The 438,252-nt window shown below is 39.6% G+C and overlaps 5 protein-coding genes, 1 long non-coding RNA gene and 3 pseudogenes across 8 annotated transcripts in view; 5 read left to right on the forward strand and 4 right to left on the reverse strand.

Moving 5' to 3' along the window:
* Window positions 1-2,240: 2,240 nt before the first annotated feature.
* Window positions 2,241-25,785, forward strand: PDZD9 (PDZ domain containing 9). Of its 2 annotated transcripts, XR_016226143.1 has the most exons (4): window positions 2,241-7,633; window positions 13,454-13,643; window positions 20,749-21,477; window positions 23,256-25,785. XR_016226143.1 is itself a non-coding variant. In XM_089321566.1 (3 exons), exons 1-3 carry the CDS (start codon window positions 7,534-7,536, stop codon window positions 21,140-21,142), a joined length of 684 nt encoding a protein of 227 aa, XP_089177692.1. In that variant the 5' UTR covers window positions 2,241-7,533; the 3' UTR covers window positions 21,143-25,785. The 2 variants fall into 2 exon arrangements, 1 of the variants encoding a protein (XP_089177692.1); XM_089321566.1 differs by having other exon boundaries at window positions 20,749-25,785.
* Window positions 22,004-53,908, reverse strand: UQCRC2 (ubiquinol-cytochrome c reductase core protein 2). Its single transcript, XM_002711816.6, has 14 exons — window positions 53,810-53,908; window positions 50,812-50,895; window positions 50,531-50,680; window positions 49,554-49,618; window positions 48,637-48,693; window positions 48,039-48,163; window positions 44,579-44,676; window positions 39,530-39,587; window positions 36,114-36,209; window positions 35,613-35,812; window positions 31,621-31,701; window positions 27,916-27,992; window positions 23,476-23,629; window positions 22,004-22,246 (listed from the first exon to the last, which is right to left on the reverse strand). The coding sequence occupies exons 1-14, from the start codon at window positions 53,840-53,842 to the stop codon at window positions 22,163-22,165; spliced, it is 1,362 nt and encodes a 453-aa protein (XP_002711862.2). The 5' UTR covers window positions 53,843-53,908; the 3' UTR covers window positions 22,004-22,162.
* LOC127491515 (U2 spliceosomal RNA) lies at window positions 26,915-27,036 on the forward strand (annotated as a pseudogene).
* LOC127491514 (U2 spliceosomal RNA) lies at window positions 27,267-27,447 on the forward strand (annotated as a pseudogene).
* Window positions 53,909-54,060: 152 nt separating the features above from the next.
* On the forward strand, window positions 54,061-59,570 carry LOC138847042 (uncharacterized). Of its 2 annotated transcripts, none has more exons than XR_016226144.1 (2): window positions 54,061-54,443; window positions 59,346-59,570. It is a non-coding gene; the product is annotated as an uncharacterized LOC138847042 (long non-coding RNA). The 2 variants fall into 2 exon arrangements; XR_011384658.2 differs by lacking the exon at window positions 59,346-59,570 and adding an exon at window positions 55,065-55,372.
* Window positions 59,571-62,571: 3,001 nt separating this feature from the next.
* Window positions 62,572-281,692, reverse strand: LOC100353262 (phospholipid-transporting ATPase ABCA3). The gene is made up of 31 exons (XM_089321567.1): window positions 281,288-281,692; window positions 252,144-252,228; window positions 251,582-251,834; window positions 246,753-246,880; window positions 229,349-229,490; window positions 223,056-223,315; window positions 220,953-221,069; window positions 218,038-218,155; window positions 204,505-204,678; window positions 194,804-194,985; window positions 189,593-189,727; window positions 170,361-170,478; window positions 163,792-163,946; window positions 152,949-153,104; window positions 152,402-152,612; window positions 144,806-144,956; window positions 141,579-141,677; window positions 116,862-117,033; window positions 115,034-115,331; window positions 110,850-111,096; window positions 110,525-110,729; window positions 105,383-105,602; window positions 104,754-104,918; window positions 97,928-98,112; window positions 94,265-94,390; window positions 93,840-94,034; window positions 76,623-76,810; window positions 75,617-75,787; window positions 75,043-75,233; window positions 64,543-64,616; window positions 62,572-64,154 (listed from the first exon to the last, which is right to left on the reverse strand). Exons 2-31 carry the CDS (start codon window positions 252,201-252,203, stop codon window positions 64,014-64,016), a joined length of 5,037 nt encoding a protein of 1,678 aa, XP_089177693.1. The 5' UTR covers window positions 252,204-252,228; window positions 281,288-281,692; the 3' UTR covers window positions 62,572-64,013.
* LOC149120597 (large ribosomal subunit protein mL53 pseudogene) lies at window positions 164,817-165,469 on the forward strand (annotated as a pseudogene).
* An 8,053-nt stretch (window positions 281,693-289,745) lies between the features above and the next one.
* LOC100353012 (phospholipid-transporting ATPase ABCA3) lies at window positions 289,746-413,336 on the reverse strand. Its single transcript, XM_017342510.4, has 31 exons — window positions 413,202-413,336; window positions 390,898-390,983; window positions 390,355-390,619; window positions 384,658-384,785; window positions 381,829-381,982; window positions 375,921-376,180; window positions 357,918-358,034; window positions 357,478-357,595; window positions 354,207-354,380; window positions 353,326-353,504; window positions 352,158-352,292; window positions 346,184-346,313; window positions 343,320-343,474; window positions 342,933-343,088; window positions 342,347-342,557; window positions 330,415-330,565; window positions 329,033-329,131; window positions 328,555-328,711; window positions 326,896-327,193; window positions 323,215-323,458; window positions 322,863-323,067; window positions 316,345-316,561; window positions 313,943-314,110; window positions 309,427-309,605; window positions 299,716-299,841; window positions 299,261-299,455; window positions 295,299-295,486; window positions 294,468-294,638; window positions 293,524-293,705; window positions 290,379-290,452; window positions 289,746-290,018 (listed from the first exon to the last, which is right to left on the reverse strand). The coding sequence occupies exons 2-31, from the start codon at window positions 390,955-390,957 to the stop codon at window positions 289,878-289,880; spliced, it is 5,037 nt and encodes a 1,678-aa protein (XP_017197999.3). The 5' UTR covers window positions 390,958-390,983; window positions 413,202-413,336; the 3' UTR covers window positions 289,746-289,877.
* A 6,398-nt stretch (window positions 413,337-419,734) lies between these two features.
* The window catches only part of LOC100352755 (phospholipid-transporting ATPase ABCA3), a 182,954-nt gene continuing 164,436 nt past the window's right edge, over window positions 419,735-438,252 (reverse strand). Inside the window, exons 24-31 of the mRNA XM_089320830.1 lie at window positions 437,172-437,347; window positions 427,970-428,095; window positions 427,561-427,755; window positions 424,959-425,146; window positions 424,325-424,495; window positions 423,746-423,936; window positions 420,230-420,303; window positions 419,735-419,860 (exon numbers count right to left, since the gene is read on the reverse strand). Coding sequence (XP_089176956.1) covers window positions 419,735-419,860; window positions 420,230-420,303; window positions 423,746-423,936; window positions 424,325-424,495; window positions 424,959-425,146; window positions 427,561-427,755; window positions 427,970-428,095; window positions 437,172-437,347 — 1,247 coding nt within the window. The remainder of the gene's footprint in view (window positions 419,861-420,229; window positions 420,304-423,745; window positions 423,937-424,324; window positions 424,496-424,958; window positions 425,147-427,560; window positions 427,756-427,969; window positions 428,096-437,171; window positions 437,348-438,252) is intronic.

The following is a 438,252-nucleotide window of genomic DNA, read 5'->3' on the forward strand; positions in this document are numbered from 1 at the left end:
GGCTTGATGATCATCAAAGAGAAGTTGAAAGCGGCACTTTCCTGAAATTTTCTCCTGAAATACCACCTAGGTCATCTCTAGAAAGACCTAGAAGAGTGACATCTGTCTCTATTTTTGGAATGCCTACATGTCCACAAAACTGAGCAGGTTTCAAATTCCACCAACTCCCAACAGCCTGGCAGCAATGTGCAGAAAATTATCAGTGTCACCAGGTAAATTGAGGAAGGAGGGATTCGATTGCTACCGTAAAGGCTTTTCTTTCCAAACACTGGTCTCTGGAGGGGAAGGTTTTTTTTTAATTATGCAATTTATTTTCCCTCCATCACAGAGATTGACACAAGATAACTCAGGTATCCTGAGGATCCAGATATATTGCCTATCACATTACTGCAAGTATTCATTTCTTTTAAGTACTGGCGAAATGATGGAGTCATATTCTTGGCTTTTGTTTGGTGTTTCTGTTGCCCACTAACAGAAGAAACTCTAACCATACAGGACAAAATCCCCAAATAATATCCACTGATGTTCAGCTAGCTGATGAAGTCCCGGGTTCAAATGTTATTCAAACTCTGCACGGATCCTGAGGACTTGATGCTAGTGCTTAAAAAGTAGAAGTATAAATCCTTCCTTCTAGCCACGCAGTACTCTCCAGGCTCTGCTACATCTGCCTCTCCACACAAGGCTCTGAATCTAAGTCTAAAGCACTAAACAAGTATTAAAGGAATTTCTATCAGATTAACGGCTGCACACCACTAAGGACAGCAGTCACCTATCCCATCCGTTCCTATTAACCAGGATCAGGGTAACATTGGCAGGAGCCAAATACACTGTCTATAAATTTCCCCCACATCTTAATGTTGCCTTCCAACACACCCGGTGTCTCAGAGACCCAAGTGTCTAGAAATCTAGAGAACTGATCTGTTTCCTTCTCTTCTCTATCTCAGTCTAGATTTCTGGAGAACTAAACCCCATGGGTTTCGGAGAGGTAGAGGTGATATGGAGCAGAAAGAATGCAGAACCACGTTCTAGTCCTAGCCCTGCTCCTCACTTGACCTCCCCTCTCTGGTCATCTGCACCCCTCCCCCAGCGTGGCATGTCTCACTGATGGGGGCATCGCACCCTCTCACCCACCTCAAAGCAAAGCAGCTGGGGTTTTTCTATTCCGGGATGATGCACAAGGCTCCTTATGGTAGAAATTCCTTGGGGACCTGGAAGAACACAGAAGGCCCCTGGAAGGGAGCTATGCTGGCAGCCCCAAGTCATCAGTAGCTGTTTTGTAGCTATTGCAGGGCCGTGAACATGGCGTGCTCTGCTGTGATGGATGGCAGACCCCAGCTCACCAGAGGCTGAATCCAGATGGAGCCTTCGGGAAAACTGCCTCTTTAAAAAGGAGCATCGTTGGCCTGACAGGATAAAGGACACACTGCCTGCCTGGGGCTCAAGGTTATCACATGGGCCATGAGAGTGATGGATGCAACCAGCGTGTGTACCTGGGGTTCCTGGGGTTAGAAAAGATAAAAGAGCTAAACTCAGGGGTTAGCGGCTTGTGCCTAGGGCTCAACCCATGGTTTAGCTCACAGATCGGTTATGTGGAGCTGACTGAGAGATGAGAGATTATTGATTAGCGTGCAGGAAGTCTGGTTGGGAGTTCTGTCAGGATCCGTCTCCTGTGGGGGAGGGGAAGGGAAGGAAGCAGGATGAGGCAGAGGGGGACGTCTGGCCGGGGTGAGGGCACAGGAGGCTCTGCAGCCTCCCTGGGGAGCCCTGAAGCTGGGATGGCCATTCTGAGTTGCTCCGAGTTGGGGTTAACGGGTCAAGACTTTATGATCCTTGCACTGACCACTGTTTGGATGCCTGACCTTGGGGAAGAGGCAGCTCTCTCCAGCCAAGGACAGTTCCTCAAGAAGGCTGACAGCTGAGATCACACTACCACCACCACCACCCCCGCCCCCGCCCCCCTGGGGAATTGTCCTGAAGTCCTGAAGAGGGATCTGGGCCGCTCAGAGCCTCCTGGGTGCCATGCAGAGCACAGCACTGTGCATTATGCTCGGTTTCAATAGCTTTTGTTCCGTTCTGTTTTGTTTTTAAATCTCCCACACTTTTAAATAAAATCAACCCTCTAGGAAAATGGATCATATTTATCCAATGACTTGAATTTCCTATCACATCACCTATTCTTGGGTGAAGGCTTCCCCATGTTTGGGAAGCACTACTGCTCTCAAAAGTCTAGCTACTTTTTTTTTTTTTGTAAGATTTTTATTTATTTGAGAGGCAGAGTTACAGTGAGAGGAGGGAGAGACAGAGAGAAAGTCTTCCATCCGCTGGTTCACTCCCCAAACAACCACATCCGAAGCTAGGAGCCAGGAGCCAGGAGCTTCTTCCAGGTCTCCCATGTGAGTGCAGGGGCCCAAGCAATTGGGCCATCTTCCACCACTATCCTGGGCCAAAGCAGAGAGCTGGATCAGAAGAGGAGCAGCCGGGACTAGAACCCATGTCCATATGGGATGCTGATGCCGCAGGCAGATCAGCCTTCTGCACCACAGCACCAGCCTCTTTTCTTTCTTTCTTTTTTTAAAAGATTTATTTGTTTATTCAAAAGTCAAGATTATAGAGAGAAAGAGAGGGAAAGATATCTCCCATTCACGAGTTCACTCCCCAAAGGACCGCAATGGCCAGGGCTGGACCAGGCTGAAGCCAGGAGCCAAGAGCTTCCTCTGGGTCTCCTATATGGGTTCAGGGACCCAAGCACTTGGGCCAATTTTGGCTGCTTTACAGGGCACATTAGCAGGGAGCTGGTTCGGAAGTGGAGCAGCTGGGACTCGAACTGGCATGCATATGGGATGCCGGTGCTGCAGATGGTGGCTTAACCCTCTGAGCCATGGTGCCAGCCCCCTCTTTATTGACTTATTTTTATTATTTGTTTTTGTTTTTGTTGTTTTTATCTGAAAGGCAAAGTAACAGAGAGGAGAGAGAAAGAGAGAGAGGTCTTCCATCCACTGGCTTACCTCCCAAATACCCACAACAGCCAGGGCTGGGTCAGGCTGAAGCTGGGAGTCAGGAACTCCACCTAGCACTTGGGCTACTACCTGCTGCCTCCCAGGTTCATTAGCAGGGAGCTATATCAGAAGCGGAGCAGATGGAACTGCTCCATTATAGGATGCCAGTATCTCTGGTGTCACAAGTGGTGGCTTAACGTGCTGTGTCACAACACCAGCCCCCTATCTACTGTCTTTAACAGCTCAATTCTCAACTTTGACTTGCTTCCTTAAAGTTCTAGGGGCAGCACCTTCAGGACCCTGGTGAGCATCCTTTCCCAGCAGAACCAATGAGAGGAGCTAGAGTTCCTGCCACTGTTGCAGCTCCTCTCAGGGCATCGCTGAAATCCTTATCACTTCCTTCTTCTCCCATCCACCCTTTCCCCGACTGCCAGCATCCATGATGGTCTAGGTGGCTAGTGTGGTGGGGTGGCCTGAAGAGTTTGAGCCCGGGTTGTCAAGCACATCTGACTGTAGCTGCTGGATTTGTCCATTAGTGCCAAGGGACACCCAAGTAGATCACCATCCCTTCATGCCCCTTTGTGTAGCAGCAGTCTGCTTCTTCCTGGTGATTATTCTTGCTTGCGGAGCCCTTGATGTAAGGAGCGTGTAACAGGTGACACCTGCTGGCACAATGATAGACCATTCCGTAAAAATTTTCCTATCAGAGCTTCCCTGTGCTGCAAGCTCCCTAAGCTATACTTCTATAGGAGTAAGGTCCTCATTAGTACCTGGGCAGGGGGTGATCCAGCTCCCAAAACCCATCTTAGCATCTACTCTTTCAGATCACTGGCACTCACTGTTGCAGGTTGGGAAACAGACTGAGTTGCAGGGGGTTTATTGGAGAAGCACTATTGGGAGCCACATCTGTGGGGGTGAGGAAAGGAACCTTTTGGCTCACTTCCTAGATAGCCACTATATCCAGGGCTGGGTCAGCGTGCAGCTAGGAGCCTGCCCCTTCTTCGGGGTCTCCTACATGGGTACAGGGGCTTGAGACCTTGGGGCATCCTCTGCCGCTTTCCCAGGCCATTAGCAGGGAGCTGCATCTGAAGTGGAGCAGCTGGGACTTCAACCAACACCCAGATGAGATGCCAGAGTTGCAGGTGTCAGCTCTACTTGCTACGCCACAATGTGAGCCCCTGGGTAAATTTTTAAAAATCACATTCAAATTCTCCATGAATTCTTTAAATTTTATTTATGTATTTGACAGAGAGGGCTCTTATCCACTAGTTCATTCCCCAAATACCTGCAACAGCTGGGACAGAGTGCCCAAATCCAACAACAGTCAGGAACTTGATCCAGGTCGAGTGGCAGAGTGGCAGGAACCCAATTACTTGAGCCGTCACTGCTGCCTCCCAGGGTGTGCATTAGCAGGAAATGGGTCAGGAGCAGAGCAGAGTCAGGTACAGAACCCACACACTCGCATATGGGAGTGTGTGCTTAACCACTAGGTCAAATGCTTGTTCCCGCCCTCCCCCCACATCCCCGCTCTGCCCAAACTTCCCTTCATGTAGGTCCTTCAGCCCTGAAGGAGGATCTGGACACACAGCACAGGGGCCACAATAGTCTGAATCCTGCAGTCTACGAATCAGTGTGACCCTGGCGCCCAGGGAAGCCGGAGGAACCCTCCCCCACGCTCCCCTCATGCAACCTCAAGGGCGGGCATGCTTTTGTCCCACAAACTCTCCCCATTTCCTTTCTGATGGGAAGACAGAGGAAAAGGGTGCCTTTTGTGAGAGAATTAATTTGGTATCGGGGTAGACCACTGCCCAACAGGTGATTGATCACAAAAGAAACTCCTGGCAGCACACTAATTCAGACTGGGAGTAGCCCTTTGTGCCAGCCTACGTGACAGGAGAAATCCGCCCTGCTCTACTTTCTGGGCGGGGCTGCAGAATTATCGAGGACTTTCTCAGGTGTGCCAGGGAAGTCTGTGCCCTCCTCTGACACCTGCTAGGTCTGTGATTCTGCTTGTGTAGGGAGGGATGTCCCAGGCAGGGTAGGGCCATCAGAGCGCGGACAGCAGGAGGTCCCACCTACCTCATCATAGTATTTTCCTTCTTCTACACTTGATCCTAGCCAAAAGGCTGAGAAGCGATTGTTTTCTAACATTTATTTTGATAACATATTTTCCTGAAAATAGTCTACTTCCTCTGTTTTTAAAATATTAGTTCCGAGAGGACATGGCCCTTGTTTGCCTCAACTACTGTTGTGTCCTCAGCATTGAGCACAGCGAACCATGGAGTAAATATTTGTGGTATGAGTGACTGTGTGTGGGATGGAGGGTTATTATTTTGGAGGAAAAAAAGAGGAAGCATTAATTCCTCTCCTAATAGTGACTCACTTAAAATTTTTTTTCAGGTCACCCTTTCTTAGCCTTTTCTCATTCAAAACATCCATGAAACGAGTGCAAATTCCAAAGCAGTTGGAGCTGCTGATGTAACTATGTGTGTGATCTAGGTGTTCTAAGATCTTCCCTTCACATCTTTGGGACGCCTCCTCGGTGCTCCCCGAAATCCATTTCAATGGTCCACTCGGAATGCAGGAAGAACCCGCCGTGGGTCGGCGCTGCGCTAGCCCCCGCCGATTGGTTCTTCTCCACTGAAGCTTTTCTGCACCGGCTCCGAGGGCCACAACACCCGCGCAGCGCTCCGCAGCGTCCACTGAGACCTGTGGTCACCGCACAGCCGCGATACCCGGCAGCGGTGGCGCAGCGCCCCCTGGCGGCCGCATGGAGGGCCGGCGCCCGAGGTCTCCTCGACTCCGGCTAGGCCCCGCTCCGCGCCCGCCTCTGGAGCGTTCGAAACTGTTGTTGAGTGGGACATACTCCAGCTTGGGCCCTCCGGCGCCGCCCACCTCCCCGGGGCATGAAGAAGTCCGTCCACAAAAAGAAAAAGGGTAACTGGGGAGCGGGGAGTGAGTGATGCCTGGAGACCAAGCCTTGCTCTCTTTCCTGTTTTTGTCAAATGGTCACGCTGTAACTGACATACAGTGAGATTCCCCTTTCTAATGTGACTTTTGACAATCAAGGTAGGGAACAGGAGCAGCTGGCCACTCAGCATTACTTCCCAGATGCTCGTTCCCCACATCCCTTCTCTGTCTTCTACGCTTCCAGCTAGAGGCTCATAAAATGGAATCACTTGGGTCTGGCTTCTTTCACTTAACCCTACTGGTCTTTGAAACGGGGCTACACAGTATCACACCATATACATATCTAGTTTGCCAGTTGAGGCTGGGCCTGGAGCCCCACGCCCGAGGCGGGACCGCCCTGCTGCTATGGCTCCCGAGACCCTCTCAGGAACCAGTGTCTTTTTTCTGCTATGTTATTTTGTTTTGCAGGCTGAGAGCAACTGTGGTTTGGGGCAAGGATGTTTGCCTTGAGCAAAGGGCATTGAACCTGGGCCAGCTCCCCTTGGCTGGGGAGCAGCTCCCTCAGCAGTGGCCCTGAGAACGCCACAGGCCGGCCGGTTGTGGGTCCTGGAGAATGGCCGTGTGTGGACACTGGGAAGGGTGAGCTGACAGTAGCTCTCCCTTCAGCTTCCTGTGTGCTGAAGAGGAGCCTGCCGGAAGCCGCTTCTGCGGAGAGAGCACTTCTTGGCCTAAACCCCTCCTCAAGTCCTTGAAGCTTTTCCTGAGATCTGGTTCTGTAGAAAACACGTTTCACCCTTCCTGCTACCCACTGTGCCCAAGGCCTTTGGATTTTGCCTTTGGCAGCATCCATCTGCTGTCACGTTTCCACCGTCACAGGCCAAGATGTGCCTGGGTGACCTTTCATTTCTCGGCTTCACTCTTAATCCCACCATCCACACGCCACACAGGAGGCAGAGGGGGCTTTTGAAAAACTGCAGATCTGATCCTGTCCTGCTGAAATCCCCACTGAAGTATTCTCATTAAGGCCCTGTCTGCCAGGCCGCTGCTCATCCTGCCTCCCGCCCTGGTCCCCTCAAAACTGTTGTGAGTGTGCCCAGGCCCCCTTGCTCCTGTCTCAGAACCTTGCTACCTTTTGCTGCCTCCCGATCTCCTTTTCCTTTCCTCCTTTAATCCAGATTCTGCCTCCTCTGGGCCTCCTGTGGCTTTCCCTCATCTCTTTCCTAGCACGTCTTACACAGTTTTGTTATCCAACTAACTGTTCTCTGCCACCGAGGTGTGCAAGACGCACCAGGGCAAGACGAAATCTGTTTTGCTCACTATGATATTTGCTAAGTGAATGGACGATCATAACTAATGGTAAGCACTTGTGATGTGCTGGGCACTCTGCAACAGCCCTGTCACCATCTCAGGTGACTCCCTAGGGTGGGCACTTCCTGGCTTCACTGTACCCTCGAGGAAACTGAGGAGGTTAAGGAACTGCCTTGGGGGTCTGGCTTCAGAAACCCTGCCCCTCCTGCCATGCCGCTGTCTGAAATGAGCTCTCCTCTTTTCACGAGAAAAACTCAATGTCAAGACCACTGGACACACCCTGAGCAAAACGCAGCAGACCAAGCTCACCGTGGGCAGCATGGGCCTGGGCTTGATCATCATCCAGCATGGGCCCTACCTGCAGATTACGCACCTCCTCAAGAAGAGCCCTGCAGCCAAGGACGGGAAACTCCGGCCAGGTGACTGTGGTTTCCCACCCTCCTCTCTGCCTTCAGAGGGTCATGTGTTTGCAGTATACCCATAAAGGTATGATGACACTGGGTGAGACCTTTCCACTGGCCAATTTCGGTCACTTCTAGAGTCTTCCATGTTGGGTGTATTGATGAATTTAATTCATAAAGTAGCCTGCAAGGTAGGAACTGTTAGTCATCCCCCGTTCAGGTGAGGAAATGGGCTCACACTGAGTTCCTTGTCTAGGCTGACCTGCATGTTGCCAATGGGATATAAAGACACAGTGTCACTTCAGAGCCAGGACTCCTGCCATAAAGATTTCTTCTTTTTGCAGGCAATATTAATCATTGCTAATATTGGGATTCATGATTTTACGTAAACATTCCAACAACCCCCGAGTTAGATCCAAGCACCTTAAGGATAAGGATCAGGGGGCTGGCGTTGTGGCCTGTGATGCCGGCATCCCAAATGGGTACCAGTTTATGTCCCGGCTGCCCCACTTTCTGATCCAGCTCCCTGCTAATGTGCCTGTGAAAGCAGTGGGAGATGGCTCAAGTATCTGAGTCTCTGCCACCCACCCGAGAGACCCAGTTGAAGCTCCTGCCTTCACTCTGGCCCAGCCCTGGCCATTCTGGCCATCTGGGGAGTGAACCAGCAGATGGAAAATCTTTCTGTAAGTCTTTCAAATGAATAAATAAAATTTAAAAATCAGCAACAAATAAGGAGCCAGGTATTTAGTAACTTGCCAACAGTTACACTGAGGAGCCAAGCTTTGAAGCTTTTCTCCCAGACACCGGAGCCCAGGGGTCTCACCACTAGTGCTGCCCAATCCTCATGTCTTTGGGTGAATGCATTTTCCATACAGCGCAGGATGTGTTTTCCTAGTGCCTGCTCAGGGCCTGAGCTGTGCCCAGGAGTGGGGGAGGCACAATGGGATGGCAAGTGGCAAGAAGGAAAAATCATTTCACGCATGATGGCCTGAATTCAGGCCCGTGTGCTGCCATATGCTTTTGCTTTCCCTTTTTCCTAGAATGTATTTATTTATCTATTTGAAAAGCAGAGCATGGCGGGGAGGGGACAGGAGAAGAGAGAGGAGAGGAGAGGAGAGGAGAGGAGAGGAGAGGAGAGGAGAGGAGAGGAGAGGAGAGGAGAGGGGAGGGGAGAATCTTCCATCTTCGAATTCACTTCCCAAATGGTCACAATAACTGGGGCTGGGCCAGGCAGAAGCCAGGTGCCTGAACTCCATTCTGGTCTCCCACATGGTTGGCAGGGGCCCAAGTCCTGGGCCATCTTCTGCTGCCTTCCTTGGTTCATCAGCAGGAACGCTGGATCAGAAGTGGAACAGCGGGGACTCGAAGTGGTGTTCCAATATGTGATGCGCTAGATGGTGGCTTAACCGGCTGTATCACAATACCAGCCCTGGTGCTGCCATTTTCTAGTTCTGTGACCTTGGGCAAAGTCATGTAACCCTCCAGGCCTGTTGCTTCACCTCTAAATTGCGATAATCCCATCTTAGTCAAAGGTTACTAGGACTTGATGACATAATTTTTATAAGTGCTTCTGCAAGCTAAAGTGCTTTTTATTGCCAATTATGTCTCTCAGGCCATTCTTACTTACACATTCTCTAGACTTGTCTTTTTAAGTTAAAAAAAAAAAAAAGTATAGTATGAGTTCCAGGGGAATAAGCCATTAGTTTGCAATCCTGGTTGCCTATTAGAAACACCTGAGCCCCGTGTCGGCACAGGTTCTGATTCAGTTGGTCTGGGGTGGGGCTAGGGCACTGCATGGTTTAAAGGCTGCTCAGATGATTCTGATTTGCAGCCAGGCTTCAAAGAAGAAAGCTGATGGTGATGCTATTATGAAGCCCTTTACCTTAAATCTAAGGCAGGGCATTGTGGCACAGTGGGTTAAGCTGCCGCTTATGGCACCAGCATCCCATCTTCCAAACCAGCTCCCTGCTCATATGCCTGAGAAAGCACCGGAAGATGGCTCAAGTGCTTGGGAGACCCAGATGGAGTTCCTGGCTCTTGGCTTCAGCTTGGTTCAGCCCTGACTGCTGCAGCCTTTTGGGGGAATGAACCAGCAGATGGAAGATATTTTTCTACCTCTGTCACTCTTTCAAATAAAATAAATCTTCAAAAGAGAATCTAAAGCTAATCACTGCTTGATGCTGGGGAACACAGTGCCAGGGGACAATTCCGGTCTTCCTAGACCAAAAGAGCGCTTCAGGTTCCCATGAGCTTTTCTGCTTCTCCTCAGCCTCTCTCCATGGTCAGGTGACAAGGGCAAGTTGATAGCCAGGGGGTACAGCCCAGGGTTCTCCAGAGTCAGGAGTATGTATGTGTTCATGCCGTGGACACAGAATGTCACAGTGTGGTACAGCCAGTGGGCTCTTGGAGGGCAGCAGCAGTCTTGAATTGATCTTTTAAATCCAGGATTTACAGTATGGCACATGGATCATGTCTCTGCTTAATACATTAATAATGTATTAATAATAATGTATTAATAATGTCGGCATTGTGCAAGGTGTTTTCACATCAGTTATTGAATTTTATGTGTGCCATGTTCTGGGAATATGGATAATGAGACATAGAGGCTTAGAGAGATGGAGTCATTTGTTCAAAACACACAGCTAAGTCTGTGGCTGGAGCTGGGATCTGAGCCTTTGTCTGCCTACATGCCCCTATTAGCTCACTAGCCAACTGCCTAATTACAGGAAATGAGATTTCAATTTAGAGAAAGTTCAGAGCCCCAGCTTCTGCAAGTCAGCTGCTTTAGCATCTAGGCTTCAAAGTTTCTATAATTCAACCGTTTTTCTTGGACATTGATTTTGATATGATGGGAGGTGATAATCATAGAAACCTGCAATTTCTTTGACTGCACAGCCTCCTACCCTGTTATTTATCATTGAAGTCCTTTACATTTCTCTTCTTTCATGTTTCATGACAGGTTTCATCTTGATTTCCTGATGTAGTTTAGTTTTCGTTTCTTCTGGTTAAACTGTAAATTCCTTTTGGCCAGGATGACTTTTAACAGACTTGTATCATCCATGGTCATAAGAGAAATGAATATGGCTTTGACAGGGTACTTCCAACAAGTTCATGGAAAGTTTATTCTAGGTGCAAAAACTTTATGAAATCAATGCTTATGAAGAATCTTCAAAAAGTCAATGAAAAATGCATATTATGAAAAAACTGTAGACTGCAAATTTTTTCTGCACCAAACTAAACATCTCCTTTCATTTTTACAGTTTTTGAAGCACCCTTGTACACATCATGTATTGGGCATAGCCTTTACCAGGCCATATTCCTTTATTAAGCACTGTCTGAAGGCTTGCTATATACTGGCTCTGTGGGTGGAGAGCCAGACAGACATGGTCCCTAATCACATGGAAATTGTAGCTTAGTTGGGAGCGGTGGAAAAAAAAAATCTTTTTCATTAGTGGCAGCAAAGTTGATTTACTATAGGCAGTGGTGACCAAGTTCATAGAGCACTGTTCCTACAGCCCATTAAGAGGAAAAACAAGGTGCACTGAGCTTGGCGTTCGTGAATACCAAGGTGGTGCTTCTCTATGAAGGGCAGTGCTTATCTGTTGGAAGGGTGATCACATTCATCCGCGGACATGTTTGGTTTACAGCCAGAACAGTCAGGAATTAAGTGGTTTATTTTCTGCCCTCTTGGTAAAAATCATTCTTTTACACTATAATTAAGCAGAATGTGGAGCCATGGCTTTCAGCTATCAACACTCCTTTTAACATGGGGTAGGTGAGCTCGTGTTTTTTGCATTGTAATTAACCTCCCCTCCGTAGAACGAGCAGCTGCTCCAGAACACACACCTTGCAGGGGCTGGGAGAAGTCTCATTCTGAAGTTTTGTTTTTTTTTTTTTAAAGATTTATTTATGTATTTGAAAGGCAAAGTTAGAGGCAGAGAGAGAGAAAGAGAGAGAGAGAGATAGGCCTTCTACCTGCTGGTTCACTCCCCACATGGCTACAATCCAAAGCCAAGAGCCAGGAACTTCTGGGTCTCCCCAGACCAGAAAGGCCAGAAAATTAAAACAAAATGCCTGATGTTGAGGTGAGTGATGTGGCAGTGGGTGAACTGCTGCTTGGAATGCCCTGACGTGGGGTCCTGCCCTGGAGGGCAGCACATGGTGGCCCAAGGACTCGGGTACCTGCCATTCCACATGGGAGCCCAGCAGGAATGCCTGGCTCCTGGCTTGCACTTGGCCAGCCCTGGCTGTTACAGGTAGCCAGGGAGTGAAACAGCAAATGGAGGCTCTCTCTCCCTTTCTGTCTGTTGCTCTGCCTTTCAAATAAGTAAATCTTTTTTTTTTTTTTTTAAAGGCGTGTGTGTGTGTGTGTGTGTGTGTGTGTGGGAGACCTGGTGTTTAATACAGTCTACTGCGGAGAGCAATGGAGTTGCCAGGCAGGTATAATAGAAAGTAGGTCATTTATTTACCACTTAGTTAAGTGTTATCTTCTTTACTAGTAGTAGCCATTCTTGTTGTTTGAATGTTCCCTTTTTATATTTTTTAAAGTTTATTTTTAATTTATTTGAAAGGCAGAGGTAGGGAGAGGGAGAAACACAGGGTGAAAGAGATCTTCCGTCTGCTGGTTCACCGCCCAGATGGCTGCAATGGCCGGGGTGGGGCCATTTCTGGCTGCTTTCCCAGGTGCATTAACAGAGAAGGATGGGAAGTGGAGCAGCCAGTCTTCGAACCGGCGCTCACATGGATTCTGGCACTGCAGGCAGCGGTTTAACCTGCGGCACCACAACGTTGTCTCCCATGCAGGAGTATCTTGACTGCATTCTTCATTATGCAGAGGACACTCATGTCACGAACATAAATGTTTCTGTTTAAATAAAGGCTGCAGTTTGGTTTTGGTTAAAAATGAACCAACAATATGATCCCATAAAATGGAATACCTGGGACTGGCTGTTCTACTTCTGAGCAAGCTCCCTGCTAATGTGCCTGGGAAACAGCGGAAGATGGCCTTAGTGTTTGGGCCCCTGCCATGCACGTGAGAGAGTTGATGGAGCTCCTGGCTCCACCCTGGCTGTTGTAGTCATTTGGGGAGTGAACCAGTAGATGGAAGAGCTGTCTGTTTCTCCCTCTATCAAATAAATGAACCTTTAAAAAATAAAGATATGCCTCACAATAAAACCAGACATTGATATGGATCCTTTCTGTCATTGTCTTAATTTTTTGTAAAAGATTTTTTTTTTTTTTTGACAGGCAGAGTGGACAGTGAGAGAGAGAGACAGAGAGAAAGATCTTCCTTTTGCTGTTGGTTCACCCTCCAATGGCCGCTGAGGCCGGTGCGCTGTGGTGCTTCTCCTGGTCTCCCATGCGGGTGCAGGGCCCAAGCACTTGGGCCATCCTCCACTGCACTCCTTGGCCACAGCAGAGAGCTGGCCTGGAAGAGGGGCAACCGGGACAGAATCCGGCGCCCCGACCGGGACTAGAACCCGGTGTGCCGGCGCCGCAGGTGGAGGATTAGCCTAGTGAGCCGCGGCGCCAGCCTGTAAAAGATTTATTTGAAAGGCAGAGTCACAGATAAGAGAGGGAAGGAGAGGTAGAGAGTTCTTCCATCCACTGGTTCACTCCCTAAATGGCAGCAATGGCTGGAGCTGGGCCGGTCTGAAGCCAGGAGCCAGGAGCCTCATCTATGTCTCCCATGGGGGTGCAGGGACCCCAGTACTGGAGCCTTTTCTGCTGCCTTCCTAGGTGCCTTAGCAGGGAGCTGGATGAAGTGGAGCCGCCGAGAATTAAACTGGCATCAGCCCCACTGTCTTAATTTTACTGATAATTTTTTTCCTTCTTCAGGTGATGTACTCATTAGCGTTGGCCATGCTAATGTGTTAGGATATACGCTTCGAGAGTTTTTACAGCTTTTGCAACAGACTACCATAGGAACGGTACTAGGAATCAAGGTCTATCGAAGTTTTATTGACATACCCAAAGAATGGCAAGAAATCCGAGATTTGATCCCAGAGACCAAATTCCCAGTAACAAGGTAACTACAGACTTTTAGAAACTCTGTTACACTACAGAATCCCACATCCTGGGATCTGGGTTTAATAAGAGAATTAACAACCGGACAGGGCTATGGAAGGAACGATGGGTGACTCTGCCAGGATTAGTTAGACAGGATTCAGGACCCTAACATGAGGCAGTGAGATTAAGGCAACTTGGAGTTAAAAAAAAAAACCACCAGCCAATCCCTGACAGGAACTCTGTTCCCAAGCCAACCTGTGCTGTGCGAAGTCAGCCCTTAGAACTTGTGCTGTGAATCCCATTTCCCCCTTCCTCTCGTGCATTTCCCACTTCTGTCTGGATCCTTCCCAGTAACAGTTTCAGCCTCTCCCACTGGCAGGCCCTCCTCCCTGCCCTCTCCAGCCACTGCATGGACCCTTGCCTCCCCGCTCCACTTGTCCCGAGCACCGAGTTAGCCACCTCCCCGTGCCCAGGAGATGCCTGTTTCCAGGTCCCCCCAACTCTTGTCGGCAGCCTTTGCTCTCATTCTCTGGCCATAAGCTCTGTTCCCCAGGCCTTCCCCAGCTGCCTCACTGCTGATGCCAGCGGCCTTCCCGCTCCTTATTCTGTGTGGTTTAGTGTTCTCTGTTGCTGTGGAGCCCCACAGACTGGGCATTGCAGAAAGGATGGCGGGGTACTGAGCTCGCGGTTCTGGAGGCTGGGAAGTCCCAGAGCGTGGCGCCAGCCTCTGCTCGGGGCCCTCTCGCTGCACTGTCACAGGGTAAGGCTGAGCAAACCACTTACAAAGCCACTGAGGCCACTCTGGGGATCCCACCCACAAGGCCTCATGCTAATTACCCTCTTCCCTTCCAAAGGCCCCACCTCCAAATACTGTTAACACGAATTTGAGGATTAGGTTTCTCGCACCCGAACTTTTGGAGGACACATTCAAACCGCAGCTTCTGAGTAGCAGCAGATACATTACAGCTTCCCCCTCCTCATCCCCTGCTCTTCTTACAACACCCTCTTCCCCAGGTCTCTGGGATTTCACACTCCCCTGATTCCCCTCACTTCGTGTTGGCCTCCTTTTACCCAACCTCAGAATTCCTCAAGGTTTAGTTCTTGATCCGTTTCTGAGTATCCTAGGCAACCTCATCAATGCTTATGGTTTTTATTACTATCCATTCACTAAGCACTTTCAAACTGCATCATCTCCAAACTTGCCTAATTAAACATCCACCTGGGGCCGGTGTTGTGGCGCAGCAGGTAAAGCCGCTGCCTGCAGTGCGGGCATCCCATGTTGGCGCCGTTTCGAGTCCAGGCTGCTCTGCTTCCAATGCAGCTCTCTGCTATGGCCTGGGAGGGTAGAGGATGGCCCGGTGCTTGGGACCCTGCACCCACATGGGAGACCCAGAGTAAATCCCTGGCTCCTGGCTCGAGATCAGCTCAGCTCTGGCTGTTGCGGCCATCTGAGGAGTGGGCCAGTGGATGGAAGGCCTCTCTCTCTCTCTGGCTTTACCTCTCTCTCTAACTCTTTCAAATAAATAAAAACTAAATCTTTAAAAAAACAAAACAACATCCACCTGATGTCTGCATTTGGATGGATCAGAAACCTCTCAGACTCATTCTGCTTAAGATCAAATGCCAGTGATTTTTCCAGCAGCCCTGTCTTACTGGGGGAACATTTGCCTTGTTGACCCTGCCAGGAATTTAGGGACTGTGAATTCGTCGTCTCCCCCATTGCTAAGACTTGCCATTTTACCTTCTATCTTCTCACACCTGTTCACTTCTCTTCCTGGCTGCTACCATCATCCCCAAGCCACCATCTGGTCCCTAGCTAGTCTTGCTCCCTATTCATTTTCTACAAGTGAAGCTTTGATAATGCAAATCTGACCATGGCATGCCCTACTTAAAATTTAAGGCCTTCCTTTTTCCTTAGAGTAAACGCCAAAGTCCTTACATTCACCTATGAGCTACCTGGCCTGTGTACCATTCCAGCATCATCTTGTACTGCTCCTCCACCCATCTGGCTGACTTTGGCCTTTAGCTTTCTGCCTTGTATTGCTGTCTTGTCTGCATGATGCATAGAATTCTGCTTTTCAGTACCTGGTGTTTTTTTTTTTTTTTAAAGGAGAAGGGGAGGGAGAGAGAGAGAGAGCAAGAGAGAGAGAGTGAACTTCCATCTGCTGCTTCATTCCCCAAATGACTGCAACAGCTAAGGCTGGGCCAGGCTGGGCCAGGCTGGGCCAGAGGCTGGATTGGAAGTGGAGTAGCTGGGACTTGCACTTAACCTGCTGGGTCACAATACCAGGCCCTCCTGTACTATTCTTGAAGGTTCACAGAGTAAACTTCCTCCAAGAGGCCTTCCTATAGGAATGTGGAAATGGGTCTGTCTGGATCAGGGGCTCTCCTAGCACTCTGCATCTGTCACAGTTTTAATTAAGTCACTGTGTCATCTGTTGTTCCTTGTGTTTTCCTGGAAAAATGTAGACTCCATAAGGGCAAGGACTGAGCCTGTGTTGTTCTGCTAAACCTACCATGGGATGGCTGATATTTCTGAGAGTGAGTGAAAATTGAAATCCAGCTTTGAATCTAGATAAATGACCTAAATCATGTCAGAGAGCTGGTTTCTTTATCTGTAACAGGAGTAACAGGGACTCTCTGGAGGGTCAGATACATGAGCAAGTGTTCTGTAGAACAGGATAACACATAGAATACGAGAGCTGGTTCTTTTAGTGACAGACTCGGCGCTCTGACATGCGAGTGAGCCCTAGTAAATCTGTTAACACTAGGTGCCTCTGCTTATTGGTATGGCTCAAGGAACTATGGCTAGGGACTTTACTGTGACTTGAAATGGCCTGTAATTCACAAGCTTTGCTTCAGAGACTGGAGCTTAAGGGGTAAGGGACTGACAGGGCCTACAGATGTACTTTGCTTGGCTTCTACAGATTTTAAGTGGTCACCTGCAGAGAGTAAGCAGGACACATGGTGGCCTTTACCCTCCAGACCTGGGTAGTGTGCTACCAAGGAATTTATGACTTTTCATTACAATTTTGTGTTTTCCTGTATATTTTTAAAAAATTAAAAATGCAAGATATTGAGTTAGTCACCCAACTTGCAAATCTAAGATTTGGAAAGAACCGGCATCTCTGGTTTCTGTGAGGCACCAGAAGATGGCCTGGGTTCTTTTTTTTATTTTTTTTTAATTTTTTGACAGGCAGAGTGGACAGTGAGAGAGAGAGACAGAGAGAAAGGTCTTCCTTTGCCGTTGGTTCACCCTCCAATGGCCACCGCGCTGTGGCCGGCGCACCACGCTGATCCGATGGCAGGAGCCAGGAGCCAGGTGCTTTTTCCTGGTCTCCCATGGGGTGCAGGGCCCAAGCACCTGGGCCATCCTCCACTGCACTCCCTGGCCACAGCAGAGAGCTGGCCTGGAAGAGGGGCAACCAGGACAGAATCCGGCGCCCCGACCGGGACTAGAACCCGGTGTGCCGGCGCCACTAGGCGGAGGATTAGCCTAGTGAGCCGCGGCGCCGGCCGATGGCCTGGGTTCTTACGTGGTAATGGTGGCCTAGAGCTGGGCAACAGCTGTCCCATTCAGGTCGGGCAGACAGGAAAGATTTCACATCAGCCAGACCAATCCCGATTTGACTAAAAATGCTTAGTAAGAGCAGGGAACACTTACTCCTGGCTCAGTGTGTGGTGGGCACCTGCAGCGAGTAGCAGCAGGATACCATGGGACCCTCATGCCAACTGTTACCCTCCTTTTGCAGAGAGGGCAGCTGAACGAAGCCCAGAGGTGTGTGTAAAGCTGCCAGGGATACAGGACTAAATGGCACAGGTCTGACTCTATAGCATTGATGCAAATATTCTGCACCTGTATTGTCTCATAAGCTAGCTGCTAGCCACACAGGTGGCTATCAAGCACTTGAAATGTGGAGACTCATTTAGGTTTATTCAAGTTCAATCAATTTAAACTTCACCGCCACATGCAGATGGTGGCCCCAAGTCTGACAGCTCAACTATCAATTCTGGGCTCTTCACCTTTTGCCTATGTAATGACTGTTTCAGACATTTTCATCCCAGGGAGGAGTTAGAGATTCACAGTAGGAAAACCTGGGATGGCGGACTGACCACTTAGAAGGAAAGAAGAGATAAACAAAGGGACTAGCACAGTTGAAGTATGAGGCTAAACCACATACTTAAGCAACAGTGCCAAGCATGTTCCAAATCCCTTTAATTAAGCAAAGTACTTACATCTGAGACATTTACATGTGGTGTGTGAGGGACAAAAAGGGAAACAAAATGCTTCTTTCCCAGAGTTGAAAAGACCTTTTCCAGGAGCAAATGGCTCTGTGTGCATGGGAGACAATGTTCCATACACTGCTGTGGGTAGGTAGGCCCAGTGGTCTAAACATTTTTATATGGCTGCCATTGAGCTGCAGAGGTTAACTGCCTGTGATGCTGGTTTGAGTCTCAGCTGCTCCACTTTTTTTTTTTTTTTTTTTTTTTTTTTTGACAGGCAGAGTGGACAGTGAGAGAGAGACAGAGAGAAAGGTCTTCCTTTTGCCGTTGGTTCACCCTCCAATGGCCGCCGCTGCAGCCGGCGCACCGCGCTGATCCGATGGCAGGAGCCAGGATCCAGGTGCTTTTTCCTGGTCTCCCATGGGGTGCAGGGCCCAAGCACCTGGGCCATCCTCCACTGCACTCCCTGGCCATAGCAGAGAGCTGGCCTGGAAGAGGGGCAACCGGGACAGAATCCGGCGCCCCGACCGGGACTAGAACCCGGTGTGCCGGCGCCGCAAGGTGGAGGATTAGCCTATTGAGCCACGGCGCCGGCTAGCTGCTCCACTTCTAATCCAGCTCCCTGCTAGTGGGAAAGTAGTGGAAGATAGCCAAAGTGTTTGGGCCCCTGCTATCCACATGGAAGACCCAGATGGAACTCTAGGCCAATAATCCATTGGATGGAAAATCTCTGTAACACTACCTTTCAGATAAATAAATAAATACATCTTAATTTTTTTTTTGTCTCCAGCTAACCCTGATTTTGCTGGCTATGACTTAATTATCTAAGTCATGCTGGTTACTGAAAACAGTTACCAACGATATCCCTTGTAGCCTGAAAAAAAGTAACTTGGGTTTTTTTTTGCCTTCTCATTATGTGCTGTACAGGAAGACCTGGGTGTGGCTGAAGGCAAACTGTTTTAGTTTAGTCCTTGCAGTGCTAAATGAAGCAAAACAAAAATCACACATTTAAAGTTAGTGCCTCAGTAAAAACGACTCAATACCAGTTGTGTATTACTAGAAGTGATAAAGTTTAGGAAAATCTGTTAAATTCTTGGAAGCAAATAAAATAGGCACTGTCAAGGTGCAAGTCTGACAGATTAAGGGAGATGAGGGAGAGGAACCTATTTCCTATTAGCAGGACAGAATGCACTTGAAGTCTATAATCATAAAGATCGAGTTTTGGATTTTTTGGGCAATGAGGGCCAGGGCGAGCAGTTGACAGGTAGCATTTATTCTAAGTAGCAGCAAGTACAGGTTCAGGAGGCATTAGAAAAGTTCCTATGCCAGTAGCTGCTAGCAGGCAAACATCACCCAAGATTCAACACTCAAGAAAGCCAATAGCTGGGGTAGGTTACAAAAATCTCTTCTAGGCACAGGCATTGTGGTACAATGGGTTAAGCTACCACTTGAGATAGCCACATCCCAAGTCAGAGTGCTTGGTTTGAGTCCTGGCCACTCTGCTTCCAACTCAGCTTCCTGCTAATGCAATCCTGGGAGGCAGCAAAAGATGGCTTAAGCAGTTGAGTCTCTGTCACCCATGCAGGAGAGCTGGATAGAATTCTGGACTCCTGGGCTTTTTGGCCTGACCCAGCCACGGGTGTTGTGTGGGCATTTGGGGAGTGAACCAGTATGGCAGGTCTGTCACTCTGCCTTTCAAATAATAATAATAATAAAAACAGAAAGAATCAAACTATACACTTAAAAACATCTAAAACCAAAAGAGGCCGTGGGGCAGGATCAGGAGAAAAACAGTGAAGTCAAATATTTATTAATAATTAGCAATGTTGAAATCCTTGAGACTAGTTCCTGACTCTCAGAGAAGGTGGTAATACTGTTATTGCCGCAGAGAGCTGGCATATTTTATTATTGCAACAGAACTCTCAAAAGGAAATGGCCAGGTTGAACTTGTCACTCTAGGTGTGAACCCACACTATTTAAGCCTCCAACTATTCCAGTCTGTAGTTTGGTCTCAGTCTGTGCAAAGCTTTTAAAAGTAATATGAAATAACTTACAATGGAATTTTATTTTATATTTAGGAATGTAAAAAAATTTAAAGGAATTTTTTCAAAAAGAGAAAAACTTTAATAATATAGAAAGGAGGTGCCTAAGTTAAACTATCTTTTCTGAGCTAAAGTAGGCTATAAAGCTACTTTGTATTTATATGAGAGGTAGAATTATAGACAGAAAGAGGGAGAGAAAAGAACAGAGGTCTTCCATTTGCTGTTCACTGCCCAGATGGCTGCAATGGCTGGAGCCGGGCTGATCTGAAGCCAGGAGCCAGGATCTTCTTCCAGGTCTCCCACATAGGTGCAGGGGCCCAAGCACTTGGGCCATCATCTACTGCTTTCCTAGGCCATAAATAGAGAGCTGGATCAGAAGAGGAGCAGCCGGGATCAGAACCAGTGCTCATATGGGATGCCGGTGCCGCAGGCAGAAGCTTAGCATACTAGGCCACGGCGCTAGCTTCAGTTTATGATATCTTGTCAGGGAACCTTAGTTCAGATATTAAGAATTCACTTCGGGGCGGCTCTGTCGTGCAGCAGGTTAAAGCCCTGGCCTGAAGCACTGACATCCTGTATGAGTGCCAGTTTGAATCCGGCTGCTCTATTTCTGATCCAGCCCCCTGCTAATGTGCCTAGGAAAGCAGCAGAGGATGGCCCAAGTCCTTGGGCCCCTGTATCCATGTGGGAGACCCAAAGAACCTCCTGGCTCCTGATCAGCTCAACTCTGGCCTTTGTGGCCATTTGGGGAGTGAACCAGCAGATAGAAGACCTCTCTCTGTAACTCTTTCAAATAAATCAAATAAAGCTTAACCAAAAAAAAAAAATTCATTTCTTTCCCTGTTCTTTTCATTTCAGCGCACCAAAAAAACCCCAGGAGGCAAAAGATGAATCTTTCACAAGCAGTGAGGACAACGAAGAAGTCGTTTTAGATAAAAGACTTAAATATTACAGGTATCCTCGGTCCATGGGGCATCACCCTGCAATGAAACCAGTATCTATTTCCAAAGAATGGCATGGCTATAAAAAGAAGAACCAGACTATCAGTGTGGGGAAAGACATTAGCTGTGATGTGATGATTCACAAGGATAAGGAAGTGAGAGCCCCTTCTCCATACTGGACAATGGCGAAACAAGACCGAGAAAGCTCTTCCTCCTCCTCCATCTCCTCTGCCTCGGATGCGTTTTGGCTGGAAGACTATGCCCACGCTGAAAAGGGCAAAGGTCATCCACCATCCAGTGTTAAGCACTAACCTGCCACTCCATGGCTGTAACAGCATTTATCTTGAAAACTCCCAATTTCTGTGCATCACCACATACAGATTTGCTCCACTTACAGGAATCCATGCAGACTTTTAGATGAAATCTCTTTCGTGACTGTGCTCCAAGCCTTCGGGGACTGGCTCCAGTGTGAGATCTGTCAACTCCCATGGGCTTTTGCAGGCCTCACAAATCTTATTCCCAGAACAGCAACATCATTCAGATGATCAGGACCTTCCTTTCTGAGAACTTCTCAACTTTTAGAAAACACAGTAGAGGAACTCAACATCAGAATATCTGAACACAGCAGAAAGCTTCCCTTTTAAAGGTAAATAATTTTTTTTTCCTTTCAAGCTTCAAGAGTTCTACTGAAAAGAGATAACAGATATCTTCTTTGGCTCATGGTTCACATTAGAATCCCTCCCCTTACTTTTCAGCCCTACTTTTACTTTGTGTTATTTGAAAGAGAGAGGATTGAAACAGATGAAGGAGAGCCAGAAGCAAAAAATAGAACTGCCACAGTAATAATAAATTAGATGTATAAAACAAAGTTATAGGAGTAATAGGGTATGATTGACAGGGAATTGTTTTCAGAATAATTTTCTTGCAAAAAAGGCAGAGAGAGAACCAGACCACTTAGCTGCTGTCACCCAAAGTATCAGATTTTTAACTTGCTTTTATCTTAAAAAGTCACCAATAATAATCTGCAAATTCTTACCCTGATAGCCACTTACCCTTAATTCGAATAACTTCTGATGTTTATATGCAATGATTATGTGTATTTCTATCTAGGAATCTAAAACAAGATCCCATCATATTATAAGTACTTGATTAATTAGGAAAAATGCAAGAAAAACATTTAAATAGGATGTTTTTATTGACTTTAAGTCAGCTGGGAATAATTACCAGCATTCATGCGAAAAAAAGATGTTTTGTTAGACTTTTAACTTTCGTGTGTTTTGTGTCATGGCTGAGAGAATGTTCAGTTTTGTCCTGTAATATGTGCTTCCATATTATAACTCATCAACAAAAGGTGTATGACCCAAATTTCCACTTGCTGCCATGGACTTCTGGCCAGAAACAAACTTCTTTGCAGCCTTTAAAGAAACAAACAAAAGAAGAAAGTTAGTGGAAATAAGAATTTGCATCAGCAATTCCACCAACAGCTTCCTGTGAGAGATGGCTGGTGCTTTATTTTGGTGATGTGGGAGGAAATGTTCAGCTGTTCCTTTGACTGCTCTATCACATGTGCTACTAAGGAAGAGTTGGGGTGCTCTAGATAAGAGGGTAGCTGTTAAAGGAGGGATAAGGAGAACCTTACTGACACAGCAGAGTGGCTTCAGGCAGGCCTGTATTTTTTTGTTCTTGTATTGCAAAGGCAAACTGTCTGGGTCAATCAAAATACACTGTTAACTTAAAAGTTAAACCTTATATCCTAGTATTCTTTATGCCACTGCTTGAAGTTCGAAGGCTCGTTGTTCAGGTTACGTGTATTGCCACAAGGTGGGTCCCTGTTATGTCAGGCCAGCTGTTTTTAATGGAGGGGAGAGGGTGGTGCATAAAGCTGGGTTGGGACTCATGTATTGATGGCACACAAGATGAAGACAGCCATCTATGTAACGATCAACTTATGGGCCAGGTGAGATCAAGTCTGGGTTACTACCTCAAAGTAGCTTTGTTTCTATCCCTGTTGTCCCTGTACAAGGTGGCCCTGTTGTTGAGAGGATGGAAGAGTCAGTAGAAGGGGAGTTGGCGATGTTAATGTAGAAATGTAGATGGAACTAGGGGAATCCACTGCCTGAACATTGTAGTTCATGTGCCTGCTGGTCAAGTAGGGAATACAAAACACAGTAAGACATAGTCCTCTGTCCTCAAAACAACTCAAGCTTGTAGGGATAAATGTATGTGGGAAAAAAGTAGCAAAGGCAGGGGAATGTGCTAGGCTGAGAAGAACAGAAAATATCCTGAAACGTGAGGTGGTGAAGGATTGGCAAGATTAGGGGAAGAGGAAGAACAGCAAACTGTACCACTTAGGCTGACTCATAGGAAATTGCCAGTATTTGAGTTCAACTCTTTGTGACCTCTAATAATTTTAAATGGTTTCAGTGGTCATTTCTTTGAATGAGGACGACACATATACCTGAGCTAACAAGGAAGCTGTTTGCAGATCTGATAGTAAAGGGCCGACTGCATCCACACTGCAGACGGGAATCAGACGGCATGAGAACAACTCAAGACAGCCCAAGAAAGCCTATGCATTCCTTTGGCAACTGGATCGTGAAGGTTAAGCTCTCTGACATTAAATTCTAAGTTTTCGTTTACTTACATTTACGATATCAGCATCAGCCACCGAGTCAATCTGCTGAAGGACTGTGGATGGTGGCACGTAAGAACCAGCAATCAGAGCCTGGGACCCAACCTCATCCAGGAAGCCCTCCGAAGACTCTACTGACATTAGATATCCAGCTTTCAGCTTGTTCCTGTCCAATAAAAAGCAGCAGTCAGTTCTGTAGAGCAAGGCAGTGTTAAAGTATGTCCCCAAAACTCTTCAACAAGTTTTTGGTAAATAGGCAAATTAACAGTTACAGTGCTAACGGTCTCCATTCTGTTTCCTCACCAAGTATTATTTATAATTTGGAAGGGTGTAATACAAACCTACACTGAAAACTTAACAGACTGCTTTTTGATTGTGGACTAGAATTTAGTAAAATTATTTTAAAGTGAGTTGTTTTTTTTTTTTTTTTTTTAATTTTTATTAGAGAGCAGCCATCCACTGGTTCACCTTACAAATGCTCATCATGCCTGGGGCTGAGCTGGGCCAAAACGAGGAACTCAATGACTTGAACCATTACCAGTGCCTCCCAGGGTCTGAATTGGCAGGAAGCTGGTGTCAGACTGTCTGTCAAAGGACACCTAAGTTGACACTTATGGCGTTGTCCACTTATGGCAGAAAGTGTGTGTTGATTAGTATCTTTTCCCCAGGCACTACTTTTATCCTGGGATTTATTTGACTCAGTGAGAGTGGGCACAATGGATAGGGCAGGCAGGGGAGGGCAGTAGACCCCAAGATGGAGGCTGGCATTGCCATGTAGCGGGTTAAGCTGCTGCCTGCGATGCCGACATCTCATATGGGTGCTGGTTTGAGTCCTATCCAGCTTCCTGCTAATTGCCTGGGAATGTAGCTGAAGATGGTTCAAGTACTTGGGCCCCTACCACCCACAGAGGAGACCAGGATGAAGCTCCTGGGCTCTGGCCTGGCCCAGCCTGGGCCACCATACCCATGTGGGAAGTGAACCAGCAGATGGAAGAGTCTTTCTAACTCTGCCTTTCAAATAAGTAAATAAGTCTTAAAAAAAAAATCAAAATGGACTAAAAAACATCAGTTTGCAATAAAACTGAACCCAATTAACAATTTTACCAGAAAGAAGCTGTTATTCCTTATAAAAACAGTATTCAGTAAGGCTTATTTACTTAACAAATAAATTAAGGAACTTTAACCACAAACTGTCATCCTCTGGCATTCTATACCAGACTTACATTTAAGCATAATTAAACTTAACACAGCACTTTTACCATATTACCAACTTAATTAATAGAGGGTTTCATCTATAAGACACTTTTCCAAGAGGTTATTAGTCCCTTCAGCAGTGACATCTCACTTTCTCCCTTTCATTATACAGACTAAGGACCTTAAAGAAAAAGTAAGAGCTCCATCAAAATTACAGAAAACTAACACCTTGACATTAATAACATAAATTCCATTTTCTACATATTGCCTTATCTTATGGTGATCTTAACTAAATTTAAAATTTAGATTTTTGGTAAGTAAATCCATTGTTTCAATTTATCCTCATCATGGTTGGTTTCTGGTGCAATCAGGCAGAACTGCGTCCTACTGATACTTAGTTCCATGCACACAGTATTTAATCAATTGTGCTGTACCCATTCAAGAAATGCCATCTTGCAGTGTGCTTGGTGTAATGAAACTAGGAACACTAAAAGGAGCACAAAGGTCTAAAAGGTTGTCTCCTGAGCTGTAGCTCACTTTGTCACTTTCCCAGTGAGTAATCCCAAATGATGGTAAAGAGCTTTTGAGTTGTAGAATATACATTTTGAGTTCTCTGAAGGTTATGGAGTCAAACTTAACCATCTTAAACAGCTGTATGAAAATGCAGGTTGACAGGACGGAACCGGCACCCCAACCGGGACTAGACCCCGGAGTGCCGGCGCTGCAGGCAGAGGATTAGCCTGGTGGCGCTGGCCTCTAACTGAATATCCTAATAGAAGTTTACTCTAGCAGTGTGATTAGTATAGAACAGTTGTGTGATAGATAGAATCAACTGTATGAATCTAAGTAATTTGGAAGGAAAAGTAGGGTCCTTTGTATGTGATTTTATATGTGAATTAACCATCATTCCAGCTTTTTATATATTTCATGTGTGAAGAAATTGATTTTCTTTTGGAGTCATTTTTGATCTGTAATTTTAAAATACAGTAGTCTGCACAGAATAGTAGATATCCTCAACAGCACTCTGGCTTCAGAATCAGCCCTTAAGGCATTCGGATCTGGCTAAAAAGCACATAAGAGTATTTCAGGCATGGAAAGCCAAAACACTCTGGCAAACAAACAAACAAACACCTAAATGAAAGATCTCTGTGAGTGAGATCCCAGTGGAAAGAACGGGCCATCAAAGAAGGAAGTACCTTTCTCTGAAGGGAGGAGAGAACTTCCACTTTGACTATGGTCTTGCCTAAATAAGATCGGAGTTGGCAAGCTCAAGAGGCTTCCATAGCCTTGGCAGCTCATGACAAGAGCCTCCAGTGATTACTGATGTCATAAATAATAAGAGTGTCAATTGTTAAATCAACAACAGGAGTCACTGTGCACTTACTCCCCATGTAGGACCTCTGTCCTTAATGTGTTGTACTATGCGAATTAATGGTAAAACTACTACTCAAACAGTACTCTATACTTTGTGTGTCTGTGTGGGTGCAGTCTGTTGAAATCTTTACTTAGTAAATATTGAGTAGATCTTCAGTATATAAAGATAATTGGAAATGAATCTTGATGAAGAATGGGATGGGAGAGGGAGTGGGAGATGGAATGGTTGCGGATGGGAGGGAGGTTATGGGGGGGAAAGCCACTATAATTCAAAAGTTGTACTTGGGAAATTTATTTAAAAAAGTTAAAAAAAATGCAGGTTGATAACTAACTTCATCTCAAGTCTGTCTTTTTAAGTTAGAGAAAATGCTAATGAATTAAGGGTTTTGTTAGAACTTCTGATCTAGACAGTGGGATTTTAGAAATCACCCAATATTCCTGGTTCATGTACCAAAAAGCAAAACAAAACAAACCCCAAACAGTAGAAAAGTGTTTTGGTTTTACTTAGAAAAAATACAAAAGAGTTTCTTCTTCAGTGTAAATCAGTAAAGAAGAAAAAAGGATCTGTCAGTGGTTATTATAGGATAATACTGGTGGTGTGATTGTAAACTTATACAGTTTAGTTTATGTTTTATTAGAATATAAATATTATACAAACACATTTTAACATGGAGACTTTTGTTACCATGTTTGCAACTCCTGACCTAATTGGGAATCTATACCAAGAAAGTAATATAAAATTCAAAGATATCCTTTGTAGTTTATAATTTTCCAGCTGTAGAAATTGTCCAACAAGTTTATTTTGACATCTCAATTAATATTGTTCATACAAATTTTTAGTAACATTAATAAATGGAAACATCACTAGAATGTTTAAAAAATGATTGCTTCTTGGCCTTTTGGCTAAGATAAAGTGTAGTATCTGTTCTTTTATTTAAAATATTTACTATTTACTTGAAAGTCAGAGTTACAGAGAGAAAGAAGAGAGAGAGAGACACATCCTCCATCCATTGGTTCACTTCCCAAATAGCTGTGATGGCAGGGACTGGGCCAGGCCAAAGCCAGGAACCAGAATCCTCCCCTCTGGGTCTTCCATGTGTGTGCAGGGGCCTAAGTACTTGGGCCATCTTCTGATGCTTTCCCAGGTACATTAACAGAAGATGGATCGGAAGTGGAGCAGCTGGGACTTGAACCAGTGCCCATATGGGATGCTGGCACCACAGACGGCAGCTTAATTTGTTGTGCCACAGTGCCGGCCCCAGTATCTGTTCTTATCAGTTTAATATTTGATACATCCTCTATGTGAGGACAATATATTAAATGGATTTTCAGAGCAGGGAGATGGAATATGAGCTTGCTCCATCCATTCTATGCATGGACCTGGTACTGCCGAATGTTTAAAAAAGGGAAATCACAGAGAGGGAATCAAAGATAATTTTTGTTTTTTATACCACTGCTTGCAAAACTGGCATTCCATATGAGTGCTGGTTTGAGTCCCAGCTACCCTGCTGCCAACCCAGCTCCCTGCTGATGTGCCTAGAAAGGTAGTAGAAGATGGCCCAAGTGCTTGGGCCCCTGCACCCATGTGGGAGACCCAGATGAAGCTCCAGGCTCCTGATTTCAGCTTGACACAGTCCCAGCCACTGTGGCCATTTGGAGAGTGGACTGGGGGATAAAGATCTCTCTCTCCTTCTCCCTCTCTCTATAAATTCCTGTTAAATTAATAAATCTTGAAAAAAAAAATGTGCTCAAGAAAATAGGCAAAATGTACCGATTATATTTCAGAGTAGTAGAACAGGGTGTGTGTGTTTCCTTCTCTCTTTATTCAGAAAAAATACAATTGTCAAGTGACTAAAACATAAAACACATAGTAATGAAACTTACTTGGCAGCTTGGACATCTGCACTGGAAAGGTTTCCTTGAGCAACTGTTTTTACTTGGTTGTAGGCAGCCTTGATAACCTAGGATGACAAGTAAAAGCTGATCATCTTTGTCTAGTGCCAGTCTCTTGTGACCATCAGGTGACCCTCTACTGAGGCAAAAACACAAGCTTGGTAAATGTTTGGGGAACAAAATAATAGGGCTGGCTCATGATTTTTGCCATTCCAATGCTGGCACCATTCTGGGTCTGCTACTCATCCCCCCCCCCTTTTTTTTTTTAATAAGTTGCAAACCTGGAATAGTGTGCTGATTTTGGTATTCTTTAATGATAGACTTCATATTTATTTATTATTATTTTTTTGACAGGCAGAGTTAGACAGTGAGAGAGACAGAGAGAAAGGTCTTCCTTTGCCGTTGGTTCACCCTCCAATGGCCGCCGCGGCTGGCGCGCTGCGGCCAGCGCACCGCGCTGATCCGATGGCAGGAGCCAGGTGCTTCCTCCTGTTCTCCCATGTGGGTACAGGGCCCAAGCACCTGGGCCATCCTCCACTGCCCTCCCGGGCCACAGCAGAGAACTGGACTGGAAGAGGAGCAACTGGGACAGAATCTCGTGCCCCAGCCGGGACTAGAACCTGGGGTGCCGGTGCCGCAGGTGGAGGGTTAGCCTAGTGAGCCGCAGTGCCGGCCCTCATTCCCTCTTATCACATAAATTGTAGGACATTTATTTCCCCTGCTTGTCATCACTACAAATGAAATCCTGAGAACCTAACTTTATAAAGAGAAAATGTTTATGTGGCTCCATTGGTTTGGCCTCTGAGGAGTGTGAAGTGCAGACAGAAGAAGCATGGCAAGCCAGGAAGCAGAGAGAATGGGTGGGCCTAACTCAGCATTGATAACTGTCTATGGGCCAGTGCTGTGGTGTAGAAGGTTAACACTCCGCCTGCAGTGTCAGTAGCCCAAATGAGCACCGGTTCAAGTCCCAGCTGCTCTTCTTGCAACCCAGCTCCCTGCTAATGTGCCTGGGAAAGTAGTGGAAGGTGGCCCAAGTACTTGAGCACCTGCCACCCATGTGGGAGACCTGGAAGAAGCTCCTGGTCTCGACCTGGTCCAGACCTGGCTGATTTTGTCATTTGGGTAGTGAACCAGCAGATGGAAGACCTCTCTGTCTCTTCCTCTCTCCCTCTGTAATTCTGCCTTTCAAATAAATAAAATAGATCTTTAAAAAACAAAATAAAGGGGCTGGCACCAAGGCATAGCAGGTGAAGCTGTCACCTGCAGTGCTGGCAAACCATGTGGGTGCCAGTTCGAGAGCCGGCTGTTCCACTTCCAATCCAGCTCTCTGCTATGGCCTGGGTCCTTACACCCTCATGGGAGACCTGGAGGAAGCTCCTGGTTTCCTGGCTTTGGATTGGCCCAGCTCTGGCCATTGTGGCCATTTAGGGGGTAAACCAGTGGTTGAAATACCTTTCCCTCTCTCTGCCTCTCTCTCTTTTTTTTTTTTAATTTTTAAAATTATTTTTATTTTTTGACAGGCAGAGTTAGACAGTGAGAGAGAGAGACAGAGAGACAGAGAGAAAGGTCTTCCTTTTTCCGTTGGTTCACCCCCAAAGCGCTATGCCGATCCGAAGCCAGGAGCCAGGTGCTTCCTCCTGGTCTCCATGCGGGTGCAGGGCCCAAGCACTTGGGCCATCCTCCACTGCACTCCCAGGCCACAGCAGAGAGCTGGCCTGGAAGAGGAGCAACGGAGACAGAATCCGGCGCCCTAACCGGGAGTAGAACCCAGGGTGCTGGCGCCACAGGCGGAGGATTAGCCTAGAAGAGCCGCGGCGCCAGCCTCTCTGCCTCTAACACTGCATTTCAAATAAATAAATAAATCTTAAATTTATATTTAAGATTATATATAATTTATATATTATATATATTTATAATTTATAATTATTATATATATATAAAACTAACTGTCTCCCAAGAACTCCCACAATCTTCCATCTGCTGGTTTACTCCGTAAATGTTTGCAATGGCCAGGGCTGGGACAGGCTGAAGCCAGGAGCCTGGTGCTCCCTCTGGGTTTCCCTTGGGGGTGGCAGGGCCCAAGCATTTGAGCCACCATCCACTGCTTTCCCAGCTTCATTATTAGGAAGCTGGATTAGAAGGGGGGCAGCCAGGACTCAAACCAGCACTCATAGGATGCTGGCACCGCAGGCAGTGGCTTAACTGGCTGCACCACAATACCAGACTGTCCTACTTCTGAGCTGCCCATTTTGCATGGTATCAGTTTGGGATTAGCTCTACTACCTGCCTCCTCCTTTTCTCCATTAGGCTAGTGAATGCAACTGAGGAAAAACGATACAGTTCTGATTGTACTATGAATTTGTGGCCACTCATTTCACAGAGACCTGTAGTGCTACTGCTTTCCATTCTGTATATATCCAGCTATCCAGCTGTCCCAATTCTCAGGACTTCCTTTAAACTTTTCTACCTGTTCTTGTTCTCAAAACATGACTTAGCTTCCTACCTTATCAAGGATGTATGTCCTCTTCTTCCTGGTATCTTGCTCCCAACACTGCTTAGTCTCCAAATGTCTAATTGTGTGTGGGGTGGGTGTTGTGGTATGGTGTGTTAAGCTACCACTTGGGATGACCATGTACCATATTGGAGTGCTTGGTTTGAGTTCGCGCTATTCTGTGCTTCTGATCAACCTTCCTGCTAATGTGCCTGGGAGGCAGCAGATGATGGCCACCCACATGGAAGACTTGCATGGAGTTCCTGCCTTCAGTCTGGCCTCGTCCTGGCTTTTGTGGGCATCTGTGGATGGAGGATCTCTCTCTTTCTCCTTCTGTCTCTGCCTTTCAGATAAAAATAAGTAACTTAAAAAAAAAAAAAAGGCTTCTTATACTCTAGATCCTACTTGTTCTTGCTTTTCAGATCTGAGCCATTTATAATTCTGCAACTTTTCTATGTGTTCCAGCCTTTCCTTTCTTTGAATGTTTCCAACTTAATCTCCCAGTGAATTCTCCAGAAGCTACCAGCTTCCTCCCTGGAAGTCTAAACTTCACTTACCTATATCAGTCTCTCAATTCTTCCTCATTCTTAACCACTATAAAGGTTAGCTCACTTCACTACTCTGGTAGTGGAACAGGCAAAATCACCAGTGATGCCCTACTTTGCTAAGTGGACCAGCTCCTTCTGCGGAAACTAATGTTAATCTGTCTATATTGGACCAATATGGCATTCATCATTCTCCTTTATGGGCCTCTGAAGTATACAGTCTCTCTTTTGTTGCTGCCTATCTTATTGGCCATCTTCCTTATTTACTTGCTCGTTAAATGGTGGTGTTTCCCAGAACTTGAGCTTCTGTGTTCTTCTCCTACAATCTTTTGTACATAAACCTGAGTTCAGTACAATTTCTCTAGTGGAGACTCACAGGCCTACACTTTGTCCTTGAACTTTCCTGGGTTCTCAGATGTGGCAGAGCCAACTCAATACCACTTACCCAAACAGAACCAAATACCAAGAAGGTGTTGCTCCCTTTTTCCTGGAAGTATTCGCGTACATTTAAAAGTGTTCTCCACAGCAATATATTTCAAGGATACCACACTATATAGAGTTCTGATAAAGCATGGCATTCAAATTTCCCTATTTTAACTGAAAAGATTTTTTTGGGGGGAGGGAACCCAACTTGTGAGAGTTGGTGAGTTTGTAACTTACATCTCCAGCAGCTGCCGCCTGGGAGATAGTGTAAATCCCGAAGAGTCCAGAATCCGTGTAACTGGCATTAAAAGCAGAAACCTGAAATATAATGAAACTTTACTGTAGGTTACTCTGTCAAGAAAAAACCTGCCTCTTCAGAGTATAAGCAAACCCATCAGTTAGTACTTCACCTAACTACTTCTGTCAAGAACTGCAGTGTTCTATTTATCTTGTTTTCAGAACTGTAATGGTTGCAACTGGCTTTTATTTTTTTCCACTTAAATCTTCCTCAAATGATGTTCCCTTTCCTTTTAGCCCAGTATTTTCTAACCTTCTTTTGATGATTAAACGTTAATGAAAACATTACTTGCCAAAACATTAGCCATTATCCAAATAGCCAAGGCAGCAAGTTTAGCCTCTCGATTTAGGGATATTGTCAACTGCAGATGAAGCTGTTTGCCTACTACAGAGCTTTGCAGGGTTTTTACTTTTTTCTGAAAATTTTTATTTTCATTTGAAAGGCAGGGAGGGGAAAGGGAAGAGAGCTCTTTCATTCCTTGGTTTACTCCCAAAATGTTGGTAATAACTGGAACTGGGGCAGGCTGAAGCCAGGAGCCTAGAACTCAATTCTGGTCTCCCATAGGAATGATGGAGACCAAACCACTTGAGCCGTCATCATCTGCTACCTTCCAGTATGCACAGGAAACTGGAATCAGATGTTGAACTGGGATTTGAACACCTTAGGCATTCTGCTATGGGATTCCAGCATCCCAAATAGTGTCTTAAGCACTGCACCTTTTGCAATATTTATGTGAATCATTAACATAAGAATCACCTAGGTTATTATTAAAAATACGGACTTTCATATGCCTGAAACATATTATTACTGTTTCAGATTCCTATGGATTCAGTCTGGGTGCCTAAATGTTTAAACAAGTGTTTCAGGTGATTCTTACACACATTAAAGTATGTAAAACCATTGGTTGGTTCAGTCATGGAAATTATAGGAAGAAATACATGACAACTATTTAAAGTTTAATTACAAACTTGAGACAGTCTTATTCATGTTTTAAATTTCTTTTTAAGATTTTTATTTGAGAGGTAGAATTACAGACAGTGAGAGGGAGAGACAGAGAGAAAGGTCTTCCTTCTGTTGGTTCACTCCCTAAATGGCCACAACGGCTGGAACTGCGCCGATCCGAAGCCAGGAGCCAGGCGCTTCTTCCTGGTCTCCCATGTGGGTGCAGGGGCCCAAGCACTTGGCCATCTTCCACTGCTTTCCCGGGCCACAGCAGAGAGCTAGATCAGTAGAGGAGCAGCTGGGATTTGAACTGGCACCCATAAGGGATGCCGGCGCCAAGAGTGGAGGATTAACCTACTGAGCCATGGCGCTGGCCCCTCACATGTTAAATTTCTAACTAGATTCTGATTTAGGAATTTTTATTAAATGAGACCACTGGATTGGGATTAAGCTCCAGTCACACAAAACCATCAGTAAAATTCAGTGGTGAAAAGTAAAGCATGAAGGACACAGCTGACTATGAGCGAAATGGAGGAGAATTTGGAGGAAACGAACAGAGCAGCAGCGGAAGTCACTGTAGGACTAACTTAAGGTAATGCTTTTGAACTGAGCTCTAGGGAAACTTTTTATTTTTAAACTTTAAAGATTTATTTATTTATCTGAAAGACAGAGTTACTGAGAGGCAGAGGCAGAGGCAGAGGCAGAGAGAGAGCTATCTTCCATCCACTGGTTCACTCCCTAAATGACTGCAATGGCAGGAGCTACACTGATCTGAAGCCAGGAGCCAGCAGCCAGGAGCTTCTTCCAGGTTTCCCATGTGGGTACAGGAGCCCAAGCACTTGGGCCATCTTCTAATGCTTTTCCAGGCCACAGCAGACAGTGGGATTGGAAGAGGAGCAGCCGGGTCTTGAACTGGCACCCATGTGGGATGCCGGCACTGCAGGTGGCGGCTCTACCTTCTACACTACAGTACCAGCCCCTCTAGGGAATCTTAAGGCTCTATTCAAAAGATCCAAAGGGTTTCAGTCTTATAAGCCTTCAAAACTTTATTTAGCAGTTAGAATGTTTGTGCTGTGCCTTGCAGCTGGGAAATCAAAAGGAAAAAATGTCGGAAAACTATCACTCATAGGGTGGACATTTAGCTAAGTAGTTAAGAGACTGGATCCTGAATTGGAGCACCCGGCTCTGGTTCCTGCTTCAGCTTCCTGCTAATGCAGACCCTGGGAGGCAGCAGTGATGGCTCAAGTAGTTGCGTCCCTGCCACCTATGTGGGAGAGCTAGCTGGACTGGGTTCTCAGCCACTGAATCTTGGCAGTTGCAGGCATTTGGCAAGTGGATCAATGGATGGGAGGCATCTTTCCCTCTCCCATTCCATCTGCCTCTCATAGATAGGGGCCGGCACTGTGGTGTAGTGGGTAAAGCCACCTCCTGCAGTGCTGGCATCCCATGTGGGCGCTGGTTCAATTCTCGGCTGCTTCACTTCCGATCCAGCTCTCTGCTGTGGCCTGGGAAAGCAGAAGATGGCCCAAGTCCTTGGGCCCCTGCACCCGCATGGGAAACCTGGATGGAAGACCTCTCTCTGTCTCTCTGCCTCTGCCTTTCTGTAATTCTGCCTTTCAAATAAATACATAAATCTTTTTTAAAAAAGTATTAAACAAAAGGATCAACAGAATTAGATTCATTTATTTTAATTTCCACTGTTAAGTGTCAAATGACCAAAGATTTACTGAAGTATAAATCTAAATGTGCCATGTACTTTTAGGTGAAATTATGAACAACGTTCAATTCCACAATTTAGTATATTTGTTGCCTTTTTATTTATTTGAGAGGGACAGAGAAAAATAGATACAACTCCCATCTGCTGGTTCATTTCCCAAATGCTTGGGCCATTCCAAGGTGAAGATAGGACCTGGGAACCTATATGAGGTGGATTCCCACGTAGGTGACAGGGATCCATGTACTTGCGCCACCACCTGCTGCCTCTAAGGGTGGAATTAGCAGGAAACTGGAATCCAGAATGGAACTGAGGTACTCTATTGATATAGGTCACAGGTGTCCCAAGCAGCATCTTAACCATTAGGACCAAATGCCTGCTCCCATGTGCTGCCTTTCAAAGGCAACAATCACAGGTCAAGTAGGTTATAACAATGGGCAAATAATGCTCACTCATTAAGAGATATTTTGTTGTTATTTTACATTCCTCAGATTCAAACATCCTTATTTTGAAGGCTTTTTCACTTTCTCCACTATCACAAAAGGTATTTTCTAAAGTAACACAAACTCTGTATTATGATTAAATGTCATCATTTCTTTTTTAAATCTAATCTTAAGCTTAAAGGCTGGGTCTGTATACTTGATCTTGTCCAGTTGGTTGGAAAACCCAAAGGAGTGAAATCCAGGAAGTAGTCATGAGAGCTTAATATCTAACACTGTACTTTAAAGGAAACTGAAAGTGTGAATTTCTGACTTTTTTTTAAAAGATTTATTTTTTATTGATTTGAAAGGCAGAATTAGAAAATGAGAGAGAGAGAGAGAGAGAGATTTTTCCATCTGCTTGTCCACTCCCCAAATGACCATAAAGGCCAGGTCTGGGCCAGATGGAAGCTGGAGCCAGGAACTTCATCTGGGTCTCCCATGTGGGTACAGGGGCGCAAGCACTTAGGTCTCCTTCTGCTGCTTTCCTAGGTGTATTAGCAAGGAGCTGGATTAGAAGTGGAACAGCTGGCCACTTTACCCGCAACACCACAACACTGGCCCCAAATTTCTAAGCATTTAATTCCTCTTTTTACATTAGAATAACTGAAAAGATCTAAGTTTTTAATAAAACCAATGAGGGATTAAAATCAAGCCTTGCTGTCTCTTCAACTGTAGAGTTCTGATGTGCTCATCTTAAAATTTAAGAGCACACTAACATCAGGAGAGATGATCAGGATTACTTCACACTGAGCCTTTAAAAACGAAAGGAGAGATACCGACTGCTCAGACTCACATCGAATGGCTGGTGAGTCCCCTTGGCGACAGCCTGGTATAGGAGGCTGGTGGCGTTGCTGCCCCTTTTGACGTGGGGCCCGGCACCAAGGACATGCTGAAGGACACTAAATGCATTCGCTTCTGTGCTTCCCATGGCAGCGCTTTCTGCTACAACCGCAGCATGGACAAGGCTGTCTCCAGTCTGTTCTCGGATTTCACCTGGGGCCATGGGAGGACAGAGAAGAAACTGGCTTAGTCACCACTGTTCTACTTTTCGGCGTTCCCATGCGGCAGTATAAACCCACTAAGACAAGGCTTATCTGTGGTCCTGTGCTTTCCAAGGCCATCCTACCCACCACCACACAAAACATGCATTTAATACTTGGTATGCGACGCCCCAACTGCCTGATTCTTCCCTTCCACTTGCGAATTGCTCGGTAATAAGTAATCAGGTCTATTCCACCTCGGCATTCTGTTCTAGCAGGGAACCTTCTTTCTGATAAAAGTTCACAATGCTCACCTCCACGGTATCTGGCCTTTACACCAGCCAAGCCAAGCCCACCCCTCATGTTGAGGAATTGCTCAGCAACTTGCTTGAGGACAGGATGACTCACACCTGTTTCAACAGAACAGCAGCAAAGCTAGAACCAGAATTTCTGCAACACAACTGTAAGCATCTGTCTTTTAACAATAAGTGACTGTAAAATTCAAACACCACAGAAGTAAACAGTAAAAACAAGAGCCTTCCAGACATAATGCTGCCCTCCCCAAACTACCTACTATATACCAGATACTAATTATGATTATTATTCATCGATAATATTATTCTCACTTCTTTATTTTAAAAACAGTATCATTCTAGGGGTTGGTTCTGTGGCATGGTGGGTAGATCCTCTGCCCGCAGTGCCGGCATCCCAGGCTGCCCCACGTCCAATCCAGCTCCTTGCTGGTGTGCCTGGGAAAGCAGTGGAAGGTGGTCAGGGTGCCCCTGTACCCATGTGGGAGACCCGCAAGAAGCTCCTGGCTCTTGGCTTCAAACCGGCCCAGCTCCAGCCGTTGTAGCCATTTGGGGAGTGGGCCAGCAGATGGAAGATTTATGTCTCTTCCTCTCTTTGTGATTCTACCTTTCAAATGAGAGTGGATCTTAAAAACGAAACAAAACAAACCAAAAAAAGAAAAACCCACCCAACCCAGTATCATTCTATTACTATTTCCAACTTGTCTTTCATAATTTGCATCTTTGTGACTCATCTGTATAAAATGTTAAATGGTTATAAAGAATTCCATTCAATGGATGTACTATTAATCCAATAAAAACAATCTGAGACACATAAGACAGAGAGTTTCCATCTGCTGGCCTACGTGCCAAATGCCTGCAATGGCCAGGACTAGGCTGGGCCAAAGCTGGAGAGCCAGAAACTCAATCTAAGTCAGGAATCTACCCACTTAATTCATCACCCTTTCCTCCCAGGCCTGCCCGAGCAGGAAGCTGGAGTCAGGGGCTGGCACTCACTCTGCGATGTGGCATCTCAGCTGGCGTCCTATTCTCTAGGACAGATGCCCATCCCAGTCAATCCACTCTTGGTGGACTTAGCAAGTTTCAAATAGCTGGCTCTAAGAACAGTATCACATTGTACATCAAAGGACACTATCAAGAGTGGATGAAAAACCCCCACAGAACAGAATCAATTATTTGAAAATCACATATCTGATAAGGATCTAGTACCCCCAAAATATAAAGAATCCTTAGAACTTAACAATTAAAAAGAACCAAAGAACCCAATTAATAAATGGGCAAAGGATTTCAGTAGAATTTCTCTTAATAAATTATATAAATGGCCAAAAAGCACGTAGGATGTCCCTTGTCATTTGTCAAATGACACAGGGAAACACAAATCAAAACTACAGTGACCTGGCCGGCGCCGCGGCTCACTAGGCTAATCCTCCGCCTTGTGGCGCCGGCACACCGGGTTCTAGTCCCGGTCGGGGCACCGGATTCTGTCCCGGTTGCCCCTCTTCCAGGCCAGCTCTCTGCTGTGGCCAGGGAGTGCAGTGGAGGATGGCCCAAGTACTTGGGCCCTGCACCCCAGGGGAGACCAGGATAAGTACCTGGCTCCTGCCATCGGATCAGCGTGGTGTGCCGGCCGCGGCGGCCATTGGAGGGTGAACCAACGGCAAAGGAAGACCTTTCTCTCTGTCTCTCTCACTGTCCAAAAAAAAAAAAAAAACACTACAGTGACCACCTGCACTAGGATGGCCATATGCAGAAAGATAATCTGTGTTTTGGTAAGGATTGGAGAAATTAGAAGCCTTGTGCACTGCAGGTGGGAATGTAAATTGGTTTAACTACTTTGGAGAGCAGTCTGGGAGTTCTTTACACGGTTAAACAGGGAGTTACCGTATGTCCTGGCAGTTCTACTTCCGGATAAATAACCCCAAAAATTGAGAAAACAGGTGTTGCAAGAAAACTTACATGTAAATGTTTATATTCACAATAGCCAAGAGGTAGAAATAACTCAAATGTCAGTATGTGGATATACAAAATGTGGTAATGGAATCTTTTTCAGTCGCAAAGGGGAATAAAACATTGATACACACTACAATATGGAAGTCCTATGAGAACACCGTGGTAAAGGAAAGACGCCAGTTACAGAAGACCACGCTGCATGATTCCATTTATATGAAATGCTTGAAGTAGTCAAATCTACAGGCAGAAAACAGATCAGTGGATGGCAGAGGCAGAAAGGTGGTGGGAATGGTGAGGGACTGCTCATGGGTATGTGGCTTCTCGGGAGATGGTGCAAATGTTCTGAAATTCGAGTGGTAATAGTTGTACAACCCTCTGAATACATTAAAACCCACAGAACTGTACATTATAAATGTGTGGATTTTATGGCATGTAAATTATACCTCATGTTGTTACTTACAAAACAAACAAGAAAACAATATTGCAAATACCATTCTTGTGTAAATATTTTGTAAAGCTGATCCTGTAAGACAAATCCTTTTTTTTTTTTGGACAGGCAGAGTGGAATGTGAGAGAGAGAGAGACGACAGAGAGAAAGGTCTTCCTTTACTGTTGGTTCACCCTCCAATGGCCGCTGCGGGCCGGCGCACTGCGGCCGGTGCACTGCACTGATCCGAAGCCGGGAGCCAGGTGCTTCCTCCTGGTCTCCCATGCAGGTGCAGGGCCCAAGCACTTGGGCCATCCTCCACTGCACTCCCAGGCCACAGCAGAGAGCTGGACTGGAAGAGGGGCAACCGGGACAGAATCTGGCGCCCCGACTGGGACAAGAACCCGGGGTGTCGGTGCCAAAGGCGGAGGATTAGCCTATTGAGCCGCGGTGCCGGCCTGTAGGACAAATCCTTACAACTGCAGAGTCTAAGAGTATAAACATTTAGAATGCAGAATATTCAAACAGACCTCCAAAACTGTTCTAATAATTTACACTTCCACTCACAAATTTTGAAACTGCCTATTTCTCCATAGCCTCTTTGTTGCCGATCTCACACATGAAAATTTTTTTAAGTATTAATGAGGCTGATCACTTAAAATAATTTTAAAGAAAGATAAGTGATATATAAGCACATACATACATTTATTCTTCCTATGAACTGTCTATGTTCTGTGGCTTGTTTTCTGTTAAGTTATACTTTTTAGAAAGCAGTTTGTATGAATTCTTTGCTTTGAGAAATTCACTCTTGTCACAGATTTTTTTCAACTGCCATGAAGAATTTAAAACAAGTAGTTTACAAAGTAAAATGTTGGATTCTGTTTTCCAAAACAACCAACAATTAAAATCCTATCATGTACTGTCTGTCTGACATAAACAGGAGATAGTTTTCAAATGTTGTTCAATTCTGTGTTTTCATCATCACCGTTTAAGGGACTATTCCTAAGAAAGCAAAGTGACAGGAAGACAATTCCCAACTTACCAAGTCCAATCAAAGCCATTCTTGCACTTGTGAAGTGGTTCTGAACATAGTAATGTAACTGAGGAAGTTAAAAACACTTATTAGATTATACCGGGATAAATATAAGGAGCTATAAAAACATAAAAGTGGGTTTGTTAGAACAGAAATATTCAGGCTGAAAAAAAATATTACACTGAGGTTATATCATAAAAAGTTTTGCAGAAGAGAAACAGAAGTTCATTATGGTCATCGTTACACAACTTTGTGAATATAATGAAAACCAATGAACTGTGTACTTTAAATGGGTGGATTATATGGTTTGTGAATTACATCTCAATATAGGTGTCCCATTCCTGGGAACCTATAGATTAACATGGAATCTTAGAATCTTTATTTGAGATCGCCAACTAATCATCCATCTAATCAAGCAAGTGATCTGAGAATCAGTGAGATTTGGAATCACTGATGTGTGCTATTACCTTAGGCTTCAAATTCAAAAGTGGGGCCAAGACCTGCCATTTTTAGTAACAGCTAATGTCACCTCCAGGAGGCTGAAAATTAATTCCTGGTGGAATCAGGTAGGAAAACCCCCAACTTATTCCTTTCATGGATAATGCACAAATACACAAATAATAAGTAAACAGATATATGTGAGTCCTCCTTAGGCGCAATTTGAAATTTCAAATTACCTGTGGTCAATTGTGGTCTGAAAATATTTTTTTGTCTTTTGTAAAAAAGTTTTTTTTTCTAATGTTTTGAAAGGCAGAGTGATAGGAGGGGTAGAGACGGAGACAGAAAGATGGGGGCACAGGGAAGAGATTTCTTCCACCCACTGCTACATTCCCAAATGGCCTCAACAGCTAGGGTGGTTCAGGTGGAAGCCTGGAGGAGCTTGGAACTTCATCTGGGTCTCCTACATGGATGCAGGGGCCCAAGCACTTGGCCCATCTTCTGCTGCTTTTCTAGGCACAATAGCAGGAAGCTGGATTGGAAGCTGGGGAAGCCAGGACTTGAATCAGCACCGATACAGGATGACGGCACTGCATGCTATGGTTTAACCTGCTGTTCCACAACATGGCCCCCAATATTTGATCAAGAGAGACCATCTTGGGGCCAGCGCTGTAACACAGGTGGGGCTGCCACCTGCAGTGTTGGCATCCAATGTGGGTGCCTGTTCAACTCCTGGCTGTTCCACTTCCAACCCAGCTCTCTGCTATGGCCTGGAAAAGCAGTGGAGGATGGCTCGAGTCCTTGGGCCCCTGCTCCCCATGGGAGACCTGGAGGAAGCTCCTGGCTCCTGGACTGGCCCAGCTGTAGTAGCTGCGGCCATTTGAGGGGTGAACCAGCAGATGGAAAACCTCTTTCTCTAACTCTGCCTTTCAAATAAATAAATAAATCTTAAAAAAGAGACCACCTTTACATAACCTTTAATTATAGCATGTTATTACAATTATTTGATTTTTAGTTGTTAATCTTTGTATCTAAGAAACAAAACTTTACTATAAGTACATATTTGTAGGAAAACACACAGCACCAAAAGGGTTTGGTGCCCTTCACAGCTTCAGGCATTCGTTCTGGGTCCTGGACCACCTCTGCTGTGGCTAAGAGGGATCCTTTACAGTGTTTCTGCAGTATTAAAAATTCACTGGAGGAGCTTAGAAAAAAAATGGATGGAGGGGCCGGGCGCTGTGGTGCAGTGAGTTAAAGCCCTGGCCTGAAGCGCCGGAATCCCATATGGGTACCGGTTCTAGTCCTGGCTGCTCTTTTTCTATGCTGCTCTCTGCTATGGCCTGGGAAAGTGGTAGAAGATGGTTCAAGTCCTTGGGTCCCTGCACCCATGTGGGAGACATGAAGGAAGCTCCTGGCTCCAGGCTTCGGATTGGTGCAGCTCTGGCCGTTGTGGTCATCTGGGGAGTGAACATCGGATGGAAGACCTCTCTCTCTCTACCTCTCTCTGTAACTCTGTCTTTCAAATAGATAAAATAAATCTTAGAAAAAAAAATGGATGAAAAGACTCCTTGTGGAAGGAAGGTGATGTGGAGAATCACTGGGTTAGGCAATGAGATTGAACACTTAATCCTTTTATCACAAATTGTGCCCTAAAATAGCTGGTGTCTACATCTATCAACTCACCTTGGACAGTTATTTTCTTTCTTTATTGATGCTGCCATTGCTCCAAGTATCTTACCAATAATTTCTTTGTTTTTATAAATTAATTTATTTGAAAGGCAGGATTACAAAGAGGGAGAGACGGAGACGGAGAGAAAGCTTCTGTCCCTTAGTTCACTCCTCAAATGGCTACAACAGCAGTCACGGCTGGGCCAGGCTGAAGCCAGGAGCCTGGAACTCTATCTAGGTCTCCCCCATGGCAGGCAGGGGCCCAAGTATTTGTGACATCTTCCGCTGCTCTCCCAGGTGCATTAGCAGGGTGCTGGATCAGAAGAGGAGCAGCCAGACTCAAAGTGGCACTCACACTGGCATTGCAAGCAGCAGCTTAATGTGCTACACCACAGCACCATCCCCAACACTACCAATTTTTTTAGAATTCCTTTAATCTAGAGAAAATTCAAAAACACTAACTTTGAGATAACTAAGTTCTTGTTAACATCTTGATATTTGTCTATGAAACACACATAATGGGAGCTTCTGATATACTGTAATTCATAAATTGACTTTTTCTTACTTCACAAGATGCTGTGGAATTTTTATGTGTCCATTAATATTTCTGAATGCTTGAGCAGTACTGCATTTTACAAGTAAGTTATTTAAGTCATCTCCTTATGCTGGATATTAAGTTGTTTCTAGTTTTTCACAATTAGAAAACATTCCTGAAGATAAATGTTTTGCTGTGTGCATTGTTTTGCCTACTTCAATGGTACATCTTTACAAGGGTGAATGTGATTTCTAAAAAATTTTGAAATTCAAGAGGTTAAAGCTTATGAAAAATGTAGCCTGTTTGTTAGATACGAATGGGTTATGAGTTTTAAATGAAAGTGCTACATGAATAGTAAGTATTAGATTATTCATTGTTGAGGGCCAGTGCTGTGGTGCAGCAGGCTAAGCTGCAGTTTGTGATGCTGGCAGCTCATGCCAGAGAGCCCGTTCAAGTCCTGAAGTTCTGCTTGTGCTCTGGCTTCCAGGTAATGCCCCTGGGCATGCGGCACGATGGCCCCAGTGCTTGGGTCCCTCTCACTCACGTGGGAGAGAGGATGGAGTCTGTGGCTCCTGGCTTTGGCCTGGGCTGTTGTGGCCATGTGGTGAGTGAACCAGCAAGTGGAAAATACCTCTCTCTCCCCTTCTCTGTCATTCTGCCTTTCAAATAAATGAAATCAAAAGAAAAGGTTTAAAAAAACTGATATCAAAAGAGAAAGGAATATATAGTTGCTTTTTAGCAGTGGCTAGCTAGAAATGGAATGGGAATAGAGACCAGAATTTCTGAGTCAGATATTTTTTGAAAATGTTGATAATTCCAAACTTTTTTTGCTTAATGTCTTTTGATAAAAATGCTTTTAAGATGGGTGTGGTAGGAATAGGAAATTAAGATTATATGCACACATTTATGCTGGAAAATTTAACACGCAGTGTTCCATGTTTTGGAGATAAAGTTGTATGGTAGACATGGATGTGACATGTGCCAAATCTATACTGCAATCAAAGTGAGGCTGGTATGCTGGAGAAGGAGAATGAGCTGGTGAGTGGGCTGATGATGGAATGGGAGGTATAGGAAGCAGGCTTCATTCTCACCTCCAGTAATTACAGGGACTCATCTTTTAGACAAAGATTTATTCTGATTTCTACAATAGTACTTCAAAAAGTTGGTGGAAAATGGGTTTATCTGGTACGAAAATTTTTGAAATCCATGTAGTTTTTTTCATAATATGCATTTCCCATGGAGTTTTGAAGACCAGTTGTAAACATTAAAATACTGTTTAAAGAAGATACAGGCCGGTGCTGCGGCTCACTTGGCTAATCCTCTGCCTGTGGCGCCGGCATCCCGGGTTCTAGTCCCGGTTGCTCCTCTTCTAGTCCAGCTCTGCTGTGGCCCAGGAAGGCAGTGGAAGATGGCCCAAGTGCTTGGGCTCTGCACCCGCATGGGAGACCAGGGGAAGCACCTGACTCCTGGCTTTGGATCGGCGCAGTGTGCCTGCTGTAGCAGCCATTTGGGGGGTGAACCAACGGGAAAAAAGGAAGACCTTTCTCTCTGTCTCTCTCTCTCACTAACTGTCAAAAAAAAAAAAAAAAAAAAAAAAATACAGAGGGAGGGGCAGGTGCCGTGGCTCACTTGGTTAGTTTTCTGCCTGTGGCGCTGGCATCCCGTATGGGCACCAGGTTCTATCCTGGCTGCTCCTTTTCCAGTCCAGCCCTCTGTTGTGGCCTGGGAGGGCAGTGGAGGATGGCCCAAGTGCTTGGGCCCCTGCACCCACATGGGAGACCAGGAGGAAACACCTGGCTCTTAGCCATGGCCAGGAATGCCTGCATCCCTTGGTAGAGTGCTGGGTTTGAATACTGGTTCTGCTCCCAACACCAGCTTCCAGCTAAGGTGAACCCTGGGTTGTGGCTGGTGATGGCTCAAGTGCTTGGGCCCCTGCTACTCATGTGGGAGACTTGGATGGAGTTCTGGGCTCCTGGCTTTGGCCTGGCCCAGCCCTCGCTGTGACCATTTGGAGAATATGCCAGCAGATGGAAGAGCTCTCTCTGCCTTTCAAATGAAAATGGAATGGGGGAAAGATACGCAGAAAATGGTCTCAAAGAAAACAGACCAGGTATGAACACTAAGTGCCTTTAGGTATGTGAGATGCCACTTTCTTTTCATTTCACTTGTCCTTAGTTTCCGATTTTTTTTTCTGTAATGATCATTTCTCTTTTGTCAAAAAATTTTAAAAGACACACAAAAATTTTTATCAAAGAACTTCAGTTAAAATGCAACAGATGAAAACAAAAAAGCAAGCTGAATTTCTTAAAATTAAAAGATGAAAAGAAAAATGAGCAAACAAACCTGAGATAGGAGACGAATGTTCAATTTCAAGTGAAAACAAGCACATTTTAAAATGCAATAGGTTGTATCCGTACCTCTTCTGGTGTCACTTTTCCAATCCTATAGTCAGGACAATACAAGGAATTAGCCAAGGCATTCCGGTAGGCTGCAGCATGCAAATTTTCAATGACATCTGTAAGATAAGTAATGAAGTAGTTACTGAAACAATAATATTGTTTTAAAATCTAGAAAGCTATAAGCATAATACAAATTTGGTCATCTTACAGCATTCAAGTAGTAAAAGGACTTCCAATTTATTATCACTTAACCCCTGGCAACTTTATCTTTTTTTTGACAGGCAGAGTTAGACAGTGAGAGAGAGAGAGAATGGTCCTCCTTCCGTTGGTTCACCCCCCAGATGGCTGCTATGGCCAGCGCGCTGCGCCAATCCGAAGCCAGGAGCCAGGTGCTTCTTCCTGGTCTCCCATGCAGGTGCAGGTCCCAAGGACTTGGGCCATCCTCCACTGCACTCCCGGGCCACAGCAGAGAGCTGGACTGGAAGAGGAGCAACCGGGACAAAATCCGGCACCCCAACCGGGACTAGAACCCGGTGTGCTGGCGTCGCAAGGCGGAGGATTAGCCTAGTGAGCCGCGGCGCCGGCAAACTCCTGGCAACTTTAAACATCCTGCCAGTTGAATATGCTGAGGAAAATGAGATTATATTGCTGCAGCTTTTACATGCTGGAGTCCATCAAACCACTCTCCACCTTTAACCTGCCTCCAATCATAATTTGGCTGGGCCTGGGTTTTGGGAAGTTTGGACCTAGTTATGGTCCTTCTACCAACTAATTTTTACTTATTGCTAGATTTCCTCTCTAGGTAATGGGGGACTTTTCAGGACATGTGGAGGAGCTATGATCGCATCAATCTTAGGTCGTATTACAAGCTTTTAGAGGTCAAATGCTGCAGTCAACCTGGACTTTCTCCTTTTTAATTTATTTATTTGAGAGAGTTACAGACAGAGAGAGACAGCGAGAAAGGTCTTCCTTCTGTTGGTTCACTCCCCAAATGGCTGCAATGGCCAGAGCTATGCCGATCCGAAGCCAGGAGCCAAGTGCTTCCTCCTGGTCTCCCATGCGGGTGCAGGGGCCCAAGCACTTGGGCCATTCTCCACTGCCCTCCAGGGCCACAGCAGAGAGCTAGACTGGAAGAGGAGCAACTGGGACTGGAACCGGTGCCCATATGGGATGCCGGCGCAGCAGGCAGAGGATTAACCTAGTGCGCCACAGCACCGGCCCTGGACTTTCTCTTCACTGGTGTCCTGGCATGGTCTCTGCCTTCCTGCTTCAGTGCCTTTGCTATATTAGGGCAACCTCTCAAGTACTGTGCTAGGTACCAGAAACAAAGGGATATGTGAGGTACAATGCCTGCCCTCAAAATGCTGAGAGGAGGGAGGGCATTTGGTGCAGTGGATAAAACACCCATGTCCTGCAGTGGAGCGCCTGGGTTTGAGTCCCGGTTCTGCTTCTAATTCCAGCTTCCTGCCAATGTGCACTCTGAGAGGCAGCCATGACAGCTTAAGTACTTGGGTCTCTGCTACCCACATGGGAAAGCTGAGCTGAGTTCCTGGCTCCTAGTTTTGGGGTGCTTAGGCCCAGCTGTTGTGGGCATTTGCGGGGTAAACCAGCAGATGGGAGACTGCTATTTGCCTGTCTCCCTAAAGAAGTTAGGAGGAAAAACTGAGAAATAAAGTATTATGGGTGCAAGGCCAGCAGCATGTCACAAGTGCAATAGGGGCACAAGGGAGGGCAGTGGGAATTAGAAAAGAGTACCAGAAATAACATTCGGAGGAAGTCACAGAACAAGTAGCATTTCAGCCCGAGAAAACAGACGAAGCAAAGGTGTACAGTATGACAACAGTCTGATTGAGAACTGCAGCTGAAACGGAAGAGGGAACAGCAAGATAAAAGAGCAGGGGAGTGGGGTCAGACCATGGAGGGTCAGATATGTTACGCTAAAGAGGTTGGGCTGACTGTAGAAGACAGTATGGAGATACCTCAGAAATCTGAATACAGAGCTACTCTACGACCCAGCCATCCCTCTCCTGGGAATTTACCCAAAGGAAGTGAAATCAGCATACGAAAGAGTGACCTCTTGTTTACTGCAGCTCAATTCACAATAGCTAAGATATGGAATCAATCCAGATGTCCATCAACTGAAGACTGGATAAAGAATTATGGTATACATACATTATGGAAAACTACACAGTGGTTTAAAAAAAAAAAAAAAAATCCTGGCCGGCGCCGCGGCTCACTAGGCTAATCCTCCGCCTTGTGGCGCTGGCACACCGGGTTCTAGTCCCGGTCGGGGCGCTGGATTCTGTCCCGGTTGCCCCTCTTCCAGGCCAGCTCTCTGCTGTGGCCAGGGAGTGCAGTGGAGGATGGCCCAGGTGCTTGGGCCCTGCACCCCATGGGAGACCAGGAAAAGCACCTGGCTCCTGGATCCTGCCATCGGATCAGCGCGGTGCGCCGGCCGCGGCGGCCATTGGAGGGTGAACCAACGGCAAAGGAAGACCTTTCTCTCTGTCTCTCTCTCTCACTGTCCACTCTGCCTGTCCTGTCAAAAAAAAAAAAAAAAAATCCTGTCATTTGTAACAAAATGGATGCAACTGGAAACCACTGGAAACCATTATACCTAGTGAAATAAGCCAGTCTCAAAGACAAATACCATATGTTCCCTCTGATCTGTGATAACTAATAAAGTACCTAAAAGGTACTTTGGGTCTCTCTGCCTTTGAAATGAGTCAGTAAGTTGGTTGTTTTGGAAAGATTCAGTAAAAGGGAGCTGGCTAAACAATACCCACACATAGCAATAAACAATGAGCAGCAGCAGCAACAATTTGCTGACTCTGTAGCTGGGTAACTACTAAACACTGGGAAGGAAACAGGAAAAGCATCGAGGATTCTATAACCAATTTGCTTATCAACAAACATGAAAAATGATTACATGTATAAATGTTCAGAGATGAACAAACTATATTTAAGCAACTGAGTACATTTCTGGAAAGGTTATTTTCAAACCCAAGCAGGACAAAAATTTTAACAGCCATTTTTTTTCTTCTACAAATTGATCTCAAAAACTCTGTACTGGGGCCAGCGCTGGGGCATAGTGGATAAAGCTGCCACCTGCAGTGCTGGCATTCCATATGGGAACCGGTTCAAGTCCTGGCTGCTCCACTTCCGATCCAGTTCTCTGCTATGACCTGGGAAAGCAGTAGAAGACGGCCCAAGTCCTAGGGGGCCCCTGCACCTGTGTGGGAAGACCGGAGGAAGCACCTGGCTCCTGGTTCCGGACCGGCATAGTTCCAGCCACTGTGGCCAACTGGGGAGTGAACCAGCAGATGAAGACCTTTCTTTCTCTCTCTGCCTCTCTCTCTCTCTCTGCCTCTCTCTCTCTCTCTGTAACTCTGACTTTTAAATAAATAAATAAATCTCTCTCTTTTTTTTTAAATAGCCAGTATCTTAGAAACTGAATGTAAAATGAAAATATACTTACGCGTCTGTGGATTCTGAAAAGCCACAGCTTTGTCAACCCTTAGCTGAGACTGAAGTGCAGCTACTTCCCAGCGACGAAATTCTGGTGATGTGGTGACGTTGAGTAGGAACTCCATTAGAATATCACTACAGGACACGGCAAGAGACACAAGTCAAAATTCCAACTTATAAAAAAATAGCATTTTTTTAAATTTGAGAGACAGAGATCTTCCACCCACTGGTTTACTACTCAAATTTCCCAAAACAGGAAGGGCTGGGCCAGGTGGAAGCTGGGAGCCCATAACTCAATTGGTGTCTCCCATGTGGGTGGCGGGGACCCAAGTATTGGAGTCTGCTGCCTCCCAGGGTGTGCATTAGCAGGAAGCTGGATGGGAAGCTAAGGAGGCAGGACCTGAGCCAGGCACTCAAGCAGTCGTCCTGAGCAGTGAATTAGGCGCTGCACTGAACACTGTCCCAAATCAAAAATCTGTATCACTGTCATGCTCTCAATATTAAACTCCCGGCTCTGTGGGCAGGACAGTACAGTGAAACATTGCAAAGACAAACTGAGCAGCATCCTCTCTTTAAAAGCAAGTGACCCAAGCACATGAGGCACTTACACATCGTCCCGCAGGCATTCCACCGTGTATGCCATCTTTTCCCTTGTTGCAGTCACACTGAATGGGAAACAAACTACAGTGAATTATCTGAACCAGAATAAGCTTTATTTTTTATCTGTCTTGTTAAATCAACCTATTCCTGTGGAAACATACTTTTAAAATACTACCAAAAAGCACAAAGGATAATTTAACAAAAATTCACCCACTCATCAGTTAAAATTTAAAATGAGTATAACGTGGCAAATCAATCAATCTTAAAAAGGAATGAAATTCTGACCCCTGCCACAACCTGGATGAACCTTGAGAGTCTTATGTTAAGTGAAGAAGTCAGTTACAGAAGGACAACTACTGTATGATTCCACTCTCAGGAGGTACCTAGAGTAGTCGAAAGAATGGGGACAGAAAACCGAATGGTGGCGACCAGGGGCGGGGGTGGGGGCTGGGAGTCACTGTTCAATGAGTATCCAGTTTCAGTTAGGGAAGATGAAAACAGTTCTGGAGATGGCTGGTGGTCACGGTTGCTAATGCCACTTAGCACCACAGAACTGCACACTTCAGGATGGTAAAGATTTCCTTGTGTGTGTTTTACCACAGTAAAGATGTGTTTCTGGCTTCCTCTTCTGAGAATAGCCTATCTTTTGTCTGCTCATTTCCTCTTTGGCCGTGCTTTCCTGATGGGTGATTCTTTTTCTAAACAGCAAACTTTTGCATGTTTTATGTATATTACATATGTTTACTCCCATTAATTAAGGCTTTACGACGTTTTGCACTTTGATGCAGAAAAGTCCAATAGTCTTTCCCTCTTGTGTTGTGTTTGGGTAATTTTCAACCACCTTGATGATAGAGGAGAGTTCTACTACAGTTGAGTATTTTCTGGTGTTTTCACTATTTATTATTTTACTACTTATTTAACAAACCTTAGTGTACCGCCAACTGCTTCAATTCCACGGGTTATCTTGAACGAGGAAGCTCCTTTAGTCGTCTTGAAAAAGAAAGAATGATTTTCTTAGCAGTTTTTGATTGTCAACTTTGCCAAACATCACACCATATCAAAATCAGTCTAACTGTCGTTAGTAGAGTCAGAAGGAACTTTACCAGAGCGGATCTATTTTGCTTAAGAATTATAAAAAAAAAAGTTTCAACAAAGAGCCCAAGTATAGATTTTTATATAAAGCACACTTATGTAAAAATCCCAAGATCAAACACAAGCTTACTGCATTCACCCAAGAGACTTGTTACATGGGGAAGATGAATAATTTTCTTTTATTTTGTGGCATTTTCTAACGTTCTAAAAGATTTATGTCATGATGCCAACCACCAACTAGATGGACTCTAATGCAATGCATCTCTGTGGCCAATGTCCCGTGGCTTCTCACTTTATATAATAAGGGGCTCTACTGGGTTGAGCAGTCTCCTTCTAAAATTCATGTTCCCTCCAGAACCAGTGAATGTCACTTTTTTTTTTATAACAGGATCTCTGCAGATGCAAGCATTTAAGATGAGGTCCGCTGAATGACTGGAGGGAAATTCGGACAGAGACAGAAGGAAGAGCACGTGACAAGAGTGGCAGAGACTGGAATGTTGCAGCTGCCTGCCACAGAGGGTGAAGGATTGCTGGCAACTACCCACACCCAGGGCGAGGAAGGCAAGGGAGGAGTCTTCCCTGGATCCTTTTGCGTGAGCCCAGCCCTAATGACATCTTAATTTGACTTAGCCACCTTTGGTCTCTAACCTCTAGAACTGTGAGGGGATAGGTTTTTAAGTTATCCGGTTTGTGGCAATTTGGTGCAGCAGCTTACGAAGATTAACACAGCGACACTGCTTTGAGTTTTTCTTTTTCAAAGGACCTAAACACCACAGCATTCCCAAACACCGAAGTGGTGAAGATCCTCACCAAACTGGATGCAAGACGCAGCAAATGAGAGGTCCCTAAGTTGTTGGAGTCCTCGTATCTACTGCCCGCTTTGATGAACAAGCCAATTCTGGATGCAGGAGCATAGTTTTCCAGAGAAGCAATCACTAAGCCATTTGGTAATTTGGTGAACTGTATTCAAAATAAAGCAGAGAGAACAAAACAAAAACAAACAAACAGAACCCAAGATGTGATTAACTGCTTTCTGTTTCAGGGACCGTGAGGCAGATCGGGGTGCCAGTGAGCCACGTGACGGGACTAACCTCGAGGTCCTGAGGGTGCAGAGGCGCTCCTGCGGGGGCAGCCGAGGCTTTCACTTTGGGAGCAACTTTGAGGGAATAAAATCTCTAAACACACAAACAAAGAAGACCGGTCACACACGTTTCTTGCGACAGCGGTACCTTGTGTAAAAGCATAGTATCTTAGCGGGGCTAAGGAGTGAAAAGAACAATAACCACTGGGCTGGGAGAATGCAGCTGTCTATCTTGGTGACCCAGTAGCTTCCCGACTCCAGAATGTGTTTGTGATTTACAGGGACTACTGAGTTCCCCAGGGTCGTTTTTCACCATGTGAAGAATCCTTGTATTCTCTCTCAACTATATCTGTAACATTTCAAGAGGTTCTTTGTAGTTCTAGTGCTTTAGAATTTTCTGAAAAAGCACCGAGTTGCCATACTGATGCCCTTTTTTAGATTTTAGCATCAGTGCTTCCCCTAATTACTCAACACGTCTCACTTTTTTAGTGTTATTTTCCAATCGAAATGAGTTCATTTCTGTAATCATTTTACCAACCTTTAAAAAACAACAAAGTATACCAACTTCTTGTGAGCCCCTCATATTTCCATTCTACCTTTATTCTGTTATGTACTATGCTGAGACTCACAACCAAGGGTCTTAACTTTCTTTGACTAAATGTTTATACCATTCTGAGATTAGCAATCAGTCACTCCACCACTGCAGAGTCTCGGTATAAACATGCATTTACTGGCAGGGAGAAAGGATCTTCTTAAATGTCAGACAATTGATCTAAAATGCATTCACTTCATTTAGTTTTTGTTGGCAAATGATAGGCAGTGGCATAAAGCTCACTCTGGTTACGACTTCTGTTCATGAGTTACTAGTGGAGATGCTGGGTAAATAAACATGGAGCTGCTGTCACCTGTGGCGCTCCCTGGACCTCCCCCCCCCCCCCACCCCAACATTAATTCCACAGTGAAAAGCAGACCTATATGAAAGAGGTGCATTTAGAAGACACCACCAGATTCTGGCTAAAAGAACAGAAAATGAAAAAACACCTTTTAGCTATCAAAATCCCAGGCAAGACCAGAGAAGGGGCTTCAAGAGCTCCTTCCCCGAGCTCTTTCAAAAGATAACACAACCCGTGAAGATTTCTGTGGGCCTTGGGGCTGGTGGTGCCCATTTTCCATTTCCAGCACCACTGGTTCAGGTTACAGGGAGAAAAACCAATCCAAAGCCTCAATGGATCCTTTACCCCTGGCACAAGAATTCCTCAGAAACCAACTTATTCCTGCAAATGGGGCCTTGACCACAGCACAGCGGTGTAAAACACCCTGAAAGCTGTAAGCTGCAGATAAAAAGCTTGTAACTGTCTGCGTAGAAATAGCTGAAACTGAACATACAAGACCGGGAAGAGATTTATAGCAGTCTATTGTTAAGGCCTGGCTTTTTGAAGCTCAAAACCTGGGAAATCTTCTTCTCATAATTATAGCAAAACACACACACAATTGGAGGAAAACCAATGTTAGAACAACAAAAAAGTCAAAATACAAAAAAGCTTGGTGCTCCCAAGATCCAACCATAAGGGTGCTGGAGTTTCTAACCGACCCCCAGCAGAGGCTGCAAGGCCTCCCTGTGCTGTTCACATTGGCCGTCAGTGCTGTATTAAGCTGGCTGCTGGTTTATTATTGGCTGTCAGTATTGCTGAATTCTACATTACAATTAGCTTTGCCTTGACATCATCCACTTTCTTGCTGGATATGGTAGAGTTAAGCCTAGTTGTGACTGGCCTGTGATTTTCCAAAAAGTAAATTTTATGATACATGGAGAGAGCAGTTCCATTGCCAACTTAGATCTGGTTATGAACCTATCTGTCCCCTTCAAATCTGCAACGAATTATCCTAGAAACTGGCATGCAATTGCTGTTTTAATAAAATATGTAAATATCATATATAAATATAAGTTTATATACATATAAACTTACTGATACAAAATTAACTGCTATAATTAGAAATAAAGAACGGCTTTCACATTCACTGTAGTTTGTTTACTTTGACTTCTCTAACTGTAATCTTTGAGGTTTTCTTTCTAGTGGAAAACGGAAGGAAGGAGGCGATTTTGCCCCCGACCCGCAATTTACCTGGCTGCCCTCAAAGCGTTATCAATCATTGGTTTGTCTAGGCACGCCAGGAAGGGTGATACAGTTACAGCCTAAATTGTACAATCCACAGTACATCCGCTTAACCCACAGGGGACCCATCGCCACGTTAGGTCTTTTATATCTTCTAACGGGCTTTTCAATCCAGGTGCTCCTGGCATTCTGGCTGCATGACCCTGTTGTAGGAGCTGTTTCTGTGCATCTCAGGAAGTGCAGCAGCACCCCCCTTGGCTTCTTAGATGCCAGAGGCAGCCTCTCCACAGGCTGTTAACACCAAAGTGTCTCCAGACATTTTTGTTACCAAGAGCGAAAATCGTCCCCCACTGAAATCTGAAGAATGCTCGATCGGTAAAGTCTATGCAAATATTCCCCCAATTCGAAAAACTCTGGTCCCAAGCATTTCGGATATGAGATATTCCACTTGCACCTGCAATGAGCTCATCTATTACACGTTTATGCGTAAGCCCACTGCACAGTTATAAGCCAAGGAGCAGAGGCCGCAGCAGATAAAGGGTGGGTGACAGGTCTCAAGGACCTCTCCGCCTCCCCCGGCCCCGGGTCTGGCAGTCTCCTCGGGCACCCAAGTGCAGGAGTGACCTTCAGACGTCTCGTCGCCGCGTCGCTGCATCTCCGCCCTCGACCCCTCCTCCCTCTCTTTTGGCTTTCTGGCGTAAGGTCTCTTCTGCTCACAGAACAACCTGGGCCTCCAACGCCCGAGCCGGCCTGAAGCTAGCGGGCTCGCAGGGTTCAGATGAAGGGCAGATTGGATCCCAAGGCAAGGCGCCCAAGGGCAGGCACCTCGGCTTCCGATCCACTTGTGGATACACCGCTCCCCAGCCCTTCTCCAAACCGGCAGGCTGAGCTCACCGAAAAGGACCCGGCTCTGGTTAATAGCTTCATGGCTCGAGATTGCTTTCACCCGCGGTCACTGCCGGCTTAAAGGAAAGCAAGATGGTGGTGGAGGACAGGAGTATCCCAGCCTTCCCCGCGAACACGTTCCCACGCCCCTTGCTGGGCGAGGGGGACTCTCTATACAGACTGCGCTCGACTGCTCCCTGAGAAAGTTGGGCCAGTACAGTTCCTCCGGGACGGAGGATAAAGAGATGCAAGTTGCGAAGGTAACTACACAAATGATTTACGTTAAGGTTTTTTGTTTGATTCATTTACCTACTCGAATATCTACTCTGTAATTGTTTGCTAAGAATGTTTACAATAGCCCATCATAACCACACCCCCGGCACTTTGGATTCGTCCGATGTGGATCGTCCAATGAAACAGCGGCTTGCCTGGAAGTCTACGCTCAGGGCACCCGGACTTCCGGTTTCCTGGAAATAGGTGTTTGAGGAGTTCCTCCGTAGCGCTTCTTTCTCTAGGGATCCTGGGCGTTACAGCTGGGCGTGATTGCTTCTCGCTTGGTGAAAGCCTCACGAGATCAGCAAATCCGTGAGAGCAGAGGCCTGGCCCGGCTGTACCCCCCAGAACGGGCCAGGGACACCCGTCGGTGAGTCCGCACCCCAAAGGGCTGTGCGGCCGTGGGATTTACATGGAAGGCTGGGGTTATATAGAAAATAAGAGCTATGTAGTGTTCGTGTGAAGGAAAGAAAAGTGTTTTCTTTGAATAGTAGGCGTGTGTGTCAGGCGCGAGCAGAAAGCCGCGTGCTGAGACAGGCATGCTGGGACGACCGAGGGGAGCTCGCCCTTCCGTGGGTGTGAGTTTAGCCAAGGAGGTTCCTGCTGCCAGGCCCTGTGCTCAAGGTCGAGGCCCGGTCCCTGCCCTTCGGGGACGTGCAGGGTCCTCCCATCCTCCGTCACCGGGCTGGGAACCCAAATTTGTCAGCATGGGTATCCTTGGGGAGTTCGTTAGAAATGCAGACACCAGGCCCCGTATTGGATCCGAATCTGTTTTTACAAGATTTCCCTGAGGTGACAGGGACGCGTTTAAGGTTTCACAAGTGCCAGTGAGGTAGAGGTTACAAGGCATAGATAAATTTATGTCTTTCTTACCTTCTGTCAGAAATGTCCGCGCTCGAAACTGCCTCTGGCTGGCCTGCAGTAGGCCAAGAGACGCTCGTGAAGAATCCGGTGCCAACCCAATTTCTTTCTTTTTCTTCCTTTGTTAAAGGTTTAGCTACTGGGCCGGCGCCATAGGGCAGTGGGTTAAAGCCACCACCTGCAGTGCTGGCATTCCCCTACGGGCTGCCCTACTTCCGATCCAGCTCTCTGCTATGGCCTGGGAAAGCAGCAGAAATGGTTCAAGTCTTTGGACACCTGCACCTGCGTGGGAGACCTGGAGGAAGCTCCTGGCTCCTGGCTTCGGATGGTTGCGGCCATTTGGGGAGTGAACCACCGGATGGAACACTTCTCTGTCTCTGCCTCTTCCCTCTCTGTAACTCTTTCAAGTAAATAAATAAATCTTTAAAAAATAATAAAGGTTTAGCTTATTCGAAAGGCAGAGTTACAGAGAAGTCTTCCCTCTGCTGGTTCACTCCCCAAATGGCCACAACAGCCTGAGCTGGGCCTATCTGAAGCCAGGAGCCAGGAGCTTCCTCCAGGTCTCCCACATGGGTGCAGGGGCCCAAGCACTTGAGTCATCTTCTACTGCCTTCCCAGGTGCATTATTAGCAGGGAGCTGGATCAGAAGTGGAGGGAGCTGGGAGACAGAGACTGGTGCCCGTATAGGTTGCTGATGCTGCAGGATCCACTACACCACAACACTGGCCCCTGCAGTCACATTTAAAAAAATCTAAGTCTAATTTGATACTCAGTAAACATAAAATAAACAAGCCTGCATACTCACAGTATTTGGATTACTGCTTTGCTTCAAGAAGCAATTTAGGAGCTAGTGGGAGGATAGCAAATAGCAGCAGGTGTTTTATTGGGAAAGCAGAGATACAGACTCCATAGACAGAGGTTGGAATGGCCCTTGCCAACCCAGTTCCTGTGCCTTCAGGGGTCAATCCCCAACCCAATCCGTACCGTATGATGTATTATTTATTAATCTGAAAGGCAGAGTGACAGGGGGTTGGGCGAGAGATCTTCCATCTGCTGGTCTGGTAGTTTTTAAATTGGTACATGAATGAACAGTTTGTTTATTTTTTATTTGACAGAGTTATAGACAGAGAGACAGAGAGAAAGGTCTTCCTTCTGTTGGTTCACTCCCCAAATGGCTACCATGGCCGACGCTTCGCCGATCCAAAGCCAAGAGCCAGGTGCTTCCTCCTGGTCTCCCATGCGGGTGCAGCAGCCCAAGCACTTGGGCCATCCTCCACTGCCCTCCCGGGCCACAGCAGAGAGCTGGCCTGGAAGAGGAGCAACCAAGACTAGAACCTGGTGCCCATATGGGATGCCGGCGCTGCAGGTAGAGGATTAACCAAGTGAGCCATGGCGCGGGCCCCAAACAGTTTTAATAGTTATATATGTGTTTTAATATGTAAGCAATGCTAGTTCCGTTTCCTCTTTAAATACATTCATGAAAGAGTTACTTGGTTTAAAAAATATTAAGCAGGGTGGGCTGCCTTCTGCAGCACTGGCATCCCATATCGAGTTCTGGCTGCTCCACTACCCATCCAGCTCCCTGTTAATGGCCTGGGAAAGCAGCAGCAGATGACCCAAGTGCTTGGGCCCTTGCACCGACCTGGGAAACCTGGAGGAAGCTTCAGGCTCCTGGCTTTATATTTGCCCAGCTCCAGCCATTGTGGCCATTTTGGGAGTGAACCAGCGGATGGAAGATCGCTCTCTGCCTCTCCCTCTCTGTAACTCTGCCTTTCAAATAAATAAGTCTACATTGAAAGCCCTGAGAGGCAACAAGTAGACAGGAAGACAGTAGACATGGAAGACCAGATGGGTGCATTGTTGGAAAGCTCGAATTGCTACTTTTTTTTAATGTGGAGTTCAATGTAACTCTACAGAGCCTAGCTCCCTACCCTGGGGAGGGGTGAGGTTTGGGGGAAGGAATGTGGGTATAATGAGGGGGCAGAGTAGACCAGAGGAAAGTGGTCTGATTTTCTACTGAGAAACAATACTGTGCTGCCATGTTAGGGCAGAGGCGTCAATCATGGCTCCTCCTCATTCATAATTTTGATGTTGGCATTTCCTCCTCTGTTCCTCTCAAATTCCTGACCCAGTCAACTACCATCTGATAAAATAATCCCTGGCCACCCTAGCCTCAAGTTCTTTTCTTTCTCTGCACTTACTGCCTTATGCTGACAGTTCGTTTATATTTAACTTTACCTCCCTTAACTAAATTAAAGACAGAGAAATATGATTGGCATTTTTAGATATAAACAGAAGTTGAAAGGCTAGTATAATGTACTCCATTTTATTTATTACCCAATTTCAATCATCAATTTTTTTTTTTTTTTTGCTGTCTTGGACATCAAACTCCTTAATGGTGAGAACTGTGACTTGTAAATATTTAAGATGGAATCAGTCATAATTGAGGGACCTGGTTATGCCTGAAGTCTCACTTAATTACTTAAGATCTGAAGCTAAAGCTAATGGAATAACACCATTAATGTTCATTCCCCCATTTTCTCTGGGACCTGTGCATTACACATCCCTTTCTGCTTTCACTTTTTTTCTTAGTTGTATGTATGGCCCAAGTGAGTATTCATGTCAAATGTGTCAGAAGGACAAGAAGTCAAGAAAGAAAGGACCTCAGGGTTAGCACCTGAATACTGCCTGATTCAGAATGAATATTTGGAGCAAGTCCAGAATATACAATCATGGGGACAAACAGGCTGCTTATCTGGCTAGTAGTCGTCTGTCATTTCCCTAGAGAGAACGTTCGCACTGTGTAGATAGTTGTTAGTTGTATGTGTGATTGTGCCTCATATAAACTGTAACTGAAAAATGAGGTCTGTAATTCTATTTGGCATTCTTTGAGCATACCATGGTTAAGATAGCAGGGAGAAATCCTAATGGCTGGAATCAATAGTTTGTACATGGGTATCTGTTTTGTGGTTATTAAAAAATATCTGATAGAGCGAAGTTTAGTTACAGAGAGGAGAAAGCATTACAATTGCTTTGTCAATTGACAAAGAGTGGCGGCTGAGGGTCTTGCGATTGTGTCTGCATCACTGAGGAGCAAAGCTTGGGGAATACTTGTGTCCCCACAGAAGCCTGACTGTGAGGACTGTGCCTGAGCTCTAGTGCCCATTGTTTGTCTGAGGGACACCTGAGATGGAGAGGTCTTGGAGTCTTCATTTAGCAGGATTTGCTCATCACTGCTGTCTTGCTGATGTTGGATCAGTTGCTGCCAACTAGTGTGGGAGGATGTGGTAGATCTTACTTGGAGTTCAGTTCTACTTCAAGATATAAACATTTGTTGAATATGGACTGCGTATACATCAGGTACTTCATAGTTTGAAGAGCATGTCTGTCTCAAACACACTCAAAAGTATTAAGATAATAACTCTAATAGTATATATATGTCAGCATGCTAGTACATGTAAGACAGATGCTTGATGTCATTTGTTAAGCAGGAAAATGCAAATTAAGACCAAAGTGAGGGCCGGCGCCGCGGCTCACTAGGCTAATCCTCCGCCTAGCGGCGCCGGCACACCAGGTTCTGGTCCCGGTCGGGGCGCCGGATTCTGTCCCGGTTGTCCCTCGTCCAAGCCAGCCCTCTGCTGTGGCCAGGGAGTGCAGTGGAGGATGGCCCAGGTGCTTGGGCCCTGCACCCCATGGGAGACCAGGAAAAGCACCTGGCTCCTGGCTCCTGCCATCGGATCAGCGCGGTGCGCCGGCCGCAGCGCGCCGGCCGCGGCGGCCATTGGAGGGTGAACCAACGGCAAAAGGAAGACCTTTCTCTCTGTCTCTCTCTCTCACTGAACACTCTGCCTGTCAAAAAAAAAAAAAAAAAAAAAAAAAAAAAAAAAAAAAGACCAAAGTGAGTTACATTTTAAACCCATTTAAAATATTTAGCAGCAGGAGTTGGACAGGATGTGAATCGTGATCTTTGCCGAGGTGTAAGGGCTACTGTGAATCACTACAGTATGTTTGGAAAATAACCTAGCATCACCTTGGTGAAGTTGAATACTTCCATACTTTGTGATTCATAAATTGTATTTCTGGTTCTGCACCCAAGAGCTACAGTAGCACTTGTGTAGATGCATGTTAAGGGACATTACATTGTGTAAGGAACAGGAAGTATCTTCAGTATTCACTGACAGGAGAATGGGTAAACAGTGATATATTTTAAAAATGGATTATAACATCTTTGAGAGGTATAAATTTTAGCTATATTCAACAACACAGACAAGTGTTAGAAACTGTACTAATTTTAAAAGCATGAAGTGTCTACAGGGGCCAGTGCTGTGGCATAGCAGGTAAACACCGCCTCCAGTGTTGGCATCCCATATGGGTGCTGGTTTGAGCCCTGGCTGCTCCACTTCTAATGCAGCTCTCTGCTATGGCCTGGGAAAGCAGCAGAAGATGGCCCAAGTCCTTGGGCCCCTGCATCCACGTGGGAGACCTGGAAGAAGCTCCTGGCTCCTGGTTTTGGATTGGTGCAGCTCCAGCTGTTGCGGCCAACTGGGGAGTGAACCAGCGGATGGAAGACCTCTCTCTGCTTCTCCTCTCTCTGTGTAACTCTTTCAAATAAATATATATTTTTTTAAAAAAGTGACTACGTACAGTATGATACCTATTTTCTAGGGTTGAAAACAAGAAACACTATATAATACAGTAAGTGGATGTGTACATGAATTAAAACTAAAGAATGGGAAAGTATCTCATAATTAGTAAAAAAAAAAAAAAAAAGGAACTAATTGGGTATGAACTAACAAAACATAAGTAGACTCTGTATAGTGAAAAACTGATCTACAGATTCAGTGCAAACCAATCAAAATCCCAAAAAGGCTTTTTACAGATGCGAACATGCTGACTCTAAAATTTACATGGGAAAGCAGTTTTAAAAAGGAATGGATATTTAACCTGGTGGTTCAGATGGCAGTCAGGGTGCCCATGTGCCATAGTTGAGTGTCTTGGTTCACTGCCCACGTCCAGCTCCTGACTGTAGAGCTTCCTGCTAATGCAGACCCTGAGAGACAGTGGTGATAGTTCAAGTGGTTGGATTGTTGCCACTCTAGAGGAAAATCTTGAATGAGTTTCCAGCTCCTGGCTTTGGGCATTGTGGGCATTTGGGGAAGTGGGTGGCAGCCCTGTCTGCATCTCAAATAAATAAAATGAAAAAAGGATTGTAATATAAAGTTGAAATCAACATATGAAAATGACAAAGGCAGGGTGTACAAAGCTGTAAAGTAGAAGAGTGGCTTTTTATGTTGTTAAATTGGTGTCAAAGTAGATTCTTACAGTGTTATGATGTGAGGTATAATACCCACAATAATCATAAGAAAACATCTACAGAATATACATACAAGGACTGAGAAGGGAATCAAAGTATGTCACACACACCAAAAAATCCAACTGACTACAGAGGAAGGGAGTAGTGGAGGGCATGAGAAGCCAAGAGCTGTAAGACATACAGAAAAATAAAATATCAAAAGCAAGTCTTCACTATCACTTCTCTAAATGTAAATGGATTAAATGCTTCAGTCAAAAGGCTTTTTAGATTTCCATGATATGGATTAAACTTGAAGGCATTATGCAAAATGAAATGAGCCAGACACCAACGGACAAATACTGTATAGCTCCACTTATATGAGGTATCTAGAAAAGTCAAATTCTTAGAATAGTGATTACTAGGGGCTAAGGAGAGGGGAGAATGAGAAGTTAACTATTTAATGGGTACAGAGTTTCAGGTAGGGTGACAAAAATTCTGGAGATGAGTAGTAGTGATGATTGCATGACGGTGGGACTGTACTTACTGCCATTAAATTGGATATTTAAAATGATAAAAAAGTAAATTTATTTTATGAATATTTCACCATAGTAAAAAGTGTCAGTGTGAGGAAGAGAGAAAGAGTGAATGCTATACTCCCATCTGCTTCTTCACTTTCCAAATGCTTGCAATGCCCAGGAGCCATTACTCAATCTAGGTCTCATATGGTGACAGGAACCCAACTACTTGAGTTACTTTGGTTTTCTCATCTGTGAAATGGGGATAAAAAAGCAGCTATTTAACTGAGTTGTTTCAAGGATTGAGTTTATACATATAAAATGCTTGGTACAGTTCTTATGTATTAAGGGAGTCCTCCCTTGTTCCAAGACTTCTCAGTGAATGCCTAAAACTGCAGATAGTACTAAATCCTACATAAAAGATACTATGTTTCTTCCTCAAAATACACACCTATGATAAAAGTGTACTTTATAAATTAAGTACAATAAAATTAGTAACAACAATAAAATAGAATATAACACTATGACTGTAGTTATGTGAGGGTGGTCTCAAAATATTTCACTACCCTCACCTTTCACAAGTAACAAACACAGAAAGAGGAATCATAGGGAAGGGGGACTGATCTATTCAATATCAAAGAGAATAATTACTAATGTTATTATCAGGTAACTTAAAATTCTGTGGCTTACACAACACACACAAATTAGGAAAAAGGCAACCTATACTACAGTCTGTAACTGTATGTAGTGACCGTTTATGAACTAGTTTCCCTTACCATAAAGATGTAAATGGAAGGTGACATTTTTTTTTCGTGGTCAAAATGATTGGCACATGTGCAAGACCAATCAGAATCCTTCTAGACATTTTCTAATTTGAGCTGGGGTAGTGTTCTCTGATTTGTTTGTGTTATGTAAGCCACAGGCTTGAGGTTCAGAGTCTGCTGGGTGACAGAACCAATAAAACAAGACCGACACCAATGCTCATCCTCACGAACTTCAGGGACAGAGGAAAACATCTTGAGGGAAGGGGAGAGCTGAGTGTTCACTTTTGGGTGGGACCCCTTTTCCAATCAAAGAACACTAATTAGCAACTCTGCGTATCAGGAAGGAGGCTGGGATAATGTCTTCATACCTTGACACTCTGTTCCTCTAGTGTGAAGGAGAAATATAGTTTCAGCCAGGTGATTTAATTCCCCTCTTGACTAGAAAATTACATGTGGTTTTACTCTAGCGAAAGGGTGGTGAAAATCAAGAATTAGGAAGATATTGTACAGTAGGAAAAATGGACCCTAGGAGTGTAGTAAAAACCAGGATAATGATGCCTATAAATTTAGAAAACTTGTTCCATGCATATTAATCTGATCACACTTTGTCATTTTCCTTAACCCTTCTGAGTAATCTGTTCTAAGTGTCAGGTGATGGCCTCACTTTCCATGCAAAACATTTACACTTATGTCTTCACCATCCTCTTATTCTTGTAGCCATTGTTGTAGGATCTGGCTTTTAGCACAGACATGACAGATTGGATGAATTGTCTTTAGGATTCCTTCCAAAATCAAGGGCCAAAACCAAGCCTATGAACTGGGAATCATAGTTTTCAAGATGGTCGGTAGGATGTGTTTTGGATATTCTCAACCCATGTTCTTATACTGATCTGAGTCCCACTCGGGCACTGCCCACAACTGTAAGTATTCTGTAGGGGCCCCCATGCATCCTCAGGATTTTACTACTGTTTTTTAAAAAATGATTTATTTGAAAGGCAGAGTGATTGTATGGGGAGGGGGGAGAGAGAGAGAGAGAGACAGAGAGACAGAGAGACAGAGAGACAGATATCTTCCACCTTCTGGTTCACTCCCCAAAAGACTGCAGGTAGAAGCCAGGAAGTCCATCTGGGTCTCCCACATGGGTGGCACTGACCCAAGTACTTCAGTCATCTTTGCTGCTTTCCCAGGTGCATTAGCAGGAAGCTGGGTTGGAAGCTGAGCAGCTGAGACTCGAATCAGCACTCTGATGCTTGTGTTGCAAATTGCAGCTTAACCCACTGTGCCACAACACTGGCCCTGGATTATATGATTATATGAAATCCAGGCATTAAGTTAAACAGTTAAACATGTGTTGACTTGTGCTTTCTGATATCTAAGGAAATGCAACGGAAGGCATTCAGGAAGGCATTCAAGTCAGAATCTCACTGCCAAGATGGCTTAGGGAGATAGAACCTTATCCTAGACTTCTCTGTAGGCCAGGATGGAGTCTATGAAATCACTCATATCCTGCTGAACCTGATCAATGCTGCAAACCAAGTGGAAAGGGCAGTATAAAAATGTAAGGAGAAAGCCATTTGACTTGTTTACAAGGTAGATCCAGATGGTTCCTAGAATTTGTTCAGTTGGGTGGATTTTACATCCTGGTCACACATTATAGGTTACCTTTATCCTGCTGCTTAGAATTCTGTTGACAGTAGCCTTAAAAATTGCATGAGAGAAATTAATTTGGTCTCAATCTCAGATAAATCATAATGGCTGATGGAAGGCATACTCATGGGAGAAATTTTCCAGAGGGCAAGAGGGTGTAGAAATGAGAGGTGGATATTGTCAGGTGACAATTCTTCATGAGTTTCTTGCATTTCTGTATTAACTGTAAGCAGAATCATTCACTGGCTTTTTATTCCAGACCATTTTTGCGAGCTTGACTACAGAGGAAATGGCCTTTAAAAGACAGTATCTCCCTCTGAGCCAGAGGGAAGATTTACTTAATGTTCAGTATCCCAGGTATAAGAATGTTTTCTTCCAGAGCAGAGGTCAGGCAGGTTTGTTTACTGACCATTTTTAAAGATTTGGGTTCTGTAAGCTCCGGATTTCTCTCGTACAGCAAGCATGATTTGGTTCTCTGTGCTGCCCTGTGAGAATTAGGGACTGTTGGGTACTGGCACAATTTATGTTCTTCTGTTACAACTGCGGTAATTAATAGAGTCCTCTGACTTTGACCCGGGATTGTCCATGTCTTTTGCCACCATCCAGCAAACTGTGGCAAGCTAATTTGTTAATTCAGAAGAAAGGTAAAATATCAAATCCTTTTGTAGTTCTTGATCACTTACTTTAATTACCCCAAATTACAAACTTTCTGCTTTGGAAGTTCAGTGTTTGTGTGTATACAGAGACAGCAGGAGAAAGCAAGAGCACAAGAGAGAGTGAGAGGGAAAATAGTGCCTCTCTGTATGCAGTTGCAAGCAGAGTCTAAGAAACACATAAGGGTCACTGGTTGGAAGTATATGTCATAGCAGATTTATTTGATCATCATTTTCCCTTCTATCAATATCAGCAAAAGTCAGGAAGATTTCTTCTAGTGTTATCTGACTGACGGAATAATCTTCTAAATTGAATAGCACTGTAGCTTCCTCCAAAATACTAAACACCTTTAACAGAAAAAGAAATCATGGAGTTACCATTGCAATATTCCCATAGGAAACTTCCCTCCACCCCTTCATTCTAGGTTTATGCTTAGGGATCAAAAAAAAAAAAAAATCCAGAGGGGAAATTAAGAAAGAAGGAAAAGATGTTGAAAATCAAAAGAGGAGACAGTTCTACATCTCCATTTTCTTGATAGGCATGGACTAATAATAGAATAATAGAATTTAGGTTCAGAAATCTCAATCAATTAAATTGCCTGGAGCAGCCTATGAATAGTAATTTCAAATGTCTGCTCCACTGCTAGTGGGGATCCCATTCTATATACTTGAATCCAGATGCTTCCTAGTAGTCCTCTAATAATACATCATGTGAGAATAATATTTCTACAATCACCTTTCCCCAGCGAATTTCCTTGCTGGGAATGTGGCAGATAATAGTCCCTTGATACTCCTGGTTTATGATGTTACCTAACAAAGGAAAGATTTTGACAGGTGAGTAATGAAGAGAGGACCAATATTTTGATAGTGTTAAAAAAATCCCCAACTAATCCCATTTCAATTATCCAAACCAATGGAAGACAAAATATAACCAGTAGGCAGTTAATACAAATGATGACAATCTCATAGCTTATAATCTTTAGGATACAAGGTCTTGTTAAATATTTCTCTAGATTTACTTCCTTGTACCTATCACTTGTAAAAATTGCAGAGGCTGGGTTAATCACTTTTAGGCATGGAAAAATTGAGAGCACACATGGTCACTTTGAAAAACCCAAGACTTATATGAATCCTAATGTTCTATAGGACTCTGCTTAAGCAGTTCTGAAACTAAGTTTATAAAATTTGCTTATGGTTTCTTCTTCCAGGTGTGTGTATAGGATAGGATGTTTCTACTATTCTCATGACTAGACATACTTCATCCTAAAGAAGAGAAAATTCATGTATGTAAAAAATATATATGAAGCACTGACTGGAGAAATTAGGTACCACAGCTTCAGAAAAATAAGGTAGTAACATTGTAGCCATTCCTAATTATGATTTACTATTATTATTATTATTTAATAGGGGTTAAATAATTTAAATAAATAAGCTGTTTGTCAATGTTAAGAATAATTCTTCTGTAGTAAGTCCATACATTGCCTCCCAGGAGTTATGGAAAACATTTTAGCATGTTATATATGCATATAGCTTAGTGAATCTCAATGAAGTTAACAAATGCAACTAACACCCAGCACTCTAGAAGTCATCTACCTGCCATTACCTAAAGCACTTTCTCTTCCTTAAACACAACTGCTCTCCTGATCTTTATGCTAACATTTCTCTGCTCTTCGTCATGGTATTAATGCCTAAGTATTGCAGCTCAAGTACTAGTTTGGTTTTTATTTCTCTGTAGTTTACATGAATGAAATCATACGACATACATTCTTTTTTATCTAGTTTTTCTCACTCAGCTGTGTTGTTACATATAGCTATACTTCATTTTTTCATTACATCATGTTTCCAGTGAATGACTACATTTCTACTATTTGTGGATATATATGGTATGGTATCCAGTCTCCCGGATGGCTCCAGTGACCCCTGCCTTCTAGTAGTCACAGCACTGTGGAGTAATCTTCCCCACAATGCAAAGGGCTGACTTAAGTAAACATTATGTTATTGTAGAAGTAAGAGAGTGTGAGTTTTGAGTCTATTACATAAATGACATCTTGCTCTTTTTAGGATCATTTAATGTAAGGGAAGCCAGCTACCATGTTGAGAGGATACACAAGCATCCCCATGGACAGGTCCATGTGGTAAAGTACTCTCAGCAGCTGTATTACTGAATTATTTTGTAAGCAGATTTTCCAGCCTCCAGTGAGCCTTCAAATGATTGAAATCTCATGACCTTAAGCAAGGACCATTCAGCTATATGCTACAGAAACTATGAGATAATAAGTATTTACTGTTGTTTTAGGTCATTTATTTATTTATTTTTTGGTTATTCCTTATGTGGCAATAGATGGCTAATACAGATTCCATTTTGGAGCTATTATACTAAATTTTGTTTCAATCATTTTCTACCTACTTCTTTGTACTTATGTTCAATTATTTTCCTAGGAGTAGAATTTTTAGGGCAGAGATTTAAGTCTTTTCCAATTAGATATTGCCCCCAAATTTCAAATATTTTATATTCCAAGCAGCTCTATATGAGTGTCCTATTTATCTACATCTATACTAATTCTTAGAAAAAAGTCAATATTCTAAATTTTAGCCATTCTGATGGATGTGCAGTTGTGTCCAAGATGACTAATGATATTGAGTTTTAATTTGCATTTCCTAGATGACTAATGATATTGAGCACTCTTTTTATATATTTTACTTGGTGTCTGATTAATTTTTAATAATGAAAATGGCTCCCTCCAAAATCCATCAATTTCTAGGCTGTTAGGAATATAAAAACTATGTTTTCTCTTCCCTTGGATATGTTCAGCACAACTTCTGATTATGCTTGATTCTTGTTGCTGTCAGTGTTTCAGGCTACTGCTTGTATTCTGATGTTCTTGGGGGAAACTGTCTCTTATTTTTATGATGATGTTGTCCATTGGTTTTCATTATTGCTGTTCTATTCTTTTTTAGTGAGATTAGAAAGATTCAAAAGAGTCAAAATGAGGCTTCCATAAACATTTGCCATACTCTAATCATTTGGTTTCAATTTCAAGGACTGTAATTTTTCATCTCTAAAGGCTTTATTTGTTTTCAAATATGCTTTGGTCATTTACCAAGAAAAGTGTTTAGTGAATTATCATCCACATATAGCAAAGTATAGAAATAATTTAAGTATGAAGCCCAGAGAATTTTCTCAAAGTAAACCAATATAACTTTATACAAATACAGTTGTGCAATTACTACTCTGTGGCATTTTTCTCTCTCAATACTATGTTTGAGCTGCTTGTTGTATAGCTGCAGGTGTATCTGGAACATGAACTGGCACCTATGTGGGGTGCCAGAATTGCAGGTGGTGGCTTTACCCACTATGCCACAACACTGGGCCCAAATTAATTTCTGACTTATGATTTTTTTGGCTTATTATGGGATTATCAGGTTACAACCCAATTTTAAGTCAAGGAGCATCAATTTCATTTTTGTGGGAGTTAATGTAAATAGTATTGTGTTTTTAAATTTAAATTCCATTTGTTCATTGCTGTACACAGGAGAGCAATAGACATTAGTGCATTAACTTGGTCTCCTCTACCCTTGCAATAAGCACTTATTAGTTCCAGGAGTTTTTGTCAATTCTTCCAAATAGTCTACATAGATAATCATGTCCTCTGTAAATAAAGATAGTTTAATTTCTTCTTTCCCAATTATGTATAGATTTAATTTTTTATCTTTAGCTTATTCTACAGCTGAGATTTGATGTAAGTAAGGGTGAGAGAGTACATTCTGGCCTTTTCCTTATCTTAACAAGAAAACAATTTCTCACTATTAAGTGTCATGTTAGTTTTTTTCTGATATGTTTTTTGTAAGTTGAGGAAGTTTCCCTCCATTCTTAGTTTACCCAGAGTTTTTATCATGAAGTCATGTTGGATTTTGTCAAATGCTTTTTTTATCTACTGATATAATTGTATGGTTTTTCTTTAACCTGTTCCTGTGATGCAGTCCATTAATTGAGTTTTAAATGCTGAACCAGACTTTCACACCCTGACTAAATCTCATTTGGTTGTTGTATAATTATTCTGTATACATTACTGGATTCAATTTGTTAATTTTTTATGGATTTTTGCACCTCTTCAGAGAGATATTAGTCTATGGTTTTTCATAAAAGCATATTACTAGCCTTATAGAATATTGGGCCATATTCCCTCTGTTTGTATGTTCTGGGAGACACTATAAAGAACTGGTACAATTTCTTCCTTAAATGTTTGGTAGAATTCACCAGTGATCCCAGTGGGGCCTGGTGCTTTCTGTCTGGGCAAATTGTAAGTTATTTATTTCAATTTCTTTAATAAATATAGATCTATTCAGAGTGTCTTTTATTTATGAGTTTTGGCAGATTTTACATTTTAAAAAAATTGGTCTAATTCATGTAGTTATCAAATTAGTGGGCACAGAGTTTTCATAGCATTCTTTGATTATGTTTTTAATCTTCAGTGGATCCATAGTGAGGTCCATTCTTTTTTTCTGATATTAGTAATTTGCAACTTCTTTTTGTTCTCAGCCTGTCTAGAGGCTTATCAATTTTATTTATATTTTTAAGAACCAACTTTGGTTTCATTAATGATCTCTATTGATTTCCTGTTTTTAATTTCATTGATTTCTGCTCTAGTTTTTATTAATTTCCTTCTCATTACTCTGGATTTAATTTGCTGTTTGTTTTCCAGTTTCTTAATATAGAAGCTTAAATGAATGATTTTAGATATTTCTTTCTTTCTTTCTTTTTTTTAATTTTTTTTGGCAGGCAGAGAGAAAGGTCTTCCTTCCGTTGGTTCACCCCCCAAATGGCTGCTATGGCCGGTGTGCTACACGGATCCGCAGCCAGGAGCCAGATGCTTCCTCCTGGTCTCCCATGCAGGTGCAGGAGCCCAAGCACTTGGGCCATCTTCCACTGCCTTCCCAGGCCACAGCAGAGAGCTGGACTGGAAGAGGAGCAACCGGGATAGAATCCCGCGCCCCAACCGGGACTAGAACCTGGAGTGCCGGCTCCGCAGTCAGAGGATTAGCCAAGTGAGCCTCGGCGCCGGCCATAGATATTTCTTCATTTCTAATGTATGCACTAAATGCTATAAATTCTCTTCTAAACTCTTTCATGCACCAAATTTAGATATTTTGTTTTCATTTTCACTTAGTTCAAAGTACTTAAAATTACTCTTGAGGTTTCTTTTGTGACTCATATTATTTATGTTGTTTAATATCCAAGTAATTTGAGATAATTCAGTTGTTATGACACTGATTTCTAGTTTAAATCCATCGTATTCTGATGGCAAACATTCTATTTATATTCTTTTAAATTTGTTTAAATGTGTTTTATGGCTTACAGTGTAGTCCATTTTGGGAAGTGTGCCATGTGAACTGGAGAGGAATGTCTAATTCTGCTCTTGTTGAAGAATATGTCCAATAGGTCCAATATTAATGTTTTGATTTTCTGTATGATGGATCTGTCCATTTCTGATAGAGGGATATTGAGTCTCCAACTATATCAATGGATTCATCAATTTCTCTGCAGTTCCATCAGGTTTTTTTTTTTTTTTTTAAGATTTATTTATTTATTTATTTATGTGAAAGGTAGTGAAAGAGAGAGAGGGAAAAAAAAGAGAGAAAGAGAGAGAGAGACAGAGAGAGAGAGAGGTCTTCTGTCTGCTGGCTCATTCCCCAAATGGCCCCACTAGCCAGAGCTGGGCTAATTGGAAGCCAGGAGCTGGAGCTTCTTCCAGGTCTCCCATAAGGGTGCAGGGGCCCAAGAACTTGGGCCATCCTCTACTGCTTTCCCAGGCCCTAGAAGAGAGTTCCATCAGTTTTTGCCTCATGTATATTGATGTCCTGTTGTTATACACATGCACTTTAAGGACTATTGTCTTCCTGCAGAATTGACCCTTTATCTTTATGTAGTAACCCTCTTCCCTCCCCCCATAACTTCCCTTGCTCTGAAATATTCTTTATATGAAATTAATATAGCCATTCTTATTTTCTTCTGATTACCATTAGTAATGTATACAATTCTCCATCCATTTACTTTTAACTTCTATGTGACTTTATATTAAAGTAGTTTTCTAATAGACAGAATTTAGTTGGGTGTTCTTTTTATATCCATTCTGACATTCTCTTTTAGTTGGTAGGACCAATGACATTCAACATGTTTATTGTTATAGCTAGATTAACGTTTAGCCTATTTTATTACTATTTGTTGCTCTTGTTCTTTATTATTTTTGTCTTCCACTCCTCTGCTTTTTGTAGTTTTAACCAAGAATTTTATATGACTCTATATTCTCTCATTTCTTATTATTATCAGGTATACTTTTTTTTAACTAAAAAAGTTTTGTTTTGTTTTTTTTTTTTTTTTTTTTACTTTAACACTTTTGGGTAGTTGCCCTAGAGTTTGCAATGAATCTAAGTCCACCTTTAAATGATATATTGCTTCACATTCAGTGTGAATACCCTGCTATAACAATATAACCCTAATTCCTCCCTCATATTCCTTGACTCTTTGATGCCTTTCATTTATTCATTTCACTTATGAAAGCAAGCATAAACACACATACATAATTAAGTATAGTGTTGGTATTATTTTGAAAACTCTTAGTTAAGAATGAGAAAAATGGTTTTCTTTTTCTCTGATCCTCTTTCTTTATGTAGATACAAATGTCTGATCTACAAAATTTTCTTTCTCTACAAATAATGTCTTGTAAAGCTGTCCTACTCAAAACAGATTTTCTCAATTTTTTTGTTTATCTAACAACATCTTTGGTTCTCTTTCACTTTTTTTTTTTTTTTTTTGACAGGCAGAGTGGACAGTGAGAGAGAGAGAGACAGAGAAAGGTCTTCCTTTTCTGTTGGTTCACCCCGCAATGGCCGCTGTGGCCGGCGCACTGCGCTGATCCGAAGCCAGGAGCCAGGTGCTTCTCCTGGTCTCCCATGCGGGTGCAGGGCCCAAGCACCTGGGCCATCCTCCACTGCACTCCCGGGCCATAGCAGAGAGCTGGCCTGGAAGAGGAGCAGCTGGGACTAGAACCCGGGGTGCCGGCACTGCAGGCAGAGGATTAGCCCCGGCGCCGGCCTCTCTTTCACTTTTGAAGAATAATTTCACAGGGTACTTAACTCTATAGATAGGCATTTTTTTCTCTAATGCTTCAAATACTTCCACACCAAACTCGTCAGGATTCAGATGTAATTCTTATCTTTGTTCCTCCATAGGCAAGATGTTTTCTCCTTTGGCATCTCTCAGAATTTAACCTTTAATTCCTTGTAGCATAATAATATGGTAACAGTATTAATGACATGTCTAGGTGTAGTTTTTTAAAAAATGGCATCTATCCTGACTGGGTCTGTAGTTTGGTGTCTGACATTAATTTGAGGGAAACTTATTATTGTCTCAAATATTTCTTCTAATCCTTTCTATCATTCTACTTCTGATATTCCTACTAAATGTACATTATACTGTGGTGTCCCACAGTTCTTGGTAGTCTGTTGTTGTTGTGGAATTCTGGTTTTGAAAGTTTCTGCTGAGATATCCTCAACCTCACATATTCTTTCCTTAGCTGTGTCTGGTCGATTAACACATTCATCAAAGGCATTCTTCATTTTTGTTACCTTTTTTTTACCTCTAGCATTTCTTTTTGGCTGTTAGAATTTCCTTTCTTTAAAAATGTGTTTTGTTTATTTTCATTTTATTTTAAACATAGAGACAGAGAGGGAGAGGCAGACAGAAAGATGACCTCCATCTGCTGGTTCATTCCACAGATGCCTGCAACAGTCAAGGTGAGGCCAGGCCAAAGCCAGAAATTTCATCCAGGTCTCCTTTGTGGGTGGCAGGGACCCAGCTGTTCTTTTCCAGGGTATGCAATAGCAGGAAGCCAGGCTTGAGAGTGGAGCCAGGATTTGAACCAGGCACTCTGATACAGGATGATGACATCCCATGTGGCATCTTAACTACTGTGCCAAATGCATAGTGGTTAGAATTTCTTAGGATTTCTGTCTGCTTATGTTGTCCATCTGTTCTGGCATACTGCCTACCTAATCCACTAGAGCCCTTAGCACAACAATATTTGTTTTAAAATCTTTGGTAATTCCAACATTCCTGCATTTCTGAGTTGGTTCTGATGCTTGTTCTGTGTCTTCAAACTGAGCTATCCTTTGGTATGTTTTGCAATTTTTCTCTTGATGACCAGACATAATGTACTGGGCAAAAGGGACTGCTGTTAACAGGCCTTTAGTAATGTGGTGGTAAGGTGTGGGGCGGGGGAATCATTCCATGGTTCACCGTGTCTCAGTTTTTTCGTGACCCTGTGCTTCTCAGATACCCCATAGAGGGGACAAATTGGGTAGAGCTGTCTGGAGTTGGGTATTTTCCCTCCCTGGGTCCTTGAGACTCTGATAAAACCTCAACAGTTCTGGAATTTCATAGTTTCACAGGTTCTCTTGAGGGCAGATTCTGACAAAAAGAACAGTATATTCTGGTGTAGTTAAGAAATGATCTCCCTGCTGCCACTTCAGAATCACACAGGTGTTTTTCTTCACTATTCACCATGAGAAACTGCTATCAGAAGCTCTGAGAGGTAGGGGTGTGCCTCCCCTAATGCCTCAGTGACTGGGCCTCCTGGAGTTTTTTTCTCTCAGACTTGTCATGCTGAGCCACCAGCAATTCGTCAATTACAGTGCAGGTTTCCTTACCTAGGCACTGTTGTCTGTGCAAGTTTTGGCTCTTGGGTCTTGAAACAGGTTGGGAGTCTCTATATTTTCCCATCCATCTCTGTAATCTTTGGGGTGCTCTTATGCCACTTCTACATATTTAAGAAGAGTTGATTTTTTGGGTTGTCAAGGTTTTCACATGCTGTTAGAGCAGAGTGGCAACTTTCAAACTTTTAACATGCCAGACCAGAAACTTCGCATTTGTTTATCTTTGAAGGTTCCTGTTTAATGTGAGACTCTCAAGTTAATTTATACATCTTACAGTGAGTTAAATCTCTTTATCTTAGTACTGATATTGTAATTTGCTTCACGGAAAACCCGCTGTCACATTTATTATTGTTATTTCAGCTTGATCATTTTTTTCTTGTTCTTTTTCTGGTTATTTGAATTTCATCTTTTTGTGTGTGTGTGTGTGTGACTGCAAGCATACTGTTAAAAAGTGATTTTATGTTTTCCAGTATGTATTTTTATTTTAATAATAGGACCTTTCTGGGAATATAATCTGCCATGAGGCAGAAAAAGGAATTCTTTAATTTTTGATTTTTATTTATATAAAGTGAACAAATATCATATATACAGATTTAAGAGCATAATGATACTTCCTATCTCGTACTCCCTCCCACCCATGCTCCCACTCTCCCTCCTCTTTATTTTTTAAACATTTTTATAATGACATACTTTCAGTTTATTTTATAATCACAAGTTTAACCCTGTACTAAATAAAGAATTCAACAAATTTTAAGTAGAAAATAACTGTTCCTCAAGAGTGTAGATAAGGACTGTGGACAAATAATCAAATAAAGGAACTTTTCCCTTTGTGTTATTTTAAAAATGATGCTTCTTCTCTTAAATTCTTTGTCATTAGGAGAAGCATTTACTTAAGGTTTTATTGCAGTTTCTAGAATTAACTTTAGGATTAATTGTATATTTAAGTCACCTGTCACATATTTCTTCCTTCTTTTATGGATAGTCTTTAAATGAAGTCATATTTGAAATAATTAATTTGCTCAATGGTGGAGGGAAAGACTGGTAAATTGGCAACTTTACATGTACACATATTATATCGGATAGTACTTTAATAACAACCAAGTTATTGTATTCACTTCTAAGATCAAATATCTTTTTTCTCTGTGTGTACTTGATGGTCCTCAGGTTAAGCAGGATGTTGGATTGGCAAACAATACATACAATTTACAGCAATTCAGGATCTTCAACACTGTGTGCAGTTAAATGCTCCATAATAAATGGATGGCCAAATGACTCTCTAATGGATATATTAGTCTGAATATCTCATAGGTACCTTATAACTAAAATAATTAACCCTGAATTATTTTTCCCTCAGAATGGTTTCTTCTCTTGAATTGTCTATGCATGTATGTATCCATCCATGCACACACACACGCACACATTCCTATCATTTTTTTCTTTCAGTTCTCATTGTAACTCCCTTAGTACAGGTCAATCCTATTTATTGTTTTACCATTGGTATAGCTTCCTTGATTTCCATCTTGATCCCTGACAGTCTGGCCACTATCCTGTTGACAGTGATCATTCAAAGCAGAGACTAAACTGCTATGGTTTGAATATTTGCCTCCTCTGAAACTCAAGTTGAGATTTAATTGCCATTGTAACAGAATGATGAGGCAGAGTCTTCAGGAGGTCATTTGGATTAGATAAGGTCACAAGAGTGCAGCCCCCACGGTTACATTTGTAATTTTATGAAAGGGAGAGATGAACTTGCTGTGTCCTATCATTTTATAAATGAAGAAGGTCCCCTCACAAGATGCTGAGCAGATGCTAGCACCATAATCTTAGACTTCCCAGCCTATAGAACTATGAACCAAAATAAACTTTCCTTTTTAAAAATTGCCCAGACTAAGGTATTTTGTTTATAGCAACAGAAAATGGACTAAGGTACTAATAAAATCAAAATTATTAAAAGACTTGTTATATCTCTGTTTAATGATTAGAATAAATTAGCAGGGATAGAAAAAACTAGATGTTATAAATGACTATTGACCATGTGCACAGAGGGGCACTAACTCAAGTTAGTACACAAAGCAGAGTGATTGTTTCATGTGCAACATTTCCAGGTCATTTCCTTGGAAGGAGAACAGGGAGTTTACTATATTTGTTTGTATTTCTTAAGTATAGCCTGGTTCAGGGATCAGGAAAAGGCAGAGGATGCATGCTTCATAAAAGGACTTGAATGAATGATCAAAGATAAATAATAGAGATTTTATCCTCAACAATTTAACTCTAGATACAGACAGAAGAACAGTTTTATCTTACTGATTGACTTCTACACATATTGGTGAGAACCTCTGTTATTCTGTGAAAGCTTCTTAGCATAATTGGGACAAGTTCATAGAAAAGTTATGTAAAGGAGCTTAATATAAATGTTCAATAGACATCAGTATTTGATTGGAAAGATAGTTATGGAGGACATGAAATAGAACAAGTACATATGACTTAACACAAAATTGCCACAAATCAGTCCTACTTATATTACCTGGGAAAGTTTTTTCAATGAAATTTTTGAACATCTGTAATTTCTCTTCATCCTTATCAATATTAATTTTTGCTGTCAGAGTGCATATATTACCATACTTGTTCCTGAGGTGTCGAGGACTGCCTAGGTATATGAACCTCCCCTTTACCATGATGGCCAGCCTAGTACAGAGGGCCTCACATTCTTCCATGCTAGGAGAACAAAGGAGATATGGCTGAAGAGACTCCCTTTCAGAGGACAAACACTGTACTTTAAAAAGAGCCAGGATTGGAAGACTTGGAATTGAAGGCTTAGTATTTCATGTTTAGGAAGAGATTTTAAAATTCAAAGTAACCTACTAAATCCATAATAGGAAAACTTTCCTAACTTATCTTTCAATTCTTGATTCTACAACTCAACTGAAGATTCTTCATTTACTCCTTTAGCACATTCAGCCTCTACCCTTAGGCCCTCCTCTGTAGCTCATATACTTAGATGATAAGTTCAGTGACCATATTCTTGATTCCAACTAATTTCATCTTACACCCACTGTAACCCCCTATAACTTCCAACCAAGCCTCCCAGTGGGTCATACCTGTGGGAAGTTATGATGATAGCTTTACCAGTTTTACAGATCCATGTAATAGTGTCCCAGAGGAGATGTCTGGCCACTGGATCCATGCCAGCTGATGGCTCATCCAGGAAGACAACTGAGGACTTTCCCATGAGGGCAATAACAGTATTAAGTCTACGTTTGTGTCCTCCACTTTGAAGTCAAAGGAGGAGACAGAAAGTGGAAGAGGAAGGAAAAGATAAGGGTACACCTGTCATTAAAGCATACGACAGAATTAGCTTATACATCTAGAATGCTGATTTGGTACGACTGAAAAAGCAGCAGGCTGACATCCAAGTGGTTGTATCAGCTCGTTTTCATGGATTATTATTTTTTTTTTTTTGGTAATTTGCTTCAGCATCATTCTTTATGACATATTTTTGGTTTTGGGAGAAAAAATAACTTCTGGGAAATAGGGATAAAAATGTTCTTTTTTTTTTTTTAAATGCAAAGCCTGTGTTAATGTTGGCAAAAGGGTGGCTGGCACTGTGGCATAGTAGGCTAAACGTCCACCTGCGGTGTTGGCATCCCATATGGGTGCCAATTTGAGTCCTGGCTGCTCTACTTCCAAACCAGCTCCCTGCTGATGGCCTGGGAAAGCAGCAGAAGATGGCCTAGGTTCTTGGGCCCCTGCGCCCATATGGGAGACCTAGAAAAAGCTCCTGGTTTCAGATTGGCCCAGCTGTGTCCGTTGTGGCCATTTGGGGGGTGAACCAGTGGATGGAAGACCTTTCTCTCCCTCCCTCTGTCTGTCACTCTGCCCTCAAGTAAATAAATAAAAATCTTTAAAAAATTTTTTGGCAAAAAGGTTAACATTAGATAAATGGGATCTGCCTTATTCCTGATATCTGAACCCTGACAGGACATCAGGTTATTTCATGTCACTGCTTCTGTGTGACATAGGGTTTAAGTTGAGTTTGCAAGCTTGATTCTAAACAGTAAATACACAGATAGGCAGCCTAATAATTGCTGAAGCATAATATCTCACCTGTATGTGTAAACAAACTTGTCAGCATAGGCTTCTAGGTGCACTGAATGCAAAAAGGCTTCAACATACTTGCAAATATTTGACTCAGGGACCCCCCACAGTCTGGCATACATGATCAGCAATTCCCGACCTGTCATGTGGTTCAGCATGGAGTCAAGTTGAGGACAATAGCCAATTCTTGACCTAACCTGAATCAAAAAGATAATTATAAGTGACAGACCCATGTCAACTAATATACTGAGCATGCAGTTCACATAGATGAAACTGAAGACCTGAAATTTTTGGCTCTTGCCACTAAGACGGATTGTACTCATAGAGCTTTCAAGAATTCCTTCTTTTCAGATCTACAGAATCTTTACAGCTGGAAATTACCAAGGTAAATGGAATATTAACATCCTTTTAAAATATTTATTATTTATTTATTTTAAAGTCAGAGTTACACAGAGAGAGAAGGAGAGGGAGAGAGGGGTCTTCCATCCACTAGTTCACTCCCCAGTTGGCCTTAATGGCGGGAGCCAAGCTGATCTGAAGCAAGGAGCCAAGAGCTTCTTTTGGGTCTCCCATGCGGATACAGGGGCCCTAGGACTTGGGCCATCTTCTACTGCTTTCCCAGGCCATAGCAGAGAGCCAGATTGGAAGTGGTGCAGCCGGGACTCACTGGCACCCATAGGGGATGCTGACACATAAGGCTGTGGCTTTACCTGCTATGCCACAGTGTCAGCCCCAAATATGAATATCCTTAACTAGAATTTTCAACACATTTCTGTTGTTATACTACTGTGTGCCCCAATTTTTTTTGTTAGATGAAGTTATACATTCAAATACTATTATGAAGTGTGGGAGGAGGATGTTGTGTTATAGAGGGTTGAAACACTACCTGGGATGCCCAAATCCCATATTAGAGTGTGTGAGTCCTGTTCCTCTGCTACTGATCCAGCTTTCTGTTAACGCACCTGGGATAGCAGAGGATGGTGGCCGAACTACTTGGGGCCTTGTCACCCATGTGGGAGCTAGGTAGAGTTCCTAGATGCTCATTTCAGCTTGGCCCAGCCTTGGCTGTTGCAGCCATTTGGGGAAGGAACCAGCAGATGGAAGATCTCTCTGTTACTCTGCCTTTCAAATATATAAATAAAAATATTTAAAAATTGTCATGAAAAAGTTCTATATACTAATATGTAGAATTCCAATTCTAGCAATGGTCATGTAATGTCTATTAGATCAAGCCCCTCAAAAATAATTAATTATAAGTCATATATTCATATACCTATATATTTATATGCAGATATAACCTAATTTATTTAAGTGAATGCTGTAAGAAATAAATTATCAGCTAATGACTAAGTTTATAGTGTGAGTTCAGGCATCTTAAATGCCTGTTGAAAACATTTAAAACTCTCTGAAGGAATATAAAAAAATGAAAATTTTCTATAATATTTTATTTTATAAAATAAAACTTTCTATTACAAATTAATCCAAAAGTGAAGAAACAGAAAAACATTAATTGTACTTCAGAGAAAAGAAAATATGCATGCTAGTTCCCAACTAACCAAGATATTGGAATGAACAGATAAGAAATTTAAAGGAACTCTTAAAATTATCCTCAAATAAGTAAGGGAAATGCAGAAGTAGTCTGTAATGAGAAAAAAACAAAACAGGAAAACACTGTAGAAATATAAAACATAATAGAGAATCAAATGGAAATCCCTAAACTAAAAACTGTGGCATCTAAAATGAAAAATTCACTGGATATGATTAATATCATTCTGGAGATGAGAAAAGGACTGAGAAAATGTGAAAGTAAAATGATATGAACTTTTCATCCTAAACAACAGGAAAAATATAGAGAAATTACCAGAGTCATAGTATTTTGCACAGGGTGGTGAAAGTTCAAAAGAATTATGGTAAGTAAAACAGACTCTCAGAAAGCAAAGAACAAACTGAGAAATGCAAGATTTTTTGTTGAATATTTCCCATATTTGATGAGAAATATAAATTTATAGAGTCAAAAAACCCAGTGAATTCCAAGAAAAATAACAATGAAGAAAACCCATGCTTAACATAATTGGGACTGGCATTGTGGTACAGCAGGTTAAGCTGCGGCTTGTGATGTTGCCATCTCATATCAGAGTGCCAGTTTAAGTCCCAGCTATCCTGCTTCCCTTCCAGGTCCTGGTAATTATGCCTGGGAAAGCAGTAGAACACGGTCCAAATACTTGAGCCCCTGTCACCCATGTTGGAGACCCAGAGAGAATTCTTGCCTCCAGGCATCGTGGCCTGGCCCAGCCTGGGCTGTTGTTGTCCTTGGGGAGTGAAGCACTCTCTCACTCTCTGTCTCTGTTTCTCCTTCTCTCTGTCACTCTTTCAAATAAATACATAAATCTTTAAAAAACATCCTAATTGAACTTCTGAGAACCAAAAAAAGGAGAATATTTTGAATGCATCCAGGGAGAAGGAAACATTATACATAGGAACACAAAAATTCAAATTTCTGCTAACTTCTATCTGTGGAACCAGAACACAGTGGATTATCCTTAAAGATGACTTTTATATCCAGAAAAAATATTCTTTCAAAGTGAATGCAGTTTTATTTGTAATATCCTCTGAATTGGAAACAGTACAAATGTCTGTTCTCAGGTAAATGGATAAACAACTGTGGAATATCTGTACAATGTAACACAATCCAGCCATAAAAAGAATTGAGTATTGACAATTATCTATTTCATATACTTAGTTTTAAGAGCCTAATGATATTTCCTACCCTATCATCCCACCCTCCCTCTTCCTTCCTTTCTTATTTTTCTTTTAATTTTTATAATGACATACTCTCAATTTACTTGATAATCACAAGCTTAACCCTAAATAAATAAATCAAAATGTAGTAAGTAGAAAAAATACTGTTCCTCAAGAGTATCAACAAGGGCTATAAACAATAATCAAATATCAAAATGTCAATTTCATTCATATACATTATTATTATTTTTTAAAAGATTTATTTGTTTTAGAAGCAGAGTCACAGAGAGAGGTCCTCTATTAGCTGGTTCACTCCCCAAATGGCTGCAGGCTGGAGCTGGGCTGATCCGTAGCCTGGAGCCAGGAATTTCTTCTGGGTCCCCCATATGAGCATAGGGACCTCCACTGCTTTCCTAGACCATCAGCAGGGAGCTGGATTGGAAGTGGAGCAGCTGGAACTTTAACCAGCACCCATATGGAATGCTGGTATGACAGGCTGAGGCTTAATCTACTATGCAACAGTGATAACCCCATACATTACATTTTTTCTTTTTCTTTTTTTTTTTTACTCTGTATATTAATTACCACAATCAGGGAAAATGGGACTAGCTTATTTCAATAAGCATAATGGTCTCCAATTCTATCCATTTTGTTGTGAGACAGGATTTCATTCTATCAGCTTTTTAAAGAGCAGGTAAGATCAATGGTATTTAAATGTTCTTATTGAGGAAAAATGAAGACAAACCTTCACAGAAAAATTAGGAAACCTGAAAAAGCAAACCAAATCAAAAGTAAACTGAGTATCACTTTTGAATATTGATAAAAGCTCCTTAAAAAACTACATTCAAATCCAGAAGCCTCCTGAAAACAAAGCTTATGATCAAGTGGAGTTTATTCCAGGATGCAATGGGGGGTTGGTACTAGAAAATTTACTTAATCATCTTATTAACAGCTATTCAGAAAGAATAACATGATCTTTTCCATGGACCCAAAAAGCTTTTACAAAATTTAACAACCATTACTCTTAAAAACATTAAGAAATTATAATAAATGGTGATTTCTTAACATGTTTCATCTATTAAGAAATCCATCTTGGACACATCTAGTGTCCTCGGCAGAACATAAATAATTTTCATAGATTGTAAACACTAATTAGAGAATGTAACTCCTTGACTATGGTGGAACAAGACAGAAATATAGCCATTCCATGACTACGCCGGAAATAAAAGATGGAAAAGAATATTCTCAGTCACAAAAATAGTAGCACAACTAATTCATGTGACTAACCTGAGTCACTGTTGCTTTTTTCCAGTGATATCTCTAGTCCTGCTTTAATCTTTTTGTCTCATGGTTAAAATGATCAGTTACTGGGGCTGGCATTTGGTGTAGTGATTCAGCCTCTGGTTGGATGCCTGCATCCTGTATTTGAGTGCCTGGGTTTGAGTTCTGGCTTTACTCCCTATTCTAGATGTGCAATCTGGGAGGCAGCAGTGATGGTTCAAGTATCTAGGTCACTGCCAACCACATAGGATACCTGGATTGAGTTCCTGCCTCCCTGTCCTTGCTGTTGCAGGCATTTGGGGGTGAACATAGGAGCTCTCCCCTTTCTCTCTGGCTTTTAATAATAAAAATTTTCTGATAATTGACAAATTTTCTCTACTTCCTGATAGCTTCAATCTCCATTTCTTCCCATCCTCAGAACAAGCCCAAATCCTGTAATAAGCTCATCCCTCTTAACCAGTCTCATCATGTTTCACTGGAGTACATTTTACTGTGCTGTAGCAGGCAAAGTAAACCCAAGTTTGGGTAAAGTTATGTTTCTAGTGACCTTTGGCTAATGAATTTCACCACAGCAGTGACTCAGAATCAAGTGTTGGACTGGAGCAAGATGGCAGAATAGGGAAGGGTGTACTGCTCTAGGCTATGGGAAAATAGTAAAAAAAAAAATGTGGAGGGAGTAGATTCTCAGGGGAGAGTTAGAGAGAAAATTACAGTGGAAAGTCTACTGAAGGAAGAGGAATGTCATGGATTGATGTGGAAGCTGCAGACACATAGCATGAGCATGGACACAGCACAGGATCCCAGCACCCAAGACAGAGAAAGCGCTAGCTTTAGAGAGTTAGATGACATCAGACTGGCAGCCCATGCCATTGGAGATAAAGCCATAGGGAGAGCTTGGCATGAGTCCAGCCTGGATCTCTGAGGGGGTAGGGTACCTGCTAACACAGTGAAACAAACAAACAAACAAACAAAAAAAAACAAAGGGGGCATGTTTCTCTCTCCCCATCCCACCCTGCAACGGCACCCAGCAATCAGCTGAGAAAGGGCAGGTGCCATTTTGGGCAGAAGCAGCAGCAGCAGAAGCATTTGTGCATGCGCCCAGCAACTAGCAGGGAAAAGGAACCATCCTGTCACCAGTAACAGCAGCAGTAGCAGCTCAGGAGCTTGCACCATGAAACTGGTGGGCAAACGGCAACATTTGGCCAGTGGCTCTTGAACACGTATGTGATTCAGAAATTCTACCACAGAGAAAAATCTGCACTCCCCGCTGACTTTGAGCCTGGCTGGGAGGGTTGGCAGCTTGGCACCCACATAGGACTGTGAAGTGCCCCCAGCCTCTCAACATATCACAGGCTCTGGGGCTCAAACCATCTAGGTGGAGCACCCACAGGCAGCTGACTCTGGGAATGTCTCAGCCTCTGTAGATGGACAAGCTAGCAGGGTAGAGAGGATCCTCTGCGCCCCGTAACTGTGGGAACTCTGTGACTGTAAGAGAGAGTGCAGGGTGTAGCAGGGTCTCTGGGCAAGTTGAGCTGCTCCACATGCTCAGAGCTCCCTGATTGCCTGGGGCGGGTCACTGCAATAGGATCCGTGCTCACATTGAGGACTGCATGGATCCTTTGTGTGGTTTTTGTGGCAGGGCAGATGAGTATTGCACCCACTGTGGGCTAATGCCCAGGCACTAATAACCTTGGAAGAGAGAAGGTGAGGGGTGTGATTATACAATCAGAGGTGATCAGACCCTCCCTTTGGCTAAAAAGAGGATATCTACTGCCCCCAACTTGGGTGTCACCATGGTACTTGCCCCACCCTGGAGCACTGACCATTGCTCCCTGGCTACATGCTGCACACACCTCTGGATATGCACTGAAAGAGCAGACATTCCACTAGGCCAGAGATGTATACTTCAAATATAAAAGCCATCAGAAGCAACAAAACAAAACAACAAAAAAGCCCACAAATCAACAAGTATCTCCACAAAGGCTTAAAGTAAGTGTAGAAATTCAAGAAACAAGAATAAGGAAGACAACATGACCCACCAAAGGAACACAACACTTCAAATATTAGAATGTGAAGATGAAGAGATTGATGAAATTTTAATTCCTGAAAAGGAATTAAAAAGATTAATCACAGGATTATTCAGAAGCTATCAGAAGCAAATCCATGAATTAAAGAAATCCATACATGATATGAATGAACATTTTTCCCATGAAATTCAGATCCTAAAGAGAAACCAAAATGAAATATTAAAAATGAAGAATTCAATAGATCAAATAAAAATGCAGTGGAAAGCCTTAGCCATAGACTTGTGAGACAGAAGAAAAGAATATCTGAGTTAGAAGACAAATCTCTGGAAATTTTACAGTCAGACCAAGAAAAAAAAAAAAGAGAAGAAATTAGAAAAATGGTGAGATATATTCTAGGTCTAGGCCGGCGCCGTAGCTCACTAGGCTAATCCTCTGTCTTGTGGCGCCGGCACACCAGGTTCTAGTCTCGGTCGGGGCGCCGGATTCTGTCCCGGTTGCCCCTCTTCCAGGCCAGCTCTCTGCTGTGGCCAGGGAGTGCAGTGGAGGATGGCCCAAGTACTTGGGCCCTGCACCCCATGGGAGACCAGGATAAGTACCTGGCTCCTGCCATCGGATCAGCGCGGTGTGCCGGCCGCAGCGCGCTGGCCGCGGCGGCCATTGGAGGGTGAACCAATGGCAAAGGAAGACCTTTCTCTCTGTCTCTCACTGTCCACTCTGCCTGTCTAAACAAACAAACAAACAAACAAACAAAAAAAACCACACACACACACACACACAAAAGAGATATATTCTAGGTCTTAAGAGAAAAAACTGTCAACCCACAATACTGTACCCTGCAAATCTCATTTATAAATGAAGGTGAAATAAAGACCTTCCATAACATAAATTAAAAGAATTTGTCACCACTCGTCCAGCCTTACAAAAGATGCTTAGGCGCAGCTTGCTCCTGGCCTGCTCTCTGCTTGGTATGGACCCAACTTCGCTTCTAGCTTTCCCTTTCTCCCCTAAATAAAGCTTTCGCTCTCCTGTACATTTCTCTCACTGAATAAAATCCTTAAAAACTTTAAAAAATGCTTAGGATGTGCTACACATAGAAACACAGAAACATAGTCATCACTATGAAAAAATGTGAAGGCAGAAAATCTCCCAGGAAAATACAAAGGAAATTCAAAGTAAACAATAGGAATATTTATGGAAAAATGGCAGGGCCAAGTCATTATTTATTAATAGTAACCTTAAATATAAATGGCCTCAACTCTCTAGTTAAAAGATACAGATTGGCTGAGTGTATTAAAAAAACAAGAACCATCTATTTGCTGCCTACAAGAAACAAATTTAATCAACAAAGATACCTGAAAACTGAAAGTGAAAGGATGGAAAAAGATATTCCATGGTAACAGAAACCAAAAGAGAGCAGGTGTAGCCATTCTAATATAAGACAAAATAGATTTCAACACAAAAAACTGTTAAAAGAGATAAAGACACTATGCAATGATTAAGGGATAAATTCAACATGAAGATATGACTAAAATAAATGTATATTCACCCAACTACAGGCTCCTGGCTATTTAAAATAAATATTAATGGATCTAAAGGGAGCCATAAACTTTAACATCTCACTTTCAGCAATGGACAGATCAACCAGACAGTAAATCAGCAGGCAACAACAGTTAATCGACACTATAGACCTATTGGACCTAACAGATATTGACATAACTTTTCATCCTACAGTTGCAGAATATACATTCTTCTTACCAGTACATGGAACTTTCTTTAGGATAGACAACATGCTAGGCCATAAAACAAGTCTCAGAAAATTAAAAAAAATCAAAATCATACCAGCATCTTTTCTGACCATAATGGAATGAAGCTGGAAATCAACAACTCAAGAAACTTTAGAGCATACACAAACACATGGAGACTGAACAACAGGCTCCTAAATGAACAGTGGGTCATCAAATAAATCAAAAGAGAAATCAAAAAAATTTCTGGAGACAAAGAAAGATGACAATACAACATATCAAAATGTGATACAGCAAATGTAGTGTTAAGAGGAAAGTTTATAGCAACCAGTGCCTATGTTGAGAAAATGGAACGGCACCAAATAAATGAGCTGTCAGTGCATCTCAAGGACCTAGAAAACAACAACAACAACAACAACAAAAAGACCAAAAATTAGTAGGAGGAAAGAAATAATTAAAATTAGAGAAGAAATAAACAAAATAGAAACTAAAAAAATACAAAAGATCAATGAAAGGAGCTGTGTTTTTTGAAAAAAATAAACAAAATTGATATACTCTTGGCTCAACTAACCAAAAAAAAAATTAGAGAAGACCCAAATCAATAAAATCAGAGATAAAAAAGGAAATGTAACAACAGATACCACAGAAATATAAAGAATCATCAAATTACTACAAAGAGCTATATGCCACAAATCATGAAACTCAAGAGAAATGGATAGATTCTTGGGCACATACAATCTACAAACACTAAGCCATGACGACACAGAAAACCTAAACAGACCATAACCAATATGGACATTGAATCAGTAATAAAGGCCCTCCTATAAAGAAAAGCTCAGCACCAGATGGCTTCATGCTGAAGTCTACCAGACACTTAAAGAGGAACTAATTCCAACTCTTCTCAAGCTATTGAAAACAATGAAAAGGAAGGGAATCCTTTCAAACTCCTTCTATGAAATCAGCATCACCTTAATTCCTAAACCAGGAAAAGATGCAAATCAGAAAGAGAACTATAGACCAATTTCCCTGATGAACACAGATGCAAAAATCCTCAACAAAATACTAACCAATTGAACCCCAAAACATTCACCTGGATGAAGTGCAATTTATCTCTAGTATGCAGGGATGGTTCAACATACACAAATCAATAAATGTGATATATCATGTTAACAAGCTGAAGAACAAAAACCATGATTACTCAATATAGAGAAAGCATTTGATAAAATACAACATCCTTTCACGATGAAAACATTAAGCAAATTGAGTATAGTAGGAATATTCCTCAACATAATCAAGGCAATCTATGACAAACCCACAGACAGCACCTTATTGAATGGGGGAAAAGTTGGAAGCATTTCCACTAAGACCCAGAACCAAACAAGGATGCCCACTCTCATCACTGTTATTCAATATAGTCCTGAAAGTTTAAGCCAGAGCTATTAGTAAAGAAAAAGATATCAAATGGAAACAAATTGGAAAGGAGAAGTAAAACTATCCCTATGTGCAGATGACATGAGTCTATATATGGGGGAATCCAAATGACTCCATTAAGACACTACTGGAGGGGCTGGCACTGTGGAATAGCAGGCAAAGCTGCTGCCTGCAGTGCTGGCATCCCATATGGGCTTCCAGTTCGAGTCCCAGATGCTCCACTTTCAATCTAGCTCTCTGCTATGGCCTGGGAAAGAAAAAGATGGCTCAAGTCCTTGGGCCCTTGCAACCAAGAGACCCAGAAAAAGCTGCTGGTTCCTGGCTTCAGATTAGCACAGCTCTGGCCATTGCAGCCATCTGGGGAGTGAACCAGTGAATGAGACTACTAGAACTCATAAAAGAGTTTGGTAAAGTGGCAGGATATAAAATTAACACAGAAAAATCAATAGGCTTTGTATTCTCAGACAATGCCATGACTGAGAAAGAATTTCTAAGATCAATCTCATTCATAATAGTTCCAAAGAAGAATTAAATACCTTGGAATAATTTTTTTGACAGGCAGAGCTAGACAGTGAGAGAGAGAGAGAGACAGAGAGAGACAGAAAGGTCTTCCTTTTCCATTGGTTCACCCCCCAAATGGCCGCTATGGCCAGTGTGCTGCACTGATCCGAAGCCAGGAGCCAGATGCTTCCTCCTGGTCTCCCATGCAGGTGCAGGAGCCCAAGCACTTGGGCCATCCTTCACTGCCTTCCCTGGGCCACAGCAGAGAGCTGGACTGGAAGAGGAGCAACCGGGATAGAATCTGGCGCCCTAACCGGGACTAGAATCCGGGGTGCCAGTGCAGCAGGCAGAGGATTAGCCAAGTGAGCCATGGCGCCAGCCAACTTGGAATAAATTTAACCAATGATGTCAAATATTTCTACCATGAAAACTGCAAAAACAATAAAGGAACAGAAAATACACACAAAAAAATGGAAAAATCTCCCATGTTTGTGAATTAGAAGAATATCATCCAAATGTCCACACTACCAAAAGCAATTTAGAGATTCAATGTGATCCCAATCAAAATACCAATGACATTCTTCACAGATCTTGAAATAAAGATGCTAAAATTCATATGGAATGGAAACACAAAAGGCAATAGCTAAAGTAATTTTTTTTGACAGGCGGAGTGGGCAGTGAGAGAGAGATATAGAAAGGTCTTCCTTTTTCTGTTGGTTCACCCCCAAATGGCCGCTGCAGTCAGTGCACTGCGGCTGGCGCACCGCGGTGATCCAAAGCCAGGAGCCAGGTGCTTCTCCTGGTCTCCCATGGGGTGCAGGGCCCAAGCACTTGGGCCATCCTCTACTGCACTCCCGGGCCATAGCAGAGAGCTGGACTGGAAGACGAGCAACCGGGACAGAATCCGGCACCCCGAACGAGACTAGAACCCGGTGTGCCAGCACTGTAGGCGGAGGATTAGCCGATTGAGCCAAGGCGCTGCCCCTAAAGTAATCTTTTTTTTTTCATAAACATTTTTATTTAAGTAATACAAACACAATGCTTTTAATAAATACAACTTTAGGAATATAGTGATTCTTCCCACTGTAACTGCCCTCCCACCCACACTCCCACCCCTCTTCCTCCTCCCTCTCCTATTCCTATTCTTATTTTTTACTAAGATCTATTTTCTTTTTTTAACTTTTATTTAATGAATATAGATTTCCAAAGTACAGCTTATTGATTACATTGGCTTTCCCCCACAATGACTTCCCTCCCCGCAACCCTCCCCTTTCCCACTCCCTCTCCCCTTCCATTCATATCAAGATTCATTTTCAATTTTCTATATATACAGAAGATCAGTTTAGTATACATTAAGTAAAGATTTCAACAGTTTGCACCCACATAGAAACACAAAGTGAAATATACTGTTTGAGTACTAGTTATAGCATTAAATCTCAATGTACAGCATGCTAAGGACAGAGATCCTACATGAGGAGTAAGTGCACAGTGACTCCTGTTGTTGACTTTACAAATTGACACTCCTATTTATGGCATCAGTAATCTCCCTATGCTCCAGTCATGAGTTGCCAAGGCTATGGAAGCCTTTTGAGTTCACCGACTCTTATCTTATTTAGACAAGGTCATAGTCAAAGTGGAAGTTCTCTCCTCCCTTTAGAGAAAGGTACCCCCTTCTTTGAAGACCTGTTGTTTCCACTGGGATCTCACTCACAGAGATCTTTCATTTAGGTCCTTTTTTTTTTTTTTGCCAGAGTGTCTTGGCTTTCCATGCCTGAAATACAAAAGTAATCTTATCCAACAAAAATAAAGCTGGAGGCATCACAATACCAGCTTTCAACTACCACAGGACAGTTATAATGAAAACAACTTGGTAGTAGCCAAAAAAATAGACATGCAGCGCCAATGCTGTGGCACAGAAGGTTAAAGCCCTGGTCTGAAGCGCTGGCATCTCATATGGGCACCAGTTCTAGTATTGGCTGCTCCTCTTCCGATCCAGCTCTCTGCTATGGCCTGGGAAAGCAGTAGAAGTTGGCCTAAGTCCTTGGGCCCCTGCACCTGCATGGGAGACCCAGAAGAAGCTCCTGGATCCTGGCTTCTGATCGGCTCAGCTCCATCCATTGCGGCCATCTTGGCAGTGAACAAGTGGATAGAAGATTTCTCTCTCTGTCTCTACCTCTCTCTGTAACTCTGTCTTTCAAATAAAATAAATATTTTAAAAAAATAGATACTCAGCAAAGTGAAGAGGCAACCAACAGAATGGGCGAAAATATTTGCAAACTACGCAGCTGATAAAGGATTAATATCCTGAATATATAGAGCTCAAGAAGCTCCACAACTACAAAACAAACAATCCAGTTAAGAAATGAGCAAAGGATCTGAACAGCCATTTTTCTACAGAGGAAATTCAAATGGCCAACAGACATGTGAAAAAAATGCTTAGGATCACTAGCCATCAGGGAAATGCAAATCAAAACCACAATGAAGTTTCACCTCACCCCAGTTAGAATGGCTCTCATACAGAAATCAACAACAGCAAATGCTGGCGAGGATGTGGGGAAAAAGGTACGCCAATCCACTATTGGTGGGATTGTAAACTGGTACTACCACTGTGGAAGAAATATGGAAATACCTCAGAAATCTTAATATAGACCTAATATATGACCCTACCATCCCAGTCCTGGGAATTTACCTAAGGGTAATAAAATAAGCATATGAAAGTGTTATCTATACCACCATGTTTACTGCAGCTTGATTCACAATAGCTAAGATATGGGATCAACCCAGGTGTCCATCAACTGAAGACTGGATAAAGAAATTATGGGAAATGTATACCATGGACTACTACACAGTAGTAAAAAAATGAAACTCTGTCATTTGCAACAAAATAGATGTAACTGGAAAACATTATGCTTAGTGATATAAGCCAGTTCTCAAAAGAGAAATACCATATGTACTCCTTGATCTATAGTAACTAATATAGTATCTAAAAGGTGATCTATAGAAGTGAACTTGACACTTTTAGATGCGATGATTTTGGACAGCCTTTGTCTTGACTATTGAGGAACAGTTTTTTTCCCCTTCGTATTATTTGTTGAACTTTTTACTTAGTATAGTGTTAATCTTATGTGTATAAAGTTAATTGAAAAGTGATCTTTATAAAACATAATGGGAATAGAAGAGAGAGGAGGAAGAAGGGTGGGAGTGTGAGTGGGAGGGAGGTTAGGGTGGGAAGAATCATTATGTTCCTAAAGTATATATGAAATGCATCAAGTTTGTATACATTAAATAAAAGGTTTCTAGGTAAAGAAAAACAGAGATACATTTACCTTACTACAAGTTTTGCAAGTCAAACACAATATAAGCAAAGCTAAAAGGCAATCAGAAAATAGTTTTACAACTTAATGCAGAAATCACTAGTCTATATAGAATTATAAGAAACTAATGCAGAAAAAATATAAACACTTAAAATAAAGCATTAAGATCGTTCACAGGCAAAAAAAAAAAATGACCTAAATGAAAGATCTCTGTGAGTGAGATCCCAGTGGAAAGAACAGGTCATCAAAGAAGGAGGTACCTTTCTCTGAAGGGAGGAGAGAACTTCCACTTTGACTACGACCTTGTCTAAATATGATCAGAGTCGGTGAACTCAAAAGGCTTCCATAGCCTTGGCAACTCATGACAAGAGCCTAGGGTGATTACTGATGCCATAAACAAGAGTGTCAATTTGTAAAGTCAACAACAGGAGTCACTGTGCACTTACTCCTCATGTAGGATCTCTGTCCTAAATATGCTGTACATTGTGATTTAATGCTATAACTAGTACTCAAAAAGTATTTTACACTTTGTGTTTCTGTGTGGGTGCAAACACTTAATATATGCTAAACTGATCTTCTGTATATAAAGAGAATTGAAAATGAATCTTGATGTGAATGGAAGGGGTGAGGGGAGGGTTGCGGGTGGGAGGGAAGTTATGGGGGGGGGGAAAAGCCATTGTAATACCTAAGCTATACTTTGGAAATTTATATTCATTAAATAAAAGTTTAAAAAAAAACAAAATCTGTATTAAAAAAAAGATTGCTCACAGGAAAAGAATTAAACAACTTTTAAATATGTTAAAAGTTATTTAACTCTGTTCATAAGATGTGAAGGCACACTGAAATGCCATTTAAAAAGCTTACCAGACTGACTAGATTAAAAATCAAAAGACAGCTCATTAGGTCTGTACGTATAGAGAGACAAGTCTTCTAAAACATTACTAGTGTAATGTGAATTTATACAACCAAACATGGAGAGCATTTTGTCACGGACCAGAATATTGTATACAATATACTATCTCTTGTGTAATAAAATGGAAAATAGAATTTTATATTTGATTATGAATACATAAAAGACTGTAGAATGATAAAGTATTTACTTTTTTGTGTGAGTTCAGGCAGGAATGAGACAAAGAGAGGCAGGAGAGAAAATGAAACATATTACCTGCATACCTTTTAAATACCTTCTCTTCTTCGAGAGTACCTGTTGCTATATATTTTAAATTTCTTTTGACTTTTTCCACTTATGTTCTTTTGCTGCTAAACCTTACAACTTTGTCCATGTCATCCACTTAAACTCTGGTTGTAATCCTTTTCCCATTCTTTGTTCCATAGCTGCTTTTCTTTAAAGTTTGGTTCACACTTAATATTCCTCATCTTCATTTGTTGCATCCTTGTGCATCCAGGTTTCAGAGATGTCCAGTGGGTACTTTTCCAGCCTATAGTGACTGAGAGCTCTATTTCATTTCCTTGTAATTTTCCCCTCACCTGGCTTGCATAATAAAGTTTTATACAGACTTTTCTCCCAACTCACCAATACTTCAACCAGTTGTTCCTCCTTTCTAAAGCTTAAAAGTGTTGCTAATCCTCAAGATTTGGTCCACCTATTTCTTCTCATATTTCTTTTTTTTAAAGATTTATTTATTTATTTTAAAGTTAGAGTTACACAGAGAGAGGAGAGGCAGAGAGAGAGAGAGGTCTTCCATCCGATGGTTCACTCCCCAATTGGCTGGAGCTGTGCCAGTCCAAAGCCAAGAGCCAGGAGCTTCCTCTGGGTCTCCCACATGGGTGCAGAGACCCAAGGGCTTGGGTCATCTTCTACTGCTTTCCCAGGCCTTAACAGAGAGCCAGATAGGAAATGGAGCATCGGGGTCTTGAAATGGCACCCATATGGGATGCCAGTGCTTCAGGCCAGGGTGTTAACCTGCTGCACCACAGTGTTGGCCCTTTCTTCTCATATTTCCACCTACTTCCACAGTTTAAATTTCATCTGTATATTGATGAATCTCAAATTCATGTGTGATAAATTGGCTGTCACAGATTCCAACCACCTATTTGGTATTCTCCCATCTGGATGTGTTACAGATTCTTTAAACTCAGTATATATATTGATCCACACACACTCATCTCTTGTGTTTACTTCCTATGTAAATGGAACTTAGAACCCTTACCAATATCAGGCTCCCTTCTTTTCCTTATAACCCACATCCTGTCAATTCTGCTTTCATAACTACTTTTTAAGATTGCTGTTTTAGGCCAGCGCCGCAGCTCAATAGGCTAATCCTCCGCCTGCAGCACCGGCACACCAGGTTCTAGTCCTGGTCAGGGCACTGGATTCTGTCCTGGTTGCCCCTCTTCCAGGCCAGCTCTCTGCTGTGGCCCGGGAGTACAGTGGAGGATGGCCCAAGTGCTTGGGCCCTGCATCCCATGGGAGACCAGGAGAAGCACCTGGCTCCTGCCTTCGGATCAGTGCAGTGCGCTGGCCACGGTGGCCATTGGAGGGTGAACCAACGGCAAAAGGAAGACCTTTTTCTCTGTCTCTCTCTCTCTCACTGTCCACTCTGCCTGTAGAAAAAAAAAAAAAAGAAAAAAGATTGCTGTTTTAGCACTCTGGCCTCAGAATCAGCCCTTAAGGCAAGTGGATCCGGCTGAAAAGCCCATGAGAGTATTTCAGCATGGAAAGCCAAGACACTCTGACAAAAAACAAACAAACAAACAAAAAACAACAAAACCAAACCCAAACCTAAATGAAAGATCTCTGTGAGTGAGATCCCAGTGGAAAGAACAGGTCATCAAAGAAGGAGGTACCTTTCTCTGAAGGGAGGAGAGAACTTCCACTTTGACTACGACCTTGTCTAAATATGATCAGAGTCGGTGAACTCAAAAGGCTTCCATAGCCTTGGCAACTCATGACAAGAGCCTAGGGTGATTACTGATGCCATAAACAAGAGTGTCAATTTGTAAAGTCAACAACAGGAGTCACTGTGCACTTACTCCTCATGTAGGATCTCTGTCCTAAATATGCTGTACATTGTGATTTAATGCTATAACTAGTACTCAAACAGTATTTTACACTTTGTGTTTCTATATGGGTGCAAACTGTTGAAATCTTTACTTAATATATGCTAAACTGATCTTCTGTATATAAAGAGAATTGAAAATGAATCTTGATATGAATAGAAGGGGAGAGGGAGTGGGAAAGGGGAGGGTTGCGGGTGGGAGGGAAGTTATGGGGGGGGAGTCATTGTAATCCATAAGCTGTACTTTGGAAATTTATATTCATTAAGTAAAAGTTAAAAAGAGATTGCTGTTTTAATATGAAAGAGTTATCTGTCCCCCATGTTCACTGCAGCTCAATTCATAATAGCTAAGACATGGAATCAACCCAGATGTCTACCAGCTGATTACTAGATAAAGAAATTATGGAATATATACACTATGGAATGCTACTCAGCAGTAAAAAAAAAAAAAGAAATCCTGTCTTTTGCCACAAAATGGATGCAGTTGGAAACCATTATACTTAGTGAAGTTATCCAGTACCAAAAACACAAATACCATGTGTTTTCCCTGATCTGTGATAATTAATAGAGTATCTAAAATGTAATGTATAGAAGTGAAATTGACACTCTGAGATTCAATGATTGTTTATAGCCCTTGCCTCTACCATTGAGGAACAGTGTTTTTTGTTCCTTCATACTATTTGTTGAACTCTCTACTTACTGTAGGGTTAATATTTTGAGTATAAAGGAAACTGAAAATAGATCTTTGTAAAAATAAAGAGTGAGAATAGGAGAGAGAGGAGGAATAAGGGTGGGAGTGTGGGCGGGAGCGAGGGTAGGGTGGGAAGAGTTACTATTTTCCTGAATTTGTATATATGAAATGTATGTTTATATACCTTAAATAAAATATAAAATTGCTATTTTATTTCAAATGCTATGTCAGAGCAGGTTAAATGCAATTACTTTTGTTATTTCCAGTCTGACCTGTTTGTAGATGCCTGTCAGCCAGAGGAATACTTACCTTTCCCCAAACTTAGTATGTTATCATGCCTATCAATGTCGCTAGAATTCTGTTACTTTCTAGAAAATAATATTTATATATTAATGCCCTCAGCTTCCCTTCCATATCCCACACCTTGCCTAGTTACCTTCTTCTTCAAGGCACCACGTCAGTGACTAGGTTGAAAAATACCTTTCTGATATTTTCATTGATGTTAATGCCATCAATTAATACAACTCCAGAGGTGGTAGTCTGTTCTCCAGTCAACATTTTGAATGTAGTAGTTTTCCCAGCTCCATTTAAGCCAAATATTCCAAAGCATTCTGACTTGTTGACTACAAGGGAGATATTTCTTACTGCGTGCACAGCGGGACACTTAAAATAAACCTGAGGAAAAAACACATGCACAATGTACAGAAGCACTGATTATGGGTGGTCAGCCACAAAGATAACCTAAGACCTGATAGATTGCTACCTGTGGACAATTTCACAATTCAGCCCTCTATTTTACCAGAACATATATAGAACCTGTAGAACTCCAATTGAACTACTAGTACCAACAATAAATTCTTGGCAAGGATAACAGGTAAAGCTCAGGGCAATGATGATCACTTCACCTTCTTAAGTTCTTGAAGAAGCAGAGGGCTTTCCTCCAACGTTTGAAGCATTTTCTGTGCTCTGTTTCTTTCATTTTTTACATCTTCATCCTCACAGTCTTCTATTACTTGGTTGGACACCGTAGCCTATATTTTCAAGACAAGGATTACTGATATGGGTACTCTTTAAATATATCACTTAAACTTAGTAGCTTTAGGAAAAGTGATATGAGAATGTAATCTCACAGGAGTCAGAAAATGTAATTTCTAAGATCCTTCTTACTAATTTCCTGAACTCAAGCATAAATATATTCTTGGCTTATTTACTTTTGGAAACGATAATCATGAAGAACTTTCTACAGCTATGAGTAGGCAGTATGTTCTTGCCAATAACATAGACATTTCATGGAAAATAGAAGCCATGCTGATAATATTATTGTTTAATGTGATTTTTTATAAATAAAATATATTCAAGATACCATAATATGCAAGAGAGGAGAGAATGAACCTCAACTTTTTTTTTTCCCCTCTGAGGGATGGCCTCTTTATAGGTAAAGTATGAGATGAAAAAATTTTACTTAGAGAAGGAAGGTAGGGTTATGTAAGAAAAACTGCATGTAAAAGCCACATAAAAAGAAAAGTCTGCAGTGGGGGCTTAGAGAAAAACACACAGGAGTAAAATAATATAGCATGTTCTATAAGCAGTAATTTCTACTGCCTGGGCAAAATCTTGCCCATGTCTGCATCAAGTACAATATTAGTTAAGGAGGACTGAAGCAGGAGAATACGTTCACTACAGTGAACCTGCTAACGAAGAGATCCACCTTATGGTATAGAGTTGCACAGGAGTGGTGAAAATGGACATTCTTACACTGTTTTCAATTTTAGCAGAAAAACATCTGATCTTTAACCACTATTTTAGCTGTTGGCATTATGTAGATGCCATTTATCAGATTGAGATAGTTCCTTTCTTTTCAATTATGCTATTCTTTTGGTAACTGGATGTTGAATGTTATTAAATGCCTTTCCTGAAATAATTGGTATGATCATACAGTTTTGTCCTTGATATTATGAATACTGTGGATTACATTGATTTCATTTTCAAAGATTAAACCAACCTTACCTTTGTGGAACTGAACCCCATTTGTTCAGAGTATATTATTCCTTTCATATTCATATATTACTAGATGGCATCTGTGACTATTTTGTTAAGAATATGTTTTCATGGAGGAGACTGATTTCTTGTATTTTCTTCCTTTAGTTTTGGTACCAGGGTAATTATGAACTCATAATGAAGTTACCAAATTCCCCTTACTCTTTCACTTTCCAGAAGAAATCGAGTGGAAATGATGCTATCTCCTTTGTAACTGTATAGTGGAATTCACCAGGGAAATTATTCAGAAATTATATTTTCTTTTTCAAAAGATTTCAAAACATGCATTAAATCTCTTTAACTGAAGCAGGATGATTGAGTTAATTTTTAAATATGTATTTTTCTTTTCATTTGAAAGGTAGAGACAGCGGGGCCAGGGGGTGGATAGAGAGATAGAGAAAATCTCTCATCTGGGGGCTCAGTCCTCAAATGCTTACAACAGGGGCTGGTGTTGTGGCATGGCAGGTTAAGCTGCCACTTGCAGTGCCAGCATGTCTTATCAGAGTGTCAGTTTAAGTGCCGGTAGCTCCATTTCCACTAATATGGAGGATTGCTCAAGTGCTTGGGCCCTTGACACTCATATGCGAGACCAGGATGAAGTTCCTGGCTCTTGATTTTGGCCTGGCCAATTGCAGAATGAACCAGCAAATGGAAGATCTCTCTCCTCTGTCTTTCCCTCTCTTTTCTGTTGCTCTGCTTTTCAAATCAATCATTTTTTTTCTTATTTTCAAAGCAGTATTTTTTTAAAAAGAATTATTAATTTATTTGAAAGGCAGAGTTACACATGGAAACATAGAGAGATCTTTTGTCCACTGGTTTATTCACTAGATGCCTGTGATGTCTGGGGCCGGTTCAGGCAGAAGCCAGGAGCATGCAACTTCATCTCAATATTCTACCCTCTGAAACATTAAGAGATATGTAACTTCTCAGAGGTTTATATCCAAGAGCCAAGTCATCCTGGACTATCATTCAGTGGGATGAACGAGAAGTTATAATGGGGCAGGTAATAATAGTTCTCTGCTTCAAGAGATGTTCAGACATAGATCCACAGAGGTCCAATTACAGAATGAATAGGTCACTAAAAGTTCAAGGCAGGGGCTGGTATTATGGCGCAGTGACACCAGCAACCCATATCAGACTCCTGGCTATTCAGCTTTGGATCCAGCTTCCTGTGAATCCATGTGAGAAGGCAGCAGATGATGGCTCAAGTGCTTGAGCTCCTGCCACCCATGTGTGAGACCAGAATGAAGTTCTTGGTTCCTGGCTATGGCCTGGCCCAGCCTGGCTTTTGTGGGCCTTTGGTGTGTAAATCAGAAGATGGATGATCTCTCCTTATTCTCCTTCTCCCTCCCTCTTCCTCTCCCTGTCTCTCATTCATTCAAAAAAATTTTTTTTAGATTTATTTATTTATTTGAAAGTCAGAGTTACAATGAGAGAAGGAGAGGCAGAGAGAGAGAGAGGTCTTCCATCCACTGGTTCAACTCCCCAAATAGCCACAATGGCCAGAGCTGAGCGATTCTGAAGCCGGGAGCCAGGAGCCTCTTCTGGGTCTCCCACGTGGGTGCAGGGACCCAAGACCTGGGCTGTCTTCCACTGCCCTCCCAGGCCACAGCAGAGAGCTGGATTGGATGTGGAGCAGCCGGGACTCGAACTGGTGCCCATATGGGATCACGGCACTGCAGGCTGCGGCTTTACCCGCTATGCTACAGCGCCAGCCCCTCAAAAAATATTAAAAAAAAAATAAAGTTAGAGGCAAACCCTTGATATTACGTGAAGTCATGAGAGCTATATAAAGAAATGACTACTAGGCCGGCGCCGCGGCTCACTAGGCTAATCCTCCGCCTAGCGGCGCTGGCACACCAGGTTCTAGTCCCGGTTGGGGCGCCGGATTCTGTCCCGGTTGCCCCTCTTCCAGGCCAGCTCTCTGCTGTGGCCAGGGAGTGCAGTGGAGGATGGCCCAGGTGCTTGGGCCCTGCACCCCATGGGAGACCAGGAAAAGCACCTGGCTCCTGGCTCCTGCCATCGGATCAGCGCGGTGTGCCGGCTGCAGCGCGCTGGCCGCAGCGGCCATTGGAGGGTGAACCAATGGCAAAGGAAGACCTTTCTCTCTCTCTCTCTCGCTGTCCACTCTGCCTGTCAAAAAAAAAAAAAAAAAAAAAAAAAAAAAAAGAAATGACTACTAATCTTTCTGTTAGAGGCCATGAAACTCAACTTTCTACATAGTTTTAAAGAAGCCAAATTCACAATACAATGAGATAGATATCAAGGGCAGTGCATGAATAAGACAAGGTGACTTCTTTCACAGTTAATCCATGACAAATGGATATTTCCTTGCAGAAAAAGATTCAAAGTTTAGCACCCTGACACTCAAACGAAGAAAAAAAACTTATAATTCAAAAAGTCCCAGCTAAGTTTTAGAATAATTTAGTAATTTTCTATTAAGTAATGGAGGTATGCACTTGTAAATCCATATCCTGTGGCCTAATATTGAGCTTTCTTTGAGTTATCTGAAATCCACATTAGTTACTCACCTTTCTTTTCATGATTTTCTTATAGACATTAGATACAATGTTATGAAATATAAAATTTTTCAGGCTCCATAATGCAGTCTCCAGAGATAAAAGCAAGAGGAGAAAAAGTAATCCCATGACAGCCAATGTAATCAAGAACTTTGCAATCCCATGTTCTCCAAAACTATAGACATTGTTCTGAACAACTGAGGATGATAAAAAGATAACCTTACTTTAATCACTGATCTCTAAGATGAAACCATATATTAAAATATACAGGATGACAAAATGAGTTTAAAGTTATATTTAGGGAAGTATAGAATATAAGAAACAAGTAAGGCTATTGATATGCTGTTTGATTTTCCCTGACAGTTTGATTATTAAAGTTCTTTAGTTACTCATCTTTCTTCTGGTTATTATCAGTTTCTGATAGGAGACAATCTTACCATGTATTCAATGAATTCCAAAGGCAGAGCCTGTGTGAACAGAGTATTAAATAATTGAATAAGGCATATAAAATAAAGGTATCTCTATAGGCCATGCAAAATATCCTTAAAAACTTTTGAAGATTATTTTATTCCATAAATATGAAAAAACTTTAACGTAGCATACTCATAAGGAAGAACACAGGTAATTTAAAATTTAAGAGGGCTATAGCTGAAGTTTTTGACCTTACTACGGAGAAAATTAGCTAATACAAACAGCTGAACTCTAGATGTGAAAACAGGAGGCATCTCTGAGATGCGAAGATAATAAAATCATTCACGGGCCGGCACCGCGGCTCACTAGGCTAATCCTCCACCTAGCAGCACCGGCACACTGGGTTCTAGTCCCGGTCGGGGCACCGGATTCTGTCCCAGTTGCCCCTCTTCCAGGCCAGCTCTCTGCTGTGGCCCGGGAAGGCAATGGAGGATGGCCCAAGTGCTTGGGCCCTGCACCCCATGGGAGACCAGGAGAAGCACCTGGCTCCTGCCTTCGGATAGGCGCGGTGTGCCGGCCGCGGTGGCCATTGGAGGGTGAACCAACAGCAAAAGGAAGACCTTTCTCTCTGTCTCTCACTGTCCACTCTGCCTGTAAAAAAAATAAATAAATAAAATCATTCACTTTTTATAAGAATTATATTTCCTGTCAAATTTATGCTTACATGCAGGAATGCAATATTTGTTTTATTGTAACAAATATTTGCATTTTAAAACATGGGATTTACTTTTTTAAAATGTACAGTTAAGTGACATTTACAATATTGTGTACTTATCACTACTATCTTGAACATTTTCATCACTCCAGAAGAAAATTCAATACCTATGGGCCAGAGTTGTGGTGCAGCAGGTTAAGCTGTTGCCTGTGATGTTGGCATCCCAAATGGATGCTGGTTTGTGTCCTGGCTGTTCTACTTCTGATGTAGTTCCCTGCTGATGTGCCTGGGAAGGCAGTGGAAGATGGCCCCAGTGCTTGGGACCCTGCCATTCATATGAGCCTCGATGGAGTTCCTGGATGCTAGTTTTGGTCTGGCCCAGTTCCATCCATTACTGCCATTTGGGGAGTGAACCAGTGGATGAAAGCTTGCCTCCCTCTCTCTCTATAATTCTTATAATTAAATAAATAACTCTTAAAAAAATCTAAAACCTAGTTAGCATATACCACTATCCTCTTCCTCTAGCCTACTGTCAATCATTAATCTGCTTTCTAACTCTGTGCATTTGCCTATTTGGTACATTCTATATAAATGAAATAACATGTGGTCTTTGGTATCTAGCCTGTTTCTCTTAGTATAATGTTTCCAAGGCTCATCCACATTGTAGCATGTATCAGTAATTCATTTCCTTTTATTTGTGAGTAATATTCTCCTATATGGCTATATCACTTTTTTATATATTTGTCAGTGGGTGGATATCTAGATTGCTTCTACTTTTTGGCTACTGTAATGTTGCTATGAACAGTTGTGTTCAAGTTTTTGTGTGAATTTTTGGGCATATAATTAGGACTTGAATTGTTGAGTGATACCACAATCCTCTTTTTAAAGAACTGCCAAACTGTTTCCCACAGCAGTTGCAACATTCACCATTCCTGCAGCAATGTATGAGGGTACTGATTTCTTCATTACTCACCAAGTGTCAATATTTCCCTTTTGTGATTATAGCCATTCAAGTGGGTGGGAAGTGATGTCTCATTTATGATTTTGATTTGCATTTTAAAAGATTTATTTATTTATTTGAGAGGCAGAGTTACAGACAGAGAGAGTGAGAGACACACAGAGAGAGGTCTTCCATTCACTGGTTCACTCCCCAAGTGACTGCAACTGCCAGAGCGGGGCCAATCCAAAGCCAGGAGCCAGGAGCTTCATCCAGGTTTCCCACATGGGTATAGGGGTCCAAGCTCTTGGGCTATCCTCCGCTGTTTTCCCAGGCCATTAGTAGAGAGCTGGATTGGAAGTGGAACAGCTAGGACTTGAACCAGTGCCCCTATGGGATGCTGGCACTACAAGAGGAGGCCTAACCTACTATGCTATAGTGCTGACCCCAAGGACTAATTATTCTGAGCATCTTTTCACATGCTTGTAGGTCACTTTATATTCTCTTTGGAATTGTATCAAGTTCTTTGTCCATTGTAAAACTAAGTTGTTAGTATTTTTGTTTTTATTTTATACATCCTGGACAATAGTCTCTTAGAGATGTAGTTTGCAAATATTTTCTCTCATTCTATGGGTTGTCCTTTCATTTTTTTGATAGTGTCTTTGAAGCACAAATGTTTTTAATTTTAATGATGTGTATTTATCTTTTTTTTTTCCTATTATGTGCTTCTGGTGTCACATCTGCTAAACCACTGACAAATCCTAAGTCACAAAGGCTTACCATTATATTTTATTGTACGAGTTTAATACTGCTAGATATTAATTTAAGTATTTGGTACATTTTGTAATGTGGTGTGAGGTAAAAGTCCAACTTCATTCTTTTCCATCTGGCTAGCAGTTTTTTTCAGCACTATTTGTTAAAAAGACAGACTTCTTTCCCTAAAGAATGGCCTTGGCACTTTTGTTGAAATTTAGTTGACCACACGTACATGATTTTATTTCTGGACTCTCAAATATGTTCCATTAATCTATATATTTATCCTTATGCCATTAACACATTGTTATGGTTACTGTGGCTTTGTAGTATTAAAATGAGGAAGAGAGATCATCTAACTTTCTTCTTTTTATTTTTTTTAAAAGATTTATTTATTTATTTGAAAGAGTTACACAGAGAGAGGAGAGGCGGGGTGGGGGGTGGTTTTTCCATCTGATAGTTCACTCCCCACTTGGCCGCAATGGCCAGAGCTGTGCTGATCCGAAGCTAGGAGCCAGGAGCTTCTTCCTCGTCTTCCACGCAGGTGCAGGGGTCCAAGGACTTGTGCCATTTTCTACTAATATCCCAGGCCATAGCAGAGAGCTGGATTGGAAATGGAGCAGCCGGGACTCAAACTGGCACCCATATGGGATGCCAGCGGTTCAGGCCAGGGCATTAACCTGGCTGTGCCAGCCCCCTAGCTTTCTTCTTTTTCAATACTGTTTTGGCTAATTGGGATCTGCTTGCAATTCACATATACCTTAAGGTATGTTTTCAATTTCTATAAAAGAAAAAGTCTATTGTAATTTTGATAGGAATTGCATTGTAGATTGCTTTGGGCAGTATTGTGACATTATTTTGTTTTTCTTTTTTAAAGATTTATTTATTTGAGTTACAGATAGAGGGAGAGAGAGAGATTGAGAGATTTTTCCATTCACTGGTTCATTCCCCAAATGGCCACATTGGCTGCAGCTGGGCCAGTCTTAAGCCAAGAGCCAGGAGTTTCCTCCAGGTATCCCATGTGGGTGCAGGAGCCCACACATTGGGCTGGCCATCTACCACTGCTTTCCCAGGCCTTTAGCAGGGTGCTGGATTGGAAGTAGCAGCCAAGGCTCGAACCAGCATCCACATGGAATGCTGGCACTGCAGGTGGAGGCTTAACCTACTATGCCACAGCACCGGCCCCAAAGTTTTCTGCTCTATGAGCATGGGATGTCTTTCCTTTATATCTTTTAACATTTCTTTCTTTTTAAATTTCTTTAGTATGTCTTAGTTTTCAGTGTATAAGTCCTTCACTTCTTTGGCTAAATTTATTCCAAAGTAAACACTTTTTTGATGTTATTCTAAATGAAATTATTTTTTGTATTACCTTTTTGGGTTGTTTATTGGCTAGTACAGGAATTCAACAATGTTTTGTGTCTGTGTTTTTTTTTTTTTAATTAGCTCAGTTTTTTGTGTGGACCATTTGGGACATTCTACATATCACAGTGTCTGTAAACGTAGTTTTCCTTCAAACTGAATATTATTTCTTCTTCTTGCCTACTTTGTAATATGAAATAGGTATTCTTATCCTATTCCTGAAATTAATGGGATAGCTTTCATGTAATGTAAAGTGGACTTTTATAAATTCATAACTGTGAATTTTTATAAGTATTCAATGTGTTGAATATCTGTCTTTTATTTTGAATTTGTTGATTTTTAAATGATATGATATTGACTTTATCAAACACATTTTTGTATCAATTGACACATTTGTGTGTTTTACCGTAACATAGTGTGTAACTGATTGACATGTTGAACTCCCTTTGCATTCATGGGTTAAATTTTGCCTTGTCATGGTGTATAATACTTCCATGTGTTACTGGATTTGGTTTAATCTGGTAATATTTTGTTGAGGGTTTCTACACCTATGCTAAGAGATATTGGTCCAGAGTTTCCCTTCCTTGTGACATCTTGTCTGCTGTTGGAATCAGGGTAATGTGAGCCTCCTAGAATGATTTAGAAACATTTGTAAAGGGCTGACATGGATTATTCTTTTAATATATGGTAGAATTTGCCAGTGAAGCCATCTGATCCTGGCTTTTTCTTTGTCAAGAGTTTTTTGATTACTGATTTAACAATAGTATTTACTTGTTTATTAAGAAACTCTTTCTGCTTCAGTTTTGGTAGAATTGTGTTTCTAAAACTTTGTACATTAACTGATAATAGCATTATTTTACAATTGTTTTTATTTCTGTAAGGTTGTTAGCATCTCCAATTTCATCTGTGATTTTAGCAATTTGAATCCTCTCTCTTTCTAATTTATTTTATCTTTTCAAAGAATAAAGTCTTGGGTTCATTCATTTTCTCTTTTGTTTTCCAATTGGCACATCTCTGCAGGTTGATCAGTTGCATCATTACATTCTCTACCTAAATTCTACAGGCTTATTTTTGGGTAGCAAATGATAAACTGATCTTGTAGAAAAATTCAAGGGATCCAGAATAGCTGAAACAAATTTGAGAAAGAACAAAGACAGAGAACTTTCATTTCTCAATCTCAAAATTTCCTACAATGTAAATATAATAAAATTAATGTTATATTAGCATAGGATAGAAATACTGGTCAAGGGAACAGAATTTGTACTCCAGCAATAAACTCCTACTCTTATGGTCAATTCATTTTGATCAAAGGTGCCAAGGAGCTTCAAATATTCTTTTCAACAAATTATGCTAGGACAAATTGTATCATGACCTAAATGTAGACGTAAAATTATTAAATATCAAGAAGATGACAATGGAGGAAATTTTCATGACCCTGAATTGGACATACTTTGAAGACCCAATACAAAAAACTCTATATAAGAAAAAATTGATAAACCAGAATTCTTCAACATTCAAAATTTTTATAAATCAGAGGACACTTAAAGAAACCATTAGCAACTTTTGTGTAAACAAATGTCTGTACACCTATGGATAAGTTAAATGTAATATATTCATACAATGTAATATAATTCAGTAACCAAAAAGTATTTAGTACTAACATACTATACTCTGGGTAAATCTCAAAAACATTATAAATGAAAGAAACCAGATACAAAATGATTTTATTTATAAGAAATACCCAGAAATATAAAATCTATATAGGTAGCAGAAATATTAGTAGATGTGTGGGCAGGGTATGATAATAGATTAACTATAAGCAGGCAGCAGTGATGTTTGTTAGAAAATGGAAATATTCTAACACTGGCCTGTGATAATGATTATACAACATTATAAATTTACTAAAAATAATACATAAATTATAACTGGTGACCATGATATATAAATAATAATTCAACACAGTTGTTTTAAAAAAGCAGAGAGGAAAACTTATGATCCAAAAATATGGACTACAAAAGGTGATAAAATCTGTTATTCAGAGATTCTAAGAAAATATAATTCATTTTATTAATAGTTATATCTCATCCTACACTAATTTAGTGAAATACATTACATTTCTCTCTCTGGGGCCCACAGAAGTAATGTGGCTCCAGGAAGACTTAAACACTCACATACACACAGTGAATATACTTATTTCTCAGTTTTTAGAATTAATCAGAAATATGAATTCCGCCAAAAACATAGAGAACATATTAGCACGTCTTTATTTTTCCAATTTTGATCTGGTTGTGATTTTAAGTATTTTAAAGGTTAGTGTCTGCGGGAATATACTTAATGTTCTGTTTAAGTAAGAAGTTGAGTTTCTTCGTTTGTTAAATAAGGATAGTAATAACAAACTTGTAGATGTGGTGTGAGGATTCAAAATACTGTGTACAAAACTATTTGCACATTGTAGGTGGATACCTAGTGCCAACTCATCCTAAATCTGGAGGTGACAATGAAATTTACCTTGGATTTTATTTTGAGTTTTCATTTTCCCCTCAGCATCTTGTCTCCGCTGGAGCGAGGACAGATTTCACTTATCCTTCACACTCTGAACTTGAGTTCAGCAGACTGGAAAGGAGTGCATTGTTTTGGAGGACCCGAGGAGCTGGGATACTCACATGGTTTACTGCAGTCTAGGTAGACGCTTTGAAATTGCTTGGCACACAGTTTTTTCACTTCATAGTCATCAAAGAATCTGCTGATACTCATTGCAAAGTTGTAAGTAGGAAGCACCATTAATACATTATTTACAAAGTTTCTGGTGGAGATGTGAAAGTCAGTCTCTGTAAATAAAAAGATAGATTATTTTCAATTAAATGAAAGTATGGGACCTCCCAAAACAATAAACTCCCTCCAAATGGTTAAACTGTTCAGAGAGTTGCCAGTCTAGTGAATGATCCTAAAGTTGTTCACCTTGATAACTTGTGGTATGGGTTTGTCAATTTACAGAGTTCAAAAGAGAAGCCTTTTCTAACAACATTCCACAGGATCTGTCTTCCTCCCTTGTTTTATCTCTCTTCTTCCTTCCCTCCCCCTTTCTATCCTTCCTCCCCTCTCTTTCCTTCCTCCCTCCCTTTTCCCATTTCCCTCTCTCTCCCACTTCTATTTCTCACATATCCCCTTAATAAAAAAATACTGATTTCCAAAAAGTATAGGTTTTCAGATTGCTTTATATTTTTAATCTTAGGCCCTTCATCCTAATTTATTTAAGTTATTTCCCGGAAAAGGGAGAACTGTGTGTTCTTACCATGGTGTTTTATTATACTGTGAATGACGATACTGAAAATGGTTGAAAAGTAGTTAAACAAAGTAAGCTTGATGTAGGCAGCTGTACTATTAGAAAACAGGAAGCTTCCAAGATACATGAAAGGAACAACACACCAGCCGTACAGCATAAGGATCAACAGTGTGTCTAGAAAGTGGTAATTCACAACAAATGCTTCCACTTCACAGAGTGTGAATACTCCCTGGGTTACAGAGCATAAAGGCAAAAGCAAAGTCAAAGACAGTGTGCAACATCAAGACAGAACACTCAGTCAGGAGAAATACTTCATTAGAACACAGGAAAATTCATAACTTACATCATTTTATTCATGTTTTTAAACCATCTTAGTTTATGAACATGAAGTGAGCTAACTCATTTCTTCCTTAACAGAGAATATTCCAGTCAGCAGAATGACTATATTTTCATTTTTTTCTCTTTGCTACAGTCTTTATTTTATTATTATTATTTTTATTATTATTTTTTCCTCCTAATCAAAGTCAAATAAATTATGTTTGCATTAAGTCAAACTTTCAATTTTCCTAGAAAAAATGACTTAGGAAGTAAATGATTCAAAGTTTTCTTTTTGGCTGCTTCATCACTTCTGTCACTTAAGACTGCATTCTGGTCTGTGATCTGAGCTTGTATCCATCTCAATAACTCAGGGCCTTGATTCTCTATTTTCTTTATTCCATTTGAGAATTAGGGGAGCACAAATTTAGAGTGGCTATATTAAGAAGAGGGAAACTCTAGAGTGATTAAAGAAAATGATTTTCCAAAAATCTTTATGATACTAGTTGATAATTACAGTTTCCCCAAAGATAGCAAGGTTGAACAACAAAGTATTTACTTAGCAGGTTCACTAATAAAAGGAAAGGGTTAAACTAAGAAAACCTTGTTGAGAAGTTTACAAGATCCTTGGAAATAGCCTTAAAGGAAGCATATGAAGATAATAGTGACCATAGGCGAAAAAAAAAAAAAAACTTTACAGCTACAATTGTAGTCTGATTCCCCTTACACCAACTAAGAGGAAATTACACACTTAGTCAGAAATAAATGATGGGCAACCTAGGAGCACCCTAGTTCCAAGCCTACTTCAAAGAAAATTTAGCTGGCACCACGGCTCAATAGGCTAATCCTCCGCCTTGCGGCGCCGGCACACCGGGTTCTAGTCCCGGTCGGGGTACCGGATTCTGTCCCGGTTGCCCCTCTTCCAGGCCAGCTCTCTGCTGTGGCCCGGGAGTGCAGTGGAGGATGGCCCAAGTGCTTGGGCCCTGCACCCCAGGGGAGACCAGGAGAAGGACCTGGCTCCTGCCTTCGGATCAGCATGGTGCGCCGGCCGCAGCGTGCCAGCCGTGGCGGCCATTGGAGGGTGAACCAATGGCAAAAGGAAGACCTTTCTCTCTGTCTCTCTCTCTCACTATCCACTCTGCCTGTCAAAAAAAAAATTTTAGATCTCTACTTGGGGAAATGAAGAGACATACACTGTTATTAGAAAGGGTCTGACTTAATATGGACAAAATGTAAATTTTCCATAAGTTAATATAAACAAAAATAGCAACAGGGTTTTTTGAGAAATAAGATAAGCTGATTCTAAAGTTTACTTGTAAACAAATATGTTAATATAAACAGGACATTATGTGGAAGAGAATGAGGGAATTGAGAAACCTTAACCATAAATATATAACTAAATTTATCATTAAACTACCATAATTAAAACAGATTGATAAGTAGCATATTATAGATATACTAATGGAACAGAATAAACAATATAAAATACACTGAACGCATACTGTTAGTTCAGATACAATAAAAGCAGTGTTTCAACTCCGTGGAAAATAATGTGTTTTTAAAAAGATGTTAGAAAACTAGGTTAGTTCTTTAGGAAAAAAATGTGAATCACTGCTTGGCTCCTTACCTGAAAATAAGTTCATGAATAAGGGGAAATGGAAAAACATGAAACTGGTAAAGTAAGCTGTGACTGATGCATTGTAACCTGAAGGAGAGGAGCTTCCTGATGACTTTCTAGAACTAAACTGTACAATGAGAACAGCTTGATTTTGAGGAATATTTCCAAATTAATATTGAATTAGCTGTCCAATCCTTTGGTTAGGACAGTAATTTTAACACTGACTAGAATTTAAGCTTATCAAAAGACAAGCCTTGTCTGTTTTCCACGTTATATTCATAATGCTAGCATGAGCTCAATGTTTATTGAATATATAACTGACTTTTCTATGTTCAGGAAAGCAGCCTTCCAGATAGAAGGTTCATGTGTCATGAAGAAAGGCTGAATGAGTGGGAAGGCTCACAACTCACTATCACTGAGAACTTTGCTTAAGAGAAACGTTATTTGTTCAGTTTTCCTAAGTCTCATGCATGGATTTATCTACTGAAGGCAGAGGACCTGACTAAACCCTACTATAAATCTCTTGAGGTGGCAGGTGAAGCAAGTGGTGGGGCAGGGAGTTCATTAGGGATTGGAGGCAGCAGCATACCTAGCTTAGCACTTGTCTCGCCTGCATTGTGAATTTGACAGGTAGAGAGAAGGTGCAACAGTGCCTCTGGTCACTAGCATAATGATGCATTTTTGCCTCTTGCTGGATATAAAAGTCCAGTGGGTGGCATTTCACAGAGCCAGAGCAGGGTAGGGGAGTGTCACATTTAAGACAGTAAGTGAATAGTAAAGTCAGAAAAGCAAGTAAAGCCAAGAAGCCATTTGGAGAACCCAAATCTGAGAATCATGAAGGGGAATCTTGGGTGGAAGACAGAGCTACCAGATCAAAGGACAGAGAAGTTCTTATCAAATTCAGTGTAAGAGTTTTAGAGGAAGTTGCAAATATGAGAGCAGCAATAAGTGGGGGACCCAGCACTGCGGCACAGTGGGTTAACACCCTGGCCTGAAGCGCTGGCATCCCATATGGGCACCAGTTTGAGACCTGGCTGCTCCGCTTCCTGTCCAGCTCTCTGCTATAGAAAGCAGTAGAAGATGGCCCAAGTCCTTGGGCCCCTGCACCCATGTAGGAGACCTGGAAGAAGTTCCTGGCTCCTGGCTTCGGATCAGCACAGCTCTGGCCATTGCGGCCATCTGGGGAGTGAACCATTGGATGGAAGACCTCTCTCTCTGCCTCTCCTCTCTCTGTGTAACTCTGACTTTCAAATAAATAAATAAATCTTTAAAAAAAGAAATAAGTGGGAATTATATCGTCTGAGGTTGACTTTGAGTGTATAAATGAAAGGGGCTTTGGAGAAACCCCCATCACGGTTGTGAGGGTGAACTCAGGTAAATAACTAACTTCTCTGTGCCTTAATCAGTTCCCTTGCTTATAATTTCAGATAATTGTGACATCTGAATGGTGTTCCATAAAAACACAAGATAACTAACTTTTTGCATGAGCCATAAATATTGGTATAAGCAATATTAGTATAAATATGATTAACTGATGCTTTTACCTCTTTTTTACTCTCCCTATGTAACTATTGAATGAGAAATGAGAGCTACATATGCCAGCCAAGTTTAAAAGAACCATAGAAACAATGAAACCTTGGAATGGAGAAGAAGACTCACTCAGGGACTGTCTGATTGACTTTAACACTGTACTTGCATGGAGGGGAGATAGTAAAGTAGGAACCATTCATGGGTCAGTCTTCCTAATGCCTATAATGAAATATGTGAAGAGCAGCCCTCTCAAAGAATGGTGGCCTTCCCTTGCCATACTGGTTGACTGGTGGGCTGGGAGCCAAAGGGGCTTGCATTGAGAATACTAGCCACAGCACTGACATGGCAAGACATAGGAACGGCTGCTGTGCACTCTCTAACCCACTCTTAACCTCTGGCTCCCACTGAGCAGCTGTTCTACCTACTGGGATCCTCACTCCATCTCAGAAAAATACTAGGGCAACTATGCAGTAATTACACATTTTACCACGGCTATAGAACCAAATTGATCCTTTTTCCTACCAAAACTAATTTCACAGTTCCACAGAATAGTTTGAATTAGGAATCATAGTTCATTTTTATAATAACAATAAGGCTGTTTTACAATGACCTATTTTTACTTCTGCGTCCATTAGCAAAACAGTGAGTTATTTGAGGCAAGAGAACATATATTATAGTATTTATGTTCTCAGTAAAGAACTTTATCTCCTTAACACATTTATACCTCCTTTAATCAGATAGCTTTTGTGTATCCCTAATTCCCAATATGTATATGAAATTTAGAAAGTTACCACGGCTTATTAATGAGCAAAAACATTGCATTAGAATATACTGTACGGGGGCCAGCGCCATGGCATAGTAGGTTAATCCTCTGCCTGCAGTGCTGGCATCCCATATGGGTGCCAGTTCAAGTCCCGGTTGCTCCTCTTCCAATCCAGCTCTCTGCTATGGCCTGGGAAAGCAGTAGAAGATGATCCAAGTCCTTGGGCCCCTGTACCCACATGGGAGACAGGGAAGAAGCACCTGGCTTCTGGCTTCAGATTGGCATGGTTCTGGCCACTGTGGCCATTTGGGGAGTGAACCAACAGATGGAAGACCTTTCTCTCTGTCTCTCCTTCTCACTGTCTGTAACTCTACCTCTCAAATAAATAAATAAAATCTTTAAGAAAAAGATATTGTACATCCTTTCAAGCTCATTGTCTCTACCCTTCTCCAATGTCTAAAATTCATTACTGAATTAAAAGTAATTCTGCTTTGCAAACCTGGCTAGCTATGAGGATATGAAAATGGGTAGGTGAATGTGAATAGCATCAGGAATCCTTATCTAGGTCTTAAACCTTAACTTTGTCACGTTTCAACTTTACCAGGGGGATCAGCATTGGGAATTAGTGGGTAGTGGTGAGGGACAGATAATAGTCCTTACACTTTCACAGAGTGTTTTCTGCCAATGCAAAATGGTGAGAAAACATAGGAAGCCAATTTAAGACAGATTTTGCAACGAAAAATATTCTTCATGAAAGAGAATGTTTGCATAATGAGGTTTCTACAATATATTCTCTAGTATAACAAGTCAACATAGTTTCAAGTTTTGATGTGTTAATTTTAGGATGCAATTAGTTGAATAGTTTTATTTTTGGCGGGACAACATAAGGAATATGACTCTCCATGAAATTTCAGGTAACACTCACCAGTAGTAAGCAGCAAGGAATGAAGAAACTGATGAGATCCCACAACAAAGCAGAAAGCCAGTAAGTAAGTACATAGACCCCACTCACGAACTGGATGTGCTTTGACTTATTGATTCTCTCAATCACTGTCTGAAGACAAAAGTTACCGACCACAACGGAAATGCCAAAAGCCAAACATAATACTATTTGTAATCCATTTATAGGCCTACAGAAGATGAAATAAAAGTGAAAATGCTGATATCAGTAGATATTTTCAAATGGATTTGTCCAGATAGCAAGGGAACATCTTAAGACTCAATTCCAGTAAAAAGAAAATTATACATACACCATGTTAGAACCATAGATGGGGAGAGGCTGAGGCTTGTTGGAGACTGTAATGGAGGCATTTAAGCCAGAAAGTGACATAAAAAGTATGTTGTCTAACACTGCCAGGGATGTTGCAGCTGAATGGTATGCTTCATTATTGAACAAAATAGTAAGTACTGTTTTATCTTCCTCAACCTTAATGGAGAATGCAATAATGCAGAAGTCATGACACTCTTTACTTTGCATTAAGTAATTATTTACATTACCTAAAATAAAGAAAGAAATCAGTCAATGAGTCAGCATGTAATATATCACCTACTACATATGTTGTAGAGGAAGGATCAAGAACATTTTTGTCACTGCTTTTAAAATTTCCTATATTGGCTATTTCAAATATTTTATCTTTCTACCCCATCACTGATCTCTATAACAATCTCACAGATATAGTCCATAAGCTGATAAAAATTAAAAATTATTGCTATTTTCTTATCTAAAACAGACATGTTTTGTTTTGTTTTTTAAATTATTTTGGTTGCTTAGGTCATTTTCATTTCCATATAAATATTTGGGTCAGTCTGTATGGCACTGAATCTACAAATGTTGGAGGAACTACTATCCTAACAATATTCAGTCTTCTAATCCATGACACAAAATGTCTCTCCATGTATAGAGATTTGTTCAATTTTCCTCAACAATATTTTGTGTACAAGTCTTTCATTTCTTTTCTTAAATTCATTCATGTATTCTTCCATTTGATGCTTTTGTGAATTTTTGTCACCTGTGTTTTCTTTCCCCAGGAACTTGTCCATTTCATTTAAGTAGGACTGTATAAAAATCATGACTGAAAACTTTTGGAGTGTTTCTTTCATTTACATTTAATGTAACTATTGATGTGGTAGGATTTATATCTTCCATTTTGCCATTTGGTTTCCATGTGTCTTATTTCCTTTTGGTGCCTGTTTGTTTATCCATGCCTTTTTGTTTTAAATATGTACTTTAGACTTTACTGTTTTAAGTTCTTTGTTGTTGCTGTTTGACTATTTAAAATTTTTATTTATTTGGAATGTGGGTAGAAAGACATCAAACTTCCATCTGTGGGTTCACTCCCTAAGTAAGTTCCGGCAATAGCTGGAGCTGGGCCAGCCATCAGCCAGGGGGGCCAGGAACTTTATCTGGGTTTCCCACACAGTGGGGAGGTCCCAAGTACTTGGACCATCATCAGCTGCCACCCTGTGCATCAGAAGAAAGTTGGTTCAGAAGCAGAGGAGCTGGAATTTAAACTGGCTCTCTCATATGGGAATTGGCATCACAAGTGGTGGCTTAACCCAATGGTTGCCATTTTTCCTTTAATTCTTTAAACATATTTCCTTTAGTATTTTGAAAATATTTCTAATAGCTGATAATTTGGTGACCAGCAAAACAATTTCCTTAAATACTTCGAGCCTGAAAATCTTCCATACTTTGCCAAGTAGATCTTTACATGAAGGCAAACCTTCAAATTTCATGCAGTTTACAAGTCAGCTTCAACTTTCACTTTCTGCTTGTACAGGCCTTTTTTTTATGAATTGTTTATTTTATTTGAAAGTCAGAGTTACATACAGAGAGAAGGAGAGGCAGAGAGAGAGAGAGAGAAAGGGAGAGGTCTTTTGTCCATTGGTTCACTCCCCAATTGGCTGCAACCACTGGGGTTGTGCCGATCCGAAGGCAGGAGCCATGAGCTTCTTCTGGGTCTCACATGCAGGTGCAGGGGCCCAAGCACTTGGGCCATCTGCTGCTGCTTTCCCAGACCACAGCAGAGAGCTGGATTGGAAGCGGAGCAGCCAGGACTCGAACTGGCATCCATATTGGATGCTGGCGCTGCAGATGGTGGTTTTACCTGCTATGCCACAGTGCTGGCCCCTTGTACAGGTCTTTAACTTCAACCAGAGGTGAATGACTCTGAGCTTTCTCCTTCCCCAGTATATTTTTAGCTATGTACACTGCAATTCTAAACCATCTAGACCCCTTACAACATAAGAACTTTTCATTTTTATTTTTTTAAAGAATTATTTTTTATTTATTTGAAAGGCAGAGTTAGAGACAGACAGAGGTCTTCCATCTGCTGGTTCATTCTCCAAATGGCTGTAATGACTGGGGCTGGGCCAGGTCAAATCCAGGAGTCCAGAGCTTCTTCCACGTTTCCCACTTGGGTGCTGGGCTCAAGGACTTGGGCCATCTTCTACTGCTTTCCCGGGTGCCTCAGCAGGGAGCTGGATTTGGAGTGGTGCAGCCAGGATTTGAACTGGAGCCCACGTGGGATGCTGGCACCTCAGGTGCAAGCCTAACCTACTATGCCAGAATGCTGGTTCCAACATAAGACCCTTCAGATGGAATCCTTTTTAACTTTTGGCCAGGCATATATATTTTGCCCAACTGAAATAATAGCTTTAGCCAGGTGTGATGTTACCAGCAGATTGCTTTTGTTTTTAGTAATATTATGGGCACAGAGATTTTTTTTTGACAGAGCTGTGTTGAAATCCAGTAATAACAATGCCTTAGGAATGGAGTCTGACAGTGGGCTGTTAGTTGACACTGTTTTAGAGATGGGGCTTCCAACAGATCTCCAGAGAGGTCAGTCCTTTCTGTAAACTGCAAGGCTGCTGGCTTTTCATGGATACCTTACCACTGAGTTTAGAAGAAAGGGTGACAGGAATAACTTTCAGTTAAAATGTTGCAGACCTTATTTTAATGAAATTGAATTTTTATTTTAATGAATTCACAGCCAGACCAAATTTATTCAAAGAAAATTAACTTGCAGAGGTCAACCAACTGCCAGTGTGCACACAGACCAATCATGTGGCAGAAGGCCCAGAACCCAGCAGGCTGGGCCTTTTTACATCTTAGGTGGGCTGTAAGAACTTTTGAAACACGTTAATTATACATGCCAGCTCACAGAAACTATCTCCATTCAAATTTTTATGTGCATGGTCATCTAGAATTTCACTGCTTCATGTGGAGGAAAATAGATCTAACAAACAGATTAAATATACAGGGTCAAAAACAAAGGACAGAGTCACCATTGGGGGATATAAGGTGCTGTCCAAAGGAGGAAGGAGTTTTCCCATGGAGAGGGAAACAGAAACTGACAGGAGGGGTTTGATAATATTCAGGTGGGCATTAAGGCCTGGCCAGGTATATTGAGGCCCAGTTCTAGCTATCTCTTCACATGTGATACTGGGAGAGACATCATAATGGAGGTGTGAACTTATTGACTTCCATTACCTAGCTGGCCTGGGAGGAGAGCTGGCCTGAATATGTTAGTTTTTAATAGGTAGCTCTGCCTGAAATGTTATTGACCTTAGAGGCTGTCCCCTCAACAGCAGCGGTTACTTTGAAGCTGCGCAGAGTGAAGGGATTTTTTCAGTTTAGGGAGGACCAACAGAGTCTGCAGCTCTGACCCAGGGGGTCCTTCAAGCCCCAGGGCAGTTCAGTTTCCAGTGGTCTTGCTCTTGGCACGGAAGACAAGGTTCTTCAGGAGCCGGATTCTGTCACGACAAAATGCTTGAATTTTAAAACTGTTGTGCAACTGTTTTGCTGCTTTCATGGGAGAATGGGTTAATTCCATGTTTTCAGAAGTTCACATCCTACATCTCTGGGTGCTGTGTAATTTGTTACACAGCAATAGATAAATAATAAGCTACTGAAAGGGTTTTTAGCATTAATAGATAATACAAAGAGAATGTATTTTGTATGGTTTTTACTAGCATTATGTATTGAAAATTATAAATTATTTACAGTTATTTATAATATCTTCAAAGATTTAGTTCTAATGAGTGAGCTTACTAAGTCTTCAGCCACTTGTTTTTAGAATGGCCAAAATAATAAAGGACAGCTTTCAGGTCTTGGAATCAACATTTTACCTGTGAGTTCAGAGAAATATCAGTATTCCGGTTAGAATAAAAGTTCTATGCTGTCACAACAATATAGTATTTTGGTTCTGAAAGGTAATGCAATTAGCCGAAAGACCTCCTACAGTCAAACCATGTCCATTAATTATTGACTTTTGTTGCCAATTATCTTAAATTGTATATTTTTCTTCTGATTTTAACTGCCTCTGTAATACTGGTAATTAGTAGGAAAATAAACAAATGAGTAACTAAAAACCAAAGTCCTTTCTTCCAAGATATACAAAATAGTCTTCTTATACCCCTCTATGGATCTTACCTGGTATTTCCCGTAGTTCTTGATTCTTAGACTTTAGAAAAATCTCAAGGTTCTTTATGAGTTTCATAGCCAAATCAGAATTTCCTGAAATTGAGTAAGGCACAGTGGTTTGACCATATTGACTCAAATCCATTTTCCTGGCAGGTACATCACCATGACCTAAATCCAGACTTATTAAGAGATACGTAGTGACAACTGAAATTACTATTATCTGTAGCAACATCAACTTCCAGTTCCGCAAACTGAATAGTGCCCTTTTTATAAACATGGAACAAAATTGCTGGAAGTAAAGTGGAAACTAAAAGAGAGGGAAACAACATTACATTACATTACATTAGTGACCCAAGTAGGATATTCATGCTGAAGCCTATTAATATAAATCCTTAAAAATAACATGGTGAAAATATACACATATAAAACAAATGTATGCTTTGAAATGAGCCCAAGAAAATAACAATTTTTTTTTGACAGGCAGAGTTAGACAGTGAGAGAGAGACAGACAGAAAGGTCTTCCCCAAATGGCTGCTACGGCCAGCGCTCTGTGCCGATCCGAAGCCAGGAGCCAGGTGCCTCCTCCTGGTCTCCTATGCGGGTGCAGGTCCCAAGCACTTGGGCCATTCTCCACTGCCCTCCAAGGCCACAGCAGAGAGCTGGACTGGAAGAGGAGCAACCTGGACAGAATCCGGGGCTCGAGCTGGGACTAGAACCTGGGGTGCTGGTGCCGCAGGTGGAGGATTAGCCTAGTGAGCTGTGGTGCCAGCCAACAATTTTTAAAGTATTTTATTTGAAAGGAGTAATTACAGTAATATATATATATTTTTCAAAAAAGATTTATTTATTTATTTGAAAGACGTAGTTACAGAGAGGCAGAGGCAGAGGCGCAGAGAGAGAGCGAGAGAGCGAGAGCGAGAGAGCGAGAGAGCGAGAGAGAGATCAATCTTCCATCTACTGGTTCACTCCCAACATGGCCATAATGGCTGGAGCTGAGCCAATCTGAAGCCAGGAGCCAGGATCTTCTTCTGGGTCTCCCATGTGTGTACAGGGATACAAGCACTTTGACCATCTTTTACTGCTTTCCCAGGTGCATTAGCAGGGAGCTGGATCATAAGTGGAGCAGTCAGGACTCAAACTGGTGCCCGTACTGGATGCTGGCACTGCAGGTGGCAGCTTAACCTCTTATGCCAAAACATCAGCCTCTTAACAAAATATTTTATTTGTTTAAGGTATTAAGTAAAAGGGTTAAGACCTGGCTCCTGATATAATTCTACTGAAAATCTTAAGAAAATGATTTTCTTCATGAAAATATTATAGTATTCCTGATTAGAAAACCAAAATTATATCTATTATTCAGTATTAAAACATAATCTTTCTATTTTCTCTGCTGTATGAGGAAAACATCTTATATAAATATGTTTTGCATGATTACTCTAGTTTATATAAAGTGAGCAAATGTCCTTACTTTGATCAACAAATGTCTTCTGAGTACAATACTCATAACTATTGGTCTTGTCAGAACTGAACATAAAGTAAATTTATAAGGAGAACCTTCAAAGTTATTCTGAGAAGTGACAATAACGAGAGTACACATTGAATTAAGACTTCAATTAACAATTAAATTAACTAAACTATATTTTAAAAAATGAGAGTAGCTACTGTGATCTTTATCTAGAATCTATTTCTCCTGTATCAGGTTAATAGAGTTATAGTACTAACCAGTCCATCTGGTTAGCTAAACTTCAAAGATTTTTTAAGACTTAGACATAAACATGTGAACATCTTATACCCCAATCAAACACATTAGGTTTATGATTCTAGCGAATATGCTTACCCCAGTATTAAATTTAATGTTAGCAATTTCATTCAAACTGGAAGAAAGTGGTCTCTCATAATCTATTGGCATATCCATACTCTGCTTCTTGTCTCGTTTTATGTTTTGGGTTTTCAAATAAGGGGAGTGGATAGCATGAATATTCCATTCGGATGCTGCCAGTTTATTGGCCCTGTACACACACACATGTACACAAAAAAGCAGAAAGCAGTTTGTTTTAACCATATCCTCAAACTATTTCTTGAAGATTGTTGAGATTTCATATTTGGAAGACTAATGCATCTTTCTCATTGGACAGAAAAGCACTGTATAGAAGCAGTCTGGTAACAGTAGTTCTCAAGAAACAAGTCTGAGAAGTACTGCCAATCAGTGGTAAGGTTTCTATCACTGCAATGCAGCATGAGAAAACAATGATAATATATGGTGTTTCATTAACCTGAACTTACTCAAGTTAAATGATTCTCATTTAATTAAAGATAAGTTTCTTTTTTGGGAGATAACATGTTTTTCTTATTTTATAAAATGATGAGAACAATGGAATAGTAAATTTAAAAAAAAAGGTCTTCACATCTTCCATTACTGCCTGCATTTGAGGCTGGATCTTTGAGTGTGGATATTTGAGAATGAATAGATATACATAATTCATTACAATCTAAGGAGAGAAATGCTGAGTACAATATTAGAAGAAAAAAGATGACAATATAGTGGGAGAGTGGAAAAATTAATTTTATCAGTAGAAGTGGAAAAACACTTGGTGGAAAATACAGTTATTTAAAAGGTATATTCTAAAACACAGAGATATCAAAATCATTTAAACACTTTCCTGATGGTAGTTATATGGAATACAACATTGTGGGGAGCAATCCGGACTAGACTAAGTTACTGGAATTAAGACTTATTCTATGCATCTGCTCTCCCACAATATGGCGCTGGGAGAGGAGAAAACAGCTTCTACGCAGCTGCCTCCAGTTCAGCCAATAAACTGTAGGACCTGCTCCTGATTGGAGGAGAGCAGCGTACTCGGCGTGTGGGCAGCCGAGTTGGGATTGGCGGAGGAGGACTATAAAGGAGGAAAGAGACGGCATGCACCAGGAACATCTAAGGGGAACATCTAAGGGGAACACCTGTGCAGCCCCCGAGAGAGCCGGCCGGCGGTGTGCTGCTCCCCTGCGGAAGTGGGGAAAGTGGCCAGGGGGAACCGCCCTTCCACGGAGGTGGAAGGGACAGTAGCCAACCCGGGAAGAACCAGCAGCAAACCCGGGGAGGGCCGAGCAGACGAAAGAACAGCGCAGGGTTCTGTGTCGTTCCTCCACGAAGAGGGGGAGCGACAAACATGAGTTATCTTTTGGCTATAATGGATAATATTGCTATGAATATGTGTGTACAAATATCTCTTTTGACAACCTGCTTTTACTTATTAAAAAATTTAACCAAGGACATCAAAGATCACGATGGTAAAAATTACAAGACATTAAAGAAAGAAGTAGAAGAAGACACACAAAAAAAATGGAAAAATCTTCTATGTTCATGGATTGCAAGAATCAATATTATCAAGATGTCCATACTACCAAAAGCAATTTACAGATTCAATGAGATCCCAATCAAAATATCAACAATATTCTTCTCAGATCTAGAAAAAATTATGCTGAAATATGGAAATACAGGAGACTCCAAATAGCTAAAGTAATCTTATTCAACAAAAACAAAGCTGGAGGCATCACAATGCCAGATTTCAAGACATACAACAGGGCAGTTATCATTAAAACAGCCTGGTACTGGCACAAAAACAGATGGGTAGACCAATGGAACAGAATATAAACTCCAGAAATCAGTCCACACATCTACAACCAACTTATCTTTGACAAAAGAGCCAAATCAACCCCTGAAGCAAGCACAGTCTCTTCAGCAAATGTTTCTGGGAAAACTGGATCTCTGCATGCAGAAGTATGAAGCAAGACCCCTACCTTACAGCTTTCACAAAAGTCCACTCCAAATGGATGAAAAACCTAAATCTAAGACCTGATACCATCAAATTATTAGAGAACATTGGGGAAACCTGATAAGACACTGGCATAGGCAGAGACTTCTTGGAATAGACCCCAGAAGCACAAGCAATCAAAGTCAAAATTGAGAAATGGGATTACACCAAATTGAGAAGCTTCTGTACTGCAAAAAGAAACACTCAGCAAAGTGAAGTGGCAACCAACAGAATGGGAGAAAATATTTACAAACTATGCAACTGATAAAGGATTAATATCCAGAATCTATAAAGGGTTTGAGAAACTCAACAACAAAACAAACAATCTAGTTAAAAAGTAGGCAAAGAACTTGAACAGGCATTTTTCTTTTTCAGCTTTTTTTAAAAAATTTATTTGGAAGGCAGAGCTACAGAAAGGCAGAGGTAGAGACAGACAGGGAGGTCTTCCATCCACTGGTTCACTCCCCAAATGGCTGCAGTGGCTGGAGTTGGGCCGATCTGAAACCAAGTCTAATTCCAGATCTCCCACATAGGTGCAATGGCCCACATCGGGCCATCTTTCACTGCTTTCCCAGGCATATTAGCAGGGAGCTGGCTAGAAGGTGGAGCAGCCAGGATATGAACTGGTGCCCATATGAGAGGCTGGCAATACAGGTGGTGGCTTTACCTTCTGTACCATAGCACCTGCCCAAAAAGGCATTTTTCTTTTTTCTTTTTTTTTATCTTTTATTTAATGACTATAAATTTCCAAAGTATGACTCATGGGTTACAATGGCTTCCCCCCCCCCATACCGTCCCTCCCACCCACAACCCTCCCCTTTCCCACTCCCTCTCCGCTTCCATTCACATCAAGATTCATTTTCGATTATCTTAATATACAGAAGATCAGCTTAGTATACCTTAAGTAAGGATTTCAACAGTTTGCTCCCACACAGAAACATAAAGTGAAAAATAATAGATGATTTTTTTTAAATGATGATGAAATCAGATCAGACCTATTGTCATGTTTAATCCCAGTGAGAGTCAAGTTGGGAATTGATAATTTCTTTTTTTTTTTTTTTTACAGAAGATCAGTTTAGTGTACATTAAGTAAAGATTTCAATCGTTTGCACCCCCATAGAAACACAAAGTGAAATATACTGTTTGAGTACTCGTTATAGCATTAAGCCTCAATGTACAGCACATTAAGGACAGAGCTCCTACATGAGGAGTAAGTGCACAGTGACTCCTGTTGTTGACTTTACAAATTGACACTCCTGTTTATGGCATCAGTAATCTCCCTATGCACCAGTCATGAGTTTCCAAGGCTATGGAAGCCCCTTGAGTTCTCCGACTCTTATCTTGTTTAGACACGGTCATAGTCAAAGTGGAGGTTCTCTCCTCCCTTCAGAGAAAGGCACCTCCCTCTTTGAAGACCTGTTCTTTCCACTGGGATCTCACTCACAGAGATCTTTTTGCCAGAGTGTCTTGGCTTTCCATGCCTGAAATACTCTCATGGGCTTTTCAGCCAGATCCGAGTGCCTCAAAAAGGCATTTTTCAAAAGAGGAAATCCAAATGGCCAACAGAAACTTGAGAAAAAGCACAGGATCACCAGTCATCAGGAAAATACAAATCAAAACCACAATGAGGTTTCACCTCACCCCAGTTAGAATGGCTTTCATACAGAAATCAACAAACAACAAATGCTGGCAAGGATGTTGGGAAAAGGCTTCCCTAATCTGTTGGTGGAAATGTAATGTGGTAGTCACTGTGGAAGATAGTATGGGGATACCTCAGAAATCTGAATATAGACCTGCCATATGACCCAGCCATCCCACTCCTGGGAATTTATCCAAGGGAAATGAAATTAGCATATTAAAGAGTTATCTGGGGCTGGTGCTGTGGCATGGCGGATAAAGCCGCCACCTGCAGTGCTGACATCCCATATGGGTGCCGGTTGGAGTCCCAGCAGCTCCACTTCTGATCTGGCTCTACTGCTATGGCCTGGGAAAATAGTGTAAGATAGCCCAAGTCCTTGGGCCCCTGCACCCTCGTGGGATACCCAGAAGAGGCTCCTGGCTCCTGGCTTTGGATCGGCACAGCTCCGGCCATTGTGGCCATCTGGGGAGTGAACCAGCGGATGGAAGACCTCTCTCTCTGCCTCTCCTTCTTTCTCTGTGTAACTCTTTCAAGTAAATAAATAAATATTTTTAAAAAAGAGTCATCTGTACCCCCATGTTTAATGCAGCTCAATTTACAATAGCTAAGATATGAAATAAACCTAGATGTCCATCAACTGAAGACTGGATAAAGAAATTATGGGACATGTACATCGTGGAATACTACACAACGGAAAAAGAAAAATGAAATCTGGTCATTTACAACAAAATGGATGCAACAGGAAAACATTATACTTAGTGAAATAAGTCAGTCCCCAAGAGACAAACACCATACGTTCTCCCTGATCTGCGGCAACTAATAGAGTACCTAAAAAGTAATCTATAGAAGTAAAATTGACACTTCAAGATGTGATAATTTTGAACAGCCTTTGTCGTGACTGTTGAGAACAGTTTCTTTTTTTATAACATTCATTGAAATCTTTGCTTATAGTGTTAATTTTTAATTTTATTTATTTTTAACTTTTATTTAATAAATATAAATTTCCAAAGTACAACTTTTTGATTATAGCAGCTACTTCCCTCCATAACCACCCTCCCACCCGCAACCATCCCATCTCCCACTCCTTCTCCCATCCCATTCTTCATCAAGATTCATTTTTAATTATCTTTATATATAGAAGATCAACTTAGTATATACTAAGTAAATATTTCAACAGTTTGCACCCACACAGAAACACAAAGTATAAAGTACTGTTTGAGTACTAGTTATACCGTTGATTAACATAGTACCACACATTAAGGACAGAGATCCTACATGGGGAGTAAGTGCACAGTGACTCCTGCTGTTGATTTAACAATTGACACTCTTATTTATGACATCAGTAATCATCCTAGGCTCTTTTCATGAGCTGCCAAGGCTATGAAAGCCTCTTGAGTTTGCCAACTCTGATCTTATTTAGACAAGGCCATAGTCAAAGTGGAAGCTCTCTTCTCCCTTCAGAGAAAGGTGCCTCCTTCTTTGATGGCCCATTCTTTCCACTGGGATCTCACTCACAGAGATCTTTCATTTAGATTTTTTTTTTTTTTGCCACAGTGTCTTGGCTTCCCATGCCTGAAATACTCTCATGGGCTTTTCAGCCAGATCCAAATGCCTTAAGGGCTGATTCTGAGGCCAGAGTGCTGTTTAGGACATCTGGCATTCTATGAGTCTGCTGTGTATCCCGCTTCCCATGTTGGATTGTTCTCTCCTTCTTAATTCTATCAGTTATTATTAGCAGACACTAGTCTTATTTATGTGATCCCTTTGACTCTTAATCCTATCATTATCATCAATTGTGAGCAGAAATTGATCACTTGGACTAGTGAGATGGCATTGGTACATGCCATCTTGATGGGATTGAATTGGAATCCCCTGGCACGTCTCTAACTCTACCATTAGAGGTAAGTCCGAGTGAGCATGTGCTGAACTGTGCATCTCCTCCATCTCTTATTCTCACTCTCTATATTTTTTTTGACAGGCAGAGTGACAGTGAGAGAGAGAGACAGAGAGAAAGGTCTTCCTTTGCTGTTGGTTCACCCTACAATGGCTGCCGTGGCTGGCGCGCTGCGGCCGGCACACCGTGCTGATCTGAAGCCAGGAGCCAGGTGCTTCTCCTGGTCTCCTATGCGGGTGCAGGGCCCAAGCACTTGGGCCATTCTCCACTGAACTCCCGGGCCACAGCAGAGAGCTGGCCTGGAAGAGGAGCAACTGGGACAGAATCCGGCACCCTGACTGGGACTAGAACCTGGGGTGCCAGCGCTGCAGGCGGAGGATTAGCCTATTGAGCCATGGTGCTGGCCCCCACTCTATATTTAATAGGGATCATTTTTCAGTTAAATTTAAACACCTAAGAATAATTGTGTGTTAATTACAGAGTTCAACCAATGGTATTAAGTAGAACAAAAAAATACTAAAAGGAATAAAGTAGTAAGTTGTTCCTCAACAGTCAGGACAAGGGCTGATCAAGTCATTGATTCTCATAGTGTCCATTTCACTTCAACAGGTTTCCTTTTTGGTGCTTGGTTAGTTGTCACCGATCAGGGAGAACATATGATATTTGTCCCTTTGGGACTGGCTAATTTCACTCAGCATGATGTTTTCCAAATTCCTCCATCTTGTTGCAAATGACCAGATTTCATTGTTTTTTACTGCCATATCGGATCCTATAGAGTACATGTCCCATAATTTCTTTTTCCAGTCTTCTGTTGATGGGCATTTAGGTTGAGTCCATGTCTTAACTATTTTTGAATTGAGTTGCAATAAACATTGAGGTGCAGACAACTCTTTTATTTGCCAATTTAATTTCCTTTGTGTAAATTCCAAGGAGTGGGATGCTGGGTTGTATGGTAGGGTTATATTCAGGTTTCTGAGGAATCTCCAAACTGACTTCCATAGTGGCTTTACCAGTTTGCATTCCCACCAACAGTGGGGCTTAGTATAGTGTTAATCTTATGTGTACAAAGTTCATTGAAAATAGATCTTAGTGAAAAATATGAAAAGAAAATAGGAGAGGGAAGAGGAAGAAGGGTAGAAGTGCAGGTGGGAGGGAAGGTTGAGGAGTATTTTATGTTCCTAAATTTTTGTATATGAAATGCATGAAATTTATATATCTTAAATAAAAGATTTCTAAGTGAATAAATCTGTAAAGGAATAAATATATGTTCAATTGCAAATTTTTTCTTTATATATTTATAAGGAAAAAATCCATGAACAAAATGTAATCTTCACAACTATCAAGAATTATTGTGGGAGAGCGGCAAGATGGCAGAATAGGAAGGGAGCACACTGATAGTCCGGGAAGAGACAGTTTAATGTAAATGGAGATACTGCAGGTTCAAGGAAGAGTAGGGGAAGAAACAGCAGAGGAAACTCTTCCAGAACTAGTGATTCACAGTGGACCTGTGTGGACAGTGTGGGAGCCCACAGTTCGGGACACCAATGGCAGACTCAACACACCAGTGCTGGAATGCGAGGTGAGCTGAACCTCAATAGCCTGAGACATCGGTGGGAAAGTGGAAAGAGGAGACTAGAGGGAACAAGGCTTGAAACCCCGTGGGGAAAAGTTCAATAGGCTAACTAGAAGAGAGAGGAAAAAAAAAAGTGACCGATATGGACACGAGTTTTTTTCTCTCCGCTCACCTCTCAAAGGCGAGCAAGACAAAGAGCAGGCGCCATTTTGGACATACATCATAAGCAGGGCAACCTCAGGTCTGCACTGGCCCTCAACCTAGCAGAAAAACCTGACTCGGCGGGGGTAGGCGGTGGGAGGGGGTGGTGGTGAAATAACAGGAGATTAGGACCTAGTGAATGTGTGGTGCTAATGAACTGAGACTGTTAAAAAAGAGACGGTCGGGGAGAGAACTCAGGGAATTCATGTAAGTACTCTCCAGAGACGCTACAATTTGGTAACCTTGGCAACCCCGTGGGAGACTGCAGGTGAATTTGAGCCCACACTGAGGGCAGAACAGATTCCCTGTGTGGTCCTTGGGAAAGAGCTTCCAATCTCTGGCTCCTGTGGGTATGTCATTCCTAACTACCTCCAATTCCATTCAGCTGTGGGGAATTACTTCCCTTTTGAATCAAAAAAAGAAAGAAAGAGAGATTTACCACGCCTAACCTGGGAGTGTCATTGTTGGGCACCAAAAAATATGTTGTGCCCAGATCATTAGATTCCCCACAGAGACCCCCAGAGAGTCGATCACACCAAACTGCAAAAGCAGTTTATTCAGGAGTACAAGCCGCGACAGGGACCCCATCCAACCAACCGGCACAGCGGAGGAAGGAGTGAGGTCCCAGTCTTTGTTAGGGAGAGGTTTTAAAGGAAAAAAGGGCTACATCAGCAGGAAAAAAAAAGAGTTACATATAGCATGGAAGCTTTGGGCACAGGGAGTTAAAGTGGAGGCTTACAGCACAGGAGCTTTGGGTACAGGGAGTTACTTTGTTTAGCAATGTCTACTGTGCTGTCCTTGGTCTACTGAGCTAGCTGTCCCTGGTAAGCTTTGATATCTCTGGAATGCCTGAATGCCTGCTTTTACAAGGACCCGGGTCTGCTATGGGAAACGGAGGCTGCTTTTTTTATTGTTTTAAAATGGAGTCACTTTGGTTCTTCATTCCCCCCTTGTTTTTGTACATGTTTGAAAAACCCAATCATGGGATTTGGACTGACATTTTATAGGTTTTACAAACATTTAAGGGTTTATATTGGGACTGTTGGACCATTAAATGAACGGTACCCAATCTCTGTTTCATAAACTGCACAAGTTTGTTAACAATGCAAGGGCCAAAGTTAAAATTAAAATCAGGAGATCAAGGGGCCCTATGAGTCCTGATAGTAGGGTGGGTTGCCATGGAGAATTGAACCAAGACTCAAACCACCCCTGAGAGGTCTCCTGTTTGTTTTTTTTTTTCATTTTGCCAGCCCCTCCCTGACCTTAGCCAGCCATGTTATTTTTTATTAGGCCCGAGTGATGGGCGTAAAAGCAGCATTCTTTCCCAGAGTGGTGCACAGCCCACCACGTCAGTCCCAGAAGTCCAAGAGGTGCAGAGGGATGACGATCCATCTTCAGAGTCAACCCTGCTGACGTGGAGCAATGAGGCACTCTTCGCTGCCATGGGGTGATGTCTTAAGCCAGTATTTCCTGGGTGGGGAGCCGAGCACATTCCTGTAGTAGCATTTGGTTGACTGCCTGGTTCGCTCCATCACCAGCTGTAAACACTTAACCAGACACTATAGTATAGAGACAGGGTGAGAATAAAGCAGATTCCAGCCAAAACTGGGAGGAAAGCCACTCATTATTGTGGGAGAGGATTACCAGAACAAACATGTTGGAAGTATAAACGGCAATCTACTACATAGAACAAAGAATTTACAGAAATCCTCAGTGTTTAATTTCTGCTCTACTTTTATACACAGAATAATGACTAGCTATTTGCAGCATGTATTTTACCTTTTTACCTTTGTTCATTTACTTTTCCTGAACAAGGCGGAACTGCTGCTGCTATGTGTAACTGAGACAGTAGTTGATATTTAATAGGAAACACTGCTTACAGAACTTTATTTTTTACTAGCCAAATTTACCTAATAATGAATTATCCTGATAATGGAGAGTAGATACCATATGCACTAATTATACAAATGTTAAAGTCACAGTTTTAAACAAGGTAATTTACATTTTGAAGTACACTATTTGCAGTAATACTGTTTAAAAGATACTACTGCTGCCCCCACAGGACATGTACAGAATGTCTGTATACCACTGACTTTAATAAGCAACAAAATTACAAAGGAATGAGGCCCAGGAGTGGGCCAGACAGGGTCCAGAACAAAGGACAGAGTTGCTATTAGAGGAGTCAAGAAAGGTGTTGTCCAAGTTACAAATAAGTTTTCTGATTGAGAGACAAAGAGAACCTGATAGAAGGGGCTTGATAATAACCTGGTGGGCTTTAGGCCTTGTAAGTTAAGGGACCTAGACCTATCTATCTTTTTACATAGGGTACATTTTAAGGGAGGAGTGAACCTCCTTGGGGAAGGCACTCTGTTGACTTTTATTACTTACCTGGCCTGGGAGGAGAGCTGGCCAGGTAAAGGCAGGTGGCATCTCCAACAGGAAATTTACAGCTCTGTCTGCAATGTTACTGACCCTACTTGGCCATTTTTTCAACAGTGGCAGTCACTTTGGAGGCTGGGCTAAGTGAAGGGCTTTTCAGCTTAGAGCCAATAAGATCTGTGGCTCTGACCTGAAGTCCTTCAACTCCAGGGCAGGTCCATTTCCAGTGATCCAACTCTTGGCTGGCAGAGCTCCCAGGGCTCTTCATAAGCTTACTTCTGCTGAAGCCCAGGCTTACCACACTGAAAGCCACTACAGTGGACTGGCCTGTTGGGTCTCTCTGAGGGCAGATCACTGTACAGAGCTGTCTGTAATAGGCCTGCCACCCATCTTTACATTGTTTCTGATGCCCAGCTCTCTTTTCCTCCTGGTTTTTGTTAAATCAGACCAGAGAATGAAAGTCAAGAGAGTGCTCAGTCCCACCTCTAATTTTCGTTGCCTAGACTAGAAGTTTGTAGTCATAGGCATGTTTCTGATGAATATTTAGCTGGGATGAGTTACTCTGATTTCTGAACATGGTTGACCTTTAACAGAACTGAATTATGTCCTTACCCAAATAGCTATGCAAGGATACTGCCAGATTGTCACTACAAAATCTTACCAGTTCCCAGCCATGCTTAAAAACCTTGCACCACCAGAGGCAAAACAGATACATTACTCTGTGTGGTGTTGCCTGGCAGCAGCTTTAATTTTTTACACTAGTCTTTAAGTAATTAAGTAATCTCACAGGAATAATCATATATGACAATAGGGTTAAAAACGTAGGGCAGCAGGCCGGCGCCGTGACTCAATAGGCTAATCCTCCGCCTAGCGTTGCCGGCACACCGGGTTCTAGTCCCGGTCAGGGCGCCAGATTCTGTCCCAGTTGCCCCTATTCCAGGCCAGCTTTCTGCTGTGGCCCGGGAGTGCAGTGGAGGATGGCCCAAGTGCTTGGGCCCTGCACCCCATGGGAGACCAGGAGAAGCACCTGGCTCCTGCCATCGGATCAGCATGGTGTGCCGGCCGCAGCGCGCCGGTCGTGGCGGCCATTGGAGGGTGAACCAATGGCAAAGGAAGACCTTTCTCTCTCTCTCTCTCTCTCTCTCACTATCCACTCTGCCTGTCAAAAAACAAAAAAAAACAAAAAACAAAAAAAAACAAAAAACAAAACAAAACAAAAAACAACAACGTAGGGCAGCTCTTCCATGCACAAACATTTTAAGAGTAATATCAAATGAAAACTTAGCAAGTAGATTTAATTATTAGACAACAACTTAGGAAAACACTTACCAGAAGGTCTAATGTCCTCACAAATTTTAAGAATACATGTACTCGGAAACATCTCTTAAATACCCAACATGGTGTAGCTTGTTTAGCCAGAAAATTTAAGCACAAGTATATAAAATATTTTCTGTTTTTTTTTTCTTTTAACAAGTTTACAGAGATATAGGTTACATGAAATTTTGATTAACTTTAGCTGTTTAAACTTACGGGAAACATTTTGTTACAGATTACAATATAATCAGGCTCTACAGCAATATGAACACTTGAGATAACTTTTCTTGTTATCCAGCAGAGACATTAGAAAAACATGCATAAATGATACAGAGGAATTGATTTAAAGGCTAACTACATTTAGATGCATTTAGTTTCACAGCAAACTACAGGGTCACATACATCAGAACAATAAAGCAGTTTCAGTGATAGTTGTTAGAATCTTTAACCTTTTTTATAAATCACCAATTGATTTGAATTACTTTCTGATCTTAGTAACCTCAGTTATCTATACTCTTTTTCCAGTTGGTACCTGTAATACATTATTGGCTTTATCAGTTTACAGAGTCACCCCAAAGTACTGAATACAATAGATGTAGCTGGAAAAAGTCCATTGCAACCTATAGATGGACAGTTAAACACAGAACCAACAAAACTTTAGTTTTATAAGCAGTAAATCTGATATACAAAACTTTGGATGACAGAAGACCTTAAGTTGTCATATTTAAAATTGCAAACTTGTTAACCAACAAGAGACACTTGTTTACTTTACATAGCATTTTTGAAAACACCTGTAGGATTTTACAAGGCACACTTAACTCTTTTAGGCCTCTGGGGCCCCTTCACCAAGATGACCATTATGTTTAGTAACACTAGATTACCAGACTTTATAATTTTCAGAAATCTGTATCAATACCATTTTATATCATGACATAATACAGACCAAATGTGATAATTTTACAGGGTGATTATTTAAAGGTTTGAAAATAAGCACATATTTAAATAACCCATAGCTCTTACTAAAAACTCAGTTGTTTTTAAACAATTTTAATTTAACAGAGACATCAAGAGAACGTAATAGATTACTTTAACTTATTGCTTTAACAGAGAGTCAGTAATAGCTTTTGTGTCCAAAAATTTTTTTTCTTATAACTTTTTGTGACTGTTACACACCCTCTTTAACTTACTTGAAACATTTTATTTTTATAGTTGTGATGTTTTTTATCTGTCAATTTTCTTCCTTTACATTTTGAAATAATCTATTAAAAATCTTTAAATCAAGACAGCATTTTTAAACAAGGTAACACATCAAATTTCAGCATTACTTACTTTTAAGTGATGTTGAACTATTTTTTATATATACAATCTATGAAAACACGTTAGCAAATTTAAGTAGTTTTTCTATAGAACATAAGGTGTTGAAAGTACCAAAGTTTACATTTAGACACTTATCTCATTTGTCTTTACCCAATTTAAATTAGCAGTTATACCTAAATGACTTAAGATGCTGATATTATATATTTGTATCTGAATTTAATTAAAATTAAAATTGTATTAATCTAAAACAAGTTTTAATTACCTATTACTGTTTTATTGAGTACTGACCACCCAGAAATTTGTTAAAACAAATTGCAAGTTACAAAGTAATATCTTCTGGCTTGCATGAGATAAAACAGAAGAGCCATCAGAAGGGTGGGATATCCGATTTGTTTCACTGATAAGACTGGGAGAGTACACTTTGGACCAGACCTGGTTCTAAGATAAAGTTCAAATTCTGAGATAAGGCAAGGGGGAGGAGAGTTACCCAGTCCACACCAGTCTCCAAGGCCAAATTTGAATTTTGCGCCAATCTTGCGTGCAGTGCCGCTGCTTTGAGACCCGCCAACAGAGCCTGGCAATAGACATGGAGTCTCTCCTTTATAGAAATTAACCCAATTATAACTGTCCTTTTTAACATTTACGTTGTTTTAACAAGCCAGAGGCTGTTCACCTTGGAGACCTGTTGCAGATATGGGTACGGCTTGGCGTGAGAGATTTATACCCTCTCCCCTGGATTTCTAAGGGCCAGCAAGAGCTCACCAGATGCTGCCACCAGCCCTCTGGGGTTCCCGCTGGCTTTCCACACTTCACTGAATTTTTTTTTTTTTTACTTTGACATTCAGAGCACTGGGCAGAAATCACATCGCATCAACACCCGCCACCGGCCCTCACGATGCTTTAACAGTTGGATTCCCCTTGTCCGCAGGAGTGGGCCCGGGGGGGGGGGGGGCTGCGCACCCGTGCAGCACCGCGGGGCTGCCAGAGGGGAAAAGGAGAGGGGTCTCTTCCTCACACCCCGACCCCAGGAGCGCCGCGCATGCAGCGCCTGCCAGGCTCCCCAAAGGCAGCCATAACTCCGGTTGCAGTTGGGGCGATCCATGGGAAGGGCCCAGCTCGAGTCCAGAGTCACCGCCGCTGCCAGCTCCCTGGGTGTGGGGAGGGCTCCTCATCCAGCCACGGCGCGCACCCAGCCCGACCGACCCAGCCCTTAACCTACATTATCATGAGTTACTTTTTTTTTTTTTTTTTTTTTTTTTTTTTACATTTTTTCACTGTTGAAGAGTTAGATTTAGTGGAGAGGATGGAGTTGCCCCCATATTCTGTCCAGTTAAGTCAGTTGTCAACAGAAATAACAAAAAACACCACTTAACAAAAAGACCGAACAAACATAGGGCCCCGTACAGAATTTCCGCGGACAGATTCAGGTGGTCATATTACAGAAGGTCTCGACTGCTCTGAGGGCAAACCTCTGGGAGTCTGAAGGAGACCAAAGACCTCACAGATGGGACGAGAACTCTGCAGAAGTCCCTCTTCTCTTCGTCCCCAGATACAGATTGGACCTACCCAGGTCCCAGGTACAGACTGGACCTTCCCAGGTCCCAGACGAGGAATCGGGACGTCCCCTGTTTCCTACGGGGTATGCCCTGAAGCGCATCTGCTCAGGTAGTACTCTCCACAGATTCAGAATGCAGATGCAACGGCCAATGCTACAGATTCAGATTTAGACACAGTTAAACAACGAACAAATAGACTAACGAACTCACCCAGTTGACTGGAGCAAACCTTCGGGGTCGAGGTCACTATGGGGGCTTTTTGGGGATCACAATACCGGACGAGCCCCCAAATATGTTGGGCACCAAAACATATGTTGTGCCCAGATCGTTAGATTCCCCGCAGAGACCCCCAGAGAGTCGATAACACCGAACTGCAAAAGCAAAGTTTATTCAGGAGTACAAGCTGCGACAGGGACCCCATCCAACCAACCGGCACAGCGGAGGAAGGAGTGAAGTCCTGGTCTTTGTTAGGGAGAGGTTTTAAAGGAGAAAAGGGATACATCAGCAGGAAAAAAGAGTTACATAGAGCATAGAAAAAATAAACTTTAACACAAAAACTGTTAAGAGAGACAAGGAGGGGCACTATATAATGATTAAGGGATCAATTCAACAGGAAGATATAACGATTATCAATGTATATGCACCTAATTACAGGGCACCGGTTTATTTAAAAGATTTGTTAAGGGACTTAAAGGGAGACTTAGACCCCAATACAATAGTACTGGGGGACTTCAATACTCCACTCTCAGAAATAGACAGATCAACAGGACAGAAGATCAACAAGGAGACAGTATATTTAAACGACACTATAGCTCAAATGGATCTAACAGATATCTACAGAACTTTTCATCCTACATATAAAGCATTTACATTCTTCTCAGCAGTACATGGAACCCTCTCTAGGATTGACCACATACTAGGCCATAAAGCAAGTCTCAGCAAATTCAAAAGAATTAGAATCATACAATGCAGCTTCTCAGACCATAAAGGAATGAAGTTGGAAATTAGCAACTCAGGAATCCCTAGAGCATATGCTCCTGAATGAACAATGGGTCATAGAAGAAATCAAAAGAGAAATCAAAAATTTTCTGGAAGTAAATGAGGATAATAGCACAACATACCAGAACTTATGGGATACAGCAAAAGCAGTGTTAAGAGAGAAGTTTTATATCAATAGGTGCCTACATCAAGAAATTGGAAAGGCACCAAATAAATGAGCTTTCAGCGCATCTCAAGGACCTAGAAAATCTGCAGCAAACCAGACCCAAATCTAGTAGGAGAAGAGAAATAATTAAAATCAGAGAAGAAATCAACAGGATTGAATCCAAAAAAATTACAAAAAATCAGCCAAACGAGGAGCTGGTTTTTTGAAAAAATAAACAAAATTGACACCCCATTGGCCCAACTAACTAAAAAAAGAAAAGACCCAAATCAATAAAATCAGAGATGAAAAAGGAAACGTAACAACAGATACCACAGAAATAAAAAGAATCATCAGAAATTACTACAAGGACTTGTATGCCAGCAAACAGGGAAATCTATCAGAAATGGATAGATTCCTGGACACATGCAACCTACCTAAATTGAACCAGGAAGACATCGAAAACCTAAACAGACCCATAACTGAGACAGAAATTGAAACCGTAATAAAGGCCCTCCCAACAAAGAAAAGCCCAGGACCAGATGGATTCACTGCTGAATTCTACCAGACATTTAAAGAAGAACTAACTCCAATTCTTCTCAAACTATTCAGAAAAATCAAAGAGGGAATCCTTGCAAATTCTTTCTATGAAGCCAGCATCACCTTAATTCCTAAGCCGGAAAAAGATGCAGCATTGAAAGAGAATTACAGATCAATATCCCTGATGAACATAGATGCAAAAATCTTCAATACAATTCTGGCCAATAGAATGCAACAACACATCAGAAAGATCATCCACCCAGACCAAGTGGGATTTATCCCTGGTATGCAGGGATGGTTCAATGTGCACAAATCAATCAAAGTGATACACCACATTAACAGACTGCAGAAGAAAAACCATATAATTATCTCAATAGACGACAAGAAGGCATTTGATAAAATACAACACCCTTTCATGATGAAAACTCTAAGCAAACTGGGCATGGAAGGAACATTCCTCAATACAATCAAAGCAATTTATGAAAAGCCCACAGCCAGCATCCTATTGAATGTAGAAAAGTTGGAAGCATTTCCACTGAGATCTGGTACCAGACAGGGATGCCCACTCTCACCACTGCTATTCAATATAGTTCTGGAAGTTTTAGCCAGAGCTATTAGGCACGAAAAAGAAATTAAAGGGATACAAATTGGGAAGGAAGAACTCAAACTATCCCTCTTTGCAGATGATATGATTCTTTATTTAGAGGACCCAAAGAACTCTACTAAGAAACTATTGGAACTCATAGAAGAGTTTGGCAATGTAGCAGGATATAAAATCAATGCACAAAAATCAACAGCCTTTGTATACACAAGCAATGCCACGGCTGAAGAAGAACTTCTAAAATCAATCCCATTCACAATAGATACAAAAACAATCAAATACCTTGGAATAAACTTAACCAAGGACGTTAGAGATCTCTACGATGCAAATTACAAAACCTTAAAAAGAAATAGATGAGGACACCAAAAAATGGAAAAATCTTCCATGCTCATGGATTGGAAGAATCAATATCATCAAAATGTCCATTCTCCCAAAAGCAATTTACAGATTCAATGCAATACCAATCAAGATACCGAAGACCTTCTTCTCAGATCTGGAAAAAATGGTGCTGAAATTTATATGGAGGCACAAGAGACCTCGAATAGCTAAAGCAATCTTGTACAACAAAAACAAAGCCGGAGGCATCACAATCCCAGATTTCAGGACATACTACAGGGGAGTGGTAATCAAAACAGCATGGTACTGGTACAGAAACAGATGGATAGACCAATGGAACAGAATAGAAACACCAGAAATCAATCCAAACATCTACAGCCAACTTATATTTGATCAAGGATCCAAAACCAATCCCTGGAGCAAGGACAGTCTATTCAATAAATGGCGCTGGGAAAATTGGATTTCCACGTGCAGAATCATGAAGCAAGACTACTACCTTTCACCTTACACAAAAATTCACTCAACATGGATTAAAGACTTAAATCTACGACCTGACACCATCAAATTATTAAAGAGCATTGGAGAAACCCTGCAAGATATAGGTACTGGCAAAGACTTCTTGGAAAAGACCCCAGAACACAGGCAGTCAAAGCCAAAATTAACATTTGGGATTGCATGAAATTGAGAAGTTTCTGTTCTTCAAAAGAAACAGTCAGGAAAGTGAAGAGGCAACCGACAGAATGGGAAAATATATTTGCAAACTATGCAACTGATAAAGGGTTAATAACCAGAATCTACAAAGAAATCAAGAAACTCCACAACGTCAAAACAAAGAACCCACTTAAGAGATGGGCCAAGGACCTCAATAGACATTTTTCAAAAGAGGAAATCCAAAGGGCCAACAGACACATGAAAAAATGTTCAAGATCACTAGCAATCAGGGAAATGCAAGTCAAAACCACAATGAGGTTTCACCTCATCCCGGTTAGAATGGCTCACATACAGAAATCTACCAACAATAGATGCTGGAGAGGATGTGGGGAAAAAGGGACACTAACCCACTGTTGGTGGGAATACAAACTGGTTAAGCCACTATGGAAGTCAGTCTGGAGATTCCTCAGAAACCTGAATGTAACCCTACCGTTCAACCCAGCCATCCCACTCCTTGGAATTTACCCAAAGGAAATTAAATTGGCAAACAAACAAGCTGTCTGCACCTTAATGTTTACTGCAGCTCAATTCACAATAGCTAAGACCTGGAACCAACCCAAATGCCCATCAACAGTAGACTGGATAAAGAAATTATGGGACATGTACTCTATAGAATACTATACAGCAGTCAAAAACAATGAATTCTGGTCATTTGCAACAAGATGGAGGAATCTGGAAAACATTATGCTGAGTAAATTAAGCCAGTCCAAAAGGGACAAATATCGTATGTTCTCCCTTATCGGTGACAACTAACTGAGCACCAAAGGGGAAACTTGTTGAAGTGAAATGGACACTATGAGAAATAGTGACTTGATCAGCTCTTGTGCTGACTGTTGATGTACAATGTAATACTCTATCCATTTTAGTATTTTTAATTTGTTTTGTTCTAGTACTATTGGTTGAACTCTGTAATTAACACAGAATTATTCTTAGGTGTTTAAATTTTAACTGAAAAGTGATCCCTGTTAAATATGAGTGGGAATAAGAGAGGGAGGAGATGTACAATTTGGGACATGCTCAATCGGACTTACCCTAAATGCTGGAGTTAGAATCGTGCCAGGGGGCCGGCGCCTCGGCTCACTAGGCTAATCCTCCACCTAGCGGCGCTGACACACCGGGTTCTAGTCCCGGTTGGGGTGCCGGATTCTGTCCCGGTTGCCCCTCTTCCAGGCTGTGGGGAGCAAACCGGACTAGACTGTTACTGGAATTAAGACTTATTCTATGCATCTGCTCTCCCACAATATGGTGCTGGGAGAGAAGTAAACAGCTTCCGCACAGCTGCCTCCAGTTCAACCAATTAACTGTAGGACTTGCTCCTGATTGGAGAGCAGCGTACTCGGCGTGTGGGCAGCCGAGTTGGGATTGGCGGAGGAGGACTATAAAGGAGGAGAGAGACGGCATGCACCAGGAACATCTATGGGGAACATCTAAGGGAACCCGTGCAGCCCCCGAGAAAGCCGGCCGGTGGTGTGCCGCTCCCCTGCGGAAGTGGGGAATGTGGCCAGGGGGAACTGCCCTTCCACGGAGGTGGAAGGGATAGTAGCCAACCCGGGAAGAACCAGCAGCAAACCCGGGGAGGGCCGAGCAGACAGAAAGAACAGCGCAGGGTCCTGTGTTGCCCCTCCACGAAGAGGGGGAGCGACACAGGCCAGCTCTCTGCTGTGGCCCGGGAGTGCAGTGGAGGATGGCCCAGGTGCTTGGGCCCTGCACCCCATGGGAGACCAGGAAAAGCACCTGGCTCCTGGCTCCTGCCATCGGATCAGTGCGGTGCGCCGGCCGCAGTGCGCCGGCCACGGCGGCCATTGGAGGGTGAACCAACGGCAAAGGAAGACCTTTCTCTCTGTCTCTCTCTCTCACTGTCCACTCTGCCTGTCAAAAAAAAAAAAAAAAGAATCGTGCCAGGGGATTCCAATACAATCCCATCAAGGTGGCATGTACCAATGCCATCTCACTAGTCCAAGTGATCAATTTCAGTTCACAACTGATCACACTGATAGGTCTAAGAGTCAAAGGGATCACACAAACAAGACTAGTGTCTGCTAATAATAACTGATAGAATCAAAAAGGGAGAGAACGATCCATCATGGGAAGCGGGATACACAGCAGACTCATAGAATGCCAGATGTCCTAAATAGCACTCTGGCCTCAGAATCAGCCCTTAAGGCATTCAGATATGGCTGAAGAGCCCATGAGAGTATTTTAGGCATGGAAAGCCAAGACACTCTGGAAAAAAAAAGACCTAAATGAAAGATCTCTGTGAGTGAGATCCCAGTGGAAAGAATGGGGCCATCAAAGGAGATACCTTTCTCTGAAGGGAGGAGAGAACTTCCACTTTGACTATGACCCTGTCGGAATAAGATCGAAGTCGGCGAACCCAAATGGCTTCCATAGCCTTGGAAACTCATGACTAGAGCCTAGGGTGATTACTGATGCCATAAACAAGAGTGTCAAATTGTTAAGTCAACAACAGGAGTCACTGTGTACTTACTTCTCATGTGGGATCTGTCCTTAATTTGTTGTTCAATGTGAAGTAATGGTATAACTAGTACTGAAACAGTCTTTTACACTTTGTGTTTCTGTGTGGGTGCAAACTGATGAAATCTTTAGTTAATATATACTAAATGAATCTTCTGTATATAAAGAGAATTGAAAATGAATCTTGATGTGAATGGAATGGGAGAGGGAATGGGACATGGGAGGGGTGCGAGTGGGTGGGAAATTATGGGGGAGGAACCCATTGTATTCCACAAAGTGTACTTTGGAAATTTATATTTACTAATAAAAAAAAGAATTATTGTTTTAAAAATAGAAATCCTAGCAAGAAGGACTATTAAAATTGAACTGAAAAATTCAATCGACTAGTTTAAATAGCAAACTTCATCTGTTCTCTTGATCCATTTAATAACAGAGGAAATAATTCAAGAAGATAAGGCATATGAAATTTCTAATCGAGGAGCAGAAGGAAAAATAATTTTGTTTACTTCTTCCATACTCTTTTTTTTTTTTTAAAGATTTATTTATTTATTTGAAAGGCAGAGTTACAGAGAGGCAGACAGAGAGAGAGAAAGGTCTTCCATCTACCCGTTCACTCCTTAGTGGCTGAAGCTTGGCCAATCTGAACAGGAGCCAGGAGCTTCTTCCAGGTCTCTCACATGGGTGCAGGGGCCCAAGCTCTTGGGCCATCCTCTGCTGCCCTCCCAGGCCATAGCAGAGAGTTGACTAGAAGTGTAGCACCTGGGACTCAAACTGGTTCCCACATGGGATGTCGGCATTGCAGGCAGTGGCTTTACCTGCTACACCACAGTGCCAGCCCAGGAAAAATAATTTTTAAAAGTGGAGAATGCCAATGGAAATTATGTGACATCATTGAAATAACCTTTACTTAATATTAGTCCTAAAGGAAATGAGAGAAACAAACACAGAAGGCATATTTAAGGAAACACTGGCTGATAACTTTCAGTTACAGGAAGCTCAGAGGTTGCCAACCAAATTCAACCCAAAGATAAATTTCTTAAAGTATATAATAATCTAATTATCAAAATCAAAAATAATGAAAAAATACTGAATGCAGCAGGAGATAAGAAATATGTCACTTTCTAAATAATCCCAGAATGGCTTTCAGTGGATTTCTCAGTAAAAGCATTGTAAGCTAGGAGAGAGTAGAATGATAGATTCAAAGTGCTGGGGGAGAAAAAAAACTGCCAACCAAGAATACCGTGTTCAGCAAAGCTGTTCATCTGAAATGAAGGGGGAAATAATGACATTCCCAAAGAAAAGTTTAGGAAGTTCATCACCACTAGAGTTGGTTTACTAGAAATGCTGAAGGGAGTTATTCAAACCAAAAAATAAGGATGTTAATGAGAAACACAGAAACATCTGACAGTATAAAACTCACCAGTAAAAGAAATTAGACAAATTCCCAATATTGTAAAAATGTACTCATGATGTATCAATTACATTATATGCTCAGTGTGAAAGGTAAGTGGCAAAACTTAAAAATAATAGTATAATTTGGTAAAAGTATAGGCAATATAAAATGCAAATCATGATATCAAACATTCAAATTGTGTAGGGGAAGAAGAGTTAAAGTACACAGGTTTTCTTTTCTTTTTTGCATTCAAAGGTACATTGATGTCAGACTAGAATAACCTGTTTTACCTGTAACATGTTTTCTGTAAGTCTCATGATAACCACAGTGCAAAAACTATAATAAGTACACTAGGCATAATAAAGCAAGGCATTAAAACTTACTACTAGAGAAAATAACCTCATCATAAGGAAGACAACAAGAGTCAAAGAAAGCAAGAACGGATCTACAAAACAACCATAGAACAATTGACAAAATGGCAGTACTAAGTCCTTACTTAACAATAATCACCTGAATGTAAAAGGATTAAAATTTTCAATTAAAAATCAGAGCATGGATTAATGGATTATGAAAAGAGTCAATGAAATATCACCTACCAAAGACTCAGTTCATATGTTAGGACACACAGACTGAAAGTGAATGGATAGCAAAGTATAGTCCATGCAATTGCAAATCAAAAGAGATCAGGAGTAGTTACACTTCCATCAGATAAAATATACTTTAATTCAAACACTGTAAAATTAGACAAATAAGATCATTATAAAAATAGGTCAGTTCATCAAGAGAAAATACTAATTATGGCTATATATGTACTCAATATCAGAGTATCTAAATATGTAAAGCAAATATTAGTAAGCCTCAAAGGAGAAAATGACTTCATTACACTAATAGGGAACTTTAACACTCCGCTTTCAATATCCAGGCAGAAAGTCAATAAAAACTAGACCTAAATTGCACTTTAGATCAAATGGACCTAACAGACATTTAAACACACAAACACACACACACATGCACACACGTACATATATAGTTCTCAAAATGTAAAAGGAAAAAAAAAAGCTTTGATTAGAAAGCGCTACTTGCTAGCTTTGTGGCCTTGGGAAATAAGTAAGTCCTCTGGCATTTTAGTGTTCTCACTTATAAAGTGGGGATAATAATATAATCTACTCCTTCAGGTCACTGTAAGGATTTATTGTCTTCAAATTCAATAATAAAGAATAGGACTTTGGGGCCAGTGCTGTGGTGTAGCAGGTAAGGCCACTACCTGTAGTGCCAGCAAACCATATGGGTGCCAGTTTGAGTCCTGGCTGCTCCGCTTCTGATCCAGCTCTCTGCTGTGGCCTGGAGAGCAGTAGAAGGTGGCCCAAATCTTTGGGCCCCTGTACCCGCATTGGAGACCCAGAAGAAGCTCCAGGCTCCTGGCTTTGGATCAGCCCAGCTCTGGCCATTGGGGCCATTTGGGGTGTGGACTAGCAGATGGAAGACCTCTCTCTCTCTGTGCCTCAGCTTCTCTGTAACTCTGCCTTTCAAATAAATAAATAAATAATTTTTTTAAAAAAGAATATGACTTTGAAAATATTAAGCACCTACATTAACTACTTAAACATTTCCATAGTCTTCATCATATATCAATCTTATCATTGCTAAAGGTACCATTCACTAACTACATATAAGGGGCTATACATTGTAACTGTACAATGCCCTTTGAACAAATCACTGCATATCCTTGCACTAGTTTCCTAGGGAGGTTAAAGTGAAGTTTGGAGAGGTCATGCACCTTATATCAGGCCATTTCGCTAAACTGCAGTGCAGTCAGCCTATGATCTCAGCTCTATTTGACACTGCTGCCTTTGCTACCTTGATTGAGTAGCACAGAGACATTCGCTTTATAGACAGAAAGTCATTTTGACTAAAATTTGATAGAATCTACAAACAAAACTAAAGAGAAGGTAGGTAAAGAGACTCTGAAGCAAACATTAGCAATAATTGCTGAGGGAGAAGGTGTCATGGTCCAAGGTTTTAACCTGCATTCACAATTGCAGGTGGAGCATCTACTGCAGCGATAGTAACTTTAAATGGTAGTCACTCATTCAGTCATCTTTTTATGAATATCCATTAGGTGGCAGGTATTCTGTGAAGGCCTAAATATAACCAGTGAATAGCACAGACGAGCTCCCCGGCCTTAGGGAGGTTTTTTTTTCTACTTGTGCTCCCACAGTTAATTATAATTTAGCTCCCTATACAGCTTTCTAGAAATAGATGAGAACACTCAATTGAATAAGCAAAAGACCCTTCTATTTTTTAAGAAAAAATTAAATTATATTTGAAAGGAGAAGTGCGAGAGGGAGAGGGGGAGAGAGAATGGGGAAGAGGGAGAGACAGACAGACATCTTCCATCTGCTGGTATACGCTTCAATGGCCAGACTAAGCTGGGCCATTCTGAGGCTGGGAGCCCAGAACTCAATCTGGTCTACCATGTGGGTGGCTGGGACCTATCGCTTGAGCAACTGCATTATCTGCTGCCTCTCAAGGTGCACATTACCAGGAAGCTGGGATTGAAGTGGAGTCTGGACTTGAATCCAGGCACTCTGGTATGAGATGCAAGTGTCCCAAGTGGTGTCATAATTGCTGTGCCAAATGCCTATCTCAGAGGTCCTTTTTTATAAATTGTCTTAGTTTGTTTTGTGCTGCTGTAACAGAATATCTGAGACTGTGTAGTTTATAATGAAGAGAAATTTCTCATGGTTCTGGAGGTTGGAAGTCCAGTGTACCTAGTAAGGGCCTTCTTGCTGTGTTATCTCATGGCAAAAGGTGGAAGGGCAAGGGGGTGGGAATTAGGGGGCCAAACTTGCTTTTATAACAAATTCACTCCCATGATAATGAACCCACTCCCCATATCCATGACAACATTAATCCATGCATGAGAGCAGTGCTCTCATGACCTACTCACCTCTTCATAGTACCACCTCTCAATACTGTTGCACTTGATTAGTTTCTATCAAATTGGGAGATACTTTCAAACTATTGCATGAATTATCCTTACCATGAATTAATGACATCACCTTTTAATTTACATACATTAGTGTTTTAAAAATTTAATTTAAGTGAATTACTCTAGAGCACTTCAAGATACTGACAGTATAGAATCTCTGAGTTACAGAGAATGAAGTCTAGACTCAGTTCTATCATCAACTTAACCAAAAGGACAGTTTGTGAATCTTTGTAACAGATAATCAGCTGATATTGCCTAGTGATAGCCTGAATTCCCTAACACTGAAGCTGGCATTTTTACACAATACAAGGAACAAATTACATATAAATTAAACAAATTACAAAAATATGGCTAGGTCAAAATTTTAAAATCATTCCTAGTATGAACTCAAAGTCAGAACAGAACTTTTCCTATGATAACATAAGTATTAATTCTTATTTTTTTCCCTTTGATGAATTCTAATTCCTCTAGGACAGAAAGACACATGTATGAAGGCTCAAGCTGAAAGTGTTTAGGTATTCTCAACTGAACATGCAGAAATACATTAGCATAAAGTTGTGACATATTTGAAAACTGTAACACTGTGATTACTCTAACTGCAAACAGGGTGGGGTTTGTTCTTAAATTGATGTTGGACTTTAGGGTGGAAGTCTTTTTTTAAGGTCATTATTACTCACTTAAGGTAAACATCTTCCATGGTAGTGATTGAAGCAACAAAGCTGACAATGCCAAGATCTTTCTGTTTCATTTCCAGCTCATTAAATAGATCTTTAAACCTAGGAGAGAAGAAGGAGGGAAGAATGGACTGGCATTAGTCTAGATAAGTTTTGTTTTTTAAAGTTAATTTTAATTGAATTAAAATGTATTTACTTCTTTCTCATTTAATATTACTTAATATTACCAGTCATTTTCTTTCCTTTTTAATTGTGGTAGATTATAGAATGCAAACATTTACCATTTAAATTAATTTTTAAGCACTGTAATAATTTATTATTCTAGTGACATTAATATAACTAGAAATGGTCTTGGTCATACCACACTTCTAGAACTTCCTGCCTTCTAGAAATTCTGTACTCATTGCTCTTCCCCCTTTTCTGGGAGAAAAACCACTATGGGCCATTTATTGTACTAAACCTCTTAATGTGATTATTTAAAAAAAAAATTAGCCTGGCTGGTGCTGCGGCTCAATAGGCTAATCCTCCGCCTGCGGCGCCGGCACACCAGGTTTTAGTCCCAGTTGCTCCTCTTCCAGTCCAGCTCTCTGCTATGGCCCGGGAGTGCAGTGGAGGATGACCCAAGTGCTTGGGCCCTGCACCCGCATGGGAGACCAGGAGAAGCATCTGGCTCCTGGCTTCGGATCAGTGTGGTGAGCCGGCCCCAGCGTGCCAGCCGCAGTGGCCATTAGGGGGTGAAACAATGGGCAAGGAAGACCTTCCTCTCTGTCTCTCTCTCACTGTCCACTGCCTGTCAAAAATTTAAAAAAATTTTTAAAAAAAATTGGCCATCCATTTCCCTCTGAAGAAATAAAAAAAAAAAATGTTGAATGTCCTACCCTTCCTCCCCTCCCACTGGCCAAATATATGCATATGGAGAGGAAATTTCTATTGGCTCCATTTAAAATTATTTGAAGTATACAATTTAAGTACTCTTAAGTACATTCACAATGTCATGCAATCAACATTATCTAATTCTAGAACTTTTGACTACCCAAACTGAAACTCTGTACCCATTAAAAAGTAACTTATTTTTCTCCCTTCCCTGCATTCTCAATTCTTTGTTTCTATGAATTTGCCCATTTTATTTAGATAAAATAAAATTTTTATCCTGTTGGTGTCTGGCTTATTTCATTTAGCACATTTATTCTGCATATTTATTTCTACATTTACTCATGTTGAAGCATGTATCAGATCTGATTCCTTTTTATACTATTTATTGTATAGATATACCATATGTTGTTTATCCAGTCAGCTGTCAATAGACATTTAGGTTGCTTACAAACTTTAGGTATTGTGAATAATGCTGTTGTGAACACTGGTGTACAAATACCTGTTTAAGTGCCTGTTTTCAGTTCCTTGGGTTATATACCTGGGATTGGCATTGCTGCATCACATGGTAATTCCTTATTTATTTTTTTGGTACTGCCATATTGTTTTCAAGCAGATGTACCATTTTATATTTCTACCAGCAATGTGTCAAGAGTTCCAATTTCTCTATATCCTCACATTTGCATTTGCATTTCCCCACTGGCTAGTGCTGTTGACATGTTTTTATGTATGTATTGGACATTCATATACTTTCTTTGCAGAAAATTTTATTTAAGTCCTTTGCCCATTTTTTAATTTGTTTTGTAACTAAATTTTTTTTAAAAAATATTTTATTTATTTGAAAGACAGAGTTACAGAGAAAGGGAGAGACAAAGAGAGAGGTCTTCCATCTGATGGTTCACTCCCCAGATGGCCACCACGGCTGGAGCTGCACCCATCTGAAGCCAGGAGCCAGGAGCTTCTTCTGGGTCTCCCATGCGGGTGCAGAGGACCAAGGACTTGGGCCATCTTCCACTGCTTTCCCAGGCCATAGCAGAGAACTGGATAGGAAGTGGAACAGCCGGGACTTGAACCAGCGCCCGAACTTGAACCGGCACCCATATGGGATACCGGTGCTTCAGGTCAGGGCTTTAACTATCTGTACCACAGCACCGGCCCCTGTAACTAAATTTTCAATATTTAGTTACATAAAAATCCCAATTGGCCATGGAAAAAATGTTTAGTAGATCATTCTTCACTGTACTGCTTATTAAGAAATAAATGGAAAGAATGGGAGAAATTTAACTTAGCAAATTCTCCACTGTAACTTGATTTTTGGTTAAATTCTTTTGCTTTAATAAGATCAACTTATTTTATATTTATTATTAATTAATTTTATTTGAAAGGAGAGGCATAGAGACCCAGAGACAGAGACATGGATCTTCCATCTGCTGGTTCACCCCACAAATGCTCACAACAGCTGTGCTGAGCCAGGCTAAAGGCAGAAACTCAATCAAGATCTCCCACATTGGTAGCAGGGACTCCACTACTTGGGTGATTACCTGCTGCTTCCCAGGGTGTGCATTAGCAGCAAGTTGGAATCAGGAGCACAGTTGAGACTCAAACAAGATGTGGATGTACCAAGCAGTGTCTTATTCACTAAGCCAAATGTATGCCTCTGTTTCTCTTTCAATCATTAGTTTACAATTATTTTCATGTATGGCAGTCACTTTGAACCTTTGGGATTTCCAAGTAGTAATAACTTCAGGCAAGAACACAAAACTGGCATGCTTCCTAAGGGCAATGATGAGTACTCTCCATTTCTCTTAACTGGATGGGTCTCTTAATCGGATGGGCATCCCAGTTAAAATTATCCTGTCTGTTCCCTCTGTAACCAATTTGGCAAACTGCTGAGGTTAATCTCTGTGTTCTTGTCATCTCTGTTCCCAAAATGGTCATCCAAACTACTTTTAACTTTCAACACTTAATACTTCCTTGGATCCTACTCACCATGCAGAGAATTGGTATACTATGAACATCTTAACATGAGTTACCCCTTATTAATACCAGGAAGCTATAACCACTAGGTTGCAATGTCTCCCTCACTCTCCCCTGCTCAGCACCACCTCCCACAAATCCAAACCAAACAAAAAGGAAAATTCAAATAAGCCTTGAAAAATAGTTAATACATAAGGCAGTCTTCTGTTTAGTGAGAGAAATCTTCAGTTATGAGCTTTCTAACTTGAGGTGTCAAATGACAGCCATAACTGGGGACTTGGTCAGTTAGAAAAATACTACTCACTAAGTTTGTTAAATATGTGAAAATGAAAATGATTTATGGTCACCCCAAAACCATCCATCTAGGCTCTCTGCACCCATACCTTGTTGTATACTTTTTGGGTAGCATAAATGACAATTCATCTCCAATATCATTCTCCAAAGTGGCATCTGGAACATAATACTGAATCAATGCAGAAATCTTCTCTACATCACAATGTGGTTCCTTCTCCATAACTATGTGATATCCAGCACCTGGGAGAAAACATTTAGAAGACCAAAAGAAGAAATTTTTAATGCCCTTGTTAGGATCACCTTTGGCTGCCTAGGTCCACAAGGAAAAAAGTGTGGTGTATCACAAGACATTTGGTTATGACTCTAGCAAGGCTCATATCTAAAGCTTTCAAATGATGCTCTAATACATGATACATTGAATAATCAACTTCCTCTATAATTATTATACATGTCTTAATGAACCATAAATGAAAACTTAATGAACTATTAAGTGTCTATATGAAGAAAGGTGCCTGTTATATGGTTATTTTGAAATGGAAATCCTGATAAATAACTGTATTCATTTAGCTATTATTATTGGTTGTCTACTGTATCAGGCTATAATTTAGGCTCTGGGGATAAAAGTAGTGGAGCAGATAAAAATCTGTGCCCTCCCAAACTTGTTAGCTTTATGTGTGTGCTTCCATAGCCTACTGTGCCTTCTCCTGTCATAGTGTTCATCATAGAGGCTACTTATCGTGATATTCTTGTAGGCAAGGACTATGTATTACACTATTCACATATATAATATGTGTTCTTAGATTAATAAATTACTTTGTAATTGAAAAACAAGCCTTGCTCACGGACATTAACCTCGCTCTCCACTAACCTTACAAAGCTGAGCAAGACAAAGAGCAGGCGCCATTTTACGTATGTAGAGAGGCGCCTGCCATTAGCCAAGCAGAAAAACCTGACTCTGGTGGGGAGAAATAACAGGAGGTTAAGACCTAGTTAGTGAAAGTGTGGAGCTAACGAACTGAGACTGTGAAAATCTGGTGGTGGGGGGGGGGAGGCAAGAGAACTCACTAAGTACACAAACTTGGTAACCTGGGCAAATTGGTGAGAGACTGTGGAGAAACTTGAGACCACACTGAGGGCTGCATAAACTCTTTGTGTGGCCCCAGGGGCAAGTAGACAAATACCACAGGGGCCAGATTATATACATCAACTACCCTCAATCCCACTCAGCTGTGCGGAATTACTTCCCAACTGAGTCAAAAAAAAAAAAAAAAAAAAAGAGAGAGTGAGTGAGCAAGCGATCTAGAGAACAATCTGGGTGAGTCACCTTTGGCACACCCTTAACCCTGAAGAACCAAACAGAGCTCTCTGGCCACACTCATCACAGCCTCTAAGGATCCATCAAAAGCAGACAGTCCACTTAATCTACAGTCACAGTATAACAAGAAAAACACCACAGCGAAGAAACCAAGGAATATCTCCAATATGACAAACAACAAACGCAAAATCCAAGGTAACAAGAACAAGGAAGACACTATGATGCCCCCAAATGAAATAGACACCCAATTCAAGATTATGAAGATGATGAGTTAGAAGAAATGCAAGAAGCAGATCTCAAAAAATTGGTAAGAACATTAAGAAGTTATCAAAAGCAAATTCTTGAATTACAGAAATCCTTAATGGACAAGATAGATAATCTCACTCGCGAAAATGAAATATTAATGAGGAATCAAAATGAAATGAAACAACTAGAAGAACATGAAAATGTGATAGTGAGGAGAAACCATAATGAAATGAAGAATTCAATTGATCAAATAACAAACACATTAGAGAACCTTAAAAACAGAATGAGTGGAGCAGAAGAGAAAATATTGGACTTAGAAGACAGAGAACAGGAAAATATACAGTCAAACTGAAGCAACGAAGAGGAAATTAGAAATCTAAAAAATATTGTCGGGAATCTTCAGGATACTATTAAAAAACCCAACATTCGGGTAATAGGAGTTCCTGAAGGCATGGAGAGGGAGAAAGGATTAGAAGGCCTTTTTAGTGAGATACTAGCAGAAAATTTCACAGGTTTGGAGAAGGACAGAGACATCCTAGTACAGGAAGCTCATAGAACCCCTAGTAAACACGACCAAAAGAGATCCTCACCACGACACGTTGTAATTAAATTCTCCACAGTGAAACATATAAAGAAAAGATCCTAAAATGTGCAAGAGAGAAACGTCAGATTACTCTCAGAGGATCTCCAATCAGACCCACAGCTGACTTCTCATCAGAAACCCTACAAGCTAGGAGGGAATGGCGAGATATAGCCCAGGTACTAAGAGAGAAAAACTGCCAGCCCAGAATATTATATCCTGCAAAGCTCTCATTTGTGAATGAAGGTGAAATAAAGACCTTTCATAGCAAACAGAAATTGAAAGAATTTGTCGCCACTCATCCAGCCCTGCAAAATATGCTTAAAGATGTGTTACACACAGAAACACAGAAACACGGTCGTCAATATGAAAGAAGGTAAAGGAAGGAAACCTCACAGCAAAAGATCACAGGGAATTCAAAGCATATATTAGAACTTATCTTTGGCAAATGGCAGGGCAAAGTTACCACTTATCAATAGTCACATTGAACATTAATGGCCTGAACTGTCCAGTTAAAAGACACCGATTGGCTGATGGAGTTAAGGAACAAAACCCATCTATTTGCTGCTTACAAGAAACACATCTTTCCAACAAAGATGCATACAGACTGAAAGTGAAAGGCTGGAAAAAGATATACCATGCCAACAGAAATGAAAAAAGAGCGGGCATAGCCATCTTAATATCGGACAACATAAACTTTACCACAAAAACTGTTGAGAGACAAAGAGGGGCACTATATAATGATTAAGGGATCAATTCAACAGGAATATTTAACGATTATCAATATATATGCACCTAATTACAGGGCACCGGTTTATTTAAAAGATTTGTTAAGGGACTTAAAGGGAGACTTAGACTCCAATACAATAGTACTGGGGGACTTCAATACTCCACTCTCAGAAATAGACAGATCAACAGGACAGAAGATCAACAAGGAGACAGTAGATTTAAATGACACTATAGCCCAAACAGGGAAACCTATCAGAAATGGATAGATTCCTGGACACATGCAACCTACCTAAATTGAACCAGGAAGACACAGAAAACCTAAACAGACCCATAACTGAGACAGAAATTGAAACAGTAAGAAAGGCCCTCCCAACAAAGAAAAGCCCAGGACCAGATGGATTCATTGCTGAATTCTACCAGACATTTAAAGAAGAACTAACTCCAATTCTTCTCAAACTATTCAGAACAATAGAAAAAGATGGAATCCTCGCAAATTCTTTCTATGAAGCCAGCATCACCTTAATTCCTAAGCCGGAAAAAGATGCAGCATTGAAAGAGAATTACAGATCAATATCCCTGATGAACATAGATGCAAAAATCTTCAATACAATTCTGGCCAATAGAATGCAACAACACATCAGAAAGATCATCCACCCAGACCAAGTGGGATTTATCCCTGGTATGCAGGGATGGTTCAATGTGCACAAATCAATCAAAGTGATACACCACATTAACAGACTGCAGTAGAAAAACCATATGATTATCTCAATAGACGTTTAGAAAACATCTGATAAAATACAACACCCTTTCATGATGAAAACTCTAAGCAAACTGGGTATGGAAGGAATATTCCTCAATACAATCAAAGCAATCTATGAAAAACCCACAGCCAACATCCTATTGAATGGGGAAAAGTTGGAAGCATTTCCACTGAGATCTGGTACCAGACAGGGATGTCCACTGTCACCACTGCTATTCAATATAGTTCTGGAAGTTTTAGCCAGAGCTATTAGGCACGAAAAAGAAATTAAAGGGATACAAATTGGGAAGGAAGAACTCAAACTATCCCTCTTTGCAGATGATATGATTCTTTATTTAGAGGACCCAAATAACTCTACTAAGAGACTATTGGAACTCATAGAAGAGTTTGTCAATGTAGCAGGATATAAAATCAATGCACAAAAATCAACAGCGTTTGTATACACAGGCAATGCCTGTGGGAATAAGAGAGGGAAGAGATGTGCAATTTGGGACATGCTCAAGCTGACTTGCCCCAAACAATAGAGTTAGAATCATACCAGGGGATTCCAATTCAATCCCATCAAGGTGGCATGTACCAATGCCATCTCACTAGTCCCAGTGATCAATTTCTGTTCACAATTGAGCATAATGATAGGACTAAGAGCCAAAGGGATCACATAAACAAAAATAGTGTCTGCAAATACTAGCTGATAGAATAAAAAAGGGAGAGACTGATCCAACATGGGAAGCGAGACACACAGCAGACTCATAGAATGGCAGATGTCCTAAACAGCACTCTGGCCTCAGAACCAGTCCTTAAGGCATGCGAATCCAGCTGAAAAGCCCATGAGAGTATTTTAGGCGCGGAAAGCCAAGAAAATGACCTAAATGAAAGATCTCCGTGAGTGAGATCCCAGTGGAAAGAACAGGTCATCAGAGAAGGAGGTACCTTTCTCTGAAGGGAGGAGAGAACTTCCACTCTGACTACGACCTTGCCTAAATATGATCAGAGTCGGTGAACTCAAAAGGCTTCCATAGCCTTGGCAACTCATGACAAGAGCCTAGGGTGATTACTGACATCATAAATAAGAGTGTCAATTTGTAAAGTCAACAACAGGAGTCACTGTGCACTTACTCCTCATGTAGGATCTTTGTCCTTAGTGTGCTGTACATTGTGATTTAGTGTTATAACTAGTACTCAAAAAGTATTTTTCACTTTGTGTTTCTATGTGGGTGCAAACTGTTGAAATCTTTACTTAATATATGCTAAACTGATCTTCTGTATATAAAGAGAATTGAAAATGAATCTTGATGTGAATGAAGGGGAGAGGGAGCGGGAAAGGGGAGGGTTGAGGATGGGAGGGAAGTTATGGGGGGGAAGCCATTGTAATCCATAAGCTGTTCTTTGGAAATTTATATTCATTAAATGAAAGTTAAAAAAAAAAAGAAAAAAACAAGCCTTGCTAAATACTATGTGCTGTTGTGGATTGGATACTGAAACGATAAAAGGGCATGAGTAGAAAATTGATGAATTCTAAATAGTCTGAGTTAATATCAATATGTCAATGTTATTTTCAAAATTCTGATACATGGAACATTATGTAAGATGTCAACATTAGGTAAAATCTACAGTACTTCTATAAATCTAAAATTATTACAAAATAAAATCTGTACCTTCATAAGAGTTTACTTACTAGCTAAAGACTGATAATTGAACAGAAACCACCATTACAACAGCATGTTAGAAAATATAAAGCAGGTAAGGGAGATATGAAATGTTCAGGAAGGGCTGTTAAACTGAGACGAAGGTGTAGGTGTTGTGACACCCTGGGTTAAGCCATCACATTCCACATTAGAGGGCCAGGGTTCCAGTGCTAGCTACTCTGTGCTTCTAACCAAGCTTCCTGCAAATGTACCTAGATGGCAACAATGTTGGCTCAAATACTTGGGTCCCTGCCTTACATGGCAGACTGGACTGAGTTTCAAGTTTCTGGATTTGGCTTGGTCAAGCCCCAACTATTGCAGGCATTTGGGGAATGAACCATCAGATGGAGGATCCCTCTTTGTCTGCCTATCTCTCTTTGCTTTTCAAATAAATAAAACAACAAATAAAAAGGATAAAATTTATCTTTCATTAGGAGAGACTTGCATGTCCCAAGAATTATATTGCTAGTTACATGTTAGTTACTATTTTTTTTATCAAAAATACATTAAAATTTATTATTAAAATATTATTAAAATTTAAAATTATAAAAGATTTTTCATTTTTAAAAAGATTTTATTTATTTATTTGAGAGGTAGAGTTACAGACAGCGAGATGGAGAGACAGAGAGAAAGGACTTCCATTCACTAGTTCACTCCCAAATGGCCACAACGGCCGGAACTACGCTGATCCGAAGCCAGGAGCCAGGAGCTTCCTCCCCATCTCCCGTGCAGGTGCAGGGGCCCAAGGACTTGGGCCATCTTCTACTGCTTTCCCAGGCCATGGCAGAGAGCTGGATTGGAATAGGAGCATCTGGGACTAGAACCGGCATCCATATGGGATGCTAGCTCCGCAGGTGGAGGATTAACCCACAGTGCCACGGTGCTGGCCCCAGTGATTTATTTTTTAAAATTATAAATTTTTTAAAATTATATTATGTGGCTCATAACCCAGGAACAGCCAATTCAGATGACATAAGCCTAATTTTGGATATAGAACCCCTAAAAGGCAACTGTGTAGAAGAATTTGTGAAATGGAAAAATGACATCTTCCCTACTAAAATCCAGCAAAATAAAACAGTTATTAACTAGAAGATCTATGCTTGATATGCTAGTATCCACTTTTTGATCATATAAGAAACATAAACAAATATCTATTAAGTGATTGAAGACTCTGAACAAGCAAATGGGCATCTAAGTATGATTGTAGGGAGGTTTTCTGATATATCTGGGTCCCAGTTATAAATTTTATATAATGAAGTTATTTTGAATTGTTTTCAATAAGATATAAAAGGTGAGTAGCACTGTAATCAGTAGAGATAGTTGGAGTTGAATAAACTTAAATACTGAATAAATGAATCACTGAAGCAAATAATCCTTAATTATATTTCTTTTTTTAAGTTTTATTTATTTATTTTTTGACAGGCAGAGTGGACAGTGAGAGAGACAGAAAGAAAGGTCTTCCTTTTGCCATTGGTTCACCCTCCAATGGCTGCTGTGGCCGGAGCGCTGCGGCCGGCGCACTGCGCTGATCCGTAGCCAGGAGCCAGGTGCTTCTCCTGGTCTCCCATGCGGGTGCAGGGCCCAAGCACTTGGGCCATCCTCCACGGCTTTCCCGGGCCACAGCAGAGAGCTGGCCTGGAAGAGGGGCAACCGGGACAGAATCTGGTGCCCCGACCGGGACTAGAACCTGATGTGCTGATGCTGCAAGGTGGAGGATTAGCCTATTGAGCCGCGGCGCCGGCCTAATTATATTTCCACTTACATTTATATTCTCGTTTTGGAGGCCTATTTCTATAATTTTGGCCCTGAATAATTCACTGTTTAATATATCTATTTTATCTCCCTTGAAAGCTGTATACTTACCAGAGACAAGGGCATTTTTATTCTACTTATGTTATCCTTTCATTGTGTTCTACATTCTTACTGTCAATTACCACATCTATGAGTTATCTCAACACTTCAGGGATTTTGTGTTGATTTGGCAAAGAACTAGAGTCAGAGATGTCTGATTTTTCTACTTTCTCTCCTCATCAATCAATCACTTAAAGAAATACATCTAGAGGCAAAACTATGTTATAGAGACAAAGAAAACTGTCATTAGGTACAAAATTGGACAAATATGCACGGTATTTGTAGGCTGATAAAAGGACTTCCTGTGTCCGATAGTATATGCTAAAGAATATGTGTTAAGTATATACTGGGAATACACATATTGCAAAGGACTTTAAATACCAACTGTAATGGTTGAGACTTAGTAGGCCACAGAGTGTTACTGAAGTTCTAAATATACAGTCAAAACATAATGAAAATCACATTAAGGTAATATTATTAATATAACAATATCTTAAGAATGATCAAAGGGAGAGAGACCATATTTTCGTTTCAGGAAGACTGAAGAACCACAACAGCGCAGGGTACCCTTGATCATGATGGCAATGCGGTCACCCAGGATATCAGCTTCATCCATGTACTGGGTGGTCAGTAAGATGGTACGATTGTGTTTATACTGCTGAAGGAGATGCCAGAAGACCCTCCTTGAGGTTGGGTCCATGCCAGATGATGGTTCATCAAATATCAGTACCTAAAGTCAGAAGAAAAATTCCATGGCCACTGATAATTAATGATATGCTACTTGTAGGTTTCCTAATTATTTGAGGAGAACACATTTAAGCTAAGATACAGAAGTTAGAGTAAATTAGAGGGTTTTTAACTCTAGGAAAAAAAAAAAAAGAATCCTAAAATATGTTGTAGCAGCTTGGCTACTGATTATCATTAGCAAGCCTCCTGTTAGCATCAGATCAACTCTTAGGCTACTGCCAGCTGAGTTTTCTAGATCAGCTGGCAGGATCCAATATTAATTGCCTCTCTGCTGTCACACTGTGTGCTCATGCATTCTGTCTCTTTCCCCAATGAATACCTTGGAGCTTCCCATTAGTGCTATAATGATGGACAGTTTGCGCTTCATTCCTCCACTCAGTTCTTGTGGAAATGCATCATGCTTTTCCAGCAGGTTAAAAATAGACAGCATGTGGTCAGTCTCCACAGTACACTTCCTTTGAGGTATTCCTTTTATCTAGAAAGAGGAACCAGAATTTACCTCGTGCATCTGACTTCATTTTCAGAGAGCTCTTAGACCACAACTTTTCTTACCCTTTCCACACAGATATATGAGGTTTCTTGCAACTAAATCTTTAGAAACATTTTATATAAACTTCATTACAACAGTAAAAAATAGTCTTTGGCTAATCCTTTTAATTACATGGTTGTAATTATAAAATTTCCACTACTCATTTTATATAAAACAGGTTAACAATACAAGATTTCCAAATGCAACAATATGTATCAAACTACATATATCTGCAAAGATTACAGCCATTGTGAAGCTTTATCTTAAAAATACTTTCAAGAAGATCGGGCCATCAAAGAAAGAGGTACCTTTCTTTGAAAGGAGGAGAGAACTTCCACTTTGATTATGGCCATGTCTAAATAAGGTCGGAGTCTGTGAACTCAAGAGGCTTCCATAGCCTTGGCAGCTCATGACAAGAGCCTAGGATGATTATTGACATCATAAATAAGAGTGTCAATTGTTAAATCAACAGCAGGAGTCACTGTGCACTTACTCCCCATGTAGGATCTCTGTCCTTAATGTGTTGTACTATGTGCATTAACGTTAAAACTAGTATTCAAACAGTACTTTATACTTTGTGTGTCTGTGTGGGTGCAATATGTTGAAATCTTTACTTAATATATACTAAGTTGACCTACTGTATATAAAGATAATTTAAAAAATGAATCTTAATGAAGAATGGGATGGGAGAAGGAGTAGGAGATGGGATGGTCTGTGGGTGGGAGGGAGGTTATGGGGGGAAAACTGCTATAATCCAAAAGTTGTACTTTCAAAATTTGTATTTATTAAATAAAAGTTAAAAAATACTCTCAGGAAAATAAACATCCTTCTCAGCCATTTTTCTCAGCTTTAAAAATAGGATTAGAAATATACATTTTAATAAAAAGCAAGATGATCAAATACTGATTACTCGGTTATATCATAAAACTTAATAATCTGTACACAAGTGCACATTAGATAAATCTGCAAATTATCCGTATAAAACCACAGTACTTTCTTCAGAGGACCGTGTCTGGTGACAGTGAACTCTACTGGGTAAGTAAGGAGGTAATTTCCTGCACAGTTTAGGCCAACTGTCCAGTCACAGGACATTCTGTAATGCTTCTGCAGAGAGGCAGATGGGGCATCGGGAGCAACAGGCGAGCAGCAGCCTCCCCAGGACAGCTCCAGCGGGACACAACAAGGAAGGCACAAAGCAGTATAAGGTTGTTCCTGATGTGTACTGCTTTTCAAAGCACAATCATAATTTCTTAGAAAAATATATGAGAGCAAGTGGTGGCGATATTTCTAGAATACACAGCAACTGAGTGCACTGCCCATTTGTTAAGATGGGCGGTTCAGGCAAAGGGAAGGTTCCAGGAGCCTCGGGGACGCTGGGGCCACACGTGACCCCATTCACCTTGAGAAACCCTGGGGACTCCACCCTTGCTTGAGGCCCAAAAGGTAGAACAGCCCCCCCCCCCTCAGGGAGGGGTGAGCAGGCAGGGGAAAGGAGCGGGGAGAGGGGGATGCTGAGGCCTTCTGGGGAGTGGACGAGCAGGGGCCGCCAGGGACCAGCCACACTGCACCAGGGGAGCTCCCCGCTGGCCCCTCCTCAGGAGAGCTTTTGCACAAGGGCCTGCAAGCGCTGGCGCTGCACGACAAAGACCTGGGAGCCCAGCTCTGCAGACACCCTTCCCTTGGACTGTCCCTGGCCTAGAAAACTTGAGTTCCCCAAAGCTTTAAGGGCACCGAAACAGACTCAGCTGATTTAATCCATTGCAAAGGGTCGCGGGCACTTGCGGGGCCAGCTAAGGCTCTTACAGCAATCCCTCCATTTAACAGGCACGACAAAGGCTGCACGTGAGAATCCCAGAAGCTTCAGGGTGTTCCAGGGTTTCCCCTGGGCGAGGGAGGGTCTGCTCTTCTATGCAGCAGGAAGACCATTCCAGTGCTCAGATCTGGAGCCTTCCTGGACTCCAACCACGGCCCAGTGAAAAGTGTGACTGCCACTGTGTGATCATCCATGCCTGCATTTCTGTGTAAAAGTTTCTAAATTTTTAAAAATATCTTATAAAGACAATTGGAGCTCACCAATACAGGAAGGAAAGCAAGCACATTTCTGGCTTCCAGATATAATGGAGTAAATACACGTACCTTTTCATCTACTATTGAATTCAATTACTAAACATAGAGAAAACTCTGAAAAGTTAAATATTAGCAGTTGGGGCAGGTTGAACACAAGAATTAAGGTATCATTGAAACAGTGGTGAATTTATTATTTTCCCCTGTACAGACTATAACCTGCAACCAAAGTAATCCAAAACCCAGAAGTGAGTACTGTAGTCCAAATAGCGAGATTAAGAAGAAACGCTCTCATTCTGGATTTAGAGAGAGTTGTGGGCAATCATTTTTTCCCCTCTGTTCTGTGCCTCAGTTCATGGAATTGTTGTGACAAGGATGGTGAGAAGAACAGATAAGAATGGGAGTCTTGCAAAACTAAAACTCCAAGGACATGAATCTTCTCAGTTCAGTGGAGATGTGGCTGTAGTAGGGAAGGACCAGATCTCATTGTTTTTTACCATTTGTGAATGGAGGCCTGAGAAAGTAATCTTGAGAAACCAGAAAGTACTGGGAAGATAACAGGAGATAAGCAGCAAAGTAATATTATAGACTTGCTTATGAATTCATGTGCTCACTCCAGTACTTGTATATATCCTAATTAGTAATTCCATACTTTAAAACAGTACAAATGACTACACACTTGCCTAGGTGCAAGACTGACTGATGAATATTATACACATGGGAAAGACTGAAACAGCACTGCAAAGACTTTGAAAAGATATAAATAAGAAGTAGAGTTTCATAATGTATTGTTCAAAATATTCAGATAGGGGCTGGTGCTGTGGCGTATCGGGTAAAGCTGCTGCCTGCAGTGCCAATATCCCATATGGGCACCAGTCCTGGCTGCTTCACTTTTGATCTGCTATGGCCTGGGAAAGCAGTAGACGATGGCCCAAGTCCTTGGGTCCCTGAACCTGCCTGGGAGACCAAGACCAAGCTCCTGACTTCGCACTGGTGCAGCTATGACTGTTGCAGCCATCTGGGGGAGTGAACCAGGGGATGGAAGACCCCCATCCCCTCTCTGCCTCAGCCTCTCTGTAACTCTATCTTTCAAATAAAATAAATAAATCTTTTATAAAAAACCCAAAATATTCAGAATAAAACCCAAAGTTGCTTAGCAGACAAAGAAATCATAAAAATTCAATACATATAGGAAAAGACAAAGAACAGACATCAATCGCAATGGTTACAGATTCTGGAATTAAATGCCAAAGACCTGAATACAGATTTATTATTAAAATGCTTGAACAAGGTTTGCCACTATTGTACAATAGGTTAAGCCATTGCCTGCGGTGCCAGCACCCCATATGCATGCAGATTCAAGACCCAGCTGCTCTACTTCCAACCCAACTCCCTGCTAATGTACCTGGGAAGGCAGTGTAAGATAGCCCAAGTGTTTGGGCCTCTGCCAACCATGTGGGAGATCCAAATGGAGTTCCAGGCTCCTGGCTTTGACCTTACTTCAGCTGTTTTGGCCATTTGTGGAATGAACCAGCAGATGGAAGATGTCTCTCTCTTTTTCCTGGCTCTCTCCCTAATTCTGCCTTTCAAATAAGTGTTTTAAAAAATGACTTAATGAGTATCTGAAGACAGATATTAGCAAATAAAGTACTATATAAATGAAATAAAAAAACAAATGGGAACTTTAGAACTAAAAAAACCAAAATAAAAGTACGTTTGTTTTTTCTTAAAATATTTTATTTTTATTTATTTGAGAGGTAATTACAGAGAAAGGGAGAGACAGAGAGAAAGGTCCATACTACGAAAATCATTTACAGGGGCCAGCGCTGTGGTGCAGCAGGTAAAGCTGCCACCTGCAGTGCTGGCATCCCATTTGGGCGCCATTTCAAATCCTGGACGTTCCACTTTGGATCCAGCTCCCTGCTGATGGCCTGGGAAAGTAGTGCAAAATGGCCCAAGGGTTTGGGCTCCTGCACCCACGTGGGAGACCTGGAAGAAGCTCCTGGCTTCAGATCAGCACAGCTTGGGCCATTGCAGCCATCTGGGGAGTGAACCAGAAGATGGAAGACCTCTCTGCCTCTCCCTCTCTGTAACTCTACCTTTCAAATAAATAAATAAATCTTAAAGAAAGCAATTTACAGATTCAATGTGATCCCCATCAAAATACCAATGACATTCTTCCCTTTCTAGAAAAAATGATGCTGAAATTCATATGGAAACACAGGAGATCTCAAATAGCTAAAGCAATTTTATACAACAAAAACGAAGCCAGAGGCATCACAATACCTGATTTTAAGACACACTACAGGGAATTATAATCAAAACAGCCTGGTACTGGCACAAAAACAGACTTGTAGACCAATGGAACAGAACAAAAACTCCAGAAATCAATCCATGCATATACAACCAACTCATCTTTGACAAAGGAGCTAAAATCAATCCCTGGAGCAAGGATAGTCTCTTCAACAAATGATTCTGGGAAAACTGGATCTCCACATGCATAAAAATGAAGCAAGACTCCTAACCTACGCTTCACATGAAAATTCACTCAATATGGATAAAAGATGTAAATTTATGACCTGATACCATCAAATTACTAGAGAACATTGGGGGAAACTCTGCAAGAGATTAGCATAGGCAAAGACTTCTTGGAAAAGATCCCTGAAGCACAGGTAATGAAAGCCAAAATTGAGAAATGAGATTACTTTAAGCTGAGAAGCTTCTGTACTGCAAAAGGAACATTTAGCAAAGTGAAGAGGTAACTTACAGAATGAGAGAAATTTTTTGTAAACTATGTAACTGATACAGAATTAATATCCAGAATCTATAAAGAGCTCAAGAAACTCAACAACTACAAAACAAACAATCCAGTTAAGAAATGGGCAACACCAGCCAATCAAATTAATTAACCACTCCCCTTTGGAAGTGGGTTAAAAGCCTGGGACACGTTGTGTCCAGCCTTCTCTTCTTTGCCCTGGCCTCAAGTGAGGAGTGGGATGGCTGTAGCCCTGTGCCCACAGGGCGTGAGGCCTTTGGGCCACATTCCCTAGGCTTCCTGGCCTAGATGCTCCTCCATGTGGCTGGTTCCTGGTGCTCGGTATGAACCCAGATTTACCTGTCTCTCTCTCTCCTTTTTTTTTTTTTGACAGGCAGAGTTAGACAGTGAGAGAGAAAGAGAGAGACAGAGAGAAAGGTCTTCCTTTTTCTGTTGGTTCACCCCCCAAATGGCTGCTACGGCTGGCGTGCTGCGCCGATCCGAAGCCAGGAGCCAGGTGCTTCCTCCTGGTCTCCCACGCAGGTGCAGGGCCCACGCACTTGGGCCATCCTCCACGGCCTTCCTGGGCCACATCAGAGAGCTGGACTGGAAGAGGAGCAACTGGGACAGAATCCGGCACCCCAACCGGGACTAGAACCCGGGGTGCCAGAGCTGCAGGCAGAGGATTAGCCAAGTGAGCCATGGCGCTGGCCTACCTCTCTCTCTTAAATAAAGCTCTTACTCTCCTATGCATCTTTCTCACTAAATAAAAGCATAAAATGTTAAAAAAAAAAAAGAAATGGGAAAAAGACTTGAACAGCTCCTCCCTCCCTCCCTCCCTCCCTCCCTCCCTCCCTCCCTCCCTCCTTCCTTCCTTCCTTCCTTCCTTCCTTCCTTCGACAGGCAGAATGGACAGTGAGAGAGAGACAGAGAGAAAGGTCTTCCTTTGCCATTGGTTCACCCTCCAATGGCCGCCGTGCCCGGCGTGCTGCGGCCGGCTCATCACGTTGATCTGAAACCAGGAGCCAGGTGCTTCTCCTGGTCTCCCATGTGGGTGCAGGGCCCAAGGACTTGGGCCATCCTCCACTGCACTCCTGGGCCATAGCAGAGAGCTGGCCTGGAAGAGGGGCAACCGGGACAGAATCCGGCGCCCCGACCGGGATTAGAACCTGGTGTGCCGGCACTGCAGGCGGAGGATTAGCCTATTGAGCCACGGCACCGTGAATAGCCATTTTTCTACAAAGGAAGTCCAAATGCCCAAAGACACATGAGAAATTGCTCAGGATTACTAGCCATCAGGAAAATGCAAATTAAAACCACAATGAGGTTTAACCTCACCCCAGTTAGAATGGCTCCCATACAGGAATCAACAAACAAAATAAATGCTGGCAAGGATGTGGGGAAAAAGGTACTCTAATCTACTGTTGGTGGAAATGTAAACTGGTGCAACCACTGTGGAAGACAGTATGGAGATACCTCAGAAATCTGAATATAGATCTTTTTTTTCTAAGATTTATTTATTTATTTGAAAGAGTGAGAAGAGGTAGAGAGAGACACACACACACACACACACACACAGAGTCTTCCATCTGATGGTTCACTCTCCAATTGGCTGCAATGGCAGGAGCTGCGCTGATCTAGAGCCAGTAGCCAGGAGCCAGGAGTTTCCTCTGGGTCTCCTACATGGGTGCAGGGGCCCAAGGACTTGGGCCATTTTCTACTGCTTTCCCAGGCCTCAGCAGAGAGATGGATCAAAAGTGGAGCAGCTGGGTCTTGAACCAGCGCCCATATGGGATGCAGGTGCTTCAGGCCAGGGTGTTAGCCCATCGTGCCACAGTGCCAGCCCCAAAACTGAATTTGGTTGAATATAGATCTACCATTTGCCCCATCCATCCCACTCCTGGGAATTTATCGAAATAAAATGAAATCAGCAGATAAAAGAGTTCTCTCTACCTCCATTGTTATTGCAGTTCAGTTCACAATAGCTAAGATATGGAATCAACCCAGATGTCCACCAGCTGAAGACTGGATGAAGAAATCATGGTATATATACACTATGGAATACTACACAGTAGTAAAAATGAAATCCTGTCTTTTGCAACAAAATAGATGCAACTGGAAAACATTATACTTAATGAAATGTCAGTGCCAAAAAGACAAATACTATATGTTCTTCCTGATCTGTGGTACTAATAGAGTACCTAAAAGGTAATCTGTAGGAATCAAATTGACATTTTGAGATTTGATGATTGTTTACAGTCTTTGTCTCAACTGTTGAGGAATAACATTTTTTTCCTTTATACTACTTTTTGAATTCTTTACTTAGTGTTGAGTTAATCTTATGTGTAGAAAGCTAACTGAAAATAGATGTTTATAAGAATTAAGAATGAGGGGGGGTGGCTGGTGCTGTGGTATAGCAGGTAAAGCCATCACCTGCAGTGCTGGTATCACGTATGGGTGCCAGTTTGAGTCCTGGCTTCTCTACTTCTGATCCAGCTCTCTGCTATGGCCTGGGAAAGTAGACGATGGCCAGCCCAAGTCCTTGGGCCCCTGCATCCACATGGGAGACTCAGAGGAAGCTCCAAGCTCCTGGCTTCAGATTGGCGCAGCTCTGGCCATTGCGGCTATCTGGGAAGTGAACAATGGATGCAAGAACCCCCCCTCCCCACTTCTCTCTCTCTCTGTCTGCCTCTCTGTAACTCTGCCTTTGAAATCAATCAATCAATCTTTTTTTAAAAAGTACATTGTTATAAAAAAAAATAAGAGTTGGAATAGGAGAGGGAGGAGGAAGAAGGGTGGGATCATGGGCAGGAAAGAGGGTAGGGTAGAAGTACTGCTATGTTCCTGAATCTGTATATAGGAAATACATAAAATTTGTATAGCTTAAATAAAAATTTTTAAAAAGTATATAGAAAAAGAAACATAATGATGTAGAAGGTGTACCTTGCAAGTCATAAAGTCTAAATTTTGAATTTAGACTCTGTAAACTCATTCAAATAAATTTACTTTTCTCCAAAAAAAAGAGCAATCAACAGCTGAAGGAAAATGTGATGTAATATTTACAGTTTCACTCATTTGATCAAGAAAATGATAAAACAAGCTACAGATTAGGAAAGGTATTTGCAAGACACATGTTCAACAAAGGATACATATCCAGAACACACGAAGAATTCTAAAAGACTAAAAAGTGAGAGAACAAATAACTCAAATGAAAGATGGACAAAGTGGGTCTGGCCCTGTGGCAAAGTGGGTAAAGCTGCTGCCCGCAATGCCAGCATCCCATATGGGCACCGGTTTGAGTCTGGCTGCTCCACTTCTGATCCATCTCTCTGCTAATGCACCTGGGAAAGCAGCAGAAGATGGCCCAAGTCCTTGGGCCCCTGCACCCGCAAGGGAGACCTGGAAGAAGCTCCTGGTTCCTGGCTTCAGATCAGCGCAGCTCTGGATGTTGTGGCCATCTAGGGAGTGAACCAGCAGATGGAGGACACCTCTGTCTGTCTGTCTTTCTGTCTCTCTGCCTCTGCCTCTGCTTCTCTGTAACTCTGCCTTTCAAGACTGAACACCAAAAAGGAAACCTCCTGAAGTGAAATGGACACTATGGGAAACGGTGACTTGATCAGCATAGCCCTGACTGTTAATGAACAACTTAATACATTATCCCTCTTAGTAGTTTTTTGTCTGTTCTACATAATATGACTGGTTTAATTCTGTAATTAATACACAGTTATTCTTAAGTGTTAAAAATTAACTGAAATGTGATCCCTGTTAAACATAAGAGTGGGAATAAGAGAGGGAAGAGATGTATAATTTGGGACATGCTCAAGCTGACTTGCCCCAAATGGTAGCGTTAAAAACATACCAGGGGATTCCAATTCAATCCCATCAAGGTGGCATGTACCAATGCCATCTCACTATTCCAAGTGATCAATTTCAGTTCACAATTGATCATAATGAAAGGACTAAGAGTCAAAGGGAGCACATAAACAAGTCTAGTACCTGCTAACACTAACCGATGGAATAAATAAAGGGGAGAGTGATCCAACATGGGAAGTGAGATACTCAGCAGACTCATAGAATGGCAGATGTCCTAAACAGCACTCTGGCCTCAGAATCAGCCCTAAAGGCATTCGGATCCAGCTGAAAAGCCCATGAGAGTATTTCAGGCATGGAAAGCCAAGACACTCTGGCAAAAGATCTCTGTGAGTGAGATCCCAGTGGCAAGAACAGGTCTTCAAAGAAGGAGGTACCTTTCTCTGAAGGGAGGAGAGAACCTCCACTTTGACTATGACCTTGTCTAAACAAGATAAGAATCGGAGAACTCAGAGGGCTTCCATAGCCTTGGAAACTCATGACTGGAGCATAGGGAGATTACTGATGCCATAGACAGGAGTGCCAATTGGTAAAGTCAACAACAGGAGTCACTGTGCACTTACTCCTCATGTAGGATCTCTGTCCTTAATGTGCTGTGTATTGAGATGTAATGCTATAACGAGTACCCAACCAATATATTTCACTTTGTGTTTCTATGGGGGTGCAAACTGTTGAAATCTTTACTTAATGTATACTAAACTGATCCTCTGTAAAAAAAAAAAAAGAAAAAGAAATTATCAACTCCCAACTTGACTCTCACTGGGATTAAACATGACAATAGGTCTGATCTGATATCATCATTTAAAAAAATCATCTATTATTTTTCACTTTATGTTTCTGTGTGGGAGCAAACTGTTGAAATCCTTACTTAATGTAAACTAAGCTGATCTTCTGTATATTAAGATAATCGAAAATGAATCTTGATGTGAATGGAAGGGGAGAGGGAGTGGGAAAGGGGAGGGTAGTGGGTGGGAGGGACGGTAAGTGGGGGAAGCCATTGTAATCCATAAGTCGTACTTTGGAAATTTATATTCATTAAATAAAAGTTAAAAAAAAAGAATTCAGTAAAAAAAAATAAAAAAAGAAAAAAAAGATGGACAAAAGACCTGATTAAATACTGCATGAAAGAGGCTACAGAGATAGCCAATCAGCAAACATAAGATGTTGAACATCATTACCCAATCATAAAATGCACATTAAAGTCACAATTAAAAACCAGTATACACTTATTAAAACCTGAAATGCAAATTAAAAGCACAACTAAATACCACTATATACTTATTAAAACACTTTTTTAAAAGTATTGACAATCCCAAACACTGGCTAGAATGTGTAGCAATTGGTATCCTCATACATTGCTGCTGGGAATTGCAAACCAATATGGCTACTCTGGAAAACAGTGTCAGTTTCTTAAAAACAAATGCATACATGATCAAGTAATCCTACTCTGAGAGCAAAAAAACTTGTTTCACATTTAAATAAAAACATGTGCACAAAATTCAGGGAAGCTTTATCCAAAATCTTCAAAAATTTAAAACAATCCAAATGTCCCTTACATTGGTGTATCTTGGTATATCCAAACATGAAATACTACTTACCAATTAAGAGGAACAAACTATCCATGCACACAGCAGCATGGATGAATTTCAAAGGCAGTTGTTCACTGAAAGAAGCCAATCTCAAGATGTTACAGACTCCATGATTCCATTCTATGATATTCTCAAAAACACAAAGCTATAGTGATGAAGAATAGACCAGTGGATATAAGAGGGAAGAGGGATAACAACAAAAAATAGTATGAGGGGGTGCTTGGAATAATGAAACTGTTCTGTTTCCTGATTGCAGTGTTGGTTAAATGTGTTAAAATTTACAGATCTGTATACATATTAAAAGGTAAAATGTCAAATTTACTGTATAATTTTATAAAATATATCTCAGACTCACCACAGAGTAGAAAAAAAGATGTTCGGATACTGTCAAGTCATCAAAAAACAAGTCATGCTGTGGACAGAAGCCCAAGTTTTTTCGAATCTCGATTATGTTACTTGAAATGTCATAGCCATCAATATAGGCCTTCCCTTTGGTAGGAGGAAAACGACCTACGATTAAGCAAAATACATGAAGCTAAACTTTGGTAAGGTAATACTTTAGTGTATGTGCTGCCAAAGTGAGCACTTGGTAAGGGAATATAACACATTGCAAAATTAGCACCTCAGATTCAGTCCACTTATGGATTACTCAAAAGAATGAGTACTATCTCAGGCAAATAATAGCTCAGAAAATATCAACCATTACATTACATTAGGGTTGAAGGACTGGCTATCTTTTAATTTTCTTTTTTCCTTTCCACTTTTATACTTTCTACAGTAAGTATGGAATATATTGGTAATAAAAATTTAAATAGTTTACTACATTCTAAATGTCAGAAGCAATTAGATAGTTACTTGTGAATTATATTAGGCTCTGTCACAAATGCTATGAAAAACATAAATATTAGGAATATATGATGTTTGTCTTCAATAAATATAAATATTAATAATATATTTATGTACTACTACTAGTGGTAACCAGTCTGTTTTTCATAAGACAATATCTGGTTATATGTAGATAAGAACTATAAAGCCTTTTAAACTCTTTGATTATTTAAAAGTACATATTCTTAAAATATATTTTTGAGGACTAAGAGTCAAAGGAAGCACATAAACAAGTCTAGTACCTGCTAATACTAACCAATAGAATAAAAAAAGGGGAGAGTGATCCAACATGGGAAGCGAGATACTCAGCAGACTCATAGAATGGCAGAGGTCCTAAACAGCACTCTGGCCTCAGAATCAGCCCTAAAGGCATTCCGATTTGGCTGAAAAGCCCATGAGAGTATTTCAGGCATGGAAAGCCAAGACGCTCTGGCAAAAAAAAAAAAAAAAAAAGAAAGAAAGAAAGAGAGAAAGAAAAAGAAAAAATAAAACAAAGGAGGTCACCATGGCGGCGGCCTTGGCTCGGCTCGGGCTCCGTGCGGTGAAGGAGGTCCGTGTTCAGTTCTGCCCCTTCGAACAGAACGTGGAGTCGACGAGGAGACGGGCATCGCCTGATCATGCGCGGCGCCCACCTCACCGCGCAGGAGATGCTCACTGCCTTCGCCTCCCACATCCAGGCCAGGGGTGCGGCGGGGGTCGGCGGGGACAAGCCAGGCACTGAGAGTGGGCGCTGACCGCGCAGGAGCGACCAAGCTGATTTTAGCCTGGCACTAGGACACTGCTCCAAGAAGAGCTTGACTTAACTATTCAAATCACTATCTGGAGCGTCAGGAAAAAAAAAAAAACAAAACAAAAAAAAACAGACCCCCATGACTGCGGTGTTTCTGGAGCAAGACCAAAGCGGGAAAGGGTCTGATGGAACTTCTGCGTATTTCATTTTCTTCATCCAGTGCTTAATCCTTTTGAATTTGGCTTCTCCCTTCACGCACTCAAGGGACCTCTTACTGTTAGTCAACAAACCCGGTGCTGTTTGTTCGTCCTTGTATTTCTAGGTCAGTTGCATCTGAGCTGTCTCTCCTCTTGAGACTTTTTTGTTTTATAACCATAAAGGTGTTTTAGCCTCAAAAAAAAAAAAAAAAAAAAAAAAAGAAAAAATAAAACAAAAAAAACCCCAAAAACCTAAATGAAAGATCTCTGTGAGTGAGATCCCAGTGGCAAGAACAGGTCTTCAAAGAAGGAGGTACCTTTCTCTGAAGGGAGGAGAGAACCTCCACTTTGACTATGACCTTGTCTAAACAAGGTAAGAGTCGGAGAACTCAAGGGGCTTCCATAGCCTTGGAAACTCATGACTGGAGCATGGGGAGATTACTGAGGCCATAAACAAGAATGTCAATTTGTAAAGTCAACAACAGGAGTCACTGTGCACTTACTCCTCATGTAGGATCTCTGTCCTTAGCATGCTGTACATTGAGACTTAATGCTATAACGAGTACTCAAACAGTATATTTCACTTTGTGTTTCTATGGGGGTGCAAACTGTTGAAATCTTTACTTAATGTATACTAAACTGATCTTCTGTAAGAAAAAAAAGAAGAAATTATCAATTCCCAACTTGACTCTCACTGGGATTAAACATGACAATAGGTCTGATCTGATTTCATCATCATTTAAAAAAAATCATCTATTATTTTTCACTTTATGTTTGTGTGGGAGCAAACTGTTGAAATCTTTACTTAATGTATGCTAAACTGATCTTCTGTATATAAAGAGAATCGAAAATGAATCTTGATGTGAATGGAAGGGGAGAGGGAGTGGGAAAGGGGAGGGTTGTGAGTGGGAGGGACGTTATGGGGGGGAAGCCATTGTAATCCATAAGCCATACTTTGGAAATTTATATTCATTAAATAAAAGTTAAAAAATATATATTTTTGAAAAGTACACTTAAGAAAAAAATCTAAATTAAACTTAACTAGCCATTACATAAATTGTATAAGTTAGTAAGTAGTAAAACCATTGTTCCTCAATAGTATAGGCAAGGGCTATAAATAATAATCAAATCTCAAAATGTCAATTTTGCTCATATATATTACATTTTTTTGCACTCTGTATATTAGTTACCATAAACCAGGGAAAACACACGATATATGATATTTATTATTATTTTTAACAGTTTATTTATTTGAAAGGTAGAGTTTTTTTTTTTTTTATCTTTTATTTAATGAATATAAATTTCCAAAGTACGACTCATGGGTTACAATGGCTTCCCCCCCCATACCGTCCCTCCCACCAACAACCCTCCCCTTTCCCACTCCCTCTCCCCTTCCATTCACATCAAGATTCATTTTCGATTATCTTAATATACAGAAGATCAGCTTAGTATATGAAAGGTAGAGTTTTTATATATATGTGTGTATACACACACACACACACACAGAAACACGGTGGGGGTGGAGAGAGAGAGAGAGAGACATACAGACATCTTCCATCTGCTGGTTCATGCCCCAAATGGTCACAACAGGTGGAACTGGACAATCCGAAGCCAGGAGCCAGGAGATTCTTCTGGGTCTCCCATGTAGGTGCAGGGGTCCAAGAACTTGGGTCATCTTCTGTTGCTTTCCCAGAAGCATTAGCATGAAGCTGGATCAGAAGTGGAGCGCCCATATGGGATGCTGGAGCCATAGGCAGTGGTTTTACCAGCTACGCCACAGGGCCATCTGTGATATTTACTTGAAACAAGGCAGAGTTTTTGTACTCTGCATATGAGTTACCACAAGTCAGGGAAAACATGTGATATTTATTTATTTGAAAGGAAGAGTTACAAAGAGAGAGACAAAGAGCTTCCATTTGCTGGTTTACTCCCCAAGTGGCTACAATAGCTAGGGCTAGGCCAGGCAGAATCCAGGAGCCTGGAACTCCATTCAGGTCTCCCATGTGGGTGCAGAGGTCCAAAGTTGTTTTATCCATTTTGATGGTGGAATACTAAAGTTTCTTAATATTAATGTTCTGCTGTTTTTCTTTTTAATCCTGTCAATATCTGTTTCAACATACAGGACCTCTGGTGTTTGGTGCATATATACATATACTTATTTTTCACTTCCCATTGAATTATCTGGACTATGGCCTTCTTATTTGTTGAACTCTTTATTTAGTGGAGCCATTAAGCATTTGACTATAATAAATTAAAGTACACTATTTCTAAAAAAATATTTTTGAAAAAGTTTCAGATTCTTTTTCAGGTAATTCACAACCATCTTTTTTTAAGTGTTCATTTTATATTTCCTTCATTTTTAGGCCTTTTTTTATTGAGCACTATATTTAAAACAGCAGAGTCCTCTCCCAGTGTCTATGGAGTGGCTTTATGCAGGAGAAATCTCTTGCCAGTCAGCCTCTCTACAGGTTCTGGAACCTCTCAAACATTTTCTGGGATGTATCTTCTCCAGGGTTATGTGCTGACCTTTATTCCAGTATAGAGGCTTATAATTATCTTAATTTCCCTAGCAGACTTGGAGCTTTTGGTTTCAGTTTCTACCATATTCCTCTGCCCATACTCTCTTGCTACCCTAGTGCCTGCCTGTGGAACTGAAGATTCTCTGATGCTCTAAAGTGTTATGGGGATCATCTTGTTTTCTGTGGACTCTAACCCAGCATCTGTACGACACCACAACGCAGGTAAATCATAAATCAGTTTTTGGACAGGCCCCAGACTTTAGATGCAAGTTCCAGTCTTTCTGTTCTTATGGATGAATCTAGAATTGGGAGGTTTCCTCCTGATTGTACCAGGCCTTGTGTGATGGGAACCATCAAGAGAAAAATACCATGAAATTGCTACCTAGTTTAGTACAGCCTCCTGGCTAAGCATTTATCTGAGTTCTGTAGCTTCTCAAATGGTTCCTAGAGTTCCCACAAAAGTATTCTCATCTGTAGATTGTTGTTAAAATCTCTGTAGGGGAAATGAGAGTCTGAAAGTTCACTTGTCCACCATCTTGCTGATATCACATTTGCCTTCTACCATTTAAAAAAATCATTCATTTTGATGGTATTTGAGCTGGAGAGAAGGAGGAAGGAAGGGAAGGTAGAGGGACTGGAAGAGTGAGGGAGATGGAGGAACGGAGAGAAGGGAAATCTCTTCCATCCAACGGTTTACTTCCCAAATGCTTACAACAACCAGGAGTGGGCCAGGCAAAAGCCAGGCACCTGGAACTTAATCTAGATGTCCCACATGGTGGCGAGAGACCCAAGTACTTGATCCACCATCTGCTACCTCCCAGGATGTGCATCAGCAGGAAATAAATTTTACACTCAAACACAGGCACTTCAATATGGGATGTAGGCATTCCAAGAGATTTCTTAACCACTGCATCAAAAATAGCCCCACCACCAGTTTATAAGTTGCTGTTTTCTTCATTCAGCATTGTGTGCTTGCTGTCTTTGTTTTGCTTGTTTATCATTTTTTCTGCAGATAGACCAAACCATGGAATTACTTGATCTGCCATTTTGCTATAGATGGTTGTTTTTGAGCTGAATCTTGGTGTATGAATAAGATTTCAATAGGTTGAAGAGTTGATTCAGGCATTCTCAAAACGAGAAAAGGCATGAACACATGCAACTGAGGAAGTATAAATAGTGTTCTGAGATAACATGTAAAACCATGGGAAATGTTCTAAAATGCCTTATGCTTTATATCAAACCACACATATTATATATATATTATATATATTATATATTATTTGCTGGTTAACTCCCCAAGTGGCTACAATAGCTAGGGCTAGGCCAGGCAGAATCCAGGAGCCTGGAACTCCATTCAGGTCTCCCATGTGGGTGCAGAGGTCCAAATTTGTTTTATCCATTTTGATGGTGGAATACTAAAGTTTCTTAATATTAATGTTCTGCTGTTTTTCTTTTTAATCCTGTCAATATCTGTTTCAACATACAGGACCTCCGGTGTTTGGTGCATATATACATATACTTATTTTTCATATAATATATTATATAATATATATATAATATGTGTGTGTATATATTACCATAAGGGTAGCAAAAATTCAAACCATAGCCCTCTGATGTTATTTATGTAGTAATACTTTTTTAATTTAAAATTTTAATTTATAAAAGGTTAATAAACTTCATATGTGTTTCATATATACAGATTTAGGAGCACAGTGATACTTCTTTCCTTTGTAGTAATACTTTTTTTTTTTGGATTTATTCTTTTTTTTAAAACTTTTATTTAATAAATATAAATTTCCAAAGTACGACTTGTAGTAATACTTTTAAGAAGAGTTTTGACTGAGATTAGTGGGGCTTAGTTCCAATATATAAAACAGAAAGGAACATGCAATTGTTTAGTTTTGGCATCATTCTTCTTCAGAGGAGAGGCCTCAGATTCCAGGCTCAACCTTGTCTTAGCCTCTTGGAGTTGTGTTAATCTCACAGCAAACACTGAAAGCATTATACTCTGTAGTTACGAGTTCCTAGTATTCCTGATTTATTCTTACTTTCTGATGAATGCAATGTTTCTAAAGGTTATACTGTATTGTCTTTGTGAATTCTTAAATAGTTTTTTGTCCTTTCCTTCATAGTCCATCGTCTCCTCTATATCCTCAAATTCAATGTCACTTCTCCATTTCTCATTTCTAAAGCAGGACTAGATATAATTTTATTGGGTAAAGAACATTCTACACATAACATCTCCCTTTGTATGCTGTACTGTAAATTCCAAATTTCTTATCTGGATCCCTACAAAATAGTATAAAATTTAGAGTATAGATCTAACAATCAATATCATATTATTGATTCCTATAAAAATATCTGGAATATAAGCACTTTGATTAACTAAATAAATTTATTACATAATCTGGTTATATTACATACATAGTCTGTATGTATTACAGTATCTTGGTTGTAAATACTTGGAACTGTACAAATAATTACAACTTTAGGTATCACTGAAATGACAACACATTTATCAGCAAAACTCATTGTTTTCCAGCCTAAGAAGGAAACTGGCCTTTGCTCTAGATTGAGCTGAATACATACATACCTGTCAGAATAGACAAAATTGTGGTCTTTCCTGCCCCATTATGCCCCAGAAGAATAGTGATCTGCTCCTCATACAGATTCAAAGACAAGTTGTTTACCACTACATTGTCTTCATATTCCTGTGACATAAAAGACAGACATTTTTAATCAAACTTGACATGTTATTATTAAAGGGAAACACTCACATGTGCTTCCTTCAAAGAAACAAAACATTAAATTTGACAATAAAGGATAATGCTGTAAACTAGGAAGAATATTTTTAGATGTATTAGGTTTTTTTTTAAGAATTTATTTATTTGAGAGGCAGAGTTATAGAGAGAGATAGGGAGAGACAGAGAGAAAGGTCATCCATCCACTGGTTCACTACCCAAAGGACCATAACAGTTAGAGCTGGGCCAATCTGAAGCCAGGAGCAAGGAACTTCTTCCAGGTCTCCCACATGGGTGCAGAGGTCCAAGCACTTGGGCCATCTTACACTGTTTTTCTAGGCTATAGCAGAGAGCTAGATTGGAAGAGGAGCAGTTGTGACATGAACCGGTACTCATATGGGATGCGGGGACCACAGGTGAATGCTTACCTTAGTATACCATATCACCAGCCCCTAGGTTTTTATATTAATCAAAATATAGGTGGAGGCACAGTTGTATATCCATTTATGTATCAAGAGTGTATGATTTGATCCATTATAACAAGATGCAATAGCTCAGAGAAGCACTAATAACTAAAAAAGTTGATGCTTTCAGTTAGAAGTTTGGTGAATTCCAAGAACATGCCTAGAAACTCTTAATACATTTTTTTTTTTTTTTGGACAGGCAGAGTTAGACAGCGAGAGAGAGAGACAGAGAGAAAGGTCTTCCTTCCGTTGGTTCACCCCCCCAAATGGCCGCTATGGCTGGTGCACTGCACCGATCCAAAGCCAGGAGCCAGGTGCTTCTTCCTGGTCTCCCATGAGGGTGCAGGAGGTACCTGGGGTGCCGGCGCTGCAGGTGGAGGATTAGCCTAGTGAGCTGTGGCACTGGCCGAAACTTAATATTCTAAGGAGTTAGACCATTAAGATCTAGCCCATGACATTTTTGTACATAAAATGAGCTAAAAATTGTTTCTATACTTTCAAAAGATTGTTTGAAAAAGAATATGTAATTGATATTGTTAAGTGGTCCAGGAAATCTGAAAACCTTATCTGATTCTTTAGAAAACAAGCTTGACGATCTCTCTAAAGGGTTTCTCGGAAACTCTCATGCAATGATGATAACAACATGGCTGAACAATAGGTAGATCCCTAGCTCTTGTATTCCCATAGAAACACTGATTTAGCCACTATCCACAAATGAGACTACCTTTGTGAGAATTTTGGATCCTAAGGGTGATACTATAGCACCCTGGTAGAGCACAAAATCTGAGGAAAACTGTACTGAAAAGATCAGATAAATGTTTTCCTTTTTTTTTATTTGACAGGCAGAGTTAGAGAGAGAGAGAGAGAGAGAGAGAGAGAGAGAGAGAGAGGTCTTCCTTCTGTTGGTTCACTCCCCAAATGGCTGCCACAGCTGGGGCTGCGCCGATCTGAAGCCAGGAGCCAGGTGCTTCTTCCTGGTCTCCCATGTGGGTGTAGGGGCCCAACAACTTGGGCCATCCTCCATTGCCCTCTCAGACCACAGCAGAGAGCTGGACAGGAAGAGGAACAGCCTGGACTAGAACCCAGTGCCCATATGGGATGCTGGCACTGCAGGCAGAGGATTAACCAAGTGAGCCACGGTGCAGGCCCAGATAAATGTTTTCACTTTCCCTCAGGCTGGCACAATGCCATACCATAGATGTTCTGCTAAGCCTGAACTATTGCCAGTGGGGTAAAGACAGGACATTTGGGAGCATTACCCCAAACTCTCATTCCAAATGCCCAACATGGAACACTGGGATAATAGGCCTGGGGACACCTGGGGGCACCTGAGAACACAGAAACAGTGGGGACCCTCAGGAGCTGACATCGTGGATTTTTGAGTACAGCTCCTGCCAGTGGCCCATCCATTGACTCCATCTGACTGCACAACTTAGACAGTGGCCCCATCGATGTCAAATCAGTTGCCCCATTGAACCTAATAGTTTCACTAACTGGTCCTGCCAGACAGACAAGCACAGAGTTTCAAATGTTGCAATAGTTTGGAAGTCAATTTAACTCTAGTATAAAAGCTAAAAGAAAAATGTGTAAAGAATAACTTACACTCAAAAACCGTTAACGGTTGCATAATACAAAAATATAAACTTTGAAATTAATTTTTATTAATATAAAGAGAACAGATTTCATGTATTCACAGGTACAGTTCTTTTTTTAAAAGATTTTAAAGATTTATTTATTTGAAAGAGTTACACATAAAGAGGAGGAGAGGCAGAGAGAGAGAGAGAGAGAGATTGAAAGGGAGGGAGGGAGGGAGAGGACTTTAATCATCCGCTGGTCCACTCCCCAATTGGCTGCAATGGTCGGAGCTGTGCTAATCCAAAGCCAGGAGCCAGGAGCTTCTTCTGGGTCTCCCATGTGGGTGTAGGGACCCAAGGACCTGTCCCATCTTTCATTGTTTTCCAAGGCCACAGCAGAGAGCTGGATATGAAGTGGAGCAGCCAGGACTTGAACTGGCACCCATATGACTTTACCTGCTATGCCACAGTGCCTGCCCCTCATAGGTACAGTTCTAAGAAGATAACCATATTTCTGTCCCTCCCTCTTTCCTTCCCTCAATTCCTCTCCTTCCTTCCTCTCTTTAAATCAAACACACAGTTTTCACGTGTGGCAGGAGTAAAAGTGCAAAACTATTAAATACAGTTGAAATTTTGAAAAATCAGCTTAAAACTGATTGTTATAAGATACTCAATGCTTCAGAAAAAGTTGCAGGTTTATAAAATAAACATACAAAACAGTAGCATTTAGTAGGCTAATGATAAACTCACTGAAAGAAAAACCAAGAAAGAAATCCCATTCAGAATAGTCACAAAAAAACAAATTTAAGAATAAATTTAACTAGAAGTGAAAAATCTCTACAATGAAAATTATAAAACAATAATGAAAGAAATCATCAAAGGCGCGCACACACAAATAGAAACACATTCTTACTCATGGATTGGAAGAATCAATATCATTAAAATATCTATACTACCTAAAGCAATCTATAGCTTAAATGCAGTTCATGTCAAAATATCTATGACATTCTTCACAGAATTAGAAAAAACTATCCTAAACTTCATATAGAATCACAAAAGACCCAGAATCGTCAAAGCAATCCTGAACAGAAAAAATCAAGCTGGAGACATCACAATACCTGACTTCAAAGTATTCAATCAATTGAATTTCTACACAACTACAACAAACTATTCCAACAGGAAAATAAGGAAACAATCTAATTTACAGTAGCTCCAAAAATAATAAATACTCAGTAATACATGTAAAAAAGGAGGTGAGGGGCTGGTGCCGCGGCTCACTTGGCTAAGCCTCTGCCTGCGGCGCTGGCACCCCGGGTTCTAGTCCCGGTTGGGGCGCCGGATTCTGTCCCGGTTGCTCCTCTTCCAGTCCAGCTCTCTGCTGTGGCCAGGGAAGGCAGTGGAGGATGGCCCAAGTGCTTGGGCCCTGCACCCACATTGGAGACCAAGAAGAAGCACCTGGCTTCTGGCTTCGGATTGGCGCAACGCGCCAGCCATGGCAACCATTTGGGTGGTGAACCAACGGAAGGAAGATCTTTCTCTCTGTCTCTCTCTCACTGTCTAACTCTGCCTGTCAAAAAAAAAAAAAAAAAAAAGAGGTGAGAATTTTCTACAGTGAAAAGTCATTCATGAAGACAATTAAAGCAGACACAAATAAATGGAAAGGCACCTATGTTCATGATTTGGAAGAATACATACTGTTAAAATATCCAAATTATCCAAAGTGATCTAAATATTTACTGTAATCCTTATTAAAATCCCAAAGATATTTTTCACAGAAAGAGAAAATTATCCTAAAAGAGAAAACACAAAAGATGCTGAGAAACCAAAGTAATTTTGAGAAAAACAAAGTTGAGTTTATCATACTTTCCAATTTCCAAATATATTACAGAGCTACAGTGATCAAAACAGTTCCAGCAAGAATGTTATCAGCAAAGGCTGAACCAATAGGGCACTCGATCTTGGAAGCAAACCTCCAAAATTGTGAGTTAAATAAACCTTTCTTCTTCATTTTTTTATCTGTACACCTATGTTTATTATGGCTTAATTCACAATAGTTAAGATATGGAATCAAACCAAATGTCCATCAACTGAAGACTTGATAAAGAAATTATGGTATATGTATATATAGTGTATATATATGTGTGTGTATATATATACACACACACACATTGTGGAATACTACATAGCAGTAAAAAATGAAATATTTTCATTGGCAACAAAAAGGATACAACAAGAATCCATTATACTTAGTGAAATAAACCAGTCCAAAAAGACAAATACCATATGCTCTTCTTGATCTATGGTAACAGAGTTCCTAAAAGGTTATCTATAGAAGTAAAATTGACACTTTAAGATGATGATTTTGAACAGACCTTGTCTCAACACTGAGAAATAGAGACCAGTGGTTTTTTTTCCTTCATACTATTTTTTGATCTCTTTATTAATTATAGGGTTAATCTTATGGCTATAAAGTAACGAAAAGAGTTCTTTGTAAAAATAAGAATGGAAATAGGAGCGGGAGGAAGAAAAAGGGTGAATGTGTGGGCGGGAGAGAAGTGGAGTAGAAAATATCACTATTGTACTGATTCTGTGTATAGGAAATACATGAACTTTGTATTCCTTAATTAAAATTTAGAGTAAAATAAGTACAAAAATTTAAAAAAGAATGGAATGAAAGTGAGGGATTGAGAGAAGAAGAATGGGAGAAAAATACAGATATCCTCTTAGAATTGTACCAATGAATTCATGAAATTTGTTCTTTTTATTGATAAAAATTAAAAACATATACTGGTGGCCGGCGCTGTGGCTCACTTGGCTAATCCTCTGCCGCAGCGCTGGCACCCTGGGTTCTAGTCCTGGTTGGGGCGCTGGATTCTGTCCTGGTTGCTCCTCTTCCAGTCCAGCTCTCTGCTGTGGTGCGGGAGTGCAGTGGAGGATGGCCCAAGTGCTTGGGTCCCTGCACCCGCATGGGAGACCTGGAGGAAGCACCCGGCTCCTGGCTTCAGATGGGCGCAGCACCAGCCGTAGCGGCCATTAAGGGAGTGAACCAACAGAAGGAAGACCTTTCTCTCTGTCTCTCTGTCACTGTCTATAACTCTCTCTCTCTTTCTCTCTGTCTCTCTCTCTCACTGTCTAACTCTGCCTGTCAAAAAACAAAACAAAACAAAAAAAACATATACTGGCATCATTTATTTAGGTCTTCTTGTTATTTTTAATTTCAGTTTCATATATGTTATAAACTTCCATTTTTGAAATATAATATTTGTCAATTTTATTTTAAATTAAGAAAAATAAAACCTTGTTTTATAAATATTTCATGTTTTTCACCTTAATAAATTAACATTTTAATTCAATTTTACAATCACTTTTTGAAGTAACTGCCAACATAATGTAGGAATGTCTCAGTCTAAGGAATATAAGGAAATTATAAATGGTATGGGTAGATGGATGGATGTGGGAAAAAAGACAAAAGACTCAAAAGGGAGCAGACATTGTGTTAAGCCACTGTTTGTGATGCAGGCATTCCTTTTTGCGTGACAGGTGAAGTTCCAGCTACTTTCCTTGTGATCTTGCTCACCAGTAATGTGCCAAGAAAGTGCCAAATTATAGCTCAAGTACCTGGGTTCTGCTACCTACTTGGGAGATCCTGGCTAGGATCTACTTATTGATAACATCTGAGGAGTAAACAAGCACATCGCTATCCTTTCAATCTAGTTCTATCTTAATGCAGCTAGAATGTAGTGGATGATGGGTCAAATATCTGAAATCTCACCACAATGGGGGAGTTTTAGATGGAATTCCTTACTCCTAGCTTTGGCAGGAATCTGGACAGGCTGTTGTACTGATTTGGGCGAGTGAACCACAGGGTGGAATCAAGCACTTTATCCTCTCTCTTTGTCTCTTCTCCTACATCTTTGTCTCACTGACTTTCAAATAATTAAATATTTTTTTAAATCGTGAAAGCACACTTGATTATTTGATAAAATCAGAAACACAAACATAATTAGAAATTGTAATCTAAAATAAGAAATGAAAGAGGGAATACAACCACTGAACTAATAGAGACATAAGAGAATCCTATGAATATTGAACTCCAATAACTTAAATAATGAATGTATAAGACAAATTCCTATAAACCTAACACAACTGAAACAGTTTGTAGAATAAATAAAAAATCTGCATAGATGTAGAGGTGTTGTAGTTGGTAATGAAGCTAGGGTCATTCCAGTGTGGGGCTACTTGTTTATCTATCTAGTTATGACATCCTTATCTTTGTGACTTCAAGGTAAATACTTCCCTAGGACACACTCTAAAGTAAGGAAACAATCAGGGTTGTAATGATGACAGTTGTGCAAATGGGTCAGGGAGTTACAGAACAGAAAAAGACAGGTAAAATTTATACTCATAAGGACTGTGCCCTCACGATTTCATCACTTTACAAAGGCCGAGCATTCTAACAGCATCAGAATGCTGTGGGGATAGCAACAGATGGATTTCAGGGACACATAATATTGAGTCTATAGGTCTGTTGTTTACCAGCATCTGGTAGCAGACTAACACATTTGTGAATCTTCAACTTCTAGAGCCATACACATCTTCTTAAGTATAAGGAACCCCAATATATTTAGCTTCTCAACACTGTACTGAATAAAGCTAGCAGATGCCCATGTCAGTCCTGGACACATCTAAGCAGTTTAACATGGAAGCAGATAGTCTGTCATTCTCAAGGGTAGCCTGGAGGTCCTCTGCTTGGCCTTGCTAGCAAATCACCTCTTGACAGCTTTGTGGTCCGTAGCCACACAATCCCACCTTTCCAGAGAGCATCATGAATATGTTTACTGGGTTAATATGCTGACTGTGGCACCTGCATCCCATATGGGTACTAGTTCATGTCCTGGTTGCTCCCCTACCAATCCAGCTCTCTGCTATGGCTGAGTACCAGGAGTCAGCCACGTGGAGGAGCATTCAAGCCAGGAAGCATGGGGCAGGTGGCCATAAGACCACGTGCCCTGGAGGTGCGGGCAACATGGCCCACAATGGCAAAAGGCCAATAAAAAGGGAAACTTTCCTCTTTATATAGTTAGTTGCCCCAGGTATTTTTTGTAACAATGAAAAGCTGAATAATATAACAATTGTATACATACACATACCCAAACTCACCAAGTTGTGTTCACTTTTTGTATACAGTTTTTTTTTTTATATCATTTATACCTCAATTAAGCTGGACTAAAAACTATTTCTTTAGTCTGAGATTAGAAAGCCCATGATTCTCAAGAATTCATGTAGCTGAGGGGCCAGCACTGTGGCTCGCTTGGTTAATCTTCCACCTGTGGTGCCAGCATCCCATATGGATGCCGGGTTCTAGTCCCGGTTGCTCCTCTTCTAGTCCAGCTCTCTGCTGTGGCCCGGGAAGGCAGTGGAGGATGGCCCAAATGCTAGGGCCTTTGCACCCGCATGGGAGACCAGGAGGAAGCACCTGGCTCCTGGCTTCGGATTGGTGCAGTGCGGGCTGTAGCAGCCATCTGGGGAGTGAACCAATGGAAGGAAGACCTTTCTCTCTGTCTCTCTCTCTCACTGTCTAACTCTGCCTGTCAAAAAAAAAAAAAATTCATGTAGCTGAATCTAAAACCTGCCATTTACAAGGTACTTCAAAGAGTTTGTAGAAAATGAAATTAAAAGTTAAGTTTATTTTTGTTTAAAAACCTTTGAAATCATGTGTATGAAGGATCTTCAAAAAACTCATGAAAATACGTATTATAAAATGATGCATATATTTCAATAATTTTATCAAAATAAGCTCATTTTAAAATTCTATTTTTAAAGAAGATTTATTTATTTACTTGAAAGCCAGAGTTAGAGAGAGAGAGAGAGAGAGAGAGAGAGAGAGAAAGAGGAGAGGAGAAAGGAGGAGAGAAGAGAGGAGAGGACAGGAAAGGAGGAGGAGAGGGGGAAGGGGAGGGAGAGAGAATGAATGAATATGAATTTTCCAGTGCTAGTTCACTACCCAAATGGCTGCAATGACTGGGGCTGTGCCAGGCTTAAGCCAGGTGCCAGGAGCTTCTTCTGTTTCTCCCATGTGGGTGCAAGGTTCCAAACACTTGGGCCATTCTCTGCTGCCCTCCCAGGCTCATTAGCAGCCAGGACTCGAACCAGTGCCCATTTGGGATGCTGATGCTGCAGGCTGTGGCTTAACCCATTGCATCCCAGCCCGCTAAATTTTTTTTTTTGCTTTCAAACTTTTATTTAATGAATATAAATTTCCAAAGTACAGCTTATGGATTACAATGGCTTCCCCCCCATAACGTCCCTCCCACCCACAACCCTCCCCTTTCCCACTCCCTCTCCCCTTCCATTCACATCAAGATTCATTTTCGTTTCTCTTTATCTACAGAAGATCAGTTTAGCATAATTAAGTAAAGATTTCAACAGTTTGCTCCCACACAAAGATAAAGTGAAAAATAATAGATGATTTTTTAAATGATGATGAAATCAGATCAGACCTATTGTCATGTTTAATCCCAGTGAGAGTCAAGTTGGGAATTGATAATTTCTTCTTTTTTTTCTTACAGAAGATCAGTTTAGTATACATTAAGTAAAGATTTCAACAGTTTGCACCCCCCATAGAAACACAAAGTGAAATATACTGTTTGAGTACTCGTTATAGCATTAAGTCTCAATGTACAGCATGCTAAGGACAGAGATCCTACATGAGGAGTAAGTGCACAGTGACTCCTGTTGTTGACTTTACAAATTGACACTCTTGTTTATGGCCTCAGTAATCTCCCCATGCTCCAGTCATGAGTTTCCAAGGCTATGGAAGCCCCTTGAGTTCTCCGTCTCTTATCTTGTTTAGACAAGGTCATAGTCAAAGTGGAGGTTCTCTCCTCCCTTCAGAGAAAGGTACCTCCTTCTTTGAAGACCTGTTCTTGCCACTGGGATCTCACTCACAGAGATCTTTCATTTAGGGTTTTTTTTTTTTTTTTTTTTTGCCAGAGTGTCTTGGCTTTCCATGCCTGAAATACTCTCATGGGCTTTTCAGCCAGATCAGAATGCCTTTAGGGCTGATTCTGAGGCCAGAGTGCTGTTTAGGACATCCGCCATTCTATGAGTCTGCTGAGTATCTCGCTTCCCATGTTGGATCACTCTCCCCTTTATTTATTCCATCGGTTAGTGTTAGCAGGTACTAGACTTGTTTATGTGCTCCCTTTGACTCTTAGTCCTTTCATTATGATCAATTGTGAACTGAAATTGATCACTTGGACTAGTGAGATGGCATTGGTACATGCCACCTTGATGGGATTGAATTGGAGTCCCCTGGTATGTTTCTAACTCTACCATTTGGGGCAAGTCAGCCTGAGCATGTCCCAAATTATACATCTCTTCCCTCTCTTATTCCCACTCTTATGTTTAACAGGGATCACATTTCAGTTAATTTTTAACACTTAAGAATAACTGTGTATTAATTACAGAATTCAACCAGTAGTATTAAGTAGAACAGACAAAAAAACTACTAAGAGGGATAATGTATTAAGTTGTTCATTAACAGTCAGGGCTATGCTGATCAAGTCACCGTTTCTCATAGTGTCCATTTCACTTCAACAGGTTTCCTTTTTGGTGTTCAGTCAGTTGTCACCAATCAGGGAGAACATATGGTATTTGTCCCTTTGGGACTGGCTTATTTCACTCAGCATGATGTGTTCCAGATTCCTCCATTTTGTTGCAAATGACTGGATTTCGTTGTTTCTTATTGCGGTATAGTATTCTAAAGAGTACATATCCCATAATTTCTTTATCAAGTCTACCGTTGATGGGCATTTAGGTTGGTTCCAGGTCTTGGCTATTGTGAATTGTGCTGCAATAAACATTAGGGTGCAGACCGCTTTTTTGTTTGCCAATTTAAATTCCTTTGGGTAAATCCCAAGGAGTGGGATGGCTGGGTCGAACAGTAGGGCTATATTCAGGTTTCTGAGGAATCTCCAGACTGACTTCCATAGTGGCTTGACCAGTTTGCATTCCCACCAACAGTGGGTTAGTGTCCCTTTTTCCCCCACATCCTCGCCAGCATCTATTGTTGGTAGATTTCTGAATGTGAGCCATTCTAACCGGGGTGAGTTGAAACCTCATTGTGGTTTTGATTTGCATTTCCCTGATTGCTAGTGACCTTGAACATTTTTTCATGTGCCTGTTGGCCCTTTGGATTTCCTCTTTTGAAAAATGTCTATTGAGGTCCTTGGCCCATCTCTTAAGTGGGTTGTTGGTTTTGTTTTTGTGGAGTTTCTTGATCTCTTTGTAGATTCTGGTTATTAACCCATTATCTGTTGCATAGTTTGCAAATATTTTTTCCCATTCTGTCGGTTGTCTCTTCACTCTCCTGACTGTTTCTTTTGCAGTACAGAAACTTCTCAATTTGATGCTATCCCAAATGTTAATTTTGGTTTTGACTGCCTGTGCTTCTGGGGTATTTTCCAAGAAGTCTTTGCTGGTACCTATATCTTGCAGGATTTTTCCAGTGCTCTCTAGTAATTTGATGGTATTGGGTCGTAGATTTAAGTCTTTAATCCATGTTGAGTGAATTTTTGTGTAGGGTGAAAGGTAGGGGTCTTGCTTCATGATTCTGCACATGAAAATCCAGTTTTCCCAGCACCATTTATTGAATAGACTGTCCTTACTCCAGGGATTGGTTTTGTATCCTTGATCAAATATGAGTTGGCTGTAGATGTTTGGATTGATTTCTGGTGTTTCAATTCTGTTCCATTGGTCTATCCATCTGTTTCTGTACTAGTACCACGCTGTTTTGACTACAACTGTCCTGTAGTATGTCCTGAAATCTGGTATTGTGATGCCTCTGGCTTTGTTTTTGTTGTACAAGATTGCTTTAGCTATTCGAGGTCTCTTGTGCCTACATATGAATTTCAGCATCATTTTTTCTAGATCTGAGAAGAATGTCTTTGGTATCTTGATTGGTATTGCATTGAATGTATAAATTGCTTTTGGGAGAATGGACATTTTGATGATGTTGATTCTTCCAATCCATGAGCATGGAAGATTTTTCCATTTTTGGTATCCTCTTCTATTTCTTTCTTTAAGGTTTTGTAATTCTCATCGTAGAGATCTTGAACGTCCTTAGTTAAGTCTATTCCAAGGTGCTTGATTGTTTTTGTAGCTATTGTGAATGGGATTGATCTTAGAAGTTCTCTCTCAGCATGGCATTGCTTGTGTATACAAAGGCTGTTGATTTTTGTGCATTGATTTTATATCCTGCAACTTTGCCAAACTCTTCTATGAGTTCCAATAGTCTCTTAGTAGAGTTCTTTGGAGCCCCTAAGTAAAGAATCATATCGTCTGCAAAGAGGGATAGTTTGAGTTCTTCCTTCCCAATTTGTATCACTTTAATTTCTTTTTCGTGCCTAATAGCTCTGGCTAAAACTTCCAGAACTATGTTAAATAGAAGTGGTGAGAGTGGGCATCCCTGTCTGGTGCCAGATCTCCGTAGAAATGCTTCCAACTTTTCCACATTCACTAGGATGCTGGCTGTGGGCTTTTCATAGATTGCTTTGATTGTATTGAGGAATATTCCTTCCATACCCAGTTTGCTTAGAGTTTTCATCATGAAAGGGTGTTGAATCTTATCGAATGCTTTCTCTGCATCTATTGAGATAATCATATGGTTTTTCTTCTGCAGTCTGTTAATGTGGTGAATCACATTGATTGATTTGCGAATGTTGAATCATCCCTGCATACCAGGGATAAATCCCACTTGGTCTGGGTGGATGATTTTCCTGATGTGTTGTTGTATTCTATTGGCGAGAATTTTATTGAGGATTTTTGCATCTATGTTCATCAGGGATATTGGTCTGTAATTTTCTTTCAGTGCTGCATCTTTCTCTGGCTTAGGGATTAAGGTGATGCTGGCTTCATAGAAAGAATTTGGGAGGATTCCCTCTTTTTCGATTGTTCTGAATAGTTTGAGAAGAAATGGAATCAGTTCTTCTTTAAATGTCTGGTATAATTCAGCAGTGAATCCATCTGGTCCTAGGCTTTTCTTTGTTGGGAGGGCCTTTATTACGGTTTCAATTTCTGTTTCAGTTATGGGTCTATTTAGGTTTTCTATGTCTTCATGGTTCAATTTAGGTAGATTGCATGTGTCCAGGAATCTATCCATTTCTGATAGATTTTCTTGTTTGCTGGCATACAAGTCCTTGTAGTAATTTCTGATGATTCTTTTTATTTCTGTGGTGTCTGTTGTTATGTTTCCTTTTTCATCTTTGATTTTATTGATTTGGGTCTTTTCTCTTGTTTTTTTAGTTAGTTGGGCTAATGGGGTGTCAATTTTGTTTATTTTTCAAAAAACCAGCTCTTCGCTTGGCTGATTTTTTGTAATTTTTTTTGGATTCAGTCCTGTTAATTTCTTCTCTGATTTTAATCATTTCTCTTCTCCTACTAGATTTGGGTCTGGTTTGCTGCAGATTTTCTAGATCCTTGAGATGCGCTGAAAGCTCATTTATTTGGTGCCTTTCCAATTTCTTGATATAGGCCCCTATTGCTATAAACTTGCCTCTCAATTCTGCTTTTGCCATATCCCATAAGTTTTGATATGTTGTGTTGTTATCCTCATTTACTTCCAGAAAGTTTCTGATTTCTCTTTTGATTTCTTGAATGACCCAGTGTTCATTCAGGAGCATGTTGTTCAGTCTCCATGTGTTTGCATACTTTCTGGGGTTTCCTGAGTTGCTAATTTCCAGCTTCATTCCGCTGTGGTCTGAGAAGCCGCATGGTATGATTCTAATTCTTTTAAATTTGCTGAGACTTGCTTTATGACCTAGTATGTGATCAATCCTAGAGAAGGTTCCATGTACTGCTGAGAAGAATGTAAAGTCTTTAGATGTAGGATTGAAAGTTCTGTAGATATCTGTTAGATCCATTTGGGCAATAGTGTCAATTAAATCTGCTGTTTCCTTGTTGATCTTCTGTCTGGATGATCTATCTATTTCTGAGAGTGGAGTATTGAAGTCCCCCAGTACTATTGTATTGGAATCTAAGTCTCCCTTTAAGTCCCTTAACATATCTTTTAAATAGACCGGTGCCCTGTAATTAGGTGCATATACATTTATAATAGTTTCATCTTCCTGTTGAATTGAACCCTTAATCATTATATAGTGCCCCTCTTTGTCTCTCTTAACAGTTTTTGTATTAAAGTTTATTTTGTCTGATATTAATATGGCTACACCTGCTTTTTTTTGGTTTCTGTTGGCATGGAATATCTTTTTCCAACCTTTCACTTTCAGTCTGCATGCATCTTTGTTAGAGAGATGTGTTTCTTGTAGGCAACAAATAGTTGGGTGTTGTTCCTTAAGCCAGTCAGCCAGTCTGTGTCTTTTAACTGGACAGTTCAGGCCATTCACGTTTAATGTGACTATTGATACATAGTGACTTTGCCCTGCCATTTTCCCAGAGATATTTTCTAGTATATGCTTTGAGCTTCCCATGCTCTTTTACTAGTAGGTGTTCTTCCTTTCCCTTCTTTCATATTGATGGCCGTGTTTCTGTTTTTCTGAGTGTAGCACATCTTTAAGTATCTTTTGCAGGGCCAGACGAGTGGCCACAAAGTCTTTCAATTTCTGTTTGCTGTGAAAGGTCTTTATTTCACCTTCATTCACAAATGAGAGCTTTGCAGGATATAATATTCTGGGCTGGCAATTTTTCTCTCTTAGCACCTGTGCTATGTCTCGCCATTCCCTCCTAGCTTGTAGGGTTTCTGATGAGAAGTCAGCTGTGAGTCTGATTGGAGATCCTCTGAGAGTAATCTGACGTTTCTCTCTTGCACATTTTAGGATCTTTTCTTTATGTTTCACTGTGGTGAGTTTGATTACAACGTGTCGTGGTGAGGATCTCTTTTGGTCATGTTTACCAGGGGTTCTATGAGCTTCCTGTACTAGGATGTCTCTGTCCTTCTCCAGACCCGGAAAGTTCTCTGCTAGTATCTCACTAAAAAGGCCTTCTAATCCTTTCTCTCTCTCCATGCCTTCAGGAACTCCTAGAACCCGAATGTTGGTTTTTTTAATAGTATCCTGAAGATTCCCAACAATATTTTTTAGATTTCTAATTTCCTCTTCTTTTCTTTGGTTTGACTGTATATTTTCCTGTTCTCTGTCTTCTAAGTCCGATATTCTCTCTTCTGCTTCACCCATTCTGTTTTTAAGGCTCTCTAATGTGTTTGTCATTTGATCTATTGAGCTCTTCATTTCATTTTGATTTCTCTTCACTATCACACTTTCCTGCTCTACTAGTTTCTGCGTTTTATTTTGATTCTTCTTTAAAATTTCATTTTCACGAGAGAGATTTTCAATCCTGTCCAATAAGGATTTCTGTAGTTCAAGGATTTGCTTTTGAAAACTTCTAAATGTTCTTATCATAAATTTTTTGAAATCTGTATCTTGCATTTCTTCTATCTCATCATCTTCATAATCTTGGCTTGGGGTGTTTTGTTTATTTGGAGGCATCATAATGTCATCGTTGATCTTGTTCCCTCGATTTCTGTGTTTATTGCTTGGCATGGTTAATTCTGTTTCCCTCACTGTGAGTTTTTTTTTTTTTTTATTATTATACTATGTCCGCGTTAAGTGGACTGCCTGCTGTTGGAGGAGCCTTGGAGGCTTGAGATGGGTGTGGCCTGAGAGCTCTGCTTGGTTCTTCAGGGTTACAGGTGTGCAAAGGTGACACCCTCAGGTTATGCATGGTAAATCTCTCTTCATTTATTTATTATTTTATTTTATTTTATTTTATTTTATTTTATTTTATTTTATTTTTTGTTCAGGAGGTAAGTAATACTGCAAGGCTGAGCAGAATGGATGGCATTTAGCTTCCGCTGGCTTCTACCCAAAGAGTCTGTGCAGGCTGGGTTTCTCCTGCGGACTCCCACTGGGTTGCCTAGGCTACTGAATTGTAGCCTTAACTCTCCCCTTTTATTATGTATATCCCAGCTCTTTGTCTCTTGCTAGCCTTTGCAAGGTTGGAGGAGAGTGGAACTTGTCTGTACCAGTATGCCCCCACCTATTTATTTATTTATTTATGTATTTTTCTTTCTCTCCTGTAGTCAGTCTGTTGGACTTTCCCGCTTCAAAACGCGCGTCCCTCTAAAATTGTGTCTGCCGTTTCCCTGCCAATGTCTCCGGTTACTGAGCTCACCTCCGCTTCCAGCGCTGATGTGTGGACTCGGAGCCCTGGGCGTCCCTCCTCTCCCCGCTGGTGTCTTTGTCACATAGCTTTTTCTACAAGTTTTTGAAGTCTCCTAAAATGTCTGCAAGTACCTCTCATTGGAAAGAGCTAACCAGAAGGCAAAAAGGAAAGGAATTCCAGGGAATGCAGTCCTTAGATTCTTTTTTGTTAAAGTTGCAAAAACCTTAGAAAGAGATAGTAATGTTGCCAAATTCACAAGAAACAATGTAGGAGTATGTCTACAAACTTTTCCTTGGCTTGTCTTCTTAAGAGTGACACTATAGGCATTTTGGACTAAACAGTTCTTTGTTGTGGAGGACTCTCCTGTGTATATCCGGTGTAGGATATTTTGTGACATCTCTGGTGTTTACCCATAAGACTTCAGGAGCACTCCTCTCTCCATCTTCCCTGTCCTCTAGTAGTGACAATGATAATGATTCCAGATATTGTCAAATAGACTCTGGAGGACCAGAATCACACCCAGTTGAAAATCAATGTCCTAGATGATCTAATTTCCTCCAATATAAACTCCATTATGTAACTTACAGCTACTGATAATATTACAATTTACTTCAGTCACCATCTCTCCCCAAGCTATAGCTTTGTACTTCTAATACCCACCAGAAGCTCATGTTTAGATATCTATAAAGAACTCAAGTTCAACATATCTAAAACTCTGAAATATAACTATATTCATCTATAATGTATTTAAACTTATCATTATCCTCTAAAAATATATTCCTCAACTATACTTCCTAACTCAGTGCATGGCTTGAAAATTTACCCAAATGTACAAATCAGAAATCTGAGTATAAACCTACAGTTCTTCACTGCTATTAACTACTAAGTGCATTAAGTCATCAAGTGCAATTCATTAACATGGATCAAGAATGATCAATCATTTGTTCAACAACTATGAGGGGCTGGTGCTATGGCGCAGCTGGTAAAGCCACATACAACCACCGAACTAATAGAGACATATAGTTCTTCACTACTATTAACTACTGAGTGCATTAAGTCACCAAGTTCAAATCATTAACGTGAATCAAGAATGATCATTCATCTGTTCAACAACTATGAGGGGCCGGCGCTGTGGTGTAGCACATAAAGCTGCAGTCTGCAGTGCTGGTGTCCCATACAGGCGCTAATTCGAGTCCCAGCTGCTCCTCTTCCAATCCAGCTCTCTGCTATAACCTGGGAAATCAGTGGAAGATGGCCTGAGTCCTTCAGCCTCTGCACCCACATGGGAGACCCGGAGGAAGCTTCTGGCTCCTGGCTTTGGATCAGCGCAGCTCTAGCCATTGCGGCCTACTGGGGAGTGAATCAGTGGATGGAAGACTTCTCTCTCTCTGCATCTCTTTCTCTCTGTGTAACTCTTTTAAATCAATCAATCAATCAATCTTTTAAAAAAAACCAGCTATGAGTATTTACTGAATACTCACTATGTGTCAGACATTTTACTGTTTTGTAGTATTATATCTAATAATAAGTCACACAAAGTCTGCTTTAATGATGCTTTTGTAAAGGAAGATAGCACAAAAGGTAAAGGTCCATAAGATAATTATGAACTATGATCAACAATAATAATAAAACAAAGGGCCTGAAAAATGGGACATATGATGATATTACATGTTTAACAGTTTATAGACACCAGGTAACAGAAGATAGTGATTCCAGACAGACGGAAGACAAATAAGGTAAGTCCCATAATTTCCCCAGCTTCGAACCATGGCCCAGAAAGGACTGACTCAAGTAGTCTATCAGGTTATGTGAGTTGAAAGGCAAAGCTGAGATTCCACTAAAGGCCAAGGGAACCAGAGTTTATGGGATGGAACAATGCAGAGGAGACAACTAGACACAGAAAGAACTTTGGAGATCTACAGTGGATCCCTTTGAATGTTAACACACAACTGATCAATAAATGCTAATTAGGAAACTATCTGAATTTGGAGAAAGAATCATTTAAAAATTAGGGGGTACAGTCTTTGGCATTCACCTGAAGTCAGAAAAGGTGTTTGTTCCCAATAGCCAGACTGGAAAATTTCAAGATTAACAGGGCATTGGGTAGATTATCAAACAAACAAACAAAAAAAAGGGTTTGCCTCAGTATGAGGAATAATTAACTGCAGATTAAGCAAAGTAGACATCAAAAACTCAAATTGTTCCCAGATAATTTAATCACTTTCAAAAACAAATATCAGGCATCAACATTGTAGCACAGTGGGTTAGGCTGCCACCTGCGACACTGGCATTCCATACAGCAGGAGCAGTTCAAGTTCTTGGCTGCTCCACTTTTGATTCAGCTCCCTGTTAACATGCCTGGGAAAGCAGTGGATGGTGGCCCAAGTGCCTGGGCTCCTGCCACCCACGTGGGAGACTGTGCTCCTGGATTTTGTGGCCATTTAGGGAATTAACCAGTGGATAGAAGATCTCTCTCTATTACTCTGCCTTTCAAATAGTATGTCTTAAAAACAAAACAAATACAATCAAAAATATTTAATGAAATACAGAAATATCCAATCGCTCCTCCCCAAATACATAGACTCAAGAAACTTAAATAGACCCAAAGGACAAGAAAAAACTAGCCTTAAGGAAAACCATAATAAAATTGCATAAAACCAGTGAAAAATGTCTTGAAAGCAACTGCCAGAAAAATGAATCCTACACATAGGAAAAACAGTTAAGAATGAAAGCAAATTTTTCATAGAAACCAATGCATGTACAAAGACAGTACAAAAGTATCTTTAGCATAAAATTCTATACCCAATAAAAATATATTGTAAAACGAAAATGAAATAACCATTTCAGGCATAGAGAAACTGAGAGATCAGTTGGCTTATCTTCTCAATTAAACCCAAAGGTTACTATTACACTATCAAGTTTATTTTCTTCATGTAAATTACACAAATATCATTTGTTGTTAAGTCCATCAGAGAATAGTCAAACTAATGCATAACAAAGAGAGCAAGTAAGACTGTATTTGTTAACATTTATCTATGAGTATGAGGGACCTTTAAAAAGTTCATGGAAAGTGACGTTAATAGATTATTTGGTGCAAAAATTTTTTAACAATGCATAGTTTTGTTGTAATATGCATTTTTACAAACTTTTTGAAGACGCCTTAGTATGAATATATTTTTTTTCTATTTTTTTTTAGTATGAATATATTTCAAAAGTTTTTTGAGGGCTGACACTGTAGCATAGTAGGCTAAGCCTCCACCCTGTGGTGCCAGCATCCCATGTGGGTGCTGGTTCGTGTCACAGTTGCTCCTCTTCTGATCCAGCTCTCTGCTTATGGCCTTAGAAAACAGCTGAAGATAGCCCAAGTGCCTGGGCCCCTGCACCCACATGGGAGACCCATAAGAAGCCCCTGGTTCCTGACTTTGGATTGCCCAGCTCCAGCCATTGCAGCCATTTGGGGAGTGAACCAGTGGATGGAAGACCTTTTTCTCTGTCTCTCTCTTTGTAACCCTGCCTTCAAATAAATAAATAAAAATTTTTAAAAACATTTTTGGCTTCAAAAATACATGTATTTTTTAACTTTTATTTAATGAATATAAATTTCCAAAGTACAGAATATTGATTACAATGGCTTCCCCAAAAATACATGTATCTTTTAATTAAATTTTCCTAAAACTTTTTGAAGTATCTTTGTATTTATATGTTCCATTAATCACAATGCCAATCAAATTATGCCTCTTAATAATAGAACTATATTATGAATCCTCATTAAGCATCTTATTTGTTTTCTTGGAATGGCCTGATATGAACATTTCCATCGCACATGGACAAACAAGTTTCTGTGAGGAAAAGACATATTTGAAATAATACCTTGTGCAAATGTTTGATCTGGATACCTGCTACCAAGTGAATAGGTTCATCCTCAAAATAGGTGCTTTGAATTCCCTCAGGGCCATTAATTTCTTTTTTCCTTCTAATTCTTGGTTTTCCAAACCAGTATGAATGCTAGAAAAACAGCAAATGCAATAACCAAAATGAGTATTAAAAAATGAAGCACTCTATTTGAACAGCTCTATAAAAATCAGAGACTAAATCAGTGATTGATAGCCTCCCTACAAAGAAAATTTCAGGACCAGATGGATCCACTGGTGATTATATCAAATATTGAAACAAGTATTAACAATAATTCTCACCAACTCTTCTAAAAACATAGAAGGAAATATTTCTTAACTATTCTAGGAGATGAGGATTATCCTGACACCAAAGCCAGAAGAAGATAATATGAGGAAACTACAGAAAAGGATTTATAAAATCCCTTATAAATATAGATGCAAAATCTTCAGGAAAACACTGCTGACCGTATGGGAGAACCAAACTGACTTCCCAGCTCCTCACTTGTGCCTGTTCCAGTCCTGGCTGGTGCATGCATCTGGGGAATAAATCAGGGAATGAAAGAGCTCTGACTCTGTCTTTCTTTCAAATAAAATGAAAAAGAATTTTGAAGACATTGTGTAGTTTAAAAAAATAAAGTCAAACCAGGAACAAGACAAAGATGCTTGCTTTCACCCCTGCCATTCACTTCTGTTCTGGAAATTTTTAGCAAGATAAATGAGACAAGATAAAGAAATAAAAGGCTTCCAAAGTGGAATGGAAAAGGTGAACCTATCTCTAAAGATGGCATGACCCTCATAAAGAATTTGAAGAATCCCCCCCTCCATATACCTATGCATAACTGGTTCCAACAAATTCAGCAAAGTTGCAACATGCAAGAGCAATACGTAAAAACCAGTTGTGTTTCTACATATCGGGAATATACAACCTGAAAGAAAATTAGTAATAGCATCCAAAAAGAATAAATATTTATGAACAAAGTTAACAAAGGAGGCTCCAATGTTGGGGTACAGGGGGTAAAAGCCACTGCTTGCATCCCATACTGGAATGCTACTTTGATTCCTGATCTGCTTCTGATCCAGCTCCCTGCTAATGCACCTAGGAAAGCAGCAGATGATGGTCCAAGTATTTGAACCCCTGACATCCATGTGGGAGACCTGGATATAGTTCTGGGCTCCTGGCTTCACCTTGGCCCAGCCCCAATTGTTGTGACCATTTGGGGGAGTGACTAGCAGATGGGACATCTGTCATTATGCTTTTCAAATAAATAAATAAGCAAGTAAGTAAATCTAAAAAAAGTTACAGAGATAAAAGACTCAAAAGCTGAAAACTATTAAAACTATGCTGAATGAATCTGAAGAAGATCCACATAAATAATAAGTTCATGAACTGAAAGACTTAATATTTTTAGGGTGGCAAAATGACTGAAATCAATCAACAGATTCAGTGCAGTTCCTATCAAAATTCTATGGGCCATGCTTTGCAGAAACAGAAAAGCTCATATGCATTTCTTTCATATGCAATGGCAACTTCGCAGCCAAAATGATCTTGGAAAAATAAAAACAATGTTGAATGACTAATACTTTCAGATTTTAAAACTTACTGCACAACTGTTGAAATCTTTACTTAATGTATACTAAACTGATCTTCTGTATATATAGAAAATTGAAAATGAATCTTGATATGAATGGAAGGGGAGAGAGAGCAGGAAAGGGGAGGGTTGCGGGTGGGAGGGAAGTCATTGGGGGGGAGGTGGGGGAAGCCAATGTAGTCCATAAGCTGTACTTTGGAAATCTATATTCATTAAATAAAAGTTTAAAAAAAACTTACTGCACAGCTACAATACATAAAACAGTGCCATACTGATGTAAGGATAGATATACAAGTTAATGGAATAAAATCAGGGTGAATAAACAAACCCATTTAATTATGGCCAGTGGATTTTCCTCAAGGGTGTCAAGAGCATTCAATGGAGGAATGAATATTCTCTTCAAAAAGTGATGCTGGGACAACAGGATATCCACATGCAAAAGAATGAACTTGTACTCCCATCTCATACCATGTAACTAAAAAGTTAACATAAAATGGATCAATGATATATTTCACAAGGATCTTTAAATATGACACCAGATTTATAAGTAAAAAAATAAAAATATATATAATTTCACCAAAATTAAAAACTTTTGAGCATGACAGGACACTATTAAGAGTAAAAGGACATTCCATGCCGGCGCCGTGCCTCACTAGGTTAATCCTCCGCCTGCAACACCGGTACCCCAGGTTCTAGTCCCGGTTGGGGTGTTGGATTCTGTCCCGGTTGCTCCTCTTCCTGTCCAGCTCTCTGCTGTGGCCCAGGAGTGCAGTGGAGGATGGCCCAGGTGCTTGGGCCCTGCACCCGCATAGGAGACCAGGAGGAAGAACCTGGCTTCTGGCTTCGGATTGGCTCAGTGTGCCAGCCGCAATTCACTGGCTGCAGTGGCCACTTGGGGAGTGAACCAACGGAAAAAGGAAGACCTTTCTCTTTGTCTCTCTCTCTCACTATCTAACGCTGCCTGTCAAAAAAAAAAAAAAAAAAAAGACATTCCAAAGAATGGAAGAGAATATTTGTAAGTCTGATAAGGGCCAAGTATGTAGGATATATAAAAAACAAATACTAATTAAAAATGAATATAGACTTGAATAGACATTTCTCTAATCAAGATATAAAAAGATTTCAACACGATTTCATCATAGACATGTAAAGAAAAATCATAATTAGACAACATTTTATTCTCATGAGGATGGCTATAAAACAAACAAAAAATGAAAACAAGAAGTATTAGTGACTATGTAAAGAAAATGGAACCTTGGTAATTGCTTATGAGAATGTAAAAAGGTGTAGCCAATGTGAAAAACAGTTTGTGCTTCAAAATACTAAATATGAAATTGTTACATGAACTAGCAGTTTCATTCCTGGTTGTCATATCCAAAATAATTTAAAGCAGATATTCAAAGACTTGTACATTATTGCAGCAGCACCACTCATAGTAAACAAAAGGTAGAAGCATGAATCCACCAATGAATCAAGGGTAAAGAATTGCTCTGTATCCATATAACGGAATGTCATTCAGTTACTACTGAGGCATAGTACAACATGGGTAAACCTCAAAATCATCATGCTATGTGAAATAAGCAGATATGGTTATATTTATATGAAATACCCACAATATTTAATTAGTAGTTCCCAGGGTTTTGGAATAGAAAAATGAGGAATGACTTCTTCAGGGACCAGGGTTTTTTCTTACAGGTAATGGTTTCATTTTAAAAAAAATATTGATTTATTTGAAAGGCAGAGTTACATAGAGACAGAGCTGTATCTGCTGACTCATTCCCTCAATGGCTGCAAGAACTGAGGCTGGGACTGGCTGAAACCAGGAGCCAGGAGCTTCATCCTGATCTCCCATGTGTTGGCAAGGGCTTAAGCACTTGGGCCACCTTCTGCTATTTTCCTAGGTCCATTAGCAGGGAGTTAGATCAGAAATGGAGCAGCTGGAACATAAACCAGTGCCTATATGGGGGTACTGGCACTGCAGGCGGTGGACCTAATCCACTATGCCACAATGCTGGCCCCAGGGGTTGGGGTTTTATTTTTGGGTGATGAAAATATTTTAGAACAAGATGGAGACATTGTTTCACATTGTGAATACACTAAATGCCACTGACTTTGTTTACTTTAAATGGCTAATTTTATGTTACGTGAATTTTCTCAAAATTTATTTAAAAATTTTATTTATTTATTTATTTAAGAGAGAGAGAGAGACAGAGAGAGACAGAGACAGAGAGAGATCTCCCATCCATTGTGTCACTCCCCAAAGGCCTGCAATAGCCAGGGCTGGGCCAGGCTGAAGTCAGAAGCCTGAATTCAATCTGCAACTCCAGGGGACCCAATACTTAGCCATAATCACTGCCTACTAGGGTGCACATTAGCAGGAAATTAGAATTAGAAGCAGAGCTGGGACTTGAATTCAGGCACTGATTATGGGAAGCAGGTATCCCAAGGGACATTTTAACTGCTGTGCCAAGTATCTGCCCTTTGAGTTAAAAAATTTTAAACATGAAAAAAAAGAAGTGAAGATCTCTAGGAACTTTGGAGTACCTCGGCATGTTTTATTTTGTGAGATGGAAAAAGTTAAATACAAAACAATATAAAGGGATTATATTTTATAGTAAAATTATTATTTGAATCTCCAATGTTTAGAAGGAAAGACTCTTAAAGTACAATGTTCAAGATGTAGGTACAAAATGACGTACTAAAAATTGAGATCATAGCCAATGCTTTTTATTACAATGGTCACAGCATCTTCTTTGTACTGTATATTAACAGTAATGGTAATGAAGCATAAAGGGCAAGATGCAGAATCTCTCCTACTCAATGTAAAGTGATTAATCATTGAAATTTGCTAATTGTTAAAATGTAGATATGAGAGTATCCTAGTCCTCTCCTCACTACAATCCAGGAAACTATCACATATTAATTTAGATGTGAACTCCTTTTGTTTCCTAAAGATTTATTTATTTATTCTAAGACACAGTGACCAAAAGAGAACTAGAGACAGAGATCATCCATTTACAGATTCACACTCCAAAAGGCCATAATGGCTGGGCCTGGGCCATAATAAAGCTAGAAGTCTGTTACTTTATCTGAGTCTTTCATGTGGGTGGGCTGGTGGCTGTGGCCCAGGTACATGGGCCATCTCCTACTGCTTTCCCTGGACATGTTAGCAGAGAGCTGGACTGGAAATGGAGCAGCTGGGACTCAAACTGGTACACCAATATTGAATACTGGTATCCTAAGTGGGAGTTTAATCTGCTGTGCTATGCCCCATGCCCCAGTGTGAATTCCTTTTACAGACTTTTAGGTTTCCTTATCTTCTACTATATACTATCACCTATATACCATCTGGCTGCCGAAGAGTTACAGCACTCACAATTTTTAGAGGAGGAAGGGTTTCAGTGTCTTATCCATGGATGTTATACATCTGTGTATGCAGAAGGTTTTAAGTTCTCTCAAGAAATGGCTAGCATTTCAGTATGTTTGGTATATAGATAGAGAACAATTCTCCCCTCGATCTTTTGATTTCATGATAAATATTATAAAACAGGCTCATAAGGGCTATGACCTTATGCAGTAATAACAGCATAAAAACTCACCTTAAGGAAAAAGTACCATGGTTGGGGCAAGCCATACCGCCCTGGAAAGACAGTTTCTACATACCAGGCAACAAGGCCATACAAGAAAGCATCAAGTAAAAGCATTCCAAATAGATAGCCAAAGACGAGGTTATCCTCAAGGCTGGCTGGTGTCCAAAAGTTATGCCATTTAGCACCAATCTCTGAAATAAAAGAGGTATTTAACAGAAATGAGCTCTGTGAGTTAAACAGCAAACCAAAAGTTTGATGATTTCAGTTTGCTACTGTACAGTATCTACTGCTATTACCCTCAGTATTGAGGACATTCTAGAAAATGGTAGAATCTATTATATCACTAGGTTTTCTCCACCTCTTGTAAAAACCTTTCAAAATAAATAGGAATGGTTAAGACAAAATGACTGAAACAAAATAAACAACAGGATAAAAAGCAGAGGCACTGGACCGCATCCCTCTTCCCTCTTACAGAAAAGCAGAGGCAGACAGAGAGAGGTCTTCCATCCGCTGATTCACTCCTCAGATGACCACAATGGCCAGAGCTGTGCCAATCCAAAGCCAGGAGCCAGAACCTTCTTCTATGTCTCCCATGTGGCTGCAGGGGCCTAAGGACTTGGACCATCTTCTACCGCAGAGGGCTGGATCTGAAGTGGAGCAGCCGGGACTCTAACCAGCGCCCATATGGGATACCAGGACTGCAGGTGGTGGCTTTACCTGCTATGCGACAGGGCCAACCCCCACAATTACATCTTTAAATATTTTTTCTGCTATGTTATATATTATCTCTTGTATAAAAAAATTACCACCAATTTGGTAGCTTAAAATACCCAATTTATTAGCTTCCAAGTTTCCATGTGTCAAAAGGATTGACACTGGTCATTTTGGATTGGTAAGGAGGAGCTCCAGTCTACAATGGGAACCAAATTAGAAACAACCAATGACAACAAAGCATGCTGCTCACAAGAGGTTAAAAAACTGCTAAGAGGTTTTAATTGGCCAGAGTGGTTGTCACCAGTCCTATTGTTAACACTTAGAGCTAAAACTACAATCACAGAGAAATATGGGTTTACAATGCATTACAAGAGGAAACTAATGAGAGAGGAAAAAGAAGAAAGGATCAGTTAATGTATTTTAGCAGGCAGCTGAGTCCTCAGTCAGCTTCTGGTGTGACTGAAGCAAGGCTGTCAGTCTCCACGGCTCCTCTACAACCACCGTCCCTGGGATCTCTTTAGGGAGGGTCCACTTGCTTCGGATGCTCATTGCACAGTGTTGCTGGATTGGAGCTGCACTCTCAGTTACAGGCCACTGGCTCCACTCTGCTGTGGTGGATCAAGGAACTATCTCATCAACCTTGACAGTAGTAAAGGTGGACAAAGCAACAGTCTCTTATTTGTAAGGTCTTGTTTAATTTGTTTTAAGGCCTTTTAAAAATAGAGGCCTTTTCATTATATTCCTGAAGTTGTATTTATGAAATGCATGAAGTCTGCATTCCTTAAATAAAAAGTTTCTTTGGAGGTAAAAATAAATAAATAAATAAATCCAATGAACAATAGAGGCCTTTCCCCTCCTTTTGTGGCTTTGTAAGTCTGGAAGAAACAGACCCAACGCTCAAATTAAATGAAGACCAAATCATTATTACAGTACCTAGGAATGGAAGAGACATCATAAGGAAGGTGTGAACCTCTTTACTGAAGACACATGTTGACTCTCATTACCCAGCCAGCCTGGAAGGAGAGGTGGCCTGAATAGGAGGTTAATATAGAATAGGCAGTATATTCAAAAGGAAGATCACAGTCTTGCCTGTAATCTAAAACAAACAAACAAACAAAAACAAAAACAAAAACAAAAACAAAAAAACAAAAAAAAAAAACTGACCCTAAGCCTTCCCTTCAATAGCTGTGTTACCTTGGATGCTGGCTGGAATAAAGGACTTTTTCAGCTTGGAACCAGCAGGATCTGTGGTTCTAGTTTGGGAGCTTTTCAGGGAAGTTCCACTTGCCTCGCTCTTGAAAGGATTTTGTGAGGACAGTTGTTTGCCCAATTTCCTGGCTTTCCCATGGAAACCTGTGATGCCATTTGGGGTGGACTGGCCTCGTTGGGTCACTTTGATGGCAGAACTTTGTGCAAAGCAGCTATTATTTGGCTTGCCACCTATCTTTACATTGCTCCTATTGCCTAGCTTGCTCTTTTTCTCCTTGTTAAAGTAGACCACAGTGGGCTGGTCCATGGCGCAGTAGGTTAATCCTCTGCCTGTGGTGCCAGCATCCCATATGGGCGCTGGCTCTAGTCCCAGCTGCTCTTCTTCCAATCCAGCTCTCTGCTGTGGCCTGGGAGAGCAGCAGAAGATGGCTCAAGTTCTTGGGCCCCTGCACTCATGTGGGAGACCTGGAAGAAGCTCCTGGCTCCTGGCTCCTGGCTTCGGATCGGCGCAGCTCTGGCCATTGCAGCCATTTGAGGAGTGAACCAACGGAAGGAAGACCTTTCTCTGTCTCTTTCTCTCATTGTCTGAAACTCTACCTCTCAAATAATTAAAATCTTAAAAAAAAGTAGACCAAAGAGGCAGATTCTAGGATGTCAGTCAATGGGGTGCTCAGTTTTATCCTTAATCTTTGGTAGCTTGAGTTAGAAGTCTGTAGTCATAAGCATGTTTTTCTGTGAGACAACCCAATGCCCATGAGGACAACTATGTCTTTTTAGATAAGATCAAAACATGATAATCAATTTAGAAGTCTACCCTCCCCAGCTTCCTCACCCTCACTGCATGCAGGAAAGATCATTATTACCTATTTGAATACAAGGCCGTGTAGCTGTGGGAAGACATGGATACAAATAGCATATTCTATAAGAAAATACTTCTTGAAAAGATTTCCATAACATTTTAAAAAATATTTATTTATTTACTTGAAAATCAGAGTTACACAGAGAGAGGAAAGGCAGAGAGAGAGAGAGAGAGAGAGAGAGGTCTTCCATCCCCTGTTCACTCCCCAATTGGCCCAACAGCCTGAGTTGTGCCTATCCAAAGCCAGGAGCTTCCTCCGGGTCTTCCCACATGGGTGCAGGGGCCCAAAGAATTGGGACATCTTCTACTGCTTTCCCAGGCCATAGCAGAGAGCTATGATTGGAGCTGGACTGGAAGTGGAGCAGCCGGGACTCGAACCGGCGCCCATAGGGGATGCCAGCACTGTAGGTGGCAGCTTTACCCACTATGCCACAGCGCTGGCCCCAAGATTTCCATAACCTTAAGCATTAAATGAATGCTTCACCTCTGCATGTCCTACACCCATATGGCCATATTTGAAAGAAAACTCAAGCACAAATACTGAATCCAAAGAGTGGTTCTAAGGGAGGTGCAAGAGTTGTTTATAAATTTACCCCAAGTGTTTAACTGTTCCTCTTTGAGCCTCTCTCCTTGGTTCAACACTCTGAATGTCAAGTCAAAAGGATTAGAAAGAATCAAATATTCAGAGCAAATTAATAATATGCCACAAACTATTTACCACAGGGTATCATTTAAATAATATTGAATAAATGTCCACTGCCTTAAGTATTCATTTTTTTAAAAGCCGATAAACTGAAAATTTCAAAGGAGAAAGTAATATAATAACCTTCCTTCCCTCTACCTCTTCAAATAATCATTAAATACACTGGGCAATATTATACCATCATTTTTATCATAATAATATAAACAATTTTCATCATGATCATCCTGAATATTTCTTTATAGAGATATATATTTTAAAAGGCTTTCAAGACAATTTTCAACCCAGCATTTGAGAATAAAGTATTAAGTTGTATATAGCAACACATCCATGTGATAAGTATATAAATTTATATAAAACAAAGTTGGCCAGAAGTTAAGGCTACCTACAAAGTTGTCCAAGTAATTATACTTGTCAAAAACAATAAATGTATTTTTAAATCATCTAAACTGCCAAAATAAGGTTCAGCATCCAATGTTTTCAAATTGCAAGGAAGTGCTACAGACATATACATTTTCTTACTATGAGAAAGTGTTCCCAGAACATTATATTTAAATTTTTCACCAGCCTCAAAAGTAATGTAACTAAAAATTCAAACTTTACAATTACTTACTATACTTTAAAGAGAATCGGTTGGAAATGGCAGGCAGCAAGCACCATTTACAAATGTTCTCTATCTTCTGCACCCAAGTACAGACTATAATACTGTTTGATCTGACACATGGGTGAAATTCTAAGCCTCAAAAGGAACTAAGAGTGAAATATCATTAATAATTACACATAAAAGCAACTACATGATAAAGGTTTCAGACTTTTCCTATGCAAATTGAAGTAAACAATTTAAACATGGAATAAAATAAAACCTCATTTCAAAATAACAAAAAGTCATTTCTAACATTTGTCTTAATATTTAAATCCAGTTTTAAAAGTATCAAAACAGAGTTTTTAATAATTTTTACATACACATGCAACCTGCACACACATAACACATGTATGACATACAAGACCAAACAATAAAGCAGTTTTAGTAAGTTTTTTTAAATCTTTAACTGTTTTCAAAATTACCATTAATTGATTAGAATTACCTTTTGTTTTTAATAATCTGAATTAACCATAACCTTTTAGTTGGAACCTGTAATTTATTGTTACACTTTAGTTTTATCTGTTTACAGAGTTATCCCAAAGTACTGAATACAATTGAAGTCATGGAAAAAAAAGTCCTTTGGGACCTAGAAGAAGAAACATTTAAACACAGAACCAACAATATTTTAACGTTTATGAACAGTTTTTTCTTTTGTTTTGGAGTCTTGAAACCTCCTATTTGTAGAATATAAAATTGTAGATGGCTAAATATTTCAAATAGCCATGGTTAAAATTATAAAATTAATTAATCAAAAAGAGGCACCTGTTTACTCCACAAAGTATTACAGAAGGCACATTTAGGATTTTATAATAATATAAGAACATTTATCTCTTCTAGGCCTTCACGCCTTTTTATTAAGACAACCATTATGACTGATAACGCAACAAGATCATTAGACTTTTTTAATCATTAGACATTTTTATCAGTACATTTTATATTAGCATAATTTAAAGTTTAGTACCATTTTACATCTTGACAGTACCTTTAATATAATCTAAAGAGCCTATTTAGTTGGTGTCTCTATAAGATGAGAGATATATCCTTTGATAGTTCCAGGGGCCCAACTGGAAATATCAAAGTCCAAAGAATTTGGAAGCCCTGAGTGTGTGGAGTCTCCCACAGTGACTGCCCAAAGTCCCAGTCACACTGTGAGTCCTAGCACACAGCCTCAGTTATTTTCACTGTCTTAGCACACAAGCCTTCCACAGTCATGAGCACCCACCTCCCTATTAGTTCTTCCCCCGCAGAGTCAGGAATTTCCACTCAGCTGGTTGCTGAGAAGGGACATGAGCTGGCTCAGCTGTTACATATGTCCAAAATGGTGCCCACTCTTTTGGCTTGTTACAGGATGCTGGTAGAAGGTGAATGGAGAAAGAAAAACGTGTCCCCCCCTCTTTATTTTCTCTTCTAGTTTGGTAGGTACACTATTTTCCATGGAGCTCCAAGCCAGGTTTCCTGCAGGCTCTTCCTGCAGCTTTATTGCCAGTGGCTTGGGCTGCTGCAGTCTGGTCTCACCTTACTCTAACACTGGTGCAGAAGCTCAGGACTGTCCATTTTTTAAAACTATCTTCTCTTAGACTACAGCAGTAAGCTCCCTCCCTACTCTGCCATCTTGGAAGAGCTCCTTCTTTTTTTTTTTAGGCAGTGAATTTTTTATATATAATGTCCAGTTACAGCTGAACCAAATTAGCATGAGAATCATTTCCCATAATTTTTATGTGTGAGATTATTATTTACCAAGAATGTCTCTTTAGATTTTAGATTGAATTTGAGCCTAGTTTTTCACCTAACAAGCACCTTAGGCTGACACTTAGTGAACAGATACCTGGGACCGTCTCTGAAACAAACATGTTCAGGCAGCTGCAAGACAGGTCCTAAGGTGACTGTGGGCCAGAGGCCACTGTGCCATGGTTGAGAAGCCCACTAAAGGTTGTTAACTTACATTTAGGAGACTTTTAAGTATCAGTGGCCCAGGCTGAGAAATCAGTGACCTTCCTCTTTCCCACTCTCAGCAAAGGGGTGGAGTTAACACACCACAAATGAAAGAGAGGAAAAAAAGTCTAAACTGCCTCTCTCTTTCTCTCTCTCCCCCTTTCCACATAAATTATAGAGGAAGGGAGTGGTGTTTATCCCTTTAGGTCATTATACAAGCAAAACAGAAGTTTGGTTTTATAACCTGATGATGGATTTTAGGTTATGCCATGTTTATCATTTGAGAGTTTTATGGATCCAACTGAAGTCCCAAGGTCAGAGACTCAGTTTGGAGTCAAGATAGTCCCTTTAACATTTTAGAGGAAATTTTATGTATTTACACTCAGTAAACTCTGCCCTGGAGGAGAGGAGAGAAAGGAGAAACAACAGGAAGAACTGGACTCCATTCTCTCATAAGCCTCACTCTAAATACAGATGGTGTGCTCAGCTCTCAGTTTTGGTTTTTTTTTTTTTTTTTTTTTTTTGGTATTATTTGAGCTGCCTGCCTGGTCTGCCAGGTATATGTTCTCTGTTAAACCATTTAACCTTGCTTACAACTTTTCTCTGTCTCACATTGGAGACAAGAACCTAGTCTACCATCTATGCTAACAATACCATATCTCCAATTCACCACCCAGTACCTTAGGGTTGCAGCTTCATCTCTGTACTCTATCATTTTATGAGATTACAAGGCAACTCTGGGAGTTGATCAGGCTCCTCTTTTGCCACTTGGCAGGTCCACCAAACCAAACGAATCTGGTTCCTATCAGTTCTGATGGGCAATGCTCATTAGACTCGTTCCTGTGCCCACCAGGTTCTGCTGTGCTCCCAGGGTTGGAGTCCCAGCATGCTGGGGGAGAACCACTTTCCATGGAGCAAATGGTCTGCTGGAGCCATGAGAGATCACTCAATCCCTGATGCTAAGAGCTTCACACCCCTGGAGACAAAAGAGGTGGAAAACCCACTCTCTGAGCCAGATACTAGTCCCCATGAAAACATATCAGGATTTGTGTACAGAGACAAGACACCAAGGCCCTTTAACAGGAAGTAGTCTTTTATTATTTATGCTGGCATAAGACCCAGTTTCTTATCCAAAAGCCTGAGCCCAAAATAAAGCAGGGCATTTCCTATATAAGGTTTTAGCCTCTTTGCCTCCCTTTTCAGACTACATGCATACATTTGATTGGATATTCTAATGTTACATGGGAGCCACAGGAATTGATACCCCACACACTGTCTGGCAACTGTTAATGCCATTGCTCTATACTAGCAAGCAGAACCTGACAAGGTCATATATAAGCAAACAGTAACCACAGTTGAAACATTCATAGGCAAGCAAATAACAAACACATTTCATTTCCAGGACAGATTTCTCCCTTATTCTTCTGACCATGGGAAGCCTATTATAACAACTTTAAATGTAATTAAAAGACAAAGGCCTTTACCACAAAACAAAGGTGGAATTAGAGACCAGTTGGGAACAAATGACTCAATAAATGATTGTTATAGGTCAACTTTCATATGAAAAAAATAAAACTATGTTCTTACTTCATATCAAACAGAAATTCTGTGCTTATTGAAAACCTAAATATAAAAATCATTTTGATCATAAAAATTTACATAAATTATAGGATTATTATCTTTAAGACACTGGGTATTGAAGTACTTCTTGACAAGATCCAAGTGTACAAGTGAAAAAGACAGACTGAAAAACTTGATTACATTAAATTAAAAAAAATACCATAATCTCAAACTAAATGAGCCACAGATTAAGGATTGTTATAGTATCTATAATACATCCAAGACTCAAATTCCTCCCCTCACCCAAACAGAAACACCTTGATGTGCCATTTTTTAAGAATTTGCAGGAAAGTAAAAAATAAATTATTTCATGGTATAAGGGATATACAAATTTGAAATACCCACCAATTTATGGTCCTGGATTAGTAAACTTTGTTTTTCTTTAAACTATATATGACATTATATTCTTTAGAAAATCAGCAGTGTAAAAGTGATTTTGGAAAGGAAATCCATTATAGAAAGAAAGACAAAGAGGAAAACCAGTACTCTCCGACTTCAAGGGAAAAAAAGAGTAAAAGTATGGTGGTATAATACTGTTAAGAAGTACATGGGTCCTGGGGCTGGTGCCATGGTGCAGCAGGTTAATCCTCTGCCTGTGGCAACAGCATCCTACATGGGCACCAGTTCTAGTCCCGGCTGTCCCACTTCCAATATATCTCTCTGCTATGGCCTGCGAAAGCAGTAGAAGATGGCACAAGTCATTGGGCCCCTACACCCACGTGGGAGACCTGGAAGAAGCACCTGGCTCCTGGCTTCAGATCGGCATGGCTCCAGCCGTTGTGGCCATTTGGGGAGTGAACCAATGGAAAGAAGACCTTTCTCTGTCTCTTCCTCTTGCTGTCTGTAACTCTCTCTCTCAAATAAATACATAAAATCTTAAAAAAAGAAGTACATGGGTCCTAGGTTTTCCTGTCTCAGGGATACTCGAGGGAACTGTTCAGCTTGGATCAATAGAAATAGCCAACACTGTGGTAGCAGGGTGAAACAACTAGATAAATGGACTTAAGATGTCAACTGAGTGTTTTTGAGGGACAAAGAAACTCATGGATGACAAAGAATAGGATGAGGACTTTAAGGTTGGGACAAGTGGCTAGAGTTAGGTCTATCAACAGATGGGGTATGCTGTGAAACTGTACCACGTATAACTAGTCATACTTCAGTTAGTAAGGGTCCACACAGCAGCTCAGGCTAGGTATTTTGCTACAGAGGTGAAAGATCTACAGGATGGCAGACATATCTGAAGTCTCCATTTCTAAGATCTCATAAATTCCCACCTCCACTCACATCATCTAGAATAAAGGAAGACAGAGAGACCTATGAAAAATTGACTCATTCAGAAAGCCTCAATAAATGTTTAGATCAGACTTACATTACCTTCAATGTTTTTCCCCTACAGTGAACAGTTTGGAGGAAAAATGGTTATAGGAAATACAGTAATCATATTTGCTTTTCAATGTGAGATTAGTATAATGCATTATTTTCAGGGATGTGGAAAAACTCATACTGTTGGCAGAATAATGGATTGGGATACTCTTTAATGAGTGAAATAAAAATTAAGCTATTAATACCTAATGAGATTTTCAGATTAATATGCAAATATTTGCTTGACTAAATATGTATGTCTTGATATGGGTAATAGGAAAACATTGATACCACATAAATATGTGCTGATAGAGAATGAGTTAATTAATTATAGTACCCATTTACAGTAGAAAATCAAACTAACTTGTTTAAAAATATAAGCGCATCATTACATGGGAAGAGGTCCAAGACACATTAAGACAATAAAGCATATTGTAGAATATTTAAAATTATTTGATTTGATAAGGTAATTGGGGTTTACTGTTGAGGGATGGGGAACTCGTAACTTTACACACAGATTGCTTCATGGTTCATACAATCACCATTATATGAATAAAGAAACTGGGGAAAAATAAACATTGTAACATTTTATCTTCTCAGTTACTGTCTCATCAGCACACATTTCCTCACCCTATTTTTCTAGGAATTGAATCAGAACAGCAAACACTCACGTCTTACTTCCAATTTGAGCAGAAGATTAATCCCTAGTGCCAATGCAACGTTTGAGCTGAGACAGGCAGCCACCTTGTAAGTGAGGGTGATTTCTCCATAGCGTTGAGCAATGAAGTTAAATGGAAAGAAACTGGCAAAAAATAGGATATTTCCTGCAGATGCAGCCAAATGGGCTGCAAGGAAGAAGGACATTATCAAGTCAGTTAAAGGCAATCTGTAAAATAATGAATTACAATTAACCTTTCATACAACACCAGTATGTGAGCTTTAGGAGGAAATTAGCCTTACCTTTTCACTGTAATATCACCAATGCCTGCCACACAGTATGCTCAATAAAAAATATGTGTTGTATTAATTAACATATAAATGGGAGGAAGAACTTTTTCTAGAAAGCTTGACCTTACATGTGTGGTGATAAACATTCACAGTAATTTAAGCAAGACTGACCTATACCTGTACTATGAAAAATCATCTTTTCCTTTCTAAATTTCATTTGTTCATGACCTTTGCTTGAAATATTATGAACGTATACCACTGCTATTAACGTAAGTTGAATCTATATAGGAAGTGTTTTCAGAGGGTTTGAAGTTATGGGTTGAAAAAGCTCTTGATTAACTTTTTAAAAAACTTATCCAGATTGTTTACTAAGCACAAAAGTTGGGCCATCCCATCTGTGTGACACTGCAACATGGACACACCACAGAATTGAGAGCCTTGCAACAAACAGTGCAGGGCTATGGATTACAAAATTAAAATACAAATGTTCTCCCAAATATGGAAGGAAAAAGTATACTATGAGAAGGCCTGGAATGATTTGCCTTTTCTTTTTTTTAACTTTAGAATAACATTAATTTTGAAAATTTTTATAAAATTTTATTTTAAGCCAAACAACTTATTTCCTATGTATAGATTTAGGAACATAGTGATACTTCCCGCCATACCCTCTATCCTACCCATGCACCCACTTTGCCTCCTCCTTCTTTTCTTATTCTCTCTTAATTTTTCCTTTCAATTTTTTTAAAAACGGTTTTATTTATTTGTAAGACAGAATTACAGAGAGACAGAGGAAGAGAGAGAGAGAGAGAGAGAGAGAGAGAGAGAGAGAGAATATGAATGAGAATCTTCCATCCACTGGTTCACTCCCCAGATAGCTGCAATGGCTGGAGCTGGACTGATAGGAACCCAGGAGCCAGGAGCTTCTTCTGGGTCTCCCATGTGGGTGCAGGGGCCCAAGGGCTTGGGACATCTACTGCTTTCCCAGGCTCTTAGCAGAGAGCTGGATCAGAAGTAGAGCAGCTGGGAATTGAACCGGTGCCCAAATGGGATGCTGTCACTGCAGACAGAGGCTTTACTCATAACGCCACAGCACTGGCACTTTTACTTTGAATTTATAATCAAAAGATTAAAAGTAAAAAAGTTCAACAAATGGTAAGAAGAAAAAAACCACCACTGTTCCTCAACTGTAGAGAAAAAGACTGTAAATAATCATCGGATTTCAGAAGGCCAACTCCTATACATAACATTTTTTGGTATTTTATTATTTATACATGTCAAGGAAAACATATAGTTTTTGTCTTTTGGGGACTGGCTTATTTCTTTTTTTTCCATTTTCAACTTTTATTTGATAAATATAAATTTCCAAAGTACAACTTTTGGATTATAGCAGCTTTTCCTCCCAGAACCTCCCGCCCACCCACAATCATCCAAATCTCCCACTCCCTCTCCCATCCCATTCTTCATCATGATTCATTTTCAATTATCTTTATACACAGAAGATCAACTTAGTATATACTAAGTAAAGATTTCAACAAACTGCACCCACAAAGACACACAAAGTAAAGAGAACTGTTTGAGTAGTAGTTTTACCATTAACTTGCATAGTACAACACATTAAGTACAGAGATCCTACATGGGGAGCAGGTGCACAGTGAGTCCCGTTCTTGATTTAACAATTGACACTTATTTATGACGTCAGTAATCACCCAAGGCTCTTGTCATGAGCTGCCAAGGCCATGGAAGTCTCTTGAGTTCGCCAACTGTGATCTTATTTAGACAGGCCATAGTCAAAGTAGAAGTTCTCTCCTCCCTTCAGAGAAAGGTACTTCCTTCCTTGATGGCCCATTCTTTCTGCTGGGATCTCACTCACAGAGATCTTTCATTTAGGTCATTTTCTTTTGCCAGAGTGTCTTGGCTTTCCATGCCTGAAATACTCTCATGGGCTTTTCAGCCGGATCCGAATGCCTTTAGGGCTGATTCTGAGGCCAGAGCGCTGTTTAGGACATCTGCCATTCTATGAGTCTGCTGTGTATCTCGCTTCCCATGTTGGATCGCTCTCCCCTTTATTTATTCTATCGGTTAGTATTAGCAGGTACTAGACTTGTTTATGTGCTCCCTTTGACTCTTAGTCCTTTCATTATGATCAATTGTGAACTGAAATTGATCACTTGGACTAGTGAGATGGCATTGTACATGCCACCTTGATGGGATTGAATTGGAATCCCCTGGTATGTTTCTAACTCTACCATTTGGGCAAGTCAGCTTGAGCATGTCCCAAATTGTACATCTCTTCCCTCTCTTATTCCCACTCTTATATTTAACAGGGATCACATTTCAGTTAAATTTTAACACTTAAGAATAACTGTGTATTAATTACAGAATTAAACCAGTCATATTAAGTAGAACAGACAAAAAAAATACTAAGAGGGATAATGTAATAAGTTGTTCATTAATAGTCAGGGCTATGCTGATCAAGTCACCGTTAAACTGATAACTTTAACAAGTAAGATGGCATTGGTACATGCCACCTTGATGGGATTGAATTGGAATCCCCTGGCACGTTTCTAGCACTACCATTAGGGGTAAGTCTGAGTGAGCATGTGCTGAACTGTACATCTCCTCCCTTTCTTATTTCCACTCTTATATTTAAAGGGATCACGTTTCAGTTAAGTTTAAATGACTAAGACTAATTGTGTGTTAATTAAAGAGTTCAACCAATTGTATTTAGTAGAACAACAACAACAACAAAAAACTAAAAGGAATAAAAAAGTAAGTTGTTCCTCAACAGCCAGGACAAGGGCTGTTGAACTCCTTCTCATGGTGTCCATTTTACTTCAACAGGTTTTTAGTGCTCAGTTGTCACCCATCAATCAAGGACAACATATGATATTTGTCCCTTTGGGAATGGTTTATTTCACTCAGTATGATGTTTTCCTGCTGCATAGTATTCTATGGAGTACATATTCTATAATTTCTTTATCCAGGGACTGGCTTATTTCATTAAGTGTAATGGCTTCCAGTAGCCATCCATCTTGTTGCAAAAGATAGGATTTCAATCATTGTTTACAGCTTAGTATTCCATGTCATAAATTTCTTTATCCAATTATGAGCTGATGATCATCTGGGTTGATTCTGTATCTTAGCTATTGTGAACTGAGCTGGAATAAACATGCAGATAACTTTTTAACCTGCTGATCCATTTTGTTTGTGTAAATTACCAGGAGTGAGATTGCTGGGTTTTATAGTATACCTATTTTTAGCTGTCTCATTACTGTCTACAACAATGGTTGTAGTAATTTACATTTTCTGTTCTGTTCCATTGGTCTACATGTCTATTTTTGTGCCATAACCTGGCTGTTTTGATTACAACTGCCCATAAGCTCTGTATTGAAATCTGGTATTCTGATTCTTCTGGCTTTGTTTTTGTGGTTTAATTACTTTAGCTATTCAGGGTCTCTTGTGTTTCAAGATGAATTTTAGCATTGTTTTTTCTACATCTGAGAAGAATGTTGCTGGTATTTTGATTGGGATCACATTGAACCTGTAATTGCTTTCAGTAGTATGGACATTTTGATATTTGCTATATGAATCCATGAACATGGAAGATTTTTTGATTTTCCATGCCATCTTTTTTTTAATGTTTTGTAATTTTCATTGTACAAATCTTTCACCTCTTTGGTTAAATTTATTCCAAATATTTGAATTTTTTTCTAACTGTTGTGAATGGGACTGGCTTTACAAGTTCTTTCTCAGTCATGACACTGTGTATACAAAGGCTATTTATGTTTGTGTGTTGATTTTATATCATCTTATATCCTGTCGCTTTACCAAGCTCTTTCATGAGTTCCAATAGTCTCTTATTGGCATCTTTTGGTTCCCCTATATATAGAATCATGTCATCTGTAAATCTTTTCCAATATGTATCCCATTTATTTTTCTTGCCTAATGGGTTTGGCTGAAACTTTCAGGACTATATTGAATAGCATTGGTGACAGTGGGCATCCTTACATGGTTCTGGATCTTAGGGGGAACGCTTCCAGTTTTTCTTCATTCAATAAGATGCTGACTGTGGGTTGGTCATAAATTGCCTGGATTGTGTTGAAGAATGTTCCTTCTATATCAAATTTGCTTAAGGTTTTTATCAAGAAAGGATGTTGTATTTTATCAAATGCTTTTTCTGCATCTATTGAAATAACCATATGGCTTTTATTCTTCAGTTTGTTAATATGATGTATCACATTTATTGATTTTCTTTTTTCTTTTTTTTTTTGACAGGCAGAGTGGACAGTGAGAGAGACAGAGAGAAAGGTCGTCCTTTTGTCATTGGTTCACCATCCAATGGCCGCCGCGGCCGGTGCACCGCGCTGATCCGATGGCAGGAGCCAGGTACTTATCCTGGTCTCCCATGGGGTGCAGGGCCCAAGCACTTGGGCCATTCTCCACTGCACTCCCTGGCCACAGCAGAGAGCTGGACTGGAAGAGGGGCAACTGGGATGGAATCCGGCGCCCTGACCAGGACTAGAACCCGGTGTGCCAGCGCCACAAGGCGGAGGATTAGCCTAGTGAGCCGCGGCGCCGGCTATTGATTTTCATATGTTGAAACATCACTGCATACCAGGGATAAACCCCACTTGGTCCACATGAATGACCTTTCTGATATGTTATTGGATTTGATTAGCTAACATTCTTTTGAGGCATTTTGCATCTATGTTCATCTGGGATATTGGTCTATAGTTCTCTTTGTCTGTTGTATCTTTTTCTGCTTTTGGAGTTAAGGTGATGCTGACCTCATAGAAGGAGTTTGGGAGCATTCTTTCCCTTCAATGGTTTTGAATATGTTGAGAAGAATTATAATTCATTCTTTTCTTAAAGTCATGTAGAATTCAACAGTGAAGCCATCCAGTCCTGGGCTTTTCTTTGATGGGGTGATTTTTATTACTGATTCAATCTGTCTTGGTTATTGGTCTGTTTTAGTTTTCTGTCTTCATGACTCAATTTTGGTAGATTCTATGTGTCCAGGAATCTATCAATTTCTTCTAGATTTGCTAATTTGTTGGCATACAGCTGTTTGTAGTAATTCCTGATGGTTCTTTTTATTTCTGTGGTATCTGTTGATCTCCCTTTTCAGCTCTGATTTTATTAATTTGGATCTCTTTCCTCTTTTTTTTTGTTAGCTGGGCCAATGGTGTATCAATTTTATTTATTTATTTTTTCAAAAAACAAGCTCTTCGTTTCTCTTTTATATTTCCTTTCAATTTTGGTCATTTCTTCTCTGATTTTAATTATTTCTTTCCTCCTACTAATTTTGTGTTTGGTTCCTTGCTCTTTTTCTAGGTCATTGAGATGCATGGAGAGCTAATTTACTTGAAGCCTTTCCAATTTCTTGATGTAGACACCAACTGCTATAAACGTTCCTATTACCATTGTTTTTGCTGTATCCCATAAATTTTGATAAGCTGTACCATCTTCATTTGTTTCTAAAATTTTTTATATCCCTTTTGATTTCTTCTATGACCCACTGTTCATTCAGGAGCATGCTATTCAGTTTCCACGTGTTTGCATATTTTATAAAAATTCTTGAGTTGTTAATTTGCAGCTTCATACCATGTGGTCACAAAAGATACATGGTATGATTTCAATTTTTTTGAATTTGCTGAGACTTTCCTTATGGCCTAGCATATGGTCTATCCTAGAGAATTTTACACACTGATGAAAAAAATGTGTATTCTGAAACTGGGATGAACAGTTCTGCAAATATCAGTTAGATCCACTTAGTCCATGGTGTAGATTAGCTCTGTTCTTAGTTGATTTTCTGTCTAGTTGATCAATCCATTGATTAAAGTGAGGTGATGAAGCCCCCCATTACTATTTTATTGCATTTTAGATCTCTCTTTAAACCCATCAACATTTATTTTAAATAGCCAGGCACCTTGGCATTGGGTGCATTCACATTTATTACAGTCACATCTTCCTGTTGAATTGATCCCTTAATCATCAGAGCTCTCTTTAGAAACCTAGGAGGCCAGATTCAAATATATTGATTTATTTAAATTGCTGAAAAGAAAATACTGTAAGTCAAGAATTCTACATGTGTTAACTGTCCTTCAAAATGGGGGAGAGGATTTGGAATTTGGCAGACTAGCTGAACTGTCATTTGGGATGCCTATTTCCATATCAGAGTACATGGGTTCAAGTCCTGGCTCTGCTTCTCATTCCAGTTTCCTAATAATACACACCTTTGGAAGAAGCAGGTAATGGCTCAATTAGTTGTGTTCCTGCCACCCTCATGGGAGTGTTGGATTGAATCCCTCATTGCCAGGTTGGCATGGCTCACCCCCAGCCATTGTGAGCATTTGGGGGAGGGGAGGTCTGTTTGAATGTCTCTCAAATAAAAAGAAAATTTAACGAGGGAGAAATGAACACATTTCCACATAATCAAATATACCTGCTCCACAAGGGTGCTGGCGTCATGGCTCATTTGGTTAATCCTCCACCTGTGGTGTGAGCATCCCATATGGGCGACGGGTTCTAGTCCTGGTTGCACCTCTTCCAGTCCAGCTCTCTGCTGTGGACCGGGAAGGCAGTGAGGATGGCCCAAGTGCTTGGGCCCCTGCATCTGCATGGGAGACCAGGAAAAGGCACCTGGCTCCTGGCTTTGGATCGGCATAGCTCTGGCCGTAGTGGCCATTTTGGGGGTGAACCAACGGAAAAAGGAAGATCTTTCTCTCTGTCTCTCTTTCTCACTGTCTAATTCTATCTGTCAAATTAAAAAATGCTAAAAATGAGTTGTGCATGTTGAAATTAAAGGACACTAGACAGTAACTAGAGACCATATGAAGAAATAAAAGATCTCTGGCAAAAATAATTTCATCAACAATTATTAAATCTAGTATTTAACGTTGGTTTACAATGCCACTTTTTCTTTTCTACATGATTTAAGAGAATAGTGTCGAGAACAATTATTACCATATATTTTTAGACACAAAATTCATACAGTTAATTTTGTGATATCATTCAATGGGATAAACACAGAAGTACAGAGAAACAGGATTCTTTTATGCTACTGAAGTTAAGCAGGTAACAATTTAAGAGTATTTTAACATCAGGATATCACATGTTAATTGCCATGGAAGCCACAAGAAATTATGTAATACACAAAAAAGGACAAACAATCAATTAAAACTTTCAGGCAAAAAAAAAAAAAAAAAACCACCCACAAAGGCGGTAGTAATGAAAGAAACTGGAGAAAAATGTTAGCAAAATGTAAGCAGTAAGTTCCTCCTTATTTCACTGAGGTTAGTTTTGGGGAGGACTGTCCTATACATGTAAATTAGAGCCTGTTTGTCTTGGTGATTTTTTTCACTAATAGTTCTATCAGTTGGGAGTGCAGTGCTAATGTACTCAGTTATGAATCTGTGAATTTCCGTTGTTAGCTGTTTCAGCTCTTGTTTCATGTATTTTGATTTTTGTTCAGTGTGTACACGTTTCATATTATTGCTCTGGCGAATTGATCATTTTATTATGGAATATCTGCCTTGTCTAACACTTCCTTTCTGTTCTGTGGATGTGTAGCCAAGCAGCAAGTGGGTACGTGCATTCAGGTGCAAATATGCTAATATGGCAATTCTTACTATATCTTTAAAAATCTGTAATGAAGTGCATTTTCATCCCTTTACTTTCATTATCCATATGTCATAGTATTTTTCTAAAATTTATTTATTTTATTGAACAGCAAAGTTAGAGAGAGAGGAGAGAAGGGGAGAGAAGGTGAGAGAGAGAAGGAGAGAAGGGGACATGCAGAGGGAGAGGGAAAGAGGGGGAAAAGAGAAGGGGGGAGGGAGGACCTTCCATCTTCTGGTTCATGATCTGAAGCCAGGAGCCTCTTCCAGGGCTCCCACATGGGTGTAGGGGCCCAAGCAGGTGCATTAGCATCCCATATGGGATGCCAGCATGGCAGGTGGCGGCTTTGCCTACTATGCCACAATGCTGGCCCTATGTCATAGTATTTGACGCAAGCTTCAGGTAAATGACATACTGTTGGGTCATGTTTTTGAATCACCTGTGCAGATCTCTGTCTTATACCTGCACAGATCTCTTATACCTGAGTATTCACACAAATCTAAATTTATAGTAATTACTGACATGTGAGAACTTAAGTTTGCCATTATATACAATATTTTATGATTCCTTTGGTTTTAGTTAATGTTTGTTTCCTACTTTTCTGTGAGTTATGTGAACATTTTTAGTAATTTTTTCGCAGTTTTCTGAGTGTTTTAGACATTACAATATGTATTATACAATTTGTGATTATATTATAATCTCCTGGCATGTGTGTTTCACCATACCAGAAGTATATTATTAGTATGTTGTATTTTAATTCCATTTAGGTCTTTACCTACTTTTTATCTGTCTTAAGTATTTTGTCACATACGTTCAGCATCACATTGCATGGTGTTAAAATTCTGCTTTATTCATCAAACTTAAGAGTCATGATAGAATAGACTATTATATCTATGCTTATTTTTTATTCATTTCTTTGTTCTTTTGTTGTGAAGTTCTAAGATTTATGTTATCATTTCTTTTCTATTTGGAAAACTTCTTTGATTCATTCTTCAAGGATAAGCCTGCAAGCCGTAAGTTCTCTTAGGTTTTCTTTTCCTAAGAATGTTTTTATTTCCTATTCAATCCTGAACAGTTTAGCCAGATATAGAACTCACAGCTGTCAATTCTTTTCTTCAGCACCTGAAAAACATGCTACTTCCTTCTGGTTTCAGATAAGAAACTTTTAGTCATTTGAAGTGGTGTTTCTCTACAAGTAATGCATGGTTTCTCTGCCTGTTTTGCAGGTTTTTCACTGTTTTTAGGTATTCCTAAGTTTAATTATGATGTGTCTTGGCATGAATTTGAGTTTTCCTAAATTTCCTAAGCTTCATGAGACCGCAGGTCTTTTACTAGATTTGATAAACTTTTTTTTAAAGATTATTTATTTATTTGAGAGGTAGAGTTATAGACAGTGAAAGGGAGAGAAAGAGAGAAAGGTCTTCCATCTACTGGTTCACTCCCCAAATGGCAGTAATGGCCAGAGCTGCACCGATCTGAAACCAGGAGCCAGGTGCTTCTTCCGGGTCTCCCACGTGGGTGTAGGGGCCCAATGACTTGTGCCATCTTCTACTGCTTTCCCAGGCCACAGAGAGCTGGATTGGATGAGCATTCGGGACTAGAACCAGCACCCATATGGGAAGTCAGTGCTGCAGGCAGAGGATTAACCTACTGTGCCATGGCTCTGGCCCTGATTTGATAAATTTCAACTATAATTTCATCTGCTGGTTCACTCTCCAACTGGCCACAATGGCCAGACTGTGCCGATCTGAAGCCAGGAGCCAGGAGCTTCTTCCAGGTCTCCCACGTGGGTGTAGGGGCCCAATGACTTGGGCCATCTTTTACTGCTTTCCCAGGCCATAGCAGAGAACGTGATCAGAAGTGGAGCAGCCGGGACTTGAACTGGTACCCATATGGGATCCCGGCACTGCAGGCAGTGGCTTTACTCAGCACACCATTGTTCCAGGCTCATATCACGTAAATTCTGAAGATATGTCTTCAACTTCACTTATTCTATACTCTTATTATTAAAAAATTTTTTTTATACTTTTGAGGTCTGTAGTTTGGTTCTTTATTAACTTTTTGCTAAGGTTTTGATGTTTTCATTTGTGTCAACATTTCTCATAACTGCTTGATAAAGCATCCTTAAGATGGCTGCTTGGGCTGGTGCTGCAGCTCAATAGGCTAATCCTCCACCTAGCAGCGCCGGCACATCGGGTTCTAGTCCCAGTCGGGTGCCAGATTCTTTCCCGGTTGCCCCTCTTCCAGGCCAGCTGTCTGCTGTGGCCAGGGAGTGCAGGGGAGGATGGCCCGAGTACTTGGGCCCTGCACCCCATGGGAGACCAGGAGAAGTACCTGGCTCCTGCCTTCGGATCAGCGCGGTGTGCCAGCTGCAGCGTGCCAGCCGTGGCGGCCATTGGAGGGTGAACCAATGGCAAAAGGAAGACCTTTCTCTCTGTCTCTCTCTCACTATCCACTCTGCCTGTCAAAAAAATAAAATAAAATAAAATAAAATAAAAAAGATGGCTGCTTGATACTTCGTCAGGTAATTCCAAAATCTGTTTCATCTCAGAGTTAAAGTCTGTTTTAATTTTCATTCTTCTTGTCATTTTTGTGGTTCTTGGTATATTAGTGATTTTCTATTATATCCTATACAGACTCCAGATCCTACTTAATCCTCCCCTCTACCTCCACACCCAAAGTAGGCAATTCCTCTGTGGAGGTGTAATACAAAGGCTAGGTAATTATATATGCAATATTCCCTGCTGAAGCCTCTCTGACAAGTTGGGGTATTGACTCAAACTCCTCCTTGCAGATGAATGTGATAAAGTTCAGGTCTCTTCTTGGTCCTGTGATATCTTTCTAGAGATAATTGGGACACTGGCTCATACCACATTATTTTCTCTCAATGTTGTAATAAGCTCAGCTCCCTAACGGGGCTCAATGATGGTGTACAGTGGCAAGGCGGTGTAGGGAGAATGCAGGGGGACCAGGCAGAGGACAAATGCTAATTAGGGTAGGTTTGGAAGTTCTGTTTCCTGCTTGGCTTCACTGATAGCAGCTGCTTACGAGAGAACTTACTTGTATCACTTTATTCAGTCTCATTGATTCTGTGGGGTGGGTGTGTGGGAGTTCAGCTCACTACTGGACCCTAATGTCAGTTCTCTAGCAGGTGACCTGGAGTGTTGCCTGGTTCTGCAGGGAAGGGGAAATGGGATGGAGGGTCAACCTCTATGGTTTCTGAGGGTGTGGTGTCTCCCTGAAGTATGGCAAGTATTGCCAAACCACTTTTCTGTTGTTAGGCAATCCTTTACCAGTCCTTTGGTTTGGGAGACCAAGCTTTTCTTGGATATCCGTGCCTGTTATTGATCTTAGCTATAGGCTTCAGCAGTGCTTTTTCAAGAAGATTTAACTATAAAAATCAAGGAAAGTGAAGGTCCTGCCACCTCTCAAAGTCCAAGTTCTTTAGGCATACCACCTTTTTCTTTACACATTTCAGAGACTTCCTATGCTTGTTAGTTGATTGGTGAGAGGCTCCCATCACTAGGTAAGCCCTCTTTAACATCATAGAAAGCTGTCTCTTTCCTTGGATTGGACTTTTGAGTCCAACACTTGTGAGGCAAGTATCTGCCCTTGTGGTAGTTCTTGTTGTCAGGAAAATGAATTCTTCTTGGGAAGAAGTGCGCTATAATGTTTCCTTTCCCACATAATATATTCATATTCAGGGTGCACTTAGATATCAGAAACTCATAGGCATGTATGCAACCACAGGGCTATTCCCTCACTACAAAGGGGAAGAATCTTTTGGATCATCACAAAATTGTCTTCCTTTACCAGGTTAATCACACATGCAGTTTCCTAGGGAATGTATACCCATAAATTTATGTCACATTAATATAAAATGATCCATGTGAGTGTTCATACTATAATACACAGGTCTTCCAAATACTTCATTCTGATCACTTTCTCAGAAAAACTTTTGAACACACACTCCTAACATACTTGTTTCCCACTTATACTGTTATATTTGCATTCAGTACAGTTATAAGAAATTATCTACATTATGAAATAAAAATACCTAATCAACATTTTAAAATATACATTTATTGTGGGATGCAGCATGATATTTCATTATAGATATTTAAAAAACAGATTTGTGATAAAATAAAAAAGAGATATTTTCAGTATTTAGTCTAGATACTATCAGAAATAAAAGTCTCTTTCTCTTAAGTTTCTATAAATACATTGACTACTGTTTATCTGGCAAACTTATCCTGCCCTTCAACATACCACTTTCTGTTTTTTCTCAACATATTACTTTTGTTTTAATCAACATTTTTGTTCTACCAATTATTTTATCCAAGTCTTTAGACCACCTCCACATTTGAAGACTTGTTAGGAAACTCACAGGACTCAGGACATGATGGTGCTCACAGTCATGATTCATTATAAGCACATGCTTCCAAGAGTTCTCCCCCAGTTGGAAACAAACAGGTTACACTTAATTCCTAAAGCAATGAATTTTAACAATGTGTGTGAAATGGCAATCAGATGCTCACTAGAGACTCAGCAACCAAGGTTTTTATAGTAGGGGCTGGTTATATAGGCATTTTCAGATTTATACAAATCAAGATTCAAGCCTCCCTCCCAAAGAGCATAAATCATATTATTTGCCTAAAAATTTCAGGTACAATGATCTATTCATCATGTAAGGAATGGTGGAAACCTTTCTAAAAGTTAAGTTTTCAGATGACAGTCCCAGATGAACATTTTAAATAAGGCTTTCTAATGATAGGATACTAAGGCCTGTTATATAAATACTTTTCTGCATAATCATGAATACCAATTATAAAATGTAAAAATTATCTGATAGTATTTGTGTTTGCATTAAAAACTAAACCACCTGTGATATTTAAAAGTTTTAACTGTAAAACTTTATTTGTGTTCCAAAGTGGTTTGCTAGGAATGATATTTTGATAGTTCAGTATAGAAATACTAAATCATTAACATTTAAGGTCTACAAAAAGTATACATTCCTCAGTCTTTGGAAAAGTAATTTAAAAATGGCTAGCAGAGAATTATTTCTACAAAATGCCTAGTTAGAGCAACCTGGGGTTATCTTGTCACACACACTTTTCTTTGTGTGAGGTATTATCAGGATAAAATTTAAATTTGCTTTATATGCAATGTATGTTTATACAAAATAACAAATAATATATATCATATGGAAATAATGTAGAGTCTTCCCACATGGTAAATGCATGGATAATCTACTGAATAATGGAATGAGTGAATTCTCCCTTCCTTTGACTTGTTTTCAGAAATTATTTAAATCCAACTTCTGCAGGAAGCAGTTTAGGTTGTCCTAAGTTTCAGCTTGCCACAATTTTGTTTTATATCCTTTTTTAATATACAGAAGGATGGAAAATGAGATTAACCTGTAAGTTATTTGAGTACAAATAATTGAAATCCATCCATATAAGTAACTGCATACTATTAATTTTTAATGTCCTATGTCCTTTCAAATAATTTTATGTGCAATGCATCATCTGTGTTAGATGTAAGCAAAGGCTATACATGAGGTAGCTAAAAGGAGCTTTCAATATACTCTGGCAAATTAAAACAGAAATTTTGTTACAGGAGATACTTTGACTCACCTTTACTGAATAATGTGCTAAGCATAAATCCAAAGAAGATTGAAGCAACAGCATAACACATCAGAAAGAGAAAGATGAAGCCAGAGTCACTGTAGCGGAAGATTGGCTTATTAAAAATCTGAAATAAAACAATTACTCCATCAACTAAAGCATGGATTAAGTAGTGTCACACAAACACAGGTGAAGAGCCAGAAAATTATGTCCTAATGTAACATATCAGTTATTAAAACTGAATGCCTCAGAATCAGCCCTAAAGGCATTCCGATCTGGCTGAAAAGCCCATGAGAGTATTTCAGGCATGGAAAGCCAAGACACTCTGGCAAAAAAAATCTAAATGAAAGATCTCTGTGAGTGAGATCCCAGTGGAAAGAACAGGTCTTCAAAGAAGGAGGTACCTTTCTCTGAAGGGAGGAGAGAACCTCCACTTTGACTATGACCTTGTCTAAACAAGATAAGAGTCGGAGAACTCAAGGGGCTTCCATAGCCTTGGAAACTCATGACTGGTGCATAGGGAGATTACTGATGCCGTAAAAAGGAGTGTCAATTTGTAAAGTCAACAACAGGAGTCACTGTGCACTTACTCCTCATGTAGGATCTCTGTCCTTAATGTGCTGTACATTGAGAATTAATGCTATAATGAGTACTCAAACAGTATATTTCGCTTTGTGTTTCTATGTGGGTGCAAACTGTTGAAAGCTTTACTTAATGTATACTAAACTGATCTTCTGTAAAAAAAAAAAAAGAAGAAGAAATTATCAATTCCCAACTTGACTCTCACTGGGATTAAACATGACAATAGGTCTGATCTGATTTCATCATCATTTAAAAAATCATCTATTATTTTTCTCTTTATGTTTCTGTGTGGGAGCAAACTGTTGAAATCTTTACTTAATGTATGCTAAACTGATCTTCTGTATATAAAGAGAATCGAAAATGAATCCTCATGTGAATGGAAGGGGAGAGGGAGTGGGAAACGGGAGGGTTGCAGGTGGGAGCGACTTTATAGGAGGGAAGCCATTGTAATCCATTAATCGTACTTTGGAAATTTATATTCATTAAATAAAAGTTAAAAAAAATAAAAAAAAACTCAGTGAGACAGGAAGTTAACTAAATAACTCTCCTATAGAGGATTTAAATATGGCTTAGAGGTTCAGTAGAATCAGAGTTTCCTTAGTAGAATCAATTGAAAAATATTTCATTTTCCTGGTACCTAAGACTAATCAGCCCACACCATATTTACTCTTTCCCTCTCAAGAGGGGCCGGTGCTGTGGCATCATGAGTAAAGCACGGCCTGCAGTACCGGCATCCCATATGGACACCGGTTCGAGACCCAGCTACTCCACTTCCGATACAGCTTTCTGCTATGGCCTGGGAAACCAGTAGAAGATGGCCCAGGTCCTTGGGCCCCTGCACCTGCATGGGAGACCCAGAAGAAGCTCCTGGCTCCTGGCTTCAGATCAGTGCACCTCCGGGCATTGCAGCCAACTGTGTAGTGAACCAGCGAATGGAAGACCTCTCACTCTCTCTGCCTCTCTTTCTCTCTGTGTGTAACTCTTACTTTCACATAAATAAATAGTCTTCAAAAAAAAAAAAAGAACTAAGTTGTATACTTGGTAGCCATTAACCACTTTTAGCACTTGAAATGTAGCTAGTTTGACGAACAGAAGTTTTAGTGTTATTTAATTATCCTGAATTTGAATAAAAGTACTACAGCAGTGTCAAACACAGATAAAGTATTTCTTAAAAAATCACTGTCCCATCAAGGTGGCATGCACCAATGGTATCTAACTAGTCAAAGTGATCAGTTTCAGTTCAGAATTGATCATAATGATAGGACTAAGAGTCAAAGGGATCACACAAAGAATACTAGTGTCTGAAACTACTAACCGATAGAATAAAAAAAAAAAAAAGGGAGAGAATAAGCCAACAGGGGAAGCGGGATACACAGCAGACTCATAGAATGGCAGATGTCCTAAACAGCACTCTGGCCTCAGAATCAGCCCTTAAGGCATTCGGATCTGGCTAAAAAACCCATGAGAGTATTTCAGGCATGGAAAGCCAAGACACTCTGGCAAAAAAAAAAAAAAAAAAAAAGCCTAAATGAAAGATCTCTGTGAGTGAGATCCCGGTGGAAAGAAGGGGCCATCAGAGAAGGAGGTACCTTTCTCTGAAGGGAGGAAAGAACATCTGTTTTGACTATGGCCTTGTCTAAATAAGATTACAGTTGGCGAACTCGAGGCTTCCATAGCCTTGGCAGCACATGACAAGAGCCTTGGGTGATTATTGACATCATAAATAAGAGTGTCAATTTGTTAAATCAACAACAGGAGTCACTGTGCACTTACTCCCCATGTAGGATCTCTGTCCTTAATGTGTTGTACTATGTGAATTAACGGTATAGCTAGTACTCAAACAGTACTTTACACTTTGTTTTTCTGTGTTGGTGCAAACTGTTGAAATCTTTACTTAGTATATACTAAATTGATCATCTGTATATAAAGATAATTGAATATGAATCTTGATGAAGAATGGGATGGGAGAGGGAGTGGGAGATGGGATGGTTGCAGGTAGGAGGGTGGTTATGGGGGGAAGTAGCCGCTATAATCCAGAAGTTGTACTTTGGAAATTTATACTTATTAAATAAAAGTTAAAAAAGTAAATTCAGAAGTGAAAAAAATTACCATCTAAATTCAGATACACTGTAAATAAAAAACATACTGGATTTTGAAGATTTGGCTCAAAGAAGAATATGAAACAACTCAATTTTTAAATTGCTTACATGTTGAAATATATATATGTAAGTTAAATGTTTATTAAAATAATTTTATATATTTCTTTTAACTTGAAACATTTCTGGTGCCTATATATATGAGCCATTATATTTTTACTGGACAGCATAAAACTAGATACTTGCCTTGGCAAAGAACAGCACACATATCAAAATGATAATAATGATATACCAAAGGAAGGATGTGAAGAAATAGGCAGCCCAGATCATCCAGTTTCTGAGTCCAGTTATGAGTTGGTATTCCTGTAGGTTAGCACAACACAAACCAGGTATCTCATGTATCTTGAATTAATAGGGCTTTCCTGTATGTTTTTCTTATTCCATCCCTACTGAAACTTATATAAATGGATTATATTATATCTGTTTTGTGAATGAGAAACATCAAGGTTCAGAAAGTCAAATGTGGTGATAAAAATCATACAGTTAATAAAGGCACGTATTACTGGCATAAAAACGTATTTCTCCTGAGTTCATAGACCTCTGTTTCGATATTATACCTGTTTGAATCAAAATGAAAAACATTTCAAATAAAACTTAAAAGCACCAAAATGAATATCTCATTTCTATGTATTCTACTTCCAAGATTATTACAGAACTATGTAATAATAGGTTCTTTTTTCTCCTATTGCTGCTTCACAATTTTCTTGATAGTTTGCATGTAATATGCCTAGAGAGGTGTGTGGATATGTGTGTGTGCGTGTGAGAGAGAGAGAGAGATATTTATTCTGCATTATTTTCTCTGTGCTTCTTGGATCTGGTTTCATGTATACCATTAATCTTGGAAAATTCTCTGCCAGTATTTCTTTAAGTATTTTATTTGTTATTTATCTCATCTCCTTTATGGTATTCCAATGATGCTATCTTATACCTTTTGGATGATATTTCTAGATTTTTACATTTTTCTCTTTGCATTGAAGTTTCTGTTATTTCTACTGTCTTACATTCAATATTCAGATTCTTTCCTCAGCTGGATCAGGTGCACTGATGAGCCTGTCAATAGCATTCTTCATTTCTGATTGTGTGGTTTTTATTTTCACCAATTCCATTTGACTCCTACTTATCATTTTGATTTCTGTATTACCTATCTGATCATGCATGTTACCCACTGTGTAAAAAAGAATTAAAGCACAATTCCTGAGATTGCTATTGTTAGAAAGACATGTTTGCCAAGACTGGTCCTTGGCTGGCAGAAGGGACCTTGGTGAGTTAATTGTTCCCTACACTTAGTTGACATTTTGCTGATAAAAGTGGCTGACTGTGTCTAAACTATTTGTACAAGCACTATGGTATATACTGTATATCTAATTTCTTGGTGTTTGGAATTTTGGTACATGCTGGACAAAGGGTATGCCTACATAACCAATTCCCACTTGAAACGTTAGGTGGTGAGTCTTTAATGGATTTTCATGGATAGGAACATTGTAAACATGTGACCACATTTTTACTGCAGAGGTAAAAATGCACTCTGTAAATTTTTATAATTTACCTGAGGAAGCCAATAGGTTGATTTCTCCGGGCTTTGCTTATGTCTTTTTCCCTCATGATCCAGCTTTGAATTCCTACATCACTACATTAAATCCTAGCTGTGAATATAACTGCATGCAGAGTCCCATGGTACTTCTAATGAATCTCAGAAAATAGGAGTGATCTTATGGATCTTGTACAAATCGATCTTTTCATTCACAGACTTTAAAATATTCCTTATAGTTATTTTAAATTCTCTGACATTTCCAACACCTGTGTCTTAACAGAGCTTGGTTCTGATGACTTATTTGGACTATGTTTTTCTTGCCGTTTGCTACAACTGGTAATTCTTTGTTCAAACTCTGACATGCTGTCTAGGGCAGCAGATACTAAGATAAACACTCTTAGTGTGGGGACTTATATTAATTTAGCCAGGAGCTGTGTTGTGTTTGAAACACACTGTTGCTTTGGATACCAGAGACTTTATGTTCCTCTAGTGACCACTTTTTGTCTCCCTCCCTGACTTCTAGTTTTGATTTGTACTGCTTTTCAGAGACAGTTTGTTTCTTAGGTTCTCTCAGCTTGGAAAACTGATTAGTGGCATCAGTACTCACTCCTCCTGTCCTATATTTGGATTTACTACTTCAGGGATGTAACAGCTATCTACTGGTGCTGAGTATATAGAAATAATCCACCTTTCCATACGAAATATTTCTAAAGGCCTAAAGGAACTTTATAGAGACTTCAAAAAGTAACCAAGATTACCTTCAATCTTTTCTCCTTTTCCCACACAATGTAACGAATATTGGAAAGTACAATTGGAGAGAACATGAGCATGAATATCAAAGGGAGAAAAGAACTAATGATCCAAAGTAATCCATCATGACAATAAGCTGGGTATGGAAACCTCTGTACAAAGATGCTAATACCATCAAATAACTTTTGTCCAGTAGTGTTCTCATGATACAGCATGATGGCCTTATCCAAGGCATATTGTACAACCAGGAATCCTTCTCTGATATACCCTGCATGATAGAGCAAACACTGTCAAGTAAAACAGACTAAGGAACAGCTCAGGCACACAAAGAAGTAAGAAGTCATAGGTTGTCACAGAATCAAAACTGAATCTTTTATCCAGATTAGTTGTACACAATTATTCCAACAACCTATCAAATTTCATACATGACATAAAATTAAGGATAATTCTTCATCTGAATCTGATTCACATGGTTCCCAAATTAAAATTCTAATGGAATTGGTACACTTGCCAAATATAACTTCTGTGTATAAAAATAATGCAGGCTTAAGTAAAGATTGGAGAAGTTAAAAAAGAAATTTTAGCAGACTCCTAAACGGCAAAAAATAATGAATCACATGAAATTAAAGACTTCTTCAATAGAAGATGGCATGGATAAACTCAGAGATTAGAAAAAGATACTTTTAACAGTGGGAACCAAGAATGTATCTAGAATACACACTGGAACTTTCGAATATAAACCTTTAAAGTATACATTACTATGTTTGAAACTCTGTGTTCTGTAAGTGGAATACTGTTTTAAAGTTTTAAAATATTAAAATGTTATCTTCTGGTGATATAATATGAAGATTAAGCACTGTTTACTAATCCTTCTTAGATTTATGCAACTGATATCTTAATTTTCCACTCATTTCCTAGCCTATGCTTAATCTTGGTACTCTTGTCTTCTTTTGATTAATTCTCCTAAATTTGAATGTTAGCAAGTATTCAGTTCTTCTTCTATAAAATTTCCTCTTCTAAATTAATGTAGTATTAAGGGATCTGCTGGTATTTTGCCTGTCCTCAAGTAACACATCACATTAAGTCCAAAAGTGAACTGATAGAGTAACACCCCAATCTCTGAGGAAAAATACTTCACTAAAGTATCCTGGTCAATTATATAATTACTAGTATATAAGTATAAAGTGTGAAACATGGGTAGTGTTCTTTGCTCAATGATAGCATACAACAAAAATATATTTTTTCAAACACAAAATCCAATTATGTGAACTATGAGTACTATCATGTATACAGGTCCATCCACTACCATGTATCTCATTCCTCCTACTCATGCTAATTATTTCTATGTCTAACTCATAAATTCCAGGAGAAATTTTATAACTTCATCCTTCACAATAGAGTTTTAATGACCTTCAGCACTCATCTCTAAAAGTCTTCCACATGTACCTTTTATTCTAGCTATAGGAAACATTTTCAGGCTGAATAGAGTTGCCTGTTAATCATCTCATTTTCCAGCCCTGCCAAAGGGACCACAAAAAAGAACAAGAAACCCTATGGCAATTGGAGTGACTGAGAAAGTATAGTGGGGAAGAACATGGAAGAGATGATTTTCCTGTGGAACACAAAAACATAAGACCACATATAGGAGTGAGGCATCCTTTTTGTTCCACACTGTCTTTTCCATAAGGATCAGCTCAGAACCAAGATAGGGAAAGGTAAGCCAAAGACCCTAACGGGTCCCTATGGCTACTGCATAAGACTGCACAGGAGACTTCCATAGCCCTCACAAGCATTTAACTCAGTTTGGAGAATTTTCCAGAGTTCATATGGCAGTATAGAGTCACAGAATAGAGCTTATGTCATATACTTCCCTAGGCCCATTATCTAAGCAGCTATAAATTGGTGCCACCTTGAAACTAAACCCACTTTTACAGTTAATACTGTCATGATGACTAGTAGACACTGTGTATCTCCGTTCTTGAGATTCTGCTGCCATTCTACAATATATTTACTGGGGTGGCCCCACAGCATGATGTCCACAAATATTCAGATCCTCAGCCTAGCAGAAGGGAAGAGACTTCAGTTTCTAAACTCATATGGCAACCCATCCCCCAGAGAAAGGCTGATACACAGCCAGAAGCCCATGCTCGACTGTTCCTTGTCTGACAGCCAGCTAGGTGGCAGGCCCATCCACCATAGAGCTGGCTGGCCTGTAGCACTCACATGCACTGTAGCCAACCTGACAACCAGCTGTGTGGCAGTCTACCCACTTTCTGTGAGTCCACTATGCAGGTACCAGCTGGAAGCACTTCTCTGCACCTGCTATCAGACCAACAGCCAGTCAAGAGGTGGTCCTCTTCTACTGGTATGCCTGGCAGTCTGCAGTGCCTGTGTGTATCTGAGCCAGGCACAACTGTCATCCAGACAGTGGCCCCACCCTTCCAGTTACCCTATTGCACAGCCAAAGGCCTGTAGTTCCTGTGCAACTGAGCCTGGCCTGATAGCCACCTAGACAGTAGCTCCTTTCCCCCAGAGACATTACCACACAACTTGGGAAATAGTAGCATCTCTGCATAACTAACACAGGTCCAAAAGCCAGCTAGATGGTGGCCCCACCCAAGAGATCACCTTACAGCTGCTGGCCCACAGCAACCTGCAGATACTCATATCCCATCCACAGGTGCTCACACCCCACAGTCAGTGAGGCAGTAGCCCTGTCCCTAGAAAAATGGCATTATGTCACTGTGGTCACAAATATCCACAGCTTAGAACAATGAAGCAGTTAGAGATGTTGCTGATAAAAATTTCTGCTAAAGAAACTGCATAGAGATTATAGTATGGAGTCTAGCCAGAATCAAAGGTAACACAGCACACCCAAATGACACCCTAGCTCCCATACATAGGAAAAATACTTCCCTTTGAAAAAAAAGGCCCCAATAATATTGGAAATGGTGACTGCCACACTAAATGTGCAGATACCAACATGGGAGCTCAAGCAGTATATAAAAGCAGGAAAACATGACATAAGGGCACACAATATGTCTCCAATAATAAGACCCTAAAGAAAAACAAACATGAAACATTTGAAAAGGAACTCAAAATAATGATCTTAAGGAAGCTCATGAGATACAAGTGTACAAAGGTAAATAATTCAATTAAACCAGGAAAACAATTCATGATCTGAATGAGAAATTCTGTAAAGAGATAAATATAAAGGTAAAAAATCTTTCAACTAAAAAGTGCAATGAATATGACAAAAATTAAGAGCCACAATAACAGACCCCATTAAGCAGAAAAAAGTATTTCTGAATCAGAGAAAGAAAAAGTAAAGAAAGCCTATGAAACCCAACTCCATTTAGCAAATAAATATCCATATTATAGGGTGCTCCAGAGGATGAAGAGAGAGAATAGGGCACAGAAAAATAGTTAATAATACCCAAAAAGCTTTCTAATATTTTGAGAGATGTATATCTGGATCTATGAATCTCAAAGAACCCCTGATTAGACAACCCCAAAATGCCTCTCTCAAAGCACATTATAACCAAACTATGAAAAGTCAATGATAGTGGGCTGGTGCTGTGGTCCAGAAGGCTAAGTCTCTGCCTGTGGCACTGGCATCCCACATGGATGCCAGGTTGTGTCCCATCTGCTTCTCTTCCAATCCAGCTCTCTGCTATGGCCTGAGAAAGCAGTGGAAGATGGCCCAAGTCCTTGGGGCCTGCACCTAGGTAGGAGACTCAGAAGAAGATCCTGGCTTCTGGCTTCAGATTAGCCCAGCTCTGGCTATTGCAGCCATTTGGGGAGTGAATGAGTGGATGGAAGACCTTTTTCTCTGTTTCTCCCTCTCTCTATAACTCTGCCTCTCAATTAAATAATAAATAAACCTTAAAAAAGGTCAATGACAGAGAATTCTAAAAGCAGCAAGAGAGAAATACAAAGTTAACATATATAAAGAAAATATCCATTAAACTAATGGCAGATTTCTCAGCAAAATCCTTGTAATCTAGGAGAGAATGAGATAAGAGAACTTAAAAATGTTTATTGAAAATGGAATTACAAAGAAGTTTATTTTGATGTAAGAAAATCTTGAAATCCATGCATAGTTTTTCATAAAACATTTTTAAAATGATTTTTAAGCAGTCTTGTATATTTAGAGTGACCAAAGAAACAAATAAAGAAAACTTCTCTCAGTCAAGATACTATACCCTGCAGAGCTATCCTGCAGAAATTAAGGAAAAATAAACTCTTTCTTACATAAATAAAAACTGAAGGCATCTTGGCCTTACAAGAAATGCTTAACAGAATCCTGTATCTGGGAGTGAAAGTAATAATCACTATCATGAAAACATGCAGAACTATAAAGCTCACTAGTAAGAGAGATACACAAATGAGAAACAGAAAAGAATCATATTTCTTCACTATGGAAATCTAACAAACCACAGTGATGAACAATAAGAAAGAAATGAATAAAGGATATATAAAACAACCAGAAAAAAAGAACAATATGGATTACATCAAACTAAAAAGTATCTGTACAGCAAAGGAAACAATGGAGTGAATAACTGACAGAATCAAGAAAAACATCTGAATACTATTCATGACAAGAAATTAATATCCAGATTATATAAGGAGCTCAAACCAATCAACAGCACAAAACAAAACAAATAACTGGATTAAAAATGGTTAAATGTAGATCTTGGAAGGCAGCAGTGATAAATGAAGTAACTGGATTCCTGCCACGCACATGGGACAGCTGAATTGGGTTTTTGGCTTCCAGCTTCAGCATGGCCAAGTTCCAGTCTTTGCTGGCATTTGGAGAATGGATTTATCAATGGGACTGCTCTCTTGCTCTCACTCTCTCTGTTTCTCCAATAAATAAAATTTAAAAACTATTTTAAAACTGACAGCATATTGTGGAAGATGTAGCTCAGAGCATCACACTACCCACATCAATTTTTGAGGAAAAAAATATTTTTTGTGCCCTAACTGAAGAGAACCAAACTATTAACAGCACAAATAATAGCTAACACAAAATACACCTGAACTGGTTTATATATCACAATTCTGACTAAAAAAATTCAAGTAGAGCAAATTTATATGCAGAAGCTGAAAGGTTGATCTCTTAAAAGTACGGAATGATGGTTATCAGAATCTGAGAAGGCTGTTGGAGGGGGAGATGCAGGCAGATAGTTGATGAGTACAGGAGTGAAGTTGAGTAGAAGGAATAATTTCTAATATTGTATAGCACAGTGGCATAACTAAAATTGACAGAAACTAATCATGTTTTTCAAAATATCTAGTAGAGAGGATTTTGATTTTTCCCAACTCAAAGGGATAATAAATATTTGAGATAATAATTATCTATAAACATTATATACATGTATTGAAGTGTTACACTGTGCCCTAAATTATTATGTGTCAATTGGAATACAAAAATATCTGAAAAGTAGCAAATAAACAGGTCATACACCCAGCCTTGGCTGTTGTGAGCATCTGGGGAGTGAACTTGTTGATGGAGGATCTCTTTCTCCCTCTGCCTTCAAACAAAATTAACAAAATGGAAAGAAATAAAAAAGTTTTAAAATGCCATGCAGTTCCATCCTGCATCCTGCCCTCTACATGTTTTTGATTTATTCCCCTTTCCTAGGACAAATTTCCCCCAACTTTGGATAGTTAATTCGTATCAGTTCCTATAGATTCAATTTAAACACCTGCTTTATCAACAGAATTCATAAAGGTTATTTTAAATGACTGTCTAATAGGTTCACCTATTTTCTTACAGTTATGTTGCTCTCAAATTTTTACTGTTATTGTGAGAATTTGCATAGCTCTTTTCTTCTATTGAATGTTTTCTAAAGATACAATTTCAGGAGAGCTGGTAAACCTGAATTCCACCGTAAGGACTTTTCATATAAAACAATATGAAAAACAAAAAGTTGTATTAAAAACTACCAAGAGAATTAAAAAAATTTTTCATCTAGTGAAGAGAATTATATATAGGCATGACAAAGCAAGGAATGTGAACAAATTAAGTAAACATATTTGGAAAGCAGGATACTCAACTACAATTATATAAAGATGCATTAATGTAAGAATCAGAAGTGGATAAAACATGATATATCTATAATCTATATATAAAAGCTTACCATAAGTATAGAGTTGAGCATTCATTTTGGTAGAGTAGAAATTTAATTTAAAACTTGTCACAAATAAGACTAAATGTTGTTTCTCAATAAATGTATGCAGTACACAAGTACATATCCTAGTATGCAACTGTGATAATTAAATCAGATTTGCTTACCAGGACTTCCTCCTTCAGGATAATTTGGGTTCCTGGGTCCTACAGAAGGACGATTAGGAAAGAGGAAGTCTGTTTTCCAGCCTGGTCTGTCTGGCCACCAAACAGTCCTCTGTACCCTAATAAAACGCAGATGATATTTTACCTAGAAGTAGCAATAGGAAACAAGCTATGTTTAAAACAAACAAACAAAAAATCTGTAAAGCAAATGTTGGAAATAAAGGAAAGTTAAATGAAAATGGGTAACCATGTGATGTGGAGGATTTCTCTGGTATCAAAGTAATTCTGAATGTCTAAAAATGACAGTAACCCTGAAGCACAACATATATTATTATGCTACAATTATGTATCATTTGAATTCTACTTCAAAGGCAGAAAATGCACAAAACAAGGTATTATACGGCCTATATATATAAGAAAAGAACCTTGATGTTAGACAATGCCATTAGAGGGAAATAAACATTAGACAATGGCCACAATGACCTGAGGAAGGCCAGGCCAAAGTCAGGAACCAGGAGCATCATCTGGGTCCCAAAGTGGGTGCAGGGGCTCAAAGACTTGGGCCATTTTCTGCTGCTTTCTCAGGCGCATTAACAGGGAGCTGGATTGGAAGTGGGGCAGCTAGGACTCAAGCTGACACCCATATGGGATGCCGGCAATCCAGGAGGTGGATTAAACTGTTATGCCTGTCCTGGGACTTGGTTTCTAAGGCTGAAGTAGAGGTCCTCTGACACTTGGACCCAGAACTCCAATAAGGAGCTCCAGTTTCCTAGGACTGGTATCCCTGACAGGATGTGATGAGAGTGATTTTGACAAGTATTGGCTAATCTTTAATATGGGGGTAAACTGCTACTTTCAGAATGAAGTAGTTCCTAAGGAACTATAAGCAGACAAAAAGACAGAAGGAAAGCTCAAGTCCCTTGTCCACTCCTATTAGAGAACCTCACATAGAACTGGCTGGAAAAGCAGAAGTGCAGTTATGCCATCTATAAGCAGACTTCAGTGTGGATTTAGGGTTCAGAAACAAATTCAGTGGCCAAAAAGTATGCTAACTTTGCATAAAAAAGGAAAGAAGGATATATGTAGATAAGCAAATTCAATCTACCAATCAATTTATCTAATTTTTAGATGCCCTGCAAAGGAAGTTACAGATATCAGCACAATTCCACCAAAATAATCATTAAGTAATCAATATTTGATTATAATTCTTATTTAGGTGAATGCATAATAAAATAGCCAAATGATAAATGCACATTTTACGAGTTTTCATAGTTGACAATGCATACACTTAATTATAACATAAACTACCATCAAGATACACACTGCCCTCACCTCAGAAAGCACTCTCGTGTCTTCTCCCAGTCAATCTCTATCACAACTCCTTACCATAGATTTATTTCACCATGGAGTAATTCTGCCTGGTTTAGGAGCTCACACAAATGGAATCATACACTATTGTACTCTTTTGTATAAACTTTCTTTTAGAGGACATGAACCAAGATGGTGGCTGCATAGGATGTTGTAAGGACAAATTTTTAGGATGAAGAGGCTTGTATCTAGATTCGGCTCTGGAAACAAGTAACTTGTCTGCCGGATGACCTTCTCCTGCTCCTTGGGAGCCTGGCCAGTTCCCAGGGAGGAGGATAAAGGGATGTTTCTGATAAACAGGTGGGCATGCTTCGTGTCTCGGCTCTCTGGCCAAGATCCGAGACGGGACGCACTGCTTGCCTAAAACCTTGGCAATGAGCCCACTTTGTCCTTGGGGGCTTTAAGAGGGAGCCAGAACAAAACTCTGCTGCTGCTGTTCCATCCCGGTGGAACACGCAGTCATGCTGGACGTTGAAAGTGCCCATGATGACTACTGATGATGCTTAGTTCTCAGTAGGGATCCTTTTCCGGTGCTGTTTGTTCCATGATGATTACTGATGATGTCTGGTTCTCAGTATGGATCCTTTTCTGGTGCTGTGTAAAGATTGCCTAGTGGTAAATTCCCAGGTTGAGTCCCTACTCTTAGGGACTCTCCCCGCTTCTTTCTCTCTCTCTCTCTGCCCTACTTCTTAAAATTTGCTACTTAAATAAACTACTTGTTTCTTTATACTACAAGGCTTGCAGAGTATTTCTTGCAGATCGAACTAAAAGTAACTAAGTCTGTGCACAGCAGACAGCTAAGAAATAATTTGCTGCCACAGATGTTTTAGTTATATCTCTACAGAGATACAAATTTGAACAGTTACTCATGCATCAAGTTGCCCTCATAAAAGCCAGGAGGGAATGCAACAATATATTTTAAGTACTGAAAGAAAATATATGCTAACCAAGGATATTTTACTCAGCAAAGTTGTCTTTCATAAATGAAGAAGTAAAGACTTTCTAGGACAAACAAAAGCTGAGGGAATTTATTAGCACCCAGACCAGCCTTACAAAAGACACTAAAGTCCTACATTCAGAAGCAAAACAAAGGGGTCTGCACTGTGGTGCAGCAGGTTAAAGCCCTGTCCTGCAGCACTAGTTCAAGTTCCAACTGTACCATTTTTGATCCAGCTCCCTGCTAATGCTCCTGGGAAAGCAGTGGAGATGGCCCAAGTGATTGGACCCCTGCACCCACATGGGAGACCTGGAAGAAGCTCCTGGCTCCTGGCTTCGGCTCAGCTGAGCTCTGGCTGTTGCAGCCATTTGGGGAGCGAACCAATGGGTAGAAAACCTTTCTCTCTGTCTATACCTCTCTCTGTAACTCTTTCAAATAAATAAGTCTTTCAAAAAAAAAAAAAAGGCAAAAGAAAGCAAACAACTGCCATGAAAATACATTTAAGTATAAGCCTGACTAGAAAAAGAACAAAGGATACTAAAAATTAACATGAAATTTTGAAAAAGTGACAGGACTAAGTCATTACTTATTAATAATAACCTTGAAAGTAAATGTACGGCCGGTGCTGCGGCTCACTAGGCTAATCCTCCGCCTGCGGTGCCGGTACTCCAGGTTCTAGTCCTGGTTGGGGCGCGGGTTCTGTCTCGGTTGCTCCTCTTCCAGTCCAGCTCTCTGCTGTGGCCTGCGAAGGCAGTGGAGGATGGCCCAAGTGCTTGGGCCCCTGCACTAGCATGGGAGACCAGGAGGAAGTGCCTGGCTCCTGGCTTTGGATTAGCACAGCGCGCCGGCTATAGCAGCCATTTGGGGGGTGAACCAACAAAAGGAAGAGCTTTCTCTGTTTCTATCACTAACTCTGCCTGTTAAAAAAAAAAAAAAAAAAAAAAAAAAAAGGAAAGGAAATGCACTAAATCCCCCAATTAAAAGAAATAGGCTGAGGGGGATCCAAGATGACAGAACAGAAAAAAAAGGTATGCTGATTTTGACCAAAGGAAGATAACAAAAGGCGGAAAGGCAGAGTGTCTACATTCTTGCGGAAGAGTTGGAGAAAAGTTTGCAGAAATTCTGAAGAAGAGATACACCATGGAGCAGGGTGGATGCTGCAAGCATGCAACAGTGAGCAGGGACACCACCGGTGACTTTCACAGCCAGGGGTACAGGAGACGTCATCTTTTTGGAGCAAGGTAAGAGGAGACTGTGGCAACCTGTGTCACTGGGGATAGTGCCTGATGGAGAACCTTGCGGACCACACTGACTTTGAGTCCAGCTTGGAGCGCTTGTGGGGTAGGGAGAGTCCACCTAGCTCATGAAGGGAGAGCACACTTGTTTCTCCCCATTCCCTAATAAAGGCAACTGGCAACTGGCACAGAAGAAGTGCCATCTTATTAACATGAGTAGAGGCTGTGGTGGCTCATGTGTGTGCACAATAGAGAATTTTACTAAAGGAATATATCTGCGGTCCCCCACTGACTTTGAGTCTGGCCTGCACAGTTGGCAGGGGGTGGGGCATCCACTTGAGACTGTGAGGTGCTTCCCCTCACCCTCTTGACTCTATCATAGGCACCCAGACTGAGACTGCCAAGGAAGAGTATTGACAGGCAGCTGGCTCTGGGAATACCTCTGCTCTCTCCATGGACAGGGCAAGCTTGTGGGGCTGAGACTGGATCCCCTACTCCCAGTGACTATGGGAACATTGCAACTTATGACTATGGGAATTCTCTGACTGTATGATAGGGTGTGGGGTGTAGCTGGGTCTCTGCTCAATCACTGTGTCTGGCTTCAAAGCTCAGTTTATTTGAGTGTCTGGGTGGTTCACTGCAGAGGGTTCTGTGCTCCCACTGATGACATTGTGGATCCTTTGTGTGGTTCATGTCTCTGTGTAGGAGGGCTGTGTAGCCACATGGGCTAACCCTGGGCATTGACCACCTGGAAGAGAAGTGAGGCTGTGATCATGCCAGCCGACACGATCATACCCTCCACCCTGCTAAGAATAGAGATCTACCATGCCCAACTTGGGTGTCACCCAAGATTCTTGCCACACCCTGGAGCAATGACCACAGCTTCCTGGCCCCACTCAGCACATGCTTCTGGATATCCACTGAAGGAGCAGATACTCCACTAAGCCACGAGGCATGTTTCAAAGATGAAAGCCATCAGAGGAGAAAATCAGTAAGATTTTCTGCAAATGCCTAAAAATAAACATAAAAATACAAGAAACAAGAATAAGGAAAACAATATGAGTCTCCAAAAGGAAAATAGCAGCACTTCAATACTAGAATGCAAAGATTAAAAAAAAACAATGTGAATATGGAGAGAATGATGGAATGCATTAAAAGGAATTCAAAAGAATGATCATAAGATCACTCAAAAACAGAGAAGGAAATATATGAGTTAAAGAAATCCATACACGACATGGATGAAAAATCTTGTCACAAGATAGATATATTGAAGATAAATTAAACTTAAGTATTTGAGTTGAAGAATTCAATATGTCAAATAGAAAATACAGTGGATGGGCCAATACCATGGCTCACTTGGTTAATCCTCCTTCTGTGGCACCAGCATCCCATATGGGTGCTGGGTTCTAGTCCCGGTTGCTCCTCTTCCAGTCCAGCTCTCTGCTATGGCCCGGGAAGGCAGTGGAGGATGGCTCAAGGTCTTGGGCACCTGCACCTGTATGAGAGACCAGGAAGAAGCACCTGGCTCCTGGCTTCGGATCGGCGCAACGCCGGCCGTAATGCCCATTTGGGAAGTGAGGCAATGGAAGGAAGACCTTTCTGTCTGTCTCTCTCTCTCACTGTCTAACTCTACCTGTCAAATAAAAAAAATAAAAATACTGTGGAAAGTCTTAACAACAGTCTTGGAAATATCTCAGTCAGAAAATAAAATAAGTAAAATTAGAAAAACTGAAAACAGTACTTGAGATTTATGAGATAATATCAAATGACCAAACAAACATGTCTTAAGAGTTCCTGAAGGTATGGAAAATGACAATGGAGAAGGCCTACTCAGTTATATAATAGAAAAAAACTTCCCTAATCTGGAAAAAGGGACATCCAAATATTGGAAGCACATAGAACTCCTAGTAGATACAATCAGAAAGGATCTTCACCATGATACATTATAGTCAACAACAAAACATAAAAAAATATTCTAAAATGTGCACAAAAGAAATGCAGATTACCTTCTGAGGCACCCCAATTAGACTAACAGAAACAGAACAATAGCCACAATCAGAAAGAATGTGAAGGCTGAAAATCTCCTAGTAAAAGAAATCCAAAGTGAATAATAGGAATATTTATGGAAAAATGGCAGGATCAAGTTGTTACTTATCAATAATAACCTTCAATGTAAAAGATACAGACTAGCTGAAAGGATTAAAAAACAAGACTCATCTATTTGCTGCCTACAAGAAACACACCTCACTGCAGATACATGCAGACTGAAAGTGAAAGAATAGAAAAGGATATTCCATGCCAATCAAAATCAAAACAGAGCAGGAGTAATCATACTAATATCAGACAAAATAGAATTTAACACAAAAATTGTTAAGGGACAGAAAAGGGCATTATGTAATGATTAAGGGATCAATTCAATAGGAAGTTGTAACTATAGTAAATGTTTATGCACCCAAGGCCAGGGTACCTAGCTCTTTAAAGCAAATGTTAATGGATCTAAAGGGAGACAGGCTCTAATACAATAATAATGGGGGGACTTCAACACCCTACTTTCATCAAAGGACAGATCAACTAGACAGAAAATCAACAAAGAAACAATAGAGCTAATCTATACTACAGGCTAAGTATACCTGATATCTACAGAACATTTAATCCCACAGAAACAGAACATCCATTGCTTTTATCAGTGCATGAATTTTCTCTAGGTTAGATCATATGCTAGGCCACAAAGCAAGTCAACAAATTCAAAAACACTGAAATTATACCATGTATCTTTTCTGACAACAATGGAATGAAACTGGAAATTAACAGCTTAAGAGACTAAAGATATGCAAACACATGGAGGCTGAACAACATGATTCTGAATGAACAGTGAGTCATAGAAGTCAAAACAAAAATTTTAAAAATCCCTAGAATGATCGATTATGACCACACAACATATCAAAACATTTGGAATACAGCAAAATCAGTGTTAAGGGAGATACTTACAGCAATTAGTACCTATATCAAGAAATTGGAAAGACATCAGAAAAATGACCTAACAAAGCATCTTAAGGATCTTGAAAAAACAAGAACAAATCAAAACCCAAATCAGTAGGAGGAAAGAAACTGTTATAGAGAAGAAATAAAACTGAAACAAACATACAAGAGATTAGTGAAATGAAGAGTTGGTTTTCTTGAAAAAATAAAATTAATACACTATTGACCCAACTAACCAAAAAAAGTGAGAAGACCCAAATTAATAAAAATCAGAGATGAAAAAGGAAATGTAACAACAGATAACAGAAATAAAAAGCATCATCAGGAATTAATATATGCCAACAAATTAGAAAATCTAGAAGAAATGGATAGGTTTTTGAACACATACAATCTACCAAAATTGAGCCATGGAGACTTAGGAAACCTAAATAGACAAATGAGAAAGATGGAGACTGAATCAGTAATAAAAAACTTCCAACAAAGAAAAGCCCAGGGTCAGATGGTTTCACTACTGAATTTGACCAAACTTTTAAAGAACTAATTATCAAACTATTCAAAACAATTGAAGGGAGGGAATCCTCCCAACTCTTTCTATGAGGCCAGCATCAGTTCAAAACCAGAAAAAAATAAAACAGAGAGAACTGTAGACCAATATCCCTTGTGAACATAGATGCAAAAGCCCTCATCAAAATACTAGCAATTTGAATCCAACAACACATCAGAAAGGTCATTCACCCAGACGAGGGGGGATTTATCCCTGATATGCAGGGATGTTTCAACATATGCAAATCAAAAAATGTGATAGATCACATTAACAAACTATGGATCCATAGATCCATAGTAGTATTTCATAATGTATATATATCACATTTTCTTTTATCCAGTTATCAGCTGATGAAATCCTGTCTTTTTCAACAATATGGATGCAACAGAAACCTATTATGCTTAGGGAAATAAGCCAGTTTCAAAAAGACAAATATACTATTCTCTGATATGTGGCATTTAATACTGAATACAAAATATGCATAGGAATGAAATGGACATCTTATGATATGGTTGTCAGTTTTAGTCCTTGTTTATACTCCTGTGAAACTGTGGTATTCCTACTTTTTACCTGTTGAATATTATGGGTAGTTGTGAATTAAGCCTGTGATTACAGAATGGATTAAAATTATGTCTTTGCAAAAATTAATGAAAAGAAAAGAAGGGAGGGAAGGCAAGGGATTGGGGGAGGGAGAAGGGAGGTATTGTTATCTTCTTAGAATTGTATCTATGTAGTATGTGAAATTTGTTCTCTTTGTATTTATACAAATTAAAAAATGCTAAAAGAAAAAAGACTGGATAGATTAAAAACACAAGACTCAAAAAATACGCTGTCTTCAGGAAGCCCATTTCACCAATAAAGACACACAGATTGAAAGTGAAAGAATAGAAAACAATATTCCAGGCAAACAAAGCAAAAGTGAGCAGGAGTGGCTATACTTATGTCAGACAAAACAGATTTTAAGATAAAAATTGCAAAAAGAGACAAAAGTAGTTACTATTAAATGACCAAGAGATCCACTCAATAACAATATATGACCTTTGCAAAATGTTTGTGCACCTAATGCTGGTGCACCCAATTTTATAAAATAGACATTCTTAGGTATAAAATGAGAGATAAGCTCCAACACAATAATAGTGGGGGAACTTCAAGCCCTACTTTCATCAGTGGATAGATGAAAGTCAAAAGAAACACAGACTTAAATACCACAACAGATGAAATGAAAGACTGTTCAACAGCTACAGAACACACATAGAACATTCTCTAGGATAGAACATATACTAGGCCATCAAACAAGTCTCAACAAGGTCAAAGAAACTGAAATCACATCATCTATTTTGTTTTTTGACCACAATGGAGTAAAGTAAAACTCATCCTTAACAAAGAAATGAAGAAATTATACAAATACATAGAGATTGAACAAACATGGTCCTGAATGAACATGGGTCACTGAAGAATTAAAAGGGCATTTAAAAATCACTTAAAACTAATGAAAATGGAAAAATAACATTCAAAAGTTTATGGGATATAGCAAAAATACCATGATGAAGGAAATTTATAGCAATAAAATATCTATATAAAATAGAAAGATATCAAATATCCAATCTAATGGCACATCTCAAAGATCTAGAAAAGCAAAGCAAACCATGCTCTACACAAGACCACTGGTTGAACTCTGCAATCAATGCACAACCATTCTTAAGCGTTTAAAAAATAACAGGAAATTGATCTCTGTGGAACATGGGAGTGGGAATAAGAGAGGGAGGAGATATATAGGACGGCACATACTCACTCAGACCTACCTCCAATGGTGGAACTGGAAACGTGCCAGGGGATTTCAACTCAATCTTACCAAGGAGGCAGGTACCAATGCCAGCACACTTGGTAAAGTGACAAATATAAATACACAACTGATCAAAAAGATAGGGTAAGTGTCGAAGAGATTACACAAATAAGACCAGTGTAAGCAAATAATGAAAGATAGAATCAAAAGGGAGAGAATGATCCTGCGGGGGAAGCAGGACACACAGCAGACTCATAGAATGGCAAATGCCCAAAACAGCACTCCTGCCTCAGAATCAACCCTTGGGACATTCGGATCTGACTAAAAGGTCCATGAGAGTCTCGCAGGCATGGAAAGCCATGACACGGTGGCAAAAAACAATCTAAATGAAGGATCCTGGTGAACAACACCCCAGCAGAAGGATCAGGCCATCAAGGAGAGAGGCGCCTTTCTCTGAAGGGAGGAAGGAATCTCCACTGTGATATGGCCTTGACTAAACAAATTCAGAGTTGGTGAACTCAAGGGGCTTCCATAGCCTAGACAGCTCATAGCAAGAGTCTCGGGTGATTGCTGACATCATAAATAAGAGTGCCAATTGTTAAATCAACAATGGGAGTCACTGGGTTCATGCTCCCCACGCAGGATCTCTGTCCTTAATATGTTTATCTATGAAACTCAAAAACAACACTACTAGTCAAACAATACCCTATACCTGGTTCGGTTGTGTAAGTGCAACCTGTTGAAATCCCTGCTTAATATTATACTAAGTTGATCTTCGGTATATGAAGGTAATTGAAAATGAAACGTGATGAAGGGCGGGATGGGAGAGGAAGTAGGTGAGGGGAGGGCCACGGGAGGGAGGGAGGTCGGGGGGAAGCCACAACAATACAAAAGATGCATTTTATATTCTACTTAAAACTATTGGTTGAACTCTGTAATTAATACACAATTACTCTTAGGTTTGTTTAATCAATGCTATAACTAGTACTCAAATAGTATTTTACACTTTGTGTTTCTGTGTGGGAGCAAAATGTGGAAATATTTACCTAACATACGCTAAATTGATCTTCTGTATATAAAGATAATTGAAAATTAATCGTGATGTGAAGGGGAAGGGGAGAGGGAGTGGGAGAGGGGAGCGTTGTGGATGGGAGGGAAGACACAGTGGGGGAGGAGGCTATTGTGGTCCATAAGCTGTACTTTGGAAATTTATGCTCATTAAATAAAAAAAAAAAGAAAAGAAAAGCAAACCAAACTCTAAGACAGAATGAAATAATAAATATCAAAGGAGATAAATGAATTAGACACGTAAACATACACAAAAGATCAATGAAATAAAGAACTGGCTTCTTGAGAAAATTCAAAAAAATCAATAAGCTTTTAGCTATACTTAGGAAAACAGAGAAGTCTCAGATAAAATCAGAGGAGAAAATCAGATTTCATAACATATCTAAGAAATACAAAGAACTTCAGGTACAATTATGAACAATAGTATGCCACCAAATTTGAAAACCTGGAAGAAATGGATAAATACATGGGTACACTGTACTTGGAATGCATGAGATCTATTCTCTTTAAATTGACAAAAATTTAAGAAATTACCAAAATTGAAACTTGACTAATTAGCATCTCCCAAAAGACTACTATTGAATAATGAGATTTAAACAGTAATCATAAGTCTCCTAATGAATTGTATCAAATGATTTTGCTGTTGAATTCTACCAAACCTTTAAAGAAGAACTAACACCAATTCTTCTCAAATTATTCCAATAACCTTAAAGAGAAAGGAATATTTCCAAATTCATTCTCCAAGACCAGTATCACTATGATATAAAAATCTCAAGAGGAGGGCTGGCACCATGGCACAGTTAATCTTCTGCCTGCAGTGCCAGGATCCTACACGGGCACTGGTTCTAGTCCCAGTTGCTCCTCTTCCAGTCCAGCTCTCTGCTGTGGCCTGAGAAGGCAGTGGAGGATGGCCCAAGTCCTTGGGCCCCTGCACCACATGGGTGCAGGAAGAAGCACCTGGCTCCTGGCTTCAGATCGGCACAGCACCGGCCGCAGTGGCCATTTGGGGAGTGAACCAGCAGATGGAAGACTTCTCTCTGTGTCTCTATTTCTCTCTGTAACTCTTTCAAATAAATAAAATAAATCTCCAAAAAAATCTCAAAAGTAAAATTAAAAAAATTAAAACTATGGGTTAATAGCCTTGATAAATTTAAATCTTTTAAGTCCAAAGTTTCTCAACAAAATTTGAGCAAATCAAATTCAATAGATTAAAAAAGATCATTCATCATGATCAAGTGTGATTTATCCTGAGATGCAAAGATTGTTAAAATATGCAGATAAGTAAATATAATACTCCAAATCAATAGGATGAAGGGTAATACTCATATAATCATTTAAATAGATGCATGGAAAGCTTTCCATACAGTTCAACACCCATTTATGATAAAAATCTTGAAGCAATAGGTATAAAAGAAACACGCTTTGATAGGATAAAGGTTATATATAACAAACCCACAGCCAACTTCATAGTGAGAAGTTGAGAACATTTCTTCTAAGATGTAGAAATCGACGAGGATGACAACTTTTATTACTTTTATTCAACACAGTATTGGAAGTTCTAGCCATCGCTAATAGACATGAGAATAAAATGAAAGCCATACCAACAGGAGAGGAAAAAGTTAGATTATCTCTATTTGAGGGTGACATGATTCTCTAAATAGCAAAACCTATACTCCACCAAGAGGCTATCAGAACCTACACATTTAGTAAAGTCAAATGACATATAAGTACAACACACACTTTCATACAGCAATAACCAACACATTGAGAAAGAAATTTTGAAGGTAATTCTGCTCATAAAAGCTATAATAAATAAACTTCAGAATAAATTTAACCAAAGAAGTGAAAAACTACTACAATGAAAATTACAAAACACTATGAAAGAAATTGAACAAGACACAAAAACATGGAATTACCTTTCATGTTCTCAGATTTGAAGATATAATATTGTTAAAATGTCCACATTACCCAAAGTCATTTATAGATACAGTAAAATTTCAATAAAAAAGTCAATGACATTATTCTCAGAATTAGACAAAAAAATTCTAAAACTTCATTTGCAAATAAAGAAGATCTCAAAGAGCCAAAGCAACTTTTAACAATAAGAAAAAAGCTGGAGGCATCATAATTCCAGATTTTAAAACATACCACAAGGCTATTGTACCAAAACAGCATGGCACTGGTAGAAAAGAAGAAACACACACCAGACCAATGGAGCAGTATACAGATACCAGACATTGATCAATAACATCTACAACCAACCAGTCTTTGACAATGGTGCTAAAAACATGCATTGAAAAACTGGATATCCATATGCAGAAGATTTAGACTTCGGATTCTACTTCTCACCCTATACAAAAAAACAATTCAAAATGAATCAGATTCAAATGTAAGACCTGAAACAACTAGACGAGAATGTAAACACTTCAAGACATCAGCATAGACAATAGTTTTTTTTAGATAAAACATCCAAAGCACAGGCAACAAATATAGAAATAGACACATGAAATTATATCAAACGAAGGAAATTCTGCACAGTAAAAAAAAAAAAATCAACAGAGTGAAGAGACAGCCATAAGAGTAGGAGAACATATTTGAAAGTATGCACTGAAAGAAATAATAGAGTATTTAAGAAACTAAAAATTGAATAAACAAAAATAATTTAAGAAAGGAGCAAAGGTTCTATAGACATTTTTCTGAAAATGAAATACAAATGGCCAGAAAATACATGTAAAAATACATGAAAAACATGCCCACCAGAGAAATGCAAATCAAATCATCTCACTTCAATTAGAACAGTTAGCACACAAAAGAAAAAAATAACAATTTCTGGTGAGGATGTGGAGAAAAGAGAATAGTAATAAACTGTCAGAACTCAAAATAGTACAGTCATTATGGAGAATAAGATGGAGCTTCCTTTAAAAAACTAAAAAACAGATCTACTAAATGATCCAACTATTCACTTCTGGATATATACATGAAAGACATGCAATCAGTATACAACAATGATACCTGCACTCCCATGATCACTGCAGGGCTATTCACAATAATCAAGAAATAGAATCAATGTAGACCTGCATCAATGAATGAATGAACAAAGAAAATATGGTGTATGTATTCAACAGAATATTACTCAGCTATAAAAATAATGAAATCATGACATGTTAAATGAAATAAGCCAGACACAAAAGACAAATATGTTTTCTCCCATATGTGGAAGTTAAAAAATAATCAATATGAATGCATAATAGTGATTATTAGAGGTTAGGAAGGGTGGGTGGAAGAGAGATAAAGGAAGGTTGAGTAATGGGTACCAAAACATTGTCAGAAGTAGTTAGTTCTAGTGTGCCATGGTACACCGAAATGAAATTAATTCATAGTAATGGATTATATGTACTCTATAAATAACTTCAAAAGAGAAGATAGTAGGCTCCAAACACAAAGAAAACATTAGGAAATAGAAAAGCTAGTTGTCTGGTCTATGATTGGTTTACATGGTATATGTAGCCCATAAAAATGTACAAGTATTTACATGTCAACACAAAATAAAAGTTTTTAAAAAACATCATTACTCGGGGCCGGCGCCATGGTGCACTAGGTTAATCCTCTGCCTGCGGCGCCAGCATCCCATACGAGCACCTGGCTCCTGGCTTCAGATCAGCACAGCTCTGGCCATAGCGGCCATTTGGGGAGTGAACCAGTGGAGCGAAGACCTTTCTCTCTGTCTTTCTCTCTCACTGTCTGTAACTCTACCTGCCAAATAAATAAATAAAATCTTTAAAAAAACAAAACAAAAAAACCCACCATGAATCAACACTCAACATGATGTTTTGAGATTCCCTTATTTAACTGCTTTTATAGTCTTTAATTCACATTACAGAGTAATCTTTAGTATGTTATGCTTAATATGATTACACTAAGGAATCATAAACAAATCAGGTATAAACAGATCCTGGGTAAGCATTGACCAGTTTCCTTGAATGGCAACATTTCATAAAACTAAAGCATAATATCACAAACAGGGATAATAATATTGATAAAAACACAATTGAGAGTTTAATTTAATTGAGAGTTCCTTAGTTTTATTTATATTCTATGTATGTGTGTGTGTGTGTTAAGCTTCAATTTTATCACATGTATACTTTTGTGTATCTACAATAGTCAAGATACTAGACAGTTCCACTTTTTTCTGATACTATCCTTTGACAACCAAAAATATATTCATTTATAAAAATTTTTGTCATTTAAAAATGCTATATTAAGTGGAACCATACACTTATTACATTAATACAAAGTAATTAATACAAAGTAATAATACTTACTACATTAATACAAAGTATTGATCTTTGGGTATTGTCACTTTTTACTTAGCATAATTCCCTAGATATTCACTTAAGTAGCTTTATGTACTGATTTTTCACTTCATTTTATTGATGAATAGTTTTCCAAGGTATAGAGATACTGCAATTGAAGGGCATATGCACTGTTTCCAGCTGTTAAGTATTATAAACAAGAACAAGAAATAAGTCTATAGCAGGAGTACAGGCACATGACATGTCTCAGGCAAAGGAGTTGAATGGGAGTTAATAGAAAAAAAATCATGTGACCAAAGGTCTAAAGCAAAAATAATAGGGTATGTGCAAAGAACCTCCAGACTTCTAACAGTTACATATTTCTTATTCTTTTTTTTTTTAAGATTTATGTATTTGTTTGAAAGGCAGAGTTACAGAGAGAAATGGAGAGATCTTCCATCTTCTGGTTCACTTCCCAAATGGCTGCAATGACCAGGGCTGGGCCACGCTGAATTCAGGATCCAGGAACTCCATCTGGATCGCCCACATGGGCAGCACAGGGCCAAGTACTTGGGCCATCTTTCACTATACTCCCAGGAGCAGTAGCAGGGAGCTGGGCTAGAAGTGGGGCAGCTGAGATTCCAACCAATGTCCACATTTGATGCCGGCATCCCAGAAAGTAGCTTAACTCACTGAACCACAAAGCTAGCTTCATCTAGAAGTATTATAGGAGCATAAACAATAGTGCGTAGGCGTTGGCATTGAGGTGTGAGGGTAAAGCTGCCATGTGCAACACCAGCATCCCATATGGGCACTGATTCGAGTCTCAGCTGTTCCACTTTAACTCCTTGCTAATGGACTAGGAAAAACAGCAAAAGATGGCCCAAGTGTTTGGGCCCCTGTCACCTACGTGGGAGACCAGGATGAAGCTCCTGGCTCCTTGCAGCCATCTGGGGAGTTGAACCAGAAGATCGATATCTCTCTCTCTTGCTCTGTGTGTGTGTGTGTGTGTGTGCACGTGTGTATGTCTTTCCCTCCCTTTCTATAACTCTTTCAAACATAAATATTAAAAAAAAAAGAATAGTGAAGGGTTACAAAAATGAGATTGGAGAGATATGCAGGTACCTTGTGAAAAGCAGTCTGGACATGAAAAGTCACTAGAGCCTTTTAATTAGGGTGATGACATGATCATATCTGAGGATTAGATGGACCATTGTGGTGCTCATATAGAAAAACAAAAGATCCTAACAAGAAAGTCAGCTCATACAGGAAAAAAACTGGTAGATATTTGGTCTATGTTATATATCAAATCATCAACAGGGATCATAAGGTTTGTTAAGAAACACCAAAACATACCAAACACTTTGGAAAATAACCTTGGGAGTTTTGGTGTCAGGAATCTAGTTCAAATATTTAGAAAGTAAGGGGGCTGGCACTGTGGCATAGTGGGTAAATCTGTCACCTGCAGTGCTGGCATTCCATATGGGTTGTCAGTTCAAATCCTGGCTGCTCCGCTTCCAATCCAGCTCTCTGCTGTGGCCTGGGAAAGCAGTGGAAGATGGCCCAAGTCCTTGGGCCCCTTCACCTATGTGGGAGACCTGGAAGAAGCTCCTGGCTCCTGGATTCAGACTGGCTCAGCTCTAGCCATTGTGGACAATTCGGGAGTGAACCAGTGGATGGAAGACCTCTCTCTCTTTCTCTGCGCCTCACCTTCTCTCTCTGTGTAACTCTTTCAAATAAATAAATAAACCTTAAAAAACAAAGAAGTACAGCCTAATAGTAGCACAAATGAAATCTGAAACCTTGCTGCACATGCTTGAACCAATGTACATTGTTGAATTCCTACACACACACACACACAATGTACATTGAAAAGTTCATCAAAAATGGAATTAAAATGTAGGCTTATTTTGTGCCAAAAGACTCCAAACTCAGGCATTAAGGGGTATTCAAAAACTTCATAAAAAATGTGTGTTATTTAAAAACTATGCATCAATTTTGAAAAATTTGACACCAAAATACATTTTAATTCAATTTTTCCATGACCTCTTTGAAGTACCCTGGTATATATACCTAAATCCATTATCAGCATACAGAATTTGATAATTTTGAGTTAGTTAATGGAAGTAAGTTAGAGGAATGGAGTCATGGAAGAACAGAACAAAGAATATGCAATATCTTACCAGTGGTTGTACTTAATTTTGCCTTTTATTGACAAGCGTATGTATCTTTTTTTTTTTTTTTACAGGCAGAGTGGACAGTGAGAGAGAGAGACAGAGAGAAAGGTCTTCCTTTGCCGTTTGGTTCACCCTCTAATGGCTGCCGCGGCTGGCGCGTTGCGGCTGGCGCACTGCGTTGATCCGATGGCAGCAGTCAGGTGCTTATCCTGGTCTCCCATGGGGTGCAGGGCTCAAGCACTTGGGCCATCCTCCACTACACTCCCGGGCCACAGCAGAGAGCTGGCCTGGAAGAGGGGCAACTGGGACAGAATCCGGCGCCCTGACCGGGACTAGAACCCAGTGTGCCAGCATCGCAAGGCAGAGGATTAGCCTAGTGAGCTGTGGCACCGGCCAAGCGTATGTATCTTAAACATAAGGTTTGGTTCTAAATCTAGATATAACAGACTGATTATTTATTTCTATCATTATGAGGAAAGGATTCTAGAAAGTCTGCCAAAGAGACACCTGGTTCAAAGCACTGTCCTATGTTTCCTTCTGATAGGCTCTAATCAGATTTGTTATCTATCCTAATATTGATCTAATGTGGTTGAGTCTTAGTTTTATTTAGAAATTTATGAAAGGAATTAAGTTCCATCTTTCATTCAAAGAAGGAGAATTTGTCCCTGATTCATTGTCTGTTACTGAGGAGTCACCTGCTTTAAAGTTTAGTTGTTGTGTCATCCTTTGTAGAAACAGAACCACTGCTTTAAGTAACCAAGGTTTCCCATAAATGTAAATCCTTATATGTGGAAGGTAGAGTTCTTCCCTTATTAATATAATGTAATGGTTATGAGTCAGGCATTAAAGTTATTCAATCTGGATTCACATTCTTGTTCTATTACATATTACTAGTATAATCTTGGGAAACTTAGTTTCTTAATTTATAAAACAGGATTAAAAATTCCAATTCATTAAAATCCTAGAAACCAGAAGCGTAATTAGGAGAAAACTATTTGAAAAACTCTAAACAAGATGTTCTTACCTGAAGTGGCAGAGAGTCATTGCTATTTTTGAAATCATGGTCAAAAACAATGGCAGCCATCACATTATAAGATGAATAATCATATAGAATATATTTCTCGAATTCAGTTTCTGAAGAAAAGCCCCGAACTACAGAGAAAAAAGTCTACTTATATAAAAATATTTAATACTCTCTCCTATTTTGAGGGCTTGGATACTACTTTACATGAACAAAATCCTATTCAATTATGAATTTTAAAGTTTTTCAAATATTGTCATCATGACTAGCTAAGGGACATTTGAGGTACAAAACAATGTATGGCATCTAATAAATTTTACGGTAATAAATATAAAATATAAAGGTAAGTCAGTATATATATCAGGGACATGCAAATCAAAATCACAATGAGAAAATATTTCACACACAATGAGACAGATATAACAAAAAAGAAAGATAACAAACAAATTGGAACCTCCAAATAATGCTGCTAGGAGTAAAATATGCATCAACTATCATAATCATCTAGCATTGCCTCAAAACGTGAAATACACAGTTACTATATGATCTAGTCATTCCATCCCTAGGTATAAATCCAAGAGAAATGCATATACATGTTTACACAAAATTTAAAAAGTTTTTACTGTAGTATGTATAATAGCCAATATGGAAACAACCTCAAATATGCATCACCTAATGATGGATATATCAACTGAATGTAGTATATCTACACAATGGGGTTTTATTAGGCACTAAAATGAATGAAATACCAATACATATCAACGTTGAAAATATTACATGAAATAACCAAGAAATAAAGGCTACATACTGTATGATTCAATTCATACAATAGGCCTACTATTATAAGCAAAATAAAGAGGCAAAAAGGATATAAGTATTTTCATTAAGCTGATGGAGATGGGAGATTAGGGTATCATAAAGAGTATAGTTTTTTTTTTGGAGTGATAAAAGTGCAGTAAAATTGACTGAGGTGACATTTGCACAACTCTGAATACACTAAAAGTCATAAGGTATGTAATTATATCTCAATAAATCTATTTCAAAGATAACAAGGAGGAATATACTGTATTTTATTTTTTTAATAGGCAGAGATAGACAGTGAGAGAGAGAGAGACAGATAGAAAGGTCTTCCTTCCGTTGGTTCACCCCACAAATGGCCGCTACAGCCAGCGCACTGCGCTGATCCAAAGCCAGGAGCCAGGCGCTTCCTCCTGGTCTCCCATGAGGGTGCAGGGGCCAAGCACCTGGGCCCTCCTCCACTGCCTTCCCGGGCCACAGCAGAGAGCTGGACTGGAAGAGGAGTAACAGAGATAGAACCAGCGCCCCTACTGGGACTAGTACCCGGCGTGCCGGCACCCAGAGTGCCGGTGCCGCAGGCAGAGGATTAGCCTAGTGAGCTGCGGTGCCGGCTGGAATATACTTTAAACTGTGCTTTTGCAGCCAGCACTGTGGTGTAGCGGGTGAAGACACCACCTGCAGTTCTGGGATCCCATATGGGTGCCAATTTGAGTCCCGGCTGCTCCACTTCTGATCCTGCTCTCTGCTATGGCCTGGGAAAGGATTGGTAGATGACCCAGGTCCTTGGGCCTCTGCATGTGGGAGACCCAGAGGTACTCCTGGCTCCTGGCTCCTGGCTTCAGATCCAGGCAGCACCGGCCATTGCAATCATCTGGGGAGTGAATGATTAGATGGAAGACCCCTCTGTCTGTCTGCCTGTGTGTCTCTCTCTGTAACTCTGCCTTTCAAATACATAAATACATCTTAAAAAAAAAAACTGTACTTGTAAAAAAAGCAAAATTCATTTGATGACTCAATAGCAGTATGGAGAAAATAGGGAATAGAATCAGAGAATCAGAAAATGTATCAGTAGAAATTACCCAGTCTAAACAGGAAAGACAAAAAAATTGGAAAAAAAGTTGAATTGAGCCTCAAAAATATGTGGAGCAATACAAAATGCCTAATGGTAGAGTTAGAAACATGCCAGAGGATTTCAATTCAAACCCATCAGGGTGGCATGCACCAATGCCATCTCACTATTCAAAGTGATAAGTTTCAGTTCAGGATTGATTATAATGATAGGATCAAGTGTCAAAGGGATCACATTAACAAGACTAGTGTCTGAAAATACTAACCGATAGAATAAAAAAAAGGGAGAGAATAAGCCAACAGGGGAAGCGGGATACACAGCAGACTCATAGAATGGCAGATGTCCTAAGCAGCACTCTGGCCTCAGAATCAGCCCTTAAGGCATTCGGATCTGGCTAAAAAGCCCTTGAGTATCTCAGGAATGGAAAGCCAAGACACTGTGGCAAAACAAAACAAAACAAAACAAAACAAACAAACAAACAAAAACAAGACAAGACCTAAATGAAAGATCTCTGTGAGTGAGATCCCGGTGGAAAGAAGGGGCCATCAAAGAAGGAGGTACCTTTCTCTGAAGGGAGGGGAGAACTTCCACTTTGACTATGGCCCTGTCTAAATAAGATCAGAGATGGTGAACTCAAGAGGCTTCCATAGCCTTGGCAACACATGACAAGAGCCTAGGGTGATTACTGACATCATAAATAAGAGTGTCAATTTGTTAAGTCAACAACAGGAGTCACTGTGCATGTAGGATCTCTGTCCTTAATGTGTTGTACTATGTGAATTAACGGTATAGCTAGTACTCAAACAGTACTTTATACTTTGTTTTTCTGTGTTGGTGCAAACTGTTGAAATCTTTACTTAGTATATACTAAATTGATCTTCTGTATATAAAGATAATTGAAAATGAATCTTGATGAAGAATGGGATGGGAGAGGGAGTGGGAGATGGGATGTTGTGCGTAGGAGGGTGGTTATGGGGGGAAGTAGCCGCTATAATCAAAAAGTTGTACTTTGGAAATTTATATTTATTAAATAAAAGTTAAAAAACTGCCTAGAATACCTGTTATCATAGGCCCATAAGTAGAGAGAAAAGAAAGCTGTATTGAAAGACAATTTCAAGAAATAACCTGAAGTTCCCCAAACTTGGTGAAAGATGGAAACTTGCAGATTCAAAAGGTTCAGTGAATTCCAAACAGAATAAATGAAAAAGAAATCTACACTTAGATACATCATAAACTCCTGGAGACAGAAAAATACCTTGAAGGAAGCCAAAGAGAAATGACACATTCACCGAAGGAAAACAAGGATTCTAACAACTTTATATTTCTTTTCAGAAACCAAGATGGACAGAAGAAAATGACAATTTTTAAATATTGAAAGAAAAGTTTATCAACTCAGAATCTATAACCATTAAAAATATCTTTAAGAATGAATTTTTTCATTTTAATAGAAAACTTTTATTTAATGAATATAAATTTTAAAAGTACAACTTTTGGATTATAGCAGTTCTTTCCCCCCATAACCACCCTCCCACCTGCAATCCATCCCATCTCCTACTCCCTCTCCCATCCCACTATTCATCAAGATTCATTTTTAATTATCTTTATATACAGAAGACCAACTCTATACTAAATAAAGACTTCAACAGTTTGCACCCACACAGACATACAAAGGATAAAGTACTGTTTGGAGACTAGTTTTACCATTAATTATCATAGTACAACACATAAAGGACAAAGGTCCTACATGGGAAGCAAGTGCACAGTGACTCCTGTCATGAGCTCCTGTCATGAGCTGCCAAAGTTATGGAAGCCTCTTGAGTTTTCACCAACTCTGATCTTATTTAGACAGGGCCATAGTCGAAGTGAAAGTTCTCTTCTCCCTTCAGGGAATGGTACCTCCTTCTTTGATGGCCCCTTCTTTCCACTGGGATCTCACTCACAGAGATCTTTCATTTAGGCTTTTTTTTTTTTTTTTTTTTTTTTTTTTGCCACAGTGTCTTGGCTTTCCATTCCTGAGACACTCTCATGGACTTTTTAGCCAGATCCGAATGCCTTTAGGACTGAAAGAATGAAATTGAAAACCATATTCACTGCCACTAGACCTGCTATGAGAAAGGAAGTTCTTAAGAAGGAAAATGAAAAAAAAATTCCCAAAGAAAGAAGGAAAATGATACAGAAAAAAATCTCTAAACTTCGGGAGGGGTTAATAGCTATGGTGTTTTCTTCTCCCTGCCTCTTTAAAATATACTTGAACAACAGCTATAGTAAATATTTTACTATTTTTAAGTTCTTTAAAATATATTTGTGAATTATTAAGCTTTCTGGTGAAGTTTTCAATTTTGTAGATATGAAATTTACAGCATAAAGAGAAAAATGAAAATCTGCATATTATGATAAGGGTTTAACATTATAATAAATTGGTAAAACACTAGATATGAAATAATTTAACCTCAACAACAACCAACCACTAATAATGTTACATACAAGTCCAAGTTATCTGGTTTCTCCTGTAGATCATGATTTTGGTGTCATGTCTAAGGATTCTTCTAATCCAAAGTCATAAAGATTTTATCCTATATTCTTTCCTAAATTTGTTATCTTTGTGCATTGAGATCTGTGAGACATTTTGAGTTATTTTTTGCCTAAGGTGCAAGCTTTCATTGCTTTAGTTGTTGGTGTCCAGTTGTCCCAGCACCACTTGTGGAAAAAGTTATCCTTTCAATGAATTATATTGTACTGCTGTACAAATTTATTTTGGCATATTATGGTAGGCTTATTTCTGGGTTAGCTATTCTGTTTCATTAACCTGTGTCTATCCCTCCACCAATATACTGCTATCTGAACTACTACAATTGTATGTGAGTCTTAAAATGGAGGAGGGGGATTTCTACAGCTTTATTATTTGTCAATATTCTTCTGATCCTCTAAAAGCAAAAATTTCTTACAGAAATCTTTAATCACTAACCTCTTATACTGATGTTTAGATTCTTCTTCACATTTTCAGTGATTTCTTTTACCACACTAATATTAGAAGGTATGTAAATCAATTCCCATTCATTTGCATTTTGGATGAAAGTAGGCAAAGTATTGATGGGTTGAGATGTGTAATTGTAGGGTCCATTAATCTTTGTTTCAGTAATTGCACGGAATAACAGAAGCATTATTGCAAATACCAATGCTGAGAAGACTTCCAATATCAAATTAATGACATGCCTTCTCTAGAAGAGGAACAAAAAGGTGATGATAATTAAGTGAACACACTCAATGCAAATGGATAGTTCTATTACATTAAACTTACGGTTGTTTCTTTCTGGGAGAGTCAGTGCTTCCTGGACTATGTCACTATCATCCCTTACTTCCCCTATACATTATTGATTCACCCAGTTTTACAGATTTGGAAGAGCTATCTATGGTTCTGGAATTATTTTTCAAAAGTACATATATGCATGTTCTATTGCATACACACATATACAGACTGAAATGGAAAAAATGGGCACCTATGTCCACTCATAGATGCCTTCACCTACCTTTAGGGTAAAATTTTTCCAGAGGAGCACTGCAAATTGATTGAGTGTCAATAATTCCATTCTTCCATAGAGTTTATGTTGAAGTCTTGAAATGGAGAATAAACATTTTTTTAAAATGTAAAGTTACCTAATCATGCAAACAAAAACCGAATAATAGGGTTATTTCTCTCTCCTACTTTTCTCAACTTAATCAACCTCAAAAATTGATAATAAAAAGCTTATGTAATTAAAATCAAGAAAATTGTATAGTTCATTTTTTCTTTTACTTAATATACAATCAAGTTCTAGTGTATATAGAACACCAGGAAACACAGAAACAAGTATCAATAAGATGTGATTCCATTTTTCCAGGTAAAGGTGGTACAAAGATAAAAATTGATTTTTCCTATTTCAGTTTCATTAAAATAGTTAAGATACCAAATATAGTAAATACATCATCACCACCACTATAACAAATTAATCTTTTTTCATGTGCTTAGAGTATAATACACTATTCAAAGTGCTGGGGGTGTTTATTAATTGTCAGCATTTATCATACATTTGCCATTTGTCATTCATTATGCATCATGTGTAAAAAGGCCTAACGTTCCTTGACCACAACAAAACAACTATTTAAGCATTGAAAATTCAAAACAGCCATTAAAAGCGTTGGGAACCTGACCTATTTAGAAAATGGAAAATATTTATTCAAGATAAGCTACTAAATCTTGATAATAATATCAACTGCCCCCCTCAGTGCCATATTATGAGCTCTACTTTGGGAAAATGAAAAAGATTATGGGACTCCTTTACTCCAAGGCTCCCAGTCTAGGGCTGTCGTTGCACTTCACAAGGTAAAGGTGTTGGTATCTCTCCCTCCCTTCAGCTTGATGATGAAGCAGCTTTATTCTAGTCACATGGAAATAAGCCTGGGGATTTGTTAACCCACTCAACTCTCTTTCATAGGGAAGAAGCTCTACTTCAGGTACTTCAGGCTGAGAATAATGGGGACCTGATCACCATTGCAGAAACCTGCTGATAGGGTAGATAATACATGTGAGGAGGGGCAAGCCCAAACCTCAGTACCTCAGACTATAATTGCATGGGGAAATAGGGTCTTTAAAGAGGTGGTTAAATTAAAACAAAGCTGTGAGGATGGGCCCTAATCCAATCTGAATGACATCCTCTTAAGAGGAATTTCAGGCATGAAAAGAGACACAGAAGCATGTGTGCACAGAAGAAATATATGTAAGGATACAGTGAGAAGGTGGTAGCCATATGCCAGCCAAGGGGAGAGGCCTCAGGAGAAACCAACACTAGCAACACCTTGATTTTGAATTTCTAGTCTCTAGAATGGTGAGAAAAGTGACTTCCGGTTTTGAAGTTACCCAATCTGTGCTATTTTCTTACAATGGCCCTTGAAAACTAACACACATAGACACTGGACTTGAAAAACACTTTAAATCAACCATACTGGGCTGGCAGTGTGGTGTAGTAAGTTAATCCTCCTCCTGTGGCACCAGCATCCCATATGGGTGCCAGTCCTAGTCCTGGCCACTCCTCTTCTGATCCAGCTCTCTGCTATGGCCTGGGAAAGCAATAGAAGATGATGGCTCGAATGCTTGAGCCCCTGCTTCTACATGGGAGACCCAAAGAAAGCTCCCAGCTCCTAGCTTCAGATCAGCCCAGCTGATTTGGGGGAGTGAACCAGATGCAGCCATTTGGGGGAGTGAACCAGATGATGGAAGACCTTTCTCTTTGTCTCTCCTTCCCACTGTCTGTAACTCTACCTCTCAAATAAAGAAATAAAATCTTTAAAATCTGTATTAAGTATGTTCAAAGAGCCAAAATAAACAGGATGATGATGTGTGAAAAAATAGAAAGTACCAACACAGAGACATAAAAAATAAACCAAAAATTCTGAAGCTTTGATTCTAAGATGGTAGAATAGGGAAGGGCCTACTGCTCTAGGCTAAGGGTTAATAGTGAATAGAAAGTAGAGGAAGTACATTCTCAGGAGGTAGAGGAAAACTGCAATGGAAATTCTATGGAAGGAAGAGGAATGCCATGGATTGGTGTGGAAGGTGAGGACGTGCAGCACGAGCATGGACATAACATAGGACCCCAGCAGCCAAGAGTTGGAGAAACTGCCAGCTTTGGAAAGTGTGGTAAGATTAGACTGCAGCAGCCCATTACACCTGTGATAGCTGGAGGGAGAGCTTGGTGTGAATCTGGCCTGGAGCCCTAAGCAGAATAAGGGATCTGCTGACCCACTGAAAAAAAGAGGGGCACACTTCTCTGGCAACTGGCTGAGAGAGGGCAGGCATCATTTTGGGAATAAGCAGCAGCTGTGGAAGCTCTTGTGCATGTGCTCAGCAACTGGCCATGACAAGATGCGATTTTGTCAGCACTAGAGGAGGCAGCAGCCCAGATGTGTGCATCCAGCAACCAGCAGGGAGGAGGTGACATTGTGAAATGAGTGAAGGCTGTGGCTGGAGGCTCTTGTGCATGAATGTGATCTGGAGATTCTAAATAAAATACAACATCCTTCCATGATGAAAACCTTAAGCAAACTGGGTATAGAAGGAACATTCCTTAAGACAATCAAGAAAACCAAATGTGAGATGAATGAAAATTTTTCCCATGAAATTGAAATTTTAAAGAGAAATCAAAGTGAAATATTAGAAATGAAAAATTCGATAGATCGAGTAAGATGCATTGGAAAGCCTTAACAGCAGATATTGTAAGGCAGAAGAAAGAATATCTGAGCTAGAAGACCAAAAAAATATTAGAAAATTTAAAAACAATGTTGGAGATTTATGGGATACTATCAAACAATCCAACATATGGATCTTAGGAGTTCCTGAAGGTATAGAAATACAGAAAGGACTAGAAGGCTTATTTAGTGAAATAATTACAGAAAACTTCCCTAATGTAGAGAAATAAAGGAACAATCAAGTACAGGAAGTACATAGGACTCCTAATAGACATGACTAGAAAAGATTTTCACCATGACACATTGTAGTCAAATTTTCCATAGTAAAACATAAATATTCTAAAATGTGCACAAAAGAAACCCCAACTTACTTTCAGAGGATCTCCAATTAGACTCACAGCTGACTTCTCATCAGAAACTCTACAGGCTAGGAGAGAATGGAGAGACACAGTCCAAGTCTTAAGAGAAAAAAAAACTGTCAACCCAGAATATTGTACCCTACAAAGCTCTCATTGATGAATGAAGGTGAAATAAAGACCTTCCATCACAAACAGAAATTGAATTTGTCACCACCCAGTCAGCCTTACAAAATATACTTAAGGATTTGCTACACACAGAAACACAGAAACATGGTCATTACTACGAAAGAAGATGAAGGCAAAAAATCTCCCAGTAAATGTACCAAGTCTAAAAGTGAAAGGATGGAAAAAGATATTCCACACTAACAGAAACCAAAAAAGAGCTGGTGTAGCCATCTTAATATCAGACAAAATAGACTTTAACACAAAAACTATTAAAAGAGTCAAAGAAGGGCACTATATAATGATTAAAGAATCAATTCAAAAAAAGATGTGACTATTATAAAAGTATATGTGTCTAATTACAGGACACCTGGCTATTTAAAAGAAATGTTAAGGGATCTATAAGGAAATATAGACTCCAGTACAGTAGTAATGGGGAACTTCAATATTCCACTTTCAGCAATGGACAGATCAACCAGACAGATAATCAGCAAGGAAACAACAGAGTTAATTGACACTATAGACCAAATGGACAAAACAAATATCTTCAGAACTTTCCATTCCAAAGTCAGAGAACACGTATTTTTCTCAACAGTGTGTGGTACTTTCTCTAGAATTGACCACATGCTAGGCAATAGAACAAGTCTCAGCAAATTCAAAAAAATCAAAATCATATCATGCATCTTCTCTGACCACAATAGAATGAAGCTGGACATCAACAGCTCAGGAATCTCTAGAACATATGCACAAACATGGAGACTGAACAACATGCTCCTGTGGGTCATTGAAGAAATCAAAAGAGAAATAAAAAATTTTCTGGAAACAAATGAAGTCAATAATACAACATATAGAAACTTATGGGATACAGCAAAAGCAGTATTAAGAGGAAATTTTATAACAATTAGTGCCTACATCAAGAAATTGGAAAAGCACCAAATAAATGAGCTATCAATGCATCCCAAGGATCTAGAAAAATAACGGCTAACCATTCCCAAAACTAGAAGAAAATAAATAATTAAAATTAAAGGAAATAAGCAAAATTTAAAGAAAAAAACACACAAGATCAGCAAAACAAAAGTTGGGTTTTTGAAAAAATAAAAAATTGACACACCACTGGGCCAACTAACCAAAAACTTAAGGGAGAAGACCCAAATCAATAAAATTATACATAAAAAAGGAAATGTGTTAACAGACATTACAGAAATAAAAAGAATCATCAGAAATTACTACAAAGAGCTGTATGTCAACAAACTGGAAAACCTAGAAGAAATGGATAGATTCCTGGACACATACAATCTACAAAAACCAAGCCATGAAGACAGAGAAAACCCAAACAGACCTATAACCAAGATGGAAATTGAATCAGTAATAAAGACCCTCCCAACAAAGAAAAGCCTGGGACCAAATGGTTTCACTGCTGAATTCTACAAGACACTTAAAGAAGCCCTAACTACAATTCTTCTCAAGCTATTCAAAACAATTGAAAGGGAGGGAATCCTCCTAAATTATTTTATGAAGCCAGCAACACCTTAATTCTGAAACCAGAAATAGATGCAACACAGAAAGGGAACTATAGACAAATATCCCTGATGAATATAGATGTAAAAATCCTAATATATTAGCTAATCAAATCCAACAACACATCAGAAAGATCAGCCACCTTTACCAAGTGGGATTTATCCTTGGTATGCAGGGATGGTTCAATATTTGCAAATCAATCAATGTGATACATCACATTAACAAACTGCTGAACAAAACCATATGATTATCTAAATAGATGCAGAAAAAGCATTTGATAAAATACAACACCCTTTCATGATGAAAATTGGGTATAGAAGGAATATTCCTCAACATAATCAAGGCAATTTATGATAACCCCATGGCCAGCATCCTATTGAATGGTGCAAAGTTGGAAGCATTCCCATCGAGATCCAGAACCAGATAAGGATGCCAATCTCACCATTATAGTCCTGGAAGTTTTAGCCAGAGCCATTAGGCAAGAAAAAGAAATCAAAGGGACAAATTGGAAAGGAGGAATTCAAACTATCCCTATTGCAGTAGACATGCTTCTATATGTAGGATATCCAAAAGACTCCACTAAGAGTTTACTGGAACTCATAGAAGAGTTCGGTAAATTAGCAGGATATAAAATTAACACATAAAAATCAATAGCTTTTATATACACAGACAATGCCTTGGCAGAGAAAGAACTTCTAAGATCAATCCCATTCACAATAGCTTAAAAAATCCAATACCTTGGAAAACATTTAATCAAGGATGTCAAAGATCTCTATGATGAGAATTATAAAACATTAAAGAAAGTAATAGAAATAGATACAAAAATAATGGAAAAATCTTCCATGTTCATGAATTGGAAGAATCAATATCACCAAAATGTCCATACTAGTGAAAGCCATTTACAGATTCCATGTGATACCAATCAAAATACTACGGATATTCTTCTCAGATATAGAAAAAGTGATGCTGAAATTCATATGGGAACACTGGAGACCCCAATAGCTAAAATGATTTTATATGACAAAAACAAAGCCTGAGGCATCACAACACCAAATTTCAAACATACTACAGGGCAGTTATAATCAAAACAACCTGGTACTGGTACAAAAACAGATCGATAGATCAATGGAACAGAACAGAAACACCAGAAATCAATCCAAGCATCTACAACCAACTTATCTTTGACATGGGAGCTAAAATCAATTCCTGGAGCAATGTCAGTCTTTTCAACAAATGGTGTTGGGAAAACTGGATTGCCCCATGCAGAAGCATAAAGACAGACTCCTACCTTAAACCTTACACAAAATACACTAAAAATGGATTAATGACCTAAATCTATGACCCGATACCTTCAAATTATTAGAGAATATTGGGGAAACCCTGCAAGAAATTGCCATCGTCAAAGACTTCTTGGAAAAGATCCCAGAGGCACAGGCAATCAAAGCCAAAATTGAGAAATGGGATTATATCAAACTGAGAAGTTTCTGTACTGCAAAAGAAACACTAGTAAAGAGGCAACCAACAGGATAGGAGAAATTATTTGCAAACTATACAGTTAACAAAGGATTAATAGCCAGTATATATAAAGAGATCAAGAAACTCCACAACAACAAAACAAAAAACCCATTTAAGAAATGAGCAAAGGATTTAAACAGGCAATTTTCAAAGGAGGAAATCCAATTGGCCAACAGTCACATGAAAAAATGCTCAGGATCAGTAGCTGTCAGGGAAATGCAAATCAAAACCACAATGAGGTTTCACCTTACTCCATTAGAATGGCTTTCATACAGAAATCAATAAACAACAAATGCTGGCAAGGATGTGGGGAAAAAGGTACCCTAATCCACTGTTAGTGAGAATGTATACTGGAAAAAGCCACTGTGGAAGACAATATGGAAATACCTCAGAAATCTGAATATAGACCTACCTATGAACCAGCTATCCCACACCTGGAAATTTACCCACAGGAAATGAAATCAGCATATGAAAGTTTTATCTGTACTCCCATGTTCATTGCAGTTCAATTTGCAACAGTAAAACATGGAATCAACCCAAATTCCTATCAACTGAAGACCAGATAAAGAAATTATGGGATATGTACTCTATGGAATACTACACAGCTGTAAAAAAAATACTGAAATCCAATCATTTGCAACAAAACGTTATGACACTGGAGAACATAATATTTAGTGAAATAAGCCAGACCCAAAGGGACAAATATTATATGTTCTCCCTGGCCCGTGGTAACTAATAGAGCACCTAAAAGGCAATCTGTGGAAGCAAAATTGACACTTAGAGTAGCAATGACTTTGATCAGCTCTGTCTCAACTGTTGAGGAGCAGTTTTTTTTTTCATATTATTTGTTGAACTCCTTACTTAACATAAGAGTTAATCATATGTGTATAAAGTTAATTGAAAATAGATCTTAGTAACAAAGAAGAGTGGGAATAAGAGAGGGAGCAGGAAGAGGGGTGAGAGTGTGGGAAGAAGGGTATCCAAGGTGGGAAGTATCACCATGTTCCTAAAGTTGTAATTAAGTAATGTAGGATGTTTGTATTCCTTAAATAAAAGGTTCATGGGAAAAAAGAAAACATTATTAACCACAGAAATGAAGGAAAGAACATTACTACTAAACTTACAACAGTAAAAAGTCTTAGAATAAAATCTATGAACAACTGTATGCTAACATATACATAACCTAGGTGAAATTGATAAATTCCAAGAGATAACCTATTAAACTGACTTGAAGTAACATTTAATGTGTATATAACTATTTTAACTAAAGAAATTGAGTTTGTAATCAAAAACCTTCTAACAAGAAAAATTTTGGACCAGATAGCTTCACTGTTAAATTGTAGCATTAAAAAAATTAGCACCAATTATTCTTTTTTAAGCAAGTTTTTATTTAATATATATAAATTTTATAGGTACACTGGATTAAAATTAAGAGTCTAGAAGTGAACTCTTAGATCTTTGTTCTGTCACCAAGTGTTCCAAGACTATTCAATGGGGTAAAGAATAATCTCTTCAAAAATCTTATTATGACAACTGAATACTCATGTGTGAAAGAATGACATTTGAGCTTTACTACATAGTGTGATAGGTGACTCAAACTGTTTACATGGCATAGCACACTCAGGTGGTTATAGACTATAGGTTATCTTGTTTGGTTGTTTTAAAAACAGGGCCTGTTCTTCATAAGAATAAATGTTAGTTTGTAACTGGTCCATTTCTGGCTTCTGTAACTCCACTTGCTTGATAATGGCCAAGGCCACCAGACTATGGTTTCTCCTGACTTCTCCTGGCTGAAGCCACAAGATAACACAGGTGGCACCAAAGTCAGTGACACCATGCTTGACCCCAACAGGGAACAACTGAATAATTGAATTGTTATATTTTTCAATAAGGTTACAAAGAAACTGGCTGATTGGCTAACTGCTTCTTGTTTCTATATGCCTGCTTTCTGTTGCACAGCCTTTAAAAAACCCCCACCACTGCAACTCGGGCAGTCTTTCCTGGACTTGCTCTGTGGGAGGGCAGTTGCCAGCTGGCTAATTAACAACTATTAATTTGACCTCAAAAGTCTGTCTGTGTTTTTAATCTGTGCTCCCCACAACAATAGTACATACAAAAATTAACTGATAATGGATAAAAGACCTAAATATAATAACTACAAATATAAAATGCTAAGCAAAATATAGGGTGAATCTTCATGGCCTTGAATTTGGCAATGGATTCCCATATACATGACATCATTTCCCAAGAAATAAAGAAAAATCAGATAAATAAAACTTCATGAACGCTTTTAACTTCTGTTTTTCAGAGACTACTACCAAGAAACCAAATAAACAATCTCTAAGATAGGAGAAAATGACTGAAAATTATATATCTGAATGCTACTTTTATTTTTTCCTCTACTTCAAAGGCAGAGGAAGCGAGGCAGCAAGCAAGAACATTAGCCAGTGAGTGTCAGAGAGCTATCTTAGATCTGCTGGTAATGATTTAGTAATGAAATGTATAAAGATTGTTTATGACCTAACAACAGAAAAACAATTTTTTTTAAAGTGTCAAGGAATTAAATAGACATTTCTCCAAATAAGAAACACAAACAACTCACAATCACATGAAAAGACACATAGCATCATTAGCCACTGGGAGAAGGAAATTAAAACCACAACAATATTCCACTTCACACCTACTGGGATGGTTATAATAAAATTAGAAAGGAACAAGTATTGAAAATGTTGAGAGTTTGGACCCTTCATACATTGCTGGTTGGGATGCAAAACAATGCTGCCACTATGGAAGTCTGACAATTCTTCAAATAGTTAATCAAAGAATTGCTATATAATCCAGAAATTTCATTCCTAGGTATATACCCAAAAATGTTGTCAGGGTCTAAGGCTATGCAAAGAGTTCTTAGACTAGATGATGAAATATGATCCATAAGAGAAAAAAAATCAGTAAATGTACCTTGTAACAATGAAAAATTTGTTTTTGAAAGTCCATGTTCGTGGGGGCAAATTGTTGAAATCTATGATTAGCATAAAGTTGGTCCTCTGCATATAAAGTTATACTAAAAATGATCCATAATGAAGAAGGAGATAGGAGAGGGAACAGGAGGTGGGATGGGAGTGGGGTGGGGAGTATGGGGGAAAGAACCACTATATTCCTAAAGTTGTATCTATGTAAAAATGCATTCATTAAATAAAAAAAAAAGAAAGCCAATGTGAAGAGAATGAAATTACGAGTCACAGGCAAAAAATATTTATAAGCCTCATATTCCACAAAGGATCACTAAGTACTAGAATATATAAATAACTCTAAAACTCAACAGTAAGAAAACAAACTAGAAAATGGGCAAAATACCTGAAGACCCATTGCATCAAAGATGATATACAGATGGCATGGTCTGTGAAGTAATGATCAACATTATTAGCCATCAAGATAGTACAAATTAAAAACACAATGCAATATCACCACACACTTACCTAAATAGCTAGAATCAAGAAACAGTTACAGTATAAAATGTTGGTTAATGTGGGTAAATTGTACTAATGTACTGCAGTTTGCACAAAAATCTGGCACACAAATATTCCTAGAAATTTTATTTGAAACAACATAAATTGGAATTAGTTAAATACCTTTCATCAGGTTAATGGTAAAACAAATTGTGGTACACACATACTATAGAAGACTATCCAACAATGAAAAGAATGAGCTATCAATCTGTTCAATAATAGCTTGAATGAATATGCAGGGAATTATGCCGAGTGTGTGGTTCACTAACTGTGACAAAGATATTAATTTAAGATACTAACACAGGAAATGGGGTGAGGTGTGTATGGAACTCTGTAGCACTACCTCACAATTTTAGCTTTGGAAATTTATTCTGAAATAAAAATGTTGAGAAGATTATATGTTCTGATTACATTTATATAACATTTTTGAAATGATGAAATTTAGAATGGAAGACAGACAAATACTTCCCAATGTTTAGAAATGGGTGGAGGTGCCCAAGGAGTGGCATTCTTGGCTGTGAAAAGTCACTCAGTGGATCTCTGTTCTGCTGCTACCAGAAACAACTGGAGTGAGAGGGCAACTTGCACAGCAGAGAACAGATCCACTGCAACCTGAAACTGTGGGAGTTTTGGGGCATTAGCCACAGAGCTGCACTAACTTATTCTCTGGGGGGAGGGGGTCCCCTTCAGATCTTGGGCTAGCACTAGCAGCAGTTCATAAAAAAATCTGCATCTACCTTGGGAGATCTGGGACTATAACAATCAGTTCTAAGGTCCTTAACCTGATTAGAATCTACCCGGTGGAACTAAGAAGACTCTACCTGCATTCCTCCTCTCTGGTCTCCTATTTGTCAGAGAAAAATCTCCTGTATACTTTATAGTCACCCTACAGGACTGGAGCAGTGCTCAGTTCACATCACCTAGTCCTGGGACTAGGGCTTTTGGTGTTATAAACTGTAGCACCAGTTGAATTCGCCTAGCATGATCTGAGGAAGGGCCCACCCATGTCACACAGTCCTGGAGCCACAGCAATTGGTGCCACAAGCCCCAGGATTATTTAGGCTTGCCAGTGGGACAGGAGGGCAGCTATCTTTGTCTCCCTCAGCACCAAGAACAAGGCCCTGGCTGTCACAATCCTAAGTGTGACTGGCATTGAACTCTTGGTAGACTGAAGATACACACCCTGGGAGATACATATTCATTTCAAAGCCAAACTTCTATCCCTACAAACTGCAGCAACCAGACCACTTATAGACACAAATGACATTGAATAAAGCAAAATAAATCACTCAGAAACTACACTTCTGATCTCACTTAGAACCAGTGTCAAAATAAGCCAAATGATATCCTGCATTCTAGCCAAACCACAAATTGTTTTCCAATAAAACCTACTCCATAAAGAAGGGACTATCACAACTGATTCAGAAACATCAACATAGGGACACAGGAGACATGAAGAAGGTAAAATAAAAGAGCACTCCAGAATTAGATCTTGAACTGAAGGAAATCTATGAAATGCCAGAAACATAATTTGAAATGACTATCAGGAAACTCAATGCAAAGCAAGAGAATACTAATAGATAGATTAAAGAAATGAGGAATTCAATGAGTAACGAAGGAGACAGAACTCATTAAGAATCAAATGGAAATTTTAGAGAGGAAATCTTAAACTAGTGAAGTAAAAAATATGATTGAGAGCTCTAACAGAAAAATAGATCAAGTGGAGGAATGAATTTCTGACCTCAGGGACAAAACTTCTGGAATAACCCATCCAGACAAAAATAAAGATAATTAAAAACAATGAATAAAGTCTATGTGAAATACAGGATACCATTAAATAACCAAATATTCATAGTATAGGTATTCCCATGGAAGAAGAGAAGGAAAAAGGTGTAGAGAACCTGCTGAATTAAATAATAGTTGAAAATTTTCCAGGTCTTGAAAGAGACATGAATGAACATCCAGACACAGGAGCTCAAAGGAACCCAAGCAGACTCATCCAAAAATATCTTCTTCAAGGCACACTGAAGTCAAATTGTCAAAAAATTAATGACAAGGAGAGAATTCTAAAGGCAGTAAAAGAAAAGCATCATTACACATAAAGGAAAACCAATTAGACCAACATCAGACTTCTCATTAGAAACCCTTCAGGCTACAAAAGAGTGAGATGATATATTCAAGGTATTAAAAGAAAATAAACTTCCAGCTAAGAATATTATGTCAAGTGAAGCTATCCTTTAGAAGTGAAGGAGAAATAAGATATTTTCCAGATAAGGAAAAATTGATAGAATTTACCACAACCAAAAGCAGTCTTACAAGAAATTCTGAGGGGAATACTGCATGAGAAGTAAACATCATGAAAAACATCACCAAATTAATTTTTAAAAAAGGTATAATTAGTATCCAATCAACAAAATGACAATCCTTAGCTCTTCTCTATCAATATTAACCTTGAATGTAAAATAGATTAAATTCTCTAGTCAAAAGACTTAGGTCAGCTAAATGGATTAAAAAACCCAAGACCCCACTATATGCTACCTAGAAGAAACTCACTTCACAAATAAAGATACACAAAGACCAAAATTAAGGGCTGGAAAAAAGATACCACAAAACAAAATAGAAACCAAAATAGAGCAGGAGTATTTATCCTTGTTTCAGATTAAACAGACTTTAAATAAAAAACTATAAAAAGATACAAAGAAAGACACTTTTAGATAAAAGGTTTGATAAAGCAAGAAGATATGACAATCGTAAATATATACATACCCAACTCAAGACCACCCAGATATATACAACAAATACTCTTAGACCTATGGGAAAGATAAGACTCCAATACAGTAATAGTGGGTGACTTCAATACCTCACTCTAATCAATGGGCAAGATCATCAAGAGGAAAATAATGATACATCAGAGTTGAGTCATACTGATGAGCAAATGGACCTAATAGATATTTACAGTTCATGTCATCCAATAGTTATAAAATACACATTTTTTTCTCATCAGCACATGGAAAATTTTCTAGGATAGATCATATATTAGGCCACATATCAGGTCACAGTAACCATAAAAAGACTGAACACATACCACATATCTTCTCAGACTACAAGGGAATAAAACCAAAAATCAAAGCAAAACATTCATGCATACATGGAAATTAAAGAAAATGTTACTGAATGATCAATGGTTACTGAAGAAATTTTTGAAGATTTTTTTTAAAGATTTATTTATTTATTTGAGAGGTAAAGTTGCATACAGAGAGAGAGGGAGAGACAGAGGTTTTTTCATCTGCTGGTTCACTCCCCAAATGGCCTCAATGGCCAGAGCTGGGCCATTCCTAAGCCTGGAGCCAGGAGATTCTTCTGGGTCTTGGACATGGGTGCAGGGCCCAAGCACTTGGGCCATCTTTTGCCTCTTTCCCAGGCTATTAGCAGAGAGCTGAATCAGAGGAGGAGCAGCCAGGACACGAGCTGGTGCTATATGGGATGCTGGTGACACAGGCATAGGCTTAACCTACTATGCTACAGGGCCAGCCCCCAATGAAGAAATTAAAAAGTAAATAAAAAACTCTCGAAGTAAATGAAAATGAAAACACAACATATCAAAACTCATGTGAGACAGCAAAATCAGTATTAAGAGAGAAGTTAATAGCATTAAATGCTTACATTAAAAAAAAACCAACAGAAATGTCTCAAATAGTACATCTCGAAGACTTATAAAAACAAGAACAAACCAAAACCAAAATCAGCAGAAGGCAAGAAATAATAAGGATCACAGTAGAAATAAATGAAATTAAAACAAAAAAACACCCAAAAGATCAACAAAACAAAAAAATGTTTTGAGAAGACAAAAATAGACAAACCTTTAAATAAAATTAATGCTGAAAAAGAGATATTACAATACCACTGAAATACAAAGAATCATAAGGAAGTACTATGAAAAAGTATATGCTAACAAACTAGAAAAATCTGAAGAAATGGATAAATTCTGGGATACATATAAGCTATCAAGACTAACTCAAGAAGATACAGAAAATCCAAACATATCCATAACAAGCAAAGAGATTAAAACAATAATCAAAGTCTTCCACCAAGGAAAAGTGGGCTTATTACTGAATTCCACAAAATATTCAAAGAGGAATAATACTTTTCAAACTATTCCAAAATATTGAACAGGATGGAACTCTGCCAAACTATTTTTATGAGTCCAGCATCACTTGGATACTAAAACTGAAAAAGGAGACAACATAAAAAGAAAATCACAGACCTATATCCTTGATGAATGTAGAATCTCAAAAAAATACTAGGAAACTGAATCCAAAACCATATCAAAAAGATCACACATTATGATCAAGTAGGATTTATCTTAGAGATGCAAGGGTAGTTCAACATTCTCAAATCAATAAGTATCAAAAATCACATTAACAGAATGAAGAACAAGACTAATATGATCATCTCAATAAATGTGGAGAAAGCATTTGATAAGATTCAACACCCCATTCAAGATAAAACCTGCCATAAATTAGGTATAGAAGGAACATACCTCCACTTTATAAAGGCTATATATGACAAACCAATAGGTCATCAAAGAAGGAGGTACCTTTCTCTGAAGGGAGGAGAGAACTTCCACTTTGACCATGGCCTTATCTAAAAATTATCAGAGTCAGTGAACCCAGGGGGCTTCCATAGCCTTGGCAGCTCATGACAAGAGCCTAGGGTGATTACTGATGCCATAAACAAGAGTGTCAATTTGTTAAGTCAACAACAGGAGTCACTGTGCACTTACTCCTCATGTAGGATCTTTGTCCTTAGTGTGCTGTACATTGAGATTTAATGCTATAACTAGTACTCAAACAGTATTTTTCACTTTATGTTTCTGTGTGGGAGCAAACTGTTGAAATCTTTACTTAATGTATGCTAAACTGATCTTCTGTATATAAAGAGAATCGAAAATGAATCTTGATGTGAATGGAAGGGGAGAGGGAGTGGGAAAGGGAAGGGTTGCGGGTGGGAGGGACGTTATGTGGGGGAAGCCATTGTAATCCATAAGCTGTACTTTGGAAATTTATATTCATTAAATAAAAGTTTAAAAAAAATGGAAAATCTGAAACCATTTCCCCTCAGATCTGGAACAAGACAAGGATGTCCACTTTCACCACTTTTATTCAATATAGTACTGGAAGAGCAATTGGAGATGAGAAAGGGATATAAAGGGTACTACAACGGGATAAAAGGAAATTTAAATATCCTTGTTTGCAGATGACACATTATTGTATAAGGAAAAACGTAAACACTCCACCATAAAGCTGTCAGAATGGAAAAACCAATTCAGTGAAGTTGTGGGTTACAAAACAAATATACAGAGAACAGCAGGTTTTTGATAGGGTAATGATGAACTCACTAAAAGAGAAATCAAAAAAGGAATCCCATCCACAATATCCACAAATCACCAAATATGTAGGAATAAATTTAATCAAAGTGAAAGATTTCTACAAAAAATCATAAACACTGATGAAAGAAATCAGCAAGGACATAAACAGCACTCTGGCCTCAGAATCAGCCCTTAAGGCATTCGGATCTGGCTGAAAAGCCCATGAGAGTATTTCAGGAATGGAAAGTCAAGACACTGTGCCAAAAAAAAAAAATGACCTAGATGAAAGATCTCCATGAGTGAGATCCCAGCGGAAAGAACAGGTCATCAAAGAAGGAGGTACCTTTCTCTGAAGGGAGGAAAGAACATCTGTTTTGACTATGGCCTTGTCTAAATAAGATTACAGTTGGCGAACTCGAGGCTTCCATAGCCTTGGCAGCTCATGACAAGAGCCTTGGGTGATTACTGACATCATAAATAAGAGTGTCAATTTGTTAAATCAACAACAGGAGTCACTGTGCACTTACTCCCCATGTAGGATCTCTGTCCTTAATGTGTTGTTCAATGTGAATTAATGCCATAACTAGTACTGAAACAGTATTTTAAACTTTGTGCTTCTGTGTGGGTGCAAACTGTTGAAAACTTTACTTAATATATGCTAAATTGATCTTCTGTATATAAAGAGAATCAAAAATGAATCAATGTGAATGGAAAGGGAGAGGGAGTGGGAGAGGGGAGGGTTGTGGGTGGGAGGGAAGTTATGGGGGGAAGTAACTGCTATAATCCAAAAGTTGTACTTTGGAAATTTATATTCATTAAATAAAAGTCCAAAAAAAAAAAAAAAGAAATCAGCAAGGACAAAAAAGTGGAAAGATATTCCTTGATCATGGATTGAAAAAATCAGTATTGGCTGGCGCCGCGGCTCACTAGGCTAATCCTCCGCCTAGCGGCGCCGGCACACCGGGTTCTAGTCACGGTTGGGGTGCCGGATTCTGTCCCGGTTGCCCCTCTTCCAGGCCAGCTCTCTGCTGTGGCCAGGGAGTGCAGTGGAGGATGGCCCAGGTGCTTGGGCCCTGCACCCCATGGGAGACCAGGAAAAAACACCTGGCTCCTGGCTCCTGCCATCGGATCAGTGTGGTGCGCCGGCCGCAGCGCGCTGGCCGCGGCAGCCATTGGAGGGTGAACCAACGGCAAAGGAAGACCTTTCTCTCTGTCTCTCTCTCTCTCTCTCACTGTCTACTCTGCCTGTCCAAAAAAAAAAAAAAAAGAAAAGAAAAAATCAGTATTAAAATGTCCATAATATCTAAAGCAATCTGCAGATTCACTGCAATTCCTATCATAATATCAATGACATCTTTTTCAGAATTAGCAAAAACTCTAAAGTTCATATGAAATCACAAAAGAACAAAGTGATCATGAGAAAGAAAAATCAAGTGGGAGGCATTACAATACCTGACTTCAAAGCACACTACAAAGCTATAGTAAATAAATCATGGTACTGGTATAAAAACTGACACAAGAATCAATGGAACAGAAATAGAGTGCCTAAGATTTTTGACAAAAGTGCCCAGACTATACACTGGAGTAAGGATGATCTCTTCAACAAACGGTGCTGGTAAAATGGCGCATAAGAATGAAATCAGATACATACCCCTCACCATATACAAAAATCAAATCAAGATGAATCGAAGAAGTAAATTTCAGACCTATGACTATGAAGTTGCTGGAAGAAAAGTAGGGGAAACAGTACAAGACTTAGCAGAGGTGACGACTTCTTGGAGAAGACCCCAAAGCACAGGCAACAAAAGCAAACTAAATAAATGAGACTGTATCAAAATCAGAAGCTTTTGCGCAGCAAAGGAAATAATCAACAGAGTGAAGAGACATTCAACAGAATGCGAAAAATGATTTTATTTTTTATTGCTATATTTTCTTCTTTAAATTTTTTAAAATTTTATTTAATATAAACTTCAAGAATTTGATATATACAATTTGGGAACATTGTGATTCTCCCCCCCACCTCCCTCCCACCCATAATCCAACCCTTTTCCTCCTCCCTCTCCCTTTCCCCTTATTTTTTACAAAGATCAATTTTCAGTTAATTTTATACTCATAAGATTAACTCTACTAAGTAGAGAGTTCATCAAATAGTATGAAGAAAAAAGAACAAAAAAAAAAAAAAAAAAAGAAAAACATTGCTCCTTGATAGTCAAGACAAGGGCTGTTCAAAATCAGTGCATCTTAAAGTGTCAATTTTGCTCCTATAGATTACCTTTAAGGTATTTATTAATTATCACAGATCCAAGAAATCATGTGGTATTTGTATTTTTGTGACTGGCTTATTTCACTAAGTATAATGATTTCTAGTTGCATCCATGTTGTTGCATGGCCTAGCATGTGGTGAATTCTAGAGAAAGTTCCACATGTTAGTGAGAAGAATGTGTATTCTGTGACTGTAGGATGGAAAGTTCTGTAGATATCTGTTAGGTCTGTTTGGTCTATAGTGTTGATTGGCTCTGTTGTTTCTTTGTTGAAATTCTGTGGGGTGTTCAAGTCCCCTGTTACTATTATATTGGCGCCTATGTCTCCCTTTAGATGCATTAACAGTTCTTTTAAATAGCCAGGCACCCTGTAATTGGGTGCACATGCATTAATTTTAGTCACGTCTCCTGTTGTATTGATCCCTTAATCATCACATAGTACCTTTCTCTGTCTCTTTTGTTTTTGGGTTAATGTATATTTTGTCTTATATTAGGATGGCTCCACTTGCTCTTTTTGCTTTCCATTAGTATGGAATATATTTTTTCTTCCTTTCTCTTTCAGTTTACATGTAGCTTTGTTGGTGAGGTGCGTTTCTTGTAGGCAGCAAATGGATGGGTTTGTTTTTAATCCATTTGGCCAGTCTATGTTTTTTTTTTTTTTTTTTTTGTGACAGGCAGAGTGGACAGTGAGAGAGAGAGAGACAGAGAGAAAGGTCTTCCTTTTGCCGTTAGTTCACCCTCCAATGGCCGCCGCGGCTGGCGCGCTGCGGCCGGCGCACCGCGCTGATCCGATGGCAGGAGCCAGGAGCCAGGTGCTTTTCCTGGTCTCCCATGGGGTGCAGGGCCCAAGCACCTGGGCCATCCTCCACTGCACTCCCTGGCCACAGCAGAGGGCTGGCCTGGAAGAGGGGCAACCGGGACAGAATCCGGCGCCCCGACCGGGACTAGAACCCGGTGTGCCGGCGCCGCTAGGCGGAGGATTAGCCTAGTGAGCCGCGGCGCCGGCCCAGTCTATGTTTTAACTGAAGAGCTGAGGCCATTTACATTCAGGGTAACTACTGATAATTAACTACTTGGCCACACCGTTTTTCTATGAATATCCCTATCGTTAACCTTGGGTTCCTTTTGTATTTTTACTGGGGGATTTTCTGTCTTCACATTCTTTCATGATGATGACTTTCTTTCGTGTTTCTGTATAGCACATCCTGTAGCATCTTTTGTAAGGCTGGATGAGTGGTGACACATTCTTCCAATTTGTTTGTTATGGAAGGTCTTTATTTCACCTTCATTCATAAATGATAGCTTTGCAGGGTATAGTACTCTGGCTTGACAGTTTCTCTTAAGACTTGGGTTATATCTTGCCTTTGTTTTCTATCCTGCAGGGCTTCTAATGAGAAGTCAGCTGTGAATCTAATTGGAGATCCTCTGAAAGTAATCTGGCATTTCTCTTGTGCACATTTTAGAATCTTTTGTTTATACTTTATGGTGGAAAGTTTGACTACAATGTGTTGCTGTGAAAATCTTATCTGGTCATGTCTGTTAGGAGTTCTATGTGCTTCCTGTATTTTGACTTTCCTTTCTTTTCCCAAATTAGGGAAGTTTTCTATCCTTATTTCACTAAGTAGGCCTTCCAGTCCATCTCTTTTTCCATACTTTCAGGAATTCCTATGACCTGTATGTTGGGTCATTTGAGTATCCCATAGATCTCCAACACTGTTTTTAAGTTTTCTAATTTCTTCTCTTTTTTTGATCTGACTGAATGATTTCCAGAGAGGTGTCTTCTTCTGCCTCACCAAGTCTGTTGTTAAGGCTTTCCACTGCATTTTTCTTTGATTTACTGAATTCTTCATTTCTAATATTTTACTTTTATTTTTCTTTAAAACCTCAATTTCATGGGAAAATATGCATTCATATCACGTTTGGTTTTTAGTTCATAGATTTGCTTCTGATTGCTTTTGAGCAATCCTATGATTAATTTTAATTCCATTTCTGGCATTTTCTCAATCTTTTCATATTCCCATTTTAATACTGAAACATTGTCATGTTTCTTTTGGGGGTGGTCATGGTGTCTTCCTAATTTTGTTTTTTTGAATTTTTATTTTTAGGCATTTGTAAAATTAATTGCTGTCTCCCGCCTCACCTCCCCGCCCCCAATGGCTTTTATCTTTGAGCTACGCCTCTGTGGCTTAGTGTAATTTCTACACTTTCAGTGAATACCAAGTGGTGTGTGGTGGGTGTGGCCAGGGAGCTCTGCTCAGTGCTTCAGTGCAAGTATCCAGGATAACACCCAAGTTGGGCATTGTATCTTCCCTTTGGTTAACAGAATGGAGAGGAATGGTCACCTCTGTTGGCGCGGCCATCCCCTCACCTTTTCTCCTCCATGCTGAGGAATGCCCAGGTGTTAGCCCCCAGTGTGTTCAACACTCATCTACATCACCGCATGAACTGCACATATGATCTGCACAGTCCTCCCTGTGTGCATGGTTCCCTCTGCTATGAGCTGCTCTATGCAACCAAGGAGCTCCAAGAGTGTACAGCAGCACTCTGTGAATGCCCAGAAATCCAGCTATTCAGTGTCAGCACTCAGGGCTCCCAATGGTCAAGGAGTGTAAGAGGGACCACCCTGTCCCACTAGCCTGTTGCATCTCAGGGAGACTGAGGTGTTCCCAGAGCCACTACCCATGTGTTTTCTGCTCCACTGGGTCAAGTCCAGTCCTCCAGCCAGACTGAAAGTCAGTGAGGAATGTGGGTTTTTCTCTCTGGTAAAAATCTCTGAATCACAGGCGTGCACAATACCTGCCAGCCACAGCCCTGCCCACTTCACAATTGTGCTGGGTGCATAGGAGAGTCCTTCAGGCAGCACTTCCCTTCTGTAGGGATGGCTCACTATCCCAACCCATTGCCAGCTGGGTGCAGCTGGCGAGGTGGAGACTGTCCCCGCCAGTTGCTCTTGAACTGCTATGGCTGTCCCTGCTGACTGCGTGGAGAGTGTACTCAATAGTTGCTGGGTGTGCACCCAAGAGCTGGAGTAACTGCTACCTTTTTATGTCCAGAAGCGGCATCAGCTCTCCCACAGCTGGCCACATGTCATTGTTGTAGAGGGGAGAAGAGGAGAGAGAGAGGTGGGCTGCTTCCCCCCGACCTCTGGATGAGCAGTCGCCCAGCTGCCCTGAGGGATCTGGGTCAAACTCAAACATGGTGCAGTCCACTAGGCTTTCCCTCCAGCTGTATCAACAGCAGTGCGGGACCCTGCAGTCTGACTTCACTCAGTTTGCCAGGACGGCACTTTCTTTGGTTCCAAGCTGCCGGGTTGTTTCTTTGCTCTTTGCTGCGTGTCTGCACCTTCCACACAGGTCTGGGTCAATTCTAGTGCTTTCGCAGGACCTCCCACTGCAGTTTCCCCTGCAGCTTTACCCTGAGGATGCACTTTCTCCCTTTCTTGCCTATTAATTTTGCTTAGCGTAGATCAGACTGCCCTGTTGCTATTCTGCCATCTTGGAATCTGGAAAAAATATGTTCAAACCACCTATCTGACAAAAGATTAATATCCCAAATATATCAGCAACTGAAAAAACTCAACAACAACAAAGCCAATCCAGTTGAGAAATGGGCAAAGAATTTAATAGACAGTTCTCCAAAGAAATAAAAATGGCCAACAAATATATTAAAAAATGTTCAACATCACTAGCCATCAGGGAAATGCAAATCAAAACCACAATGAATTATCATCTCACCCCTGTCAGAATGGCTAAAATCCCAGAGACAGAGAGCAACAAATGCTAGTGAGGCTGCGGAGAAAGAGGAACAACTTATACACTGTTGGTAGAAATGTAAATCAGTGTGTAGTCACTGGGGAAAACAGTGTGGAGATTTCTTAAAAAAAAAAAAAAACAAAACTAGAAATAGACTTGCCAGGTGATCCAGCAATCCCACTACTGGGTATGTACCCAAAAGACTTGAACACAGTGTATCAAAGAGATACCTGTACCACCATGTTCATAGCAACACTGATCACAACAGCAAAATTTTGGATCAACCAACATGTCTATCATCAGATGAATAGATAAAGAAAATGTGGTATATATATACACAATGGAATATTATTCAGTTATAAAAAAGAATGAAATTCTACCATTTGTAGCAAAATGGATGCAACTGGAGGACATCATGTTGAGTGAAATAAGCCGGACCCCGAAAGACAAATACCTCATGTTCTCCATTATATTTGGAAGCTAAAATTAAAAGAAAGAAGAAAAAAGAAATGTCTGTGTGTATCAGTATTGATACAAATACAGTTTTGTAAAACTCTGTTTTATACCTTTGTGAAACCAATGGTTAAAAATCTTATACTATTATAGTTTTAATGATATGTGATTACTTTAAAATTTACTATAGATGGGTGCAATGGCCATTTTTCCATTCAATTATTGTTTATAGCCATAGTCTATATTCCCATTAATCTATGATCTTTTTTTGCTTTTTTAACCTGTTAAACTTCTTATTCGGTGACGTATTAAGCCTTTTTTTTTTACTGTAATGTAAATTTAAAATGTTATCTCAAAAACTAAAAAAAAGAAAGGGAGAAGGGAGGATGGTGGGAGGAGGGAGGAAGGAAGGGAATAACAATATGTTCTTAGAACTGTATCTACAAAGCACATCGAATTTGTTAAAAACTAATTAAAAATTAAAGAAAATTTAAAAAGAACATTATACTACTAGTTTTAATGATCTGCAATAACTAAAATGTACTGTCTCTATTTGATTACTGTTTATATTCCCTGTTTATAATCCCAGTAAACTAAGATCTTTTTATTTTTTACCTGTTGAACTCTTTTTTTTGTTGAGCATTAAGTGCTTGATTGTAATGCAAATTAAAAATATTATCTCAAAAATAAAGAAAGAGAGAGAGAAAGATTGAGGGAAAGAAAAAGGAAGGGGATATCATTATGTCTATGAACTATATTGACTATGTTAGAAACTAAAACTAAGTTGAAAAATGAGAAGAAAAATAGAAATGGAGTGGAGGAGGGAGGTTAGTATGAGTTTAGGAGTACAACACATGACGAGGACAGAATCCAACTATGTTCCTAAATCTGTATATATGAAATATAGAAAACTTGTATAATTTAAATTTAAAATTTTTTTAAATTATGAAATTGAAAAAAAAGAGTACATAAGCTATCTTTCTGGTGCTAGAAGCATCCAGGATCTTGAATGTGTTTATGCATACACAAATTTAAACAGGTCGCAAAACTGTGAAAAATTTAATGTGTGCACGCACATGATCATAAGTATGAGTAAAAGTGGGAAAATCTGAATACTATTAGTAGATATATTAACATCAATAATATATCCATGATATCATACTATAGCTCTATAAAATGTTGCCATTGCGGGAACAAACAGGGTCCACAGGGGATCTCTATTATTTCTTAGAATTTATGCTAAATTGAGAATTATCTCCACAAAAATTAGAAGTAAAAGATGGAAGAACATACAAGAAAATGGCAGAAGGAACAGTAATATTTCAAAATGAAGTATGCAAGAGTCTTGGGGAAGTGAAAATGGTGAGTAAGGACAGTTCTATTTCTTGTAGCCATGCAAAGACTCAAACTATGGAGGATCTGCCATTATCAACAGGTGGCTTCCAATGCCCTGTCCTATCCTCTGGAAGGGAGAATAAGAAGTTATATGTTTGGGAGGTTTTTTAATGGGACAAGCCCATAGCAGCAAATCTTATTTTTGTTGATAAATGTATTTCACTATTTCAGAAAAAGAAAACACATCTATTGAAGAACAGCTTCTGGTACAAATATAAACACTGAAGACAATTTTATTGTCTAAAATCAGGTGGAGAGGAGAAGAGATACATATTATATTTATCACATGTTTAGTAGGAAGTATTTGATTGTCTACGGAAATTAAGAACAAATATTTCAGAACAGATGTTGTGGTGCAGTGGGTTAAGCCATCTCTTGGGAAACCCACAACCCACACTGGAGTGCCTGGGATCAAGTCTTGCCTCCACTTCCTATCCAGCTTCCTGCAAATGTGCATCCTGAGTGGCAGGATAAATCAAAATATGTGCTTCTTCAAAAAGCATTAGCAAAACAAGACAAAAAACAACTTGGAAACATGCAAAATTATTGACAGTAAATTTCCTTAATACATGAAGAGATCTTAACAATTTGTATGAATCACTTGTTTCTACAAAGAACCAAAGCAAGAAGTAGATAGATGCACTTCAAGGTAAGTGACTAAAGGAGAGAGCTGGAACTCAGCAAGGAAGGAAAGGAAAGCTTGTAAGACATGGATACTTGAGATGACACCATAGAGAGAAGAAAGTACACCTGCAATTATAATCCTGATTCCCTGGCCACAAAAACACACTACTGCAAGGAAAAGGGTGAACAGGAGAGTCCTAGCAGACCCTGTTGCTATGAATGTTGGCAGTTTCAGCCATGGAAACATTCTACAGTTGTCGCAGGTTTTGAAGCACAGTTAGGAGAGCTACTGGAAGTCTACATGGTAGCTTTGCTTCAAGAAAGGAACACGCTGTCTCCCCAACAATTCCCAAAACCCAGGCTGCTGAGTTTAGTAAGAGCAAAGCACTGTCAGAATTCATACTGCCTAGGGGACAGAAGCCTTTGAAGCCTCTATACAGTCCCATTCCTGGGACACTACAGACATTCCAGGATACTAGCACAGGAAGCAGCAGCTTCATCAACCCAACTAGATCTAGCAGTGTAACTGTGACATCTGCACCCAAGCCTTCATGAATGTCTGTGCTATAAGTGGTTCACCTTGATGGGAGGGGTGCCACTCTTAGGACCCAAGACACCAAGGCATTTGCCCTCTGGAATCTGGGCTTGTCCTCCTCCACCACTACACCTGACAGAGCAAATTATACTCTGTTGCTGCTGCTGAGGTCACCCTCCCCAGCAAGTACTTCCAGTGCTGTCATTGTCAGAAGCTCCTGCTGACAGTGGAGCTCATTCCAGTAGTATCTGAGGAAGCAAGAATCTACCATGTTCAATGTTCCCAGCACCAACACTACCAGTGCTGAGGCGGCCACACAGTGGGTGTTCCAGGCCCGCTGCTGTATGCACCACAATTGCCTGGCTGACTGCCTGCAAACCCATGTTAACCTCCAAGATAAATGGGTTCCCTGATGTAATTACCACAGGTGCTGTATCCAAAGATATCAATTATAACTAAAAAAATTATAGGAAGACAACACTACGACAGATCCTCAGAGACATATGAGACAATAAACAGGTATTTGAATTTTGGGAGTCCCAGGAATGAAGAGAAGTGAAAAGGAGTGGAAAAATCTATTCAATGATATAACAAATGAAAATGTTTACTAAAATGCTATGCTAGAGAGCAGATACCAACATTTTTCAAAGGACTGAAATGGTACAAATTATGTTGTCTATAGGTAACTAAGCTATGAACAAATAAGACAACTGAGAAAAAATAATTATGTTTAGATATTTACTAATTCACTTCAAAGAAGAAATCAAAATGGAAATTAGAAATTACTTTGAACTAAATAATGAAAAAAAAAATCCATAGCTCTAAGGGTATTTATAAATCTAAATGCAAATAAAATAAAAATATGAGAACTAGTAAGTATTCACTAAGGTTAAAAAGACTAAAGCTTCAGCCAGAGAATGTAAAAGGTAGCAAAAATAGCATAAAGTAAAAAAAAAAATCTGAAAAAAATGTAAACTCTAATTGATGGCATGAATGCTGAAGTGTTCAGTGGTGAAATGTACTAAAGTCTGCAACTTACTTTGAAAGGCTAGGAAAATAAACTAGATGGCTAGATGAATAAGCCAATTGACAGATATATGACAAAGCACATATAGTTTTATTTTTTTCTTTTCTTTTTTTTTTAACTTTTATTTAATGAATATAAATTTCCAAAGAACAGCTTATGGATTACAATGGCTTCCCCCAACCCATAACTTCCCTCCCACCCACAACCCTTCCCTTTCCCGCTCCCTCTCCCCTTCCATTCACATCAAGATTCATTTTCAATTCTCTTTATATACAGAAGATCAGTTTAGCATACATTAAGTAAAGATTTCAACAGTTTGCACCCACATAGAAACACAAAGTGAAAAATACTGTTTGAGTACTAGTTATAGCATTAAATCACAATGTACAGCACATTAAGGACAGAGATCCTACATGAGGAGTAAGTGCACAGTGACTCCTGTTGTTGACTTAACAAATTGACACTCTTGTTTATGGCATCAGTAATCACCCTAGGCTCTTGTCATGAGTTGCCAAGGCTATGGAAGCCTTTTGAGTTCACCGACTCCGATCATATTTAGACAAGGTAGTAGTCAGAGTGGAAGTTCTCTCCTCCCTTCAGAGAAAAGTACCTCCTTCTTTGATGACCTGTTCTTTCCACTGGAATCTCACTCGCAGAGATCTTTCATTTAGTTTTAGTTTTTTTGTTTGTTTGTTTTGTTTTTGTTTTTTGGCCAGAGTGTCTTGGCTTTCCATGCCTGAAATACTCTCATGGGCTTTTCAGCCGGATCCACATGCCTTAAGGGCTGATTCTGAGGCCAGAGTGCTGTTTAGGACATCTGCCATTCTATGAGTCTGCTAGCACATATAATTTTAGAATCTAGTTGGGGATATATAGTGATCACTGTATTCAACTCATATGCTTGAATTTTTTCCTAGAAAAATGTCATGATTTAAAAACAATATAGAAAACTAATAAAGCCAAAATCTGGTCTCTGGAAAGATGAAGGATCCTAGCCAAATTGATGAAATAAGACACAGATTACCAGCATAAGAAATGAAAAGGGCAGATATCACTAGAGATCCTACAAAAACAAAATGATAGTGGAAATGAAAAGATGCTCTCCTTCATCAGAGCAATAACAATTATACCACAGTATGATAATAGCCACTTACCAAAGTGGGTCAAATTAAAATGCCATTTAAAGACAATTCTAGGTGCTCATAAGGATGCAGAGGAATGAGAAACACTCTGAGTATAAGCTGACACAACCACTTGTTTTTCATTATTTACCAAGGCTGAAAATACGCATGCCTTATAATCTACTAACCTGTCTCAACTGCATTTTCTCATCCAAACAACAAAACACAAAGAATTATTTGAGTAATTATTTCTTTCAATTCTCCCAAGGCTGGTACACATCTACTGCTATCCCAAAAGGACAGGAGAAACATTAAATCATTATATACCATGGATTCCTGTGGGGTTTAGAATTTAATCCTAATTCTTTTACAGAATGATGATGAGACTGGTTCCACAGTGAAGTATTTAACCAAATGAAATGCATACACAATGCACCAACAAAAATACATTATAACATAATTATTTATGTTTTACTGTACCTCAAAACAACCTCAAAGTCAGCACGATGGAAACTGTAGTGTATTGATACAATACTGTAAACCAATCAGTGATGAGCTACAATTACACATAGTGGAAATGTTACCTCATCCAAACTCACCTTGCAGGAAAAAGCCACTAAGAAAGCAAGTTCACTCACTGTACCAGCAGACCAAGTAGAGGGCGGATTAGCACCCTAAACAAACTATCTTGCTCATGTCTGTGACAGATAATTTTTAAGTACAAGTGTCAGAAAAAGAGGAACAGAGCAAGGTCAAGAGGTGATGGATCATTGCACACTCCTAGGCATCAGCAAGGGTCCAAGAAGGGTTGTAGAACACTTTGTCCTTGGTTAGTTGAATTCATAGATGGTGGTTGGATCAAACTGTCTTATACCTCCTTAACAAAATAATCATTATTTCTTGGCATACACTTTTTTTGTCTCCCTCTGGGAAAGCAAACTCTAGGTAAGGGCCTATTTACAGGAACCTTAAGCTGCAAACAGAATTCCTCTAGTGACTAACTTGTCTATTTCCAAGGCTGCGCAGAAACACAGGTTCAAAGGTTAAGGTAGCAAAGGAGCTAATTCCAATATGAAGTCGTTTCATCTGGTTTCAGAAATCAATATTCAACAAATACTGAACAATTAAAAGCAAGTCCTAGAACACACTTATTAAGTTCCAATTTATTTGAAGTTCAAAGGCAATACTACAGCACATACTAAGTAAGAATTCCTCACAGGAAGCATACTGAAAATAAGAGGATTCAAGATAACAGAATACCTGTAGGATAAGATTGGGGCTCACAAGGAGCCCTAAATTCCTGGGAATGTTCTCTTTTTATCTGTGCTGATGACTAGACTTTTTTTTTGTTCTGTTATTGTTTTTTAATTTTAATTTTTAATTAGTTTTAACAGATTCAATATAGTTGGTAGATACAATTCTAAAATTATGAGGTTCCCTCTCTCCCTTCTCTCCCTCCCTCCCCTTCTTCCCTACTTTCCTCCTTCTCTCTCCCTTTCTTTAGTTTTTGAGATAACATATTTTAAATTTACATTGCAGTAAAAAGGCTTAATACTTCACTGAATAAGAAGTGTAAAAAGCAAAAAGACCCTAGTTTAGTGGCAATGTAGACAACAGCTATCAACAATAATTGAACGGAAATAGTCTTCATATACTGATTTCTCAATGAAGAAAATTTCAAAACACACAATTCCATCACCCCTGTCCCCTTACTGAAGTTTGTGAATCTGCTTCTTAAAGTAACATCTACCGGCTGGCACCATGGCGCAGCAGGTTAAAGCCACAGCCTGCAGTGCCACATCCCACATGGGCGCCGGACCTCTCGCTCCACTTCCAATCCGGCTCCCTGCTAATGCACCTGGGAAAGCAGGGAGGATGGCCCAAGTGCTTGGGCCCCTGCACCTGTGTGGGAGACCGGGAAGATGGGGCCATTTGGGGAGTGAACCAGGGGAGGGAAGACCTCTCTGTCTGCCCCTACCTCTCTGTAATTCTTTCAAAAATAATAAATCTTTTAATATCTAAAACACAAAACAGAAGGTGGGAAATGCTAGAGCCCACTTTACCACCACAGCATTGTGAGGACACATTGGCTTCCTATGTCTGACCAATCAAAGGAAGGACACCGGCACTGTGGACCAACCAGACCGGCACAGCCGCGGATCACGCACTGTTCAAGCCCGACTTGAATCTGCACGATCCGCTGCCCTTCATCCTCGGGGAGACCCGGAATGAAACCATAGCTGCTCCACCCCTTGCTCTGCACACTGCACAATTAGCTACCTTCTTCCACCACCTGGTGCCAGGGATGCCGGCTGTGTAGCGGGCAAGCGGACTCAGGTGTTTCGGGTTTTACAAGGTGAGATTTGTGTTCTCTACAATTTCATCCTAACCCCTTTACTGAAAATTGCCAGGTAACGGCGAACAGCGCAACTTTTCCTTTTCTACTAAAATAAGGGTTTCCTCGGTTATCTGGGTTGTGTGCTTTTCAAAAGTTGAAAACTATATTCCTGCTAATTAGAGGCTTCGGGCTCTAACAGTCCTAACCCTCCCACCCCCTTGCTCCACGGTCTGTGACCTGCACCGCCACGCACGGAGCCTTCTGCCGCTGTTAGCGTTTACCTCACTGGCCAACTGAGGCGGGCCCATTTCACAGATGAGACCCGGAGAGGGCCCAAGAGCCAGTGAAATGGCTGACGGACTGGAAGGAACCAAGGCCGCGGGTGGCTTGGTTTCTGAGGCGGAGAGTAGAGGGCGTGCAGGAGCGGGCGCCCTTTCGGCCTCCGGGACGGGCGTCCAGGCCAGGGCCCCCTGGGTAGGAGAAGGAAGGGCCCTGAGGAGGGCCGCGACACTCACCGCCCAGGCGTCGCAACCGCCGCCGCCTTCCAACGCTCCGCACAGTCGCCCCGCGTGCGCGCGACGCGCGGCTCGGCCCGGCCGTCGAGGGGACGCGGCTGCGGCGCGCGCTCGGGTGGTGCGGGGCCGTGCGTGCAGGGCAGGGGCCTGCGGTCACCGCCTCGATCCTTCCTTCCCCGCTTGCGGCTTACCAGCCCCCGGCCGTCATTTTGATTTTGAAACTATTTGTGGATATTCTTAATTTTATGGCCTTAGAGTTGTTTGCGTAAGCTTGACAAAAATCGATCCTCGTGGGATTGCCACTGCACAAGGAAGGTAAGGAAGAGACTATAGGAGATACCTTAGGGCATCTTTTTGTGTCACCATGCCTATGATTAAAGTCTGTGGAAAAATGCAAGAACCCCATCCAGCCAGGATCGCTCATTGCCCATCTGAAAAGGCATCATGCTTAGCTGAGGTGTTGGAGGCGAAGGGAATGCAGAATAGTTGGTGAAAAACAGTAGCTATAAATAAGACACTGACAAGGCCTACAATTGTTTCCTCATTTTTTTTTTATGAATACATTTGTGTACCTTTTCTTTCCTTATTCTTTGATGTAACATAAGATGTATTAACTTTATATCACAGTATTTAAGTATTGCTAATTTTACCTCATTGTACTAAAGTTACAAGATGTCAAGGTGAAGAATATTATTTAAGGATAGGATTAGTGCATTTTTGCTTCTCCTTTTTATGTTCTTTCTATGGCTTAAGAAGATGTGAATAGGGGCAAAGTTGACAAAGGTTGAAGTTAAAAGTATGTCACTTTGGGACACAAAATGCCCATCTCCATAAAACATTTCTGGGTGTGTCTGTGAGGGTGTTTCTGGGGAAATCACATTTTAAGTGGCGAGTTGAGTAAAGCAGATAACCCTTTGCAATGTAGGTGGGCATCATTAAATCCCATGAGGAACTGAATGGAACAAAAAGATGTTGGAAGGTTCAGTTCCCCTCTGGTAGACTGCTTGAGCTGGACTATCAGTCTTCTGCCTTCTACAAACCAGATTGCACTACCAGCTCACCTGGGATTCCAGCTTGCAGATGGCAGATCATGGGATTATTTTTTAGCTTCTATAGTTGCATGGGCCCATTCTTTATAATAAATTTAATTATATATAAAAATCTGTATTATATGATATGTAATTATATACTATGCTTCTTATGTACATAAATAATACATAACTCATTATGTATAATTGGTATAAGTATGTTCTATATATAAGTATGCTATATATATTTGTAATGGTATAAAAATAAGTCTCACATGAGTTTTTAATATAAATGAAATTTATATATAAAATTATATATAGAATGAGATTTATACATAGTTTAAATGGGATAATAAGGAACTATGGGTAAATACTCATATAATTGGTTCTGTTTCTTTGGAGATGTCTGACCACTGCATCTGCTTTATATTCTGAGTTTCCTGGGTCTGTGGTTTTGAGTATTACATTAATTTGAGGGAATTCCCAATTATTGCTGCAAATTATTTGTTTCTTTCTTCCTATAGTATTCTCAGTATCCATATGTTATAAATTTTGTAGTTTTCCACAATTCTTAGTTTTTTTTTTTTTTTTTTTTTTTTTACTTAGACTCTTTTTCTTTGTTTTTCTGTTTTTGGAGTTTCTATTGATATACCCTGAAGTTCAGAGATTCATTCCTTAGCCTCAGTCCAGGCTACTAAAGAAATAAGACCCATTTTTATTTGTTACATTATCTTTTATCTCTAACATTTCTTTTTAATTATTTTGTATTATTTCCACCTCTTGTTACGCTACCCATCTGTTCCTACGTGCCATTTGTCTTAACAGTTACAGCTCTCAGCATACTACTCATAGTTCTTTTAAATCCTTGGTCTGATAATTCCAGTATCCTTGCCATATCTGAGTCTGATTCTGATGCTTGTTCTGTCTATTCAAACTGTTATCTTTTAGTATGCCTTGTACTGTTTTTTGTTTCCCATACACTGTGTACTATATAAAAGGAACCACAGTGAATAGGCCTTTAGTAATGTAGTGGTAAGTTGTAGGAGGAAAAGTGTTCTATATTCTTAGGATTAGGTCTTAGTCTTTTAGAGATTATGGTGCTTGGCACTGTGAAATTCACAAGTGCTTCTCAACTTTTTCCTCCACTTAGGTGGGGCAGGATGAGAATTGTGACTAAAGCTGGTATTTCCTTCCCCCATGTGGAGCCTTTGCCCATTTTCAAATTGAGTTGCTTTTTGTTGAGTTATAGTTCCTTATATATTCTAGATATTAACTACGTATCAGGTAATGATTTGTACATACCTTCTTGAATTCTGTGGGTTGCCTTTTTGCTTTCTTGATAATGTCCTTTGATCACACAAGTTTTTAATATCAATTAGGTCTAAATTAGTCACTTATTTATTTGAAAGTTAGGGTTACAGAGAAAGAGAGGAGAGATCTTCCATTTGCTGATTCATTCCCCAAATGGATGCAGCAACTGGGGCTGGGCCAGGCTGAAACCAGGAGCCAGGAGCTTCTTCTGGGTTTTCCGTATGGGTACAGGGGCCCAAGCACTTGGGCCATCTTCACTGCTTTCCCAGGCTTTTAGCAGGGGGCTGGATCAGAATCAGAATAGTCAGGACTTGAAATGGCATCCGTATGGGAGGCTGGCACTGCAGACAGCAGCTTAACTTGCTGCGCCACAGTGCCAGCCTCCTGTGGGTACTTTTTTCCCCCAATGTTTTTGTTGTCCCAGCTAAGAAGTCATCACCAAATCAGGAAAGAAAAAGAAATAAAAGGCATTGAAACTGGAAAGGAGGAAATAAAAATATTCATGTTTTCAGATGACATGACTTAAACATGAAAAACCCTAAATACTCCACCAAAAAAGCTATTAGAACTGTCAGTTCAATAAATTTGCAGGATACAAAATCAACAACAAAAGACATTAGTATTTTTATATATCAATACTGATATTGCTGAAAGGGATATCAAGAAAGCAATCCCAATCACAATAGCTACAACTATAAAATAAAGTACTTAATTTTTAAGCTTTATTTATTTATTTAAGAGGTAGAGTTACACACAGAGAGAGAGAGAGAGAGAGAGAGAGAGAGAGAGAAAGGTCTTCTATCCTCTGGTTCACTCCACAAATGACTGCAATGGTTGGAACTGGGCCCATCTGAAGCCAGGAGCCAGGGGCTTCTTCCGGGCCTCCCATATGGGTTTAGGGGCCCAAGCACTTCAGCCATCTTCTACTGTTTTCCCAGGCCATAGCAGAGAGCTGGATCAAAGAACAGCTGGGATTTGAACCAGCGCCCATATGGGATGCTGGTGCTGCAGGCAGAGGCTTAGCTCACTATGGCATAGCACCAGCCCCTACAAAATAAAATATTTAGGGAAAAAAAAACTTAACCAAAGAAGTGAAAGATCTTAAAATGAAAATCATAAAACACTGATGAAAGTAATCATTGAGTACACAAAAAATTGGAAAGATATTCCTTGCTCATGGATTGGAAGAATTAACATTATTAAAATGTCCATACTACCTAAAGCAATTTGCAGATTAAATGGAATCTCTATCTTTTTTAAAAAACAAATTTAAGACATTGTATTTGAAAGGCAGAGTTACTGGGAGAAGAGAGAGTGAAAAAAAAATCTTTCATCTGCTGGTTCACTCTCCAAATGGCCATATCAGCTACGGTTGGGCCAGGCTGAAGCCTGGATTCCCATATGGGTGGCACAGTCCCAAGTACTTGGAACATCTTCTGCTGCTTGCCCAGGAGCAGCAGCTGAGACTTGAACTGGTGCTCAAATGAAATGCCAGTGTCACAGGTGGTGGCTTAAACTGCTGCACCATGCCACTGGTCCCTGTAGTCCCTATCAAAATACCAATGACAGTTTTTACAGAATAGAAAAATAAAGCTAAAATTCATCTGGAACCACAATAGACCCAGAATAGCCAAAGCAATCCTAAGCAGCAGGGGGAGGGAAGGGTAGAATTTAGCTGGAGGCATGGCAATACCTGATTTCAAAGCATACTGCAAGTTATAGTAATTAAAACAGCAAGGTACTGATATAAAAATGACACATATATTGATATAATAGAGAACCCCAAAATATACCCATGTTTGTACAGCCAACTGATTTTTAACAAAAATGTCCAAAACATACATTGATGAAAGGATAGTCTTTTCAATACATGGTGTTGGCAAAACTGGAGGTATATATAGAGAAGAATGAAATTAGATTCCCTGCTCACCATATACCTAAATAAACTAAAGATGGATCAAAGATCTAAGTTTAAGATATAAAAGTATGAAACTGCTAGAAGAAAACATAGGGCAGACACTTGAAAACATTGGTGTAGGCAATGCTTTTTGTATAAGACCTCAGAAGAACATGCAACAAAAGCAAAACAAGACAAATAGAATTATATTAAACTCAGAAGCTTCTGCACAGCAAAGGCAACGATAGAGTGATGAGACATCTGACAGAATGGGAGAAAATATTTGCAGGCTACTTACGTGACATACAATTAATATCCTGAATTTATTGGGAAGTCTAAAAACAACAAAAAGACAACCAATCTATTGAAGAAATGGAATTGAATAGACATTTCTGAAATGAAGAGTTACAAATGCTCACCTAATTTATAAAAAATGCCAAATATCACTAGCCACCAGGGAAATACAAGTCACAAACAGAATTAAGTATCAAAAATCACCTCATTTGCTATAATGAATATTATTATTAAAAAGATAGAAGGTAACAAATGCTGACTAGGATGTGTAGGGAAACTCATACACTATTAGTGGGAATGTAAATTAGTATAGCCACTATAGAAAACACAGTGGAGATAACTTTAAAAAAAATACCTGCTATATGATCCAGCAATCTCACTATTGGGCATATATCCAGAAGACATAAAGTTACTGTATCAAAGAGATACCTCCTCCACCATGTTTATCACAACACTATTCACAACAGCCAAAATATGGAATCAACCAAAGTGTCTATAAGCAAATGAATGGATAAAGAACAGAGTGTTATCCAACCATAAAAGAATGAAATCCTATCATTTGCAGCAAACCAAATGGAACTGGGGACATTGTATAAAGTGAAATAAGCCATGTGAAAGCTAAAAAACAAAAACAAAAACATACCTCAATCTGAATCCAGAATGGTGATTGCTAGAGACTGGGAGGGGTAGGGAGTTAAAAAATGGGTACCACTTTCTCTCTCTCTCTCTCTCTCTCACACACACACACTGTCTGTGGCTCTATCTGTCAAATAAATAAATTAAAAAAAAAAAAAGAAAGGGCACCAGGTTCTAGTCCTGGTTGCTCCTCTTCCAGTCCAGCTGTCTGCTGTGGCCCAGGAGTGCAGTGGAGGATGCCCAGGTGCTTGGGCCCTGCACCCGCATGGGAGACCAGGAGGAGGCACCTGGCTCCTGGCATAGCTCCGGCCATTGCAGCCATTTGGGGGGTGAACCATAGGAAGGAAGACCTTTCTCTCTGTCTCTCTCACTGTCTGTGGCTCTACCTGTCAAATAAATAAATTAAAAAAGAAAAAGAAAATGCGTACCAAATCAGAGACAGATCAAAGGAACAAGTTCCTAGTATTGTACAACAGAGTGGGGTGACTATGGTTTATAATAACCTAGTAAATATTTTATAAGTAAATAGTGGAAAGGAGCTGCCAGCCTCCAATCCTAAAGAAATGTCAAAGGGAACATGCTGATTACTCCCAATACACATTGTATATACATGTATTGAATTATCACACTGTAGCCCAAAAATACATTTAGTAAAAATTTTAAAAATAAACTGCCAATTTCTGTGTGAATAAAAAACAGTACATTTGTATTAAAAGTAATTACCAATAAAAAGCATTTGCTCATACTATTTTGCTATTTGTTTTCTGTTACAGCTTTTTCATCCCTTATCTCCTCTTTTGTGTTTAGTTGATTATTTTTAGTGACCTGTCCTTTCTTCTCATTTCATCTTGTGTGTATTCTATAAATATTTTCTTTGTGGTTTTATAAACCATGGGGTGACATATTATTGGGATTACTAAAATTATAACAAAATGTTTTGAACCACATGCAACACTTAACTCTTACACAGTTCCATCTTCCCCCTTGCATTACTAATGTCAGTGATTACCTATTTACATATTGTATCCCATTAACATAGATTCATAATGACTTTGTATACATTTATGTTTTAAATCTTGTAAAACAATAAAAGGTGGAGTTACAAGGTAAAATGATAATAATATTGGCTCATATATTTGCCTATGTATTTACCTTTACTGGAGATCTTTATATCTTTATAACTTCCTGTTCCTGTGTAGTATAATTTCATCCAGAAGTACTTCCTTTGGCACTTTTAAAAATTAATTAATTTGGGCCGGCGCCGTGGCTCAATAGGCTAATCCTCCACCTTGCGGCGCCGGCACACCGGGTTCTAGTCCCGGTTGGGGCGCCGGATTCTGTCCCGGTTGCCCCTCTTCCAGGCCAGCCCTCTGCTGTGGCCAGGGAGTGCAGTGGAGGATGGCCCAGGTGCTTGGGCCCTGCACCCCATGGGAGACCAGGAAAAGCACCTGGCTCCTGGCTCCTGCCAGGATCAGCGCGGTGCGCCGGCTGCAGCGGCGGCCATTGGAGGGTGAACCAGCGGCAAAGGAAGACCTTTCTCTCTCTGTCTCTCTCTCTCACTGTCCACTCTGCCTGTCAAAAAAAAAAAAATTAATTAATTTGAAGAGGATGGAGGGAGAGAAAGAGAGAGAGAGAGATATATAGCTAGATATCGATTGATCGATCTGCCATTTGCTGGTTCATTCCCCAAATGGACACAACACCTGGGGCTGGTCCTGGGAAGCTGACACATTACAAGCAGTGACTTAACTGGCTATGTCTCAACACCAACCTGTCTTTAGCAATTCATGCAGGGGTGCTGGTGCCGCAGGTGGAAGATTAGCCTAGTGAGCCGCGACGCTGGCCTTGTCTAGTTTTTATAGACTGCAGCTTGGTTCTGTGCTGGAGTTCTCCTTCACCATATAGCTGGGTCTGCTCTGTCTCTGAGGATCAGTCCAAGGTGAAAGCTTTAGTTCTTCTCAGTGTATCTCTTTTCCCTGGGCATGCACATGGCTTTCTACATTCTCCCATATACCTGGCTGCTTTTGAATGTCCTAATTTCTCCAAGAGTCTCACTTTAGCTTTTTATCTAATTTTTATCTATTAGGTCTAGTTGTTAGACCTAATGTAGTATCTTAAAATTATAATTATAATTTGTTTTAATGACCTTGGGGATGAAGAAGTTAGAAATAAAATCTCAGAGCTGATGAATTTGGATAAGTTTACCATGTGATACCTTTCTTAATCAGGAACTTCAAAGGCATGGCTGCTATGAATATATTTCCAGTGTTCAACCTAGATATCCATTCATACATCTTGTTCCAGAGTAAAACTAAATCAGAAGCAAAATCTTTTCTTACCCCACAAACAAACAAAAAAAAGCAGTGAGTTTTGTTTTAGAAATTAATCAAACCCTTCTGTTTATTTGCATTCAGGTGCATGCAGCCTAAGTGATTAAGAGAAAAATCATGGATTTAATTTGAGACTATATATAAAACAAACTCAAATCCCCTCCTCATTGAAAAAGAACAGAACAGTGAGTATCTTCTACATATCATTTCATAGTTGGTAATATCCAATTAGGAATTTGAAAATGTTGAACAAGCAATCCCTCAAATAGCTGCTTCATAAACTCTATCTCTAATTCTACAAGAAATATTTTAATTGCTTATCTGCCCATGATCCAGGAGAGGTGATTAAATTTCTCATGGTGTTTACTGGAACTCCATTTGACTAGATTAGAATCAGAAAATCTTTACCTCTCTCTGTAATTAATTTATTAATTTCTCTTTATTTATTTATTTATTTATTTTTTGGACAGGCAGAGTGGACAGTGAGAGAGAGAGACAGAGGTCTTCCTTTACCGTTGGTTCACCCTCCAATGGCTGCCGTGGCCAGCGCACCGCGCTGATCCGAAGGCAGGAGCCAGGTGCTTCTCCTGGTCTCCCATGGGGTGCAGGGCCCAAGCACTTGGGCCATCCTCCACTGCACTCCCAGGCCACAGCAGAGAGCTGGCCTGGAAGAGGGGCAACCAGGACAGAATCCGGCGCCCCGACCGGGACTGAAACCTGGTGTGCCGGCGCCGCAGGTGGAGGATTAGCCTATTGAGCCGTGGCGCCGGCCTCTCTTTATTCTTTATTAGAAGTGAGAGTAGCAAGGATAACGCTATTTTTAAAGAATTTTTTTGTTTCTGTTTACTTCCAAATGTTCTTGGTGCAAACATTCTCTTACAATTGAAGTATAAGAATTTTATTTTGGAAATATTAGCACAACTACAATCCACCCATCTAAGTATGAAAAGAAAGGGACAAACTTTTTCCTTTGGGGAAATATTTATTACATAAATCTATATACACCAAGATATACAAACACAGAAATGTTCCTCTAAATGTTCAGGTATAATGTAAGAAAGGTGGAAGTGTCACTGACTGCAACTGAATATCATTCATGGCACCTTTTGTAGAGAATCATCATCTGTATTTTCTGGATTAGCAAAAGTGAGGAAGACTTGTTCCAGGGTTATCTGACTGATGGAATAATCTTCTAAATCGAATTGCTCTTTAGCTTTCTCCAAAATGCCAAACATCTTTAAGAACAACAAAAAGAAAGTTACATTATGGTCTGATCTCCTCTCCAGCCCCTTATCCAGATGAGTTTTTCCTCCACTTTTCCCAACTTTTGTCAAGTTTATGTTGGAGGACAAGAGGCACAGACAGAAGAGATGACAAAGAAGAACTCGTTAACTAAGAAGCCAAGAGGAGGCAGTTTTCTGTGCTCATTGTCCTTTCCACATGGACTCATAGTGGGAATGTGTGTGAAAAGTAACCCAAATGCCTCACTCCACCCACAATGTTAGGATCCCATTTCAGATCCAAATCCTAAGTAGTTCTCATCATTAGTGCTCTCTTAACAGATCATGTTAGAAGGGCATAGTTTCTACCATCACCTTTCCCCAGCCGTTGTCCTTGCAGGGAATATAGTAGTTAAGGATCTTTTGATTCTGGTGCTTCAAGTCACTACCTAAGAGGAAAAACAGTGCACATGAATAATCTTATAGATTCCATGTATAATCGCTGAAATACTGCTGCACCCATTTAATTATATACAGTGGAGGAGTGAATGGATGGGCTTAATGAAAAGTTGGATATGACCTCCCAAAACTCCCCACTCTTTTTGCTATATATGACATAGTTAATGCTTTTGATTTATTCGTGAGGAACTAGATTATGTAGAGTTCATAGCAATTAATCAGAGCACACAAACTTGCCAGTTTACATTCTCAATGTAAAAAATCCCAAGTTTAAAAAATTCTACTGTTACTACAATACTTTTTTCTAAACATAATGCTGAGAATATGAACTGGGAGAGTTGTCCTTTTCATTGTATGACATGAATGTACAGCATTTGAAAGGGAAAAGAGCAGGACAAATTTGCTTTGTCATGTTAGAGATTATGCAATTTTTTAAAAGATTTACTTATTTATTTGAAGGTCAGAGTTACACGCAGAGAGAGAGAGAGAGAGAGAGAGAGGTTCTCCATTTGCTGGTTCACTCCCCAATTGGTCGCAATGGCCGGAGCTGCGCCAATCTGAAGCCAGGAGCCAAGAGCCTCCTCTGGGTCTCCCATATGGATGCAGGGACCCAAGCTCTTGGGCCATCTTCCACTGCTTTCCCAGGTCATAGCAGAGAGCTGGATAGGAAGTGGAGCAGCCAGGTCTTGAACCAGTGCCCATATGGGATGCTGGCACTGCAGGTGGCAGCATTACCCACTATGCCACAACGCTGGCTCCAAGATTATGCAATCTTGATGCTATATAAATCACTGAAGCCAGTCCATGTGTTCATGTCTCTTTTGCAAGTAAGAATCCACTGATGGTATTAGAGATAAGAGGGTGGGTATTCGTTCCTAATTTAGAATACACAGAAGTATTTACACTTACCAATGCATATTTGCAACTTATTGCAAATTGAAATAACTTGGATTAAACATGTTTTAAAGAAAAATATATGTTTGTAATGGTGTAAGAATTTTCTTAATGTTAATCATAAGGCATGTACTGTGTTTTTGTTCATGCAAGTCTCTTTTATTGTGAAATATGAGCATTTCAAACACAGCATAATGAAATATTACAAATAAGCACTAATGAAAACACCCCATCTAGCTCAAGTATTAGTAATCTAGTTACTCATACATGTAACTTCCAAGCCTCAGTATCCCAAAGAAATAAGCAATAACTTCATCAATATTATCAGCGTTTCTTATGACATAGTGGGTTTAGCCTCTGCCTATGGTGGTGGTGCTGGGTGCTAATTCAGGTTCCAGTTGCTCTACTTTCTCTCAACTAAATAAACTCTCAAAAAACTCTGCCTCTTAAATAAATCTTTAAAACATTTTTCCAATACTATCAGCTGTTTCCTCTATCCCTTTGTTGTCTGATCATCTAATTTCTAGCACTTAAAACTGTGATATAGAATTTGTTTTCATATCAACTATCTCATTTGTAAATTTTAATGCTCATACAAGTGTTGAAAGAATAATCTCCATCTGTTTTGTGAAATTATATATCTGCTGTGCTTTCATTATCTGTTAAGTTTTGTTCCTATTTGCTTTTAGTTACTATGTTTTCCTGTGGTGCATAACCACATTCTTTTCTATTGCACATATTTAAGTGAGATGACTTTTCTTATTTTTGGAGAGACATTTTCTGTGTGGGAGGTGGGATGGGACATTATTTAAAAGGCAGAGTCACAGAGAGGGAGAGGCAGAGACAGAGAGAAAAAAGTCTTCCATTCACTGGTTCACTTGCCAGATGGCTGCAGTGGTTAGAGCTGGGCCAGCCTGAAACCAGGAGCTTCTTTTGGGTCTCTCACGTGGGTGCAGGGGCCCAAGAACTTGGGCCGTCTTCTGCTGCTTTCCCAAACACATTAGCAGGGAGCTGGATAGGAAGTGGAGCAGCTGGGACTTAAACCGGTACCTGTATGGGATGCCAGTGCTGCAAGTGGAGGCTTAAGCCACTACACCACAGTGCAAGCCCCTAAAATATAGTTTTGCAGATGTGGGGTTCCTTCCCCTGAGTCTTCCGCATATTTTAAATAATTTGGCCTCTCAGTGTAGACTTTCTTCTGGTACTTTGTGATATATGCTTCCTGTGGTTATCCCCTTGCTCTAAGCTAAATTAAGGATGCTTTCCTCCAGATATGCGCTTGAGTCTGCTTACAGTCAAAAAATGCTACTGACCACCTACTTCTGTCCACTAGGAACGTCCTGCCCGTATGTGGCAGTCTCAGTGCAAGCTCCCATATAGGAAGAGAGCGCAGAGCTTCATCTCCAGACCCAGTGCTGACAAGGGCAGCTGTTTCGAGTATTTGTATTGTTCTGCTGCACCACAGTGCTGGTCTCTGTTTTCTATTCCTACTGTGTAATCAGTATTTTCCATTCCCAAGAAGATAACATTCCAACTGTAAAGCTTGACTCACAAGAACTTCTATGATATTTTCTTTAACTTAGAAAAATGGTAACTAAGATGAAAAGCCGTAATTGCTAAAATCTTTTCAATGTCTCTGTTTTATGTTTAGAAAAGAGAAGTAAGGGACAGAAAAGACAGCTTCTGTCTTTGGTACCATGCCACGTGGGCAGAGGTGCTTACTGAATTTACTGCCCAGAAGCAAATATACTCTTGAAGGCCCAGAAATACTTACTTGTTCTTGGTCATATTTTATTACCATATCCTGGATGACCAGAGTTATACTATCAGTGAGAAGACAAAAATCTTAAAGCTTTGCATGGACAGTATATGAAAATAACTGAGAATTATGATAAAAACATGACCTTAGAAATATAATTTATATGGACAGTACGAAGATAAAGCTGCCTTAATAAGTGATTCAAGAGTTTGATGACAACCTTTGTTTCTTTTGTGAAACTTATTAAAATAATCTGGCACAAGAGATTAGTAGTAACAAACAACCCTAAAGGGAACAGTATGAAAGATCAGTAAATACCATTAACTCACAGTAAACTGGTATTGGAGATATAAGCCATTTGGATGGTAAGAACGACAAATATAACAAAGTTAGCACAACTTCACTTACCTGGAAATGTCATTTTGATAAAATTTTTAAAAGGTTCCAACATATGCTCACTCTTGCCCTTAACCTTCAGGATGTAAATATTGCCAAACTTGTTCTTGAGATGCTGAGGGCTGCCCAAGCACATGAACTTCCCCTTCACCATGATGGCTAGCCTGGTACAGAGGGCATCACATTCTTCCATACTTGCAAAACAGGAGAACAAAGCAATGTAAGGCTACAAAATTTCTGTGTTGGAGGACATGGTGTAGTTTAATCAGAGCTAGAGCTTTGTGATTGTCCCTTCAATCAAAAGTTGTATTTGCCAGTCACAAAACTCACAGTTGGGAAGTGGATGTTCAATGGTGAATAATAGAGTATTCAATCCTCAAATGGAACACTTCTTGAACTTACTGTCTTTTCCCCACTCTTCATTTTTAAAAGCTCATTGAGGGCTGGCGCCGTGGCTCAATAGGCTAATCCTCTGCCTGCGGCACCAGCACACCGGGTTCTAGTCCCGGTCGGGGCGCCGGATTCTGTCCCGGTTGCCCCTCTTCCAGGCCAGCTCTCTGCTGTGGCCAGGGAGTGCAGTGGAGGATGGCCCAAGTGCTTGGGCCCTGCACCCCATGGGAGACCAGGAGACGCACCTGGCTCCTGCCTTCGGATCAGCGCGATGCGCTGGCCACAGCGCACCAGCCGTGGTGGCCATTGGAGGGTGAACCAATGGCAAAAGACCTTTCTCTCTGTATCTCTCTCACTGTCCACTCTGCCTGTCAAAAAAAAAAAAAAAACTCATTGAGGATTCTTGGCTGCTCTACTCATTATGGTTAGCAAGAATCATAATTCCTAATGAAGAGCTCACATATTCAGGAAAATTCACTGTCTAATATTCTTGGTCTCAAATAATTCCCTCTTACAGCCACTATAGCTCCTACCAACCCCAAACCATGCCTCTCAATGAGTCACACCTGTGGGAGGTGATAACAATAGCTTTTCCACTGTCACGGGTCTTGGTCACCACATTCCAGAGCAGGCGTCGGGCCACTGGGTCCATGCCTGTTGATGGCTCATCCAGGAAGACAACTGAGGACCTTCCCATTAGAGCAATAGCAGTACTCAGCCTACGTTTGTTTCCTCCACTTCATGGCCAAAGGAAAAGAGAAAGTGAGAGAAGATGAGGCTGTATATATGTATCAGTTATTTAAAACAAACAGCGCAAATAACTTAAATGCTGAGAATCCCAGCAAACAATCTGTACATCTGCAATGCTGTTTAGATATAATTTTAACAAGGTAGCAGAGCAAAGTACCTACTTGTATATATACCTGCATGCATGTGTGTGCATGTACACACACACAATTTATTTTGAGGTATAGAGGAGTGACTTTATGTGTCTGATTTTGACAGCATTATCAGAGGCTTACTTTTTTTGGTGTCATGGCTTCTCAGGTACATAAGCCCCACCATAATTTAAAGGGCCTACATTCCTCTTTATTTGGGAGAAAAAAGAACCATAGAATTACCAGATAGAAAGATGCTCCCTTTGATGTTCATAGGCTAAAATTCAAATGGAAATGGAATTTTGAGTTTCATCTCAACAAAGGGAAGATATACTGAACTACATTTATCTGTTTATTACTAGAATCTTAAAACTAGAAAACTCTTAGATAGTTTCATATTTAGGGAATTATGTGAGAGAAAAGCCTAGGTAGAGTTGTGGGTATTCATTTCAAACATTAAAAATGTAAGGAAATACCTCAACATTAACAAAAAAAATAGCAGCAAGCATAATGACTCACCTATAGGTGCTAATAATCTTGTTAGCATGAGGCTCCAGTTCCATTGAGTTCAAATATGAGTTCACATACAGCTGAATCTGAGACTCAGAGACTCCCCAAACTCTGGCATACATTATCAGTATTTCTCGAGCAGTCATGTATTCCAGCAAGGCATCAAATTGAGGACAATAGCCAATTCTCGACCTCACCTAATTCCAAGAATTGCCTTATGTAAAGACCCAAGTCATCCATCCCACTGACCATCTACAGTTGGATGGAGGAACCCGCAGCCAGCCTTTTAGGTCAGGGTTCCAAGAGTCCTACTGAGAAATTTTCTTTTCTGAATGGCTACAAAACTATGACTGTTGAACCTTACTACATTGGAATAAAAAGTTACCTAATTCTGTTTTAACAATCTTAGGAACGAAGAAGTGAGAAACAAAATCCCAGAACTCATTCAATTTGGCAGAGTATTAGGGAGCACAGCCATCATGGAGGTTTTTGCATTGTTTAACCTGCACAGTCATGTATATACCTTATTTCACAGAAAGACTGAACCAGAAGCAGAGCTTCCCCAAACTTCGTATCCTATCCTCAAAACAGGAGACCACAATGAGTGTTGTGTTAGTAATTAGCCAAACTTGTCTACTGATTTACATTCAGGCACACATAGCTTTGGTAGCTGCAGATAAAGCCATGAAATTAAACTAATATTAACACTGATTCCCAGATTACTCATGCTCATAGACTTGGAATGTTGCAAGCCTCTCTGCATGAGGCTGACATGACTTAAAGGATTCAGAGGGCTACCATTTTTCCCACACTTTCCTTTTTTTTTCCCTCTGTTAGGATCCAGACATTGGAGACTTGAACAATAAAAAACAACTACATATACAAAGAAAATTGGAAAGTGACTGTACTTTCTCAAGGAAAGGTGCACAATCAGAAAAGACCTGAGAAAACCTTAAGTTCACAGCTCAGGTTTATCTAAGTAAAAAACAGCCTACAACACCAACAACCCAAAATTCCAAACACTATAAATAAAAAACAGCAAATAAGGAGAATGGAAAGAATATGATTCCCAGTGTTACTATATTATCAATGAAAATTTATAAGAAACAGAAAAATATGGCCCACCCAAGAGAAAATAACACAGAAACTTTCCCTAAGACCTGACAGAAGATCTATTAGAGAAACACTTTAAAAACAACTGTTTAAAGAGGAAGATGTGAACAAAGCAAAGATAGTGATGTACAAACATAATGGGAAAATCATTAGAGATGGAAAACCTAAAAGGAAATAAAACAGTCTATAGCTTAGAAATACAATAACAAATAGATTCACCATAGAGACTTACAGGTAGCAAAGAGAATCAGTGAATTTGAATATAGGACAATGGAAATTGTTGAGTTTGAGGAACAGAAAGAAAAAAAGAGGTAGGAAAAGTGAACAAAACCTAAGGGGCCCTTGGGATATCATCTAGTGGACTGACATATCCATTGTGGTTATTCAAGAAGAAAGGGGGAGAGAGAATATTTGGGGAAATAATGGCAGAAAACTCACCCCGCCCCAAAAGTGAGTATAAACATCCAAGCTCAATAAACTTCAAGATGAACTCAGAGACCCAGAGCAAGGCATGTTATAATCAAACTGTCAAAAGACAAAGACCAGGAGAGACTATTAGAATTAGCAAGAGAGAAGCAACTCATCACATGAAAGGGAGCCTCAGGTGACAAAGCAGTTAAGGCACTTTGTGTTTTCTTGATCTGTACAAAGAAAGTTGATATATCCTACAAGCAATAAACACTTATGCTAACAAACAACAGGGGCAGGTGTTTGGTGCAGTGGTTAAGTTGCCATTTGAACACCTGCATCCCGTATCTGAATTCCTAGGTTCAAGGACTGGCTCCACTTCTGCTTCTAGCTTCCTGCAAATGTGTACCCTAGGAGACAGCAGTGATGGCTGCTGTCCCACACAAAGAGACCTGGGATTGAGCATCTCACTCCTGGTTTTGGCCTGGACAAGTCCAAACTATTGAGGGCATTTGGGGAGAGAACCAGCAGATGGACAATCTATCTCTGTCTCTGTCTCTGTCTCTTTTCCTTTCAAATATATAAATAAAAATTTTAAGAAAACAAAAGGCCGGCGCCGCGGCTCACTAGGCTAATCCTCTGCCTTGCGGTGCTGGCACACCAGGTTCTAGTCCCGGTTGGGGCGCCGGATTCCATCCCGGTTGCCCCTCTTCCAGGCCAGCTCTCTGCTGTGGCCCAGGAGTGCAGTGGAGGATGGCCCAAGTGCTTGGGCCCTGCACCACATGGGAGACCAGGAGAAGTACCTGGCTCCTGCCATCGGATCAGCGTGGCAGTGCACCGGCCGCGGCGGCCATTGGAGGTTGAACCAACAGCAAAGGAAGACCTTTCTCTCTGTCTCTCTCTCTCTCACTGTCCACTCTGCCTGTCAAAAAATAAAAAAAATGAGTATGGAAACCACTTGTACAACTTGTGAAATTTTGTCAAGGTTCCATTGATTCTGGAACCATGAAAAAGTGCTAAGTGAGCACAGATTTGAAATAGTTGGTCTACTGAAATGAGGTCATTTACTTAGTGGCCTCATATCCATGATCAAGAAACATTTTCTCCTATCTTCCTCAAATAAGATGGTGATGAAACCCAGACATATCTTGTGTTTTGACTATATTTTATTGCTATAGCAATAATCATTTTTTTCTTCAAGCATAGAAAAACAATGCAATAGCAATAGCAACAAAAAAGAAAGAATCCTAGCAAATCATAACTATGATCCAGTGTTACATCCCTGAAGATTCACTCAGTTAACCTGCTTGGAGCGTGACTTCTATTTGGAAAAGATAATTGATTATGACATAAAGTTAAACCTTATAGATAGATTCTGGAAAGATTGTGGTAGTTGGTGGCCCCTTCTCATGTAATCAAAGTCAGTCTATGGACTATTATTCCAGAGAAGAATCTCTAAATTCATCCTATTTTCCTCCTCTTGATTTCTCTTTTTCTAATTCTCCCTTGTTTTCTTCATCTAGTCCATTTATTTTATATAAAGTATAGGGAAAGTGTGTTTTATATATTCATCTATTTTTACTTTAAAAAGTCTGTTGAATATCTATATGCTGACAATGAATAACCTGAAAAGAAAATTAAGAAAACAGTTTAATTTACAATAGCACCAAAAAGAATAACATGCATAGGAATAAACTATCTAAGGAGTTAAAAGTTTTGTACACTGAAAACTTCAAAACATTGATAAAAGAAAGTAAAGAAGATATAACTAAATGGAAAGACATAATATTATTAAGATGTCAAGTCTACCAGAAAAGGTTTACAGATTCAGTGAAATCTCTCTTAAAATCTTAATATTTTTTGTAGTAATAAAAATATTTATCCTAAAATTCACTTGGAATCGTCAGGAACCCGAAATTACCAAAGTAATCTTGCAGGTGAAATATCAGAATCCACTGACTGCATCAACAGTATCAATAATAATACTTACAATGATTCCTATCTATTATCCTAGGCCATCAGTATTATCTGCATTCATGAGTCATTATGGTTCTCCAATTTTTCTAAAGATTTTATTTGGGAGATAGAGTTACAGAGAGAGAGAGAGAGAGGAAGAGAGAGAGAGAGAGAGAGAGAGAGAGAGAGAGAAAGAGAATCTTTCCATTCACTGGTTCACTCCCCAAATGGCTGCAACAGCCAGAGCTGAGCTGATCCAAAGCCAGGAGCCAGGAGCTGCTTCTGCATCTCCCATGTGGGTGCAGGTGCCCAAGAACTTGGACCATCTTCCACTGCTTTTCCAGGCCATGGCAGAGAGCTGGATTGGAACAGGAGCAGCTGAGACATGAACCATGCGACCATATGGGATGCTGGCACCGCAGGCAGAGGTTTAACCCACTATGCCACAGTGCCAGCCCCTGCTTCTCCAATTTTATACTCTAATAGTATCTCACCTGTAGGACATTTCTGTTGATGCTAAAGCCATCAATGAACACATCCCCTGAGGTAGCACTCTCTTCTCCAGTCAAAATTTGGAAGGTACTTGTTTTTCCAGCTCCATTGAATCCAAGCAATCCAAAGCACTCTTTCTTTTGTATTGCAAGGGAGATATTTTTCACAGCCAGAATAACTGGATACTTAAAATATATCTAAAAAAAATCCATAAAAGACAACTCATCGAAGAATGCTTCTAGGTCAAATACAATAGATAACCTCAGTCCCCTATGGACCACTGCCTTAGACAGTTTCACAAGAATAGTTCTATTCAATTGGGGGAATACAGATTGTAAAGAAAATATATATGCCTATTTATCTATATAGATAGATAAGGAGGTTGATCAACAAGCACCAAAGGCATGCTCTTAAGTAGGGATGAAGCCAGCATATGTTGGCTATTGAATGATAATACCTTTGTGAGTTCCTTAATAAGAACTACAGAATTCTGAAACTTCTCAGGATGCTGCAGTATGTTAATTCTCTCATTTTGTACATCTTCATCTTCGGATTTTCCAGAAAGTTTCTTGGACACCTGCTCCTGTATTTTCAAGACAAGAATCATGAGGTGGAGACCATTTAGGCACATACTCAAGACTGACTGTCTTTGTGAAAGCTAAATTGAGAGATAATGTTAAAGGTATAAAAACAAAAGGCTTGAGCAATTTCCAAGAGACTTTCTGCACATCAACTCCACTCTCCCATACAACTTAACTAAGTTTTAGTAATAAATAGTTCTTTGGGGAAATGTGGATGTGGGCCAGAAGATTGGCAAAAGATATTCACACAGTAGAGAAAGCATGAGTTAACATGCTACCATGTATAATTTAAATTTCTGAAGGACAGAATTTAAAGCCAGAGAAATTATTTTATAACCTGGATCCTCATCTCAAAGAAGTAGAGAAGCTTTAAAGAATATAGTAATGACAATGTAGTAATAACTTCTGCTCAAATTAAAAGGGAATGGGAGCTAAGATAATCAGCAAGGCTAAATCAACTTTTCCTAAGAAACTCACTGGGACCCATTACATATATTTTCAATATAATGGTACAGATATGAATACTGTTTTTTTTTGTCTTCACTATACAAAGAAGCTTCAGAATAAAGCTGTGTCCTGCACAATGTCCTGAATGCAGATACTATATACCATCAGGTTCTAGTCTCACATTGTCTCCCAGTCGCTTTCCCTTGAAGATTCTTTGTCCTGCTTTTCTGAATATGTATCCACTTCTTACTAAACTTAGCTCACTGAATGGAGGAAGTAGTGCAGCTGGCCCTAAAAAAAAAATCCCTAATTGCCATGACTGATGAGATCATTTATTTCCTCTATAGTTCACATCTTGAGGTTGTTCTTTTCTTTTTTTTTTTTTTTCGACAGGCAGAGTGCACAGTGAGAGAGAGAGACAGAGAGAAAGGTCTTCCTTTTGCCGTTGGTTCACTCTCCAATGGCCGCTGTGGCCGGCGCGCTGCAGCCGGCGCACCGCGCTGATCCAATGGCAGGAGCCAGGTGCTTATTCTGGTCTCCCATGGGGTGCAGGGCCCAAGGACTTGGGCCATCCTCCACTGCACTCCCGGGCCACAGCAGAGAGCTGGACAGGAAGAGGGGCAACTGGGACTAGAACCCAGTGTGCCAGCGCTGCAAGGCGAAGGATTAGCCTATTGAGCCGCAGCGCCGGCCTGTTCTTTTCTTGAAATGTTTCTTTTCCAGATGCTCCAGTGCCTGCGCCAAAAGTAATTACCACATGCATGTAGCCTCTAGACTGACTGGAGCTTTATCTTCACAAAAATTCCATATAGAATGCAGAATCACTGACCAATCATAGGAGGGCCATAAGCACTACAGACCAACCAGGAATGTACCCCTCAGTCCCAGCTTCAATCTGTAAGATTGTTTATCTCTGGCCCCTTGAGGAGCCCAGAAATTAAGTAATAACTGGGTTAAGACTCCTTGCTCTATGCTTTGCAATAAACATCTTTCTTCCACCACCCCAGTGTCAGCAATTGACTTTCTGCATATTGGGAGAGTGATACTGATCAGTTTTGAGGCAGTTCTATATCAAGAACATGGGTCTTAAGATGTTAGAACAGAAGTTTGGCATAATTTTGAAGATAATTTTGCCCAGTCCTTTTAGAACACATTGGTTTTTTTTTTTAACTTTTATTTAATGAATATAAATTTCCAAAGTACAATTTATGGATTACAATGGCTTCCCCCCCATACCGTCCCTCCCACCCACAACCCTCCCCTTTCCCACTCCCTCTCCCCTTCCATTCACATCAAGATTCATTTTCGATTATCTTAATATACAGAAGATCAGCTTAGTATACATTAAGTAAGGATTTCAGCAGTTTGCTCCCACACAGAAACATAAAGTGAAAAATAATAGATGATTTTTTTTTAAATGATGATGAAATCAGATCAGACCTATTGTCATGTTTAATCCCAGTGAGAGTCAAGTTGGGAGTTGATAATTTCTTTTTTTCTTTTTCTTTTCTTTTCTTTTTTTTTTTTTTTTACAGAGGATCAGTTTAGTATACATTAAGTAAAGATTTCAACAGTTTGCACCCCCATAGAAACACAAAGTGAAATATATTGTTTGAGTACTCGTTATAGCATTAAATCTCAATGCACAGCACATTAAGGACAGTGATCCTACATGAGGAGTAAGTGCACAGTGACTCCTGTTGTTGACTTTACCAATTGACACTCCTGTCTATGGCATCAGTAATCACCCTAGGCTCTTGTCATGAGTTTCCAAGGCTATGGAAGCCTTTTGAGTTCACCGATTCTGATCATATTTAAACAAGGTCATAGTCAAAGTGGAGGTTCTCTCCTCCCTTCAGAGAAAGGTACCTCCTTCTTTGAAGACCTGTTCTTTCCACTGGGATCTCACTCGCAGAGATCTTTTGCCAGCGTGTCTTGGCTTTCCATGCCTGAAATACTCTCATGGGCTTTTCAGCCAGATCGGAATGCCTTTAGGGCTGATTCTGAGGCCAGAGTGCTATTTAGGACATCTGCCATTCTATGAGTCTGCTGAGTATCTCACTTCCCATGTTGGATCACTCTCCCCCTTATTTATTCTATCGGTTAGTGTTAGCAGGTACTAGACTTGTTTATGTGCTCCCTTTGACTCTTAGTCCTTTCATGATGATCAATTGTGAACTGAAATTGATCACTTGGAATAGTGAGATGGCATTGGTACATGCCACCTTGATGGGATTGAATTGGAATCCCCTGGTATGTTTCTAACTCTACCATTTGGGGCAAGTCAGCTTGAGCATGTCCCAAATTATACATCTCTTCCCTCTCTTATTCCCACTCTTATGTTTAACAGGGATCACATTTCAGTTAATTTTCAACACTTAAGAATAACTGTGTATTAATTACAGAATTAAACCAGTCATATTAAGTAGAACAGACAAAAAAACTACTAAGAGGGATAATGTATTAAGTTGTCCATTAGCAGTCAGGGCTATGTTGATCAAGTCACCATTTCCCATAGTGTCCATTTAGAACACATTGGTTTTCACTTTCAACAGTTTAAGAAATTAGGATTAGGGGCCGGTGCCGTGGCTCACTTGGTTAATCCTCTGCCTGCAGTGCCAGCATCCCATATGGGCGCCGGGTTCTAGTCCCGGCTGCTCTTCTTCCAGTCCAGCTCTCTGCTGTGGCCCGGGAGAGCAGTGGAGGATGGCCCAAGTGCTTGGGCCCCTGTACCCGCATGGGAGACCAGGAGGAAGCACCTGGCTCCTGGCTTTGGATCAGCATAGGTCCGGCTGTAGCGGCCATTTGGGGAGTGAACCAGAGGAAGGAAGACCTTTCTCTCTGTCTCTCTCTCACACTGTCTAACTCTGCCTGTCTAATAAAAAAAAAGAAGAGAAATTAGGATTAGACTATTGTGTTTTTCCCCAAAATAAGACACCTCATGAAACACTGAAGTCACAACAGAGATCAAATGTGATTTGTTACAATCATGTTAAACATTCTGAGAGACTAAAGGATTAACTCTTTATGAGAGAGTGAGAATGTAAGTAAGACAACATGTAAAAAATTTTGAGACTTCCGGAATGCAATGTGAGGGATCTGCAAACCTGTGCCCCAGTACAATTGGTGAACATTATTTTAAAACATAACCCAGGCCATACAATGAATGAATAAACATTTATTCAAGAAAATCTATTAAACTTGAATAGTGAAATCCTGTGGCATACAAATCATGACCAGCAGCTCACTTTCTCCTGCCCCCCAACCACTGTGACAGAATTTCACTGCAGGCAGGTGCATTCAAGGACCCAGGGCTCCCTTTTCCTTCAGCCTTCCAATCAAGGGCTGAGCTATCTTTCTTGAAGGGGCGGAATGCCAGCTTTTCTCATCCCATTGCCCGGCTACCTGTTCCAAAGGCTATGTTTTAAGTGAGTGTAGCTGAGATTTTGGGTCTTCCTTCTTACATGAGGGGCCATTCATGTGGTCTAGTGTGCTGTGCTATACTATATTTCTTCCTAAGGTCATAGCCCTTTCCTAGGTGTCAGGTGCAGCCAATGACTAGTTGATGCCAGGATACAAAGTCTGGTGACCTTATTTTGATTTAAGACCACTATGAAAGGCCATCATTCTTCAGAGCTGTCAGTAACATGGATCAAGGCTTCAGCTGCAACCAAACTTCAGAACTTTGATTTCACTATTCACTACACTCTGACTCATTCATAGGGCATAGGTTTCATGCTGGCAAGGTACATCAAGAAGACCAGAGACTAATATCCTCCACTGAGTACCCAGATCTTGAAGCAGAGAGGCATACCACTGTTCCAGCTCTGAACCGAGTTCAGAGATTTTTGCCTTCGGGGAGAGTTGGGCTGTTAAGCAGTTGATCTCCTTTGCTCTCTCCAATGTTATTCACTTCATATGAAAGAGAGTATGAAGATTTTAAACATTAAAGTTGCTCTAAAATAGCAATGGAGATTTTGGTGGAAAGCAATTAAGAACGAACTAATTGCTTCACTAGAGATACGAATTAGCACATAGGCTAATTTACCAAAAAGACCTAGGGGAAAATATAGCTATGAAGAGGTCCCCTAGGTAACAATGAACCTTAAATCCAGATCTCAAACTATTTCTATGACTCTCAGAGGAACAGCATCAGAGGTTTCATACTGCAAAGAAAATAGACTTCACTGAAAGCAGCCCAGCCTGTCAGGAAACAATTAACTAGAAAAATACAAATCTTTGGTGGAAGGGCAGGACCAACAGTCACTAAAATTTATTGTACATAAAAATTATAGTTCATTATTTCAGACTAAGCTCTTGCACAGACTTAACAGACTGAAGAACAGAGGGGAAAACCAAATGAAGAAAATGATCAAAATCTCAAGGAAAGATGGGATACCCTCTAGTACATCAGTATTTGCATAATGAAAATGTCAAATAGAAAGGTGAGAGAGGAGTAAAAAAATATCCAGATAAATAATGGCTGCAAATTTCCTAAATATGAGGGAAAACATTAATCTACATACCCAGAGAGCTTAGTGAACAAGTATGATAAACATAAAAATATCCATAGCATCATATTAGTAAAAATGCTGAAACCAAACGACAAAGAGAAAATACTGATCAGGAAAACCCTTATTTTTTTTCCCCAAAGAAACCTTTTGTGTAAGGAATACAAACTTCATCTATTTCATAAGGAAAACTTTAGGAATATAGTGATTCTTCCCATCATACCTGTCCTACCCACACTCTTACCCCTCTGCCACTTCCCTCTCCTATTCCCAGTCCTATTCTCCACTAAGATCCATTTTCTATTAACTTTATACAAAGAAGACCAACTCTATACTAAGTAGAGTTCAACAATTTGCACACAAAAAAATGTTTCTCAACAGTGGAGACAAGGGCTTTTCAAAGTCATTGCATCTTGAAGTTAATTTCACTTTTTTTTTTAGAAACTTAACTAACTTTAAAGAAGCACCCAAGAATGATACATCTTTTGCCAGCACTTAGACATACTAATACAACTCCTTGAGGACAGAGGTCCTGCATGAGGAGTTAGTGCACAGTGACTCCTGTTGTTAATTTAACAATTAACACTCTTATGTATGGCGTCAGTGATCACCTGAGGCTTTTCACATGAGCTGCCTTGGCTGTGGAAGGCTTTTGAATCCACAAACTCCGTCAGTATTTAGACAAGTCATAAGCCAAGTGGAAGTTCTCTGCTCCCTTCAAAGAAAAGTACATCCTTCTTTGATGACCACTTCTTTCCACTGGGGTCTTACCCACCGAGGTCCTTAATGTAGGACATTTTTTGTCACAGTGTCTTGGCTTTTTATGTCTGAAATGCCAGACCAGTAAGCCTTAAGGGCTGATTCTGAGGTCAGAGGAAAACACTTATTATTTTTTTTTTTTTTGACAGGAAGGTGGACAGTGAGAGAGAGACACAGAGAGAACTTATTAACAGGAGAACCCCAATAGGGTTAACAATTGATTTCATTAAGGGAGGAGAGAACTTCCACTTTGACTATGACCTTGTTTAAATATGATCAGAATCGGTGAACTCAAAAGGCTTCCATAGCCTTGGAAACTCATGACAAGAGCCTAGGGTGATTACTGATGCCATAAACAAGAGTGTCAATCTGTTAAGTCAACAACAGGAGTCACTGTGCACTTACTCCTCATGTAGGATCTCTGTCCTTAATGTGCTGTACATTGTGATTTAATGCTATAACTAGTACTCAAACAGTATTTTTCACTTTGTGTTTCTATGTGGGTGCAAACTGTTGAAATCTTTACTTAATATATGCTAAACTGATCTTCTGTATATAAAGAGAATTGAAAATGAATCTTGATGTGAATGGAAGGGGAGAGAGAGCGGGAAAGGGGAGGGTTGCAGGTGGGAGGGAAGTTATGGGGGGAGGCATTGTAATCCATAAGCTGTACTTTGGAAATTTATATTCATTAAATAAAAGTTACAAAAAGAAAAAATAGAAATAAAAAATTGATTTCATTAAAAAAGATGTATTTATTTAAAGTGCAGAGTGACACACAGAGAGGGAGGTACAGAGAAAGAAATCTTCCATCTGATGGTTCACTCCTTAATTGGCTATGATGGTCAGAGATGGACCAGTCTAAAGCCAGGAAACAAGTACTACTTCCTGGTCTTGCACATAGATGGCAGGGACCCAGGTACTTAGACCATCATCTTCTGCCTTCCCACATGCATTGGCAGGGAACTTGATTGGAAGCAGAGCATCCAGGACTCACAAGTGCTCAGACATGGGATGCTGACTTTACAGGTGGTGGTCTAGCCCTCTGTTCCTCAGTGCTGGCCCCAATAATTGACTTCTTGTGAGAAAAAAATTACATTGAAAAAACACATTAGAAGCTCAAGTCAGCATGTGAAAGTTTAGTCTAATGGTTAAGATGCCCACATTATCACACAACAGAGTGCCTGGGTTCAATTCTTGGTTCTGGCTTCTGACTCCAGTTTCCCAACTGTGTAGCCCCTGGGAAGCAGTGGTTTTGACTGAAGGAGTCTGGTTCTTAACCACCCACATGAGAGACCTGGATTGAATTCTCACCTCTTGGCTTTGGCCCCTGCTCAGCCCTGGCTCTTGTGGGCATTCAGCTGTTATGGGCATTGGGGAGTGAACCAGCGGATGCGAGCTCCGTGTCTTTGCCTCTTTGGGTAAATGTCCAAAGAAAATGAAATCATCATATTGTAAAGGTATCTGCACTCCAATGTTTATTGTGGCATTATTCACAATAGCTAGGATATAGAATCAATCTAAGAGTTCAAAGATAAATGGATTAAGAAAATGTGGTACAGGGCTAATGTTATGGCATAGCTCCACTTTTGATCCAGCTCCCTGCTAATGGCCTGGAAAAATCAGTGGAAGATGGTCCAAGTGTTTGGGCCCCTGCTACCCATGTGGAAACCCCGGATAAAATTCTTGGCTCCTAACTTTGGCCTGGCCCAATGCTAACCATTGTGGCCATCTGTGGAGTGAACCAGTGGATAGAAGATCTCTCTCTCTTCCAAAATAAATAAATAAATTTTTAAAAAGAAGAAAATGTGGTATATGTACACAGTGTAATGCTATCAGGATTAATAAAGAGGGGCATACTCTAATTTGTGACGGCATGGATAAATATCACGGAGTACATTATGTTAAGTAAAGTAAGTCAAGCACAGAAAGACAAATACCACAAGATCTTGCTTATATGTGGAATTCTACAAGTTAAACTCATAGAAGTAGAAGATAGAATGGAAGTTATCAGAAGCTTGCACATAATGGTGACTATAACAACACATTGTATATTTAAAAAATAGCTAAAAGAGAAAAAAATAAAAATAGCTAAAAGATATTTTAAATATTTTCACCACAAAAATCCTAAGAATGTGAGGTAATAGATTTGTGAAACAACTTGATCTACTCATTCCAAATGTAAGCATATATCAAAACATCACATTGTATACCATGAATACATACAATAATTATTTGTCAGTTAAAAATACAACTTTTTAAAGCAAAGAATATTTTTTTTTGCCCAGGCAGAGTTAGACAATGTGTGAGAGAGAGACACAGAGAGAGAGAGTTATAGACAGTGAGAGAGACAGAGAGAAAGGTCTTCCTTTCCTTTGGTTCACTCCCCAAGTGGCTACCACAGCCGGCGCGCTGCGCCGATCTGAAACCAGGAGCAAGGTGCTTCCTCCTGGTCTCACATGAGGGTGCAGGGCCCAAGCACTTGGGCCATCCTCCACTGCCTTCCCGGGCCACAGCAGAGAGCTGGACTGGAAGAGGAGCAACCAGGACAGAATCCGGCACCCCGACCGGGACTAGAACCTGCATGCCTGTGCCTCAGGCGGAGGATTAGTCTAGTGAGCCGCAGTGCCAGCAGGAAAGAATATTCTTTTTTTTTTTTTTTTTTTTTTGACAGAGTGGACAGTGAGAGAGAGAGACAGAGAGAAAGGTCTTCCTTTGCCGTTGGTTCACCCTCTAATGGCCACCGCGGCTGACATGCTGCGGCCAGCGCACCACACTGATCTGAAGGCAGGGGCCAGGTGCTTATCCTGGTCTCCCATGGGGTGCAGGGCCCAAGCACTTGGGCCATCCTCCACTGCACTCCCTGGTCACAGCAGAGAGCTGGACTGGAAGAGGGGCAACCGGGACAGAATTCGGCGCCCCTACCAGGACTGGAACCTGGTGTGCCGGTGCCACAAGGCGAGAATATTCTTAATGTAGGAGATTTGCAATATTGTTCTACAATAAAAGATAAGTATGTGACCCAGTGGATATAGTAATAAGCTGGATTCAGTCATTCTAGTGGATGAATATATATATATATATATAGTGGAATGACTGAATCCATGTTTTCATATATATATTCATATATATTCATATATAATATATTCATATATAATAACATATATTATATTCATATATGAATATATTATATATGAATATATATGAATATATATAATATATTCATATATAATAACATATATTATATTCATATGTGAATATATAATATACATTATATTATGATCATATATATTATATATGAATTTACATGAATTATATGAATATATAATATATGAATAATTATATATATTCATATATTATATTCATATATATATGAAAACATCATGTTGAACACTACAAATATATACAATTTTGTCAAAAACAATAATAAAATCAAAAGTTTAGGTTATGGCTAGTGCAGTGTTCATAGAGAATGCTTAACTTTAAAAGTTTGTATTAGAAGAGACTTAAAAGCCATGGTTTAAAAATGCTTATTAAGGAACCAAGAAAGAAAGAAAGAAATTAAGAAAGAAATATAAATCAAAAGTAAGTAGAAGGAAATTATAAAGACAAAAAAACATTAATGAAAGTGAAAATAGCAGTAGAGAAAATTCAGTCTTTTGAGATGATCAACAAAATCAACATAGTTTATTATAGGTACCTCAACAAAATTTATTTACATTAATTTAATTAATTTAGATTTAAAAATTTTCTGTAGATATAGACTTTTATTCAATAACTGAGGTAGTCATATATAGATACATGTTTTTCAGGCCTAATCTGCAATTCTCTTGGCATTGTTTTTAAGCTGTTCCATACTTAAGTACTCACCTTCTTGAATTTCTTATAGATTCTAAAGAAAACTTGTTGATTGAGAAATGTTCTTACTCTCCAAAAAGTACTCTCCCAAAGTAAAATGAAGAGAAGGAAAAGAAAGCCTGCAATACCCATGATAATAAAATACTTTCCAAGCATACCCTTTTCCAAAGAGTAAATAGTCTTCTTAGTATCTGGAAAGACAGAGAAAGAGAAGGAAGGAGAGAAGACAAGAGAACTAATGTTACTGTCCAACACTGACACCGGAGATTTCCAGATACCCTTGCACTTAGTCTCCATTATTAGTAACCACATACATTAACATGCTAAACAACAGAATTAAGTGGCAATATTAACTAAAGTACCTCATTTGTTAATATTTCCTAATTTTTTTTGACAGGCAGAGTTAGGCAGTGAGAGAAAGAGACAGAGAGAAAGGTCTTCCTTTCCGTTGGTTCACCCCCCAAATGGCCTCTACGGCCGGCACACTGTGCCGATCCGAAGCCAGGAGCCAGGTGCTTCCTCCTGGTCTCCCATGAGGGTGCAGGGCCCAAGGACCTGGGCCATCCTCCACTGCCTTCCCGGGCCACAGCAGAGAGCTAGACTAGAAGAGGAGCAACTGGGACACAACCAGCGCCCCAACCGGGACTATAACCCAGAGTGCCAGCGCCTCAGGTGGAGGATTAGCCTAGTGAGCCATGGCGCCGGCCAATATTTCCTAATTTTTAAAATATAATATTGTGTCTGTTCCATGAGCTAATCATAGATACATTATACTTAGCAATTGTGTCATTTTTTAGTTCCTTTTGGACATGACAATTTGTCATATTTTTTCTTGTTTTAAAGCCATTGAAATTTTTGAGAACTAGTATTTTGTAGAATACAAATTAGGAGATCTTCAAATGGAATCTCTCTAAGTTTGTTTATATTATGTTTCATGATTCAACTGGGATTATGGGCTTTTTAGAGGAAGACCACACAGGCAAAGTGCTATTTTTATCATATAAAAGAAAAAAATTATTGAATTATCATTGTTGATACTGACCTTGATCCACTTGGTTAAAGTAGTGTTTGTTAGTTTAATCTGCTGTATATTTCTTCCTCCTTCTCCCCTCTTTATAATGTGAATTATAAATATCAAGATCAAGTAAATACATTTGAACACCATTTAAATATCAAAATAAATATCAGAATTCCTTTGACATTTGTATCAAAATACTCTCACAGATTCTTTTTCAACTTTGAGTTGTAATCCAATACTATTTATCTTTTGCTCAGATTGTGCCAGTTTTGGCCATAAATCTGTACCATTTTTATGAATCATATGTTGTATTTATAGTTCATATATAAAAATACAATTAAATTTTGTGTTCATATTTTATTCAGCAACCACATTAAATTATTATAAAATTTAAAAATTTATTAGGATATTCTTTGGATTTCTGGGTAGACCATCATACCTAGTATTTTTTTCATTTCTCATACTTTATAACTGCTATCATATCAAAGATTATGTCATACATACATATAAATTTTAACATAATATCATGATACCCATCCCCAAATTAAAAGTTTGCAAATAACTTGCAAATACTTATGTGTGCCTCCAGTTTTCCATCCTCCAGAGGTGTTTGATAAATTGTGTTCTGCATTCCTGTTTTATTTACATACAAGTGGGTCATTATATGTACATTTAAATTAATAATATTTGAAATTTATAAAAATATTTCATTCTCTATGTTGTCTTCTAGAACCTGTTTTCTCTTTATGCTTTTCTAAAATTCTCAAACATAAAATGGAATTGAAATAATAGTACAATAAACACCATTTCCTCTACTTAGGATCAACATTGTTACTGTCTTGTCATATTTGCCCCCTAGTTTTGTGTGAATGTTGGCTACTTGTTTCTGTTAGGAATTACTTTAAATTTTCATGGGCTATCAAAAACAGTAAGACTGTCCAATGAGGATAATGGGTTTAGAATTTTACTTGGTTGCTTAGTTTACGAAAGCTATTTCTGTTGGTAGAGTGAAATAAATTTTCTATATAAATGTCATTTTGCTGTGGAGTGAGAGACAGATGGTGATGGTAGTGTGGGCAAAGTTTGTATTTTATAATTTATTAATTTATGTTTATTATTTTCTTCATTATAAATTTTGGATGGTTAATTTTATGATATCATAAAATGGACTCATTTATCTTTTTTTAAATGGCTCTTAGTCATGAAAAGAGATGACTAAGATTATCTCAGTGTGGTTTGGAGGATCAGTATACTGATCAGATTCTCTGAACTTCTAACATCTTGATTTAATGTTTCAGTACTTTAAAAAACTCTTGTTTTTGAAAAAGCAATATTTCTAAGAAAATAACAACTTGGAAGACAGAATTGTGCCTGGGGTGCTTGATCTTGTATAGAAAGAAAGAAAAATATAGCATAAGTTTAGGGTCCTACTGAGGCTATCAGATAATCAGAAAACAGCTAAAACTATAAATAAAAAAACCATAAGGATAAATGTGACTTTGGATCAAGCAATGGTTTCTTTGATATGACGCCTGAAGCATACAAGCAATTAAAGAAAGAACAGATAAATTAGGCTTCATCAAAACTGAAAACAATTGTGAACATAAGGACACTATCAACAAAGAGGAAAAACAGCCCATAGAAAGGGAGAAAATATTTGCATATCATACCTACAAGAACAGTCTAATATCCAGATTGGATAAAGACAAATCACCCAATTTAAAATGAGTACAGAGGGGCAGTAGTTGTGGTTCAGCAGATTAAACCACTACTTATGATGCCAGTATTCCATATCAGAGTGATGGTTTGAGTTTTCTGGCTCAACACCCTGCTAATATGCCTGGTAAAGCAGTGGTAGTGGGCCCATAGTGGGCTCCTGGCTTCAGCCTTGCCCAGTCAAAGCAGTTGTGGCCATGTGGGGAGATGGAAGATCTCTCTGTGTCTGTGTCTCTGTCATTTTGCCTTTCAAATACACACAAAAATAAATCTCAAAGTGAGTAAATAATTTGAATAGACATTTCTACAAAGAAGATAGACAAATGGACAACAGGCACATGAAATGATGTTCAGTATCACCAGACTAAAGTACTGCAAATCAAAACCATAATGGGATGCAACATCTACCAGTAATACTATAATAAAAAGAAATAGAAAATAACATGTGTTGGGGAGAATATGGAGAAATTGAAACCTTCACACATTGCTGTATAAAAATAGTCCCATCTCCCATGGGACTCAATCATAAGTACTCACATCACTAGATTTTACTTTATTTTTTTTTATTTGACAGAGTTACAGACACTGAGAGAGACAGAGAGAGAGAGAGAGAGAGAGAGAGAGAGAGGTCTTCCTTCTGTTGGTTCACTCCCCAAATGGCCGCTACGGACAGCGCTGTGCCAATCTGAAGCCAGGAGCCAGGTGCTTCCTCCTGGTCTCCCATGCGGGTGTACTTGGGCCATCCTCCACTGCCTTCCTGGGCCACAGCAGAGAGCTGGACTGGAAGAGGAGCAACCGGGACTAGAACCCAGTGCCCATGTGGGATGCCGGCACCGCAAGCGGAGGATTAACCAAGTAAGCCACGGTGTCGGCCCCACTAGATTTTACTTTAAATGTTTCTCTTTCATTTTTTTCCTACCTCAGCCTATCCCCTAAAGTTTACTGTCTGCACAATTTACATTTTCGAATACTGAGCTTCCCCCTGAGGTCACCAACTATTGTTTAGGTAGGACCAGACTTACTAATCACTCCTTTCCTTCCCACACTTTACACTCTCAGCACAAACAAGATATTTTCAAAATTATCTAATAAATGATAGTTTCATCATACAGATTTTAAAGCTAAAAATGCATGTTTACCCTTTCGTTTTTCACAAATAGTGTTCCTTTTTTTCTGTTACTTTCATTTGTGTTTCTTTTCTCATTGTACTGCTCTTTATCACCGGAATCACTACTTCCTGCCTTGACCTACTACTTATTAATTAAGAAGCACAGTTGAGTCCTTCAGTGTGCCAGATCCTTCATTAGACACTGGGGATGGATTTTATTTTCCCAAATAAGCCATAGGCAGGTGAGAGTGTGACTAATGTGGTGGTGGTCGTGTAACACAAGTGTTAATGCAATGACAATACAAATCCTTCCCCTGGAGGTTCTTTCTCATAGAGAGGATCTCATAAAAGCTGTTTGACACAGGGCATGTGACATGGGGTGCCTACTCAGTTTCCTCGAAATGACTATAAAAACACAATGAGATTGTTATGAAGATTAAAGTCGTCCACATAAGCTAGAGGTCAATAATCAGTAGCTCTTGTTCTAGCTTTGATGACTGCTATAAATTTACCTTGGGCTTGCTTTTGAGGCTTTATCATATTTAAAGAGGTTTTCCCCAGGCTTACCAAATAACTAATGTACTGAACATGAGTCCTAACTCCTTCCTTGGAAGGAAGGGCAAGTTGCTTGTATGTTTTGTGGTCTGCACTGGAAGCTAATTTCCTAGAGGCTCAGATATACTTACTTTCTTTACTACAATTAAGGTAGGCAGAGGGAGTCTTTAGAGCGTTGCACAGTATCTTCAAACTGTAGATATTAGTATATTCACTGAGGCACTTTGCAAGGTTGTAATTGGGAAACAACAGTAACAAATTGCGTAGAAACTGTTTGGTGCCATTCGATAAACTTCGCACTTAAGAAAGGATGATAGAATCGGGTTACTTTAGAGGGAATGAACTATCAACAACATATCCCCAGTAACAATCAAGTCAAACTCTGGGAATTAAAAACCAAATGATTATTTTTGAAGAACACTAATTACTTCCAATATATTTGTTTCAGTTTGTAGCTGGTGATGCAGTTTGTGCTTTAACTGTAAAATTCTCAAGTCTTTTTGGTGAGATAAGACCATCTAGATCTTTTTTCTTTGTGAAAAGGATTTTAATTATTATTTACTTGAATGCTTTGTGGTGTAATTCAAATTTTTATTATTTCATATTTAGTAAATTGCCTTTTTTTCTAGAAATGTTACAGTTTATTCAAAGTTTCACATTTGCTGGTTGATACTTGTCATATCTTCCTATATTTTAATAGTATATTAACCGTATGTGTGTATATGTAAATATATTTATAACCATATATACATGTATATACATGTATATCCATACATCTATCTCCTTCTTATTCCTAATATTTTCTTCTTTTCTCGATGGACTTGCCATTTTGTCAATTTGGTGAGTTTTTTTTATCTAACTATTATGGCCCTGTTGAAAATCTCTAAATTATCTATTAATCTTTGCTTTAATTTGTTCATTCCTTCTACTTTCTTTGATTTGTTTTTTTTCTAACTTTTAAATTCAGATGGTTTCTTAAGTTTTAGCCATTTTAATGTTAGCAGTTAAGGGTATAAAATTTCCTCCAAATAATTCTTTAGCTGTTGAGTATTTGTTACACTTCAGTTATAAATATTTTCTATTTTCTGTTATGACTCCCTCTTTGGCCTATTAATTATGTACAAGCATTTTAAAATTCCTAATTGTGTGTTCTTTTCCCAGTTATCTTTTTGTTACTGATTTTTAATTTAATTGCATAATGGTCAATGAAAGAATCCTTTTAGTAGTCTTCATTGTCAGTTTCTGAAAGATTCCATGTGTTTTGAGGGTTCTATATGGACTTATTAACTCTATAGGTTGATGTATATCATTTACTCATTTACCTCCCACGTTAACCATCAATTACAAGAGAGGCGTGCTAAGATCTCCTGTGATGTATATTTTACCTCTTATTTCAAATAACTGGTAATTTTGACTTTTATACACTTACAGATTATATAGCTAGGCAAATACAATTTTGGAATTCTTACAACTTCATGCTCAATTAATCTGCTATTATGTTGTGAACATGTTTTCCTCTAATGTTTTATTTTCTTTTTACATTAAAAAAATATATATCCATTACTCCTGTCAGTACAATCACTCCAGTTTTATTTACATGATATATCCTTCATCATTCTTTACTTTTTCATCTTCATTTTTTAATGGTACCTCCTGTAAGCAGCATAAAATGAAAATTTGAGGTTGAGAAGTCTTCTAGAATGGCACCTGTCACTTATCTAAAAAGCATGTTTGTTGCCATTTAATTTTATTATGACACATTTGAGTTAATTACTCTCATCCTATTACCTTACTATTTATTCTCATTTTTCTGTTTTATTTATCCCTTCCTCCTTCCTATTTTGAGTATAATTTAGTTTCAAATTCTACTTCTTTTGTATTGATCATCTATTGTGTTTTGAAAGTTATACTTTAAAAATATTCTTTCAGTGGTTATATTGGACATTTAAACATACAGATTTCTGTTTTCTCTCTGGCTGCCTCAAATATCTTCTCTTTTACTTTGGTGTTCTAGTTTCATGATGATTTGTCTAAGCAAGGATTTAAAAAGAAAAATTCAATGAACTTTCTGAAACTGGGAATTTCTCTTTGAACAATCCTGGAAATGCTCAATCACTTTCTTTTAAACACTATTTCTTTCCTTTTTATTATTATTTCTTTGTGGACATATATTGGACCTTCTCATTCCAGCCTCCTAAATTTTCCAGCTTCCTAAAATTTCCAAACTCAGATGCAAAATAGAATCCTTGCTATATGATGGCATTATAAGAGGAGATGGAGATAGAGAAGTAAGTCCTCTAACACTCAGGCTCAGTCCTATCATTTTAATATGAGAATCCTAGATCTGGCATGATACCTATCACTGGCAGGCACTCAACATAAGTATATTGAGTTCCATCAAGTACAGAATTTCCCCCAAACATAGAATCTAATTGCCTTCTAAAGATTTTAGATATCTGTAGGTCTATTACCATTTATTTGTTACTGCTATCTTCTTGGGAAGGAAGAAATTTTGTTTAGCCCTTATACTTACTGATATCTACCGAGTTGTCTATGAGGATGCAAATAGTGCCTGAAAAGTAGTTGAATAGGATCAGTTTGACATAGGCAGAAGTACTTCCAGAAAACAGGAAGCTCAACAGATACGTGAGGGGAATGGCAGACCAGCCAAATAGTGTGAAGATTAGCATTGTTTCCAGAATGTGATACTCCATGATGTAAATATTAAGTTTGTAGTATCTGAATACAATCTGAAACACAGAGGGCAAAGAGATAAAGGCAAGGTGAAGGACAAGTATAAAAAGAAACCACGTCAGAATATTTAGAGAAAGAGAGTAAATCTGGTTTTTATTTAGTTGAGAAGTATTCATTAATTAAGGCAATCTGCCACTTAAACATGCCTATGACATGGAATAAGTTAGTCCCCTGTCTTCCTCACCAGAGGACATTCCAGCGAGCAGAACCACTGTATGTTTTTTGCTTTCTACTTGGAACAGTTGTTTAATGAAAGTAAATCACAGACAGGATAGGCATTTGGCCTAGTAGCTACACCACTAGTTAAGATACTCATATCCTTATTGGATTGCCTGGATTTGACTGCTGGCACCAATTCCCACCTCCAGCTTCCTGCCAAAACACAGACCCTTGGTGGTGACGGTTCAATAGTGAGATCCCTACCACCCATAAGGGAGATCTGGATTGAATTCTCACTTCCCAATTTTGGGTGTTTGGGGTAATTGAGGAGTAAATCAGCAGGTGAGAGCTCTATGTCTGTCCATTTCTGGTCTGCCTCTCAAATAGAGAAAAACAAAAAGTTCCTACACAAAGTCAGTATACTTCTCCCCAATAATAATAATAATGGGTGCAGGGGGCCCAAGCACTTGGGCTGTCTTCTGCTGCTTTCCCAGGTGAATTAGCAGGGAGTTAGAGTGGAAGTGGAGCAGCCAACACTGGAACTAGCGCCCATATGGGATGTCAGCATTGCAGGTAGCAGCTTTACAAGCTAAGCCACAATTTGGACCCACAGATAATCTGACCTTCCTCTTTCCTATTTTTATGCCTTTAATTTCATTCTCTCGCTTAATATTTGGCTAAAACTTCTAGTACTATTGTGAATAAGAGCATGAGAGTAAACACCCTTGTCTGGTTCTAGACTTTAGAGGAAATGCTTACAGCTTTCCTCCTATTCAATGTGATGCGGGTTGAGGGATTGTTCTATATATGATTTTGAGGTATGCTTCTTTGGTATCTAATTTCTTCAAGTTTTTTTTTTTGAAATCACGAATAGATGTTAAATCTTCTGAGTGTCTTTTCTATGTCTACTGAGATGATAAGATTTATATCTTTCACTCTGTTAGTATGATGTATTGTTTATTGATTTACATTTGTTGAACCATCCCTGCATCTCTGAGATACATCTCCCTTGATCATGATGAATGATTTTTTTGATGTGTTGTTGGATTCAATTTTTAGTATTATTACATCTAACTTCATCAGAAATATTGATCTAAAGTGTGTGTGTCCGTCCTTGTCTTCTTTTGAATCAGGGTAATGCTGGCTTTTAGAATGAGTTTGGAAGGGTTCTCATCCTTTTAATTTTTTTTTTTTGGCAACAGATTGAGAAGAATTGTTGTTAGTCATCCTTAAAAGTTGGTAGAATTCAACAATTAAGCCATCTGGTTCTGTGCTTTTCTATGCTGGAAAACTTCTGATTCCCAATTCAATTCTAGTAACCATTACTGGTCTACTTAAGTTTTCTATGACTTAATGGTTCAATCATATTAAGGTACATACATTCAGAAATTTATGAATTTTTGTCTAGGCTTTCTAATTTATTGATATATAGCTGTTCATAATAGTTCTTTCTTTTTAAATTTTTTTGACAGGCAGAGTGGACAGTGAGAGAGAGAGAGAGAAAGGTCTTCCTTTGCCGTTGGTTCACCCTCCAATGGCTGCCGCTGCCGGCGCGCTGCGGCCGGCGCATCGCACTGATCCAAAGCCAGGAGCCAGGTGCTTCTCCTGGTCTTCCATGGGGTGCAGGGCCCAAGCACTTGGGCCATCCTCCACTGCACTCCCTGGCCACAGCAGAGAGCTGGCCTGGAAGAGGGGCAACCAGGACAGAATCCGGCGCCCCAACTGGGACTAGAACCCAGTGTTCCAGCGCCGCAGGTGGAGGATTAGCCTATTGAGCCGTGGCGCTGGCCCATAATAGTTCTTAATGATTTCTTCTATTTTTATCACTTTATTATCTCTTTTTTCATCTATTTTAATATTTTTCTTAGTTTAGCTAAAGATTTATCAATTTTATTCTCAGAAAAACTTCATTTCATTGATGTTTTCTAGTTTTTAAAGTTTTATTTATCTCTGTTATGATCTTTATTATTTCTTTTTACTAACTTTTAGTTTGGTTTTTTTTTTAATGTGTCCTTGAGATGCACTGTTTGGTTTCTGGATATGTTTCTATTCTTTAATATAAATGCTTATTGCTATAAACTTCTACCCTAATACAGCTCTTCTATGTCCCATAAATTCTGGTGTGTTTTTGGCCTTTCATACTAGTTAAAAGGTTTTTCTTTTCATCTCTTCAATGACTCATTTTTTAGTCAGTAGGATATTGTTCAGTCCCCAGGTATTTGTATAATTTCTAGATTTTTTTTGCTGTTAATTTCTATTTTTAATTCTATTGTGTAATGAAAGATATGATTTGATTTTTAAAAACTTGTTAAATCTTGCTTTGTGGTACATGTAGTCTATCCTAGAGAATGTGCAGAAGAAAACAATGTGTATTCTGCAGCTGTTGGATAGGAGGTCTGTAAATGTTAGGTCCATTTGGTCTGTAGTATAGTTTAATGTTTCTTTGTTGATTTTTCATCTGAATCATCTGTCCATTGTTGGAAGTCCCTCAGCATTATTTATTGGAATTTGTTTTCCCTTTAGATCTAATAGTGTCTTTTTTATAAAATTAGATGCATTGCCATTTGATGAATATACATGTACAATTGTCATGTCTTCTTTCTGAATCTGATCCCTTGATCTTTGTCTCTTTTTATAGCTTTTGTCTAAACTCTATATTGTTTCATATAACTGCTCCTGCTTGCTTCTGGTTTCCATTTGCATAGGATATCTTTTTCTGTCCTTTTGTTTTCAGACTATTTGTGTCTTTAGTGGGGATGTGAGTTTCCTGTAGGTATTGTGTTGTTGGGTCTTGTTTCTTAATTGACTCATCCAATCTGTTTCCTTTGAGAATTCAATCCATTTCCATCAGAGTTATTATTGACAAGTAATGACATTGTAGTCATTAAAATTATCTTCCCTTTGTTTTGAATACCTTTTTTTTGAGTGTGTTTTGGACTTTCATATGTTTTTATGATGGTTGTTATCTTTGGCTTGTGTATGTAAGACTCACTTAAGCATCTTTTGTTAGGGTGGTCTTGTGCTGATGAATCCCTTCAGTTTTTGTTTGTCTTGTAAAGTATCCATCATTTAAGAAAGGTAAGTTCACTGAGTTAAGTATTCTTGGTTGGCAAATGTTTTCTTTCAAAACCTAGAAAATGTCATTTCATATCCACTTGGCCTGTAAGGTTTCTATTGAAAAATCTGTCAATCTAATGAAAGGTCCCTTAAAATATTTTAAAAGATTTTATTTATTTATTTGAGAAGTGAATTACAGACAGTGAGATGGAGAGACAGAGATAAAGGTCTTTCATCTGCTGGTTTACTCCCCAAATGGCCACACAGGCTGGAGCTGTGCTGATCTGAAGCCAGGAGCCAGGAGCTTCTTCCAGTCTCCCACGCAGGCACAGGCAACCAAAGACTTGGGCCATCTTCCACTGCTTTCCTAAGTCATAGCAGAGAGCTGGAATGGAAGAGGAGCAGCCGGGACTAGAACTGGTTCCACATGGGATGCTGGCGCTGCAGGTGGTAGCTTTACCCGCTATGCCACAGTGCTAGCCTCAAGGCCCCTTAAAATTAACCTGATACTTTTCTCTTACAGATTTTAGAATTCTCTTTGTCCTCTGTTTTTGAGAATTTGACAGTCATATATCACAGAAATGAACTTTTTTTTAAAAAAGATTTATTTATTTATTTGAAAATCAGAGTTACACAGAGAGGAGAGGCAGAGAGAGAGAGAGGTCTTCCATCTGATGGTTCACTCCCCAATTGGCCGCAACGGCTGGAACTCCACTGATCTGAAGCCAGGAGCCAGGAGCTTCTTCCTGGTCTCCCATGCAGGTACAGCGGCCCAAGGGCATGGGCCATCTTCTACTGCATTCCCAGGCCATAGCAGAGAGCTGGATGGGAAGTGGAGCAGCCGGGACTTGAACCAGTGCCCATATGGGATGCTGGCACTTCAGGCCAGGGCGTTAACCCGCTGCGCCACAGTGCTGGCCCACAGTGATAACTTTTGTGGTCATTCTATTTGACATCCTATGATCCTCTTGTATTTGGATGTCCATATCTTTCTCTGTATTGGGGACATTTCCAACTGTTATGCCATTTAATAGGCTTTCTAAGCTTCTTTTCTTTGTCCTCTGGAATCCTCATTGTTGAATCGTTATTTGTTTAATGGTGTTCCAAATGTCCCAGATATGTTTTTGGTCTGACTTGGGTATTTCAAATTACTGTGTTCAAGTTCAAATATTCTTTGTTCTGCTTGTTCTGGTCTGCTGTTAAAGCTTTTGATTTGACTTTTTTTTCACTTCCTGAGTCTTTCATGTCCAAGATTTTTTTTTTTTTTGGTTCAAATTCAAAATCTCTTCTTTTTTTACTGAATTCATCATTCTTGTCATGCATTGGGGATTTCTTTCAATTTTCTGTCTGTATTCTCTTGAACCTCTGAGTGTTACACTCATTCTTTTGAATTATTTAACAGATGTTACCTCAGTCTCTTTTTCTTTTGAATCTCTTACCAAAACATTATTATGTTCCTTTGTTGGTGTCATACTGTGTACTTCCTATGTGTGTACACTGATATTTGCACATCTAGTGGATTAGTTATTTCTGCCAGTTTTAATGAGTGGGTTTTATGGAAACAGGTTTTTGAAGACACTTCTTCAGGTATCACTTTAATAAGCTATTTTATCTTTATTTTCAGTTGGGTGCTAAGTAGTCTCCCTGTATCTTTTATAGCCATTGATTGTAGTAGCAGTGGGGCTATGGAGTGTTCCTCTCAGACTCAGCAAGAGTGTGTATATCTCAGTAACAGGCCATGGGGAAAGGTCCATGGTCAATGGGACAACTGTTTTCAGTCCACTTGTGTATCACACCAGGGTGCAGGTCTTTGCCTGGTGCAGAGCAGACAGAAAGGCTGCATCTGTGAGCAGATACAGAGCCATTTGAGCTTTACCTGGTGCTGAGTCTCACCACAGCGGGTTCTACTTTCTAGTGGCTTTAGTCTTGCTCTGCCTATGCTGGAGGTTGGGGAGAGGGGATCAGGCTGAAGCCATGAGCCTAGAACTCCATCTGGGTCTTCCACATGAGAAGCAAGGACTCAAGTACTTGAGCCTTCATCTACTGCTTACCAGGATAGGCGTTAGCAGGAAGCTGGATCGGAAGCAGAGGTGGTGGTACTCAAATCAGGAATTCTGGTATGGGATATGGGCATCCTAAACTGTGACTTAACCACTGTGCCAGACACCTGCCCCTGTTTTTGATAAAAGCCATCCCAACAGATATGATACCTCAAGGTTTTGGTTCACATTTCCATAATTAGAAAAATTGAGCATGTTTTGTATACTTTTAGGCCATCTGTATATTTTCTTTGGAGAAATGTCTATATAATTTCTTTAACATTGTTGGATTATGTTCTGGAATGCTCCTTTCACTAGGGAGTAGTGTGGTATACATTCAAATATGTTTTATTTTTGCTGTGATTCCTCATTACATGGGTATGAATGTCATGGGAATAAGAAAAATAAACCTCATTTAGCTCCCCAGTCTAAGATGTGTTCTCCAATGCACTTACTCCCATAATGTTCAGGATTGGAAATCACTGGGCACTAACTTAGCTTTCCAATAGTGATCAGGCACACAGTGCTCCAACAGGGCTGTGGGATAGAATTTAGATTTGTATTTTAACAAAACAACACTGAATCCTAAGAAGTGTCAAGATGATAGCAGGTATTCAATAACATTTTAAAAATAAATTGATGAAACTCAAAGGAAAACTATAGAAGCTGGCAGTGGTATAAGAAGAGTCAGAAGGACTACCAGGGAGTAAAACCTGACAAGACTGAGTATATGAGACACAGGAAATAGTTTTCAACCTATAGAGCAATTTTGATAGCACAAGTTGATAAGAAGATAAATTGGAAGCTGGTTCAGGAAAAATCAGTGTGCTGTTGCCAAAAAAAAAAAAAAAAAAAAAGGAATTTTCTCCTGATAAAGCATATAGGAGAGACAGTTTCTGCAGAGAAAATTTGGAATGTATTTTCTGAGGTAATGAGAAAACATGATTTACTGGCAGAGCTTGGTTTATGGAATCATTACAATAGAAATTTTCCATGTGGTAGAGAAAGAAAACAAGCTCAAGAAACTTTATCTAACACTCACCATTAGTAATAAGAAAGAAATGAAGAAGATGATGAAATCACACAGTAAAGCAGAAATCCAGTACACAAAGACAGAGGTTCCACTCAAAAACTGGATATGCTTTGCCTTAGAAGTTTTCTCAGTCACTGTCAGGAGACAAAATCCACTGATCAGAATAGCCACACCAAGCTGTATATTGGAGGCCACCATATTTCCATTTTCAGTTCTACAGAATAAGGAACAAAAGAAGATATATCACAAAATTAACAAGGCAGAAAATATACATTTCTATCAATAGCTGTCTTGGGAATGTAAATGTTATAATACAGGCTGGGAAGTGTAACACTCAATTCTATTGAAAAGAACAGCATACCTTTCCTTATCTTTACTGTTAGGGCGTGGCTGAGGTTTGTTGGACACTGTTAAGGAAGCATCCTTGCCAGAAACTGACATGGACAGAACGTTGTCTAACACTGCTAGGGCCACAGATGGTGAATGATAAGCTTCATTGTTGAACAGAACAGTAAATACTGTCTCATTTGTTTTCACCTCAATGGAAAGCGCGATAATATATAAACGATTATCACTATTTTCCATTAAGAAATTCAGTAGATCACCTAGGATAAGGAAACAAGATTGGTCAGTGTTTCCACAATTCAGGTAACCTACAAAAGATGCCTGTAAAGAGGAACAAATAGTTTTCTCATACCTTTCAATTTCCCACAATGATTGCTTAAAACAATTGCCATTCTCCTCAAGTACATTAATCCATCATTAAGTTTGAAAATCTCAGTTCATAGTAATAATGTAAACTACAATTGCAATGAGAAAACAGAATAGATCTCTCAACTTGCTTATCTGCCTTACATGGATTTTTAAGTAGTTCACTTACAGCACTGATTGCTTATCTTAGAGCTGACAAAATCTTCCTCCACAAAGCAAGGAAAACTAAAAAATGTTTAAAGAACCTACTTGAGTGCATTAGAGTTCTAGAAAAGCAATATACAGTTGAGGACTAAGACCTTGGGAAGAATAAAATGCACTGAAGTTAGTCCAACATTTTACAACTCTTTTTTTCTTTAAGGCTTTAATATGATTTATAAATGGTAGGAATGCCTGAATAAAATTTCAAGTTGTCAACAGGGACTTTGTTGGAGTGGTATACCCTAATAGTAGTGAGGAAGAAGTACAAGAGACATTCAAAGAGTTCATGAAAAAATGAGTATTGTGAAAAAATGCATTGATTTCAAAATTTTTATATCAAAATAAACTTATCTTTCAATTACACATATCCATGAGCTCACTGAAATACCCATATAGACTAATTCTTAAGTATTTTCAATACAACCTCAAACCACTTTGATTCCTGATTAGATTTAGATCTTCCCTCAATCTTAACTACCTTAAATAAAATCTCTGGAAAAGATAAACTCATGTAGAATTTTTATAACTTTCATTGATATATTTGCCATTGAATTAACAAATTATAGGTATACTAAGAAACAGAACCAAGAGAAAGCACAGATAACAGAAAGAAATTCACAGGTGCACAAGATAGTAGAGAGAATTTACCAAATGTTGATATCAGAATTAAAAATCAAATCAATACTTCAATATATAATACAAAGCAGATTAAAAACAAGTAAAGAGTAGATAAGGGAAATGGAAGAGAGTTGATTAAAAAATATCAAGGAGAGCTAGATGACATCTAGCCTAGTGACTTATTTGATTCTGGATTTACTCTTTCCCTCACATTCAGTTCAGTTTGATATTATATTTGATTTTATGCTTATTTTGTGTCAGGAGTTGAGTAAGGTGCTGGAGATAGAAAGGAAGTCCTTGCTTCTTATAATCTAGTTTGAGAGATAGATGAAAAATACACAATTGTAACAGTGTGATAAACTGCATAAAAGAGGGATGTACCTAAATTATGGAAGATGAGGAAACATTTAGTTCTGTTTGGAAAGGAAAACAATATTTTTATGTTATTATTGTGCTATATTACTTCCTAAAGCTCATATCAACTTATTTCATGGCTATGATTAAAGAGTTACTAGTGTTCCTCCCAGTTATAATTAAGAAAATTAGATATGAGACATTAGGTAGGCATGTATTTCCTCATTGGAAAACATTTTCCTATAGTTTGGGCAAAGAGAAAGAGCAGTTTCTAAAGAATTTTTGCCCTTTCTGTACACTAAAGATTAAGAAGTAAAAAAGGCATGAAATTTGTAATACAGGGAAACCATATAAAACTAGTAGTATGCAGTATAAAAGGCTCTTTGGCTAAGAAAATAAGAAAAGCTTAGAAATTACACGAAATTTTCTTAAAGCAAAATTAGTCTGTTGGAGCCTAAAGACCGTATCTCTATGCTCAGATTATTTTTAGCTAATGAACAGAAAGATAACATTCAATTGAAAATAGAGATTGATGGGGCTATTACATTGTTCCATTAAGTTTTTAGTCTCACTATTGGTATAACAGAACATATTCAGTTAATCATTTTTATATTTTTAAATGTGAATAGTGTACTGTATTACAAAAATAATCATTGTATGAATCAGAGAACCTCTTTACATGTATTGTTGGTTTAATAAGTGTTCCTCTCTTATTATTGTAAGACAGGAGGAATAGGGATAATTATTTGCTATCAGCTAATCAATTATTTGTGGATTGTTAAACAGAATTTCGTTTTTAAGGAGCAATCAACACTTCCAAATACATTTTCACCCCCTCACAACACATCCTGAAGAACACAGAATAATCAAAGCAGACTTGCTATTCCTGTAGAGCGTTTGCTAACCTAAAGGACCACTGTCCATCAGGTGGCAATTACAGGAAAGAACATGGTATCTGTGAGGAAACGATTATACTTGAAAGAAAATAGACTTTTTTCAGAGAGGTAATGTGGTACAGTGAGTTCTAAGTTTGAGGATTCAAGGCAGATCAGGCTAAATTCAAGTCTCTATATTTCAGATAAGAGTCGGAGAACTCAAAAGGCTTCCATAGCCTTGGAAACTCATGACTGGAGCATAGGGAGATTACTGATGCCATAAACAGGAGTGTCAATTTGTAAAGTCAACAACAGGAGTCACTGTGCACTCACTCCTCATGTAGGATCTCTGTCCTTAATGTGCTGTACATTGAGATTTAATGCTATAACGAGTACTCAAACAGTATTTTTCACTTTGTGTTTCTATGTGGGTGCAAACTGTTGAAATCTTTACTTAATGTTTACTAAACTGATCATCTGTATATATAGTATTTGAAAATGAATCGTGATATGAATGGAAGGGGAGAGAGAGCGGGAAAGGGGAGGGTTGCGGGTGGGAGGGAAGTCATTGGGGGGTGGGGGGAAGCCAATGTAGTTCATAAGCTGTACTTTGGAAATCTATATTCATTAAATAAAAGTTAAAAAAAAGTTCTGCAAATAAGCAATAAAAAAGTCTCTATATTTCCTAGATGATTGATGTGAGACAAATTATTTGACTCACTCAAATGTTAGTGCTTCATTTAAATGAGGGTAGTAAAAATATATACAAACATGATGACTTCAAATTAAATGATATACAGGTAAATATTTTACTAAAAAACACAACAAAATAATACTCAATAACAAATTAGACAATGCAAACTATGACTATTTCTATCTTAAAAATAAATGTTCTTAGTTACTAGTCCACTAAGTCTTCCAGAATTCTTCTTAATTCATGCTTAATTTCTCAGCAACTATTGGCACTATGGGTTCTTTCTCTCTCTCTCTCTCTCTACCTCCCTCCCTCATTCCCTCCCTCTCTCTTTTTACTTGAAAGGAATAACAAATGCCTTGTATTTAATCCACAACCAAAATGCATCCACTAAAAATTTACTGTTACAGCTAGTAGCCTTATAGAGGGCATTTCTTGATTCACTTAACTACTTCTAGAATATTGATGACTAGCAGAAAAAAATGTAGCAAATAGTCAAATATAGTTAAGATCCTTCTTTGGAAGTAGCACAATCAGATTATCTAACAGCAGTCCTTTTTAATTTTTATTTTTTCTTAATGGATCTTACCTTTCACTTCTTTAAGTTTTTGTTTCTCAGATATTAGCTTACTCTCAAGGAGTTTTAAAAAATTTGTAGTCAAATCAGAATTTCCAGAAATAGAATAAGGCACAATGGTCTGACCATATTCACCCAAATCCATTTTTCTAGCCTTCTCTTCAGCATTTGAAGGGTTAGCAACCTCAAACAGAAAGGCAAAGGAAGCTGCAAGTCCCAGTACCTGTACCAAAACCAGTTTCCAATTGCGCCAACTGAACATTATTCTCTTTAAGAACATGGCACGAAACTGTTGGCAGTAGAGGGAGCACTAAAGAAGGGAGAAATAAAACATGATGATAGTCATAGACCTAAACTTATCATTCATGGTGAAATTAATTAAGATGAATGCATTGAAATTTTCTGATACAAACACACATGGTATAATCATATAAACTTTATATACATACATACTTGGAATCTGAAGCACAGATGATAGAACACACTAGTATCTTTTGCCAGAATAAGGCAGGAGAGAAAAAGCTATGGATTATTTTTTGTAAACAGAGTTTCACTGGAACACAGCTATGTCCACTCACTGCTGGATTGTCATGGTAGCTTTCATAATACAATGACAAAGTTGAATAGCTGTGATGGAGACAATATGGCCCACAAAACCTTCAACATTTGTGGGATCTACCTAAAGTTTGCCAATTTCTGCTATTTGATTTTTTGGAAATTTTTATAAGATTTATTTATTTATTTATTTGAAAGGCTGAGTTACAGAGAGGCAGAGGCAGAGAGAGAGAGAGAGAGAGAGGTCTTCCATCTGCTGGTTCACTCCTCAGATGGCTGCAACAGCCCAATTTGTGCCAATCTGAAGCCAGGAGCCAGGAGCTTCTTCCAGGTCTCCCACATGGGTGCAGGGGCTCAAGGACTTGGGCCATCTCCCACTGCATTCCCAAGCCATAGCAGAGAGCTGGATCGGAAGTGGAGTAGCCAGGACTTGAACTGGTGCCCATATGCCCATATGGGATGCCAGCACTGCAGGCTGTGGCCTTACTCACTATGCCACAGCTCTGGCCCCTACTATATGATATTAAATAAAATGCTTATAAGTCTGGCTTTTGATTTAACACTTAAAATCTCAACAACATGAATTTCTTTAGATTCCTGATAACCAAGTTAACTAGGATGGTTTATAGAAGGAATAGATAATTTGGAAGGACAATGAAAGAAATGTGGTAACTCAAAGAGACTACCCAAGCTGAGGATCATTACTGCTTAGGGAATGATCTGTTAGGTAGTAACAATTTCTACTGCAGAATCTTAAAAACACAGGCTTGACTTTTTAAAAAAAATTAGGCTCACTAGTACCCTTACTCTAGCTTCAATAAACCAAACAATGTCTGGGCTATCAATTTGAAAAATAATATAAGAGAGAAAAAAGAACTGAGAATAATTGATGTGGTCTTTTCCTTCCAAGGTTTGTTTTTGCTCTATATTTTAGCATATTACCCAGAACCTATCCCTTTTGTATTCGTATGTAAGTTAGTGTGTGGCACAAAAGACTCCACCTCTGGTTGTGCTTGCAGTGGCTGAGAACTCCAAATGTCTTTCAGTTAAACATTAAAACAAAATACACTTTATCCAAAACAAATATACACCAGGTTTTTCAGTACAGGTGCTTACCCCAGTATTAAACCTAATAGAGCTTTCATTCAGTGTGGGAGAATGTACCCCCTGGACATCTGATGCATTCCTATTCTGGTTCATTGTGGGTTGGCTCATCTGCGAGGGAGGCTGCATGGCTAGGATATCTTCTGGTACATTTTCCATGTGACTGACCCTGCATCAAAACAAAACAAAAAAGCAACAAAACAATGAACTTTTCATTTCAAACTCATCCCAGGATGTTTGGAGACCGGGAATAGCAGTTCCCAACACAGAAGCTTCCTTGGTTTGCTCATGCCTGGCAGGATCATTGTTTGGAGGCAATATGGTAACTTTGGTAGAACAGTGATTCTCAAAGTCACCCCACCATCCGCCCCTCCTCCCCAGCCCTTACATTTCTAATATGTGAAATATTAAAGTTGCATGAGTGTACAGGGAACTGAGATGTAGACCTTTCCCCCCAAGGTTTGTCTTTTCTCTATATATTATCACTCACCTGAGGAAGACTTCTTCCATAGTAGTGATTGAAGCACCAAAGCTAGCAATACCCAGCTTTTCCTGTCTCTTTTCCAGGGCAGTAAACAGAGTTTCAAACCTAGAAGTAGAAGAGGGAGAGAAAAAGCTGGCACCAAACTAGATGGCTTTCATATTTTTATCTTTTAACCTAAACTGATTTTCCCTTACCAGTTAATAAAATGTAGATCATTCTTTACTTAATTGCTTTTTATAATTTCATGCTTCTTGTAAATCAGAAAGGTTAAACAAATGGAGAGAAAGAAACTAACAAATTGCTTCCCAGTCTACTTGATTCTTGGATAATTATGGTCATTTTTTCAAGTTGTTTTGTTACTTATTTGAAAGGCAGAGCAAAAATGAGTGAGTGAGTGAGTATGAGAGAGACAGAGAGAGATCTTCCATCTGCTGATTCATTCTCCAAATGCCCAAAACAATCCAGGTTAGGGCAAGTCATAACCAGGAGTCAGAGTTCTCCATCTGGGCCTCCCATGTGGCGTCAGGGACACAAGTACTTGACACAAGTACTTGACACAAGTACCTGCTGCCTCTCAGGGTGCACTTTAACATGAAGCTGTTTGAAGCAGAGGAGCCAGCAACTTAACGGCCAAAAGCCACTGATCTTTTTTAGGATGATTATCACAGGTAGAGTTATGTCTTCTTTTACTCCCTTTGATGGATAACTGGGCTAACTGGAGCATTTCTACTGCCTATTTCCTGAGTTCTTGTCATCTTAAATCCAAGAGTTACCATTTAAGTCCTCTTATTTTAATTAAATTTTTAAAAAGATTTATTTATTTGAAATGCAGAGATATGAGGTGGGGGGGGGGAGGCAGAAAAAGAGACAGAGAGATCGAGAGATCTTCTATCCTCAGGTTCATGCTCCAAATGGCCACAAGAGTTGAGGCTGGGCCAGGCTGAAGCCAGGAACCTATACTCTATCCTGGTCTCCCACGTGGGTGGCAAGGGCCTAAGCACTCAGGTCATCTTCTGTTGCCTTCCCAGGTGCATTAGCAGGGAGCTGGATTGGAAGTAGAACAGCCAGGACTCAAACTGGTGATCATATGGAATGCTGGTGGCACCAGAAGTGGCTTAAGTTGCTGTGCCACAATGCTGGTCCCTGATTACATTTTCTTAATACTTCCCTTCATCTACTCACTAGAAGTGCTTTTTAGTCTACCAACATACTACACCCATGGCTATAGTCATTAAGCAGCATCTCTTTCTTCAGTGCAAATGACAGCTATGAAAGAAGTTGTATCTTACTAAATAAATAAATCTTGCTAAGTCAGAAGAAACCAGGAAAAGCAACCATGATTTCCGGCTATTTAAAAATCAACCACTTAGTACTCTTTAGATTCATACCTGTGTGCATATTCTTTGGGTAGAGTAAATGACAATTCAGTTCCAACATTGCTCTCCATTGTGGCTGCTGGTGCATAGTAATGAATCAATTTTGTGACTTCTTCAACATTACAGTGAGGTTCCTTCACCATGACTATGTGGTATCCTACACCTGAGAAAATTCATTTAGAGGAATTCATAAAACAATTTTTGGATTTCCCATATTCCTGTGAGAGCATGCTTAGCTTCCTATTGCTTGAGTGAGCCAGAAGATACAGCATGAGACAAGTCATTTGCTTACAACTCTAATGAGCCTAGTAAATACATCTTTTATAATTTCATTAATTCTTAGGAACTGATAATTATCTGGATCATTTAACCAGATAGAGCAGAGAAAGGATCAAGTCACTATTATCTGACTTCTCATTTTATTGACACTTAAATCTGAGAGAACAATATTAATATTTGTTAAATGTATATTTATTGGGTACATGATATACGCCAGTAAACAGAACACATAAAATAGTTTTATTTATATATCTTTGATATATCTTTGCAAAATATTTTTTGTACTAATTTAGTGCACTTCACTGGCCTACCAGAAGGTGGGGGTGGATAGGATAGCAGAGAAAAATGCTCTCAGAGCAATCTAGAACTTGTGAAAAACATTGCAGTGGAATTTTGATAGCTCAGGCCAAGACAACAGAGCTGAGGAAAATACCTCTGAATTTCATCAGCCCCTTGCTTCAATAGCAAGGGCAGAAAGGTGGAGAGAACTTCTAAAATACAGAAAATGGACAGAAGGGAAGAACAGAAAAGAGGATTTGTCAGATCCAAAAATCAGGCAACAGGAATCTAAATTACTGAAATCTCCATAATCAAATTCCCGTGTGTGTGTGTGTTTGTGTGAAAGAGAGAGAGGAGAGGAGAGGAGAGGAGAGGAGAGGAGAGGAGAGAAGAGGAGAGAAGAGGAGAGAAGAGGAGAGAAGAGGAGAGAGGAGGAGAGAGGAGAGAGGAGAAACAGCAAGAAAAAGAATTCAAAGCGATATGCATTCTTGGGGCGGAGCCAAGATGGCGGAGTAGTGAGGGCGCGCACCGATAGTCCGGGAAAAGATAGTTTAATAAAAGTGGAGTTACTACCTCCACTTTGAATATGACCTTGTCTAAACAAGATAAGAGTCGGTGAACTCAAAAGGCTTCCATAGCCTTGGAAACTCATGACTGGTGCATAGGGAGATTACTGATGCCATAGACAGGAGTGTCAATTTGTAAAGTCAACAACAGGAGTCACTGTGCACTTACTCCTCATGTAGGATCTCTGTCCTTAATGTGCTGTACATTGAGACTTAATGCTATAATGAGTACTCAAACAGTATATTTCGCTTTGTGTTTCTATGGGGGTGCAAACTGTTGAAATCTTTACTTAATGTATACTAAACTGATCTTCTGTAAAAAAAAAAAAAAAAAGAAGAAATTATTAATTCCCAACTTGACTCTCACTGGGATTAAACATGACAATAGGTCTGATCTGATTTCATCATCATTTAAAAAATCATCTATTATTTTTCACTTTATGTTTGTGTGGGAGCAAACTGTTGAAATCTTTACTTAATGTATGCTAAACTGATCTTCTGTATATAAAGAGAATCGAAAATGAATCTTGATGTGAATGGAAGGGGAGAGGGTGTGGGAGAGGGGAGGATTGCGGGTGGGAGGGACGTTATGGGGGGGAAGCCATTGTAATCCATAAGCTGTACTTTGGAAATTTATATTCATTAAATAAAAGTTAAAAAAAAAGTGGAGTTACTGTAGCCTCAGGAAAAGGCTCAGGAAAAAACTGCAGAGGAAACTCTTCCGGATCTAGTGGATGTGACATGGAGAACCTACAGGGAGAGCAAGGTTGACTACCGCATGGAAGCCCAGCCGCAGAGTCTGCGCGCCAGCACTGGAAGGGGAGGTGAGACAAAAACCTTGGTAACCCGAGACATTGGCGGGGAAAGGCAGAAAGAGCCTAGAGGGAATGAGGCCTGAAGCCCCACTGGGGAAAGTTCACCAGGCTGACTGGAGGAGAGAAAAAAACGAATAAATAAGGGGAACTGGCACGGACACTAGCCTCTCTCTCCACTCACCTTACAAAGCCGAGCAAGACAAAGAGCAGGTGCCATTTTACATATGTAAAGTGGTACCCGCCATTAGCCAAGCAGAAAAACCTGACTCTGGTGGGGAGAAATAACAGGAGGTTAGGACCTAGTGAAAGTGTGGAGCTAATGAACTCAGACTGTTAAAAAATGAGGGGGGGCGAGAGAACTCACCAAGTACACAAACTCGGTAACCTTGGCAACCCGGTGCGAGACTGCAGAGAAATTTGAGACCACAATGAGGGCTGCATAAACTCTTTGTGTGGTCCCAGGGGTAGAGCAGATGAATACCCACAGGGGCCAGATTTCATACATCAACTACCCTCAATTCCATTCAGCTGTGTGGAATTACTTCCCAACTGAGTCAAAAAAAAAAAAAAAGAGAGAGAGAGAGAGCAAGCGAGCGAGAGAACAATCTGGGTGAGTTACTTTGGCACACCCTTAACCCTGAAGAACCAAACAGAGCTCTCTGGCCATACCCATCACAGCCTCTAAAGATCCATCAAAAGCAGACAGTCCACTTAATCTAGAGTCATAGTATAACAAGAAAAAGCACCACAGCGAAGAAACCAAAGAATATCTCCACAGTGTCAAACAAACACAGAAACCGAGGTAACAAGAACAAGGAAGACACTACGATGCCCCGAAATGATAAAGACACCCCGATTCAAGATTACAAAGATGACGAGATAGAAGAAATGCAAGAAGCAGATCTCAAAAAATTGATAAGAACATTAAAAAGTTCTCAAAAACAAATTCTTGAACTACAGAAATATTTAATGGACAAGATAGAAAATCTCTTCTACGAAAATGAAATATTAAGGAGGAATCAAAATGAAATGAAACAACTAGTAGAACATGAAACTGTGATAGTGACGAGAAATCAAAAAGAAATGAAGAATTCAATAGATAAAATGACAAAGACATTAGAGAGCCTTAAAAACAGAATGGGTGAAGCAGAAGAGAGAGTATCAGACTTAGAAGACAGAGAACAGGAAAGGATACAGTCAAACCAAAGAAAAGAAGAGGAAATTAGAAATCTAAAAAATATTGTCGGGAATCTACAGGATACTATTAAAAAACCCAACATTCAGGTTCTAGGAGTTCCTGAAGGCATGGAGAGGGAGAAAAGATTAGAAGGCCTTTATAGTGAGATACTAGCAGAAATTTTCCCAGGTTTGGAGAAGGACAGAGCCATCCTAGTACAGGAAGCTCATAGAACTCCTAGTAAACATGACCAAAAGAGATCCTCACCACGACACATTGTAATTAAACTCACCACAGTGAAACATAAAGAAAAGATCCTAAAATGTGCAAGAGAGAAACGTCAGATTACTCTAAGAGGATCTCCAATCAGACTCACAGCTGACTTCTCATCAGAAACCCTACAAGCTAGGAGGGAATGGCGAGATATAGCCCAGGTACTAAGAGAGAAAAACTGCCAGCCCAGAATATTATATCCTGCAAAGCTCTCATTTGTGAATGAAGGTGAAATAAAGACCTTTCACAGCAAACAGAAATTGAAAGAATTTGTCGCCACTTGTCCAGCCCTGCAAAAGATGCTTAAAGATGTGTTACACACAAAAACATAGAAACACTGTCATCAATATGAAAGAAGGTAAATGAAGGAAACCTCACAGCAAAAGATCACAGGGAATTCAAAGCATATATTAGAACTTATCTTTGGCAAATGGCAGGGCAAAGTTACCACTTATCAATAGTCAGATTGAACATTAATGGCCTGAAATCTCCAGTTAAAAGACATTGATTGGCTGATGGAGTTAAGGAACAAAACCCATCTATTTGATGCTTACAAGAAACACATCTTTCCAACAAAGATGCATACAGACTGAAAGTAAAAGGCTGGAAAAAGATATACCAGGCCAACAGAAATGAAAAAAGAGCGGGCGTAGCCATCTTAATATCAGACAACATAATCTTCACCACAAAAACTGTTAAGAGAGACAAGGAGGGGCACTATATAATGATTAAGGGATCAATTCAACAGGAAGATATAATGATTATCAATGTATATGCACCTAATTACAGGGCACCGGTTTATTTAAAAGATTTGTTAAGGGACTTAAAGGGAGACTTAGACTCCAATACAATAGTACTGGGAGACTTCAATACTCCACTCTCAGAAATAGACAGATCAACAGGACAGAAGATCAACAAGGAGACAGTAGATTTAAACGACACTACAGCTCAAATGGATCTAATAGATATCTACAGAACTTTTCATCCTACACATAAAGAATTTACATTCTTCTCAGCAGTACATGGAACCTTCTCTAGGATTGACCACATACTAGGCCATAAGCAAGTCTCAGCAAATTCAAAAGAATTAGAATCATACCATGCAGCTTCTCAGACCACAGTGGAATGAAGCTGGAAATTAGCAACTCAGGAATCCCTAGAACATACGCAAACACATGGAGATTGAACAACATGCTCCTGAATGAACAAAGGGTCATAGAAGAAATTAAAAGAGAAATAAAAAATTTTCTGGAGGTAAATGAGGATAACAGCACAACATACCAAAACTTATGGGATACAGCAAAAGCAGTGTTAAGAGGAAAGTTCATATCAATAGGTGCCTACATCAAGAAATTGGAAAGGCACCAAATAAATGAGCTTTCCATGTATCTCCAGGACCTAGAAAATCTGCAGCAAACCAGACCCAAATCTAGTAGGAGAAGAGAAATAATTAAAATCAGAGAAGAAATCAACAGGATTGAATAAAAAAAAATTACAAAAAATCAGCCAAACGAGGAGCTGGTTTTTTGAAAAATAAAATTGACACCCCATTAGCCCAACTAACTAAAAAAAGAAGAGAAAAGACCCAAATCAATAAAATCAGAGATGAAAAAGGGAATGTAACAACAGACACCACAGAAATAAAAAGAATCATCAGAAATTACTACAAGGACTTGTATGCCAGCAAACAGGGAAACCTATCAGAAATGGATAGATTCCTGGACACATGCAACCTACCTAAATTGAACCAGGAAGACATAGAAAACCTAAACAGACCCATAACTGAGACAGAAATTGAAACAGTAATAAAGGCCCTCCCAAAAAAGAAAAGCCCAGGACCAGATGGATTCACTGCTGAATTCTACCAGACATTTAAAGAATTAACTACAATTCTTCTCAAACTATTCAGAACAATCGAAAAAAAGGGAGTCCTCCCAAATTCTTTCTATGAAGCCAGCATCACCTTAATTCCTAAGCCGGAAAAAGATGCAGCATTGAAAGAGAATTACAGACCAATATCCCTGATGAACATAGATGCAAAAATCCTCAATACAATTCTGGCCAATAGAATGCAACAACACATCAGAAAGATCATCCACCCAGACCAAGTGGGATTTATCCCTGGTACGCAGGGATGGTTTAATGTGTGCAAAACAATCAATGTGATACACCACATTAACAGACTGCAGAAGAAAAACCATATGATTATCTCAATAGACGCCGAGAAAGCATTTGATAAAATACAACACCCTTTCATGATGAAAACTCTAAGTAAATTGGGTATGGAAGGAACATTCTTCAATACAATCAAAGCAATCTATGAAAAACCCACAGCCAACATCCTATTGAATGAGGAAAAGTTGGAAGCATTTCCACTGAGATCTGGTACCAGACAGGGATGTCCACTCTCACCACTGCTATTCAATAGAGTTCTGGAAGTTCTAGCCAGAGCCATTAGGCAAGAAAAAGAAATTAAAGGGATACAAATTGGGAAGGAAGAACTCAAACTATCCCTCTTTTCAGATGATATGATTCTTTATTTAGGGGACCCAAAGAACTCTACTAAGAGATTATTAGAACTCATAGAAGATTTTGGCAAAGTAGCAGGGTATAAAATCAATGCACAAAAATCAACAGCCTTTGTATACACAGGCAATGCCATGGCTGAGGAAGAACTTCTAAGATCAATCCCATTCACAATAGCTACAAAAACAATCAAATACCTTGGAATAAATTTAACGAAGGACGTTCAGGATCTCTACAATGAAAATTACAAAATCTTAAAGAAAGAAATGGAAGAAGATACCAAGAAATGGAAAAATCTTCCATGCTCATGGATTGGAAGAATCAATATCATCAAAATGTCCATTCTCCCAATAGTAATTTATAGATTCAATGCAATACCAATCAAGATACTTAATACCTTCTTCTCAGATCTGGAAACAATAATGCTGAAATTCATATGGAGACACAGGAGACCTCGAATAGCTAAAGCAATCTTGTACAACAAAAACAAAGCCGGAGGCATCACAATACCAGATTTCAGGACATACTACAGGGCAGTTGTAATCAAAACAGCATGGTACTGGTACAGAAACAGATGGATAGACCAATGGAACAGAATAGAAACACCAGAAATCAATCCAAACATCTACAGCCAACTTATATTTGATCAAGTATCCAAAACCAATCCCTGGAGTAAGGACAGTCTATTCGATAAATGGTGCTAGGAAAATTGGATTTCGATGTGCAGAATCATGAAGCAAGACCCCTACCGTTCACCTTACACAAAAATTCACTCAACATGGATTAAAGACTTAAATCTACGACCTGACACCATCAAATTATTAGATAGCATTGGAAAAACCCTGCAAGATATAGGTACCGGCAATGACTTCTTGGAAAAGATGCAGAATCACAGGCAGTCAAAGCCAAAATTAACTATTGGGATTGCATGAAATTGAGAAGTTTCTGTACTTCAAAAGAAACAGTCAGGAAAGTGAGGAGGCAGCCAACAGTTGGGAAAAAATATTTGCAAACTATGCAACAGATAAAGGGTTGATAACCAGAATCTACAAAGAAATCAAGAAACTCCACATCATCAAAACAAACAACCCACTTAAGAGATGGGCCAAGGACCTCAATAGACATTTTTCAAAAGAGGAAATCCAAAGGGCCAACAGACACATGAAAAAATGTTCAAGATGACTAGCAATCAGGGAAATGCAAATCAAAACCACAATGAGGTTTCACCTCACCCCAGTTAGAATGGCTCACATTCAGAAATCTACCAACAATAGATGCTGGAGAGGATGTAGGGAAAAAGGGACACTAACCACTGTTGGTGGGAGTGCAAATTGGTTAAGCCACTATGGAAGTCAGTCTGGAGATTCCTCAGAAACCTGAAGATAACCCTACCATTCAACCCAGCCATCCCACTCCTTGGAATTTACCCAAAGGAAATTAAATTGACAAACAAACAAGCTGTCTGCACCTTAATGTATATTGCAGCTCAATTCACAATAGCTAAGACCTGGAACCAACCCAAATGCCCATCAACAGTAGACTGGATAAAGAAATTATGGGACATGTACTCTATCGAATACTATACAGCAGTCAAAAACAACGAAACCCGGTCATTTGCAACAAGATGGAGGAATTTGGAAAACATCATGCTGAGTGAATTGAGCCAGTCCCAAAGGGACAAATATCATATGTTTTCCCTTATCGTTGACAACTAACTGAGCACCAAAGGGGAAACTTGTTGAAGTGAAGTGGACACTATGAGAAACAGTTACTTGATCAGCTCTTGTCCCGATGGTTGATGTACAATGTAATACTTTATCCATTTTAGTATTTTTTTTGTTCTAGTACCATTGGTTGAACTCTGTAATTAACACACAATTATTCTTAGGTGTTTAAATTTTAACTGAAAAATGATCCCTGTTAGGAATTTGGAAAACATTATGCTGAGTGAAATAAGCCAATCCCAAAGGGACAAATACCACTTGTTCTCCCTGATAAGTGACAACTAACTGAGCACCAAAAAGGAAACCTGTTAAAGTGAAATGAACACTATGAGAAATGGTGACTTGATCAGCCCTCACCCTGACTGTTGATGAGCAACTTAATATGTTATCCCTCTTAGTATTTTTTTTGTTTGTTCTACTTAATACTTTTGGTTGAATACTGTAATCAATACACAATTATTCTTAAGTGCTGACACTTAACTGAAAAGTGATCACTGTTAAATATAAGAGTGGGAATAACAGAGGAAGAGATGTGCAATTCGGCACATGCTCAAGCTGACTCACCTCAAACGGTAGAGTTAGAAACATAGCAGGGGATTCCGATTCAATCCCATCAAGGTGGCATGTACCAATGCCATCTCACTAGTCCCAGTGATCAATTTCTGTTCACAATTGATCATAATGATAGGACTAAGAACCAAAGGGATCACATAAATAAGACTAGTGTCTGCAAATACTAGCTGATAGAATAAAAAAGGGAGAGAATGATCCAACATGGGAAGTGAGATTACACAGCAGACCCATAGAATGGCAGATGTCCTAAACAGCACTCTGGCCTCAGAATCAGCCCTTAAGGCATGCGGATCTGGCAGAGAAGCCCATGAGACTATTTCAGGCATGGAAAGCCAAAACATTTTGGCAAAAAAAAAAAAAAATGACCTAAATGAAAGATCTCCGCGAGTGAGATCCCAGTGGAAAGAACGGGTCATCAAAGAAGGAGGTACCTTTCTCTGAAGGGAGGAGAGAACTTCCACTTTGACTATGACCTTGTCTAAATATGATCAGAGTCGGTGAACTCAGGGGGCTTCCATAGCCTTGGCAGCTCATGACAAGAGCCTAGGGTGATTACTGATGCCATAAACAAGAGTGTCAATTTGTTAAGTCAACAACAGGAGTCACTGTGCACTTACTCCTCATGTAGGATCTTTGTCCTTAGTGTGCTGTACATTGAGATTTAATGCTATAACTAGTACTCAAACAGTATTTTTCACTTTATGTTTCTGTGTGGGAGCAAACTGTTGAAATCTTTACTTAATGTATGCTAAACTGATCTTCTGTATATAAAGAGAATCGAAAATGAATCTTGATGTGAATGGAAGGGGAGAGGGAGTGGATAAGGGGAGGGTTGCGGGTTGGAGGGACCTTATGGGGGGGGGAAGCCATTGTAATCAATATTCTGTACTTTGGAAATTTATATTCATTAAATAAAAGTTAAAATAAATAAATAAATAAATAAATATTTTTAAAAAGATTAAAAAAAACAGTATTTAAAGAAAGACACCTCTGGTGCAGGTGTTGTGGTGTAGTGGATCAGGCCACCACTTGGCTTGCAATGCCTGCATCCTATATTGGAATGGTGGTTCACTGATCCAAAGCCAGGAGCCAGGTGCTTCTCCTGGTCTCCCATGCAGGTGCAGGGCCCAAGGACTTGGGCCATCATCCACTGCACTCCCGGGGCATAGCAGAGAGCTGGACTGGAAGAGGGGCAACTGGGACAGAATCTGGCTGGGGTGCCGGTGCCACAGGTGGAGGATTAGCCCATTGAGCCGCGGTGCCAGCCAGTTTCCTATTAATGTTTCCTGGAAGACACCAAATGAAGGCTCAAGTACGTGGGCTCCTATAACCCACATGGAAGACCCAGACAGAGTACCAGCCTCTTGGTTTCAGCTTGGTGCAGCCCTGGTTGTTGTGGGCAATTGGGGAATAAACCAGTGGCTGGAATCTCAATCTCTCTCTCCCTCTTCCACTTCCACCTTTCAAGTACATGAAAAATACATATATAAACATTAATAAAAGTGGAATACATTCCCCTAAAATCTACATATTCACCAACATAATCACTAACATTCACAATTTACAGCAATTAATTCAAAGTTGTTAGATAATTCTAAGTAGAAGGAAAATGTGTGACTCATAACTAGGAAAGAAGTTAACAGAAACAGACCCAGAAATTAAGACCTACAAAGTAAAAAAATTCTGAAAGTTCACAAATATTAGACATGTCCTTAAAGAAAAGTCCTAGGGAGTCTTTCACTGAAGCAAAGGGAAGCCAGACTCTAACTTGGCAGGGTTTTATTTTCTATTGAAATTAATATAAATTTTAATTCCTGGTAAAAAAAAGAAAGTTTCAACAAGATATACATGAAAAAGAAATGAGAAGAAAATCAAGACATTTTACTATATAAAACAACTAAGCAGAAAATAAGAAAGTGATAGAGGAAATAGGAACAAAAGATCAATAAGGAATATATAAACACCAAACTACTAAAGTAATTCAATCCTTGTTAGTAATTACTTTAATTGTAAATGTATTAAATTCTGCCATCAGAAGATAGAGATTGGCAAATTGTTAAAAAAAATCCAACTATATTATCTACAAAAGGCTCATTTTAGATCCAGAGACACAGATAGATTGAAAATGAAAGGACAAAACAGCTATTCTGTGAGTTGATGCAGCTATACTAATACCAGATAAAGTAATTTCAATAATAAAAAGTTACAGTAGGGAAATAAGGATATAATATATTAATAAAAGTTTCAATACAGTATGGAGATACAAAAATTATAAATATTAACACACCTCATATCATAACCCTCAAAATATATAGAGCAAAATTGGTAGAAATGAAGGGAGAAGTAAAAAACCCTATAGTAAGATAATTGAAGGGAGAAATAACAAGTTCTACAGTAACAGAGATTTCAGTACTCATTATAGTATATAAAACAAACAGAAAGAAAATAACTAGGGATATAAAAGACTAATATAATAAATTAATTAGATACAACAAACATACAAAAAAACTCCACTCAATAATAACAGCATACACATTCTTTTCAGGTACACACAGAAAGTTTCCCAGGACAGAAAATATGTTATTCCAGAAATCAAACCTCAGTAAATTTAATAAAAAACAGATACAAAATTATTTTCTCAGACCACAAGATGAAGTGAGAAATCAATAACAAAAAAATTGGAAAATTCACTAATATGTTAACATTAAACAATATACTCTTAAACAACTGAGGAGTCAAAGAAGAAATCATGGCGCGATTCCAGATGGCAGAACAGGCAAAGGGCAGATGGCTCTAGGCTAAGGGAAAATAGTTAAAAAAAAAAACTCATCAGGAATTATTACAAAGGCGTGTATGCCAACAAATTGGAAACCTAGAAGAACCTATTTGCAGATGACATGATTCAGGAACCAAAAGACTCCACTAAGAGACTACTGGAACTCATAAAACAGTTTGGAAAAGTGGCAGGTTATAAAATCAACACACAAAAACCACTATGCTCCTATCTTTATGAAATACATGAAAATTTTATCACCTTATATAAATAATGAAAATATTAAAAAATTAAACTGAATCTTAGATAAGAGTATTCTAGAGTAAGTGATGAAGAAATTATATTTTATAAGCTACTGCTTAGGGAGAAAACATGGAAAGAAATATGAAATACTGAGGATGAAATGATGAAATTTTATTTAGATAGTAAAAGAAGATGGAAGCATAGGTAATTTTGTGTTTCCAATGTTCATAAAAATTCTTCATGTTGGAAAAAATTATTCTTCTAATACAGAATCAGTTTGATAAGGATTTGACAAACAAGAAACTAGAAGCAGAGATATCTGGTCCTCCATATTCCATCTATAATCTCTCAATCTATAAATAAATCTATTTATTTATTTATCTATCTGTCTCCCAGCCATCTACTTCATAAAAGAGATAATTGCATTTTATTCAGTTACATTTTAAGTAGGAGCCATGTGGGAAAAATGAACATAAAAAATGAAAAACACAATAAATATAAAGTGGGAAATAATTTTGCATCTTCAAGAAAATATGAGCATTATTTCAAAGGACTTTAGTTGAAAGTTAGTAGGATGGGAGAAATGACAATAATAAAAATTATGCTCTGAGGGTATTATTAATAGCATTAATATTAATAATTATTAATAAATAATTAATGAAATTGTTGCATTATTAAGGCATCAATATCCTAGGAATGACCAAAGGGAGAGATACCATATAATTTTTTCAGGAAAATTGAAGAGCCACAGCACTGCAAGTATCCTTGGACCATGATGGCAATGCGGTCACCTAGAACATCAGCTTCATCCATGTAGTGGGTGGTCAGTAACATGGTACGATTCTGTTTATAGTTCTGAAGGAGGTCCCAGGTGGCCCTCCTTGAGGCTGGGTCCATGCCAGATGTGGGCTCATCAAGTATCACCACCTAAAGACCGGAAGGACAATTTGATGGCCATTGTACATATTATGTCCTTGTGCCACTAGTGTATTTTCCATCATGGAACTTATTTTGGCTTTGCATTTTCAGTCATTTTGCCCAGCTAAGACAGTAAGGTAAGCTAATGATATAATAAGCCAAGACAGTAAATTCAGACAAAACCGGATTAGGAATGTTGGAATAATTCTAAACTCTTGGCCATTTTATAACAACGAGGTTGATAATGTGAATTCCCTGATTTTCAGTTAGGAGGTTCCTTTTAGAATGTTAGATCCATATCAACTATTAAATTTGTGTCAGCTGATTTTTTAGACCATTTGCAGTATACAATGAGGATCAATTTTTAGTTTGATTTAGTTTTACCTTGGAGTCTCCTAAAAGTGCTATAATGATGGAGAGTTTGCGCTTCATTCCTCCACTCAGTGACTTTGAAAATGCATCACGTTTTTCTAGCAGGTTAAAAGCAGACAGCATGTGGTCAATTTCCTTAAGACACTTCTTTTGAGGTATTCCTTTTATCTAGATAAAGGAGTCAGAGTTTCCATGGGTGCTTCCCACTTTATTCTTAGAAATATTTTATACCAGCTCTGTCCTTATATTACCTATGTAGTGATTTATTCCCTTTGCCACTCTTTATAAAGGAAAATTCATCAAAAGTATTCTTGAACTTTATAAGAATATTTATAGTTGCTAAACTACCTGGAGTACATAAATGGGGGAGGGGTGTAAAGAAATGTATCTTTGGCTTACCGCACTATAGAATTGAAGGTGTTCTGATACTGTCAAGTAATTAAACAACAAATCCTGCTGGGGACACAACCCCAGTGATTTTCTGATCTGAACCATCTGGGTTGAGATATCATACCCATAAACATAGGCCTCTCCACTAGTAGGCGGATAGAGACCTAGAATCAAAAATCAAGAACAGATTGAGAAATAGCTTTTCTGAGGGAACTTGACAACCAACTACTTATTAGTACTTCAGCTTTGACATATATATATATATATATATATATGGATTACTCATTAGAATTAGCAATACATCTTGAAGAAAATTTCAGAAACTATTGGTTGCTATTTTGGGGGTAATGAGATTAGAAATAATTTGTTGTTCCAGATCCTTAACTATATGTTTTAATTTTCAATAAGTATGAATAAGTAAAAAAAAAAAACCACTTGAGTAGTAAAAAAGGAAAAGGTGTTAGATTATTCCAGCATTGCCATCAGCCATTTGATGAAATTTATGAATTATAACTGTGCACTACCTTAGATTTTGACAGATTCTTGAATTCTGAAAATGTAGCCCATAGAACTGTTATCCTTAAAAAATTTAAGTTCTAGATAGAGGAAATAACATAGCGTAACCTAGAATAATTTTAGAATGATTTAAAAACAATAGCATTTTATCTATAGCTGTCATAATTGGTTACATTTAATGGGGGAAATATCACTTTAAGTCTAGTAATTTGGAAATCCTGTTTTAAAAACACTACCATAAGGATAAATGTGTTCAGGTATGTCCATTATGAGACACCATATGTCCCAAATCACTCCTGTTGCCCTACAGTCCCATTTATTTCACATTTGTTCCAAAGTTTCTAAGAGGTTATTCTAATTCTAGTTGCTTTAAAATGAGAGTGGCTATTTGGCTCTTTGACTTCTAGCTTCTGTCATGGACACTTCATTTTTAGATTTAGTAGTTTAAATCTTTATTTCTCCTGGCCAATCTAGCTAAGCTTTGCTACTTTTATTATTTCAAAGAGAAAACTTTTGGTTTCATTAACTTTCTCTATTGTTTTTAATATTCTCTACTTTATTAACTTATACTATAATCCTTACTTACTTTTTCTACTTGCTTTGGGTTTGATTGCTTTTTAGAGTGTCGCAAAGTGGAAGGTTAAATTGTGTATTTGCGAACTTTCTTTTTCTTAAATGCAGACATCTGTAAGCAGAAATTTCCACTACTGTTTTAGTTTCATCCCATAAAATTATTTTCATCAAATTATGTTGTAATTTCCTTTGTGATTTCTGCTTTGATCATTAATAAATTGATTCCCACAAAATTGTGAATTTCCAAAACTTATTTGTCATTAATTTATAACTTTACTCATTGTGATGAGGAACTATACTTTGTGAGATTCAAATATTTTAAATTCACTGAGGTTTGTTTTATGGCTTACTATATCACCTATAATGGAGAATGTACCATGTATGACTGAGAAGTGTCAAACATGTTCAGGAATATTCTCCAGTTTCTTTTCTGAGTAATTTATCTGCTTCTATTCTTTAACTTTCTTTTTTTCTTAAAGATTTATTTATTTGAAAGTCAGAATTATAGAGAGAGAGTGAGAAAGAGACAAAGGTCTTCCATCCACTGGTTCACTTCTGCTGATGGCTGCAACAGCCAGGCCTGGGCCCAGTTGAAGCCAGGAGCCAGGAGCTTCATCTGGGTTTCATGTGGGTGTAGAGGCCCAGGGACCAGGGTCATCTTCTGCTGCTTTCCCAGGCCATTAGCACAGAGCTGGATCAGAAGTGGAGCAGCCAGGAATCAAACTAGCACCCATATAGGATGATGGCATTGGAGGCGGTGGCTTTATCCACTATACCACAATGCCAGCCCTTCCCACTTCTTTTGGAGCTATTATTATTACACACATTAAATCTATAAGCATATATGTAATCAACTATAACATACTTAGTTTTCTGTTTAGTAAGGAAGCTAAGAAACAAAAGTGAGAAAGTATATATTTAAATATTTATTTATTTTATTTGAAAGGCAGAGTTACAGAGAGAGAGAGAGAGAGAGACAGAGACAGAGAGATCGTCCATCCACTGGTTCACCCCCCCAAATAGCAGCAATAGCCAGAGCTGGGCCAGAACAAAGCCACGAGACAGGAGCCTCTTCCAGGTCTCACACATGGGTGGAGGCGCCCAAACACTTGGGCCATTTTCCACTGCTTTTCCAGGAGTGGATGGGAAGTGGAGCAGCCAGGATCAAACTGGCATCCATATAGGAAGCTGTCTGTGCAGGCGGTGGTTTAACCCACTACACCAGAGAGGAAGTATAAATTAATAGAGTTTGTTATATTTACCTTAGTATTTACCACTGTTGGTTCTCTTTAGTTGTTTCTGAGTGTGTGCTGCCCTCTAGCATAATTTCGTTATTCTACTATATTTTTTATTCTCACCTAATTTCTTTGTGCTGTTATTATCAAGTATTCACACAATATCTTTCTATATATTATAGGTCCAACAATAAAATTATATATGTACTTAATACAATTTCTTTTTAAACTACTTGAGGAGATAATATTTATACTATTTATTTTTGATTACCTATATTTATTAGTTGTATGTATACTCAAATGGAAGGTATGTTCTACATATATATTAAGGATTGTTATGTCTTGCTAGTGGATTGTCCTTTTTGTAATCATATAATATCTCTCTCCAAATAAATTCTAAATTTGAAACTTTAAAATGATTATTTGCAAACTTTAAAATGAAGTGTATTACTAAGTTACATGCCTCTGAAATGACCAAATTGTATAGGATACCTGAAGGCCTCATTGTTTCTGTATAAAAACACTGTTTGAACAGAGTTGAACACCTACCTGACAGAATGGACATGGTAGTGGATTTTCCTGCCCCATTGTGTCCGAGAAGAACAGTGATCTGTCCCTCATATAAATTCAGAGACAATTCCTTTATTGCTACTTTAGTAGTGCCCTTATCTTGGAAAACCTGTAGGGGGGAAATCCATGAATGCTAATTTTATATCTATAACAACTATTTTGGAAGAAAGAGCACCCATTTCAACTATCTATAGAAGAAACAATGCCACATCATTGATCTCATGAGGAAAAAAATAAAAGTATGAAATGATGAACCTGTGAAAAGGAAAAAAAAATGGATGACACAAAGTGAGTTTTAGAATTTCTTGGAATTACAAACATCTTCTGGAAATCTCATCCATTCCTGCTTTGTTTCAATTACCATCTGAACTGGTAATACCACACTCTTCTTCAGTCAGTCTTCATTCTAATTTGGAGGAATGACCAATTGAAAACCTATACATAGATGTTCATCTAAATTTCCTTACATGTAAACTAGAATTGCTTCCACTTAGGATACAATAGCTGGAAAGAACATCACTCCCATGCCAGTGACACGTGCAAGTTGAATAATTTACTTCTTTTGAACAAATCAGAGAAGTGGGGTTTCTAGGCAACCAACTAGCCTGAAATTTAAGGAAAGACAGACACCTTCAGTGAGAGATGGTACATGAATATCTGCTTACCTGGAGTAAAAATGGATGTTATTTAAGTCTGTAAAAGATTTTGACTAAATAAAGAGCTGGGGGTCTGTAACTAGCCTGCTTCCTGTGCCAACCAGGCCTGTTGCTAATGTCAGTGCTGCTTCCGCAGCTCCTGCTCCTTCCTCAGGAGATGGTTGATGGACTATGTACCAGAGCCACCTCCCTGAGTCTCAGGAGATCCTCAGACCCCCATCACTGCTATCATCAAGTACAACGAAAGATGGTACAAGGAGACTACACTACTGTGCCCAACTGGAATTAGCACCAAGTAGCTTACCAAATTGATACCCAAAGATACATCAAGACCTCCCTAATGAAAGATAAAGAGAACTAATCTGCCAGATGTGCAAATATCACAAAGGGACACAAGAGGCATGAAAAAGCAATGCAATATAAAACCCCAAATGTTTGAACACAACATATCAGCAACAACGTCCAGTGAAAATAAGATTAAGGAAATGCCTGAAAAACAATTCAAAAGGGGGCCAGCATGTGGTACAGCAGGTTAATGCCAGCATTCCATACCTAAATGCCAGTTGGAGTCCTGGCTGTTCTGCTTCCAATCCTGCTAATGTGCCTTGGAGGGCAGTGGAAGATGGACCAAGTGCTTGAGTCCTTGCCTTCCACATTAGAGACCTGGATGGAGTTCCTGTCTCTTAGCTTTGGTCTGGCCCAAACCTAGTTGGTGTAGCTATTTTGGGAGTGAACCAGTGGATAGAAGATCTCTGTCTCTCCTTCTCTCTCTGTCACTCTGCCTTTCAAATAAATACATATTTGAAAAAATTCAAAAGAGTGATTATAATGATTATTCAAAGAGATACAGAAGAATATGGGCAGTTGACTGAAGGCAGGAATACAATTCAGCAAAGAAAGAAATCTTGAAAAAGAATCCAACAGAACTCTTGAAAATGAAGACCTTTATAAGTCCAATAAAGCTGGACGCCTCAGCAAGAGGTAAATAAAGCAGAAGAGTGAGTATCTGAACTTAAAGACAGGTCATACAAAATATTGAACCAGACAAAAAAAGAAAGAAAAAGAATGAAGACAGCTTTTAGATTTACAACACACACAAATCAAATAAAAATTAGTAGAATGACAGAAATAACAAAAATCAGAGCAGAAATAAATGAAATAGAGACCAAGAAAATAACATAAAAGATCAGTACACTTGGTTTTTTGACAAGATAATGACAAAACTTTAGACAGACTGACCAAGAAAAAGAGAATGCTCAAATAAAATCAGATATGAAAAAAGATATAACAAATAAAAAGGGTTTTATGAATAGTAACATACCAACAAATTAGAAAGTCTAGAATAAATATATAAATTTTTAGATACATATAACATACCAATTTGAACCATGAAGACATATAAAATGTGAGCAGACCAATAATAAGTAACAAGTCTGATTAAGTAGTCAAAAGGCTGCCAACAAAGAGAAGTCCAGGACTGAATGGCTTTACTACTGAGTTCTACCATACTTTTAAGGAAGAACTAACAAAATTTTTTCTCAAACTATCCCAAAAACTGAATGAAAGGGACCCTTCAAATCATTCTGCAAGGCCAATTTTACTCTGATACATGAATCACACAACAACACAACAAAAAGGAAAACTAGAGATCAATTTCTCTGATAAATATAGATGCAAAAGTTCTCAACAGAATACTAGCAAATCAAATTTAACAACACACCCATCACAATCAAGTGAGACTTACCATGGGGATGCAAGGATGGTTCAACCTACATAAATAAATAAACATAATACTTCCCATCAATATAATGAAGGATAAAAATATGATCATCTCAATAGATGTAGAAAAAGAATTCCATAAAGGTCAGTGTCAATTCATGATAAAAGCCCTAAACTAATCAGTACAGATGGTCTGTACTTCAAAATAATAAAGGCTAAATTTTAAAATTTTAGTTAAGATGCAGAGAGAGGGATAGGGATAGGGATAGGGAGAGAGAGAGAGAGAAAGAGAAAGAGAAAGAAAGCGAGAGAGCACCGTGCATGTGAGAGCGTTCCCACGTTCACTCATCAGATGCCTGCCACACTGTCTCCTAAGGTCTACATTAGCATGAGGCGAGCTGGGTATCAAGCCCAGGTACTCCAATATAGGAAGCAAGCATCTTAATTGGTAGCCTGAATGTGTGTCTGTTATTAAATATTTTTATTGGAAGCTTTGCCAGTGCATTTAGAGAACTAAATAAAAGATATACCAGTAGGAAAGGAGGAAGTAAAATTATCCCTGATACAATATAAATAGAAAAACCTAAAGGCATTGAAAAAAAGACTATTAAAACCAATAAATGAATTCAGCAGAGTTTGAAGATACAAAATTGACAGTATGTTTACATACCAATAGCAAACTCACTGAAAAAGAAACTATAAAGTACTCTCATACACAATAGCTGAAATAAAATATCCAGAAATAAACTTAACCCAGGATGTTTGCTTGTTTGTCATACTTTCTGAACTATGGCTAATATATCAGCGCTGGCTCAGAGTCTGTCAACTGGGAAGCTCAAGAGATATGGCACTAAAAATGGTGGTGAGGGCTGGATCCTTGATTGACAGGAAGTTACCCTTTTAAAGTAGCTTACTCAATTGGCTGGGAATTTGGAGATGGTTGTGGGTTAGAGGGGGCAGTTCATTCTACACAGGCCTTTCTTCCTTCATTTAGTTGATGGCTTAATTATGTTCACAGCCCAGAAGCTAACTTCTCTCAGAATAAGAAATCCAAGAGACCAAAGCCAAAGCTTAAATGTATTTTATGACTTAGCCTCAGAAAACAGTCATGTTGCTTTTAAAGTTTTTGATTTGTCTTACTTGACAGGCCTGTTCAAGGGCATGAAAATCAGGAAGCGTGTATCACTGAAGATCATCTTGGAGGGTACCTACTACATTGTGTGACAGACACATATTATTTTCCCTATTGTCCAGAGTGAGTTTTTGTTGTTTTGTGGGGCAAAGGCCACTGCACATCTTCAAGAAAGCAGAAAGAAACACGAGTTCTTAATATGGAGGAGTGGGCCATTTCTGTAGCCTAAGTGTTGAGGAGAAAGTAGCATTTGAGATTTTTGAGTCCTATGTGTCCCATCCTATGTCTCATTACCATTCATTTACAATAAGGCCCTCAATCCACATAGCTGAGAATTGAACCTTACCTAGAGTTCTATTGTTATGATCAAGTCTGGGGCTTAGTTCTCAGCCTTTTCTGCTGTTTGGCTGCTGAGAATGACAATTTCTTTATATATTTCCTAGGAGACTCATTAAATTCCACTTATCCCCTGATGGTCAATCACATACAATATTTCTTTGTCTCCAGTGTATAATTTCTCCCCAGCAATAGCTACCAAATTACACAGTCATAAAAATAAGTAATTCCCCCATATTTTTCAAGAGCTTGATGCATGCTACTAACTAGTGCATTTCTTTCCCTTGGTATACCATCCCAGTGCACCATCTATGAACTCTATACTGGTACCTTGTACCAAAATCTATCTCTCATGTTATCATTCACTTTCTTAATCAATTCTGGGTACCAATAATTGCCAGTTGGCTTCCCCCTAAAGTCTACTCTAATGTGGAAGTTAGCACCCAGGAAGAAAGAAGTTAGTACACAGGAGTGCTTTTGAGACCAACACCTGTGAAAAGAAGAGAATACTACAGATTTAGGAGAAAGACTAGTTAGACTTCAATACAATAACAACAAGTCAGCCCCACAAGGAATTCTGTGGCTTGGATGACTATTCAGAGCAGACTTGAATGGGAAGAAAGTTCAGGGCCTTCACAAGCCCAGCTTGAGTACTTATTGGATCTAGGCTTTTTAAAAGAAATAGGTCTAATTTGGAATGAGGTGATTCTGTTCAGCTAAGGTTACTGTTAGAGAGGGTGAGCAGTATCCACATGGCCATGTTTGTAGTGGGGCTTCATTGTATAATCTACCTGAAGTTTTTCTCTTCTCCATCCTACTGCTTAACTGCTATATCATTACCTTATTTATTTTCATAATGGCATTTACTATATATTATAATTATCTTATTTGTTCATTTGCTTGATTGTTAACCGCTTTTATTCACAGTAGAATATAAGTTCCTTGTGGGCACAGACCTTATCTCACTTTTTCATTGCTATATCAGGGCCAACAATTAATGAATGGTCATAGCTCATGTGTTCATTGAACCAACTCCATCTAGCCTCAACCTATATACATGTTAGTAATATTCACAAAAATGTTTCAGATGAGCAGATCTTCTGAGGATACCAAGGAAAAGTTTGAGTTTAACCAAAATTTAGACACTATGTAGTTCCATGTAGTATACATAAAGGCAGAGCAGACTACAGAAGTATAAGTACTCCAAAAATAAGTCAATTTTCAAAGACAGCCTTAGCTTTCTCCAAGCTATAGAGTTAGGGGCTCAGATCAAGCTTATACAGACATTTGAGAAGCAAAGGAATGTCACAAAATATATGAGTTACCTGAATACTGCTTGCCTGCAATTGATCTAGATAAACTGAGAAAGCCAAGTGTCCTGATAAACACCCAAACAGGAGAGATTTCAAGTGGATGAACATAAACATTTGTGAGCAGAGATTAATGTTAATATACTAAATAATAATAAAGCTCCACTAGAATCTAACTTTTTTTTTTTTTTTTTTTTTTTTTTTTTTTTTTTGACAGGCAGAGTGGACAGTGAGAGAGAGAGACAGAGAGAAAGGTCTTCCTTTGCCGTTGGTTCACCCTCCAATGGCCGCCGCGGCCGGCGCACCGCGCTGATCCGATGGCAGGAGCCAGGAGCCAGGTGCTTTTCCTGGTCTCCCATGGGGTGCAGGGCCCAAGCACCTGGGCCATCCTCCACTGCACTCCCTGGCCACAGCAGAGGGCTGGCTTGGAAGAGGGACAACCGGGACAGAATCCGGCGCCCCGACCGGGACTAGAACCCGGTGTGCCGGCGCCGCTAGGCGGAGGATTAGCCTAGTGAGCCGCGGCGCCGGCCGTGAATCTAACTTTTAAAATGAGATCAACTGTATAAGATACCATTATAGTTCATAGAAAATTTAAATCCATTCTGGAGGAAAGAGAAAATTTTGACTTTTATAATATATACATTTCATTTTGATCTTCCTTATAGGGAGTAAACATGATGGCTATAACCTTTCATTAACATATGATATTTTTCTTGGTATTTCTCATAATAACACTTATAATACATTGGAAACTAAACTTCAGTCCCATGAAGAAAAAGAGATCTCTGAGACAATACCTTGTGCAAGTGTTTGATCGTGATACCTGTTACCAAATCAGTAGGTTCAGCTTCAAAATACTTGCTTTGAATTGTTTCTTGAAACTGGTGTGTTTCAGATTTTTTCACAGGTGGTTCTCCAAACCAGTAAGAGGGCTAAGAATGGAATAAAAACACAATCACTGCCATGGAAATGAAAAAATTAAGCATTAGGAAATACTTTAAATACTTATGGTCTGTTAGCTTTTATATTGAGATGTACTGCAAAAACTTCTTATGACTCAATTTTGAAGCTACTTGGCTGTAATTTGAACTCCTTGGGTATAGCAGCAGACTATTCTACAGAAATCATAATTATTCAAGAGACACAAAGGAAAATCACTCCTAAACTAGAGTATAGTGAAAGTATTATAATAGTCTTTGTAAGAACTTTTTTGATCAATATATGAACAAAATATGATTTGTGAAAATACTGAGAACAGAAGGCAAGATGTATAAACCTTCTATTTTTCTATGGTTCTGAAATCTGGACTGATCAAGGAAATAAAGTTAACAGTGAATGCCCACATACAATTAAATCTCTCCTTGTTGGCATCTAAAGACCTCCCATGCACTAAATTCTTTAAGACAGAGAGTTCAATTATTTATGAGACACTTGCCTAAAAGCCAGATTAATTATGACACTTTATAAAGCTTGAGGTTTCATGCCATGACATACAGATTATATTTATGAGAGCTGAGTATATTAGAAAAGGGCTAGTGAGGGGAGGGGCGTTGTGGCACAGTGGGTTAGGCCTCCAGTTTTGATGGTGTTTTACTTCTGATCCAGCTTGCTGCTAATGCACCTGGGAAGGTAGAAGATTCAAGTACTGGGTTGCTGCCACACAGGTGAAGTTCTAGGTTCCTGGCTTCAGCATGGCTTAGCCCTAATTTTTGAGGCATTTGAAGAGTGAAACAGTAGATAGAAGATACATCTTTCTCTCTCTCCATTTCAAATAATGTTTTATTTTTTTAAGAAAAATGCTAGTGAATTAGTAGAGCAAGAGTATACAAAATAAGGGTTATTTTACCTGACCTATTTATTCAGTTACAGATAATGTAAAATTAACTTATGATGCTTTTAAAGATATTAAAAAATAACTTCATCAGGACTGTGGTCTCTATCAATAACATAAGCATTAGAACTCACCTGCAAGAAAAAGTTCCATGGCTTGGGCACACCATACTTTCCTGGATATACAGCTTCTACATACCAAGTCACAATGAAATACAATAAAGCATCAAGTAGTAACATCCCCAGGATATAGGCAAATAAAAAGTTGTCTTGTTTGTTTGGTGAGAAGATGTTATTCCATTTAATTCCAGTTTCTAAGACATAGGAGGAGACAGTTAATTAGGTGTCTACTGGGACTAAAACAGAACTATCCATGTGTACTGTCATAAAACACTGAAGAATACAACATGTTGGTATTTTCTAGAGATTCATACTAGAGTCAGATACTTTCTTACACTCTTAGAACTTAGGTTGTCCCACAGGACATCTGAGTAAGTAATCCTGTAAAGTGCTCCCCCATTAAATGCCAAATAAGCAAATGATTAGAAATGATTGAAATAAAAATAAGGTAGACTAAAATTTCAGGAAAGTAGCTTTAAGAAAAATAAGCAGACCTACAGGTTAAGATGGTGGTTCCTCCATCTCCACCTCTCCTCTTGTTAAAAGTTCATGTTTACTAGCATACATAATTTTAAAAAACATAATCATGAAAAAATAGGGATGGATTCTATCTATAGGACAGAAGACTATTCATAAATACTACACTGAGGGAAAAAGAGAAGGAAATGTGTCATTTCATGCGCTACCACTAGACAGCAGGTGGTAACTCTAAAAGGACCAGAATGAGGCCTTATTAGATTTGCAGTATGTTTTTGGAGAGATGCATGCATGTGGTGGTATAAAGCAGAATTTTGAAGGACAGCTTAGCAGCATCAATCAATATTAACAGTGAATATCCAGTAAAATAACAAAGATATTTACTAAAACATGACAACATTTACAAGGTATATACTCACTCTTCACTTCTGCATCAAATATAAATTTAAATCCCAGTGCCATTGCATAATTAGAGCTGAGACAAGAAACTATCTTCTGGTTGAATGTCATCTGTCCATAGTTGACAGACAGGTTAGCAGCCGGAAGATAGGTGATAAAAAAACAGAAACCTCCCAGAGTAATAGCAAAATAGGCTGCAAATATAAAGGAAATTATAAGGTCAATTTGAGTAACTTAAAAAACTTAACCTAATATAAATTTAGTTGATTTATTATAATAAAATAAGCTCTATAAGAAATAGAAAATATCTGTTTCATTCAACATTGTTTCCCTCAGCACATAATATATTCGACACAGTAAATGTTCCAAAATATTTTTATTAAGGCTGAAATGTAACATTTTAGGAGCTAATTTATTCTGCAATATATCATTCTACGTGTAGTAGCTATAAGCATTACAATATCTAATGAAAATTTATATATTAATTTATTATTACTCAGCAAAAAAAATTACAAATGTAAACACTTCTACTGCTGGTACAACCTAGATTGTATTTCCAGACATCATGAAATTTAGTCTAGGGCTTTGGAGTAAGATGGCAAAATAGAGACGACCATACCACTCTAGTCTAGGGGTAAACAGTACAAAAAAACTGAGGGAGTACATTTTTAGGGGAGAGTTAAAGGGAAAACTGCAGTGGAAATTTTAAGGCAGGAGGAGGAATGCCATGGATTGGCATGGAAGGTGTGGACACATAGCACAAGCATGGATACAACACATGACACCAGCAGCCAAGAGTCGGAGAAAGCAAAGATCTGGAGCCCGAGTCAAGATCAGACTACAGGTGCCAACCAACTGGAGATACAGCCAGAGGGAGAGCGTAGCATGAGTGCCCCAAGTTGGAACACAGACCAGAGCCCCCTTGCCATACCAAGCACTCACCTCTGCATACTCAGTGAAAAAGCAGACACTCCACTAAGAAAGGGAGGCATATTTCAAAGATAAAAGACATCAGAGGAAAAAACACCAACAAATATTTCCACAAATGCCTAAAAATAAATGCAGAAATTTCAGAAACAACAATAAGGAAGACAACAAAACCTTCCCCCTACTCCCACCAAAGGAACACAATAGCACTTCAATATTAGAAGGTGAAGATGAACAGATTGATGCAATGCCTGATATGGAATTTAAAAGATTAATCATAGGATTACACAGAAGCAAATTCATGAATTAAAGAAATTCAGGGCCAGTGACATGGCTCACTTGGTTAATCCTCCACCTGTGGCACTGGCACCCCAGGTTCTAGTCCCGGTTGGGGCGCCGGGTACTAGTCCCAGTTGCTCCTCTTTCAGTCCATCTCTCTGCTGTGGCCCGAGAGGGCTGTGGAGGATGGCCCAAGTACTTGGGTCCCTGCACTCACATGGGAGACCAGGAGGAAGCACCCGGCTCCTGGCTTCGGATCAGCGCAGCGCTGGCCATAGCGGCCATTAGAGGAGTGAACCAACGGAAGGAAGACCTTTCTCTCTGTCTCTCTCTCACTGTCTATAACTCTACCTGCCAAATAAAAAAAAGAAATTCATACATGACATGAATGAAAAATTTTCCCATGAAACTGGTATTTTGATGAGAAATAAAAATGAAATATTAGAAATGAAGAATTTTCAATGTCAAAAAATACAATAGAAAGCCTCAACAATAGACTTGGTGAGGCAGAAGAAATAATATCTGAGCTAGAAGACAAATCTTTGGAAATTATTCAGTCAGACCCACCCACCCCCCGAAAAAAAAAGAAGAAAAAGAAGAAATTAGAAAAATTAAAAAAGTGTTGGACTTTTGGGATACTATCAAATGACCCAACGTATGCGTCTTAGGAGTTCTTGAAGATGTGAAAAGACAGAATGGATCAGAAGGCCTATTCAGGGAAATACTTACAGAAAACTTCCCTAATTTGGAAAAAGAGACATCCAAGTACACAAAGCACACAGGACTCCTTATAGTCATGACCAGAAAAGACCTTCAGCACAAAACATTGCAGTCCAACTTTAAACAGTAAAACGAAAGAAACACTGTAGTCAATCTTTTAACAGTAAATAATAAAGAAAGTTTCTAAAATGTGCATGAGAGAAAAACCAGGTTAATTTCAGAGGATCTCCAATTAGACTCGCAGCTGGATTCTCATCAGAAACCTTACAGGCTGGTAGAGAACAGAAAGATACAGTCCAAGTCTTAAGAGAAAAAAAACCTGTCAATCCAGAATACTGTACCCTGCAAAGCTCTCACTGATGAATGAAGGTGACGTCATCATTATGAAAGAATGTGAAGGCAGAAAATCTTCTAGGAAAAGTACAAAGGAGATCCAAAGCAAACAATAGGAATATTTACAGATAAATGGCAGGGCCAAGTCATTACTTATCATTAATAACCTTGAATGTAAATGGCCTAAATTCTCCACCTAAAAGATACAGGTTGGCTAAATGGATTAAAAAACAAGACCCACTATTTTGCTATCTACACACCTCACCATACACACAGCTGAATCTGTGGACTTGGTAAACTGCCCTTCCCAATGTAGCTAGAACTCAGACTGGATTTATGACATTGGCTTTCCTGGGTCCCCATATTTCTGACTGCAGATCATGGGACTTCCAAACCTCCTTAATCATGTGAAACTATTCCTCTTAATAAACATCTTTTTATCTATAATAATAAGACTATTGGCTTTGTTTCTCAGGAGAATCTTGACTAATATAACTTTCAAATATTTTTTTGTACATATAATATATATACCTCCAATGTCAACTTCAGCTCTATAGGGCAAGCAGTATATTTCAAATATATCCAGATACACATTAAGCATTTATTAATTGGGTGTAAAGACTATTTCTTTCATTATTTGTTTCTTCCTCTTCACATACACCAGGCTTATCATCATATACTAGTAGACATTATTAGCTCATCCAAAAGAATATACAGAAGTCATTTCCATCTCATTTCTTCTTGGTGAAAAGTTAGATACTGTATATGAGGCGGCAGCTGAAGTTGAAAGATCATTCAGATACAGTCTTATTATCATATGTATACTGTGTCATATCAACCTCTCAATCACATGTATTTTCTACCAGCTAGTCATTGCTCTCTTTGTTCCATTTCACATCATTCACATGAATATGGCATCTTCATTTTAGATAGAATGTAAACAGGCTATCAGTGAAGTGGCAACTAAGATTGAGAAGCTATTTCCAAATACCATTTTTGTTCAGGCACTGAAAGGAAAAATCTTAGACTCACCATTACTGAAGAATGTGCTAACCATAAAGCTGAAGCATATTGAGGGCATGGTATAAAATAGCAAAAAGATGAAGACAATAATTGGGTCACTGTATTCAAGGACTGAGACAGATTGAATCTAGAAAAGTAATCAGGAAGCCAGTTCAGTCACACTTTAAGTGATATCACAGCAAAAATGAATGAGGAAAAAGGAAATATCTTAAAAATCTTTAACATTTCTGGTGAAACTTATGAAACTACTCACTGAGCTGATTAACCATTCATTTATTATAGAAGGTCCACTGACCTAGCTTTAAAATTTAGTTCACTGAGAGACTAAGCAATCTCTTAATTTCCAGAACAGAATCAACAAAAGCCACCTTTTCATTCCCTAACAATCTGAGATCCATTGGGCCCATGACATATTCTAAGTCTAGCTAGAGCATACTGTAAACACTTGCCTTGATATATAAAATTATGCATATAATGATGATGATAATAAAATACAAGAGGATGAATGTGAAGAAATAGGCAGTCCAGAGCATCCAATTACTGAGTCCTATCATGAGCTGGTATTCCTGTGGGAAAATTAACACAAATCAAATATCAAATAAAACTATTTAATCATGTAGTACCTTAGAGTCTATAAATATCATCTACTTTAATATCTATAACCATAAAGGGTAAAGTAATGAATACTATTATCTCCATTTATAGAGCAGGAAATCAAGTTCAGAATATCAAATAACTTCTTTAAAATCCTTCAGTTGGTAAGTACTGTGATTTTTTTTATAAGCACACATATCATTCCTCTAGTAATTTATCTGACATCAAAAACATCAAAAACAAAGCAATAAAACACTAAAACTAATATTCCCTTTCTTTTGATTATGTCCTTCCCTCATGTTTATTGCTGCTCAATTCACAATAGCTAAGATACAGAATCAATGCAGATATCCATCAACTGATGACTAGATAAAGAAAATGTAGTATATATACTCTATGAAATACTAACTCAGCCATAAAAAATAATGAAATTCTGGGTTTTATTTATTTATTTTTGCAACAAAGTAGATGCAACCAGAAACTATGATGCTTAGTGAAATTAGTCAGTCCCAGAAAGACAGATATATGTTTTCTCTGATATGTGGGAGTTAACATAGAATACAAAAAATGTATAGGAATGAAATGGATATTTTATGATTTGATAGTTGTTTTCAGTCCTTGTTTATACACCTGTGGTACTATGGCCTTCCTACTGAAATGACACAAAGTATCTTTGTTTGAACACATGTAATAGAACGTAGAAAAAGGAAAACTCATAAATATATGAAAGCTAAACAATCAATAGATGATAAGAGATCATAAGGAAAATTATAAAATACCTTGAGACAATCAAAAGCAAAAATATAACACATGCAAACTTTGGGGAGATTTGGTGCAGTCAGTTCTCACAGAGAAATTTATAGCTATAAATGTCTACTTTAAAAAATAAAGATTTCAAATAAATAACCAAACTGTATATCACATGGCCTGGAAAAGAAAGGCAAACTAATCAGTAATCTAGCAGAGGGAAGAAACTAATAAAGCTTACAGTAGAGATAAATTACAGAAAAGGCAAGCAATAGAGAAATTCAATAAAAATAAAAGCCAATCATTTGAAGATATCAGCAAACTGACAAACATTTTGTCAGAAAAATTGAGAGAAAATTCAAATTACTCAAATCATAAATGAAAGTGGGTCATTACTTGGATATTATAGAAAAAGAAAGGGTCATAAGAGAGTACTATGAATAATTACATGTTCAAAAAGTAGATAGTGTACATGAAGTGGACAAATTCACAGGAACATAAATTTTATTAAGTCTGAATTGGGGGTAGCACTGTGATACAGCAGGTTAAAGCCCTGGCCTGAAGCGCCAGCATCCCATATGGGCACCGGTTCTAGTCCCAGCTGCTCCTCTTCTGATACAGCTCTCTGCTATGGCCTGGGATAGCAGTAGAAGATGGCCCAAGTCCTTGGGCCCCTGCACCCATGTGAGAGACCCAGAATAAGCTCCTGGCTCCAGGCTTTGGATCAGCTCAGCTCTGGCTGTTGCAGCCATCTGGGGAGTGAACCAGCAGATGGAAGACCTCTCTCTCTGTCTCTAACTCTCTGTGTAACTCTGTCTTTCAAATAAATAAAATAAATCTTAAAAAAAGACTGAATTACAAAGAAATAAAATATCTGAACAGACTTATAACTAGTAAGGTCATCAAATCAAGAATCACACACACACACACAAAAAAAAAAGAATAGAAAAACATCCAAGAAAGAACATTCCTGAACTAAATGGTATTACAAGTGAATTTTGCCAAACACTTAAAGAATAATAAATAAGAATTCTTCTCAAACTCTTAAAAAAAACTGAAATGGGGGCTGGTGCCATGGTTTACTTGGTCAATCCTCTGCCTGTGGTGCTGGCATCCCATATGGGCACCGGGTTCTAGTCCCAATTGCTCCTCTTTCAGTCCAGCTCTCTGCTGTGGCCTGGGAAGGCAGTAGAGGATGGCCCAAGTGCTTGGGCATCTGCACCCGCATTGGAGGCCAGGAGGAAGCACCTGGCTCCTGGCTTCCGATCAGTGTAGCTCTGGTCATAGCAGCCATTGCGGGGATTGGGGGTGAACCATCGGAAGGAAGACCTTTCTCTCTGTCTTTCTCTCTCCTTGTCTATAATTCTACCTGTCAAATAAAAACAAAAAATAAAAAAACTGAAATGTAGGCAGAACTTCTCAACACATTCTATGAGGCCAAAATTATCCTGATAGTAAAACCAGAAAAAGACATGACAAGAAAAAAAAATTATGAGGAAATAAACTCTTATGAATATTAATGAAAATTTCCTCAAAAGGATATTAGAAATCCATACTCAGTAGTATACTGAAAGGGCTCTACACCATGACCAAGTAGGATTTATTTCTGTATATGAGAAGGATTCAAGTACAAAAACAATGTAATTCAGTACATGAAGAGAAGAAGTGATAAAAAATTATCATCTTAATTAATGTAAGAATATATTCAAAACATTTTTAAATGACAAAAACTCAATATACTAGGAACAAAAGGAAAATTGCAGAGTATAATAAGAGTGACGTGAAAATCTGAATATCGTACTATTTTACCTAAGATCAAGAAAAAGAGACTCACTTCACCCTACTTCTTCCATAATTAGGCAAGAAAAATAAAAGGCCTCCAATTGGAAAGGAAGGAGTAAGATTGAAAAGAAGTAAAATAATCTCTAACGATGATATAACTTTAGTTGTTTATAAGCACACAAAAATTCATCAGAGTTACAGGATAAAACAAAATGAATACATGGGCACCACCATTGTGGCTCAGTGGGTAAAGTCAATGCTTGTGATGTAAGCATCCCATATCAGAGTGCTGGCTCAAGTCTTAGCTTGTCTGCTTCCAATGCAGCTCGTTGTTACTATGCCTGGGAAGGCAGCAAATGATTGTCCAAATGCTTAGGCCCCTGCCACTCATGTGGGAGATGAGCATGGAGTACCTGGCTCCTGGCTTTGGCCTAGCTCAACCTTGTCTATTGCGGCCATTTGAGGAATGAGCCAGAAGACAGATGATTTCTCTCTCACCCTCTCTGATGTGTGCTTTTCAAGTAAATAATAAATATACATATACCTTAAGAAACACACAAAAATTTTCTACATTTCGATACACTAGCAATATAGATACTCCAGTTAAAAGGAGGGGGAACCCTCATTTACAAAGGCATAGAAATTAATATAATCGGGGTTGGTGCTGTGGCACAGCAGGTAAAGCCACCACCTACAGTGCCGGCATCCCATATGGGTGCCAGTTCAAGTCCCGGCTGCTCCACTTCTGATCCAGCTCTCTGCTGTGGCCTAGGAAAGCAGTAGAAGATGGCCCAAGTCCTTGGGCCCCTGGGCCTGCGTGGGAGACTCAGAAGAAGCTCTTGGCTCCTGGCTTTGGATCAGCTCAGCTCCAGCCATTGCAGCCAATTGGGGAGTGAACCAGCGAATGGAAGACCTCTCTCTCTCTCTCTCTCTCTCTCTCTCTGTGTGTGTGTGTGTGTGTGTGTGTGTGTGTAATTCTGACTTTCAAATAAATAAATCTTTAAAAAAAAAAAAAAGAAATGAATACAATTCTCTGGAATCAACTTAACTGGCGGGGGCAAATTATTTGCACACTGTTAACTATAAAACAATGTCTTTTTTCTGTTTCGTTTTTGCATTTGAAAGGCAGAGTTAGAGAGAGAGAGAGAGAGAGATCTAACATCTGCTGTTTCACTTCCCAAAATGGCTGCAAAGGCCAGGGCTGGACCAGGCCAAAGCCAGGAGCCAGGAGCCAGGAGCCAGGAGCCAGGAGCCAGGAGCCAGGAGCCAGGAACCAGGAGTTTCTCTGGTCTCACCCATGGGTGCAGGAGCCCAAGGACTTGAGCCATGTTCCACTGCTTTCCCAATCACACTAGCAGTGAACTGGATTGGAAGTGGAGCAGCTGGACATGAACCTGTGCCCATATTGGATACCAGCACTGTGGGCAAAGCCTTAACCTGCTTTGCCACAGCACTGGTCCCCAAAACAGTGTTGAGAAAAACTAAATACAGTATAGATAAATCTGAAGATATCCCATTTGTGTTTTAAAATTTTAGTATTTTTGAAATATGGGGAATCCAACAGATCAGATGATTACCACTGGAAACATGGTTCCCAGAGAAGGGGCATGCTATACCATTTAGGCACAGGGAGGCACCAGAACCAGTCAAATGCTTGAAAGGAAAACATGGGCAAGAGCCTATATTATAGTTTCTGTGCAAGAGGCAAGGCAGGGTTATTGTACCAGGATTTGGTTCCTGTGCATAAATTCAGGAGGCTGCAGGGTAAGAGGCTGTCTCTAGTTGTTTGTTAACTGATCCTAGGGTGATTAGGACAGGAGGATAGTGGCTCAACCTGTGAAAGACAATGAAACATGGTAATGAGTAGGGGTTCTGCTTTGGTCAGTTTGCATCTCCAGAATGCGGTCTGGGTAAGTGCTTGCTGTCTCTAAAACTGGCTTGTAGATGCATTCCTTTCAGAAGTAAGAAGGATAAAATGTCAAAACATCAAAAATATGGAAAATAGAAAAATGGATGAGTAATATACCATGTTCAAGATGAAAATACTACCCGATCAAAATCCCAGGGATACTTTTTGCAGAAATAGAAAAGCCCAAACTAAAATTCATATGGCACCTCAGTTTCCTTGATTAGATAAAAGTCCTTTTAAATAGAACAAAAAGTTGGAAGATTCACACTTTTCTATTTCAGTTCCTAGCAAAAAATTTCAGTAACCAAGATAAGGTATTGACGTAAGAATAGATATGTAAATCCATGGAACAGAATTGAGAACCACTAAAACAAACAAACAAACAAAAAACATGGTCAATCAACACTAGATACATGGGTTAATATTGCTTGCTGAGTCTCAGCAAATTCAAAAGCATCGAAATCCTGCCATGCATCTTCTCAGACCACAGTGGAATGAAGCTGGAAACTAGCAACTCAGGAATCTCTAGAGCATATGCAAACACATGGAGACTAAACAACATACTCATGAATGAACAGTAGGTCATAGAAGAAATCAAAAGAGAAATCAAAAACTTTCTGGAAGCAAATGAAGATCACAAACATATCAAAACTTACAGGATACAGCAAAAGCAGTGTTAAGAGGAAAGTTTATAGCAATAGGTGCCTACATCAAGAAATTGGAAAGGCATCAAATAAATGAGCTATCAATGAATCTCAAGGATCTAGAAAAACTGCAGCAAACCAGACCCAAAACTAGTAGGAGAAGAGAAATAATTAAAATTAGAGAAGAAATCAACAGAATCGAATCCAAAAAAACATTACAAAAGATCAGCAAAACAAAGAGCTGGTTTTTTGAAAAAATAAACAAAATTGACACCCCATTGGCCCAACTAACTAAAAAAAGAAAAGACACAAATCAATAAAACCAGAGATGAAAAAGGGAATGTAACAACAGATACCACAGAAATAAAAAGTCATCAAAAATACTAGAGTTGTATGACAAAAAACAGGGATATCTATCAGAAATGGATAGATTCCTGGACATATGAAACCTACCTAAATTGAACCATGAAGACACAGAAAACCTAAACAGACCTATAACTGAGTCAGAAATTGAATCAGTAATAAAGGCCCTCCCAACTAAGAAAATTCCAGGCCCACATGGATTCAGTGCTGAATTCTACCAGACATTTAAAGAAGAATTAACTCCAATTCTTCTCAAACTATTCAGAACAATCGAAAAGGAGGGAATCCTCCCAAATTCTTTCTGTGAAGCCAGCATCACCTTAATTCCTAAGCTGGAAAAAGATGCAGCATTGAAAGAGAATTACAGACCAATATCCCTGGTGAACATAGATGCAAAAATCCTCAATAAAATTCTGGCCAATAGAATGCAACAACACATCAGAAAGAACATCCACCCAGACCAAGTGGGATTTATCCCACTTCTTCTTCCATGTTCATGGATTGGAAGAATCAATATCATCAAAATGTCCATTCTCCCAAAAGCAATTTATACATTCAATGCGATACCAAAGACATTCTTCTCAGATCTGGAAAAAATGATGCTGAAAATTCATATGGAGGTACAGGATACCTTGAATAGCTAAAGCAATCTTGTACAACAGAAACAAAGCCAGAGGCATCACAATACCAGATTTCAGGACATACTACAGGGCAGTTGTAATCAAAACAGCATGGTACTGGTACAGAAACAGATGGATAGGCCAATGGAACAGAATAGAAACACCAGAAATCAATCCAAACATCTACAACCAACTTATATTTGATCAAGGAACTAAAGCCAATTCCTGGAGCAAGGACAGTCTATTCAACAAATGGTGCTGGGAAAACTGTATTTCCACATGCAGAAGCATGAAGCAAGACCCTTACCTTACACCTTACACAAAAATCCACTCAACAAGGATTAAAGATCTAATTCTATTACCTGTCACCATGAAATTATTACAGAACATGGAGAAACCCTGCAAGATATAGGCACAGGCAAAGACTTCTTGGAAAAGCCCCTGGAGGCACAGGCAGTCAAAGCCAAAATTAACTATTGGGATTACATCAAATTGAGAAGTTTTTTTTTTTTTACTGCAAAAGAAACAGTCAGGAAAGTGAAGAGGCAACGGACAGAATGAGAAAAATATTTGCAAATTATGCAACTGATAAAGGATTAATAACCAGAATCTACAAAGTGATCAAGAAACTCCACAACAAAACAAACAACCCACTTAAAGGATGGGCCAAGAACCTAAATAGACATTTTTTTTTGACAGGCAGAGTGGACAGTGAGAGAGAGAGACAGAGAGAAAGGTCTTCCTTTGCCGTTGGTTCACCCTCCAATGGCCGCCGCGGCCGGTGCGCTGCAACCAGCGCACCGCGCTGATCCGAAGGCAGGAGCCAGGTGCCTCTCCTGGTCTCCCATGGGGTGCAGGGCCCAAGCATTTGGGCCATCCTCCACTGCACTCCCTGGCCACAGCAGAGAGCTGGCCTGGAAGAGGGGCAACCGGGACAGAATCCGGCACTCCGACCAGACTAGAACCCAGTGTGCTGGCGCCGCAAGGTGGAGGATTAGCCTAGTGAGCCGCGGCGCTGGCGACATTTTTCAAAAGAGGAAATCCATATGGCCAATAGACACATGAAAAAATGTTCAAGATCACTAGCAATCAGGGAAATGCAAATCAAAACCACAATGAGGTTTCACCTCATCCCGGTTAGAATGGCTCACAAACAGATATCTACCAAAAACAGATGCTGGCAAGGATGTGGAGAAAGAGGCACACTAACCCACTATTGGTGGGAATGCAAGCTGGTGAAGCCACTATGGATGACAGTTTGGAGATTCCTCAGAAACCTGAATATTTCCCTACCACATGATACAGCCATCTCACTCCTCAAAAATTACCTAAAGGAAATTAAATTGGCAAATAATAGAGCTATTTGCACCTCAATGTTTACTGCAGCTCAATTCACAATTGCTAAGACCTGGAATAAACCTAAATGCCCATCAACAGAAGACTTGATAAAGAAATTATGGGATATGTACTCTATAGAATACTATACAGTGGTAAAAAAAAATGAAATCTGGTCATTTGCAACAAGACGGAGGAATCTGGAAAACATCATGCTGAGTGAAATAAGCCAGTCCCAAAGGGACAAATATCATATGTTATCCCTGATCAATGACTTCTGAGCACCTAAAAGGAAACCTGTAATAGTGAAACTGACACTATGAGAAACAATGACTTCATTAGCCCTTGTCCTGACTGTCGAGGAACAGCTTACTATTTTATTCTTTTTAGTATTTTCTTGTTCTACTTAATACCATCGGTTGAACTCTTTAATTAACACACAATTATTCTTAGGTGTTTAAATTTAACTGAAAGTTGATCCCTGTTAAAAATAAAAGTGGGAATAAGAGAGGGAGGAGTTACCCCAAATGGTAGAATTAGAAATGTGCCATGGGAATTTAAAATCCCATTAAGTTGTCATGTACCAAGGCCATGTTACTAGTTAAAGTGGTCAGTTTAAGTTCATAATTGATCATAAAGATAGGATAAGTGTAAAAGGGATCACATAAACAAGACTAGTGTCTGCTAATAATAACTGATAGAATTAAAAAGGAGAGAATGATCCAACATGGGAAGTAGGATACATAGCAGACTCATAGAGTGGAAGATGCCCTAAACAGCACTCTGGCCTCAGAACCAGCCCTTAAGGCATTCAGATCCGTCTAAAAAGCCCATGAGAATTTCTCAGGCATGAAAGCCAAGGCACTGTGGCAAAAAAATGACCTAAATGCAAGATTTCTGTGAGTGAGATCCCAGTGGAAAGAACAGGCCATCAAAGGATGTACCTTTCTCTGAAGGGAGTAGAGAAGTTCCACTTTATCTAAATAAGATCAAAATCGGTGAACTCAAGAGGCTTCCATAGCCTTGGCAGCTCATGACGAGCCTCTGTTGATTACTAACGTCATAAATAAGAGTGGCAATTGTTAAATCAATAATGGGAGTCACTGTGCACTTACTCCCCATGTAGAATCTCTTTCCTTAATGTGTTGTAATATGCTAATTAATGGTAAAACTAAGTATTCAAACAGTACTTTATACTTAATGTGTGTGTTAGTGCAAATTGTTGGAATCTTTACTTAGTATATACTAAGTTGATCTTCTGTATATAAAGATAGTTAAAAATTAATCTTAATGAAGAATGGGGTGGTAGAGGGAGTAGGATATAGGAGGGTTATGGGGTGGAAGGGTGGTTATGCGGGGGGGACTGCTATAATACAAAAGTTGAACTTTCAAAATTTATATTTATTAAAAGTTTTAAAAATATTGCTTGATGGGGAACAACAAATAGTGTTGAGACAACTGGACAACCTTCATGAAAAAGAGTGAAACAGGATTCCAACCTAAAATCACATACAAGAATTAATCTTAGATGGATAAACAATCTAAATATCAGAGTTAAAAACATAAAAATTTTAGAGAACATCAGGGTAAATCTTCTTAATTTTGGATTTAGTAAATGGGTTCTTGATATTACATAAAATAAACAAATCACAGAAGAAAATATATCTCAACACGGATTGCATTTTCTTTGCATAGATAAGAGGGCTTCAAAGAGTTCATGGAAGAATTAAATTAGAAGATAATGTACATTTTCCAGTAACCGTCCAAAGTCCCTTTGGATAGGCACAAGTGGGACTGCTGGATCATAAGGTAGTTTCACTTTATATTTTTTGTGGAACCTCTATATTGTTTTCCATATTGCCCTACCAATTGACACTTCCACCAACAGTGTACAAAGGTATTCTTTTCCCTACACCTTCACTAAATTTGAGTAGTGTGTATGACTTTTGCACACAATCTTATAGTTAAAACCAATTTAAAAGTAATAGGAGAATGCACCATATTTATAGTTCAGAAGATTCAATATTACAGGATATCAATCATAATTTGCAATCTCAAAATGTCAGTAGCATTTTTGAAATTAAATGATTATAAAATGGAAGTGAAAAGATATGAGAATAGCTAAGAAGTACTTGAAGAATAATAATAATAAGGAGGCCTGTTCCAAATTTCAAGAATTAGTTAAAAGCTAGAGTACTGTCATGGTGATACTATCATAAGGATAGAAAGGAGAAACATGCCACCAGATGCCTATGTGGGTTCAATTTATTTACAAATATTATAAAGTGAAATGGAATTGCAGTGCAAGATTATCATTGTATTAATAAGTGGTAATGTATCAATAGGTTATCTCTATATTTTAAAAATCAAATTTAAATTCTACCCAAATCTTAAATAAAATCAATTTCTTTTGAATGAATACCTTAAAGTGGAAAATAATATAAAGTTTCTAGAATATTAGAGATAACATCATGATTTTGTAACTATCTTTCTTTTTTTAAATTTATTTATTTGAAAGTCAGAGTTACACAGAGAGACGAGAGGCAGAGAGAGAAAGGTCTTCCATCCGATGGTTCACTCCCCAATTGGCCATAACAGCTGGAGCTTCACTGATCCAAACCCAGGAGCCAGGAGCTTCCTCCAGGTCTCCCACGCAGGTACAGGGGCCAATGTACTTGGGCCATCTTCTACTGCTTTTTCAGGTGAAAGCAGAGAGCTGGATTGGAAGTGGAGCAGCCGGGACTCAAACCGGCACCCATATGGGATGCCGTCGCTTCAGGCCAGGGTGTTAACCCACTGTGCTACAGTGCCGGCCCCTCTAATATTTCTTAAATCAGATATAAGAAGCACCAAGGGAATGCTATTGGGAGGATTATGGAATACAAGGTCCAAGTTTCACCGTTTCCACAGAAGTTTAATTTGCAATTACCCACAGGCAAGAACACCTTTGTGAAATCCCCCAAACTTGAGGATAAGCCTGAGACACTTGTGTGGACCACAGAACCTAATAAAAATTGCATTTGAAGGGTAACTGCATTATTTGCATATTTATCCCTCCCTCTCCCAGACATCAGCACAGTACAAGAGAAGAGAAGGAAAAGAGAACTGAAGTTGAAATGTTCAGCTTCCTTAGCATTGCAAGATGCTTCCTAGGAAGCCTAGTTTAGACTTACCCCATGGGGAACACAGGGAATAATGGCATGGTTAGATTACCTGTAGCCAGATAGAAATAAAAGCAAGGAGGTAGAACTCACAGTGATCAGCTTGTGGACTTTGGTGGTAGCTCTGGACTCTCCAGCAGTGGTATCCAATCAGAGATACCAACTATTAGCACAGCCCACCCACCAAGTTGAGTTGTCTGCTTCTGGAAACATTGGGAAATTCTACCTGGCTTCTAGTCAGACACCATGATCAGCCTGAGACCTCACCCCAAGTCTATGCCTGGGGACCAGATATCTACTATGGTGCATTTTGATGAACAGCAGGGACTAGATCTGATCCATCAGGGACTTTATTTTTTAATTTTAAAAGACTTATTTGAAAGATAGAGTTTTCAGAAAGAGAGAGGGGAGGAGGGAAGGAGAGAGGGAAGGAGAGAGATTATTTGAAAGGCAGAGTTACAGAGAGGGAGAGAAGGAAAGACAGAGAAAGAAAGAGATCTTCCATCTGCTGGTTCACTCCACAAATGGCCATCATGGCCAGGACTGAAGCCAGGAGCCAGGAGCTTCAGACAGATCTCCCTTGTAGGCAGCAGGGGCCCAAGTAGTCGGGCCATTTTCAGCTGTCTTCCTAGGTACATTAGCGGGTAGCTGGGTCAGAAGTGGAGCAGCTAGGATACAAACTGGCACTCATATGGGATGCTGGCATCATAGACAGTGGCTTAACTCACTGCACCACAATGCCAGCTCCCCATTTAATCAACATTCTATTCAGTCTCAAAGTCCACTGAAGTCTTCACTCAGGAAGGAAGATCCTGCCACAGTGCACTTTGAAAAAGAACAGGAATTGACACTTGACTCATCTAGGAGTTTAAATAGCACCCAGATTAGTCTCACAGACAACCCTGAGCCCAGCAAGGCAGGGAAATGCCCACTAATGTATATTTTGGCAAAACACAAGGGCTAGACCTGTCACATCTGGGCATCCAAACAGTGTATTGTTCAACCACAGAGCCTCCCTTAAGGTCCCATCCAGTCAAGTAAGACAAATCTCAACTGTGCATTTCTACAGAGCACAGCAGCTGCTACTGTCAATCTTGGGAAGTAACTCCAGCTATCCCTGGGGCCCGGTCCCCAACCGCATCCAACTGAAGAACTAAAATAGTGGTAACACTATTTTATAAAATATAAAATACAAAATGTGGCCCATCTGGATCATGGGTGATTTCAGTACTCGGCCAACAGTTCCATCTGATTGCAGAGCCCGGCTAGTATCTTACCAGTGGAGCCAGGCCACCCAGACTCAGAGCAAAGGCAGTCACTCAGGCATCTTTTTGGTCAGAACCTGAAAGCAAACTCTCCCTTCCCAGAGACATTACCATCTGGGCCATCCAGATTCACAGGCTCAATAGTGAAAATCCATACCTGCCAAAGAAAAACCTTCGAAGCTGGAGGAGGTGACTGTCTTCTCAAATATGTGCCAAGAATTCCAAAGAATCAGGGAATCATGACACCTCCAAAAGAAGCTAGCAAACAAATAAAGCTACAACAATGGTTCCTAAAGAAATGGAGATCTATGAAATGACTAACAAAGAATCCACAAAGAATATCCTTCTGAAGGAAATACAGCAGATTACAATAATATATAGGTAGAAAATAAAATTTGAAAAAATACACAAATAAAAGTTTGATAAACAAAAATAATAATAATTGAACCCAAAAATGCAATAGAAAGCTTCAACGGCAGGTTCAATCAAGTAGAAGAGTTAGTGAACTCAAAAGCAGGACATTTGGAAGTACATAGAGGAATAAAAAAAATTTAAAAGAGATTGAGAAAGGCCTACAATTATTGTGGGACACCAAGAAGAAAACTGACATCCATAATGAAGTTTAACAAGGAAAAGAGAGATGCAAGGAGACAGAATATTTTTAAATAATGACAGGAAACTTTCCAAATTGGGAGAAAGAGGTCAACACACAAGTATAAGGAATATTGAGGGGGAAAAAAAAGGTGCATTGAGTCTTTCAATCAAATTCAACTGAAAGAGGAATTCAAAAGACACATTAACAATCAAACTATCAAAAATTTGGAGAAAAAATTCTGAAAGCATTAAGAGATAAGAAGTATATCACACATGGGGCCGGCACCATGGCTCACTTGGCTAATCCTCCACCTGCGCCGCCAGCATCCCATATGGGCGCCAGTTCTAGTTCCAGTTGCTCCTCTTCCAGTCCAGCTCTCTGCTGTGGCCCAGGAAGGCAATGGAGGATGGCCCAAGTTCTTGGGTGCCTGCAGCTGCATGGGAGACCGGGAGGGAACACCTGGCTCCTGGCTTCGGATCAGTGCAGCGCTGGCCTTAGTGGCTATTTGGGGGGGTGAACCAACAGAAGGAAGACCTTTCTCTCTGTTTCTCTGTCTAAATCCATCTTTCAAAAAAAGTATATCACACAAAAGGGATTCTCAACATGGCAGATTTCTTAGTAGAAACCCTGTAGGTCTACAGTGAGATGATAAAATCAAAAAGCTGAAGGGATCTTCCATCCTCTGGTTCCCTACCTAAGCAGCCACAATGACTAGTCCTAGGCCAAGCTGAACCCCAAACAGTTGGGCCTTCTGCTGCTTTCCCAGGTACATTAGCAGGGAGCTGGATTGGAAGTGGATCAGCTAAGACTCAAAATGGCACTCAGATAGTGATGCTGGTGTCATAGAGTGAACTAGCAAATGGAAGACTTTTCTCAATGTCTTTCCCTGTCTGTAACTCTGCCTCTCAAATAAATAAGCAAAAATCTTTTTAAAAAATTTTAAAAACAGAGAACTAAATAAAGGACATCTGACTTGCAAAAGAGGATGTCAACAGTCCCAAGTTTCAGCTTAGTGATTCTATATGAGGAAACTTTAAAAAATTTGTGGAGGATGGAATTAAAGAATAAAAATTTTAAAACATAAATGTTGTTTCTCCATTTCTGTCTTATAACCATAGGTATGATTAATTTGCAAGTGACAGTTTTTCTTTTCTTTTTTTTTTTTTAGCATGCTTGACTATTTTATTTCAGGTTAATGCTTAAGACATGGTTTATCAGGAAGTATATGGCCTTTTAGCCTTAAGATGAAAATCTGTTCTTTTTTTAAACTTTTATTTAGTAAATATAATTTACAGTTTGTGGATTACAATGGCTTTCCCCACCATAACTTCCCTCCCAGCTGCGACCCTCCCCTCTCCCACTCCCTTTCCCCTTCCATTCACATCAAGATTCATTTTCAATTATCTTTATATACAGAAGATCAATCTAGTATATATTAAGTAAAGATTTCATCAGTTTACACCCACACAGAACATAAAGTGTAAAAATACTGTTTCAATACTAGTTATAGCATTAATTCACATTGAACAACACATTAAGGACAGAGATCCTACATGAAGAGTAAGTGCACAGTGACTCCTGTTGTTGACTTAAGAATTTGACACTCTTGTTTATGGCGTCAGTAATCTCCTTAGGCTCTAGTCATGAGTTGCCAAGGCTATGGAAGCCTTTTGAGTTCACCGACTCTGATCTTATTTAGACAAGGAAGTGACAGTTTTTCATGTATCTCACTCAATATTATGACAGCCCTTTAAATCAGGTATTAATAATCTAAATTTTCACTTAACAAAATAAGCTATAAAAGTATGTAACATGTTACAGAGTAGATAATAGAGCCAGGATTAAAACCTATTTTCATGAGAATTCCCAAAACAAAGTAGGTACTTTACAAATAAATAAATACATAATCATTGAATAAATCATTGGTTAAACCAGTGGTGACTGGATTTTTACTAATAGAGCAGTGAGGCTTAACACAACATGCTCTGGACTAAGGTATACTACTGGAAGGAACTAAAGAGGTTTTAAAGAATCAGAGGTCCATAGAAAATGGGAATTGAGTTGTAGCTCATCTTGACATAATTTTAAAGTACAGTAGATTATTTCTTTATTCCAGACATGTTTTAGAATATTTTGTGTTTAAATTATATTTTTAATATTCTTGGAGGCTTATATAATTGTAACCAAAAAAAAAAAATCTCACCAAGAATTCCAATAAACACAAAAACTAGATGTAAGTGCTCAATACTTGGCTGCTGCTGAAACATAACCATCTACCAGTTTTGAGTGTATAAAAATAGTCCAACCCTCCAAATACTGACTGAAAATTTTCTACAGAAACTCTATCGGCGGCGGTTGGGGCCCAGTGCCTTGACCGCGCCTCAATGCCCCAGCCACAGCCCGCGCAGCTGCATGCCTGCCAACAGCTGCCAGCGAAACCCTGGCCGAGCCACACGAAGGCATGTCAACTGGAGCGAGTAAGAAGTGTGGAAAAGATATTGCCATCACTCAAGTTGCTCCACAACAGCCAATTAATGAATATGGGTTAAACGCTGATCACGGATTGGACAACGATAGGGAGTCTACCTCCAAAAGAGATCCTGAAGATAGGAAATCACAAAGGAATTCTAAGGAAAAGACATCAATGCCAGCAAGTGGAAGCAGTGTAAGGGATATGGCTGTCATGAATAATGCTCCACAGGAACATACAAATGGCAAATTAGTTCATGCCTATGTGATACACAAAGATACAGAATCTATTTTGAAATCAGAAGATGAATCTGTAGTCAACTTCAGATTCTCAGACTATTTCTACAAATTCTTGGAAGAAATACATTAATCAATCAATGGCAGCAGATGCAAAAGGAAAAGATATGAATGAACCACTGGAAGCATTTGCTAAGGAATATGCTGAAGTGATGCCTCGTCTGGAAGCAATGCATCCTTTTTGGAAAACACCAGTGGGAATGAATGAAGTACAAACGTACAGACAAGAAAAAATCAAGTTAAAACCAATATTGAAACATCTTGAGAGGCATTTCCTTCATCACTGCAATACTAATCAATATAAAAGCACAGAACTTGAATTAAAAAGTTCTTCTCCAACATGTAATAACATTAAAACAACACCCAAGGAAGAAAAAGAATGGTTTGATAGAAGTAAAAATAAGCAGTTTGAAGAAAAAGGGCAGCGTTGCCAAAGTAATGAAATGGAAGAGTTAAGAAACTTGTAGGCCGGCGCCGCGGCTCACTAGGCTAATCCTCCCCCTGCGATGCCAGCACCCCAGGTTCTAGTCCTGGTCGGGCGCGATTCTGTCCTGGTTGCTCCTCTTCCTGTCCAGCTCTCTGCTGTGGCCCGGGAGTGCAGTGGAGGATGGCCCAAGTGCTTGGGCCCTGCACCTGCATGGGAGACCAGGAGAAGCACCTGGCTCCTGGCTTCGGATCAGCACAGTGTGCCGGCTGCAGTGTGCCACTGGAGTGGCCGTTGTGGGGTGAAGCAACGGAAAAAGGAAGACCTTTCTCTCTGTCTCTCTCACTATCCAATCTGCCTGTCAAAAAAAGAAGAAGAAGGAGAAGGAGAAGGAGGGAGGAGGGAGGAGAAGGAGGGAGGAGGGAGGAGGAGGGAGGAGGAGGAGAAAAGAAGGAGGAGGAGGAGAAAAGAAGGAGGAGGAGGAGGAGGAGAAGAAGGAGAAGAAGGAGAAGGAGAAGGAGAAGGAGAAGGAGGAGAAGGAGAAGAAGGAGAAGAAGGAGGAGGAGGAGGAGGAGGAGGAGGAGGAGGAGGAGAAGGAGAAGGAGAAGAAGAAGAAGTGAAACAACTTGAAGTGACACATAGAACACTAGAAATGGATGCAAGGACTTCAAAAAACAATTTGACTCAGTTCCAATAAGCAAATCATCAACATCAGGAAATTGTTGACAACACTAAGAGGTCTCAAGATCCTCTAGAAAACTACATATCAAAGTTGGAATGTGAAAATGCCAAACTAAAAATCAAAATTCAAGAGCAAGTGATATTAATTGAACAACTACAGAAAAAGTCTGAATATAAAAAGCAACACATAAAGATGCTTGCTGAAATAAATGAAGCTCTGCAGGACGAACTGGACCAAAAGAGGAAGAAAAATTGTGATTTAGAAGACAAGATAACTCAACCAAAGAAACCCTTTTTTCAAATAAAAAACATATTTCATGCTTATGACAACACAGTGTGACTACCATTGGAGACTTTAAAGCCAGTCAATTAAAAATGGATATTAAGAGTCATATGTTACAGCAAAAGTTTCAAACATCGGAACATACCAAAAAGAAAGCTCCTCAGGAAGAATGTGATAAAGAACTGGAGAAACAAAGGGAATTCCATGTAGAAGAAGTACAAGTTCGAGAAACCTTAACATGTAAACTGAATAAGACGAATGAGGAATTAACAGTGGTCAGAACTGAATTTCTTCAGGAGACACAGAGGAATGAATCTTTACCCAGCACTAGTACTATGAGGCCTGCTGTACAGTCATCTAGTGTTGGAAACGTTAGTGATGGTTTAATATGCAAAGGAAACCATGTCCCACAAAGAAATTTAAGAATTCCTACCTCACAGCAACAGCTTTCATGTAAGCGCACACTGGACTCCTCGTACATGGCTAGATATGTTGTCTTTTTTTCCTTTGGGTTTTAGACTGATGATATAGTCATTTTTGATTTGGTGAAACACTGATTATGACTGACATATATGCTAATTGTCACAACTGTCTTCATCATATAGAAAGGAAATAAGTGTATGACTTTTTTACTTCATAGAATAAATGAGGCCGGCACTGTGGCTCAATAGGCTAATCCTCTGCCTGCAGTGCCGGCACACTGGGTTCTAGTCTTGGTCGAGGCGCTGGATTCTGTCCCGGTCGCCCCTCTTCCTGTCCAGCTCTCTGCTGTGGCCCGGGAGTGCAGTGGAGGATGGCCCAGGTTCTTGGGCCCTGCACCCACATGGGAGACCAGGAGAGGCACCTGGCTCCGGGCTTCGGATCGGCGCAGTGTGCTGGCCACAGTGCACCAGCCACAGAGGCTATTGGGGGAAGGGGGGTGAACCAATGGAAAAAGGAAGACCTTTCTCTCTGTCTCTCTCTCTCACTGTCCACTCTGCCTGTCAAAAATAAATAAATAAAAAAAGAATAAATGAAACCAAATGAACACATTTTAAATTTCTTAAAAGCTGCATTTATGTTAGCTTTTAGAAATTGAATATTTTTACCTATAACTAAAGGTATAGTTTGGAAGATGATGGCTTATTTTCCAACTGAATTTGCATTGACTGTGGTTCAAGGCATTTTTAATGTTTTGTTGTAACGTCCAATTTTTCTTTTATTCTTTTTTTAACTTTTATTTAATAAATATAAATTTCCAAAGTAAAAAAAAAAAGAAACTATCACAAGAAAAGTGGAGTTACCTTCAATCGATTTTCTTTTTCCCACACAATAGATTGAATTATGGTAAGATGATTCATAGAGAAGATACATACAATTATTAAAGGGATGAAAACAATAGCAAATAAAAAGAAAACATCATGATAATAAGATGGATATGGAAATCTCTGAACAAAAATCTTGACTCCATTAAACAGTGTTTCTGTAGCTGTGTTGTTATGATGCCGCATGATGGCCTTATCCAGGGCATGCTGCACAGCCAGGAACCCTTCACTGATGTACCCTAAGTGAGAAAACAGAGACTGCTAAGTATAACAGGCCAAAATATAGTGGGACTGAACAAAGAACAGGCAATTCAAGTACCGCCATGTGCCCTATCATGACACTTCAGAGAAGAATGGACCGCATATATGATGGTCACTGACTGACCTGGCCACTGTCTTATCTGTGTAAGTACATTCTATTGTGTCTGCTTAGTGAGGAGATTGCTTAACACTGTACTTCTCAGATCTTATTCCTGTGACTACATTATACATCACTGCATGTCAAAGGCAAACAACAAAGCTAACTGTTATAATAAGGTTCTTCTCATAGTCTCAGTCTCAGAGCAGCTATCATGGAATCACCACACAAGTGCATAATGATTTTTGTCATCTGCAAATAAAAATAATTTCACTCCTCTTTTTTTAAACTTTATTCCTTCTTCTTTTTCCAGTGCAGACTAGAATTTCTGCTGATATGCTGAACAGAATTGATGAGAATAAGTGTTTTCACTTTATTACTGACATTAGGAGGGAAATGTTTAATATTTCACCAGTAAGCTACAAATTTTTCACATATCACATTGAGAGAATGCACTTTTACTGGTATTTTTGGTTGGAGAGTTTATATTTTTTTATATTGGAAAATGTTAATCTTACAGAAAAGTTACAAAGGCAGCACAGAAAATTCTTGTATACCATACCTTGTCAATGGTGAGTTATACCACTCTATGGCAGTTACAGTACATAAATAGATCTACAGTGCATCTTCGGTATGACATTTTCATGGGGATTATTGCTTAGGTTAAAATGTCTAAATGAGGGCCGGCACTGTGATGCAGCGGGTTAAAGCTCCGGCCTGCGGCACCAGCATGCTATGTGAGCGCTAGTTTGAGTCCCGGCTGTTCCTCTTCCGATCCAGCTCTCTGCTACGGCCTGGGAAAGCAGTAGAAGATGGCCCAAGTCCTTGGGTCCCTGCACCCACGTGAGAGACCTGGAAGAGGCTCCTAGCTCCTGGCTTTGGATCAGCTCATCTCTGGCCATTGCCATCATTTGGGGAGTGAACCAGCGGATGGAAGACCTCTCCCTCTCTGGCTGTACCTCTCTCTGTAACTCTTTTGAATAAATAAATAAATCTTTTTTTAAAAAAGTCTAAATGGTCCTGAGAAGCAAAAAACAGAAACACTGCCAGATATTCTACATCAAGCTTCTCTAACATTACATCTTGCTATCACTGTAGTTGTCAAAACTAAGAAACTAACATTGTTGAAATACCATTTATAATTTATACACGTTTTATTTGAAATTTTCCAGTTTTCCCCCAATGTGCTTTATTTCTGTTTCGGGATTCCATTCAGGACATTGCACTGTATTTAGTTGTCAAGTCTCCAAAGTCTCTGATCTGTGAAAGCTTCTCATTCTCTCCTTGTTTTTCATAATCTTGAGTTTTTAAGAATACTGGAAAATATTTTGGAGAATGTTATACAATTGATTTTTCTCATGTTTTCTCATTAACTAATTGAAGTTCTGGGTTCTAGGGAAGGATATCACAGAGTGAAGGCCTTCTTCATCTAATTATAATTTATAAGGGGATATCTGATAGCAACATTACTTCACTGGTGATGTTAACCTTCATAATTATGGTTAACATAGTGTCTGCCAGATTCCTCCATTGTTAAGTTGCTGTTTACTTCTTTACATATCTACTCTTTGGAAACCAATCATTAAATGCAGCCTATACTTAACAGGAGTGGAATGTTTATGTTATCTTAAAATATTCCATAAGGAATATTTTTGTACATTTACACACATGTATTCTCTCTTGTCTTTATTATAAAGACAGAATCATTGATATTTATTTTATAATGTGGACTAAAACAAATTACTATTCTTGTTATTTTCAGGCTCAATTTCTTCTAGGCTTGGCCATTGGGAGCCCTTTCAGATTGGCTCCAGCATCAGTTTGGCTAGGCCAAATCCTTTCAACCTCCCTACTATTTTTTTGAAGTACTTCCTTACTTTCTGGCACTGTAAGATGTTTAAGAATCATCTGGCATTTTCCCTACCCAAATCCTAAATTCAGTCATGTCTCTAAAAATCCCTAGTTGCTTTTTTGTTTTTTTGAAAAACTACAATCTGGGTACTGGGTTGCTACTTATTGGCATTCCTGATGGACAGCCTTAGAAAATACATTTTATATTTTAAAATATATTTAACTCATATAAATGTGATCTTCAAAACTTTATGGAAAATGCTTATTATGGAAAAACTATCCATGGATTTCAAAAATTTGTGGACCCAATCAACTTTAAAAATTTTTTAATTTAGTTTTTTAATTATGAGGCAAGAGAGACAGAGATTTCCTATCTGCTGGTTTACTCCCCCAAATTCTCACAATGGCTGGGGCTGTGCTAGGCTGAAGATGGGAGCCGGGAACTCAAATCAGGTCTTCTACATGACTAGCAGGGATCCAACAACTTTAGTTGGGGAAGCTGGAATTAGGAGCTCAAACCTAGGCACTCTAATATGGGATGTAGGCATTTTAACCTCTAGGCCAAATACCCTCTCTTAAATTTATCTTTTAATTCCATTTTTAAATGTTTGCTTATTTATTTATTTTTATCTACTTGAAAGGCAGATAGAGAGATAAAGAGAGAAGAGAGATTGAGATTGATTGATTGATTGATTAACTTCCATCCACTAGTTTACTTAGTAAATTCCCACAATAGCCAGGACTGGGCTAGGTTGAAGCAAGGAGCCAGAAACTTCCACATCTTCCACGTGGGTGGCAGAAACCAATTTCCTGTGCCAATATCTGCATCCTCTTAGAGTGCACATTAGCAGGAAGCAGGAACAGAGGATGGAGCTGGGACTTGAAAGTTGGTACTCTGACTGATATTAGATGTGGGGATCCCAAATGGTGTCTTAATTGCAATTCTAAATGCTCATCCTTATCCACCTATTTATATTAACTCTTCTTTCTTTTGATTTTAGGTAACTTTTCCTGATTAATTACAGATCATATAATTCTGGTTTTTAAATGACAGTAGACACTAAAGGATAATTTTTGTTCTGTTTTCTTAAAGATGCTAGTTCTCTCTTTATTATGCAGCTACAGTGGGAAAGTAATGATTCAGATTCCTTAAGAGTTGAGTTTTGATTAAACTGAGCTCACTTTTGCTCTTAAGTAGTACAAGGGTATCTCAACTTATTCCTCTGCACAATTCCTCAATTACTGTGCCATTGTCAATGGACAGGTTAAATTTTGTCAAGTTCTGAAGTGGGACAAGGCTGGGCTGTGGTTACCTTGGGATCCAATTCCATCAGATTCTCACAGTACCATCACTATGAGACTTCATAAACTCTGCTTGCTAGCCCACTTCCTCTGCTGGTTATTCAGCAATACCCCTGTGTTTTAGGGAAGAGAAAACTATCAAACTGAAATACTCATTTTTGATTGTGGGCTCTTCAGATAATAATCCATTTTACCAATCCGCTCTATTGTTAAAACACACAGCCACATTATCTTTATTTCCACAAACTGTCTCTAAAATGTCTTTTTGACTAGAGAATAACATGAATATTTTCAGTATGGCAGGGAGAATTGTATGATAAATTAAATACATTTTATATTGTTTCTGTAATATACCGGGGGACATTCAGTGCACAGACTCTGGACATAGACTGCATTGAAGATTCAGCTACAGTGCTGAAGAGTCACTTAACAGCACAGATCATATAATCTCTCTGAGCCTCAGATACTTTACCTGAAAAATTGATATACCAAAACCTATCTCATAGTAGTTTAGAGTCAGGGTAAGCACTCAAAAATTTTAGCTCTTATTATTGGAGAAGAATAAAACAGGAATTTATATAATAACTATCTCTCTAGGACAGTTTATGGAGACAAGTAGGTAATTCAACAATAAGAATAGGGTTTTTGGTGCTTCAGTTTATTAACATATTTTGTTTTTATATCCAGTACATATTTTAGTGTATTGGTATACACATACACACACTTTGTTAGCTTCAAGTGTAGAGAGTTGAGTTAATTATATTCAATCCATGATTCACTGGTTAATGTCACTTAATCCATTTTCTTTATTCCCTTATATGCCTTGCCTTCTTCTCCTTTTCATTAACAACAACTCTCATCTGTTTGACAAGTGTCTTTAGGCTTCTGTGTTTTCTTCTAAAACAGGGATTTGTTGGCACATACATTAATGCAAGCAAACCAAACTGTGTTAAAGTTTACTCAGTTCTGTTTTTAAGATGCTGTTACATGTATAGTTAATCCAGTCTTCCATACTAGTTGCCCTAACATAGGAGGTGGACTGACTCCAACACAAAAGACTCTGCCATTTACATTCCTATGGATCCACAAATGTGTTGTTGGGTTTTCTACTCAGGAGCATATTCTTAATTTAGCTTCCACTGCCAGACTGTTCTACAGAATGGCAGTATGAGCTTAGGCACCCTTCTTCTAGCAGTTCCTTTAGGTTTCCACATACATTCCTGGAAAATGTTAATTCTGCCAGCTTTCTACAATTTTCACCAGACTGATACTTTTTTCTTTTTTAAAAATTTTATTCAAGTTATACAAATTTCATGTATTTCACAAATACAGCTTAGGAACATAGTGATAGTTCCCACGTTACCCTCCCTCCAGCCCATGCTCCAACCCTTCTTCCTCCTCCCTCTCCCATCCCCACTCTTAATTTTTACAAAGATCTACCTTCAGTTTACTTAATAATCATAAATCTAACCCTACACTAAGTAAAAGAGTTCAACAAATAGTATAAAGGGAAAAACGAAAAACAAAAAACATTGTTCCTCAACAGAAGAGAAAAGGGCTTTAAGGTAAGGTCTGAGACTGGGTCCATAATGCAGCAACATCAATTGGAAAAAGCAAAAATTCCATTTTAAATTTTATGACTAGAAAAACATTCAAAATATGTTTTCCAAGAAAATAGCAATAACACACCACACAATTCCATCACCCTAACTTAGCAACTATTTTCTTTTTGAAAATTTACCCCAGTTTTGTGCTAATGAATATGTAGTTTACAAAGCTGTAGGTTTATAACACATTTCTGAACTTTGATTTTTTCAGAACATTCAAGATGATTAGTTTTGATGGCTGCAATGCTCTGTCAAATTATATTTTAACTTTTATCTCAAATTTTTAAGAATTAAGGTATATTGGTCATGATGCTTGTTTCCTTTGTTGAATAATTTCTTCAAGATGCACTTGCAAAATTATTGGTAAAAGTTAAGTTCCATATTAAAGACATCTTAATGGTAGTTTGTATAATTAACTTTAACATTATAGTTAAATTAAAAGCTACTTACCAATCCAGTAGAGTATCATAAAACTATAGTTATCTGTGTCAGTACATGAAAATATACAACTCAAGTCAATAAAGTCAAAATTTCACAAATAAGTCTATATCAAAATATAAAGACATGCAATTCCTTTTATCCTGGAAAGAATAAAAGTGGACTGTTCAAATGTACAGAGATGATGATGAAAGTTTAAATGAAAAAAAAAATCAATACAGTAGGTTAAAAACAAATAGTTTTCACCACAAAGTTGAAGTTATTTAGTATGAATTTATAATAACCCTTACTATAGTACTGGGATATTAGGAGAAATACAGTATCTTCTCACCTGGATTCCCCCCAAGTGCATCATGTTGGTTTCTGGGTCCCATAGAAGGCATGGACGGAAAGAGAGAATTTGTTAACCAGGATTCCTCTTCCAACTGAGTCGCAAACTTTCTGCTGTTCTTCTTAAAACTACTAAAACGCAGGTGGTATTTCACCTAGAAAGAAAAATAAGAAACAAACAATAATAAAAAACAAATAATATCAATAAGTAAAGAGAGAAAGAAAGAAAAAGCAAGACTCAGAAACAAAAGGAAGGAAATCAGGAATGTGTGGTTTTGAGCAGATTGATGAGCACCAAAATAGATTCTGAACAACAGAAAGTGACAGCAAACTCATCGTAAGGCACATCACATAAGGCTCAGAAGTTTACTTCCCTTAAATCTTTCCTCTAATAACTGTGTGAAATTTTTAAAACTAAAGTATCACTAGTCCAAGTGATCAATTTCAGTTCACAATTGATCACACTGATAGGTCTAAGAGTCAAAGGGATCACACAAACAAGTCTAGTGTCTGCTAATACTAGCTGATAGAATCAAAAAGGGAGAGAACAATCCATCATGGGAAGCAGGATACACAGTAAACTCATAGAATGGCAGATGTCCTAAATAGCACTCTGGCCTCAGAATCAGCCCTTAAGGCATTCGGATATGGCTGAAGAGCCCATGAGAGTATTTTAGGCATGGAAAGCCAAGACACCCTGGGAAAAAAAAAAAAGAAGACCTAAATGGAAGATCTCTGTGAGTGAGATCCCAGTGGAAAGAATGGGGCCATCAAAGAAGGAGGTACCTTTCTCTGAAGGGAGGAGAGAACTTCCACTTTGACTGTGACCCTGTCGGAATAAGATCGAAGTTGGCGAACTCAAAAGGCTTCCATAGCCTTGGCAACTCATGACTAGAGCCTAGGGAGATTACTGACACCAAAAACAAGAGTGTCAAATTGTTAAGTCAACAACAGGAGTAGGAGTCACTGTGTACTTACTTCTCATGTGGGATCTGTCCTTAATGTGTTGTCCAATGTGAAGTAATGCTATAACTAGTACTGAAACAGTATTTTACACTTTGTGTTTCTGTGTGGGTGCAAACTAATGAAATCTTTACTTAATATATACTGAATTGATCTTCTGTATATAAAGAGAATTGAAAACGAATCTTGATGTGAATGGAATGGGAGAGGGAGCAGGAGAGGGGAGGGGTGTGAGTAGGAGGGAAATTATGGGGGGGGAGCCATTGTAATCCATTAACTGTACTTTGAAAATTTATATTTACTAAATAAAAAAATCACCATGCATTAATGGACTTTTAGTAGCAATTTACCTCAATAAATTATAATAATTATTAAAAAAACTAAAGTATCAGTAACACTTGGATGTATACTGTGCATTTGCAGTAAGCAAACACAGTGGCAACTTGTATATTAATGTGAATGCATTCATTCCTAAACAGACAGCTGGCATGCATACAGAAATCAAATAGAAGAAAAAAAAAGTATTAATTTATCTTCCCATCGTCAGCCAAGGGTTCTAAGAAGAAAGTCTCTTCCTCTCCTAAAAGTGATTGTAAGAATCTTATACATAGGAGGAACGTGATTAAGAGGTAACCGTGGAGTGCTACATAATTTTAATTGTTTAATGAAAAGATAATACAAAGTACATCATGCTGGGCCTGAGCAGTTTTACAAGACAGCAAGTGGATCAAGAGTTTCAAAAATCAGAAGGGTCAGATGAGAGAAATCAGATCAGAAAGGATGTTGTACATCCAAGTGATTATTTACATATTCACAAATCACCAACTAAATAAAGACAAAAGTTTCAATAAATCATTTTATGCTCAAAGTCCTTCTTCCTCAAGGAGCTCAAATTCTACTTGAGGAAACACTGATTAGCTTGTGGCATAAAGTCAATTGCAGAGATATATTTAGAGCATTTATGGGAAGATGAAGGAAGAAACGAGTAGGCATGGGTAGGAAAGACAATGTAGAGTCACAGCAACAATCTTAGAAACCAACAGCAAGCCAAGTGAGAGGGAGAGCAAGACTATACAAAAGCAGAGGGGTGGAGTTTGAAATATAACCAAAGACATTTTGCCCAGACTCTCTATATAATATATTCTGTTGAGCCACCATCATCAGCCAACACTGAGTCAGTAATGAGGGAAGCTGACACAGATAGAAGTAGTGAGGGAGTGATAACAAAATGAAGAAATCCCTTTAACTTACAATGTGGTGACCATCCTTACTTTCAGTTACATTGACAACCAACTGTGCCCTCAATGCAGACTTGTGGTTCCATGCATACAACAGCAGAGACATCAGGTTCAAACTATTGGCCTCATCTCTACTTCTTGCTGGATATTATTAGCATCTTCCTCAGTGTCTGCAGATGTCCTAATTCTAATTCAGCCTGGCTAAGCCTCAGTTATTTTCTAGATTCAGAACTAGAAGAGACGAATGAGACTGCTTCAAAAGAGGGAAGAATTTTTCATAATTTGTTCCCTGCTAGTGAAGGTGTATTGGCTTCACTTTGCCAGGGCTGCAGACAACTGACACAGGTGAAAGTAATATCCTTATCAATTTTTCTGATGGTTCTAATGTAGAAATAAGGCCTTGTGGGTCATACACATAATATTTTTCTCATCAGAATAAACCACTGTGTAAATAAACACACTGATGAAGAAGTTAAGATTTGGAAACAAGCCTTCACTCTACTATATGTATAAGCAGTACAATCTTTGGAAAGTTACAGTCTCCCCACTTATGAAATGTCGCTTCTACTTCATTAAATCTCTGGAAACTGAAAGTAGAATTATGATGCTTCTATATGAAGTTTTCTCACCTTAAGTGGCAGGGGATCATTGCTATTCTGGAAGTCATGGTCAAAAACAATACCAGCCAAAACGTTTTTAGTTTTATTATTTTGTTTAACATAATCTTCAAATTCTCTTTCCGAAGAAAATCCCAAAACTGTGGAGACAGAGAAATCTGTATGAGTTGTCCACATAATGGTGAAATGTATGACAGCCCTTCCCATCTGTTAGATGGGAAACTACTTCACATGGATGAAGAGTTATAAACGGTGGCTTGATCAGCATAGCCCTGACTGTTAATGAACAACTAAATACATTATCCCTCTTAGTAGTTTTTTTTATCTGTTCTACTTAATATGACTGGTTTAGATCTGTAAAAAAAAAAAAAAAAGAGTTATAGTAGTAGAAATTTCAAAATGCTGTTGCTCAAACACTGGCATAACAAATTGATATTTGGAGTGGACAACTCTTAGGAGTTTTTAAAATTTTAATCACAAGTTTAAAATAATAATTATTATAATACATATTGAAGCAGATGCTCCAGTGTTTTGAAATTTCCACCTTGAAGGAAAATTAGAAAAAAAAAAGTTCACCTAATCTATTCAAAGTTTTTTTTTTTTTTTTTTTTTTTTTTTAAACTTTTATTTAATGCATATAATTTTCCAAAGTACAACTTATGGATTACAATGGCTTCCCCCCCATACCGTCCCTCCCACCCACAACCCTCCCCTTTCCCACTCCCTCTCCCCTTCCATTCACATCATGATTCATTTTCGATTATCTTAATATACAGAAGATCAGCTTAGTATACATTAAGTATGGATTTCAACAGTTTGCTCCCACACAGAAACATAAAGTGAAAAATAATAGATGATTTTTTTAAATGATGATGAAATCAGAGCAGACCTATTGTCATGTTTAATCCCAGTGAGAGTCAAGTTGGGAATTGATAATTTCTTTTTTTTTTTTCTTTTTTTTTTTTCACAGAGGATCAGTTTAGTATGCATTAAGTAAGGATTTCAACAGTTTGCACCCCCATAGAAACACAAAGTGAAATATATTGTTTGAGTACTCGTTATAGCATTAAATCTCAATGTACAGCACATTAAGGATAGAGATCCTACATGAGGAGTAAGTGCACAGTGACTCCTGTTGTTGACTTTACCAATTGACACTCCTGTCTATGGCATCAGTAATCTCCCTATGCTCCAGTCATGAGTTTCCAAGGCTATGGAAGCCCTCTGAGTTCTCCGACTCTTATCTTGTTTAGACAAGGTCATAGTCAAAGTGGAGGTTCTCTCCTCCCTTCAGAGAAAGGTACCTCCTTCTTTGATGACCTGTTCTTTCCACTGGGATCTCACTCGCAGAGATCTTTTGCCAGAGTGTCTTGGCTTTCCATGCCTGAAATACTCTCATGAGCTTTTCAGCCAGCTCCGAATGCCTTTAGGGCTGATTCTGAGGCCAGAGTGCTGTTTAGGACATCTGCCATTCTATGAGTCTGCTGAGTATCTCACTTCCCATGTTGGATCACTCTCCCCTTTATTTACTCCATCGGTTAGCGTTAGCAGGTACTAGACTTGTCTATGTGTTCCCTTTGACTCCCAGTCCCTTCACCATGACCAACTGTGAACTGAAACTGATCACCTGGAACAGTGAGATGGCATTGGTACATGCCACCTCGATGGGATTGAATTGGAATCCCCTGGTATGCTTCCAACTCCACCACTTGGGGCAAGTCAGCCTGAGCATGTCCCAAATTATACATCTCTTCCCTCTCCCATTCCCACCACCATGTTCAACAGGGATCACATTTCAGTTAATTTTCAACACTTAAGAATAACTGTGCATCAATTACAGATCTAAACCAGTCATATTAAGTAGAACAGATAAAAAAAACTACTAAGAGGGATAATGTATTAAGTTGTCCATTAGCAGTCAGGGCTATGCTGATCAAGTCACCGTTTCTCCCTTAGATGAATCAGACATCCTAGCTTTATATGTTACTCCATAGGGCCAGTTAATACTCAGATGCCAATGTTTTTACCTTTTAAGTCATTTATCAGCTTCAAAAACACCCAGGGCACATAGCAGAGCAAGGATTTTTTGGGACTTCTTGCTAATACTTCCAACACATGGTTAGGAGTGGGAGTGGTGTCCAAGATTTTAGCATGCATCTCAGCACATTAATGCAGCTCACGTAGGTTGCAGGTGGTATCAAGGAAGATCCAATCCATTTTGAAAAACCAAAAATTTACTGTCTTTCTAGCCTATTATACTAAACTAACAGTTGTGATATTTTGTGATACAAATATGCTATCAAGTACAAAATACTGTATTAGAGAAATGTGATTTTTCTTAAGGACTGTCACTAATGAGAAACTTTGATATAAAACTGCAGATTTATTATTGTGAGAAAAGGATTAATAGTAAGCATACTTGATTTTGCCAGATCCAGGGACACCTAGTAAGATAATTCTGAATTATTTTCTGGCAGCAATGTGCCTAGCTGCATATGGAATTAAAATACAAAATACAAGCAGTACCAGGAACTCCCAATCAACATTTCTCACTGTGATGTGATGAGCTAAGAGTCTTATGGAATCAATTGGTCAAAACTGTGAAAACTAAGGCACAGGTAAGGCTGGTTTAAAACATAAAATCCAGGTCGAAGGGGTAGAGAGGAGTGGAACATAGGGTTGATTTCCTCAGACCAAGTACTCAAGGGCAAAATATGGTTAAGTTTGGTTACTTCCATTGCCTTGAATGAATTTAGGAAGCAATAACCTAAATTTCAAAAAGGCAGGTTTTACAGATGAGATAGATACGGTCTGCTGCTTAAAACCTTTACTGTTTCTCTGATTGAAGTGTTTCTGGTGAGACAGCGTTTCCAAATAGTCACTGGGAGTTTGGGCTTACAGGCAGTACTCCACAGAGGAGGGGGAAGGTGGCAGAGCAGGAATCTGTGGTTACCATGGTAATAAAAGCTAGCATTTACTGAGTGCTCACTATGTGCTGAGCATTACTCTCAACATTCATTTTAATTCATTTGATCTTCCCAACTACCCTATAATTGGGCATTTTTTCCCTCTGTTTACAAGTGATAAAGTATGCTCTTTTTTTCTGGTTTCTTATTGAAAGAAAGCTATATAGAGAAATGAATGTGTGAAGATAGTGGTATGCTGGTTGTGTGATATAAACCACAGAGGTCTTCAATTATGAGCCATTTTACACTCAAGTCACTTGACATCTCAATCAGTTGTCATTTCTCTTAACCTTATTTCCTTTCCATCTCAGATTCCTGACTCTATCACTCCAACAAATATTCAAATTCTTCAACTCATCTCTTTCATTTTCCATTCCAGTAATGTGGCCAAAAATCCTCCGATATTAGAACAAAATAACTTACAACATATGGTAATTTTCTTAGCCTAATTTGTTTGCCCTGATGGAACACTAAACACATGTGCACACATACATGAACATAAAATTATTTTTAATAATATTTGAAAGGCAGTTAGAGAGAAAGAGAGGGAGGGAAGGAGACAGACAGACAGACAGACACACACACACGCACACACACATACATACACAGATCTTCTGTCCACTGGTTCACTCCCAAAATGGCTGCAACAGCCTTGGCTGGACCAGGCGAAAGCAAAGAGCCTGGGACTCTTTCCAGGTCTCTCACATTGGTGGCTGGGGCCCAAGCATTTGGGCCATCTTCCACTGCTTTCCCAGGCACATTAGCAGAGAGCTGGATTGGAAGTGGAGCAGCCAGGACTTGAACAAGTGATCATATGGGATGCTGGTGTCACAGGCTTAACCTGTGGCACCACAATACCGGTCCCAACATGCAACTATTTCCTTGAACCCTGGACTGGATACCTAGTTTTTCTTTCAAACTTTTTTATGCATAAAAACACATAAAAACACAAATCCTGGAATGATGCAGTAACATCTGTCAGAACTGAAACCCAGCTGGAATGAGGAGCCAACAACAGTAAAGTTGCACAGGTGCACATCTGAGCAGTTCCTCTCCACCTTCCTTGCAGTTACTTTAGTTCTGCTTCTCCTGGTTAGGTTTCATTTTCTTTATTTCATCATTCTAGATCTCTTCACATGTCTAAAATCCTTAGACTAGATGTTTCAAATATGAACAAGATTATTTTGTTTTACACTATCTCAAAACTTCCCCCCCTTCTCCCTGCCTCAGCCCAATTGGAATTGTAGGTTTTGTCATGCTCATGCCATCATGAGACAGAATTCAAGGAAACCAAAAGACAGTTCAGCAATTCTCAACAACCTAGGACTTAACTAGCTGGAGCACAGCTTGTCCCAGCAAGGAAACACCTTAGAGAGAACTGAATCCTCCCCTTCTCCCTCAGGCCTGATTCTTTCACTTTCTACTATCTAAAGATGTCTGAGAAGTGGGACTGGTAGAAGAACATTTGAGGCATGCCCTTGGAGGGTGGTTCATGTGAGATGTTGAAATATCACAATCCAAGTTTGGCCTAATTCTCTGTTTCCTGACTCACTAAGCAATCACTTGCTGCCACACCCACTGTAACCAGCTTCCATCAAACACCATACTATGGATCCACTTGATACTGTAACCTCAAACTGTAAGATGAAGTAAATGCTTTTATTTCCCAAAGAAACTCCTCTCAGGTATTTTAGCTAAAGTAACAAAAAGTAGAAAAATACAGAAAATTGGTAACAAGAAGTGGGGTTGTTACTATGAACTATACCTGAAGGTATGGAGGAGTCTTTGGAACTGGGCTGCTGGGAAAGTATACAACAGTGGACAAGCAGGATGGACAAAGCCTAGAATACTGTAAGCTGAGTGTTTCAAGAAATTCTGGTGATGTCTCAGGAGGCTAGAATGCTGGTTGAAATGTGAACTGTATAGGCCAGGCTGATGAGTTTTCAGATAGAAATGAGATTCCTATTGGGAACTGGAATAAAGACCACTGATGTTACATGTGGCAAAGAACTTGGCTGTTCAGTATCCCTGTCTAGGGAGTTTGCGGCAGGCTGAACTTAATGATGGTGGACTGACTTGTTTGCAGAGAAGATTTCAAAGCAGCACAATGTTCACACAGCAGAAGGCACATTAGGAGGGAGCTGGGTTGGAAGCTGAGCACCTTGGACTTGAACTGGCACCCATATGGGATGCCAGCACCACAGATGGCGGCTTAACCTGTTGCACCACAGCACTGGCCCCCACAAAAGTTCATAATAAACTTAAGAGGTTAATACCTGGTCATAATGATATGCTAACAAGGTTGTACTTGAGACATTTACTCGTGAAGGTCCAGCTAAAAAGTTTATGTTTCTGCGGGGCCGGCACCATGGCACACTAGGTTAATCCTCCACCTGTGGCGCTGGCATCCCATATGGGCGCTGGCTGTAGTCCCAGCTGCTCCTCTTCCATAGCTCTCTGCTGTGGCCTGGGAAAGCTGTAGAAGATGACCCAAGTCCTTGGGCCCCTGCACCCATGTGGGAGACCCAGAAGAAGCTTCTTGTTCCTGGCTTTGGACTGGCACAGCTTCCGCCATTGCGGCCATTTGAGGAGTGAACCCACGGACAGAAGACCTTTCTCTCTGTCTCTCCCTCTCACTGTCTATCTCTACCTCTCAAACAAATAAATATTTTTTAAAAAAAGGTTATGTCTTTGCTAAAACAATTTAATAATATGATTTCTACAGAAAATCTTAATTTCTAACCTTTCATGTTGGAGTTTAAATTGTCTTTCACATTTTCAACAATATTCTGTACTGCAGTACTTTTGGAAGGTACATAAGCCAATTCCCAAGGATAAGGAGTAGTAGCAGGAGCACCGATGAATGTAGGCACATTGTCAACTTGCTGAGCACTATAATTGAAAGGTCCATTCTTCTTTACAACAACAAATTTGCGTGCTAACAAAATTCCAACACCAAATACAATCGTTAAGAATATTTCTGTAAGTAAATTAATAATTCGCCGCTTCTATAGGAGGAAAAAATAAGATTATGTTAACTGACCTCAGAGGTCATTAATTTTGCAAATGGCTAATTCTTTTATATTAAGTTAAACAAATACTTCATGAAAGAATACATAAGTTGTCAAAAAGCACAGCTTCACTACAGAACTCTGTATTTGTCACATATAGCCCCTGAACTGGGAAAATGAAAACAGAATAAATTGAAATATGGTGATCAGGCTCTCATAATTTTCCCATGTGGCCAATGAACTATTGCAACAAAACTATGGATAGTTCAACTTACCTTTAAAATAAAATTCTTCCAGAGAAGACTCCTAAATGCTCTAAACTCCAACCAGGCCATTCTTCAACAAGAATGGAAGTTCAACTCTATGGAGGGAGAAAAGATTTAAATGAAAAAATATTTAAGAATATCTGACAATATGAAAATTTTACATACTTACTTAAATTTAAATTAATTTGCTAATCAAGCCTTAAAAATGATAATAATAATAAGCACTTAAAATATTTGAGAAGTTGTTTATCCCTGCATTTTTAACTTATTTAATATCCTCTTATGTACAAAATGTCAAAGAACAAAACAAAAATCAAGGAATTATTGATGTAAGCTACCAACAAAACAGTATGTATGCTTACATAACTCCAAGTCTATAATACCAGTTTAACATGCAAATTTATCAGATTTGAGTATTATTGCCCTAATAATATTGTTGAGAGGAACAGATTGGCAATTAATTGAATGTTATATCCATCTAAAATTCATGTTAAATCCTAACGCCCGAGGTAATGATATTTAGAAGTAGGAACTTTGGGAGGTGATTAGAATGAGATTAGTGCCCTTTAGTCCCAGAGTCATTCCTCTCACTATGACAGGACACAAAGAAGTGACAGCCATCTGTGAGCCAGGAAAATGATCGTTTGCCAGACACTGAAGCTACTGTATATCTTTGTACCCAGCATTCAGAACTATGAACAATAAATGTCTTCTGCTTGTAAGTCATGCAGTCTACGGTATTTTGTTATAGCATACCAAAGCAAATGGATTCATTCTTATATTTAACATTTGCTGAACACCTATCATGTGCCACACCAGATGTAGGAGAATTATGGGAAATAAAGCCAATCATTCATGATGTATTATTAATAATAATTATAATAATATAACATTAATTATTAATAACCAAGGATCTGAAGTTAGATGCTAGATCAAAATTCCAGCTCTGCCACTAATAGTGTGACTTTGAACCCTGGACTTAAATTCTTGGAGGTACGAGGAAAAGAGCTGGAATTCAGGATCGGGAATAGGGATATATTAGATTAGGATCTCCCCTTACAAGAAAGGATGAACCTGAAGGAGACTGGCCTTCATGGGGATTTAGCAGAGCTTTACACAATCTCAATCCCTAACACCAGATAAAGGTGACCCAAGACTTCAAGTGCCCACAGGTACTTGACATAAAAACAATAAATCTTTTCTGAAGAAAAATAAAAATTCCAGAGTCAACTACTCCTATGAGCATTTTCCCTCTGAATATAACATAATATAAGTATGAAAGCTATTAGAAAATCTCTATTACTAGTAGTGATATCCTTGCAACCTTGGGATAGGCACAGATTTCTTAAAGAGTATATAAAGGACATAAACCATTAAAAATGGGTTTCAGCAAAACCTAGCATATGTCTATCAGAAACCAACATCAAGAAACTAGTAGAAGTCTGGGCCTCCAGGCCCACCCTGCATAATCACAGGTTCTGGGTCTGCACAGCACACACAGCTGCCAGTTTGGCCCCTACAGATAGATATAAGATCTAGACCTGCCCAGTGCCAGGCTAGCCTCTGCAGCCTCAGGCTCAGACTGATACCATGGTAAACTGGGTCTGCAAAATCTTCCTACAGCTCCAACCTCCAGAGCAGTCCAGGAAACTAATTCTTCAGGCCTTCCCCAGGGAAAGCCAATTCCAACGGTCCCAGGCTCCAGACCAGCCCAAGAACTAGATAGTCCCTAGTGTCCTTGGGTTTTAGGTTCAAATCAGAATCAAAGTAACTTGCACAGAACCAGGTTCCAGACCCACAGATAGGCCAATCAGACCCAATAGCCTTTGGCTTTGGCTTCAAGGACTGGCCACCTGAGTAAGGGCTTCAGGTTCTCAGCACTGGGCTGGCCACTACAACCAAGGGCTTCAGGCCTACTCCAGCACCAGACTAGCACACCCAGGGACTATATCCTAAGTGGGCACCTGTAGACATGGGCTCCAGGCCTCCCTAGTGCTGGCTTTGTGTGCCCTGGTCCTGGGCTGTCTCAAATCCAAGGCCATCCCTTGTAGAACTAGACCAGAAAGTACAAATTCAGCCTCCAGGCCAGCATAAGAAGAAATAGGCTCTTAGCTGGTCCTCAAAGCCCCAGATGCTCAATAAGCCCCAGTGGCTCTAGGCACCAGGTTAATAACCAAACCATAAGCTAGGACTAGTCTTCAAAGAACCAAGATCCACGCCAGCTCAAGCACCAGGCCAGCCTCAAGTTCTGGACCATTCCATGTGGTCCTGGACTCTACAGGATTTAGGGTCCAGGCCTGCTCCAGAACACAGGGGCCAGTGTCATGCCAGGCTAGACCCAGGGCCTTAAGGTCCGAGGACATCTGCAGATCCATGCCCCAGGCCAGCCACTACAGAATCAGGAACAGAAGTGCCCTTAAAGACTCAGGTTCCAGGACCATCTCAACTCCAGGCCAGCCCCTACAGACTCAATCTCAAGGTCTACTCTACCACCAGGTTAGCTCCTCTGGACACAAGCTTCAGTCTTGGCTCCAGGAAAACAGCCTGGAAGCCCAACCTTATGGATCCAGGCTTTGGGTCATACTCAGCCAATCCAAGTATCAGATTCACCCACCTGTTGACCCAAGGACTTCAGCAGCAAACCTGTTCTTGGATCATGCCAGTTGGCCTGCTCAGAGTCACTAGATGGGCTGACTGGAGAAGGACTCTTAAACACAAAGCCAGTCTGCAAAGATTGGAATAAGTCCATAGCTTCTTCAAATCCATGGCAATAAGGAACATGAAAATCCATGGACACATTAACACAATAATCTCCCATTAGCTGAACTGAAAGAAATGGAGGTATATGAACTTTCTGACAAAGAATTCAAAATAATCATTTTAAGGAAGCTCAGCAAGGTACATGAAAATATAGAAAAAAAATCAATGAAATACAGAAGACAAAAATGACTGAAATGCAAAATTTAACAGAAAGATTAAAATTACTTTGAAAAATAAACAAATTCTGGAGCTGAAAAATACAACAGAGACCATCAACACAGAAATGACCAAGCAGGGCAAATAATAGGTGCACTCTAAAAAAAGTTGTTTGATGATATACAGTCCAAAATTAGAAAAGATGGAAAGGAATAATGAAAGCTTATGGGACTTATGAGACAGAATTAAAAGAGTGAATTTTTGAGTCATAAGTGCTCATGAAGTCTAAGAGAGAAAAGAATAGAACGCATTGGGGAAAAATATAAACAACCAGGTACAGGAATTCCAAAGATTTCTAATCATTCTCAGATGAAACAAGACTCACCAAGAAATATTACAATCAAACTGTCAAAAATCAAGCATAGGGGCAGCCATTTGTCCTAGCAGTTAAGATGCTGGTTAAAGGGACAGCACTGTGGAATAGTGGGTAAGGTAAAACCACCACCTGTGGCGCTGGCATCCTAAACAAGTACCAGCTTGTGTCCCAGCTGCTCCTTTTCCAATCTAGCTCTCTGCGATGGCCTGGGAAAGCAGTAGAGGATGGCCCAAGTGCTTGGGCCCGTGCACCCATGCTGGGGACCCAGAAGAAGCTCCAGGCTTAGAATCGGCCCAGTTCCAGCCATTGCAGCCATTTGGTAAATGAACCAGTGGATGAAGACCTTTCTCTCTGTCTGTAACTTTACCTCACAAATAGATAAATCTTAAGAAAAAAAAAAAAAAAACGATGCTGGTTGAGATACCCATATGAGAGTGTCTGGGTTTGATATCTGCTTCCAACTTGGTTGTAGTTCCCTGCTAATGCAGCCTCTGGGAGACAATAGTAATGGCTCAAGTAATTAGGTTTCTGATACCCACATGCAAGACCTGTATTTAGTTCTCAGATCCTCTTTGGCCTCAGCCAACCTCTGTCAAAGGCATTTGGAGTGAAAACTAGTGGCTGGGAGTTCTGTCTCTCAAATAGCATATAGCAGAGTTCCAATGAGGCAGCAGATTTCTCAAGAGAAACTTTACAGAACAAGAGGGAATGTGATGATATAGTCAAAGTGATGAAGGGGGTAAAAAAGACCACTGTACTTGCTAAGCCTGTCCTGCAGAAATGAAGGAGATAAACACTTTCCCACATAAACAAAAGCTACCTGAGTTCATCGCCACCAGAAGAGCCTGCAAGAAAGAGGAAATTCTCAAGCTGAAAGAAAAGGTGCTAGGTAGTAACACAGAGATACAAGAAAGAATAAAACTCATTTGTAAATGTACACAAATTGAAAATATTCCAGTACTGTAATGGTGATATGTAAATCACGTATGTGTTTAGTATGAAGGTTAACACAGAACAATCCATCTTAATACTGAATACACATTTTTCTCCAATACACACTGTTAAGTTTCAAAGACACATTAGGCCACAAAATGAGTCTTTAAAAATTCAGGAAGACTGAAATCATATCAAGCAAGAATCTTTTCCTCCCACAATGTTATAAAAACAGTATATTTCACTTTGTGTTTCTATGGGGGGTGCAAACTGTTGAAATCTTTACTTAATGTATACTAAACTGATCTTCTGTAAAAAAAAAAAAAAGAAGAAGAAGAAATTATCAATTCCCAACTTGACTCTCACTGGGATTAAACATGACAATAGGTCTGATCTGATTTCATCATCATTTAAAAAATCATCTATTATTTTTCACTTTATGTTTCTGTGTGGGAGCAAACTGTTGAAATCTTTACTTAATGTATGCTAAACTGATCTTCTGTAGATAAAGAGAATTGAAAATGAATCCTCATGTGAATGGAAGGGGAGAGGGAGTGGGAAAGGGGAGGGTTGCGGGTGGGAGGGACGTTATGGGGGGGGGCATTGTAATCCATAAGCCGTACTTTGGAAATTTATATTCATTAAATAAAAGTTAAAAAAAAAAAAACCAGACTTTAGGGCTGGCGCCGTGGCACACTAGGTTAATCCTCTGCTGGTTCTAGTTCCAGCTGCCCCTCTTCCAGTCCAGCTCTCTGCTAAGATCTGGGAAAGCAGTAGAAGATGTCCCAAGTGCTTGGGCCCCTGTAACCACATCGGAGACCAGGAGGAAACACCTGGCTCCTGCCTTTGGATCGGCGCAGCTCCAGCCATTGTGGCCACTTGGGGAGTGAACCAACAGGAGAAAGACCTTTCCGTTTCTCTCTCTCTCTCACTGTCTGTATCTCTGCCTGTCAAATAAATAAATAAAATCTTTAAAAGAAAAAAGCCAGACTTCAGTAACAGGAGATATTTTGGAAAATTCACAAACATATGGAAATTAAATAACATGCTACTGAATAACTAATGGATCAATGAAGACCTCAAAGGGAAATTAAAAATATTTTGAGAAAAATGACACTGGAAACACAACAAACTAAAACCTACAGGATATAGCAAAAGTAATTATAAGAGGAAAATTTGTAACAATAAACACCTACAGCAAACAAGATCTCTTGTTTCTCTTTGTAAGCACAAAGTTAGAAGAAGGGGAGATAAAGATGAGAGCAAACAAATGAAATAGAGGCTAGAAAAACAAAATAAAAGATCAACGAAACATCACGAAAGATAAATTTCCATGACATTGGTAAACATGTTATATATATAAACCCATATATAAACCCAAACGTATAGGCAACAATAATAAAAATAAAAATAGACAAATAGTATTACATGGAATAAGTTTCTACTCAGCAAAGGAAGCAATCAACAGTGAAAAGAAAACCTACAGAACAGAATATTTGCAAATCATACATAGTAGATAAAGAACCTAACAGCAAGAAAAAAACTAGATTAAAAAATGGACAAAGGATCTGAACAGATGTTTCTCAAAAGGAGATATATAAATGGCAGGAAGGATATGAAGAAGTGCTATCATCAGGGAAATGCAAATCAAATCCACAATGAGATGATCACCTCACACCTCTCAGAATGGCTGTGCAACACTGTTGTGAGTTCTTAGGGAGGGTTGTTATAAACGAGCAACTCTGATCCCACCTAGGCCTCTCTGCCGGTGGATAGAGATGTAACCACTTCCCAGATAGAGATGTAACCACTTCCTGGCTTCTGCCTGTGCTTCTACCATTGTCATCCAGGCCATGAGGTGATGCAGCAAATGGGTGGGCCCTCACCACAGAGTCTATACTCTGCTGTTTGGGCTTTCAGCTTCAAAACTATGGGTTACAAAAATCTCTTTTTATTCATAAGTAGTCTGTGTTGGTAAACGTTTTTCATTTTGCTACTGAAAAGTTAACACAATTTCAATTATGAAAAAATAGGCTTTTTCAAAAAATTAAAGCTGTCATATCACCCTAGCAATCCCACTCCTAGTTATACATCCAAAGGAAATGAAATCAGTATGTTGAAGAAATATCTGCACTCCCCCATTCATTGTAGCATTAGTTACAACAGCCAAGACATGGAATTGGCCTCAGTATACATCAATGGGTAAATGAATAAGGAAAATGTGACCTACACTGGGTACTCCAAAAAGTTCACAGAGGGACCAGTGTTGTGGCACAACAGGTTATGCCACTGCCAGAAATACTGCCATCCTGTGTAAGTGCTAGTTTGAGTCCCAGATGCTCCACTTCCAATCCAGCTCCCTGGCTATGAGCCTGGGAAAGTAGTGGAAGATGGCTCAAGTGTTTGGGACCCTTCCATCTTATGGGGAACCCAGATGGAACTCTAGGCTCCTGGGTTGGGTCTGGCCCAGGCCTGGCTGTTACAGCCGTTTGAGGAGTAAATGAGCAGATGGAAGACATCTCTCTCAATCTCTGTTGCTGTCTCTCTATATATATAACTCTGCTTTTCAAACAAATAAATCTTTTAAAAGTTCATAAAAATGTGCATTATTAAAAAACTGCATGGATTTCAAAATTTTTTTGCACACCAAAATAAATTGACCTTTTAATTCCATTTTTCCATGAAGCCTTTGAAAGAACTTTATATAAGCAAAGGAAGCCTTAAAAAAGAAGGAAATTCTGCCATTGTAACAACATGGATAAACCTGGAGAATATAATGTTAAGTGAAATAAGTCCAACTCAGAAATTCAAGTACTACATGATTTCACTTACATATGGAATCTAAAAGAGTTGAATTCATAGAATTACAGAGTAGAATAGTGTTAACTAGGGGCTGGATGGGATAGGTTGGGGTAGCAGTTGGGCTGGTATTGGCCAAGGAATATAAAATTTCATTTAGATAGGAGTAATAATTTCAAGAGATTTACTGTTCAATCTGGATACTATAGTTAATAATTCAATGTTATAGTCTTAAAAACTGCTAAGATTTAAACATTCATACCATAAAAAGTAAGTATGGAAGGTAATATGTATGTTAATAAGCTCAATATAGTCATTATACAATATACACACATTTCAAAACAATATGGTATATGTTAATTACATACAACTTCTATTTGTGCATTAAAATTTTTATTAACGTTAAAAACATTCTAAAATTAATAACTGTACATTTTATAGGCTATTATGTAACATTTCAATTTGTATAAACAATGTATACTGATCCAATTAGGGCAGTCAACAGTTCTCTTTCTTTGATACTACTTTACAATTGGATAATGGGTACCAAATCAGAGTTAAATCAAAGAAATAAGTTCCCAATGTTACACAGCATGGTGGGGTGACTACAGTTCATAATAATCTGTCATATTAAAGTATGAATAGAAGAAAGGAGGTACAAGGATCCAATCATTAACAAAACATCTTTAAAAAGGAAAATAAGTAGGAAAGTCACTGACTGAGAGAAATTATTCACAGAAGACCTATAAGCACTGCCTGCACTGCTGCAACCCAATAATAAAAGAACAATCCACTATTTTTAATGGTTACAAAATCTGACCATATATTTCATTTAGAAAGATGTGTGTTATACATACATACTGCTAAAAAGCACAGGAAAAACATAACCTATTGGTTAAAACCAAATGAGATATCTTCCAACAGATACTAGAACGGTTAAAATATTGACAATATTAAATAGTTGAGCAAAAAGCCTCATTAATTATCCATGATCTGTAAGATGGTACAAATATCCCTTTCTACCTAAAGGAAGGTAATAAAATCTGCCCTGAGAAAAGTGCCTGCCTTGTACCAGCAGGAGGAAATCCTTCTCATGAGAGATGGAGTTGGCCTCAAAATGGCTCTGTATAAATAAATCTACAAAGATAGCCTTTCTCACCCAATAGTTGTCCCCATGCATTTCTTACTCACCACCCCTACCTAAAATCCCTTTGCATTGTCACTTTTCTACAACTTTATTATTTTTTGTTACATAAGTATATAAGTTCTTGTTCCTAACTACTTCTTCAGATCTCTTGTCTTCCTTATAATGACTTCCACATGCATATAAAAATAGTAAAAACAATTTGTACGCTTTGCTCCTGTTAATGTCTCACAACAGTTTACTTCTCTGGACTAGTCACAGAATCTAAGAGGGTAAAAGGAAGTTTTTTCCTTTCTTAAATGCTAAACATGTGTTTCTTTATGAGAGTCTGGAATTTGGGTATATGGTAGCAAAGGGTGCCTATGTGTTCAAATGCTTAACAACAATTTGAGGTATGAGCCTCTGGCTTATTTGGGTGGAAACATCATGAGAATATGTACAACTTTACAATTCAGGGGAAGAGTGTATCCTGACTCTTCGTTGAAAGGAATGAATTCATGGAGACAGAAACCAAGATGGTGGCCAAGTAAGATGCTTCAGTGACCACCTCTCAATAGAGACACCAATTTTAACAGCAATTCATACACCAAATCACTTTCACAAGAGCTATGGAAACTAGCTAAGTGTTTGTGGATGGAATCTCTGTACTTTCCCCAGTGTTAGGTAGAGACCTGTACCCTGGTATAACAGACTTGTTTTGGCATGAATAACTATGAGGGTCACAAGGGCTTAGTGTATACCCTAAAGATTGCACAGGGCCAAATGACTGTGAGACTCAGTTGTGACCCACCTGGCACCTGCCTGCATAACTGAGGGTCTGCCATTACACTCCCACAGCTTTAGCCACACAGCAAGGAACCACAGGACTATTTGAGGACTCTGAGAGGATGGTAAAATCCAACATTAAGCATATCTTAACAGCCCCTGTCCATAGGTCAGTTCCTTCAGATAGAGCCTCTGGACTTGCTTTAGAGAAAGTAGACCTCTATGGTTCCAGCTGATCAATCTATATCTTATTTAGTATCACCAGCTGTGGCTGGTAGGAACTGCATCATTCAAGTCCACCTTAACAGCTGACAAGGGGGGCTTTGATATGTTAAGACTGCAGATTGGTGCTTCCTCACATGGGGCACCAAATGTTAGGAAAAGAGGCATAGAACAGAGAGGAAGCAGAATACAAATCTACAGCAAGACCAAATTTACTCAGAGAAAATAAATCCGCAGAGGTGGGTGACGAACTGCTGGTGTGCACATTGATGGAACATGTGGCAGGAGGCCCCAAACCCAGGGGAGCAGCCTTTTTATATGTTAGGAGGGCTGGGGTGGGGGTGGGGTGGGAGCACTAGGCAGAGGTGAATTCCTCAGAACTGGTCTTTCCTGTAGCCACCTGACCTCTGATCCTGGGGAAGAATGTGGGGGTAGGGTGTAAAGACAATAGGGTGTGAGACAGAACTGAGATTCAAGGGCAAGGATAAATTCCAGTATTATCCTCTTTTGGCCAATGAGGGAGAATGGCTGGAGCTTATGTCTTTGTTCCATCATATACCACCCTCAGGCTGCAGTGGACTTGTTGGGCTGTGGGCTCTGGATGTGATGTAGCTAGCATTGTGGCATTAGTGGACATAGGGTAAGTCTGAGTCTGCCACAGGCTTCACAACAGGAATGTAGCAATGGACTGCTCCTTTTAAGCACTTCCCCAGTTCAATACAAACAACACATCAATTGCAGATTTGGGACACATTTGAGTTTGGGGAATATAACAGGAATGAATCAGAAGAAAAATATCAACAGCCGACCTGGGTAAAACCTTGACTTTTGGTGAAAGCTAATGTTCAAATAGCAGAAGTATCCACTGGCTGAGAGAAAATGCCGGCTTACAATTTCTAGGACAGCCACAAAGTCAGATTACTGTAACTAATTCTTCATGTGCTGATGATGTCAAACACCAAAAATCACCAGGAATTTCTGGGGAAACATGACCTCATCTAAAGAACAAGAAAAGGTGCCAAAAACCAACCATCTAGCAATTGAAATTTTCAAATACTTAGATGGAAACTTTCAATTATCTATTTTATAGAAACTCAACAAACTTCAAGAGAACACAAAGAAATGATTTATCATTCTAATAGAACTGATAAAGAGGTAGAAGCAACTAGACAAAATTAAACAGGAATCCTTCAAGAGAAAAGTACACCAACTAAAAGTAAAAAATGCAACAAAGGGGCTGGCGCTGTGGTATAGTGGGTAAAGCCACTGCCTGAATTGCTGGCATCACATATGGCACCTGTTTGAGTCTCGGATGCTCCCCTTTTAATCCAGCTCTCTGTGTATGGCCTAGGAAAGTTGTGGAGGATGGCTCAAGTGCTTGGGCCCCTGCACTCACGTGCAGAGACCCAGAAGAAGCTCCTGGCTTCTGGCTTCAGATCAGCTCAGCTCTAGCAGTTTTGGCCATTTGGGGGAGTGAACCAGTGAATGGAAGATCTCTCTCTCTCTCTCTCTCTCTCTCTGTTTCTACCTCTCTCTGTAACTCTATCTTTCAAATAAATAAAATAAATCATTTCAAAAAGTACAAAAAGGAAGAATCAGTAGCAGAACATGTCAAACAGAAGAAAGAATTAATAAGCTTGAATATAGGGATTGAAATACATTGTTAGGGAAGAACAAAGAATCGTGAGGAAGTAAGAAAGCTTAAATAAATTTGGTACAGCATGGAAAGAGCAAATAGCTGAATTACAGGGATTCAAGAGGGACTTGAGAATGCCAAAGTTACAGAAAGCATATTCAGAGAGATTATGACAGAAAACTTTCCCAAACTAGAGAAGATACAACTATCCAGGTACAGGAAGGTCAAAGCTGTTGTGCTCAGGAAAGCAGAAGGAGATGGCTCAAGTGTTTGGGCCCCTACTACTTATGTGGGAAACCAGGATGAATTTTCTGGCTTCCAGCTGGCCCAGCTCTGGCCCTTGCAGCCATATGGGGAGTGAACCAGCAGATGGAAGATCTCTCTCTGATTCTCTCTCTGTAGCTCTGCCTTTCAAATGAATAAAATAAAATTTTTTTAATGAAGAATGTTCTCATACTTTAAACAGTACATAAACATTCATATCCTTACTATCAAAAATGAAAAATCATAATTACTACATTATAATGTGAAGAGATAGCCAATGTAGAAACAAGTCAAATAGAACATCAAAATTTCAAAATGTGAGGAGAAATGGATAAGTATAGAATTATTTATTAGTATTTCTTCTCTTTGTGCTTTTTGTTTATCTCTTTTCCATTGTTGTTGCCATTTCAAATGAGCTTATGATAAACAAAAGTTTTTGTAAGTCTCATTGTCACCACAAAGCACAAAATCTATAATACATTTACTAAAAATAATAAGAATCAAAACATAAATCAAATAAGTGATATGAATGAAGATAGAAAGGGAGGAAAAAGAAAAAAAAAGAACCACAATAAAAATACAAAACAAACATCAAAATGGCAGTAGTGAGACCTTATCTATCAATAACTATCCTATATGTAAGTGGACTGAATTCTCCAATTAAAAGATACAGAGTGACCACATGGATAAAACAAAAAACAAGACCCAACTATATGCTGCTTACAAGGAACTCACTTCATTGCTAAGGATAAATATAGGTTGAAAGTGAAAAGATGGAATAAGACAGTCCATGAAAATGTAACCCCAAAGAAATCAGGCGTAGCCATACTTCTCCATACTTCTACAAATAAAATAGATTTTACATCAAAAGCAGAAAAAAAGACAAGGAAGGTCATTATAAAATCAATCCAGCAAGAAACAGCAATTAAAAATATATATGCATCCAATGGTGTAGCACCCAAATATATAAAGGAAATGTTAATAGAACTAAATGGAGAGATAGACTCCAATATAATAACAGGAGGGGATTTTTAACTCTCCACTTTCAGAAATGGACCAACCATCCAGATAGAAAATTAACTAAGTAACAGCAGTGGTAAATTGCACCCTAGATCAACTGACTATATAGATATCTAAAGAACATTCTTCCCAAGAGCTCTCAAGAGTACATGGAACATTCTCCAGGATAGATCAGATGGCATGTCACAAAACTAGTCTCAAAAAATTCAAAAGACTAGAAATCACACTGAGTATCTTTTCTAACCACAATGCAGTGAAGCCAGAAATCAAAAACAGGAAAAACTTTGGGAACCACATAAATACAAAGAAATCAAGCAACTTACTCCTGAACAATCAATGGATAAAGAAACCAAAAAGAAATTTTAAAATTGCTAAAAACTAATGCAAATAGAAACACAAAACAACAAAACTTACAGGATAAAAAAAAAAAAACAGTGCTAAGATGGAAGTTTAAAGAAATCAATGCCTGCATCAAAAAAAAGCAGAAAGATCTCAAACAACATATCACTGAACCTCAAGGAAACAGAAAAATAACAAATCAAGTCCAAAATTTCTAAAAGGAATGAAATAATACAATTCAGGGCACAAATAAATGACATGAAGACTAAATTTAAAAAATTAAATGAGGGCCGTTGCCGCGGCTCAATAGGCTAATCCTCCACCTAGTGGCGCCGGCACACCGGGTTCTAGTCCCGGTCGGGGCACCGGATTCTGTCCCGGTTGCCCCTCTTCCAGGCCAGCTCTCTGCTGTGGCCCAGGAGTGCTGTGGAGAATGGGCCAAGTGCTTGGGCCCTGCACCCCATGGGAGACCAGGAGAAGCACCTGGCTCCTGCCATCGGATCAGCGCGGTGCGCCGCCCGCAGCGCGCCAGCCGTGGCGGCCATTGGAGGGTGAACCAATGGCAAAAGGAAGACCTTTCTCTCTGTCTCTCTCTCTCACTGTCCACTCTGCCTGTAAAAAAAAATTAAATGAGAAAACCTTCCCTATACTTACTCATTAAAAAAAGACAAAAAAATGTTAGTACATAAAATCAAGATGAAAATGGAAGGGTTGTGTCATGGCACAGTAGGTTAATCCACCACTTGTGAAGCAGGCATCATCAGGTTGGAGTCACAGCTGCTCTGCTTCTCATTCAGCTCCCTGCTAATGTGCCTGAGAAAGCAGTGGAAGATGGCCTAAATATCTGGGTCCTTACCAGCCACATGGGAAACCCAGATGGAGTTCCAGTATCCTGGCTTTAGCCTAGCTCAGCTCTGGCTGTTGCAGCCATCTAGGGGAATGAACTAATGGCTAGAAGATCTCTCTTTGTCTCTCTCTGCCTCTCTGCCCCCCCCCCCCAACCTTCCTGTAACTCTGCCTTTCAAATAAATAAGTAAATCTTAAAAGATGGAAATGCATTTATTAGGACTGACACCACAGAAATACAAAGTAGGTTATAGATTACAATGAACAATTATATGGCTACAAACTCAATAACCTCAAGGAAAGGGACAAATTCTTAGACACATATACCTTATCAAGGTTGAATCATGGAGAGAGAGAAAATCTAAACAAATAATGAGTAGCAAATTGAATCAGCAATAAAAACTCTCCCATCAAAGAAAATTCCAGGACCAGATGGCTTCACTGCTGAATCCTATCAAACATTTAAAGATTTATTACCAGTCCTTGGGGCAGGCATTGTGGTGCAGCAGGTTAAGCTGCTACTTGAGACACCTACATCCCATATCAGAATATTTTTTTGAGTTCTGGCTACTTAGCTTCCAATTGGGCATTACTGCTAATGCATCCTGGGAGGTGGTGGTTAATACAGCTCAAGTGCCTTGTTACATACATGGGAGACTCAGATGGAGTTCTGGGCTCCTAGGTTTGGCCTGGCCCAACTCTGGTTGTCGGAGGCATTTGGGGAGTAAACCAGTGAATGGAAGATTTCTCTCTCTCTCTCTCTCTCTCTCTCTCTCTCTCTCCCTCCCTCTCGCTTTCATTCTTCTTTTCAAGTACATAAAAATAAACATTTTAGAAAAGGACTAACTCCAATCCTTAAATTATTTCAAAAAATAATTATTCAAAATTATTATAGAATTATTCAAAATATATTCTATGAGGCAAACATCATATTGATACCAAAACCATATAAGGACACAACAATAAAAGAAAGCTACAGGCCAGTATTCCGGATGAACATAGATATAAAAATCTTCAAAAACACTAGCAAGAAGGGGCTGGCGCTGTGGCTTACTTGGTTAATCCTCCACCTGCAGCGTCGGCATCCCTTATGGGCGCTGGGTTCTAGTCCTGGCTGTTCCTCTTCCAGTCCAGCTCTCTGCTGTGGCCCAGGAAGGCAGTGGAGGATGGCCCAAGAGCTTGGGCTGCTGCACCCGCATGGGAGACCAGGAAGAAGCACCTGGCTCCTGGCTTCAGATGGGTGCAGCGCCGGCCATAGCAGCCATTTGGGGAGTGAACCAGTGGAAGGAAGACCTTTCTCTCTGTCTCTCTCTCTGTCTATAACTCTACCTGTCAAATAATAAAAAAAAAAAGCCCCATAGCTAAAGTAATTAAAATAGCATGTCATTGTCATTATAACAGACCAACAGAGCAATGGAATAGAATAGAGACACTAGAAGTACACCAATAACCAACAGCCAACCAATCTTTCATAAAGGTACTTTGATAAAGAACATGCTTTGCAAAAAGGATAGTGTTTTCAATAAGTGGTATTAGGAAAAAGTGGATATTCACATACAAAAGAATGAAGCTAGACCCTTATCTTTCACCATGCACAGAAATCAACTCAAAATGGATTATAGGCCTAAATGTAAATCCTGAAACTCTGAAACTTCTAGAAGAAAACATAGGAATAGCACATCAGGACAAAAAGGACCTTTTGGATCAGATCCCAAAAGCACAGAAAACAAAAGCAAAAGACAAATGGTTCTCATCAAATTAAAGAGCTTCTGCCCAGCAAGGAAAATAATCAACAGAGTAAGGATACAACTTACAGAATGAAAGAAGATATTTGGAAGCTAAACATCAGAAAGAGGTTAGTATCTAGAATATTTAAGGAACTCAACTCAACAGCAAATCATCATCATCATCATCATCATCATCATCATCATCTTCGTCGTTAGTAAAATGGTGCAGTCTTAGCTGTGGCGATATCTACACCACGAACACCATCCTAGGCTCTAGCCCCCGCCACCACTGCCGGAAGCCAGGTGACCACATGGCCCAATCACAGGTGTCAGCTCTACCCCCCCCCCCCAATGGGATTCACTGCTCCTACATCCCTGCCTGCCTCCCCCACAAAGGTTTAACAGGACCTGCTCCTGAACACTTTTTCCCCTCCCCACCCTTCCCCTTCTCTCCCCTCCCCTCCCCTTCCTCCCCTTCCTCCCCTTCCTCCCCTTCCCTTTCCTTCCTCTCTCTCACTCACTACCCTCTCTGTTTTTTTTTTTTTCTTCCTCGCCCTTTCCCTCCAGTCTGTCCCCCACCAATAAACTCTTTCCCTTAATCTGGTGTTTGGTGTGTTTTGTGGCGGTCTTGCAATCATTATCCAATTAAAAATGGGCAACAATTATTTCTCAAAAGAAGACATACAAAGGGCCAAGAGGTATATAAAATGGTGGACATTACTAGTCATTGGGGAAATTAAAATCAAAACTATATTGAGATAGCACAACATTCCTGTTATATGGACTATTATGGAAAAGACAATAGAAGGTAAGTGTTGGTGAGGATGTGGGAAAAAGGGAATCCTTGAACACTGTGGGTAGGACTGTAAATATGGAACACAGTATGGAAGTGCCTTAAAAAACTAAAAATAGGCTGGCGCCGCGGCGGGTTCTAGTCCCGGTTGGGGCGCCGGATTCTGTCCCGGTTGCCCCTCTTCCAGGCCAGCTCTCTGCTGTGGCCAGGGAGTGCAGTGGAGGATGGCCCAAGTCCTTGGGCCCTGCACCCCATGGGAGACCAGGAAAAAGCACCTGGCTCCTGCCATCGGATCAGTGCGGTGCGCCGGCCGCAGCGCGCTGGCCACGGCGGCCATTGGAGGGTGAACCAACGGCAAAGGAAGACCTTTCTCTCTGTCTCTCTCTCTCACTGTCCACTCTGCCTGTCAAAAAATTTAAAAAAAAAAACTAAAAATAGAATTACATATGATCCAGTAATCCCACTCCTACATATATATCCAAGGTAAATAAAATTAGTCTGTCAGACATGGACACTCCTGTGTTTAACACAGCACTATTTATGAGAGTCAAGAAATGGAAACAATCCAAGAGTCCATTCACTGATTAATGGATAAAGAAAATGTGGACACATACACAAGGGAATAATACTCAGCAATAAAAAAGATGAAATCTTGTCACATGCGACATGCATGGAATTGGTCACTACATTGAGTGAAATAAGCAAAGCACAGAAGACAAGTACCACATGGTACAGTCTTAAAAAGGGTGGTGGGGGGCCCTCATAGTATTTTAAAGTATAATGTTAGTTATCAGAGGCTGTGAAGGGAAAAGGTAAGGGAGAGTTGGGGAAAGGTTGATTAGCAGAATTAGATTATACATCAATCATAGTAAGATGTTCTGGGGTTCTACTGCATGCAGGGGTTAATATTAATGCACCACATATTTTGCTATGAAAAACAAGCTAGAAAATGGAATCTTGGATGTTTTCACTACAAAGAGATGTTGAATGTTTGAAGAGATAAATATATTTATCCTATTTGGACATTAAACAACATATACATATACTGAAACATCACACAGTACTCCATAAATATGTATAATTTTTACAAGTCTGTTAAATATTTTTAAATAAAGAAGAGACCTGCATATGGCTCCTCCAGATGCTAGTAGTGTCTTTTTCTTTATAACAGTCATGTCACTGTAACATATCTTGGCGTGAGTACAACTATATGCTGAGTACTGTGAATCCCAGCTAATCTTCAAATATGGAGGTCATCTTGGAGAACCCCTCAATCCAGGCATGAGAAGATTTTCTTTGATTATGATAATGTTGTTTTCACATGCATTTATCAAAAGACTGATGAGATTTACTATGAATATTTTACTACATGTAAATTATGATTCATTAAAACAACATGATTGGGGCCACCGCCTGCAGTGCTGTCATCCCATATGGGTACCAGTTTGTGTCCTGGCTGCTCCACTTCCAATCCAGCTCTCTGCTGTGGCCTCGCACCTGTGTGGGAGATCCAGAAGAAGCTCCTGGCTCCTGATGGGCACAGATCCAGCCATTGAAGCCAACTGGAGAGTGAACCAGTGGATGGAAGACCTCTCTCTCTCTCTGCCTCTCCTTCTCTCTCTGTGTAACTCTTTCAAGTAAATAAATAAATCTTTAAAAAAATGATAAAAGCTATTTTTTGAATGTTGTTATAACAGACCAATTCTATAAGCAATAAATTCAGTAGAATTCAAGCCTAAAAGTAAAGGATATTTCATATTTCTAAAGTCTACAATTTATGATGAATATACTGTAATTCTATCTGTGCTTCCAGTAACACATAAAACTCTATTACCAACACAAGATATTAATAACTACACAAGTACACTGAGTATAAAACAACTGAATAAAAACAGTCTAAAATTATCAACATTGACAAAAAATAAGTAGGAGTCCATATAATACCCTAGTTTAAAAAAAAATCAGGTAGGGGCTGGTGCTGTGGCATAGCAGGTAAAGCTCCTGCCTGCAGTGCTGGCATCCCATATGGGCACCAGTTCAAGTCCTGGCTGCTCCACTTTTGATCCAGCTCTCTGCTATGGCCTGGGAAAGCAGTGGAAGATGGCCCAAGTCTTTGGGCCCCTGCACCCATGTGGGGGTCCTGGAAGAAGCTCCTGGCTCTTGGCTTCAGATCGGCACAACTCTGGCCGTTGCAGCCAACTGGGGAGTGAACTAGTGGATGGAAGACCTCTCTCTCTCTCTATCTCTCTATCTCTCTATCTCTCCTTCTCTGTATAACTCTTTCAAATAAATAAATAAATCTTTAAAAAATCAGATAATAAAGGATACATTTAAAATGATTGGAGGAAAAATAGACATAAAAGCTATTAACAAAAATATTCCACATAAACTAGAAAAAATAAAGTAAAAGTGAAAAAGAATAAATGAAAATAATAGAAACAGAAAATTCTAGCGTTAAAAAAATAGACAGGGGCAGACACTTGGTATAGCAATTGAACAAGTGCTTGAGAGGCTGACTTCCTATGTCGGAGTGCCTGTGTTCAACACCTAGCCAGGTCCACTTCATGATTTCCGCTTTCTACTAATGTTCACTCTGAAAGGCTCAAGAGGTTGGGTTTCTTTCACCCATGTGGAGACCTCCATTGCATTTTGAGCTCCTGGCTTCAGCATGGACTAGCTTTGGCTGTTGCAAACATTTGGAGAGTACACCAGTAGATGAGAGATCTCTCTCTACAATTTTTTTTTTTAATTTTAAAAGATGAACTGCAGAAAAAATAACAAAACCCTGATTCTTCAAGAAAAAACAAAACCAACAAAATGTACAACTACCTTAAGAAGGGCTGCTGGTGATATAAAAATATATAAAATAAAGGAGAAAAAAGAAGGAATAACTGTTGAAGCAGAGGATTTTTTTTTAAATCTTGAGTACTTAGTTGGGTAACTATACAAACATTTAAAAATCAGGATTGAAGGAGAAATATTTTTCTTTTTTTTTTTTTAAGATTTATTTATTTTTTTGGAAGGCAGAGTTACAGGGAGAGATAGAGATAGAACAACAGCTGTGGCGGGGCAAGGCTGAAGCAGGAGCCTAGAACACCATTTTGGTCTCCCATGTAGTTTGCAGAGGCCTAAGCACTTGGACTATCTTATATTGCTTTTCCAGGAGCATTAGCAGGGAGCTGGATCAGAAGTGGTGTAGCTTGAACTAGAACTGGTGCACACATGGGATGCTAGCATTGGAGGCAGCAGCTTAATCCATTGTGCCAAACACTGGCCCCTGAATGGGAAATCTCTTAGGAGAATACAATATACCAAAGTAACCTTTTAGAAGTATAACACAGAATGATTTTCACTGAAGAAACACAAATATCATTGTATAGCAATAGAGAAATAAAGAAATGTCTCATAAAAGCATTAGATGTTTTCATAGAGAAATTCTGTCAATCCTCAAAATAACAGATAATTGCCACACTGCTTAAACTTTCTAGAACATAGAAGGAAATGATCAATTTGTCCTTAGGAAGTTTATTTAACAAACACTAAGCTGAATGCCCCCCTCCAACCCCCAAAACAACAGTAATTCTATCTAAATTAACACAAAAACACTGAATAGGACCCTATCAAACATAATCCAACTGCTTATTTTAAAATATTTTTCTTTCATGGTTCATATTTTGAGTGTACTAAGAAATTGCTCCCTACTAGAAGGCTATAAAGGCTTCCTCCTGTGTTTTCTTTTAAAAGCTTTATAATTTTAGTTTTTTCATTGGGTCTATAACCATTTTGAGTTAATTTTTGTACCTGGAACAGGTGAGGGCAACACTTTTTTTTTCATATGGAAATCCAGTTGTTCCAGCACTATTTTTTGAAAAGACTTTCCTTTACCCACTGAATTCCCCTGGCATTTTTGTGAAAGATAATTGACCACATTTTTTGTGGGTCTACTTCTATATTCTCTTTGCCATTGATCTACATGTCTATCTCTTCACCAACACCACATAGTTTTAACCACTGTAACTGTGTATAGGAAGTCTTGAAATCTAGTTTTGTAGTCCACCAGCTTTGTCCTAAAATTGCTTTGATTAATCTAGGATCTAAAATTCTACACTATTACATCTTGGAATTTTGACGGGAATGTAGTTATCTTCTCAAAGCCTCACCAGCAGTGTGTTGTAAAACCTCTGAAATTGTGTAAGTCTGAACTTTAGTAATGACTTCAAAGGCATTTCTCTTATTGTGGCAAACTTGAGAATCTTTTAAGGACTATTTTTCTTCCAACTGTTTTCTTCCTATTTTTCCAATGGTTAGTCTCACCCCTTGTATTTGTAGCATTCTGTACATTAAAGAGATCATCCCTTTGCCACACAAATTATTTTTCTCCCAGCTTGTCACTTGTTTTTGGTTTTGCTTGTGCTAACATTTACCACACAAAAACTTTATTTGAATATACTTTGTTATGAAACTTATATTGCTGGTGGATTTTCACTAATGGAGATTTTTCTCATTCACATTTTACACTTTTCCAAATTGCTATCTACTTGTTTCAACACCATTTATTAAAAAGTGCATCTTTTGCCTAGTGACTTGTCAACTAAAGGGGATGTTACCAAAAGTATTTACTAAATTTCTCACGTGCACTTTGGTTTATGTCTGAACTTTCTATTCTGTTCCATTTGTCTTTTTTAGGATTTTCATTTATTTATTTGAACAACAGAGTTACAGAGAGAGAGACACAGAAAGAGTTCTTCCATATGCTGGTTCACTCCCCAAATGGGCACAACGACAAAGGCTGGACCAGGCAAAGCCAGGAGCTTCATCCCAATGGGATTCCTGTTTCTCTCCTTCTCAGGCACATTAGCAGGGAGTTGTATAAGAAGTGGAGCAGCTGAGACTTGAACCCATGCCAATATGGGATGCCAGTGTCACAAGCAGATTAACCCCCTGAGTCACAAGGCCCACTCCCTCACTTGTCTTTCAATTTAGGTACTAAGAACACACATTTTTAAATACAGAGATTAATTTATAGTATGCTTTAATATTTGGTAGAGTTAGTCTTCATCTGACTTATTTTTCACTGTTCTATTCTTTTATGTTTATCTTTTCACATAAACTTTAGAAACAAAAGTTACATATACTGAGAGAAAAATGATATTTTTATAACATTAGGTCATCCTATTCAAGAACAAGGAATGCTTTTTCATTTATTCAAATCTTTCTGAATTTTTTCTCATATAAATTTTACACATCTTTGTTGATTTTTTTTACCAAATATTGTCTTTCCATTGCTGTTATATTCTCTTGTTTTGTATCTTTTAACAAGTTATTGTTCATATTAAAGTTATTTTAATTTCACATCTGCCACCATCTTGGATTTTTTATTGTCTGTGTTGGTTTTATAACGACCATGGTGTATTTTGATAAAAGACTTAGCTTTCTCTTAGTGTTGCCATGATATATGAGGTTTCAATAGCATGCAGGATAGAGGGTTACAAACCCAAAGTAGGTCAAATGTTGAGCTTGCTTTACAAACCATGCACCACTTATCTATGTAACTTTCAGCAATTCTGTAACCTGTATACACTGCTCTTGAGACTCAGTTCCTGGAGCCTCGAGGATACCACAATGTATTGACCCTTCCCCTTAGACCTGTCCAGCAACACCCACACCTGTTAGCCCTACTTCACCCTGCCTTAGGCACTAAGTGTTTAGATCGCACCTCCCAAGTTTCTCAACCAATGAGAAACTGGGGCAAGGGACCTCTGCAAGGAGCCGAATGTCTGAGGGAGGTGCCTCTGGTCACCCAGCTCTGGAGAGCGGGTATCAACAAACACCTCCCTTTCTGTTTCCGAGTCCATGCTTTGCTGGGTAGGGGGTTTCAGGTGGGCTTATTTCCCACAGTGTCAGCATTGATTCTCTAGGATTAAGCATTTCTATCTATAAATAGTAACAGTTTTACTGTCTTCTCTTGTCTGATTCCTTCCCCTAATACCTCCAGTACGGCGTCGAACTGCAAAATGGGTGTCATGACCATCACTATGAGCCCAAGAACAGTCTCCGACAAACTCAACTGCCTGTAGCATTAATTTCCACATATCTTTCCACGTATCTTTATTATTTACCACGTTCCAGAAAAACCAAGCATCACATTCCCAACCCCTCCACCCCAGTTACACTCTTTGGCAGGGCCGGCCAAGAACCCAGCATTTTTCCGAGTTATTTCCAATCACACTGGACATCCACCCACTGAGGCGGGCCCGACCCTTATGCCCATTTCACAGATGAGCCCCGCAGAGGAGGGCCCCACAGCCAGTGAAATGGCAGGACTGGAACCAAGCCTGACTGTGCTTCCAAAACTTTCGCGGACGTAATTCAAACCCTCAAGTCTCTCCCGGTTTGTTCAGTTGCTGAGGGGAGGGTCGCGTGTTTGTGTCCAGTGGGCGCCCTTTCGGCCTCCAGGACGTCGGAGACGGGCGGCCGGAGCAGGGCCACTAGGGCTGGAGGCGGGAAGTCCTCAGGAGGGCCGCGACACTCACCTCATGGATTCCCAACGGCCACCTCAGCCACCGCCGCCGAGGGGCGCAGGTCGACCACGCTCGGCGCCGCCTCCAACGCCTTCCCCAACCGCCCAGTCGCGCAGGCGCCCCGCGAGCCGGTTTGTGGCTTGGCCCACGCGCGCGCACGCGCAACCGAAGACAACGACTCGGGCTGGACGCCGCGCGTGCGCCTGCGAGCCCCAGTCGCCGCTTAAGGCAGCTTCCCCAAACCCACCCCCAGTGCCTGCGACTTCGACCCTGGAAGGTCAGCGCTTGTGAACCTCCACCTCCCTCTCGTGCGTTCGCTACCCCGACTCCATCCCCCTGCATTTCTCAAGCTCCCCAAGGTCTTTAATACGTGCTCCTCTGGCCGGCTGCCTCCCGTTAGCAATGCCCTATGTTGCTTAATAATTAGAATCACAGGTTCTGGGTTCCGACTGAAGGGGTGCAAATTCATTCCTGCACTACCTCTCAGCGCCCTTCGGAGCTGGACTCAACTGACAGGAGGTTAAGCTTCCTCAGCAGAGTGTCCGGGAGGAACATTGCAGGACAAGGACACTTGGTTAAGGTGTAGCCTGATTTTGCACACTCCTACCTGGCTGCTGTCAGCAAAAGGTGTGAATATTCCGTGGCACTCACCCTCCTGTAAAGTGCTAGCACCCAGGGAGTGACGCAGGTGCTGCATCGGTTGACTGTACGGCCAGTAACCCACAGCAATGTTTCCTGCTTACCAGACCCCAAACTGCTAGTTCCCATTCTTCCAGCCTGGGCAACTTATATCCTGAAGCTTGTTTCTCGCTTGTGCAACAGCTCTGGCCCTGGGCCAGCGAACTTCCCCATTGTCAAGTGAGCCATAACTACACCTTCTCCAAGGTCTGAATTCCAGCCTTTGGGAGGGGGGCCTTCTTCCAAGTTTGTTTTTTAAGAGTTCTCTTCACCTCCTTATTGTCTCATGTTTACTAATTCTTAAACGTTCCCTAATCAAATTACTCGATGGTTTCCTGTCTCCTGGTAGGGACACTGGTGGATATACCTGCTTACTTGCCGGGTGACTTTGGTCACATCTCTGAACCTTTCTGAGCCTCCCATGCGAAGTGAAGACAGTATTAGCACCTACCTACTTCAGATGGTCATGAGATTTTTAAATGATGCAATACATGAAAGTAGTTAACAGACTTTTTTTAAAATTTCTGTTAGATGAAGTGGGATGAGGGACAAGGGAAGGCTGTGAAAGAGACTACCAAAGTGAAGGAATTTTAAAGAGGGTCATTAATAAAGCTAAGTGGGAGGTCTTTATAAATTCCCTCTTGGAAAATCTGGGAACAAAGACTATATTGTCATAAAGACAATGTTACAGCTTAATAAAATTAGTTCCTTTTCCCTCTTTACTTAGTGGAAAGTGTTAAACTTATGATTATAAAATAAAGTATATCATTGTAAAAATTTAGAAGAATAAGGAAGGAGGATGGAGGGTGGGAGTGTGGGTGGGTGGGAGGGTGGGGAGTGTAGGGTGGGAAGTATCACTCTGTTCCTAAAATAAGTGAAATTTGTTCACCTTATTTAAACATTGAAAAAATATTTAAAAAGGGCAGCCAACCTAGGAAACACTTAAAAAAAAGATTTATTTGAAAGGCAGAGTTACAGAGAGAGAAAGAGAGAAAGTAAGTCTTTCATCTGCTGGTTCATTCCCCAAATGGCCGCAATGGCTGGAGCTGGAGCTCCTGATCTGGAGCCAGGAGCTTCATCCGGGTCTCCCACATGGGTGCAAGGGTCCAAGGACTTGGGCCATCTTCCACTGCTTTCCCAGACCTTAGCAGAGAGCTGGATAGGAAGTGGAACAGCTGGGACGCGAACCAGCATCCATATGAAATGCCAGTACTGCAGGCTGTGGCTTTACCTGCTGTGCCACAACACCGGCCCCAAGGAAACACGTTTTGTAAATTCTGAAATCAGTTGCCGGAGATCTATGGCAGGTATGGAAATAGAAACCAAGAAAGATACACTGCAGCTGACAGCAATAGAACATAGACTAACTTTGGATATCACTCTGTCACTCGATATCCAATTATGGCTAAAAATGACTTTGAACAAGCCATCCCAGAATAGAGCAGCTTCATGGATTATTTTCATTTTGCAATTCAATGGCACCCATCCTGACTGATCATCTGACCATGAATCCTAAAGAAGTGGTTAGATTTCTCATATTGCTTATGGGCAGCAGTTAAGATGTCCTGTGGGATGCCTGCATTGTCTATAGCAAGGCCTGGGTTCAAGTCTCAGTTCTGTTCCCATTCCTGCTATGTACACCCTGGAAAGCAACAGACTCAAGTACTTGGCTCCCTGTTACCCATCTGGATTGAGTTCTTGGTTCCCGGCTTTGGCCTGGCCCAGGCTGTTGTGGCCATTGTAGACGAGAGACCTCTCTGCCTTTCAAATAAATCATTCAAAATGAAGAAGAAGACATTGTTTTCTTCCCTTTCCACTTCCTTGCTCTTTCTTTTCTTCTTAATGAAAATCAGAGGTGGAATAAGAGTAGAAAAGAAAATACAGTATTTTTAAGGAGTGTGTTTCCTTCTGTTCTTGGATTCTAAATATTATCAGGGCATGATGAACATAGATGCAAAAATCCTCAATAAAATTCTCGCCAATAGAATGCAACAACACATCAGAAAGATCATCCACCCAGACCAAGTGGGATTTATCCCTGGTATGCAGGGATGGTTTAATGTGCGCAAAACAATCAATGTGATACACCACATTAACAGACTGCAGAAGAAAAACCATATGATTATCTCAATAGATGCCGAGAAAGCATTTGATAAAATACAACACCCGTTCATGATGAAAACTCTAAGCAAACTGGGTTTGGAAGGAACATTCCTCAATACAATCAAAGCAATCTATGAAAAACCCACAGCCAACATCCTATTGAATGGGGAAAAGTTGGAAGCATTTCCACTGAGATCTGGGACCAGACAGGGATGTCCACTCTCACCACTGCTATTCAATATAGTTCTGGAGGTTCTAGCCAGAGCTATTAGGCAAGAAAAAGAAATTAAAGGGATACAAATTGGGAAGGAAGAACTCAAACTATCCCTCTTTGCAGATGACATGATTCTGTATTTAGGGGACCCAAAGAACTCTACTAAGAGACTATTGGAACTCATAGAAGAGTTTGGCAAAGTAGCAGGGTATAAAATCAATGCACAAAAATCAACAGCCTTTGTATACACAGACAATGCCATGGCTGAGGAAGAACTTCTAAGATCAATCCCATTCACAATAGCTACAAAAACAATCAAATACCTTGGAGTAAACTTAACCAAGGACGTTCAAGATCTCTACGATGAAAATTACAAAACCTTAAAGAAAGAAATAGAAAAGGATACCAAGAAATGGAAAAATCTTCCATGCTCATGGATTGGAAGAATCAATATCATCAAAATGTCCATTCTCCCAAAAGCAATTTATAAATTCAATGCAATACCAATCAAGATACCGAAGACCTTCTTCTCAGATCTGGAAAAATTGGTGCTGAAATTTATATGGAGGCACAAGAGACCTCGAATAGCTAAAGCAATCTTGTACAACAAAAACAAAGCCGGAGGCACCACAATACCAGATTTCAGGACATACTACAGGGCAGTTGTAATCAGAACAGCATGGTACTGGTACAGAAACAGATGGATAGACCAATGGAACAGAATTGAAACACCAGAAATCAACCCAAACATCTACAGCCAACTTATATTTGATCAAGGATCTAAAACTAATTCCTGGAGCAAGGACAGTCTATTCAATAAATGGTGCTGGGAAAATTGGATTTCCACGTGCAGAATCATGAAGCAAGACCCCTACCTTACACCTTACACAAAAATCCACTCAACATGGATTAAAGACCTAAATCTATGACCTGACACCATCAAGTTACTAGAGAACATTGGAGAAACCCTTCAAGATATTGGCACAGGCAAAGAATTTCTGGAAAAGACCCGGGAGTCACAGGCAGTCAAAGCCAAAATTAACATCAAATTGAGAAGTTTCTGTACTGCAAAAGAAACAGTCAGGAGAGTGAAGAGACAACCGACAGAATGGGAAAAAATATTTGCAAACTATGCAACAGATAAAGGGTTAATAACCAGAATCTACAAAGAGATCAAGAAACTCCACAAAAACAAAACCAACAACCCAATTAAGAGATGGGCCAAGGACCTCAATAGACATTTTTCAAAAGAGGAAATCCAAATGGCCAACAGGCACATGAAAAAATGTTCAAGGTCATTAGCAATCAGGGAAATGCAAATCAAAACCACAATGAGGTTCCACCTCACCCCGTTTAGAATGGCTCACATTCAGAAATCTACCAACAACAGATGCTGGCGAGGATGTGGGGAAAAAGGGACACTAACCCACTGTTGGTGGGAATGCAAACTGGTCAAGCCACTATGGAACTCAGTCTGGAGATCCCTCAGAAACCTGAAGATAACCCTACCGTTCGACCCAGCCATCCCACTCCTTGGAATTTACCCAAAGGAATTTAAATTGGCAAACAAAAAAGCGTCTGCAGCCTAATGTTTATTGCAGCTCAATTCACAATAGCTAAGACCTGGAACCAACCTAAATGCCCATCAACGGTAGACTGGATAAAGAAATTATGGGATATGTACTCTTTAGAATACTATACCGCAGTAAGAAACAACGAAATCCAGTCATTTGCAACAAAATGGAGGAATCTGGAACACATCATGCTGAGTGAAATAAGCCAGTCCCAAAGGGACAAATACCATATGTTCTCCCTGATCGGTGACAACTGACTGAACATCAAAAAGTAAACCTCCTGAAGTGAAATGGATACTATGGGAAACGGTGACTTGATCAGCATAGCCCTGACTGTTAATGAACAACTTAATACATTATCCCTCTTAGTAGTTTTTTTGTCTATTCTACTTAATATGACTGGTTTAATTCTGTAATTAATACACAGTTATTCTTAAGTGTTGAAATTTAACTGAAATGTGATCCCTGTTAAACATAAGAGTAGGAATAAGAGAGGGAAGAGATATATAATTTGGGACATGCTCGGGCTGACTTGCCCCAAATGGTAGAGTTAGAAACATACCAGGGGACTCCAATTTAATCCCATCAAGGTGGCATGTACCAATGCCATCTCACTAGTCCAAGTGATCAATTTCAGTTCACAATTGATCATAATGAAAGGACTAAGAGTCAAAGGGAGCACATAAACAAGTCTAGTACCTGCTAACACTAACCGATAGAATAAATAAAGGGGAGAGTGATCCAACATGGGAAGTGAGATACTCAGCAGACTCATAGAATGGCAGATGTCCTAAATAGCACTCTGGCCTCAAAATCAGCCCTAAAGGCATTTGGAGCTGGCTGAAAAGCCCATGAGAGTATTTCAGGCATGGAAAGCCAAGACACTCTGGCAAAAGATCTCTGTGAGTGAGATCTCAGTGGAAAGAACGGGTCTTCAAGGAAGGAGGTACCTTTCTCTGAAGGGAGGAGAGAACCTCCACTTTGACTATGACCTTGTCTAAACAAGATAAGAATCGGAGATCTCAGAGGGCTTCCATAGCCTTGGAAACTCATGACTGGAGCATAGGGAGATTACTGATGCCATAGACAGGAGTGTCAATTGGTAAAGTCAACAACAAGAGTCACTGTGCACTTACTCCTCATGTAGGATCTCTGTCCTTAATGTGCTGTGCATTGAGATTTAATGCTATAATGAGTACTCAAACAATATATTTCACTTTGTGTTTCTATGGGGGTGCAAACTGTTGAAATCATTACTTAATGTATACTAAGCTGATCTTCTGTATATTAAGATAATCGAAAATGAATCTTGATGTGAATGGAAGGGGAGAGGGAGTTGGTAACGGGAGGGTTGTGGGTGGGAGGGACGGTATGGGGGGGAAGCCATTGTAATCCATAATTCGTACTTTGGAAATTTATATTCATTAAATAAAAGTTAAAAATAAATAAATAAATAAATATTATCAGGGCAAAAATTCTCTTACAAAGGTAGAATCTTGGTTGAGTTGATTTTAGACTTTTTGGTATGAAGTTGGTGTGTGTGCACATGCACTCATGCTTCTGGGAAAGATTTATTCCAGGCTTTATGTGCTTCTTATCCATAACCAGATGCTAAAACAGAACACTCTTGCTCTACAGGCTGTTGCCTCTGCTAGCACACATTTCTGGCTGTTCCTAATCAAATATTCAGAATACTCAGGAACAAGTGCTCTTTCCCTCTCTGATAAATGCTGCTCCCATATTTTTAGGAGAGAAAACAAGAATTTAACCAAAGGTCTTTGGATTTGCACACACTGTATGCATAGGCCACCACTGAAATTTGCAAAGAAGGGAACAAACTTTCTCTTTGGGGAAAATCTTTATTACTTAAGTGTATTTACACCAAGATACACAAACACAGCAGTGTCCCTCTATGCATCGAGGTGTAATGAGACATAAGGGTCACTGGCTGCAACTGAATCTCATGGCACCATATTTTAACGAACATCTGCTCTTTTATCTGGATTAGCAAAGGTCAGGAAGACTTGTTCCAGGGTTATCTGACTGATGGAATAATCTTCTAAATTGAATTGCTCTTTAGCTTTCTCCAACACACCAAACACCTTAAAGAACAACAACAAAAATTGCAGTTACTATGCAGTTTTCTTTCCAGCCTCCAATCCAGATGAGTCTTTACTCCACTTCCCCTAACTCATGTCAAGTTTATTTGGAGGACAAAAGTCACAGAAGGGCTAGACAACAAAGAATAGGAAATACTGAAGCCAAGAGGTTGCAGTTCTCTATTCCCATTTTCTTGATGGATGTAGACTAACAATGGAATTTAGGGGAAGACATCAAAGCAATTGAGTTCTAGGGATATTGGAAAAGAAACCTGCAGCCTCTGCATCTGTCTGAATCCCAAATACTTTCCATTATTAGTGCTATCTTAATATGCAATGTTAGAAGGACATAGTTACAATTACAATCATCACCTTTCCCCAGCTGTTTTTCTTGCTGGGAATGTAGTAATTAAGGAATCCTTGGCCCTCTTGCTTCAATTCATTACCTAAGAAAGGAAAATAGTACAGGTGAATAATATTGCAAGTTTCACTTATAATTGCCAAAAACATTGCTTTATTAACTTAATTATGTGGGCTAACACAAAAGGAAAGAGAACTGAAAAAAGAATAACAATCTCTTCAGTGCATACAACACGGTTAATGATTCCAGAAGATGTAAACCCCATGGAATAATTATTATGTAGAATTCATGGAGGATATTAAGGACACAAAAATTTGTCATTTCACATGCCCCAAGTAAAAAATGTGGGCTTTCTAATGTTACTACTAGACTTTATTCCTAAACAGTGTGCTGAGAATATGAAGTGGGAGGGTTTTCTTCCTGGTTATTTGAATAAGTGCATGTACAGTGTGTCTGAAGGGGAAGAGTAGGTCAAAGCTTTCTTGGTCTCCTCATGATTATGCCATCTCTATGCCACATGAAAGACAAAATCATACATATACTTGTAAATCATCAAAGTCAGGCCACATATTCTTGCTACTATTACAAGTAAATTCTATTGGCAGAATGACAGGGAAGAACATAGTATCTATTTCAGTTTTAGAACAAACAAATGTGTTTGCATTTTTCATTTAATATTTATAGAGTATTACAAACTAAATTAACTGGGATTAAAACATTTATAAAATACATTTGTTATGGTGTGTGATTTTTCCTTTTTATTATTAACATATAATATCTTCATAGTCACATAGTTCTCTTTATTATAAAATCTTTCAAACATAGAGCTTAATGAGTTATTTAACACGAACACACATCGAAAACCACCCTATCCAGATCAAATAATAACCCAGATAGCCATCCTCATGTGTCACTTCACACCTGCTGTCCTACACTGAACATAACCAATGCCTTCATTGCTGTTATGAGCATTTCTTCTAAAAATTATTTATTTATTTATTTGAAAGGCAGAATTACAGAGAGACGGAGGGATAGACAGAGATCTTCCATCTACTGGTTCATTCCACAAATTGTCTCAGTGGCTAGGGCTGGGCCAGACAGAAGCCAGAAGCCAGGATCTTCTTCCTGGTCTCCCATGTGAGTGCAGGGGACCAAGCACTTGAACCATCTTCTGTTGCTTTTCCCAGGCCATTAGCAGGGAGCTAGACTGGAAGTGGAGTAGTTGGGACTCAAACCAGCACCCATATGGGATGCCAGCATCGCATGCTGTGGCTTTACCCACAATACCACAACATTGGTCCTGAGAATTTCCTTTTCATATTCCCTTTTATATATATATATATATGTATATGAACTCCTAAAATTATAATTTGAATTCTCCTACTTTTGACTTTATGAATGGAATCATCAAGTGTCTATTCTTTCCTTCATTTTCATGACTCAGCATTATGCCTGCAAGTTTTGTTCATGTTGTTGCACACAGTTATTATTCATGCATTTTCTTTTTTGCACAGTAATCTGGCATATGAATATTCCATAAATTATTTTCATTTGACTACTAATAGACACATTCTAATTTATTTTATTGGGGTGCTTTTCAGAGATATAACCTACTCTGCAGAAATAGAATTATGTTGTTTGTGATTTCTGCAAAAAGCATAAATGGTCACTTAAATTTCCTTGAAACTATATAGAATCATTTGTCCTAAAAATTCTTGATGGCTGTGATAAGTCTTTCTAAAAGCATATATTCCAACTGCCTTTTGTTAGTAATATTTATTTCCTTCTTTTTAAAAAATATTCACAAATTATTTTAAGACACACATACAAACACACACGCACACAGAGGGAGAGGGAGATAGAGTAATAGCTGGCACTCAAATTAGAACTCTGATATGGGTTGTGGGTACCTCAAGTGGCAGCATAACCCACTGCACCACAATGCCCTCCTCTATTTCTTTTCTTTTTTTAAGGATGGATATTTATATAAAGGTTTTTGTTAAGTTCCCTTTTTATTCTTATATTTGAATAGCTATTTGGTCAAGAAGAGTAAAAGGAAAGATTGGGCAACCACCACCTCATAGTTGAGAATGTGTCTCAAACGCATTTCTATTAAAGTGCGTGGGTCCAAATCCTTGAGGATCAGATAATGTTTTGTGTCCCTCTTTCAAGCTAAGCAAGTTGCTAGGACGGCACACAGTAAATGAGGTTTTCTGGTCATAGCTTCTCTTTGTAGGGATTTAGGTACCACATCAAATAGAACTCTGATACATTAAGTACTTGAAAAATATTTGCCAAATGAATGTGTATGTAAATATTCATTTATTCATGGATTATAATGTCCATCTGCATAAATCATAGGCACATTATAATCTCTATGACCAATACTGAAGTAATTATTTTTCCTACACATTTTCTTCTTTTATCCATTTATTGCCTATTTTGCAATCTCCATTCTTATAATCACATTCTTTTCCATTGCCTGAAAGATGAAATTCCATCTCCTAACCTAATATACTAGGAACTACTGTAATTTTTTTTTCAGGTTACCAATGTGGAAAGTGAGATGAAAACAAGAATTATTAGAATACTTGCTATATCCATACTAAGATGAGGAAAGAGAGGTAAAGAACAGCAATAAATAGTTCCTGCCTCTTGTACTAAGCCAAGTAGGCAGAGAGGTACTCATAGAGCTTAGCATGGAGAAATGGAACTAGTTTTGAAAGCAAAGAAAGAAATTTAGTGGTTTGTTCTTGCTTTCAAAATCATATGCTGGATGAGACAGTAGAAAGCCAGTTAGATTTTTAGCACAAGATAAAGTATATTAAGATTTATTGATTTCGTTATGGACTGAATGTTATCTCTTCCAAATTTTTTTACATTGAATGAAGCTGTAACCCACAATGTGATTTTGTTTGGAAATGGGGCCTGTAAGGAGATTATAACATTTAAATGAAGTCATAAGAATGGGCCTCTAATCCCTATGAGGAAAGTGATGTGATGTGTACATACAGAGTAAAAGTCCTATGAGGACACAGCAAGAAGGAGGCTGTCTTCAAGCCAAGGAGAGAGATCTTAGGAGAAACAAAACCTGCTGACACTTTGAACTTGGACTTTGAGCCTCAGAACTGTAAGACAATAAATATTATTTAAGCTACCCCGCTTGTGGAATTTTGTTACAGCAACCCTAGCATACAATTACAGACTGTATGTTCAAATAATTGAAATTATACTCAAACTTTGCGGCTTTAAATTTGTGACTTGAGATAATAAGTAATATGAATAGTGCAAACATACAACTGCCCAACTAGCTCATGTTACTGGTGAGTAGTTCTGTTTTCAGGAAAACTCCTTAGCATAACCAGACATAATAAGTTTATAGGAATACACATCCAAATATAAACTCTTTATGCAAGGTCAAAAACATATAAATAACTCACAGGAAACAATTATTGAAGACATGCAAGATAAAGACAATGAGAATGGTAAGATTTAACACACTTCTAAGTGAGCCCAGCCTAATTTACCTGGGAAAACATCATAAATAAATGCTTTAAAATCATCTATTGTATCCTTATTTGTATCAGCCTTGAACTTGACATTCACAGTGTAAATATTGCCAAATTTGTTCTTGAGGTGTTGAGGGCTGCCCAGGCACACAAACTTTCCCCGCACCATGATGGCCAGCCTGGTACAAAGGGCATCACATTCCTCCATGCTAGAAAAAAAAAAAAAAAAGATACCAGAAAGGTTAGCCTAAAACTGTCCCACTGGAAGATATTTTGTAATTCAAACATCCAGGATTTTGTGACTGTCTTTGAAATGGGAAATTGCATTTGCCCATCACATGTAGAAAAAAGGAGAGATTTTCAAATGCAAAATTGGAGAGGATTAAGTCTTCAAAGGAACTATAATTCCTACCCTTTCCCCATTCTTGATTATTTAATTCAACAGAGATTCTTGGCAATTCCACTTATTTTGATTACTAAAAAGCTCACCTACTCAGGCAAATTTATTGTCCAGTGTTGCCTGACCCAAATAATTCCCTCCCTCATAGTCATTACAACTCTCCCTAGCCCACAATCAAGCATTCCAATGAGCCACACCTGTGGGAGGTGATGATGATAACTTTGCCACTTTCACGGATCTGTGTCACTACATTCCAGAGTAGACGTCGGGCTACTGGGTCCATGCCAGTTGATGGCTCATCCAGGAAGATCACTGAGGGTTTTCCCATTATGGCAATAGCAGTACTCAACCTACGTTTGTTTCCTCCACTTGGTGGTCAAGGAAGGAGAGGAGAAAGTGGAAGAAGTATATGTATCTAAACATTACAGTAACTTAATACATCATATGAATAGAATATATATATATATATAATTCACATACATATTTATGGTATGTGGAAGTGCACTTTAAAAAATTTTAAGTGACACATACCAATTGAAAATATTTATAGAGGATGATATTTCAAGGCACATATACAATGTGTAATGATCAGAAGAGGTATTCTTTTGTAATGCAATAGCTACAATTCAAACAGAACAAGGTTTGTGAGTTTTATCTCTCTAAAGGAAGATGTGGTACTAGTGCATCTTTTCCACTGCTGGCTTTTCAACCCAGGCAGGGCATTATATTATTTCATAATCATTGCCTCTGTTTGTCAGTGGAATGTAGTATCACAGGGTGGTTCCACAATCTTGGCTGCAATGAGGACACTATTATGGTATAATATTTTACCTGTAGGTGTAGATAAACTTGTCAGCATGGGATTCCAGGTTCAGCAACTCCAACAACTTTCTCACATAATAGGAAATCCTTCTCTCGGGTACCCCCCACAACCTAGCATACATTGTCAGTATTTCTCGAGCAGTCATGTATTCCAGCAAGGCATCAAACTGTGGACAATAACCAACTTTTGACCTTATCTGAAATAACAGAATAGCAACAAGTTAACAGTAAGTTAATAGTATATATGGATGACATAGAGCATATAGTAAACTTGGATGACATTGAGGACTCAAAATTCTTTAGTCCATTGTTCCAAGGGTGTTTTCCTCCATCCCCATACACTTTTTACAAAAAAACTTCTTATCTTCCAGTGATTGTTAGATATAGCTGGAGGCTATTATCATGTACTGGAATTACAAGATGTGTATAAATACATTTCTATAGGATGAAGTTATCTTCATATCATAATGTCATCGTCAATATATGAAACAAATGAAAAATAATTTAAAAATGAAAATAGTATACCTATTTACAAAAGCATTACACTACAGTGCTGGCCCCAAATTTTAAGTTTTTTCACAAAAAAAAAAAGGTATGTGCATTACCATATTCATTGACTGAGTTTATTTAATGATCAAGTTCCCCCCTTCCACTCAGGTTGGACCAAGTGAGTAAGGTGAGTTGGATTTTGGTATTTCCCTTCCCTCAGCTTATTTAGGCTTTGATAAATCCCCAAAAAGTTAGGTTACTATTAGAGAATTCCTTCTAAATTTTTACAACACAATAACAAAATGCTCTGCATATTTAAAATATGTGGTAATTGGGACTGGCACTGTGGCATAGCTGGTAAAGCCACTGCCTGCAGTGCTGGCATCCCATATGGACGCCAGATCCAGTCCCAGCTGCTCCACTTCCGATCCAGCTCTCTGCTGTGACCTGGGAAAGCAGTCAGTGGAATATGGCCCAAGCCTCTGGGCCCCTGCCCTCGCGTGAGAAACCCGAAAAGAAGCTCCTAGCTCCTGGCTTCAGAATGGCGCAGCTCCAGCCATTGTGGTCATCTGGGGAGTGAACCAGCGGATAGAAGACCTCTCTCTCTTTCTCTCTCTCTCTCTGCCTCTCTGTAACTCTGCCTTCAAATAAATAAATAAATCTTTAAAAAAATAAAAATATGTGATAACTAATAGAGTATCAAAAATGTAATGTATTGGAGTGAAATGGACATTTTGAGATCGATGATTGTTTATAGCCCTTGTCTCTACTGTTGAGCAAGAGTACTATTTGTTGAACTCTACGTAGTATAGGGTTAATCTTATGAGGGTAAAGTAAACTGAAAATAAATAATTTAAGAGTGGGAATAGGAGAAGGATGAGGAAGAAAGGTGGGAGAGCAGGCTGGAGAGAGGATAGGGTGGGAAGTATCACTATGTTCCTAAATCTGTATATAAGAAATAGATGAAATTTGTGTACCTTAAATAAAAGCTAAAAAATGAATCTTGATTAAAAAAAAGGTTATTTTTCCTGTCCTACTTAGGTTGGTAGAGTAGAGGGATTTTTCTATAATAATCACTAGGAGAAGTAGGAAGAGCTCCATGGAGTAAAACAAAAATGTGGGGCTCCTAGGGACTGGGTCTCTATAGAGATTTTAATGCTCTATCCTTCTAATGAGCCACCAGCAATTCACCAATAACAGTTCAGGTTTTCCTGTCCTGGTACTGGTTCCCTCCATAGACTGTGCTCAGGAATTGGAGCCCTCACAGATGAATTGTGATTTTGTGTATTCACTTCTAAGTATCTCAAATTTGAGGGTAGTGATATGCCCTGTGACCCCTCTTTTCTTCTGATCTAGAAAGAGTGGTTTTTCAGTTTGTTCAGGTTTTCACTTGTTTGGATGGAGTGGTAACCTCCACGCTCCTTAAACGCCAGGCCAGAAACTTCAAGTCTAATTCATTTGGGGGAGGCTCCAGATCTTATCTGGCACACGTATTAGAGGCATTGCTTAGAGAACTTGCCTTTTCCAATAGCTTCAAAGAACACAAAAGATACTCTTACATTCTTCAGGGTTAAACTGTCTTTATAATCTGTTTTGTTTTTTTTTTTACAAATGTTGAATTCTTCTTTTTATTTTTTAAGGTTTATTTTACTTATTTGAAAGACAGAGTTACAGAGAGAGGTAGAGACAGAGAGAGATGTCTTCCATCTGCTGGTTCACTCCCCAGATGGCCACAACGATCGGAGCTGCACCGATCCAAAGGTAGGAGCCAGGAGCTTCTGCTAGGTCTCCCACATGAGTGCAGGGGCCCAAGGACTTGGGCCATCTTCTACTGCTATCCCAGGCCATAGCAGAGAACTGGATCAGAAGTGGAACAGCTGGGACTAGAACCGGCGCCCATATGGGATACTGGTGCTTCAGGCCAGGGCTTTAGCCCACTGCGCCATAGCACCATCCCCTCTGTTTTTTGTCTAAAAATATTTCTCTCTCTAGAATCCCTTGGATGAATCAGTAGTGTCAATATCAATGCTTATGATTCCTATCTATGATCTCCTACCACTTGCCTCTTTCTTGCACTTCAAAGTCATCATGCTTCTCATATCACAAACACTACATGTCTTACCTTTATGTTATTTTTGGTGATGCTGAAACCTTTAATGTACACATCCCCAGAGGTAGCACTGTCTTCTCCAGTCAAAATCTGGAAGGTAGTAGTTTTCCCAGCTCCATTCAATCCCAGCAATCCAAAGCACTCCTCATTTTTGATTGCAAGGGAGATATTTCTCACAGCCAAAACGGCTGGAAATTTAAAATATATCTTAGAAAATAAAGAAAACACAACAGGCACATATAAAATAAAGAATACTTATAGTTCAAATACAATCAACACCTCAAACCCCTACAGACAACAGTCCTCAGACAGTTTCACAAGAACTCTTGTTTCTACTGAGAAAATACAAGCAGATCCCCAAAGAAGGGCAATGAGCCCTCGACACTGATGACATCATATGTTGGCCAGTGAGTGACATTACCTTTATGAGTTCCCTAATAATAACTGTGGCATCCAGAAATTTCAGAGGCTGCCCCAGAACTCTGTCTCTTTCATCTTCTACATCTTCGTCTTCAGATTCTCCAGATAATTCCCTGGACACTGTACCCTGCATTTTCAAGACAAGAATCATATATGTGAATGCCATGTGGCATCTGGTTCTAGACTTGATAACCTCAGGAAGGCCAAACTGGGGGCTAACTTCAAATATGGCAAAACAGAAGGTTTTAATCATTTCCAAGAGACTTCCAATGTATCTCCTCAAATCTCAAGTACAAATTTATTCCCTACTACTAAAGTTGAGAAACTATGTTCCTAAGCATGAGCAAGCAGCATGTTCTATCAAAAGAGATGCTACAAAATGCTGCAGTTATAACAAATACCATTATTTTTTTTTTTTAAAAAATGTATGAGGTGTAGTGTTACACACACACACAATCTTCCATCTACTGGTTCATTTTCCAAATGGCTGCAATGGCCAGGACTGGGCCAGGCCAAAGTCAGGAACAGTCCATCTAGGTTTCCCATGTAGGTGGCGAGGGCCTAAGCCTAAGCACTGGGACCATCTTCCATTGTTTTTTTAAGTGCATTAGCAGGGGGCGGGCTAGTTCAGAAGAGCAGCTGTTGTAGAACAGGCATTCATACAGGATCCTGGAATTGTAGAGAGTGGCATAGCTGCTCTGTCATAACACTGGCTCCTATCATTAATTCTATTTAATAATGAAGCATATTCTGGCCTAGAAGATGCCAATAGAGTTGAGAGTAGGGAAAAGATCAGTTTTTTTCCTAATGGAAAGAAGGGAAAACATGGACAGCTTCATGTAGGGAACATCTAATCTGAATTTAAAAACAGTAATTAGGAATTCATGAGGTCTTACAATGGGGAAGACAGATGAAGGATGGGGCATTCTACAACAGCTAAAATGTCATTAGGCGATACAATCCTATTGCACCACTGTCCTTTGTGTGGTCTATTCTTGACTGAAATGCTATATGGTATATAAAAGGAGAATTCCTGGGTGAGTGTATATATATATATATATATATTCACATGCATATGAAGATAATGCTTTAGGAGATAATGCCAGATGGTTTCTCTGAGGGGGTGTCAGTTTACATTCCCAATTATTCTGCATCCTCAACAATAAGTATTTTGATATATATATATGTATATATATATACAGAGGTGTCTCTCAGTGGCTTTAATTTACATTTATCTGATGACTAATAATGTTGTATACACTTATATATGTTTACTGGATATTTGCATATCCTTTATTTTTGAAAAACCAATGTCCATGACTCAGCCATTTTTAAATTGAATTGCCTGAGAGATACAAGATGGCTGGATAATGAGAAGACTCACTGGTTTCAGCCACAGAAAGGTACCAGAAAAACAAAAAAGGATCATGTTCCCAGAGAACTGACTGAGAGAAATCTTCAGTGGAGAATGGACAGAACAGAGACTCTATGGGAGAGAGGACAGACATGTAACAGCTGGCTGCATACCTCCAGTGACTGTTGTGGCTAGGACTTGCCTAGGAAGCACAATCTTCCCAGGGCAAGGTGAGAGGATCCTGCCATGCCCTGTTACAAGCAGTTTTGACTGAGGAAGAATTCCACAGTCCCTGCTGAGTTCAAGTCTGACTTGAGGAGCTGCTGGGGGCTCGGCATCCCATTTGCTCCATGAAAGGAGATCACATAGCTCCTCTGCCCTCCTCCCACCAAAGCACCAGGACAATCTTCTGAGGTGGAACTACAACTGATCTTTGTCCTGACTCAGGGATTGGCAGGCAGCTTGCTTTGGGTATAGGGCAGCTCGCAGGGCAGCTCGCAGATACCCTATACCCCGTGACTGTGAAAGCTCTGGGCATAGACCACCAAACTGAAAGGGACATGGCTTGTGATTGGGATCATGGGCACTTACGCAGATGGACTCTGGAAACGGAGATCTCAATAGGCTAAGGACAGATCTTGCAGAGGTCTCAGGGGTCACACTAATGTGCTCTATAGGTTTATGTGCTGGAGTGGTTTGGGTACATAGGCACCATGAGCTCAAATGAGGCAGTGAATCAACTGGTTCATCTTGGCTGGGGCTGTGAGCATACCAGCCAGGGTCAACATCCCCTTCCCCTAACGACTATAGTCAAAAGAGCTAGCTGGCGCCGCGGCTCGATAGGCTAATCCTCCACCTTGCGGCGCCAGCACACCGGGTTCTAGCCCTGGTCGGGGCACTGGATTCTGTCCCAGTTGCCCCTCTTCCAGGCCAGCTCTCTGCTGTGGCCCGAGAATGCAGTGGAGGATGGCCAAGTGCGTGGGCCCTGCACCCTATGGGAGACCAGGAGAAACACCTGGCTCCTGCTTTCGGATAGGCACAGTGCGCTGGCTGCAGCACGCCGGCCGTGGCGGCCATTGGAGGGTGAACTAACAGCAAAGGAAGACCTTTCTCTCTCTCTCTTTCTCTCTCTCTCACTGTCCACTCTGCCTGTCAAAAAATAAAAATAAAAAAAGAGCTCTACCACACCCAACTTGGGTGTCACTCTGGACTCTTGTACCACCGACAAAAATGTGGCCAGAGCTCCCTGGCATCATACAGTTTTGGAACTCCAGTGAAAGCCCAAGGCATCCTCCCAAGCCAGAGAGGCACATTTCCAAGAACAAAGGCTTCAGAAGAGATGAAAACAAGTGATTCCCTTAATGCAAAAAAACCAATATAGAAATACAAGAGATGACAAAGAAGGTAATATTATTCCCCAAAAGGAACATCATATATATTAATATTGAACTGTGAAGATAAGGAGATTGATGAAATGCCTTAAAAGTGATTCAAAAGAGTGATTATCAGATTATTCAAAAACATAGAGAAACAGTTATAAGAAATAAGGAAATCCATACATGACACAGACAAGAATTCTACAAAGTAATAGAGATATTAAAGATATACTAAATGGAAAATATCAGAAATGAAGAACTGAAGAAGTCAAAAGAAAATACAATGTAAAGTCTTAACAGACTTTGTGGGCCGGCGCTGCAGCTCACTAGGCTAATCCTCTGTCTTGTGGCGCCGGCACACCAGGTTCTAGTCGCGGTCGGGGCGCCGGATTCTGTCCCGGTTGCCCCTCTTCCAGGCTAGCTCTCTGCTGTGGCCAGGGAGTGCAGTGGAGGATGGCCCAAGTGCTTGGGCCCTGCACACCATGGGAGACCAGGATAAGTACCTGGCTCCTGCCATCGGATCAGCGCGGTGCGCCGGCTGCAGCACGCCAGCCGCGACGGCCATTGGAGGGTGAACCAGCGGCAAAAGGAAGACCTTTCTCTCTGTCTCTCTCTCTCACTGTCCACTCTGCCTGTCAAAAAATAAAATAAATAAATAAATAAATAAATAAATAAAAACAGACTTTGTGAGGCATAAGAAAGAATATCTGATCTACAAGACAGGTCTTTGAAATACCTCAATCATACAAAGGAAAAAGAAATATAAATAATTACAAAGACTGAAAACAGTGTTTGGGATCTATGAGATACCATAAATGACTAAATATACGAGTCTTAGGAGTTCCTGAATGTATGGGAAAACAAGAATGACTTAGGCAGCTGATTCAGGAAAATAATAGCAGAAAACTTCCCTAATTTGGAGAAAGATATGGATATCTAAATATAGGAAGTGCATAAAACTCCAGATAGGCATGATCAGAAAAGATCTTGCTATGACACAGTATAGTCAAACTTTCAAAAGTAAACAAAAAGAAAATACCCTAAAGTGTGCAAAACAAAAATGCCAGATTACATTTAATGGATCCCCAATCACACTGACAGCAGTTTTCTAAACATAAATCCTGCAGGAAGGAGCTGGCATTGTAGCACAGTGGGTAAAACTACCACCTGCCATGCCAACATCCCTTATGGACCTTGATTCATGTCCCAGCCGCCCCACTTCTGATCCAGCTCTCTGCTAACGGCCTGAGAAAAGCAGCAGCAGATGGCTCAAGTGCTTGTGCTTCTGCTACCCATGTGGGAGACCTGGATGGAGTTCTTAAATCCTGACTTTGGCCTGGCCCAGCCCCAGCTTTTGCTGCCATCTGGGGAGTGAACAAGCGCAGGTGGAAGATTTCTCTCTCTCTCTCTCTCTCTCTCTCTCTCTCTGTGTGTGTGTTTGTGTGTTTCTTCCCCTCTCTCTGTAACTCCAATTTTCAATTAAATAAATAAGTCTTTAAAAAAAGAAACTTTGTGGGCTAGGCAAGAATGGAGACACATAGTCCAAGTCCTAAAAGAAAAATAATTTCAAAGCAGAATACTTTACCCAGTGAAGCTCTGATTTATAAATAAAGGTGAAATAATGATGTTCCAAGACAATCAAAAATTTAAAGAATTTGTCACCACCCAGCCAACCTTACAAATGACATTCAAGGATGTACTATGCACAGAAACAGAGAAAAAATAATCAGTATTGTGAAAGACTGTGAAGGCAGAAAACCTCTCAGTAAAAGAACAAAGGATATTCAAAACAAACATTAAGAATATTTTTGAAAAAATAGCAAGGATAAGTCATTATTTATCAGTAATAACTTTGGATGTAAATTGACTAAATTCTCCAATTAAATTGGATTAAAATGGATAAAAAATAAAACTCATCTATACGCTGCCTACAAGAAACAAACTTCACCACTAAGGATACACACAGACTGAAAATAAAAGGATAGAAAAAGATACATTACTCCAGGAAAATGAAAATCAAAAATGAGCAAGAGTAGCAATACTCCTATCAGACAAATAAGACACTAAGACAAAAACTTTTTTTTTGACAAGCAGTTAGACAGTGAGAGAGAGAGAGAGAGACAGAGAGAAAGGTCTTCTTTCCGTTGGTTCACCCCCCAAATGGCCGCTACAGCCGGTGTGCTGCACTGATCCGAAGCCAGGAGCCAGGTACTTCCTACTGGTCTCCCATGTGGGTGCAGGGCCGAAGGACTTGGGCCATCCTCCACTGCCTTCCCGGGCCACAGCAGAGAGCTGGACTGGAAGAGGAGTAACCGGGACAGAATCCGGCACCCCAACCTGGACTAGAACCTGGGGTTGCGGCGCCACAGGCAGAGGATTAGCCAAATGAGCCGTGGCACCAACCGACAAAAACTATTAAAAGAGACAAAGTCATTGTGCAATGATTCACGGATCAACTCAGCAAGAAAATGTGACTATAGTGCATGCATATGCACCCAATGTTAGTGCACCTAGTTATAAAAAAAGTGTTAAGAGATCCAAAGGGAGACATAAGTTCCAATATAATAATAATAGAGGACTTCAACACCCAACTTTTATCAGTGGACAGATCAACCAGAAAAAAATTAACAACAAACAATAGAGCTAATTTACACAACAGACAAAATGAACCCAATTTATATTTAAAGACCATTTCATCCCACAGCTGCAGAATACATTCTTTTCATCAGTGCATGGAACATTCTTTAAGATAGACTATATACTTGGCCATAAAACAAGATTAGGGGCCAGTGCTGTGGTGCAGTGGGTAAAGCCTCTGCCTGCAGTACCCGCATCCCATATGGGTGGTGGTTTGAGTCTTGGCTGCTCTACTTCAGATCCAGCTTTCTGCTGTGGCCTGGGAAGGTAGTGGAGGATGGCCCAAGTCCTTGGACCCCATCATCCATGTGGGAGACCCGGAGAAGGCTCCTGGCTCCTGTCTTCAAATCTGCACAGCTCCAGAAGTTGCCGCCATTTGGGGAGTGAACCAGCGAATGGAAGGCTTTTCTCTCTCTCCCTCCCTCCTTCCCTCTCTGCCTCTCTGCCTCTGCCTCTCTGTAACTCTGCCTTTCAAATAAATAAATAAATCTTTAAAAAAAAAACCAAGTCTTAACAAATTCAGAAAGCTAAAATCCTTTCATGTATATTTCTTATACCCAATGGAATGAAACTGGAAATTAGCAACTTAAGAATCACTAGAAAATATGCAAACACATGGATATAGAACAACATGATCCTGAATGAACAGTGGATCATAGAAGAAATCAAAAAATTCCCAGAAATTAATGAAGATGACAATACAACATATCAAAACTTATGGGATACAGCAAAAGAAAAATGCAAATAAAAACCACAATGAGGTTTCACCTCACTTCAGTTACAATGACTCTCATACAGAAATCAACAAAAAATAAATGCTGGCAAGGATGCAGGGGAAAGAGTACCCTAACACACTATTGGTGGGAATGTAAACCAGTATAGCTGATATAGAAGACATTATGGAGATACATCAGAAAGCTGAAAATAGACCTATATGACCCAGCACAATCCCACTCCTGTGAATTTACTCAAAAGAAAATAAATCAGCATATGAAAGTCAACTGTACCCTCACACTTATTGCAGCTCAATTCACAATAGCTAAGAAATGTAACCAACCCAGAGGTCCATCAACTGATGACTGGATACAGAAATTGTGGAATACATACATACATATATATATATACACATACATACACACACACACACACATATATATATATACATACATACTATATGTATATATAGTATGGAATACTATTCAGCCATAAAAAAGAATGGAATCCTGTCTTTTCCAATAAAATGGATAAAATTGGAAACCATTATACTTAGTGAAATAAGCCAGTCCCAAAAAGACAAATACCATCCCTGATCTGTGGTAACTAGTAGAGTACCAAAAAAAGTAATGTATAGGAGTGAAATTGACATTTTTGAGATTTGATGATTGTTTATAGCTCTTGTCTCTACTGTTAAAGAAGTGTTTTTTTTCTTCTATTTGTTGAACTCTTTACTTAGTGTACAGTTAATCTTATGAGTGTAAAATAAACAAACTAGATCATCGTAAAAATTAAGACAATGAATAAGAAAGGAAGGAAGAGTAAGGGTGGGAGTATGGGCAGAAGGGATGGCATAGTGTGAAGTATCACTATACTTCTAAATGTATATAAATGAAATACACTAATTCGTTCACCTTAAAATTTTTTTAAATTAAATAAAAATAAAAGGATAGAAATAGAATAAGACACACAAAAAAGTGGAAAAACCCTCCATGTTCATGGAAGAATCAATATCATCAAGATGTCCATATGAAGCAATTTACAGATTCAATTTGATCCTAATCAAAATACCAAGGACATTCTTCTCAGATCTAGAAAAAAAAGATCCTACATATCAGTGGAAATGCATAAAAAGTATACAAAAAAAAAAAAAACAAAGATAAGAAAAGAAATCAAAGAATTGAAAAAACAAAACACACAACAAAGAAATTAAAATTCAAAAGTTGGTTCTTTGAATTTGAGTTTGATAACCACCTAGCAAGAGTAATCAATGAAAAAGATAGGCAGATTGGGAAAGAAACCACAAGTTCCCAACAAACACTAAACACAAAAAGAAATCATGAGGAGCATGTTGTGACACAATGGGTTAAGCCACTGCTTGCAATGCCGGCATACCACTTCAGATGCCAGTTCCATTCTTGGCTGCTCCCACTTCTGATCTAGCTTCTTGTTAATGTGACCAGGAAAGCAGTGAAAGATGGCCCAAGTCCTTGGGCCCCCACCACCATGTAGAGACTTGGATGGAGTTTTAGGCTCCTGGCTTTAGTCTGGTGTAGCCCCAGCAGTTGCAATCATTTGGGGAGTGAACCCATGGGTGGAAGATCGCTCTCTCCCTCTCTCTCTCTCTTTCTCCCTGTCACCCTGCCTTTCAAAAAAAGGATATGAATAAATTGATGTCAATAAATTCCTCCTTCTGATTATGCCCATTGCCCTCAGGATCAAGTCCAAAATTCTCAGCCTTATGAGGTCTTACCTGACTTGGGCCCATCATCTTTGGCAGCCATCTTTCTTGCTCTACACAACTTGGACTTGACTTAAGGCATAACTAATTATTTGCAACACTTTGAATGTTTCCCGTCTTCTTACTTGTTGCTAAGTTGATTCCACTTCGACTTCACTTCCCTGAGCATCACACAGGATACATGGCTTGGTTTGCTGTCTTCCAGATACACTTTCAGCATTTTGTGATTTTAATCACAACACCTGTTTTCCTTATTGGTATTTTTGAGCTCTGATTTGATTCTCACCCTAAGGCCCTTCTTTTTGTATCTCTGTTCAAGTCTCTTTTCATCTCTCTTACAAGGTTTGGGATCTGTTAGCTCCTCTGGGACCTCTTTCAGGAGTCTGAGTCCTTACGTAATGTGATACCAGGCACATCATAGATGCCTAAGGAATAGCTTTGGAAGGTACAACCAATGACCTCAGCCTTGGGTGTCAGCCTTTACTTCCTAGAAGCAATGATGCCTAACTAGCTATTTTTTGTTGATTTATCCTGTGCCCACCCATTGAGAAGGACTGTACTTTCCTTTACAGATTAATATCTCAGCTAACAGGAGACTCTTAGAAGGCAATAGGTGCTTTAGCATCTGTCTCACTTCTAGAGGCACATCCTGGATCCTCCCTGCCTTTCATGGCTCACCTCATTCCTCAGTGGTATCAAAACTTTGTTTGATTTTGTGAAGAAAGGCCATGGGAGTGGTAAGAATTTGGACTGAGGTCTTAGTTTATGGGCAAGTCTTACCAGTTCATCTAATTTGGTAACAGAGAGGCCCTTTTGTCCTAAAATGATCTCTCCTCTGAGAATATTTCATGTAGTGTTTCTCACAGTGTGGGAATGTGTTATGTATGAAAATTTTCAGATTATACTCTAGATCTACTAAATCAGAAACTCAGAGGATAAGGATGAGCAATTTGTAGCTCAACAAAGCTTCTAGGGGATTCTAACAAACACTAAAGTATGAGAACGACTGTTGCAGAGCATTGCTAGCATGTGTGTGCTACAGGTGACCAGTGTCAGTATCACCTGGGAAATTTTATAACTATGCAGGGGTCAAACTGGAATGAATGGGAAGTTTTGGGAGGGAGCAACTGTGATAGGACAGTTGTTCAAGGGAAAGATTTCTATTATAATCCATTCAATATATATTGCATATTATGAGTGGTAAAGATCACGATGTTTTTAAAAAAAACCCACAAATTCAAATTGTGATGACCTGTGAATCATATAGCTACTAGTCAACATGGATTGACTGCTTTTCACATATCCAGTAATTAAGTGAAGTATGTGAGAAGCTATGCATTTGTCTTAGAGTGGTCTTTAAGGTCCATGTTCAGTCACTCACCTTATTAAGCTTTTTGTAGATACCAAAGAAAATATATTGAGTAACAAAAGTTCTCAATATCCATGCATAGGTATCCATAAAGAGAATCAAGATGAAGTAAGCAAATCCTGTGGCAGCCATTGCTATTATATATCTTCCGATTGTATTTTCATTCACACTAAATACATCACGTGCCGCTACTAATGACAACAACAACAAAAATGGTAGAGGCTTACTTTTAAAACAATTAAGACAATGAACAAATTGTAAAAAGCCAACAAACAGGAAGTACTATAGAATCAAATTGAGTGGTTATCAAATCAGCTCAGAATCAATATATTTACTGGCTATTTACCTTGAATGCTAGGCAATAAATACAAATTCTTTGAGAGGCAGAAAATTTTAATTCTACAATTTTTGTGTTGGCAGTAGTTCCAGGCATCCATTACCAACAGGCACCGTACAGTCACAATCATTGTGTGAATGTTCACACTAACCACAGCACAGAGTAGCAATAGAGGCCCTCCTTGCTCTTCAATATTCTTTCCTTTGACAATACTGCAAGTGGTGGCTCTGAAGGTGTACAGCAATGGCAGAAAAATCACCTGAGAACACTCGGACATATAAACTAACTTGTCCAGCAATACTTTGCATTCATTTTAAAAATTTAATTGTATTACATTTTATCTGTAGGTATTCTTCAGTGTTGTCATTTTACGTAGTTTTTGTAGTAGTTGCTTCAGGTGTTACACTGACTACAGTCTAATGCTGCCATTCTTTTTTATCAGTTTGAATGAAGCATAGAAACCTTTCCATACTTTACATCCTTTTACATTCTCCATTTATAATGGTCTTGAATGTTTCTCTTTATTCATTGAGAACAATGTAAGAAAATGTTATAAAAATGTTATACATTTTGCAATTAGTTTTTTTTTTTTTGACAGGCAAAGTGGACAGTGAAAGAGAGACAGAGAGAAAGGTCTTCCTTTTGCCGTTGGTTCACCCTCCAATGGCCGCTGCGGTCAGCATGCTGCAGCTGGCGCACCGCGCTGATCCGATGGCAGGAGCCAGGTGCTTTTCCTGGTCTCCCATGGGGTAGAGG

The sequence above is a fragment of the Oryctolagus cuniculus genome, chromosome 19 (genome assembly GCF_051225735.1).
Source record: "Oryctolagus cuniculus isolate XC-2025 breed Fujian yellow rabbit chromosome 19, ASM5122573v1, whole genome shotgun sequence".
Lineage (NCBI taxonomy): Eukaryota > Metazoa > Chordata > Mammalia > Lagomorpha > Leporidae > Oryctolagus > Oryctolagus cuniculus.

Bases quoted from the DNA above. Each gene is read 5' to 3' on its own strand.
- LOC100353262 (XM_089321567.1), bottom strand. From the start codon at position 252,203: ATGGAATTATTGACACTCAATCAATTTGCAGTGCTCCTCTGGAAAAAT. The intron at 218,156-220,952 runs GCAAGTATCTAG...GTTTTATTTCAG, and splicing joins GTGTGCTGTTCTTTGCCAAG to ATTTTTAATAAGCCAATCTT. The intron at 64,617-75,042 runs GTAATATAAGTA...TTCCTTTGTTAG, and splicing joins CATTGAAAAAACTTTCCCAG to GTAACATCATAAACCAGGAG.
- LOC100353012 (XM_017342510.4), bottom strand. From the start codon at position 390,957: ATGGCCTGGTTGGAGTTTAGAGCATTTAGGAGTCTTCTCTGGAAGAAT. The intron at 384,786-390,354 runs GTTAGAAATTAA...CTGTCTCCACAG, and splicing joins TTTAAACTCCAACATGAAAG to TTTTGGGATTTTCTTCGGAA. The intron at 309,606-313,942 runs GTAAGTATATCT...CTGTCTTTCCAG, and splicing joins CCTTAATTGTAGTAAAGAAA to ATACTAAGAAGACTATTTAC.
- PDZD9 (XM_089321566.1), top strand. From the start codon at position 7,534: ATGGGCCTGGGCTTGATCATCATCCAGCATGGGCCCTACCTGCAGATT. The intron at 7,634-13,453 runs GTGACTGTGGTT...TTCCTTCTTCAG, and splicing joins GGACGGGAAACTCCGGCCAG to GTGATGTACTCATTAGCGTT. The intron at 13,644-20,748 runs GTAACTACAGAC...TTTTCATTTCAG, and splicing joins ACCAAATTCCCAGTAACAAG to CGCACCAAAAAAACCCCAGG.
- UQCRC2 (XM_002711816.6), bottom strand. From the start codon at position 53,842: ATGAAGCTATTAACCAGAGCCGGGTCCTTTTCG. The intron at 35,813-36,113 runs GTGAGCATTGTG...CCATGGCCCCAG, and splicing joins AAAGGCCAGATACCGTGGAG to GTGAAATCCGAGAACAGACT. The intron at 27,993-31,620 runs GTAAGTTACAAA...TTGTCATCCTAG, and splicing joins AGGCGGCAGCTGCTGGAGAT to GTTATCAAGGCTGCCTACAA.